This window comes from Wyeomyia smithii, chromosome 3, assembly GCF_029784165.1.
Source record: "Wyeomyia smithii strain HCP4-BCI-WySm-NY-G18 chromosome 3, ASM2978416v1, whole genome shotgun sequence".
NCBI lineage: Eukaryota > Metazoa > Arthropoda > Insecta > Diptera > Culicidae > Wyeomyia > Wyeomyia smithii.
In genome coordinates, this window is record NC_073696.1 from 30442624 (window position 1) to 31019339 (window position 576716).

The window sequence follows — 576716 nt, forward strand, 5'->3', positions numbered from 1 at the left end:
TTATTTGCTTTTATTAAATTGTTGAGGCTTTGGATGCATGGAACATTGCCAATTTTCATATTTATTAGGCGTATTAGGCGTACATTGTTAAGAGATAATCGACGTAAACGCCGAGTTCCTGCGCGTATGTGTCGGCCGGGGGATTAAAGCGGTTGTTCGTAACGCTTCGGTGTAAACGCGTATTCAGCCCGGGCGAGTTTTGCTGATATATGGACTTCCGGCGTGTGGTGATTTCGCGAAGTGAACCCAGATATTTCATCATATCTTTCTCATCTCCATCAACGTTAAGTCGGAGACTGCTCGCGCGTTGCATCTAAATTATTACATCGGAAATCGAAGTAGATTTCGTTCAGTCGATAAATATCATTTCAACCCCCGCGTCGGTACCTTCCATGAGGTCGTATTATCTACAGATGGATCAACAACGCGCAATAGTTTTAGGTATAAAGAGCATAACCTTACGAGGAGATATACGGTAATTTGAGGTTGTCTCGGTTTAGTCAAAAATCCTGTATCCTCGCGTACGTTTTATTGTTGCGGTGTTACATTGTCAAACTAAATAAGTTCGAATCACATTATAAATATAGTGGCGGATGTAATAAACTTGTAGACGCGGCACATGTTCTGAAGAACCCGACATTAGCGCATCGTTTACCAAAACGAACCCTGCTGTATACCTTCCCCTCTATCCAACATCCCAGTGATTTCTCGTGGAAGTGCAGAGGTGTTCTCGGCTTCCAATAAAGCGAGTATCACGTCAACATATTCCTATACAAACTCCTTCTTTGACCTGCATTCGGATGCGGCCGGCGCTGGTATTGCCTAATATAAAGATTTAGGTCACCTGTTTTTACACATTGAGGATGCATGTTGGTCCCAAACATGATCTGTTGGTTCTTTGTGTAATTACAGCTGATCTGGCAATAACGGAGTAGCAACCGCGGGCGGTCAATCATGCTCATGCTCATGCTCATGCTCATGCTCATGTTTGCTGAATGTTCGTCGAAATATATTGCTGACATTTGTTAAAAACTTCGCCGAGCTCGATCAGCTGTTAGGAAGTTTACCGAGATAAATTAAGTGTGTACAAATCAAAAATCCCTGGAATCCCTGGATCCCTTAATAACTCTGAAATTTCGAATACTCAGTTTCGAATCAAAGCAAAGCCTTGGTGCTACATTCGGATTCGGAGCTCGATCTTCTGTTTACTATCCACAGACTTCGCAGCCTACTATTTAGTGTACAGAACAATTGCGGGGCTAGCGCTTTGATCCTACTGACACTAACAGTCTCTCCCGATCCGAGACTCGAACCTACGACGGCTGACTTGTTAGACCAGCATCGTACCTTGAAACCAACTGGGAGATGATCTCAATCTCACGTGTCCAATTCAATGTTTCAAATTTTGAAACCATAATTGTATATCATAATCACAGATTCCGATTCCTTTAATGCAATATCACAACTGCAAAATTTCTAATCTTAAGTTCTATGCCCCAAATCTAATATCAAAAGCCATTAATCCCACACGCATACTGTCAAGAGCGTAATCCCTAGCTTTAAATCCAATCTTCTCAATCGCAAATTTCAAATACCACTTGCTAAACTATGGTTCCCATTCTTGAACTCGAGTTCTGAAATTTGAATACCGATTTTTTTAGAAAAGCATAGATTTGGTGATTCATGATCCCAAATACCTAATTTCAAATTCCGAATTGTCCAATTTGAAATTCCAAGTTGAAATATCCTCATACTGAATTTTATATTTTAAATTTCAAATCCTAAATCTCATATCCCGAAAAAAGATTTATATATTTGAAATTCGAAATGAGTGTAAAATCCCATTTCGAATCCTAAACCGTTAATCAAAAGTTCCACAATGTAAATCCCAATCCCAATCCCGTATTATATTCCAATTCTTGAATCTAAGCCCACAAATCCTGATTCCAAAACCTCTTAATTCAAAATTTAAAATCCCAAAATTTACATTTCTGTTTGCGATTCTTTATGGAGTTAAAGCTAACACAGAAAATTAGACATAACGAGTCATAAAATTGAAAAAGCTAAATATCTGGGTCGGAATTCGTGAAACTGATCACTAAAAATCGCGATGTCTAACTTTTTCAAATAAGTATTAGAAACTTCGAGAGTTTCACTCGGGAAGTTGATTTTCCAATTTTTTATGAAATTGAGTAAGTTTTCAAGTTGTTATTGTCATTTGAAATTTAAGTCAAAATTGTTTTTAAACAGACATAGCTTTAAAAATATTGCATCGAATTTGATTAAATTTTCACAGCAGATGCATCCTAAGTTATAGTTTATAAAAATATTATTTTTGGAGAAAAAAATATTTTTTCAATAGTAACTATTTAAAACAATATGTTGAAAATCTATGTTCTGGGGCACTGAAAAATCTGAAAAAAATCACAAGTATTTTTGACGAAATTTTGAAACTACCCTGAAAATTTCGTGGTGGTGTTATTTTTTGATCAAAAGATATGGGCCTTCAAAGTTGGTGCCGCAACGCATTTTCAAGCGAGAAATGCTCCTAAACCCAATTTCCGTCAGTTCTCATACCAAAAAGTGCACCATAATGACTAAAAGTAATAACACGGGCGATCCCACCTCGCTGATGCATTCTGTACGGTTGTCCCCTAAATAAATTTTGCATTTTTTGACGTAGGACTACGTCTAACCGCATTATACCGAGATACATTCCGCGAAAACTAAAACCAAGATGTAACGACGGAATGAAAGATTTCAAACGGTTATACTGATGTAACCACATGATGGACCACAATAATCGATATGTCGTTGGATTGATAAAATGATGGACAATTTTGTGATTCTTCAATTTTCATTATCACTTCATTGTTAAACAGTGAAAATTGAATAAAAGTTTCAAGGTCGAATTTTCACCAACAATGTACCAATCATATGCGAGCACGCCTAGCACAGACTTCATGAATAGACACCAACTGCCTGCAGTGATATCCTGTACAGCAGTGGCAAAAAAAAAATTTGACAGAATCTCCCCGTCCCAATAGGTCAACTAATGTTAGCTTCCATCAGCCTAGACTAAATTGATGTCTTGAAGGTAAAGCTCTTTCGGAAAGTTCGTAACCACCTCCACTACCAGACAGTTTTACGTTCTGCTGTTAACAAATATGTTAATGTTAATAAAACTGATGTCTTGAAGGAGAATATGATGGCACAGGCAACAGTACTGCACCAAGTAATGTATGAACAGAGCGCTGGTTCCACGTCGTCTATCAGTGCAGGTAAACTTGATATTCATTTTTGTGCAGTCAAGCCAAGTGAAAACTACATTGCCACTGTTGACGCACAGTGGGGCGTGGAACACAATCGAATTGCCATTTGAATTGTCTTCTTCTTCTTCTTCTTGTTTCGTATAGCAGCAACAAATGCGTTGTTTATTTTTGAACTCTACACTCTGATTTTTACAGATTTATTCAAATAACTGAATATAGGGAATTAAATAATAGAAAACCAAAAACCAAAATGCTCCGTACAGATCTTTGAATAGGTAGTTAAACGAGCTGTACTGATGATTATATTTTACTAGCTAAATGAATTTAGTCCAATATGACAATACTAGTTGCATCACGCGGTGGCGGTTTAGAGAAAAACCAAATTCATTTCATCTTGATATTAGAGTTCCGACGTTAGTGTTTGTATTTTTCAATTGAAATTTTTTTGAATTAGCATTTGCAAGAAAATATTACTTTCCATAACCTTACTTGTAATTGAACAACGCTATGCAAACATTAATTGCTGAGGCTAATGTTGTGCATCACTCTAGCCCAGTTTATTTTCGAAGATAACAGACATATAACTTTCAAATATGGTATCTTCGTTGTTCTTTGGTATCTTGATACTGATCAATTTTTTTCTGATTGAATCTGTATACTGATAAAATGTTTAAATTGACCTGAATTGAATGTTAACATGTTCATAAAATTCTATGTCAATTTCAAATTTTCTGTGAATATACATTTTCTACTTAAACTGTAATTCGTTATCGATATTTTTTCCACGAGCTTGTAATTACAGGAAAAAAATTTATGTGACATCTTTGCCGCTTTGTGATCGGTGAGTGAGCCAACTTCAACAAGACAAATAGGTATAGGAGGAAGTTTAATTTCTACTAAATCGTACTCAATTAAATATTTTATAGAAGGTTGCCTTTTCGCGCATTAAAGAAAATTCGCTGTATTAGAATGAAAGGTATTCATCAATGGTCCAGAAACCAAATTTAGGGGAAAATCAAGTATCTAACTTTTTTATTTTTGTAGATAGAAAACCTTGTTTTACAATTTTATAGCTCCAGTAATTTTAAGTAACTTTGTAATATAAAGTTTTTTTCTAAAACATTGCTATAGAGCTCTAGACCCAAATTGTCTCCTAAATTTGGTTTCTGGACCATTGTGAATGTTAAAGAGAATATTTTTTCTTCTAAGATAGAGTGCTGCAAAGAAATAATCAAAATACAGACCCCGTTCGATTTTGGCAACACCTAAGAATTTTTTCTGTTGCCCAAATCGAACCATGCCAATAATGAACGGTTTTTTTCATGACTTTTTTGACTTTTTAAATGGTCAAAGACGACCTTAACAGTAGAAATGGCCACCGGAACCAAAACACCTTCCTTTTGGAAGATGTTGAGCTTAAATTGGTTAAAATAAATCAAGCAAACTACAAAAGTAAAACGAGCTCAAATCAAACATAGCTTCAAAATAAAATTATAAAATTATTGTAGTCCTACGTCAACTATGCGGTCGTGTCTTGGTTACCACCCTCCTACTATTTTAGTAAAATGTGTAGGTAGGCTAGCGAGTTGTTAAGGGCATAAAGTATGCTGTCTTCATCATTAAGTTGGGTAACAGACTAAGCATATTTTGACTATTTTGCGACTAAAAATCATTTCTATTAAACTAATTTTACAAACCTTACAGAATTTGATGAAAAAATAACACCACCACGAAATTTTCAGGGTAGTTTCGAAATTTCGTCGAAAATGCTTGTGATTTTTTTCAGATTTTTCAGTGCCCCAGAACATAGATTTTCAACATATTTTTTTAAATAGTTACTATTGAAAAAATATTTTTTTCTCCAAAAAAATATTTTCGTTAACTAAAAATTAGGATGCATCTGCTGTAAAAATTTCATCAAATTCGATGTAATATTTTTAAAGCTATGTCTGTTTAAAAACAATTTTGACTTAAATTTCAAATGACAATAACAACTTGAAAACTTACTCAAATTCAACAAAAATTGGAAAATCGACTTCCCGAGTGAAACTCTCGAAGTTTTTAAAACTTATTTGAAAAAATTAGACATCGCGATTTTAAGTTATCCGTTTCACGAATTCTGACCCATCTGTCATAACTGAAAACTTTCTACAAATTATACCACAACTAACAAATCCTGAATCAACTTATAAATCATGATAGGTTCTGCTGAATGATTTCAGAGATACAATTTTCGATAGTTTTTCGATTTTGTAAATTTAGTTATAAATTTTCAAATTCATAACCATTATTTCAACCAAAGTCCTAAATCCTAAATTTAAAGTACCAGTCATGAATTTCTAGCCATTATTCATAATCCTATGAACTACACTTTTTTCACGTAGAATTACCTTTTTCTTTAACCCGCCACATATGGGTGCAAATTGGAAATCTATTAACGAAAAAGGGACGAAATTTGTTCCATTTTAAATGCCTATAAGTCGGTTTGTTTTCAACCGACTTCCTCAATTATTACAGCAATCGAGTGGAAAATTATACACGCATCCGCCCAAATGCAGAACAATTTGGTAGCTTGCTGGCTTTCCTTAAAAAGGTCGTCAGAGTAGTATAGCTTGTTAGCCGTAATTCAGCGGACTGCGGCAGTATCAGCTGGCTTTCCGAATTTGCTTTCGGTTTAAACAAATTGCCGGTTGGTCACATATCTCAGCAGCAGCGCGGTAGCAGCAAACGTTTCGATTTGCCGGTTGAGGGCTTCGGTGCAGACAGCGAAAAAAAATTGATGTAAGAATCCGGCGCTAGTGTACAATATTTATATTTCTTGATCAAAGTTGTGTATGCTTGAACATGTGTCTGTGGCTTCCGTCTTCTTCCCCGCGCGAAAACTTCGTCTCATTTTGGCAACAACACAAGCAAGCATTCTGTGCTGGATCCTAGAAATCAAAATCTTCGCGGCCGTTTAATTTGAGTTTGAAAACAGCTTTTACAGTGTGTTGTCAGAGGGCCTTGTTCCCCCACTGTCATGGCAACACAAAGATCGCGCTCAGCATATCCGATTTTGAACAGCAAACTGCCCTTTTCAAGGCAAATAAACAAGTAAAAAAAATTAATCCTTTTTTCGACAGATATAACTCCTTAATGAAACACTCCTTACAATGCAGTTCAGAATAGTGTACGTAGTAGTTCTACGTCGACTATGCGGTCATGTCTTTGATATAACTACCTACTTTTTTCTGTACGGGCTCATCTCTACGACCAAAAAGTTTGATTTGTTGTGATTTTGTCCGAGTGCCTGCTGTAGACCGCACTTCTATAATAAGCGCATTGTTCTATACGGCTAAAACGGGACTCGTTCAGCAGCCAACCAGTGTTTTTTCATCACTAGCGGACCACTTTTCATATTAATCACTAAACAAAATCACTCACTACACTAAAAATAGTTTAATCTTTGAAATGTTCACCTCAAATTTCCTAAAACAAGCTTGAATTAGCAGAAATATATGAAATCTGCAGTTCCTAAATTTCAACTGTATGTATTTTCATCTGTTTTCACTGCGTTGAAGAAAATCAAGAGTTGCCAAATCAGTTTCAGTTGAACGAAAAAATCATACTGAAAGTGTTGAATTATTCCGACATAATTGACATAAATCTACAGCACTGTAGTGGTTTGGTTACCTAGGTTACCAATTTTGCACGTAAACAACTGCAGCGGATATCTAGGTAACCTACTACGACGGGCTGCGGCTGATTTCGTGAAAATTTGGTGTTTAATCCGCGAATTCTCCGTGAATATCGGCTTAATGAGATGACTTATGGAGCAGTTCCCCTATGTCTGCTTGTGACCAGTTTTATCATAAAAGAAGTTTACTTTGTCAAGAGTTAGTCACAGTACTATATAAGAATTATATGAAACATGGAACAGCGTAATTGATTCATATTATACATGTAAAAGAAATTCATCACGGCACTTAATGCTAAGCTGAGCTAAGAGAACAATATTAAATTGAAACTGCAATCATATTCCGCTACAGATGCGCAATGGTAATGTTACTCGCTTGACCAATTTTGGTATTTGGCAACTGGCAAAAACTGGATTTTTTGACGAGTAGCTCGTCTGCGAAACTACTCAACTCGTTCATGACTCGGCTGTTACCTGCCAAGTTTCACTAGCGTTCCCTAATACAACATTTTGCTCGCCTCTTCAGTGACTGGAGGCCGGGTCAGTTACCTGCTTCATCTTCGGTAATAAGCCCCATAACATCTGTTACCGCGGCAGTATGTGGTACGGTATAGCCCACCAGAAGTACACATCGCATCGCTCTACCTGCTCGTCACAGCTATCTCAACAAATTGAGCGATTAAATTTCACACATTCTTTATTCATAGTAAGCCAGCAACCAGCCGAAAGCCAGCGAAGGGGAAGGGAGCTTGTGATTGATTGAATGTACACAATTTTCAGCTCAATTTTAACAAGTTTGGTATTGTAAAGATATTCCAGTTATCTGCTATTCACTTTCCACAAAATGCCCTTCTACTAAAGTAAGACGTTTTCCACGACAAAATCGCCTGTAAGATTACAAAACTGGCACCGAAATGTAATTTCAAAACTTTCTGCAACATCTACTCTTCAAGGGGATGTTACGGACATATGAGTAGAAGCAGCCATTTTATGGTGGAAGGAGGGGTTATGAGTGCTAGGTATTACCTGTTTTGTATGGGTGGGTTAACTTAAGATTCCGAGTTAAAAGTGATTGGAGGTTTTAACAACGACTACATCCACAAAGAGGAGCCTGTTGTTTTGTTTAATTTCCAATGTAAACCGGATGTTTTTATGAACACTATTCAACATTTCTAAAAACCTTTCTAATTCCCCCTGTTTGAAAATGCGAAAAATATCATCAACATACCATCACAACCGATCTGGTAAAGAGTTTTCATCCTTTAGTTTAATTTCTGGATGTGCCATAAAAAGTTCAACTAGGAAAGGTGAATTCCCCATCGGTGCTCCTTTTGTTTGATTGTAAAATTTACCACGAAATGAAAATTAATTGTTGTTCGGGAAAATGCTTGTTCTTTTCTGAGCAAGCCGCTCCGATGAAGCAGAATACGCGACGAAGGAAATTCGGAATGTTTTACCGAAGCGAGTGAATCGTTCACTGGTTACTTATCAAATGATTTTATTATAATTCGTGAGATCTAGTTTGGTATAGTAGATGTGTATTGGGGATGAGTGTGAGAGATGAGATTGAGTTCATTTGAGTGGTTCAAAGTACTGTGATAACAGGTTGTGTTAATTGTGTACTTAATCTAGCGCAGGTTAATAAGAATTATTTGAGTTAAATTTTGACGACATATTCTTAAACAATTGTCTTCCATGCAAAGTCGAGTTAACTTGAAGAAACTACGTACTTTAGTTTTCCTCGAGTTGTCACATCGTTGAGAAGGAAGCCAATCTTCCAACAGATTTATAGCTTCTTTTACAGGGACACTCGGGAAGAGTGCTGTGACATCATAAGAAACCATTATCGCGTCAGTATTGATACCCCCCAAGGATTTCAATTTTTATTTTTGCTCTTGACAGATCGACTAGGAAACTTGTTGGGGATTGGTTCCCCCACAACAGAAACGATCCCTCTCATTTCATTACTTTCAGGCAGCTTTTTGTTCTAGGAAGAGAAGGGTTTGGAGTACGAAGGCATTTTAAAGCATCACCAAAAATAGGGACATTCTCTAATAGTAAATTTCCCTTAAACTTAAGCAGAAAGAGAGTTGGCGTCAAAAAACGGATTGTAAAGCAGTTGAAAACGTTTATTTGAGCTAAAAATAACGTTTACGTTTAAAACAGTGCTACTTTCGAACATTTTTGCTTCCAAAATGCTATTTTCCATTTTCTCCATTTTGTATGGAGACGGCGTCATTACGCCGTGTGTGTATTTGGGCCTTAAGTTTTCAAATGAAACTAATGAAAAAATACATGTTCAAATAGAAATACGTGGATCTAAGCCAGGCTGTCTTAAAACTTGCGAACGTGTCTTATACACAACCTCTTCAACTATTTATAGGCAGTTCTGTTTGTTTGATCGGTATACTGCCCATAATCGCATAATTGTAACATTTGCAAAATCGGTTGTTCGAGAAAATGACGCTTTTATATTTTGACCTTAAATGCATTGTTCCCATTATATTCTTGCAAATAGACGCTTCAAATAAACTAAGTATCATGAAGAAAGCACTACTTTACACTATGTTTACATTGAACATTACTTTTGAAGTCAAATTAGTTGAAATTTTTGCAATGATACTTTTATGCCGTCACTTTCAAGGTACTTTTGGAATATATCACAAAGGAAATGAAGTTTTTCTTGTTTTCAACAAGCATGAGCTGAACATCAGAAACGGATCACCGGTGGTTGGCTACCGGACCAGAATAATCTCCGAGTTTCAAAGGATCCAGATGTGGATTTGGATGGAAGCTTTTTTGACAAAAAAGTTGAAAAAGTTAAGTAGTGTGACAGTTATGCGGTTATTTTCGCTATGTGACAAAACAACTTGGTATTTTTTACGACTTTTTTCAAACAAACAAAAGTATATTTTTTTAGATGTAAAAAATACATACTATTTCAAGCATTTCCCAATAAAAAGTACGAAATCCATAAAATGTCGAATGTTACAATTATGCAATTACAGGCAGTATAGTATCTTCGGAAAAGTTGTAGCTAATTATTTGGTCCATCTAAAATTATAGAATAAAAAATTTTCTTTTCACAGATTTTAATTTTTTCATATTTATTCCTCTATCCATCTATCTATCTCTATCTATCTATCTATTTATATAAAAGAGAAGTTTTGTATGTATGTATGCTCCAGCATAACTCTCGAAGGCCTGAACCGATTTCAACCAAACTTGACATTCGTGTTCTTCGTACAAAGGAAGTGGTGATAGAAATATTGGATAGGGGGAGGGGTCCCCCCTAAATAAGGAGGGGGTCAAAAGTAATAAATTTTCATACATAATGGAAACCTTCCATTGAAATTTGATGATTTTCGGGTTCTTGGTCATATTTGGAGGCCGGAAGTTGATGTCCTGAGACCGAAACATGATGTTCGATGCCATTTTCAATCCAAGATGGCGACTTCCTGTTTCAGGGAAGCCATTTAAAACTGTGGAAAACGCTCAAAAAATGACTCTTAAGAACCGGTTATCGGTGTCTGACGATACTTTGAAACTTGGGTTGCCGACTTCCGGTTTCTGGAAATCTGCGAAAATTAATAATTGAATTATATACTTGGCAATATGGGTATTTCAAAAATCGGAATGACGTCGTCATACAAAAATCGATCATATATTTCCAAATATTGGCCTTTTTTGAAACGTAGTGACGTCCGTTTGCAGTCGAAAATCGGCTTTCGTGCAAATGTTTCTAGAGAAGTGTTTCAAAACATCAAACCTGCTTTGATCCGTTTTTGGAACGATTTCTTAACACATTTCTTGCGTAATTTGATAACGGAGAGTCCAACCTAGCGTTTTGAATAACAAATATGTTTGGAAAAGTTGCTGAAGCTCAATTATTACGGAATAAAAATTTGCTATATCCAGCTATTTATTTAAAAAAAAAGTTTTGTATGTACAGAGGTAGTGGTCATAGAAATATTGGGAAGAGGAAGGAGCAACCTTCAAAGGAGGAGGGGGTCTTAATTGGTCACAAAATCAAGTTTTTTCATGCATTATGGGAACTTTCTGAATGAATACGATAGTTTTTAGGCCTTTGGTCATGTCTGGAGACCGGAAATTGATTTCCAGAGACCGGAACATGATGTCGAAAAGAGAAAGGGACAGCTATCAAAGAGGGAGGGGGTCTCAATTTATGAGAAAATCAGGTCGTTTAGTGCCCAATGGGAACTTTTTGAAAAGGTACGATAACTTTCATGCCCTCAGTCGATCATGGCCAGACCAGAAGTTGATGTCTAGGGACCGAAATATGATGTCCTATGTTTTTCTCAAACAAAGATGACGACTTTTGGTTTCTGGGAAGCTGTATACAACTGTAGAAAACGTTTACAAACCTCCAAACATTGTTTTTTCGGAACCAGGATGACCTTTAGAAAGCAGAAATAAAAGTCCAATGACATTTTCTTAATTTAATATGGCGACTTCCGGTTTCAGAATTTTATGAAAAACGAATATATGCTCTGCAATATGTATATTTTCGATATCAAGATGACGTCCAGAATCCAAATATTCATGTTAAGCGTTGTTTGACCAATAAATAGTTAATGGGTTCAATGATGGCAATTTCGGTCACGGGTTACTTTAAAACACGTTTTATTATGTCGAAGCCGACGTTTCAAGGATATATTTCCTCGTCCTCAGGGCAACTACGATTAACAGTTTACAATTTACATAGATTAGTCACACGAATTAAGTTATTACATACACAACTTACAAACAAAACAAACAAGTTCTCGTCAAAATATGGTGCATTGGTTTAAATTGCTGTTGGTTAACTACACTACACTGTGGATGTCAAATATGTAAAATAATTATTGGTTTGTAACTTTTCAAAATTTAAAAATGCAAACGGATGAGCTACACTTACACAGTATCTTCCAACACACATCACACACGATTAAAGCCGTCGGGAAATGTTGCGTCTCTTATGAAACGCTACGAACAGTATAGAGATTCTAGCACTGAGAGGGAGGGAAGGGAAGATGAGTTTAAAAAGACGGCGTTGATGAAGCATGCGCTAGAAGAGAATCACAGTTTCAGTATAGCCAACACTAGAATTTCAACTTCGGATGACAGGATTCAAGCATTACAGGTGTTAGAAATGTGTTACATCGCATGTGACAGATCCGCAATAAATTATAGAACGGACACGAACAACTTAAGCATCGCTTACTCCGGCACGCTGCGATCTCTCACATGTTGATGCAGACTACTACAGTCTCTAGCACTCTCTATCTCTGTCTTGCAACATTATTTCTCTCCGTTTTGACGCAACATTTCCCGACGGTTTTAATCGTGTGTGATGTGTGTTGGAAGATACTGTGTAAGTGTAGCTCATCCGTTTGTATTTTTAAATTTTGAAAAGTCACAAACCAATAATTATTTTACATATTTGACATCCCCAGTGTAGTGTAGTTAACCAACAGCAATTTAACACCAATGCACCATATTTTGACGAGAACTTGTTTGTTTTGTTTGTAAGTTGTGTATGTAATAACTTAATTCGTGTGACTAATCTATGTAAATTGTAAACTGTTAATCGTAGTTGCCCTGAGGACGAGGAAATATATCCTTGAAACGTCGGCTTCGACATAATAAAACGTGTTTTAAAGTAACCCGTGACCGAAATTGCCAGCATTGAACCCACCAAATATTAATGTCCGGTGCAAATTTTTAAAGGCTACTAGAATACAGAAGAAGGCTTGGACGTAATAAGGAAACGTTGTTTTGAAATCAATTCCGCGATTTCTGCTTCCTGTCAAGCTGTGTCAAATTGAGTAAAATGGGTAACTAATGTCAATATTTCTAGAAAGAGAACTATGTTCAGAAAATGACAAGGGGCGTCCGACGCTATTTTAAAATTCAAGAAGATAAATATTTAAATACTTCCTGATATTATGTTCATAGGTCAGAGCTGACTCCCCAAAATCGAAAATGGTGTCCGAATGTTTGGTATAGTGTGGGTTGTTTTTCTGCATTGGAAATTATTCAAAACTTGAGGAAAATGTGAAGATAGTCCCCGTATCTCCAAATTGTTAATTAATTTATGACGACTGATGTTCAACTATAAGGATGATATTGATATTGTTTACACAAAAAAAATAAAAGGAGAAGACACAGCAAGCAATAATTTTAACTATCAGAGGTGAGGTTAGGCTATTGATTATGTAATTTCAGTGTAATTTGAGTTTATTGTAAGTTAATCGATACCGTCGAAGATGCTGATGAGGCAATCCATTTCCAACGAAATTTTTGAACTCACTCAACCCAGTTGTAATGCCTCCGCATCGATCAACGAAAAAGATGGTATATAAGCTAGTTTATAACTAAAATAGAAATATTTGAAATGATGGGTTGGAAAAAATATATATTTCAGCTAGTGTTTGTATTAAAAAACCAGATTAATAATATTTTTTTTTTCTTTGAAAGAGTTCATTTTTGGCTGACAGTGTATATTTTTATCTGAAAAAACATGATAATGATGATGATGATGTTTTGATATGAAATGTTTTAATATTAAACTATTATTTTATTCAACTCTCACTAAAACAACATAAATTTTCTTAACTTCCTCCGACGTCCAGCTGACACGTCTCCAGCGGAAAGAAAATCCCAACAGAATTCTTCAACGTCGCCGGTGGCGGTATACAAAAGCCATTCTCAGCAAAGCAGACTTCAACAGCAAAAAACAATTGTTCGTTTCTTTTTATGACACTGGCAATTTTACTGAAGATATGGAATGTTTATTGTCAGGTATGCCTAATTGCTGGCAGCGAATTTTGATCACGTCTCTGTTCGACTGGTTCTGCCCTTTGATTTTTTCCCCTTCGTTTTTGCTGCCGCTCTGCTCGACCGCAAGACAAATTATGTCCCATTAGGCTTATTTTTCCGCCAATTCGCGCACTGCATCGCGTCCTGTCGGTGCGCTATCATCAATATAATTCGTTGTTTTCTTGCTCCACTTCGTGACCAAGCGGACCTGGACCCCGTAAGCATGATGGATATACTGGTGATCTATAGGGGCTATCATGTCAATATTTTATATAATTTTCAACACCGGCCGCTGCGCCGCCGACGCTCAGACACGGCTCCGAGCTTCGAAAGGAGTAGGTAACGATGGCCCAGAGTTAGAGGTCGCAATGGCTGGATCGATTCGCACTCTGATCTCCGGTAATCAATCAAGGCGGTACGTGGGACTCCTACAGGGTCGACGGAATGGTACCAATTTGTCGGAGCAAAATGGATCCGATTGTTATGATGATAGGATCCATTTGAATTAGCGATAATCCGCGTTTTTGTAGCGTACTTGCTGAATCTGATGAATTGATCCATCGTTTAAGTCGGCGACAAGGCAAGCAAATTTTATTTTATTTTCAACTGAACGAAACAAATAAAGGTCGCTGTTGTAAGTTAACGATAAATGCTCTCTCCGTTGGTTATACTATTTTTCCGCAACAATATCAAATAAATTTAGCTTCACCCCGTGACCCCAATTTCGACGCGCAACAATCGTGATCCTGCTTCGATAGCCGAATGCTTAATCCCATGGGCGTAATATTTTCCGATCTTTATAGTCGTGGGATGCGAACCTCAATATAGACATAATCCACGTATGGGGGCCCCGTATTTCCACGCAATCGTGTTGTTTACGTTTCGGTACTTGCGAAATGGTCATAACATAAAACAGCAGATTCAGGACCATCAGGTCCTCGCGGTCGTTTTACAGAGCGCCGGTGGAGGACTTGACGCAAGCAATGGATGGTTTGTTCGTGATCCAATTCAAAGTTACGACCGATGTTCCTGAATGCATGATGACCTCTGTGCTCTGCTCTTGGTACTCGGTAAAGGGCAGATCGGAACAAATGGCAAGTGCAGCAGGCTTGTTAAATGTTTTGAATTGCTTCTTGGATTTCATAAAATGAAAGTATTTTGCCACCTGCATGCAATGTCTGCTTCACATAATAGAAATCGTTCTCCTGAACACGGTTCCAAACAACGCAACGGGTACTTGTTACTGTCGACGCACAGTAGATAAGTTCACCTGACAACGAATGATGGCGAAAAGCCTACCGCCCGTTCCCCCCCAAAGGCTGCTCACATTTGTAAGGTGTCACCTAAGCGCTAAAATATCGCGTCAAAGTGTCAAAGCTTTCAACTCTGTCTCTCTGCGAGGTCCCAATCAGGCTGTCATTACCGCCGTACCGTAAGCCGATTATGAAACCCGTAACATTCTTCTGTGCCGCTCTGTCGGTATCGGTTATTTATGGGAAACAATTGCCGCCTGCCGGAGGAAAAGTGCGAAATTTGCCTCGAAGAGCAGCGAGTCACGCCTTTCGGAGCGGAGCAAACGGCGTTACGCAGATCCACTTACCATCGCCACCGTTGCCGCTGATGGTGTTGTTGTTGTTGTTTTCACCGAGCGAGTTATGATTTCAATTAATTTTTACGATTGCTTAAAATTATATGTTTTATGCTGATTTTTGCATGTCTCTTTTAGGTTGGATATCGAAGGAGGAGAAACTTTTCTTCTGCTACAAGTATAGATGCAATAATATATTGTGTCGTACGAAAGCGGCGATAAAACATTTTTTTATAATTTAGTATTACCAGTTTTTTAGACACAAAGCCTAAAAGGTTATGGAAGAAAATACGTGTTTTAATCCAAAATTTAAAAGCTGTTCAACATAGTTTCCCCGAAAAAAGTGTGCAACGCACACCTAGCTTTGCAGTAAATTACAACAATCCCGCCCATGACGTTCCTCGTGGCACATTTTAAATTCACCCAATCCCACCCGAACGCGTAAATATTGAGATTAATCGCTGCTAGTTTATCTTTCACATTTGGCCCTCCCCTCGAGGCTAGAAGCAATTTATAATCTTTCGGTGGTGATCTTCGCCGGCGACGATGATGAAGTGCCGCCGGAAAATTACGCCCGAAACCATTCGATCCCATTCGCGAAATGCGATCATACTTTTTCTCTCCCTAGACAAAACCCTTTCGGTTAAAGTTTCGTCGAAATATCAAATCATTTCGTGACCGCTTGAGTGCATTTCTATCGAAGACCGAGAACCGGGCCGGTGGTATGTACTAACGAGGCTCCATCAACGACTAAACGGGCCAATTAATTCATAATGGACAACGAATTTCAGGTCAAACGTTTCTGTTGGATCGCCGAAATCAATTACGGGCTTCGACGGTCGGTCTTTTTGGTGGCGCTGTTTGACACGCAGGTACCTGCAAAGTTCATCCTTGCTCTGCCGCCCCAAAGCCCCACGGGCACCTGGAAACCGCAATTCAATTAAAGTGAGCAAATCAAGCGCGATAAGGATCACGCACAATGCGCCGGGGTGGATATTTTTCCTGCGATCGAACTCCTAAGTGGTTTCGGACACGCCAGGGCTTGCAAATTTTTGCTGTGTGGCATCGATCGAACAAACGATAGCTCGGCACAGGGACGAACACCAACAGCCGGTGTGGAACCATGCAGGGTCCCTCGTTAAGATCAGCGCCCGATAGTAGAATGACTTCTTCGGGCGTTACACGACAATTTGGTAGTTTACTTTAAACTGGAGAAAATTTGCATGATTATATCAATCATCGGGCGGTGATTTACGCGAGAAACCTATATTTCACCATCGGTACTGTAGGTGAATGAGACTTTCAAGGATCGGCTTCGATCTTACGAGGTTGACGGGCAAGGCCAACCTGCCAGGCGCTACCACAATCGATGGAGAGGTAGTTTCATTTCAACGTCAAAACGCCACTATATAGAAATATCTCAGAGATAATTGGACCAAAGAGGTCTTATTCATGGCGATGGTGAAATGGGCTAGTCTTGGTATCGTGATGATAATCGATCGTGAACAGGATCGCCTATGGGAAACTCATAAACCGCTTAGTCTGACACGGCTCAGTCGTGCAAGGGCCTTCTGAATACAACGGTACTGACCATGTACAACATGCAAAGTCGGTGACCGTCGTTACATTCACACACACCTGAGATAGTTGCTCTCTATTGGCAGCGATTTAAGATAAGGTAGAAATTTAAACGCCACATTAAGCAATTTTTCAGTAGCACCCACAAGCAGTGGACACTCTGAAATAGCTTGTATTGCATGATCAGACATCTGAAACCTAGCCTAGATCATGGGCCCTCATGCTCCGGTCGTCGCCAAACAGGACACGACTTAGCACTTAGTTAAAGTGTAATTAATATGTTAATTGAATCGTTAAGCCCGACACAAGATAAATGGGACGGCTTTCTACGGTTGGGGCAGAAAAAAGGGTTCCCTTGTTTGGAGTCCAAACGGTTTTCCTTCTACTGCAAGCTAACGTGAAACGTTTGGAATCGGTGTCGAATCGGCTGTTTCTTCTGTTCCCCTAGTTCTAGTGTGGGGCGCTGGGTTTGTAGCTTCTTTTCCAAAGGTAAACCGACAAAATGACGACAAGTGCGGCTCAATCAATCGTTCACACGTCATACTATACGGGGATGAATCCAACGAGGTAGAGGGTGATTTTTTTGCTATTTGGTTTTTCGTGTATTCAGATTTGACAGTTCACGCGGGAATTCTGACAGCTGTCAAAGTCTAATGTACTCAGTTTGGTTTGCCATTTCACCATGAACAGACTTACGCCTGAACAACGCTTACAAATAATCGAATTTTGTTACCAAAATTCGTCCTCTGTGAAAAATGTTTTTCGCGCATTACGACCATTTCAGTGACGAACCTCATTTCTGGTTAAATGGGTATGTTAATGAGCAAAATTGCCGCATTTGGGTCGAAGAGCAACCAGAGGCAAAACAAGAATCGCCAAGGCACCCAGAAAATGCACGGTTTGGTGCGGTTTACACGCTGGAGGCATCATTGGTCCGTACTTCTTCAAAGATGATCAAAATCGCAACGTTACGGTCAATGGCGCTCGCTATCGCGCGATGATTTCTGATTTTTTTTTGCCGGAAATGGAAGAGCTGGATCTTGTTGACATGGCACACATCGCGCGAATCAATGGTCATATTGCGGAATGAGTTCGGTGAGCAATTCATCTCACGAAATGGACCGGTGAATTAGCCGCCTAGGTCATGCGATTTAACACCGCTAGATTATTTTTTGTGGGGCTACGTTAAGTCTCTTGTCTATGCGGATAAGCCAACAACAATTCCAGCTTTGGAAGACGACATTACACGCGTTATTCGCCAGATACCAGCCGAAATGCTCGAAAAAGTGACCCAAAATTGGACTTTTCGTATGGACCATTTAAAACGTAGCCGTGGCCAACATTTGAATGAAATTATCTTTTAACTCGTCAGTGCGTCTTGAACTGTCCTACAGGTCAGACGTGTTTTCGGTTGCTTGTGGACTGGTCTTTGACTGCCTATAGCTTCAAAGTTTGTGTTTTGTCAGTGTGTCTTTTAAAGACTACCTGAAAGTTATTTCCCATCAGTCTTTCTCAAGACTACCTACTTTTGAATTTAACATTCGTTCTAACTTTTTTCGTATCACCTGAAATGGCAGGACGAAAAAAGAAACCACGCATCGCTGCGGGGAGGAAAAGAGAGGCATCTCTTTCTGACACTTCGAGTGTCTGTAGTGACAATCCTTTTGATATTTTGCCTGAGCAAGAAGCTGGTGAAATGGAAGTTATTAATAATGAAACTATACAAAATGTAAAATCTTTAAAAAAGGAGAAAGTTCCACCTATTGTGGTAGCTATTTCTTCTGAATTTAATATATTCAAAAAGGAACTTTCAACGTTTGTTTCTGACGTTAAAGTTACCTATCAAATTGCCCGTAGAGGTGAATGCCGCTTATTAGCCAACTCAGTAAAGGGTCGTGATCGTCTTGTTCAGTATTTAACTGACAAGATGTACAAATTTTTTACATATGACACCAAGAATGCCAAGCCGTTCAAGGTAGTCTTGAAAGGTCTCACCAACGATCAAACCGTTGATGAGATCAAACTTACTTTAACAGAATTACTTGGCATATCCCCTACCCAAGTAATTCTAATGAAACAAAAATCACGAGGCGATAACAGTCAGAGAACTGGAATTCCCCTTGTTAATTATTTAGTTCATTTTAACCGCAGTGAGGTTAATAACTTAAAGTTTTTTAAAAAAGCAAATGCTTTATATAACGTGCGTGTAAAATGGGAAGCTCATAGGAAGTTTGGCGGAGGTGAAAAACATATCACCCAATGCCGTATTTGCCAACGTTATGGCCGTGGTTCAAAGTTCTGTAACATGGACCAAAAATGCCTGATTTGTGGAGACTCTTCTCACAAAAAGGGCACATGTCCTGTGAAAGAGAGTATAAATTTTCGCTGTGCGAATTGTAACGGTAACCATATGTCAAATTTTTACCAATGCCCAGTCCGTTTAGCAATTGTCGAGGCAAGGCAAGGTAAACAAATATCAATTTCCCAATCAAACTTCAAAACGAAATTCTCCAAACGTACCAGTACCGCCCACTTCTTTTACTCCTTTGCATACTCGTTTAACATATGCACAGGTTACAGGTAGTTCGAACATTCTACCGCCTAATGTTGGTAGTTCGAAATGACCGTTAATATGGGTAAGCAAAACACGCTAGAAAATAATTGTACACCTATTACCCCAGCTAATATTGCTACCGAAAATATTTTTTCTAATGTCAACTGCCTGGGGCCTATTACGGCAGGTAAACTTTCTTTTCTGCAACAGGCAATGTTCGATCTCATGAACGCCATGTTGCTGGTAATATCAATGTTTGAAGCCATTCAGATAGGCACAAATTTTACTATTAAAATTGTTTCTAATTTAAAATTTAGCAATGATTTTAAACAAACCGATCAAAATTTTAAATTGGAATGCTCGCTCATTGAAGGCCAAAGAGAATGAGCTTTTCATCTTTTCAACAGTAAATAATGTGCATATTGCAATTGTTACTGAAACATTTTTGAAACCTAACATAAAATTAAAATATGATCCCAATTACGTGGTTCATAGATATGATAGGATTCAGGGTTCCGGCGGTGGAGTTGCAATTGTTATTCATCGCCGAATCAAACATCGTGCTCTTCCCCATCTTGAGAAAAAGTTATTGAAACTTTGGGAATTGAAGTTCAAACTGAACTTGGGATTTTATTTATTGCCGCAGCATATTTACCATTCCAATGCACACGCGAGCAGAAAAATTATTTTAAAGGTGATTTACAAAAACTCACCAGAAATCATTCAAAATTTTTTATAATCGGCGATTTTAACGCTAAACATCGATCATGGAATAATTCTCAAAGTAATTCCAATGGCATAATTTTATTCAATGATTGTTCTTCAGGATACTATTCTATTTTGTCTCCGAATAGTCCTACATGCTTTTCTTCTGTAAGAAATCCATCAACAAATGATCTGGTGCTAACAGATCAAAGTCATGTATGTAGTGAATTGATCACACATGCTGACTTTGATTCTGACCATCTTCCAATAACTTTTTCCATATCACATGAATCAGTTTTAAACCCTATAAGCTCTGTTTTAACTATCACAAGGCTAGTTGGGAAAGATATAAAACTCATATTGAAAATAATTTCAATACTGAGCTAGATTTGCAAAGTGAAGTGAATGTTGATTTGGCTTTGGAAGCATTGAAATGTGCCATTATTGATGCCAGAAATTATTCTGTTCTAAAGGCTCAAGTGAAATTTGATACACCAATAATTGACGAAAATCTTCAACTTCTAATTCGTTTGAAAAATGTCCGCAGACGTAATATCAACGTTCTCGTGACCCAACTTTCAAAATTATTTATAAAGATCTACAAAAAGAGAATAAACATGGATTTACTCTTCTGAGAAAACAAAATTTTGAGACAAAAGTTGAAAAATTGAAACCATATTCAAAACCCTTTTGGAAGCTGTCGAAGATTCTTAAGAAACCTTCAGAGCCTATTCCAGTTTTAAAAGATGGTGAACGTTTTTTTGTATCCAATGAACAAAAGACTCAAAGTCTTGCTCAGCAGTTTGAGAGTGTTGGTCGATTGAGTGGAACTGATTGGTCGATAACTTGAAACTTCAGCTGGGTTCTTATCCGGTTTTAAAATTGGAGTAATTTTTGCATTTTTCCATAATTTGGGAAAATATGCAATTTTGAAGCAGCAATTGAAAATTTTCTCTAAAAATTCCATTGTGCTTTCAGGGAGATGTTTGATTAATATATTAAAGATGCCATCGTCACCAGGTGCCTTCATATTTTTGAAATTTTTAATAATTGATTGAATCTTACTCAAGTTAGTTTCAATTATTTCTGCAGGTAAAAGATTCTGTGAAGAAATTAAATCAAATTGACGTGTGACTTCATTTTCAATTGGACTCACAAAATTCAAATTTGAGTTATGAACACTCTCAAACTGCTGAGCAAGTCTTTGAGCCTTTTGTTCATTGGATACAAGAAAACGTTCACCATCTTTTAAAACTGGAATAGGCTTTGAAGGTTTCTTATGAATCTTCGACAGCTTCCAAAAGGGTTTTGAATATGGTTTCAATTTTTCAACTTTAGTCTCAAAATTTTGATTGTCTATGTGCAACTTATTCACTTCAGATCTTCCTGATTTGCCTGCAGGATGCACAAAGTCATTGTTCTGCGATGACACAAGCATTTCCGTAAAAGGAAAAAGTCTTCGTGTCATATGCAGTCGATTGCAGAAAAGTTTAGATATTTTTTCTTCCTACTTGCAAAAGTGGAAAATCCCTCCCAATGCTTCTAAAACTCAAATGATAATTTTTCCGCATAAGCCTAGGGCTTCTTTCCTCAAACCAAACAATAATCACGATGTCAAGATGAATGGGGTTATTTTAAGTTGGTCTGACAAGGTTAAGTACTTGGGACTAATTTACGATAAAAAACTCATTTTCAAAGAGCACATTGAAAGTATACAAGCCAAGTGCATCAAATATACGAGATGTCTATATCCTCTCGTTAACAGGAATTCTAAACTTTGTTTAAAGAACAAACTTTTGATTTACAAACAAATTTTTAGACCAGGAATGCTTTGTGCTGTACCGATCTGGTCAAGTTGCTGTTCAACAAGGAAGAAAACGCTCCAAAGGATTCAGAATAAAACTCTGAAAATGATTTTGAAGCGTCCTCCTTGGTTTGGTATACTCGAATTACATAGATTTACTGGTGTTGAACCATTAGAAGCTATGTCAAATAAAATTATTAACAATTTTCGACAAAAATCGTTGCAATCCTCAATACAATATCGTACGCTAGCCTGGGGGGCTAATGCGGTCTCGATCAACTAGATTAGTTGAGAGAATTCGTTATCGATATTGTTTTCGGCACATTTTGCATGTTGTAGGATAAGTACAACGATACACCGTGCCTCAGTGCTGAGTCGAGAAAATTTCTAGTTCGAAAAGTCCCTCGACCTGATCGGGAATCGAACCCGATATCACAACCGTGTGGGAGAGCTAGCCGATCGACATCGCTAACCACAGAACCACGGGGACCACAATCCTCAATTGCTACGATAAGCTCTCTTTATAGCCAATAAGTTAGCAATTAAGTTAGTTATAAGTTTACTTCCCCTATTCTGACAAGTAGGGTTAAATTCCTATGAACGATAAGTCCTAATTGCGAAAGCAAACAAATCATAACAACTAAAATTACAAATTTTTAACAGTGTTGAGAAGTCACCATTTGTGATTGGACACACATACTCATTACTTACAAATATTTATAATAACTACTTAAGCTACTAACAAATCCCCCCCTTAAAAAAATAAAAAAAAAAAAAACTCCTCAAACCTGAGAATCAAACCATCTCCGTACCTTTCTATATTCCATTGGGATGAATCATCATTGTACTCTTCGGCTTTGATCCGTATAGGACTAGACAGGTTTTCAATTTATCGAGTTCATTTCATTGCAATTGAGCAAGTCCACGCCACTTCGCCAATCGAACCTGATCGACCATTTCCGATATCGCTGAAACTTTGCATAGTGGTTTCTTTTTGCTAAATAGGTCATTTTTTAATATCAGTTCTTCATGTAGACTGACGACTGCTGTTTGAAAAGAGCCTATCCTGATGAATAAAATATTTTATACCAGAAAAACGGCTTGTTTGATTGAAGTCTTCAGCAAATTTGCAGGTTATAAAAACTGCGGCTCCAAAAAAATATATGCACTGTATTTTTTAGGCCAAATTTTCCAAATTGTTACAAAATGTTAAATACACTAAAGTCGCTTTTTACGCGGGGGATACGTGCCGCGTAATTTCCGGAATCCGCGTAGAAAAAACCGCGTTAATTCTGCAATCCGAGTGAAGAGAAACCAAAATACGCACACAAAAAATAATACCGCGTAAATTCCGGCATTCGCATAGAAAAAACAGCGTAAGTTCCGGAATCCGCGTAAAAAAACCGCCTTTAAATCGACCTTAGTGTATCTAAAAAAGTACCTTTTTAAAAATCTAATTTTCACACATTAAAGATGACTGTATGTACTACTATCTGTCAAAATTTGGTTATGGTATAGCTTAGCTTAGCTTAGCTTGACTGACTGCACATATCAATGGTTGCACTCCGTGATGGATCCGAATCAGTAAAATTGTACAGTGAATCAACTGAATGGGGTTGGGAGTGACCGACCATTCTCATTGTACAAGTTCTAGTGACTCAATACTTTAAAGGATCAATAACGACGTCCTTGCAATCAGGTGGGAAGAGGTAAGGGATGTTAGTGTGACCCTTGCTATTTGGAGACCGTGTTTACCTCTGCATCCCCACAAAGGTCACAGGAAGGAGTTTTTTGTTGGTAGGGGAGGGCTCGTTGGATCAGGATTCACTTTGATAAGTGATGCGATCATACATATAACTCCTATCCGTCTCTATTTAGCTATTTTCGGTTAATTCTATAGTCAGCCGGCTGACTAGAGAAACACAACTAGCTTATTTAAATATGGCACCGGCTTAGACCAAGAGACATTACCATGGGCGTAGCCAGAATTTCAAATAGGGGGGGGGGGCAAGCTCTTCAAAATTTTAGAAGTAAAAAATGGTACACTAAGGTCGCTTTTTACGCGGTTGTTTCTACCTGGGTTTTTACGCGGCTTTTTTTACGTGGATTCCGGAATTTACGCGGATTTCGAAATTTACGCGTTTTTTTACGCAGATTCCGGAATATACGCGTTTATTTTACGCGGCACGTATACCTTGCGTAAAAAGCGACTTTAGTGTGTTTCGTAAAATAGAAATAAATACTAGTCTTTAGTGATTGTTACATCAAGGCAACCAGTGAAAAGTTGTCCTTGACATCAGAGTGGAAAATTTGATTATTCTTTGTCCAAGCCGCAACCGGGAATTCAAGATATGATTCACAAGATGGCCCAAATTTTACAGCGGATAGCGTTCCAGCAGCAGCAGCGTCAGTCAGAGTTGGCATTTCACACAGGCGATCCACTGACGTGCAAGAATCGTACGAACAAAGAGGAGACAGAGCATAACTCACTACACCGAGAAAGAGACTCTTTTCTTTTGATGACAAATATGCCGTACGAGAGTGTGCGCTAGTGATTGATAGACAAAGTGCGAGTGCGTTACATTCTCTTCCAAAAAGTTGCTCTCTTGCGCTCTCGTCTACATTCACCCGTGCGCGGCGCTATAGCGTACACTAGGGCGAAGAAACATTAGTTGTTGGTCTCTATCTTGTACGTCATACAGATTTGACCAGATTGCAGCAATTTTTGTTTAACGCGTTCTAGCGCCAGTCAAAAAATAAACCGATGTGAAGAACACTTGTGTCATGACATGGACGTAGGCAGGATTTGGATCATGGTGTACTAGTACCTACTTAGTGATTCAAAGCTTATTTTCTCTTTTGTACGTAAGAGACGTGATAAGTCTTGTGCGCCGCCGCCATAGGTGATTCTAAATCGGTGCTCCGCCAAGGGTATTTTTCGACGCCAATGACTGTGAATGCTAGTTTTCTGTTCATTCTTGTTAATTTTACTGCTGGTTTGTTAAAATTACCGAGTACAGATTATATCTATGCTAGTGTTATTCAAAAAAATTTTAATGTGGCATAAGTGGAATAAGACATTTCAAATTGGTTTACAACGAATATGAAATATTTGGTTTATTTTCTCACTCTTATCCAATCGCTAAAACGTATATTTGTATGGCAGGTTCTACTAGATATTGATTCGATAGCCTGGAAACGGAAACGCATTCAATCGGGAGAAGAAAAATGAACATTTTCTCAGAGCAAAATTGTCTTTAGTTACAAAATAGTGTGAAATCGAAAATAATTTTTGCCAGCCAACGTTTATAAGTTATATCTCAATAACTATGTTAGTCGAGATTCGAGCATACGATGACTTGCTCGATTTCCGGTTTCTGGAATAGATTCAAAAATGGCTGAATACCAGGCCTAAAGACCGAAAATCAATTTCACACGCCATTTTGAAATTCACGGTGGTAACTTCCGGTTCGTCTGATGTAGTTTACAGGTCTCTGAACAGCATCCCTATTCCGACAGTATCTATATTACGTGATATTTGGTAGATTTTAGCTATTTTCCGGGTACCGGAAGTGACCATATTAAATTTCAAATGGCGTCCGAGGTTGATTTCCGGTCTCTGGACAGCGTCCCGATTCCGGAAAAACTCATATTCAATGGTATTCGGCCAATTTTAGTTTCCCTCCAGATACCGGAAGCCGCCATTTTGGAATTCCAAAATGGCGTCGGGGATCGTTATCCTGCCCCTAGATTTCACCCCGTTTCAAAAATACCCATATTGGATGGTATGTGACGTTGTATTTTTTAATTGTTTTATGGTCACCAAAAGCCCCGGTGGAATCTGTTCCGTATGACTATTTTGAGAGCATATCTCCATAACACCCAAAACCATAAATATGGCCTGTGAATATAATTTTATAAGCTTTGAACCAATAGTAGTAAGATTCCGTTCAAATATTTATAAAATTCTTCCGTTTCAGAACATATCCCCGAAAAACCGAATTTCCAGCAATGAGAATATTCTTCCAGAATAAAACTATGAAATTTCGTCTTGTGAAACCTGGAATGGCATTCGGGTACCCCGTCGAGCACATAACGGTTAAAGAAATATATTTAATAAGCATAAAAATATAAAATACGAGGTTGGCTTTGCGAAAATAATCTGCCAAAACATGTTTTTTTTTGTGATTTTAATTAGGTTTGACAAGGCTGTTTTTTTTTTCACGAATACATGTCTCATTTCTAGACTCTGTTAACGGTAATGTTCATTTGGACTCCTCCTGGTACATCCGAGAAAAGCATGTATTGGAAAAAATACCATTTCAGTAAAAGATGATAATCAAGGAATTTCATTTTTGAAGTTTTGAAGACACCAGGATTCATGTCTGCTATTACGGCGCGTAAAATGCTAAATAAGAATGTTTTTAGTAAAAAATTATCAACCGGCAATAATGAATTCATAAGTCTGAAATTTCCGTGAAGTTTGCAACGCTAGAAATCTCACTGGAGCGCGCGCGTCGGTGAGTTTATCTTCATTCGCCTTGGTGAATTTGGGAGTAGTTTTCTACGCTGTAGCGCAGCCTAGCGTTGAGAACTTTTTATTTGATTTTTTTCACACTCATTGTCGCGCACGTACACAGAAATCGTGGTGAGCACGGACAAAAGAGAAGCGCTCTCGTTACAGTACGAAGAGTGTGAGGTGAAATTGGAATTTCTCTTTACCGCACAGAGGATACGGACAACTCTGGCGTCAGTATCAAACCCGGGAGCAGATTTTGGAGTCCATCTCTTCGAACATCATAGAGTTTGTCTTCGACAAAGAAAACGGAGTCACGTTCGGACGTTGTTGTTTAACCGCTACTATGACCTTTCGAGAACGATGCAGGCCAGCTGAATGATGCGGCGAGGGTACGTTTACTTCTCCGGAAGCTGGACACCCATTCGCACAGCCGCTATCTCAACTACATCCTGTCAAAGCTTCCCAAGGACGTGAAGATTGAAAACACAGTCAATATTCTCAATAAAATCTTCGGGCATCAAACGTCAAACGTTCCGGAAGAAGTTCATGTGTCTTTTCAGGATTGTTGTTGACCATCTGCCGATGAACACTCAGCAAGCAGAGAGCACTCAACCGCTGTTCAAATATTGTTGACCTCAGCCAGGTTTTCACCCGACGTAATGTGCTGAACGAGCGTTCAATCGTGCATGTTTCGATGGTAGAGCAAGTGCAATTTTAACTGCTTTCTCAGTCGCAGGGAAGAAAGAACGGGCTTTAGCTAGCAGGTCTATAAGATCCAACTGATCCAAGTACTTACGATCTGCTCTGATACTGCTGCAATGTTAATACAAAACTTCCACCTCTTCAACAAAATTGTCAACTCCATAAAAAATTACTCTTCCAACGATTTGCGTATTATGTTAAAGGGATAGAGCAAGGACAACGCGTAGGAAGGTGCACTATCTTCATCGAACCGTGTTTCCAGTGAGGTTACAAGAGAATCAAGGTAAGGAATTGTCACAGCTCGGTCCCAATACTTCAAGCTAGTTGATGCAGGCGGATTTGCCCGGTACTTTTGCCGCTGCAATATCCTTGGTGGATCAACTGAAAAACCTGTGAAACTCCACGCAACATAGCGCAAGCATTTCAATCAATTATTCTTGATCTGGCTGTTACTTTACACAGATGTTTCTATAGGCTAAAGATGTCGTTTTGTGCTATTAGAATTATTGAAAACAAAATTCAGCACCAGTGGCAACATTTAGGGGGGGGGGGGGCAACGGCCGCGCACAGGTGTGCCGCGCACAGGTGTGCATGGTTTATTCAGAAAATTGACCGATTTTTACAATATAATTTTGTTGGAGCCACACATATACGACTACACGATGTGAATCTGATTGAAATCAATAAACCTTAATAAGGCCAATCCCGAGTATCAGAAACGCAGAAACGCACTTCGATAAACGCGGCTCTTTCAAAGGTATACTTTGCGTAGCCATTAGATTATTCAAGATATTCATGAACCGAACGAAACTTACTCCGATTGGCGACACGCTTATATCAAAGCAATTCCAGCTAAACGGACAGCCCGAAACCGAGTTTATTTCTGAATCTATACTACTGCGGCGGAAAAAAAAGGTTTGTGTTATCATGTCTTCACGATATTTGACAGAATCGAACATCGCTGCGCGAGGTTCTCGCTCATTACGAGAATATCTTTCTTGTCAAACACTGCGATCCTATGTGAATGACAAATTTACAATTGTTCAAAAGCTAAAAAAGTCATAAAATAAAAGCATAGAACTAAGTGAAATGTCTGTAACCGACCAGTTAGGGCATGGTAGACGATGGGATCAAATACTTGTCGAGCGCGATATTGAGTTTTCAAACTATTTTTAAACTATATTGTAAAACTGCCTATTTTGTTTAGTAAGAGTGTCCTGCATTCATAGCTCATTTTTCAAAAGCCAAACTAATCATAAAACGAGCCCAACAAGAGTCATCAGATTGAATTTAAGATCATAGTCTTTTTATTATAGCTGGCAACCCCGGGTCACTGGTCTACACCAAATAAAAACAAAAAAAAAGATTGTTGTTACCATGTTTCTAGCTCCCGCGTGGCAAACGTCCATCGCGAATGAAACTTTGAACTGATTTTTCAGTACTAAGGAAAAAATATACTTAGCTTATTAACAGAAATATGCATTAAGGAAATTCCATGATCTCAATAATCCGGCAAAAGATTTATCCTGCTTTATCTGTGTCCAGTGAGCACTGTTCTCTTCTGACAGTTGTTTTCCCGTTTCTTTTTACGCCGCTCAAACTCCAACGAAGCCATTTTTTTCTCCACAAAACGCACATTAGAGAATAATCAAGGCCAATTAACGTATTTAACACCATCTTTTCATGTTTTTTTCATTGTTTCCACACGCAATAATTAAGAAAACTTAGCGATTAGCAACGCGTTGCACGCTACTCCCACGATATACTTTGCGTATCACTGACCAGAGAAACAAAAATGACCGCACCAAACTTTGTTTCTCTATTTCAAGATCTTGATTAACCACAGCTCCGGGCAGGAACAAACTAAATAATCCACCAATTAAAATGGCATTTATACCACTTTTTTCTAAAAAAAATTTTAATATCCAAACTGACAGAAAAAAACCCGTCCGTTCGCGTTCATGGTTTACTCCGATCTCCTCTGTCAAAATTTGGTTATGGTATAAATGGAAAACAAAAAAGTTTTGAAAGTTTGAGTATTTTGACATTTTCTTTTTTTATTGTTTTTTTTTCAGCTACATCTAACATTTTTTTAAATTTATCGCGTTTTAAAAATGATGCAGCTGAGACATATGGTAAATAAATCACCTTAATGCGGTAATTATTTTATTATGGTGTCATATACTCTTCGTTATATGAAAATATCAGACTTTGGCCAAATATTTAATCGTCATTTGCGGGAAGTGTTACTTTTCTTTTTTCATACAAAGAAAGACGGTAAGTTGGATGTTGACTGTCCGCATGAAGAAAGATCAAAACCTTCGAAGACGTTGAATTGGAGAAATTGCTCGATGAGGATCCATGTCTGATGGAGGAACAGCGTGGTTTGGGTCGGGTTCGGGTTTGAAAATTTTTAAAAGTGTCGGGTACGGGTCAGGTTTGGGTTTGGCGAAAAAAAAAAATTCGGGTTCGGGTTTGAAAATTTCGGGTTCAGGTCGGGTTTGGGTATGAAAACACGAAACCCGACTATAAAATCTATGAAATCTCGGGTTCGGGTCGGATTCGGGTTCCACAATTACGGGTTCGGGTCGGGTTCGGGTTTCATAGAAATAAAATTTTCGGGTTCGGGTCGGGGTCGGGTTTGAATGAATACAGAAATTTCGGGTTCGGGTCGGGCTCGGGTTTGAAAAACATCAAACTCGACCATCTCTAATATGTAGTCCGTGCTTACACTGCGGCACAGGGATGCCAGGTCTTTCTTCCAAATGTCTTCACGTACCAATAAAAAATGTCTTCACGTGTCTTCCAACCCGCGATGGCTCGTTAGGACCGACCAAAGACTGAAAAAGTTACCGGCAAATCGAGAACTGTCGAGCGAAAAAAAAGGTCACCAACTCTGCAAAATGCGGGTCATATTACATATTTCCTTAAGTCTTCACATATTTTTGAATGTCTTACATTTGTCTTCACAAACAAAGATGTCTTCACCGTAGGACAAATGTCTTCCAATCTGGCATCGCTGCTGCAGAATAACTACCGCGCTATTTACAACGTGTCGAATAACAAACGAAAGTCAGAGTACAACAAGACGACACAAAGCAAAGAAAGGCAAATAAACAAAAGACCTGAAATATACAGGGTGATTGGTTTCTCGTTTGGTACTATTTTAGAGGCTTATAGGAGACCACATTCGATGAAGAAAATTCTTCTACGCATATGCCCTAAGGTTAATCTATTTAGGGTAAGTCAACTTCAAATTTTCGTTACGTTAAAAAACGGCACGGTTTTAAATGAATTGTTATGTTTTCTCACAAAAAAAGTGGTTAGCGTTATTGCTTTTTTGCTTAAATTGAGCGCTATGAGCCGCCCTAGGGTTCGTTTTTTTTTTTTGACACCAAATCTCTATCTTCTTTAGTTTTCTAGAAATTACAATTTTTTGCAGCGTGTTTAGTGGAGAACCTTTATCAATCAAATTACAAGTTTTGCAGCATTAAAAGTGTAATTTCTCGCAAAATAAAACAAATAGAAGGTTGGTGTCAAAGAATGAACAGTAGAGCGGTTGAAAATGTTCAATTTGAGCTAAAAAAAACTAAAATGTTACCCACGTGTTTTGTGAGAAAACATTGAAATACGTTTTAAACTGTACTACTTTGGAGTATTTCTACTTCAAAAATGTTTTTTTTTATCATTTATTTAGATAATAAAATACTGTATTTAGCTTTCAAATAAAACCAATAGAGTTGCCCTAAGTGGTATTCACACAAAGTAAGAGCCACTTAAGGGAAGAGTATTCAAGAAACTTTGATGTTGAATAACTCTAAGTAGATTAACGTAGATGCCGAAAACTACGCGCGCCTTCTCGATAAGGCTCTTTTCTCCTGTGCGGGACTCATCACTGCGACCAGAGATTAGATCTATTGTGAAATTGTCCAGGTGTTTTCTGTACTCCGCACTTCTGATTATTGGCAGTATCACTATTGTAGTTAAAGATACGCTTATTATTCATATCAGTGATTGTGTGTGAGGTTCACCTTTTTATTTCAAGCTTACTGCTCTACTATACCGAGCGTCTGTCCATCCTAACAATACCGCCTAATTACAATTCCCTGGAGAGAACTTTCATACGTTACTCACACTAGTTTCATTATAATAGACTTAGAAGTTAGAAGGGGAGTCAACAGGGATACTACTGTAGAATTCAGATTGAAGAAAGGGTACGTGGTGGGGAGCCTGAGAATAAACCCAGGCTTAAAAGTCCTTTGATAACCATATGGCCTGATTCTACTAAAATTCGAACCCACGACCACTCGCACCTTGCGGCTACGGTGCTCAACTCTTTCTTCCAAGGAAGAATTATGTGCTTCGACTCTCGACGGTGGATGGGGGAAGTTACGCTAGGCCATTGGAGAGGCGCAACCACGGCACTAGGTGTGGTAACGTCGAGCCGACAAAATGACTGGTTTGGTAGCGATGGAGAAGAAGAAAAGAGCTTGGAAAATTATCTAAGCATCACCACAAGAGAGATCGCAACCAAATAACGACGAGCTCGAAATGAGTTGACCACGATTCTGAGGAGAAAGAAGCGACAGCAGGAGGACAGAGGCTACACACCGAGGTCAGATATGTGTAGGTACGTGGAGGCAAACCTAATCACAAGCGAGCGTGAGGTGGTTGACAGGTGGCAGCAATTCTTCGATGAGCACCTCAATAGCGGAGCAACGGAAGAAGGCGGAAGGGAAGTTATCCGTGGAATGCCTACAAACGACAGTAGTGTCCCTGTTCCCGATATCCTGGACATCAAATGGGAAATTGGGTCACTCAAGAACAACAGAGCGGCCGGCAAGGACAGGTTACCGGCAGACCTCTATAAACATAGAAAAGAGACACTAGCAACGGCGCTTCACTGGGATTTGGGATTCGGGATTTGGGAGCAAGAGAGACTACCGGAGAAGTGGATGGAAGGAGTTGTATGCCTCATCAATGAGAAGGGCGATCGACTAAAATGCAGCAACTACCGCGGCATAACATTGATCAACGCTGCCTACAAAGTTCTCTCCTAGAATCTACTCCGCCGTCTATCTTCTTTAGCGAAAGAATTCATAGGGCAGTACCAAGCGGGCTTTACACCAGCTCGTGCTACTATGGATCAAATTTTCACTCTCCGGCAGATCCTTTAGAAATGCCGGGAGTACAACGACGCAGCGTATAATGAACGACTACGGTTTCCTGGATAAACTGACACGACTTATCAAAGCTACATTAGATCGAGTGATGTGATATGTGTACGTGTCAGGGACACTCTCAAATCCTTTTGAAGTGCGCAGAGGGTTGAGATAAGGAGATGGATTATCCTGCACATAGTTCAACATTGCCCTTGAGGGTGTAATCCGACGAGCGGGCATCGAAACGAGAGGCCCAATTTTCAGCAAAGGTAGGCAACTCATAGGCTTCGCAGACGACCTGGACATTATTACGAGAAACTCAGCGACGGCGGAGGCAATCTACGTCTCAGACTAAAAGTGAAAGCTAGAAAAGTTGGACTAGAAATAAATGCGTCGAAAACCAAGTATATGAAAGGAAGAGGCTCGAAAGAAACCAACATGCGCCTCCTATGATTTGTGATCATGGATGGCGACGAACTCGAAGTGGTAGAGAAGTTCGTATACTCGAAGAAGTTCGTTCGTATATCTCTGGTAACTGCCGACAATAACACAAGTAAGAAAGTCCAACGACGTATTCAAGCTGGAGATCGAACCTACTTTGCCCTTCGCAGGACGCTTCGATCCAGGAGCATACTCCGCCGCGTGAAACTGACAATGTACAAAACCCTAATTAGACCCGTAGTTTTCTATGGACTCGAAACCGTGAAGCTGCTCATGGAGGACATACGTGCACTGACTGTATTTACATGGAAATTGTTGCGAACAATACTTGGTGGAGTACAAACCGAAAGCAGAGCGGCGTATGAACCAAGAGCTGCAATCACTACTTGGAGAGTTTCCCACCTGACGAAGATCGGGAGGCCACGATGCACAGTGGGGCGACTTCATACAAAGGCTGGCCAAGCAAATAAACTGTCGATAATTGCTGCAAAAATATGATATTTAAATAACTTTTGGGTGCTGAACACGAATCTGGCAACTATTTTTTTTTTTTTGGGCTGGCTATAAAGCACGTAATACAATTTTTACTGATTTTTTGGCAATTTTTATGTTTTTTTAAGTTAGATGATCTTTGACGTTAAGTAACGACACTGGGCTTCGTCCTAATTGAAAAAGATCGCGTAGATTATGGATGACCCCTAAAACAATTTTTCTCTCTCTCTCTCTGATTCAACAATTGTTCTCTTCAAAAAAATATTCCTTCATCTGGATGTTTCTCACAGTTGCTTTTCTAATAAGAAAATAGTTGAATATATCGTGAATCATAGTTTCTAGACTCTTTTTGCAAGTGAAATGTTCTTGAGCACATTTAAATATTTAATTACTCTTCTCTTGAGGTCTCTTCGGTCATCCTTCCTATAGATAGTGTATCAAACAATATTGCTGGCCTGAACATCGATTTGGTCTAACCTTTTTTTTTCCTTGGCGGTTTCATACTGTATTTTTAATCCATATTTTCCCAGCCCAGCCCATGTAAATCATGCACTCAGAACAACGTATTCAGCCATGAAGCAAAGATATTCCGTAATTCAAATTATCTTCGTTTACGTTGAATGTCCGCTTCTTTCCAATGTTAATAAACTCCGGTATTGTAGCTTTACAAGCATAACAGCGTTGAGCAAAAATTGTATTTGTTAAGGAATTGACACATTTTCATCAATTATTGTACGAAATAATAAGAATAAAACAATGACAACACAACACATTTTTAAAAAATATTTTATGATAAATGTTGTGATTTTTGTCCCAATTTATATTTTAACCTTCACGGAATTATGTCGATATCACAAATTTTCATCAAAGGAATATAATGGGTTTGATTAAATTAAATCCTAGATAAAATTTCAAGTTAAAAAAAATGACAAAAAATATGCCATCACAACTCTCACTTAAACGACAATTTGCGCAGTTTTGCGCTACAGCAGACAGTATGCATTTGAAAGCTTACAGTTTTACCTAAACTTTGGATGTAGTCACAACCGTGGCAAACTGCGGCAACACAACTTTTAAGCTGCTTTTCTACAAAAAATCACGTTTTGATTTGTTTTTTTTTTTTAGTGTCAGGCTTACTACGAACAAATTTCAAAATATATAATGAAAGAGATTTGTTTTGCACAGTACTTTGAACAACTTTTCCTATGACGCCAAAAAAATCCAAGCTATTATTGAAGCTGCAGAGCGTATCAACGTAATGTACCTTCCCTGAAAAAATATTTTAAAAAAATATCAATATGCCAAGCTTCAAAAAGTCATTTAAAAAAATCAGATTTCATGATATTTTTGGATTTGAGTTTTGGATTTAAGCACTTTAAAGTTATAGCAACCAAGGTAAAACACTATGAAACAGCTGACGATAAAAAATTAGGCTGATGGCCAGCGATTCACTGTGGTCCAAAAATGAAAAACCTAAATTAATCCACCTAGCGGCCAGACCCAGCCTTTCTCATTCAAACTAATTATTTGTAAAAATAGATTTACATGAACGCTTCAATCCAATAAATGTGTATTCACTTTTTGGGTTCTAAAATAATGAAGTTGTAATTTAAGTATAATATATGAGAATTTGGCGTAATGTACGTAAATGACTCTTAATTTCGAACAATTCAAGCACGAGCGATACCGGGAACATTCAAATGGTACGATACCACATTTAAATTATATTGAGGCCACATATATCATTCAAAGCAGGTATAGTTTTAAATAGCCTTTGAATTTCTTTTCTTTCCATAACTTTTGAACCACATATCAAATTGTTACGAAGTTTGTTATTTGTAAGTTTGAGAGATGACTCGTTCGTATGACACTAGTTATGTTCAAATAAGTCATGTAATCTTTGAGGAAATAGACTTTAGCTGTTTTATTAACAATTTATTACATAACGGTCGCTTAGTTCGATTATAATCAAATGAAATGGGAACGTATAGGGCAGCAAAACTTTGAAACCACGTGTTTAATAATAATTCATCAGTTAACCCTTAACTAGCCCGTTCATCTGATAATAATATTGATCAAATCGGTTGTGTACTTTCTGAGATAATGAAGTTTTGTGATTTTCCCAATTCGGTACATTACAGACGAAGTTACAGTTCGATTACAGTAAAATTCAATAGGGTGTCATGATGCAGCTGGACCTTTCATTTGACACTAATTTCGTGAAAAACGGCTCAGCCATCTCTGAGAAAAGTGAGTGAGTTTATGTATTCTTCGGAATATGTTTCTTTTCATAGCTAGATTTCACATTTTTAAACATAACAGGCAAAGTAATAGTCCGATTGCAAAAAAATCATTAGGGTCTTATGGGGTAACTAGACCTTTCATATGACACTGATTTTGTGGAAATCGGTCCAGCCATCTCTGAGAAACATGAGTGAAATTAAACAGTCTTCAGAAGACGTTTCTTGTCATAACTTTTGAACCACATGTTCAATCTATGTAAAATTAAAAGTTGAGGGTTTTAAAAAAATTATTAATTAGGAGTAAAATATTCATGCTGAAGAAATAGCGAAATAAAAGAAATGACTTTGAATTTCGTACACTTCAATCACGAGCAATACCGGGAACGTACGAATAGCACAATACCAAATTAATATTTTGTTGAGGCCATATGTTTTGATCAAAGCAGTTACAGTTTTAAATTGTCTTTGAATTTCGTTTCTTTTAACTTTTAAACCACATATCAAACTGCTATGAAATTTCTCACTTGTGAGTTTGAGAGTTCAAATAAGTCGTGTGATCTTTGAGATAATAGACTTTCGTTGTTTTTATAATTTAATACATAACGGTTGGAATGAAAATACGATTATAGTCAAATAAAATGGGAACCTATAGGAAAGCCAAACTTTTCATTTGATACTAAGATTGTTGAATTTAGTCCAGCCATTTTTGGGAAAACGAGTGAATTTGAAAAGTCACCGGAACATGTTTCTTTTCACTTTTTTTGAACCACGTGTTTAATCACTATAAAATTCATCCATTAACCTTTAACTAGCCCGTTAATTTGATACCAATATTGTTCAAATCGGTTCTGTAGTTTCTGAGGTAATGAAGTTCCGTGATTTTCATATTTTGATACATTACAGACAAAGTAACTGACCGATTACATTGAAATTCAACAGGGTATTTTGAGGCAGCTAGACCTTTCATTTGACACTAATTTCGTGGAAATCGGTTCAGCCATCTCTGAGAAAAGTGAGTGAGATTAAACACTCTTTAGAACACGTTTCTTTAAACAACTTCCGAACCGCACGTTTAATCTTCATGAAACTCAAAAGTTAAGGGTTTTTTAAGTAGCTCGTTCATTTAAAACCAATTTTGTTAAAATCGGATGTGTAGTTTCTGAGATTATGATGTTTCGTGATTTTCACATTTTTAAACATAACCTCTAAACTAAAAATCCGATTGCAATGAAATTCTATAGGGTCTTATGGGGCAACTAGACCTCTCATTTGCAATTAATTTCATGAAGATCGGTCCAGCCATCTCTGAGAAAATTGAGTGAGATTGGGAGAGCGTTACATACACACACACACATACACACACACGTACACACACACACATACAGAAAATGCTCAGCTCGTCAAACTAAGTCGAGTGATATTCGATCTTTTGGAGCACTTTTATACCTTTGGTTTTTCCAGTGATTGCTATACCTTCCTAGGAGAAAGGCAAAAAGGCGGTCAAAAGTCATTTTCTCGTAAACGTTACATTTTAGAGCAATACTGTCTTCGGGAAAGTTTTAGAGAAAAATAAGGCTCTTTTTTGGACATTGAAAGATCCGTGATGAATCTCCCTACAAGTGAGATAAAAAGAATATTTTCTCTAAAAATCAATATTTTTTATTGCCGTCTTTGCAAAGTTTTCCAAAATAACACAACAAAAAACTTTGCTGAAGACACTAGGTAACTATTTCTCAATCTAACTGAACTATCTGATTATGTTCAATTATGTTTAAAAAAAAATGGCCGTTAAAATTCATATTTAATACATATTTTTCATATTTAATACCTCTGATATTCTCACATCAGATCTTTATTTTTTATATGTTACAGCAGGCTTTATTTTATGATAATTAGGTTTCTATCAATTTTTCCTGCCAAAAAATTAACTTTTGACATAGCAAGCTTTGCATTTTTACATTATGATGCATTCTTTGAAGTATAATCGATGCATGTAAACACGTGGTTTTTGAAAATTAAAATTTCAACTCAAATATTCCCGAATAAGTGCACCGCACATATAATTTATCTTCAGTAGGCAACAATAATAATTAGTATTTGTTTACATGCATTGATAGAAACCTAATTATCATAAAACAAAGTCTGCCGTAACACATAAAAAATAAAGGGCTGATGTTGTTTTGAAAGTTCAGTGAGAATCAGGGCTCTACATTTTCGAAACAAAACAATGAAACTGATATACTCGCGCTGTCATTTCGATTCGAACAGTTTCATTTTCGCTTGCTTCCTTTCGGCTGCTGTCAACGAATCACTTCTTTCGCTCTTTCCCTCTTTCTTCTTTCGGATCATTTCAAATGAAACTAATGACTATTTCAATCGACGGAGAGAGTGACGGAGAGAGAGACTCTTTCCCTTCCTTTAGCGTCTCAATTGAAATTAGCACCGCATCGCGTCGTTTGATGGTAGTTTTCTAGTACCGCAAGCCGTAGTTAGAACGGCGAATGGCAACCAATAAATACGTTACGCAAGTTCCGATCAATATTTCCTCCCTCTTTCGTAGGCTCGAGTCCCGGTTTGGCAGAGACTGTTAGTTACAGTAGGATCGTAGTGCTAGCCCCGCAATTTTCCTGTACACTGCGAAGTCTTTGTATAAAAAAACAGAAGGTCGAGTTCCGAATCGGAATGTAGCACCAAGGCTTTGCTTTGCTTTGCTTTAGTAGTATAAAAAAGAATTTCAACGGCAAAAACTTTTTTTTTTTAAACATCATTGAACATATTCGGATAGCTCAGTAAGATTGAGAAATAGTTACCTAATGTCTTCAGCAAAGTTTTTTGTTATGTTATTTTGGAAAACTTTGCCAAAGATGGAGTTTTTTTAACCTCGCTTATTTTCCGTCGGTCTAGTTCCGCCACTGTTGTTGTGCCAATCACCGACGCCCAGGGAGGCTTTACTTCCTCATGCGATGGAAGGCGTGATCCCAGAGATTTTTCGCCTCAAAAAATCTCCCGGTGCCGGCTAGGATTGAATCTAGACCAGTTGGGTTGGTTGTGAGTGGATCACGCCACCTTACAACCATCGACACCTATGTCGGCGGTGGGATTCGAACCCAGGCTTCGAGCGAAAGATGGAGATAAATTATATTGATTTTGAGAGAAAATATTCTTTTTATCTCACACTAGGGGGATTCATCACGGATCTGTTAATGTCCAAAGAAGGGTCTTTTTTTACTCTGAAACTTTCCCGAAGACAGTATTACTCTAAAATGTAAAGTTTACGAGAAAATGACTTTTGACCACGTTTTTTCATTTCGGGATCACAGTGCGATTCCCCACTGTGAGATGGGCCAGGCATGTCGCGAGGATGCCGGGTGATAGTGTGGTAAAATCGGTTCTATTCAAGGACCCCACCGGTACCAAAAATAGAGGGGCCCAAGGTGCTTAATGGCTTGATCAGTTTGAAGCGGATCTGCAAGTATTGAGACGTCTAGGAAGTTCGCGACGAGTAGCCCAGCACCGAGTAGAATGGAGGAAAATTCTTGATACGGCACGAGCCCCACGAGTTTGAAGCATAATAACGAGAGGACGTGTGAGAAATTTAATCTTTCCTCCAAAAGTAGAATAGGAAAATACACAAAGCCGTAACTTCGGATGAAAGATTCGACCGGAACGGATTCTAAAGAGTGTTCCACATCAAATTGCATCACGGGAAAAACGCTGTAGAAAAATATCTATTGGGTAATTTATCTTAAAAATTTTGGTAGGCGTTATTGGAGTGTATTGTTTACACTGTATTTTCATCGCTGCCGTTACCGGAAAAGCAACGTCGCGAATTGTTTTTGCGCAAGCACCCGGACAATCACAAACGCTCTCACCGGGACAACGGGAAACAACTCGGAATCGTGCAGTCAACGGTGAGTTGTGTGATTAAACGTTACTACGAAACTCTGAGCATCGCACGGAAGGAGAAATACGGTCAGAATGGATGTTCTATTAGTGATCAGGATCACAAGCGTGTTGTAGAAGCGTTTATTCTTCCGTTCAGAGAGCCAGGAACCGGGAGGAACAGTAATAAAGCTACGTCATTTGTCGATGCTCCCTTATAAGAAAACTTATTTAGGTCTCTAAAAAAGTTATCTTGACCGTGGGCACCGAAATTCACTAGAATGGTTAAAAAAACTATTTCTTTTTTTTCTAGTTTGTGCGCTAGGAAAAAAACCTGTTTACCAGTGTTATTAAAAGAAGAACAATTTTGATTGGTTGTCGGGTAAATGTCGTAGTTGCCGTGCGAAGCAGGTCGGCGAAATTGTTTTCTAGGGTAGGTGATATAATAAATGCTTTTTTGTGTGTTTATACTCGAAAACTAGAATAGAGTAAGAGGAATCCATGGGATGAACAATAGAACAATTCCCCTCAAGGATTTTGATCGATTTTGGTATTTTGCTTTTGATTTATGACCCGCCTACTTTACAGTAAGACAAACTTTTTAACATGTTGAAAATTAGGTCGATTTCCAAAGGAAGCTGTAAATCTTCGAAATCTTTCCTGAAATCCTTTCACAGAAATTTCTATCTTAATTAACTCGGTTCGTTCGTTATAAACACAATTTATAGTTGTTTTTCATTTACGTTTACAACCTATTTACAATGTACATATATTTTCCCTTTCAACTGAATTGAGTTGTTTTATATCTTTTTATTCTTCTTCAGGACACGCAGCAATTCAGTTGATTGCATGCTTAATCTACCCTGAAGGGACAGTTCAATTCCCCGCCCGGTGCATATTTACTATGGCATCATATTTCTGGAATTGGTTTCTCGGCTTCCCCACTTTGGTGTGACAAGAAGTTTTCATAAATTTTATTACCGGCAATAAAATTATCGCAGACTCATTGTAAATTGGTCGGCAAATACCCGCCGGCGTTTCGAATCCGATTCCATCAAAAACGTGATCGCGGATCTTGGTGCGGACCTGAAATGCATCTGGGAGGACCCGTTTTAGACATTTATTATATCTCCGGTGGAAAGCTTTCATCGGAATATTTATAGCTTTCAAAGCCTACTGCGCGAGCGAACATAAAACCTTTGGGCTACTGCAAGGTATTCGAAGTGCCATTAATCTCGGCCAAATGCAATCATACCGATGATGATCACACCGATGTCACGTAATATAAACCCCGGGGTCGTATCCAACGAGAAGCGAGTGTTGACGGGCGCCGTGTGGAGTTCGATTTTACTCTTCCAACTGGAGGCTGGTGCAATTCTTCAAAACATGTCGACGAATGTTCTACATTCGCGTGTCTTCCGAGCCCAACTGTTCGCGGGCATAAATAAAAGTGATAAATTGAAGCAAGGCAGCGTCCAGACATTCCAGGGTTGCGTTTGCTCGCACAACTCGATCGTTAAACATGCAATTAGCCTATTGCTAACATTATGTTACAAGTCGCTCTGTGCCTGTATCTCGCTTCCCGCGGAGTTTGGGGCGTTAAATAAGCCCGAACGGCTAAAGCGCTTATCAAGATTACATTATCGGCCGGTTGAGTCGACTTGTTCAGGACAACCAACAACTCGCGATTAGAAACATGGCTGGCGTTTTTCCCTTTTACTGTGGGCTCCTAGGCTATATGCGGCAGCGTTTGCCACTAGACGAGCAAGTCGCTTACTGGCTGCCGCGGAGCGGAAAGGATGGAGGAATTTAGGGGGAGGGACATTGTGTGACTTTCAGTAATCTTTTCTAGTTCGGACATGAGCTGCGTGCTGTGCATGTTGCAAACCGCGACGGCTGTCTCCTCGGAGTTCGAACGTGGCTCGGTTTAATTGTTGGCCGTTTTTCTACTCAACTTATACCTTCCGCGGCCGTTAGCAGGTCTGACAGCCGAAGTGAAGTTCTGTTAACTGGTTTTGACAAATAATGATAGCTTATCTGTTACGGTGATCTAGTTAAAGTGAAGCCTAAATCGTCACGGGCGCACACGATGCCAAACGCGACGAACCTCGGCGAGCGGCGCAGTGCAATCTGCAAAAAGCCTTTCGGCGAACATCGTTAAATTATATAACCTCCAAGACTCACTTTTCGTATGATTAAGTGTCTAAAAATAACTACTTCTTTCGCGGGTGGTTTTCAAAGGTGAAATCCTTCTTCGTCACAGTCTCCTGTTTGGCTTTCGAGCATGGGGCGTTGATTTCATTTGTGACTCGAAGTATCAGCAGGTGGTGCTCGTAGACGGGTTCGCAAAATCTCTTAATCTGTGGGATTTGCTCGCGTAACCCAGCATGGCGTCCCTTTCCTCCAGCACTGCTGCTCGTGTGCACTGTAGCTAATTATCGCGGCTGTTCTCGCGGAACCATCAATCAAGTGGCATTTTTGGTTTCGTTTATTTCGGCAACGTGTTTCACACTCGAGTTTTTCTTTTGCAGAAATAGACGATCGTGAACATCGATTAAGTGGGGTGAAAAAAATTGCAAGAATCGGCGGAGCGGATTGAACGATGAATGGGTTTAGAGATATACATCGAATTTTTCAATAGTACGATATTGTACCATATATCATTCAACATAACAAGCTTGAATTTTTCTGCATAGACATGCTTTGTGATCGTTGAATATTGATATTGAGTAAAAGCTGGTGGTTAAAGAGGAGTTCTGCCCGCATTTCGAACAAAAAGTTTTCATTTTTGACTTGAAAAAAAAGATCGCTGATTGTGTACGTACCCTTATAAATCAAAACCATGTTTGTGGAAAATTATACAGCTCGGAGAAGTGTAACACTACAATGACTTTGCCGACCATTTGAATAGAATAAATGAGCGCATCGTAACTTCAATCCAAATCCTAAAGAAAGTGCTTAGGATAATAATCAAAGTCGTTCTACGATGGCCCAATTAGAAAGTTATCTGATACCGCTTCTATTCTCATTTTTACCCTAAGTTTAGTTTCTAATATTAGTGGTATGTTACTCCCAATTTATCTGCAAGAACTTTTTTTGCTCTTTTCCAGTAGTTATTATCTAAAAATTGAATTGTATTGAACCATCATCACTCACACCTCCAGCCGACGATGATTGGCTGTGAAAAAGATGATATATTTTATACGTGAACATTCTCAAATTTCAAACACTAATTATAGTCAAACTACCAACATTGAGAAGTTTTGGTCGAAGTTGGTCAAGCGGAAACAATTGTTACGCCGGCGATTGGTTAAACAGTAATCAAAAATACAATCATCACTGCTACAAATATATTGATGTTAATAAGCCTCCAACGACGCTTAAAGAACGACGAGGTTAACCGATCTCTTTTGTTTTACACTTTCAACATGACCGATATATGAACGATGATAGAGTTGTTCGTTACAATATATGATTATTTTATACAATTAAAATGTACTCTCAGCACGTCTTATCTAATCTCACTTATTATGTTCAGCGCTTCACATAATCGAATCATAGCGAAAAAATTCAATAAGTTGGATTTTCCGAAACAAAAACGGTTTATACTGATAAGGTTCGAATGGTGGAATTCCCGTCGGTGAGTAAATTTTACCAAACATTTTGGGCAATATAGTGAACGGAGCTTCAAATAGTATTTGAGATTAAATAATCATATACTGCTGGGAGCAATTCTACAGACGTTGATAATTTTGCGACTATAGAACGGGAACGCTCATTCCTCTTCGCCAGTTAGTCAATTTTTCTAAGCCGGTTAGAGACGTATCAACATGAAAATATTTATTATTGATTATTGTGGTGGCAATCGTCGGTGGTAATTTCGCTTCCGACTCAGACAGTTTCGGTTATGAACTGATTCTTGGAGAGTTTGACCAACTGCGCGAGACATTCTCGATATTGCCAATAAAAGTCATTCACAATTAGGTAAGTGCATGAAGTTTGTGAAGGTTAGTCGGTAGGGTAAGGGCACCGGTTTTGGCCATAGTATGTTATGTATGAGAGATATTTGTCCTTCTTCCTTCGAAAAATATGTAATTGAATAATTTCAACGAAAAATCTGATGAAATCGCCTATATTCTGCACTAACAATGAGTTTAAATAATCTAATTATGTTGTATTGTTTACATATTTTCCAATCAAAAAACATCTCTAGGCTCCTGTTTTGGCCACAGCATTTTCAAATTGGCCACTTGGGTCTCCTATTGTGGCCAATTCGCGAAAAAGTTGAAGTCACACGAATTTATTTTATATTTTGACTTTATCATATAGATATATTTTAACAGCAGAAAATCCTCGTTTTTGAACTAACCATAGGGCCAGTATATAAAATAATCAAACTAAATAATGATATTATATTCACACATAGCTAGCAGGGCAAAGTACTTCAAGTTAGAATTTGTTTCAACTTAGTAGGATGTTTAATAACACTGACATCACATCATTGACATATATTAATTTTTCGTCTGTCATTGATCTACATTGAAAAATTTCCGCTCTTTCCTTTTTCACATAGACACTTTTTCGTATTGTTTGCTAACATCAACTTCGGTAACTCAAGTGCCATTTATTATAGTCAAGTTAAGGTTGTGAATCCGAAGCGTTAGTTTTGGTAAATACAAATGAAGTTACAGATTTGTAAATAATCTGAACAAACGAAGACTTTCTAATCTCAAACCAGTTTTGTAGTTTCACATATCTCATGCTATTAAAATATCAGCCCGAAAAACTCCATACATTTCATGTTTTGCATAAACATCAATACGTTACCATGGTTTTGTTTACATATGGCCAATATCAGGATTATGAATCATGGAATTGCATTAATATATGGCCAAGAATGGATCAATGAACGTTTTTGGAAGCTGTGGGTAATTTTGATATTGCAGAGAAAATCGCACCGAAATGTCTACTTTTTTAATCCATGTGCTGTAGTAAGTTGTGCCTGATGCTGGTAACAAGATTTGTCACAGAAATGGGCAAATTTAAACAAAGTTATGCTCTATGAAAAATAGCTTGCAAACTACCTAAACGTTAGGCTGTATAGTGAACTGGAGAAAGCATAGTTAGTTCCTTTATTAAAACCTAAATACGCATATTTATTTGCTTAATTTTGTAATAGTTTTGTTGAATAGTATCAGCAGATTCAATAGGAGACTTCGAATTAGGAGTAATCTAAGATACTTTTTCACAATTATCAATTTTATTCTATCATGGCCAAAACTGGTGCTATGGCCAAAACTGGTGCTTCTACCCTACAATATATCCTCTTTTCCACAGCTAATCAAGAAGCACCATCGTGCCAGGAAACCCTCGCCAATGCCAGTGGAGTGTACCGGATCCATCCGAAACTGTCAACTTTTTCGTCATTTCTCGTCTATTGTGATCACACAGTGTAAAAAGGAGACTGGATCGTGATACATCGACGTTTCGACGGTAGCTTAAACTTTGATAGAGCTTGAGCAGATTACCGGCAGGGTTTCGGGAACTTGCAAGGTGAACACTGGTTAGGTCTAGAGAAAATGCATCAGATCACGCGGACTGGTAACTATGAGCTGCTGGTGGTGCTGAAGAGTTTCAACAATACGACGAAAACTGCTCGCTATGATCGATTTACGGTGGCCAGTGAATTTGAAAACTATAAACTCAGTTGAGGTCGATTCATGGCTGGAGATGCAGGTAACAGTTTCTCTCATCACAATGGGATGATGTTTAGTACAATGGATCGGGATAACGATACATCTGAAGGAAGTTGCGCAAAAACCCTAAAGAGCGGCTGGTGGTTTTGTAATTGTCATTCCACGTAAGTAACGAATCTTGAAAACGGATTTCAGAATTTGGTAAAACTAAAATCGTTACGCATTACAGAAATCTTAATGGAGAATATGAGGGAGGAAAAGTGACAGATACTATGAGCTGGTATTACTTTAACAACAACCATGATTGTTTCAAAGAGGCACGGCTGCTAATTCGAAAAAAATAGGACAAAGATTTTCTAATTCCTGATTAATATGAGAAGTAATATCTGTTTTGAACTGTATCTACGATTTCAAAAGCGACCCGCGCAACATACTTACTTCCTTCTAGTGCCATTATTACGCCTTTTTGTTGAACAGTGATAAAAACTCAACAAATTTTAACACAAATAAATGCTCAATTTAGTAACCTACACAGTTGTGTAGTTGTGTACTATATATGTTACGATATTCATGAATCAGTCTTTATTAATTAACAGATACAGATCGCTTTTCAGATTATCTTTTATTGTATTTGTTTATTTGTTTTTTTTTTTTACTATAGTTTATAAATAATCAACTCGAATCCACTCAATGATGCCATATGGCATCATTTGGCACATTGAACATATCTCGGCCTAACATGAAATTTAGTGACATTTCCATCATTTGGCAATACTTTTATGAACACCAATAGATGCCGCATGGCAGCTAAACTTCATCATGTTAGTTTACTTTTGAATCTAGACGCGGTAGCTATCCTAAATTGGAAAAAAAATGAAATTTTCACGGTGAATTCTGGGCTGATTCTGGTTAAAGTCAAGTCTACAAATAATTTGATTTGTTCAACTTATTGTCCTTAACAAACTTGCGGGATGGTTCGAAAAATTCAAATAGCTCTTCTACGCTCAAAAAGGTCCTTATTACAGCGGTGATAGGTTCGTTAAGCCGAAACAATGTGCGATGAAATGCGGTGTGTAGTAAGCCAATTGATCGTTGATGATCGTTTTACTGGAACAGGAGAGTCGTTGAATTCAGTATTTTCGCAACAATGCAGCTTGCTGGATTTTACGACGACGTTCAAGCGGTTCAAGGCCAAGTAATCGACAGCGGTCAGGGTACGGTGGAAGGTTATCTGTACCACGCCAGGGTAGTACACGTAGCGTAAGTCGGACAAATCTCTTCTGAACACGTTCGATCCTCCGACACCAAGTAAGTTACAATTTTCAAGTAGTGGTCGTACTGGTGAGCAATAAAAAGCTTTTAGGCAGCGAGGATCTTTGAAGTCACGTCCAATTTTTGTAATAAATCCCAGCTGTCGAGTTATCTTTGATATAAGGCTTGCATGATGTGAGTGGAAAGTAAGCCTAGTTATTGTCAAGCAGAATGCAAAGGTCGCAAACATGGTAAACGCTTCTCAGCTCAAGTCCATCAATGCGGTATTCGAATATAATCGGGTTCAAAATACGGTGGCATGTCATGGCCTCACATTTTGCTAATTATCAGCCGGTTCCTACGCGCAGTGGTTCGCTCTTAAGCCAAAAATAGAAAAAAAGTTTTTTGACGTGGGACTACGTCTTTGTTTACTATACTGAGATGCATTCTGTGAAACTGGAAACGAAACTGGCAAATGTTGCGTCAGATTTCAAACGTAATACCAGTATAGACGGATTTCATCCCAAATCGTCTCAAGGATTGGCACCCTCTCCAAATTGGTTGACACTTTTTGGGTGTGAAGACATCACATAATTGAGCATCTCTGCATACTTATTTTTTCCAAAATTAGTTTAGACTGTCTTCTGAAAAGGGCGAAACTTTTTTTGCCGATTTTTTGTAAATCAATATAATTCAAAAACTGTAAATTCTACAAAAAAGTGTTCTATAAGTAACTTTAAGGAAACTGTCTGAATTTTCATTAAAAAATATGGAAAAAATTATATATCAAATCCTACACTGAAAAAAAAATGCAATTTAAACACAAAACATCGATTTAAAAAAAATGGTCATGTTCGAATTGGCTGAAAAAATTTTTGGTGGAAGACAACATTGATGGCTATATTTTATGAACGAAATTGCAACTTGGGCATGTTATAATAATAAAAAAAAATAAAATACAAACTAAAACTAAGTTATATTATTTTTTCAGTGTAAAACAACCATATAGAATGAAATACTTGTTATGTTTTGATTATTTTAGTTTTGAACAGTTTAAAACAAGTAAAACTCAATGTCTAATTTCAATATATTATGTATATGCATGTACCTAAAGTTCATTGTATTACAGATGTGAATGCTTCTCACATCTTATGAACCTACCTGATAAATTTACCTATGAAAATGGTGTTAATGTGGAAGAAATAATCGATTTTTTTACTTTATAATTCAAAAGATTTTATTTTCAAACATAATCACTTAGCATCTATTTCTTACCACTACTAAATACAGTAAATATTTTTGGGTCATCTTCTGAACTAGAATATCTTTTAACTGCTATTTGATGATTACTTAAAGGTACAAAACTATGAAATTTCTGTGTTTCAGGTATAGGTTTTACTTGACTGAATAGTTCTTCTAGTTCCTCTGACATTTTTGTATACCGTTCTTTGCATATGTAGCAGAAATTTAATTTAGTTATACATTTGTCTGTTTGTTGAACTGCCCAGTCGTAAAGTTCTCTTGGAGTTCTGATAGTATTTTCGTAATCTCGGGCAAGACTTGCTCTCTTTGCCATTCGTTTCAGAGTACCTCCGATTGCGTCACAGGGACCTTTCCCATGTGATGTTGCAAAAATGTGCCACTCTACTTCTAATTCATGCCTTAATTTGAAATCACACAGGCTCGCAAATTTTTTTTTTTGTTTTTATAATAGAAAGCTGCCTCATCTGACATAAAAATAATTTTTGAGAAAATAATTTTCTGTTTCATCAAATCAATTAATTTTGATATGAAGAGCTGGGCAGCCACAGTATCATGCGTCAAAACTTCTGATTACAATGAAACTTACATTTTCTAATTCACCATCCCTCTTATAATAAATTTCAAATGGATGAATTGTTGCTTGAGAATTATTCCAATGATAACCCTGAGCTGCATTTTGGATAACAAATGAGTAATTTTTCGAAAAGTCGCAAATCATAAGAACTTCACCTTCAACCAACGAATCTTTTCTGTCCTTAAGAAATTAAGACTGTTTTTTGTAAATGAAGTCATGAGTTATAAGCTTATCGATTTTCTCGACGAAATACGAAATAATTTCGTCAACAGGCTTTATAATGGTTTCCAAGTTGCAACGATCAGTGGTCACCCACTGCTGAAAAATATTATCTTCGTCAATATTTTTCTCTGATTGTGAAAGGAGTTCTTCTTCGACAGTTTGTTTGGAGAAACATTGCTTGCACAAACGCAAAAACAATCTGATGTCCTAATAGAAACACAACATTTTTTCCATTATTTCTGCCTGTGATACTACTTTTAAAGTGTTAGACCTTAATTTAACATTTTCGTGTATTGTGTATACACACACCTTATGAGTCCCGGTACTATCAAGAAGTATGCAATGTTTGGGCCGCATCTGTGTAAATAAAGTAAAACCAATTTCAATACCACTACATGTCTCTTGAAAAATTATGTACTCCTCTTTGAGAGACATCACTAAGAGACGTTTTTGAACATGTTTTTTTTTGCCATTTCGAAGCTCAGACACAAAATCGTTAGTTCCTGGAATAGGTCTACTAATGTCATCATTATCGATTTTTTATCAATTTCACTGATTCCACGCCCACATCTCGAATTAGGGGTACAAAGTATACCCTGATCGTAACCAAGTGTTTTCATCTGTTTCACTATATATGGCGACGCATCGAATTCCTTCACTATTTTAGCGATGGACCACGATTTTGGTAGTACTGACAATATTTTTACCTGGTCATTCCTGCTTGTAGTAGGAGCTTTAAATTTCTCCAATAATTGCATAAGCCATGTCCGTTGAATCTATGCCGAATATGTTTCGTCGCACTGCCTGCGTGATCTCCGTAGATTTTTTAACACGATAATCGGTACTTCTCATGCTCCTGGTCGAAATTGGGGAAACTTCTAGTGTTTGCACGATGGTACGGTACTGCTTCTGAAAAAAAAATAAGTTTAAAAAAAAACATTTATATAAGAATACGTGCATATTATGGTACGTTAAAAATTAACTCATTGCATTTTTTATTATTTCTTTAAAAGTAATAACGTTCTTACCAAGCATGTCATTAATCTCTTCACAACTTGTTAATGGCTGCTCAGCATCAATTATTGGTGGTTGAAGATTTTCACATGTTGATTCTTGCGAACTTTTACTTGTTGATGGTTGTGGATCTTCGAAATCTTGCGTTGCTTCGTATTCATCCGGTCGTCGCTTTTTTGTGGAACACTTCTGCTATGCGATATTACAGCATGACAAGAAACACAAATGTGCATCGATTTATCCAGTTGGTGGTCATAACCCATAGACCGTATTTTTTCTATTATCGTTGAAGATAAGCTGCGTGAAACCTTACGGCTGCACTTCTTATTGCCAACAGCTGCACAGCATTTCGAATATTTCAGCCATGATATATCCTTTTGATCCATGATAACAAAACATATAGGGTAACCGCTCCCATATTCATCTCAGTAGGTACCTATATTCATCTCATCACGCCTTTTTGGTCAATTTATCGTAAAATTTTACTATATTTTCAACGTAAAACTTTCAGCCACTTGTGAAAATCGAGAAGCAAGTAGATTTACTTTCAAAAATTTGTAGAAATTTGACGGTAAATTGGACAAATGAGAGAAATAAGATGAGTATAGGTGCAACAACCTTTCGAGATGAATAATGGAGCGATTACCCTATTCTGCAGGTAGAATAAACATGTATTGTAGCAGTCAAAACACCAGCAGCAGCACTCCTCTCGGGAGAAAATTACCTACGGCGTTTGGGTTACCTATGTTCTAAAGCGGCCACGTGCTTCACGCAGGATTTTGCTTCCAGAGTCAAAAACAACACTCAAACACTGGTTCTACTATTACCTAATTTATTGACAGTACACATTTACACAACATAAAAAGTATTTCATTCTATCAAGGTGTTTCACACTAAAAAAAATAATATACCTTGGTTTTAGTTTGCATTTTCATTTATTATTTTTGAGAAAAACTTTTTTTCCTTAAATATGCTCAAGTTGCGATGCATGAATGAAATGTAGCCAACAATGTTATCTTTCACCAAAAATTTTTTAGCCAATTCGGAGATGACCATTTTTTTAAATCGATGTTTTGTGTTTAAATTGCATTTTTTTTCAGTGTAGGACTTGATATAAATTTTTTTTCATATTTTTTTATGAAAATTTAGACAATTTCCTAAAAGTTACTTATAGAACACTTTTTTGTAGAATTTACCGTTTTTGAATTATATTGATTTACAAAAAATCGGCAAAAAAAGTTTCTCCCTTTTCAGAAGACAGTCTAGACTAATTTTGGAAAAAGTAAGTATACAGAGATGCTTAATCAGGTGATGTCTTCACACCCAAAAAGTTTCAACCAACTCGGAAAGAGTGCTGCCAACCGCGGGTTCATTTGGCGAGAAATCCGTCTATAACCACATGATGGATAACAATAACCAATACGTTATTGGATAGATAAAATGTAAAACTGTTTTGTAATATACTAGTTATCACTCTAATTTCAACGCTAAGCGGTAAAATTGATAAAAAGGTTCAATGACAAATTTACGCGAACAGTGAATCAATTACATGTAAGCATTCTTAGCACAGACGACATGAATGGACACCAACCGTTCCCTGTGATATTCTCTGCATCAATATCGAAATAAAAAATTGACAGAGTCTCCCCGTCCCAATAGGTCAATTTATTTTTGCTTCCATGAGCTTAGACTAATATGATTTTGCTTCCATGAGCTTAGACTAATATGATGTCTCAAAGGTAAAAGTTTTCCGAATAGTTTGAAAAAATCCCCATTAATGAACAATTCCTAAACCTGTTGTTAGGACGTAATAAAAACTGATGTCTTGTAAGAAAACATGCTGGTATAAGCAACAGTTCCAGTGGAGCAGAGAGCCGTCGTCTATGATTGCAGCGGTACTCTTCTGTTCGTACTTTTATGCGGTACACTTTCATTCGTACTGCAGCGCGCGGTACTATTCGTATTGCAGTGGTACACTTCTGTTCGTACATTTCTACTCGTGTGCAATCGAGGAAAACCTGCAATGCTGCTGCTGATTGGAAGTTTATTTCATAAATATGATTACCTTAAATTACTCAACAAGAATTGTACATTTTTGCAACGGTTATAAGTAATATTTATTATACATATTATACACTGGGGTCTTTTTGAACGCGGTTGGTTGTACCAATTAAAAATAAGAGCACTTAAGTAAATATGAACTTGAAAAATGTTATGAAAATGATAACAAAACACACAAAATGAGCTTATAGTGCTTATTTGAAAAAATCGCGTGAAAATAATCCGCGTTAATGTAAGAAATCGCGTAAAATAAGCCGCGCATAAAAAAAAACCGCATAGAAATAACCCGCGTAAAAAAGACCCCAGTGTATTCGATTTTCACTAAATAATGTAACCGGATAGTATCGAAAGATTGAATCACCAAGTATACAAATTTTAGAAGAGTAAGAGCCGGTGAATGCTTGTGAATTTTTGATCCATTTACTAAGATTCATTCCGAATTCTTTCTCACTTTTCAAAATTGTTAGGTGATATTTTATTATTTTAAACTTTTCCATAATAAACGTTTATTAGCTGTCTTCGTAATACAGCGAATGTAATTGTAGGCAAATCAAAAATGAAATTGTTGATTGCTACGATTTTTTTGCTGGAACTTGTTGATAATTTTGTTTAACATATCCTCTTATGTTTGCCAATCAATGAACTAAGACAAAATCATTCATTATGATAAAGTAAAAAAATGATAACGTAAGCATTACTAAATTTGGTTTTTATAGGATATAGAGTCAATTCTGACTTTGACGCATTACGAGAAATTGTTGGTGCTTCTTCAACGAGAACGATAAGCTTGTGCTTTGTCAAATACATGTTGATTGCACAAAAAACTCTACAGGTATAATATCGCCAAATATAAACGATAATTTTTCGAGTGTTGTTGAATATATTTCTGAAAATATATTTCCAGGAAAGGCTGAAAATAAAAGTACGTAAGTCACCGAGCAAACACATTGATTCTGTCTGCGGACTCTGTATATTTTGGAACGAAAACTCCCCTAGTTACAGTGTTTAGTCCCTTGTCATCATTTCATACAACCCTAGGGCTGTATCCCTGTAGTATTTTATTAATTCCTCCTCCGTTCTCGCGACAAAATTGTTGGAATAGATCTTGCGCTTCAAGTTTGTCCAAAATTTCTCGATGGGACGCAGCTGGGGGACGTTGGGCGGATTCGCCAACTGCGGTACCCTATCGATATTCAGCCCCTCCATCTCCTCCAACGATCGCTTCGAGTAGTGGGCCAACGCCAAATCTGGCCAGAACAGCGTGTCTTCGCCCTTATGATATTTCTTGATGAACGACGCAACTTCTGGCAGGTACTTCGTACTAACTATAAATTTCCCCGTTCACGGCCAGCCCGGAGCGAAAGAAGAGCGGCTTTGACATCCCCTTCTCGCTGATTGTCAGCCACAGCAGCACCATCTTGGAAACTTGGGGTCTGTGAAAAAACTTCACCTTGGTGCTCACTTCCTTCGTGGGGGAGGTAAAATACCAAGTGCCTGCTACTCGTTGCCATCCAGGGTGAGATAGGTCTCGTCATCTATCACCACTGCCACGTCGCGATTCGCCGGGAAAATCGACTTAACCATCTTATTCAACCGCTGTCGCTGCGTCATTGCCTGCAGCTCCGACACCAGTGGACGGGAATGCCGTCGCTTCCTGACATGTATGTGGGTCATTCCATACGAAGTGACCACGGAAAAGCACAAACTTGGACACGACCATCACAGATTTTGCTCAAAGCTGGGAGAATTATTCATCTACTGTCACTTTGGAAAAATCCCAAATTTGGTGTCGATTGGAATACCCCCCGCTCTGTGGGACCCCCTGTTTATTGCAATGTCACGCATTTTTTGTTCAAAATCTCTGTTTTCTTTTTCTCACAATTCATAGACGTAAGATGTCCGAAAAATACTGATAGATGATTTTTTAAAAAAATAAACCAAGGAATCCAGAAAAAATATAAGTTTTGACCGGAAGTGTTGCCAGATAAATTATTTTTGTATTTGAAAACTAAATTTACATTTTTCGGCAAATGCAACCATTTTTATTTTAAATTTTATAATTTCATCGTATTCCTTGGAAAATTTCACATAAGAAACAACTATCATCCCGAGGTAATATGAGCCAATCTCGAGATATAACATTTTGACGAAAAAAGTTGTAAACTTCGTAATTAATTTTTTTCACAATTTATGGACGTAAAACACCCGGAAGATAATGATAGGTGAATTTTGAAGAAAATAAACCAAGGAATCCAGAAAAAATATTATTTTTGATTATTTTTGAAGTGTTGCCAGATAAATTATTTTTGTATTTTAAAACTAAATTTGCATTTTTCGGCAAATGCAGCTAATTTTATTTGAAATTTGATGGTTTCATCGTATTTCTTGGAAAATTTTACGTAAGAAAAACTTACCACCCCGTGGTAATATGAGCCAATCTCGAGATATAGCATTTTTACGAAAATAGTTCTGAATTTCGTAATTAATTTTCCGTAAAAATGTTATATCTTTATATATTACCACGGAGAGGTAAGTGCTTCTTACGTAAAATTTTCTGAGAAACACGATGAAAATAAAATTAGCTGCATTGGCTCAAAAATGTAAATTTAATTTCAAAGTACAAAAATAATGTATTTGGCAACACTCCCGGCCAAAACAATATTTTTTCTGGATTCCTTGGGTTATTTTTCTCAAAATTCACCTATCACTATTTCTCGGGTGTCTTACGTCTATAAATTATAAAATAAAATAATTACGAAATTTACAACTTTTTTCGTAGAAATGTTATATCTCGAGATTGGCACATATTACCTCGGGATGATAGTTGTTTCTTATGTGAAATTTTCCAAGAAATATGTTGAAATCATTAAATTTAAAATAAAAATGGTTGCATTTGCCGAAAAATGTAAATTTAGTTTTCAAATACAAAAATAATTTATCTGGCAACACTTCCGGTCAAAACTTATATTTTTTCTGGATTCCTTGCTTTATTTTCTTCAAAAATCATCTATCAGTATTTTCCGGACATCTTATGTCTATGAATTGTAAGAAAAAGAAAAAAGAGATTTTTGACAGAAAATTGCGCGACTTAGAAATAAAGATGGGGGTCCTGGAGAACCGTATTCCTGGGGGTCCGTATTCCAATCGACACCAAAATTGGGATTTTTCCAAAGAGACAGTAGATGAATAATTCCCCCAATTTTGAACAAAATCTGTGATGGTCGTGTCCAAGTGGCATGTACACTTCGTATGGATTGAGCCATGTCCATTAGGGTGTCTCAAAATTGCACAAGTATGGAATCCGAATTACCCAAAATCAAGTTATTTTAGAGCCATGTAGTCTTCGGCATTGTTCTTCCCCATAAAATTTCCCAACTTTTAGTGGTATTCAGTTGGTGAGAGCATTAGGTTTAATACCCACTTTTATTGATTGAATGTCAAAGTATACTTGAAAAATCTCTTTTCTAAACGATAGATTTTTTTTAGGAAAATAAATTGACGATAATCAATCCGAAACGAATTTTTCCCTTACAGTTTGAATCCTGAGAAACCTGTAAAAATATAAAAGGATGAGGCTTCATGGAAAATTGAATAACTGGACATGTTTTTTGGATTTAACATAAGAAAAAACCGATTTTTTCCAAAAAAGTCATCGGGGCCAGTTGAAAACATCATTTTCTAGAGGTGCCGCCGAACAAAAGTTTGTTCGTAACACCATTTTCTATCGTCTAGAAGATGAGCCCCCGGGATTCCAGACTTCTGAAATTTTGGGACACCCTAATGTCCATGTTCTCCAGATACTTTTTCACTGTTCTACTGCATGCACCAACCTCCCGGCCAAGTCCACGCAGTGATTTAGCCACTTTTCCCTCGGTCTTCCTTTCAGCATCCTTTGAAGCTTCTTGTCGCTCAGGGTAGTTGGCCGTCCGGAACCGGACTTTCTTTCGATGCTCTGGTCGTTGTCCAATAGTGTCAAGATGTTGTAGATGCCGGAACGGGCATACCCGGCATCCATAAAGTGCCGCACGATGTCCGTTTTTGATGCGGCGGGGTACCGTTCTTTGAACGCGCACATTTCTGAACGGAGTAGCTTCACGTTTTTCGCCATCACAGTTGGAGTTTGACTGATAGTCAGAGCTGTCAATTTTTTTTTGCTAACTCATGGGTTACTATGATTGATGATGCATGAGTAGTTTTGTCAGTGCGATTAAAGGTAAACCCATGAAAATCGGCAATTTTTGTCCATTTTTTTACCGCAAACATTAGAGGAAGTCCTCAGTCCTCGATCTGTTTAGTTTCGACGTTCTTCAGGTTCATTGTCGCTTTCGAGCAGTCCAGCGTTGTTAGACTCTGCTTTGGCAACCTTCATCTTAGTGATCTGCTGTGATTGAATCGGGGAACCTCCTCACCGAAGTAAGTACTCAGGTCTGATGGAATATCCTCTTCAGGGTTAAGCTTCCCCCCCCCCCTTCCTGTACTGACAAGATTAAGACTACGATGGAGGATGTGAAGGACCCATTTGAGTCTCACAGGGGGCTCCGACTCCAGTGATGGTCTCTCCTGCTTATTGTTTAACATCGCGCTAGAGGGTGTTATGAGACGAGCGGGGATTGATATGCGGGGCACGATTTTCAACAGATCAGGTCAATTTATTTGCTTTGCGAATGACGTGGATATTGTCGGCAGAGAATTTGAGACGGTGGCAGACCAGTATACCCGACTAAAACGTGAAGCAGATAGGATCGGACTGAAGATTAATACGTCAGAAACTAAGTATATCCTTGCAGGTGGGTCCGACCACGACAGGGCACGCCTAGGCAATACGGTAACAATCGACGGGGATGAGTTCGAGGTGGTCGACGAGATTGTGTACCTCGGCTCTCTGGTAATTGAGAACAACGATACCAGCCGGGAGATTAGGAGACGTATTATCAGTGGAAGTCGTGCCTACTATGGGCTCCATAAAAAACTACGGTCGCAAAATCTGAGTCTTCGCACCAAGTGTATCCTGTACAAAACGCTTATAAGACCGGTCGTTCTCTACGGGCATGAGACGTGGACAATGCTCGAGGAGGACTTGCGAGCACTCGGAGTTTTTGAACGTCGGGTGCTAAGAACCATCTTTGTCAGTGTGCAGGAGAACGGGGTGTGTAGGCGTAGGATGTACCACGAGCTTGCGCAGCTCTACGGTGAACCCAGTATTCAGAAAGTGGCTAATGCTGGAAGGATACGCTGGGCAAGGCATGTAGCTAGAATGCCGGATAGCTACCCTGCAAAATTGGTGTTCGCTACAAATCCGGCGGGAACGAGAAGGCGGGGGGCGCAACGAGCGAGATGGGTCGACCAGATGGAGCACGATCTGCCCGCGGAACTGGAGGCAGGCAGCCATGGATCGAGTAAATTGGCGGAACCACGTTATGCAGGCCATGTCTTAGGACGTACGGCCATCTTAGTAAGTAAGTAAGTAGGTTTTCAAAGCAAGACATATTTTTATGGTGGTTCTTCTGAAAGGGAAAGCACAAAACACAACTTTCTGCATAACTCGGAAACTAATTAAGCAAATGGAACTAAATTTGACATGTGGAAGTTTTTGCGGGCTAGAAATGTTCTTGCGATGGTTTAACGTTCCTTCGTAGTCTGCCCCCGGGCTCCCATGCAAATGAAACCATTTTTTTCTGGAAAACGGCCTAAAACGATCAGGATTATGCACAGTATCCAAAACTACAGACCCTATTTTTGGAATCCAAGCTGAAAATTTTTGGTTTTCGAAAAACAGTCGAAAATGGCCGCATACCACCCGACATCGGTATTCCCGGTACCAGAATAATGCCCAGATGCTAGAAATGGTCTCCACATGCTATTTGAAAAACAGCCCAAAATGGCCGATTGAGTTTTTTGGTGCAAGAATGATACACAGAGGTAAACAATCGACCACAGACACCATTTTGAATATTAAGATGGTGCCTTCCGGTGTCTGGGAAGCAATCAAAACGAATACTTCCGGAACCAGAAAGACGTCCAAAGACCAGAAATCGACTTCGTATGCCATTTTAAAATAGAATATGACGACTTCCGGTTTCTAGAAAACAACCGAAAGTGACATAATACCATTCAATATAGCCCAAAATGACTGAATACCACCCAAAATGGGTACTTCGGAATGAGATTGATTCTCAGAGGTCAGAAATTGACACCACCTTCCACTTTGAAATTCAAGATGACGACTCCCTGTTACTGTAAAACATATTTCCAGGTATTTCCAGAATCTAGATGATATACGGAAGCCATAAGGCGAGGATGTTCTCATTTCGATCAAACCAATCATTTTAAACGATTTTTCTTCTAAGTTTGAACGTATCCAGAATCCGATTCGTCATGCATTTGCGGACTATAAACATATCGCAAAGTCAATCTTCGGATGTATGTGGAATCAATTTAAAATGTTTAAAGTTATTTGATTATAGAAAAATATGGGCGTGCTGAAGTTTGCCGGGCTAGTAAACCATGAATTACTCAACGAGAATTGAAAATTTGTGCAACATCTGTCAGTTATAATTTATTTCATTTTATCGTCGATGTTCACTAAACAATCGTGACTGGCATAATATCGAAAGAGTAAATTAATGAAAAATACAAATTTACGGAAGAGTAACAACCGGTGAATGCTTGTGAATTTGTTTCTCATTCATTAAGATTTAAGCAAAATCTTTTTTACATTTCAATATTGCTGGCTGATATTTTTTTAGTTTTTAACTCAACAATTATATCAGCTTTCTATTTAATATAGTGAATAATTGGTTAATGAAAAAAACTTGGCAAGCAAAAAACAAAAATTAATCTTTTTAAACTTTAACTCTGTTGTTATTGTTCATTGCTTCGATTTATTGCTATCCTCTAATGATTCTCTATTGGTGAGCCTTTGTAACGGCTTCGAAATTATTTCCAGAGTAAGTTTCATAAAATAAATTTGATTCAATCAGAGTTAAATAATACAAAACCGTTCAATGTGATAAAGTAAATATAATTGGGTTTGAGAGATTTGATTAAGTTTGGTTTTTGAAGAAAAAGAAACTCTTGGTGCTTATACAATAACAACGATTCGCTTGTGCCGTGTCAAATAAATGTATCACCCAACGCAAACGGGGAACATTTTATTACTTTAGGGCAATTTTTCATTACTTATTGTGTCTTATAACTGCGCATTATACACAAATAGCAATAACCGAAAAGTAACAAAAATTATGACGGGCACACGCTTGTATGTGTTTCTGCAGGAGAACATACAGCCAAGCACCGCAGTGCATATGTTAGCAAGACTTCACTCGCTGCATTTGTATTGATGCAACGATCAGATTCATTGCTTCCCTTCATCCACACATAATGGGAATCTCACCCGTCAACCTCAAATGTCTAATTAGAAACACTTTCGTTTCGTCCCTCAGTGTTTACATGAAATGAAGATATGTTATACTGTCTGAACAGAGTTGCCGAAGTTGCGAATATTGTTCTGGATGGGCACGAGTTTTGTATTTTTAAACAGGTGCAAATAAGTTTCCATGAACCAATGAGTATGTGTTTTGGATAGCTTGCAAGAAAGCGAATGTTTTTGTTTTTCTCTAACGCAGTTTACAGATCGTGATGTCATTTCAAGACGCATTTCAAGTCTTTGAAATCATCAACGTTTGCACACTCTATGACGGGGAAAATGCTACTTGGCAGCTCTTGTCATATTATTCCTCTACTCCGTATGCATACAACAAGCGAACTAATACACGCTCACCGGATGAATTGGAGATTGAAGAAACTTATAACATGTGCAACATATACGACGGTGTGTGTTTTTTTTTTCACTTGAGATGGAAAGGGAGCAGTTTTTGACAGAAAAAAAATCTTGCATGTGGTTGAACGACCATTATTAGATGGTCGTACTCCCGTAACACGTGCTAAATATATGACAGTATGTGTTGTTACTTGACTGGGGAAGAATTTTATTGCCTTTTTAGTAATAGGTTTGTTACCTTAAAGGCAATTTTGCGCTATTGCTTCTAAGGTAATAAGAAAAAGTTTTGCGTGTACAAATTCTTTCGAGTGTTATTGAATATATTTCTGAAAAAAATGAGGGAAAGCTGGGAATAGAAATACGTAAGTCACTAATCAAACAAATTGATTCTGTTTGTGGACTGTGGGATGTGGGCTGTGGACCTTTGTAACTAATGATCATGCTTACAGTGTTCAGGCCCACCCCACGTCACCATTTCATACAACCCAATCATAAAAAAAATACTGATATCAAGATAAAACTTCGAAACATAGAGTATAAAATTGAGATAAAATCCGTATTAAATTTGTTTGCTGTCTCCATTGGGTTTTATTATTTTTGGCTTGTTAATTGAACTTGATTTTTACTGAGCTTGCTTCCAGAAAGTTTTATTTAAAAGAAATGAAACATGAAACAATGTTTTTTTTATAACTATAATCTTCTAATATAAACTGCTTATTATAACAATCGGACGTCACGTCAAAATTAAATTAAATTGAACTAACATGTTTTGCCGATTCATGATCACCCACATTTTCCTGCCAAGCAAAAAACTAGATTTCTCTTCCCACATCAGCAACATTTGCAACCTCTGCTCATAATACAAAGTATGAATATGAGCTCATACCATAAGACAGATAGCGGCCCGTTACTAGAGTAAAACTTTCTTGCCTATCAATATCTTAATATATTACAATGATATCTCGTTGTAATTACTGTCCCCGAAGTAATCAATTTGTTATGACCAGCAGAGAGATCAACATTTCTTTCCCCCTCTACTCTACCGCTTCTTCTTCGCCTCTAAATCGGATCTAATCTAGACCCAACCATTGGAGGCATTAATCCGATGGTTGATTTCGAGCCACGCTTAATTGACTGCTGTGAATGATCATTTCACACTTTGCTGCATGGCTTGTCACGCGGCGACTTTCCAGCGCGCATCGTTTTTTTTTTTTTTTCATACAAAGTTAGCGCTTACCTGCACTGAAACCAGCTGGAAAATGATTAAGAACCTCCGCCGATGCTGTCAAGTTGCGTTCACTGTTGGGAGCCGGTTCGAAGTCGCGCAGCGGAAAAGTCATCTCATATCCCGTCATTCGTTACGAACAGCGCGCGGTGCAGAACCAGTTCGGTTACAGGTTACATGTGTTTAGTGCCAACACTCCGAAGCGGGATTCTTGGAAAGATGAAAAAGCCTGAACACACCGTTGAAAAATTATCAAACAGAATTCACAAAATATGTTTTCAAATGAGAATTGAATGCTTCCAAACACAACAAATCATGGTCTAAGAAGCTAAATTTAAAACTGAATCGAACACACCTAACATCCGCTAACTCAGAATAGTCACAACAAAATTGACAACTTGTACCAACAAGTCAATCGTGTCTGCCACAGACTTCATAACATATAATTGACAACATTTAAAACCCTCGAGATGTCCATTCACCGTTTCGCGGTCGACAAACACGATCGTGACTTCCGTTCCCATGACGCACTACCATACATAAAACTCTTCCACCGGAAGCAGACTCAAGAACCGATTGGCCAAACCGTTCATTACGCTTGACGACAGTCTGTCTCGATCTCGGAGCCGTTTATTTAGAAGACACTTCATTTGCATCGCTGCATAAAACAGCGCGGCAAAAATATAATTTCACGAGCAGCACCGATCGACGCATGAATTCCTCGATCAACAACCTGAACTCCCAATCGAGTAGGCCCGAACGGAGATCGCGCGCAGCATAACTTTACCGCTCGCTCTGCGTTGATTGGTCCATAGGATGCTGCGCGGATGAACTGCTGCTGCGTAACGCTCGCTCGCGAAACACGGTGCAAAGCAAATTCGGCCAATAATAATACAACCGCCGTACGATCGCGCCAGGAGGTGCAACTGCTTTCTGTGGTCCGCCGAGTTGCCAGCACTGTCTCTTACCTCTGCCTTCTCTGGGACCAGAGTCAGTTCTGTTTCGGATTTGCTAGCGTTACGACGGTTCTCTGGAAAGTGTCTCCAAACTTAAAAACGGCAGTGTTCTAGAAGTGATCAGTGTTTAAAGAGCAGTGATTTTTCAGTACCAAACTGGTGTTCAAAGTTTTATTTTATTATTTATTTTTGGATATTGTGTCCTAAATAAGTGAAAATTATTATTAGGTGAAGAGAAATTTTTCGTAAATAGTGTGCGCTTATCGAAACATGCTAAAAGTGTTCAAAATCTGATCCAGTGACCCGTAAACCCGTTGCCCAGCCATGGAAAGTCCTTCGTCCCGCCCGGAGGCCCCGAAACGCCACAGCCTGACCGTGTACACTGAAAGTGAAAGTGAAAATGCCAAACGGCCGCGCACCCCTTCGCCCCAGCTGCCCCACAAGGGTCCGAAAAAAGTGTCCTTTTCCGATGAACTCCCCCAAGGGGAGTGCTCCGAGCCACCACCACCGGATGCAGAAGCCTTGACCCAGAAAAGTGAAAGTGTCAAACTGTCCCACTTCGATGCGAATCCGTTTGTGTTTGTGCTGCAGAAAAATGACTCCTATCTGGATCACCTGCACCAGATGGAGGACACCGTAGATTCCGTTCCGCTCATCAAATCGGACGTGTTTCCGAACCAACGCAAAGTTTCGATTCATAAGCCGGATGAAAGTGAAACCACGTCGGAAGACGCTGAGCAGAAGTCTACCCCGGTGTCGATCTTGAAACCTAGTGACCCAATTTCAACGCCCGCGACAACATCGACGACCAAACCGACGGCCAACTTTGATCCGATTTCCGCCGGATTAGTGAATGACCTGCGGGCTCAAAGCAAGCTTGTTAGTGAATCGTTGGCCGGAAAAAAGCAAAATTTAGCCGACAGTGACAAAATTGAAAAAAGTGTCGCCGTCGCAGGTGCCGCTGCGCCGACGGAAACGACCGTTAGCGTCATGGAACTGGAAGTGAAGCGCGACAAGCGCCGTTGGTTGCTGATTTCCGAGCTAAGCGCGATTCTCGGCGAGGAGAAACACTCCGTCGATGGGTTCAAGCGAATCTTCCGCGAACAGGTGAGTCGAAGATGCTTAGATAAAACCGTGCAAATGATTCGAACAACTTGGGGCTCGTGTGTTTATGAGAAAACATGGTTATTATAATACAATGCAAAGTGTTATTTGAACAGCGCGTGCCGTGTCTTTGCCGAGGCATTTAATATTTTTTTTATTCACAAACAGAAGATCATTAATTTCCACTCGGTTTGCATAGGAGATTATTACCGCAGTATGGCGGCGCATTATTGAGTGAACTGTCAAAATGCTTTAACAGCTGACATCGCGCGCGCCTCGCTGCCGCTTGGCACGAACAAAAGGTCCGATCCAAAGCCGTAGGTTGCGTTGCGAGGCCCAGCCGGACTTCAGGGCAAATATGCAATTTCTTCGGATAATAATAATAGTACGAACGCATCGCCATATGCTAGGCAGGCGGTGTCTTCCACTGGTTATCGCGGCGTGCTACCAGCAGAGGGAGCATTTCGAGCGAATATGGCGCAGTCACGATTGCTCGATCGAAGCGCATCATTACGGTTTTCTCAGCCCCGGCGGAATGATTGATGCGTATGTGGCGAAGATGTTCACTACTCCCTGGTGCAAGAATGATTACGCCAATTGGTACGATTCATTATGGAGATTTTTTCCTCCCTTGAAACATGGGTTTTTGTTAAAACGATTGATGAAATTACCTACTAGCTTCTTGTGTATTAACAAGGACTTTCCAAATAACAGTCCATCTACGAGTTGCCTGGGGTACCTTGCTTTCTGCTGAAAAAGTGTAGCAAATTAATTAACTCAAACTATATTTATCTATGTGCTTTACGTCTAGATTTCGTGTGGCTTGAAACATTTAGTTTTAACAGAGTTTTATAATGTAAAAACTTTGCATTGTTCTGAAACCCTGAAGCCCAAGTATATACTGAAATAAAAAAAACTACATGGTTTTATAGCAATTTAATCTACTATATAAAAATGGAATTCCGTAACGCTTGATCTTATTGATATTATTCCCTCAGTCTCTGAGGTGTACAGTAATCATCATCATTTTGAATCGTTCTAAATCAAAAATAATAAGCGGTGACATGTAGGTTTTTTAACATGAAAATGTTCGCTGATGTTCAGGAAAGACATTTGAGAAAAAATAATAGGTATCTAATTACTAAAACTTGAGATATTTTTCAAAAAACTACGTAAAACATGCAAAATTATGACTTTTTATACTTAATTCGTTTCCAAATCAAAATTCAAAGCGATGACATGCGATTCTTTTTTCATTAAAATGTTCGTTAATGTTTAAGAAAGACATTTGAGAAAAAATAACAGGTATCTGATTACTAAAACTCGAGATATTATTCACAAAACTACGTGAAACATGTAAAATCATGACTTTTATGCTGAATGTGCCTCTAAATTAAAACTCGAAGCAGTGATTTGTGATTTTTACTATAATAAAATGTTCGTTGTGTTTAGGAAAGATATTTGGGGGAAAAATAATAGGTATCTGATTATTTGAAATTAAGGTATTTTCTACAAAACCACATGATAAAATGCAAAACCATAATTTTTTAGGCTTAATTTGTCTCTAAATCAGAATTTAAAGCGATGACACGTGATTTTTTTCAATAAAATGTTCGTTGATATTCAGAAATGACATTCGAGATAAAAAAATTAGTTATCTGATAACTAACAATAGAGATATTATTCACAAAACTAAGTAAAACATGCAAAATCATGAATATTTTGGCTCAATCTGTCTTTAAATCTTAATTCAAAGCTATGATATATGATTCTTTCCATTAAAATGGTTGTTTATGTTCAGGAAAGACTTTTGAGTAAAAATAACAGATTTTTGATTACTGAAAATTGAGATATTATTCACAACACTACGTTAAACAAGCAATATCATGAATATTTGAACTCAATTTGCCTCTAAATCGAAATTCAAAGCTATGATATGTACACTAAAGTCGCTTCTTACGCGGGTGATACGTGCCGCGTAAAAAAAACGCGTAAATTCCGGAATCCGCGTAAAAAAACCACATAAAAAACCGCGTAAAAAGCGACTTTAATGTAATTGTTCTTCATTGAAATGTTTGTTAATGTTAATAGGTATCTAATTGCTGAAAGTTGATGATGAATGATTAATGATTTTCTGCATACAGAAAAACACATTAAAATACTCTTTTTAAAATTTATGTATATTCTACATATAATAGGACATGCAATATTTTGACTTTTTGAGCATGAGCTCAATTCGCCGGAAAATTATTTTTTTTTTTAATAAAAAGTTCGTTGTTCCTTCAACATCTGCAAATATTTTCTTACAGAAGAAATTACGTTTTAATTTGGTGCGAGTCGAGCAGAAAAAAAATACATTTGTGATGTTTTCGTAGTTTTGTGAATAGTAACACATTACAATATTCGATTAACTTTTTTACTTTTACCTGAACAAGATCTTGGGACATTTGGCTGGAAAGGCCGCATTTCATTGGTTTAATCTTTTTTTTTAATTTCTGCATAGTTATGTGGATTAAAACGTTAACTTCTTCTCGGACGTGTTCCTTGGACACCAACAAACATTTTCGTTATAAAAATTCACATGTTATCTCTTTAGATATGGTTATAGAGGAGAACTAAGCATGAATGGTTACGCTAAATTCTTCTTACCTTGATTTCTTTCTCCTAAAAGTTACATAAAAAGAGGTTTTACTGTGAACGATTGACGAATATCCGGTTATCACCCGAGTGTGGTATATTCGGAACTGGGATGACCCCACGTAACATTTTCCAAAATAACGACTTCTGGTTTCAGGAAAATAATCCAAAGTGGTATTTGGCCAATACTTCCGAAACTTTCAAACTCCATACGTCATTTTGAAATCCGAAATGGCGACTTCCAGCTTCTGTAAAACATCCCCAAATCACAAAATGCAATCCAATATGGGTATTTTCGTTTTGTGCGTTCTCAGAATATTAAAGTACTTAAAGTGATGTTGGACTATAATAATACAATGAATTATACATATACAATAAATACAATGAATTATAAAAAATGATTCCTAATTTTGGAGCTTTTGATCCCGAGCATCGCCGGGAACGTTCAACTAGTACTACATAAAAGACATTTGGTGATTGAAAGATCATAGCAAGCCGTGACCAAGAAGAGACGTGACTTTTTACGAGTGATGATTTTCTACTGGAAAACAAAGTTTACATTTCCTCAACAGTAGTGATTCGTTTTGTGAAAATTTGATATGTGCTTGAAGGTGTATTGGCCAAGAGCAGGCTTGTAAACGCTCAGCATATTCATTCGATTTCGATAACTTAGCGTGCGTCACAGTAGGCTTTCCACCGGCGCAGGAAAAAGAAGGCGATTATCGCAGTGAAACGACATCTTTGGCCCATAAAAACAACTACACAGTTGTTATCACAAATTATCAGCCAGATCAAAAATAATTGATTGAAATGCTTGCCCTATGTTGCGTGGAATTGCACAGGTTTTTCAGTTGATCCACCAAGGACATTTCAGCGACAAAAGTACCGGGCAAATCCGCCTGCCTCACTAGCTTGGAGTATTGGAACCGAGCTGTGATAATTCCTTACCTTGATTCTCTTGTAAATTCACTGAAAACACGGTTCCGTGAAGATAGTGCACCTGCCTATGAGTTGTCCTTGCTGCATCCCGCTAACGTAATACGCATGTCGTTGGGAGAGTTCAAGCGCAAAACCGAAGCTTTCGTATTTTTTTAAGAAGTTGACAATTTTGTTGGAGAGGCGGTAGTCTGGTATCAACATTGTAGCAGCATGAGAGCAGACCGTAAGAGCTTGGAAGAGCTGGACCGAATAGACCTTTGCTTGCTGAAGCCCGTTCTTTCTTCCCTGCGACTGAGAAAGCAATTGAAATTTCACTTGCTCTACCATGTACAACATGCACGATTGAACGCTCGTTCAGCACATTACGTCGGGTGAAAACCTGGCTGAGGTCAACAATGGTTGAACAGCGGTTGAGTGCTCTCTGCTTGCTAATAGCAAATTTCCTTATTCCACAACCTAACTGCTTAAAAGTACGATAACTTCTCACTGGTCACTGTCCGAGTAAGTACCATCTGTAGAAGATAGGCAAACTCAATGACGAGAAATGCCGCTTCTGCGGACTTGACAATGAACCCTCGGAACACCTACTTTGCGAATGCAGAGTATTAATACAACGCAGACTGCGTATCCTCGGGGAAGGGTTCGTAAGTTCTTTCGAAATATGGAGCGAAAGCCCTTCTCAGATACTACACTTCATTCGAATTGTGATACCTGACTGGGATACACGTGCAAATCAAAATTGGACATCAACTCAATAATAGTTATGCGCCGAAATTGGCGGAGCATACCGCAATAGATCTACTATCAATGGTCGCAGTGATTCAGTCTCCTACAAAAAAAGTGTAAATTAAATTACAGTTTAGGTCAGTTAAGTGTTAATAGAAAAATGAAATTTAGTGCTGATCACTAAGTACTAGTTTTTCAAAACACCATTTTTTACTTCTAAAATTTAATATTCTGGCTACGCCCATGTGATTACATTACTACACTACTTACTGGATGATCCTAGAATGTACGGATAAAAACAGGCATTCTGAAAATGGATGGTTTGATGAACACTAGTCTGTCACCTTTCATCTCTATCACTAAAATTGTCACCTTTTATCTCTACACGCAAAAGTTAGAGTGTGCGTAAGCAGATTAGGGTTTGCAATCCCGGGAACGATTTCCCGCGAAATAGCTTCTCCCGGGATTCCCGGATACCGGGAACAAAAATATTGATTCCCGGGATCCCGGGATTCCCGAGTTCCGCGCAAAATTTAGTAAGGTTCACTATAGTTTCTTATGCAATATTGCAATAAAATTGAATACGTCAAACTGATGCGACCTAAAATAAATCATTTATAAAACTCAAAGTCAGTATAGTATTTCAACATAAAAATCATCTTTGAATGTTAATTAGTATACATTCAAATGCTCTAAAATTGACTTATTTCGAGTCTCATTGAACTGATTATTTAGTATTCTATCGGTTTGTCTCGGACACAGAAAACCACCGAACGGCGAAATAACGTAGTTAATTAACCAAAATTCTTCTTCTCGGAGTCTTACGTTCTAATCAATAATGATATAAACTCCAAAAGAATTTGAAGTGTTGTTCTACCAATGAAAACTTGATTTGAGACGCAGTTTATTTAAAATAAATCACAATGACATAGGAAATATATTTAAATGAAAAAAAGCGAATAGGTTTGCTATCGCTCAAGTGAACACTTAATATTTACTGTAGTGTAAAAAATATTTTGCCAAAAAAAATCCGTACCGAATACAGCAAATATTTTTCGCGTCCAATGCCTGCCTAACACTCAGTTTTCTCTTCAACAAACTGAAAGAATTGGACACCAGTTTTTAATAAGGTGTAGCAAAAGCTGTAATCGGTGATTTGAAAGTATTCTAGAAATCGAACATCAGCGGTGATTCAGCAGACTTGAGCAAAGTTTTACAGGAGGAAATAACATTTTAGAGTTTAAACGGAAAATTGTCAGAGGATCCGAACCGATTGTTTGACGACATGAAGACCCTTAATTCTCTTTTTCACGAAGTTTTGATGTAAACTTGAATATTTTGTATTTCATTGGTTTTTTTTTTGTTTTTCATGCGAATTGAGAATGAAACTTTAAACAATTTTTTGTTACCTTTTACCGAAGAACTTCATTTAAAATCTCCTTCTGCTAAAAAATTTGTCCGATCCCGGTTCCCGGGAATTCCCGGGAATTGCGATATTTCATTCCCGTTTCCCGGGAATATTGCAAACCCTAAACCAGATCATTTATGAGTTTTTTTAGAGCATATACTGATCTAGTTTGAAACCAGTACATGGTATGTGCACTGGGCATAACGCATTTGATGTTCTAGCGTATTTTGTATGTATTTGGTAGCTCCGAACCACTTCGCTTAGAACGATTTCATCGGTGTTGGTATCGTCATAATGATTCGTAGTGGTATTGGTAACGTTTTTCAGGAGACTACTCCACAGTGGTTTAAAAGCAGAAATTCGTGAACTTAATTATTTTGTGACGTTTGTGTGCATTTTAGCCATTCGGTATATTCTGATGACTTTTATCGTTTTTGATTCCATATCTCATGAAATATTCGCCATTTTGTTTTTTAAGGTACACGCAAAACTTTTCCTTATTACCTGAGAAGCAATAGCGCAAAATTGCTTTTTAGGTAACAATCCCATTACTAAAAAGGCAATAAAATTCTTCCCCAGTCAAGTAACAACACATACTGTCATATATTTAGCACGTGTTACGGGAGTACGACTATCTAATAATGGTCGTTTCAACCACATGCAAGATTTTTTCTATCAAAAACTGCTCCCTTTCCATCTCAAGTAAAAGAAAAAAATCACACACCGTCGCATATGTTGCACATGTTACAAGTTTCTTTAATCTCCAATTCATCCGGTGAGCGTGGATTAGTTCGCTGGTTGTATGCATATGGAGTAGAGGAAGAATATGACAAGAGCTGCCAAGCAGCATTTTCCCCGTCATAGAGTATGCAAACGTTGATGATTTCAAAGACTTGAAATGCGTCTTTAAATGACATCACGATCTGTAAACTGCGTTAGAGAAAAACAAAAACATTCGCTTTCTTGCAAGCTATCCAAAACACATACTCATTGGTTCATGGAAACTCATTTGCACCTGTTTGAAAATACAAAACTCGTGCCCAGATCCAGAACAATATTCGCAACTTCGGCAACTCTGTTCAGACAGTATGACATATATTCATTTCATGTAAACACTGGGGGACGAAACGAAACTGTTTCTAATTAGACATTTGAGGTTGATGGGTGAAATTCTCATTATGTGTGGATGAAGGGAGCAAAAATGAATCTGATCGTTGCATCAATACAAATGCAGCGAGTGAAGTCTTGCTGACACATGCACTGCGGTGCTTGGCTGTATGTTCTCCTGCAGAAACACATACAAGCGTATGCCCGTCATAATTTTTGTTACTTTTCGGTTATTACTATTTGTGTATAATGCGCAGTTATAAGACACAATAAGTAATAAAAAATTGCCCTAAAGTAATAGAATGTTCCCCGTTTGCGTTGGGTGTAGAGGTGAATTTAGAAAAATTAACTTTTTTTATTTCAACCGATAGCGGATAAATGTGTTCTACAATGTTATAGTGCTCAAGATTTAAATAAAGTTTGCTTAAGACGTCAAGTTGCCATGATTTCAGTTTATTGAGATATAAAGAGCTCTTTGGAAGTAGTACCTTAAAACTAGATTTTCGGACTTTTCTATAGTTTATCCACATTACACAACATAAGTTCGTTCTACAGACGTCTTAAGCAAACTTCATTGAAATTTTGAGTACCACAGCATTGTAGAACACATTTATTCGCTATCGGTTGAAAAAAACGTTAAATTTTCCCAATTCACCTTTACCTTAAAAATAAAATGGCAAAATTCCATAAGATGTGAAATCAAATACGTTAAAAGTCATCAGAACATACCGAATGGCTAAAACGTACGCAAACGTCATAAAATAATTAAGTTCACGAATTTCTGCTTTTAAACCACTGTGTACTCTCGTTGGTGTAATCAGCATTAGTTACTGATAATTGAGGTACTTTAAAGTTTATTGAAATATTACCTGATCGATTCACTTTCAAGAACCAGATCATTCAAAAACAACATTGAATCAATAATAATAAGAGAAGACATTGCATATGTTCATAAAATTTTCCATTTAACTATGATGTTACTTATTTGTTTGTCGACTGTAACGGTTAATTCTGTAGATTTATCGGCTTACTGTTCGGTACCGATTCTGAAGAAGCGGAAAGTGGCTTGGACGAAACGCAAAAACTGACGTTTCGAAAGTTTTATCGGGAATTTTATTTATTTATTTATTTGGCATTCCGTCATAACGACATGGCCTGATTTACAAAGTTTCTCCAATTCACTCGGTTATTAGCTGCCGCTCTCCAATCCCTGGGACACCATGTACTCTCTGCCAGATCTAGCTCCACCTGGTCTACCCATCTTGCCCGTTACGCCCCTGGTCGTCTTCTTCCTACCAGATTCGAGGCAAACACCATCTTCGCAGGGTAATTGTCCGGCATTCTTGCAACATGCCCTGCCCAGCGTATCCGTCCAGCTTTAGCCACCTTCTTAATACTAGGTTCACCGTATAGTTACGCGAGCTCATGGTTTATTCTTCGCCTCCATATTCCGTTCTCCTGCACGCCGCCAAAGATCGTCCTTAGTACTCGTCGTTTGTAAACTCCGATCACTCGCAGGTCCTCCTCGAGCATTGTCCACGTTTCATGCCCGTAGAGAACAACCGGTCTTATGAGCGTTTTTTACAGGTTACACTTCGTACGGGGGCTCAGTCTGTTCGACCACAATTGATTGTGAAGCCTATAGTAGGCACGACTTCCGCTGATAATACGCCTCCGGATCTCTCGGCTGGTATCATTGTCCTCAGTAACCAGTGAGCCAAGATAGACAAACTCATCGACTACCTCGAACTCATCGCCGCTCGATCGCTAGCATATTCTTCGTTTTAAACGTATTTATCTGCAACCCAATCCTCGCTGCTTCTCGTTTTAGTCGGGTGTACTGTTCTGCCACTGCCGCAGTTGTTCTGCCGACAATGTCCATATCATCAGCGAAGCAAACGAATTGACTGGATTTGTTGAAAATCGTACCCCGCGTGTACGCTCGATTCATTACACCCTGTAGCGAAATGTTGAATAACAGGCAGGAGAGACCATCACCCTGTCGAAGCCCCTGCGGGATTCAACAATCCACCCGAAATCCTCACACAGCACTGCGTCCCATCCACCGTAGCCTTTACCAGTCTAATCAGCTTCCCCGGGAAGCCGTTTTCGTCCATGACCTTCCATAGCTCTTTTCGGTTGATAGTGTCATACGCGGCTTTAAAGTCGATGAATAGGTGGTGCGTGGGGGTTCTGTATTCACAGCATTTCTGGAGGATCTGCCGTATGGTAAAGATTTGGTCCGTCGTAGACCGTCCTTCCTCGAAGCCGGCCTGTTAGCTTCTCACAAATCTGTTGGCTAGGGGTGAGAGGCGGCGGAAAATGATTTGGGAAGGCACTTTGTAGGCGGCATTCAGGACGGTGATCGCACGATAGTTCCCACAGTCCAATGTTTCGTCTTATTCTTATTCTCCATAGATAGGGCAGATAACCCCATCCTTCCACTCCTCCGGTAGCTGTTTTGTATCCCAAATTCTTGCAATCAGCCGGTGGAAACTTGTGGCCAGCTTCTCCGGGCCCATCTTTATAAGCTCCGCTCCGAGGCCATCCTTCCCAGCCGATTTATTGTTTTTTAGCTACTTGATGGTCTTCTACATTTGTCGCACCGGCGGGATCGCTTTCTCCGCCGCCATGGTCTCCTGCCTGGGCGCCATTCAGGTGTTCGTCGAAGTGCTGCTTCCACCTTTCGGTCACCTCACGATCGTCCGTCAGAATACTACCATCTTTATTCCGGCACATTTCGGCTCGTGGCACAAAGCCTCTGCGGGATGCGTGGAGTTTCTGGTAGAACTTTCGCGTTTCCTGAGAATGATGCAACTGTTCCAGCTTTGCAAACTCCTTCTCCTCCAGGCGGCGCGGAAAATTTGGGTTCGCTGCATCTTCTTCCGTCGGTGTCTTTCCACATTCTGACGAGTGGCACTGCGCATCTTCGGGCAGCACGGCAGGTCAAAACTGGGTCACAATCAAGCGAATAAAGAAGGGTTTTGACAGCAGTTAGTGCGCTTCCAAGTCAACACAAGGTGTGCTGGTGGAATAAAGAAATTCGCTATACGCCCGCGCAGCATTCTCTTCATTCATCACTCTCCAACATTCGTGGTCGAACCACTCCTTTCGTTGGGTTCGTCGCACTGTTTTAATTGTGTTCCAACAGTCCTCGAGAGGACCTTCCTCCAGCTGGTCCTCTTCCGGCAGCACAGCTTCGAGCGAATGCACGTAGTTTTCGGCGACGTTAGGTTGCTTCAGTCGCGCAAGATCTAACTGGAGCGGGCATCGATACCGAATGTTGTTAACAACGAAGAGTTTTGGGCGCATCTTAACCATCACTAGGTAGTGGCCCGAGTCGACGTTAGCTCTCCTATAGGATCTGACGTCGATGATGTCTGAGAAGTGCCGACAATCAATCAGAACGTGGTCGATTTGTGTTTCCGTCTGATTTGGTGATTTGAAATCAATGTATAAAAACCCAAATTAATCCACCTAGTGGTGAGACCCAGCCTTTCTCATTCGAACATATTATTTGTTCAAATAGAATGACACAACACTCCAATTTAAAAAAAAATACACCTTAAAAATTTCTGCTGGATTTATTTTCCACTTTAAATAACGAATTTCTGGTAGCCAACACACAACTACAACGAACATTCAAAACCTAACATCCACACACATATGAGTATACATTAACACTTACACATGCATATACCATGAAATAAATATGTTTCAAATACATCACGCGAAAAATCCACTGCCGACTTATTCTATTGCTCACCCCTAACTACACACACTGCTATGCAGGGGTTGTTTATGCGACTGAAAGGAATGTCTCAGCACACACAGGAGAGTCAGCTGACGCTTATAACTCTTATAGAACTGTGTGATCGAAACCAAAGCCAGTCTGAGTCATGCCTGCGAGTGCAACACAACAACGGAAGGTGCTCCGCAGGGCTAAATCTTTTCGAATTAATTTCTATCTTTAACAACGGCTTTTACCCGTTAACATTCAAGTTCATTTAAGGCAGACAGAGTGTGCAGCCGGGGAAGCAAAAAATAAGCGAACTGAAAATATGATACAGATTTGGAAAAACATACCGCATCCAGACGGGACTTGAACCCGCAGTCTCCCTGACTACTTCACTGGTTGCCGGAATACTTCCTAAAATGGCCAAATTCTGCCTAATCTGGTTTAGTACAACATCGAATTTGAAAAATGTTGAGGCCACATATTTTGATCGTTGCTATCTTTCCATAACTTTTAAACCACATGCTTAAACATTATGATGGTTTTAAAGACAAGTTTATTTGGTCCATTGAATCCAACTATGTTCAGATCGGTTGTATAATTTCTGTGGTACCTAATTAAGTTTTGTGATTTTTACAATTTGATACATAACGGACAAAGTTAAAGTCCGATAACAGTATAATTAAGTAGGATTCTAATGCGCAACTGGATCTTTTATTTGAGACTAATTTAGTGAAAAACGGTCCAACCATCCTGAATAAATTGAGTGAGCTTAAGCAGTCTTTGGAATATGTTTTTTTTTTCAAAACTTGATTTCCTTCTGTTATACATATCTTTTATGCATAATTTTGAACCACATGTTTAATCATTAGTTAAGGATTTTCAAGACAGGCCGTTCATTTGGCAACAGTTTTGTTTAAATCGTGTAGTTTCTGAAATAATGAAATTTCTTGGTTTTCACATTTTGATACACGGTGCCTAAACTAAAAATCCGATTACAATGAAGGTCAATAGGGTGTTATAAGGCCAGTAAACCTTTCATTTTCAACTAATTTCGTGAAAACCGATCTAGCCGGTCTGAGAAAAGTAAGTGAGTTTAAGCAGTCTTTGGTATATGCTGTGCTTTTATAACGTGATTTGACATTTTCATGAATAACGGACAAAGTTACAAACCTATTACAATGAAATCCAACAGCAACCTATGGGACAACTAGGCCTTTCATTCGAGACTAATTTTGTGAAAATCGGTCCAGCCATCTCTGAGCAAAGTGAGTGAGTTCAAACAGCCTCTGGAAAACATTTCTTTACATAACTTTTGAACTATATGTTTAATCATTATGAGTTAAGAGTTCTGAAGATAGCCCGTTCATTTGACATCAGTTTTGTTGAAATCGGTTGTGTAGTTTCTGAGATATTGATGTTTCGTGATTTTTACATTTTGATATATAACCTCTAAACCAAAAATCCGATTACAATGAAATTCAATAGCAACCTATGGGGTAACTACACCTTTCATTTGCAATTAATTTTACGAAAATCGGTCCAGCCATCTCTGAGAAAAGTGAGTAAAAAAAAAGTTGCACACACACACGCACACACACATACATACAGAAAATGCTCAGCTCGTCGAACTAAGTCGAGTAATATACGACATTCGGCCCTCTGGAGCACTTTCATACCTTTAGTTTTTTCAGTGATTGCTATACCTTTCTAGGAGAAAGGCAAATATTATGATTCGGGAATTCATGGCAAACAGACAAACCGTAATCTCATCAAAATATAAATAACAAGCTTTATCAGGGAGTTAATTAGCAGAGGCGCGGCACTTCATCGAATGTTTTTCTATGAGTTGTGCTGGAAGGAAGAGGAAGAACAAATGAATATATAGTAACGCAACAAAAATTGGGCCAACATTTGAACTGTTAATTTTAAAAATATAAATATCTATCAGTATACAGCTATGGCAAGAATTATTAATTATAAACAAGTGATATGCGCCGAATTCTGTCTCTTTCTCTGGTTCGTTCTCTGACATTGAATCGATTCACAAAGACCGCCTGTACGCACACATCATCATCCAATTCTGCTTGTTTCGAATCGCGAGCCCTGCTAGACCAATTACCGAGCTACAAGTAAACGGAGAGGAACTGTCAAAATTAGTTTTATTAAACATTATCATCACAACCGAGTTCGACTCACGCGAATAAGCTTCAGTGTGTTTTGTTTGCGCAGGTCATTTGCAATCTAGAACACCCTTAGCGATTCCGTTATCTGATGAAATATTCCGAAAAGCAGCGCGAGTGGGATAAACTTACAGCCTAGCAATCTACTAGTGACCGAAAAATGAGCAAGAGCAGGTGCAATTTTTTGGATTATTAAGTTGACCTTGTCCTAGGTTAATAAGTTTAGTATGCTGCGCAGCATAGTGAAACTGAGCGATGGCTATTCAGCGCGGACCATCATCACTCACTTTCGCAGTGTTCAAGCCGCTCCGAATGCGGTGAACGGTGCTCCGGAATCATCGGTTGACCCCGAATGGGCCGATGCTTTGCCGTTTGAAAAGATTCCTGGACCAAGCAATTTCACTGTGTTTAGATATTTTGCTCCCGGAGGTAAGTTTTGTAACGTCGTTACCCACACTGTCGAATGCAATGAAACAGTAAATAGTTTTACCGATAACAGTTTCGTTCGTAAACGTGTTGTTTGGTGCTGATGAACTTTTTTTGGCTACTTATGCTGTCGTGGGAAAACAAAATAGCGAAAATCTTTATTTAAAAATCAATTGTCAGGAAATAAACTACATATCACAAAACACATTTCATTCGTGCGGCAATTTACAAAATGATATTGCAGCAATATCATTGAAAATAAGTGAAAACCATAGACTGACTACCAAGTGCTACGCAGGCATTCCAGTTCGCTTATTTTTCGCTCTCCCGTCTTCACATACTGTCTGCTTAATGAAACTGTTCATCAAGACTTTTATTCGTTTGGTACTGTATAGGCTCTCTTCACAATGCTACCCTACCGGAGACGCATGCATTTTTCCGTAAGACGTATGGTGATCTGCTCCGCATGCCGGCAGCGTTCGGCAGAAAAGAAATACTGCTGAGCTTCAATCCGGATGACTTTCAGAAGCTCTTTCGAGCGGAAGGACCATGGCCAATCCGTCGGACATCAGATAGCTTGATCTATTATCGGAAAAAGCTAAGACCGGACATATTCCATGGTATGGGCGGTTTGCTTTCCGAGTAAGTGTGAGCCATAATATGAGCTAACCGAACTTTGTTACACTCCACCGTTGATTTATTATATCTACAGACATGGTGAACCCTGGCATAAATTTCGCACAGTTGTAAATCCTGTGATGATGCAGCCGAAAACAATCAAATTGTACGTTGATAAGGTGGATGTGGTATCCAGGGAGTTTATGGAAATGTAAGTATTTTGTAGGTATTATCAGATAAATGTTATTTTCGCTCTTCGAATTGGTTAGTATGAAGAGTATACGGGACGAGAAAAACGAGCTTCCTGCCGATTTTGATCAATGGTTGAATCGTTGGTCTCTGGAGTCGATGGGGATGCTGGCCATGGATACCAGACTTGGAGTATTGGGTGAACATCTTAGTGAAGAAGCCGAATATATTTTGAAGGTTGGTTTGAAGTGCTACTCTCATGCAAGATTTAGCATTGAGTATTAATGGATATTGTATGCTTAGAATATCCGGCAATTTTTCGAACTAACATATCAACTGGATGTCTTACCTTCTGTATGGAAAATCGTTAAAACACCCAAATTCCACAAGTTGATGAAAGCTCTCGATGATCTTACAGGGTGCGATATAGCATGTTACATATCTACAGGCCTGTGTAAATCTACCAATTAATTTCAGAATTGTTAAGAGCAAAGTGGATGACGCTGTTGTCAGGTTGGATAAAAATCCCTCAGTGGATAATGAAAATCAGAGTGTATTGGAAAAACTTTTGAAAGTTGATCGGAATATTGCTGTTTTGATGGCATTCGACATGCTTCTGGCTGGAGTTGACACAGTATGTGTTTTGATTGGCGTTTCTTGAACAAATGGTTAGTCCTTTAACTCTATTTCAGACCGCAACTGGGACAATAGGAATTCTTCACTGTTTAGCCACGAATCCAGACAAACAGGCGAAATTGCGTGGGGAACTTCGTACGATTCTCCCTAACAAAGATTCTCCTTTGACACCGGAGAATATGCGAAACTTGCCATATCTCAGAGCATGCATCAAGGAAGGTATCCGAATTTGTCCTCCAACTGCTAGGAACCTTCGCCAAGCAGGCAAAGATTTGGTTTTGCAGGGCTACAGAATCCCGAAAGGGGTAAGAGACCCGTTTGAATTTTTTAATTAGGTTCTAATTTCCCAAATCTCCTGGCAGACAGATGTTGCGATGGCAGCAATGTTGTTAATGAAGGATGATCAATACTTTAGCCGGGCGAACGATTTTCTACCGGAACGCTGGCTAAAGAAGGAAGCCGGCGGCTGTCCAGGAAAAAACACTCACCCTTTCGTGTATCTTCCGTTCGGTTATGGTCCCCGGACCTGCATCGGCCAACGGATGGCTAATTTGGAGATGGAAATTATAGTTGCCCGTATCACGCGCATGTTTGACTTCCGGTGGAACTACGGACCATTGAGGATTCGCAGTGCGGTGGTCAATATTCCGGACAACGAGCTGAAGTTCGAAATGAGAGAGGTCGATAAGTAATTATATGTAGATTATATTTTTATGAATGTTAAAAAGTGTTAATAAAAAAATACATTAATATAACTAAAAGAATCTCTATAAAAATCAATATCAATTGAGGTCCAATAAAGACTGATAATAGTTACATTCTTTCAATCAACCGAAATTTTAGTTTTTGTTTCTTAATGGGAATAATATTTTCATAACGTCCGGAAAATAATATTCGCGTGGCGACCGTGTCAATATTACTACACTGTACAACCTGTAGTTTTGTTTGTCACAGTTTTAAAGTTTGCTCTAATGGCAATTGTTGTTGATGTCTAGTCTAGTCTAGTCTACACTAACACAGCCAGTACTTGAAAAGATCCTGGAAAATGATATCCACCATTTTAGAAAAATGGTTTCCATACATTTTTCTTGTCAACGGCCAGGCCTACTGTGTAGCGCAATATAATACAATATAATCTAGGAACGGGGACAATCCGTACCAACCGATCCGTATGTAAGAAGTAATATAATCAAATAACCAAATAGGTATTTCCTCCTTGTGTCCGGGTTTAGAAACCAAGGATATAGCGCCTTTACTCGCTTCAACTGTTACGGTTGGAACTTGAGTACTAACTCTAGTCCTAGCATTTTTGCTTATGGTTATAGCGCCATTACTCGCTCTCTGAAAGGAATATGAATAAGGAAATATATTTGAGTGCAATATATACTAAGAGTGTGTGTATATCACTTCTGGAAGGCAACCGGTAGTATACCGAAAGTGTAGTTATTATCGGCCAAATACCAATCCGGAAGATACCAGGGAGTTTTCCTTTGAAGTGACCCCAGTCGATCTAGATTATGTAAAATTTCTTCTGTTACCAAATACACATACACAAGCGCCATGAAGTGACAGAATTCCTTAACAAGAAGATTATCATCCTATGATCCTCAATCACTTAGACAACTCTGCTGAAGATATGAATGTTCTATGTCCTAAGATTAGCGAGCTATAATGCATCCTTCATACTCAGACTGGACATGTACCACTTTTGCTTTCAACGTTTTCTTGTTGACATTATTTTTCCCATTAAAAATAGTGATACATGTTTTTCCATTTAAGTTTGTGTAAGTTTCTCACCCAGAACTCGTTATTCTTTCATGTACCATCTTCTGAAACCTTTCCAGCAATGATTTAGTGCAGTTATGTTGGAAAAAAAGTTGAAAACAAATCACTATTTCAATGTTTTCGTTTATCGCGTCTCCTGAAAAATCTACCCAATGGCACATGCACCACCTTTGCTCTCAACGGCTTATATAAAAAATGATTTCCAATTGTATGCTTTTTTATTGGCCAGGTCAATTGTGTAGCGTAATATAAATTCTGTGGCAACAAATGTATATCATGTTTACATAAGATTTATAGGAAGAGGGTATCATTTCATTCTTAAATAATATAATAAGCTATAATAAAAACAATCAATAATAAATAGAAAAAGGGACACTTAGCTTCCGGTCTTCGGATGACGAAAAAAAAAACATTGTTTTTTCTTCATAGTTCAAGCATGTTCTCTAAAACGAGGGGGCTGTTATAATCTGAGCATCCCTTTTGTTCAATACGGAACGATTGGCTCACTGACAAAAATGGTTGATTTCCGCGTACGTTCACCTTCTCTCTCTCTCTCTCTCTCTCTCTCTCTCTCGCTGTGGCGTGAACAAATAACGCCAAGGTAACGAGAAAAAAAAGAATTCGGCGAGTCGAAAAGGCTTCGCATTGAAATCCTCATTTCGCTATGAAATTCACTAATTTCACACTTTTCACACGCGGTGCACTAAATTCCCTTGGGTCAATCACTCCCCGAGAGCCGAATTGATAATTTCGTCAATGATGTGTGGAGGCAGCAGACGATCGATCTTCTTATTTCGCATGCCCTGCACTGTTTCTGACTGTTTCTTCCGTTCCGTGACTGTTTCTTCCATCTCGGTAATGTTATTTGCACTTGCCATACAGGAACCACTAAATGGGGGCATTTGCAGGGTGTTAAATCACCTTGTAATTTAAACAAGTCATTTTGCAGATTGTTCAACCAACGAATAATGACCTATTTTATTCTTTTCTACTCGGGTTGAAAATTTGCACGCGCAAACTTATTTACGTCCACTCGCGGTCGCAGATTGCTTTGATCTCTCTAATGGCAATTGTTGTTGATGTTACCATTAATCCAAGAAAGAGCACGAAGTAATTTTTTTAGCTAAAAGTGACATTTCAATTTTGATAACCAGGGTATGAAGCGCTGTGATAGTGGTTTTCCAGATTGAAAGGCAAAGTGGAACTTCGAAAGCGGTTATGTTTGCATTTAAGATGAATGAATGAAATCATTCAGCACTTTCTCCATTATCTTTCACAAAACCGAAGAAAGACTAATAAGTCTGTATGATTTTGTATGTGTCCTAGCACGCTTCTCATTTGATGGAATTCGATTCAACCTCAAACTGACCTTCGCAATCCTAATAAGGTAAGTAATCAACATTGGTTCACCTTTTCGGAGCAATGTTGGAAATATTCCAACTACACTTGCAGATCTGAAAGGCTCACAGGATTTCAGGGCATTTTCCACTCTGGTTCTCGTAAAAATTTCATTCGTCGTGACGTTTTAGATTACCAAGCTCAACGGTATGATCTTTGGCTAGAGTCTTTTGTTTTTCAAGGATATCTATGAGTAACAGATGATAGTTTCAACTTTTTTTCTATTCTGCCTGATTCTATCTTTATCGACAATTTTGTTTTGTCATTTTTCTCAAACGATTATTACAGAAACCGATTGCCAATAATTTTTATGTTTAAATCATTTCCACCAGCAGATGAAATTTCAATTTGCTTTTCAAGCGGGTTTACATTTCAGTCACCGTCTTGCGCAAATCCCGCGAAAACGACTCAATAGCAGCATATCTAGCTAAGCATACTCATCTGAGCAATCAATATGTTGCATATAAAATTCCATAGGTCACAATAGGTTAATAGAAATAACAGACACGAGCTCTTCAGCCATAGTGACTTTTCAACAACTTCAACATATGATCAGATCAGCTGCAGCAAGCTCGTATGGAAATCAATGCATCCATCTATCACTCTAATCCTCATGCTTGGTTTTATCCGATTCAATACGTTTTGCCTGAGTCCTTTTACGCTTCGTTTATGGATTTGGCATCATGCGCTAAGTTGCACTGAGACAATCGAATGCAAAAATCATCATTTTTAATAGCATATCAATCTTTTCGCTTTGTTCTGGTCTAAGCATAAGATATTCAGCTTCAGGCTACAAACAAGCACCTTCATTCATCGCAAAATCATCACCAAAATAAAATTCTATTTTTTTTAACAATAAAAAATCTCGACCGGATTATTACCCCAAGTAACGGCTCTTCCCATAATTTTGCAATTTGCGTCGCATTTGCGAAAAATCACCGACCTGATCATGTCTTAATATCAGTACGCAGTTACCCCGTTATCGATCCGTGTCTGCCTTTTGCAACGCTTATCCCCAGTCAAAACACATAAAACCACATTCGAAAAATAAGCTGCCGGAATCTTTCGAACAAAACTGCCACGAAAAACCTTAATGAAATTTTACAGCTTCATTTTTTCTGGCCCGCAGAACATAAAAATAAAAAGAAAAAAAAAGTCCAAACCAAGGCTAAAGCACTTATCATGTCGAACGCAATAATTGCTTCCATTTTGCGTGTAATCGCGATCCGTCCGCAATTCCGTCGACCCGGGTCGAGGCAACAATCGAAATTACCCCATAAAATAGGCATTCCTTTCCGGCAGATGTCGCCGTGTTCGTTTTGGACTTGCCTTCAAAATGTTGCCACTGTAACGATTGAGCACAACGAACAAAAAAGCTATAGAAACAACGCACCGGTCTTGAGCGCCATAATAAACGGTACAAAAAAAAGTTAAAAAAACGATACAAAGCGTAACCGCATTTCTCCGTTGCTTGACAAATTGAAGACAATAATATTTTATCGATTCGAGGTTTCGCTGCGCTGATCCGTGTGCCCTTTTCTTTATCGCCGTCGTGCTTTTTCGGCCACGATAAGGTGGAACATTCATGACTACGCTTCGCGAATGTCACATCCTACAATGTAAGATCAGATGTTGGGAGTTCATTGTTACTGGTTTGCGGATTAAGCCTATTTAGCAAACGAACACCTCCCCCTGTGTCGACAAAAGGTCACACCACCCTTAATTGGTACGCTTTTATCTCGAGCGGCGGCAGTTCGAAAGCGGCGTTCAATCTCTTCGGCAGCCCTTTTTCACGAGCCGTCATAATACAACACAACAAGTGCCGCTGTACTTTGGCACCTTCCTGACTCGGATGGAGGTGAAAGAGGCCCTTTTCGGGCTGCTTCGTGTATCATTTTCGCTTCATCTCTCAATATGTTATTGTCAATTCATATCGCTGATGGCAGCACAAAACGCGAGATGATCGAACAAAAATGTGCGAAGAAAAAAACGTATCACATCACTTGTGTTCGTGTGTGTGTGTGTATTCTGCGCACCACTGTCTTCGGGGAAGATCGAACCGCCAGGCAAGAAACGGGACCTGTTTTTTTCGCTGTAAATCAGTAACGACAACGGCGACAGCTTTCGGCACAAAGCGAGCCCGCAGAGTTCAAAAGAGTCGCGCAACTCTCGAAGTGCAATAAATTCCGCACGATCGGGGAAGATAGGCGCGCGCGTCCGATTCCGCTCCGAATGGGCTTGTGGTCACTTATCGGCTGGACCCCGGTGACAGTGGCCAGTGAATGGTCGCGCAATTCGCGAAAAAAATAAGAATAATACAGTTGCTGGTTCGATTTGACATTGGTTCGAGACGGAATTTTTCTCGAGATTTTTTTACTCTACGAGACAGTGTTATTAGCTTATTGATCACTCGAGGTTCAGGACGAGGAGTTTCAGTTTTTAGCAACGTAAACAGCTAAAATATATTTCGAAAGAATTCACAGCTAGCGACAAAGTATGACTTAGTTGGCGGTTCATTCATTCGCTTGAAGTCATACAGGAGTATTAACGCTTTTGCTATGTTTCGATGTGATTCGAAAATGATAAATGAAATCAAATTGAATGCAGCGAGGCGATAATCTGTAACCCTTTTACGGACGAAAAAGTTATCTTTTATTTTCGCTTTATTCTTTATACCTTTAGTAATAATAAATAACTTCTGTTGAAGGATTTATATGAGAAAATTTTACCTTAAGATGTCACCAAAGTTGATGATACATTTTTATAAATTTACGCTAAATTCACGGCACAATATTTTTTGGCTCGAGCTTAGCGACCGCACATTTCGTAATTGCTCTTCCGTGATGGATCTGAGCTAGTGAAGTTGCACAAAAAACCACGTGTGTGGCTACTTGGGTTCAGTTCACCATCAATTCAGTGGCATCCGCTTTGTATAGATCGATAATGGCGTCGGCTACGTCCTATGGTCGTTACGTTAGGAGGAAGGTGTAACAGTCGTTGTTGTCGGAGACCGGGAGTACCTCTGCATCTTCAAGACTGTGACGGAAAGGAAGGGTTGTGTCACTGTGGAAACGACACGCTCTTCCACGGCCCATAGATTTCTATGTATTTATATATTTGTCTAGAACCAATCCCAGGTAGCTTCGAGAAAGCACTTCGGCTTCGCGTGGTCATAAGATTAATCACAATATTCATATCGAATGAAACCAACTCCGATTTTCGACGTGCTTATATTGAAGCAACGAGCAGGTAGTCTCCGACATTCATGTCACCGCGAGACATGAGCAAAACCCCCTGAGACCCCCTGAGGAAAACTCTGGTTATTTCCATCCCATAAGCATGTGTTTTCTATCCCATAAACATGATGCATTATAGTTATATTGACCTGTTTGCTATGTTTCAACACAAGAAAATCATGATATTGAGGTCAAAAGAACAAAAAAATAACGAAACTAAAAATAATGATTTTCGGACATAAAAAAATCGTTTGGGGTGAAAATGGACAGCTATTGGGGTAATATGGACAGTGTTTGAGGTGATGTGAACAGAGTAAAAAATGTGAGTATTATAGTATTAATGATTGCTTAATACACAGTAGAAGGTGGTATTGGGCATACGCATGATAATTGCAATTCTTGTGCATTGCACAGTGATTACACCATAGCACACTGTTTCCAAAGGTGCAAAAACGTGGTCGAAATTATTGTGACCCAAAAACATTGACTATAGAGCCCTGACATCTTCAGCAAAGTTGTTCCATTAATTGTTTTCCCTGTTATAGAAGTTGCAATTCCATGATTAATCCACAACAGTGAGAAACGAATTTTACTTTTCTCGTTTTGGAATATAAAAATCCTCTTTTTTCAGCAAAGTTGTAGCAAATTTTAAAAGAAACAATTTTGTGGAAGACATCATGCCTATATCTATCTATTTAAATGGACTTTTATGGAGTTTTCTATAGATTACTACCAAAAATCTTTTTTTGCTATTTAACTTTTTATAGTGATTTTCTACAACTTTTGAATGTTCTATAAAATTGTTTGCTACAATGAAACAAACAATATCTCCGAAGAAAGTTTATTTTTATCTCATATATATTTCTGGTTGTTGACGGTTTTTACTAGAATAATGCACTAATTTATACTAATTACTCTGAGCTCAAAAAATAATGATTTTGGAGTCATAGTGTCTTCAGTAAAGTTGTTCTATTAATTATTCTCTATTTTGTTGAAGTTACAGTTTTGTGATTAATCTACCTAAAATTAAGAAATGAGTTTTATTTTTCTCATTTTTGCATGTAAAATTACATTTTGTTGAATAAAGTTTTAGCACATTTTATAAGAAACAACTTTGTCGAAGAAACTATACTTGTATCTGCTAATTTAAATGAACTATTGTGAAGTTTTCTCTAGAATGCCCTTAAGAATATTTTTTTCAATATAACTTTTTAAAGTAATTTCTATATTTTTTTAATGTTCTACAATGTTGTTAAATATGATAAAACACACAAGTTTACCGAAGAAAGTTACTTTTTATCTCTTAAGTTTATTCAGTTATTAAAGATTTTTATTAAAATAATGCACTTATTATTTACAAATATCTGCCAGGAGACAGCGAGAGCCAAATGCCTATATCTGGATTAAATGATGTTTTACTTATACTTAAATATAGAAATGGTTTAGTCTGCAGATATTTGCAGATTTTGAAGATATCTGTCAGTAAATTAGTGCATGGTTTCAATAAAAATCGTCAATAACCAATGAAATATGAGAGATAAAAATAAACTTTCTTCGATGAAATTGTTTGATTTGTGATAGCAAGCAACAATGTAGAATATTGAAAAATTGTAGAAAACCACTACTAAATGTTATATTGAAAAAATTGATTTTTAGTGGCAATCTGTAGAAAACTCCACAAAAGTTCATTTAAAAAGGCAGATAGAAGTATGGTACCTTTGACAAAGTTGTTTGTTATAAAATGTGCAACCACTTTGCCGAGCAAAGTGAATTTTTTTATGCAAAAATGAAAAAAGTAAAATTGGGTTTTCACTGTTAAGTGGATTAGTCACATAATTTCAACTCCTATAAAATGGAAAATAATTAATGGATCAACCTTCCTGAAAGCGTCATGGCTCTAAAATCGATTTTTTTGGGTCAAAATAATTTCGATCACGTTTTTGCAGCTTTGGAAACAGTGTGCATAGGCCACAAGAAAATTATCCTTTTCCAATTATTCAAACTAGCGCGACACATGTGTGTGTGAGTGTGAGTGTGTGTGTGTGTGAGAGTGTGTGTGTGTGCGAGAGTGTGTGTGTGAGTGTGTGTGTGAGTGTGTCTGTGTGTATGTGTGTCTGTGTGTGTATGTGTGTGTATGTGTGTGTATGTGTGTATAAACGTGTGTGTGTACGTCAGTGTGAGTTTAAATGCATGTGATATATTTCTTTACCCAAAGTTCCATGAAAATCGGATGATATACCATGTTTTGACAGCACTTTGAACGTTGCTGTGCCAGGCAATTTCAATGGTTTTTATGTACGATGTACGAAATCGTATTTTTAAGCTTAACTTCGAATGCTTGAAGCTCTCTCAATGTTGATCTGATTTTGGATCATCAAGTTTTGTTTTGATGGGAAACTTATGTATTTTTTTTTTTATGTTCCAACGTTTACCAAAAATACAACCAGTTTTTAAATCAAGTTTAAAACATTTTGCCAAAAAGCCAAAAACCATGTATTTCAGAACTCATGTGTACCTTACAGTCTTATGAAACAGTTAGGAATGATCAGATAATCAACAGCCTACCGTACTTTTACAATTTTTGGAGCCCGGTTTGCATATCGTCACTCCAAAAATATATAACGAATGTACTTTGACGTACGATATCTTTTTATTCATTGAAAGGCCTATCAAATACCTTAAATTTCCCATTCAATCTTTAAATCGGCTCAAAAGTAAAAAATTTTTGCTCAAAAGTTATGAAAATTTATAAATTTATGAAAAAAGATTGTCGATTTTTGGCAACTCTAATTAAAAAAGGATCACCCTAAGGACCAAACAAAATAATACGGGCATACAGTTTTTCGATAAAAAACAAGTATACCAATGTTGAGCATAATCTGAACAAAAAATAAATCTGACAATAAGAAAGGTTTAACGGCATTTTCTGTGAATAACATTTTCTAAGATCAGAAATGAGTTCAGCACCCCTAAATTGGCATTATATGTCATTTTCAATCATTTTATCAAGAATTAGGTTTCTCCAACTTTTGTTCAGAAATCCGCCACTGTGCGGGGGATTAAAAACACTTTATGTACAGATAATTCATTCCGGATTACCTGCAATACTTTTTACAGTTCATTTTTCTTACATCGCCACCTATCCGTCCATTTTTTAATGCCCGCGGTATCAACCCGACAAAATAATTAACTTACCTGACCATATCACCCCAAAAAAACTGTCCATTTTACCCCAAATAGGGCGCCTTAAAAACGCAATTTCTTCCACTAAGTTATCGTAATCTTTTATCAAAATGTAGCCCTTTACTAGACAAATACGGCTGCAAAGCTGATGAGACTGAAAACAATGAAGAAGTTCTCGAAAAAACCTTAAATACACGAGCGTCCAACTTACAGCAAAATCGATTGTTGGTGTTTTCTTTGTTTACATCGGCACTACGGTGAACCTATCACAGCAAACCATGAAATTTTTATGTTAGGTAGGGTTTAGTAGTTTAAGTAAAGGATAAAGTCCACTCTGTGCCGAACACGCATCAGTACTGGACGTGTTTGGTGATCGGTCCGATAGAGTATAAAACAAAAGACGTGTGAACAAGTGTTGGCATTGTTTGCCTGGTCGAGTGAAATAAATCCGGGTTCAAGGTCGTTCCTTTGTGCAACTGTTTCGCATCGTGACTGCCAGCTGGTGCGTAAGCCGATTTGGCTGCTGGCTGGATTGTGCTACAGCAGTGGACGAGACACAAACGAGGAAAAAGAAGAAGCCATCAGTGTCAGCGAGTCGTATCGCTGTGTGGAGTGATCTCACACCTGGCTCGCTGCTGGTGGCTGTTTGGTGCTGCTGTATTGGTGCTGCTGGCTGTAACGGCTGCTACTTCGAACGATCGGACAACCAACCTTACTGGAAGGGAGAAATAAAAAGGTATGTGTTCTTGTCAGCGCTAGTGCGCTAGACTTAAGATGGATGTAGATCCCTCGCCTCCCGCGCCACCATCCCCGAACCCCTCTGACCCTGACCCTTCTGTTACCCCCTCCCCTGTTCATTCTTCAGTCCCCCCTCGCCCCAGGCTTTACCCAGACGGAGCCCAGGGCAGCTATACTGTTTATTTTCGGCCAAAGGCAGGACCGAAATCGAAAAAGTTGAACCTCTTGCAGATTTCTAAAGACCTGACGAAGGAGTACAAGGGCGTGACCGAAATTTCCAAGGTCCGGCCTAACAAGCTCCGTGTCGTGGTCGGTAACCTGAAAGAGGCCAACGATATAGCTTGCTCTGAGCTCTTCACACGCGAGTATCGCGTTTACATACCCGCACGAGACGTGGAGATCGACGGTGTCATAACCGATTCGAGTCTGTCCGTCGAGTGTATACTGCAAAGTGCCAAAGGGTGCTTTAAGAACAAAACGTGTCCCGAAGTAAAGGTGCTCGACTGCAAGCAATTGCGGTCAGCATCGATCATCGGTGGCAAAACAGTATACACTCCGTCAGACTCGTTTCGAGTTACGTTCGCCGGGTCTGCACTACCAAGCCACGTCTCGATCCACCGGGTTCGTCTCCCTGTGAGGCTCTACGTGCCCCGCGTCATGAACTGCCTGAATTGCAAGCAGTTAGGCCATACAGCCGCCTACTGCTGCAATAAGGCACGTTGTGGCAAGTGTGGGGAGTCTCATGCGGAAGATTCTTGCAGTGTTAACGCTGAAAAGTGTATTCACTGCGGAGAAAATCTGCATGAGCTCTCGACATGTGCGGTGTACATGCAGCGCAGGGATAAAATAAAACGGTCTCTCAAAGAGCGTTCAAAGCGTTCCTACGCTGACATGCTGAAGAAGACCGTTACCACTTCTCCCGTTACTTCGAACCCCTTCGATCTGTTGCCCTCTGAGGAAACCGATTCTGACGATTCACCAGCGGGAGCATCTTACGCCAATCCTGGGGAGTCTAGAAAGAGGAAAAGTGTTTCCTCTCCTAAACTTCCCAGAAAAGGTCCTAAGATTTCTCAAAGTGAAATGAAGGTTACAAACAAACCAAACAGTGCTGCGGAAAAACCGAAGCAAACTCCTCCTGGGCTGGCAAATTTAAAGTCCCAGAAGGAGTTCCCAGCACTGCCAGGAACATCTAAAACCCCAGTTGCTCCTTTTACACTCCCAGTTGATGAAACAAACTCTGGATTAGTGAAATTTTCTGACATTGTGGACTGGATTTTTGAAACTTTCAATGTACCCGATCCAATTAAAATTTTTCTTACAGCATTCCTCCCAACAGTTAGATCATTTTTGAAGCAGTTGACTGCCCAATGGCCTCTCCTTGCAGCGATTGTATCCTTCGATGCCTAATTCAACTGCGTATATGAAGGATTCTATCTCTGTCTTACAGTGGAATTGTAGAAGTATTTTACCAAAAATTGATTCGTTTAAAGTTTTGATAAATAAAAACAAATGCGATGCATTTTCCCTTTGTGAAACTTGGCTTACTTCAAATATTGATCTCAACTTCCATGATTTTAATATTATTCGCCTTGATCGAGACACCCCATATGGAGGAGTACTTTTAGGGATTAAAAAGTGCTATTCTTTCTATCGTATTAACCTCCCCTCGATTCCAGGCATCGAAGTTGTCGCATGTCAAATGACAATACAAGGTAAAGAGCTTTGTATTGCCTCAATATATATTCCCCCCAGAGCACAGGTTGGGCAACGGCTGCTCTTTGATTTAATAGAACTTCTTCCCTCGCCACGTTTGATTTTGGGAGACTTCAACTCTCATGGCGTGGCTTGGGGTTCCCCATACAATGATAACCGCTCCTCTTTAATCTATAACCTTTGCGATGACTTCGACATGACTATTTTAAACAACGGTGAAATGACACGTATCCCGAAACCTCCAGCGCGCCCAAGCGCTTTGGATCTATCCTTATGTTCGACGTCGCTACGGTTGGATTGCACATGGAAGGTAATCCTCGATCCTCACGGTAGCGACCATCTGCCTATTCTTATTTCAATTACTAACGGGTCAACTCGCATGCGACCAATTGACATTCCGTATGACCTCACACGAAATGTCGATTGGAAGTTATACGAGGAAATGATCTCAAAAGCGGTCGAGTCGATTCAACATCATTCACCACTTGAAGAATACAACCTCCTCGCGGGCTTGATTCTCGACGCCGCGTTGCAAGCCCAAACGAAGAAATATCCCGGCGTAACGATCAAAGAACGGCCTCCCACTCCGTGGTGGGACCAAGAGTGCTCCGATGTCTACACACAAAGATCCGACGCGTTTAAGGCCTACCAGACGGGAGGTATACCTGGCGACTATTTACGGTATTCGGAGCTTGATACCAAGCTTAAAAGCTTGGCTAAAGCAAAGAAACGTGGATATTGGCGTCGGTTCGTGAACGAGACGTCGAGGGAGACATCGATGAGCACTCTTTGGAACACAGCCCGAAGAATGCGGAATCGCGTAACGGTCAACGAAAGCGAGGAGTCTTCAAGTAGGTGGATATTTGATTTTGCCAGGAAAGTATGTCCGGACTCTGTTCCTGAGCAAAATATTGTTCGCGATGCGTCTCCGGGCCACGACGCGATAGAATCACCTTTTACGATGGCAGAACTTTCAGTTGCCCTCCTGTCCTGTAACAATAACGCGCCTGGATTAGATAGAATCAAATTCAACTTGTTGAAGAATCTACCCGGCAATGCCAAGAGGCGCTTGTTGAACTTGTTCAATAAGTTCCTGGAGCAAAACATTGTACCGCAGGATTGGAGGCAAGTGAAGGTGATCGCCATCCAAAAACCAGGGAAACCAGCTTCTAATCACAACTCTTATAGGCCGATTGCAATGCTATCCTGTATCCGGAAATTGATGGAAAAAATGATACTCCGTCGTTTAGACCACTGGGTCGAATCAAATGGTCTACTATCAGAAACTCAATTTGGCTTCCGCCGTGCCAAAGGGACGAATGATTGTCTTGCGTTGCTTTCAACAGATATTCAGCTGGCGTATGCTCGTAAAGAACAAATGGCGTCTGCGTTCTTGGACATTAAGGGGGCTTTTGATTCCGTTTCTATTGACATTCTTTCGGGTAAACTTCACCGACAAGGATTTTCTCCAATTTTGAACAATTTTTTGCACAACTTGTTGTCCGAAAAGCACATGCATTTTACGCATGGCGATTTGGCAACTTTTCGCATTAGCTACATGGGTCTTCCCCAGGGCTCATGTTTAAGCCCCCTTCTTTACAACTTTTATGTAAATGACATCGACGAATGTCTGGCAAATTCATGCACGATAAGACAACTTGCAGACGACAGTGTAATCTCTGTTACAGGAGCCAAAGCTGCCGATTTGCAAGGACCATTGCAAGATACCTTGGACAATTTGTCTGCTTGGGCTTTACAGCTAGGTATCGAATTCTCTCCGGAGAAGACTGAGATAGTAGTTTTTTCTAGGAAGCATGAACCTGCTCAGCTTCAAACACAATTAATGGGTAAAACGATTTCTCAGGTTTTGGTACACAAATATCTTGGTGTCTGGTTCGACTCTAAAGGCACCTGGGGTTGTCACGTGAGGTATCTGATGAAAAAATGTCAACAAAGAGTGAATTTTCTTCGTACAATAACCGGACAATGGTGGGGAGCCCATCCAGGAGACCTTATAAGGCTTTACCAAACAACGATATTGTCTGTTATTGAATACGGGTGTTTCTGCTTCCGCTCCGCAGCAAACACACATTTGATCAAACTGGAGCGAATACAATATCGTTGTTTGCGTATCGCCTTAGGTTGCATGCAGTCGACCCATACGATGAGTTTGGAGGTTTTAGCTGGAGTACTACCATTGAAAAACCGCTTCTGGAGCCTGTCTTCTCGTATTCTAATCAAATGTGAGGTCTTGAACCGTCCCGTGATTGAAAATTTTGAAAGGTTAATCGAACTTAATTCTCAAACCCGTTTTATGACATTGTATTTCAATCACATGTCCCAAAATATTAACCCTTCTTCGAATATTCCAAATCGTGTCGACTTATCAAATACTTCTGATTCTACTGTGTTTTTCGATACATCCATGATAGAAGAAACTCGTGGAATCCCGGATCATTTACGCGTGCAGCAGATCCCTAAAATTTTTTCCAATAAATATCGAAACATCAACTGCGACAATATGTACTACACTGACGGATCACTTCTTGATGGGTCCACTGGCTTCGGTATCTTCAATAACAATTTAACCGTCTCCCATAAGCTCGATAATCCTGCTTCTGTTTACGTCGCAGAATTAGCTGCAATTCAGTACACCCTAGGGATTATCGAAAAAATGCCCACGGACCATTATTTCATCTTTACGGACAGTCTCAGTTCCATTGAGGCTCTCCGATCGATGAAAGATGTTAAGCACTCTCCGTATTTCCTGGGGAAAATACGGGAACATCTGAGTGCTTTATCCGAAAAATCTACTCAGATTACCTTAGCGTGGGTCCCTTCTCACTGCTCGATACCGGGTAATGAGAAAGCGGACTCTTTGGCTAAGGTGGGCGCAACAAACGGTGATATTTATGAAAGACCAATTGCCTTTAATGAATTTTTCGCACTTGTACGTCAGAATACGATCATCAGTTGGCAAAATGCTTGGACCAGAGGGGAATTGGGAAGGTGGTTACATTCCATAATCCCCAAAGTATCGACGAACCCGTGGTTCAAGGGGTTGGATGTAGGTCGGGATTTCATTTGCGTGATGTCCCGGCTTATGTCCAATCACTATAGATTTGACGCGCTCCTCCGTCGTGTTGGGCTCGGGGAAAGTGGTATCTGTGCCTGTGGTGAAGGTTATCACGACATAGAGCATGTGGTTTGGTCATGCCCTGTACACCGTGACGCCAGGTCTAAATTAATAGCTTCCCTGCAGGCCGAGGGTAGACAGCCGGCTGTTCCTGTTCGTGATGTCTTGGCGAGCCGTGACCTATCCTACATGTCCCTTATATACGTTTTCCTGAAATCCATCCACGCCCCAGTCTAGTCCCGTTCCCCTCCGTCTACACCCAACAAAACGACAAGAACACGTTTGAACCTTAAGCACAAAACCAGCAACCAGACCCCGCACAACAGAACCAGGACCCAAGGACTACGAGCCTCTGTCCCAACTCACGACATCGTGGCTCATGCCATTCGACGATTATCAGACGACCATTGAACAACAAAACACTGATTGGAAATCCCATGCTAGTTTTAAGTTAGACTTAATTTCAGCTCGTAGTCGGCAGCGAGGATAAAAAATTTGCTTTAGTTTTTAAGTCACCAGATATAATTGGCGCCGTTAAACATTAAATTGTATTTGTGCCGTGTCAAATAAATGTTATGTGAAGAAAAAAAAAAAAAATAAAGGATAAAGTAGTACATGCAACCCACAAAAGTCATATTTTCCAAGATAAAGCACCTGTCCATTTCACCCCAGGGGTCAAAATTACCCCAAACTACCCTACACCTCGCAAAGTTGCTACACTCTGAAAACCCTTAAATAAGCAAAACTCTCTCGCGCCGAAGACGTGTTTAAATCGGGTCATTATGTACGAGCGCTCTATTTTCTTCTACCGACGCAGACGCGCAGGCAAACAGCGTTTCGCGCCAATTATCCCATGCTTGTCAAATGAATTAACTAAGACACCTACTGAATAAAAAAACTGGCAAAGTTTAATACGTTCACAGTCCAAAAACTGTTTTTCTTCAGAAACGATATCGTTCTATGATCCGCAACTTTTTATTATCAAATTCGATTAACATGTGATTTACAACAAAGCACAGTACATGCAACAATAGACTTATTAAGCAAAACAAAAATTGGTTAGCAATTTATCTCTAGTTTTGGCTCTGTTAATTGTCCACCAAGATCATGTTGTATGACTCCACTAGACTGTTTGGTGGGGCTGCGTAAAATTGGTGTAGAAATGTGGTCCAACACTATTGAGATCTTACATGGAAATAAAATTACACCGTGTCCAATATATTCCCATAATTTTTTTTTATATCATTGTTGTGATAAATTGGTAGCACATATGCACAAATATGTATTGGTGTAATTTTGTACCATGTTCACACAGACTATTCAAGATGCAGTTTATTCCCTTTCATTAAGTGTCCATTGTTTATCAACGATGAAACAATTTCGTGCCGAAGTGATAAGAAGGTTTTTGGAATGTTAGCGCCCAGGCCATATTTCCAAAAGCTTGAAAAACCTGGGAGTAAAGCGTGATTATGGCTATCGGACCATTAGAAGGTACCGTGACACTTCCTCACTGGATGACCGGAAGAGATCCGGTCGGCCACGTTCAGCTAGGACTAAGCGAGTGGTTAAGATCGATAGAGAACAAATTCGACGAAAATCGCACCACTCTGTACGTAAAATGGCCGCTGATCTTAATGTGCCCAAATTAACCATACATAACGTGCTGAAACAAGACCTGAGATGCCAAGCTTTCATGAAACGTAAAGTTCACGGAGTATTAGCAGCTTCGAAGACAAAAAGGTACGAAAGAACTACTCTCCTACTATCGCGGCACGCCGGAAAAGAATCCATCTTTTCGGATGAAAAATTATTTGTTCTGCAACAGTCTCACAATGTCCAAAATGACAGATTGTCGGCCTACTTTTCGCAGAATATCCCGGACAGTGACAGAAACGTGCCTCGGTTACAAAGTGCCGCTTCAGTGATGGTTTGGGGAGGTATTTGCAAGCGAGGGAAGCAACCGCTTGTTTTCATTGAGAAAGGCGTTAAAATTAACGCTATTTATTACAAAATGGAAATTTTGGAGAAAGATGTAAAGCCAAGCGTAGATAGAATGTACGGAGATCATTATGTGTTTCAACAGGACGGAGCACCCTCTCACACAGCGATTCTGGTTCAGAACTGGTGTCAGGAAAATTTGACCGACTTTTTGGCCAAAAATGAATGGCCTCCCAGTTCACCAGATCTGAATCCCTTGGAATACTCCGTATGGTCATACATGTTGTTGAAGATAAACGAGCACAGGATACTTACATTGGCCCGATTCAAAACCGTAATCCTTCGTATATGGGACGAAATGCCCATGGAAGTCGTTCGTGCCGCCTGCGACGGATTTGAGAAACGTTTGAAGCTCGTCAAAAGGGTTAAAGGTGGAGTTATTCCAAAACACTTGTTGTAATTTTTTAATAATATAGTACCTTTTCAAATCGAACAATAAATAATTAAATCGGAACAGCTGTTGTAGAATAAATGTAGTTTCAATTTGTATGAGAATATATTGGACACAGTGTACGTGTTATTTATGGAGTTCAGGTCTAAATGCTCGAAAAAGTGGTGTAAAATTGAATCTTTCATATGGACTATTTAAAGCGGAGCCGTGATTTACATTTGTAATGCAGTATTCCTTGAAAAGAACCAATTTATCGATTCCAATAATGATTTTTTTATGTGTGCATGCATTTTTATATGTTTTCTTTATATTTAAAAAAAAGGCTATTTAAAAAATCACGGTCTATAATGTTTTGGATACTTATTTTTGATTTAAAAACAATGAACCAGCCATTTGACATCGGGGAACTGCTCCATTATTGATCTCAGCCGATATATTTATCTCATACAATATGAAAACACAATTGAAACAGGAAAAAACGCAAATTTTCTAACTAAAGCAATCTGCTAATCCATGAAATGGATTCTTCTTAGTTCACTTCAGATTTCTCATAATGTAGAATCCTCAAAAACTGACTAAATTTGATATTATAGTCGGGCATCTGCACTCAAAAACATGTTTAATTCAATCACCTACCTCAGAAAACAAAATCCACGCATTGTTCTATACGGCTACAACGGGACTCGTTCAGCAGCCAACCAAAGTTTTTTCATCACTATTGGACCACTTTTTATTTAAATCACTAAACAAAATTACTCACTACACTAAAAATACTTTATTCTTTGAAATTTTCACCTCAAACTTCCAAAAACAAGCTTGAATTAGCAGAAATATAGGATAGATCTGCTTATAGACCACTTCCTTTAGTGGACCACCTGAACACCTCTTACCAAATGACACATGATAAATATAGGGTAAATTAACCTGTATTGAACCTTTTTATTTTATCAACCTATAGTGGACCACCCGTCAAATTTACTCAATTTCTCCTTACATAAATCGGTATTAATGAATGTTTGTAGTGCAGACTAGCTGGATAAGATGTTTCCCGATAAAAGTTTTTTGAAAATCCCTAGAGTTTTCGCATAAATTGAGTTACCCGGCGGGTGGTCCACTATAGGAAAGTGATCCACTGTAGGTTAATTTACCCTACTTATTTTGATAGGTTCTTTGACAATGTCAATAACGTTCTTCGCAAGAAATGTTGCAACAGACGTTTACTATAATATTCTTAATTAAAGCTGTGAAAAATATCTTCTAATAACAGCTGCCTGATTTGCCATGGTTCGTTAACGTTTTCATAAGAAATGGCTTTACAAAAACTGTACTGACATTACATTTTCCGAGAGAAAATTACCAGATTTTCGATGAACGAGTGAAATAATAGTGTCTTTGAAAGATAAGCAATCAATTTCACTAGAAAAACACCTAAAATTTGAAAAAAAATAGTGGTCCAATTAATGGTATAAAAAGTACTGTTTTCCTTATTTCGACATGCTTCATTTCGAACAAGAGCGATCAGTACGCAGTCTCGCTGAGTACCTAAATAGACTTTCATTTACATCGAAGTAACACAGCGAATCATAGTTACCATAGATGTGTTATGATCGTGCTATTGTAACAAGTTGCATCTAAAATGCGAAAAACGCCAAAAATAGGTAAAAAATATACTGAAGCAGTTGTTACTGAGTGTCTCCAAGCAATAAAAACTGTTGTTTCGATTAGAGAAGCTTCCACGATCCACCGTAATGTTCTGTGCAAGCAGGAAGTGGTCAGGAAAACCACGAAAAGGAAAACCAGCTGCATTGTAAAGGATTACCCATTTCGAAAGAGCGGCAGCGGCAGTCTACAGTTGCAAGATTCATCTCAGGTGCAAGATTGATCTCCTCGTATTTCAAGGTTCGTACGAAATACTCAGAATTACTTTGGAGGATTGACTACGAAGCGAGTAAAATATGGCCACATGGTCTATGGATGGCCCTTTATAATTCGAAGCAATCTGCGGCATGGTGCAATTGTTCAAAACTGAAATACCTGTTACACAGTGGATTTATTTATTTTATTATAAGGAAAAAGAGGTATTAACTTGTTGTTTTTCATGCAGAAAAGATAGAAAACATTTTACTTCATGTTTATACATAATTAAATACTTAATTTAGTTGAGATATTTACACTTATTCTTGCAAAATATGCAGCTACACTACTAAGTGGTCCACAAAAGGCAGTTATACCCTATGAGATGAATTTCTACAATTCCTAAATTTCAACTGTATGTATTTTCATCTGTTTTACTGCGTTGAAGAAAATCAAAAGTTGCCAAATCAGTTTCTGTTAATACGAAGAAATCATACTGAAAATGTTGTCCCACATAATTAACAAAAAACGACAGCACGGCAGTGGTTACCTAGGTTACCAGTTTTGCACGTAAACAACTACAGCGGATATCTAGGTAACCGACTACGACGGGCTGCTGCTACGTTCATTCATCGTAATGTGATTTATTCATGATTAATAGTGTGATGAATATTGGGGCGTCGTGAGATGAATAATTGAGCAGTGATTCAAGTTCTGAGATGGATATGGAAGCGTTGTGAAAAATGGTTTGTTTTACAAAATTCAAGATAAATCTAGCAAAGTTTACTACATATACAATGCTGAACGATTCCATAAGAGCACGCAAGCGTATTTTGTTTACATGTTCAATGATTTCGAGAAAATTTGGTGCTTAATCCGTGAATTCTTCGTGAATATCGGCTTAATGAGATGAATAATGGAGCAGTTCCCCAATTTTTTTTAACAGCGAGTAATTTTTTTAACAATTTGGAAAAATAGGATCTAGGGTATATTTATCTCAAAAAAAAAAAAGAAAAATTGTTTTAACAGCTTATGTAATCGAAATATGTCTGACCCTGTATGTATAATGAAATTTTTTAGGCATCTTTTTACAATAACCATAGAACCGGAAAGAAAATGAAAGGTATTGTCTACCGTTCCAACATAATTGTACCAGCGTCCATAAAATTTGCGTAAACGTGGGATATGGTTGGAGCAGTTCTAGTCCCATTTTTTTTCTACTGGAATCAAATCAAAAGCTCTGATATATATGGGTCTAAATCCTAAAATACGTTTCAAAGAAGTTGAATCAAATGCTCCGGGCCACATGGATCACTTCCAGACATGCTTCGAAAACTTTTATGTGAGCTAGGCCAATGAAAAAGCCCAGAAAGTTTTTTTTCTGTTGTTTGAAACTCAAATTAATTACTACCAGTCAGCAATTTGTGACACAATTCCCGATAGTGTGATTGATTTCCATGCACGTCGTTCAATGATAACAACATATCTAGCGAACCGGACTAACCGATTTAGCCTTCGAGAAAAGTATCATTATTCATATTTTGGAATCCACGAAAAAAAAAAACCAGAAGTTAGCAATGGAAATGTAACGAATGCCCGATTTGTTACCTACCATGAACACCATGAGCAGCACAATTTATCGAACAGGAGCCCTAATCGGACATGAAGGAATGAAATGATTTATTGATTTTTAGGTGGAACGCGCGGCTACGCGTATCTAATTTCAACATCGCTGCTGTAACTCTAAAGTTAGCGGAGTTGCCGAGTCCGAGTCTCTCGAAAAGGCTAAACCGGATCGTTTTACCACGAGGGAAGGTTAATAGGGCTTGCTCTGGGAAATCTAGACTTCTGCTGCTGCAGTAGAATCGCTGTTGATTGATCGCTCCTCTCCCTCTGTAAAGAAATGATTTCATTTTGGTTTGATCATACGCGTATGCAGAGAACCTTTTTCGGATTAACGATTTGCTTGAACGGTGACTGTTACACCATTCATTTTAAATTTCGAATGCACACTTTTAATTTCAGATTACTAAATGAATCAAACAGTGGGTGTTGAAACCCATTAAGGCTTAATGCGTTGGTATATCATTAAGTCTGCCTCTTGTTGTTTTTTTGTTAACTCTGTTAGCGCCTCAATGGGTTTCATTGATGACATTTTTTTCTGCCCTGTTTTACGACATCGACCGACCGAAGTCAGTCGGTGATTTCTCCGCTCTCTACCGAGGTACCTTGGAAACTGGTTCAAGTGACCAGTTGCAAGCGAATGTCCTCGCTATCAATCAAACTGGCCAGCCTGATAGATCTCACGAGCGTAGATTACCAACCCGACTGACCGAGCTTTTGTTGGCAGCAGGACCCAATTCATTAGCGGTTTTAGCAAACTTTCTCCGTTCGATCAGTTATAGCAAATGATATTATTGCGTCGCTGTAGGATCCGATCGTATGTTCGTTTTTATTCTCGGTAAATTTAGTTATACCCATTGATTTAAACCAAGCTGCGCAGGGAAAAGAAGCGATTAGCTTTGCGTGTCCATGGGATAAATTGCTTCCCCCTTCTGGCTCAAACAAATTTAAATGCAATTTCTGCAACTTTCCGTCTTTGAACAAACCGGAATCGGGAAAGTTTAAAGTTCATTCCTTAGTGTGTTTCTTTTCTGTTTTGCAACCCGTGTTTGGATTCCCGGTTTTGCAAAAAGGAGAATGTTTCAAATCGTCCAATCTGATGTTAAATTTTACCTCCGGTCAGAGCAAATTGGCAGATTCAATAAATTCCACAAGTTTATCGCGCGGGTGCACACGCCATCAGCCCAGCAGAGTATTTCGCGGTAAAGTTCCAACCGGCCGATCGACCGAATGACGACGGTACAAACCTACGTGTGCCCTCCGCACCATGTCGGTTGGGCTTTGCCTCGCGAGCAAATTCTGCTCTCACGCAGGAAACCGACGATTGGCGATTTTTATCGATTATTAGTCGCAGCTTATTAAGTCTCGAATAAATTACGCCTCGGAACGAGCAGCACCACACTCCAGCCTATCGCGGTGTCACCTTCAGACGACCTTCTCCCCGGGTTGTCGTTACTTTGGGCCAGCTAAATGCAGCACTCCGAGCGGAGCCAATATAGCACCTCCATTCCAAGTGCAGCTCAATCAGGTGAGATTGGCCGCGCGGGATTCACAAGCAGAGCAAATGATGATAAAAAAACAAAATTGCACCACATAACCCGGGACGGACGAACGAGTGCGCAGTTTGCAATTTGCATACGGGACTCGTAAATTCCGCGAGCAAATGGCCGAAAGTGGTAACCGACTTGCGCGCCGTCTCCTCGCAGGCTTTCAGGCGGAGCGCGGCTTGCTTTTGAGAAGCCTTAAGTGGATCTCGGTAGAAAAATAAAGTTAATTTGAATTAATTTTTACGAATTGCTCGCGTAGATGGAAACAACTACCTAGTAATTATTATTACTTTGTCAATCAATGGGATCAGATTTAGAAATAAATATATTGTTCGAAGTATAACTGGGTCAATCTAAAGTGTAATCGATTTATATAATTTAATGTTTCTGACAATGTTTCTCGAAAAACTAGCACGAAAACAGATTCTAACTATGGTACAGATTCATAGGTTAGAAATGGACTAAACGTTAACTGTGAAGAAATCCAGCAGATCCTGTCGAACATTTCACATAAGAGACACAACAAACAACTTATTTTACTATTTTGCTGTAAGTTTTTCTAATTTTCGCATTTTACGGATGACATCAATTTTACTAGATTCTTTGCGCAACTTGTGTTAGATTTAAGGTTACCCGAGAACAAAACAATATCCTTAGTTTTACCACCAAAAGCTGAGAAACAGAAGCAGTAAATGATTCCATTGATATTAGAAAGCAGATTAAAAACGCTTAGTAGCATCCAATCGAAACGGAATGTGGTTTTGGTTCAAATATTTGGCGATAATATCTGTCCTTTTCAGGACGAAACGGATAGTCAACGGAAAGTTAATAAATTTTCTCTTTCAATACGTAGTGGTTATTTTTGGCTATTGGAAGAGTATTGAAAGAGAGCATTCAGGTCTGACGAAAAATATAGTAACCTAGATCGGTTATAAAACGAGTACTAGTACACTGTCCTTTACAGGACAAATAAGTTGAAAATTTAAAGGTTAATAATTTTCATGCAATGCACAGTAACGAATTTCAAACAACATCTTCCTATTGCGCATGTGAAGTGGATTTAAATAGTTTAAAATCGTCGAACAATTCACTAACATCTCTTGAATGCATATTATAGCTTTGAATAGGCTGATTATTGTAACCGATAGTTAGATTACCGCATACATTATCCAGATACTCTTTATTCTTCACGAACTTGCCAGAGTGGTAGATAATATGCACCCGCACTAGGCTGCATGTTGAAAAAGTCAAGGTGATCAACCCTAAATTGAAAAATAATGTTATTTATAGCATTTTTGTAGAACACTTCGACTTTCTAAAAAATTGTTTTTCAAGTTGCCCAGATGTAATTCAAGAAAAATGACTTTTTTAAGCTACACAACCATTCTTTTGCACTTTTTTCAAATCTGTTCGAATCCTACATTTTTCCATATATTTTTTTATTTTTTGAATAGAAATAGAAAAGTGAGTTTGTCCCATAATTTTTAGATAAAATCCTTCGAAACACATATAGACAAAAATTTTTTAATCAAGAACTGAAATTTTTACTAAAAAGCTGGATTCAAAACGAAAATTTACATGAAAAACCTGAAAAAATGTCCTTGTAATCTTATCGGGGGGCTGAGATATTAGTGTGTTTTTACATGTGATGGAAAACTATACATTTTCACAAAGATGCCACTAAAGCTCAATATCTCCATTTGCACAGTGTTTTATTTTGCATTTTTGGGCGATTAATTTAATAGTGATTCAAATGTTGATTATAAGCATAAGGTGTGTTCGGTTGGTTAATGACTGGACCAAAGGCGCATAACAGTTCCCACTAGTGAACCTCAGCCTTCCAGCTACCGTACCCCTACCTTCTCGTGGTACCAACTGATGTGCGAGTAACCAGTGGAAAGATAGGCTAACCAACCCTGGAGAGACAGGGGGCGGGGCTTCCTTTCTCGGAAGGGAGTTTCCTGGGATCGACACCAACAGAAGCGTTCTAGGTAACGCAGTGTCCTTCTCAAGTCCTGGTAGTGCCCGGGACTCTAAACAATGGCACTACGATGGCCCTCCTGCGACATAGTGGGGTTGGTCGCTGGCCTTGCAAGCCCGCACCATTAAAAAACAACAGCAACGAACGCAATAACGTTAAGTACGGACCGGAACAATCGGCTAAGACCTAGGCAACGAAAACGGACTAACGATTGGATTCTCGGAACATGGAACTGCCGATCTCTCAACTTCCTAGGAAGTACCCGCGTGCTTTCCGAGGAATTGAAGACCCGCAAGTTCAACATCGTAGCGCTGGAGGAGGTGTGCTGGAAGGGGACGATGGTGCGTACGTACAGGGATGGTCACACCATCTACCAGAGTTATGGAAGCACACATGAGCTGGGAACAGCTTTTATAGTGATGGGAGAGATGCAGAAGCGGGTGATCGGGTGGTGGCCAATCAGCCCTAGAATGTGCAGGTTGAGGATCAAAGGCCGTTTCTTCAACACTAGTATTATCAACGTGCATAGCCCACACCTCGGAAGTACCGATGACGACAAGGACGAATTCTACGCGCAGTTGGAGAGTGAATATGACCGCTGCCCAAAACATGATGTCAAGATCATCATCGGTGATTACAACGCTCAGGTTGGCCAGGAGGAGGAGTACAGACCGGTGATTGGACGATTCAGTGCACACCAGCTGACGAATGAAAATGGCCTCAGACTAATCGACTTCGCCACCTCCAAGAACATGGCCATACGTAGCACCTTCATTCAGCATAGCCTCCACCATAGACTCACCTGGAGATCACCGAATAGAACAGAAACACAAATCGACCACGTTTTGATAGATGGTCGGCACTTCTCGGACATTATCGATGTCAGATCACATCGAGGCGCTAACATCGATTCGGATCACTACCTAGAGTTACATACGGACCAGCCACCAAAGCAGCAGACGTCAGCACCTTAACAGGCGTCGCATCGACCACGCCACCGGAGTAAAATGCTGACTCCAACGACACGCGCAGGGACTTCGACCACATCAATCACCATACGGACGGAAGTGCAGCGGTAGCAGTTTTAGTTATTAAGTATTGGAAACAGGCTCGTGACGAGTCAGTTGAAGTTGGTAGTTAGAAGTGTAAACATCTAGAGTGAATAAAGTGAAGAAATTAAGACCTTAGAGTTTTTTAAAACTCCCATCACGGCCATCGACTCGTAATTGGCGCAGCCGTCGGCTTCCAGTCTAAGTGAATTGAACAACAGTGCTTGTGAGATCAGTGAGATATCACATAGTGTGATCCGGCAATCCCGTTACTACAAGATAGGACAGGAACCATCTCCACCCGAGAAGTCAAAGGGAGGACGATTTGAGGTCACCGCCGCATTTCACCACGCTGGAAGTTCGGACCTACAACCCGGGAGAAGATAGCATCCACGCTGTACGCCCAGGAAAAATCGTAAGTACTCTTTTTCTTGCTTCTCTGCTTACACTTGATCCGCACATCGCGAGCGCACTACCAGATAGACGCTGCGATCGCTTTTAAAAGAAGGCATAAGCAAATAAATTGTGCTTACGTCCCCAACGAGCACTACAAGATAGATTCGGCGGGTAGGAAATCGTAACAACTAAATTGAACGTTGCTTACGTCCTTAGAAGAGCACTACAAGATAGACTCTTTTAAGTAGTCAAAGCGCACTACAAGATAGACGCCTTGAAAACAAAATCACAGAATTTCAAAACATTTTAATTAGACTATTGCAAAAGGCGGATGCCGAAAGTCTCAAAAAATTACAATAGTTCAGCTTTGAAAGGAGCACAGAAACTATTTAATCAAACCAAAGTGTCAGACTCTGAGGAGAGTTGTGACACAGATTCATCAGAGGAATATTCGCATATTCCATTAAAATCCAACGTTCCTCTTTTGGACAAATTATTTATCAGTAACGACGAAGATAATAATCAATTAAAAATGGAACAACTCAACACCCAACTGCAACAAATTTTGACAAATATTCAAAATATTGCAGACCGACAAAACAACCAAGATCAACAATTCCATGAGCTAAGCCAAAAAGTAGACGCTGTTACAGCGCAATCAGCAAACATAAATCCCGCTCCACCAAGAGCACCAGTAAATAATGTTGAAAACCTATTCAGAATACCTGATCCCATTAAATCGCTACCGACATACGATAGAAATAGAAGACAGCTTTCAGCGTGGCTGTCAACAGCGAGAAATACATTAGAGGCATTTTATCCTCATGTATCGGATACACAGTTCAAAATGTACACAACAGCTGTGTTGAACAAAATTGAGGATAAAGCTAAAGACATACTATGTCTTGCGGGAAACCCGTAAGATTTTGATGAGGTGTCTGAAATCCTCACAAACGCAATAGGAGACAGGCAAGAGCTGTCGACCTACAAATGCCAACTATGGCAAAATAAGATGTCTGATAACACAAGCATCCATAAATACTTTCAGAGGACGAAGGAACTCGTGCAGAGTATCAAAATTCTGGCAAAACAAACTCCGATATACCAACAACATTGGGAAGCTATATGCTGCTTTATTGATGAAGACGCATTGGCGGCATTCATAGCAGGGCTTCGTGATCCTTACTTCGGCCATGTACAAGCAGCTAGGCCAAAAGATATCGAAGACGCCTATGCATTTTTATGTAAATTTCGATCACAGCAGATCACCGCCAGCAGAGCAGAAAGGCTGGAACATAAACATGACAATAAACCCAACAAAGCAATTTCCCATAAAACTGAAAATAAATCAATCGATAAAACTACTGCTATCAACGAAAAATTCAAAAACGCAACGAATTCACCCGTCGAGAAAATGGACGTAGACCCATCAATTCGCAGTAGATTAACATTGAACAGGAAAAATATTAACAATAATGAGATTCAATCAGACTCAGAGAGCGAAAGACCTCAGTCCGATTGCGAAGAAGATGAAGTAGCAATAAATTTTTGCTTAATAGAGATGCAAGGAAGGGAAACTTAAATTATTTACCCTACTTGAATTTCATTACTGAAAATAATTTATCGATAAAACTTTTATTGGACACAGGAGCCAATAAAAATATTATCAAACCAGGAGTTTTACCCGACATAATTGAAGTCAAAAATGCTTCTGTTAAAAATATAACAGGTAACCATCAAGTACACCGTAAAGGACAATTAGAATTTTCAGACGCAAATATCCCTCCACAAATGTTTTACGAGTTGAAATTTCACAACTATTTTGATGGAATATTGGGTTCAGAATTTTTTGCTCGAAATGGAGCAAAAATTGATTTCGCTAAAGAAAATTTGATAATTAACAAAGCAACTATTCCGTTTCAAAAATACTTCATCAGAGATAAAATATTCAACCATACGTTGGAAATAGAAACAACAAAAGATGGGGATTGGTTCGTTCCAACATTTCAAAAATTAACCAATAATATGGTTATTGAACCTGGCCTTTACAAATCTTCCGGTAAAACCTCAACAATACGCATATTAAGCACATCAAAGGAACGTCCTAAACTGAGCCAGACAGTCGACATTAAAATAAATAACTTTGAGTTGCTCACCCCAATACCGATAAAAACGACAGAAAGATTAAATAAAAGTGACATAGAAAAACTCATTAGAACTGATTTCTTAACACAAATTGAAAAACAAAACCTTCTTGATGTTATCCTCCGCAATCAAGCCGTTTTGCTGAAAACTGATGAAAAGTTATCAGCAACAACTGCAATCAAACATAAAATTGTTACAAAAGATGAGGAACCGACCTATACGAAAAGCTACAGGTACCCTCATCACTTCAAAAAAGACATAGAGGACCAAATACAAGAAATGCTAGAAAATGGCATCATCCAACACTCAAGCAGTCCTTATTCATCGCCAATTTGGGTTGTACCCAAGAAAAAAGACGCATCAGGAATTCGAAAAGTAAGGGTAGTGATTGATTACCGAAAGCTGAATGAAAAGACAGTGGACGATAAATATCCAATCCCTCAAATCGAGGAAATTCTTGATAACTTGGGGAAATCGGCATATTTTACAACATTGGACCTAAAATCTGGATTCCACCAGATAGAAATGGATCCGAAACACAGGAATAAAACAGCTTTTTCAACGGCTTTAGGTCATTTTGAATTTACCAGAATGCCCTTTGGCTTAAAGAATGCACCTGCCACCTTTCAGCGTGCAATGAATAATATTCTAGGAGATTATATAGGAAAAATCTGTTACGTCTACCTAGATGATATTATCATCATAGGATTTAACCTAGAAAATCACATGGAAAATCTTTCAAAAATTCTCCAAAGGCTATCAGACTTTAATTTAAAAATTCAGATTGACAAGTGTGAGTTTTTAAAAAGGGAAACTGAATTTTTAGGGCATGTTATAACGCCCGATGGCATAAAACCGAACCCTGACAAGATAAAGAAGATTTTAGAATGGAGTTTACCAAAGTCACCGAAGGAAATCAAGCAATTCCTAGGACTTACCGGTTATTACCGAAAATTTATAAGAGATTACTCAAAAATTACAAAACCAATGACAAGATATTTGAAAAAAGACGCGAAAGTCGATGCGTCTAACAATGATTATATAAAAGCATTTAATGTATTAAAGGAAATAATCGCCTCTGACCAGATATTGGCTTACCCAGACTTTAATTTATCATTTGTTTTGACCACGGATGCAAGTAATTATGCACTTGGAGCCGTGCTATCTCAAATTCAAAATGGCATAGAAAGGCCAATCGCATTTGGAAGTCGAACCTTAAATAAAACTGAAGCCAACTACTCGACAACAGAGAAGGAAGCACTCGCCATCATGTGGGCAATTGATAAATATAAACCTTACCTTTATGGGAACAAGTTTCTCCTAATAACTGACCATAAACCACTCACTTTTATTAAGTCTTCATTCAAAAATTCGAAGATTTTGAGATGGAGACTTGAACTGGAAAATTTTGACTATGAGGTCAAATATAAAGAAGGAAAAACAAACGTGGTAGCTGACGCGCTCAGCAGGGAACCACATGAAATCGATTGCAACGTCATTGATGTTAATAGTTCTCCTATTTTAGATGTCGAAGCACAAATCCAAGGGGGAAATGAAAATGATAACGAGGATAATGAGGATGACGAAAATGAAGACGCCCACGAAGACGAGGCGAATGGAAACCAACCGGAAGGAGAGGAAATACAACCAATGGATGAAGGTAACGATTTAGAAACAATTCATTCAGCTGACGATTCTGGAGATCACTTTATCCATTTCACGGACCGACCGATTAATTATTTCAAAAACCAGTTGATCTTTAGAATAGCCAGTTTCACTAGCATACTACAAGAAAATCCCTTTCCTCATTTTAAAAGAACTACCATAGTTCAACCAAATTACAATATCAACGAGATTACAAATTTTCTAAAAATATTTCATGATGGTAGGCAAACAGTAATTATGGCTCCAGAAAGCCTGATACAACAGATCCAAGACTCCTTCAAAGAAAACTTCTCGGAAAAAGGGCACTTTGTATTTACTCAAAATAGAGTAGAAGACGTAGCCAACGAAGAAAGACAGAATATGTTAATAGCAAAAGAACATGAAAGGGCCCATAGAGGCATAACAGAAGTAGAAGCACAGCTAAAACGCAGTCACTTTTTCCCCAGAATGAGCAGAATAATTAGTAACCATATTAACACATGTCAACATTGCAATTCACACAAGTATGAAAGGAAACCTTATAATATAAAAATCTCACCTCGACCAGTAACCGAAAAACCGCTGGATAGGGTACACATGGATATATTTATCATAAATTACTTTAAATTCCTTTCGTTAGTAGATTCATTCTCAAAACATCTACAAATGTTTTACATTAAATCAAAAAACTTACCACATATACAAAAGGCCTTAAGCAAATATTTCACTTCATTTGGAGCACCTAAAACCATTGTAACAGACCACGAAACAACTTTTAGATCTATACAACTCAGTACTTTTCTCTGTACTTTCGGGACAGTATTAGAATTCGCATCTTCATCGGAAAGCAATGGTCAAGTTGAGAGAACACACTCCACAATTGTGGAAATTTTCAATAGCAATAAATACAAGTTTCCGGGAATGCAAACAAAATCGATAGTGAAATTAGCAGTCTCATTATATAATGACAGCGTACACTCATCCACGAAATTCAAACCCAACGAAATTATATTTAACCAAAATAATATTCAAAACCCAATTAATGTAATAGAACAAGCACAAAAAATATTTTTGGAAACAAAAAATAACATTTTAAAAGCTCAAAAGAGACAAACCAAGAACAATAATTCTAGAGAAGATCCGCCCATACTAAATGAAGGGCAAGAAGTTTTTGTAAAACAAATGACAAGAAGAAAAACCCAAGCAAGGGCAATTAAAACCAATGTCAACAATGTCCAAGAGAAAACATTCAAAAATAGAAAAGGAACTAAGAGGCACAAAAACAAAATAAATAGATTAAAAACACGACATTAAGTTTTAAATTTACTTTTTGCCTATACCAAATATAACTATCCCTAATTATACGTATTCTAGATAATCATACTGCTTCTGATGCTGACAAGACACGGACACACCAAGGACATGACCATAAAAAACTTACACAATGACCCAGTACTCATGACGAAACTGAAGGATTGCAGAATTCAGAATGGATTCGATAAAATTATACACCCTATAAATCTAACATTAATCGAAAATAATTTACTACTGATGTCCAAATTGACAAGACAATTAGACAGCTCACTACCAATAGCCCAATTAGCAATTCAGAAATCAAGAATATTAGTAAATAATTTAAGACAGATTAAACCAATCAACTCAAGAAGGAAACGTCGTTGGGATACCATCGGAAAAGCTTGGAAATGGTTAGCTGGATCACCGGATGCGGATGACCTTCGCATAATCAACAGGACCATAAACGGACTAATAGAGCAAAACAACAAACAATTCATAGTAAACAAGATGGTAAACGAACGGATTGGAGATATTACACAAGCAGTCAACGATTTAATTAAACAACAAAACATCGAGAACAAAATTATATTAGAGGAATATGACACAATAACTGTACTTCTTTATATGGATACACTAAACGACGTACTAGAGGAAATTCAAGACACCATCCTAAGAACTAAAATCGCTCTTCCAAACAACAAGATACTTACACTCATGGAAATACAACTCATCGAATCATTACTACAAAAACAGGGAATCAAGACCGACTTTCCAGAACAAGCACTTAATTACGTTACACCGAAAGTCGCAACGAAAGGAGACATACTTCTCTATATTCTCCAAACACCACGAATGGATTCAGCAAAAGCAGAGATAATTCAAGTGCTTCCACTAATCATCAATGCAACGGTTGTACTACAGGCACCCCATTATCTCGTTAAAGCTGGCGGCGTATATTTCCAAACGAGTCACCCAACAGACTTCATTCAGAAATCCATAGAAATAACGCCATTAAACGATCGTTGCTTACTCCCCATTATGATGGGTACTGAAAGCAAATGTAATGCAACTAGACGAACTGATACGCAAATCACAATGATATCGGACAACAAGTTGCTGATCAACAATGGGAAAACCACACATTACATTCGAATTGTGGTCCCCACAACCGAACTCTTACTGGAAATTTTCTGATTACGTTCAACAACTGTACTTTGGAAATTAAAGATCAAAAATTTACCAGTACGGAAGTCATCAGCAATTATACCCAAGAGATTGATGGAGCCTTTGCAAACCTAAAGATTAATTGGAGCATCGTAGAACACCAAGACATTTTAGAAGTTCATAACAACACCATTTGGAACCGGGAGAAAATGAAATTCATAGCCCTCAAACAAACGGAACATCATGTTTGGATTCTGAGCATTTTAAGCGGATTGTCAACAACTACAATTATCACCATTGGAATAATCATTTATATTTGTGTCAGGAAAAGGAAGTTAATTATAAAAGTTCGTTTACCAAAAATCAAAAATATTCAGCAAAAACCACAAAGATTACAACAAATGGACAACATGGCCGAGGACGACCATTCTTTACCCCCCGGAGGAGTTACATACGGACCAGCCACCAAAGCAGCAGACGTCAGCACCTTAACAGGCGTCGCATCGACCACGCCACCGGAGTAAAATGCTGACTCCAACGACACGCGCAGGGACTTCGACCACATCAATCACCATACGGACGGAAGTGCAGCGGTAGCAGTTTTAGTTATTAAGTATTGGAAACAGGCTCGTGACGAGTCAGTTGAAGTTGGTAGTTAGAAGTGTAAACATCTAGAGTGAATAAAGTGAAGAAAATAAGACCTTAGAGTTTTTTAAAACTCCCATCACGGCCATCGATTCGTAATTCTAGTGATAGTAAAGATACGCCAAAAACCCCGCCCGCCACGGTATAATCTCGCGCGACTGAAGCAACACGACATCGCAACACAGTACGCGTCATCGCTCGAAGCTGCACTGCCAGAAGAGGGAGAGCTTGAAGAAGCCCCTCTAGGGGATCGCTGGAATGCCGTGAAAACAGCTATCAGCAGTGCTGCGGAGGAAGTCCTGGGACACGTGCAACCGAATCGACGTAACGAGTGGTTTGACGAAGAATGTCGGCAGATTTTGGACGAGAAGAACGCAGCGCGGGCAACAATGCTGCGTAGAGCCACCCGTCAAAATGTGGAGCGATATAGACTGTAACGGAGGCAGCAAGTCCAACTCTTTAAGGAAAAAAAGCGTCGCCAGGAAGAGGAGGAATGTGAAGAACTCGAGCAGCTGCCCCGCACACACGAAACACGAAAGTTTTACCAAAAACTCAACGGATCCCGCAGAGGCTTTGTCCCACGAGCCGAAATGTGTAGGGATAAGAATGGAGGCATTTTGACGGATGATCGTGAGGTGATCGAAAGGTGGAAGCAGCACTACGATGAACACCTGAATGGCGTGCAAGCAGGAGACCACAACAGGAGCGGAGAAGACGTGGTCGGTGCAACGAACGACGAAGATGTGCCACCCCCAACAATAAGCGAAGTTAAGGATGCGATCCGGCAGCTCAAGAACAACAAAGCGGCCGGAAAAGACGGCATTGGAGCTGAGCTTATTAAGATGGGCCCCGACAAACTGGCTAGCTCGCTGCATCGGCTGATCGTCGAGATCTGGGAAACAGAACAGCTACCGGAGGAGTGGAAAGAAGGGGTTATCTGCCCCATATACAAAAAGGGCGACAAACTAGACTGCGAGAACTATCGAGCGATCACAGTCCTGAATGCCGCCTACAAAGTGTTTTCCCAGGTCATCTTCCAACGCCTGTCACCATTAGCCAGCAGGTTTGTAGGAAGCTATCAGGCCGGCTTCATGGAAGGACGGTCTACAACTGACCAAATCTTTACACTGCGGCAGATCCTCCAAAAGTGCCGTGAGTTTAGAGTCCCTACACACCATCTTTTCGTCGATTTTTAAGCCGCATACGATTCAATAAACCGACAAGAGCTATGGAAAATTCTAGACGAAAACGGCTTCCCGGGGAAGCTGACAAGACTGATTAAGGCTACGATGGAGGATGTGAAGTGTTGTGTGAGAATTTCGGGTGGAACGTCGGACCCATTTGAGTCTCACAGGGGGCTCCGACAAGGTGATGGTCTCTCCTGCTTATTGTTTAACGTCGCGCTAGAGGGTGTTATGAGACGAGCGGGGATTGACATGCGGGGCACGATTTTCAACAGATCGGGTCAATTTATTTGCTTTGCGGATGACGTGGATATTGTCGGCAGAAAATTTGAGACGGTGGCAGACCAGTATACCCGACTGAAACGTGAAGCAGATAGGATCGGACTAAAGATTAATACGTTAAAGACTAAGTATATGCTTGCAGGTGGGTCCGAGCACGACAGGGCACGCCTAGGCAATACGGTAACAATCGACGGGGATGAGTTCGAGGTGGTCGACGAGTTTGTGTACCTCGGCTCTCTGGTAACTGAGAATAACGATACCAGCCGGGAGATAAGGAGACGTATTATCAGTGGAAGTCGTGCCTACTATGGGCTCCATAAAAAACTACGGTCGCAAAATCTGAGTCTTCGCACCAAGTGTATCCTGTACAAAACGCTTTTAAGACCGGTCGTTCTCTACGGGCATGAGACGTGGACGATGCTCGAGGACTTGCGAGCACTCGGAGTTTTTGAACGTCGGGTGCTAAGAACCATCTTTGGCGGTGTGCAGGAGAACGGAGTGTGGAGGCGTAGGATGAACCACGAGCTTGCGCGCCTCTACGGTGAACCCAGTATTCAGAAAGTGGCTAAAGCTGGAAAGATACGCTGGGCAGGGCATGTAGCTAGAATGCCGGATAGCTACCCTGCAAAATTGGTGTTCGCTTCAAATCCGGCGGGAGCGAGAAGGCGAGGGGCGCAACGAGCGAGATGGGTGGACCAGATGGAGCACGATCTGCAAAGTACCGGATGCCCGCGGAACTGGAGGCAGGCAGCCATGGACCGAGTGAGTTGGCGGAACCACGTTATGCAGGCCATGTCTTAGGACGTACGGCCATCTAAGTAAGTAAGTAAGTGTTCGGAGAAGTTTCAGGATATTCAAAAATGCATCTTTCAATGTAGAAAGAAATCAATCCACCAATGAGTGAGATAGAGAATTTTCTTTTTAATCAAAATCAGATAGACGCAAGGTATCTTCGACAAAATTTTTGGGGTAGCTTAAAACAAGAAACATCACCAAAGACATCATGTTTCTATCTCTTACATTTTACGATCAACTTTAGGTTTTCTATTAGAAGACATTGAAAATCACAATTTTCGTTCTTACTTTTTTCGCAGATTTTTCCAAATTTATAAACCTTCTACTAAGTTATCAGCCATCCAAAAATGCATTTGTTTTCTGAACATTGTTTTTTTATGTCCCAAAATAAAACAGTTAATTGACATATTTGTTAAAATGCACAGTTTTTTATCACATATAAAAATGCCGAAACATCTCTGCCTCCTCCCCTCCTCCTTTTTTCATGTAAATTTTCATCTTGAATCCCGCTTTGTAATGAAAATTTCAGTTTTTGATCAAAATTTTTTTTTTTGGGTTTTGAAGGGTTCATTTAAAAATTATGGGAAAAATTAATCTTTCTATGATGTTTGATGCGCTCTGGTAGTCAAATAGCTGAATGCAATAGTTCAGCATTGCCAACCATGCAAAATATTCCAAAACAACCCCACAAAGATAAGAAAAATTTATGGAAAAATTCAGGAATCGAACAGAATTGCAAAAAAATGCATAAAAGCAGTACAGACATGCGACGCGCGTTCATTTTCAATTTGAGTTCTGAAGCAGAAGCCGAGAATAGAAAGGAACAGAAGGCAGCAGCAGATACGGAGTACAGCGGCACAAAACATCTCGCACGCGGATCAAGGTTCAGATGGTGGTAGCAGATGACGGAGGAAGCGAAAAGCAACCGGATCGGATTGATTGATCCTCCACAAATAATGTAAAGGTTTAGGAGAAGGGGGGGGGGGGTAAGGTATCAAAATTTCGCATTCGCTTACGAAGGGGAAGAGAGTAGTTCGAGAAAATCTTACGTAAGATTGAAAACTTTAATATTTTAACAGAACCTTACAAAACAAAAAAAAAATAATTAGTTGAATTATTTCTCGCTGAGATCTTAACAGTTAAACTTTGGGAAAGGGTGAATTCACCTTAGCGGAATGATCGTGTATTTTACTTCGCCTACTTGAGTTTCAGTATTTTATAGACAAACCGAAAAAAGTTCGAACGTAATTTGTGGATGACTCCTAATACACTTTTAATATTTTATAAACAAACCATTCGAATTTGTGCATGGCCCCAACAGCTTTTGTATGGTGAGTTGCACTGTGGTCCAGAAATGAAATAGCTGGCCAAAAAGAGTGCTTTTTTTACTCTAAAACCCGACTGTTTTAGAGTAAAAATGCACTCTTTTTAACATTAACAGATCCGTGATGAATCCCCTTACAACTGAGACAAAAGAAATATTTTCTTGAAAAATCAATATTCATGACCACCGTCTTTAGTAAAATTTTCTAAAATAACATAACAAAGAACTGAAGACATCTGAAGTCATCAGATCATTTTTAATTATTTAAAAAAGGCTTTTATCATTGAAATTTTTATTTTATACTACTATACCTTTGAAATTCTCCCAAAAAGTCTTATCGAAGACTTTCAGACGACGTCGCGGTCCGATCAGAAAGAAAAAACAAAAATGTAACAGAAGCTGTTAGTTTGTTACGGGAAAAACCTTGCAGGCTGTGTATTCAATTTGATCCCGTTAGGTGTTAAAATAACAGACATTATAACAGAAATGATTCTACAAATATCAAACACATATCAAAATTTGTTACTAATGTATCAGCTTTCTAACAAAATAAGATAGTATATAGAACAGTATAATAACAAACATTGTTAGAAACAACAGATTTTGATAAAAACGAAAAATTAGTTAGACTTGTTTCAGAACTACTTCATTTCAGGTTCTGTTATTATACCTTATTCAGATTCAATTTTGGTATCAAAATTATAGGGAAAAATACAAAATTGTATCGGAATATGTTATTTGTATCTCGCGTTGATAGAATTTTGTAATTTTTAGTTATGCTCTTCTGATCGGGGGGACACTGAAAATATATTTTAGTTTATCCCACGAAAACGTTTGTTTTTTTATACAAAACCTTTTATTGTTGTCCGCAACACAACCAATGCGTAATAAATATGAAGGTACTTTCGTCAGAACTGTCAAAATTGTTACCGATTTCTATTCGTATACGTAACGAAAGGTTTAAGAAATGAACACAAATCAATCGTACAAGCAAACGCTGCATAATGTAAACAGTACGAAAAATTAGTATGCTTACGCAATAACATAAACCCTATACGGATTCAAAAAAATAGAACACAAAAATTTCGTTCAAGTAATTACTCGTGCTTCCGTTTTTTGTTGCATGCACAAAACAACTACGTACTTCTACTAAAACTTTCGAACCACTAACGAACCCAAGTAGTACAATTCAAAAACTGTTTGTAAACTTTCGACTTGCAGAATGAACGGATCTTTCGTAAATTCCTAAATTATATTTCGTACAATGCACAAACTGTGGCCAAACGTACGCTGCACTTCGTACTACACTGGGGTCTTTTTTTACGCGGTTGGTTGTACCGCGTTGAAAAAATCCGCGTATAAAAAACCGCGTAATTTTAAAAAATCGCGTAAAAAATACTCCATTCAACAAAAAGGTCCGATTAAAAAAAAATAGCACGTGAGTAAATATTAGGGTGGGGAATCGTTGTATGGAAAAACGAAACTTGATAGCAGAAGGCCAGAACCAAGTTTTTTCTGTTTTTTTTGGGGCCCCAAACAATCCTAAATTTATCGGAAGTCGATTGGTTTTGTCTCCGCTAGGCGCATTGCGTTTCAAATTTATATGGAGATTTGTATGGAAAAACCAACTTTTTTGCATTTTCCATTCTAAAGAGCTCAGAATGGCTCAAACCAAAGGTTTCATGACTTCAATGGTAGGTTTTTTGATGCCTAACAACTTTGCCGAAGACACTAAAGAGCAAGGGTGTCCCAAAAAAATACTACAGCTGTTCAAAGTTGAGTATGTCGAAATTTATGTTGCAAATCATTTTTTCTGCCAACACTGTCAGTGTACCGGCGTCAGTCAGATTTCCATCAGAAGTGACCTCAGAAACACGTTGTAGATCCTACCTACGTCTAGAATGTTGACCTAAATTTGTTTACTTAATCCAGCTGAGTGTATAAACTCGTTACGGCAGGTTACTTCTGATGGGAATCCTGCTGACACCGGTACATTGGTAATGTTGGCAGAAAACAAGATTTTCTACATTTAACATACTCAACTTTAAACAGCTATAGCTCTTCAGTGTCTTCGGCAAAGTTGTTAGGCATCTAAAATACTATACTTTAACATAATGTAGTGCATTCTTAGAGTATTATTGAGCTCTCTAGAAAGGTAAATGCAAAAAAGTAGGTTTTCCCATATAAATTTCCATACAAATTTGAAATGCAAAGCGCCAAGCGGAGACAAAACCAATCGACTAAGTAAGATTAGGATTGTTTGGGGCCCCAAAAGGAACCAAAAAAGCTTGGTTCTGGGAAATCGATCATTTTTCCCCACCCTAGTAAATATAAACTTGAAAAAAGATATAAAAATGGTAACAAAACACAAACAATGAGTTTATAGTGCTTCCAAAATGAAAATTCATTGAAGAACGAGACAATAACTTTTTTATATTGATTTTGCCATATTTTCAAGCTTTCGTTTCTTCATAGGAAGTTAATCGCAAGGACCCTCGACTCAAATCGTTATGCAATTACCGTAAGACGGGGTGAATAGAAACAGTTTCCGTTATATCTTGAAGTGTACAAAAAATACTGTAATATCTAGACCGAATATAAAAGCTTTAAAATACGGGTCTACCCTCCCTCTATCAAGGGTGTGAATACCATTTTGATGAATAACTATGAATTAGTAGTTCTTTTATTGAATAAATGGGGCGAATAGAAACACTCAACGACCAACTGCGTTTTTCTTGTTCTGATGAAAGACTCGATTTTTATGTTGGATAAAAAAACCAATTGCATCATCTTCATCGAAATGAGATGCAAAAAAAACATTAAAACATTAAAAAAATCAATAGCGGAGATGTTCGGTTTGTTACTTCATGTACGTCATCCTAATCGGATATCTCCGAAAAGAGTTAAGAACGGAAGGATTAAGAGTTCAGAGTTAGGCATTTCTACCAATTCAGGATGTTCTAGTACTTCATCTAGACGAGGCGTCCAATATTTTGTACTGGTAGAACCGGGATCTTGGCCCGTTTCATTCGGGTTGTGAATGTCTTTGTCAATCCATGCTGCAAATGAACCAGACTTTTGTCAGGTTTTTTCCTAATAGCTTGGTTGTCTGCTGGGTTCTGATGACAACTGAAGAAATTGATTTTTTATTAGTGGCCGCTTCACGAAGAGACAGTTTTTTCTATGTATCATTCTTTCAGGTTGTGGAATGAATCCGTTTTTTGTACGTTTTTGTATCTTTTTTTGTAAATTCTGACCAAGCTGGAAGCTGAGAATGTACAAAACATGTTCTTAGGCATCATTTTACAAAAAAATATGATAACATTTCTCAAAACTGTTTGTTTTTGTGTGATAGTATTCGCTCTAGCGTTGTTTCTATTCACCCCCTAGATTTGCGTACCGGGAGTTTTCCATGAAACATAAGAGAAAACTTGAAAAGTGCTTTACGCCAATCCTCAAACTCACCATGAAAACTTAAAAGGCTTTATTACTGACCCAGTACAGCACACGAACAATCTTAAACTGGAACAAAATGGCTTCTGAGCATGAGCATGAGCATGATTGACCGCCCGCGGTTGCTACTCCGTTATTGCCAGATCAGCTGTAATTACACAGAGAACCAATGGATGATGCTTGGGATTAACATTCATCCTCAATGTGTAAAAACTGGTGACCTTGATCTTTATATTAGGCAATACCAGCGCCGGCCGCATCCGAATGCAGGTCAAAGAAGGAGTGTGTATGGGAATATGTTGACGTGATACTCGCTTTATTGGAAGCCGAGAACACCTCTGCACTTCCACGAGAAATCACTGGGATGTTGGAGGAAAGGGTAAGGTTTGCAGCAGGTTTCGTTTTGGTAAACGATGCGCTGAGTTCTAATACCGGGTTCATAATAACAAATATCGCGCGTACGAGTTCATTATATCTTCTACGGAAATCATAACGCGATCCGAACTTATTCCGGTTGATGATGTAACACCGCAAAAATAATGCGCACGCGAGGATACCGGACCTATAATCTAATCAAGACAGACTCCAATATTCGAAAATATGTTTATGAAGTCATTATGCAACTACCGAAACGTATCTCTCATTGATTTATCTCAGCTGACTACACAATGTTACGAAGCAACCAGATATGCATTAACCAAAAACAAGAAAAAAGTAAATTTATAGACCCTCAACACATACTGCAAGCGGTCAGCAAGAGAGCTTCAAAAACGGCCTATTTGCTTGGCCATCGCCGTTCAAATCGAATGAAAAAAAAAGAAAAAGAAAAAAAAGATGTGTGCGTTGACAGAAGAGTCGCGTATAATCCTGATATTAATTGCAAATAATTGCGATATTTGGTGGCGATTAATTACAATGTTTTGTCGCGTTTAATTATTTACGATATTTATCGAACGAACGGAACCTACTCTGAATCACTGCGTGCTGGAATAGAACCTACGGGTGGACAGTAGAGATGGTCGGGTACGGGTATTTTTACCCGAAACCCGTACCCGACGGGTTCGGGTCGGGTTTCGGGTAGCGTAAAAAAATATTTTACGGGTTAGGGTCGGGTACGGGTAATTTAAAAACCAAGGCTTCGGGTTCGGGTCGGGTACGGGTTTGAAAAATTCTCAATTGGTCGGGTACGGGTCGGGTACGGGTAATTTGCTTTTCGTGCATTATGAGAAATTAATTTTTAACATTTCAAACCTAGGTGTTTTCTTAGTGTCGATAATCGGAAAGATCGAACAAGCAATTGCCCATTCTCACTCAACGAGAGATCGGCCAATACCTATTCTGACAGTTGTCGGCAGTGTTTGCACCAAGGGAATCATGCTATCTCTTTCTAATGTGAAAGTCAATAGTTCTTCCTGCAACCATTTTGAGTTAAATGGAATTTTTGCCAGGCTTTTTTCATATTTGTGAGGAAAACCGCGGAGCATTGCACAGTAAGGCAATTAAATACAAGGGCTGGTTAAGTAAAAAAAGTGTGGATAAATGCGACAAAAGTATGGTATTTACTTAATTTTGGTGTGCTGAATCCAATCTCCAATCTCCATTCCATTTTTTATTTGGGGCCGTCCATAAAGCAGGTGACCTAATTATTAATGATTTTGGCACTTTTCCCCTTAGCCACAGGGCGTTCTCCTCACAGAAACAAATTACGTAGCTTTTGCACAACACCTCAAATCAACCAAATTTTGCGAAAAAAAAATTTTTTTTTAAATTAAAACAAAATAGGTAATACATACAAACTAACTACGAATCAACTTTTTCTTTGACACCAAAAAAATCCAAGCTATCATTGAAGCTGTTTCAAAGTAATGAATTTTTTTAAACACATGTCAAAAAACGTCAGTATGCCAAACTTCGAAAAGTTATAAAAAAACAGATCTCATGATATTGCACCCACATTTTGGATTTAGGCACTTGAATATTATAGCAATAAAGGAAAAATATTATGAAACAGCTGACGTAAAAAAAATTCAGGCGGATAGCCATCGATTCTCTACTGTGTTTGGTACGAAGCAAATATGTATATGAGATTTGACAGCGATAGCATAGTGTTTGTTTGCACTGTGACCAGGGATGTACAGAAATATCTGTGTTATACCGATTTTTAGATTGAATCGATGACACCGAATCTGTACTAAAAAATTACAGGTTTTTGGCAAATGCAAATGAATTATTAACTTTTTCTCAAGTTACAAACAATATTAACTTTGACTTTATTATAATATTAAGATTTCAGGTTGCTGCGATGTTCACATAAAACTCGTCGCTTTTTTAACTTTACCAGACATGCACTTTTCATAGTGGACCTCTTCCTTATAGTGGACCATCCGCCTGGAACTCTGGGTTCATTAACATGCGTTCACATTCACACTCGGTTTTTGTCTAACTCCGGCCATCATCTCGAGAAACCACATATGACAATTAGTGCATATAACGTACGAGGTACCCAGGTATTTTGAAAAAAAAAAAAATCCAGGACGGGTCGGGTACGGGTCGGGTTCAAGCATTTTCGGCGTTGTTTTCTTTCGGGTACGGGTCGGGAACGGGTAGTTGGAATAGATATTTTTCGGGTGCGGGTCGGGTACGGGTATTTTAAACAAACCAGACTACGGGTTCGGGTCGGGTACGGGTTTGAAAATTTTCGATTAGTCGGGTACGGGTCGGGTACGGGTAACAAATTTCCCTTACCCGACCATCTCTAGTGGACAGTCTGTGAATAAATGGTTTGGTACACCTCGGAAGTCACAACACACCGAAAATCTATATTTGAGCAAAGCTCACCTGGGCCGAAAACACGTTTACCCCGGAAATTTATGCGTGACCGCTCTATTCCCTCTTACCGACGCTACGCGCGGAGACACGGTATTTCGCGTTGATTACCCCTTACTTCTTGAATAATAAAGCGAAGATACCTACTGAGTATGAAAAACTGGCAAAGTTTCATGCATTCATAGCTAGAAAAATTTTAAAAATGCAAATATGCATATCTAACAAGACCGAGTACTAATTAGATTTAACAAAATGCCAAAACAATCGCAATCAAAATTTATTTGCCATGCTGACCGACAAGTTTTCTACTTAATTAAATTTGAAATTGTCTATGTGTTTCAGTATTTACTCAAAAGCTAGAAAAATTATAAAACAAGGGCATAAAACTGCTCAAAATGTTCGTAACAGCGTCTCCGTTCACCTGAGGAAATAATATCAACAATGAAGACTGACGCGCAACTGTTTCGACGCAGTTAGCGCCGCATCGGCCCAATCGGTAGATTAAAAAAATTCAAAACCGGCTTCCACGAAGCCGCGGTCACAAGCAGGGATGCCACAAACACAGACCAATCTGTGCAAAACAAAATTCCCACACAAGTATATGTACATACAGAACTGCAAACGCGCCCTTCAAAATACAGGCCGATGTTAGGCCGACGCCACACTGCAAAGGACGCGGCGCGAAATGCGTCCTTTCTCACGCGAGGAGAAAAAACAACAATGAAAACCGACGCGCGTTAAAACACATCCCGAACTGTTTCGACGCAGTCACCTGAACAGCATCGGCCCCAGCACGCACTGTACCTACTGTAAACGATTGAGTGAGAAAATTCCAAAACCGGCATCTAAGAAACCGCGATAACAATCAGAGATGCCACATATGTAAATTTAAATTTATCTATGAATTATAAATTTCTCATCCATACAGTTTACAGATTTGTAAAGCCATAAAGATTCCTACGATTTTCTACGAAATTTACAAATTTTTATAGAGACTTTTATACTGGAAATCTGTAAAACATTTTCGATGTTCATTATACAGAAATGTAGCATCCCCACAAAAGGAATTGTGAAAAGCAGAAAAAAAAACATTGGTTCCCTTTTGCCATGCAAATCAAACAAAAAAAAACACAGGCAAAACGTCACCAACACTAATACTTATCCTTTTATTCTCGCGTCCTCTCTGAACCATCATGCTGGTGCGAGAACGTGCCGCACGCAAGAGCAACCTTGCACTTACTCACACACACTTATTGCAAGGCAAGGGCTAGCGGGAAACGTGCTCCGCCATCGAAAAAGAAATGCAGCTCTCACAAATTAGCCACAAAATTGCACGAATCTTTCACGGATTTCAACATTGACGTCACTCTCACCGATAATACGAAACCGCCACATTTCGTATTACCTTTTACTCAACCCTTTGAACTTAAAATATAACGATTACGCGACGGGAAGGCTAAATAAAATACGTCGACATTATTGCACTATCCCCAACCGTACTCGACAACCCTCGGAACACTTCATCGCGATTCAAATCAAACACTTGGAATTCACACCGAAACAACAGCGGCCTTCATTCAATAAACGTAGACACATCCCTTTTCCGGATAGAAAATAAATCTTATAAAAACTTGAAAAATTCCGACGAGAAACATTTTCACGTCCGTTCTTCTTAAACTGGAACAAAATGGCTTCTATAGGTAAAGTTTATTGGCACTCGTAAACGCTCAGAGCATGAGCCTCCATTTTGTAATTTTCTTTAACAAACTGACAGTAGTGCTTCTAATCCACAAATGGGTCTAGAGGACTTGCAATAAAATTTTTCATGCTCAGAAGTTTTGTTTCTATTCGCCCCGCTGTTTCTATTCACCCCGTTTTACGGCATTATTGTATTTTTGATCCTTTTTCCCGAATCAACTGAAATTGCCTATTATTTGATAAGAACAGTGAAAATATTAAAAATATGCATTATTCAGATTGATAAAACAGAAAATCTTATTGTCACGAATCATTCGATTGATTTTTTGCTTTATTAGATTTTCTAATACTGCGTAAAAATAATCTTCCAAATCGCATAAAAATAATCCGCGTTATTTCAAAAAAATGCGTGAAAATAATCCGCGTTATTGTAAAAAAATCGCGTAAAAAAGCCGCGTATAAAAAAACCGCACAAAAATGACCCGCATAAAAAAAGGCCCCAGTGTATTTTGAACCCACTGTGCTATCAAAAAGGGAATAAACTAGTGTTTTCACTCAGTGTTTCTTCTCATTAAAAAAAACTACAATTTTTCTTCTAAACCTTCAAAAAATAATAACAGCGTAGGCTCTTATTTTTTATCTGTTTTTGAATGGAGTAAATTTGAATATATTCATATGAATTTTTTTAGATCAAGATGTTTTAAATAGTCAAAAATTTTAGCAAGCAGATAAAGTTCAGACATCGGCAGCTGGTTGCGTAGATCTTCTGATTTTCCCGGCTAAAAAATATGAATGAAATTAAAAATACTACAAGGTATACAGCCCTAGGGTTGTATGAAATTATGTTATGATTATGTGACGTGGGACTAAATACTGTGATTACTGTAATTACAGAGACAATAAATTCGGTTGTTCAGTGATTTACGTGTTTTAATTCTCACCCTCCCTCCAGGAATTTGTTTAATTACACTTGTAAGAACTTCATTTACACCTGGTGATTTTTTTGGAGTGTACTTATATAGCGAGTTGACATTCAAGAACCATTATAACAACATTATCGCCAAAGCAAACCGTCGATTGGGGTTCATTTTCAAGATTGCCGATAAATTCCGTGACGCGTTATGTTTCGAAGCACTTTACTGTGCCCTAGTGCGACCGATTCTCGAGTCTAATCTGGAGCTTATATCATGCAAAATGGTCCTACAGAATGGAAATGGCAAGATCCACTGAACCATCATACGAGGACCGTTGTCGTCTTCTTGCTATTAAACCACTTGAGGTTAGCCGTCAAATTGCCCAAGATGTGTTCGCTGCTAAACTACTGACTGGCTACATCGACTGTCCAGCTATATTGGCTCAACTAAACATATACACCCCTGAAAGACCCCTGCGCCAAAGGAGTTTCTTATACCTGGAACCGCGGAATCGACTATATGGTTGCCATGATCCAATTCGTGTTATTTGCCACCGTTTTAATAATGTTTTCGAGTTTTTTGACTTCGACTTACCAATGAATACGTTCCGTCAACGGCTCCTTGATGCTCATAGAAGATTTTGAAGTTTTTGCGGTTTTTTATTATTCATTTAGACCTATCTTTGTCAGATGAATGTAATTGTACAAATAAAAAACACCTGGTGTTGTTGTGCCAGTAGTGTTTTATTGTGCAAACAACATTTAAAAATTACAGCGAAGTGAGAGATTAAAAACATTCATTTTTTTGCTTCACAAGTTTGTTACATTTGCTATTATAAGTATATTATAAAAAATAAATAAAAATAACTTGTAAGCGTTGAAAATATGTTCAATTCTTGTTGTGTAATTTATGGTTTTTATAGTAATCATATTCATGAGATAGACGTTCAATCACCATCAGTAGAAACATTACAGTTTTGATTGTACGCGAATAGAAGTCGTGCCCGCTGCAATGATAGACGACGAGAAACTAGCGGCGCTCTGCTCCACATATACTCTACGGAACTGTTGCTTTTACTTTTATGTTTTCTTTCAAGACATCAGTTTCTATTACGCTCTAACAGCAGGTTTAGAAATTGTTGAAAAAAAGGGGTTATTTGAAACTTTTCGAAAAACCTTTACCTTCGAGACATCAAATTAGTTCCACATTTTATCTATCCACCAACATTTGGGTATTGTTATCCATCATGTGGTTATGTTGTTACCATCGTTTGGAATCTGACGCAACATTTGCCAGTTTCATTTCCAATTTTACAGAATGCATACCAGTATAGAAAACAAAGACGTAGTCCCACGTCAAAAAATTGTGCAATTTTATATTACAGAAGTATCAAACTTACCGTTAAGTTAATTAAGTAGTACAAAAGTATATGACTTTGTTCCCACACCAACGTATTTCAGTATGTAGAATACTCTATTCAGTAAATCCCACAAGTACTCACATTTGGAGCATACATCTACAGCCTTTGCTGCCGTTGCCTTTGCAACGTAGGTCGTGTATAACCACAAATTCAGCTTCGATCTATATGAGAAATTATAAATGAGTCTGGTAACAAACCACAACTAAGAAACAAATTTACCACCCGATAACCATCTGGATTTTTGGACCGTGGCCAAATGCCAAACATTTTGCTTGGCGTTTGCAGGTTGTTCTGATTTTGTATCATGTTCAACCGCGTTGCAGTACCTACATCCAACCCAATGCGTAAACTTCTCTTCATAGCTCATGGTAGCCATTTCATACTGCAAAGCGCGGATATGCAATTCTTTGTCTTAGGCTGTATAGGTTTTTCGACGGATTGTCAACTTTGAACTTTGTGCTTTTCTCTAAGCTTTGTTTGTGATTGAGGTTGTTCTTCCATTTGCGATATTTGTAGTAGAGTTTACCTAAAACTTTTCATTTTTATTAAACACTGTGGGCAGCTTGAGTCACTTTTTCAGAATTGGATCAATTTTCGCCCGTCCGTGCACACGCCAATGCAACCATGGGAAGCAGGCGGCTAAGTGTATGGAACGGGAGTTTGTACTTGTATGTTCTTATGAACAAATCACCAAGGTTTTATTCCTGGCTTCCTGGTATCGTGGTTTTTCCAGTGATTAATCTTCGGAACGATAATTATCTTGCAATGGTTTCAAAAAAACACTGGCTTCTTGTTTTTTCACGCAACAACCGTTTTTTCACGTATAAACCGAATGAAGCAACGGCGACGGAACGAATGAACGCTTCGTAATGGAATCACGGCTGCTAATAAATATAAAACGTTTTCGTATAAATGTAAATATCATTATTATCCTCGTACTTATGAAAGTACATTCGTGAATTGTACAAATCATGCGCAATGTTGCAATTCTATTCGATAAATTGTAATACGAATGTTCTATACAATCAACAAAAGTGCTGTACAATCTATGAACTCCATTATTACGAAATATGCGTGTGTGGAAAAACGAAGAAATATTTTCAGTGTACTTTCTCATCGTGTGTAGTAAACAAACAACAAATGTCAGCAAGTCGACACCATGCGCGACGGTTGGGCTACACATGAGGTCTCGCAATATTGAAGAAGATTAGTATTAAATGTCGAAATAAGGCTTTCTCTCTCATACCAGGTTAAATTACTTCGATTGCAAGCATATCACGCACAGAAAAGTAGCAATAACATCAAGGTTCAAACAAGTAGTTTACACAATCGCCTATATCTTTACTGTAACCAAATTACCAAAATGATTACATATTATGCCAATTTTCTAGTTTTCTGTACTTATTCAGTTTTTGTGCTATGAATATTTCTGATTGATTATTCGAGTGCAATGTAATCAAACATCTTTGATAGCTTAATTGCAGCTTCGTATGAAGGCGAAACGAAAACCGAGAATAAATACATAAGAAAAACTGGAAAATGTGCTACTTGCAAGGTATAATAAACAAATCATTTTATTTCTCATTAATTTGCACCCGAGCGACACGAAAATGAACTGAAGGCATTTGAAACGGAGGTACATCCATGGTGAGACTCGACGGGGAAACAATTATATCACCATCGCTATTGCGATAATGATTGTATGTTTCAAACAATTCGCCCTAGCCTCACATCTCACAGTGCGTTTGATCTCTCTATCCAAAAACTACTCCACTCAAGCATCCCTCAGAGATGATGCGTTCGCTTTTGATTTCCGACTGAGTGAGAAATGTAAGCAACACTCACCGCCGGATTTAAGAGATATAAACACTAGAGATTGGGTGCAATTAATCGCTGCCGAGCGCGCACGCACAGGCACGCTCCTATGCGCCGCCGTTCTGCCATTTGATCGTTTCCCGCGACGAGCGTACGGTTCAATTTTCCTCGAACCCCTCCCCGATTCCCCATCCAGACCGAAAAGAAAATAATAATAAAAATTCAAACTTCAAACACGGGCACTTCTGCCGCGATTTGTTTTACTGTGCGGTCAGCGGCAGCGCGCGCGGAGAAACAAACAGCATACACTTATCATAATTTATCACGCGAGATGATGATGATCTGCCCGTCCGCATCGACGACGTCAAGCGCGCGAGGTCAACCATTCAAACCACCGCCGGCCGGAATGAAGTACTCTCCATTCCATGCCGAGTAATAGATTAATGAAGCGTTCGAACAGCTTAAGCTGTCTGATAAGTACTCACTCACAACTGCAGGTGCTCGGTTTGATTACTATCAATTGATTTCGCTGTCTAGGCAGGTGACAAGGCAACTGCATTACCATCAATTGATTTACTATGTTTGCTTACCGCTTCCGTTGCACTGGAGCTGAAATTATTTTAATTTTAAAATGACTTTTTTTTGACTGACGGCTTGCAACACGGTTAGCGATCACATTTGAGATGCTCACGAAACATACGTCCGAAAACACTCAATTTGTTGCAAGAGGGCAATCCAATTTGACCCGGATGATCAATCTGCGGGCCGGGAATGAACAAACAAAAAACTCGTGAGCATTGGAGATATTGAAACAACGACATGCGACACTACAATATTCGAATTTTATAATGAGACAATTATGGTTATGATGACGCAGAGCTACAACAATACAACAAAATCAAGTGAGTTGAATTAGCACATCAAATTAATTCGCGAAACCTCAACCGTAAAGTGAAACCCATCTCGTGTCTGCCTAGCAGCTCGAACAGTTGCAGTTTTTCCACCCGAATGAAGCAAAACAAAATTACTCCAACTGATGATTATAAATTACATTATTACAAGCCGTAATACATACAATTTAGGACATAATTATCCATAACTTAGCCCGCAACCGTTTTGCTAAAGATCACTTCATTACACACAGCTATTCTCCTTACATGTTCCCGCCCGATCATGTTGCATGCAACTTTCCACACGATCGCAACATCGACAAAGCGAGTTCATGCAACGCGCAACGTTTCGCCGCGATCTGGGCAGCACACGACAGCGACGACGAGCGACTTTCGTGCCGCGATCGAAAGTGAAAGTTTATCCCGCGCATCGCTGCGCTGCCGCACACGGGTTAGGTTCAGCCTCGCCTCATCGTCGGACGAACCGAGTAACCGGTGAAAACGAAGCACCCTTGGATGCGCTGGAACGACGCTTGCTTGGTCGAATTTGTTGGGAAAAGAAAACGTCGAAGAGGTTCGTCGTTTGTTCTAGTGACTTATATTCGGCGTTTAAATCTTTTGTTCGCTTGCTTTGCTGCTGTTTATGTTGGTACCGATTGAGAATGGCGAGCAGAAAAATTAATTAGCGATTGAGTTTGGCGAGAATGTTGAAATGAATAAAGAGTTTAAATTCCGATTATGCCAATGTGGTCAATTTTAGAATTTATATCATTTTCAATTTACAGAAGTTTCATAAAATTTGGTTTCTTGCGAATGGCTCGCTAAATTTAAAAGGTAAAAATATCTGAATTGCATTGAAATGAAACAAAATAAAATAAAATTCAAAACAAGAGGCCAACAATAAACATAAAAACAGAATCAACACCTAATGTTTCAAGATTTGTATAGTTAAATCGTAACCAAAAAAACAAAAAAAAAATCAAAAAAGTAAAATATGTTGACAATGTCAAAAATATAATGGAATTTTACAACTGGAAACCACACGCAATTCAGTCTTCGTGAGTTCATCAAAATCCATTGCAGCACGTGACGAACGGCTCAGGTCTTAAATACTCATAAGTGCATCAGCCTTTGGGGAGCTTTAGATAGGCTTCACTTGAAAAAATTAATATTAAAAGAGTATTACGCCATACAAAACCCTGTTGATGTTGAACATCACAGGCATCCGGGCGATACTCCGTCAGGGCATAATTAACATTCGAACTGCAAGTTAACTCAAAACAATTTACGAGCTTTCCAGGGAAGCCAAGTTGCTGTGTGGCGTTACAACAGTCCCGCTGAGCTTAATCCATTATTATCGGTAGCAGTAATGCACCGGAAACCTTTTAAGTACCCTACTAAATGGCATCCATGTCAGCTCAGGAATCAACGCGGCGCAGCGAGTGTTTAAAGCACTCAGGGCGATCGGGGCGGTCAAAACGAAAATCATCAACATTAAGCAGCCCGCATTCGATGCCCCCCAGGAATTTAAATAAACAAAACGAAAGCCAGGACCCGTATTATTATTACAATACCGACCGGCCGCCGCCAGTTTTACCATACGCAATCAACACAAGCTGACGAAGATGGATAAATGGCCGTAAACCTGCGCACCGTTCTCTCCCTTCTCGTGGGGGGCGGGTTCCTTCGAACCCCTAAATGTCAGTTTAGCGTTTCGATAACATAACTCAATCACGGCGGCAGCGGCACACTGGACGGGGGCACGGATGCTCGTGAGCTTTTGCTTTTATGGGTGCGCGCATTCGAGCGATGAATTTTGTCGCCGTCATTTCGAGATCGGCGTTTCTTTCAATCTCCTCCTGAAGGGAGTCTTTTGCTCAATCCAGGTACGATTCAATTAGGTTCGTGATGAAGCGTTCGAAAGAAGAAGAAAAAAGCCCATCACATTTCAACCCGTGGGTTGTGGGGTGATTGGAGCAAACACCGTATAAGGCCATCTGCTGGTCGTGAGATGGCACTTGTGGTGTTGTGACTTTGCGGTGCAGGAATTTATAAATTATGCGACGTTCGCACAGCTAACTGCTGCTTGATGTGTAGTAGCAAACCCTGTACTCTGTACATACCTACTGGTTCTGTCAACAGCTACTCGGTTCACTGGGTCACTCGTTTCGTTGCGAGTCCAATTCGGTCACATTGCTCCTCAAAGTCACATATTTATTTTCGTTACGATCAACGATCCTCTAAACAAAAGCAAATATTGGCTGTACAAACACACTGGCCAGGTTTCCGATGCCAACAGGCTGTGGTTTCCAATTAATTGTGACTGCTTGCTCACTCATTAATATTCACTCTTCTGTTCAAGTTAATTCATCAAATCCAGAAACGTCAGCGTGGGCACTGCTGGGGGCAGCAGCTCAACAAAAAAGTTCAATCAAATATTTGGATTGGTGGTTTCGTTTTTTGTTCCTCCCGCTGCAAAGCAGCAGAAACACTTGTTGTTTTAGCTCCAAGTGGAATGACGAATAAATTACGTTCAATTCAGTGGGTGATGGAGTGATTTTTTTATCGTTATGTAAACTAATCGAATCAGAATGTCGAATAAGAAAGTTTAAAGTTTCCTCATCGATATTCACCTCCCGGAGAAGGCACTTATTATCTGTTTTACTATTTGCTCATCATAATTCTCTATTAGCTCTGATCCCCGTCATCATTACTGAAATGAGCTAACCATGGGCGCAGAACCGAAAAAACGCAACGGCTAACAAGCTCGCCGATTCACGCCACTCCACTGGACCGAAACTTTTCGACTTAGTTCGGGCGGGTCTCACTGTTGCTTGTGCCCGTGAACAGATAAAGAGGGCCGCAACGGAACGCTCGCAGAGAAGATTATAGCGAACCATTTGCTTGACGTGCTCACGTGCTTCATCGTATAAAAGAAAAAGCAGTGAAGATCGGGGCGCCTAGTAGGAAAGGAGGCAGTTAATGGGCATGAAATTAACGACATGTAATGCGAATTTATGTTCAATCTTTTTTTTTTTCACCCAACAAATAATTGTTTCAAATTCAGTACTAAATAATCACTTTGTATTGAATTACTAGTAAATCTGCCGAAGGTAACGCAATTATTCAAGCAAAATGATAATGGAGCAGAATGAAAACGTTGAAAAAAGCTTAACACGAAGTAATTAGGTTAAATGCACAAACCAATGTCACAGTAATACCGGTAGAACATAGTGATTTTTTTTTTTTCAAATTTATACAATTTATCAAGCACCAGAAATTATTGAGCTCTGCTTAACGGAGTGTTGTCCTTATCAAAAATTTTGCTAGTTGGAACAATTATAAAAGTTAACATTTGCAGATACTCCAGCTTGATGTTGAAAAAAAACAAAATATTAAGACAATCTCGAATTAAAAATAATCAGAAAAATGTGAAAAAAGCATGAGATGAACTCTCGAAAATAGAAGGAAATAACAAGGGCTGGAAATAATGGAATAAAAGTAAAATTGAGTGCAAAACAATCCACAATTAACAGAAGAAAATTTAAAAAAAATTCATAAGGGGCCATCCACACACCACGTGGACAGATTTTTGACGGTTTCCCCCCCGTGGACAAATGCCCATATAAATTCTTTTTTTTTTGCAAGGACCGGGGACATTACACAACCACCCCCCACCCCCAAGCTGTCCACGTGGTATGTGGATGGCCCCTAACATTGTTCAACAAATGCGAAAAAAATTTGTCCTTTGCTCAAATAAGAAAAAATGAAGATTATAGCTTTCTAACCATTGCATTTTGGTGCCCCTAGCGAAGATAGAAGTGCGTTAAGAGGCTGCAGAGAAATTGCTCCCAGGGTTCGTCGCTTATGTGTTTGCTTGCGGGAAAACTTCATTGAGGAGTGTTAAGTCTTTACGACTTGGCTAAGAACACCAAAATTCACAGTAATAGTGAAAATCACTACTTGAGAGGACTTAAAAATATTATAAAGCATTTGAAAATAAGGTTATGTTGAAATTCATTATCTTAAGCTGGTAAAATAATAAAAAACCTTGAACAATACTAAACCAAAAGAAAACTAGGTTTTTTCATTAAGAGACATAAAAAAAAGTGTAAAATGGAAAATACGAAAACTAATCAGAAAGCTTTCGAACAAAAAACAACGGTTGTGTGTTTGAGCTACCAAACGCTGGATTAACATAGTGATGGTAAAACGAATTATCTTGACTATGAATTATAATATTCAGAACTTCAACTCTTTCTCTCTTTTACTCTGCGAAGCTCAGTACACAGTAGAATAATTTAAGACTGTTACGTTACGTACGTATAACCAGATGCACACAACCGTACGTGTCAACAGCAAGACGCCAAATGGCAATATTCTTACTGCGGGCATGCTTTTTATATTTTTTTCACTGATAAGCTGCTTACGTGGCAAACTTAATAGACTTGTTCTGGCCCAGATTTAAGAGGAGGCCAAGGGGGAAAATGCCTCGGGCCTCCTGATTCGAGGGGCTCCCCTAGTGTTGAGCCAGACGGGAAGACAGAGTGCCGACCTTTCTGACGTAGGACTACGTCTTTGTTTTCTATACTAGATTACACTTTGTGAAATTGAAAATGAAACCGGCAAATGTTGCGTCAGATTTCAAAGGATTATAGCAAGCGAACGACCTAATGCATCTTAGTCATTTATATGTCGCTGGATGGATAAAATGTGTAACAATTTTTTGATATAATGTTCAACATTGTTGCTTCACTGCTTAATGGTGGAAAAAGGTGAAAAGTTCCAAGGTCAAGCATCCGCATACATTTCCCCCGTTATTGGCTTGCTTCACGAGCACAGATAACAATAACATGGACGAAATAAATTCCACTGCCTACATATTTTGACTCAACAAAGTGTTTTGGTTTGTTTGTCTTTCTCCAAGCTGTGTGGCCACGCCCTAATGGCAAAAATCTACGCTGAACTCGATAAAAAAGACTGCGTGTAGAAAATTCAGCTTCAGTCTAGTTTGTCACACAACAGCGAGTGGAGTATAGCTGTTAGAGGTACGCGGCATTGAGAAACGAGAGCTGCATACGAGTCGACTTCCAGGCACCGCGGAGCATGTTACCTTTATTTTGCATACGGCAGCAGCAGTTACCATCGTACGCTGCAGGATATTTTGCTTGCACAGCTACTGGAGGGCACAGCGGAGAGCAAATTTCATGCGCGGCCAACAAAATATTCAATACTACCGGTGGTGGTGCGATCATCAGCGCTCTTAGCACACATTCCGAGCTGAAGATTATGGAATCGGTTCTTTTTGGAACTATAAATAATTGATGATAAGAGTTATTAGAATTTTCACAACTACTAGTAGTGTAAAATTTTCATGTATTCATGCATCGTTAGTTTTACAATAATGACCATCAAAAATAAATGGCAGTGTTGCCTATAAACAGTTCAGCGCAGCATATAATATATACATTTAGTCCTACGTCACCATATCATACAACCCCTAGGGCTGTATACCTTGTAGTATTTTTTTTTTGCTCGTCACTTTCCAGTGAGGCGAAACTTTTTTTTACCTCGTTTGTTTTGAGAAAAGAGGACTCCACGAAAATATCTGCCCCGGGCCCCCACCACCTAAATCTAGCCCTGGGTTTGTTAGTTCTTCGTCGTATCCCACTTATTTTTGTCAAGACTTTTGCTCAAAAGACATTGTTTTACCTGAAAAACAGGTTTGCAGTACTCTAACAGAAAAACACAAAAATTCAGTACATAATTTCTAAACGAAAAAGGTAATGAATCTTCTTATCAGTCGACTTTCAAAGATCGAAAAAAAAACAGCAATCGTTGGATTTCGCAGCTGAGACTGAATTACAAAATAACCACTCGAGGAGTTTATGCATGTAACGATACAAAGATAACACTGTATCTAGAACTCAAACTGAAAAAAATGAAGGAATAAACCTTCTTCGATCTTTTTATTGTTAGGAATATGCATTACTTTTTCATTAGGGTGCTATCGGTATGTATGGGAATTTTTTTCCGTTCAGCGGTAGTTCAAAAGGTTCATCTTCTCGCAAAAAAATCCTCATCCAAAATTTCAGCTTAATCGAAGTTCGGGTTATGGAGCCCCAAAGCCGTCAAAATTACACTTTTTTGACCGATGAAAAGATGCACAGAAATTGAAATCTATTGTTCTAACACAGCAAACAAACAGCACGTGCGTTGCACGGTAAGCGGTATCGCTGAAGAAAGCAAGAAAACACTTCATGTTTTACTTTGTTCTCTCTTTTTCTCTCTTCTCAATATTTTCCCGCTCTCATATGTCCAGAGCCGGATTTAATGGAGGGGGGGGGGGGGCGTGGGGCCCCTTGTCCCCGCCATTTTTGGGAAAAATATAACATAGTAGTTGATCAAAGAGAAAGTAAACAAAGAGAGTCTCTCAATGTTAGATAGGTCCTTTTGAAAAATTACGCGAGAAATAACCCACAAGTTTTTCCAATGAATTGCTGTTGCTTACATACTCGAATCAGGGATACCAGATGTGTTTTGCAAAATGCAGATTTTCAGAGTCCGTGTGCAGATTTTTTTGACCTGCAGATGTGTGTACTGCCGCTCATGGCAAGTCCGTCCCAATTGCATTTTTATCAATTTTGAGTTGATTTATGGAATCAATTCCTTTTTATATCTACTTTCGACAAAACAAATATTTTTGAATACTTCGTTCTGAGGAACTATGAAAAAATAGCAAGTCGGTTTGTCCCATAGCAAAAGTGATCGCAAGTCGGTCCTATTGCAAAAATCTTCGCTTTTTAACCCCACAGCCAATTGTGATTATGAAAAATGTGATATTTATCACAACTTATGGTCCTCAGGTTTAGAATTGGATGTACCAAGTGATATTCGATAGGAAGTTTGATTGAATTTTACGCGGTCTACATCGTGTGGCTCTAGCTGATAGTACAATGTTTTCTTCAAGACAAAGTTTCCCCAGTAGCTTCTTTCAGCGGTTGTTTGTTGACAGTGAACGCTTTAGGTGTGTCCTTGTATTTTTAGTTAAAGCATTCTTTAGTAAATACTACTTTTCGTATTTTATCCGTATTTTATGTAAAGACGTGGTTAAGAATTGTTCAATTATTGTCGTGAATTTCGTTTTGAAGAATTTGTCAGGCATATCAAATACTTCGGTACGCTACTCAACTGTTTTTTAACGGAGCGAACATTTTCCTAAACTATAGGTGTTTATTCATATTTGCTTCCACTGCTCCGTGAAAGCTGTCCGGCGTCACGAACGTGTGACCGCTCTCAGGAAAATTTAGAACAAGTTCCTACACCTGAGCTCCGTGAAAGCTGTCCGGCGTCACGAACGTGTGACCGCTCTCAGGAAAATTTAGAACAAGTTCCTACACCTGAACTGATTTTGAATTTATCAGTAGTATAAAATGTAAAAACAAAATATAATTTTATTTTGAGCGGAACAGTTGGTACATTGTCTTATGCTTCTCACAAAAAACTTGTTCAATGAAGCACAAGAGAAGGTCATTTATGAATTGAACAGCGATGGATTCATTCCAAACGCAAGCTAGAGCACCACCATCGATTTGCAGTAGTTTGTTTTTTTTTTTATCACCGGTCGTAGCTGGCTATGGGACTGACTTGCTATCATTCTGGCTACGTACCGTAAAAGTAATCGCATATGAGTCCCAGCTTATGATTTTCAACAAATTTCAATCAAGTTTCGGTGTTTATACAAGTTTTATGATACAAAAGTGTTAGATTGTCATTGCAGTACTAAGTTCTGTTGATGGTCTTGATTGAAGAAGCATTCAAGTGCAAAATTTCACCCAAAGCGTTACGATTTTTAATTGCTGTTTTCTCGTCAGCACCAAAGCGCAAATGGGACGGACTTGCTATGAGCGGCAGTGTAGTTGTTCCTAACTTCTGTAGATTATTGTCAGGATCGCCTTATATTTGCGCAGTCTTTCTCAAATCATGTGCAAATTTTTGCCTATGGATCGCAATTTTTTCAAATGGGGGTAGTTTTTTTTCAGATATCAAGAAAAAACTTCGAAGATGAAACTGATTAAAAATAGGCTGCGTACGACTATGAAGAATGAAAGGCCGTCAAACTTAGTATTGTTAAGTTGCGAGTACAATATTCTGAAGGACTTGAATGTTGATTATTTAATTAATGAGTTCTCTGCAAAAAAAATTAATAAGAAAAAATTCTAACAAATTTTTGACAACTTGAGTGAGTGATGTGAGCGCGGTAAACCATGGTTTGTCCAATCACGTTTTGCTACATAACAGCCATTGATTTAGGTTACTCTCTCTCTCTCTCTCATTTTAATATATTAAAAATTCATATTTTTTATCAAATTCAGAAGGAATTTGGGACTATTTCTATGGAAATATAATTGTATCTTACTACAAAATTTAAATAGCAATGCTTTACGATTGTGGATGCAATCCAATCTTCAAACTTTTAATCGTTTAATCTTTCCAACAGTCAATCATTCAATCTTTAAATCTCTTAATCTTTTAACGGCCAAATTTTTCATTTGACAACCTTCTAATCTTTCTCTTTTTAGAATGGGGGCGAACAAATCTCATAGCATCTCCAGAAGACTATTATATGTGCAACTATTATTTTAAATTTAAAACAAAATTACAGAAATTCTGCCCACCCATCGTACCAGGTGGTTAACCCGAGCATGAGTTCAATCTCGGTGGCAAAACCTATCCTTCATGCCACCATCTAAACTGATCATCAGTATAAAAAATGGACTCGCTCTTGCTCGACAATAAAAGAAAAAAAGAACTTCATCATCGCCTATCGGGCAGATTACATCGTCATCCCAACATGGGCTTCGTCGTCGTCGTGACTACGAACGTGACTCTCTAATGGGCAGCCAGCCTCCTACCGTTCGGTGACTCGACAATTTCTGCTTAATTTCGCGCGATACCGATCGCGGATTCTACCAGGCGCACAGGATCAATAAACTTGCGAATTTCACGTTTGCACACGCGCTCGTCTGACATCTTCACGGTGGGTAACCCGGGGCGCATCGCGAGGGCAACAAATTCATTTACCTAATTGCATTATGCTGGCTTGCAGTAAATTAACTTAGCACTGCTTTAATCGGGCCACCTCGGTTCGGAAAAGGTGCAGCGCGAGAAAAAAAGAAAAGTTGGCGAAACAATCTGCAGGAATTTGGTGTCCGACTCCAGCCCGAAATCGACCGTGTTCGGTTTAATTAACGCAAATTAACGCTCCTTGTTCATGTTCACCAGCTGGGATCGTAAATTGGACGGGCGGATTGCGTTGTTTGTTTGGCTGGTGTAGAATTTATACAGCCAACATCGATTAAACCGGATGGCTTTAATTGGGATGCGCTGTCTAACGAAACATTTTTTTTATTCCAAAACCAGAGATCAAACTGATAGTGTGATTTACTTTAGCGTACGAGAAAGTTTGTTCCTTCGATGTCAACGTCCGGGTCATATGCACCACGAATACTGATTCTGAATCATCAGTTTTATAGTCCACATTGCAGCTGCAGCGTGAAGCAATATTTTATACATGGAAAAATTCTTGCAGTTTTGACCAATAATAAATCACCATTCCAACCTGTCAGTATCGTTATAGGTTGGAGCGAGTAACAATCGCCCGTCTCGACCGAAAGTAGAGCACCCATACTTATCACCTTATCCAGCTTTCCGCCTGTCGGAGTATAGATCATGCGAGTCGCAACCCGACTCGAAAATTCCAAATAACCGTCAGCCGAAACGGCAGCGGCGGCAACGCGACTGCCCGCAGGAACCATATTTGGGCATCGCGGAGTTATTTAAGCCGAGCTGATCACCGTCAGCCACACTTCCAGCCATGGTTTCGTGTATGCTTCTATTGAACCTAAACTGAAGCGAGGTCAGAGCGAGTGTTTTTTTTTACTCTCCGATCCTAAAACACCAACTGTTTTATAGAGCAGTTCGCAAAAAACAACGCAGCCGCAAGAAAAAAAATCGGTGGCTTTCGCCGTGTTCGACCTGATGTACACAATGGTCCTTAACGCGGACACTCGATCGCTATATGGTAAACCTTCATTAAGGGGCATCGTTGTCAATCAAACGCAACATTTGGAGCGAAAGGAAGCGGGAAAAAATGTAATAAAAGTATGATTGCCGTCAACATTCAGGAATAGAACAGAGCCGGAGAAATCGCTATAGGAGGGGACCGCGGGGACTTTTTAACGGTACGCGGGACAGCAGATGTGATCGCTTAAAACAGGTACCACCGCTGCGGGCCATCAACGGTAGCTGTCGCGTGCCAACTAATCTTTTATGTCCGCTGGCTCGAAAATTGAATTTTCACTTCAAGTCGCTCGACTTTCGAGAGGTCGGATTTTTACTTTGCTTCGGTCCCTAGACACAATATTAATAGTGTTAGGTATTGTGATATCATCGATCGTCAGTTTATCAGTGCAGTAAACCAAACAATTCCTACGACAATTCCGACAATAATTTATCATTTTTTCATCAAACCAATTAACTTCGGTTGGCGTTTCAATTTCCTAACCTTATTATCTAAAAATCGTGACATTCGGATCAAATATTCCAATGAAGTGGTCACAGACCATATCTGGTAGCGTCAGAAGAAAACAAAAAACAAGTGGTTCCACGCGTATTTCGGGCGGCTAGATTTGTTCCCTGAAAGGCGGCATCAAAAGGAGATCATAATAAATTTCCCTCCTCGTTCGGCTTGTCACCCGAATGGTCCAGTTTCCGATCACCATTATTCGTTCGTCGTTGTCAGTGTGGTTGTTGTTCACCTAACAAAGTGTACAAATCTCACGATTGTCATGTTTTCGTTTCTCCATCATTAACAACGAGAGAGAAAAAAAGTTGTTGAAGCTTGTGGTCTACCGTAGCATTTGATGGGGTTTTTGGTAGCATTTCAAATGCGCCCTCCACCCTCGTCACCGTCGATCACCCTGGTAGCTGTCATAGTTCCGACCCACTCCATATATTGCGGTGTGCGGAGATACAGCGAATTGGGCGCACAATGAAGCTTGACCGATGATAGAATCAATCAAAGCAAAACAGCTCGACTCCCGTGGATATTCCGTAACGAAGTTGTTCGCCGGAACAACCAACGGAGAGAGCTAAACTTTTCTGTTATATTTACACAACACTGATTACTTGCTGCAAGGTATGATGTTGCTTGCCCTGATATAAGAAAGATAATACGCTTCTAACAATGCGAGAAATTTGTCTATCTGAACCTTCGTGATTTATCTCCAGTGGAATGACCGGTTTAGGATGAATGGCAACCTGTCGCGACTACTGCTCTTCAAAAACTGACGAGTAGCAGTGAGCGGGTCATTCCAGGTTCATTTGTTATTTTCAGCTCTTGTACTGGTAAAAAAAAAGTATGTGCCTCTGGTAGGCTAAGGTTTTATAGCTACCTACCCTGAAACGATACATCAGGCAAGAGGTAAACCATAATATTAATTTTTCTGCAAACTTCACTTTTGAAATTTTAAATTTTAATTCTAAAATGTGCCAATTTAAAACTGAGAACTGCACAATCGAAACTAAAAACTATAAAAAGAAGAAAATGCACTAAAAACTAAAACTCAACCAAAATTCCAAACCTTACCAGTCTAAACCTTCACATATGATAAATTCTAAATCTCGAGTCCTTAATCTCAAATCTTAAATTCTAAATCCATAATCTTAGAATCCATAATCATTAATCCTCAATGCTTCATCCTCAATCCTCAATCCTAACGTTTACATCTTATATCTTGAATCTAAAATCCTTAATACCAAGTCCTGAATCCTTAATCCCGAACCCTCCCACTTAATCCTAAAATCCATTATTCTGACGCTCAAATCTAGCATCCCAAGTCCTGAATTTTTTATTCTAAATGGTGATTTTTTTGCTATTTGGTTTTTCGTGTATTCAGATTTGACAGTTCACGCGGGAATTCTGATAGCTGTCAAAGTCTAATGAACTCAGTTTGGTTTGTCATTTCACCATGAAAAGACTTACGGCTGAACAACGCTTACAAATAATCGAATTTTATTACCAAAATTCGTCCTCTGTGAAAAATGTTTTGCGCGCATTACGACCATTTTATGGTCGTCATTATCGACCTACTGAGCAAGCTATTCAAGATATTGTGACGAAATCATAAATACTTAAGCTACTAACAAATCCCCCTCTTATATAAAAAAAATGGTAACTTGTAGTTGCTACACGCAAAAGTTGGAGTGTGCGTAACCAGATCATTTATGAGCGAAATTAGCGCATTTACTGATTAAAATTGAAACCAGTACAACGCATGTGCGTTGGGCATAACGCATTTGATGCTCTAGCGTATTTTGAATGTATTGCGCAGCTCCAAACCACTACACTTATAAAGCATCAGCCGATTGTCAGAAGGTTGGCATCGTTAAAACAGTGCAACCAGCAATCAATACTGATAAGTTGGGTACTGACTCCATTGAAGAAATTATTGCCTGATCGATTCACTTTCATGAATCAGGTCATTTGAAAACATCATTCAATCATTAACAATAAACAAAAACATGAGATTAGTCCAAAACATTTTGCATTTCTTTATGACTCTGGCTTCATTCACATGCATTCGGTTCTGCGTTACTGGCACCAGCGTCAGTAACTTTCGCGGCAACAAGGCTCGCTATTGGCTGTTTCGGTTGCTGACGATTTTTAGGGATGCACGAGCCGTTGATACGCACCGGCTCGCGAAAGTAAAGAACGGTTTTTTGAGCGCCTCGAAACTGATCGTTTGCCCGAAGCCGAAGTTTACCGAGACATCACGATTTTTGTGTATATGATACATATTCTGATTTTGATCTCGGTCAATGTATTCCTTGTACAACTTTTGCGTTATGCGTATCACGCATTGGTTGTGCGAAGTCAGAGCAAATTCTGTGCGAATTGAAAGGACACATTGGATGATTAAAGCTCGAACTTTTGCGTGTACACATAAAAAAATAACAAACTTTGGTGTACCTCAGATTCGAAGTTTGCTAGGAAAGAAGACAGTTTTAGTAACTTGCGTTTGGCGTGTGCGTGACCACTGACAGCTTACGAAACTATATATATTCTGATGATGATGATTAACTTTAGCTTCTGATGGAGAAACAAAACATGTGGCATATGAACAAGTTTGTAACTGAAATAGAAATAAATATTTGAATATGTCAAGGAGCAGTAATTTTTAGGATGAAATTCTTTATTGGTTGATTATTTCACCCTGTAAACTCTTTGTCTCAACAAAAAATAATTTCCTAATCCAAATTTATATTTATTTTTTATTTTTTTAGTTTTACTTTTAAATAACACAAAATGAATAATGACTTGCGTTTTTTCGCTGACATGATTGTAATTACTGCCTCAATCTATGATTTTTATTATTTGTAGTTAAACTGGTAGGCAGTCTTCGTTGTTGCACGTCGAACAGAGTGCGGGAAAAACACGTTTTCGCTGAGCCTCTGATTCTCATGTTTGGATACAATTCAAGTTGTGTAACAGCAATACATTCAGCCAATTTGCAGGACAAGAGACAACTCCGTGTTCAAAATTTATAAATTGAAAAGACTTCATACCGAAATTCACAACCTAATTTTTGATATTACATTCCTTCTACATCAGGTCGGCGTGGAGACTACCCGAACTAAGAACCAATGAATTATTTCAAGTAATTCATGTAAAGCGTTCAAAGTTTAACCACTTCATACCTATGTTTTCTGAAAGCTGATAGTGAGAATTTATGTTATTATATCATTATGAACTGCTCAAATGATTTCGTTTTTTCCTAAAAGATAGATTATCAATTTTGATTTCCGCCAGGGTTAATACCTCAATTTAACCCTCTCCCGGCGAAGAGAAATCAATTTATACCACAAAAAATGAACTGCAAACTCTTATTAGTCATCAACTATATGCACAATTGACACAAGCTGGATTGCAATTTGAAGATCAATCTCTTCTCTAACCATACTGAATAGTTTCTTCGTGCAAATTTTCAAGTATAATTGTTAAACTCAAATCAAAGTTTGAATGTCAGGTAATACCATATGGCATCACCCGCCGGGAATGGGTTGAAAAAATGGCGCTTGGTTCGGTCTAGTCGCACGCCGATCATCTCAAAATCACCTTCCATCGTTCTTTGTCTTCAACGCAAAGGATATTTTTGGCGGTTTTTGTCGATGCAACTGGAACAGAATCTGCAGCCACATGCTAACGTATCACGTGTGCCAAAACAGTGAAAACATAGTACACTGTGATTTTCTTACAGTCTGATGGCTTCATACCAGACGGGACGTACGATGCAACGAAAAAAAGCACCTGCCAATTTAGCACCGACAGGCACCGTTCTGTTTTACAAATCTTAAATCCTATGTGCACAAATTTTCGAACATCGTGTTCAGAACGCATGTCATCTCAACATGTTTATGTGTATCTTATATTCGGGCATGTTAGTAGGAAACGGTGAACTACGATGGAAATCGCGCGCTCGTTCAACAAAAACGTAGGATTTTTACACAGCGTGCATATGTGGGCATGTTTTGCAGAAGACTGCTGGTGGGTTGAACCTACCCACGTGTTGCCTCTGTGAGTATGAGTGTGTGAAGAGATAAGCTGTTCTATGAAGTTTTTTGACATTTTATCGATACACACAAACACATTGTCTGAATCCGAGCAAAACAAACAACAAGATAACAAAAATTGGTAAATAGGTGAAGGTAAATTAATACACGCAAAACTTTTCCTTATTACTTTAGAAGCAATAGCGCAAAATTTCCTTTAAGGTAACAAACCTATTACTTAAAAGGCAATAAAATTCTTCCCCAGTCAAGTAACAACACATACTGTCATATATTTAGCACGTGTTACGGGAGCACGATTTTTTCTGTCAAAAACTGCTCCCTTTCCATCTCAAGAAAAAAAAAATCACACACCGTCGCATATGTTGCACATGTTACAAGTTCCTTCAATCTCCAATTCATCCGGTGAGCGTGTATTAGTTCGCTCGTTGTATGCATACGGAGTAGAGAAAGAATATGACAAGAGCTGCCAAGCAACATTTTCCCCGTCATAGAGTATGCAAACGTTGATGATTTCAAAGACTTGGAATGCGTCTTCAATTGACATCACGATCTGTAAACTGCGTTAGAGAAAAACAAAAACATTCGCTTTCTTGCAAGCTATCCAAAACACATACTCATTGGTTCATGGAAACTCATTTGCACCTGTTTGAAAATACAAAATTCGTGCCCATCCAGAACAATATTCGCAACTTCGGCAACTCTGTTCAGACAGTATAACATATTTTCATTTCAAATAAACACTGCGGGACGAAACGAAAGTGTTTCTAATTAGACATTTGAGGTTGAGGTTGGTTGAGGTTGAGGTTGAGGTGAGATTCTCATTATGTGTGGATGAAGAGGACAAAAATTAATCTGATCGTTGCATCAATACAAATGCAGCGAGTGAAGTTTTGCTAACACATGCATCGCGGTGCTTGGCTGTATGTTCTCCTGCAGAAACACATACAAGCGTGTGGCCGTCATAATTTTTGTTACTTTTCGGTGATTATTATTTGTGTATAATGCGCAGTCATAAGACACAATAAGTAATAAAAAATTGCCCCAAAGTAATAAAATGTTCCCCGTTTGCGTTGGATGATATAATGTGGCTTCTGTCTAAATGTATTTATTATACAGGGGGTTAGGAAGCTCACTTAAAATCCTTCAAGGGGCGATAGAGGACCATATTTGATGAAAAAAATCCTTCTACGCATATGGTCAAAAGTCAACTACTGCAGAATTATTCACTATTTTCAGTTTTTGGTTATTTTTGCCTTAAACGAGCAGAAAATTGTTAATTCTACCATACTAAACGAAGGCGCGACTTATTGCTTTTAAAGTGAAATAGTATCTAAACTAAAAGAGTTAGGGATCATACTTAAATGACGTAGCATTTTTTTCATGATTTTTAAGCTCCCCTCCCCCCTCGTAGCATTTGGTCACAAAACCTAAACCCCTCCTGAAAAAAACGTAGCATTCGAATACCCCCTCCCCCACTCTCCGCTACTGAAAAAAACAGGAGGGTTGTGTGCAAAGCCACGACCGCAAGGTTGAAGTAGAATACTTTTACAAGAAAGATAACCCGGCTGCTTGCGTGTCAGTTATTTTTTCTAAACGTTGACTAATCAGATCAATCGAATTTTGCGCTTCAACAAGGATTGACCATTTTCAATAATATAGTAAGTTGCTTGTCATGGTTGGGGCTTGACAATTTTAAAATTTTAAGATGAATTTTTTTCGGATGTATTGCTCATGACTGAAGGAAAAAATAGTTCAGTACGTTCTGTGACACGGAAATAAAGTAAAATTTATCACTTTTACAAATTTAAAAATGTAAATTAACTCCAGAGAAAACATTAACGCTTTAATCATCAGGTTTGTATTGCATCCTGAAAAGGACAATTTGTTGTTTAATTTAGTATCTGATAAGATGCCGATTTCATCTTTGCGTTATCACTGACAGTGGGTACAAAGTAGTCGTTGTGATATAGTAAACAGTGAAATGCTGATATAACACTCAAAACTAGACGGCTCACGTGTTGTCATAATGGGTCAACTTTTCATTGAATGCATTTACTAGTGCCCACTATCGCACAGAGACTGCATTTCACTAAAGTGCCTCACTGCATCAGCCGCTATCGATGCTGAGATCCGCTGCACAGTTGTGGCCGCTATACGCTGCCATTGGTATCCACTGTCCCTGCATCAGCTGGCCGAGCTACTATCGTTGCTGGGATCCGCTGCAAATAGTGCGCTATCCATTGCTACGCCACAGCTGTGGCCGCTTTCCGCCATCGTTGGTATCCACAGCACTGCAAGTGCTGCTGCTAAGGGAGGACGACTGCTGTTGTCGCTGTCTAGAACTATTATGAGCGGCTTCGGCTGAAACAGTCTCTTTTATAGGCCAAATAGCATGTTTAAATTTGCAAGGTATATGATTCTGTCGCCCGTGCTTGGGAAGTAATCATATAACGACCAATCAGAGATCGAATTTTTCGTTTTGGCAAGGCTTGACTATTTTCAATAGTACAATAGTGTGAATAATAAAATTACAATTATCTTATTTTGGGAAGAATCTTAAAAGATTTTTCAATCTATTGCTGCAAGAACGAAGGAAATCCATCGAATACTAACCGATTTATTAGCATTTGAAATTGGACATATTTTTCACTTTTTTCGGTTTTAGATTTTCATTTCACATCCCTATGTAGCCGAACTTCCTGAGAGAAGTATTCTACTTAAAAAAAAGTGCAGTCAGGTTTTTTACGCGGTTTTTTATACGCAGAATTTTTAACGAGGTTTTTTTACTCGGATTTTTTAATTAACGCGGTTATTTACGCGGATTTTTGAATTAACGCGCTTTTTTTTTGGCGATACCGCGCTAGTTCAAAAACTTTTTCGCAAATTTTCGAATTAAAGTGGTGGAACCAGAAACGTTCAAGAGGCAGTTCGCGAGAACCGCAACCACCTTTACAAGGGAGGTTGTATCGAGGTTCTCCGATCGGACTGAAACTTTCTGGGTTTGTTTATCCATATAATAGAACAATGTTTTGCATAATATCAGATTTTTTGAAAAGGGGTAAGTGGGGTAAAAAAGCACGTCAAAAATTGATGTCCAAAAACTGCTAAAAACGTAAAATTGTTATAACTTTGTGAAAACTGAATCGATTTTCATGAAAATTGGAACAAAATGAGGGTTATTGGAAGTTGCTATCGAGAATACATGATGAGATATTCGCATTTTTTCTAAAAAAAGAAGGTGATTTTCACAGCAGTTTTTCTCTTACCAACAGAACAAGAAACTAGGATCCAAATAATACGTTTTGTAGTGCAACTCAAGAGCTTTCATTATTCAAAAAATGCGCCGTTATAAAGATGCCTGAGAAAATCCATTTTTTCTATAACATATTATTGACCATAATTTCGAACCCATTGTGCGAGGAGAGAAACTCCGTTTTGTGTCATTATTCTTCCATTGAGCTATAATTTTCAGGTTATGTATGTTTATGCACTAATGCAATAGTTTGCAGAATTTTATATTTTTGGGAAAGGGGTTAGTGGGGTGAACAGGCTCTTCAAAACCTTATATTTAGAAACTGCTCAAATCGTAAAATGATTACTCTCGGCTTACATTCGATGTTTCTCGATGGAATGAGAGGTTATTTTTAGAGCCAACAAGAGAATGAACAAGTATCAACAAAACCACGCGATACTTTCTGTTGAGCCTTTTGTAATGTAGGGCACATCAAAGAATTAAATTACCATAAGTAAAAAAGTTTCACCGAAAGATGCTCATAAAGGAATGAGGTTAAAAGTACACCCTTCTGCAGGAATTAGACAATTCAAACCGGAAATGTATTTATCGGTAAAACAAATAAAATCGTTTTTCGCCCACTTTTCTACGTTATATAGGCAAAATAAGCTTGAGCTAACACAGACAGTCTGTATATAATAAACAGAAGGTCGAGCGCCGTATCGGAATGTAGCACCAAAGTTTTACTTTTTTTAAGCTTGAGCTAATTCAAGTTAGTAAAGATTAAGCATTGATAAAGGTACGAGAGTGTAATGAATATTGGTTGTTAATAATAAAATCAATCAATTCTCAAACATTGATTTTTATAAGGTTTGTTTTGCTTATACCAAAGCCACAGGAAAAACTGCATTCTTTGAAAATGCATTGAGTGCAATCACTAATATGTTCGATGAGTGGTTTGATGATGATAATTCAGAAATAAAATAAAGATAATGAAACATAGAGTTTATTTGATTTTATACTACATTCGACCCCTTGGGTATTAAATTATTCAAAGAACATACTAAAAAAAAGTTCAACAAAAAGTATCGCAGGGCTTTGTTGGCATTCATTCTACTTCTGTTAGCTCCAAAACTAACCTCTCAGTTCATCGTGTAACTTCGGGAGTAAGCCGATTTTACGGTTTTAGTAGTTTCTGAATACAAGATTTTGAAGAGTCTGTTTACTCCACTAACCCCTTTTCCAAAAACCTCAATTTCCGCAAACTATTGCATTAGTGTACTAGTGCATAAAGAACAATGACACAAAACGGAGTTTCGTCTCTCGCACAATGGGTTCGAAATTATGGTCAATAACATGTTATAGAAAAAATGGATTTTCTCAGGCATCTTTATAACGGCGCATTTCTTATATATATCTTATGAAAGCACTTGAGTTGCACTACAAAACGTATTATTTGGATTTTGATCCTAGATCTGTTGGTAAGAGAAAAACTGCTATGAAAATCACCTTCTTTTTTTAGAAAAATGCGAATATCTCATCATGTATTCTCGATAGCAACTTCCAATAACTCTCATTTTGTTCCCTTTATTGAATAAAATAAACATGCCAATTTTCATGAAAATCGATTCAGTGTTCACAAAGTTATAACAATTTTACGTTTTTAGCAGTTTTTGGACATCAATTTTTGACGTCCTTTTTTACCCCACTTACCCCTTTTCAAAAAATCTGACATTATGCAAAACATTGTTCTATCATAAAGATAAACAAACCCTGGAAGTTCCAGTCCGATCGGAAAACCTCGAAACAAGACCTAGTTGCGGTCTCCGCGAACTGGCTCTTAAGTGTTTATCTAGTAGAAGACTTACTCCAAAAAATACCCACCGCCCTCCGAAAGATCCGGAATGACCGTCAAAGAGGGCAATTTCAAATACTGGTTCTAGAGCGTCTCAGGTTTTTTCTAAGCCCTGCTTGCTGGTTCACTTTACGCGGATTTTTTAATAACGCGGTTTTTTACGCGGATTTTTGAATTAGCGCGTTTTTTTTACGTGGATTTTCGAATTAACGCGGTTTTTTTACGAGGAACGTAATAAAAACCTGACTGTAGTAACATACATACAAAAAATACTTGAAAAAAAACTGTGTCTAATTCAATCTATTTAAAACTTATAGACTCGTGACTGCATCTCCTGCTTCGAAGGGCTTGTGTTTTGGTACTAGGAGTAAAGGTGTTTTAACAACTTAGTATCCATGTCTGTTCAAAACACAGAAACTATTCCGGAAATGAAACGAGTATCTTGTAATTTTCACTATTAATAGCCACAAAAAAAGCAACGATTTTTGTATTCAAAACAGATTGTGTGTTTGGAAATCCAAGTGATTGTTTATGTAGCAGAGCTTTTAGAAAATTTCAGAATGCCACAGATAAAAACATTTCGACAGATCTCGCTGCAATACTTTGTGCAATGTTTTAGTGTATTTTTAGAATACATTTTTCCTGCAAAAAAATTAGTCTTAAAAAAAAATGCTACGTCGATTTTACTACAACCCCCCCTGATGATATCCCCCCTTACCCCATAAATGCTACGTCATTTAAGTATGGTCCCTTAGGTGCTTGGTGTCAGAGAACAACTAGTAGAGTAGACTTCAATGTTTAATGTGGTTAACAACAAACCCCATGTTTATCACACATTTCAGAGAGAAAATGGCGTTCTCAAAAACATTTGATTTCCTATTTGTGAAAAATTGAAATTTTCTCAGCTTTCCAAAGGAACCAACAGAATTGAGCTAGCTATCATACTTCTTGTGAATCACTTCCGATTTTTTATCGCATGGAATCGTTTTGCTGATTTTCATTTATCAATAATGATGCTACAGAAATGAAAAAGAATCGTTAGTGATAATTTCAGGAGAATCAATACTGAAAATTTTCGTTTCCTGAAGACGAAAATTCTCTCACCGATTTTTTTTTTTCAGTTCAATAGTTTTAAGCTGCAATTTTTGCAATACATTCAATATTGAATTGTCGTTGATTCAATGTTGAATGCATTGCGAAAATTGCAGCTTAAAACTATTGAACTGAAAAAAAATCGTTGAGAGAATTTTCGTCTTCAGGAAACGAAAATGTTCAGTATTGATGATGCCAGACTCTAAATATTTGCCTCACAATGATGTAAAATTGGACTCATAAAGTATGAAGTATAAAAAGTATCGAACTATTCACTCGATAATTCTGTAATGTATTTCTTGGATGAAACCTCAAAACTATAAGGCAATTATAATCTCAATCTTGCATGTACTTCATGTAGGGTAGCGAACGGCTTCGTCAGTGGTGCTTTTTGGGAATCTGTTTGATGCACCCCGGCCACAATACCAGTATCTAAATTCCCCGTAGAACATCCAGCTTTCATTTTCGCTTACATATTTAAAAAAAAGAAAATTAGCTTCTCGGTTTGGGCGTGTTGTACCTATCTACACGTGTGAAAAAAAAATCGAAAGCGCGAAACGAAACAAACAAATCAAAGTAATCGCAAATGAAAATTTTTCACTACATATCCTATTGAAATTATCGAAAGCGATAGAGAATCAGTTTGGACTACTGATTAATTATCACTTGAACGATTTTTCCCATCCTTGCTTGTGATAGACCTCGTTAAAGTTAAACATAACCGAATACTAGAAGAAGAGAATAACTCTGCAGTAGGTAAATTTTGACCATATGCGCAGATTTGTTTTCATCAAATAGGGTCCTCTATCACCCCTTAAAGGATTCGATTAAAAGTGAGCTACATAACACCCTGTATACATCGTCATGTGATTTGTAACGACTACCTCAGTGAGTAGGGTTCATCAGCCTAACAAAGATTTATGAATATTGTGGAAAGTTTTTTTTTCATTTTAAGAAAAATACCGAAAATACCGGTTTTTTCACCTCTCCAATACCGGTATTTCGGTATTGAAAAAATATCGGTTTTACCAGTTTTTGTTTTACCGGTAAACCACCCTAGTTGGTTGTGAGTGGATCACGCCACCCCACAACCATTGACACCTATGTCGGCGTTGGAATTCGAACCCAGGCGTCGAGCGTGGTTGGCGGAGACGTTACCAACCACACTAGGCCCCCGCCGTGTCAACCATCATGCAAGAAAGTAACATTCTAGGTCATCATGTACCTTTCCTGACAATAATAGAGGTGATATTCTATAACACTGATTGACAAAAGCGGAAAAAAAAATGCTGCGCTAAAGCTCAAAATAGTTGCCTTAGAAAGATTATAACTTTTTAACCATTCCACGCTGAAGTTTAACGTTTAGCTCTTTTGAGCAATTTTCTTCAGATACATAAAAAGTTTCAAAGCACCTAAACAAGTCTACTGCCGCTATTCGCATAACAGTCCTATGTAAAAGTCCTATGTTTTCTTGTTTTTGCCTTTCTCCTAGAAAGGTATAGCAATCACTGGAAAAACCAAAGGTATAAAAGTGCTTCAAAGGGTCGAATCTCGTATATCTATCGACTTAGTTTGACGAGCTGAGCATTTTCTGTATGTGTGTGTGTGCGTATGTGTGTGTGTGTGTATGTGTGTGTGTAACGCTCTGCCAATTTCACTCGATTTTCTCCGAGATGGCTGGACCGATCTTCATGAAATTAATTGCAAATTGGAGGTCCAGTTGCCCCATAAAACCCTATTGAATTTCATTGCAATCGGATTTTTAGTTTAGAGGTAATGTTTAAAAATGTGAAAATCATGAAACATCATTATCTCAGAAACTACTCAACCGATTTTAACAAAATTGATTTCAAATGAACGAACTACTTAAAAAACCCTTAACTTCTGAGTTTCATGAAGATTGAACGTGTGGTTCAAGGCTAATTACCCAATAAGACCCTATTGATTTTTTTTGCAATCGGACTATTACTTTGCTTGTTATGTTTAAAAATGTGAAATCCAGCTTTGAAAAGAAACAAATTCCGATGACTACTCAAACTCACTCACTTTTTTCAGAGATGGCTGAACCGATTTCCACGAATTCAGTGTCAAATGGAAGGTCTAGCTACCTCATAACACCCTATTGAATTTCAGTTTAATCGGTCAGTTACTTTGTCCGTAATGTATCAAAATATGAAAATCACGAAACTTCATTATCTCAGAAAGTACACAACCGATTTGAACAATATTGGTATCAAATGAACGGGCTAGTTAAAGGTTATGATGAATTTATGAATTTTATAGTGATTAAACACGTGGTTCAAAAATTGTGAAAAGAAACATGTTCCGGTGACTTTTCAAATTCACTTGTTTTCTCAAAAATGGCTGGACTAAATTCAACAATCTTAGTGTCAAATGAAAAGTTTGGCTTTCCTATAGGTTCCCATTTTATTTGACTATAATCGTATTTTTATTCCAACCGTTATTTTTTTTTTCTTCATCTATAGTTTATTTGACACGGCACAAATACAATTCAATGTTTAACGGCGCCAATTATATCTGGTAGCTTACTTTCTAAAGTATCTTAATAACTAAAAGCAAATTTTTTATCCTCGCTGCCGACTACGAGCTGAAACTAAATCTAACTTAAAGCTAGAATGTTTTGCATTAAAAGCACTGATTTGTTGCTTGATGGTTTTCCATTGCCATAGGTAAGCAGCATATTAAATTTGTTCCGCTGCTGTGCCAAGATATTATGGACTGGCATATTGGGTTGTTTCCATCGGGCCTTGAGAGTATCGTGCGGGTCTGATTGCTGTTTCCGGATCCGGGGTCTTAACGTGCTCTTGTCGTTTGGTTGGATGTAGGCGGAAGGGGATAGGACTAAACTGGGGCGTGGATGGATTTCAGGAAAACGTATATAAGGGACATGTAGGATAGGTCACGGCTCGCCAAGACATCACGAACAGGAACAGCCGGCTGCCTACCTTCGGCCTGCAGGGAAGCTGTTAATCTAGACCTGGCGTCACGGTGTACAGGGCATGACCAAACAACGTGCTCTATGTCGTGATAACCTTCACCACAGGCACAGATACCACTTTCCCCGAGCCCAACACGACGGAGATGCGCGTCAAATCTATAGTGATACCTTGGGGATTATGGAATGTAACCACCTTCCTAGTTCCACCTTGGTCCAAGAATTTTGCCAACTGATGATCGTATTCTGACGTGCAAATGCGAAAAATTCATTAAAGGCAATTGGTCATAAATATCACCGTTTGTTGCGCCCACCTTAGCCAAAGTGTTCGCTTTCTCATTACCCGGTATCGAGCAATGAGAAGGGACCCACGCTAAGGTAATCTGAGTAGATTTTTCGGATAAAGCACTCAGATGTTCCCGTATTTTCCCCAGGAAATACGGAGAGTGCTTAACATCTTTCATCGATCGGAGAGCCTCAATGGAACTGAGACTGTCCGTAAAGATGAAATAATGGTCCGTGGGCATTTTTTCGATAATCCCTAGGGTGTACTGAATTGCAGCTAATTCTGCGACGTAAACAGAAGCAGGATTATCGAGCTTATGGGAGACGGTTAAATTGTTATTGAAGATACCGAAGCCAGTGGACCCATCAAGAAGTGATCCGTCAGTGTAGAACATATTGTTGCAGTTGATGTTTCGATATTTATTGGAAAAAATTTTAGGGATCTGCTGCACGCGTAAATGATCCGGGATTCCACGAGTTTCTTCTATCATGGATGTATCGAAAAACACAGTAGAATCAGAAGTATTTGATAAGTCGACACGATTTGGAATATTCGAAGAAGGGTTAATATTTTGGGACATGTGATTGAAATACAATGTCATAAAACGGGTTTGAGAATCAAGTTCGATTAACCTTTCAAAATTTTCAATCACGGGACGGTTCAAGACCTCACATTTGATAAGAATGCGAGAAGACAGGTTCCAGAAGCGGTTTTTCAATGGTAGTACTCCAGCTAAGACCTCCAAACTCATCGTATGGGTCGACTGCATGCAACCTAAGGCGATACGCAAACAACGATATTGTATTCGCATCAGTTTGATCAAATGTGTGTTTGCTGCGGAGCGGAAGCAGAAACACCCGTACTCAATAACAGACAGTATCGTTGTTTGGTAAAGCCTTATAAGGTCTCCTGGGTGGGCTCCCCACCATTGTCCGGTTATTGTACGAAGAAAATTCACTCTTTGTTGACATTTTTTCATCAGATACCTCACGTGACAACCCCAGGTGCCTTTAGAGTCGAACCAGACACCAAGATATTTGTGTACCAAAACCTGAGAAATCGTTTTACCCATTAATTGTGTTTGAAGCTGAGCAGGTTCATGCTTCCTAGAAAAAACTACTATCTCAGTATTCTCCGGAGAGAATTCGATACCTAGCTGTAAAGCCCAAGCAGACAAATTGTCCAAGGTATCTTGCAATGGTCCTTGCAAATCGGCAGCTTTGGCTCCTGTAACAGAGATTACACTGTCGTCTGCAAGTTGTCTTATCGTGCACGAATTTGCTAGACATTCGTCGATGTCATTTACATAAAAGTTGTAAAGAAGGAGGCTTAAACATGAGCCCTGGGGAAGACCCATGTAGCTAATGCGAAAAGTTGCCAAATCACCGTGCGTAAAATGCATGTGCTTTTCGGACAACAAATTGTGCAAAAAAATGTTCAAAATTGGAGAAAATCCATGTCGGTGAAGTTTACCCGAAAGAATGTCAATAGAAACGGAGTCAAAAGCCCCCTTAATGTCCAAGAACGCAGACGCCATTTGTTCTTTGCGAGCATACGCCAGCTGAATATCTGTTGAAAGCAACGCAAGACAATCATTCGTCCCTTTGGCACGGCGGAAGCCAAATTGAGTTTCTGATAGTAGACCATTTGATTCGACCCAGTGGTCTAAACGACGGAGTATCATTTTTTCCATCAATTTCCGGATACAGGATAGCATTGCAATCGGCCTATAAGAGTTGTGATTAGAAGCTGGTTTCCCTGGTTTTTGGATGGCGATCACCTTCACTTGCCTCCAATCCTGCGGTACAATGTTTTGCTCCAGGAACTTATTGAACAAGTTTAACAAGCGCCTCTTGGCATTGCCGGGTAGATTCTTCAACAAGTTGAATTTGATTCTATCTAACCCAGAAGCGTTATTGTTACAGGACAGGAGGGCAACTGAAAATTCTGCCATCGTGAAAGGTGATTCTATCGCGTCGTGGCCCGGAGACGCATCGCGAACAACGTTTTGCGCAGGAACAGAGTCCGGGCATACTTTCCTGGCAAAATCAAATATCCACCGACTTGAAGACTCCTCGCTTTCGTTGACCGTTACGTGATTCCGCATTCTTCGGGCTGTGTTCCAAAGAGTGCTCATCGATGTCTCCCTCGACGTCTCGTTCACGAACCGACGCCAATATCCGCGTTTCTTTGCTTTAGCCAGGCTTTTAAGCTTGGTATCAAGCTCCGAATACCGTAAATAGTCGCCAGGTATACCTCCCTTCTGGTAGGCCAAAAACGCGTCGGATCTTTGCGTGTAGACATCGGAGCACTCTTTGTCCCACCACGGAGTTGGAGGCCGTTCTTTGATCGTTACGCCGGGATATTTCTTCGTTTGGGCTTGCAAGGCGGCATCGAGAATCAAGCCCGCGAGGAGGTTGTATTCTTCAAGGAGGATGATGTTGAATCGACTCGACCGCTTTTGAAATCATTTCCTCGTATAACTTCCAATCGACATTCCGTGAGAGGTCATACGGAATGTCAATTGGTCGCATGCGAGTTGACCCGTTTGTAATTGAAATAAGAATAGGCAAATGGTCGCTACCGTGAGGATCGAGGATTACCTTCCATGTGCAATCCAACCGTAGCGACGTCGAACATAAGGATAGATCCAGAGTGCTTGGGCGCGCTGGAGGTTTCGGGATACGTGTCATTTCACCGTTGTTCAAAATTGTCATGTCGAAGTCATCGCAAAGGTTATAGATTAAAGAGGAGCGGTTATCATTGTAAGGGGAACCCCAAGCCACACCATGAGAGTTGAAGTCTCCCAAAATCAAACGTGGCGAGGGAAGAAGTTCTATTAAATCAAAGAGCAACCGTTGCCCAACCTGTGCTCTGGGAGGAATATATATTGAGGCAATACAAAGCTCTTTACCTTGTATTGTTATTTGACATGCGACAACTTCGATGCCTGGAATCGAGGGGAGGTTAATACGATAGAAAGAATAGCACTTTTTAATCCCTAAAAGTGCTCCTCCATATGGGGTGTCTCGATCAAGGCGAATAATATTAAAATCATGGAAGTTGAGATCAATATTTGAAGTAAGCCAAGTTTCACAAAGGGAAAATGCATCGCATTTGTTTTTATTTATCAAAACTTTAAACGAATCAATTTTTGGTAAAATACTTCTACAATTCCACTGTAAGACAGAGATAGAACCCTTCATATACGCAGTTGAATCTGGCATCGAAGGATACAATCGCTGCAAGGAGGGGCCATTGGGCAGTCAACTGCTTCAAAAATGATCTAACTGTTGGGAGGAATGCTGTAAGAAAAATTTTAATTGGATCGGGTACATTGAAAGTTTCAAAAATCTAGTCCACAATGTCAGAAAATTTCACCAGTCCAGCATTTGATTTTTCAACTGGATGTGCAAAAGGAACAACTGGGGTTTTAGATGTTCCAGGAAGTGCTGGGAACTCCTTCTGGGACTTTAAATTTGCAAGCGCAGGAGGAGTTTGCTTCGGTTTTTCCGCAGCACTGTTTGGTTTGTTCGTACTTTTCATAACACTTTGGGAAATCTTAGGACCTTTACGGGGAAGTTTAGGAGAAGAAACATTTTTCCTCTTCCTAGACTCCCCAGGATTGGCATAAGATGTTCCCGCTGATGAATCGTCAGAATCGATTTCATCAGAGGACAACAGATCAAAGGGGTTCGATGTTATGGTAGAAGTGGTCACGGTCTTCTTCAGCATCTCAGCATAAGAACGCTTCGAACGCTCCTTGAGTGACCGCTTGATTTTATCTCTGCGCTGCATGTACACCGGGCATGTGGAGAGCTCATGCTGGTTTTCCCCACAGTGAATATATTTTTCAGCATTAACACTGCACGAATCTTCCGCATGAGTCTCCCCACACTTGCTACATCGTGCCTTATTGCAGCAGTAGGCGGCTGTGTGGCCTAACTGCTTGCAATTGGTGCAATTCATAACACGGGGTACATACAATCGCACAGGCAGACGAACCCGGTCGATCGAGACGTGACTAGGGAGTGCAGATCCGGCAAACGTAACGCGAAACGAGTCTGACGGAGTGTAAACTTTTTTACCGCCGACGAGAGACATGGACCACAATTGCTTACAATCCAAAATCTTCGCCTGTGTTTCGGTATTTTTGAAGCAACCGGTTGCGCTTTTTAGGATACACTCGACAGACAGACTCGAATCGGTTATGACACCGTCGATCTCCACGTCTCGTGCGGGTATGTAAACGCGATACTCGCGTGTGAAGAGCTCAGAGCAAGCGATAGCATTGGCCTGTGCCAGATCACTGACCACGACACGGAGCTTGTTAGGTCGGACCTTGGAAATTTCGGTCACGGCCTTGTACCCCTTCGTCAGGTCTTTAGAAATTTGCAGTATGTTTAATGGCTTTGAATTCACTCCTGCCTTTGAACGAAAATAAACAGTATAGCTGCCCTGTTGAGATCCGTCAGGGTAAAACCTGTGGCGAGGGGGGACTGGAGAATGAACAGGGGAGGGGGTGACAGAAGGGTCAGGGTCAGGGGGGTTCGGGGATGGCGGCACGGGAGGCGAGGGATCTATATTCATCGCGCTAAATCTAGCGCACTAGCGCACTAGCGCCGAAAAGAACACGTACCTCTTTACTTCTTCCTTCCAGCAGTGGTTGTCCGATCGTTCGAAGCTGCACCCAAAGCAGCCAGCAGCACCAGTACAGCAGCACCAATACAGCCACCAGCAGTGAGCCGGGTGTGAGATCACTCAGCACAGCGACACGACTCGACTGTCAAATGATGGCCTTGAATTAGAAAGATCTATTCACTGTGCACAGATCAAAACTGCAGCTGGTATTTTGCACCAATACAGCCAAAGTTGTGAGCCGGGTACAGAACGTATCGACACAACTCACAATCTAGTTGGCCTTTAGCGCGAACAATACACTCTTTTGTTTGGCTATTCGTACACACGGACCGGATTGTAATAGAACGACCACTTTGCACGTCCGTTTCTGTCGAGTGTTCGACGCGGAATGTGATTCCAACCGTTATGTATTAAATTATAAAAACAACGAATGTCTATTATCTTAAAGATTACACGACATATTTGAACATATCTAGTGTCATACGAACGAGTCATCTCTCAAACTTACAAATAACAAACTTCATAACAATTTGATATGTGGGTCAAAAGTTTTGGAAAAAAAAGAAATTCAAAGACTATTAAAAACTATACCTGCTTTGATCAATATATATGGCCTCAACATGATTTAAATGTGGTATCGTACTATTCAAACGTTCCCGGTATCGCTCATGATTAAATTGTTTGAAATTAGGAGTCATTTCTTTTATTTTGCTATTTCTTACGCACTAACATTACGTCAAATTTCATATTTTACACTTCAATACAACAGCAATATTTTAGAACCCAAAGAGTGAATATACCTTTATTGGATTTAAGCATTCATGTAAATCTATTTTTACAAATAATAAGTTTAAATGAGAAAGGCTGAGTCTGACCACTAGGTGGGTTAATTTAGGTTTTTGGGGAAATGGGTACATTTTGGCATGCTCTACAAGAGTAGCCATTAAAATCGAGGTTGTGGGAATCAAACCTCACTTTTTTAAAGGCTATTCTTGAAAAACATGCCAAAATAGACCCATTTTCGCAAAATTTACACAGGACTCGCAACTTTTACATAGGACTATTATGCGAATAGCGGGAGTCTACTCTGTATTCTATAATGTACCCCTCCCCCTTTTCAGTTCCTTGAGCACGTGACTGTTTTGTCATTCATATTATCATTGTCCTTACCTGCTGGCGTAGGGCCTTTTTATAGAAGAAACTGCTACACATATTTTACTTGCCATACTCTTGACACCGATAAGTCATAAAAATGTGTGTGCGTAACCCATGTGATTGTGCACACAAGACGACGCCGTAGAGCGACAAGGAGGGAGAGAAAAATCCTAATAAATTATGCAAGTAGAACATTATCTGCGCACACTTATTATGACATTATTATTATGGATCGGGCAAGAAGCGAAAAAATGTACTGTGCGTTCGACGACGACGACGATGGCGATAGCGATGACGACGTTAGAACGCAACTTACGGTCATATTTTATTCTCTACCTGATCCGCAGACGGTGCCCCAATTGTTGACCTGCAATGTCAGCGCTGCTGGCGGATTGGTTTCTACTCTGTGTAAATGTCAAATTCGCCGCACAACAGCATCGATGTATCTCGCCTTGACGGAGTTTCAGTTTCGTGTTTTCACGTCACATCACGTTGTCAATCCGCCTAGGAGGTGAGTTCCTGCATGTTACACTAGAGAAACGTGAAGTCAGGTCGGGTGCGAATGTCTTTCATTCTGGGCATATGAAATTTGCGTGGTTTACGCCTTCTTCAATCGTTTGCTGTGCCGCGCGTTTGCACGCGTGCAACGCTTGATGGCAGGCTTCGTGATCGTTTGAAGTGAGAAACGCCTCTTTTCGATTCACGGCTTCCACCAGCTGACTACTGTGGGGTTGGCTGGAACCAATCCTTGCGAATGGTGACGATTCAATCGCATTTGTTCCGTTGAAACATATGGCTCTACCTGTGACCTCAGCCTTCGAACTCTATTATACCATTTTCGTCATCGCTCTCAGACGCTGTTCCTTTCGAATTATTATGCACATGAATCGCAATTAGATCGCAATGGTAGTGGCCTACAGCTCAGCAGGACTGTTCTGAAAAGTCAATTTGAATACCTCGGTGGTGTCACGCTTCTGGCTGCCGCTGGAAGTTTACAGCGACGTTTGATCAAATTTATCTAATTACCCATTAGTACGCTTTCCGTGGTCGTTTGGTTATGGGATGACCTCTGAGCTAAAACACGACGGTTATGCTGCGTACGGTGGTATAAAGTTTCAAAGCTGGTCAGAGGCACTGAGATGGTACAGGTTGTTTAATTTGCTGCGTGAGAGCCGTCGATGGATTAATGATGTCTTTTTTTACACCATCTAAACCTTAACGGAAACACTCTTGAAGAGTCGGTTGGAGGTCAAAGAGGTAGGTTAACCAGTATGTTGTTTAAAAACAACTTAGTCGATGGCCTTACTTCACCCACTTGAGGAATTTACCCAAATGTATGTTTAGGTTCTCAGAATCAGAATGGTTTTATTACGATGCTGTAAAATGAATGAAAGATTATAGCTAATTTACCATTTCAGTGCATTTTGGTGCCCTTAGCCACCTCGGAAATACGTATTTTTCAGAGTTGGCTATTCACAGGAACGGTTCAAAGCCATAATCTTTCAAATTTTTTATAGTTTGAGCTTTAGGGCAAAACCTGTGTTGACTAGTGTAACAGGAACAAAATATTCTGCCAAAGGGTCTTAGATCACATTTAAGTTCCTAACAATTGCGTTTTTTATACGATTTAGTGCTTTTTTGTGCGGTTTAATGTCTGAAACAACGCGGTTTTTACGGCCATATTTTTTAAATAACGTCGTTTTTACACAGTTTTTTTTTTTGACATTAAAATGCAAAAAATCATTTTTAATTTTCTGACATATTTAGAACAATCAAATTCGGTTACATCTACCGACGTTTCATCATTCGTTCACAGTATCATCAGGACGTAAAAGATGCATTTTTTCGGAGACAGAACATCCATGGAAGAATTTTATAATTACTATAACACCCAAACAATTTTTTTTTCTTGAGGCTGTGAACGTGACCATATTACATTACGTTTTCATTACCGTAAGGTTAATGCTGTCGCTCACTTCATCTGAACGCTACCGACAGCTTAACGAGCTTCATTTTTTTATAAACCTCCTGTCCACTGGATAATTTTCAAATCCAACTAATTTGATAATTTGGCTTAGAAGGGGATTTCATCAAGCAAATCACTCGCTTGATGATGATGATAATGATGATGACGATGAGTGTCAAATAAGCCCATCCTAGAGCGTACCCCTCGGGTGTCGGAAATCGTATATGTCATTTTGGTGGCGGACCGTGTGAAATCGGCACTTGTTCGCGAAAACGAAGGTAATCGGAGCTTTGTCGGTTTGAAAGGTGGCTATTAATTTCGTCAGTATTCCATCAAGCGAAGAAGGTAGTAGAGAGGAAAAATTTGCAGACCTTTGTAAGTCGCAACCTCAAGTGAGATCTAGGTAGCGTGATATCGTTCGTATTCGGATTTAATAGCAAGTGGAAAGCTGTAATCTTCATAGGCCTGTTAGGAACCGTCAGTGTCGGACTCGTGATGACATTCAGCAGCCGGCGAGACGGTACGGGTGTGCGAAACAGCCTCGATCCAAACCTGGGTTAATTGGCTGATGTCAATCTACCATCATGACTGCCGAGCAAAGCTGAATGGTTCTTTGTGATTTCGTTGAGCAGACATAATAGCAAATCAGGCTTTGGAATTGTAGTTCTATACAGTCGCTTTCAATCAAAAGGGTTGCTCGAATTAGAAAAGTGACTAGAGAGTTTTAGGTGAGTCCGAGTTGCAAACCCAGATTGATCCGATTGTTATAAATATATCATATATTGATCAACGATTATTACAATCGAGAAACTCTTCGTCAGCGGAGCTCATCAGTTACGCTCAGCAGGAAACACCTCAGGCAAGATCTCAGCCAAGATTCGTCACGGCCGGTCCTATCCATAGCAATCAGCGGCTCAGCGGTTCAAAATTGAATTGAACCCGCTCTAGATTAAGCCATTCCCAGTTGACAATGGGTTGAATCCAATCGGTAACAATCGAGCAAATGTGGCGAATTGTGGTCAATTTCGGCTGCCACCCGCGGCTGTTGGTTTGCGCGGAACACCGCCCCGCGGCAAACGGCAGCTATTCTGCGACCCTTCAGGTGAACTCGGAGAAATCGATTCTCCACCTTCTAAATAAAGTAATAGAAGCAATAGGTAGCCGCCAGTGTATTGTAAGCTTCAATCGCATTTGTTTGCTTTGCAGCGGCGACTTGGCTTGCGGTTTGCACGGTTGGCGATGATTGACATCAGGCCAGCTGTCGACGTTGGCAGCGCGGGGGTCGTATCGAATCGCTCATGTCAAATTAGGACCGCTCCGTTGTGAGAACGTGCGATAGAGATTGATCTTTGAATAATATGTTAGTATGGATATGGGCTATCCAGCGAGCGTTGTCTCGAATAATCTTACCGTAGATGCAGGGAATCTCCGAGCTTTGCTGTGTGGACACAGCGTGACAGACCTCAGGGAAAATTAAATCCTTTTGAATGCGAAGTTTGTCATTTGTCGGTACGAATAGGAACGATCGAAGAAGGCGAAACGAAACTTGATCTTTCAAATAATCTGCTATTGTACATTTCGCTGTTGATTTGATTGGCTTATGTTGACTTAACTGTTTTGTGGACATTATTTTCTTCGGATTCGGCTCAAATGCTGCTAGCTGGGAGGACGGCCAAGACTTCATGGAAGGGGAAGAGTAGAAAACAACATGTCTACATGGTAGAATCAATCCTGGTAATCCAAAACTAAAACATCGAGCCATACTATTAACACTCAGATACTGTAAATTGGAAAGCTCCCCAGCGACGCTCGCTAGGTCGAGAAACATTATAATACCAACGTGCAAAGCGCGCCTCGTTTCCTGTGCATTCCCGGCTTCCACTCGAACGATAATCCAACCCAGCTCCGAGCGAAAATTCCGAAAGTCCCACATTAATTAAACGATTAAGCAATAATTTATGCTCGCTATTCGCTAATTAATCGATCTTTCGTCTTTCTTTTGCAGGTGAGACGCCGTTTATGGATCTCCGACCTAAAGCGGGTCGCATTTATCATCTCATTACCCCCAACGGGGGTTAGTTTGAACGTTTCTTCTCCGAGGTAAATTTGGGCCTGTTCTCCATCAATCATTCCCCGCCACAGTTTGGGACGGCGCATTAGGTCTTCAATTTCCAGTTACCCTCGTTTCGGTTTTATTTTGGTAAAGGCTTTTGACAAATCGCCCGACAAATGTCACATTCACGGCATGTCATTACATCATACAGTCTGAAACCCTGACAAGTAAATCGGATTACCCGTAATTAATAGCTTTGTGTAGCAGCCGGCCAACATCGGCGATTATCACGCTAATAGCTCTTTGAAAAGTGGTAAAGCCATTTGGAAAGTCTGTCGAAACATATCATCAGTTCGGAGATTAGAGCTCGAAGGAAATTGTTATTTATGCACAATTTCGCTTCACTTTGATCGTCATCTAACCCAAAACAGAAAAAAACAACGGTTCGAACACCTACGCGAACTTGAAAGCCGTTAAATCCGATAACTGTTGCGTACTAATTAGGCCACCAACCGGAGGCTGCCAAATGGAGAATCGTAAAACATCGAATGGCGCGCGCGTAAAATCGTACTCTCAAACATGGGCCGGCGAAAGGGACATTCTTTCCCATTTATTAGCGTATACTGTGTTTGTGTGCTCTGTGGTACCGGTTCGCACCTGTGCAATCCGCGGGCTGCACTGACTGCTGCAATGAAATGGTACGGAGGGAGAACCGATAAATCACGTTAATTACTAGCAACCACACCGAGGCCTGGTCTGGATCAGGTTTAGTTCAGGCGTTCCTACGCCTCCACAAATTAGAATGCGTGGCTGCACTGTCGTAAACATCGACCAGTTTTTTTGCGAAGCTTACGTGCACTCTGTGCACTGAGAATTTATCTTACTAATTTTTCGCAACTCTATTTTCGATTAAGCGGCAGTCAATTGTGAACTATTGCGTTGTATGCAGTGCTTTGCGACTAGTTTTTTTTTTGTATAATTAAAGCTTCATCAATTTATGATTTGATATACATTATTTTACAATTGATTATTTAACGATTACAATAAAACATTGTTGTGCAGCTGGGGTAATGCATGAATTGAAAAATCGTGCACCAAGCAGTATAAATAATTACCATTATATTGTTAATTAAATAGAAAAATAAAATTATCAAATAATTGAAATTATTTTAAATAAGTCTGTTTTTGTAGTGAGCGGCTGAACAAAGAAGTTGCGAGTACACAAAAAAACTGCTTTTTCGATGCATTAAGTTTATGAATTTTCTTTTTACCATAAACTTTGATGAGTTTTCGACTGTTGGGATGTTGTGTACTTATGTTATACGTTCGGCTGAGCAGTCACAAAAAATTTTTTAGAACGACTTATTTTATACTATCGGACGTTTCGTCACTGGTCAGTGACATATTCAGGGGAAACTGCGGGGATTTATTACAAAATTAGAGGCTTTTTAGCATAGTTTTACAAAAAGTTATAGTCTAGCTGATTGTCTGTGGTTATTGTTTCTATGACTTACATATTATTTGTTCGTTCCTTGTCAAGATGCTTTTAAAGCTAATCGTCAATACTGATTGGGGCGATTTTGGGTACATGCTATAGTTTTGGTGGTAACAAAATTGTTTTTAATATAAAATTATTTTCGACAAACCAATATTTTAAATTAGCTTACAACCCTGTTTGCTGTGGACCTATTGCGATGGCGGATGGGAACTGATGGGTACTAGTTTGGATTTGAGAGGGGTAGGAAATCGATATTGTTGGTGGGGAGATTGAAAGAAAAGAGAAAGAACTAATTGGCTGAAGTGTTTGTGTTGGGTGCGACACTTGCCAAAACTGCTGCGTAAGCTGTGTTGAGTCCGTCGAGATCAACTCGTTTGTTGACTGTGTTGGGTGTGTTGTATATATGGCACATTTCTAGGAATGGGAGTATATGGGTACGGTTGCTATGGTCTACTATCACTGTTCCACTGAAGTCGAAGTTGTGTTTGTATAGTATGCAGTGATTGATGAGTGCCGTCTTTTCCTTCAACTCATCAAGCTCTCGTTTGGTATTAGTGTTTGTGCTAAGAATTTGTTGCATTTTGTTTACATTCGATTTGTGTCCTGATATTCGCATGCATAATTTGTTCTGTGTCATTCCTATGTAGCAATTATTGCAATCGTTGCAAGGAATCTTGTAAATTATTTGGCTGTGATCTTCTTTTCGTATCGGGTCTTTAACTATTGTGTGCATTCGCGAGATTGTGTTGTATTGTCTGCTGCTAATAGTGATGTGTGAATAATCCGGAATTAGTGTTTTCTTGAGCCTTTCAGAGAGTTTTGGAATGTAAAGTACTGAGCGATATGTTGGCCGTTGTGATGATAGTGTTGCTGCATTTGGGCTTACTTGGTGAGGTGTTGGTTGGATGGCTGTTTCTTGGTGCGGTGGTGGCTGTCTTGAAGATTTTTGGTGAGGTGTTGGCTGGCTGGGTGTTTCTTGGTCCTGTGCTGGTTGGCTGGTTGTTTTTTGGTGCGGTGGCGATTGACTTGCTGTTGCTTCTGTGGTAGCTGCTTGGTGGTTTGCGTTGGATGGTTGACTAGGAATGTTATGATGATTTTTGTTGCTATGTTGTACGTTGTGTGGATGTTTTGGCTGGTTTACTATTTCTGCTGTGGTTGATGCTTGGTTGGATGGTTGACTAGGAGAGATCTGGTGACTTTTGGTGCTATGTTGTATGCTGCGTGAGTGCTGTTGTGCTGTATAGGCGGCCGGGTTGGTTGGTGGCTGGTTGGCTACTATGTGTTCGCGATCTGGGTTATTTCTCCGTGCTCTCTGTTGCAGTAATCGGCTAATCAGGGTTCTCGGATAGCAGTTTTTTTGTAGTTGTTTGTAAATAAGTGTTTTTTGTTCGTTGTAGGTGCTTGCTGTGGATAGTGTTGTGACTCTGTTGATGAAGTTGCTGGCTGTGTTTATTTTGTATCTCAAGTGGTGGAAAGAGTTATAATTCAACATCCTTCCAGATGCGATTGGTTTCTGGTACCAGTCTGTTGCTAGTGTTTGGTTTTTGTTCCTTATTACCATCAAGTCTAAGAATGGTAATCGTCGGTGTTCCTCAGCTTCCAGGGTGAACTGCAATCGAGTTTCTTGTCGGTTAAATGTATTTAAAACGATTTCGCTGGCATTTTCCGGTATGGCTAGTATCAAGTCGTCTACATATTTTCTAATGAACGGAATGCTGAATGGTAGTTCATTGATGGCTCTTTCTATAACGGAGTCTAGTACTATGTCTGCGAGGATTGGCGAGAGAGGGCTTCCCATAGCGGTACCGTATACTTGAGAGTAATGTATGTTGTTGTATCGGAAATAACAGGTATTCATACAGAACTGTACTATCTCCAAAAACAAATCCAGATTTATGTTAGTTTTGATTTCGTTCCATCGGCAAATAATAGTACTTGTTACCAGAGCCCTCGGGACGTTGGTGAAAAGTGACACTACGTCGAGAGAGATAAGTGTGTACCCTGAAGGTAGTGTTGTACGGTTTATCTCTTCACATATCTCGAAAGAGCTTTTAGTACTGTACTTGCTGGTTAGCGACATTTGGAGGATTTCTGCTATAAACTTTGATAGTTTATATGTTGGTGATGTGATGTTAGGAATTACTGGGCGTACCGGTAGGTTTGCCTTGTGTGCTTTAGGCTGGCCATATATCCTAGGGCAGCTGGCATTGTATACTGTTAGCTGTCTAGATGTTGTTCTGTCGATTAAGTCTAGGTTTAAGAGTCGTTTAACGAAGTTATTGTTTTTAGTCTGGATACTGCTGGTGGGATCTCTCGGTAGTTTCTTGTAGGTAGTTTGGTCGGATACTAGTTCTGTCATTTTTTTCTGGTAGTCACTGGTGTACATAATCACTGTCCTATTGCCTTTGTCGGATGAAAGCACGCTTATTTCAGGGTGGTTTTTCGAAAAAGCTTTGGTTTTACTGCAAGCGGTCATGCAGAATTTGTTCAGCGGTTCGTTAGCATCAGATTGTTTGTGAAAACCATTGATGTAGTTTTGAATAACGTTAATAGCTTTGCAGCGGTTTCTATCTTGTGTTTTTTTATCTGGATGTGTAATAATAACTTCTTCGATGTCTGCTAATAAATGGTAAAAGGGAATCTGTTTGATGTTGCTGGGGGGTAATGCGAACGTAGGCCCCATACTCAGAAGTGTTATTGTTTCATCTGGAATTCGAACATTGGTGGAGTTAAGTATTGCGCCGCTGTTTCGTTTTAATGTTGCAACTTCGGGTTCTATATTAGTGAAGGCCTTATGCAGTTTTTTGTTAGTAGATTTCGCTCGGTCGTTGAGAACCTTACTGTACGCTGTTTCTTGGGTGGAGAAAAATTTTTGTAACGTGTCTTCATCTATCGTATTGTTCAGTTTGATTTTTGATTGGTTTATGATTTGCAGTAACTCTTTTATGGTATTAAACGTTTGTTTTATTTCTATGTTTAGCAAAGCTTTTTTTTTAACTTCGCTAGTACACGGTTTAGTTTGTTCAGGTATGGACTGTTTTGTGCAAGTATTTCGTGTGTACATCTCAAAGAACGAACAAAATGTGGTGGTGATATACCTTTATGTTTGCATTTCATCAAGTAGCGTTTGCGTGTTATCATGTGAGCCAATTTTACATTGTTTCGAGCGTAACTTTTCATTGCATCTACCACCTCTGGTCCAAAGCATCTTTCGACGTACCGATAGAAACCGCCTTCTATTGAAATGCCGTTACCTGAAAAGGAAAGTCGCGAATTGATAAATCCCCGCAGTTTCCCCTGAAGATGTCACTGACCAGTGACGAAACGTCGGATAGTATAAAATAAGTCGTTCTAAACAAATTTTTGTGACTGCTCAGCCCAACGTATTTCTTTTTACCGACTGTATGCAGTTCCAGACCACTGTGCGGCAAGAAAAGAAACAGTTCGAGGAACTAAATCAAATTGCATAAGGCGACATCCATAAATTACGTAACGCAAAAAACCCAATTTTGGACCCCCATATGTAAAGAAACGTAACGCCAGCACCAAACCCCCAGAAAAATTACGTACCGTTGTAGAAGAATTTGCTCAATAAAAATACTCTTTTTTGGAGAGTCTTTCTAGAGATTTATTGTTACGTACGCTAATCTTACCTCCCCAGCCACCCCTATGTAACAAAGCGTAACGTTCAAAGATACTCCCTCTCCCCCCTTTTTGTGTTACCTAATTTCTGGATGCCGCCTAACGGGAAAAACACTGTCAGTTTTTCGAGAGTTGGAAAAAATGCCGTTACCTGAAAAGGAAAGTCGCGAATTAAAAATCGTCAACAATGAGAGCGGGACATTGGGAAACAACTTGGAATCGCTCATTCAACGGTGAGTCGTGTGATTAAACGGAACTCTGAGCATCGAACAAGGAGAAATGCGGTCAGAATGGCTGTTCTATTAGTGTTCAGGATAACAAGCGTGTTATGAAAGCGTTTACGCGGAATCCCAATGGGGCCAAGCAGTTGAATTTACCCAAGTCTATCGTTCAGAGAGCCAAGAACCAAGGAGGGACTGCATTCGTACACAGCACAGACTAACAGACGTAACACTGGAACCTAGCTCCATCGCCACAAAAAACGTTCATTTCAAATTTTCAATCGAATAACAGTCATCGCGCGAAAACGTCATCTGGGGCGCTGTCATTCAATCTCATACATATTTTGTAGTTCCCTATTTGACACATGCAGTAACGCTGGCGCTGATGTCGAAATATATGACGCAGCGCGAACACGACAGCAGATGGTGCTAGTGCTACTAACGTAATGTACTGAAATCATCCAAACGATGATTTTATTGAAAATTTGTTCGACGTGTTATGTCTGTTAGTCTGTGGTTCCAGTGTTACGTCTGTTAGTCTGTGCTTGTTTGTTTGTTCATTCAAGCAATGTAACTCATTAACAAACCTTATAGGAAAAACTCAGCTCCACATCGCGCTGATTTCCTGATCCTCTGGGGTACTTGCTTTATAGCTTCCTGAATTCCGGATGTTTCAATTGTTTTGAGCTCCTTTATGATTTTTCTATCAAACAATCGACGTTTTTTGCTCTGTAACCTTTATGGTAGACCATTCGCTTCAAATTTGCTCAGAATGTTTCAAAAGACTGCAGCTGTGGCACATTTTAAGAATTGTATCCTTTCGGTATAAACTTGGCAAAAATCCATCCACTTTGACAATACAAGGTCTGGCCAAAACACTACTTTGTCGTTTTTATGGTACTTATATGTAAAGATTTAAACCCATTTCATGCAGATACTTGTTCACCGTTATTTAAATCAATCGGATATTTATTGCCCAGCTCACGATATGATTACGCCGACCAACCAGGCGTTTCCGCTCTCAACTTCACTCGAACTTTGCTCCCTTGCAAAGTGCATTTTCGTCCGCAGCCAGATTTTCTTTTGAAGGTATTTCCATTCTCGAAGAGTTTGTCAATAATGTATATAAATGTTTTATTCTATATCCAAGACCTTTAGAACAGTGGAACCTTTCACTTTAGGATTTTTCTTTATTTCGCTCACAAAAAATGCAAATCAATTTACAACGATCTTCTTCCGACGACGCCTTTTTCCCAACTAAGCGTCATTTGACAGAATCGACTAGTCGTGTTACCAGTGATATAAAAGTAGATCTTCATTTTGTGGAAAAGTATTTTTCGATTTGTGCAGCATTTCGGAATCGTAGACCAGTTTAAAAGTTGTTCGGATTTTTTTCCTCACACGCTACTGGGCGAAAGCGAGGAGTACACGACGAAAGAGTGGGTTTCCGTACAGAAAAAGTTGCAGCCAGTTTTTAGTTTATTTGACACGGAACGATACATCTAATGTAGATACAAAAGCTGCAGCCAGATGTTGTACAAAACCTAAGCATAACGTGCGAGCGTACGGTTATGGCATTGAAGTTGAATGAAATAAATATGGCAAAAGCTTACTTATGGGTTATACCGTTTTGATTCAAACTTAGAACAGTCTCAAACTTCAAACACTTTAGACTAACAATCGAATTATTATGGCTAGTGTAATGATTGTTATATACCATTTGGTCCCTAAAATGTCCTGCACCCGGTGATAAATAGCTTTTTACTGTAGGGCCAAACACAGGGAATCAGTAGGCGTTGAAAAAATTGACAGTCAGTATTCAGATGGTTTGCCTATCCATCTCTTAACGATTACGTTAAAAGGTTCGGAATTTAAATCAAACCCGATTTCTTCTGACGGATCACTTCTTGATGGGTCCACTGGCTTCGGTATCTTCAATAACCATTTAGCCGTCTCCTATAAGCTCGATAATCCTGCTTCTGTTTACGTCGCAGAATTAGCTGCAATTCAGTACACCCTAGGGATTATCGAAAAAATGCCCACGGACCATTATTTCATCTTTACGGACAGTCTCAGTTCTATTGAGGCTCTCCGATCGATGAAAGATGTTAAGCACTCTCCGTATTTCCTGGGGAAAATACGGGAACATTTGAGTGCTTTATCCGAAAAATCGTTTCAGATTACCTTAGCGTGGGTCCTTCTCACTGCTCGATACCGGGCAATGAGAAAGCGGACTCTTTGGCTAAGGTGGGTGCAATTAACGGCGATATTCATGAACGACCAATTGCCTTCAATGAATTTTTCGCATTTGTACGTCAGAATACGATCATCAGTTGGCAAAATTCTTGGACCAAGGGGGAACTGGAAAGGTGGTTACATTCCATAATTCCCAAGGTATCGACGAACCCGTGGTTCAAGGGGTTGGATGTAGGTCGAGATTTCATTTGCGTGATGTCTCGGTTATGTCCAACCACTATAGATTTGACGCGCATCTCCGTCGTATTGGGCTCGAAGAAAGCGGTATCAGTGCCTGTGGTGAAGGTTATCACGACATAGAGCACGTTGTTTGGTCATGCCCTGTTCACCGTGACGCCAGGTCTAAACTTGTAGCTTCCCTTCAGGCCGGAGGTAGACGGCCAGCTGTTTCTGTTCGTGATGTCTTGGCGAGCCTTGACCTACCCTACATGACCCTTATATATGTTTTCCTGAATTCCATCCATGCCCTAGTCTAGTCCCGTTCCCCTCCGTCTACACCCAACAAAACGACAAGAACACGTTTGAACCTTAGGCACAAAACCAGCAACCAGACCCCGCACAATAGAACCAGGACCCAAGGACTACGAGCCTCTGTCCCAACTCACGACATCGTGGCTCAGCAGAACGAATCCATACATGCCATAATAACAAAACACTGATTGGAAAATCAATGCTAGTTTTAAGTTAGACTTAATTTCAGCTCGTAGTCGGTAGCGAGGATAAAAAATTTGCTTTAGTTTTTAAGTCATCAGATATAATTGGCGCCGTTAAACATTAAATTGTATTGGTGCCGTGTCGAATAAATGTTATGTGAAGAAAAAAAAAAGCCGATTTCTGATTTTGGCAATTTTCAAATACAAAACATCATCGAAGTAGACGTGTGTGTTGTGAATAGACGTCATTTTTTAGTGATAAAACCCGCGCTCAATGCTTTTGGTTTTCTGTGTTGCTGTTCATCACTGCCCACTGCGGCATCAAGTGCTGTGCTTTGAAAGAGACGAGCTACCGAATAATTGCTTCAACACAAGGAAAGAAAAGAAAAGAGATACGTGTTTCTTGTCCTCCCTGATAGTGCGCTAGTTAAAGCGCAATGTATGTAGATCCCCTCCCTCCCGATCCGATGTCGCTAAACCCTCCCGCAGTTCCACCTGCCCACTCCTCTCCAGTCCCGGCATCAATCTCCCCTCGTGCTAGGCTTTACACTGACGGATCGACTCTTCCCGTCGTTGTTTACTTTAGGCCCAGAGCAGGACCAAAGTCGAAATCCCTGAACATCATTCAAATTTAGAAAAACCTGACGTCACACTACAAGGCCGTCACCGAAATTTCAAAGGTGAGGCCGAACAAGCTCCGTGTCGTAGTGAATGACTTGAAGCAGACCAACGATATAGTTTGCTCCGAGCTTTTTACACGCGAGTATCGTGTGTATATACCTGCACGAAACGTGGAGATCGATGGTGTCGTGACCGACTCGAATCTGTCGGTCGAGTGTATTCTGGAAAACGGCTTCGGCTGCTTCAAACAATCCTCGTGCCCCGACGTAAAAGTTAAAATTTTGGATTGCAAGCAATTGCGGTCTGTGTCTCTCGTCGATGGCGTCAGATCCGTTTCGTGTTACGTTTGCCGGATCTGCATTGCCCAGCCACGTCTCGATACACCGGGTTCGTCTGCCTGTGCGGCTGTATGTGCCCCGCGTGATGAGCTGCCCTAATTGCAAGCAGTTAGGCCACACAGCCGCATACTGCTGCAATGAGGCACGTTGTGGCAAATGTGGTGCATCATGCTGAGGATTTCTGCAGTAGAAGCGCTGCAAAATGTATTTATTGTGGGGAGAATCAGCATGAACTCTCTACATGCGCGATGTACATACAGCGCAGGGATAAAATCAAGCGGTCTCTCAAAGAGCGTTCTTAGCGTTCTTACGCTGCCATGCTTAAAAAACCGCGACCACCTCTCCCTTTACTTCAAACCCGTTTGATCTACTGCCCTCTGATGAAACCGATTCCGACGATTCACTAGCGGAAACATCCTATGCCAATCCTGGGGAATCTAGAAAGAGGAAAAATCTTTCCTCTCCTAAACTTCCCAGAAAAGGTCCTAGGATTTCTCAAAGTGAAATAAACAATACAATCACTACAAAAAGTGCTGAGGAAAAACCGATGCAAATTCCCCCTGGGCTCGGTAATTTAAAGTCCCAGAAGAAGTTCCCAGCACTTCTAGGAACATCTTAAACCCCAGTTGTTTCTCTTGCACATCCAGTTGATAAAACTAACACTGGATTGGTGAAATTCTCTGACATTGTGGACTGGATTTCTAAAACTTTAAATGTACCCGATCTAATAAATCGAAGCATTCTTACAAACAGTCAGATCATTTTTGAAGCAGCTGACTGCATAATGGCCCCTTCTTGTAGCGATCGTATCCTTCGATGGCTAATTCATCTGCTAAGATGAAAGATTCTATCTCTGTCTCACAGTGGAATTGTAAAGGTATTTTACCAAAAAATGATTCATTAAAAGTTTTAATAAATAAGAACAAATGCGATGCATTTTCCCTTTGTGAAACTTGGCTCACTTCAAATGTTGATCTCAACTTCCATGATTTTAATATTATTCGTCTTGATCGAGACACCCCATATGGAGGAGTACTTCTAGGGATTGAGAAGTGCTATTCTTTCTATCGTATTAACCTCGATTACAGGTATCGAAGTCGTCGCATGTCAAATGACAATACAAGGTAAAGAGCTTTGTATTGCCTCAATATATATTCCCCCCAGAGCACAGGTTGGGCAACGGCTACTGTTTGATTTAATAGAACTTCTCCCCTCGCCACGTTTGATTTTGGGAGATTTCAACTCTCATGGCGTGGCTTGGGGTTCCCCTTACAATCATAACCACTCCTCTTTGATCTATAACCTTTGCGATGACTTCGACATGACAATTTTAAACAACGGTGAAATGACACGTGTCCCGAAACCTCCCGCGCGTCCTTCCGCTTTGGATCTATCTTTATGTTCGACGTCGCTACGGTTGGATTGCACATGGAAGGTATTCCTCGATCCCCACGGTAGCGACTATTCTAATTTCAATTACTAACAGGTCAACTCGCATGCGACCAATTGACATTTTGTATGACCTCACACGGAATGTCGATTGGAAGTTATACGAGGAAATGATTTCATAAGCGGTCGATTCGATTCAACATCATCCACCACTTGAAGAATACAACCTCCTCGCGGGCTTGATTCTCGACGCCGCTTTGCAAGCCCAAACGAAGAAATATCCCGGCGTAACGATCAAAGAACGGCGTCCCACTCCGTGGTGGGACAAAGAGTGCTCCGATGTCTACACGCAAAGAACCGATGCGTTTCTGACCTACCTAAAACAAAGACGCAGTCCTACGTCAAAACCATCATTCCGCCAATTTTGTGAGGAATCTAAGAGGTCGAAGTCTAACCAAGTTAACATGAAACTCGTCACTATAAAAAATGCAAATCGATATATCAGCAATGGCTCTAGAGATTTCAAGCTTAAAACCATTTCTTTTTTCTCCTTGGGAAAAAGGAACATGTTGAAAAAGAAGGAACATACTCTATAGAAAAAGTTTCATCCTGAATGCAGAATTTGGATGGAACTAAGCTGCTCTTTCCTTCTTCAAAATGTCGTTGATTCTCGAAAAATTATTAAACAAATTTTTTTTTAATTAAAAATGGGTAAATCTTTATTTTTAATCATAATACCGTACGGGTAGCTGATGTCTAGCATAAGGCTGATTCGGCTTTTTCTAGCCCCGTCTATGTGCAGCATTTTGCCCCCTACGTTATTTCAGTGTGTAATTACTCGCTTTCGACACGTTAAACATACCGACCGAACCGGGCACCGTTTTGCGCGTTGTTGATGCGATCCGATTGGAAGTGGCTAGTACAACATGCTTCTTAAGTGTCGCCTATTCCCCAGCTGCTGCCTGTTAGGATAGGTAAGAATTGCAGCGATTCAAAACAGCATTCATCCGGTCATGTTAACAACTTCATTTAATTGCCTTATAGTGCGTTCGTGGAGTCCCGTACGTGGTTGCCCTGTTCGCCATATCCACACCGTCCGGACGAAACAGGCTACCAACAACTCACTTGCACAGCCTTCAGGTTCTATAGCACTTCATAGGAAATAAAAAACGTGCCCACTGATGGTGTTAATTATTTCGGGGCCTAATTATCACCATATCTGGCGGAATTGAGTCACTCATGTATAATATCGCTCTTCTTAAAAATTCACCGCCAAAGCGCTTTGTCCGTTATTCACAACCGTTGTCTCACACAGTGGTGACAGGTAACAAGATCAGATGAACGCAAACCTCATTGATCCCTACACTAGTTGGGAAATTATTTGTTGCGCCTATTATCGCATCAAGTGCACATTATCCCACGTAGTACCGACATATTTACACCTCTTTTCCGTCCTCGAAAGGTTTACTGCCAGAAAAGGAGCTACAAACTGAGGTGCGACGAGTTCCGGCAAACAACCCGCACCATCCGTCATGTTCGCCAGTTGATTGGAGTTTGTTAGTGAAGCAGATGTCGTCTCAGGTTGGTATCCTCACGAAAACCGAAACAAACCACCGGTGGACGAAGGTTTGCATTTTGAAACACGATACATTTTCTCTTCTTCGCCTCGTACACAGAAAGTTCCCTGACCACTGCAGGGAAACGGGCACCAATTTTCCACGAACTTTCTATAGACTAAAGGCCATCCACTCTTTGCCCTGTCGTTAAGGGGAAAAACGCCACGACAAAAACGTGCACTTTGTTGCGGCAGCTCGGTTGGTATAGAGAGTAATGGATGTCATTGCAGAAGACTGCACTCTGATAAATTATATAGCCACTTGACCGGACTTGGTGCAATTGACTCTATAAATAACTGTTGGACACCTGCTTCAGTTGCCGTGCAGGCGGAGCCGAGAAATAGAGCAACGAAATTGCTAGAGGGAAGCTGATAATTGAAATTCCCGCGCTGGTTTTTGCTGAGATTAAAAATGACTTCAAGCGTTTGTCAGGCAGTTGGATTTTTTTTTGTGTGTGGAGATAAAAAATGTAATTAAACTGCTATCCAATCCTGCATCGCGGATCTTTTTGATCTACGCAGGTTTAGCAAAGTCTACAGATTAACTAAATTGAGTGGTCGTGGGCAGTAGTGTGAAAGCCTACACTTCGACCCGATTTAACGGGCCTAAAACCTATCAACTCAATTATTACCCACCCTAGTGGGCCTGACTTTTCAACGACCCGCAACAATAATCAGTGGGAGCTGAAACTCACTTCTAACTCGTTTCTCGTTCATTGATCCAGCGCAAATCGTCGGCTCGTCAATCAGCCTGCTATCAAAACTTGACTAACGTTATCCACCCAGGTGTTGGCGGCAGCTGCCGGCAGTGTGCGGCAAACGCAAAACTATCTCCCCGTGCGGTACGGGGTGAGAAGATAATCACTATAATAACATCAATCCAAACAGCGCGCCGCTGCCAGACCGTCAAACCAGAATCTATCGGCGCTGTGAGCCGGAGCCCGGTAGCTTCAGCGGTTATGATTATGAGCCACTTGATTTTTTTTTAAATTGAAAAGGCAAATGAACGTGATCAAACACAGCAGCAAATCTAATAGGGATTGTCGAATTAAAAGTACATAATCTTCTCCCGCATGTGAAATGCCCCAGTGAGCCACTCTACTGGGCAGTTTATAATCCTGCCATGTTGTAGCGAAAAAAAAAATCAGAACACAACTAGCTAAGCTTGCTAATTGAAACTAAGCAGTATTAATACACCCGATCCCGCAAAGTGGAATGTGCATAATGATTATGATGTGTTGCAATGATTAACCAAATTTAATAAGCACGATTTGCGAACCGGTTTTTTTGTTCAATGTTGAAAAAGATTTCAGAACATACGTGTTTGGGCACTTGGCCGTCTCTGAAAGAAAACCTTACAATATCAAAATCAACCTCAGCCAGCAATGAATAAGGAGGGACGGAAGTTATCCAAAGGCTAGTTTACGTGACCCTAGAATTACAAAAAAATTTCGGTTGTATTTGGCGTACATAAACAAAACAACATCTAAGCAAAGGGCTTCTGTGTATCACCTTAACGGGAAAATGAAGTATTTCACTAAGCAGAGGAATTTACAATTTTCATCCATAAAAGTGCTCCTGCCTACGACTGGAAATACGAAGATGTGCCTGAATTCAATGGAACTAAAAACAAAAAGTAAACTTCTCACAACGAATTTACTATATTCGGCAAATTAAATAAACACGAAACGTCGACACTGAGGCCTCTAAATTGTATTTAATTATGCAGAATAAACTTTTTTAAACACTCTTCTAAGGAAAAGTCAAATAAAATCATAGCTCAACAAACTACTACTAATTGAAAAATTGAGCCAAAAGTACACAAATTACACAAAACTAGTTCCAATTTGCAAAATTATCTAGACTTGTGTAGCCAACTCAACCTTGCTATCAATTCCGCTGTCAAGTAGGAACATAACCGTAAAGTCGAAAATGAAGTAAAATCATCCCCAAATTTTTCTTATCTACATAAACACGAAACTGAAAAGTAGCAATACCATCACGAATAAATTTTGAAGGAAAATCATCTGAAAATTGTAACCTTTTTGCTGTTTTCTTCAAGAAGTAGATGCAATACGAAGTACCAACAGTAATTAAAAACTTAGCTGCGTCCAAAGGGGCTGTACTTGACAAAATTGCGACTGTTGTTTTGAAAAATCTTTCTGAAGAATTCACACTTTATTTACAAAGCTTTTCGATGTATTTGTGAAAAATTGGAAATTTTCTTATTTGGTAACGAGTATATGAAGTAACGTTCGTAATTGTTGTGAAATCATCATTATCTCCTCCATTCCGCAATTTTATGAATCAGTTGTAAAAGATAAATTTTTTCAGCTAGTAAAACCCTGCGTTTTTCTCAACAACCTCGAATCTCTTGAAATTTCCTACTAATATTTTTTAACACCAATTTATTTTGTAAAAATTTTCATTTTTGATTTAGCTAAAACGTTGTACAGATGTTTCTATAGGCTACGAATGTCAACTTGTACTATTAGCATTTTTTTTTTTCCACAACTAATTTTTGTTGTCCTGATACATATCAAACTTTGAAATTTTCTCCTGAGCATTAGCATAACAATGTCGAAAGAACAAATTAGGCATTTTTAAAAATACTAAAAACAATGTATAGCTTTCAAGAAAAACATTGCAAACACTGTAACTTGACGGAATAGATGAATAAAAAACCTAGTTTGCCATGCTGAATTCCAATGAGATTTATCTCGAATAAATTATTTCCAAAATATCGATTCTCTACCTAACCCATGTCAAAACTGCGTTGATATCAATGGGTGAAAATCTAGTTATATAGTGTAAAAAAGGTTTCCCAATATATCAGAAGATGAAGAGGAACTGCCACTGTCACAATTTCAGCATCAGCATTAATTAATTGTTGATCTAATAACTCTAATGATTAAGAGATAGGTAGTTTTTCTTTGGACATTAAAATGCATCGTCTAACTGTAATCGAATAATTTCGTCGTATTGTTGAAGATAAACAAATCTTAAAATAAACAATCAATAACGAATCTCTTGAATATTTTAAACGAGATTTTCACGTGACGTTGAATATATTAGATCGTTGAATTCCACTAACGTACACCGTAACCGACAGAAACTATAACAATAAAAACTATTTTAAGATTCAACAATTTCAACAATGGTTACTACTTCGTGATTGATCGGAATCAGTAAAATTGCACAATGAATCAACTGAACGGGGAAGGGAGTAACCAACCATTCTCGTTGTACAAGTTTTAGTGCCTAAGTACTTTACAAAGGATCAATAATGGTACCGGACACGTCCTTGCAATCAGGTTAGAAGAGGGAAGGGATGCTAATGTGACCTTTGCCGTTTTAACCTCTGCATCTCCACAAAGGTCACAGGAAGGAAATTTTTGCTAGTAGGGAAGAGTTCGTGGGATGAGTGATATGCATATATTTCATATCCGTCTGTTTTCTGCTATTTCCGGTTCCCTGTCAGCCGGCTTATTAGAGATGCACAATAAGGCTATTTATATTCGGTACCGGTTTAACCAACAGATAGTAAGAGTGCAGTTGGGGCCGTGCACAAACCTGCTTTATTGGAGGAAGCTACTTGCCAATGCACCTACCACTGATGCTGCCACTACCGCACAAAGGCTTTTCACTAGACGAAAAAGGAGTGTCGCTGCACATACCCCTGTCACTGCTACCACTACCGCTACTGGTACCCGCTGCTTTTTCTACTATCGGCTGCTGCTACTGCTTCTTTTTGTTCACACAACATTTATTTGACACGACACAATGCTACTGCTTCTATCCATTGCCGCTACTTCTGCTACCCACTGTACTTAGTTAGGAGCATCATAGTCACCATCTTATAGTTAAATTATTGGTTTGAGCGGAGACAGGCTCCAAAGACAGCATACCCGGTTTACTAGGTATATAATTCTGTCGGCCGTGCTTGAGAAAGCAAGCATTGAGCGACCAATCAGTAGTCGACATTTGCGTTTCAACAAAGCTTAATAATAGTTCGAAAAATCAAATTACGATTTTCCGCATCTGAGCGATTTTCCAATCGATTGCTGCAAGAACGAAGAAAATTCATTGAAAACAAACCAACTTTTTAGCATTTGAAATTGGACATGTTTTTCTTTGTTTGTAGATTTTCATTTTACACCTCGAGTAACCTGAGAGACGATGTTCTACGTCAAAAAAAATTGAAAAATGAGCTTTTCAAATAAATGATTTTTTTTCGACTTTCTTTTTGAAAAACGATTTTTTTTTTCTGAAAGACAAAATTATTACAGAAGAAGACCAAACATATTGTTATGGGTCTGAAACTATCATCAATCAAGAAATTACTAATAGCACAACTTGACATACAGTCATGGAGAAAATAATAAATACACTTGCAGTGTTGGATGATTTTTCGTATTCGCGCACTGATTTTAATTGTTGTATGATGTTATGTTACGTCACTATGATCCGCAGACACTCTTTTTAAAAGAGGCACGGAGAAATGACTGGAGAAATTTCTTTGTCGGTGATTCCGAAAATTTTTTGCGTGAGTTAGTGTTTCAAAAGTGGCGACAAAAATAAATACATTATTAAAATATACATACAAAACAACCCAAATTAGCTTTATTTCTCTACATATCATTAGCAAAGTGACCTTTAACGTTACAAAACTCACTTTCAAAATTTTGTGGCTTGTTCTTTGTTTTGTAAAGCCATATTCAATCTTCCGGGTATGTTTACCACCAGGTTTTCACGAGTAGAAGCTGAACTAGCATTTCACGCTGCCTGCCCGACGTTCCATAAGTATGTTTTATTCTTTGGATGATGCTTTGCAACTAGACTTTCCCAATCTTCCATGGAATTTCTAAAGGATTTAAATTAAAAGTCTACGCTGGTCAAACTAATAATTTTATATTTTCGTTTAAAAATCATCTTCGTGTTTTCAATGCTGTATGTTTAGGATCAGGCAGCGTGAAATGCTAGTTCAGCTTCTACTCGTGTAAACCTGGGGGTAAACATTCCACGAAGATTGAAAATGGCTTTACAAAACAAAAAACAGGCCACAAAATTTTGAAAGTGAGTTTTGTAACGTTAAAGGTCACTTTGCTAATGATATGTAGATAAATAAAGCTAATTTGGATTGTTTTGTATATATATTTCAATAATGTATTTATTTTTGTCGCCACTTTAAAAACACTAACTCACACAAATTTTTTTCGGAATCGCCGACAAAGAAATTTCTCCAGTCATTTCTCCGTGCCTCTTTTAAAAAGAGTTTCTGCGGATCATAATGACGTAACATAACATCATACAACAATTAAAATCACTGCGCAAATACAAAAGATCATCCAACACTGTGAGTGTATTTATTTTTTTCTGCATGACTGTATTTATTCCATCGAAACATCTGTGCAAAGTTTCTAGATCAAAAACTGTTGATTGAAATGGTTCCCCGCTTTTTTAAGTGAAATTGCACAATTGTGGTAGCCCCAATAGTTGTGGTATCACATAAAAAATCATTGATTGAACTGAGTAGAAATGAGTTACTAATACTATAGGTTGAAGAAACATTAAAATAAACATAATTAAATATGTTACTGTAACAATAAATTCCTGAAAATATTCAAAATATGTTGAAAAAAGCAGTTCCAAGAGTCATTCACAGTGCGTTGTTGTTAAACAGTTTGAAAACTAACTGACTCTTTGAATAAAAACTAACGGCGCAATTGTAGTTTCAAACATGGCAGGGAGCCGAGGTTATAGAACTGAACTCCTTTCGAAAATGAAGGTAGGAATACTTATTCAAAGCCTCTTCCGCCATCTTGACCGTGGGCGAACTTTTGAAATAAACCCAAAGTTTTTTAATATTCATTTGGCAATGCTTCATATAACTGACCATACTAAATAGTTCCAACTTTATTCTTAGTTTATTCCAGGATCTTTGCATCTGCTAAATATATTCATTTGAAGGAACTATTGGAACAAAAGCTTGCAACCTATTTTCTTAAATTTCAAACCTCAAAAAGAGTTCAAAGTAAAGAATCCATTTTAACAGCGAATAAGCGAACGTTCCAGTTAGACTTGTTTCACTCAACGAAAAAAAAAACGTTCAAAAACTGTCATTTTATTAGCAACTGACAGAAAAATACATACAGTTAGGTTTTTTTCTACGCGGGAGATACATGCCTCGTAAAAAACCGCGTTAGCTCGAAAATCCGCGTTAAAATTTCGGATCTTTCAGAGAGTAATTCGAAATGTTGCGAAAAACCAAAGATAACTAGAACAAGATACCTAACTTCCATATTTTACATACATTTTGCACACGACCGATTTTTGACCGTTGGTGCTGCCATCTGATGACTTAAATTCTCATAAAATTGTCACTATGAGCAAAACCGATTTATCTTGCATAGTCCGTCATCGATCGTTGAGCTGTTCAAGTTTGTAAATGAAAAAGGTGTAGCAGTTTGGTCAGCTCGACGAGATAACATGCAGATTAATGATATTGTAATTTTTTGCACTTAATGCTATTGCCATATTTTTGCGCTTCAAAGTACGAAAGAAAAGTGTGAAATTGAGGGGGGTTATATTTATCTTCAAGTCTCATTCTACCAAAACTTAAAGTTTGATATGTTGCAAGCCAGGTTTTAGAACCATCGTGCATATAGTTAGGTTCACCGGGGCACCCGATTTTTGCTTTATTAACCTCGGCAAGAGTGGGAAACTTGGCTGTACAGCGTGCTTACAGCGGTTATCAGGCATTTCTGATGGTACGCTTGATTTTAAATGAGGCGCCGATAATTCTTGATTCTTCCGAAAAATTTCATGTTTGAGAACTAAACATTCGTACATATTATTATCATTTTCCGGATGGCAGCACCGTACAGTCGTCCACATGGATACTGAAAAAATTGTTTCACCTTTCAGCAGTCATGTCTTGGCCTTGTCGTCAGTTGATTTTGACGTTAAGTATACATCATATTAACAGTGTATGATTTAGTTCGACTTTTGCTCACGCGCAGTGACAATCATGTCCGATGAATTCTGCAAGAGTCAGGTACCTTGTTCTAGTCATCTTTGGAAAAACGCTATGAATTAGCGCGGTACCGCGTAAAAAATACCCCGTTATTGAAAAACCCGCTTTGAAAAGACGCGGTAATTTAAAAATCCGCGTAAAAAAATTGTAAAAAATCCACGCCAGAAAAAAAATAGAAATCCACCAAGACCACCTGAAAACAAAAGAGTTATTTAAATTTGTTGATCCGTTGAAGTCGTGACATACGGACACTACTTCGTTTATTTAAATGTTTTTAGATTCTTTTGAACTCGAACAAATCTTATGACTTGGTTTGAATGGCGCAAACTGATAAAAAGTGAAGATTTCTTGATCCCGGTGGAATAAAACCTTTTTTTTTTTGTAAAAAAATATTTATCTAATTTGGTATATTCTTTGTTCTCGTCAGACGAATTCTCTCTGCAATCTCTGCCGATGCTGATTGATGTGTGATATAAATGAAAGTAGAAATTAATCATCATGAAAAACATTACCCTTTCGAATTTTCGTGAAAAACCTTGATTTCGAAAAGAACAGAACCAAATATTTTAGCCCAACGATTAATCCAGTGACTTCAACATTAAATCAAATCAAAAATATTACGCTTAGCGGGAAGTTCGAACCGCATTAAGAGAACAAAGTGAAATTTTGTTTATACTTTGAAAAATCGAAAACTACTAGCTATTTTGAGTGTTAATGAGCTTTTCAAATTTTTTGGAGGTATTGATGTCATTAAATGGATAACATGGAGCAAAACAACTACAACTGAAGTTAGTACAGAATCAACAGTCGGAAACCAATATAAAATTGTGGGATGCAGTGAATAAAAATTACACTCGGATGCAGCAGAAAGAAAGATCGACACAGAGAACTAAAATTCGAGCAAACAAGTAATAGTCGAACAGCACAATATCTTAGAAATAAAGCGGGTGAGGCATGATTTTCCATTTGATTGTTTCTACGTAAGCTTTAACGACTTTTAGGCCGTAGTATAAGGCCGAGCATTGTCATGCAGTAGAATCACTTTTTCGTGCTTCTGCTCGTGATCTGCCGTGGGCTGGGATTTTGACGTAAGCGCCAAATTTTCATATTTCGTTTTTTTTACGTATTACTATAGTATGAGTAGCCCACTTCAAGATGCTTGTTGCCATTTGTTGACGCAGAGCTACGTCTCTCAGGAAGTTCGGCTACATACTCGGCTAGGGATGTAAAATGAAAATCTAAAACCGGAAAAAGGGGAAAATATGTCCAATTTCAAATACTAATAAATCGGTTAGTTTTTGATGGATTACCTACATTCTTGCAGCAATAGGTTGGAAAATCTTCTAAGATTCCTTCAAATGCAAAAAAAATGTAATTTTATTATTCGGATTATTGTACTATTGGAAATTGTCAAGCCTTGTCGCAATGCAAAATTCGACCTCTGATTGGTCGTTATATGATTGCTTCCCATGCACGGTCGACAGAATTATAGATCTAGTAATTTGAAATGTGCAATTTAGCCTATATAAGAGCCTGTTTTGGCCGAAACCGCTCATATTAGTCCTAGACAGCGACATCAGCAGTCCTCCCTTAGCAGCAGCAGCATTGCAACGGATACCAACGGCAGTGGATTGCGGCCAAAGCTGTGGCAACGGATAGCGGCAGCAGTTGCAACGGGTATCAGCATCGATAGTAGCAGGGCCAGCTGATGTAGTGGGGTACTTCCTTTAGTGAAATACTGTCTCTGTGTGATAGCGGGTAGTAGTAAATGCATCCAATGAAAAGTTGCTTCATTTTGACAACACACCAACGTTCTAGGAAGCTGGCGTTCAAAATACATGAGAGCCGTCTAGTTTTGAGTGTAACAGCTTTTCACTGCGTTTTCTATCACAAGGAATACCTTATTCGCGCTTTCTAAAAATTAGGTTATTGCACAATCAAACCATAAAATTTGTCAAGCGTAATATGACAAGCAACTCTATTAATGAAAATGGTCAATTCTTGTTAAAACATAAATTTCGATTGATCTGATTGGCCGTTATATGATTGCTTTCCCAAGCACTGTCGACAGAATTATAGACCTAGTAATTCGGAATGTAGTATTTGGCTTATATAGGCCTGTTTCAGCCGAAATTGCTCATATTAGTTCTACACAACAACTACAACAATCCTTACTTACGCAGCTGTGGCAGCGAATAGTATCAACTGCAGCAGTGGTATCAGCAGCGATATTGGGGCCAGCTGGTGCAGCGGAATTTCCTCTAGTAAAAGCTGCTATTGTGCAGTAGCGAGCAGCATCAGTAGTAGTTACATTAGCCGGCACTTCCTCTAATGAAAAGATGCCGTATTCTGACAACACACAAACGTTTTGGAATGTTAGCTTACAAAGTATATGGGCCGTCAAATTTTCAGTATGAAAACAGCTTTCAACTGTGTTATCAGAAAAATGCTGTAATCTCCTCTGTCGGGGTAGCACACAGATGCGATCCGAATTACGGGCCATCCACATACCACGAGGAAAGATTTTAAACGATTTTGACTCTCCCCCCCCCCCCCCCCCCATGAACAACTGCTCATATCCATTCTAAAAATTTTGTATGAACCGTGGACATCACACACACCCCTCCCCCTAAAGCTGTCCACGTGGTATGTGGATGGCTCATTATATCCGATATGAAATTGAACAACAACAGCCCACGATGACTTAAAAACTAAAAGCCATTTTTTTTATCCTCGCTGTCGACTACGAGCTGAAATTAAGTCTAACTTAAAACTAACATGGATTTTTGGATTTTTTGAATATGCAGTATATATGGTATGTTCTGCTGAGCCACGATGTCATGAGCTGGGGCTTGTTGCCGTTTCTAACAATATTGAACAAAAGCTTAGAAATATCAAAAATAAGAAGTGACGTAAGCGCCATTTTACATAGAAATGACGATGAGGTAGGAGTGCTGCGATGCTTCTGGAGCGATTTTATGTTTCTGGCGCTCACGTCAAAGGGCCAGCCCACGGCAGTGCTCGCTCGAATAAATCGTATCCATCGAAGTCGATACCGTTTCTCAGTTATGGTTTTAACAGTTCACAATGAGTAACACTGAACTGGTACAACCAAAACCACACCGACGACGTAGAATCATGATCCACGACATTCCTTTTTTTGAGTTGCTGGGATGAATCTATTTTTTATCACCCGTCACGAATCGCGATGAAGAAAAACCTTCCTCTTTTGCCGCTAGAGCAGTTGTACAGCATGCAGTCGCTTGTAAATGGCTTGGCGGGTAACTTCTAATACCAAAGTAAACTGTTTCTGCGTTAGACATGGATCCTCATCGAGCAATTTCTCCAACTCAGCATTTTCGGAGGTTTTTGGCCTTACTCCCTGAGCAAATCTGTTGGTCACTAGGTTTTGCTTGAACGTCCAGTTTGTTTGCTTGCTGTTACGATCAATAAAAATACCTTTTCGCACACGAACAACAATATCGCACGCTAGCCTGGTAATAGCGATCCTAATCAACTAGATTCGAGAATCGAGCCCGATATCACAACCGTGTGGGAGAGCTAGCCGATCGACATCGCCAACCATAGAGCCACGGGTACCGATTTTTTTTCAATCCTAGCTTTCCATCGTGAGCAGTCATAAATATATAAAATGCGACATGTCGTCTGATCCTCTCGTACAACAGTTCCACATTCACGGAATCAACCGTACTTGACCCACTTCAGAAATTCATGAGTCATAAAACGTACAACGATGAATCAATGTTAGTATATAAATTTGCTGTAATTTCTCTACACGCAACAATTATTGTTTTTTTTTTTTTAATTATGTGTTTTTAATGAATTTCACCTTCAAATTACAGTTTTAAGTTTTGAAAATAGGCAAAAAAATAATCAGATTTTAGAGCCTTGATTTTTGCAAAAAATGTTTTTTTATCATTAGTCGTTGTTTTCCTCCCACTAATATTTCACAATTCCACTGGAATCGTTTAATAGGAATGAAAAACTGAAATACGGATGCTACACTGAAAATCGCTCTGCTAGTGCATCAGGATGACGAATGTCCCACACTGCACACATTGAAGCAAACGATCAAGTCCAATGTCGTCGATCTATCCATCGACGACAGAATATGGTTTTGGCGAGACTCTCCCCGGCTCCCAACGTAATCAACGACAAAATATCGCCCTGCTCAATTCGAACAATGCTCATTTACACCGTGAAACCTGCAGCAGCACGCGAACCACGAACAAACCACCGACCGCTCGTCGTCGTCGTTTTCTGGGTGGAGCCACATGTTCGCTCTGGCATTAAAAATAAGTCTACCCTCACTAATTGACCCACCGGGGGGAAAATACCTTCGGAGTAGATCGTCTCGAACGAGAGCAAGCAACCCCATCACCGACGACGCACGCTGCAACTGAGCGCGGGAGCTGCGGCAAGAATTTATACCGCGTCAGGTGAGACGACGACGAAAAAAATGGTGAATGTCAAGTCAACCGACACGGTTGCGTAATGGATCTCGTGAACAGGGTACGGCACGGACGTTCGTGGCCAATTGGCTCTAGGTGGTGCGCAGCGCACGTCACCTGCCTCCTACATAAGGGGGTGAGGGTATTGCAGTGAGCCATTGCGGGTTTGCTCTAGTTTTCGTAAAAGCTTATTAACTCAGAAATTGAGTTAAAATTCAAGAATTTAAAAAGTTGATGATTCTGAAATCGGAGATTTTCGGAGTTATCGTATTTCCCAAGCGAACGATTGAACCATCAACGCACATTATCGCCAATGTAGATCAGCGCCGCTCCGCTTGCGAGTAGGCCGTTTATTTGCAACCCCGTTATCGAGCGACTACATGAAGTTGAACAGTGATTTTTATTGGTGGGTCATTAGAGCGAATAAAAATCAAGTCAAGCCCCGGGTTGCGAGATACCAATCGAACGCGAGAGGTCGTTTCGAACCGGACAACGGTTGCTGTTGCTGTTGCTGCTGCCACACTGGTGGACAGGTAGAAACGGGACGGCACGAAACGCTAATTTATACCCAGCGTAAGTTCGTTTGGCAATTTATGAAGTTTTAAGTTTTTATTATAAATTTAACCTCTGGCCCAGCCTCTCACTTCGGGGTGTCAGCGGGATCGTATTGGGGACAATAACAATTAAATGCGGACTATCGATTTTCCCGTTCGCATTTTCACTGCGTCGCGAGCAGCGCGATACGCTGCGATTTTGGCACTCCCAAAGGCGCCTATTAGCAAGATGTTGAGATTTTTATGGACCCTTCGCGAGAATAAAGACTGCAGGTGCAGTGTCACTTTAAGTTTAAGTGTTATTCATGGTTGGCTGTGTGTTGTTAAAACAGCAGATTTCAACTGCAATGCCTGTGAAATTCGGGTTTATTTGGTTTTTTTTTTTTCAATTGAGTTAAATGATGTTAATAAATAATAGTATCTGGTGTAGCATATCTCAGAATATAGACTTGTTTTTACATTGAACAGCGGATTGTTTGGCTGTTATTTTAATATTTTAACCTTTCGCCATTGGTTTTTAGGTACTTAATTTGGTAATTTAAATATATCCACAATTTGTTCATTTATTGAAAAAGTGTTGAGATAGAAAAAGATTTTTTTGTGAATCGGACTTGTCTTTGTATGAATATAATCAGAAAAAAACAATATTAATGAGAGTATTGTATACTCTAGTGGGGAAAAATGATTTTCTTTGTTAATCGAAAACAGAAATAGAGTTAAGTAGAAGCGCTGGAAAATTTTGTCGTTTGTTTGTTTTTTTTTTTGACCTTTTTCCTATTTTCTGATAACGTTCAAACGAACACCGTGCTATCACAATTTATAACATTTTTCTAGAGGTCGCTTCTTTTGCAGTAAAAGCAGCAGAGATTTCTGGTCCGCTTCAACCAGCAGGGCCTGGAGGTATTGCAAGATTATGTCCACCAACACCGACAGGAGCGGTGAAACTGGTGCGACTAGTTTTTGCAATTAAAAAGTCTCCGATTTTAATCTCGTCTATTGCAGTCCCTCACCGTATGGCCCCAAACTGGACGGTAAACGTCGCTCAAGAGTGGCGCGCTATCAGCACCATAAAACTCCTTACAAGCCATCGGGTCCATCGGCCAACTGATTGCCGCCGCCGGGTCGAATAGATAAGAAACCGTTTCCCCACATCTTCTTGGCAAACAGGTGCCAATGACTGTGTTTCGCATTCACAGCCCCCGGGCAGAGGTCACTGCACTCCCCACGGAAAATGGGCACATAATGAAAAATGGGCATCCTCTCCGGCGGGCTGTGAAGAACATCACACTTTGGCGGCCCACTGCGTACCAAGAGGTGCATAAAAGTGCTTTATTCGAGCCACTTCAAGCTTCACACTAGATTTGCATTGCAGAGTGGCATAATAAAAAGCGATCACACTTGGCCGCAGAACTGGTTGTCGAGCGGGACTTCTCGGTCGTCGTACCCGTCCATCGCGCCGTAGATGACGTTCGGGGCGCACTAGGAAAACCAAACAAACAAACTTAGCGACAAGCGCAATTTAAAATAAACTGCCTTCATCAGTGGGCGCATTTATGGGGAGCCCACCGACGGCACCGGACAGTGGGCAATATCATACTCCTCGCTACCTTCGCGATCTTCGTGGTTGTTCGGTACACTTAGGATGGTTCATCGGTTGGTTACGAAGTGAACATTTCAAATCTTGATTATGTTTAAATATCAACCAAAGAACCTTTCTATCTAAGTCCCAGTATAAGTCTTATGCAAGCCATACGCCTGTATGATCAATTATGCCATTTAGTCTCGCCGGCGGTGGTCGGTTTATCAGCGAATGTTCAATTAAGGTGATTAGACAGCGAGAAAACTAAGCAAGGGCAAAACGGGCTGGCTGCAGCTGCTCGTAAATGGACCACTTTCTGGTTGACATCCTGTGGAGCCGCAGCCACAGCCGAAGGACTGAACGAACTGCACGTTCTCATGCTTATCGCAAAACGTCCATCCACTCCACCAGCGCCAGCACCAGCAGCGGTGGGAAGCAAACAGACGAGCGCATTATAATGACCCGTCACCCAGTTCTCGTGGTTTATCTTTGCAGGTAACATTTTCCATCATTATTCAACGTTCGTTACGTTGGCAGAATATAGCAAAATAGAATAATATCTTTGTAGCTTAACATTTAGCAAAATCCAGTTCACTTCATTTGCATAATTTTGTACCGTTTTTTGTTGCAACACAAGCGCAAATCACGCCTCATATTGACATTCCACCTGGGGGTCGATGGCGGCGGGACCAGACCAGAAACAGAGCCTGGCAGAAGTAATCAAAGTGTCAGTCGAACAAATCTTCAAGCGATTTTCACCGCGCATTTCGGACTTGCAGGCAGGCTTGTTCGTTGCACCAAGCCTGACCAAGACTGCGACCGAGACGACAACGACGACGACAGCGAACATGCTTTTATCGCCCAATCGATCTGCGCTTCCTTGAAATCCCGGCCGCTCGAAAGCCACGCAAATGGAAATGCATGTTAAGTCGCGGATGTACGATTTTTTGGCAACTGTGACGTGGGGTGTCTTTGGCTGCACGTTGCAAGAACCTAAATTACACGGGTAAGATATAAAAATTGTAATTCGGTCGTAAAATAATTTCAGTAATAACGTATTTTCCGTAATATAAGTGTTCGGCGGAAGGACGCTGACTGACATAATCTCGATCGCATAGGCATATATAACAGTAAGTCGCTATTATCTCTACACGTGGGGAGATATCCTCTGTCAATCACTAAAATAACTTTTGCAAGGTAGTGTAGTTGAACGAGGTGATTCTGGACTTTGAAGGGAGACAGGCAGATTGCGGGTTCAAATCCCGCCCGGAAGAGCTATATTTTTTCTAAACCTAAATCACATTGTCAGTTCTCTTTCATTTTCGTATTTTAAATATTAGGTACATACACTGCCTGCTTGATGAGAATTTTCCCTTGTCATTATATTTAGACAGGGTTGATCTTAATGTAAAGCAAAGCCTTGGTGCTACATTCCGATTCGGAATTCGACCTTCTGTTTTTTATACACAGACTTTGCAGCCGACTGTTTAGTGTAATGGACAATTGCGGGGCTAGCGCTACGATCCTACTGACACCAACAGTCTCTCCCAGATCGAGACTCGAACCTACGACGACTGACTTGTTTGGCCAGCATCATACATGTGAGACCATCTGGGAGATGGTTTTAGAAAAGAAAGATTTAAATGCATAATTAAAAATTTAAATTAAAATAAAATTTTCCCAGCATAATTTTAAAACATCTCGAAAACAGACACCATTTAGAATTCTGATCACCAAAACCCTTTTGATTAGAAATGATCATTGAAAACATCTCACAACATATTACCTAAAAATGTTGAAATGAAATCAAACTTAAACTTAATCTATAAAAAAATTCTCTTATTTGGCAACACTATAATGAATCGTTACGTTAATTGCTGATTTTCGGTAGTTTTTTCATGAAAAAATTAATAAATATATGTAGAAGTTATTCATTTTATTGCGCCGCGTGTGAAAAGTGTGAAATTCAACCAAAGGAAGTGAATTTAGAAGAGGAAATTGGGATTTCAATGTTTTGCCTTTTCGGTTCGCAGTGTCATTTTTTGTTTTCGCTCGTTGGTTTGGAGATGGTTCGACTATGCTTGTTCGTTTTGACAGTGAAATTAGCTTTTTTTATAGGAGAAAAGAAAGGTCTCCGTTAAAGAAACGTAGAGTGGTTTACTAAGTGATGGATGTGTATTGTCATAAATCTGGAGTTAAGTGAAAAATGTATTAGGAAGTGCGATTTTCGAAGCGAAAAGAGTTCACTTTTGCGGCACTTGCTCCAGCGTTTTTATTCAAGCAATTGCTGCACTGTCAGTGTGTGTGAACATATATAAGAACGACAAGCTCCCGAGTCACGGCTAGCATTGTGGATGTGTTACTATACGCCAGAAAAATTGTTTTTAACCCTAGTTGTAACATTCATCGAAACGGTTCTGCAAGCTTATGAAACTCGTTTCAAAGATAAGTTCATATTTTCATATTTATTTTTATCATAAACATATTCTACTCCGAACGGAGGTTCTAGTGAACAATATATGTATTAGTGTTTGTGTTCGCAAAGGTAACGTCGCATGGAATACAGGACCGTATACACTATATGCATATATTATTTTTCATTCGATACATTAAATCGATACAAATAAGATCGATTTTTAATAAACTGATCGAATGGTTTGTATATTGATAAGAGTTTTATTTTGTATATAAACGCAGCGGCAATTTAATAATCTGTCCATTGTTATCTTAATCATTGTTTAAGGCAGGTGTTGTAGACTACAAACGAGAGGTTGCAAGAGCCGTTTAGCCATCTGCAGCGTCTGGCTGGAAATTGAAGGATATTTTTTTTTTCTTCAATATTTATTTAATTTATACCATGCAAATTCTACTTACATTACGATGCAGGAAGCTGTCAACAACTATATTATCAAACATTTATTTGTCGCGCGCGGGAATAAGAGATATATATTCATTACCTTTTTTGCAATTCATGATTTCTCTAGCTTTTGGACAAATGGTCGGTGTGCGACCAAACCGAACCAAGCGCCATTTTTTTGAAAATTGAGTTTTTAACACTAGTGGATGTTAAAATTGATAATCTATATTTCATGAAGAAACGAAATCATTTGAACATATGATATTATAACAAAATTTCTCTGCAGCAGCTTGCAGGAAGCATACGGGGTGAGTAAACTTTGATCGCCGATTACTCGAAATAATGTTTTTGGCGCTTGGTTCGGTGTGGTCGCACGCCGACCAAATATTGTTGAATATTTTCAATCGTAAGTAATTGTAATTGTTGAAATTTGTAAGAAAACATGACACTAGCTCATGTCAACTATTCGGATTTTGTTTGGTTTGGCTTTCTGTAAATAAAGTTTGTTTATATGGTACTATGTTAAATATGCATAATTGCATTTCTTTTATTGATTTTTGAGCTTTGAATGCATGGAACACTGCCAATTTTTATACTTAATAGGTGTCTTAGGTTAGGATACCATCTGGTCGAAGGTAGAAATCAGGACATTCTTTTTCGGCACAAATTTGATCTAAGCCTAAGATCTCCTAGCTTGTCACGAGGTACGATACTGGGCTAACAAGCAGGTTGTCAAAGCTTCAAAACCCAACCTAGAACAGACTGTTAGTATTAATAGAACCACAGCGTTAGCCCCGCAAATGTCCTGCATACTAATAGTTATAGATTTGAAAATGCAGATGAATGAGTAGTATAATTGTTAGAGAGGCACACTGTCGAAGTGGAAAATATGACATCGGGAGGTTCAATCGCAGACAGAGCTCCAAGCTAAATTCCAAACTTGTGTAAGGTTTTTGCCTTTCTCCTAGAAAGGTATAGTAATCACTGAAAAAACCAAAGGTATAAAAGGGCCGAATGGCATATATCACTCGACTCAGCTCGACGAGCTGAGCATTTTATGTGTGTATGTGTGTGTGTGTGTGTGTGTGTGTGTGTATGTGTGTGTATGTGCAGATTTTTATTCTCACTCATTTTTCTCAGAGATGGCTGGACCGATTTTCATGAAATTAATTGCAAATGAAAGGTCTCGTTGTCCCATAAGACACTATTAAATTTCATTAAAATCGGATTTTTAGTTTTGAAGTTATGGTTCAAAATGTAAAAATCATTAAACATCATTATCTTGAAAACTACTTAACCGATTTAAACAAAATTGATTTCAAATGAACGGGATACCTGAAAACCCTTTACTTTTGAATTCCATAAAGATTGAACTTGTGGTTCAAAAGTTATAACAAGAAACGTGTTTTGAAGACTACTTAATCTCACTTATGTTTCTCAGAGATGGCTGAACCGATTTGCATAAAATCAGTGTCAAATGGAAGGTCTAGTTTCCCCATAAGACCCTATTGATTTGTTTTGCAATCAGACTATTACTTTTCCTGTTATGTTTAAAAATGTGAAATCCAGCTATGAAAAGGAATTTATTCCGAAGACTACTTGAACTCACTCACTTTTCTCAGTGATGGCTGATCCGATTTCTACAAAATTAGTGTCAACTAATAAGTCTAGCTGCCTCGTAACATCCTATTGAATTTTACTGTAATCGGACTGTAACTTCGTCTGTAAAGTACCGAAATGTGAAAATCACGAAACTTCATTATCTCAGAAACTACACAACCGATTTGATCAATATTAATATCAGATGAGCGGGCTAGTTAAGGGTTAACTGATGAATTATGATTGAACACGTGGTATCAAAGTTTGGCTGCCCTATACGTTCCATTTCATTTGATTATAATTGAACTTAAGCCATCGTTATGTATTAAATTGTTAATAAAACAACGAAAGTCTATTATTTCAAAGATTACATGACTAATTTGAACATAACTAGTGTCATACGAACAAGTCATCTCTCAAACTTACAAATAACAAACTTCATAACAATTTGATTTGTGGCTCAAAAGTTATGGAAAGAAAAGAAATTCGAATGCTATTTATAACTATACCTGCTTTGATTGATATATGTGGTCTCAACATAATTTAAATGTGGTTTTGTACTATTTGAACGTTCCAAATTCATTGATTCTTTTCGATGTGTTCAAAGTCTGCAAATGCACGACGAATCGGCCATAGGACTTTGATCATTCAAAAGACAAATCGTTTGAAATGATTGGTTTTATCGAAATGACAAAATCTTCGACTTTTGGCTTTTGGCGCTCTAATTCTGAATATATTCATATTGGGTGGTATTCGGTCATTTTCAGCAGATTTTCTGGCATCAATCTGACACCAGAAATACCCATATTGGGAGGTATTTAGTTATTTTGGTTGTTTTCCAGAAACTAACAGTGGTCGTCTTTAAATTCAAAATGGTGTCAAGGGTCAATGTTTGGTTTCTATGCATCATCTCGATTACGGAAATATCCATGTTGAGTATTATTTGGTCATTTTCGACTATTTCCTATAAGTTGCCATTGAGCGATTCAAAATGCTGCCTGAGGTCAATTGTTAGCTCATTGCATCATTCTGGTTCCAGAGATACTCATATTGGATGGTATTTGGTTATTTTAGGCTGTTTTTTACAAACCGGAAGTCGCCATCTTGGATTTCAAAATGGTATTTAAAATAATTTCTGGCCTCTGAGCGTAATTCTGGTTGAAGAAACACCCATATTGAGTGTAATTCGATCATTTTCCGCTGTTTCCCAGGAACCGGAAGTCGCCAACCTAGAATCCAAAATGGGGTCTGTGGTCGATTTCAGCAGCTGTGTATCATTTGTTACCACTAAAAACATTCACCTGCCAAATATGGTTCCATTTAGTTGATTAGTTCGCGAGATGTGCAGAAATTTGTGCAGAAACATGTGCTTCCATAAGAGGGAGGGGCGTCGAACCATTATGGACATATTTATTACCCTTTAAAACATCCACATGCCAAATTCGGTTTCATTTGCTTGGTTTGTTCTTGAGTTGTGCAGAAATGTATGTTTCATTTGTATTAGACCCCTCCTTTCCAGAAGAGGGAGGGGTCTCAAACTATCATAGGAACCTTTATCGGGAACAAAAACCCCTACATACAAATTTTCACGTCGATCGGTTCAGTAGTTTTCGAGCCTATATGGATCAAACAGACTGACAGACCGGACTGCATTTTTATATGTATAGATTACAACATCAATATTTTAGAACCGAAAGAGTGAATATACATTTATTGGATTGAAGCGTTCATGTAAATCTATTTTTACAAATAAAAGTTTGAATGAGAAAAGGGAGGACTGGGTGCACTGCTGAGCGAAACGGTGTTTTTTTTTGATTGTGCGTGTTTAAAATATTAAAAACTTATTTTGAAGAGTTGCAGAGCGGGTTAACGAGAATAATAGTGTTAAAAGTGAAGATTAGTGATGTAGTTTACTCAGCAAGTTGAAGTACTTGCCAAAGCTTTGCAATAAAGTGTAGAAAATACTATTTTATCCAGGTGCAAGGCAGCAAGACGCAATGGCGGCGGTAACGACAGATAAGTAAAACTGTATCTTACACAGTACAGAGAGGTGCTAGTTTTCTTCCCTACCAAAGGAGATTTTATAATCCTTCGTTTACTAAATATTATATAGTATTTTATATGTATTATTATAATTGTTTCGACCTCGCTAAACCCATAAATGCTAAGGTGAGCCCAATTCTTTCCAACGTGACGGATGCTAGCGTTTTCCAATAAGATCCACCGTTGTGAATTTTCCAATAAGATCATATTCATTATCTCACTCTCACGCGATGGCTATTCAAGAATGAGAAGACTGTATTATTTAGGTGACGACGGTGAAAGAGATCCTAATGCAGTCTCTCCTTTTCCCATGTGGGCATGGACAACATAGCAACGAAGTTTGCTTCTTTTAACATTAGTGTGGCCTAGATCAGTCATTCAGGAATACCAGCAGCGATTCCAGATCTGCTGTTTTTTTTTTTTATTTCACTTTACGAAATACCAACCCACATGAATAAGTTTAACTCGGTCGATAAATATCGCAATTGATCTAATTATTACGTGATGTATTCTTTTCAAAGTCCGCGTATGTCGAAAGACGTCTTCCGTTTTGAGAGGAAGGGGGATTTTAATCAGGAAAATGTTGGAATGATTCTGGTGGTGGATGGATTTCACCTAACCAGAATCTTATGCTTTATTATTCGATTTTTCTAGCTTTTGAATAATCGTTTTAAATACTATTTCTTAATTATGACTAGTTTGGCGTTTTGTCCGCAAATTTGAGACTACGTTTTGGCAAATATGTGTACCTGCATTTTTTTTTTAATTTTTGGGGCTCTGGATGCACGGAACTTTGCCAATTTTTGTATTTAATAGGCGACTCTTGCGTAGACAAATAAAATCAATCGACCTAAAACGCCGCGTCCCTACGCGTCCACATTGGTAGGAAGGAATAGAGCGGTCGTGCATGAATTGGTCTCAAATCAGGAAATCGCTTTTTAAGAACAAACGAACGTCGTTAGTCGATCTGTTAAGCAGAAAGCCAGATGTCCGGGTGACCGAGTATCTAGAGACTTCGCGTCGATACCTTCCATGAGTTCGTGTTTTATACAGATAGATTATCAACGCGATATAGTTGTCGGTATAATCTCACCGAGAAAACGAAAGTAGCGAGACGTTAACGTGGATAGAACTTTTGTAGCATTCGTAACATTGTGTAGTCGGAGATAAATCAATGGGATATTCTTTTCGGTACTTACTAAATGATTTGCTAAGGAAATATTCAAATATTTTAGTCTGTCTCAATTTAGTCGCAGGTACGGAATCCTCGCATGCTTTTTTTACCGTGGTATATCAAACAGAATGAGTTCGGATCGCGTAATAATTTTCGCGGAGGTTATTTTGAACTTATAGGCGCGATATTTGTTATTATGAACCCGGTACTCGAACTCAGCGCATCGTTTACCAAAACGAAACCTACTGCAAACCCTACCCTTTTCTCCAACATCCCAGTGATTTCTCGTGGAAGTGCAGACGTGTTCTCGGCTTCCAATAAAGCGAGTGTCATGTCAACATATTCCCGTACACATTCCTCCTTTGACCTGCATTCGGATGCGGCCGGCGCTGGTATTGCCAAATATAAAGGTTAAGGTCACCAGTTTTTACACATCGAGGATGAGTGTTAGTCCCAAGCATCATCCGTTGGTTCTATGTGTAATTACAGCTGATCTGGCAATAACGGAGTAACAACCGCGGGCGGTCAATCATGCTCATGCTCATGCTCATAAAAGTTTTAATGAGAAAGGCTGGGTCTGACCGCTAGGTGGATTAATTTAGGTTTATGTAGTAGCAATCTGTAACCAGATAGCGCTACCAGTACCGCCAGCCTCGTACATCAGCGAAAAAATGTATTGTAGCGATAAGGTCACCAGGCGACGTTAGTGTACAAGTGATTTATAACGCAATTTACTTTGAAAATTTACAAGGAAATTTTGATCAATGTTTTTCTTGCTTGGACGTCTGTCTGTGGTTCAATTTTGTTGAAACCGCGGGACATGTGAGAGTTTCGCGGGACGTATTTTGTTAAAACGCGGGTCTGTCTCGTCATTTCACAAATACTAGATGTTTGACGATTTCAAAACCTAGAAGATTTCTCTCGTCACTTCGCTGAGATTGTATCCCGAAATCGTAAGAGATACGCTACGAAATTGACTATTTCAAGAAAATCAGGACAAATGGTAGAATATAAAAAATAAATCAGGACGCTCAAATAGAATCACAAAATCAGGACATGTCCTGCTAAATCAGGACGGATGGTATCCCTAGTCTTAGGTTACTTATCATATTAACAGACTCGTCCAAGTGATATATATAAATTGTATATTTTACGATACAAAGCACGCTCACGTATGTGTAACCCCATCAGTATCTTTGCTGTTGCTTTAAACCGGTTTAAAATCGTAGAATTTAACACACTTTCGAAAATTACACAAACTCTTGCGTGGCACCAACTACATTCTTATTGCTATTGATTTAACTCGGTTCCATAAATGATATATCTATCGATATTTTTGTGTGTGTGATTTAACATTTATGAGTGGCTCCAACCGTATGATATTGTGGTTCAAATCGTCCACATCGTGTAATATAGTATTTTGCATTTCACCAAGACACGTTCGCGGAAAGATTAAGGTCACCAGTTTTTACACATTGAGGATGAATGTTAGTCCTAAGCATTATCCCTGGCAATAACGGAGTAGCAACCGCGGGAGGTTAATCATGCTCATGCTTAAAAAATTCTCTTATTTAAACATCCTAAATTTTTTACTAAAAGTTTCGTTTAAACTTGAAGCTTCTATAGAAGAAAGAAATCATAAAACTGCTACTACTATTAAATTCAAAATCTATTGGTTTTTTCAAACTGAATGGATGAAAAATTTTAGAATTTGAAGCATTTGTTATATTTCGCCACTCATTAAGCCATCGTAGATTTCGATTTTAATAAATAAATAAATAAATATATTTAATTGAGTATAGACCCTTTTGGGATGTTTTACAGTCACCGAAAGTCGCCATCTGGGATTACAAAATGGTTGATTTTCAGCTTCTGGGCACCCAGCGAACAATTCTATTGAATAACGGCTTCTTAAGATATAATTCAGCCTGATCCCACTTATTAATAGCTTAATAAACTGTAGAGCAACAAAATTGTTTATTGGGCATCATCCTAGTTCCAAATATAGCCATATTGGATGGTGTTTGGTATTCCTGAATCGGGAAATCGCAATTTAAGAATTTGAAATGGCGTTTGGAGTTGGATTCTAGCCTCTATGCATTATTTCTAGAAGTATCGAAGAATCGTATGAAGAAGTTTTTCTTCATACGAAACCTGCCATATACACACCCATATTGGGTGGAACTTGCCCATTTTAGGCAGATTTCCATAAAGTTTAATTCGCCGTCTTGGGATTCAAACTGAGTTCTAAACAGTGGTGGGCACCATTCCGCTAATTCGCTAATCGCTGATTAGCATGAGCATGAGCATGATTGACCGCCCGCGGTTGCTACTCCGTTATTGCCAGATCAGCAGTAATTACACAGAGAACCAATAGATGATGCTTGGGACTAACATGCATCCTCAATGTGTGAAAACTGGTGACCTTAATCTGTTTATTAGGCAATATCGGCGCCGGCCGCATCCGAATACAGGTCAAAGAAGGAGTTTGTATAGGAAAATGTTGACGTGATACTCGCTTTATGGAAGCCGAGAACACCTCTGCACTTCCACGAGAAACCACTGGGATGTTGGAGAAAGGGCAAGGTATACAGCAGGGTTCGTTTTGGTAAACAACTTCAAATGATTGGATATCTCCTCGTAGGGTGATCCTCTTTATACCGAAAGCTATTGCGCGTTGACGATCTATTTGAAGATAATACGGCCTCATTAAAGGTATAAACGCGGAGTCTCTAGGGGTTCGGTCAACCGGATATTTCTATCTAACAGATCGACTAACGACGTCTCTCGTTTTCACTTCGTCTGCTTTAAAAAGAAAACGATCCCGCGAAAATCACACCTGAAAAACGGAAAATAAAAATGTTGCGCGCTTATTACGGAAACGAACTATGAGTATCTTTCTTGCCAAACACCACGATCCTCTGCGTACGACGCGCGCGAAGTAGCCTTTGCCACTCGTAGCAACCAGCTATTTGTCAATCCCGAGTATACGTCGGCTGACGTGATTCTTTGGACGGTATACATCGCGTTTTCGTTAGTCACGATATTTATCTACCGAACGAAATTTTCGGCTAAATGGTCACCGTGAGACATAAACAAGTATCTGGGTAGGTCGCGAAATCACTTCATTTCGAAAACGTTCATATGAGCAAAACTCTCCCGAGCCGGAAACGCGGTTTACACCGAAGCATTGCACACGACCGCTAATTTCCCTTCTACCGACGCAGACGCTCGGGGACACGACATTTCGATGCAAATGTTACCTATTAAATAGAAAAATTGGCAAGGTTTCATACATACAAAGCCTAAATTATTTAAAAACGCAGATATCCAAATTGTCCGGTATATAGTATTGAGTTTATTAACAAAATGCCGAACTAGTCATAATTGGAACATAGTATATAAACCATCTGCCCAAAAGCTAGAAAAATCGAAAAAGTGAAACATACACACTTAGTTATACAGTCGTGCTTTCATGTAATCCCGATTTACAAAACTTTGAAATAGTAACTCAAAAATCAATAATTGTTCAAAAGCTAGAAAAATCTCAAAAATGAAGCTTAACGAAATACTCACAAAACTATGTGAAAGTTTAAGTTATTCAAATGTTGAAAATATTAGAAAAGATTCTATAAAACTAGCTTATATTTAATAATTCACGGAAGATATGAAAAATCTACTCGAGTTTCGAAAAAGAATCACTCAACCACTGAGCGAAATTATAGTATAAATGTTTTTGTAAATATAAACACAATGCACTTATCTTATACATCGTGTCAGCATTCAGCGCACAAAGCATTCCGTTACTTTTTTTCACCACTCGTACATAAACAATCACATCGTTTCCTTGGTGATTGTGACCACTTTCGAGGAAGCGCTCCGCCACCGGATGAAATGGCTGCTTCCAGGAATCATCATATAATTTTACTGGATCATGTCTGGCACAGTGTACACTAATCTTCACACATTTATGATTGCAGTTTCCAGGTCACGTCTTTCCTCACTTGCCTTTAGTTTGCAGCTTTTATTTCAAACTGAATAACAATATTCATAACTACACTTTTTCTCTGCAGATGGACGGTCCGAAAACAGTGATAAACGAAAATAATCCACGCACAACAACGAATAAAATGGGGATTGTAATTCTCTTTAAGTTCTTAGGCACTTAAGCACGAGAAACTGCAAAAAATTGCGAATTGACACAAAAAAATCACAAGCGAAATCTTTTTAGCGTCGCGAAACTGTTAGCGTCGCTAAAATTTTGGCCTTCGAAACGCTAATCGCTAATTCGCTAAATTTTGTAAAAAAACGACAATAGAACTATTTAGAAAAACTGTGAATTGCTGATGGCGTTTGTAAATTGCTTCGACAGATGAATATACTTTACTGCGAAAGTTACTCTTGGAACATATGTTTCATTCAAACAACGTTCAATGGTCTTAATTGTCTAGAGTTCCTCTCTTTACGACACAAGTGCAAGTCAGTCTTTTTACTCTAGAATGGAGCTCCAGTTATCGTACAAGCCACAGGAGCATTTTGAAGAACAAGCTCAAGGTCTAGATTGAATTATCGACACACCAAGAAGTTTTGTAAATTGCAATGCACTGGAAATTATGATAACTTTGGTTCTACTCTTCGATTCAGATAATAATTGATATTTTATGCAAAAATTCTTAAGAGTATTTACTTTAAATGCAAGCTGCATAACTTTTGTTACTCCTTTTTTTTTACAAAATGAAATATGAACACCTTTTTGTGAACCTCTTATTGTAAATAGCTTTAAATAGTAATTGTTTTCGTTTGTTTTACCACAAAAGATCAAAGTGGTCCATAACATACAAAACACGAGCAATAAATAAAGCGGTGTGATTATTTACATATTATATGAGCGTGCTCATTAAAACGAACTCAAAAATGATTAGAAAACGGATCATTTTCAGAAAAAGTGTAACAACTCAAGAATTGAGTAACTTCGTGGCTATTCAAAATTGTGTAACTCCATCATGAGCAAAACCTGTTTAATTTTTATGGAGCATGATGTATACAATAAATTAATGTCTCTCAGTTGGTCACGAGGTACGATGCTGGTCTAACAAGCCAGTCGTCGTATGTTCGAGTCGCGGCTCGGGAGGGACTGTTAGTGTCAGCAGGATTGTAATGCTATCCCAGTCCGCTAGGGGTTATCTTACGACCTTTGCAGGAAAGATTAGGATAGTTAATTATTCTCCTCTTTTTAGACCCCTCTGGAAAAACATAAGAACACCCTTCGACGGGACCCTTATCGGTTGGCAAAAAGGGAAAGATGTTTCCTGTTGAGGGTGGCTCAGCCCTCTTAAGCATACCTGCAAATGAGCGCTTCGATCGTTCCTTGAGTGCACGTTTCATTTTATCCTCTCACTGTGTACGCGGGACATACTTAAAGATCATGCCGAGTTCCCCCGCAATAAAGACGCATTTCAATGCCCCCACAGCAAGTGGTCTCAGCATGGTTGCCTCCGCACTTGCTGCAGTATGTGGCTGTATGACCTTAAGGCTTGCAGATCTGGCAATGCATAACCCGCAGTACAAACAAGCGTACAGGTAGACGAACCTTGTCCAAAAGGACGTAGTCCGGCAGTGCGGATTCGGGGAAGGTCACTCGAAGGGAGGAATTTTTTCTTCCCTTCTTCGATGGATGCTGAATGCAATTGCTTGCAGTCCAATATCTTTACATTTCACTTCATAGGGTTCTTAAAAAGCCAACCCCATAACGCAAAATGTCGTCGACAGTGATGTTACCATCGGTAACCACACCGTCGATTTCAACATTCTTGGCAGGAATGTACACGCGATACTCTCTCGTGAGAAGCTCGTAACTAGCAATTGCGTTTGCTTGCCACTCACAACAATACGCAGTTTTTTCGGTCGAACCATCGTAGTTTCGGTTAAATCCGAAAACTGTTTAGCCAGGTTTTTGTAAATATGGGTTTTCTTTATGGGCCGAAAAAAAACAACATAGGGGCCGCTAGCCGCATCTGGGCAAACTTTTATTCTTACCTCCGGTACCTTTGACACTGGACCATTTTCAGGGGAGAAACAGAGCAGCTTGGGGGTGAGATTACGATCTCTTCCTCATTCGTTCTTCCCCATATCGTCTATTTTTGCGGGAGCGTTTCGCTCTACGGGATACCAAGTAATAAATATTAAATAGAAAAATAATTTTTCAAACTAAGGTTGAAGGTTCGAAGAGAAAAATAAAAAAAAACAAAATAATAAAATTTAATACTTCACCACTTCAATACACGAAAATGTCTTTTGTCTAAGCGCCCTTTCCGCTGCTAACTGAAATTAATTGATGAATCACAATTCTCAGGCAGCACAATATCTTCTTCGTTACTTGGTGGTAACTTGCGCTCGGCGGCGCAGGAATTTTACTCCGGCTGCTGAACGGCTTTTGTTATTTTTGAATTAAAAACTCATTTTCGAAATATAGAAGTACTTAGTGTTGAATGCGATATCAGCGTAGAGGGGAACGTTTGTTTTTCCATTGTTGATATTATTTCCCACGTAAGAAAAAACGTGTTTCGCACCATCTCGCTTTCATTATAGCATCGGCCTTAGTTTCGTGAATTAAAATCACCTGACATCCCGCTCGAGTTCGTGCCGAAAGGTGTCGTGGATTATAGGCTGTCATCAGCGACAGCTTGGAAGAACCAACAAACATAAGGAGATGAAAAATAACAGCCCGTTTGGCATTGCATGTGTGTGCCGTCGTCAGTAGCTGTCGGGTTATGAACCGAATGTACGGGGAGCATGGAGAGCTGTACAATACGATGAGAGTCGATTTAGTTGAAAACTTGCTGTCATGGATATACAGTCATTTTCATAAGCGTGCTTCAGACTCAGTGTTACTTCTTACGAGCGTGTGCGTTACGGAATTTCGCATTTATGTATTAGCAACTATGTTCTCGCTATTTGACAATAGATGGTGCTAACAGTATGTGCTGGTCTATTTTGACATATGTATCTACAACGTGATGAACCATGCTTAAACATACGACAAACAAATCACTTTATTATGACGTTATATACTTCTAGTTCTATGGATTTGTGCCAAATAATTATCATTTGCAGGAAGTGTTACTTTTCTCATTTCAATAAATGAAAACGGCTGCAGAAGCACATCGAGAGTCCAAAAAAAGTTTGCTGCTCCGTGATTCGTTCCGTCCCATTTAAGACGGTAATTTCGATGTTGACGATGGTCCGCGTAGAGGAAAAAGCATAGGCCTTCAAAGATGCTGAATTTTAGGAATTGCTCCATGAGAATCCATGCTAAACGCAGGAACAGCTTGCTTGGGTATCAGGAGTTACACACCAAGCTTTTCGCAGGCGATTGCATACTTTAGGAATGATTCAAGAGTATGGAACTTGTGGAATTGTGAACAATTTCCTCAACAGTAAAAAGGAAGGTTTATTTTATTGCATCGTGACAAGTGGTAAAAAGTGGGTTCATTACTGCAACCAAAAGAAAAGATCATGCTTGTAAATCGTCGGCTAGGTCGAATATACGTGTCGACTTCAATTGATGCGATTAAGCCAAGCACTTGCCACAAAAGCTAAAAACAATGGTCGCAGTGGTCCAAATCTGACAAAAACAAAAACGAACACTGCGCGAAAAACAGCTATAATGTGAACCGAGACACGCTCAAGTGATTCTACTGCATGACAATGCTTGGCCTCATACTGCTAAAGTAATTAAAACTTGCATAGAAACTCTCAAATAGGAAGTCCTGCCTCACCCGCCATAGTCTCCCAAAGATTATGTTGTTGAAAAAAATTGTTTTTCTCAGTGTGTATTCTTGTACAAACATTTTTTTTTATAGTTTCACACAATTCATTCCTTACTGGTGACATAGAAATTGTTTATTTTTCTCTACTGCTATAAAAAGGTAAGGTCTATCTAGAGAAAAACTGATTTTTGACTCTCGAAGATCATTATAACCCAACAAAATGTTTGTTCAGGTACGTTTGTGTATTTTTAAGTGATGGAATGATACTTTATCTGGCCAGAACAAGTACCTTATATTAGCATGATGTGAAATAAAATGGAATGAAATGGGATCAGCCAAACCTCTGGGCCTGTACCGTGGTGTTATAAAATCTCTCTGAGAAGTGGTATAGCATCATTTTCTGTTCAACCTTATGTTCAAATTTATATTTTACATACAGATGTTGAGTACACTTGATCTTTTCTGCAGCACCCTATTGACTCATTGAATCTTTGTTATTGAAGTCACGACAAAGTGAAAAAGTTTGTTATTGAAGTCACGACAAAGTGAAAAAGTTCTCCTCGAATTCTTGCCAAGGTTCATAGGATATTGTACACAGTTGAAACTGGAACATTCTCACTTTCAATATAGTTAACCGTGAAAAAAAAATTAAAATTGGGAGATTTTTTGTGAAACTTTTTTTAAGAGCGTATATTTTTTTGAAAGAGAAAACTGTTATCTACAAATTTGCCGAAGACGCCTACCGATCAAACAAACCGTTTTGGCGGTAAACTTCCTCAATACTCATTTTTCTGAGACAAACAGATTTACAAAGCTCCATTCAAAATATAAAATGGTCGAACGAATTTATGTTTGCATTTTGAGGTATTCTGGCTGGAAACACAATATTCATAACGCTGCCATAATTTAAAATATCAAAAATTTGTCATCATTGTCACCAAATTAGGTACAATCTTTCACACCGCTCTCTCAATTTGAATTTTCTTTCATTTCATTTAAAATCAAGTTTTCAGCCCATTTTTGTATGGTTCATCTGTCGCACTCATGAACCGATTACAAATGATAAGAAAGTTATATCATTTCAATAATTTGTCGGTTAGGGGAAAAAAATTCTCACCAGCTAAAGGCACACCATATAACAATTAATCAAAAGAGCTCTTCAGTCTTTGGCTGACCCCCACTCGGGGTGCAAAGTAGATCAGAAACAAAACGTTCCTTCTACTGGAGTGCGCTGTGGTTCGGTCCAATCAGCACGGATTACCGACTTGTACCATATGTAAATTGGGTACCGATCGTTCGATACAGCGACGGAAACGAGTTGGCAGGTCGGGTCCAAAGGAGAGCCCAGCACCGTTCCTGCTGACAGTCTGGACATGAAAGTGGATGTAATTTATATAGGTAAACATTTAATTTGAATTTTAAATCAGACGACATCTGCTGACTGGGGCGGCTGCTAAAAGGGCATACGGCGCAACCGACGGTGGCCGTGGATGATTCAATGGAACTGTGTCTCTTTTTTTTCTTTAATCTGTTGACCCTGTTTTAATCTATGTTTGATTTAGCGGAGCCGGCGGATCGAGCATACGCTCGTCTATAGACGTTACGGCGGATTACACGGGTTGATTGACAGTTTGCTGATGATTTTTTTGTGATTATCTCTTCCAGACGTTCCTGCAGAACCTATTTCGACTGTTCGACATGGACAACGAGAACTGCCTGGAGCAAGATAAGTGGATCGAGCATATCAAGGGAAGGCTGACGTAAGTTGATTGATGCTCTAATTTTACGAGATGAGGCGCCGCCTAAATCAGTGTAACCATTCACAACAGTTGTTATTCATGTTATTTTTGATGTCAAAGCAGCAAACGCCCTTGAAGCTCTGTTTACAATGGTAATAACTTACAAAAAAGTTTCAAAGATAATTTTATCAATACGAGCTGAAATACTAATTCCCAAATCAGTTATTAGACGTTGTACACACAACAATCACATTGTTGCATGTATCAAAACTCACAACAAATCCGTTGGGACCAGGACGCGGCTTTCAACAGGTACCCCGTTCGTGATCCAAAGAGACAACCTAAAATGTCAAATCGAACCCAACAAGGGTGACCAAAACTCGATGAAAATCAGTAGGAATTTATGAATTTATAATCGATTCACCTGAGCGCCCTCTGCTTTGCGCCACGATTGCCGCCCCACTGCGTCCGTGTCCATTTTGGGTGTGCAATTCTGGATGCCTTATTGGTAGCACGAAGTCCCCACCCCGAGGGGGCTTTCGGTAGCTACCATACCACCCGATTCAGACCGCTGTGTGAGGTCGATCTCACACCTCTCGTGAAATTCGAAGAGAAATATAAGGTGCGTGCACAAATAACTATGCAGATTGTTTGCTCTCCACTGGCCGGCTGTCAGAGTAGTGTGACCGGCGATTATGATAATTCAAAAGTGGCGCACCGTTGTACGTTGCGTCGCGCTCAGGTTGGACCACAAGGCTGGGCTGGTCATCTTTACGGTACTTTAATCGACTTCAGATGGCGTACGCACAACGGTCAGTAACCAGCTCCGCGAGAGGCCTACATTGCCAACTTTGTATAAGCTGCAGAAAAATAATGACTGATCATAAGTTATAACGTTTCTTGTGTAGCAGTACAGCTTTGACTTGTTTTCATTTTTAAAATCAATTATTACTATTTAACACCTTTTATATTTGAATTAATAAGCGGCCAGTCGCGACGGGAGACGGCAACTAAACTGGATCGTTTCTTTGGTGGTGGGTCTAGTCTAGGCCGTAGATTGGCGTGTAACATGGCGTAAAATTTTATAGACTGAAACTATTTATTTCAACTTGCATTGATTTGTTCGGTAAGACGGCAGTTGATTTAAGGTGTGAACCGACTTGATGAGTACGTTCGATTCAAAACCACACCAACTGCCGCCAAAGGACAACCGAACAAAATTGTCTGTTGAATGTCAAGTCTGAGACACGAGAGAAGAACAGAAATAACAGATGCTTTGACTGATTCTGTTGCCGTCCGTGGGCTGTGTTAAAGCTGCTGAAAATGCATATCTTCGAAATCAGTGCATAAATTACTCGACTAAAGTGTTCGGCAAAATTGCATCGGTTCGACGCACGCAACGGTTGCGAATTAAATAATAAAAGCGTGAAATAACCTTAAAGCGCAGGTTTCAAATTTCCGTCATTCTCTCGCGGTTGCTCTCTGTCGGCTACCCGCATCATGTTCAGTGAACAGGGATTCGGCTTTGTGTGGTCTTTGCGGCTTTTGTTTAAAATTTTCATCAACAACTATGTTCATGCTTGAAATTAATTTCATTGGATGACCATGATAATTTTGACAACACCTTATGGGCGCGGATGTTGTATATTATTAAATGCAAGCAAGCACGTAATTTAACCTGCTATGGTATAACTGTTATAAGTATTAAAGAAATTAGAAGCTTTTGGCATGGTTAATTTTTACTATGGCAAAAGTGAACGAAAATGAACGCTTGAGGAGTCCGGGTCGAATAGACAGGTATGCAGTAGCCTGGGACACGGTTATATAGAAAAAAAAGCGATGGTGTTATATTTTTGCTCCCATGCACTTTTTTATGGGTCCTATAACAACTGTGTAACTTTTCAGATCGATCGGTGAAACGCCCGATTTGCGCCCGATTTTTAAAGCTTCCATACGATTTTATATGGGAAAAACCACTTTTTCAAAACTTTTTCTATAGAGATGTCCAGTTTGCTCCTAAAAATATATCAATACTTGTTATTTATAGGAAATTTTCCTGGGAGAAACTCTTCTGAAGACCGCAAGGCGCTACCTTGCTTGTGAAAAAAGATACTCACTCCAGACTGATTGAATATCTGACGAACGGCTCACCATTGAATTTTACTAGCAATACTGCTGCAGCATGCTTTTTTGAAGTAGAATACTTCTCTCAGGAAGTTCGGCTACATAGGGATGTGAAATGAAAATCTAAAACCGAAAAAAGTGAAAAATATGTCCAATTTCAAATGCTAATAAATCGGTTAGTATTCGATGGATTTCCTTCGTTCTTGCAGCAATAGATTGGAAAATCTTCTAAGATTCTTCCCAAAATAAGATAATTGTAATTTTATTATTCACACTATTGTACTATTGAAAATAGTCATGCCTTGTCAAAACGAAAAATTCGACCTCTGATTGGTCGTTATATGCTTGCTTCCCAAGCACGGTCGACAGGATCATATACCTTGCAATTGAAAACATGCTATTTGGCCTATATAAGAGCCTGTTCCAGCCGGAGCCGCTCATAATAGTTCTAGACAGCGACAACAGCAGTCCTTCCTTAGCAGCAGCACATTTGCCTGTGGTTGGTCACGACGTCTCAGGAGCAGCGCGGTTTTTTCAGCGTGTGTCGCCAGACAGCCATTTTCCCCCGTGTTGGGGCAGCATGAAGATTGCCATCAGGAAATCCAATTTCGGAAATCAGAATGCCTTTTTCAAGGCAAATAAACAAGTCATTGAAAGATAATAATTTTTGTCAACGCAAGCAAGCATTCTGTGTTGCATCCTAGCAATTTAAATTTGTCGCACCCGTCTAATTTACTGAATGTGAAATAGCTTCCACAGTGCATGTTGTCCGTGTATCTGAATTTCCCCAATGTTAGGGCAGCTCAAAGGTTGTAATTAGCAACCGATTCTGAACCGCAACATGCTTTTTTCAAGGCAAATAAAGAAATAATTGAAGGTTAATAATTTTCTGGCATCAACACAAGCAGACATTCTGTGCGGGATGCAATCAAATTCTGTTGTAGTTGTCTAATTTTTACTTTTACTTTATTTAGTAAACCCCCCACTGCAGGGGCAGCGCAAAGGCTGCGATCAGCATGACCATCGTTGAATAACAAACTGCCCTGTTAGACCGCATTCACAAAAGACAGTTAGTTCGACTATGCAGAGCTAATATGAAGTCGATTCAATCAATCAGCATAAACAGAATTTCGTCGTCTCCCAGCTGTCAAGTTGCAACATGATGCAACACGCAACAGCGAGCAAACGAAATCGCTTGATGTTATAAACCGCAATAAGATACGGGTTAAACCCGTTGCGTGTGTGAGAGCACCATCGGTGTTTATTCGCTGGATACAAAAATCAAATGCGAATTGTGGAATAATTCGTCTAAAGAACATAAGGAAATGGTAAACCTGAACTGAAAGGCGTGCCCTATTACGTAGCACCCTTCGGCTATAAAAGAGTGTTTCTGGGAAAACTAGCTACATTCATTAGTCGGAAGGTGAACTGGATGGACCGTCCACAACATTGACAGCAGTAACAGCAGATATCGGCACTCAGCAGTAACAGACCATAGCAGCAGGTCGCGCCCGTGGCTGCCTTCAAATTGAACAAATCACTTGCCCTGTGGTTGGTCACCACGTCTCAGGCCTCTGCCAGGCTGAACGCCAACGCGAGCGACCGGGCGAGATTTTTGCGGTACATCAGCCGGCACTTCCTCTAATGGAAAAGTAGGATCATTTTGTTTAGAAGAATATTACTGTCGGTAATATTACAGACATGCGATTGCATCATATCCGATATGGAATTGAACAATTGTTCTTTTGAGGACAAATAAAACACTTAATTTGAAGAGTTAATAGCTTTGGGTACCAGTAGCAGTATGGTAACAGCCTCAGCGATAGGTGCAGCCGGTACTTCCCTAAGGCCGATGTAATAAGGAAGTAAATGGAAGCGGCACGTCGAAACAGTTCGGGTGTTCTTGGACGCGCGTCATTTTTCGTACGATAGCGGCGGTATTAGCGGTAGATGCATTTGTCAACACTTACTCCAGTAAAGCCGTGTCTAATTTTCAATGTGAAAACACCTTTCTATTGTGTTGGCCGTGCGCATTAGGCCTCTGCCAGGCTAAACGCCATAAGCGGCGCGAACCGATACGCCGGCCGTAGGTTAGTTTACAGCCGTAAGTAGAGTGTATAAAAGTATTCTACTTCAACCTTGCGGTCGTGGCTTTGCACACAACCCTCCAGTGATTTTTTTTGTATAAAAGACAAGTTTCACATGCATGTATCTAACACAATAACTCTTGAATGCCTGAACCGATTTACATCAAATTTGGCATATGAGTTCCTTTTACCAAGGAGGTAGCCAAAATCGTATTTTTTTTGGAAAAGTGCAGGGATAACTCATCCGTCATAATTGATAAATAAGTCAAGATTTTTCTTGCAATACGGGAAAATACTTATTGAATTTGATGATATTCAGTCTCTTGGTCCTGTCTGAAGGCCCGTTGATGAAGTTGATGTCCAGAGACCAAAATATGTTTTTTTTTGTTGGAGACTGAAACACTGTCACCATTGATAGTAAATCTATTGTGGCGTGCTCCGCCTTACTCTAGGTGCATTTAAGTTGGCACAAAACTATTTCCCCCGATTCCGTAGTACTTACGGGAGTGTCGCTGAGTTGGCAACCGCCAGTTAAGTAAGTACCGCATCATCATTATACTTTCTGATATCCACAAGCTACGGTAAAAATGGGTGTGGCCAGCAATGAGGACTGTAGGCCTGACACTTCAGCTCAGATTTGTTCAAACGTCACTCTTAGCCATGATCAAGCAATCCGAGTGCAAGTGATAGTCATTTCGTTGAGCCTGAGCAACGGTTTTTCCGCAGTTTGGTTTTATTTTTATTTTTTTTTTTATTGCCGTAAGCTAAAGCTTTTCAATTTTGAAGTAGAATACTTCTCTCAGGAAGTTCGGCTATATAGGGATGTGAAATGAAAATCTGAAACCGAAAAAAGTGAAAAATATGTCCAATTTCAAATGCTAATAAATCGGTTAGTATTCGATGGATTTCCTTCGTTCTTGTAGCAATAGATTGGAAAATCTTCTAAGATTCTTCCCAAAAGAAGATAATTGTAATTTTTTTATCCACACTATTGTACTATTGAAAATAGTCAAGCCTTGTCAAAACGAAAAATTCGACCTCTGATTGGTCGTTATATGATTGTTTCCCAAGCAAGGACGACAGAATCATATACCTTGCAATTGAAAACATGCTATTTGGCCTATAGAAGAGCCTGTTTCAGGCGAAGCCGCTCATAATAGTTCTAGACAGCGACAACAGCAGTCGTCCTTCTTTAGCAGCAGCACTAGCCCTGTGGTTGGTCACCACGTCTCAGGAGCAGCGCGGTTCTTCTCAGCGTGTGTCGCCAGACTGCCATTATTTCCCCCGTGTTGGGGCAGCATGAAGATTGCCATCAGGAAATCCAATTTTGAACATCAAAATGCCTTTTTCAAGGCAAATAAGCAAGTCATTGAAAGTTAATAATTTTTGACAACGCAAGCAAGCATTCTGTGTTGGATCCTAGCAATTTAAATCTGTCGCACCCGTCTAATATACTGAATGTGAAAAAGCTTCCACAGTGCATGTTGTCCGTGTATCTTAATTCCCCCACTGTTAGGGCAGCTCAAAGGTTGCGATCAGCAATCGATTTTGAACCGCAAAATGCCTTTTTCAAGGCAAATAAACAAATAATTGAAGGTCAATAATTTTCTGGCATCAACACAAGCAGACATTCTGTGCGGGATGCAATCGAATTCTGTTGTAGTTGTCTAATTTTTACTTTATTGAGTTAACCCCCCACTGTTGAGGAAGCGCAAAGGCTGTGATCAGCATTACCGATTTTGAATAACAAACTGCCCTGTTAGAACGCATTCACAAAAGCAGTTAGTTCGACTATGCAGAGCTAATATAAAGTCGATTCTATCAATCAGCATGAACAGAATTTTGTCGTCTCCCAGCTGCCAAGTTGCAACATGATGCAACATGATGCAACACGCAACAGCGAGCAAACGTAATCGCTTGATGTTACAACCCGCAATACAGTTAGGGATAAATCGTTGCGTGTGTGAGAGCACCAACGGTGTTTATTCGCTGGATACAAAAATCAAATGCGAATTGTGGAATAATTCGTCTGGAGAACATTACAAAATGGTAAAACTGAACAGAAAGGCGTGGCCTATTGCGTAGCACCCTTCGACTATAAAAGTGTGTTTCTGGGAAAACTAGCTACTTTCATTAGTCGGAAGGTGAGCTGGATGGACCGTCCACAACGTTGACAGCAGATATCAGCACTCAGCAGTAACAGAGGATATCAGCGGGTTGCGCCTGTGGCTGCCTTCAAATTGAATAAATCCCTTGCCCTTTAGCTGGTCACCACGTCTTAGGCCTCTGCCAGGCTGACTTTCGTACGATAGCGGCGGTATTAGCGGTAGATGCATTTGCCAACACTTACTCCAGTAAAGCCGTGTCTAATTTTCAATGTGAAAACACCTTTCTATTGTGTTGGCCGTGCGCATTAGGCCTCTGCCAGGCTAAACGCGAAAAGTGGCGCGAACCGATTCATCCGGCCGTAGGTTAATGTACAGCCGTAAGTAGAGCTGTGTAAAAGTATTCTACTTCAACCTTGCGGTCGTGGCTTTGCACACAACCCTCCTGTGATTTTTTTCTTATGACCAAGTTTCGTTTTTAAAGCCCTTGATAAGACGCCATATAAAGGTTCTGGACCCATAATTTTTTCTGAAGAATCTTGGATTGCTAGTCAATCGGCTTTTTCATTGTCTTCAGTTCCGCAGTGAATGTATATCATGCTCGACATCATTTTGAAATCCAATATGGCGATTTTCGTTTTCTGTATAAATTTTGAAGAACAACATTGGTATTTCTGTGACTAGGCCGAGGTTTAGAAACCAGGAAATTTTCAATTTTCCCTAAATATTTGTATTCTTAGACCCAGGCTCATATCTAGAAGGCGTAAATCGGTGGTCGACGACATGTTCAAAATCATTTATGGTGGCGTCCGCCTTCAGAAAATCCACGAAAACTATTTTTAAATCGAAGATGGTAGCTTCCGTTTTCTAAAAAGCTTGAGTTAAAACTAAAAAAGAACGTTTGAAAAATCCCTAATACTGATCTACAATCCATATCAAGTCCAGAAACTGTAAACCGATGTTTAAATTTGTTGTTTAAATTTTAACATAGTGACTTCTGGGTTTCGAAAAACTGTGAAGAACTAAAGAAAATATTCAAACACTCACTAATATTAGTATTTCCACACAGAGATGCCATCTTTAAACTGATACACTCGCGACCTTCGGCCGCTCTCGCTCATTCGGACTTAACTAAGGGAAAGAAACTCTGTTTGAGTAGACCTAGCATACCAGTAGATCAGTCGTTTGTATGCAAGAGGCCGCCGCTTCCGACGTCAGGTCGGCGGCCGGCTCGGACTGTGGAAACCACGGTGTCTTAGTGCCGTCTCGTTTCCTTGCCCTCGATTATGCGTCTGCGCCGTATGATTTAAAATATATTATGCCCAACCTAAACTCTTTGGGAGTATATTTACACTTGAACTACATACGTAGAGTAAAAACTATCTGAGTTTAATATACAATTCATTGAATGACGCTTTTTGTCAATCAACAAACGTGCAAAATATTTTTCAAAAGACTTTCTGATGCGGAATGGATGTTGCAAAACCAGAACACATAGTCACGATAATTGAATCTCATGCGATCGTACAACATCGTATTCGGCCTCGCGTCCATTCGGCCTCACGTCCGTTATGCCCTGTGGCAGTATGCCTCGTATCCATTATGCCTCACATCCATTGTGCCTCGCGTCAGTATGCCTACTATGCGAAACATCCATTTGCCTTACGTCCATATACCTCGTGTCCCGTCCCCGACGCAAACTACCAGGAAGACTACCAAAGGCGAACCGGCCAGCTATGTAGAGCCATCTTCAGGAAGAGGCAATATTAGAACTGGACGGCCTTCTATTCCAAGCAAACACAACACTCAATATCCTTGTTTTTGTATCATTCTCAAAGCGTGCAATCACTTGAAAATGGCTTGGTGAGTATTCCTAATACTGAAGCAAGCTGTTCATGCGTTAGGCATGAATCCTCATCGGACAATTCCTTTAATTCAGCATCTTCGAAGATTTTTGGCCTTTCTTCACGTAGAAAGTCGTCAACATTGAATTTGCCGTCTTTAGAGCGACGAAACCAATCACTGTATATTGTTTCACTGAGAGCAGCATTTTCCTAAACCTTGACGTAGAATTACGTCTTTGGGCAATATAGGGGTCAAATTCAAAAACCGAAAAGATCGAGAGCGCTACGGAAATTGTGCACTGCTTAAAACTCAATCAGTTTCCAACGAGTTTTCTTTATAATTCTTCACCAAAATGCAGAAAACTGTGATTTTGTGATTGTACTATTGAAATATGTAGAGCCTTATTGAATGCATGATTCGACCAAAGCGAGCTGAAGCAAGGCCTTCTTCAAACCATGCCTGGATTTAGGGGGGGGCCAAGAGGGCAAATGCTCCGGACCTCTCGAGGACACCGCAAACGACAGACATGCAACCATCATCACCGAAAGCGTAACTGACGGGAGACCTTTTTTTTGCTTGTCACCTTCCAACGAAGCGTGAAGTCATTGCACCATTTGCAATAATAAAACCACGAAAATATTTGCCCCGGGCCCCCAACACCCAAACCCGGCCCTGATACAAACGATTTGCTTTTATAACCGATTTATTGTTATTGTTGTTTTACTCGCTCAAGTCCACAAAGACACGTCTACCGGAAGTTTATCTCTTAGTTTTCATGCAATGAGAAAAGAAGAGAGGTGAGGAGAAGCGTGCCATTTTCTAGTTTTAGTAAATGCTTTAAATGTAAACAACTAGACGAATTCAGTGGTAAACCCAAATAGCTACGTCACTATTTGGCATCAACTCTGGGCAGAGGGGGGCGAACAGAGGGGTGCATAAAAATGTTAGTAAGTTTCCTCCTCACCTGTCTTTTATTCTCATTGGTAGTCTGGTATAAAAGCATGCTAATGTCGACATTTAGTCTTTATTGTTTATTCAATCACAGTAGCAAAAGGTTGATTTACTGGACCAGCAGCAAGTAGCAAAACTAAGCAAGCGATCTATTCGCGTTTCACAGCAGACGGACCAACCGGTGGTCCGCAGCACTGCATAACATTGCTGAACTTGTCCGAACATGTTAGTAATTTTGTGCGGACTATTTGGTCAGTTGTGTGTAGAACGGGAAATAACAAAAGAGCTAGAATCATCCTGTGTCATGATGCTGAATCAAACAAATTTGTGACTTTTGTGAGCACATAACAACCAAAGCGAAGTATCTCCCAGATGGTCCCGAGGTACGATGCTGGTCTAACAAGCCAAGTCATCTAGATTCGAGTCTCGGCTCGGGAGAGACTATTACATGCTTTCCCGGGCCTGCACGAGAATTCACTTTTCATGGCTCATGACTAAACACAGAAAAGGTGGTATCCATAAACTATGTAACGCTCATAGAGGGGAAGGGGTACCCTTGAGCGTTAAGAATTGTTATATAGGGAAGGGAAAAGTAATATTAGCGTTATGTAATTCGAAAGCCTAAAATTTTAATCCAAAAACGAGCATTTTTTAAGCAGTTTTTTTACTGTATTACGTAATTTTTATGGGGTGCGGGTGGTAGCGTTAAGTTCTGTTACCTACGGGGGATAAAAAAATTGGTTTTTTGCGTTAGGTAATTCATGGATGTCGCCTAGCTAATAACTGCAAAAAATCGTAATACTGACGCAAATGTTAACTTCACGAGCCGTGTCTACAATATGCTTTGATTCCGTACTTTTACGCGCGAAAGAAAGAGAAAAGAGAAACTCTCTCTCCCACACCAATCATTTGTTGTCAATTCTTCATGCGTAAAGTCAGGCTGCTGTCAGCAGTTCATCTTGTCTTCTCAAAGGCTCGATGCGCGTTGCGTGAAACAGTAGGTTTGCTTCAGGGAAAAGAGTTTTGAAACGAGAAAATAATCTTGAATTCTATAACCTTTCTTTAACTTATATTTTTGTTTGACATATTTCTTAATTGAAATTTTGGCAGCTGAAAAGAAGCCCTGACAACCACAAATCCGGCCATGGACATACATTACGCTAGGATCTATTATTTAACAATCAGTTACAGTCATTGTAATAATTTTATGACAGGTAATTTCCAAAAAATCCAAAAACATCGAAGTCAAATTTATCAGTTCTAAACGTTAACTACGCTTTCACCTTGCAATTTTGAAAGACGTCAACTAGTTTGAATTTTATTGCAACTACGACTCATTTCAAGTTGCCTTTAAAGGTGGGGCAAGTTGAAACACTAAATTTGGTCGATTATGCCTCTGTAACTTTAAAGTTACACTGCGTTGAGCTGACTCACCAAACTGTGCATCATTTACCAAAGGCACTGACAAACAGATGGGTCTCCTTAAAAATAGTCGCCCTTTTTCGAAACGTTACATGCAAAAGTTGGAGTGTGCGTAACCAGATCATTTATGAGTGAAATTGACGCATTAGTGAGTCCGCATTTCAGCTTGCTCCGGTGTACCTTACAGTCACTAGTATACGTCGTCAACGCTTTCACTGTGAACCACAATTTCAGCCAGAAGGCTCTAGTTGCAACATGTAATATAGTAAACGAAAAATCAGAATATGAGAAGACACTACTGGTGCTGTTTTTCATTCGTTACAGGCAGAGCCGCAGACGAGCATCATGCACTAAGTGCGTGTTAGGTAGAAAGCAAGTGTTTTCCTTCAAATTAGCGTGTGAAAACTAATCCAACATTTGACCGATTTCCATGGTATAGAAAACAAAGTCGAAGTCCTACATCAAAAATTGAAAAAAAAAAAAAAATTCAAGTTTCAAAATCAAAAACAATATAATGACGATGAAAGCTGTTATTTCCTAAAAATTTCACCCAATTTGTAATCCAATCCCATCGTATCCAAAGCCCGTCTGGCAGTCACTAATCGACCGTGATGGTGATAAATCTTTCCGACTCCGTTCGGTGCCGGTGGTAAAGTGCAACAGATACAAGACTGTATTAATCTCGCTAAAATTGTTTTCGTAAATGCACAATAAAGTTCAAGTGCCCCCCTCCTAACCACTAAATGCGCAAAAAAAAAGAAAAACCGAGGGCGGGCTAGCGGGCATAATTTATGGTTCCATGCCAAGCGTGGTAATCCTACCGTCATCCTTTGCCGCCCACAGGGTCATCAAGGATTCGTGCCGTAACCCGGCGCGTCGGGTACTCAATATCCAGTTGATCTGTAAATGTAATCTTTTCCATTATTTTTTGTGAGTGGTTGTTTTTCATACGTGAAATAAGAGGATCGTATTAAACGAAAATCCAAAGCCATCATCATAAATCATATTCTTCCGAGCGCAGGCTTCCCGGACTTTGTTTCCTCAGAACATGGCGCAAGCTGATGTTGTACGAATGTGAATTGTCGTGTATTAATTTTTTTTTTGTCATTCGGTTACCATAAAAAATAAACTGGTTCCGTGCGAGTTTCCCTCCGACGACCGAAAGGCTGATTTGAGCATGTTGCATTGCATCCTGAACTTTTCGTGTTGCTTTTGTATGCGGCCAATCGAAACTGACAAATTGAATTGCGTGCTTGGCGCGGGTAGAGAAAGGCATGCCGGGTAAGCTTTTACGGGAAATATGCGTTCCTTTGGCGCAAAAGTACACGAAAATGTGCTTGCTCCTTCCGAGGACACGCCGTTGGTACGACGACGCGAAACTACTCGTGTTACAGACGGTGTTCGAATCAGCGTTGCCAGGTATCCAGATTTAGCTGGATTATCCAAATTTTTGGACATGTATCCAGGTAAACAGCTTTGATGTCAAATTATCCAGATTTTTCATGGATGATCCAGATTTTATCCAGATTTTATTTTCTCTGTTCCGCAAAAAGGTCATCACTTCAATTTTGGCGCGAAATTTTGCAATTTTGTCACCTCAAATTTTGCGTACACCAAGACTTTTATCCGAAAAATTAACCTTTCACCCCACGAAATGACTGCCAGTTTTTTTCCAGATTTTTATTTTGCCTTTTCCAGATTTTTTAAAAAATGACCTGGCAACGCTGGTTCGAATTATCATAAACTTTAATCTCGATCGTGGCCGGATTTTAACGGAAGGCCACGATTCATGCGTGCAAAGGCAGCGACAGCGGATTGGTTCGGTGTTCGCCAGATGGCACAGGCGAGATAATTCATATTCCGCTGTTGTCACTTGGCTTGGCGGTAATCTTGCCGTTGAACCAAGGTGTAGCGCGGAAGCATCTTGCCGTACATGGTGATTACACACGGGCTGCACCGGTTTGTTCGCAAACGTCCGGATCGGGGTCATTTTTCAAAAGCAGATCAGCTGGCGCCGATAACTTAATAAAGTCTATACTGCTTGGACAGAGTGGTTCTCGCGATAACCAAATTAGCTCGGTAAGGAGGTTGATAATGAAATAAATATCCAATTTTTATCACCAGCAGGAGCGAACCGATTTTTGTGGTTTTGTTGTAAAAATATTTCGATGAAATTGTAACCATTGTAAAAAATCAATACCATATGTAGAAATATCTCTTTATAAGTATGAAAATATTATGCAAATGATGCAGCAATAATGTCCCAAAGCAATAAGCCATTTGTTCAAACCGTTTCTTAGCCAGAGGATTATAATCACTTTATTTTATTACTGGTTACTCTGAGCTGACGTTTTCCCTGGGATTAAGCCATTCAACCACCAAAAGCAATCCAGTTTCGGTGTATGCGCGTTTACTTTTCTCACTCATGCTGCAGCTGACTGTTGTTGAAGCTTCAAGTATAAAATAATATATTGAATTATTATAAACAAATTAACAGCTTGGGTCTGTCTTTGCCTTTTTTGGGATTGACGAAAAAATCAACCTGGGGAAGGTGATCGTCCGCGCGATGCAAGAGGAAAAAACAGGTTCACTTTTAGTGCCCAGTCAGCCTGTATGATCGAATCGTCCGTCAGTAGCGGCGAAACCGAAATTGATATGTTAAAATCAGCTCATGGCAGCTTGACTTATGCTGCATCGCGTCGCTTATCATGCGAGAGTCCGTTCGCTCCATGTGACTGTCAAAAATTATCAAATTTATTGATTCTGGGTCCGTTCGCTTTCGACGGTGCATTGCTGAACAGTCACCTGGCATTTCGTTTATTTATTGCGGTGACCCTCAGTTGCTTACTTTGTTACGATTGAGACCAATATGGTTAGTCATCGAATGACAAAGAGTAGATTGCGAAACTCGACGAGTATATTCTTGAATTCCTACAGCGGATAACTTATAACTAAGTTAACTAAGTACTAAATTCTAAATCCTAAATGCCTAAAATCTAAAATTAAAAACTGAAAAAAAAATCGAAACCGTGTAATTACAAACTAGTTTAATGATCACGGCTTTTGATACCACGGTTCGACCTCCCGTAAATTACTAAAGTCTCAAAAACAGCTGCATGGTGGCTGTCATTCCGGAGCCCTCTTAAAAGAAATTGCTGTAGTGCAAATGATTATGACGATTCACTTCGAGAGGTGAGACTACCTGCGTAACCCATGAGGCCCTAACATTAAGAGAGCCCCAGTGATCATATAATGTCAGTCATTTTCACCGACTCAAGCAGCCGAAGTGCTTCAGCTCCTCCTGACAAGTGGTAATTACAAATGCCTTGCAGTGGTGTGCTTTTGCATTCCCACACTGCACCGCGGGGCGAGTGCGAGTCGCAAAAAAACCCACTTGACCAAATCCATGCCGATGGTCAGAAGGCAAAGCATAACTTAACATGTACGATTCAATTTGATTTGGCCGAAGGGTTCTTCAAATGGCAGGCCCAACGTCAGCCATTCTGCCAGTCGTCAGAGATGGTGTAGAAAAAAAAACATGAGGAAAAAACAGTGTCAGCATCACTGTAGGTAAATTCAGTGCAATCATTAAAAAAGCCGAAACCTTGCCGAATCGTAATGTGTTCGAAACCCAATCACCGATGAAGAACCCAACGAACCGTAATTATGCTTACCGGTAATAGCTACTGATAAAGGGCTCGGGGCTTTCGATATGGAGGCTGCGCTCGCTGGTGGACCAGTTATTAACTTGACCTTATACAGCAACATCGCACAAATGCGCACTTGGCGTGACATAATCCCCTTTGGTTCGGCCGTTCCAACACAAAAGGGGGCCTATTTTCAGATGCCACCTCCTCGGCCCTAAATCTCAATCACCGAATCCCCAAATAAAGCAAAAACGACTCTCGCAGTTCGTAATAATTATCGACAATTCACCGCACACTCGGGGCTGTAAACAGCAACGAAACAATTAATTCGACAATACCAATTAAGCGCCACACCACTGCACACAGTGGTGCCCATCGAGAGTCGTCAAGTTGAGCCCCCGCTGGCTACTTAAGAGTTAAGGCTTAATAATCGAACGACTTTTTGGACTCTTTGTTTACACCGGGAGTGGAGTCTTAAGTACCGCACCAGCTAACTTCTTCAGACTCTACCCAACCTACCTACGGCAGTCGTGAAGTTGAACCGGATGGATGGATGTATTCAGCGGTATTTTGGTTTCAGCATCGACGTTGGTATCTTTTCGTCACAAGTGGCCAACCCACGCAGCCAGCCGAGCTCGGGTTTTCGACAGAAATCTGCTTTTGTGCGTTGCATAGCCGTGCGTAGGGTTTTAGATGGGTGGGGGGCGAAAAAGGAAGTCGAATAAATAAAATAAAAAATAAAAATGTAGATCAATTCAATCTAAACTAATTTTCACATTTTTAGTTGCAAAAGCTGTTTAACGTTTTATTGTAGTCATAATCCGAATGCTTTTTTTTGTAACAGTTTTGACGTATAACTACGTCTTACGGCAGCGTTCTGAGATAGGAAGCAAATTGAAATATCGAAAACATCGTGAGCGTCAAAATTGTACAATTTTAAATGCCTTTAGCTCATTCATTTTTCAATGAATTTTCTCCATTCTTGCAACAATCTAGTGAAAAATTAGTTACGCATCTACAACTATACGAAAAATTGTGATTATATGATGCTAACTATTGTACTACCTACCTACGACCTCACATGTAATTTTTTTTTTCAGTTATCATTCAAAGAATTTAGAAGAGCAATGAACTTACTTTAAACTCAACACTTGCGATCAATCAATCTTATATGATTCTTCGTCAACATTGTGATCGTGGATTAATACTCGACCCTTTGTTTGTTCTTTTGACGGCAGAGAGATGCTATACCGACGACTATGTTCCAACAACCTACAACATTATTTCCGAAGCTAATTATTTCAAGCAAAAACACAATGCTCCTCCGCAGAGTTACCAATCATTAAAAATAAAGAAAGTTCAAAGGGAATTATTATTTAAATTTACCGCTTCAGACCATCAAACTGATTAACTTAAACAGGGTGTATTCCGTAACCTATTGCAAGATATACATCAACAGATTGCCGTAATCCTACGTTAGTGTTGCGATAGTGTCTCATACTCAACTTTTTTAACTATTTTACCATCCAATTTTGGACAGTATTTTTAGATTTTCCGATATATTTATGGAATTTCCCTTCACCATAAAAGTTACTGAGACTTAATGAAGATTTGAGAATAAAAGTTTTTTTTGTGTTTTGAAGTAGAATACTTCTCTCAGGAAGTTCGGCTACATAGGGATGTGAAATGAAAATCTAAAACCGAAAAAAGTGAAAAATATGTCCAATTTCAAATGCTAATAAATCGGTTAGTATTCGATGGATTTTCTTCGTTCTTACAGCAATAGATTGGAAAATCTTCTAAGATTCTTCCCAAAATAAGATAATTGTAATTTTATTATTCACACTATTGTACTATTGAAAATAGTCAAGCCTTGTCAAAACGAAAAATTCGACCTCTGATTGGTCGTTATATGCTTGCTTCCCAAGCACGGTCGACAGGATCATATACCTTGCAATTGAAAACATGCTATTTGGCCTATATAAGAGCCTGTTTCAGCCGGAGCTGCTCATAATAGTTCTAGACAGCGACAACAGCAGTCGTCCTTCCTTAGCAGCAGCACTAGCCCTGTGGTTGGTCACCACGTCTCAGAAGCAGCGCGGTTTTTCTCAGCGTGTGTCGCCAGACAGCCATTATTCCCCCCGTGTTGGGGCAGCATGAAGATTGTCATCACCAAATCCAGTTTTGAACAGATAAATGCCTTTTTTCAAGGCAAATAAACAAGTCATTGAAAGTTAATCATTTTTGTCAACGCAAGCAAGCATTCTGTGTTGCATCCTAGCAATTTAAATTTGTCGCACCCGTCTAATTTACTGAATGTGAAATAGCTTCCACAGTGCATGTTGTCCGTGTATCTTAATTCCCCCAATGTTAGGGCATCTCAAAGGTTGTAATTAGCAACCGATTTTGAACCGCAACATGCTTTTTTCAAGGCAAATAAAAAAAAAATTGAAGGTTAATAATATTCTGGCAGCAACACAAGCAGACATTCTGTGCGGGATGCAATCAAATTCTGTTGTAGTTGTCTAATTTTTACTTTATTTAGTAAACCCCCCACTGTAGGGGCAGCGCAATGGCTGCGATCAGCATAACCGACATTGAATAATAAACTGCCCTGTTAGAACGCATTCATAAAGCAGTTAGTTCGACTATGCAGAGCTAATATGAAGTCGATTCAATCAATCAGCATAAACAGAATTTCGTCGTCTCCCAGCTGCCCAGTTGCAACATGATGCAACACGCAACAGCGAGCAAACGAAATCGCTTGATGTTACAAACCGCAATAAGATACGGGTTAGAACCGTTGCGTGTGTGAGAGCACCATCGGTTTTTATTCGCTGGATACAAAAATCAAATGCGAATTGTGGAATAATTCGTCTAAAGAACATAAGGAAATGGTAAACCTGAACTGAAAGGCGTGGCCTATTACGTAGCACCCTTCGGCTATAAAAGAGTGTTTCTGGGAAAACTAGCTACATTCATTAGTCGGAAGGTGAACTGGAGGGACCGTCCACAACGTTGACAGCAGTAGCAACAGACATCAGCACTCAGCAGTAACAGACAATAGCAGCGGGTTGCGCCTGTGGCTGCCTTCAAATTAAACAAATCACTTGCCCTGTGCTTGGTCACCACGTCTCAGGCCTCTGCCAGGCTGAACTCCAACGCGAGCGATCGGGTGAGATTTTTGCCTCTAATGGAAAAGTTGGATCATTTTGTTCAGAAGAATATTACTGTCGGTAATATTACAGAGATGCGATTGCATTATATCCGATATGGAATTGAACAATTGTTCTTTTGAGGACAAATAAAACACTTAATTTAAAGAGTTAATAGCTTTGGGTGTCAGTAGCAGTATGGTAACAGCCTCAGCGGTAGGTGCAGCCGGTAATTCCATGAGGCCGATGTTATAAGGAAGTAAATGGAAGCGGCACGGCGAAACAGTTCGGGTGTACTTTGACGCGCGTCATTTTTCGTTGTTGATATTATTCCCCACATGAAACGACGCGCTTTCGTACGATAGCGGCGGTATTAGCGGTAGATGCATTTGCCAACACTTACTTAAGTAGAGCCGTGTCTAATTTTCAATGTGAAAACACCTTTCTATTGTGTTGGCCGTGCGCATTAGGCTTCTGCCAGGCTAAACGCGAAAAGTGGCGCGAACCGATTCGCCCGGCCGTACGTTAATGTACAGCCGTAAGTAGAGCTGTACATTAACCTACGGCCGGGTGAATAGAATAGAATCCCTAACTACGATGCCGTTCCTGAATGCGAAACCACTATTTTCCTGCTAACGGAGCATACCTGCCGGTTGAGGGTTTCGGCCTTCCTCCGGTGAAGCTCTGCCTCATTTTGGCAACAAGCATTCTGGATTTTTGTATTGTGCCGTGTCAAATAAATGTTGTGTGAACAAAAAAAAGCATTCTGGATTTTGGCAATCAAAACTTCTGCTGGCTGTCTGATTTTCAGTATGGAAACAGCCTTTAACTTTGTTATCAGAGTGCCTGACTATGATTTGGTAATATTGTTTAAACTAAATGTTTACAAAATTTCACAATATTCCTCTTTCTCCCATTCAATTAAACAGGTAATACGATGCCTTCGTCGTACGCAAGTTCACCATAACTCCCGCTATCGGCGTAACACAGAGATGCAATCAGCGTCATATCCAATTTTAAATTCAACAACAAACTGTCCCTTTTAGGACAACCAAACAAATTAAATAAAGACTTAATATTTTCTCGTTCTGAGCTTTAACCAAAATTTAATTATCTCAATTTGAATTCACATGTACATATACTCTGACCGTTGACTGACTGTTGATTGCGCCGCAAAGAGTTTGTACTTTTCCTGTTCAGTGCGGTCTTATTAATATGTGCAAACTGAAATTGAGTAGTACTTCAACTTCATTTGCACAGAATTTTCAATACTGCCAATGAGCGGTCAACATTTATTTACTAGGAAAAATGACTGACACGCAAGCAGCCGGGTTGTCTCTCTTGTAAAAGTATTCTACTTCAACCTTGCGGTCGTGGCTTTGCACACAACCCTCCTGTGATTTTTTAGTTAACATTTCGCAGCAAAATGATTGAAGTTGATACAATTCTATGATGCACAGCCTATGAGCTGCAAAAGGGTTTGTCTTCGAACGACAAAGAGTAGAAAACAGTACCCGACGAAGCATTTTTTCTTGTATTCTTGTAGACCTGAGCTACTTTTTTTGCATATAGAAGCTGGATTTGTGATATGAAAACTGAATTTTGACTGTCTATTTCAATTTATTGGGTTGGTTGTTTCATATTGTTCTCTAATGTTTTAAGACCGAACCCATTGTGTAGGAAAAAATGACGTGAAGCAAAATCTAAGTCGAAGTCATTCCTATATAAATACACTTGTTTCACTTAACAAGACGCGACACGTTACAAGACATAACTTTTATTATTCTTACATAAAATAAACAAATTAAAATTTACCTTTAAAAATCAACTTGTTTCGAGCTGCGTGTTGCCCATCAAACTCGGGTACACGAAAATTATGGTAATGAAAATCTTAAATCACTAGTCCTCAATCCTAAACTCTACGTCCTAAATTGCAAGTCCTAAATCCGTTAATCGTTCACATCTTCCAAGATAAATAATAAATTCAAAACTGTGAATTTGATACCAACTTTAGTTTTGCAATCCACGGATGATCTGTCGGTTTCTTGAGACCATGTGCCAGTTTGCAAAATTGAACGAAGAATTATTCTCTTGTACAGACAGGTATTTTATACAGTTTTTGATGCGGGTTTTTTACGAGGTTTTTTTGACGCGAATTTTTTTAACGCGATACCACGCTTATTCAAAAAAAATTTTAAATTTTAAATGCAAAATGCTGCATCCCAAATCCCAAATACTAGATCCTAAATTCTGAAGCCTAGATTTTAAATCCTAAATCCTAAATTTTAATTCCTAAATCCGAAATCTCAAACCCTAAATCCCCAATCCTAGATCCTAAATCCTAAATCCCTAGTCCCAAATCCTCAACCATAAATCCCAAATTCTCAACCCTCAACCCTCAATCCTAAACCCTAAATCCTGAATCCCAAGTCCAAAATCATAAACCCTATATTATATGGCCTAAATTCCAAAATCCAAATCCTAAATCCGAAATCTCTAATCGTAAATCGCGTAAATCTAAACCTAAACCTAAATCTCAGATCCCATATCCCAAATCCTTAATTTTAAATCCTAAATTATAATTCCTTAATCCTAAATCCTCAGTCCTAAATTCTAAATCGTAGATCCAAAATACTAAATCCGCAATCCTGAATCTCAAATTCTAAACCCCAAATCCTAAATCTTAAGTCCCTAATCCTTAACCCCATATCCTAAATCCCAAAACCTAAATCCTAATTCCTTATCCTAATCTCAATCGCGAATCTGAAATCCAAATCCTGAATCATAAATCCTAAATACTAAATCCTAAATGCTAAATCTGAAATCCTAGATCCCATATCCAAAAGTTTTTACTGTCAGTGCACAATCTTAGCTTGAAATTTTTTTGATTTTTTTTATCGAGGGTGGGTTCAAGAATTACAAACTGTAAAAATAAGTTCTAAATTCTAAATTAGTTATACAAAATGTAGATACATTAGCATGGTTTGTAATATTAACATCACGGTCTCGAAATGTCCACCTTTGGCTTCAACGCACGCCTTCAATCGTTTAGGGAAATTAAGGTTATTGGTTAGACTAGCTTACAAATGATCCAATGATTTGTGTGGTTTTCAAGAATAGCCTTTAGGAAAAAACAAACGGTCATTTTGGTGGTTATGTAATTACTCCACAATGAAAATTTTCTCATTGATGAATAAAATTGCGCGATGGCGTCCATCAATAATTTCTTTCAACAGAACCTTCGATTTACGGTATCGATTTTCTTTCGTCCTGTCATTTAGGTAATGATTTTTTGAAAATTTGTAACAATGTAATCCTAAATCCTTATAAAAAATAGTTCGTACAGATTTCGGGTCAATTTTTAATGTTTTTGCCATTTTTGGAATTGACCTTCTAGAATCACGGTTAATCCGGTGACGAATAATTATCCGGTTCTCATGGGTCCTAGCGGTTCTTTTTCTGCCTCTTCCTGAACGGTCCTCTACATTTCCCAGCTCATTATATCGTTTTATAGCATCTCTAATGGTTTGTACAGGCATTTTTAACATACTAGCGATACTTACTGGACGCTTTCCTTGTTTATACAACTCGATCACCGTAATGGACTTGATTTCATTATGACACTTAACGCACACTATTTCAAAGGAGATTTCGTGGTTTTGTTTACACATAGCCAATGTGAAAAATTTCATAGGTAACTTCATTTCAACATCTGTCAAGTTGTTGTTCAGTTATACACTGAAACAAAAAAAACACGGATAATTTTTCCTCACCCTGTAAACCTCAAATTATATTGCCCAAATTCCAAAATCCAAATCCTAAACCCAAAATCCATAATCGTAAATCCTTATTCCTGAATCATAAAACCTCAATACTGAATCGCAGATCCCATATCCCAAATTCTTAATTTTAAATCCTAAATTATAATTCCTAGATCCCAAATTCTTAATCCTAAATCCTAAATCCTGAATCCTAAATCGTGGAACCAAAATACTAAATCCTAAATCCTGAATCTCGAATCCGAAACTCCAAATCCCAAATCTTAAGTCCCCAATCCTCAATCCCAAATCCTAAATCCCAGAATCTAAATCCTAATTCCTTATCGTAATCCTAATCGCGAATCTCAAATCCAAATCCTAAACCCTAAATGCCGAATCTCGTATCCTAGATCCCAAATCAAAAAGTTTTTACTGTCAGTGCCCAATCTTAGCTTGATTTTTTTTTATATATTTTTTTCAAGACTTTTAGGGTGAATTTTGGAATTGCAAACTGTAAAAATAAGTTCTAAATTCTGTTTCAAAGCATAATTTATAGTGTCAGACGAATACTAAATCTAAAACCCTAAATCATGATTTTTAAATTCTTAACCTCAAATCCAACATCATAAATTCTATATTCTATATTCCGAATCCTAACTCCTTAATCCTATATCCTAAATCCTGAATCCCAAATTCCAATTTTTTAAATTCTATATCTTAAATCTCAAATGCTAAATCTTAAATCCTAAATTTTGAATCCTAAATCCTAAGTTTTGAATCCCAAATCCTAAATCTCAAGTACTATCCTTGATCCTAAACTCTTAATGCTAATTCCTTAATCTTAAATCCTTAAGCCTAAATTACAAATCCTGTACCATAAATCCTGAGTCCTAAATCAGAAATACTAAATCCTACATCTTCAATCCTCAATCTTAAATCCAAAATCCTGAATCCCTAATATTAATCCAAAGTGTTCCCAATTCTAAGTTGTATGCTAAATTCAATTTCACGATGCACGGTTCTGAGCTGCGAGTTTTGGAATTTGGATACATCCAGCAGAAACAAAAAAATCTCTAGAGTTTTCCGCAAAAACACAAGTGATCCCTTTTTTTAAATTTTTCTTCACATGATCATGATCATGATCATAATTGCTGCATGAATCGAAGCAATGTTGCTTGAAAAACACACTTCGTTTTTTAAGCTTTTACTGTCAGTTAATTAAATAATATTTCAAAGCATTATGAATTGTATCAGACAACCGTAGAGAAGATTTTCAAAGCGAAGAATTTTAAATTGAACTTTTGAATCACAAATTTTAAGTGTTCTGTTGAGTTAAAAAAAAGTTTTAAATTCTGTTTGAAACCATAATTTATAGTTAATTGGAATAAATTAAATGTCTTCAACAATGTTATAGATGATATATTTTTCCTTCCAAAAACAATAAACATTGTATGTAGTGGAAATTTGTAACGGTCTCCCAATCTCACTCGATTTTCTCAGAGATGGCTGGACCGATTTTCATGAAACTAATTGCAAATGAAAGGTCTAGTTGCCCCATAAGACCCTATTGAATTTTATTGTAATCGGATTTTTAGTTTCGAGGTTATGTATCAATATGTGAAAATCACAAAACTTCATTATCTCAGAAACTACACAACCGATTTGAACAAAATTGGTATCAAAAGAACGGGCTGTCTTCAAAACCCCTAAATAAATGATTTTATGATGGTTGAACATGTAGTTCGAAGGTTACGAAAAGAAACGTGTTCAGAAAACTTTTTTTAAACCGCTCGTTTTGCCAAAGATGGCATCACTGATTTCAACAATTTTAGTTTTAAATTGAAGGTTTAGTTGCACTATTGGTACCCATTTAATTTGATTATAATACTGGTTGACAAAATTGAAAAAAATGCTGCTCTAAAGCTCATAATAATTGCCCTAGAAAGAAAAAAATTCACGGGAAAAGCTATAATTTTTCATTTTTTCTTAGTTTGACCTTCAAGGCAACACTTGTGTTGACCAGTGTAATCGGACTTTTATTTTATCCATTATGTGTCAAATTGTAAAAATATTGAAAATCTCTTCTTCCAAAGATTACACGACTTATTTGAAGAAAACAGGTGTCGCAAATTCGGATTTCAAAATAAAGTATGAAGTTGATTTCTGGTCTCTGAGCATCATCCCGGGTACTGAAAAACTCACAATGGGAAATGTTTGTCCCTTTTAGACTGGTAGAAACCGGAAGCTTCTGTCTAGAGATTTAAAATGGCGTCTGGAGATGATTTCTGGCCTCAGGGTATACCCTGCGGTATACCGCTTCCCCAAATCGTATTGGATGATATTTGTCACTTTAGGCTGTTGATCGGAAACTGTCGCCAATGTAAATCTAATAGATTGCCTGTTAGAGCTGGTGTGCCTCAGGGGAGTATCTTGGGCCCAATCTTATATAACATTTTTACTTCTGATCTTCCTGATTTACCACCAGGTTGTGAGAAATCTCTGTTTTGTGACGATACAAGCATTTCCGCAAAAGTAAAAAGCCCTCGTGTTATATGCAGTCGGCTACAAAAAAGTTTAGATATATTTTCTTCATACTTGCAGAAATGGAAGATTTCCCCTAATGCTTCTTAAACACAGTTAATTATTTTTCCTCATAAGCCAAGAGTTTCATTTCTCAAACCCACCCATAACCACGTTATAAGGATGAACGGTGTGGTCTTAAATTGGTCTGATCAAGTTAAATCCTTAGGGCTAATTTATGATAAGAATCTTACTTTCAAGGAGCACATTGAAAATATCCAGTCAAAGTGCAATAAGTATATCAAATGTTTATATCCTCTTATCAACAGGAATTCTAGACTTTGTCTCAAGAATAAACTGTTAATTTACAAACAAATTTTTAGACCAGCAATGTTATATGCAGTTCCCATCTGGACAAGTTGCTGTACAACTAGGAAGAAGACACTTCAAAGGATTCAGAATAAACTTTTGAAAATTATTTTGAAGCGTCCTTCCTGGTTTAGCACAAACGAACTACATAGGCTCACTAATGTAGAAACATTAGAAAATATGTCAAGCCAAATTATCAACATCCGACAAAAATCGTTGCAATCCTCAATTGCAACGATTAGCTCACTTTATAGTCAGTAAGATAGTTTTAAGTTTATTTTAAGTTTTGTTCTATTCCTTTTTTTTCCTTGACAAGTAGGTTTAATAATTTTCCTACAATTACATTAACTTAACTGCGAAAGCTAATAACATTCAATAATATAAAAAAGCGTACAAATATATATAATAGTGTTGAAATGTCACCATTTGTGGCAGAACACACAATATTAATTCTGAATAGATATTAGTACATAAATAAATCATTACAAACATTCCCCTCCTATAAAAAAAAAAAAAAAAAAAATGTCGCCATCTTCACCATAGAAATACCTAGATTAGGCAGTTCGGCAATTTTATGATAGATTTTGTGATTTTATGATTATCAGGCAACCAGAAGTGGTCATCTGGATGGAAAATTGGGTTTAGGTCGGATTCTGGCCACTGGGTATAATCCAGTTTTCAAGAACCCATATTGATTGGTATTTGGCCATTCATTGGATGCCTCTCAGAAACGACCAGTAATATCAATTGCGTTAAAGAATTTTAATTTCACTGGTAAGATCATTCAAATTAATGTATAAGTAACAACATTCAATTATACATTATTTGAAATCTACTGACTAACTTAAAGAATCTGAATATTTATAGGAAGTATATGAGTACAAATCGATTATACCACAATCAAAAACAAAATCGCATCATATAGTTTAAAGAATTTAATGTTATTTGTGTTATTGTTATTTGTGTAAATTTATATTCATATCGTCGGTTCCGTGCAACACTGGCACAACTCAAAAAACATAGTTTCGAGGAAAACGCGTTTGAAAATTTTCATCGAAAACTTTGAAGTTTAAGATTACCAATCCTTATTTAACACCTTTGGGTCTATTATGCACGTATTACGTGCTCACGTTGTCCAAGTTAAAACTATATTTCTACTAACTTTATGGAGAAATTTCGATTTGTGCAGCAAAGGCACCTCTACTCATAACTCTGGAATTATTGTGATTTTCGAAATGGGATTTTGTGTGATGAAACTTAACAGTATTTGGCATCGTTTGCCATCAAAGAATTAAAAAATGCAAAATTTTGAATTGTGCCAGTGTTGCTCGAAGCCGATGATATGTTAAATTTTAAATGTTCGGTAAAGTTGTGCTGTTGGCTACCAAAAATTCGTTGTTTAGAATGAATAACAAATCCAGCAGAAATAATCAAGGTGTATTTTTTGAGTGTTGGAGTAAATCTATTTTAACAAATTATAAGTTCGAAAGAGTAAGACTGGGTCTCACCGCTAGGTGGATTAATTTAGGTTTTTTTCAACAGCTCGGATAATAAAATTTTGCTCCAAAGTCAATGAAATACACTAAAGTCGCTTTTTACGCGGGGGATACGTGCCGCGTAGAAAAAACCGCGTAAATTCCGGAATCCGCGTGAAAAAACCGCGTGAATTCCGGAATCCGCGTAAAAAAAAACGCGTAAATTCCGGAAGCCGCGTGAAAAAACCGCGTAAAAAACCGCGTCAAAAGCGACCTTAGTGTACCTACGTTAACGGGTAATTTTTCTCAAAACTATAACACAAATAAAATGTAACAGATATGACACTTGGTTGCCCCAGAAAATTAATCAAATTAATTGAGTTCATAAAACTATACACATGCAAGGACAAAAGTCACAAGTGAAAATGATGCTTCAAATACACTTTATACAATTGAAAGTACATCATTCTTATTTTAAAACTTTATTCGAAAAAACGTGATAAAAACGAGAAACAAGAGTGAGAAAATCGAGCGTAAATTTGGCGAGTAATGATAAAAACGACTGTTGATAAAATCGAAAAATCATCATTCCGAGTCGAACAACCAAGCGCATCGGTTGTGTTTATCGGTCGTCTCGATATATTCGCAAAAAGTAATCGAACAATAGGCAACGCTTGCCCGGTCCCGGTCTAACGAGTGCTGTCCGCTTTGAAGGTCATCCGCTATTGTTTGCTTTGTTGCTGCGTAGCTGCGCCGCCGCTGCTGAACCGAACGTTCCGGTGTTTAGCTGTGTTGAAGACAACCAGAGCTACAAACAAAGAAGAAAGTGTAAATCCGCACAGCTGCCGGCTGCTGCACCCAACGATTGCGAGACCACACTGTCGAAGACAACTGGAGCCAGAGTTGCCAATAAAATTTTCGATTTAACTGGAAAAAGGCTGAAGAGAAAACTGGAAAAAACTGGATATAAATCAATTTTAAAAAAAGCAAAAAAATGATTGTGATTTTCTGTTATAGGGACTGAATCCAGTGTCAAAAAAAAATAGAGCTTTTCATTTACTTTTATCTTTAACAAAAGTATTGACGCAACATTTTCTTCCGTTACATCAGTGAAGTTTAAATTTCAATTATTTCTGACTTCGCTATCTTTTGGTATCTAATTCTTCTTACAATTTTTTAACTGCTACGCAACAGAAAATAAATAGAAGATTTTTTTTCATGGTCTGGTGAAATCTATTTGTTTGGTTTTATCTCAACCATGTCATGCAGTCTTTAATTTGGCCGTGTTTCGTGCGAGAAGGTAGAATACTGAAAATGCTGTTAAGAATTGTCAAAATCATCTATCAATCTACAAAATTTACATTTTAAAAATATTTACGAAAACCACTCGTAGCTTAAGTAAATAAAAAACTGGATAAAAGTGGCAAATATCTTAGAAAACTGGAAGATTTTGGGAATAAACTATTTGACTGGATCACTTGAAAAAAACTGGAGGAATCCAGTTTAAACTGGAACATTGGCAACCCTGACTGGAGCATCGCTTGAAATCAAAGAAAAAGTATGTGTTTCTTGTCGGTGTTAGGGCGCTAGCCTTAGCACAATGGAAGTGGATACCTCACTCCCCGATCCTCCGACACCAAACCCTCCTGACCCTGTCCCTCCTGCTCCTTCCCCCGCTGTCCACTCTTCAGTTCCCCCTCGTGCCAGGCTCTACCTTGACGAAACAGCAGGTTCACGTTTCGTTGTATATTTCCGGCCAAAAGCAGAACCTAAGTCGAAATCCCTGAACATTATACGAATTTCGAAAGACCTGACGTCACGCTTCAAGGCCGTGACTGAAACAATCAAGGTTAGACCAAACAAGCTCCGTGTTGTGGTCAATGACCTGAAACAGGCCAACGAGCTATAGCTTGTTTCGAGCTCTTTACTCGGGAGTATCGCGTATACATACCGGCCCGAGACGTGGAGATCGACGGCGTCGTGACCGATCCGAGTTTGTCCGTCGAGTGCCTCTTGAAGGATGCTCATCAATACCTTCCCAAAATAGCATTTTTCAATAGCTTCTCAAAAATGAGTCGTGTTTCAAATGAATGATGATTTTATGTGGAGCAATTTTCTGTTAATACGAATTCAAGTCAATTTTTTTTCTTGGTTCGCATCTTCGTGGATCTATCCGCAAAATCTTGAGTATCGAAAAAACTTCCATCAGAATCCAGGGAATTGTTCCAAGAAATCTCCAAAGGTGATGCTCGAACCTCAAATGGATTTGGATCATCTTGACATTTGTTGTCGGATGAACCAACTGAAGTCCCGGCTTCAGTTTCTTTATCCGAGTCCTCACCGGATAAGCTCTCATCGGTTCCGTACATCATGAGATTTTCCAACGTCGACATTTCTTAAAAGGTTCTCATGGACATACACTTCCTAACAGCGAAGGATTGACAGTTTTCCACGGCAACGAATAACAACACGTACTATAGTTTCAACATGGCAATGTGACTGACTTGCGGTTACTTTTCTCTTCGGTGTAGAATGTAACGGCAAGTCAGTCACACTCAAGGTTTTTATCATAAATCAATTATATCAATGGTTTTTACAACGTAATTAGTGCAGGCTAGTATGCAAACTATATTTTAGCATGAATATTGTAAAAATAATTCATCTTAAATTAGTGATAACTATGCATGAATGAAATATCTTTCGAAGCTGTTTTCTCGTTTTAACATTTTTACAGATGGGACTGACTTGCGGTTACCGGCAGTGTAGGCTGTTTTAAAAACAGCAGCCTTCCTGAGGTTAAAGTATTAGAGGTAAAACAATTGCGATCTGTGTCGCTCGACGGCGACAAAAAAGTTTACACTTCGTCAGACTCGTTTCGTGTCACGTTCGCCGGGTCTGCATTGCCGAGCCACGTCTTGATCCACCGGGTTCGTCTTCCTGTGCGCTTATTTGTGCCCCGTTTAATGAACTGCACCAATTGCAAGCAGTTAGGTCACACAGCCAACTACTGTTGCAATAAGGCACGGTGCGGTAAGTGTGGAGAGAACCATGCCGACGATTCCTGTAGTGCGAATCCTGAAAAATGTATCCACTGCGGGGAGAATCAGCATGAGCTCTCCACATGCGCGGTGTACATGCAGCGCAAGGATAAATTTAAACGGTCTCTCAAAGAGCGTTCAAAGCGTTCTTACGCTGATATGCTCAAGAAGACCACGACCACTTCTACCATAACAGCGAACCCCTTTGATCTGTTGTCTTCAGATGAAACCGACTCTGACGAACCACTAGAGGGAACTTCTTTTCCCAATCTTGGGGAGTCTAGAAAGAGAAAAAATCTTTCCTCCCCTAAGCTTCCCAGAAAAGGTCCTAAGATTTCCCAAAGTGGAAAGAACAGTACAACCAAAACTAAAGGTGCTACGGAAAACCGAAGCAAACCCCTCCTGGGCTTGGCAATCTAAAGTCTCAGAAGGAGTTCCCAGCACTTCCAGGAACATCTAAAACCCCAGTTGCTCCTTTTGCACATCCAGTTGACAAAACAAATGCTGGATTGGTGAATTTTTCTAATATTGTGGACTGGATTTTCAAAAATTTCAATAGACCTGATCCAATTAAAAACTTTCTCACAGCGCTCCTCCCAACAGTTAGATCATTTTTGAAGCAGTTGACTGCCCAATGGCCCCTCCTTGAAGCGATCGTATCCTTCGATGGCTAATTCAACTGCTAATTTGAAGGATTCTATCTCTGTTTCACAGTGGAATTGCAGAAGTGTTTTACCGAAAATCGGTTCATTCGAAGTTTTGATAAATAAAAACCAATGCGATGCATTTTCCCTTTGCGAAACTTGGCTTACTTCGAATACTGATCTTAACTTCCATGATTTTAATATTATTCGCCTTGATCGAGACACCCCATATGGAGGAGTACTTTAAGGGATAAAAAAGTGCTATTCTTTCTATCGTATTAACCTCCCCTCGATTCCAGGCATCGAAGTTGTCGCATGTCAAATGACAATACAAGGTAAAGAGCTTTGTATTGCCTCAATATATATATTCCTCCCAGAGCACAGGTTGGGCAACGGCTGCTCTTTGATTTAATAGAACTTCTTTCCTCGCCACGTTTGATTTTGGGAGACTTCAACTCTCATGGCGTGGCTTGGGGTTCCCCTTACAATGATAACCGCTCCTCTTTAATCTATAACCTTTGCGATGACTTCGACATGACTATTTTAAACAACGGAATTCGTAGCGCGCCCAAGCGCTTTGGATCTATCCTTATGTTCGACGTCGCTACGGTTGAATTGCACATGGAAGGTAATCCTCGATCCTCACGGTAGCGACCATTTGCCTATTCTTATTTCAATTACAAACGGGTCAACTCGCATGCGACCAATTGACATTCCGTATAGAACGGCCCCCCACTCCGTGGTGGGACCAAGATTGCTCCGATGTCTACACGCAAAGATCCGACGCGTTTTTGGCCTTCCAGAAGGAAGGTATACCTGGCGACTATTTACGGCATTCGGAGCTTGATACCAAGCTTAAAAGCTTGGCTAAAGCAAACAAACGCGGATATTGGCGTCGGTTCGTGAACGAGACATCGATGAGCACTCTTTGGAACACAGCCCGAAGAATGCGGAATCGCGTAACGGTCAACGAATGCGAGGAGTCTTCAAGTCGGTGGATATTTGATTTTGCCAGGAAAGTATGTCCGGACTCTGTTCCTGAGCAAAACATTGTTCGCGATGCGTCTCCGGGCCACGACGCGATAGAATCACCTTTTACGATGGCAGAATTTTCAGTTGCCCTCCTGTCCTGTAACAATAACGCGCCTGGGTTAGATAGAATCAAATTCAACTTGTTGAAGAATCTACCCGGCAATGCCAAGAGGCGCTTGTTGAACTTGTTCAATAAGTTCCTGGAGCAAAACATTGTACCGCAGGATTGGAGGCAAGTGAAGGTGATCGCCATCCAAAAACCGGGAAAACCAGCTTCTGATCACAGCTCTTATAGGCCGATTGCAATGCTATCCTGTATCCGGAAATTGATGGAAAAAATGATACTCCGTCGCTTAGACCACTGGGTCGAATCAAATGGTCTACTATCAGATACTCAGTTTGGCTTCCGCCGTGCCAAAGGGACGAATGATTGTCTTGCGTTGCTTTCAACAGATATTCAGTTGGCGTATGCTTGCGTAGAACAAATGGCGTCTGCGTTCTTGGACATTAAGGGGGCTTTTGATTCCGTTTCTATTGACATTCTTTCGGGTAAACTTCATCGACAAGGATTTTCTCCCATTTTGAACAATATTTTGCACAATTTGTTGTCCGAAAAGCACATGCATTTTACGCATGGCGATTTGGCAACTTTTCGCATTCTGGAAAATTCATGCACGATAAGACAACTTGCAGACGACAGTGTAATCTCTGTTACAGGAACCAAAGCTGCCGATTTGCAAGGATCATTGCAAGATACCTTGGACAATTTGTCTGCTTGGGCTTTACAGCTAGGTATCGAATTCTCTCCGGAGAAGACTGAGATAGTAGTTTTTTCTAGGAAGCATGAACCTGCTCAGCTCCAAACACAGTTAATGGGTAAAACGATTTCTCAGGTTTTGGTACACAAATATCTTGGTGCCTGGTTCGACTCCAAAGGCACCTGGGGTTGCCACGTGAGGTATCTGATGAAAAAATGTCAACAAAGAGTGAATTTTCTTCGTACAATAACCGGACAATGGTGGGGAGCCCATCCAGGAGACCTTATAAGGCTTTACCAAACAACGATATTGTCTGTAATTGAATACGGGTGTTTCTGCTTCCGCTCCACAGCGAACAAACATTTGATCAAACTGGAGCGAATACAATATCGTTGTTTGCGTATCGCCTTAGGATGCATGCAGTCGACCCATTCGATGAGTCTGGAGGTCTTAGCTGGAGTTCTACCATTGAAAAACCGCTTCTGGAGCCTCTCTTCTCGTATTCTTATTAAATGTGAGGTTTTGAACCGTTCTGTGATTGAAAATTTTGGAAAGGTTAATCGAACTCAATTTTCAAACCCGTTTTGTGACATTGTATTTCAATCACATGTCTCAGAATATTAACCCTCCTCCGAATATTCCAAATCGTGTCAACTTATATAATACTTCTGATTCTACTGTGTTCTTCGATACATCCATTATAGAAGGAATTCGTGGAATCCCGGATCATTTACGCGTCCAGCAGATCCCTAAAATTTTTTCCAATAAATATCGAAACATCAACTGCGACAATATGTTCTACACTGACGGATCACTTCTTGATGGGTCCACTGGCTTCGGTATTTTCAATAACAATTTAACCGTCTCCCATAAGCTCGATAATCCTGCTTCTGTTTACGTCCATGTTAAACTTATTCTTCTACCGCAACCCGTACAAGGGAACCAGGGGAAGATCCACGGGATAATCCAGCGAAATCCCTAACGACCAAGTATTTGAAGAACGCCTAGACTTGCCACTTTGTAACAACTATTAATAATTTTCTTTTTCTTTACTTTGCAGGAACAAGACCGACTCGATTGATAGGTGGAATAGAACTGGCGCTCGATCGCGCAGTTCGTGTTTCATTATTTCTTTTCTTTGACAGTGCTGATCGATCTCGATCAGCACGCTAATTTGTATCTATTCAATATTAGATAGAATTGGAGTATCGAAATCGATACTTGTATACAACAGCTCTTCCTCTTTTAGTTTCAACATATTGGAATAAATTAACAAAATATATTAATTATCTTATCTGTTATAAATTCTGAATTTTTAATAAAAAGTTTAATTTTATACAAAACTAATTGATAACTTATAGAAAGGTTTTAAAAAGATGTAACAATGGTCATTAGTTCTACAACATTATTCTGAGCTTTTTAACTGTATACAAAATTCTGATCGGTCTTAGCGACCTTTTTTCTTTTCGATCTCCTAATAGGAGAGTTGGATGTAACTTTTCTTTTCCGCGAGCGCGCAGAAAACTCCTCCGGGAACCCCCTGAAGCCGTCAGTCTCCTCCTCGTGTTTCCTTCCAGCATCCGTCGATTCCGCCTCTTGTTTCCCTCCAGCATTCGTCGGCTCCGTCATCCCGACAGAGAAACGCACATTCGGTTGAACGCGCGAGCTTGGAGTGGCGATCCTTATTTGGCCCCTATGTGCGTTTACTGGAACGTTTCCAATTCCCACCTGAAAGACATTTTTTGAAAGCTGTCTTAGATAAGTTGCCTTAATCCATCGGGCATGGCTACGAGTGTCGTGGTTTTTGTACCACACCTCGTCTCCAGCCATCAGGTTTTCCAATGGATTCGCTACATCTATAGCGTCCTTATCCTTTGCCTTAACCTCATCATTTGGTTGCATAGGTGGGTCATGCGTTGTTAGCGGTGTTAAATATTGTTTATAATTCTTTTTTGGATGCGTTAGGTCTATTAGTGTCTTAGGTGTAAAAGAGAAGATTTTTTCTGATGGAAATTGTCCATCAATTGTCGAACTATTACGATAGTTTATTAAAAATAAATTAATCTGATCCTCCAAATTCAATTCAGCTACTTCTGGATCTAGTAGAAATTTCTTCAGTACCTCTTTTACTGTTCTTACTAATCTCTCCGCCTGACCATTACTGGCAGGATTGTATGGAGGACTCTTAAAGACTTTAATTCCTTGTCTTTCTAGAAAATCTACAAAAGCTTGTGAATTAAATGGAGGACCACCGTCCGAAACTAGAACATCAGGCAAACCAAATCGAGCAAAATATGCAACGAGCTTTTTCAATGTATTGCCTGTGTCCGTACCTCTCTTCATCCACTCTATTTCCACCCACTTTGAGTAACTATCCACGATAATTAGAAAAGTGTGGTTTTGGAAAAAGAAGAAATCTATATGTACTCGACTAAAAGCTCTAGTAGTAGGGATCCATTGAGATTTGATATGAGATTTTGGGACTATCGCCATACCGTTGCATGCATCGCAACTAGCAACAAAATTTTCTATGTCTTTGTTTATCCCAAACCAATATATGTATCGCCTTGCCAATTGCTTCATTTTAACCATTCCCCCGTGATTGGCATGTAAAAGTCTTAAAACATCATTTTGCATTGCCTCTGGTATAATCACCCTGTCTTTAAAGAGCAAGCAATCGTCAAAAAGTTCCAAGTCTTGCTGACTCGAAAATATATCTGCAAAACGCTTGTCAATACGTTTAGGCCAACCACGTTTCATATAGGTCACTATCTGTTGCAGAAATTTATCATTCTTTGTTCCTGAAGCAACCTGTTTATAGTCAATTGGCAAATTTTGACTAAAATTAATACTTTTGACATATTCTTTATCAAATTCAGCTGGCACCATCTGCTCAAATGGAAATCTGGAACAAAAATCCGCGTTTCCCATTTGAGCAGAGGGCCTATACTTTATTTCAAAATTATAAATTGAAAGTTCTAAAATATATCGCTGTAATCTAGTCACATATATTGAATGTTTACCCTCTTTCCCAAAGATTCCTACTAAAGGCTTATGATCGGTATATACATAAAAAAAATTCCCATATAAATATTTGTGAAACTTCTTGATAGTCGAAACTATCGCCAAAGCTTCAAGATGAAGAATAGGATAATTTTGTTGCGCTGTATTGAGAGAAAATGATGTGAAACAAATGGGTTTCTCAACCCCATCAATAATATGAATAATTACTCCTCCCAAACCGTAACCGGAAGCATCCGAAATGATCGCAATAGGTTTATTTGAGTCATAAAATTCCAAAATATTTGAATTCAGCAAAGCCTTTTTACTTTCCTCAAAAACTTTGTTACATTCATCAGTCCATATAAACTTAACGTCATTCTTCAAAAGTTTGTATAAATGATACAACTTTGAAGACAAATGAGGAATAAATTTATTGTAATAATTTATCAAACCCAAAAAAGATTTGAGTTCTGTTACGTTCTTTGGTATTTTTGCTTGCTGAATTGTAGAGATTTTGTCTGGGCAAGGCATCAGCCCTTTCTGGCTAATAATGTGCCCCAAATATGGAAGAACCGTTACAAAAAATTTGCATTTCTCGAAATTGATTTTTATATTTGCATTGCTGAGTCTTTTTAAAACTTCAAAAAGCCTCTGTTTACAATCTTCCAAATTAGTCCCTGCTATAAGAACATCATCTAAATAGCAATAAACAAAATCTAAACCCTTCAAAACCTGATCCATCACTTGCTGGAAAATTGATGCACTAGATGATGCACCTTGTGGCAATCGATTATAGGTGAATAAGCCCTTAATAGTATTTATCACCATAAATTTTCTTGAACGTTTAGAAAGAGCTAACTGGGTGTATGCGCCTTCTAAATCTAGCGCACAAAAAGCGCACCCAGCCAAACCAGCAAAAAGATCTTGAGCTGTTGGTAACGGGTAAGTATTTGGAATGATAACTTTATTAATAGAGACCTTGCAATCAATTACAAGTCTAATTTCATCGTTTTTTTTTTGCTACTGCGATCACTGGAGAAGCCCATTCACTAGTTTGAATAGGAGTAATTACTCTCTCTCGCTCCAGCTTGTCCAAATACAGTACAACTTTATCCCTCAAACGATAGGGAACGTCATAAGCTTTCTTGAAAATTGGTCTATCTGTAATCAGTTCTAAATCCGCCTCAAAACCATTGATTGGCGAAAAAAATTTTTTTTGAATAACTGTCCAAATTTCTGTTTAATTTCAGAGACAATTGAACCACTACTGTCCCCAAAAATATTATTTATTTCCAAAAAATTAGAGAAAAATTTTCTCCAATTTGGAATAAAAGCATCCAACCATGGCCTGCCAAAAAGAGGAATGAATTTATTCTCACAGTTCAGTACTAAAAGTTTCAAAACCTCCGTTTTTCCCCTGAAAGAAACTAAAACTTGAACTTCTCCCTCAATTACCAATTTAGCACCATTGACAACTATCAATTGCTTTAAGGATTTCTGTAAAGGTTTTTCAAAAAATGAGAAATACTGTGTTTTACTAATAACGGAAACAGAGGAACCACAGTCAACCTCCATTTCCAACTGTTTTCCTTCTACCTGTACATGCACCAAACATGGTTCATTAACCTTATTTATAGACGTCACATTCATGCATTCCAGAATACCTTCATCCGAGTCACTATCTGAATCCTCAGTTCTCATTCGCTCCATTAAAGCCGGTAGAATTTGCGTACCAGAGGGTCCTGGTTTCATTTGATCCACCAGGTTTATCGCTTCTCTTTTGAAATCTTTCCGCTTGAAGCAACGCCGCTTCAAGTGTCCTCTTACTCCACAAAAATCGCAAACTCTATTGTCTTTGACCCTATTAGGAAACTGTTGATTTTCCCTAAAACCTGCCGGTTTAAAGTTTGTCGAGTTCCAACGCCTATTTTGGAAACGATGTGATTTCCAAAAGAAGATTGTTTTTTATAATTTGGTTTAAATCCAAGTCTATCTTTAACCGATTTGTTTCGTAATTCTTGTCTAGATTTAGCATTAATTGAAAATAAATTGTTTATGGATACTGGCCCTGGTGCCAAACTTTGTATGTTACTTTTGGCCGCCTCCCATGTTTGAATAACTTTTTCAGCTGACTCAAGAGTTTGGTCAGCCTCACCAAGAATTTTTTGCTCGAGAGAAACTTCCCTCAAACCTGCTAAAAGACGGTCACGAATGGCCGTATCCTTAAATACACCATACGCACAGAGTTCTGCCTGTAACTTTAAAGCTAAAAGAAAATCTTCAGCAGATTCATCTGCTCTCTGACTACGCTGATTAAACGATATCCTTTGACAAATTCCCGATGCCGTTTTGTCAACTTTTCTACCATCGTCGGGAACGGAATATCCGTTATATTAGTTGTAGGAAACAATAGCTTTATTTCTGAATAGATATATGGTCCGCTGAGCGTCACAAAATGCGCTTTACGTTCGTTATCAGGAACTTTATTGGCAATGAAAAAAAAATTCAAGCCTCTCTACCCAATGTGAAAAGGAAGTACCTTTTCTAAAAGGTTCTATTGTTGTAGAGAATTGGGACATGGTTTTGAAAGTTTCAATATAAATCCAAAAAAAAATTAATTTATACAAAAAATTCAGAAAGTTTCCACTGAGGGTAATAATAATCTTCTTCGCACTGATATGGGGATTATATAATATATAACAGTTTATAATGGGCAAAACACAATGTATAAAATATGAAAAAAAAAATATCACAATTAGCCCAAAATGTAGGAAAAAGAAAAAAAAACTCAACGACTCACCGAATCCTTCCTAGGCAAAAGGGTATTTTATTTCGTCTTTTGAATTGTTTTAAAATCTCCTTTGCGTCTTTTGCCTAATAAATTTCTTATAACTGCATATGCTGGTATGCCAACCAGCCAGTCCTCGGGTCAGTCGATGTGGTTCCGAATACTATCCACTAGTCGGAGAAAGCGTCCCGAACCAGCGTTGAAGTCCGTTTTCCGTCACACAACAAAGAAACAAAGAAAAAAGAAATTACTATTGTTGTAAGAACAATAAGCTTTTGTCTTTTAGGACAATGAAACAAAGAATTTACGCCACTAGAATTTTGCAAAATGGTTTTTGTCACTCACGCTTTTGTCTAAATGAATTTCCGTGAAATTCACACTTTTTGCCTTGTAAATTTGCCTTTTATGCACTGTTAAGAGTTACGGGAAAGCTATTTTTTTTTAATAAAATATAGTGCCAAACTAGCCGAAAAACTTTCCGGTTGCGTTTTAGCAAAGCACGCTACAGTAAAAAAAAACTAACCTCAATTTTTTTTTCTTACCTTTAACCTCGTCGCCACTGTTAATCTTATTCTTCTACCGCAACCCGTACAAGGGAATCAGGGGAAAATCCACGGGATAATCCAGCGAAATCCCTAACGACCAAGTATTTGAAGAACGCCTAGACTTGCCACTTTGTAACAACTATTAATAATTTTCTTTTTCTTTACTTTGCAGGAACAAGACCGACTCGATTGATAGGTGGAATAGAACTGACGCTCGATCGCGCAGTTCGTGTTTTATTATTTCTTTTCTTTGACAGTGCTGATCGATCTCGATCAGCACGCCAATTTGTATCTATTCAATATTAGATAGAATTGGAGTATCGAAATCGATACTTGTATACAACAGTCCAGAATTAGCTGCAATTCAGTACACCCTAGGGATTATCAAAAAAAATGCCCACGGACCATTATTTCATCTTTACGGACAGTCTCAGTTCCATTGAGGCTCTCCGATCGATGAAAGATGTTAAGCACTCTCCGTATTTCCTGGGGAAAATACGAGAACATTTGAGTGCTTTATCCGAAAAATCTACTCAGATTACCTTAGCGTGGGTCCCTTCTCACTGCTCGATACCGGGCAATGAGAAAGCGGACTCTTTGGCTAAGGTGGGTGCAATAAACGGCGATATTCATGAAAGACCAATTGCTTACAATGAATTTTTCGCATTTGTACGTCAGAATACGATCATCAGTTGGCAAAATTCATGGACTAACGGGGAACTGGGAAGGTGGTTACATTCCATAATTCCCAAGGTATCGACGAACCCGTGGTTCAAGGGGTTGGATGTAGGTCGAGATTTCATTTGCGTAGATTTGACGCGCATCTCCGTCGTATTGGGCTCGAAGAAAGCGGTATCTGTGCCTGTGGTGAAGGTTATCACGACATAGAGCACGTTGTTTGGTCATGCCCTGTTCACCGTGACGCCAGGTCTAAACTTGTAGCTTCCCTTCAGGCCGGAGGTAGACGGCCAGCTGTTCCTGTTCGTGATGTCTTGGCGAGCCGTGACCTACCCTACATGACCCTTATATACGTTTTTCTGAAATCCACCCATGCCTTAGTCTAGTCCCGTTCCCCTCCGTCTACACCCAACAAAACGACAAGAACACGTTTGAACCTTAAGCACAAAACCAGCAACCAGACCCCGCAATAGAACCAGGACCCAAGGACTACGAGCCTCTGTCCCAACTCACGACATCGTGGCTCAGCAGAACGAATCCATACATGCCATAACAACAAAACACTGATTGGAAAATCAATGCTAGTTTCAAGTTAGACTTAATTTCAGCTCGTAGTCGTTAGCGAGGATAAAAAATTTGCTTTAGTTTTTAAGTCATCAGATATAATTGGCGCTGTTAAACATTAAATTGTATTTGTGCCGTGTAAAATAAATGTTACGTGAAGAAAATTCTGCCGATAACTTGTAGAACATTTTGCTGAATTTATCAGCTGTTGAGTTCTCGGCATAGTAAGTGCTCACCGGGTTGGTCGCTTCTACGTTGGCTTACGGGAAAACTCGTTCCCGACCTTCCAGTTGGTCTCGAGGTATGATGCTGGCCTAACAAGCCAGTCAACGCATGTTCGAATCTCGGCTGCAAGAGACCGTTACAGTCAATAGGATTAAGGCGTTAGTCCAACAATTGTCTTGTACACTAACAGTCAAAATAAAAGTCGGAATAATGCTTATAATTCATCCCTGCTTGTGTGTATGCTTTTACCTTTCTTTTTACAGAGTCTGTCTCGGCATTTTACTTTTCGACGGCCTTAGATTTGAATTTACAAACATAGTCAAAAACGCATTAACCCTCTAGTGCCCAATGCAGCCATTTGGCAGGCTTCAGTCGAAGTTCCGAAAAGCTTTAATAAATACTTAAAAAGTGTTTATAATGGTTTATAATGATTTTATCGAAGTCCGTTTAAAAATTAATTTAATATTTTCAATCAATCATTAATTCAACGATATTGATTCCTGACTCTCATCTTGTTTTTTTTTATACTTAGCTTCTATTCTTCATCAAAAGTGTTATTTTTTGGCAAATTTCAACCCCAAAAAACACTCCTCAGTGCGCACGACCCTGGCCCGTAGCGAATCACGTTGAGGAGACCGTGAGCTGTTGAATCGTTGTTGTTACACTGCTTAAGTGGGCTCAAGCGGTGTGAAATTCGAAACAAATCGTTCGATTATGTGTAAACTTCGTCTCGACTTTGCTTCGCTGCGATTAACGAACGCTTTCACGAAGGTTAATCTGTTGTTTACTCGACAAAACCTAACCAATTTGGAGTTTTTAATGATTTGCATTATTAAAATATTAAAAACGTTCGTTATCCTTTTCTGCGAAGCAGTCGATCGATAGCAGCGATAACAGAAGCAAAGTGTTGACAAACATTCCACTCTCCATCCGGGCTGGCTGATTAACGTCCGCAAAAGGTGAAAATGAAGTAATGAAATTCCCGCTGGCTTTGACAAACGATACCCTGGTGCAGCAAGAAGGGCAGGAAATATCTTGTTCGGTGGCAGGCCGGATTGTTCACCACCGGACTGGACAGAAATGGCAGGCCTGATTCTCCGGGGAGGTTTTTTGCACCACACATCTGGAACACGGTCCTGTCCGCTGCGGGCCTGGTGGTACTTTTCCATGTGATTGCGTGTGTGTGGTCGATAGCCAACGGAGACGCACGTAAGAAGCGAGAGACCGTGCTGTCCAGTCAATTCGTTGTCCGTTCGGTTGATTTCCATCACTAAGCGACCGAGCAAATTCTTTTCGATTGGAGATCTGTATCTCTGGGTGCGATAAAAGCGTGAGCAACACTTGTTTGACTGCATTCGCGTGTTTCCAGGTGGTCATCTTCCTTGCACCGATTGACACACTGAGTGCTGCACTAACCGCGACCGATCGGATTGGATAAATTATGCCAACCGCTGGCGAGTTGGTGCCCTTTGGAAAGCAGCGAAAAGACTCGTTGAACTCGTTGGTTGACAGAGAGTCTCAAAGGACGGGGTGGTCACGTCACGCTATGCACAAAATTGGTCCTAGACGAAATTGTAACGGATTAAGTTTACCCCAGGGTGAAGCACACAGGCAAGATACTACAGTGATTTCACGCGTGTTGATGTTACTCGGGAAAGCTTGTTGTGACCCAAGCGTCGTATCACCCAACAAGTCAGGACAGGTGCTACGGGTCATAAATCTTTTCTACTGTCGGACCTGGTGCATTTAGCTAGGTATCATTCAATCCACTAATCAATTGAGAATGATTACAGTAGGAGGGGGCACGATTGAACGCCAGTAGAGTGGAGAGTAGAGCGAGAATGGCGTGTGACATTCGAAAGCTATCTTAGGCACCGATCCGGCCAATTGAATCTGTCAGTAAGATACGTTTTGCTTTTTAATTACTTCAAACAGGCCCAGTAGGGGGCCGTGTCGGGTGCGCAGCTTGCCAGTTATCCATCAGCAGCATGCACGCGATCAATCAATTACGGTGAAGAAATCACATATAAGATGCGTGATAAGAAAACGTTTCGGTTTGACTCATTATAGTTTGGAAAAATCCTCATCTGGGCGACGCAGCTTAAAATGTGCAACATTTTTGTGTTTTCAATAATTTCCATCAGTTTTATTATCAGTTTTGGAATTATAGAAATAAGAAATCCACGATTTGAGTTTTGGATGCTTGATGTTAGATTGTAGATTTTGGATAGTATATTATGATTTTGCGATTTGAATTTTGAGTTCTAGATCTAGTGTTTCGCTTGTTTTTATAATCAGCATTTGATAGATTCAATTCAAACCTAGAACTACCCAATTTTGAATTTTGGGTGTCCAGACTCTTTTGGCATCTGGAGTTTGGATATTTTCACATTTTTATTGTCTAGATTTATTATTTATGTATATATGACTTCTGGCTCCCAGAATTTCTACACCGTTGAACTTCTGCATTTCTGATAGCTGGATTTTTGAATGATTGATTTCCATGTTTAAGATTTCTTGATTCCACTTTTCACACCAGTTTCACACTAATAAATTGATTAACCCCAATCGAATGTATTTTCAGGCTTATTGAAGAAATTGACGTAAGACAGGCTGTTATAATTCTACGTTAGCCTTGCGGTCGTATCTTATAAACAACCTTCTCAACTATTTTAGTGTATTTCTAGAGCTCTGAATTTTTTGTTTTAAGTACAATTTGACCTTTAAATATCAAAATCCAGATTTCTACTTTGCTACATTTTTGCACTGCCGCATTTCAAGATTACTTAGTTCCAATCTCATTGGATAGTGAATGCCTGGATTTCTGGATCTCTACTTACCAGGATTTGAAAATATCTGTATATGTAGTTTTTTGTATTTTTAGTTTATTAACGCTTTTGGATTTCTGTATTTAGGATTCAGTATTTCTGGATTTTTAGATATGAGGATAATATCAGAATATTTGTATTTCGGGGTGTATTACAGAAGACGAAGTCGGCTGGTTTTTGGGCCAGTAGCTCGTCTGCGAAATTGTTCGCCTCGTTCATGACTGGAGGCGAGGCGAGTTGCTCGTTTTCTGTAGTACGGCCCTACATTTTCTAAATTTCTGGATTGGATATTTCTGGGCTTTAAGATTTCCTAATTTCAAAATTCATCATATCGGTGTTCGTTGAATTCTTTATTTCTAGATTTCAAGGTAATTTTTATTAATAAGTTTTTAACATTTAGCATTTTTGTCAGTTCAGGATTTTTTTCTTAGATCACTGATTTTATTAATTTCTAAATTTTCAATGACTTTCAGTTTTGTGCAACTCTGTAGCAGGGAATCTGTAGATTTGCGTTTTTCTGGAAAGTTGTTACATTTCTAGTTTTCCTGTTTTTTTTAACTTCAAACTCCTAGAATTGTGAAGTTTTGGATTTCTGATTCCTGAAATCAGCATTTTCGGTTTTCTGGGCTATGAGAATATTTTTCGAATAAAACACTCAAACATTCCCCATTTTTTCCATTTTTTCCCCAGGAAATACGGAGAGTACTTTGCATTTTTCATCGATCGGAGAGCCTCGATAGAACTGAGTTTGTCCGTAAAAGTGAAATAATGGTCCGTGGGCATTTTTTCGATATGCCGATAAATAAGCCATCAATAATGCCAGCAGTCTTTTAAAATTTTCAAAGATCCAATCCACAATATCTGAAAACTTCGGCAATCCAGCTTCTGGCTGCATCTTCAATGCAAAAGAAGGAACAATTGGGTAATTTGATATTTCTGGAAGTCTGGAAACTGCTTGCGGGAATTGAGCTTTGCCAATCCCGAAGGAGTTTGCTTCGGCTTTTCAACAGTACTTTTAGTTTTGACGGAATTTGTCATTTCAGATGGAGATCTCCTTTGACCTTTCCTAGGGAATTTAGGAGAAGAGAGATTTTTTCCCTTCCTGGACTTTCCGGGTTCTTCAGGGGAAGTTTCTTCAACTGAGTTGTCAGAGTCAGGCCCATCGGAAGACAAAACCGCGAAAAGGAAACTAGTTTGGTTACAACTTAGAGCGCTCTTTCAGAGGCCGCTTGACTTTGCCATGGCGTTGTTAGTGCGTGGGGACTGCGTACAGCTCATGCGGAGTCTGGCCACAATAGAGACACTTTTCAGCACCGTTATCCGTTCAGGCGTCATCCGCATGTTGCTCTCCGCATTTACCACATCCGTGGCACAAACAAGCCACCACATCCGTGGCACAAACAAGCATACGGGTAGACGCACTTTATCCACGAACACATATATCGGCAGAACATACCCTGCGAAAGTCACTCGAAACAAGCTTGAGTGGGTGTGAGTTTGTACACCCTTTTCGAGCGATACTAAATGCAATTGCTTACAATCCAGTATCTCCACCGGTTGAAGGCTGGAATCCTTAGAACGGCCGATTCAGCAGATGCTCGACGGTCAAACTCGATTCGGGAGCCACACCTTCGATCTCCACTGCGCGAGCTGGAATTCCCAATACATCTTCGCCCGATAGATCATGTCTTGTGAGACTTCTTGGCCACTCGCGGAGCCCCGTACCCAGCCGAATCGGACGAAGGAGCGGGAGGAGATCCGCTTCCGGAATCACAAGAGTCGCTCTCTTCTTAGTCCATGTTGGGCCAGAGATCAAATCCTCAAACCCAAATCCAAATTTAAATTAACAATTGATACCGTAGAAAAAATAAAACATAAAAAAAAACTTTAGAAAATCTATACCGAGCGTCTTAGCAGAGTGATTGAGAAATCAAAGAAATAGTTATTCGGTAATAGCACTGCACGGACTGAATTTCAATATTTATTTCCAAAAAATTTTCTAGTACAGTATAACGGAAACCGATAACTATTTCTTTGATAAAAAATAGTAGGAGGGTGGTATCCAAGACACGACCGCATAGTTGACGTAGGACTACAATAGTTTTACATTTCCTTTTAAGGCTCCGTTTGATTAGAGCTCGTTTTACTTTCGGCACGGTTCAATTTTCGCACACATGTGTCAAAAACGAGCGATTATGTTTTATCACATTTTTCCAGTTTTCTTGATTTTTTCAACCAATTTAGGCTCAACATCCTCCAAAAGAAAGGTATTTTGGTTCTTTATATTGCCAAAGCGGATGACACCGTTGAAACAATTCCTGAGAAATGACTGGAACATTTCCGGTAATATAATGATCATGATCATGCCTCTAATTACTCGGATGGTAATATCAGTATCTAGGTCGTCTGCCTAATTTCATCAAGCGACACCTCAAACGACTTAGAACTAAAACTAGTTTATTGGTGACCATATCTCCGGTTAATGTTGTCTTTGGCTGTTTAAAAAGTGAAAAAAGTCATGAAAAGAGAACCGTTCATTTTTGGCATGGTTCAATTTTGGCAACAGAAAAAATTCTGGTGTGTTCCCAAAATCGACCAGGGCCTGTACTTTTATTATTATTTTTGCAGCACTCTATTTTGGAGAAAAAAAATCTCTTCAATATTGATGAATACCTCTCATTATAATACATATAAAATTTTATAAACATGTTAACATTCAATTCAGATCAATTTAAACAGTTTATCAGTAAACAGAATCAGAAAAAAATGAATCAGTTACAAGATACCAAAAAACAACGAAAGTGCCATATTTGAATGTCAAATGTCTGTTATCTTAAAAAATAAACCGGGCTATAATAATAAACTACACTGGTCTCAGCAATTATTGTTCGCATAGTGTTGTTCAATTACATGTGAGGTTATAAAGAAAGTAATATTATTTTGAAGATGTTAATGTAAAAAAATTTTTCATTGAAAAATATAAATATAAATGTGGGAGCTCTAGTATCAAGATGAAATGAACTTGGTTTTCCTCTATACCGCCACCGCAGGATGCAAATAGGGTCATATTGCATTAAATTCATTTAGCTTGCAAAATATAATCATCAGTACAGCTCGTTTAATTACCTTTTGAAGGTTCTTTACGGAGCATTTTGGTTCTCCATTTTCTTTTAAATACTCTATATTCAGTTATTTTAATAAATCTGAGAAAAACAAAGTGTAGAGTTCAAAACTAAACAACGTATTTTATCTGCAGATTGCACCGAATTTATATACTTTTGCCTCGACTGCCTCTACGAAACGTACAGAATTTTGTTGTCCCCGGTGGCGCGACACCCGAATAATTATAATGAATACTGATATTTGCTACTATACGAAACAAGAAGAAGAAGAAGACCATTCTAACGGCAATTCGATTGTGTTCCAGATTGCAAAACGACACCTACGCGTTAACCCAACACGCCTCACTGTGCGTCGACAGCAGTAATGTGGTCTTTTGGCTTGACTGCACACAAATGAATATCGAGTTCTTCTGCACTAACAGATGACGAGTGACCAGCGCTCTATTCCTACATTGCTCGGGGCAGTATTGTTGCCTATGCCAGCATGTTTTCCTTCAAGACATCAGTTTTTAAAACATTCTAATAGTAGAACGTAAACCTGTCTGATAGTGGGGCTGGTCACGAACTTTCCGAAAAAGCATCACTTTCAAGACATCAAAATAGTGTAGGCTCATAGAAGCAAACGTTGGTTGACCTATTGGGACGGGGAGATTCTGTCAAAATTTTTTTGCCACTGTTATACAGGATATCTCAGCAGGCAGTTGGTGTCTACTCATGAAGTCTGTGCTAGGCGTGCTTGCATGTGATTGGTACATTTTTTGTGAAAATTCGACCTTGAACTTTTATGAGATTTTCACTGTTTAACAATGAAGTGATAACGATAACTGAAGAATTACAAAATTGTCCATCATTTTATCTATCCAGCGATGTATTGGTTATTGTGATCCATCCTGTGGTTACATCAGTATTACCGTTTGAAATCTTTCATTCCAACGTTACACCTTGGTTTCCGGTTCGCTTTTTACGCGGTTTTTTTTACGCTGCTTTTTTACGCGGATTCCGGAATTTACGCGGTTTTTTTTATGTGGATTCCGGAATTTACGCGGTATTTTTCATGCGCGGAATTCGGTTTCCCTTCACTCGGAATGCCGCCGAAATGCCGAATTTGGCCGCCATCTTGGATTATATCAGAAAAATGTAATTTTGACCCTGTTCGCAACTACCGATTTTCAATCTGAGACAAGCATTGGAAAACTGAGAAAAAATGCTACAAGATGCAACTAAAAAATTAGGTGAGCATCAATGTTAACCTACCGATTGAATCAATTTTCTGAACGAAGTTTCAAAATATTCAATGCATTCCGCGCAATCAACGTAGTAGCCATATGAAGAAACTGTTCCCTCCAGTGTTATTTTTTGAAATGCGATAAATTTTCAGATATCAATGAATTTGATAATATATTGCTTAGCAAAATTAAGAAAAAGTCTATTCGAAATTGGGTACAGGTTAAGAATTACTATCAACTAGCTCGAAGGAACTTTTCATAAAGAGAGTTCTTAGACACTTTAAGTAGTTCATTGAAACAAAGCTTACCTCATTTTCTGCCCCTAAGGTAAATTAGCCTTAGCAAAATGAAACCTATAAACCTATTTTGAAATCCACTGAATACCTTTTTTGTTCTTAAACCACATCTTATACCAAATAAAGCTATTGTGTATGCAGATTTGGCTGAAAATTGTAAGGTGACGATTCAATCTCACTATCATACATAGCAAATTGTCATTATTCATCCGATCTACTACTGTGCCGGAAGGGTTTTACATCACAAAACATTGATCCTCCTTTTTGGACCACAATAAAAATAACTTGTGTTTTGTAGCTTCACCATATTGTTCTACTTAGATTTTTTTCTGACATTTCAAAGTGTACGTTCACATTGGCGAAACAGGAAGTCAGTTCAAAACTCAATTTAATTTTATCCATATCCCGTTTATGAAAAAAGATTTTTGCATGTACGTAGAGTGGAATTTCAACGCCGTAATCAATGTTAAACAATATTCAATTTGCCCCAAGAATAAAAAACCACTTACGAAAAAAATAGAAATAAGTATTATTAATAAAAACACAGTAAAACATATCGCGTAAATTTACATTTGTTTAGATGCAGGAGCAATTCTGTTATATTCCTTGTCACATGCAATGTAAATGAATATATTGTAAATTTGAATGCATATTAATATTTACAGCTTCAAGTTTATATCACTTAACGTAAAAATTGACATGGTTTAAAAAAATCCTGTAATGTGCATTATTAACGGTGTCAAACTGCGTATGTTTTTCACTTTATGTGCTAGTAATCGATAGGTGTTTTCATTTTTATTAAAAGTAAATTTCATTTTTCGGTATTGTTTAGTATCGAACATGCTCGTGTTGCATATATTTTTTTCAATCTCAATGCAAATAGTAATAGTGATAGTATAAGATGTGTAATTAACTGATTAGATTATGATATATATTGATATAGTAGGGTTATAACATGCGCATCCACTAAGTCCCAGCATATGGATACTGCGTTGATTGCGCGGAATGCATTGAATATTTTGAAACTTCGTTCAGAAAATTGATTCAATCGGTGGGTTATCACTAATGCTCACCTAATTTTTTAATTGCATCTTATAGCATTTTTTCTCAGCTTTCCAATGCTTGTCTCAGATTGAAAATCGGTAGTTGCAAACAGGGTCAAAAATACATTTTTCTGATATAATCCAACATGGCGGCCAAATTCGAAATGGCGGCCAAAATTCTGATCACTCCAAATGAAAGCCCTATCATTCCTCTTTACAGAAACGTGCTACTTGTAGTAGGTTACATAACGAATTTCAGAAATATAGCTCAAATAAAACATCAAGAATTGCTAAAATTTCAACTTTTATAGAAACTATTTCACCCCTTGGGGAACGAGGGGTCAACAAATTCGATCAAATAAAAATGGCAATATCAGTTTTTCGCCATATCTAACAACTATGTGCATTTATATCAAATTCGAAAGACCTTGTGCACCTAGTGGCCTGGTTTCAGCGAGAATTGCTCAAATGTGAATTTCATTTCAATTATATTTTTCCTATAGTTGTATACTATTGAAGTGACAGAATCCAAATTTTTAGAGCATTACGACGAAATTTGAATTTTCTGTGATTTTTCAAAGTGTACTGAGTCAGCGTTTTTCAGCGTTTTTCTTGAAAAAAAAATGCAATGTTGCGAAATTTGCTGGAGCCTCAAGAGTAACTTGAATCTTGATGACGTCTAAGTAAAAGTTGTCTATAAAATAGTGGAGAATAAATTCCCATCATTGGATAATGTATAATCTCAATGTAATACTCAAAAAAAAATTGACGGAATCAAAAAATTACGTATTTTTTGCATAAAACAGCGTTTAAAGTTTAGACGGCCGGGTTTGGCACTATTGGCACTAGTTTTAAAAGATAGCTTGGAAAAAATGCTGTAAAATGCATATAGTCCGATCCTGCGCAGAGTTGCGCAGAGTACCTTTTTTTCGAAGAGAAACAACGAGTGTTCGGCACATATCGGATTTCAAAAATGTAAATTTGAATTGCACACTGCAAACCGTCTACATAATAACAAATGGCTCATATTAGTCTGATAATAACAATGTTTTCAAACAAGTTTTAGTATAATTAATCACACTATTTTCATATTTACAAGTTTAACTGATCTATGTTTCGATAATTAGCGAAGTATCAAAAACTAGTCATTGTTTATGTTTTGGATCACCAGCACTGACTACCAAAATCATGTTTTAAGTTTATATCATACCAGTCACATGTAAAAACAATCGTGTAAACATAAACCATGACATAATACATCGCCTGCTAATTTCTACAGAGCAAATAGTGAATAATTATTTTGACGTTAGAAACTGCATTTTGAAAACCCTTCTTGAAGATATTAAAACTGTTTTGAAAATGAACACAAAAATGAAGATGAAGGTGAAAGTGAAAGTGAATGGAAAAAAATGCGAATGCGATAAAAAGAATCAATGTAATATAGTCACTTAAAAAAAAAAAAACAAGTCATAAGAGATTTTCAACACGAAGCATAATTTGCATTTTTTTTTCTTTTTCTTAATAACTGATTAATATTTTATGTTTTTTATGGCATATGAAAGCCTTCAAGCATCATGCATTTTATTTTCCAAAAGATTAAAACCGACGTAAAATTTTCCTCATATAATATACAGTATGTAAAAAAATTATAGACACCCCCTGTACTGTTGCTTACCCAATTGAAAACTTGCAAATGGGCATGCAAATGGCTTTCTTTTCTCAATGGAGTTATTCATTTAGAGTTTATCTTTCATTTAATAACAAAAACAACATTTCATAGTTAACATTTCTCTTAACATAGTTATTTAAGTGAAAAAAGGCATAAAATTCATGTCAAAAAATTAAACACACCCTGGGAGCTTACACGCTTAACATTTAGTGTGGCCTCCTTTCGCCAGAATCACGGCTAGGCATCGATCTGGCATAGACTCCACAAGTTTTTGGAAGGTATTTGGTTCGATTTTGTCCCATTCCTCAGAGATGACGCGCTTCAGTACATTCAAATTCGTCGGGTTCTGTTCTCGAACTTTTTTCTTGAGAATAGCCCAAAGATGTTCAATGGGTATGTAAAAAAATTAAAGCCACCCCCTATTGTATCAGCACATTCAGGGCCGGCGTCGCATTATTTTCCCGAGTGGGTAGTTATACGAAAGGTTCATTGAGTTCTTTCTTCGTTTTATTTATCAATTCCTCCTCAATTTTCGCGTCTCACGCTTCTGGTTTGACTTTGGATGGGACGCAGCTGGGGAACGTTGGGTGGGTTGGCGGACCTGGGTGCCGCATCGTTTTTCAGCCGCTTCATCTCCTCCAACGATTGCATCGAGTAGTCGACTCCAGATCCGGCCAGAGCACCTCGTCTTCGCCCCTATGGTATTTCTTAATGAACGACGCAACTTCCGGCAGCTTCTCACTGATTGTCAGCCACAGCAACACCTTCTTTGGGAACTTGGTATGTGAAATGAATTTTACCCCAGATCTCACTTTCTTCGGGGGGAAGTAAAGAACGGAGTGCCCTGCCAGTAGTTGCCATCCAGGGTGAGATAGGTTTCGGCGTCGACCACCACCATCACGTCGCGATTCGCCGCAAAAAACGACTCGACCATCTTATTCGCTGACACTGCGTCATTGCCTGCAGCTCCGAGACCAATGGACGGGACTGCCGCTTTCTGAGGTCCATGTTCGCCAGGTACTTTTCAATTGTTTAGTTGGTTGCACCGACCTCCCGATCAAGCGTACTCAGCGATGTAGTCATTTTTCTCTCGGTCTTTCTCTTCAGCATTTTTTGGAGCTTCTTGTCGTTCAGGGTCGTCGGCCGTCCTCTGATTGTTGGCACTGTTGGAGCCAAGATGTTGTAGATACCGGAGCAAGCGTAACCGGCGCCCCTTTTCCGTACGATGTCCGTTCTCGACGCGGCGGGGTACTGTTCTTTGATCGCGCACACTTCTGAACGGAGTAGCTTCACTGTTTTCTCCATTACGGTTAGAGTTCGAGTCAATTTTTTTCTGCTGACTCATGGGTTACAATGATTGATGCTGCATGGGTAGTTTCGTCAGTGCATGTAAAGGTAAACCCATGAAAAATCGGCATTTTTTTAGCATTTTTTTATGCAAACGTTAGGGCTCAACAATTTTGTCTTCTCAAAAAAAGTCTCCATCCAAAATTTGAGCTCAATCGGACTTCTGATGAGGTATCCCTTTACAACGGTACATAAATCTGTAGATTTATAACCTCTCGCTCAACGATATCCATCGAAAAATCTGTCGCTCGCAACATTACATTTATTTTTGGTTTTGTCCGATAGTTTCGTGTGGGTAAGTACCCACATGGATATTTTCCGAGTGAGTACTACTACCCATACTACCCACATGAAACGCCGGCCCTGAGCACATTTATACAAAGAAACCTAGTTTGCTGCATAATACGACTATTTTTTCAAAACTGTCGAATGTCATCAAGGCAAAAGATAAATAAACTGTCACAGGAGTTTTTTGAAACGCTTTATTTTTCAGTGTAGCAGTCAAGAAACTCGATCATTCCAACATGTTATCTCAAAAAAATATGCACACCCCCAGTCAAATGTCACTCTGTACTCGCAAAAGTTTTGTTTTGTAAATATATAGGCTGAAAACCTTAAAGTGAAAGTGTTGCTTGCTGTTGTTGTTGAAATACACCTGCGTTTTTCTAATGTTGTGAATCAAAATGGGCAAAAAACGTGAAATACCTCTGACCATCAAACAACTTATAATTTCACACCATAAGTTGGGACATGGATACAAAAAAATTGCTGCTATGTTCGATTTGAGCAAGAATACAGAAAACAACAGCTCGAATCGATAGACTTATTAGGCGGAAGGTTGAAGAAAATAGACGGCTTTCCGCAACAAAATTAGCAACTGAACTACAAAACTACCATGATGTTACGGTACACCCTCAAACTGTACGGAACAGGATAAAAGAGATGGGTTTTGCTGGGCATGTCGCTGTTAAAAAGCCATGGCTGTCAAAAAAGAATATAAAAATCAGGCTTGAATGGGCCAAGGAACATGCAACTTGGACAGTTGATGACTGGAAACGTGTGCTCTGGTCCGATGAGACAAAAATCGTCTTATTTGGATCTGATGCGATCATTCGGTCCTGGAGGAAGCCACGAGAACGATGGAATCCAAAGTGTTTGCGACCTACCATTAAACACGGAGGAGGTATACTTTTCTACATGCAAATTATGAAACAAAAGAAGTTTTACTTTTGAGTTTTATTGTAGGACGGGTTATGGTATGAGGTTCAATGTCTTGGAATGGCTGTGGAACGTTGGAGTTCATAGACAAAATTATGACGAAGGAAGTTTACTTGGACATTCTTGAACGTAACCTTCACGCCAGCGCCAGAAAGTTAAAAATGTCACGAAACTTCATCTTCCAACAGGCCGGAGATCCCAAACATACCGCAATAATAGTGTCGCAATGGTTTGTTAAGAAGAAAATCAAGGTTCTTGATTGGGTTGCTCAATCCCCAGATCTAAATCCCATTGAACATCTTTGGGCTATTCTCAAGAAAAAAGTTCGAGAACAGAACCCGACGAATTTGAATGTACTGAAGCGCGTCATCTCTGAGGAATGGGACAAAATCGAACCAAATACCTTCCAAAAACTTGTGGAGTCTATGCCAGATCGATGCCTAGCCGTGATTCTGGCGAAAGGAGGCCACACTAAATATTAAGCGTGTAAGTTCCCAGGGTGTGTTTAATTTTTTGACATGAATTTTATGCCTTTTTTCACTTAAATAACTATGTTAAAAAAAATGTTAACTATGAAATGTTGTTTTTGTTATTAAATGAAAGATTAACTCTAAATGAATAACTCCATTGAGAAAAGAAAGCCATTTGCATGCCCATTTGCAAGTTTTCAATTGGGTAAGCAACAGTACAGGGGGGGTGTCTAAAATTTTTTTACATACTGTATATAAAAAACATGAAAATTCCCCTGGCGTCAAAAAAACGCATTTTCATGCAAAAATAATATCAAATTCGGACTCAGCGTCCCAAAATTATATAAAAACCATGTATTTTCCATGATTTGAAGATATTTTTTCACTTGGCCAGCATTTGTATGAGGCCGCCCCACTGTGCACTGATCAATTTCACCCCATTCCACGGTACTTCTGGATTTTTTTTTTTTTCAATTTTTAGGTTATTGTTTGTTTGTTTTATTCAAGTCTCAATATTTTGAAATTCTTCGGCATTTGGATTTCTAAATATAGGCTCCAAATTCACTGAATTTCAATGTTTCTATTATAACTGTGGAGTTCTGGTTTGTGAATATCTAGATTTCTATGTTTTGGCGTTACTGATTTCCCATTTTCAGATAAGAAAAAACAACAAAAGCATAACGTTGGGTAATATACGGCTCCGTTCGTTGCTGGTAACTAAATGGCCCTTGTTTTTGTTTAAAGCCGTATATGCAAGAGAAGATTGGAATGCGTATTTCCGATGTTTTCGTACCAATTTGATTCGTACGAAAACTAGAAAAAGGGCCAATACTATCATGAATTTATGTTTGCTTTATTGCGATAACGGTTACAAGTTACGATTAGAGATATTTATTTTGTCTCTGGTCCTTCCTACCTGTGTCCTTGGGTTTCATTGTATTTTTCATGGCATAAACCAACTCCTTCACGCCAATAAAGGATTCTTTCACGATCTGGTCAATCGCTGCCGTTGGAGGATGGAAGTCACTGTAATTGTGTTCGACGATTTCCATAACGAACGGTAACTCTATTCCAATAGAGTAGGCATAATCGATACTCGTTCCGGTCGCTTGATAGCGCAGTACCTCCGCACTCGATCCCACCTTGTATTCATGCCGACTGTAATGCCATACCGCACGAGCCGCCCCAACGCCAACCTGCCGCAAACGGGCGGCATTCTGAACAGCAGCAGTGTTATGACTCCAGGGGAAAATAAAGTAACCTCCGAAACTGTGCAGACTTATATACAGCTTCGCTTCATCATTGCTATCCAAAACACTACGCAGAGCTCTAGTTTCCGGCTCGGAAAACGGTGCCGCCCCTCGGAAGGCCGGACTGCATTCTTTCGAAAACAGTTCCGCGCCCGCTTCCCATGCATAACCGAAATTTCGATTCAGATCCACTCCGTGGCATTTGTCATTTAAGCGTCTGCGGTTCTTCCTCCAATATCGATCGGTATTCATTGAGTATATGTACCCATCGGGATTCACCAATGGAACAATAACCCATTTGTATTCATGCAAGAACCGATATTGATCGCCATCCTCAACTAGCTTTTTGATTAAAAACAGCGCAGTCGAAACCGTGATCCATTCCCTGGCGTGCATACCGGCATCCACCACTATCGTATCCTTCTTCTTCGGATTGATCGTTATCGCCCGGATTGGGCGGCCTTCAACGGACCAACCAATTATGCGAATCCGAATCCATTCGAAATTTTCCGTTGCAACCTGCATCAGATAGTCGTTGATCTCCTCGTACGTGTAGTAACTATTCAGAAACGATTGATCCTCCAGGTGGGAGTCAAAATCCTGGCGTGCGTCATAAGTCCTGTGGATTGCAATAGGTACGATTATTTCTCCAAATCGAGCAATACGAAGCCACGAGGCCATACTTTCCGAAATCCGCCGAACGGACGGTGTAATTCAGCCGATAGTGGCTGAAATAGGTTTGCGTTAAATTTTGAACATTCGGCGGCACCAGCAACCGTTTCGGCCCCAAACGGTCCAGTCCCCAGAAGTCCACGCCCGGCTGATGGCGCTGCAGTTGGATCAGAAGTTGGACTTCGTGGCCGCTCTTGATTTTTACCTCGTACAGTTTATAACTGCAAGTGAGATGGAAGTTGATGGTAGGGAATCATCGATCAGAACAAAACTTACCCTTTGTATGGGTTGGAGGAAACACTTGCGATTGCACAAAGTGCAAGCAGGAGGGCAAAATTCATTGTTTCGTACTAGTTCGGATTCTAAGTTAGTGCAAGCGTTGCTTGCCAATGCAGCTAGAGTTTATATAGTGAGAATATTTTGTTTTGAATTTACACCCTTGATTAAACAGCTGTTGTTTGGAACATAAAATCTATACTGCCTTCTAACAATGTGAAATGGTTTTATTTTTTCGTTACAGAGATGAAAAGCAGATCGATTTTGCCGAGCAGCTGGAATCTGTAGCATATGTGCTTTGTGGTGAAGGAACTGTGAGCTACGATAAGTTTTGCCAAATATGGCACGCTAAAGGAGTGAGTAATTATCTATGAACTAGTGGCTATTCTGAACTTACGCACTTTTACTTTCCAATTCTTGCAGATCCTTGACAAACTATATCGGTTAATCGACGTCGATTCGACCAATTCAATTTCAACCAATCAAATCATGGAGTTCATCTCGAATCTCACTAATTCACGGTAAGTAGGTAAAGATATCTGCCAAGATCCCCGTGATAATTAAACCCATTACACAATCGACACCTGGCAGTCGTGACTAGGCCAGCACAGCAAACTACCCATATAATCCAGCCTCTTGATTGGATAGTCCAAGCTCGATTAGCCCGACAGATGAAGAAGTCGGCTTTGAAAATTACCTTTTGCCTAATACGGTTATCAACTGACCGTGGTACATAAGCAAAAAAAAAGCCGAAGCAAAAACGAAAACCCGATAGATGAACAAAAAAAAAACGAAAACCCCTCATATGTGTGCGCCAAAGATATCTCCATCCCCCCATATTTGGACACGTGCGTCATCCAATTTATCCTTGGCGTGAATTGACGCACGTCTTTGGAGATCATTATCTATCTGGAGCTGCTCGAGATGTTCAATCAGTACCGAGGTAAAAGAGTCCGCGCTGTTGCTCGCAGTCTGGTGGTCAATTAACAACCCCTGGAGGATAGCGATGAGCGAGAGAAAAAAAAACAGAAAAGAAACATTTTCTACCGGGCAGTTAAATCGAACGTTTACGATTGGCAAATAGGAGCAAACAGCTTTTTAAAGCTGGGACGTCTTTGATAACTTTGTGGGAATGACAGTTGGGGTATTAATTATTTCTGTCATATTATGCGTGTCTTGAGGCGTTTTTAACTTCAATAAAATGTATATTTAGTTTCAGCTCAATATTTCGTGAAAAGGAATTTTATAGAATAAAGACACAGTTTGAGCCTCAGTGATCAGTATAAAATTTTATTATCTGCGTTATATCGTGACCAATTCAAACAACATTAAGGTGAAATGGTATAAGAGCTTTCGGAATTTTGTTGCTTCGATAAAATTTTAATTTTCCACACTCTAATAATTACCTCAAAACCGCTATGACAGACGGAAAGCTAAACCCTCCCGATATAATTGTCCTAATCGGTCCATTTTCCGCCAGCTGCCACAAGTCTCGATTGATTCCGATTCCCGGTCACGTCCTCTCGTTAGACAAAATTCCTGTCCATAACGATCTGTCATTTCTAGGCTGTGTTTTTTAGCACCGAAGAGCCCGAACGCGTGGTATTTACACACCAGCTCGGCTCATTTTGCATTCATCGGCCCGTATGGCTATCAATCTCTCTATCAGCTCACGGCCTACACACCTCCTTCGGAGTGCTGGTTGCAATTTTTCCTGCCACCTTACAAAACGGATCCGGATAGTTGATTTGCGAATAAGCTATGTGTACACAGTATGCCAGTACCATCTCCGTCCGGGGCGACTTGAGTCTCGCCAAAGTTGCGCATGGTCATGATCTTCGTGGAACGCTGCTGCCGTTGTAGTGCGGCGCTGAAGAAGACGACTACGACGATGGTGATGATGATGTTGATGTTGATGTTGATCAGAAGGAGTTTTGCCCATATCGGCTCAAGCATCCATTCAAAGAAGTAATCCATCTCGATCACGATCTTGTTGACTTTGTCTGCTGGTATGCTAGCGAACGTATCTCGGACCGGCTTGCTGCTTCTTTTGCCTGCGCTGTGCGCCACACCATCGATCGCGAGCAGGTCTCCGGACCGCCGTAACCGGGAAGGGTTTTTTTCTTTCTTTCTGTCTATAATTTATGCAACGTAATACCTCCGGCACAAGTGCTACCGTTTTAGATCGAACGCTACCGGTAATTTCCAAGCCGCTGGGGCCGATCGAGACGTCCGGAAAAGGCTACGCTCCTAGTGATCAATAATCGCCCCAGAGCGGAACTACAACAACTATTGGTGTGTACATTTATGCTTATCTTGACTTGTCGATCGGCGATGAATTTGTGCCCCACTAGTCGGGAATATTTAGCTTTGATTGATTCACTACTGTGGCTGGCTTAGATATTCTGTAGAAAGTAGAATAGAACGGTAAAATCAGTAACACTCGGTAGCCCAGCGGGAATAACGCAAAGCCGACAGCAACGCTTCTGACGGTCAATGTTCGAGGATTGAACTCTTGATCAATTCGAAAAAGGTATCCGACACGGTCGGCGTTTACAATAACCGAAAGATATCAAAAGAACTCTTTCATCTGGCGGTCGGTGGTCAAAATCGAGAGGCACACTGTTGCGACAAAGTGGATGAAAATCAAAGCAAACGACACGGTCATTAAATGAATAAAATGTCTCTCTTAGAGCGGGCCGTTCAAAAGCACCTCAGCCCCGTTATGAAGCTGTCAGCACCGCCGGAATATGGAGTATTTGCTTTGGACTTGAACACAATCTACTTCAGTGAGTGTGAACTGAGACTTTAAAACGGCCACCACTTTGCTTTGAAATTGGGCCGCGCTGTGCAGTACAAATTCCCAATTTAATAATTTGTTGGCATTATTTGAAAAAGAAGAAGGCAATGTTACTGAAAGCGAAGAGTCAAATTGTCGCAGACCCTCTTAATCCTAGCACTCCTAGCTGAACGTGATCTACCAGATTGCTTCCAGTTATCCAATGAGCAAGTGTCACTCCCAGGTTTTTTCAAGCTCTTGAAAAAGTTGCTTCGGCGCTCACCTTCCAAAAACTTTGAGGCCATCAACATTCCACGAGGACAACTTAGGGGGGGGGTATAAAGGGATAAAGGATACGCAAATGACCACGCTTGCCCACTGGAGGGGGAAAGGGGTAATGATAATGTCAACGTGGACACGACATTTTTTCACAAGAAAATGGAAATCTACCAAAAAACACATCGACCTATTATAAAAATTCTACAAATATTTTGTTTTCCATAGTCGTTGTCGTTGTCGTATATAAGATAAGTTTGGAATCTGTTTTTAGGCATTATAGGATATATATTTTTGTTTTCTCTTGTTAGCAGAAGTGCTTTCAATTTTTTTTAGGTTTATTTAAAATCATTTTTTGCAAAGCGTTTGAAACGTTTTTTTCTTCTTTTTTTGGTTTCTGCTATTTGCCAGAAACGTTTTGCAACCATTTTGAGCTGAATTCGGAATTCATTCTTTTTTATTCTTTCAAGCCTTTCGAAGCCTTTTCAGATGTTTCAAGCTACATTTACGAGAGTATTCATGCATTCTAAATTGCCTAAATCGGTTTTTGGCTCTTATAGAAATCAAATTTTCGTTTTGGTAATTTCATGCTTTTTGTTTGACTTCAACTTAGTCGGAACCATTCACACCAAAATTTAGAATCGATTTCTGCTTTTCCTTTTTTTGATCATCTTTTGGTGCGTTCCTCATCCCAGGGTGGTATTTATTTATTACTGTTGTTTTTTTTTGCTGTCATTTTTTAATGTTTAATCTATAGTTAAACCACAAAAACAATTTTTTTCCAACTTTTCGTTGTAAAAATGTCCACGTGGACAAAGAGGGGGGAGGAGGTTTTGTCAATATCCACCTTGTAAGCTGTACTGAAAATAGAGTGAAGATAAGGCCACGGAATATTCGAATCATCAAAATATCCAAAAATCCTGAATATAACTTCAAGTGATTAGAAACACATTAAAACACAAACGTGTCAAGTGACTAAAACACGTTAGACAAAACAATAATTTTGGAAACGTATGTGAAGGTTAGAAAAAATTGAAAATTAAATCAATTATAATTTTTTAACCCTTAGACCTAAATGTAACTTGAAACATCTGAAAACACTCCTTTTAAATAGAAAGATGATTACTGAATCCAGCTCAAAATGATTAAAAACGTAACTGATGTCTAGAAAAAGCCAACATTGAAAATAATGGTTTATGACGCTTTATTTAGACAGAAAAGATTAAAATGATATATGATTATGAATTATCCGAACAGGGCTTAAAATGTTTCGCAGGTAAAAAAGTAAATGAAAAAAAAATCGTCTAAAATTATGTTAAAAAAGCCTTTCGAAAACGGGTAAAGCAAATTAGGTATTCTGAACTAAATTTTAATGCTTAGGAACGCTACTGAAATGCAAAAATAAAAAAAAAATAAAAATTGATCTTGAATGTGGTGCAAATTATTAAATTAATTCTATGGAGAGGAAAAGGTCGAAAAGAAAATGATTGAAATTCAGCCAAATTGTTGCCAAAGAATAGGAGCGTTCTGAAAGAAAAGGGCAAATCAGAAAATGTTTTCAAATTTAGCAAAACGTGGATTGATAGATGAATCAGACTAAAGGAAAAACTTATTTCCAATTGAGCTTAGTCAAAAGTGCCCCAAAGACCTCTGCAAACAGAAGAAAATGATTAAAAAAGAAATATATCTTAGGAGCCAAATTAATCACAAATACGAACGAAAACGACTCTAAAATTAGAACAGCTGTAGATATTTTATTGCAAGCCAAGTTTTTTGGCCAGATTTCCAATATTTTTGGAAAAATATCGTGTCCACGTGGATATTTTCATTACCCTTCCCCCCTACAAGCGTGGAAATTTGCGAACCCACAACCCCCTCCTGAGTTTGTCTGTCTGTCTGTCTGTCTGTCTGTCTGTCTGTCTGTCTGTCTGTCTGTCTGTCTGTCTGTCTGTCTGTCTGTCTGTCTGTCTGTCTGTCTGTCTGTCTGTCTGTCTGTCTGTCTGTCTGTCTGTCTGTCTGTCTGTCTGTCTGTCTGTCTGTCTGTCTGTCTGTCTGTCTGTCTGTCTGTCTGTCTGTCTGTCTGTCTGTCTGTCTGTCTGTCTGTCTGTCTGTCTGTCTGTCTGTCTGTCTGTCTGTCTGTCTGTCTGTCTGTCTGTCTGTCTGTCTGTCTGTCTGTCTGTCTGTCTGTCTGTCTGTCTGTCTGTCTGTCTGTCTGTCTGTCTGTCTGTCTGTCTGTCTGTCTGTCTGTCTGTCTGTCTGTCTGTCTGTCTGTCTGTCTGTCTGTCTGTCTGTCTGTCTGTCTGTCTGTCTGTCTGTCTGTCTGTCTGTCTGTCTGTCTGTCTGTCTGTCTGTCTGTCTGTCTGTCTGTCTGTCTGTCTGTCTGTCTGTCTGTCTGTCTGTCTGTCTGTCTGTCTGTCTGTCTGTCTGTCTGTCTGTCTGTCTGTCTGTCTGTCTGTCTGTCTGTCTGTCTGTCTGTCTGTCTGTCTGTCTGTCTGTCTGTCTGTCTGTCTGTCTGTCTGTCTGTCTGTCTGTCTGTCTGTCTGTCTGTCTGTCTGTCTGTCTGTCTGTCTGTCTGTCTGTCTGTCTGTCTGTCTGTCTGTCTGTCTGTCTGTCTGTCTGTCTGTCTGTCTGTCTGTCTGTCTGTCTGTCTGTCTGTCTGTCTGTCTGTCTGTCTGTCTGTCTGTCTGTCTGTCTGTCTGTCTGTCTGTCTGTCTGTCTGTCTGTCTGTCTGTCTGTCTGTCTGTCTGTCTGTCTGTCTGTCTGTCTGTCTGTCTGTCTGTCTGTCTGTCTGTCTGTCTGTCTGTCTGTCTGTCTGTCTGTCTGTCTGTCTGTCTGTCTGTCTGTCTGTCTGTCTGTCTGTCTGTCTGTCTGTCTGTCTGTCTGTCTGTCTGTCTGTCTGTCTGTCTGTCTGTCTGTCTGTCTGTCTGTCTGTCTGTCTGTCTGTCTGTCTGTCTGTCTGTCTGTCTGTCTGTCTGTCTGTCTGTCTGTCTGTCTGTCTGTCTGTCTGTCTGTCTGTCTGTCTGTCTGTCTGTCTGTCTGTCTGTCTGTCTGTCTGTCTGTCTGTCTGTCTGTCTGTCTGTCTGTCTGTCTGTCTGTCTGTCTGTCTGTCTGTCTGTCTGTCTGTCTGTCTGTCTGTCTGTCTGTCTGTCTGTCTGTCTGTCTGTCTGTCTGTCTGTCTGTCTGTCTGTCTGTCTGTCTGTCTGTCTGTCTGTCTGTCTGTCTGTCTGTCTGTCTGTCTGTCTGTCTGTCTGTCTGTCTGTCTGTCTGTCTGTCTGTCTGTCTGTCTGTCTGTCTGTCTGTCTGTCTGTCTGTCTGTCTGTCTGTCTGTCTGTCTGTCTGTCTGTCTGTCTGTCTGTCTGTCTGTCTGTCTGTCTGTCTGTCTGTCTGTCTGTCTGTCTGTCTGTCTGTCTGTCTGTCTGTCTGTCTGTCTGTCTGTCTGTCTGTCTGTCTGTCTGTCTGTCTGTCTGTCTGTCTGTCTGTCTGTCTGTCTGTCTGTCTGTCTGTCTGTCTGTCTGTCTGTCTGTCTGTCTGTCTGTCTGTCTGTCTGTCTGTCTGTCTGTCTGTCTGTCTGTCTGTCTGTCTGTCTGTCTGTCTGTCTGTCTGTCTGTCTGTCTGTCTGTCTGTCTGTCTGTCTGTCTGTCTGTCTGTCTGTCTGTCTGTCTGTCTGTCTGTCTGTCTGTCTGTCTGTCTGTCTGTCTGTCTGTCTGTCTGTCTGTCTGTCTGTCTGTCTGTCTGTCTGTCTGTCTGTCTGTCTGTCTGTCTGTCTGTCTGTCTGTCTGTCTGTCTGTCTGTCTGTCTGTCTGTCTGTCTGTCTGTCTGTCTGTCTGTCTGTCTGTCTGTCTGTCTGTCTGTCTGTCTGTCTGTCTGTCTGTCTGTCTGTCTGTCTGTCTGTCTGTCTGTCTGTCTGTCTGTCTGTCTGTCTGTCTGTCTGTCTGTCTGTCTGTCTGTCTGTCTGTCTGTCTGTCTGTCTGTCTGTCTGTCTGTCTGTCTGTCTGTCTGTCTGTCTGTCTGTCTGTCTGTCTGTCTGTCTGTCTGTCTGTCTGTCTGTCTGTCTGTCTGTCTGTCTGTCTGTCTGTCTGTCTGTCTGTCTGTCTGTCTGTCTGTCTGTCTGTCTGTCTGTCTGTCTGTCTGTCTGTCTGTCTGTCTGTCTGTCTGTCTGTCTGTCTGTCTGTCTGTCTGTCTGTCTGTCTGTCTGTCTGTCTGTCTGTCTGTCTGTCTGTCTGTCTGTCTGTCTGTCTGTCTGTCTGTCTGTCTGTCTGTCTGTCTGTCTGTCTGTCTGTCTGTCTGTCTGTCTGTCTGTCTGTCTGTCTGTCTGTCTGTCTGTCTGTCTGTCTGTCTGTCTGTCTGTCTGTATATGGTAAAGTGCGCCATAATGACTAAAATACTTTAAAAACAGTAGAATTGTCTGTGGCTTTGTCCAACATGTAATCATTCATGAATTTTGTATAAGCTTTTATGGTAACTGACCCACAAATAATACCAAAAAATGTGGTTGCTCTAACTCTTACACTTTTGGAATTCATAATATGAGTATTTCAAATTGTTTTACTAACTTTCATCAACTTTAACCTAGAAACGAATAAAATTAAAATTGAGATGAATGCACTGTTCAGTTAATGGGGGTATTTTGGCCAGCTTTAGGAAGTGATTGCCTAATTTGTTAAAAAAAACACGATTCTTCAACATAAATACTTGTTCTCCCATACCATTGAGAACTAAGTGTTTATTTTACCATACAAAGTTCAAGAATTCAATTCATCGAACAAATATCCTAAAAATATCAAAATTTCTAAAAACATATTCTGGACCATCAAATTTAAATTTTAGTCCACCTCTATATTAAAAAAACCATGTAAGAAAATATTTCGGACTAATTATATTTAATCTTTCTAGAGCAGAAACAGTGCTTTGAAGAGGACATCATTCTGTTGTCCTCAGGCAATTTCATATCGTTAAATGTGATTAGGCGTCGTACACAAATTACGTTACATAGGGAGAATGGGGGGGGGATAGTAAAGACAGTTTTAGACATACCTTTCAAAAATTGAGTTGAATATTACCACTTCCTCTTGACTTTGGGTTGACTCAGGCATTGATTTGAATATTCGTGAACTAAATCCAAAAAAATGCCAAATATAATCAGTACTTTGCCGAAAACTATAGTGTTGTTTGCTTCTTAGGTATGTTGTTTCAATGATGCATACACTGTTTTATAATATTAATTAATATCTATATTATTTAATTAAGCAGGTAAAGTGCGTAAAATGTTTCCGGTTGGCCAAGATATGTAGGTGGGACAAAATACCCCCGTTACCCTAGGTGCTGTAGATGTTTCATTGCTTTTGATTTTACTTCTGAGACATCAAGCGCTTCTCACTTCTAATGCTGAAGCGCTTGATGTCTGTCTCTCTATCTTGGAGCACATTGTCCTTTGTTGAGATGCGTCTTGGCCACGAACTAGTAAGCAATGGTAGTTTTTATCAAAAATAGTATTCAAATCAAGTATTTCAGAATAAGCTTCGTCAGAAGCAAACATTTTTTAGATCCCACAATCAACCTTTACGTTCAATGTCGCTTTAAAATGATTAGGAGAGCTGTGGATGCTTAACTGGTGTATTTTGTACAGTTCTTCCCTATTTGTTTGTGTTTTAATAGAAATTGGACTTTTTTTTAAACTGGGAGAATTTTGGGTAGAATACATAGAGTTCCATGTCATGGATATAACATGCCAAAGTTAATACTTGTTTGAATTGATGGCGCATTAAAGAGATACGCGGTTGTCGTCTTAAACTTAGAGGCGTGGTAACACGAGCTTGGTAAATAAAAAATCGTCACCACGCTTTGTATATCGTCCCCTTAATGCTAGAACTAGATAACTCGAAATTTGTCGATTTTGAGTTAAGTATGCCATCATACTTATCGCGTCGAGCTCTATAACATATCTAAAACTCGTTGAAACACGAAAACAAGAAAAAATGTTATTCATCAATTACAAAACTAGATATCTCAACGTAGAACAAATGGGTTTTGTGCTAAAACTAGATAACTCGGCTCTTTGTTGATTTTTCGTTGCTATAAGTGGATATTTTATCAAATAGGTCGGAGCGCGAGAAAAGGATGACAAATCTTACTCGGTTCATGCTTTGATTCAACACATTTTGTCAGTTTTGTGCAGTACTAGTGCAACTCAAAATGCATAGTCTCGAGAAAAACCCATTAGAAAATTAGCGTCGAAAATTTCCAAGAAAACTTTGAATTTTAATACTTTCCATTCTTATTGAACATGATTGGGTTTATCATGAACACATTATTAGCACGTTGTTTAAGTTAAAACCTTATTTTTACTACTTCTATAGCGATATTTCGATACGAGCTACAATGGCACTTCTATGCATAACTCTAATTTTTTGTGAATTCTTAAAAGGGGCTTCATGACATGAAATTCAACAGTATAGCATCGTTTGCCTTGATGGCTCAAGACTCAAAAATGTAAAATTTCGTGTTGAACCCCTGTTGCAAAACCGACTTTTTGTTAAATAGTTTGTAACTACCCGAAAATAGAACACCTGCGAAAATGTCTTTTTGAGGCCTGAAATGACATGGATGCTTGTTAAAAAATCTGAGCCATACAAAATGGCATATAACACCAGGAACAAATTTTACACGGATAGTTCAACAAGAAAAGCAGAAGAGTATTATAAAGGCCAGTACAATAACTCTATCGTTCACCAATACTGCCGTTCCAAGCATATTTGTCCCATGATCTATGCAAACCTTATGGACGCTGGGACAGTTATGCTTGGGGCGGCAGAATACACATCTCAACAGAAAAATATAACACTCAAGTTTTTCTTTGATATAAAACCTCTAGCTCTCAAAGATTGGCTCAAATCTTTTTACCGGAATTTACCACATAATGATAAAGCCAACAACAATCATTTGTGAAGAGGATGTAGATTTTTAGAACAAGAACCAAATTAACGGTATAATTTTTATTGTTAACAAGTAACATGATTGTTTTCACCAACACAAAAGCAATAGAGACTGTTCAGATTAATAAAACAAATAAAAATGCTTTAATTTTTAGTTTTTTTTGCCTGCTAATCTGAATGCTAGAACTAGATAACTCAGTTTTTTTTTTTTTAATTTTTGAATTTTCTCACCCGTGAATCACTCACTGACATTAAATAAACATCTAGTCAAAAACTAGAATGATTGAAGACATTGATAAAATTTTTAAATATCACTTTTGAGGTATTTTAGTAGTTGAATCGTCATCACCAACATTGGTCAAATTTTCAAACTCGTTTTTCTCAAAACGTTAATTTTCGAGTTATCTAGTTATAGCATTAAGAGGACGATATATTCTGTCTCAAATCCTGAACAAATATTGTCTAAAACCAATCAACTTCTGATGAAGATAATAAAATTGAACGGTAAGAAGCCGTTCTACTTCAGGAAACAAATCAGACTTGCAAATAGTTGCAAATGTACTGCGATCTGAAGCTGCGATCATTCATCATATGCGCAAGTAGATATAATAAATAATTATACCTCCGTCTAGGTCATTTATCAATTGCTTAAACAGTACAAACTCTGCGATTGCACTTCTCACCGCAACCTTCGGCGTACACCCTTCCCAGTGGGTATGTCTGCCACGATCGGCAGTTGATTCAAAATTGATCTACGCTTTCTGCCGATTTGAGGCTCGTTCTGCATCTGACTCATAAGTTTTGCATTAATAAAATCGTTATTTATTGCTTACGCGGTAGTAAACGCCTGAAATTTCATACTTGTTCAAGCTTCAAGTTTGATCGATTTAACTCCGTTCGACAGTTTTATTCCCATAACCTTCGGACGAAACGAAACAAATTAGATCAAGTTGGACCGGCTCTTGTTGTTCAACAACAAGCGAATGATTTTAATGCCCAAATAAAAGTGATCCCCAACGCCAGGAAAACGCCACCCGATTGGACAAACAATGTTGCCCATTGAATCGAAAATTGCTCGTCTCAGATCACGCAGCTTCGTGACCGGCGATCATTCTATTTTATTCACCTACCGACTTAACGAATAGTAATAACAAATTTATTTCATCAAAATATTCCTTCACTGAATGGGCTAAAGTCTCATATCTGTCAAAGAGGATCACGAAAAAGCTAGCGCTGCTTGTTATAGACAGGTCAGATGCCATCTTCTCACTGTGCCACTCTCTATAAGGTAAAAAACCTGCGATCACGATTTTCAGAACTAGTGAGCGACTTAGTGCAGTGCAAGTTACCGATTAGCGACTGACATGTAGGTTAATACAGCAACATCACGCAAAATTTTATAAGTTCCCAGCAAATTGGAAGCCAATTGTTGGGCCCGCTTCCCAGTTGGAGGTTTTTTCAAGATTAGTATCGAACTGTAGCGGTTGTAGTACAGTGAAACACGCAATCTGTGGTTCGGTAAGATTAATAGCCCGAGATATCGGAAGTGATAGGTGACTTTCAGATTGTGATTGGCTGCTAAAAGCTTATTTTTCTAGAGCAGATGTTATCTTAGTTTCCACTTGAATGGAACTGATTGAAATCAATACGATATTTGCAGACCCCGAACCGGCTTCGACAAATCATCCCTGGAGAGGTTGGAGCAGTTGTTCATTAAAACAGTCGGCAACGAGAAGGAAATCCGGCGGGAGGAATTCAAAAAGATTGTTACGTCGAAAAATGTAAGATCATCTTGAAACATGACTCTCTCTAGACCGTGTCTCCGGTACATTCGTTCTTTTTTTTTCAGCCGTTCTTCACGGAGCGTGTCTTCCAGATCTTCGATAAGGACAACTCCGGGTCCATTTCGCTGCAAGTAGGTATCGAGCGGGTCCTTTGCTCCCCGAGGCCGTTAATAGCTGCCAGCCTTTTATCAACATTTTACCCTCGCTCATTTGTTTGCTCTTGCGCCTTTTCTTTCAACAGGAATTTATCGACGCCATCCATCAGTTCGCCGGCCAGTCTGCGGAAGATAAAATTAAATTTTTATTCAAAGTATATGATTTGGATGGTATATACGAATAATTTGATTTATTTAGCTTAATTTACGACAATTAACCTTTAATTTTCATCCCGCTTCTCATGCTTTTCTTCATGCGACAGACTCCGACGTACGGCAGGTCGTAAACAGAAACCCGACTTAATTAGTTTTCACGGTTTTTCATCAACTGGGACGTGCGCAGGGTGCGGACACAAAAATCTTTAGTTTCGTTTGTTTTCTTTTTTCATATTTGTACCCAAAAATTATGTTACATTTTATCTGTTGTCTAAACAAAGTATTTTATCTTCAACCCCACCGACCAACGTTTCACAGCCCAACAGACCCTGCCTGTCACCAGCTACGGAATCGCGTGTATCTTTGATAGCGTGTTCGCGTTGAATTCGACCCGGGGACGAACTTACTTTGATCGATTCTTGTGCCGCCCTTAATTTTCGGCCTAACCGGGCACCATTAGCCAAAAACACGCTCCCAGATAGCCAAAAATAAGCGAGTCCGACCCAGAAGAGTACAGATTTATGGCTTGTCATTCAGACCCTGTCAATTGCCTCGCGCCAACGTTAAACGTTACATGCGCAATCACTTAAAATCTTAAAACAACATAGATTCGATAACCAGTCAGGTAAACGGTGCCGTTGGCCAACCGGAAGAAACGATGCGGGGGGAAAGCGCTATTTAGGGGCCCGCCGACCGGGTAAAGTGTCCTCGGGCGAAACTGCCCACGTCTCGTGAACCCCGCGTACGGGACGTGTTCACAACAAGTGGACTGGTTCCGTACGCAACTGCTTTGCATGTTTTCAGACCAAACAAGGTAATTACGAGTGAAAGGAATTTGATGGGGCAGCCGTTATTAGCATCGTACAATGAGACCGCATAAGTAGCCCAAGTGTTATTATTAACACTTTCAGCCGTTTTATAGTGGCAGCTAAGTGGGTAGCGTCAAATGTCAAGAACGCAACAAATGCAACCGACGACGCCGCGTTGCGATGACTCTGCTGGACGTTGAGACCTTAAACCATGAACCGACGTCGAAACTCGATCATCGCAATCATCTCAATCGCGTTGCCACAAGCACTTGCTTACTTTGACCGTTTACGTTAGTTCCAATAATTTCGCTGAGCCAATTTTTGTACTAAACAGGTGACGGTCTAATCCAGCATCTAGAGCTCCAACACGTGATGCGGGCATGCATGGAGGAGAATGGGATGCGGTTTTCCGAAGATCAGGTTAGTAGAGGCTTTCAAATGCGATGAGTGGTCTGTTTTATAAAACAGTTGTACTACATTATAAGATACTGCCGATAGTTTTTACGAGTTGCAAATCTTTTTAAGTATTCTAAAAATTCTTGAGAGACGTTTAAGAATCCTGGTAATAAGACAAGTTCATATTAGTCACACGATAGGCGCGAAACGTTTTCCAGAAATCTAGTCAAGCTATGGTCGATCCGAGTGATCCAAAAGCGAAAAAATGTTACCCTAAAAAGATTATAGCCTATAACCATTTTTATGAATTTTGGAACCCCCCTAGTTTGATTAGAAGTGCGTCAAAAGGCCGCAGGGTGAGGCCGCGTTGGCTTATGGGAAACTTATTTAAGTCTCTGAAAAAGTTATTTTAGTCAGTGGCACCAATAATTCACAGGAATGGCTAGAAAACTATAATCTCTCATTTTTTTCAGTTTGAGCCTTTCGTTTTGCCTAAAAAAAACCTGTGTTTACTAGTGTTATTGAAATGTTATGTTTTTATGTCTTGTCAAACTCATTCAAAACCATTTCATACCTGGTATGTACGTGGAACATTAAAAGCTCAGGGAGGAGATGCCCAAAACCGCACATTACCCTTAGCTATAACGTATTTGTATTTACTTATAACTTCAACAATGCACAATGGTCCAGAAACCAAATTTAGGGAAATTTTCGTCTAGAGCTCTATTTTGCATGTGAAAGCACACAGATTTATTTATTTTTTTGGATTTTTTAAACTAGAAATAATTACCTTTAATTTGATACAAAAAGATCAAAAATATGAATTTTTGAACATAAAATACATCGAATAAAGCCATTATTTATTGTTACCCCAAATTCGGAGTCAGTCGTCCTAACGGGTTTGATTATTTTCGACGAAGATTGCCATTTTGCCATGCCATTTTGAACACAAAGTAAGCACTTTGCGTGACTGTGCTTTTAAATGCAAAATTTACAAAATAATTGCAATTTGTGTCATGTTTTAAAACCAAAGTCACTCGTATATAAAAAACAACCTTTTTTTTAAATTCTTCATGTATAGAGTCAAATGTGCCCTTTAAATTGAGCTCAAGAAATATTTTTGTTGGCCCCAAAAAGAACAAAAAACAAATGAAAAGGGCATATTTTTTATGAAAACCATTCCATAAAGTTGAGATATTCACGAAGTCAGCATTGCAGCTTGTTTCTCTTAAAAAGCCCTAGAAGTTTTTCAAAGACAGCTTTAATGTGAAAACTGAAATAAAAAAGTTAGAACGAAAAATGTGTTTTTGTAATCTAAATCGGTTATTTTCAAAAATAAAGAAAATTTTCTTTTCTAAAAATTACCTTAATTTAACGGAGCTACAACCTTGTAGAAACATTTTTTTTTTCTATATAAGCAAAGCCTTGGGTGCTACGACTCAGAACTCTACCTTCTGTTTATTTATACACAGACCAACTGTTTAGCGTACAGGACAATTGCGGGGCTAGCGTTACGATCCTACTGACACTAACAGTTTTGCCCGAGCCGAGACTCAAACTCACGACGACTAGCTTGTTAGGCCAGCGTCGTACCTCGGGACCGTCTGGGAGATAACCTATATATACTAGGGTGGGGAATCGGTATATGGAAAAAACGAAACTTGATAGCAGAAAGCCAGAACCAAGTTTATTTTGTTCTATTTGGGGCCCCAAACAATGCTGAATTTATCGGAAGTCGATTGGTTTTGTCTTCGCTTGGCGCATTACATTTTAAATTTATATGGAGATTTGTATGGAAAAACCAACTTTTTTGCATTATCCATTCTAAAGAGCTCAAAATGGCTCTAACCATAGGTTTCATGACTTCATATGGTAGGTTTTTGATGCCTAACAACTTGGCTGAAGACACTAAAGAGCTAGGGTGTGCCAAAAAAATACTAGAGCTGTTCAAAGTTGAGTATGCCGAAATTTATGTTGCAAATCATTTTTTCTGCCAACACTGCCAATGTACCGGCGTCAGTCAGATTTCCATCAAAAGTAACCTCTGAAACACGTTGTAGATTCTATTTACGCCTAGAATATTGACCTAAATTTGTTTGCTTGGTCCAGCTGAGTGTATAAACTAGTTACCACAGGTTACTTCTGATGGGAATTCTACTGACGCCGGTACATTGGTACATTACAAGATTTTCTGCATTTAAATCGACATACTCAACTTTGAAAAGCTATGGCTCATCTTAGGTACATTCTAGCTCTTCAGTGTCTTCTGCAAAGTTGTTAGGCATCTAAAATACTATACTTTAACATAATGTAGTGCATTATTAGAACATTATTGGGCTCTCTAGAAAGGTAAATGCAGAAAAGTAGGTTTTCCCATATAAATTTTCATACAAATTTGAAATGCAATGCGCCAAGCGAAGACAAAACCAATCGACTTCAGGTAAGTTTAGGGATGTTTGAGACCCCAAAAGGAACCCTAATATATACCAAGATAGAAAAGTTACCGCAATAGATCTACTACCAATGGTCGCAGTGGTTCAGTCTCCTACAGGAAAAAAAAGATAAAAAAGTTAGATACTTTTTTTTATTCTCGCTTATTTTCCGTCGGTCTAGTTCCGCCACTGTTGTGGCCAATCACCGACGCCCAGGGAGGCGACTCCACACCCAGGACCCTAACTCACGCCCCGTTTATTAACGGACCGGCGCCAACGGCTTTACTTCCTCATGCGATGGAAGGCGTGATCCCAGAGATTTTTCGCCTCAGAAAATCTCCCGGTGTCGGCTAGGATTGAATCTAGACCAGTTGGGTTGGTTGTGAGTGGATCACGCCACCTCACAACCATCGACACCTATGTCAGCGGTGGGATTCGAACCCAGGCGTCGAGCGTGGTTGGCGGAGACGTTACTAACCACACTAGGCCCCCGCTTCAAGTTAGATACTTGATTTCAGCGGAAAGTGGGATCATCCTAATTTTTGATAGTTTCTCAAAAGTGCTTTTTCATATGTAACAACTTTGTAGAAGAACCTTGAGACAGGAAATCTACCAGTTGCAGAAGGTATTGCATAGGATTTCAAAAATAAACATAAAACAATTGAGTATTTTTTTGTGTAAATGGGATCACTGCAAAAAATACAATACATGATTTTTTCGCGTTACGTGATTTATCAATGTCGCCTTAGATATTTGCTGCTGTTTCTGAAGGCACGGCAACTGTCAACCGATTTCAAAGAGAAAACGTATGTACATCATCCGCACCACCGCTGCGGTGAGAATATTCCGCGTAACTGAAACTCATTTGAATTGGACGATATTTTGATCCACGAGCGTAAATTTGTGGTACTCCTGTCGTCTGTGGTACTTGTTCAATACCATTATCATCTAAAAGTTTATAAAGTTTTTATTAGGTACACGACTAAGCCTTTGCAATTTCATGTTGAGGAAAAAAAACAGTATAAATAATTCAAACTATTGCCCATCGCTAGCTACAACCTTTTTTTCTGGTAGAATTCGAGTACGATGAAAGTGTTCGTCTTTAGAATCTTTTTTCACGAATAATTTTGATGTTTTAATATGAGCAGAACAGTTAATAAGCCAGGACATGTGCCATCGAATGGAACAAGTATTATTTCGACGGCGCTAAATCTGAGGAATAAGGTGGTTGAGATGAAGCTTCCTATTTGAGCGTTTCTATTCAAGTTTTAACGACTTCAGCAGTATAAGGCCAAGCGTTGACATGCAGTAGAATCACTTTTTCGTGCTCGTTTTGTAGCCGTTTTTCGCGGTGAAATATATTACTCATTCACGCTCACTTCACTTTTAGAGACCTATCCTCGATTCCACCTGAAGTGAGGTGTTAAAAATTAACTTCGTGAAGTGAGATTGACAGTGACGTAAAAATGAGAATAGGACAAGTGAAATGAGGGAGTTTCCCAGCTCAAAAATTTCTATGTTCTGGAAAGTCGATTGAGCTGAAATTTAGTATGAGGACATTTTTCGACAAGAGGAAACTTTTGGGACCTGCCGCTAAACGAAATTCGAAGGTCAATTTTTCCCTTACGTTTCATTGGCCGCAGCTCAAAAACTTGTAAGTCCCAGAGAGTCGATTGTTTTCAAGAAAAAAAAGGTTCGCCTTGTTACTAGAAAATAAATCTCAAAAATATTATCACTAGATCGCACATCAATTGATTTTTAAACTTCCCTTTCTTCGTGAAATCATCGCTGTTCGAAATGGTCGTGAAATAATTCCACGCGAAGGTCGCTTTTTCCGTTTTCACTTCACTCATATGACACTCATAATAACCCAGATTTCACGGCAGATGTCACTTTGCGACGTTTTCCTCCATAAGATGAGTCCCGTAATGGGACTTTATTCACTTCACTCTGATTTCCACCACTATTCCCCAGTGTTGGTTTTGTTCGGTTTCAACAGTTCTTTCAAAATAACACCGACCTGGTCCCACCAAATATACAACATAACCTCCGTCGAGTCGATGACGTTGAAGCATGGCTGGACAGTCTCCATGGCTTTCTATTCTTTGGGTTGCTGTATTGAATCCATTTTTCAGCCTCCATCACGCTGCGATGAACTTGCCACTAGAGCAGTTGTTCACAGACGAAAAAACAACGCTCAACGTCCCTTGGCTTCAAGAGCAGCATTTCCACAAACTTTTTTCAATTCTCGATGCGCGTCAGTCACCGTTTTTTTTTAATGAAATGAAAAGGTAACACTTTCCGCAAATGACGATTGTTTGGCAAAAAAATCAGACATTTTCACACAACTTAAGGTATATAATGCCATAATAAAATCACTAACGTGTCAAAGCGGTTTGTTTTAGTTTGTAATTAGCCTATCACGTTTTAGATGTTATAATCGAGCAGCATTTATTGTTGGCGCCATCTATTGACGAATAGCGAGAGCTTAGTTGCACACCTAATAATAATGAAGAAACCTACGGAAGGTTACGAATCAATTATTTGAAACTTTTCAAAACGTTTCAAAATTTCAATTTATTTCGAACAAAATTTTCGGTTCCGGTCAAATACCGTGCCTCTTTTTAACATGCACATACAACATTCAATCGTTTTGCGAGAAGAGGACGTGCCTTTGTTTGGTGAAATTTAGCAACAAGTTTATTTGATTACATGATTGGGTTATTTCATAGCCGGGTTATTCTCAATTTTTCAAACTACAGCTATTCCTCGTAACAACGTAACTATTTTTTTTCAACTCGTTACGTTACATAGAATTTACTTTATATTGAATAATGTTTTTGTTCCTTACTAAATTCACCAGAAATGTAACTTCTATTACTGTTTTAAACATGCTTTACAATTTCACATTGCTCATTTTTCTTGCTTGCATTAACAATCCATGACCACGCAACAGAAATTATACCATAAAGTGACCTAAACAACGAAATATTTGAAATATGTACAACATGTTTTATCTGCTCCCTAATGTTTGTTTTCGATTTGCATGAAGAGATTTCTGATATTACAGGTATTTTTAGAGCCTCTGTAGTGCATTTAGGGTTCATTTCATTTTCAAAATTTAAAAGTTACGATCCATGGAGTAAAATATTACATTATATCGATTTACGTTATAGGGAGGTTACATTGTAAGGTAGGTTTCGTTATAACGAGAAATGCCTGTACCTCGATGACTTCCATTCAAATAAGTCACACTTATAAAAAAAAATGGCCAGGGGGACAAGTATGCCACGCGCACAAGCACGGGTGAATGATTAGCATGGCACTCTAACTCTCAGAAGTGTTATCGCTTATAAGTCTGGAATATAACAGCACCCGGGTAGTATTACAATAGTCCATATAGAAATAAATTATTTTAATAATTGCATAATAAACAATATTTCGCGACTCCGTTTTTTTGAAGTAGAATACTTCTCTCAGGAAGTTCGGCTACATAGGGATGTGAAATGAAAATCTAAAACCGAAAAAAGTGAAAAATATGTCCAATTTCAAATGCTAATAAACCGATTAGTATTCGATGGATTTCCTTCGTTCTTGCAGCAATAGATTGGAAAATCTTCTAAGATTCTTCCCAAAATAAGATAATTGTAATTTTATTATTCACACTATTGTACTATTGAAAATAGTCAAGCCTTGTCAAAACGAAAATTTCGACCCCTGATTGGTCGTTATATGCTTGCTTCCCAAGCACGGTCGACAGAATCATATACCTTGCAATTGAAAACATGCTATTTGGCCTATATAAGAGCCTGTTTCAGCCGGAGCCGCTCATAATAGTTCTGAACAGCGACGACAGCAGTCCTCCCTTAGCAGCAGTGGGTACCATCGATAGCGGAAGCGGCCACAACTGTGGCTTGGCTGTGGATAGGCCAGCGTATAGCGGCCACAACTGTGGCATAGCGTAGCATCAGACAGCGACAACAGCAGTCGTCCTTCCTCAGCAGCAGCACTAGCCCTGTGGTTGGTCACCACGTCTCAGGAGCAGCGCGGTTTTTCTCAGCGTGTGTCGCCAGACAGCCATTATTCCCCCCGTGTTGGGGCAGCATAATGATTGCCATCAGGAAATCCAGTTTCGGAAATCAAAATGCCTTTTTGAAGGCAAATAAACAAGTCATTGAAAGTTAATAATTTTTGTCAACGCAAGCAAGCATTCTGTGTTGCATCCTAGCAATTTAAATTTGTCGCACCCGTTTAATTTACTGAATGTGAAATAGCTTCCACAGTGCATGTTGTCCGTGTATCTTATTTCCCCCAATGTTAGGGCAGCTCAAAGGTTGTAATTAGCAACCGATTTTGAACCACACCATGCTTTTTTCAAGGCAAATAAAAAATAATTGAAGGTTAATAATTTTCTGGCATCAACACAAGCAGACATTCTGTGCGGGATGCAATCAAATTCTGTTGTAGTTGTCTAATTTTTACTTTCACTTTATTTAGTAAACCCCCCACTGTAGGGGCAGCGCAAAGGCTGCGATCAGCATAACCGACATTGAATAATAAATTTCCCTGTTAGTACGCCTTCACAAAAGCAGTTAGTCCGACTATGCAGAGCTAATATGAAGTCGATTCAATCAATCAGCATAAACAGAATTTCGTCATCTCCCAGCTGCCAAGTTGCAACATGATGCAACACGCAACAGCGAGCAAACGAAATCGCTTGATGTTACAAACCGCAATAAGATACGGGTTAAAACCGTTGCGTGTGTGAGAGCACCATCGGTGTTTATTCGCTGGATACACTATCTCTATACTGTCTACTGAACGCAATAATCTGCTTACATGCGACACGGGGACGGGAACATTTTCTTCAACCAAGCTGCACAACACGACACAAAACATGTTATTTTGTTGCTTCAATGAGAGTGCTATCGGTCCGGCTCGACAAGAAATCATTTTTGTGCATCCGTGCTACGAAACTGAGGAAAAACTTTAGAAACTGAAAAAAGAGGTGGAGCTTATCAAATGATCGCTATATCATTCCACCACGTACGTGAAATAATTCATTCCTATTTTCATCCCTATATAAGAGCCTGTTTTAGTCCAAGCCGCTCATAACAGTTCTGAACAGCGACGACAGCAGTCCTCCCTTAGCAGCAGTGGGTACCATCGATAGCGGAAGCGGCCACAACTGTGGCTTGGCTGTGGATAGGCCAGCGTATAGCGGCCACAACTGTGGCATAGCGTAGCATCAGACAGCGACAACAGCAGTCGTCCTTCCTCAGCAGCAGCACTAGCCCTGTGGTTGGTCACCACGTCTCAGGAGCAGCGCGGTTTTTCTCAGCGTGTGTCGCCAGACAGCCATTATTCCCCCCGTGTTGGGGCAGCATGATGATTGCCATCAGGAAATCCAGTTTCGGAAATCAAAATGCCTTTTTGAAGGCAAATAAACAAGTCATTGAAAGTTAATAATTTTTGTCAACGCAAGCAAGCATTCTGTGTTGCATCCTAGCAATTTAAATTTGTCGCACCCGTTTAATTTACTGAATGTGAAATAGCTTCCACAGTGCATGTTGTCCGTGTATCTTATTTCCCCCAATGTTAGGGCAGCTCAAAGGTTGTAATTAGCAACCGATTTTGAACCACACCATGCTTTTTTCAAGGCAAATAAAAAATAATTGAAGGTTAATAATTTTCTGGCATCAACACAAGCAGACATTCTGTGCGGGATGCAATCAAATTCTGTTGTAGTTGTCTAATTTTTACTTTCACTTTATTTAGTAAACCCCCCACTGTAGGGGCAGCGCAAAGGCTGCGATCAGCATAACCGACATTGAATAATAAATTTCCCTGTTAGTACGCCTTCACAAAAGCAGTTAGTCCGACTATGCAGAGCTAATATGAAGTCGATTCAATCAATCAGCATAAACAGAATTTCGTCATCTCCCAGCTGCCAAGTTGCAACATGATGCAACACGCAACAGCGAGCAAACGAAATCGCTTGATGTTACAAACCGCAATAAGATACGGGTTAAAACCGTTGCGTGTGTGAGAGCACCATCGGTGTTTATTCGCTGGATACACTATCTCTATACTGTCTACTGAACGCAATAATCTGCTTACATGCGACACGGGGACGGGAACATTTTCTTCAACCAAGCTGCACAACACGACACAAAACATGTTATTTTGTTGCTTCAATGAGAGTGCTATCGGTCCGGCTCGACAAGAAATCATTTTTGTGCATCCGTGCTACGAAACTGAGGAAAAACTTTAGAAACTGAAAAAAGAGGTGGAGCTTATCAAATGATCGCTATATCATTCCACCACGTACGTGAAATAATTCATTCCTATTTTCATCCCTATATAAGAGCCTGTTTTAGTCCAAGCCGCTCATAACAGTTCTGAACAGCGACGACAGCAGTCCTCCCTTAGCAGCAGTGGGTACCATCGATAGCGGAAGCGGCCACAACTGTGGCTTGGCTGTGGATAGGCCAGCGTATAGCGGCCACAACTGTGGCATAGCGTAGCATCAGACAGCGACAACAGCAGTCGTCCTTCCTCAGCAGCAGCACTAGCCCTGTGGTTGGTCACCACGTCTCAGGAGCAGCGCGGTTTTTCTCAGCGTGTGTCGCCAGACAGCCATTATTCCCCCCGTGTTGGGGCAGCATGATGATTGCCATCAGGAAATCCAGTTTCGGAAATCAAAATGCCTTTTTGAAGGCAAATAAACAAGTCATTGAAAGTTAATAATTTTTGTCAACGCAAGCAAGCATTCTGTGTTGCATCCTAGCAATTTAAATTTGTCGCACCCGTTTAATTTACTGAATGTGAAATAGCTTCCACAGTGCATGTTGTCCGTGTATCTTAATTCCCCCAATGTTAGGGCAGCTCAAAGGTTGTAATTAGCAACCGATTTTGAACCACACCATGCTTTTTGAAGTAGAATACTTCTCTCAGGAAGTTCGGCTACATAGGGATGTGAAATGAAAATCTAAAACTGAAAAAAGTGAGAAATATGTCCAATTTCAAATGCTAATAAATCGGTTAGTTTTCGATGGATTTCCTTCGTTTTTGCAGCAATCGATTAGAAAATCTTCTAAGATTCCTACCAAATGCATGAAATTGCAATTTTATCATTCGAACTATTGTACTATTGAAAATTCTTAAGCCTTGTCAAAACACAAAATTCGACCTCTGATTGGTCGTTATACCGCGCTTTCCCAAGCACGGTCGGCAGAGTTACGGTCCTAGTAAATTGGGAATGCATCATTTGGCCTATATAAGAGCTTCATCAGATAATAAACAGACATTTCATCGGATATTAAATCGAACAACTGAAATTTGAAGAACACAAATGAATATTTGAAGAGTTAATATTTTCTCGTTTTGCGCTATAATCCAAAGTTAATTATCTTCATCTACATACTTACTCTGACTATTATTACGTGTTTGCGTCGCTTAGTGTTTGGCTACGGTCATGCAGAACGCAAACAACGGCGCGATGCGATTCGGCAAGACGAAATGTGTTGAAATGTATAGCTCTACTTCGCCTTAGAAAGAGCTGTACATTTCACCACGGTAAGGCGAATCGCATCGCGCCGGCATTCGCGTTCTGCACAACCGTAGCCTTTTTTCCGTTCCTGTTTAATGATGTCGTATTAAATGTGCATATTACAATTCGGCAGCACTTCAACTTCTCATTTGCACAAAATTTAAAAATATTCAATGAACTTCATTCAAAATATCAAACAAAAAGAAATTACAATACTGCCAATGAACGGTCAACGTTTATTTACTAGAAAAAATGACTGACACGCAAGCAGCCGGGTTATCTTTCTTGTAAAAGTATTCTACTTCAACCTTGCGGTCGTGGCTTTGCATACAACCTTCCTGTGATTTTTTTTTAATATATTTCCATTCATAGGTTCAATCCATGAAATGAGAATGTTCCATAAAGTAAAATCACGAAAAGTAGGGAAGGCAGGAACAAAACAAAGTAAGGGGTTGTATCTAAAAAACGTTTGCATTACACAAACAACCTCGGACTACACAAATTGAAACTTTGAATTGATCTTACTATATATACGCGATCCAATCCGAACCCAATCGGAATTGGGTATTCTTCTGACAATGCAAAATTCGTTTGATGAAAATCATTAAAATTCTTTCTACGGTTTATTTTTAGGTTTCATAACAGCATTATTACGAAAGCTTGGTCCTAACTGTCTATATTCTTATGCCTACTACCACGTAATGAATTTGGGTTACCTCCAAGCCACGAGATGTAACACGGAACGGCAAGTTGTTGTGTAGAAGAATGTAATGCTCCAGTCAATTACTTTTTCTAGTCGCCAACAAGGCATAGGAGATTAATTTTCCGCACACTCTTTTCGCAGGGTCTCTAATGTGAGTTAGAGTAGACTGGTTGAGCTTTGCGAAATTGTTGAATTTCAATTCAGTTTTCCACTAGTTAACTATTCGAAAGATGACCCAAATATATTTTACGAAGAGTTTGGGGCAAACTTCAGCTGTTAAATAAGACATTGGCGCTAAAAAATCATTCACTGGTAGCAAGATTATTCAGCATTCAAACAAAGCACATTTTCGATACACCTTTTACGGCATGCCATTCTACTAAAGTAAGACGTCAGTAAGACTAATAAACTATAAATAATATAAGCAAAATTAACAGATGAATAAGATGAGTCTGTCATTTGGGAAGAATAGATACTAAAAAAATCGCAATTCAAAAAATGCGAAATAGTTGGGAAAAAAGTTTTCGCTTCTAAATAACAATTTTTTTTGTAATTCTTACAAACATGGTTTTCAAAGGTGAAATCTCTTGGCTTTCTTGTATGATGATTAGTATAACTTATTTCCGCATGTTTGATTACTGAATAAATAAAGAAATGAGGGAAAAATGACCTGTATGTTTTTTTCGGAAAGACACGGTTATTATCTACAACTTTGCCTAAGACATCACACCGATCAAACAAACCGTTCTGGGTCTTAAAATCTTTTTAACCATCCTGCAGTTGGTTTGTCGTTTCTCCTCAGAAAATTACTAACGTGTCCACTGCGAAAACAACTTCTTTCACACTGGTGGGTAAAGCAATGCACTTGCTTGAAGAGAGCAGCGAATCGTTTGTATCTGAGGAGCTTGCAAAAACACCGCAATGAAGTCTGAAACATCTCTCCATAGAATCAATAAACTGGTGTGAGCTTCTCACACAAAAGAACATTAATTACATTAACCACGCAACAGAACTCACTGCAGTGCTTTCAAAATGTGTCTTTTAAGCATATATTAATTGAGGAAAGCATCTAGGAAGGAAAGTAGATTGCGTTGTTTGCTTTGCATCTCCGAACTGAAAAATAAATCTAGCCTTTATCCCAGCAATGCGCACCGCGGTGTACCTCTGAGGATTCTCACTAGAGTGTTTCACCACTCTCGTTTCGCTCAGCTGTGGTGTAAGCAGCAGTTTTGAAACGTTTCTATTTCTTTCGAACACCATGCAATTTTTCCAGTGCTGTTTGTGCTTAACCGTTTGGTGAGAAGAAAACTGAAATTGTTGAACCCATGAAATTTCGTTAGTTCAAAGTTGTATCGGATCTGTGAATGATCATTTTGAAAAGTATTTCATTTTATTTTATTTTTCTTGCAAACGGGATCGTTTTTTCCAAAAAATCCATATTTGAAGCGCTAATAATAAAACATGTGTTTAGTGTATCAAAAATAATTATCCAACAAACAATGACGTTGAAACACGGCAAAGTCATTTTTTACAAAACGCCATACCGGGAAAATCACGTATTCAAGTTTAGCCTACATTTTCAATTTCGCTCAAATTCCTATGAAAATTTGGGAATATGTTCTCAAGAAGTACTTTGAATCCAATCGAAATTGGCGTATTCTACTGAGAATGCAGTGCGAACCAGTAGGGTTCTGAGAATAAATTTGAGGAAGCGCACTCGTGATTAATTGATTTTTTCCAAATTGTCAAATCTCAACTTAACTTTTAACTAGTGAAAATATTTGGAAAATTTTTCAATTATTATAAGCATATTTACGTTACACGTTTGTAAGACGTTAAACGTCAAATTCTCGTAAAGTTTTCTCGTGAGCAAATTTTTCAACTCCAAATACCTTGAAACTTCTCTATCCAGCCAACTTCCTCGTTTTCTTGACATAAGCTTGCAAAATTCCTGCCATTTCTGCTGGTTTGTTCACAGACTTCTTCCGTTCTCTCAATTTTTGCTCAAATTTCCTTCTCTACCTGCCAAACTCATGGAGAACTAGATTTCTCTCACACAGAGTGAGTAATTATCCACGTTTAGGCGTAAAGTATTTCAGTCGCAGAGTTCCTTTTCACTCCTAATCATCGCGTGTGAGGGGTAAACATTTTTTGCTCTCTCAGTTTAAGAGGGAGTAGTTTTCGCTAGCTTCTCCTTTACTAGAAGAGAAGTTGGCCAAATATCAAAGCATTTAGGTTCACATTGAAGCCACATCCTAACCGTTTTCGAATTTAATATTATTGGAAGACTCACCATGGGTGCGTATTCTGCAAAAAGTTCGATTTTATACTGTTTTTGCCGCACCCCAGAGTGATCAGGACGGTAACGCAATGCTCAGTTGATCGTCGAGCAATTTATTTAACTTTTCTTGCGTGCGCGGATGAACAATTCACAAGAGTTTCACTGGGTTTTTGCTCTGTCCAATTTGAAGCGTTTTTTGTCATTGTCTATTAATCCTCGCTCTCTCTACAGCAGATGGTGTGATGCACATTGACTGTAAACTCACAGTTGTTAAGAGGGAAGAAAACTGTTTTCTCTTTAAGATGAAGATGAGCAAAACAAAGCCTGGTTTCTCGGAGCAAATTGACTATCCGTGAAGTCTTATCCGCGTGCTAACTGTTGTTTAAGTGTCCAAGTTGGCAAGCCAAAATTTTTCTATTTTTTTTTCACAGCCTCCACAATAATTTTATAGTGTTGCATACTGTTAGCAGCCATGACTACTATAACATTTCACTTTCAAATTCCTGAAAAATAGATTAAAATTTATTGAAGGAAAAGTATGACATCTATTATGTATTTTGCAATCTCATCGTGATCCGATTACTCGATGCAAGGGAGTTAACAATCGCTTCTAGTCCGCAAAATCCGTAGCATCGCGCCCAGCTGACCCTAAGTGCTAGTATCTAGGTACTCCGCTGTATATACATAATTAATGCTGCACCCACGGCAGCTGCCGAGATTGATGCACTGCTAATGGTGCGCTTGTCGTAACGAGTTCGCGAGGAGATTTTTCCAAGTTTTTGCCCCTTTCGCACAGTCGCGACCACAGACCGAGCAAGGCGAATGAAAATTGCCCGTGCAATTTACTTTTATAATTTAATTAAACCTGCAACCTGATGCAAGGATGCGGCTAAAGTAGGTGAAAACTGCCTTTTTGTTGACATCGCTCGCTCTGGAGTGCATGAGTGCCTGCCACTGGCGCGGTACATCTTTAGCTTTTATTATGCGAAGTGTCGTTGCGTGTGGGGCGCTGAAAAAAGTGCTCTCTGGAATTTCCACAGCTAAAATTGGATTAAATACGTAATGAGTAAAATACATTATTTATTTGCTTCTTTGGACTGCCTCGTCGTCTTCGATGAAGCATATCTTTTTGTGCTGTCTGTTGGACCCAGTCTCCAACATAAACACACACCGTATAGGAATATCGGTCTCTGCAGTACGGTAGAGAATTAAGTAGAAAAAAAGCTCGATACGATGGGATTAATTCAGTGCTTCTACCGCAGGTGTAAAGGCTTCTTCTGGAGCGGAATTAAAAATGCCGATTCCATTAGTGTTCACCTCCCCCCCCCCCCCCCTTATACGACTTTCCGACGCTAGAGAGGTAAAAATCAATGAATGCAATAGCGAATCGATGGTTAACCACAATTTTATTGCCCTTTTAAAAACGAATTGCATTTCAATTAATCTGTAATTAATATCGTTTCACTAGCTTTACCGAGATGCACTGTGAGTGAATGGTTCACGGTTTATTGTAACGGTATCGATAACTACTGTTTGATAACAGTCAGACAATTTAAAAGCTATCAAATCGGGTCAAACGCTTCTGTCCAGTGGAAAAAAAACCTCACTTATGCTTATCGTCGAGCAGCTGAGATTATCCTCAACCGTTTCCGTAGTGTAGCGGTTATCACGTCTGCTTCACACGCAGAAGGTCCCCGGTTCGAACCCGGGCGGAAACAATTGTAATTTTTGCTCCACTCGCTATTGTTTTGCTTAAAACTGTCAATAGCAGAAAACGAGCGACTGACTTTAACCTGCCAAAGGCAGGCCCAAATACCAACATTGAAAGGCGTTTACGAAGGAATGTATAATAACATTTCCAGCTGTGAACGCGACTAGCGCCGCGCTTTGCCTTCTAGCCAGGAAGTAGTATGTATTACGGAACAGTAAGTGTGCGGCTGAGTGATATGATTTATAGGCAACCAAAAATGTTCGGCTATGAAAAATACAGCCTTTGGGTGTGATTTATTGTACAGCTTCCGTTCATTTCATAGCAGCAACGCGCAAACTAGCTCTTTTGTATATTATGTTTTATGTCTATACCGTCTGTACTTGCTGGTAGAGGGAGGAAGGGGGCTAAGTAAATCAGCGTCGTCCGGTGTCGACAATACAATTACCTGCGGTCGGAAATAGTTTAAGCATAGCCCTAAGCAAATGTGCTCTTTAGGTCTATTATGACAAGCCAATCAGGCATAGCGACCACTATTCAAAGGGATAATAAAGAGGCAGGAAGTCTCATTTATTTACAATGCTAGCCGAGCAATCTGTTTAAATAATTATTGTGGAATTTCTACTTATTGGTTTCTGATCTATGCCTATGTCGTAACGTTTATGCCGGTTATTGTTATTTCCATAAAACTTGAACTTGGAAGTCTACTTGAAAGTTTTCATATTCGCAGTAGAATGTTGATTTTAGAATTCATATTTATTCAGTTACGCAGTTGGTAGTTACAAAAACTGTTAAAATGTCAAATATGCTAAAAATTTAAAAAATATCGAAAATGACAGAAATGATAGAAATATTCTAAATGTCAAACAATCTTCGCTAAATCAAATACTTGTGCGAAGTTTCATTCGAATCAAATCAAATTGTTGCGTATCCCTTATTATTAACCGATTGTATTTACAATGGTTGTACATTCGCTGACAGTTCGACTTCTTATTGATAATACAAAAGCCTAACCTGAAATGCAGTCCGTTGATTTATTTACCGAGACGAACCTACTCTCAGTTACACTTCCCACCACAGTTGTCAAGCGACAGGCGGTAGCCTGGCGACGGTTTCCGGCCATAAATCATTTGTCCCTCGATGAAAGGGGCGTCGCGTCGTGCAGAATGTAGAATGGCCGCCGGAAACATAAACATATCAAGATTCTTCTCTCCCGGTATCCGGAGCATAATTTGTATCATAAATTAAGACCGGAATATATTATCAATCTATAGATCGCGTCGCGCGTCCTCAGCTCTTTCGAAGTAATTAACCAGATTGCTACAAATAATGCCATTAAGTCGCGTACAACTCTGATGGAATGTCCATGTTTTCCTTCAAATGAGGAAAGTTTTGAAATTAATTAGTGCCAAGCCCACAACATGTCGGCCGGGCTGAAACCAGTCGCTATGATGCATACAATTTTTGAGATAGTTTAACAAGGTTTTAAAATATCACAGCTTGTGCGCAGCACTGCAGCAAATGAGCGTTAATTGCTAATTATTGTTTTCTTCTTTCGACTTCTGTTTTTCCCTCCTGTAACTTATCAACGCACGCGCGTGTGTTTGTGTGCACTGATCGATCTTATCGTCGTGTCCAATTTAAAATCGGTTAACGCGACTCCGGACTCCAAATACACGGACTGCGTGTGGAATTGATCGATGACCGGTGCACCGCTAACTGAACTTGTTATCACGCTACCGTCGACGTTGGTTCGCTTCCGGTGACCACCGGGCCGATCGGCCAGATCGAAGATCTCACCATGGCAATGTTTGAAGACGCCGACAAGTTCAACCGGGGCGCTATCACCTACGAGGCGCTCAAGAATCAGCTCGAGAAGCACGGCGGCCTGCTGGAGAATTTGAGTATCAGGTAAAACGACGATCACCTGGCGATGTCATGTCACTAATCAGCCACTTTTCCACAGTATCGATCGGTGGCTCGTTCCACTGCCCCAGGAGGACACCACCAGGAAGAAGCACGGCAAGAAACCACTGCCACATCAGCTGACGGCACCGTACATTAAAAATAATTACGTGTACCTGGCGTTTCTGGCTATCTTCACCCTGATCAACGTCGGGCTGTTCATCTCGCGTGCGATCCAGTATCGCAAGAGCAACGGATTTGTCATATTGGCGCGAGCTTGCGGTAAGTCCGGGCGAGGTGGCTGTCACCACCAGACAGTGCATGTAAGGACAGCTAAAGTGTCTCGAAACGAAATGGTTTATGTTTTTTCCAGTGATGGTTTACATTCTGTAAATTATTTTGTATTCACAATTTTTCTGTTTGGTTGCATAGCTGTGTGCAAAGGGGGAAAAGGAGGGTGTGAGTTTGAACCAAACTTCGTTAGGATGTCCTCATCAAAATCAAGTTTACTTGTACAAATAAAGAAGTGTAATTCGTGTTAACAGTGCGTTAGCAGTCAGAGATATTTGAGACTCAAAATTAGACTTTTTTTTAGTTTTAAATAGTTTATTTGACACGGCACGATACAATTTATGTTTAACTGAGCCAAGTACATTTTTTTTAAATTCTAAATTAGCAGGGAAAAGAGGGAGGCCTTTTCTTTATTCTCGCGGCCGACTACGAGCTAGTGGGGATTTAAGGTGAGAGGAGGGGAGTTACAATTTTGATTTTAACTATATTGAGTTATACGATTTATTTATTTGTACATGGCTAAGCAGTGATGTTCTATTTGAGCAGTTTGGACTGAGGTGTCTGCGTGAACATAAAGATGCCGAGTCTTCGTTTGAGTGTCTCCAGCTTAGTGTATCATCTTCTTTCAGCGGGTAGCGGGAATGGTAATCTAACAAATAGATAGAAGAGTTTCATATTTTAATACCAGCGTGTTTTATGAACACGTATAGCTGTGTCATGTACTGGAGATCACCGCTTCCCAGAATGTCTCTAACGGGTACGTTCGGTTGTTTTCCTCGGGCCCGAAGGGAATCTATAAGCTCAGACCTAACATCACAGTATTCGGTACACGACCAAACAACATGCTCGATGTCATGGTAGCCATCGCCACAAACGCAGTGATTACTGTCTACAAGCCCTATACGAAAGAGATGCGTGTTTAACGTATAGTGATTGGACATAAGTCTGGACATCACGCGAATGAAGTCCCGACCTACATCCAACCCCTTGAACCATGCTTTCGTCGATACCTTAGGAAAAATGGAATGTAGCCACCGTCCCAGTTCATCTGAGTTCCATGATGATTGCCAACTGTTGAGTGTTCTCTGACGCAAAATGCTATAAAATTCATCATAAGCAATTGGTCTTTCATAAATATCGCCATCAATAGCACCCACCTTAGCAAAAGAGTCAGCCTTTTCATTACCCGGAATCGAGCAATGAGAAGGGACCCACGCTAAGGTAACCCGGTAATTTTTATCTGTTAAAGCACTTAAAAACCGCCGTATTTTCCCCAGGAAATACGGGGTGTGCTTCACAGGCTTCATCGATCGCAGAGCCTCAATGGCACTGAGACTATCTGTGAAGATGAAGTAGTGGTCTGTGGGTAGGGTTTCGATGATTCCAAGAGAGTACTGAATAGCAGCAAGTTCTGCGACGTACACGGAAGCAGGAGCATCGAGTTTGTAGGAGGCGGTAAAATTTTCGTGGAAAACACCGAAGCCAGTGGACTCATCTAGATTAGATCCGTCAGTGTAAAACCTTTTATCATAACTAACATGTTTTAACTTATTGGAAAAAATCTTAGGGATCTCTTGGGGTCGTAATTGATCCGGGATACCAGAAATGTCTTGTTTCATGGTGGTGTCGAAGAATATAGCATTATTAGAAGTATCTAAAAGTGCGACATTGGAGGAATCGTATGAAGAAGGATTAATATCTTGAGCCATATAGTCAAAATATAAAGTCATAAATCTGGATTGAGATTGAAGGTCGACCAACCTCTCGAAATTTTCAATTACTAATGGGTTCATAACTGTGCATCGAATTAGCAACCGGTAAGAGAGATTCCAAAAACGATGTTTCAACGGAAGAATACCCGCTAACACTTCAAGACTCATCGTATGGGTCGACTGCATGCAACCCAAGGCAATACGCAAACAACGATATTGTATTCTTCCTAGTTTTATAATGTGTGTTTTCGCAGCGGAGCGAAAGCAGAAACAACCGTACTCAAGAACTGACAGTATCGTTGTTTGGTATAACCTTAGAAGGTCTGCTGGGTGGGCACCCCACCAGGTTCCGGTAATCGTACGAAGAAAATTAATCCTCTGTTTGCATTTTTGTGTCAGATACCTAATATGACAAGCCCAGGTGCATTTGGAGTCGAACCAGACCCCGAGATATTTAGCGACTAAAACCTGAGAGATCGTTTTACCCGTTAGTAGGAGCTGCAGCTGAGCTGGGTTATGCTTCCTAGAAAAAACGACCAGCTCAGTTTTCTCCGGAGAGAATTCGATACCCAGCTTAAGAGCCCATTCAGACAAATCGTCTAAGGTATCTTGCAATGGTCCTTGCAGATCGCTAGCCTCGCCACCAGTAATGGATACAACGCTATCGTCTGCAAGTTGCCTTAGCGTGCATGAATTTGCAAGACATTCATCGATGTCATTGACGTAAAAATTATATAAGAGAGGACTTAAACATGAGCCCTGGGGGAGGCCATCGAAATTAGACTTAAATGGTGCCAAGAATCAATTTCAAAAATCATGATATAGATAAATCACTTTCACGTTAGTAGGTTCACACTTAAAATTTATTGCCGGATCTCGGTAATTTTTGCCGAGAACGGCACCACTGAGTGCTCGGTTAAAAAAATAATGACAGCTGTCACAGTTTTTCGTAAATCTCGGTTTCCCTAACTGAAATTTCAGCACATAATATCCGTAATCTCGGCAGTGATAGCTCGGTAATATTTCATACCGAAATTTCAGTTAGGTTGAAACTCAGTCTTCGACAAGTTTAACTGACTTCAGTGAGACAGGATACTTGATCAATGACAGTTCTAATTACCCAACTTGAGTTGGGTATTGTCCAAAAATAAACTGCTCAAATACTCTTCTTATTTTGATAAGCCAACGCAATATGATAGCACATTACTTATGTAAGATTTTACCACTAATCTTCTTGTAATAGACTCTCCTTAAACGGTTGGAATTAATTTGTTTAGTCTCGAATTATTAAGAACGCCATATCGCATGGAGTTATGTGTTACCGCAAGAACCGACGAATAGATAGCAGCACATCACAATTCCCACCTTTTTCCAGTAGTTTGCGAATCTGGCGCAGCAAATGGCTGCAGTTTGTGAGGCTGATATATTTACAGTTCGATTCAGTTCACGGCAAAACTTATTTTTATTACGACTGTTTTGCTTGTGAAGAGTGATGAAAAGGCTTAAATAACAAAATATTAAACCGCCCTAGAATAACGATCGCGTTTTAAGTTTATTACTTGATACTCCAAAATAAGTGAATTTTGGATATTACGGAGAAATATAAACATTGATGTAATAGTGACTATTGATTGCAAGTAGTGGCCAGAACCCGCATCAGAACATCGATCCTGACCATTATTCCCTGATGGTTAAAATAAGGCAAAGTCCTTCGATTTGTCAGCAACATCCGCTACCGTCGCCTGCCACGGTATAATTTGAAATGACTTAAGCTAACTGAAGTCGCTGTTGAGTACGTTCAAAGCTTTGAGACAGTGTTGCCGGGTGAAAGAGAGTTCATCAAAGCCCCTCGACAGGATTGCTGGAATTGAGTCAAAGTAACCCATAACTACGTAGCGAAAGGTGCTATCGGGTTCATCGAGAAGAATCGACGTGCCGACCCCAAAGATAGGTGAAATTAAGGATGCTACACGCAAAACTTTTCCTTATAACTTTAGAAGCAATAGCGCAAAATTGCCTTTTGGGTAACAAACCTAATACTTAAAAGGCAATAAATTTCTTCCCCAGTCAAGTAACAACACATACTGCCATATATTTAGCACGTGTTACGGGAGTACGACTATCTAATAGTGGTCGTTTCAACCATGATGTATAGATACATGGTGTAAAGGTATGTCAAAAAGCACAGTCAGCCATGTTGAAAAATCAGTTGACATGGCATCGGTTTGTTTTCCAGCTGTAGTGGATAAAACAGTAAATTTTATTGAAGACGCGAATTTATCGGAACGTTTTATATTTTACGGTGACAGGGACAATTCTTTGCAAATAGGCAGGTAAAGGATAAACTAGTAATGTAGAAGTAGTGGAGAGGAGATCATAATTATTCAAAAAAACAATGCCCCATTTAGATCTTGCAAAAACGGAAACTCACAAGATTTGGAATTTGACACCTTTCAAACTTTGTTCTTATAGTTTTTCAATGTATTTCGTGTTTAGGACAACGGTTTAGGTGAAACATAAATGAAGAATTTGCGAGCAGCGGAAATACACACTAGCAATTTACTTCAAGAATTCATCGACAGGAACCTGCAACGCGATACATCCATGTTTTGTTCACTTTCTGGAAAGTGATTGATTTTGTTACTCGTTAGAATGTTGATTAATAAATAGTCTTCTTCAAACTGACCAATGTGGCTATTATATTTTTAATAATATTACGCTTTATATAATATGTTTTTCGGGTTCGAATCACCGTAAATCTAATCTTGATCTAATATACATAGAGTTGAAGAAACACAAATCATCAATCACTTTTTGAAAACCTTCACTTTTTATTCACTACTAATCGATAGGACCTATGTAAGGAATTATTTTCATTCACATTGATTCAGTACTTAAGATTATTATGGATTTATTTACTATGCGATAACTGGAACGATCTGGTTTCTTCAGAATTTTGTTAAAAATTTAGTAGGTTCCTGCTGACCGAATTCTAACTATCTATTGCTACCACTATTATTGCGTCTTGTCCGCACATGCTGGCCGTTGGTACTTGAAGACTGCTGTCTCGTCGTCTGGCTTCTCGTGGTTGGATAAGGCGATGAGTCGGTCTGGTGACCAGAAACCCGGATGCGCTTGTGCTGCATTTGCTGGGTGCTGTTGATATGTGAAGGCTAGGATCATTTATGAGTATTCCATCTGAAAAAAATGAAACAAAGATCGTTTCTCTATTAAAATTTGTTGGCAATAGAAAGTAATTGGGTATGTTACGATGAATAGTTTGTAATGTACTTACGTTTTACTTCCTTGAACTCAAAAAATAGAAATACCACTCAACATAACTAACATTAATATTTTATCGACTTGAAGCTAAAAAGAAAACGAATGGACTGTTGTTATTTGCAAATTTGCTAGCTGTCACTTAGCGACGTTTCGTCTCCCTCCCTCCAGCGCAAAATAGCTATATATGATCGCCTATATTTTGATCAAATCGTTACACCATGTTCTACTCATCATGGTTTCAACCACATGCAAGATTTTTCTGTCAAAAACTGCTCCCTTTCCATCTCAAGCAAAAAAAAATCGCACACTGTCGCATATGTTGCACATGTTACAAGTTTCTTCACGCAGAAGTTGAAGTCTTGTACAATCATTGTGTCTTCCCGATTCGCACAAATGTTGCACAGAAATCGCACAATAAATGTGTGAAACGCATAACGCAACAGTTGTACTGCGAATACATCGACATTGATTGAAGTCAGAATATGTATCATATACCGACACTTTATTTCTCACATCGAGTGTATTTGCGACTGCTCTTTCTCTCCTGCTCGTAGATTTTCCATGTACGTGCGACGAGACTAGATACGTCACATATTATTTGCAGGTTGCTCTTTCGCTTCTTTTTCGATTCGGGTTGCGACGCACAAGACGATGTCTCGTCGCTTTACGAAATGAGCGAGACACCCGTGCTGTACATACTAGATGCCAGTGTTGTTAGTCTCACTCATACTGTCGATGCGTGCTTGCTGCTATTCAGAAAAATGCATGAAGAAGAAAAAGTATCTCGAAAGCGTGTGTGCAAAAGACTTGAAAAGCGTAGCATATGCCTCGTCCTCAAGCAGAAAGGAGGAGAAAGGTTTTGCTTCTCGCTCGCTTTGCAATGCTGCTTGATACCAGTTGAAACTGTTTGGGTGTAGTAGTTTGGAGCTGCCAAATACATTGGAGAAATGCTAGAGCATCAATTGCGTTATGCCCAACACGCAATCATTGTACTGGTTCCGAATTACATCAACAATTGCGCTAAAAACGCACAATTTTGTACTGGTTTCGCACCATCCAACTTTTGCGTGTCCAATCTCCAATTCATCCGGTGTGCGTGTATTAGTTCGCATAAGGAGTAGAGGAAAATATGACATGAGCTGCCAAGCAGCATTTTCCCCGTTATAGAGTATGCAAACATTGATGATTTCAAAGACTTGAAATGCGTCTTGAAATGACATCACGATCTGTGAACTGCGTTAGAGAAAAACAAAAACATTCGCTTTCCAGCAAGATATCTAAAACATATACTCATTGGTTCATGGAAACTCATTTGCACCTGTTTGAAAATCGTGCCTATCCAGACAATATTCGCAACTTCGGCAACTGTGGTCAGACAGTATTACATATTTCCATTTCAAGTAAACACTGGGGGACGAAACGAACGTGTTTCTAATTAGACATTTGAGGTTGACGGTTGAGATTCTGATTATGTGTGGATGAGGGGGACAAAAATGAACCTGATCGTTGCATCAATACAAATGCAGCGAATGAAGTCTTGCTAACACATGCATTGCGGTGCTTGGCTGTATGTTCTCCTCCAGAAACACATACAAGCGTGTGGCCGTCATAATTTTTATTACTTTTTGTTTATTACTCTTTGTGTATAATGCGCAGTCATAAGACACAATAAGTAATAAAAAATTGCCCTAAAGTAATAAAATGTTCCCCGTTTGCGTTGGGTGTATCAATCAACTCAAGAACATCAAATTAACGCAATAGAGCTCGCATAAAGCAATCCCCGTCGAACACAACTTAAGTGCGTTTTACCCTTCCTTCACTCATATCTTCACCGATTCAAAGTGGTGAAGATATGGGAGAAGTGTTGAGTTTCATTCAATGAGGTAAATATAGATGAAAAGACAGCATGAGATAGCGTTAAAAACTTCAACTAACACTCAAGAAGTAAATACGAACCGGAGCAAGCGACAACGACTTAGGCGATAAAATAAGGACGACGATAAGAAGCTCGGTACAGGGAACTCTAGATGACACTGAACATACCGGATGGCGACCGGATCAAGATCAAGTGGCAGGTGATAAGTGACAAGTTGTGCATGCTAAAAATGAAAAGCCATTTCTTCTACTACACCATTCTAAACGTTCTCTACCCTTACGAGGAAAGGCCCGATGTCGAGAACGAAGCGTTTTACGTGCAGCTGGAGAAACTTTACGGTAGCTACGCGCGTCGGAACATTAAGATCGTCATCGGGGACATGAACGCCCAGATCGGAAGAGAAGAAATGTACAAACCTCTTGAGCATATATCAAATGAGAAGATTATCTGGGTAAGAAAGCAGCTTGCGTTTGCTTTGCATCTAGAAACTGAAAAAAAAATCCAGGCACCACTTCGCATTACATTCTTCTACAAAAAAAACTCAAGTTGTCTCTGTTATTTTATCTCAGCAGTGCGCACTGCGGTGTGTATTCTCACTAGAGTGATTCACCACTCTAGTTTCGCTCGGCTGTGGTTCAAGCAGCAAATGAGTTTTTTTTCTGCGAGCGGTAGAAGCACAGCACAAAGCTGAAGAAATAATTGTGGTGCAAAAAATTTCTAAGTAGCGCTCATGTCGGAGAAGAAGTGCGCGGTGAATTTTAACTCTGCTCTTTTCACATATGGAGGAGAATAACAAGCCTGCTTGTAGATCCTGACCTGACCTGACCTGACCAACATACAGTAAACTAATTTTACCGTGTTCTCATCGACGCCTGGTTTTTATTTTATTTTTTTTTTTTCAAACATTACCAAGGCACGCACCGATAACGGTGCGGATATTGACAAGGATCACAATCTAGTTGTATTATAATTGCGCTAGAAACTGTCGCCCATGTATCATGCACAGCATAGTCGAACTCCGCGGCTCAACATTCAGCATCTCCAGAACTCCCAGGTTGCGAAAGAACACGGAGTCTTCAGCGCGAAGCGGTACTACCCAAAACAACGGAACTTGTCACATCACCTCTCGAGGAAGGCTGCTGCAGAATTCGCACGCTATCAGGGAGGATGACACCCCGTTAAGCATACAGACGCGAGGCATAATGGACGGCAGGCATACGGACACGAGGTATATAGACGCGAGGCCGAATGGACGCAAGGCCGAATGGAAGTGAGGTGTAATACGGTGTAATGATCTACTCTAACAGAGTTTCTTTCTCTTAGTTAAGTCCGAACGAGCGGTAGCTAGTAAGGGCAGCATTGGCTCAAAAAGCGAGTTGGCCGAAAACCGCGAATGCATGTTATTAAAAGAAGACCGCGAATGCATGTTATTGAAAGAAGGCTGTGATGATGATGTTAGTTCATTACACCGTATTACACCTCACTTCCACTCGGCCTTGCGTGCATCCGGCCCCGCGACCAGTCGGCCTCGCGTCCAGTCGGCCTCGCGTCCAGTCGGCCTCGCGTTCATTCGACCTTGTGTCTATTCGGCCTCGTGTCCGTTATGCCTCACATTCATTATGCCTCGTGTCTGTATGCCTAGCATACTATGCCTAACATCCATATGCCTAGCATCCATATGCCTCGTGTCCCGCCCCCATCAGGGAGCCGGTCGGCAGAAATGGCTGGTATGACGAGGATTGTGAAGAAGCGGTGAATGAGAAGAATCGGACTTGAGGAAAAACTAGGCCAAACAGCAAACGACATAACCAACTCTTGGGCGAAAGAAACACCAGGATGACGATCGTGAATTTTAGGAACTTATGTGCCGCAAGTCGAAATCTGCAACGACGCGGTAATGTTCTCCTGGACCAACGAGGTGGTCGACAGGTTATAGTAGCACTCCGATGAATACAGCGATTGTAACTAACGGGCCGGTAGAGCTGAGACTCCTCTCTTCACCGTCTCAGGGTCGACTAACGCTCCAAGGTGTTGGTCTATCAAGCTCTTGAACTTCGTCTTGAACAACTCTCCTTCCCGGTGCCAAACTATTTCCTGACGCTCCGCGGAAAAGGTTCATTCAAACCGCCAAGGTAATTTTTCGAGTGTTAGGTCCGAATTCAAGCATCTTTCATAAATCAACATGAGGTTCTGTGGGTATAATGAGGGGAGGAAGGGGGGGGGTATTACTGAAGGGCGTCGCGGTTGGAGGCTGTTTTTCTAGGATTCAACGAACCTGATTCGTCAGACTCTTTTTTAACGATGACTCCACTTCACTTTCCGAACTTCTCTTTTTGTCATTTTATCCCACAGCCATATCGCTTCTACTTCAATTTCGTTTTTCGTACAACCTTTCTCCTAGAGTTTTTGTAGATAAGTGAAATCCAAAGATGATTGGCGGTTAATTTTTGGCGCTCTCTACATAAGATTATTCAGTCCCTAGATAAGTAATGTCGCTGGCGTCGCTTTTTACAGGGTATGTATAGGATCTGCTTGGGAACGTAACGTCAAACGTCGTTACACTGAACGGAATCGTCGAGTTCTTATTAGAGAATTTATTATTCAGAAGTATCAGACGGGTGAAAACAAAAAAGTCATATGAAATACTCGATGCACTAATAATTCACATTAAATAATATGATTCGCTATGCACACTTGTAAAAAAATATCATCAATGAAAAATTTTGCATTTATATTTTCAGTGATAGTTGTCGATAATTTACAACATGAATTCAAACGCATATGTGAAAGAAAATCATCCATGTCAGCCCCATCAACCCATTCCCGGCGGGTGATGCCGTATGGCATCACCTGACATCTGAACTAGGATTACAACTACAGTTTGTGTTAATTGTACGCGTAGTTGCTGAGTAATAAGAGTTTGAAGGTCATTTTTCGATGTAAAATCTGATTACTCTCCGCCGGGAATGGGTTAGGGAAATCATATACATACATGAACTGTTTTACGATTAAGTTTCACACCGTTTCACTTTCGATGTGCTCATCCATAATCTTTTCCATAGTTAATAACAATCATTTTAACTGTTTAGTGTTACCCTTATTTATTTGAGCTGCGCAAGTGTAGAGTGATAATCAGTTCTAAAATGATATACAATCGTTAAAAGCTAAATTCAAGCAATGATAACACATTTATGTGCGAGCAATCCGGTTCAGTGTAGTCTGCTTTTTCTTTTGGCAGTTTTCGCCCATAACAAGACTCAAAATAGAGGTAGGTCTACTAGATCATGATTCTCAAAGCAGTTTTCAAGTCGAATCGCGACAAATCGACTCTAGTGCTTGGGATCTTTTGTGCAACATGATTTGCCTCGAATACAATGGGCACACTAGCGACATTACTTATCTAGGGACTAAATAATCCTATCTCTCTACCCATTAGATTATTCAGTCCCTAGATAAGTAATGTCGCTGGCGTCGCTTTTTACAGGGTATGTATAGGATCTGCTTGGGAACGTAACGTCAAACGTCGTTACACTGAACGGAATCGTCGAGTTCTTATTAGAGAATTTATTATTCAGAAGTATCAGACGGGTGAAAACAAAAAAGTCATATGAAATACTCGATGCACTAATAATTCACATTAAATAATATGATTCGCTATGCACACTTGTAAAAAAATATCATCAATGAAAAATTTTGCATTTATATTTTCAGTGATAGTTGTCGATAATTTACAACATGAATTCAAACGCATATGTGAAAGAAAATCATCCATGTCAGCCCCATCAACCCATTCCCGGCGGGTGATGCCGTATGGCATCACCTGACATCTGAACTAGGATTACAACTACAGTTTGTGTTAATTGTACGCGTAGTTGCTGAGTAATAAGAGTTTGAAGGTCATTTTTCGATGTAAAATCTGATTACTCTCCGCCGGGAATGGGTTAGGGAAATCATATACATACATGAACTGTTTTACGATTAAGTTTCACACCGTTTCACTTTCGATGTGCTCATCCATAATCTTTTCCATAGTTAATAACAATCATTTTAACTGTTTAGTGTTACCCTTATTTATTTGAGCTGCGCAAGTGTAGAGTGATAATCAGTTCTAAAATGATATACAATCGTTAAAAGCTAAATTCAAGCAATGATAACACATTTATGTGCGAGCAATCCGGTTCAGTGTAGTCTGCTTTTTCTTTTGGCAGTTTTCGCCCATAACAAGACTCAAAATAGAGGTAGGTCTACTAGATCATGATTCTCAAAGCAGTTTTCAAGTCGAATCGCGACAAATCGACTCTAGTGCTTGGGATCTTTTGTGCAACATGATTTGCCTCGAATACAATGGGCACACTAGCGACATTACTTATCTAGGGACTAAATAATCCTATCTCTCTACCCATTAGTTCCGCCTCCATTTCCTAAGGTTTTTCGCCTCATCTCACGTGACCGTTTTACTGAGTGCGTCTCCTGGTGGCGACTAGCTGCATCTTGTAGACGTCTGAATGCTCAGAGTACCGCTTCCAACTAATTCATGGTTTACCGGATCATTTTATGTCATTCTTTAAAAAAATATTTGCGTGAATCGGTATTTTGACCTGTTACACGATACAGTAATTTGAAGCAGAACAGAAGCACCAGCAGCAGATGAGTAAAAACTAGCCCCTGATGTTCATGTTTTATGATCCGGAAGCTAGAGAATAACAAAGCCGCAGGCAAAGACGGACTGTCGAGCGAGCTCTTCAAGCATAGCAGAAAGGCACTCGTGCGTGCGCTGCATTGGGTCATTTTCAGGATTTGGGAGGAGGAAAAGCTGCCAGATGAGTGAACAGACGGAGGCGTCTGCCCCATCTACAAAAAAGACGACAAGCTGGAGCACGGGAACTACTGCGGCCGCCTGCCCATACTCTCGTAGATCCTGCTTCGTCGTATCACCAATAACCAGGAGGCTCGTGGGCCAGTACCAAGCAGGTTTTATGCGAGAATGTGCCACCACGAATCGGATCTTTTCAATCAGATTTCACAGAAGTGCCAGATTATGCACGACAGCAGTTTCCCGGATAAACTGACGGGATTGATCAAGGCCTCAAATGGCACAAATGATGTGCTCCGTGCGTGTTTCGAGGTTACTTTCGGGTCCCTTGGAATCACGTAGAGGGTTGAACAAGGTAATGGACTCAGCCTCCCTCAAGTCTCAAGATTCAGCCTCCCTCAAATCTCTGTAGACGACGATGAGCTTGACATGGTCGACGAGTTAGCGTATTTTGGGTCGTTGGTAACCGCCGACGATAACACCAGCAAAAAGATCCGCAGAGATGCACCCAAACTGGAAATCGTGCCTTCTTTTCGCGATGTTGGCGCAGTAAAAAACCCTGATCAGACCCGTAGACAAGAATCGAAACAACAACACTTCTTGTGGAGGATCTGAACGCGTTTGAAGTTTTCGAATCAATGGGGCTGCAGATGCTGAGAAGTACAGATGGACGATGGAGACTAGCGCAAGTGTGTCTGATTGGAAAGGTGAAGTAAGATAGCGTAAGAAATGCTGACAGGCTGCAAGTATGTTAGGGGCCATCCACATACCACGTGGACAGATTTTTGACGATTTTACCCCCCCCCCCTTCCCGCCGTCGACAAATGGCCAGATAAATTCTTTTTTTTTGTAAGGATCGTGGACATTACACAACCCCCCCCCCCCTCAAGCTATCTACGTGTTTTATTTTGGTCATTTTTAGAGCTTGTCCTGTAGAAAGGTTGAAAAATTTGTTTTTTCGGAATTTCCATCCCGGAGCAGATTCCCAATCTTGAACTTCGACCGGGAGATCCGGTTTACGGGAACCAGTATGGGACCAACAGCTCTTTAGATCCCGTATACTAAAAATAGACAAATTTTCCAATCTTTTGACGGGTCAAGATCCAAAATCGGTCAAGAATTGGAAAAAATTAAAAACATTTCATTTCGGTGAATACCAGAGTACCCGTTGCCGAGTACATAACGGTTAAGCATGATCTCACACTCGAAAAACGAGCCGCGTTGTTCGATCTACTTTTTTGAGCTTGACGTTTCTGAGCATCCGCTATATTATGCTGATCTTCTCATTCTCTCGCACTTATATGTATCCGTTGAGTTTCATTGCCATCTTTTCGATTTTGACAGTATACATGACAAAACGGAACGAAACGATATTATTGCTGAAAATTTGTGTCGCTAGAACATAAATTTCAAAACTCAACATTTATAACATAAAAAGGAATATTCAATATTCGTGCAATTTTTAGTTTTTCAAAAAATAATAGGTAATTTATTACTGATAAAAAAGTTCTGATTTATATGCTTTCAATTTATGAAAACAAATTACTTTGGAGAAAAAATAAAGGTAGTGATTATAGTTTGACGAAAAACCTCCATTGGCAAACAGGCAAAAGGGTTAACAATCAAAAGTTAAATTGCATTGGTTAATTGATCTTACGTACCTGATACCGGTTTGATTCAAATTTTTAAAAGTCCCAAACTTCGAACACTTCAGAATCAAAAGTATGATTATTGTATACCATCTCGATTAGGGTTGAAATGTTGTGGGTTGAAATGTTCGGAATTTGAATCAAACCCGAGTTTAATTAAGAAAGTTGTTTGGAATATTACTGTTTGTATGCATTTATTATCAAATTCCGAACATATAAAAAACCCCAAGAGAAAATCCTGCGTATGGTTATGTTCGATAAAAATTTAACAAAAGCAGTGATATACCAACACTAAACTAGTTCTTCCAGCAAAGTGGTCCAACTTCCAGCCACCCTATAGGATATTCCCGAGAGGTGTTGATGAATGTTTTCAACATGTACAAAGTTTATCTTATCGTTTCCATGCCGCTCATCAGCAGTGGTATCACAACATCATGTTCACCTTCTTCGTACCTCATGAGTAACCCACCCCTCTCTACCGGTCTCGGTCTCGTTTTGTACATTTTTACAGGACAATGTCTCAACTTCAACTGTGCCTTCATCCTGGTGCTGATGCTGCGCCACAGTATCACGTTTCTTCGGACGCGTGGGTTCACTGCCATTCTGCCTCTGGACCAGCACATCTACCTGCACAAGCTGACGGGGGTGCTGGTGGCCGCCTACAGTTTGCTGCACACCATCATGCACCTGTTCAATTTCAGTAAGTTTTTTTATTGAATTTTAGATTTTTTTAGTTTATACTAACGTTTCACAGAGTAACATGAGACACGTAACTGTAACTATTATTACTAATTGCACCCAACAGTCTCTTTCAAAGAGTACTAATCTAGTCCTCAGGGACGTACAACGAAAGTGTATCTTCGCATTGAATAACTCCAAAGGGACATCATACGCTTCAATCCGATTTAAGTGCAAAACATGCTCATTCATTAGTTTCTACATACAGTACCGTTCTACATTCCCCCAGAGCCTTTTTTATATGACATAATCTAACTTATATCTATCTCATTCACCGGTGGAACAACGTTACCGCCACCCACTCAGTCAAGGCTGAAGCTTTGGTTCACTGCCAGCAGCCCAAGGCGATTCCAATTCTATCTACACTCACCATAACTACATACGCCAGCATTACGTTTATTATAAATTAAACATACTTTGGGGGGCAATCGGACAAAACCCTGGGGCACCGTTGCACTTCCATTTTCCTGCAACCTTCGCCGCCCGGTGTCGCCGCGTTCTGCTAAATGAATTCATACATTACTAATGGCAAGCGGGACCGCTTTTATGATTGTAAATATGCAGCAAACATGACATTTGAAGAATACGGTCCCCTTCGCTCTGGTGGAGTTCGGCTCCGGAGCAATCTCAAACCGAGTAACTGGATTTGCGAGATATGAGGATTAGATTTGCTGATGGTTGGTCGACCGGCTGAGTCGGATAAGACAGGATTAAGACTCTCGTTTTGCCGACTGCTGTGCGGCTCATTCAATTTTTTTTTTCGTTGAACGGCGCTGCAAGCAAGGATGATGCCCTGGAACTATTGCTATTAATTTGCCAACATGAGAGGATTGCTCAACAAAATGCTTGCTAAGAAGTTTTAATTCGAACTTATGATTTATTTGTGGTTGTGGAAAATAGGTTTAATCCTGGAAATACGAAGGTTATTTGTTTTTTCTTACGTGAAAAAGTGAAAAGTGGCAATATTTAGGGAATTAGTAATTTAGTTGCTCGAACATTTTCGAATTCAAAACTCATAAATTTTACATCGTAGAATCATCGTAGAATCAAACGGATTCACTGAGAAATATTTTCAGCAATTTGGAAAATGTAATCACAAAGAATTCACCTGATTTCGAGCAGAAAAGAGAAATATAAAATTCCTGGTCCTGGTCAATTGCGATCATCCTTGGAATAGTTTTGACGTTGGACTAACGTATATCTTTTTTTTTTTTAATGGGGGGGATCTGTTAGTAGCTTAAGTATTTATGATAAATATTATTAAATAATGAGTATGTGTGTCCAATCACAAATGGTGACTTCTCAACACTGTTAGAAATTTGTAATTTTCATTATTAGGATTTGTTTGCTTTCGCAATTAGGACTTATCGTTCGTAGGGATTTAAACCTACTTGTCAGAAAAGGGGAAGTAAACTAACAACTAACTTAATTGCTAACTTATTGGCTATAAAGAGAGCTTATCGTAGCAATTGAGGATTGCAACGATTTTTGTCGAAAATTGTTAATAATTTTATTTGACATAGCTTCTAATGGTTCAACACCAGTAATTCGAGTGTACCAAACCAAGGAGGACGCTTCAAAATCATTTTCAGAATTGTATTCTGAATCGTTTGGAGCGTTTTCTTCCTTGTTGAACAGCAACTTGACCAGATCGGTACAGCATAAAGTATTGCTGGTCTAAAAATTTGTTTGTAAATCAAAAGTTTGTTCTTTAAACAAAGTTTAGAATTCCTGTTAATGAGAGGATATAAACATCTCGTATATTTGATGCACTTGGCTTGTATACTCTCAATGTGCTCTTTGAAAATAAGTTTTTTATCATAAATTAGTCCCAAGTACTTAACCTTGTCGGACCAACTTAAAATAACCCCATTCATCTTGACAACGTGATTATTGTTTGGCTTGAGGAAAGAAGCCCTAGGCTTATGCGGAAAAATTATCATTTGAGTTTTAGAAGCATTGGGAGAGATTTTCCACTTTTGCAAGTAGGAAGAAAAAATACCTAAACTTTTCTGCAATCGACTGCATATGACACGAAGACTTTTTCCTTTTACGGAAATGCTTGTGTCATCGCAGAACAATGACTTTGTGCATCCTGGAGGCAAATCAGGAACATCTGAAGTGAATATGTTGTACAGGACTGGACCCAAGACTGAACCTTGAGGTACACCTGCTCTGACAGGAAATCTATCAGATTTTGAATTCTGATAGACAACCTGCAGAGTTCGATCAGTAAGATAATTTTTTAAAATTTTGATTGAGAAAATTGGAAAATTAAAAGTTTGCAATTTCGCAATCAAACCTTTATGCCAAACACTGTCGAATGCTTTTTCTATGTCTAAAAGAGCAGCTCCAGTGGAATAACCTTCAGATTTGTTAGCTCGTATCATATTAGTAACTCTGAGCAATTGATGAGTTGTGGAATGCCCATGGCAAAATCCAAACTGTTCATTTGCAAAAATTGAATTTTCGTTGATGTGTGACATCATTCTGTTAAGAATAATTCTCTCAAACAGTTTACTTATTGAAGAAAGCAAACTGATTGGTCGATAACTTGAAACTTCTGCTGGGTTCTTATCCGGTTTTAAAATTGGAGTAATTTTTGCATTTTTCCATAATTTGGGAAAATATGCAATTTTGAAGCAGCAATTGAAAATTTTCACTAAAAATTCCATTGTGCTCTCAGGGAGATGTTTGATTAGTATATTAAAGATTCCATCGTCACCAGGTGCTTTCATATTTTTGAAATTTTTAATAATTGATTTAATCTCATTCAAGTTAGTTTCAATTATTTCTGCAGGTAAAAAATTCTGGGAAGAAATTAAATCAAATTGACGTGTGACTTCATTTTCAATTGGACTCACAAAATTCAAATTTGAATTATGAACACTCTCAAACTGCTGAGCAAGTCTTTGAGCCTTTTGTTCATTGGATACAAGAAAACGTTCACCATCTTTTAAAACTGGAATAGGCTTTGAAGGTTTCTTAAGAATCTTCGACAGCTTCCAAAAAGGTTTTGAATATGGTTTCAATTTTTCAACTTTAGTCTCAAAATTTTGATTTCTCAGAAGAGTAAATCTATGTTTAATCTCTTTCTGTAAATCTTTATAAATAGTTTTAAAAACAGGGTCACGAGAACGTTGATATTGACGTCTGCGGACATTTTTCAAACGAATTAGAAGTTGAAGATTTTCGTCAATTATTGGTGAATCAAATTTCACTTGAGCCTTTGGAACAGAATGATTCCTGGCATCAACAGTTGCACATTTTAATGCTTCCAAAGCGGAATCAATATTCACTTCGTTTTGCAAATCAAGCTCATTATTGAAATTTCTCTCAATATAATTTTTGTATCTTTCCCAATTAGCTTTGTTATAATTAAAAACAGAGCTCATAGGGTTTAAAACTGATTCATGTGATAAAGAAAAAGTTATTGGAAGATGGTCAGAATCAAAGTCAGCATGTGTGATCAAATCACTACATACCTGACTTTGATCTGTCAGCACCAAATCAATTGTTGAAGGGTTTCTTACAGAAGAAAAGCATGTAGGACTATTCGGAGACAAAATAGAATAGTATCCTGAAGAACAATCATTGAATAAAATTTTGCCATTGGAATTACTTTGAGAATTATTCCATGAACGATGTTTAGCGTTAAAATCGCCGATTATGAAAAATTTCGAACGATTTCTGGTGAGTTTTTGTAAATCACCTTTAAAATAATTTTTGAGCTCGCGTGTGCATTGAAATGGTAAATATGCTGCGGCAATGAATAAAATCCCAAGTTCAGTTTGAACTTCAATTCCCAAAGTTTCAATAACTTTCGTCTCAAGATGGGGAAGAGCACGATGTTTGATTCGGCGATGAATAACAACTGCAACTCCACCGCCGGAACCCTGAATCCTATCATATCTATGAACCACGTAATTGGGATCATATTTTAATTTTATGTTAGGTTTCAAAAATGTTTCAGTAATAATTGCAATATGCACATTATTTACTGTTAAAAAATTAAAAAGCTCATTCTCATTGGCCTTCAATGAGCGAGCATTCCAATTTAATATTTTAATTGTTTTATTTAAAATCATTGCTAAATTTTAAATTAGAAACAATTTTGATAGTAAAATTTGTGCCTATTTGAATGGCTTCAAACATTGATTTTGCCTGCAACATGGCGTTCATAAGATCGAACATTGCCTGTTGCAAAAAAGAACCTGCCTGCCGTAATAGGCCCCAGGCAGTTGACATTAGAAAAAATATTTTCGGTAGCAATATTAGCTGGGGTAATAGGTGTACAATTATTTTCTAGCGTGTTTTGCTTACCCATATTAGCGGTTATTTTCGAACTACCAACATTAGCCGGTATAATGTTCGAACTTCCTGTAACCTGTGCATATGTTAAACGGGTATGCAAAGGAGTAGGTAAACTATGCGTCACTGGTACGCTTGGAGAATTTTGTTTTGAAGTTTGTTTTGAATTTTGTTTTCCTTGCCTTGCCTTAACAATTGCTAAACGGACTGGGCATTGATGAAAATTTGACATATGGTTACCGTTACAATTCGCACAGCGAAAATTTTCACTCTCTTTCACAGGACATGTGTCCTTTTTGTGAGAAGAGTCTCCACAATTAAGACATTTTTGGTCCATGTTACAGAATTTGGAACCATGGCCATAACGTTGGCAAGTACGGCATTGGGTGATATGCTTTTCACCTCCGCCATACTTCCTATAAATTTCCCACTTTACACGCACATTATACAAAGCATGTGCCTTTTCAAAAATTTTAAGTTGTTAACCTCATTGCGGTTAAAATGAATTAAATAATTAACAAGGGAAATTCCAGTTCTCTGACTGTTTTCGCCTCGTGATTTTTGTTTCATTAGAAGTACTTGGGTAGGGGCTATGCGTTGGTGAGACCTTTCAAGACAACCTTGAACGGCTTGGCGTTCTTGGTGTCGTATGTAAAAAATTTGTACATCTTGTCAGTTAAATACTGAACAAGACGATCACGACCCTTTACTGAGTCGGCTAATAAGCGGCATTCACCTCTACGGCCAATCTGATAGGTAACTTTAACGTCAGAAACAAACGTTGAAAGTTCCTTTTTGAATATATTAAATTCAGAAGAAATAGTTACCACAATAGATGGAACTTTCTCCTTTTTTAAAGATTTTATATTTTGGATAGTTTCATTATTAATAACTTCCATTTCACCAGCTTCTTGCTCAGGCAAAATATCAAAAGGATTGTCACTACAGACACTCGATGTGTCAGAAAGAGATGCCTCTCTTTTCCTCCCCGCAGCGATGCGAGGTTTCTTTTTCCGTCCAGCCATTTCAGGTGATACGAAAAAAGTTAAAACAAATGTTAAATTCAAAAGTAGGTAGTTTTGAGAAAGACTGCTGGGAAATAACTTTCAGGTAGTCTTTAAAAGACACACTGACAAAACACAAACTTTGAAGCTATAGGCAGGCAAAGACCAGTCCACAAGCAACCGAAAAAACGTCTGATCTGTAGGACAGTTCAAGACGCACTGACTAACGTATATCTGGACTAACGTCTATGAGGTGATTAATAAGTATTCACTTTAATTTTGACTCAAGAAATGATCATTTAAGGTAAAAAGCATAATCATTGTGTCCTTCTTTGCCCTTCAAAATCTACAGCATGCTGAACCCTCCAAAAGGTTCTTCAGGTGCTGTGGATCTAGCTATTCTCAGGTTCAAGGTCAAAATAGTTTCAGTGATTTGATCTGACAAGACCTGGAGACAGACTTGGTCCTCTTGGCAGTAAAAGACATACGGGTTGAAATCTACACACACAAAATTAATTTCCAGAATTCAGATTTTTATTCGATTGTCATCAAATTTTCAGGGTGTTGTTAAGAACGTTCAGCATGTTCTGTTCACCTTATATCACTCCAGCACGTCCTTCGATCGTAAGACCGTTGTGAGACTTCAGGAGAGGAAGAAGCTGGGTTTGGAGGCGCTCTTCTAAATACACCTGTCCATTCATAATGCATGAGGTAACGAAAAGTGTACTCCGCCGAAGGGTTTTCCTTCTCCCGCGATCAGTTACCTTCGGATTCTTTTTGAGCTCGCGGATGACCTTGTCCGTTCTCGTATCCGTTTCCTGTCGCTATCAGTGCAACCCACCACTAATTCGAACGTTTTTAGTTTCAAAAGAGTTTTCTCAACTGCTTTCAACTGTTCTACCTAGCGAAAGCCCAGCGCGATTCGCCAAACCACAAATTTTTGGATCCACAGGGGAATTGCTCTCTGAATTACTGCGTTACCAAATTTTCATCAGAATCAAATACGATCACGTGTCGCTAGTTAAGCCGTTTCCTTCGAAAGATGTCAAGATATTAAGACCAGAGATGTCAAACGTTTTTGAAAAAATGTCTGCAATTGCTCGAAAAATGGGCAGAATCTGCTTGTAATCTAAAAGAAATCGTTTCAAAGTTTGACAAATCTACGCTGCGTAGTATACTTAAATCTGCACCTATTTTTAAGTAAGTCGCGGACAAAAAATTGCAGAAACTATGAAAAAATGCAAGTTGGTACAACACGGTAAAACAGTACATGGTTGCCAGATTATTTATTTAACTTACGATATGCACATATTTTATATATTTATATCAATGGTAACAATAATATGGTAACATTTATATCAATGGTAAAAAAAAAAAATAAAAAAAAAAAATAAAAAAATAAATAAAAAAATAAATAAAAAAATACAAAAAAAAATAACCGAAGGACATCGATGTAATTTTTCACACAAATCACGTTTTGCTCAGAAAACGCAGGTTTTTCAAATGATATTTAAAAACTAGTGTAGCTGAACCATCCATTAAATAAAAACAGTGTTTTTAAATAATTTTCAACTAAATGTACAAAATATGTAGAATAAAAAAGTAGAAGTTTTTTTTTAAATAACAATGGAACGTCAAGAAAAACAAGTAAAGAGTTACAATACAAAAAATACTTGTCAAATACTTACTTTACTTTTATGGCGACAGATCATTAAGATCCTATGCCGAATCCAGAATACGTCTCCACAAAACTCGGTCTTGGGCTGCTACTCTCCAGTCTCCCCTTACACCCGCTGCTCTGGCATCCTCGTCGACAGCACACATCCAGCGCGTGCGCGGTCTGCCTCGAAGTCGTCAGCCTCTATCCGGTTCTCTACTAAATATTATCTTTGCCGGTCGCTCATCCGCCATCCGTGCTACATGGCCAGCCCACTGTAACCTGCCGTGTTTCATCAGCTTGACAATATCAGCGTGTTTGTATACTTCGTACAGCTCGTGATTCATACGCCTGCGCCACACCCCGTTCTTTAGTTTGCCTCCGAGTATTGATCGCAGGATTCTACGCTCGAAGACTCCAAGCGCTCGTTGATCGGCCTCCTTCCACGTCCACGATTCATGTCCGTAGAGCGCCACCGGGAGGATCAGAGTCCTATAGAGCGCAAATGTCGTACGGATCTGTAGGCTACGGGTCCTAAGCTGACTACGCAATCCGTAATAAGCCCTAATCGCCGCCACAATCCGCCTCTTCACTTCGCGGCTCACCTCGTTGTCACATGTCACGAGAGTACCAAGATAAACAAATTCGTCGACCACTTCGAAGGTATCCCCATCCATCTCCACCGCAACACCAACACCCGTAGAACTACCACGCTCTCTGCCAGCCACCATGTACTTCGTTTTGGCAGTGTTTATGGTGAGTCCAATTCTCGCAGCTTCCCTTTTGAGAGCTGTAAAGGCCTCCTCAACTGGTCTACGGTTAACACCAATTATATCAATGTCGTCCGCAAAGCCCAGAAGCATGTGAGACTTAGTGTTGATGGTGCCGCTCCTCTGCACACCTGCCTTTCGTATTGCACCTTCCAAAGCTATGTTGAACAGCAAGTTCGAGAGCCCGTTACCTTGCTTGCAGACCATCCAACGTCACAAACGCGTCCGAAAATTCGCCCGCTGTCCTGACGCATGATGTGAAACCGTCGAGCGTCACACGTATCAGTTTAATCAGTTTAGTTGGGAAACTATGTTCTAGCATTATTTGCCACAGCTCGTTGCGTTTCACTGTATCGTACGCCGCTCGAAAGTCTATAAACAGATGATGTGTCTGCAAGTTGTGTTCTCGAAACTTGTCGAGAACCTGTCTCAAGGTGAACATCTGGTCCGTTGTAGATCGCCCCACTCGAAACCCGCATTGGTATTCTCCAACAAAGGCTTCCTGCAACGGCCTCAGTCGCTGGAACAGGATACGGGAGAGAATTTTGTAAGCGGAATTGAGTAGGGGTATGCCTCTATAATTACTACAGCCTCTAAAATAACTACAGCCTATGTCCCTTCTTGCAGATAGGGCATATGAGTCCTTCCAACTAGTCCGTAGGTAGTTGTTCCTCAGACCATACCCTTAGGATAATCTGGTGAATTGCACTACACAGCCGCTCGCTCCCAACTTTGAAAAGTTTGGCCGATAAGCCATCCTTCCCAGCGGCGAATCGCAACAATCGGTATAGACCTAGGCAAACTTGTCAAATACATAACCTAAATACCAGTTTTGTTGAGGTCCGAGTTTCATTGCGAGTTAAGAAGCGGTTTCATCCGACAAGACCTGAAGAATAACTTGCCCTTCTTGGAAACATGCTTGGGGTCATTGTCCTGCTAAACGCTTCCTTTCAAGGCTCGTCAGTATCAATGAACTTACAGCTCATTTCCTTCGTGGGGGGAATAATATACGAAGTGCTCTGTCGTTGCCATCCAAAGTGAGATAGGTCTCGTCGTCCATTGCCACCGGTAAAATCAACTTGACCATCTTATTCAGTCACTGCCGCTGCGTCATGGCCTGCAGCTCCGAGACCAGTGGAGTGGCAGTCGCCACTTCCTGACATGTATGTCCATGGTCGTCAGGTACTTTTTCACTGTTTAGCCGGTTGCACCGACCTTACGGCCGAGCTCACGCAGCGATGTAGCCACCTTTTCGTTAGTCTTCCTCTCCAGCATCCTTTGAAGCTTTTTGTCGCTCAGGGTCGTCGGCCGTCCGGGCTTTCGAATGGTGGAGCTAACTACTGACTTAAGTTCTCTGTGACCTCATGAAATTTCAAAAACATCGAAAGGTTTTGCTTGAGGTTGGACTGCGTTCTCTCAACATAATCTAGAGTTGACGTAGTACTAGCGGGCCTGCGAAGTTTATTGCGTAGAGTATGGAGTTCAACGTTCTACCAAGGTTCCACTCGCTGCCGCATGGTCGCGAAAGATTTCATCAAGTTTTTCGTAGAATCTTCTAATGATGACATCCACTGAATCACCGTTCATAAACCGATTCCAATCTACTGTGCTGAAAAAGTCGTGCAGGAAGATAAGGTCCACAGTTCTTGAAGTCCAACGCAAAAGGGGCATGAGTCGGAATAAAAGTAATAGAATAGAAGTAAGGAATAAAAGGTCTATGGTGTACATCGATGCTCAGTAAAGTAAACGCTGGTTACCAGATCAAACAGGCTAGGTTCATGCTATCGAAGGCAGATATCCGTTGATATTCTCGTCGAAATTACAATGTAAATCGGGTAAATTGTAATCACCTAGTACCAGGTGGATATCATCGCGTGGACATCTCAACGATTTTCCGTATAGTTGTGGTATGCAACTTGTACAGCTCTGGACTAGACATAGGCTTAACCATTTAACGGGCCGAGGCAAAAAAAATGTCATTAAATTTTATTGTTTATTTCTGATCATAGCTCGTAAATCACAAGCAGAAAAAAACGGAAGTGGCAATATAGTTGCCACTGCTTATAAAGGGTTAATATAGATTCCAGAGACGACTCTTAAGTTCAACTCGGACAACAATCTACTCAAGCATGTGACATTTATGCAACGGAATCAGGGTACAGTGGTACTGAGATTGGACTGCTGGTGTACTACCTCCTCCTAATCTGTGGAAAGCACGCAATCCTGAATATCCGGCCGATGCCAGGTTGGGATTGGAAAAACACGACCAGCAACCGAGTTTATTGGAGGAATTTCAATCTTCAGACCGATGTTAGACCAAATAAAGTAAAAGTAAGACCACGTATATGGCAACTCGGGATTAGTTTACCATCTTCAATATACGTAGCTTCCACTCTGTATAGATCCATAACAGCGCCGACCACGTCCTTACGATCGTTAGGGTAAAGAGATTGTAAGTAAGGAGGTGTCACAGTCGTTGTTGTCGGAAACCGAGTTTACCTCTGCACCTCCACGATTGCAACGGAAAGTTATAATTTGATCACCGTGGTAGGTGACGAATCGAACAATGTTGCGCGTGAAGTTAACTCATTACGAAGGCAGGCGAAACCATATACTGCGTAGTCGCTAGAATAATAACGATATTTATCAACCGAACGAAACCTACTCCGACCTGCAAAACGCCCATACAAAAGCAACGGGTGAGCAATCTCGGGCTAAACGGTCAAACCGAGACCGAGATTATCTCCAAATCCCCACGACTGCGGCAAAAAGAGAGGGTTTTGTTATCATGATACGTGGTATTTTTTTTTTTTTTTTTTGTTCACACAACATTTATTTGACACGGCGTGATACGTGGTAATTGACAGAATTAAACGATGTTGCGCGCGAAGCTAGCTCATTACAAAAACAAACTAACGATTCAAAACCGCGCGCAAAAATCATCTACCGCCCGACATATCTTAGTATCTTGATCAATTTCTATTAGCAATTCGGAAACCTTCGAGAAAGCAAACGCACTTAAGTAAACGCGGTTCTTTGAAAGGTACACATCACGTAGTCACCAGATCAATCACGATATCTGTAGTACCTCACTCCGAATAACAATTGTATAATTTAAGTAATACCTGTTAAGGTGAATCGGGACGTGGTCGCGATCAACTCGAATTTTGCAATCTAATTTTTTCTTGATTTATGAAGACTACGTACATGAAACTTTGATCAATTGTTTTCACAACTGTTGCATGCCTGAAGTAGCAATTTGAGTGCTGTTCATTTAGTGGAAGCCGAATTTTTTACGATAAAAATACAGAAGTAAAAAGAACTCTAACCTCAAAATTGTATAGGAAAAAGCCACAATCCCGTTTCACTTTAAGCAACTTATTTATTTAGCACGCTTTCGTTCTTACATCAACACCCATAATAATGACATTTCTCTCAGGCCCGTACTTCAGGGCTGCATTGGTACACCGAATCACTCACAGCAACAGGGTCATACTTGGCTACCACATCTTCCTTTTTTTTCCGAAATAGAACCTTATAACTGATAGTCGTCAAATCGGGCTGGTCTCTTCTTTGTACGTCCCGGGCGCGAAGATACACGATCTTCGGATGTCTCCTCTGGCTCTAAACCGTAGAAATCGTCTTCAAATGATTCATGGCCTTGTTTATAGCCTTGGCTACGTTCACGTCCACTCAAGGGCTCGTGATCAGGATCAAGGATGTTTTCCGTCGACAACTCATCAAATTCTGCTGTGATTTCAGAACTACCAATCTTCTTCAGGTGAGCGGTATTCCTGTCATAGTTTACCACTTTCGGGATCTTTCACGGTAACCCGAGGTCCAGATTTACATACCACCTCGTATCTCTTGAGATTGAATGTTGTTCGCAACTTGTTACCTGGTAGAAGATTTTGCATCAATACTGCATCACCCGCATCTATCGACGATTTCTATGCTTTCCTCCGTACATCTTAGCAATTCTTTCCCTTTATTTTCAACTCCATGTCTCTTTCCGCAAAGTCTGTTTGTGGAGGCGCTGTTTCAATATCCGCGAGTGCTGGAATCTTCGATCGGATTGTCCGACCATATAATAACTCTGTCGGTGTACGGCCAGTAACGGCCCAGCAAACCAGAAGTCGTATAAGGATGTTGATTTTAAGTCGCTCAAATGTGCATGTCAGGTTTGAAATTACATAAAATGCAAAATTAAATTGGTTTATATCGTATAAAATTTAAATCATATAAAACGCAATATCAGGTTATATATATAGCCATTTAACGTGTCATACAAAATTGTAAAATGCATCAATCCTCTAAGTCGTATAGAATGCAATTTAAAGTTTTGAACGAGGCCATTTAAGAGAGCATGCGAAGTTATAAAAAATCTTAACCAATTTTTTCTTACAATGTACGTATATGGCCTCCAGATTTGTACACAAAGGCGCATTTCATGCATCTTATATGGTCAATTTTTACCAAATAAGGGTTCACTTAACAGAGTTGAGCGCGAGTAATATGAACCAATTTGTTTGCTGGGGGAATGCGGAGTGGTGTAATACATAACCAAATAGTCATGCAAATCTTGCTTCCAATTTCTGCCCAAGGCGTTACTTATCTGGAGTCTCTTAAGTAGCGACCTGTTCTGTCTTTCTACGAGGCCGTTCTGCTGTGGCCAGTAAGGTATTGAATGGTTGAGATGTATCCCGTGAACCTTACTGTATTCTTCCAATTCAACCCCTACGAACTGCTTGGCGTTGTCCAGCGTGATTGTTCGTGGATATCCTAACCTTGTGAAAATTCTGTCCAATCTAGCTTCCTTATAACTTCCTTATAGCGGCTAAAGTAGTCGATTACAACAAGTAGGTAAACTCCGTCGGGCATTGGTTCGAGAAAATCGATGGCTATGTCCACCCACGGCTTATTTGGCAGTGGACGACGCGACATAGGTTCAGGTTTACTGGGTAATCCTACCAAACGACAACCTTCACAGGATTTTACATAATCAGTAATTTCGCGATCCATTCCTGGCCACCACACACGGTCTCTGAGTCTACGCTTCATTACGGTCTCACCGGGGTGGCCCTCATGAGCCAGTTGCAGCATTCTCGGTCGCAAGTTAGTTGGGACAACGAGCTTGTTTCCGCGAACGACCATTTCGCCTACCAAACCCAGTTCGTTACAAAACGGAGCAAATGGTTTTACTTCTGGCTCATTCCAGGTTCCTGAGTGCAAAGATTTTATAACTAGGTCTAGTACTCGATCCGCCTTTGCAGACTCCTCCAACTCCTGCACGTCGATAGCCGCTGACTCTAATACAGCCAACACCATAAACTCATTCTCCGCATCAAATTCCTCGGATGCGTTATGCTCAACCAAGCGGGATAGGGGATCGGCAATGTTGTTAACTCCTTTGCGGTACTTTACTACGAACATGTACGACTGTAGACGAAGGACCCATCGCTCGATTCTTGAGCATGGCCTAGACGTCGGATTGAGTATTGCCTCGAGCGGTTTGTGGTCCGTTTCGAGCTCGAATTTTCGTCCTAAAAGATATGACGAGAACCGCTCAACTGCCCAAACCAAAGCCAGCGCCTCCTTCTCGGTTTGGCAGTATCGTTGTTCGGTTTGGGTTAGGCTTTTACTGGCATACGCGATTGGACGAGGATCATCATCATCCAGGCCACCGAACTGTATCAACACAGCGCCAAGTGCAACAGGCGAAGCGTCCGCAATGACACGAGTTCGAAATGAGTTGTTGAAAAATCTCAAAAGCTTTATATTGGATATCATTTCCTTTAACTTCGAAAAAGATTGTTGTTGGTCATCACCCCACACGAACCTTACGCCAGCACATGTTAGCTTCCGTAACGGAGAGGTTACAGTTGCCAAATCCGGTAAAAATCGGCCGATGTAGGTAACCAGACCCAAGAAACTTCGGACTTCTTCTGAGCAAGAAGGTGCACGGAATTTCTGAAGAGCTTCAATTTTATTTCTAGATGGCTGGATGCCTTCAGAGGAAATTGTATGTCCTAGAAAATCCAGCTTTTGCTCTTTGAAAATGCATTTATCTTTGTTCAGTAGCACTCCATAGCTTTTGAGTGTGGACAGAACTGACTCGAGAGTTCATCGTGCTCTTTTTCAGTTTCAGAAAAAACTAGTATGTCGTCGATGAAATTCACGGTGTTTTTACTGCAACGGCTTAATATCTGTTCAAGTATACGCTGGAAGATCTCTGGAGCTATTACAATGCCATACATGAGGCGCTTGTATCGAAAGAGGTCTATGTGTGTAATAAAAGTCGTTATGTAGCGACTATCCTCTATGGTGGGCATAAGATGTCTTTCTCTTAGGATAGCGACATTTGCACGACGCATATCGACGCATAAACGCAGACCACCGTTGTCCTTCACCACCGTTACTGAAGGCGAAACCCACTGACAACCGCCTTCGACTGGTTTAATTATGTCATTGGTCAAGAGGGACTGCAACTTATCCTCAATCTTTTTCATCAGCGCGATGGGTGGACGGCGCGGGTGCTGGCATACTGGTGAAACATATTTATCAATCGGAATACTAACTTTAACGCCTTTAATTTTTGGGAATGGTCGCTTCTCTTCTACTATAACCGATCTAACTCCATGACAACTGGGCAAGCCAATGAAAAGAACGCCCAATTCGGTGGCAGTTGATCTACCTAAGAGACATTGCTGACCACCTTTAACTACATAAAACGTAGTAATCTTCTTAACTGTCTTGCCGGCATCCTCAATCACTACATCGGTTTCGAAAGTACCCAGCACAGTCAACGGCGTTGCTTTCTCTCCGTATGGCAGAAAAGTTTCGTCACACCGATTCTGCTGGTTTACGCCATTTGTTTTCAGGTAACTCCACGATTTATCGTCAATTATGTTTTTCTTACATCCGGAGTCGACTAACATCTGCAGCAAAACTCCGCCAACCTTCACCCACAGCAGTTCATCACCGTCACCTATCTTGAAAATGAAATTTCTACCTTTTGTGTCCTCAGTATTACTAGAGTAAGTTTCGATTTTTCAAATCCGTTCCGGTTTAACACGTTTATTGCTTCTGTATGTATCGTCGAACTTCCGCTTTATTGGAACAATCGTGCGGCATTTGGTGGTGAAATGCCCAATGCGTTTGCATTTATTGCACTCCTTGCTCCTTGCTGGACAACTAATATCACTGCCAAAATGACCTTGTCGACCACACCGTGTGCATTCCTTCGGAGACGAGTTGCGGATCTTATTAACGATGCTCCTACTTGCCTCGTGATCTGTCGATACTGATTCGGAATAAACGTTACTGTTCGAACTCATCGTCTGAACTTGAAGCTTAACGGACTCATGGGAATTCACAATCCTTGTCGCTTTATCAATATCTAGTTCTTCTTCCTGTAGAAGCTTTTCTTTTAGTTCGTTTGGAGCTAGCAAAATGATTTTATCGATTACGCTTATCGATCTACTTTCTTCTGCGGTCTTGCCAAAATCGCATTTATTGGCTTGCTCTTGGCAGCGCAGCATGAATTTAGCAAGGGTTTCATCGGAGTTTGGTTCAATGTCCAAAATTAATTACGTTCAAAACTGTCGTGCTGTTTTGGAGAGAAATAGGAATCCAGTTTACTAATTGCTACTGCAAAAGTATCAACTGCGTTTTTGGCATCATGTTCGACATCGGCGCCAGGTATAGAAGCAAATATTTCTTGTAAATCAGGTCCCGCTTTCGCAAGAAATATGTTCCGGATCCTGGTTCTGTCCTTTTCTCCGGTAGCAGCGACAATGTAATCGAAATTGCGCTTATACTTAACCCATTCATTTCGCACTACATTTCTTGGCAGTGCCTTGAAGTGGAATTGTGGAATATCCCACTTTTCCATGCTTCCACGATCTACAAGTTAATTCTCTTTAGAACTGCTATCAGCAAATAGCCTTTTATCGCTCCACGAGCCGCTACTGTGTTGTAGCCTTCCTTCAAGCTTTAAATCGCTGCTCAACAGCTGCTATGTTTTGATATGTTTCTGGTCGCTGTTTACTTCCAGCCGCTACTTTTTAGTAGCCTCAAATTATCGCTGTTGCTAACAGCCACTACACACCGGTAGTATTTCTAACCTCCGTTCGTAACGTGCGTAAGCATCCACCGCTTCTTCTTGCGGTTACTACTTTTACGTAGTATAGCACTCCTGTAGGTCAAACAAACATAACCTCATTTCCCATGAAGAGAAAACAAACATTTCATGTGTATGAAATGCGATTGAAAATATTGTAAATATTACCTTTTCTTCCGTTTCAAATTTACCTCGGTCGCCAAATGTAGTACCTCACTCCAAATAACAATTGTATAATTTAAGTAATACCTGTTAAGCAACTTATTTATTTAGCACGCTTTCGTTTCCAACATCAAACCCATAATAATGACATTTCTCTCAGGCCCGTACTTCAGGGCTGCATTGGTACACCGAATCACTCACAGCAACAGGGTCATACTTGGCTACCTCAATATCCATCAAACGAATGAAACCCACTCCGGTTTGCTACGTGCCTAGATAGTACCAACGAGTGAGCAGTCTCCGGCTAAACAGTCACCGTGAGACAGAATAAATATCCTAATACACCTGGCAAGGTCACTACACATCAAAAACCCTTAGTTGAGCAAAACTCACCCAGGGTGAAAACGCGCTTACACCGGACTACTAAAGACGACCTCACTTCTCTCTACTACCGCCTAAACGACTACTACCGACTAACTAAAACTCCTACTGAGTACAAAATTTGACAAACTTCCATGCATTTATAGCCAGGAAACTTAGAAAAATGCAAATATGCATATCAAACATATCAAAAGAAATCTAAATTATTTAGGGTGCTTAAACATTTACTTTTATATATTTTTACAAAGGATTGATTATTTTTTGCAACCTTTTCAAAACATTTAGAAGTATCAGAAACCAATAAAATAATAAAACATACAGAAGAACGCTAATGGTTTGTAAAAAATAAAAGAAAAAAAATTACGACAAATGACACTGCAAATCAACGCATGATCGAATTATAATGATATTTGATGACCCTAGAGAAATAAATCAAATGTTTAATTCATTATGGATGGCATCCTATCAACTATCTTGAGCTCCATCACTTATTATAAAATACTACAAAGTATTTATCTTAAATCCGTTCACTCAACACACTGAAATCCAGCGGTACACACTCAAATCCTAAAGACAGAAAGCCATTTGTTACACTACTATTACTTACCACGAGCCCATATAATTTCGTTATAATCTCTTAATCCTAAATAACACCCTCTGCAGATTTCCTGCACCTCTCTAATCGAAGCTAATATATCTAACAAGCAAATAAAACCGATGAATTACGCTTAACCCCGAGTAATCGTTCTTAATTGTATTTCTTTTTAATCGATGCCTGCTCACCTGCTGCACGCACCTTCTCCACTATTTTCAATCTTCCGTTCCTTCTTTTCTCTGTACCTGAACTGAACCTGATGTGGACTTTCACCGCACCGCGCTCCCGCTGTAAATATCAAAAAAACCGACTCCTGTACATAAAACTAACAGCAACTATTGTCGTCAACGATCCGGTGATCAACGCGAAGAACTTCACCACCGCCGAGTGGCTGTTCACCGCCCGGCCCGGTTTGTTCGGCCTGGTGGGAGGTTGCGCCAACCCTACCGGGATCGCCCTGGTCTTCATCCTGCTGGTGATGTTCATCTGCTCGCAACCGTTCGTTCGACGAGGAGGCAGCTTCGAAGTATACCACTGTGCAAAACCGCTCAGCATCTATCTAAACGAGATCTGAGTTATCCTACAATAGCTATCTAACTTTCTAACTTACTTTCATTCTTTCTTTCTTTCTGTCTTCTTTCTTACGCTCTTATCCGTATCGGCAATCGATTTGTTTCTCTTTGAATTTGTTTCCTCTTTTTTCTGTTTGCGACTCTTTAGGTTTTCTACTGGACACATCTTCTGTATATTCCGTTTTGGATTCTGGTTCTCTTCCACGGGCCTAACTTTTGGAAGTGGTTCATCGTTCCAGGAGCCATCTATCTGGTAGAGCGAACCCTTAGGTAAGCATGCTCTGAAACATGCCAAGGAACAACACGCGTAATAAATCATTCACCAAAGATTAGTTTGGATGCGAACACAGCACGGCAAGACGTACATTTCCTCTGGGTTGTTGCTGCCCTCCAAGGTAACTCACCTGGTCATCAAGCGACCACTGCACTTTTGGTTTCGTCCGGGTGATTATGTCTTCGTCAACATTCCCGCCATTGCCAAGTACGAGTGGCATCCGTTTACACTAAGCAGTGCACCCGAACAGGAGGACTACATCTGGCTTCACATCCGCGGCGTAGGAGAATGGACAAACCGGCTGCACAGTTTCTTCGAGAAGGAACAGGAGCGATTACACAACGGCGAAATTCCGGCAGTCATTGCGGGTTGCTCGACAACTCCATGCTCTTCGACGTCTTCAGTAGTGCAGGAAAATCCCAAGGAGATGCCAATGAAATTTTCCCCAGGTTTACCCAAAAGTGCCAGTGTGGATTCACCTTTAACAAAGAGCACAGAGAATACTTTCGACAAACCGCTGATGAATAAACGTGCTCCCCCCGGAACGTCTAAGCTAGCAATGGAAAGTTATACGGCGCCTCCACCGAATGCTCCACCTAAATTCGATCGTCAGCTTTCAGAGAATAAAGCAATTAAAAAAATCCAAGCGACACTTCAGAGAACGTTCTCTAGGAAAGATCAATTCCGAGGCAACGGAGTTTCTAACGATGGCTTCACCGGAGACGACGGGCTGGACGAGCCGAAACGGAAGGTTACACCGGAGCATAACCTTCACAAGCTGCTGTTCCAGCAGAAGGTTCCCCTAGAAAAATCACTCTCGATGCCCGATATTCAAAACAAAGTTAAGAAACGAGAACGTATGATGGTGTAAGTTAATCAAACTTGGATAAATTTTAGTTACTCAATCTAATTCCAATCCTATTTTAGCCTTCGCGAGTACATGCGTTCCGAGTCGGAACGATCCTTCGACGAAGTCCAAATCAGAAAGGCTCGTCTGCAATCGCTAGGTTTGGCCTATCTCAGCCCACAAAACAAATCACTGGCTCAAAGCTTCCGATACATGCGCAACAAGCCAACAATCATCGCCTTCAAGACCCCAAGTCTGGAAAACTGCGAACCGCGTGATTCCACCAATTCAATGGTAGTATCCCCAGGGATCTTCACCCAGAAGGAAGCGGAAGAGGGAAAAATCGTTCACAGAAACGGAGCAACGCCAGCCGTTAAACCGGGTGCAACGGATGAAGATAAACTGCAGCGACCGGTTAATTACCCAGTGGGCAAACCGCTAGAAATCTACATCGACGGTCCATATGGAGCGCCCTCGAGTCACATCTTCCAAGCCCAGCATGCCATACTAATAGCTACCGGCATTGGTGTAACGCCCTTCGCTTCGATCCTGCAGTCCATCATGCACCGATACTGGAAGGCCCGACACTGCTGCCCACGTTGCAATTACGAGTGGTCCAGTGAAATTCCTCCCACCATCATGAACCTCCGGAAGGTGGACTTCTTCTGGATCAACCGAGACCAGCGTTCGTTCGAGTGGTTTGTGAACCTACTCTCGCAGCTGGAGATCGAGCAGGCCGAACTGGGCGGTGCCATGGAACGATTCCTGGAGATGCACATGTACATCACCAGTGCGCTGCAGAAGACCGACATGAAGGCGGTGGGACTACAGCTGGCTCTGGATTTACTACACCAGAAGGTGAGTGCTGTTTAACACCAACAAGTCAATCAAAAAATAACTTCTATTTTCAGGAAAAACGTGATTTGATCACCGGACTCAAAACACGCACCAACGCTGGCCGACCAAACTGGGACAAGGTGTTCAAGCAAATTCAGGACCAGAAGAAGGGCAAGGTGACCGTGTTCTACTGTGGGCCACCCCAGTTAGCCAAAACTTTGCGCTACAAGTGCGACCAGTTCGGCTTCCAGTTTCGCAAGGAAGTGTTCTAAGTGGGGCGAGCGAACGTGCTCGTCACACTACTGTTTTACTAGATTGTTATGTTAATTATTTATCGCAAATGTTTTTATCTGCTGTAAATTATTGATTTGTTGTAACGTAGTAACTGCCGTATAAATCACTGCCGAGACTAAATTACGAAAAAAAAAAACAAATAATTCTATTTATTCATTTACCTCCAGTTTGATTTCTTTCAAATAAATATAGTTACTCAACACGCTGTTAAAATAAACTAAGCAATAGCGTATTTTATATCCACATTCTCACTAAATCCGAAATAAGTTCTCTGCCACTAACTGGGATACTGTCTCAATACTTTATTAAGCTGCTTGTAGTTAAGATCCCTACCTGGTACCAGGGTTCCCTTACCGGAGGTTTCCTTTTTCGCTGCTTTTTTGTCAATATACACCTTATAACACTTCTTAAAAGTGGACACCTCCTTCGCACACAAACTCTCGTCGAATTCATTCGTTTTGAGGCAGGAGAACATCACGGCCATCTCTTGCAGGCAGGCGACATCGCTGGTCTTATCTGTTTTACCACTGACTGTATTTTTCAGCTTCAAGGGTAAGATTTCCTGAAACGGAACCTTTGACTCGATCTGCGGTAGGCGTGATTTCAGCAACGTTACAGTGGCACGCATCCTGGACCTGAGCCGGAGCTGAAACTGTGCACGAAGTTTTATTACATTTTGAGATTACATTATAAAGTTAACTCTAGTTTACCGTTGATAATCAAATGAAGGCGTTTATCAACTGAATTTCCTGTAAAAACTACTGCAAAACTTTAATAATCCATTTACCGGACAGACAGGTTAAGTAATCGATTGAACTGTTTTGTTATTATAATTTTGACAGAATTCAACATTGGCGTATCAATAGGGTGTTTTAGGGGTATGTATGTTATTTTTTCTTTCGATAAGAAATGTCAAAAGAAATACATATTCTACTGACTTTTCTTAATTTAAACAGCAAAACTTTTGAAAAAATCGATTTCGAATTTTAACAACTGTAAGTGGTTTTAAGACATACCCTACCGTCAAGAAATCATGGCACAGGGAGGCCAGGTCATTTTTCAAATATCTTCACACTCCACAAAACAATGTCTTTATACATATGAAATCTGTAAACACGGTCCCCGTTGAAAGTTTACAAAACTTCCAGTGACACATTAAATCGAGCGCGAGTAATCAAGCGACTAATAGGCTTCCATTAATTCAGACGCGCTCAAATTTTTTCAATATTAAGACATGTCTTCACATTTGGCATCCCTGTCATGACACGTAAACCAGGGTTATATTTTCCAAAAGCCAGCAGCAGAAATGTCACTTTGCTTACTATCAGGGTTATATTCCAAAAAGCCAGAAACAGCCAGTGATACCAAATGTGCAGATTTGTCTGCAAAGCGCAGATTTTAGGAGTGCAGATATTTATTGATTTGCAGATATTTGCAGTTTTTCCACGGTTTCTGCAGATTTTTGTCAGAGTCTCCTTATATTTGCGCAGATTTTCTTAAAATGTGTGCAGATTTCCACAGACTTTTGCCTGCGCGAGCGAAATTTTTTCGGATCACGGATAGATTTTTTTTCAGATTTCGAGCACATTTTTCCGGTTTTTCGAGCAGTTGCAGACATTTTTTAAAAACATCTGGCATCTCTGGCAACAGCAATGTCATTCTGTGCACTACTTGCCAGTTAGTGAAAATTTAAAACAAATATATTTTTTCAATTTTAAAATCAAAGAAAACTCGTAGAGATCTTAGACAAATTACGTAATGCCTACTAAAAGGTCAGTTATCGATTAGTATAAGAAAAAGCAGGTATTTTTTAAATTAAAACCCCCTATTTAGAAAGGGGTATCGCTTTGCCAACTTAGTTTTCCGAAATATAGATGGCGCTGTTGTATAACTTTTAGCGAATTTCTTTTTTCCACTGCGTCCGAGCAAATCTGCCGAAGAATAAAGCAACGCAACGACATCGCAATTTTCGACGCAAGTAAGAAATAGATGCTATATAACTGTTCACGAACTCATCTTGGGAAAAAAAACTGTTTACGAACTGATAGCGAATTTCTTTATTCACCAGCTCACCTCGTTTTGACCTGGAAGCAACCTAAACTGCTTTCAAAACCCTTCTGCATTCGCTCGATTTTGACCCAGTTTTGACCTGCCGTGCTGCCCGAAGCGCACTGTGAAATTCGTCAACTTCAACCCACCACCGCACGTGCTTGCTCTTTTTCTTACTTGCGTTGTTAATTGCGATGTCGTTGCTTTATTCCTCGGCAGATTTGCCCTGACGCAGTGGAATAAAGAAATTCGCTATAAGCACGTGCGGTGGTGGGTTGGTGCTGACAAATTTGATAGTGTGCTTCGGGCGGCACGGCAGGTTAATACTGGGCAAAAATCGAGCGAAAAAAGCCGGTTTTTGATAGCAGTTAGGTTGCTACCAGGTCAAAACTAGGTGAGCTGGTGGCATAAAGAAATTGGCTATGATTTCAAAGAGAAAAAGCACATCAGTGCCCATATTCCGCGTGACTGAAACTCATTTGAATTGACCGTTATTTGGATCCACGAAAATAAACTTCGTGGTACGCCTGTTTGTTTGTGGTTTCAAGCAAAGCCGTAAAATGAAAATTCTTTTACCTGCCATAACGCAAGATCTAAGCCGAATTTGATCCAAACTTTTTTAAAAGAACACAAATTGATCATAGTTTTAGGGACAGTACGGGACATCTCGAAATTTTCCGTTGTTCCGGATTTATTGAGAGGAACCGTGGGGTATGTACCCTTCCAGGGACACAGGCTAGATTGAAAACGGTAGCGAAACGTGACTTGCGACATATCAAACTTTAAGTTTTTGCAAAACTACACTTGGACGTTTATTGGTCACTACTGGCCGAGTTCCAGAAATCTGTTCCGGGAATGGTTCTAAAACCTAACTTGCGGCATATCAAAGAACTCGGCCAGGAACGGCCGTTAGTCGTCCAAGTGGCCAAATACCGATAGACTAACAGACGTAACACTGGATCCAAGCTCCATCGCCACAAAAAAAAACGATCATTTCAAATTTTCATTAAAATAACAGTCGTCGCGCGACAACGCCGTATGCGGCGCTGTCATGCTAGCTCATACATTTTTCTTGGTTCCCAATTTGACACATGCACGTACGCTAGCGCTGTTGTCGGAATACAGGACGCACTGCGAACACGGCAGCAGATGGTGCTAGTGTTACTAACGTAAAGTACTGGAATCGTCCGAACGATGATTTTATTAAAAAATTGTTCGAATTGTTATGTCTGTTAGTCTGTGGTTACAGAGTCCGCTTTGTTAAGCAGATGGTCGTGAGTTCGAATCTTGTTAGAAGCAGGCAATTTTGGATTATCAAAGGACTTAAGCATGGGTTCATTCTCAGGCTCCTCATTACCTTACCACCACGTTATGGTATTTTTGTAATAGAGCTAGACACGCTGACCATATTTTCTCGGGTCAGAAAACGGGACAAATAGATTCAAAAAACGGGACACTTAAGAAGATTGATTTTTGAAAAAAAAAATTCTAATGAGTTCATGACCGAGTGCTCGCATACTCAATAACCATAAAACGTGCCTAACATCTGTATGGGGTGTCTGGATTATCATCCGTTTATGGTTATTGATTATGCGGGTGGGTGCTAATTTTGACATGTTGAAATAAAATTCAAATTTTTACACCAGCGCCAGCTATGCATCGAATTGAGCTTGAGTTTGCCAATATTCTCATCATTCTCATGTAGCATTTGTTTATTATGAAATTCCAATAAGATCACGGCATCATAAATGAAACGAAGTGTATTTTCTGAATCTTACTTGTAAATCATTAATATAATATTTAAATCATACAAAACATGCTCAACATCGGTGTACTCAATAGAGTAACCCAACAGCAAACGGACAATCAAGATGTACCCTCAAAAACAAGTAAGTTGATACTGATTACATACTGTGACTCAAAATTAATTCCAAAACATTTGCCCTAACTAGCAAACCCCACAAACGCATTCGCCTTGGCCGCTCGAAATCGCTTCTGCAGGCTCTGTCTGCGCAAATCCTCTGGCTTTCTGCTTCCTCTGTTGACAAAGCTGGAACTGGTCAGCGTCATGGAAATGCTGCTCGATGTAACCGGACTCGAAATCGAAGGAAACCCACTGTACCCCACCAAGGTTTGTACGGACTGCATGACCAAGCTGGACTACGCGTACGCTGTACGCCAGGAGTTTCTCAACAGTGCCGAGCTGTTGCTTAAAATGGCAGTCGAAAATCGACTGCCAGCCTATTACTCTCAATATGAAGATAATGGTGGGGAGCCTAATAAAGGTGACGATAAAAGAGAGCAGTTTTTAGAAACGGAAATAGATGTTATACCAGCGGGAGCAGAACGAACGGAGCAAGTTGAAGCACAAGGTGATGATCATTTGGATTGTACTCCTGGAAGCCAAGACTCCACAGATATACATGATAGTATACAAACTGAAGAAGTTCAAAAATCTGTTGATGAGAATTCAGAGCCAAAAAAGGAGAAGTTCATTTATTCTTGGAAAGAATTAATCAAGCCTAAGCGAGTTAGGAAAGAGAAACCAAAGAATGCACTGTCCGGTATCAACCGAAAGGAGAAAGCCGATGCCGAACTGTTGGCCCAATTTCCCCAGACAACATGCTACATTTGCGACACGCCTCATGAAACGCTGGATGAACGAGACGAACATCTCAACAGTCATATCGATATGGTTCCATATCGGTGCGAAACATGCAGCTCAGAATCCGAATGCGTCGTTTCCAAGAGTGTGTTAACATTGAATCGACACAGGCTTATGCATCATTTGCCACACAAATGTGATTTCTGCTTTCGGCGGTTCATCTCCACCGGAAGCCAGTATACGCACGTGTGGAGCATGCACATGGGTAACAACGAAGGTCTAACGTGTGACTATTGCGGCAAAGGGTTCAATCAGAAGCGATCGTTTCAGGCGCACGTTCGTCGGCATCGCTACAAGGCAAACGGAAAGTACAGCTGTAATGTGTGCGGAGAGACTTGCGGTTCCAGTTTGCTTCTTGCTCGACACACTCGAAAACATACCGGGGAGAAAAACTTCGCTTGTCCGTACTGTTCTAAAACTTTTAGCCGAGCGTGCAATTTGCTAACTCACAAACGGATTCACACCGACGAACGCTGCCACCAGTGCGCGGAATGCGGCGCCAGCTTTCGAAACAACGCAACCTTGCGAAAGCATCACGATCGGTATCATCTCGGTAAAAGCCCTCCCCCGAAGGTGGACCGCAATCCTTTTGTTATACTGGACGATGGCAGGAAACAGTTCCATTGTCAGCATGACGGCTGCAGCTACACTGCTTTCAGCAGTGCGTCCATTTCGCGCCATAAAGCACGCCACTCAAAGCGTTATGCCTGTGGAGTTTGTGGAAAGCGGTTTGCCGAACCGAACCTGGTGCGGCGTCATCAAACCACGTTGCATTGTGAAACCAAAACACAGCGCAACACCACGACAGAAGCACAACCGGCACTGCCGGTAGCAAACGACGAGGAAATCACGGGAGCATTGCTGAAGCTGGAACCGGACTACGAGGTGGAGATTGTCGAAGAGGTTGATGGCACCGTGGAAGTAGTTTATGGTCAGGCAGAGTAAAGTTATGTTTATATGGATGGCGGAATAAATAACAAGTCCACTGGTGTAAGATTCGTCTGTTTTTTTTTGTCAAACTTAAAATAAAATTAATTGTCTCTTCGCGCTTAAATACAAAGTTCATCCTCAAAATAGTCATAGTCTTCCTCGATCAAATCGTTTCCGTTGGTGTACTCTAGTGCTTCATGCTTGGACCGGATGTGCTTGCTCAGTTCGCCATTAGTTTTGTACTGAATGCCACAAAGTAAACAGGTAAACTGGCGTTCATTTGAATGAGTTGACAGGTGCGCCGCAAGGTACCGCGGTCGGGAGAAAGTTTTACCGCATTTATCGCAATCATACGTATCGTCGCCCTCGTGGATGGCCATATGTTCCTTGTAGCTAAACATCCGTCGGAAACGTTTAGAGCACACATCGCACTTGAACGGTTTTTCGCCAGTGTGAATTTTCTCATGCACCCGAAGCTGATTTGCGAAGGCAAACCTCTTGCCGCACATTCCACAAGGATGCTGTTGAAGATGCTTGGCGCGCTTGTGGACATACATTGCGCCGTAGGTGTCCGCCGAATAATCACAACCTTCATATGGGCAGACTTTTGTCTTCGAACGTGCAGATTTCCCCGACCGCGGTCTTCCGGGAGATTTTTTCGATCGAAGATTTTTCGGGCAGAAACCAGAATCCACATGGCGCTGCAATTCTTGGATTGTTCCTGAATGGAAACTGCAAAACCCACAGCGATGCAGTCCCTTCCGGTGGACCATCCGATGAGCACGCAACTCATATCCATCTCGGCACTCATAGCCGCACAATTCACAGCACAAATTCTGCCTGTGGATCACATTGTGCCGAATCAACCGCTCTTTTGTACCGAATACCTAAAACATAGTTTTTGTTAGAACTTCTCTAACCTCTGCCTACCTATTCGTGCTTACCTTAAAACAAATTTCACATTTAAAAGTTCCATTAATTACATGTTCATGTCGCTTGACATGATTCAGGAAGGTCTTTTGCACAGTGAAAGTTTTCGAGCACAACTTGCACACATACTCGCCCTTTTCATTGGTTATACTTTTGATAACCCGTTTCACCTTCGGTTTATCCTCTTTGAGTGGCGTCTCATCGACAATCACTTGTTCAAAATCGAACAAATCTGTACACCCCTCCGACCCTTCGCTGGTGAAATCTATCAAATCATCCGGCTCGGGCTCGGTGATCCGCAAACTGCTCGGCCCGGATGCAATCTCGGTACTGGAATCAACCCATTCCTCCTGTTCCAGCTTGTCTACCGTAAATGGCAACAGTTCATAACCAATTCCGCTTTTTTCATCTTCCGGCAACACCACTTCAGTCTTCACCGGTGTTATTTCCTCCTCCACAATTAGTGCACTGTTCGAGTCTTCCGGCAAAGAAATTTCCCCTTCGTTAAGTTCCTCCACAATAATGTCCAGAGAAGAGTCTGAACGATCGCCGGCAATGAAATCATCGTGCTCAATAATATCATCCAACTGATCAAGACGCGCTATTTCGCTTTCTCCCACCGGTCTGACCGGTTCTTCTCCACTGCTAGCAGCAATCTGCTCTGGAACTAACTTTCGTATAACTTCTTCGGAATAATTCTCTTTCAGCGCGTCCTCGGTGCATTGAAAATTTTCCAACTCGTCAACTAGCGCTCCTTTCCAACAAAAGCTCCTCAATCGTTCCTCTTGCTTGCGAAACTCCCGCCCTATATTGTAAGCAAGATCTAGTTTGTTCAAACACCGTTCACAAAGAACCCGCGGCAGGCTCTCGAGCGCGTTCACCAGCGTACCCGATACCTTCCACAGCATTTCCGGTATCATGATGCCATTGAACTCACTAGTTAGCGGTACCAGAAGCGGTTTCCGCAGCAAGCACAGTCTGCAAAAATCATCCAGGCAGGGTTTTTCTGTAATTGCACAATGTAAACAATTTAGAAAACCACCAGACGAGTGATGCTAGTCGTTTAAACCTACCAACATCCTGGGCATCAGATTGCGGTTCCATGTTCATTATCACGTTCAATCAATCACCACATAGCTAGTGCACAAACAGAATTAGCTTTCCGCAAAACATATTTAAGATTTATTTGAATAAATCCCCAATTTAAGCAAAACACAAAATTAAAGTTGGTAAAATGTTGTTTTGACTGTTGTCTTGTCTCTTGTATACATCGAACAGCGATATGTTGCGTGCATCAGAAAGCGTCAGATAGAATGTCGTTCTTCACTCCTTATGATTGTTTGCTAAGCTCGCTAAGCCATTCACTGTACAGTAAAATCCAGCCAACGGCTGTCATGTCATTATCGTCATCACCAGGGTTGCCACATTGATATCTGTATTTTTCTTTGAAAATATCTGTATATCTGTATCTCGGGCCAAAAAATCTGGGGTGACATTGCGCATTTCGCTTCGAAAAACTCGAATCGAGAGAAATCAAACTCGTTTCGAGGTGGAGTTGGTATTGCGTATTATTTTCGACACCCCAATTTTATTGCAGTTTATTTCGAGCAAACATTGACTCGAAAATAAATGTCAGATTTGTCTAGGGGCTGGACAACTTTATTTTCATAAAAAATATTTCGGTAATATGATACGATATCGGTTGATAAATTTTGATATTTATCGTTTATCCGACACATTGATATCACACCGGCGCCTAATAATGCAACTATAAATACTTTATAATATTTAATATTGGAAATATTCCGCCATATATCAATAGTGTCTTTCCCCTAGAGATTGGTATTTTTCACGTTTCTAATAAGATTTGTCCTTAAAACAACATATTAATCTTTGAATGTTTTACTACTCTTCTAGTGATGAAAATGGTTTTAAGCAGTGGTGGGCACCGCTAACCGAAAATTTAGCGACGCTAATCGCTAAGTCGCTAACCGGAATATTTAGCTCGATAATCGCTAAACGCTAAACGCTAAACCCACATCAGCGGAACTTTCGCTAATCGCTAATCGCTAACTTTTTAATATGTAAATAGTCATATCGTTATATTTATTGCTCGTGTTTTGTAAGATTTGGACCACTTTGATCTCTTTTGGTTAAACAAACAAAAACAATTACTTTTGAAAGCTATTTACAGTAAGAGGTTCACGAAACGGTATTAATATTTGATTTTTTAAAAACAAGAATAACAAAAGTTATTTGGCTTGCATTGAAAATAGATACTCTTAGGAATGTTTTCATGAAAATTCAATTATTATCTAAATCGAAAAAGTAGAACCAAAGTTTCATAATTTCAAGCGCATTGCAATTTACCAAAGTTCTTGGTGTGCCAAAAATTCAATCTAGACCTTGTGCTTGTTCTTCAAAATGCTCCTGTGGCTTGTACGATAGCTGGAACTCCATTCTAGGGTAAAAAACTGACAAAAGTAACTTTCGCAGTAAAGTATGTTCATCTTTCGAGGCAATTTACGTACGCCATCAGATATTCACAGTTTTTCTAAATATTTCTGTTGTCGCTTCTCCACAAAATTTTTAGCGATTAGCGTTTCGAAGGCCAAAATTTTAGCGACGCTAACAGTTTCGCTAACCAGCTCAAAAATTAGCGAAATCGCTAAATCACTAACTAAATTTTAGCGTCGCTAATTAGCGAATTAGCGAATTAGCGGAATGGTGCCCACCACTGGTTTTAAGAATATACAAAAACGTAAACAATAAGCTATGAGTATTAGGCTTACATTAAATGAAACAAAGTTAGTTATTTTCTGATGCAAAAGAAATTTTTTTCATGGTTTCGTCAACATTTCAAGATAAGGCGGGGAGCACTCAAACCTATTTTAAGTACAATATTTCAGTTCCCTCCAAACTGCACTAATACAATTCCTGCTCCGGTAAAGTTAGCCCCTACTTTGAATATATTCGCTAGTGGATCCTACCAAATTAATGTTTTTCCGCTCCACAGATTTTTAGTGAAATTATTTATGTTTTAGTCAACAAACTTAGGTACAAACGAACGCCTTCAACTTATCGACCATTTTTTATCACTTTCGAGCTAAAAATGCTCGATCAAACCATTACGTAACGCCAGTTTTGCTCGAAGATCAACTGCAATAATACGCCATCTACTCGTTTCGAGCTCGAATCGAAATCGGCAATGTCAAATGCGGTAATGTCAAACGAACAAAAATCACTCGAAACGACATGCGCAATGCCACCCCTGTATTAAAAATCTGTATCGAGCAAACTCAGAATCTTGGATGGAAAAAAATTACTTGTAGAACATATTTAAACAAATTCATTCTTCTCTACGTGATGTTCATACAGGTTTTTGTTAAATTTATTTTTTAAAGTTTTCGTCAATTTAATATTAGAATCTCCTCCTTGGTCTGAAACGTAGCTTTCAGCTTTTAAAATTGAGATCATTAGCTTAGGGGCCATGCAATTTCTGGTTTACAATTATATATTAAAAGTATGCGTTTTAAACAAGCAGAAGAGTGTAGATTCATATAAAAAATCTCACAAATGATCTGTAATAGGAACTTGAAATAACTAATGGTGTTCAATAGCTCAGACCAACTTAAGTCATTTGTTTAAATGAGTCTTCCGGTCAAAAAGTTTTTTTCAAGCGTGAGAGATTCGTTAGACAGGCCTTGTCAGTCAGTTATTGTAACGAATTTGGGGAATTGTCGCATCATTTAAATTTTCCAATTTCACGAACGATTTAAGATTACTCAAAGCTGCCTTTTTTATAACAGGATCGGTGAAATCGCAACTCTTTGCAATTTGTTTTACGAATTTTGAATAGAAATCCTGACAAATATTTCGAAACGTTCGTTTTCGGGCTTCGTTCAAGTCAAATTCCATTTCTTATTCATCGATACCTACATAATCCCAGCGTTGCAAATCGAGCGAGAAGCAAAACCTTTCTTCTCCTTTCTGCTTGAGAACGAGACATATGCTACGCTTCTCAAGTCTTTGGACACACGCTTTGGAGATACTCTACTCTTCTTCTTGCATTCCCCTGAGTGGCAGCAAGCACGAACCGACACGAACAAACTCTTTCGTATTGCTTCTCAGCTACCGTAAAAGAGTACGCGAGTTCCTGCTAGTGAGCAGTGATGGAAACGAAACGAATATGATGCAAGCGTCGTTTATTCATCATATGTGCACTTCACGAAGTGTACAGGTCGCGACTAAACTCGAATCCTCTCAACCCGTAATGAAATGATGATAGGGTTCATAGGTTTCTGGGAGAAAACAAACACATGACCAGACTACATCAGCTCTGAGAATTGATTCGATCGTTGAGTTTGTCTCTCCATAGGCCCGTAGTTACGGGAAGAAAGGATAGCAACAGGAGAAAATCATGTCGCCTGAACAGCAGCAGAGGTGTGGTGTGGTGAAAGGGAATGTGTGGGGGAAGTAAGGCCACTACTTCGGCAGCGGTTGAGTTTAAGCAAGAATAGGAGAGCATACACTGTCATTTTCTTTCTTTTTCTGACAAAAAAATCATATTCATGAGTCAAAAGAATAAGGATATAACAAGTTCTGATCGCTCTCTGTAACAGAGACGAATAACTTCATATACCGAGTTGTGCACATTGAGAACCACGTATTGTGGTGTACACTAATGAATAGAAATATATCGTAAAAAGAGCAAAAAGAGTGCACCAGCACCGATACTTTGTTTTTCGCATACTGACGACGATGTCAACGCATCCTAGGCTTGTTTTATATGTATTCATTAATCGCTAGAGGTGATTTTTTTCCTTCGCCGCTAGTGAGTAGGAGTACTCGACTAAAATTGCTTGAATAGGAGGAGTACTTGAAAAACTGTGCTCGAAAACGAAAATGCTTTCTTCCCGACATGCACCGACGACAGCCGACAGTTGGGTAACGTGTAGGGTATCGGACTGCTTCGGTAAGCTTTCTACAGCAGCCTAATGCAAAACCAGCCGAAGCGAACCGCTGCCGAAGTAATCCGATACCCTATCATTTTTTTTTCCCTCTGCAACCATCGCAAAGCACCTTGAATCAATTGTCTTCGGCTGGTCGTTCTCACGAGTTGGGGAGTAGGTATACACGAGTACACACGAGAAGAGTAGACGGGAGTGTGTGCATATGATCTCGGGAGTAAGAAAGAAAGCAGGAAAGAACGAGAAATAGCTTGAATGGAGAATTCTCTACTGTGTGAAAGCGGCGACACCGAGAACCTCACATGAGGTGTTGTATGCTGCTTACGAGCGAGACTAACAACACCGCATAATCCTGATGTTGTTGTTTTTTTAGAAAACTCTGAAAATCGAATCGAATTCTACCTTTGAGATTGATTTCAGTTCGTTGGTATAACAAAAAAATCTGTAAAATCTGTATTTTTGGCAATATTCTGTAATTCTGTAATACAGATTCTGTATTGCTTTTTCAGTTCAAAAATCTGGAAAATACAGAAAAATCTGTATATGTGGCATCCCTGGTCATCACGTGCGTGAAACCAGTTCATCGAGTTCACTAGCCCAGTCGAAATGATGTGAAAATTTCCACAAATAGAGGCGCTGCAAAAAAAAACGTGATGGACGTTAATTAGGGAGGAAAATGGATTTTCTTGGTTCTCAGCTCCAAGCATAATGTTTGACCCGATATGAAAACAACGTTTGTGAAAGGGGACTGGAAAAAACCGGTGATACAGCGTCAATTTTCTCGGGTGAAAAACGGGGTGAACGGATTAAAAAACGGGACACTTGATTTTTGAAATTTTGTTTAATCGAAGCCAAGTATGAACCAGACGATTTCTGTGCAAATAAATACAACTTTCACTACATCTTATCGGTAGATTGCTTCTTAAGTACATTATTCAGTTGTTGGTCGACCTCTTCTTGTGTTGCCTTCATCTCCTCACTGTGTGTACGCACATGCTTCGATAAATCCGCACAATATTTAAATTTTTTACTACAGTGACGACACCTAGAAAAACGAATTAATTAACTTCACCTGACTGAACTGATGATTAATCGTACAACTCTTACGAATAGTTCAGTTTATCCGAATGTTTCAGCCGGTGCTCCTTGAGCGTTCGTTCCCGCACGAAGGCCATTCCGCAAACTTCGCATGCATACGGTCGATCGTTGTTGTGTGCCGCCAAATGCTCAACCAAACTATTCTGTAAAGAAAAAAATATCTACTTTCAATATTCCTGTTTGTTCGCTTTACGAAAAAGAATTAACCTTGTAGCGAAAGGCCTTACCGCACTGATCGCAGCAGTGCTGCTTGACGCCGGTATGCAAAAACTGATGATGCTCCAGCCTTTGCCGGGTGGGAAACCGTTCCGGACAGTGCGCACATTGAAACTTTGGCAGGTGCTTAGCCCTGTGGGTGTAGTATTTCGCCTTGTTGTCGGTAATGAAATCGCACCCGAACTCACACTTTATAGCATGTGGAAAAAAGTTCCGACTCCTCGCATTGGGTTCGATCTTCGTTTGTTCCGGTGCGCTATTCGGATGCAGTGCACTGATGTGATCTTTTAAGTGATACCTAAACCGAAATGTGTCCCCACAGAACTCACAAGAAAAGCCCTTCTCGCCAGTATGAGATCGTTCGTGAATATTTAGAGTAGTTTTTGTTGTGAAAGTCTGAAAAAATCACGAGTTTTAGTAAAAAAAACAAAGAAACAAATCGCAAACATTTTACCTTTGGACAATATTGACAGTCAAATGGTTTCTCGTTGGTGTGCGATCGCATATGCCGATTCAACCGTGTACTCGTAGAAAACTTATGACCACAAACCGAGCAAGCGTATCGCCCTTCTTCAACTGCTTTATGCGAAGCCATGTGTCGATCGAAATAGCACTTATTCACCAACTTGACACCACATACATTACAGGTAAATTCACTTCTTGAATCTTTTCGATGATAAAGCTGCATGTGACCGTACAGAGCCACTGCCGTACACACTCGCCAGGGACATTTTGGGCATTCGATGGGGCTTGCGTGCATCCTAAAATGACGGTGAAGCAGAATCAGAGATGTCAGCGTTTTTGAAGGACCACCTTTTTCGGCACATTGCTGGCATGTGTACGGAATCATGTAAGCATGTACCGACAGATGCATTTTCAACTCCTCTTCGGAAGAGAAATCCTTTGAACAAATGTAGCACCTGTTGGGGTCTAGCTTTACCTCCATATCTTTAAGCTCGTAATTACTACGCTTTCGAGGTTTTTTCCTAACTGAACTTTGCATCTGGTCGTCTTTTCCACAAGCGCTAATTTCCTTGGTAATTGTATCATCGGTTTCACTTTCTTGTGGTACCAAATTTAAATTGGTGGGAAGTTTCTCATTGACTGTTGATTCTTCCAAATGTTCGACCCGTTTATCATCGGATAGATCCGTAATATATTCTTGCTCTCTACTCTGCCGAGTAGTGAAAACATCACGATTTTGGCGTAAAATTGATTCAGCATATGTTTCGCTTGCCACCCGAGCTTCTTTTTGGTAATTATTAAGGCTCTCAACAAGCCCCGCTTTTTTTTGCTCAGCAAACGATTTAAGAGTTTTATAGCTTGCCAAAAATTCTTCTCTAACATTGTACGCATAATCCAACTTAGTGAGGCAGTTCATGCAGACCATCTTGGGGAGCCCATCTCGGTAGTTTATGTTGACGCCCATAACGACCAGAACCATTTCCGGCAGCATAACACCGTTAATGCGTGACAACAGCGGAAACATGTTCGGTAGCTGCCGTAAACATAGTCGGCAGAAGAGATTGATTTGCTTTTCCAGAGGTATCTCCTGAGCGTCCTTGGAACAGACCGTAACGTTCGATTTCACAAGTGGAAACTCTATGATGTCTACCGGTTCCTGTTTAACTGAAGATTCGTATGTTAGAGGCACAGTAAAAATTAAATCATATAGGAAACAAAAAACTTACAGGCTTCCTCGGTTGATTTTGCCGCTGTGCTTAACTCCATTTTTAGTAAGTAACGAAACCGTTCAACTAGAAAAAATGTTTGATCAATAACACAACAAAATGTTTAATCCGGAGGGCCGGAGCACAACAAAAATAAAGCAATTGTCAGTGAAAAGGGCTAACTTTACTATACTACTACAAAAAGGAAAATGAATTCATAGCACAAATAGGGCTAAATGACATCAAGCACTGAAAATAAATCGCACGCTCATCCAACATGCTTAACAGCCTATTCGGGGTATAGAGTTCTCCAAGCGAAAAAACACAAACACTACGACACTGCCCGCTTTACACTGTATATTGAAATGATTGTATTATGTCCGATTTTTTCAATTAATCGATTAATTGTTAATCGATTATTTTCTTCGTGCCCGCTAATCGGACTCGATTAGTTGACGCGAGATATTCGATTAATCGAAATAATCGATTAACTATCTGCGTGAGCCTTACGTACAAAAACAAAACGTAACCAATATACTTGATCTTTATAAACAAAATTGAAGTGTGAGGCTTTACGGACAAATCTGGCAAAAAGCTCTAGAAATGTTCCGTGAATTTCAAAGTACGAAGTTGGTTTATCGAACATCGAACATAATCGAATCTCTACTGCAAATTCTGTGTAAAATAGTGGAACAACTAAGTTTTGTTTTTTTTTTCGATTACATTAGTTCTTCAGTTCTGTACTTGTGCATTCGTTTGCAAGTAAGTTTGCTGTACAGAAAACTTCACACTAAATTTGAGTAATCTAATTCTATATCCTAAACATAAGGCAAACGAATCAATAAATAGGAAGCACCGTATGAATTTACTGGTTAACGTTTGGAGAGCGAGAGAAAAAAACATTTATTTAAAAAATGTTCAACGTTCAAATGACAATGAATGATTGAAAAACCGAAATTAAATCGTTCGCAGCTTTTTCTGACGCTAGACAACCTGTGACGTGAGTAGGTGGTGTCACTGGAACCATGCATCCTCTTCTATTGACTGTAAAATTAGCAACATTTCTAGGTGGGGTCCCGAGAGCCGATTTCGCAGCTTTGTGATTGTTTGACCGGCTTTACTGAATAGTCGTTCTGAAGGAACGGATGTTCCTAGTACTGGCATATATTTCATCGCTTTTTTGTAAAGCGTTGGAAACTGTCCTTGAATTTGGTTCCATCCCACAATTGGGTCGGAATTTCTCGGTGCCAGATCGCCATGCAAATACTGCCGTAGCTCCCCGGGTAGTCCACCCGCATGGTCGATGGTTTTGTATTTTGATGTTTCTCTAGCAAGAGTATCGTGGGCAGCCCACAAGTCATTGCTAGGTTCGATGTTGACTGGTTCAGCTTGCTCCTCTCTACACTGCCTAGTTATTTTTTGCATCATATCGACTGAAATTAAATTAAATGTGACATATGTTTATTCAAAGAAAAGCAACACTTTTCATCATACTCACCAATCCAAGAAATCGTTTTTGATGTGTTCAGTGCGCTCTCAAAATGCAGCTTTTTAAACCTTGGGTCGAGGAGGGTGGAAATCCCTAGTAACAATAATGGTTTTATCAAAGTTTTATAGCGCTTAATACAGCCAAAACAACGCTATAAAGCTTTGATAAAACCAGTTTTGTTACTTGGGATAGCTAATATGCTGACTTTCTCAACATTTTGGAATCTCTTTTCGATATTCGCCATCACAACTGTTTTTAATGAAATCGCTTGATCGGATTCCACATCCATTGCCTCATAATTCTAAATCCCGAAATTTCGAAAATAAAAAAAATTGTGTATATATATATATATATATATATATATATATATATATATATATATATATATATATATATATATATATATATATATAAATATATATAAATACAAATATATATATATATATATATATATATATATATATATAAATATATATAAATACAAATATATATATATATATATATATATATATATATATATATATATATATATATATATATATATATATATATATATATATATATATATATCTATATATAGCGGGGGCCTAGTGTGGTTGGTAACGTCTCCGTCAACCACGCTCGACGCCTGGGTTTGAATCCCACCGCCGACATAGGTGTCGATGGTTGTGAGGTGGCGTGATCCACTCACAACCAACCCAAACTGGTTTAGATTCAATCCTAGCCGACACCGGGAGATTTTCTGAGGCGAAAAATCTCTGGGATCACGCCTTCCATCGCATGAGGAAGTAAAGCCGTTGGCGCCGGTCCGTTAATAAACGGGTCGTGAGTTAGGGTCCTGGGTGTGGAGTCGCCTCCCTGGGCGTCGGTGATTGGCCACAACAGTGGCGGAACTAGACCGACGGAAAATAAGCGAGAATAAAAAAAAATATCTATATATATATATATATATATATATATATATATATATATATATATATATATATATATATACATGTTCAGATAAAGAAAGTGATTTGTTTAAACCAACCATTTTAAGCAGACGAACGAGGGGAATAATCTTGCTTGCTGTCACATACTTTTCTCCTGACATCTCTACAGTTACAGATTCCAGCGGTTTCAATACTCGGCAGACTTCTCTTAGAATGTTGAGCTCATCAGCAGATAACATCTGCGGGCATTTAGGTATATTGAGTAGAACTATTGATACGTGATGCGCAATTTCTAGAAATCTTTCGATCATATGCATGATGCTGTTCCATCTTGTGCGAACGTCTAACACAAGGGAAAGAGGGATTCCCTCTTTCCCTTGTGCTTCTCGCAATTTCCGTGAACCGCTTTCACTGCTTTTAAAAAATTTTATAATTTTTTTCATCTTCTTTATGATATATATCATCTGATGTTCCGTCTTCATCATCCTGGATCAGAGACTCCTCATCCTCTTCAATGACTGGCTCATCTCTTGCCGTATAAATGCCACTGTAAAGAGGAACAGACTGGCTAGCCACCAGATTGATGGTATGAGCGAAACAAGGCAAATGTTTATCATCGCCGAATTCCATCTTTACAGCTGCAACGATGTTTGCTCCATGATCTGTTATTATACTAGTAACTTGTTCATCAGATAATCCCCACTCCAAGCAAACAGCTCGCAAATGTTTTGCAATGTTTCCTGCGGTTTCAGACTCGTTGAGGGGTACTACACCAAGCAACATGGTCTTCATGTTTAAATCTAAGCGAAAATAATATGACCGTAGAATACAGCTGACAAAATATATAAAATACATTTTACGAATTAAACTAAAATAACATTTAGAAACACAGTGAAATTTTTTCCATTTCTTATGATTTGTCTATTCAATATCATTGTATGCAATGTTTATATATTGTATGCAATGTTTATATATCAATGTTTATCATCAATATGCAATGTTTATAAAAATATTTAAACTATGTATTTATTTTCATTTCTCTACGTTAAAAAATTAACATTGCTCTTTGAATATTTTTTTTAAAATGAAAAAAATATCGAACTGTTGATAAAAGTTTTAAGCACTAACTTGTTACTTCTAATCCAATACATATATATGTTCAATTTGTGCATAACTCTAAGAACCATTTGGGTCAATAAAATATATTCTTCCAAATTCTATAGCGTATCACGATTTTATACACAATGACGAACGGTACTTACGAGAAACAGTGCTGATTTTTTCCGTGTAATTTAACATAAAACATAAAACATGGAACGAAACAGAAAACATCTAACATACAATACATAGGTTCCATACAACGTTACATATTTACATGTAACAAACATGTCATGAAAATGTAAAGCAACATTGAACTATTGTGGATTTATCATGTCATTGAACAGTTTTTACTTTCACTAAAATGCTTATGGAATTTGAAAGTCATTATAAAACATTCCAAAAACAAAGTTGAATTTATTTTTGGATATCACCTTTTCTAAAAAAACGTGAAAATAGTACAAATAAGAAAAACATAATCGTTACGGAAAACAACTTTACGAAAAAAAATGACAGCCATCCCAATATTTTTTTTTTCAATAGTAGAAAACTGACCATAATATACACTTATAAATAATATACACTTACCAGAGACGAAATGACATGTTACTCCAAGATAACTTTTTACATTCATCACTTCTGTCCAAATGTCTGTTGTCAGGCAAGCTGATCCAGCAGTTTTCAATTTGGTTCTGATTAATTCCTTCATCGCACAGCATTTTTTTTTGCATCAACTCCGTTAATTGAGTTTCGGCAGGCATCTTGTATAACGGGCATATCGTTTTCATTAGTCGTTTAAAGCCTGTTTTTTCAGTGGTGTTTAGCGGGAAATTGTCCTTAGCTATCATATACATTATAGCGTTCGTGATGGCCTTTCCCTTTTCTCCTTGTGCTTGATTTTGATACATTAGCATTGCAGCAACAAATAAAAGAAATCGGTATTCATATAAAAACTTTTCAATTCATTTCGACATCAATTTCTTAGTTTCACTAATTATTTTAACTCAGAAGAAAGCAAGAACCATTATGAATGAACCTAATAATTAATTTACTATCGTGGGGCAATTCCAATTGAAACAAACATGCCAGCCGTGTGTTCGAATCTTGAATGGAAAGGATCGTTAGAGTTAACAGGATTGTAGCGTTGGTCCGCGATTGTTACAGTTTTCTAAAGAATTGTAATGCAAAACCTACCATAAAGTGACCGCTGCCGACGTAGTGCGATTTCCTACTTGGTAAGGAGTCGCACTATATCGGCAGCGGTCATTTCTAGATTTCTAGCGGTCCGATACTAGATAAAAACACATTTAGTGGAACTGCTTGGCACTCTATACATAAGCGCTTTTTTATGAAAGTATCAAAAGCATTGGAAATATAGATTTTAATGACATTGCTCAGTTTTTGAATAAGTTGCCTTGTCTACTAGGTTGCCTATCGCTGTATCGAATCTTGAATTTCGAAAATCAAATGTTGCAGGACGTGCGAACGAATCTGCCAGTGACAATTGGCATACTTTTTTTGCCTGACTTGCTTCCTGATGTTGTACCTCTTCGCTGGGTCCTTCATGTTCACTTAGTTTTATGTTTTTATGTTTTAACCTTGCATGATTTAAAAGATTTGTGGTGTTTCCACAAAAACTTAAATTTGCTGTACACAGGTTGCATCTAACTATTTTGTCTTTTTTAGTAAAATAGGCCCAAACTTGGCTCACTCTCTTTCGACATTTTCGTAAAAATAACGTTCAGCGGCAACGCGGAAAACACAACGATATAAATGCTCAAAATGGTAAAGTCAAAGATGCCAGACAACTTTGGACGAAATCTGCCACTGCGAGGAAACCAGCAAATCTGCTTGAAACCCTAAAATAAAACATTTTTCAAAAAATCTGGCACCTCTGCGTGCGTGGATTCGGGAATGCGAAGGTGTTGACGATGTTGACATTCGATTCGGTTTCTGCATGCGAAAAAGAAGGAATGAAATGTTATAGCTTTGGCACGCACACATATTTTAATATTCGCTTATGTGAGTTCACGTTGGAGCGAACAGTCCTTAAAATCTTTTTCGCGACTACGAAGGTAGTCACGAACTTCGAATGTTTTGTTTGTGAACACGCGAAAAAAGAAAAGTCTAGTTTTCGTTCATGCGCGCATTTCGATAATTCTGAATGAAATATCAAATAAGTGAGAACAGGTTTCGAAATCTCTTGGTGTTGTCGTCGCCGTTAGCATGACCAATTTTCCCATTTTTAGACAAGGTTGAACTATAATCGAACAATAATCGAGGTCAATTATTCGATTATTCAATAATCGGAAAGTCGGTTAATCGATTAAAGATTAATCGAATATTTTTGAAGATAATCGATTAACTCGATTAATCAAGAAGTAATCGGACATCACTAATTGTATAATAACTCCTCGAAAACTATTCCACAGAAAACAAAACGCCGAAGCTTTTTCCCCAGCAAACAAAATCCCAGAATGTACCAATCACCAGAAAACTGCTACCCAGAAAGTACTAATCCCCAGAAAGTTATTATCCGGAATGCACCAATGCCCAGAAAATACCGTTTTCCAGAAAACTGTTATCCTAAAGCGAAGAAATGTGCATTTTTTATTTTTTTAACATGGAAAATCTGTTAAAACTATCTGAAATGTATAACGATTCTGTCATTTGAATCAACTAATTGTCAACTAATACATTTGTTCTTTCATGGAGTAAATAAGTAAGCGCTTGACACCAGGCCATAGTCATAAAATCAGAGAACTTTCAGTAATCGTTTTTGGCTGAAGGAACATCACAAGTCGAACACAAAAACACAGTAGCGAATTGATTTCTGAGGCTTCTTGACCAAAAATCTAAAATACCCCTTCTTATCTTAATTCGGTTAATTTAGTTCACATGGGGGGTAGCCCCCTGCAGAAATTACCTCTGTAGATGTTCGTTCGTTTTCCTGGGTTGACCACTAGTATATATTGACCGAGCGAAAGGTAATCCGGTTACAATTCCGGAGCTTGTTGAGTATACGTTTGGCGTGCACACCGGAAACTGTAGCGCCTTTGTAATCATGGCAACATGAATCCTTTCCTTCGAGAAGCCAACAAGAGATATCGGAAGTGTTTTCTTTTCTGTTTTAAAGCCATACTAGCCATGAAAGTCTTTCATAGAGAGATATGGTAGGACAGGCTGGTAGAGCATGGTATTAAATTGCTGTGTCGATATTCTCTTCTTGAACCTTGAAAATCGAAGACTGGGGCACGCAAACTCTCAACAGCTTGTACCGAATCCGCAGCAGGTTTCCAAGGTATAGAGTCTCTAGTCGATAGATCAATGTGGGTAAGGGGCAAATTAGATCCGTTACTTCGGGATAAGGATTGGCTCTGAAGACTGTGATGACTCGGGCTGCGAGGCTGCCGGGTCGCGGGTCTGCGCGTGCTCCCAGTTCGTGCAGGTGTCGCGCCGTGGACTTGCCGGCGCTTCTGCCTCAACACACTCCGGGGCATTCGGCCGTGTGGTGGTGTGGGCCGCCCGTTCATCCGCTCGCGCGGGCGTGCGGTGTGCTCGCTCGCCCGTCGCGCCCGAGTTCATACGCTTCTCGGCTTGAGCTGCAGTCATCGATAAACAGTCAATTCAGAACTGGCACGGCTGAGGGAATCCGACTATATAATTAAAACGAAGAGGTAAAATACCGATCGTTAATAGTGTTGTTTTGCAAAAACCTAAAGATTAATCTGTGGAAGCAAGGTTTCGCTACCGTTTTTAATTTAGCCTGTACCTAGCCACGTACCTCACGGTTCCTCTCAATAAATCCGGATCAAATGCCCCCTACTGTCCCAAAAACTATGATAAATTTGTGATCTATTTAAAAAGGTTCGATAAAATTCAGTTTAGATCTTGCGGAATGGCAGGTAAAAGAATTTTCATTTTTTCGGCTCTGGAGGGGTCAGGTACGCAAGTCTTAATTAAATAATTCAGAATGTTAACAATATAATAACTGAATACACTACCCAAGCAACAATTGAAACACAATAAAAAAATAAATTGTGATCATTTGTTGCACTAATGAAATTCCGAGGTTTTAAGAAACTTTTTTTGTTACTACGATTAAATTGTAAAGAAACAAGCAACAACTAAAGTTGCATCGCTGCTTCAAAAATCTTCACACCAACAACGTAATTCGCGAGGTTGGATTTGTTGTTGAAACGTGTGAACGGCTTTTGAAAACCTAACCTTCACTGAATAGATCTAGTGGGTGGAGCATATAGGTTGCCAACGTGATGCTTGCGAGATACGAAAAACCAACACACCAAAATACTTGTTCTGAAGCCATGTAACAGCAACTTTTGCTCAATCGTTCGCCTTATATTTGTTTTTGAGATGAGGTTATTTACTGCGTTGTAACTTTTGGGTACTTGGACTAGAAGTCGTCCAAAAAGTGTGGGTCTCTAAAACGAAATGTGATAAATTGCTTTGAATTTCATTATCACGCTGAGGTACTGATGAATTGAAGAAGCAAAATTAAAACTGGTAATGGCCATTAGCAAACGAGAAAAGTGAATAGAAATTGATAACTGGAGTTGAATCCTCAAATTTCTGGAAATAATCAAAGATAAATCGCTATACTGACAATCTCTTTCCATTCTGACCATTTGCCGTTTTACAATCTTACCACAACGCCATGAAGTTTCTATTGCGTCCTAGTTGCTGTTACGATGCATCTTCGTAGCTGAAGTTTTGCCATGCAGCATTTACCATGTTGTTATTGAACTCCACGCATTAGTTCATACACATTGCGGTTTCATTCTTGAAACTTGTGTTGAAACAACGAAAATGTTGCAATTGGCTCCACCTCCTGCGCTTTTTTTGTCATTGTATAAGAAACTGAGATGTAACTGCAACTTAATTTCGCGTAAGAATTTTTTGCTGTGATGCACAAAGTTCATAATCGAAACAAATTTTGCTGCTTGGGTAAGGTCGCTTTTTACGCGGTTTTTTTACGCGAGTTTTTTTTACGCGGATTCCGGAATTCACGCGGTTTTTTTTACGCGGATTCCGGAATTTACGCGGTATTTTTTTGCCCGGATTTTGGTTCCCCTTCACTCGGAATGCAAAATTGACGATGGTTTTTTTTACGCGGATTCCGGAATTTACGCGGTCTTTTTACGCGGATTCCGGAATTCACGCGGTTTTTTTTGCGCGGTTTTTTTTACGCGGCACGTATCCCCCGCGTAAAAAGCGACTTTAGTGTACTAATGTTTTTTTTTCTGGTTACGGTGATGCTGGAGAATAGTTTTCTGGGCATTTGTGCATTCTGGGAAACGGTTTTCTAGTAACTAGTACTTTCAGGGGTTTAGAATTCTGGTAACTAGTATATTCTGGGATTTGGTATTCTGGAGAATGGTTCATTCTGGGAAAAATCTTTTGACATTTTATTTTCTGGGGAATGGTTTTCTAGGAAAAGTCGGACAACCTATTGAAATTTGTGAGAGTGTGAATCAAACTCGGTAGTTTTTTATGCTCTCTTTCAGATGACAGTTCTCACAGGTGACAAAAAATTCTTACAGCTAACAAAAATAAATCGTTAACATCGCACTAATACAAACGCACCTGGAGAACTCTATAGTCCGAACTGTCTTGGTTATCGTTAAAACATATAGATTATCGTCCGTTTATGATTCCTATTTATCAGGGTTAACCACTTACGTGAGACGGGTTTGTAAGTTACGCCACGCCGAACATCAAGCTCTACTCCATCTGGTAGTGGAACTTTAAAAGTGAAGTTATGTATCACCTCCGAATGACCCTTGCGGCCACACAATTTACTTAGCGGAGGAATCTGTACGTCAAGCAAAAGAAAATGCAGGAAAATAGGTAGATCGAGAGAAAAGGCTCTTACAGCTTCACATTTCGTCTTTGGCAGTCAGAACATTAATTATCAATCTCGTGTTCAATTTAACATTCGATAGTCTATATAAGGTTTGATTTATAAAGGTTGATAGTCGAGATATCGCAAATCATAGATATATATGAAAATTTAATTATCCGGTGTATAAAATTGTAACAGCACATACTATTTAGGATTATCATTAATATCATTCACGCAGTCGGATCCAATCCCACGTTTGTTGCCACAGCCGAATTTCTAAAGGTAAACCCCACATTTCACATTCGTTTATAACTATTCTTAATTTTAAGTTATTATCTAACCAGGAATTTAATAATAAATCTAAATTACCGTACATCGGAGAGAATTTATTATAAAACGCGTGCTGCGGGCAACAGGGTTAGTAACGAAAGGCTGAAACCCAAAAGGCTGAAACTCGAAAGGCTGGAAAGTATGTATCATATACGAAAGGCTGAATGCACCAAAGGCTGAAACCCCAGAAGGCTGAATGAACGAAAGGCTGAAACATGAAAGGTTGAAACCCCAGAAGGCTGAAACATGAAGGGCTGAAACTTCTGTAACTTGAATCATAATCGTTGACAAATTCGGACACATGAATAGCAAATCTTCATGGGGTAACAGAGTTTAATGTTTGAGAATTAATTGGTTTGTGCAATGGAAAATCAATATGCTGCAGCATTTGAGTCTATATGCCCTTGACTGTTGTCCACGTTTCCTAGATGATTCAGGGCAAAACGTGTGTGCCGGCAACCTGCCGTCGGAAGCGCCGGCCACTGCGTGGGGGGGCAGCCCCCCGCAAGAAATCATCTTTGTTCGTTTTCCTAGGTCTACTGACTCGTAGGGGTGATCCCTTAGTTCAGTCCGAACGAGCGATAGCGAGTAAGGACAGCGTACACCTCAGACAATCGAGTCGGCCAAAGACCGCGCGAGCGTTTTTATTGAAATGAACTTTGTGAATATCCAGCCTTATGATTTTTCAGCTTACGCCTCATGTAGCTTTCTGCATTTCGTGATTTCAGCCTTTTGGATTTCAGCCTTTGGTGTTTCAGCCTTCTTAGTTTAAGCACATACATAAGACATACGTAGCACTCAGGAAGAAATCTTCCAAAAAAGTTGGTACAATATGAACTACTCGAAAGTACCAACCCCTGTAAAAAAACCTCTGTTTGAGTTGTTTTTGAAGGCAGTGTACCTGCGCAGCCCTGCATTTGTCTCGTTCCTACTCGAAAAATGCTGCATTGATTTTGTAAATGACTTTTCTACAGTTCCTTATGGGATTTTCTTTGGGGCTCGATAAGGCCGAGAAAAAGAAAATTCATTTTGTTCATTATTTATCGAGCAGTTTGACAGGGCGAGGTACGGAGTACTATGGGGCAACGTGTACCAGAAAAAAACGCCAGTGTTACGTATGTCTTATGTATGTGGTACCACCCTCTGAATAAAATCATTGTTTGGGTAGTTTATGAAGACTGTGTACCTGCGCAGCCCTGCATTTGTCTCGTTCTTACTCGAAAAATGCTGCATTGATATTGTATAAAGAACTTTTTGACAGTTTCTTATGGAATTTTTATTGAGGCTCGATAAAGCCGAAAAAAAGAAAATTCATTTTGTTCATTATTTGGCGAGCAATTGGACAGGACGAGGTATGAGTACTATCGTGATTTAAAACGCGAAGAACAACGATAGAAAAAAAATTTAAATCACGTTTCACTTAGAAAATGCAGATCTTTCAGATGTTATAAAAACTGATATAGCTAAACAACCCAATTCCGACATCCGCGTAAAAATAGACTAGTGTATTCTAGATAGCAATACAGTTCAATTGGTGGACCCCCTCTGGGTTTAGTTGAACCTTTTTGTCGGTCCATGGGAGAAGTAAAACGTAAATAAAAGCACGCTTTTGCTTTTGGAATTTGTAGTTTTCCGTACATTTTATCCGTTTTGTCTGCTATTTGATTTGTGACTTACATATTGGGAAAACCTCTTAGATTATAGTAATCTGTTACCGAGTTATTAATCTATAATTTAGTGAAATGGTTAAAGTGAAACGAAAAGCCCAGCCAGCGCCGGAAGCAGATGACAGTGGCTCCGATTACGACGTGGAACGTTCCTTCGTACCAAAAGTAACGAAGAAAACGGTGCAGGAGGAGTTTCCACTACCAAAACAGATACGCAAAAGTACCGCCAAACGTGGTTCGGGAAACCAGGAGAGCAGTAGCAGCAGCAGCGAAGAAAGTGACGACGATGGTGACACAAATTTACCTACCTTAACTAAGGCACAACTGGCGGAAATACTGCAAGCTGTTAAAAGCAACAAGCGGCTGGTGTTGAACATTTCCAACGTGGATTTTAAGACCGCAAAGGAAGAGATCGAAGAGCACTTCCGAAAGGCTGGCAGGGTGAAGAGTGTACGCGTTCCGAAGCGAAGAGCGTCCGGTTTTGCGTTTGTCGAAATGTTAGATGCAGAAGGATTTCAGGTAAGCTTTAAACATCTATGCGATCTATAACGATTTTTACGGAGTGTTTTGGTGTCTTTTAGAAAGCTTTTTTACTGGATGGTAGCTTCCTAGATGGACGACAAATACGGGTGCGTCTGTCGGAAAGTGGTAAAAAGAAATCACATCAGAAAATTTTACTGCTCGAGAAAAAGAACGCAGAGATTCGAAAGCTAAGAAAAAAGAATCGAACGAAACCGGAAGCTACGGAGGTAACACTGGTTCCGAAAGTTGAGCCTAAGGTGATAGAACGGGATCCTATTCTGGACAAGAAAAAACCCAAACCACACACGAAAAAGCAAATAAAGGCTCACAACAAACGGGTTTCCATGAAGGCTAAGTTTAGAAATTTGGCTCAAAAAGGAATAAAGGTATGAGAGAAACTTTTCGATGTTCAACTTATAGCCTAAGTTTTGGAGACGGTTTTCGAACTGATTAACTGATTCAACTGTTAATGGACAGTTATAGTTATTATATGTTTATTGAAAGTCAAGATCTATAAGTTCTTCTACCTTTCGGCAGTCGTAGCTGACACCAGCGAACCGTTCCATTTCTTCTCGCGAAACAGGTTCGATTGCTTCCAGGATAATCTCTTGGGTGGAATGCGCACTGTACTCGTGCTCAGTCTTGGTAATGTGGTCTGGAAATTGTTCTGAACAAAACCGACAAATGAAGGTTTCTGTTGAATTTTTCACCACAATAACATGCTCATCGCGGAACACTTGACTGCGTTTGGGTTCTTTACTAGGTCCTAAGCCTTCTGGAAAATGTTCACGGAGATGCTCTTTCAACGAAATTGATCTTACAAAAGTTTTTGGGCAATGTTCGCACCGAAAAGATTTTCCGACGGCTAAATGCAGTAGTTTATGCTGCTGGAAATTATACTGATGGTTGAATCGTCTGCTACAGTATGGACATTCGTACGGGCGCTCACCGGTGTGCGTTCGTAGATGCCGCTCGAGAGAAAGTTTGGTAGTAAACAGTTTCTCACAGTGGCTGCACTTGTAGCGCTGTTCCTTTTGCGTTCGATGCTTCAGGACGTGTGCCATGAATGTTCGCTTTCGTTCGTACTTTTTCCCACAGATATCACACGTGAAACCATCCTTTTGGTAATGACGGTGAATCCATCTAATATGCGAATATTGGCCGGCTTTTGTCGGAAATCGGAGCGGACATTGGGGGCATGTGAAGGGAAATAGATGAGATTGCAAATGCCGGTTCAGCGAAACTATCCCCTTCAGGATGATGGGATTGTTGTCGGTACTGCACTGGGTGCATTTGTACGGAACCAACGCCGCGTGGGATGTTAGATGTTCTTCGAGTACTTGTTCGGAAGCGAATGCCTGATTACACACGTAACAATTGTTGGGAATCATCTCCAGCATCGTTACGTTTTCATTTTTCTCTTTCTTTGCCGCTTTCTTATGTTTTACCAGTGTTGTCCAAGAAAAAACATAAGTTTTTTTGTCTGAAATTACTGCCTCAGAATGTTGTTTGTGTTGCTCAGTTTGCTTTTTAACGGCAATGGAATCATTCTGTGTTTGAAGTTCTACGTTGGGCTCTAACTTTTTTAAATCGTTATCGTTTGCAATGTCTGTCTCCCATATTTCTTCGTATTCCAACGCATCGGAACTGTCTAAAACATCTTCCTCTATCAAATCTTGAACATCATTAAACGCATCTTCAATTAAACAGTCTTTTTGGGCGTCTCTCGTGTTTTCATTACTCACTTCAGGAATTAAAATCCCAAGCTTTTCGATATCATCCTCTTTTAGAGTTTTAATCATCTGTTGATCAATCAGTGCGAGCTTCGAGTTTCGTAGAATACCATCGGCATAGCTTTCGGTGTGTTCTTCGGCTGGCTCCACATAGTTTTGGTAGTATTCATGCAGTTTATCCATCCTTACAATTGAGTGCAGCTTTTCTGCATTTATTTGAAATTCTCTCCTAACATTGAAGGCGAAGTCGACCTTTGTAATACAATTGGTACAAATTTTGCTTGGAAGATTAGCATTCGGTTCAATCCGGATTGTGCTAACGATTCGAATGATTTCCGCTAGATTCATGCCATGGATTTGGGCGCTTAGGGGGAATAAAGTTGCATGCTTACGGAAACACATTCGACAGAAAAGTTCTTTCAAATGTGCAATATCTGATGCTTCATCCTCATGCTGGATCTCAACGTCATCCGTCTCACAGATAGACGGAGCAGCTGAAAACAGGAAACTTGTCATTAAACAAGAAATTGATACTTAATTGAATTTTAAAAGTCTACCTCCATCAATCAGGGTGCCATCCGGTGCGTTCACTTCAGATGGTAAAAAATGTTCGCTACACACAGCTTTCCACCGGAAACTACGCTGGTCATTGATTCCCAGCGCGAAGCACCACTGCTTGCGAAGGATTTCGTCACTTGGAAAGGGATGAAAGCTGATTCCCGGTGGAGGCTCACTTTTGGCCTTGCTGTAAGGACAAATCGGAACACAACACAACGCCATATGTTCTCACTTTTTGCTGGGATTAAGCCTCTCCCTGCATCCAGAATTAAAATAAACTTTCACTGATTGCTCCGTAGAATATGCGAACCTCACAGGTAAGCTGAATCAAGCCAAATAACCACTCAGTCAACTGACACCAGAATGCATTCTGCAGAGATCAGCAGTCGAACAGGTGTAAATGAACACAGCTGAGGTGAACGGGATGAATTTTTCGAATGAATCAAGTAAACAAATTTGTTACACATCTAGGGATGTCCGATTTTTCCGAACTAAGCGATGCTTTCTTCGTAATCAATAGTCGATAACGATTGATGGACAGCAATGAGTCGATTAATCGACCTTTTCAGAGTCCACCTGGAGTTATCTGACATCTCTTTCTTGCATTGTAAAGCTCAGTATCGTTTCTCTACTCTAGCGTAGATTTGCACTCACCCAGTGGAATAAAGAAATTTGCTATTACAGGTCGGACTCGATTATAAACAGTCTCCGAAAAATTTTCACTATATATAATCGAATCCTATATATAATCGAATCAGAAAAAAAAATTTTTTTTTGTTTGTTTTGCATAAATATTTTGTTGTTTTTGAATAAATAAGTAGGATTTTTTGACTAACCCCCTTAAAGTCGCAAAAAACCTTTCTTACAAAAATATATGTATGTACAAAAATATATGTATTGATTTCAACTTCATAAAAATAAGTATTTGAAAAGAGTCAATCTCTATCGCCTCAACCTTAACATTGAAATAGTAATATTAGGGTCCATTCAAATTTGACGTGACATAAATATTGGACTTCCAGAAAACCCTCACCACTTTGTCTAGCATGTTTCCAATACTCAGCACACCAGGCATAAAAAATTTCCTCAACCCTCCTTGTGTTATGTAACATTTGAACGGACTTTTATGAATCAATAAGGTAGCGCTTATTTATAACATAACGCAAGAATAATAATTGTTGATCTCCTTCCCCTTTCGCCATGCTTTTTGTTTAAATTTTCCGTATGGGTTGCAAAACTTTGCCAACCCAGCACTCTCCGTTTCCTGAGCGTTACATAATTTGTAAACGTTCCCTCGCGATATTTTTGTTTTAGATCAGCTTGACTTTACTTGAAACAGTATGGCTCAAAAATCAACGTTTTGGGTCAAAAAATGTTGCATTACGTCATATTGGACTGAAGGGAACGTCCATCAATTACGTACCGTAAATAAAAACTATTTACGACCCCCTCTTTCCTCAAGGTAACGCTCTTTGTATAGATCTTCAAAAATTTTAGTATTGATTGCGACGTTTTGTCAGTTCTCTACCCCCCCCTAAGCGTTACGTATTTTTAGACGATCCCTATACGACATTGCTGCTTTAGGTAAGTTATATTTAAAATTGAAAAGAAAAAAAAAATTTATGATTCGATTATATACAATTTTGTATATAATCGAATCATATATAATCGAGTCAATATATAATCGAGTCTGTATATAATCGAGTCCGACCTGTATTGAAAATAGGCGAACCGCTGTGGGAAATGGAAAATTTCTTCCAACCATGCAAATATTGGTAATGTAGGAACTATAATTCTCAAGTGAATCATTCTTCAAGACTCAACTGATTTCGTTGTTGAAAATAAATCGATTAAACATATGAAAAATGAAAGCTGCACGTAGTTCTGGTGTAGTAGCTCAACTGTAACAAAGACATTAAGGGGTAATATCTACCAAAAAAAATTTTTTCTTGTCATATTTTTTTTTTGGCTTAAATCATGCTAAAACTATCCTAGAATCAAAATCTACACCGCCCAAGTACTGATCTAAACTCAAAATTCGTTTAAATCAATTTTTATCGAACAACTTTTATGCTCCAAAATAACAATTTTCAATTATTTTGGCGATGCTCGTTTTTCGAGGCTTCGTAAACTAGCAGAAGTTACCTCTGATCATTATCGTGTTTCAAATTTGAAGCATAGAGGTCGCTGCATCAAGTTTCGATCGTTATAGCGTCTCTACAGCACGTGTTTACTCACAATTTCCCTTTGTTACGTCGATCAGCCGTTCTCGTTGTGTACGTTCTTTGTTTGAGTTTTTCTATATCTTTTAACTATGAGTTATATTCAAAAGTACTCAAATATGAGTGACAAGTTTGAGTTTTGCGTGGGATTGGACGTGATCGTCAAAGTCGCTAAGCATCGCATGTCTGATATCGCGAAAAAGGCTAAGCGCAGCCTAACATCAGATAACAAAAAAAAAAGAAGAGGAAAATAAAGCTCAGGAAGGACAACTTTACGGCGCGGGGATAGCTGACTGAAGGTAAAAAATAATTAGGGGCTTTATTATTGCGATCCTCAAGATTTATAGCATATTGAAACTTTGAACACGTTTTTCTCAAAACCATGTTTTCAAAATCGGCGAGCAGTAGAACTGAAAAAGTTTACAACCGATTGACTTGAAATTTTAACTGTAGCTTCTTCATTAGATTATCTAGTGAAGTACACACGATTTTAACGAGTGATTGACAACAATAAAAGTTATAAACAATTAAAGTCGTTTTCTTTTGTCGAAAATGAATTTTTTTCTTCAAACAGTTGCCATTTTGCGAAGAAAAATTTTAAAAATATAATCATGTGTACTTCACTAGCGACACTTATGTAGATAATGAAAAAAAAATTGTTTTGGTTATAGGTGGCGTTGGGCAAAACTTCTCAAACTCGCCGCGGAAGCACTTTAAAAAAAGCGTTTCACGGCAATCGCTGCACAGGCGTCATTTTGTAAAAAATAATAGCAATATTTTTTTTTCTATTCTCCAAGAGTTACTTAATCCAATGATATATTATTTATATACCTTACATCTCAAATGTCCTTCCAAAAAAAAATCACGGAAAAAGCCTTGTGTTTTGAGCATTTGGTAGATATTACCCCTTAATAAGTTTTAGGGCAGTGATACATTAAAAATCGCTGGCAGTATGGAAACATCTAGAACGGTAAGTATTTAACAATGCTTTTTGAAGTCTCTCGCACCTAGGAAATAAGTATTAATTATAATAGTCGGTTTTCTCGGGTTTTTCATTGTTTTGTTTTCGGTGGTCTCACTGAAAAAAATCAATTGAAACCCGAGAAGATTAGATTTACGGTGATTCGAACCCGGAGAATATAATAGTTGGTAAACATTATTTTCATTGATCCGATATTTCAAGTTCGTAAAATCCACTTCGCCAGACTATAGTAATACAGTGATTATAGAAAAACGACATCAAAATAAAGTTATGAATGAATAAGCTGTCAAACACAGGTGAGAATGAACCCATCTGAAGTGAACTTTGTGTTTTTTTTTCCCAAAAACCGAATCAGACAAACAAATTTTGCATTTATCTTTTAGTTCTTCATATAATGTAATAAAACTTACAGTAATGAAGCATAGTTACAATTACAAACGAGAAACCAACGGATAATATATCATGGACCCAGTGGAAGCCATATCACTACCAGGTACGTCTTTCCTGATATTGATCATGCCAATTATAATTTGTTATTATCCTCAGCTACACCGGATATCGAGTGCACAGTCTCATCGTTGAAAATCGAAACGAACTACATAGATTCGATAGATTACGACCATCAGTTGAGTAGCTTTTGTCGGCTGTGCCTGCGTGAGCTACCGAAGCACATGCTATCCGGTATCGATGACGGTTCTACTTCGGACATGATCCTAGAAGTGGCAGGTGTAAACGTGCAAGACCGTGAGGATCTCCCCACAATGATATGCAGCGAATGCAAACAGAATTTGCACACTGCTTACGGCATTCGGAAATCGTTCCTTGAGGCGGACTTATTGCTTAGGAGAATGGTGCTAAACAGCAGTGTGCCACTGGTTGTTAGTCTTGCAGAATTGCATAAAAACAATCAAATTGAGCTCACGGAAGAAGCCCATTTTTACGATGAACATACGAGTGATAATGATGCGTACCAAATCCAAACCTTGGCTGCGGACGATGAGTCTATTCCAGAGCAAAAGAGACTAAAGCGGAAAAAGCGACCATTTCATCGGCACAATTTCGAATTGAATGAAACGAAGCTTGATCCTAACAAATGTTACATCTGCTCGAGCAATTTCGACGATTCCGAAAGTCTAAACGCACATCTTCCCGCACACGTGGATATGATTCCCTACAACTGTGAAGAGTGTGCCGGTTATAAAAGTACACAGAATGTCGTGAAATCGGTAATTCTGCTGCATCAACACTTTAGAATGCACGCCGGTTCAATCGAGTGTCCGGAATGTCCGTTCAAGACGTGCACCGCCGTCGGATTGTACAGTCATATGCATCGGAATCACAGTAAAGAGACCGACATCGAATACACCTGCGAAATTTGCGGCAGCAAAATGCTGAACCGAAGAAACTACATGTTCCACGTGAGATCTCACAAGGTGCTTGAGGAAGGTCGATTCACCTGCCCATTCTGTGACAAAAAGTTCGCTACAAAGGCTCGCTTGGTTCGGCACGAGCGAAGCCACACCAACGAGAAACCGTTCCAATGTAATTACTGCGAGAAGGTGAGATTCGAAGATTCACATCACTGTGTAAGATTATAATTGGATTTCAATTTCAGAGCTTCACTAACAAAACCTCCTTAAACACTCACGAACGAACGCATACCGGGGAAAAGGGCTACCGTTGCGATTACTGTGGAAACTGCTATCGGACAAACGGGGCCTTGAAAGACCACTTGCGCTCCTCTGTGCACGCGGATCAGGTGGCTTCGAAGCCTCGAAATCAGAAAAGTAGATTATTTTTCGTAGAGGCAGTAAAATGCGACGTTGAAGGTTGCGACTTCATGACCGATAATCGGGCCAAACATTATAGCCATAAACGGAAGCATGAGATGAAGTTCCACTGCGAGCATTGCTCGGAACGATTCGCCACTAGGCAGAGGCTGCAGCAGCATATGTTCAAGCATACCGGTGTCAAGTCGTTCTGCTGCGAGCTGTGTGGCAAAAGTTTTCGATTCAAGGTATTGAAAGGATTAGGGTTGTTTTATTTTTAATTAATTTTAAATCCACATTTGTAGAACAGTTTAAATGAACACAGGGACAAGCATAGCGGCGTTCGGCCGTACACGTGTGAAGTGTGTGGGTTGGCTTTCGTGCGCGAGAGAACCTTGAAGGCGCATCGTATGAAGCACACCGATGGGATGAACTTTGAGTGGGTAGAACTGGTTGCGGGACCGAAGTGATTTGATTGATTAGGATTTTTTTTGTATTGTTTTAGATGCCGTTTCTGCGAGAAAAAATTCAAATACCGAGCGGATCAATCGAAACATGAACGATACCACATTGGCACGGTCATGGAGCAGGAGCTGATTGACTATGATGAGACGCTGCACACGATGGATTTGATCGAAGTGGATGATGCCTTTAACGTTAAGGAGAAAGGTTGTTGAACCAATCGCTGAATGAGTTGAATATTATAACGAGATTAAACAATCTCATAAAAGCTTTAGTTTTTTATTTCAAAATTGGTTTTGAATTTTTGTAAAGCATTTATGCAGTGAAAAAGTTATTACCTCCCTGTGCGTTTTTCTTTAAATTTCTAAATAAAACAGTAAAAGCAACCTAAATCGATTTTCTCTAAAGATTTTAACGATTCTAGTTACAAGTAAGGGATCTTTGTTATATAGTCTTTGTCTGAATCTAGTGAATAAAATAAGCTGCGTTGGATAGTATTGCCTAGTAGTGTGAAAAACTAAGCTTTTAACAATCAAAATCAAATACTAGTTGTGTTACATGCAACTTTGATAAATTTAAAATGTAAGTCATATGACAAAAATGAAATTAGTTCGTAAAGTAACCCTGGTAATGCCTAGATAATTCAAGCTAAAACCTAGCCTTCACTCCAACTTGCAATCGAAACGTACGTTCCGTTGCCTAACAAAACCGATGGAATGAAGAATAAATTCTATCGATTCCTCGAGAAGATTTGCAGAATCAAACTATGAAAGCATTTCCCGAAAACTAAAGCAGATAGAGAGTTGGTGTCAAAGAACGGACTGTTGCGCGGTTGAAAACTTTCAACTTGAGCTATCAAAACAATAACGGTTACCACGATTTATGTGTGAGAAAGCGTCAAAATACGTGTACAACAGTACTACTTTCGAACATTTCTTCTTCTAAAATGTTATTTTTACTACATTTTTTAGGCATGTAGAAAGTTTTCTCAGTTTTCAAATACATAAAACTAATAGAATTGCCCTAAGTGAAAAACAGTTGAAATTGGAGTCACTTTATGCAAGAGTATCCAAGAAGCTTAAAAGTTGAATAACTCCGAGTAGGTCAGCGTTAGGGTATATACAAAGAGGAGGTTTTTTCATCAAATGTGGCCCTCTATCAGCCTCTGAAATACTCCCAACAAGGAACCAATCACCCTGTATAGGTCATTATCATTATCAAATTATTTGATTTGATTGGTTTTCTAGTAGATCGAGTAGAATGCAATATTTTCTTCCTCTTTCCATTTAAATTATTGTTGAACAGATTTTTCGATCAGGTTTTTTTGAATAACAAGCCCCAGTGACCCATTTTAAGTATTTCCAATGGCACTTTTTAAAGATATCAATTAATCGTTTCGAATACGAAAAACCTGGGAGTTTTACGTATAAAGTTTTTTAGACACCTCGATTAGGAATAACTCGCAATGTACTCTATTGTTCAAGAATATAACAAAAAGAAAAAAAACCAAATCTCTCCAAACATATATGAAAAGGGCCCATGTGCCATATATGAACAAACCATGCTTGATATAACATTTTTTGATTAATACAAGTTTAATCTAACCGCAGAAGTCAAATTTTAGATTTTTTTATCAAACAATCTTAGTTGTACGAGCTTGTATGAATTGAAAAACGCAATATATTGGTTTATATAGATATGTCCTTTTCACATGTTTAGTGAGTGATGTCTCGAAAATTGTGTTCTAAAGAGTCTTACGGCCAAAAATTGGTGAACATCAATTTTGACGTATTATTTTTATCGTGCATCAAAAAAAAATCTGAACACCCCTGTTAATGGAGCAAAATCAAGTGAGATTATCGGAGGCGCAGAATCCCGAGACATTAAAGAAAACCATTTGCTTGAAAATAAACGGACTGTATATTTAAGGATTAATAGAAAAACACGTCGTGTCTTGTTAACTTTCTCTTTTGTACTGAATTCGCTTTGTCTTCTCCAATGCTGTAACGGAACTGCTATTTGCAAGCAACTATCTTGAAAACGAGGGATAACCCTTCTGTTCATCGAGGTGTAAGAATCCACACGAACAACCCCTTATTAAAAAGGTGTGTGTGTATAGTATCATGCCTTGCCTTTGATTTTGACTTACGCTTTTCAGTTGTGAAAATGGCGTCGAAGCACGAGAAGCAACGCATCAAAATTTCGCTCATGCATTGCGAAAATCAAAACTACTCGCACGCCAAGTTGGCAAAATTGTTGAATGTGACCAAATCAACCTTCACTAACGTTATAAAAGTTGGCCACAGCAAAACAAGTTGGCCACGAAAGCTGTACGTGAGGATGCTGACGAAGATTGATTGCGTGAGCGTGGTACAAGATGATGAAACATATATCAAGAGGAAAGGCAGGGCAAGGATTTTCAAACACACTAGGCTGTCGAAAGTGTGTGAAAGCAGTTATTAACAACGCAGCGGAAGGTGTTGTTTGATTCGTCTAGAGGAATCGACGTAACGGCTGATTCGAAAAGTAGTATCAAACGATTCTAGACAAAAAGAATGCTGCTCAGGTATTGATGCTGCCACAAAGGACCCGTCATAACGTGTGTCGATACAAACAGAAACGATGACAACAGACTCATCTTCTCCAGAACAAAAAGCGTCGCCTGAAATAGTTGGAGTGTGACGAAATGGAGCAACTGTATCGTTCTCAAGAAGCACGTAGATTCTACAAGAAACGCATCCCGCACAGGCTTGTGCCGCGAGCTGAAAAGTGTCGGGATGGCAGAATCTTGACGAATGAACGTGAGGTGATCAACTGGTGGAAGCAGCACTACAACGAACACATGAATGGCGTAGAAGCAGACGAAGACGGTAGGCACGACTTCGTCAGCACAGCGGGTTAAGGATGCTATCAAGCAGCTCAAGAGCAACAAATCAGCTGGAAAGGATGACATCGCAACGGAGTTTATCCAGCTGGGCCGGATAGGCTGGTTTAAGTGTCTGCATCAGCTGCTAGTCAGGATCTGGGATACAGAACAGCATGTGAGAACTACCGTGCGATCACGATTTTAACGCAGCCTACAGAGTGCTCCCTCAGATAATCTTTCGCCGTCTCCCGCCGCTAGCTCGAAGGTTTGTGGGAAGTTATCAACCCGGTTTTGTGGATGTGAAATCCTCACGCTGCGACAGATCCTCCAAAAGTGTCGCAAATATCAAGTCTTCACGCTAGGCCGCCTACGATACTATTGACCGTGTAGAACTATGGAAAATCATCGACGGTGTTTCCTGCCTCCTGTTCAACTTTGCGCTCGAGGGTGTTATAATATGTGCCGCCTCTCGCATGCGGGGCACGATTTTCAGTGATTCAAGCCAGTTCATCTGCTTCACTTACGACGTGGACCTTTTCGGAAGGATGTTCCAAGCGGTGACTGAACAGTACACCAAGGTGAGATGTGAAGCAGAGAAGGTTTGATTGAAGGTAAATTCGCCGTCGTACCAAGTGCACCATGTACAAGACGCTCATAAGACCGCTAGTCCTCTACGAGCACGAGACATTGTCCATACTCGAGGAGGTGTTGCAAGCACTAGACGTTTTCGAACGACGTGTGCTTAGGACCATCTTCGGTGGAGTATGTGAGGATGGCGTATGGGGACGAAGAAAGAACCACGAGCTGGCGCAACTTTACGGCGAGCCCAGTATCCAGAAAGTCGCTTAAGCTGGTAGGGTACAATGGGTGGAGCATGTTGTGTGAATGCCGGACAACAACCCCGCAAAAATGGTGTTCGTCTCGAATCCGCCCATGAAACTTGAGACAAACTACCATGGACCGAGTGCGTTGGCATAATATTGTGACGCAGGTGAAATCCTGAGAAATGTTTCACTAGGAAAGAAGAGTAAGTAGCCTTTCCTCAAGCAACACAGTTGTCTGTTCTGTTTTGGCTCAAGTACGAGGAAAGGCCTGGTCTGCTGCGAACAGCGTCTAGATACCAAAGGACATAAACCCTCCCAATATACCACCGCTCTATGGAAAAATAGTGGGTTATTGTCAAGCAGAACCTAAAGAAGACACGAGAGTCAGTTATCAACGAGATACAGTCCAAGGCTAACTGGCATTCTGCGGCGATTAGAGTGAGCTGTACAATACTTAATGGAAGTATTCGCTAAAAAGAAAGCTTGATTTAAATTTTGTCCCTAATTCTGTACAAATTGAACTTGGCAAAGAAACATTCATGTACTGAACTCCTTCTTAAGATACACACTCATTTATTTTTTGCAGAAACCAGCAAAATTTTACTGGATTTTGCCGTGCTGTGATTAGCAATTCATCCAGCAAAATAAATTTAGCTGTTTATTCAGTAAAGCGAAATTTTTTTCAACTGACAGCCCTTAACTGTAACTTCAGCAAACTTGAATTGGGGTGTATAGCTATTCACGGATTTCCAATTTTTATATATCATCTGAAAGAGTGTAATTTTCTGAGCTAAACGTGATTTTTTGAAACTTTATATCATTATCCTTCGATTTTAAATGAAGAATAAAATTCGCTTTAAATCGCCACAATGACATTTGGTATATGGGCGAACTGTCATTGTAGCGATTTCGAGCAGATTTCGAGTAGTTTAGATCGTGATTTAAAAAGCGAAGGACAACGATAGAAAATTTTTTTAAATCACGTTTTACTTAGAAAATGCATATCTTTCAACTGATATAGCTAAACAACCCAATTCAATTACTGGATAATCAGCAACGTAATTTTGCTGTACATTCAGCAAAGCAAAGTATATTCTGCTGGTTAATCAGTTAAGGTTTAAACACAATTGATACGTTGCGGCTGCGTTTGCGGCAATTTGACAGTTAGCCCATACACGTTCTGTCAAATTACCGTCAACGCAACGCAAACGTATCCATTGTGCTTGGGCCTTTAGAGTAAAGGAACCATGTTTCTCTCAACCGCCACCTTTTACGCACCCACAGCCACAGCATTATGATCAAATTACTGTTGAACTATACATGTGTATTTACAGTGGTGGGCACCGCTAACCGAAAATTTAGCGACGCTAATCGCTAAGTCGCTAACCGGAAAATTTAGCTCGATAATCGCTAAACGCTAAACGCTAAACCCACATTAGCGGAACTTTCGCTAATCGCTAATCGCTAACTTTTTAATATGTAAATAGTCATATCGCTATATTTATTGCTCATGTTTTGTAAGATTTGGACCACTTTGATCTGTTTTGGTTAAACAAACGAAAACAATTACTTTTTAAAGCTATTTACAGTAAGAGGTTCACGAAACGGTATTCATATTTGATTTTGTAAAAACAAGAATAACAAAAGTTATTTAGCTTGTATTGAAAATAGATACTCTTAGGAATGTTTTCATGAAAATTCAATTATTATCTGAATCGAAAAAGTAGAACCAAAGATGTCATAATTTCAAGCGCATTGCAATTTACCAAAGTTCTTGGTGTGCCAAAAATTCAATCTAGACCTTATGCTTGTTCTTCACAATGCTCCTGTGGCTTGTACGATAACTGGAACTCCATTCTAGGGTAAAAAACCGACAAAAGTAACTTTCGCAGTCAAGTATGTTCTTCTTTCGAAGCAATTTACGTACGCCATCAGCAATTCACAGTTTTTCTAAATATTTCTATTGTCGCTTCTCCACAAAATTTAGCGAATTAGCGATTAGCGTTTCGAAGGCCAAAATTTTAGCGACGCTAACAGTTTCGCTAACCAGCTCAAAAATTAGCGAAATCGCTAAATCGCTAACTGAATTTTAGCGTCGCTAATTAGCGAATTAGCGAATTAGCGGAATGGTGCCCACCACTGTGTATTTATCATATTTACTTTTTTTGTTCAATCTAGCTCAACCGTAATTTAGCCATGGTCCCGTACCGACTAGCTAGTAACTTAGCTGTGATCCCGTATGAGCTTCGCAGCAGTTTGGCGGATTTTACTAATGACAGCTTGACGTGAAAATTTTTGACACATCGATTTGCTCGCTGATATCTAGCAAACGTTCATTTACTGTTTTGTGTTCAGCAAAAGCAGAATACGGTCACAAAAAGCCATGTCCGGAAGTTATACGACCGAAGAGTAATGAAACAACACTGCTGCATAATGGACAACTGAACTTATGTTAAGGCGGTCTTCAAACAAATTCCAGGAAACCTGTATTTTACTACCCAAGATAAGTTTGATGTTTCAGAAAACCTCCAAACACAGAAGATGTTCAAGTTCGCCAAAGCGCGAAAAGCGGAGTACTCCTTTCGTTATCTCAAGCACCATGAATAGACAGGTGTATTTTGAAGAGTGTCTCCAGAACCGGCTTCTATCTTTTCTAAAGGCTCACAATGGTCCAAGGATCATGGCTGAGCCCAGGAATGGACTTTATCGACGGCACCATAGTAACCATTCCATTCGTTGTTGTATAGATCAGCTGCTGGCCAGGATGAGGTCCAGGATTTCTCGTATGGGTAGGCAGCCACTTGGTGGTCATTCCAACCGCTGTTCCAGGAGTTCCATCCTGCAGAGTGCGATGGCCAGTAAGAGGTTGGTACGTAGGATCCCTGAGCGGCAGCTGCCAAAGTGGCAATCAGTATGGCAAAAGGTATCTGCGTAAAAAAATGTTTATGTCTTAAAGAACTCGTCTGTGCTGATGGTTGAATAAATCAAACTTACCTTCATTTTACGTACTATTCTTAATGTTTTGATAAGCTGCTCAAACTTAGATAGCAAAATTTGAACTGTGATTATTGTACGGTGCGATTACGTTTTTATACTCTCAAGTCGGTTTTTGTCCTCGATCCATAAATAACGTTCATTTCCGGAAATTGGGTTCTTATGTTCCTTTTTGCTTGATTGTTACATTTTTGCAATTTTTCGACAGTTGAATTTACCGGAAAATTGCAACTTATCAAAACAAAATTGAGGAAGTGGTGATAATAAATGCTGGATGTATAATTAATCGGCGTTGAACACAATCTAAAAAATTTCATCAGATATAAAATCGACCAACTTCGATAGCGAAAATCACAGTACATCATCAAACACAAAGGCATCAACACCAAACTGTTTTTGAAATGAAGGTTTGTCAAATTAATCAATTCGCTCAAGTATTGCTTTATTGATTTTTTCCTTGTACAAACTAGAGCTTCGTTGCGTTGCTGGTTGCCACCCTGGCTGTTGCCACTCAAGGATCCTACGTCCAACCCACATACTGGCCATCGCACTCTGCAGAATGGAACTCCTGGAACAACGGTTGGAACGGCTGGAATGATCACCAAGTAGCTGCCTACCCATACCAGAAATCTTGGACCTCATCCTGGCCAGTAGCTGGTCTATCCAACAACGGATGGAATGGTTATTATGGTGCCGTTGATAAAGTTAAATCCTGGGCTCAGCCATGGGGGCACTATGGAGCTGGTTGGGGATATCAGAACATAGTCAAGACTGTTGTGCCATCGGTAAAGCTAAACCCGGGGGGTCTGCCATGGGGAAGCTATGGAGCGGGTGCCTACGGTTGGGAGCATCCGGAGCTGGTCAAGACCTCCGGAACGTATGGAGCTGGTTGGGAATATCAAAACCTTGTTAAGACTGTTGTACCATCGGTGAAGGTCAACTCGTGGGGTCTGCCTTGGGGAAGCTATGGAGCGGGTGCCTACGGTTGGGAACATCCGGAAGTGGTAAAGACCTCCGCTCCAGTGGTGGAACAGGTAGCCTATGCTGATCAAATTGGTGTTGGCAAAGTACTGGTGCACTAGCCGAATAAATAATTGGTATTTAAACTCGTCAATGAAACAGATTGTGATATCATTTTAAAAATATTGATTGGAAATAATAAATGTTCAAAGCAAACTGTATGCACTTGTTTCGTCTTATTTCTGTCATTACAGTTAACGTAGTGATCAGGGGGGATTTACTGCTTTTTTTTTTCTTCACATAACATTTATTTGACACGGCACAAATACAATTTAATGTTTAACGGCGCCAATTATATCTGATGACTTAAAAACTAAAGCAAATTTTTTATCCTCGCTGCCGACTACGAGCTGAAATTAAGTCTAACTTAAAACTAGCATGGGATTTCCAATCAGTGTTTTGTTGTTCAATGGTCGTCTGATAATCGTCGAATGGCATGTATGGATTCGTACTGCTGAGCCACGATGTCGTGAGTTGGGACAGAGGCTCGTAGTCCTTGGGTCCTGGTTCTATTGTGCGGGGTCTGGTTGCTGGTTTTGTGCTTAAGGTTCAAACGTGTTCTTGTCGTTTTGTTGGGTGTAGACGGAGGGGAACGGGACTAGACTGGGGCGTGGATGGATTTCAGGAAAACGTATATAAGGGACATGTAGGATAGGTCACGGCTCGCCAAGACATCACGAACAGGAACAGCCGGCTGTCTACCCTCGGCCTGCAGGGAAGCTATTAATTTAGACCTGGCGTCACGGTGTACAGGGCATGACCAAACCACATGCTCTATGTCGTGATAACCTTCACCACAGGCACAGATACCACTTTCCCCGAGCCCAACACGACGGAGGAGCGCGTCAAATCTATAGTGATTGGACATAAGCCGGGACATCACGCAAATGAAATCCCGACCTACATCCAACCCCTTGAACCACGGGTTCGTCGATACTTTGGGGATTATGGAATGTAACCACCTTCCCAATTCCCCTCTGGTCCAAGCATTTTGCCAACTGATGATCGTATTCTGACGTACAAGTGCGAAAAATTCATTAAAGGCAATTGGTCTTTCATAAATATCACCGTTTGTTGCGCCCACCTTAGCCAAAGAGTCCGCTTTCTCATTACCCGGTATCGAGCAGTGAGAAGGGACCCACGCTAAGGTAATCTGAGTAGATTTTTCGGATAAAGCACTCAGATGTTCCCGTATTTTCCCCAGGAAATACGGAGAGTGCTTAACATCTTTCATCGATCGGAGAGCCTCAATGGAACTGAGACTGTCCGTAAAGATGAAATAATGGTCCGTGGGCATTTTTTCGATAATCCCTAGGGTGTACTGAATTGCAGCTAATTCTGCGACGTAAACAGAAGCAGGATTATCGAGCTTATGGGAGACGGTTAAATTGTTATTGAAGATACCGAAGCCAGTGGACCCATCAAGAAGTGATCCGTCAGTGTAGTACATATTGTCGCAGTTGATGTTTCGATATTTATTGGAAAAAATTTTAGGGATCTGCTGCACGCGTAAATGATCCGGGATTCCACGAGTTTCTTCTATCATGGATGTATCGAAAAACACAGTAGAATCAGAAGTATTTGATAAGTCGACACGATTTGGAATATTCGAAGAAGGGTTAATATTTTGGGACATGTGATTGAAATACAATGTCATAAAACGGGTTTGAGAATTAAGTTCGATTAACCTTTCAAAATTTTCAATCACGGGACGGTTCAAGACCTCCCATTTGATTAGAATACGAGAAGACAGGCTCCAGAAGCGGTTTTTCAATGGTAGTACTCCAGCTAAAACCTCCAAACTCATCGTATGGGTCGACTGCATGCAACCTAAGGCGATACGCAAACAACGATATTGTATTCGCTCCAGTTTGATCAAATGTGTGTTTGCTGCGGAGCGGAAGCAGAAACACCCGTATTCAATAACAGACAATATCGTTGTTTGGTAAAGCCTTATAAGGTCTCCTGGATGGGCTCCCCACCATTGTCCGGTTATTGTACGAAGAAAATTCACTCTTTGTTGACATTTTTTCATCAGATACCTCACGTGACAACCCCAGGTGCCTTTAGAGTCGAACCAGACACCAAGATATTTGTGTACCAAAACCTGAGAAATCGTTTTACCCATTAATTGTGTTTGAAGCTGAGCAGGTTCATGCTTCCTAGAAAAAACTACTATCTCAGTCTTCTCCGGAGAGAATTCGATACCTAGCTGTAAAGCCCAAGCAGACAAATTGTCCAAGGTATCTTGCAATGGTCCTAGCAAATCGGCAGCTTTGGCTCCTGTAACAGAGATTACACTGTCGTCTGCAAGTTGTCTTATCGTCAGGGCCGGATTTACGATTGTGGGGGCCCGGGGCCCAGTTATAGTGAGGGCCCCAAAATAAAACAAAACTGTTTTTTATCGTACGAGTTAAAAGCATTTATTTGCTATTGAAAAATTACCAAAAATTTGTTAGAATTTTCTTAAGTCCTATTTAGAGTTCCAAGCGAAGTGAAAATCTCATACAAAATGATCATTGTTTTACGCTCGTGAAAAATGCAACCTGCAAAAATTTCACTTCGCTAGGAACTGTAGACAAATTCGATCAAGCGAAATCGTTGTGCGATCGCGAAAGGTTGTGGATCTCATCTTTTTCTTGTGTTCACTTTTTCCACGCATGCAAACGCTAGTGAAAAAAGCAGCAGCAAGCAAAAACTTGCGTGCGTTTATATTCTGTCAGTTGCAGCCAATTTTCACTTCGCTCGGAGTGTAAACTCGTGAATTTCGCTTCACTTAAACTGTAAATTGCAGACTGGTGAAATACCTGCGTGTTCCACAAACGGGTTTTCACGACAGATTTCGCAAGCAAAAATTTACGCTTTTTTCTTGTCAAATTTTTCACTTCGCTTGGAAACTATGCTTTACGAGTTTTTTTGCAAAAAAACTTATTAATTAAATAATCAACATAACTTCTTCAGTATACTCGTACTCGAAACTTAATAATGCTAAGTTTGACTGCCTTTCATTCTTCACAGTCGCACGCAACCTATTTTTAATATGTTTCATCTTCAAACTTTTTTCTTGATACCTGAAAAAAAACTACCGCAATTTGAAAAAAATGCGATCCACAGGCAAAAATTTGCACACAATTTGAGAAAGACTGCACAAATATAAGACGACTCTGACAATAATGGAAACTAGGAAAAAACTACACATATCTGCAGGTCAATTAAATTTGCACACGAGCTCAGAAAATCTGCATTTTGCAAAGCACATCTGGTATCCCTGATTCGGACCAGTGAGCAAAAGCAATGCATTAAAAAACTTGTGGGTTATTTTCTTTATCTGCTTTACCACCCATGCGCGCTAAAGCCCTAGAGTTAAAGTTTGGCCGACTGTCATTGAAAAGTTCCAATCAAACAGTCAACAGTTTTTTCATCATAGTTTTAACATTGCTGATGTTCGATTGGAACGAGTTTTGACACTTCGATTGGCGCTTTTAATGACAGTCGGCCAAACTTTAACTCTAGGCGTTTAATGCGCGCTGGTTCGATTCAAATGGTGTGTTAATGTGTGTCATTCCAAGAGAATCCAAGGTGAACTCTTATGGATGTAGTTGCGATATTGGCGCTCGCGAAAAAATAACACTTAAGGAAAGTGTCAGATTGTAATGGTCTGTTCGAATTTTCTTACTGTAAATCGAACTTTTGATTAAATCTCTTTTTTAAAGAGAAAAAATCTTTTTGTCGATTTGTGGGGGCCCTAAAAATGTGGGGGCCCGGGGCCCGGGCCCCCTGGGCCCCCCCATAAATCCGGCTCTGCTTATCGTGCATGAATTTGCCAGACATTCGTCGATGTCATTTACATAAAAGTTGTAAAGAAGGGGGCTTAAACATGAGCCCTGGGGAAGACCCATGTAGCTAATGCGAAAAGTTGCCAAATCGCCATGCGTAAAATGCATGTGCTTTTCGGACAACAAATTGTGCAAAAAATTGTTCAAAATTGGAGAAAATCCTTGTCGGTGAAGTTTACCCGAAAGAATGTCAATAGAAACGGAATCAAAAGCCCCCTTAATGTCCAAGAACGCAGACGCCATTTGTTCTTTACGAGCATACGCCAGCTGAATATCTGTTGAAAGCAACGCAAGACAATCATTCGTCCCTTTGGCACGGCGGAAGCCAAATTGAGTATCTGATAGTAGACCATTTGATTCGACCCAGTGGTCTAAACGACGGAGTATCATTTTTTCCATCAATTTCCGGATACAGGATAGCATTGCAATCGGCCTATAAGAGTTGTGATTAGAAGCTGGTTTCCCTGGTTTTTGGATGGTGATCACCTTCACTTGCCTCCAATCCTGCGGTACAATGTTTTGCTCCAGGAACTTATTGAACAAGTTCAACAAGCGCCTCTTGGCATTGCCGGGTAGATTCTTCAACAAGTTGAATTTGATTCTATCTAATCCAGGCGCGTTATTGTTACAGGACAGGAGGGCAACTGAAAATTCTGCCATCGTAAAAGGTGATTCTATCGCGTCGTGGCCCGGAGACGCATCGCGAACAATATTTTGCTCAGGAACAGAGTCCGGACATACTTTCCTGGCAAAATCAAATATCCACCTACTTGAAGACTCCTCGCTTTCGTTGACCGTTACGCGATTCCGCATTCTTCGGGCTGTGTTCCAAAGAGTGCTCATCGATGTCTCCCTCGACGTCTCGTTCACGAACCGACGCCAATATCCACGTTTCTTTGCTTTAGCCAAGCTTTTAAGCTTGGTATCAAGCTCCGAATACCGTAAATAGTCGCCAGGTATACCTCCCGTCTGGTAGGCCTTAAACGCGTCGGATCTTTGCGTGTAGACATCGGAGCACTCTTGGTCCCACCACGGAGTGGGAGGCCGTTCTTTGATCGTTACGCCGGGATATTTCTTCGTTTGGGCTTGCAACGCGGCGTCGAGAATCAAGCCCGCGAGGAGGTTGTATTCTTCAAGTGGTGAATGATGTTGAATCGACTCGACCGCTTTTGAAATCATTTCCTCGTATAACTTCCAATCGACATTTCGTGTGAGGTCATACGGAATGTCAATTGGTCGCATGCGAGTTGACCCGTTAGTAATTGAAATAAGAATAGGCAGATGGTCGCTACCGTGAGGATCGAGGATTACCTTCCATGTGCAATCCAACCGTAGCGACGTCGAACATAAGGATAGATCCAAAGCGCTTGGGCGCGCTGGAGGTTTCGGGATACGTGTCATTTCACCGTTGTTTAAAATAGTCATGTCGAAGTCATCGCAAAGGTTATAGATTAAAGAGGAGCGGTTATCATTGTATGGGGAACCCCAAGCCACGCCATGAGAGTTGAAGTCTCCCAAAATCAAACGTGGCGAGGGAAGAAGTTCTATTAAATCAAAGAGCAGCCGTTGCCCAACCTGTGCTCTGGGGGGAATATATATTGAGGCAATACAAAGCTCTTTACCTTGTATTGTCATTTGACATGCGACAACTTCGATGCCTGGAATCGAGGGGAGGTTAATACGATAGAAAGAATAGCACTTTTTAATCCCTAAAAGTACTCCTCCATATGGGGTGTCTCGATCAAGGCGAATAATATTAAAATCATGGAAGTTGAGATCAATATTTGAAGTAAGCCAAGTTTCACAAAGGGAAAATGCATCGCATTTGTTTTTATTTATCAAAACTTTAAACGAATCAATTTTTGGTAAAATACTTCTACAATTCCACTGTAAGACAGAGATAGAATCCTTCATATACGCAGTTGAATTAGGCATCGAAGGATACAATCGCTGCAAGGAGAGGCCATTGGGCAGTCAACAGGGGATTTACTGCTGTCAAAATTCATATATGTGTACGTTATCGCAGATCAACTCTGGTCCATGAAGTTTGTTGGTCCATGACGTTTAAAAGATTTCCTGTGTGGTGAGGAAACTTCATGATTTTCAGCTAATTGCAGGCTGCTGCCACCAACTTTCACTACGCAACGCAGTATGAATAAAAGTTTTCCGCGATTTTTAGAGTTTTGTTAAAAAAGAACGTTACAATTCTACTAAATTTTACTTCAATCAAAACGAAACAAATCATTCTGTGCCGAACACGCATCAGTATCGGATGTGTTTGGTGATCGCTCCGATAGAATATAAAACAAAAGACGCGCGAGCAAGTGTTGGCATTGTTTGCTTGGTCGAGTGAAGGTTCAAGGTCGCCCGCCTTTGTGCAACTGTTTCGCATCGTGGCTGTTTGCTGGTGCGTAAGCCTATTTGGCTGCTAAGTGATTTGTGCTACAGCAGTGGACGAGAATCTCAACACAAAGGAGGAAAAAAAAAAGAAGCCAACAGTTGACAGCGAGTTGTGTCGCTATGCTGAGTGATCACACACCCGGCTCGCTGCTGGTGGCTGTTTGGAGCTGCTGTATTGGTGCTGCTGGCTGTAACGGCTGCAGCTTCGACCGTTCGGACAACCAACCCTGCTGAAAGGAGAAGTAAAGAGGTACGTGTTCTGTCGGCGCTAGTGCGCTAGATTTAGCGCGATGGATGTAGATCCCTCGCCTCCCGTGCCACCATCCCCGAACCCCTCCGACCCTGTCCCTCCTGCCAATCCTTCCTCTGTTAATTCTCCAGTCCCCCCTCGCCCCAGGCTTTACCCGGACGGATCTCAGGGCAGCTTTACTGTTTTCTTTCGGCCAAAAGCAGGACCGAAATCGAAACCGTTAAACATCCTGCAGATTTCGAAAGACCTGACGGAGGGGTACAAGGCCGTGACCGAAATCTCCAAGGTCAGACCCAACAAGCTTCGTGTCGTGGTCAGCGACCTGGAACAGGCCAACGCTATTGCCTGCTCCGAGCTTTTCACACGCGAGTATCGCGTTTATATACCCGCACGAGACGTAGAGATCGACGGTCGAGTGTATCTTGGCAAGCGGTTTTGGCTGCTTCAAAAATGCTTTGTGTCACGACGTAAAAGTGAAGATCATAGATTGCAAGCAATTGCGGTCTGTGTCTCTTGTCAACGGCACAAAAGTGTACACTCCGTCAGACTCGTTTCGTGTTACGTTTTCCGGATCTACTCTCCCTAGCCACGTCTCGATCGATCGGGTTCGTTTGCCTGTGCGATTGTATGTACCCCGTGTTATGAATTGCACCAATTGCAAGCAGCTAGGCCACACAGCCGCCTACTGCTGCAATAAGGTAGCAAGTGTGGAGAAACTCATGCGGAAGATTCTTGCAGTGTTAATGCTGAAAAATGTATCCACTGTGGGGAAAATCAACATGAGCTCTCCACATGCCCGGTGTACATGCAGCGCAGAGATAAAATCAAGCGGTCACTTAAGGAGCGTTCAAAGCGATCTTACGCTGAGATGCTGAAGAAGACCGTGACCACTCCTACCATAACATCGAACCCCTTTGATCTGTTGTCCTCTGATTGCGATTCTGACGATTCACCAGCGGGAACAACTTATGCCAATCCTGGGGCGTCTAGAAAGAGGAAAAATATTTCCTCTCCTAAACTTCCCCGAAAAGGTCCTAAGATTTCCCAAAGTGAAATGAAAGTTACAAACAAACCAAACAGTGCTGCGGAAAAACCGAAGAAAACTCCTCCTGGGCTTGCAAATTTGAAGTCCCAGAAGGAGTTCCCAGCACTGCCAGGAACATCTAAAACCCCAGTTGTTCCTTTTGCACTCCCAGTTGATGAAACAAACTCTGGATTAGTGAAATTTTCTGACATTGTGGACTGTATTTTTGAAACTTTCAATGTACCCGATCCAATTAAAATTTTTCTTACAGCATTCCTCCCAACAGTTAGATCATTTTTGAAGCAGTTGACTGCCCAATGGCCCCTCCTTGCAGCGATTGTATCCTTCGATGCCTAATTCATCTGCGTATATGAAGGATTCTATCTCTGTCTTACAGTGGAATTGTAGAAGTATTTTACCAAAAATGGATTCATTTAAAGTTTTAATAAATAGAAACAAATGCGATGCATTTTCCCTTTGTGAAACTTGGCTTACTTCAAATATTGATCTCAACTTCCATGATTTTAATATTATTCGCCTTGATCGAGACACCGCATATGGAGGAGTACTTTTAGGGATTAAAAAGTGCTATTCTTTCTATCGTATTAACCTCTCCTCGATTCCAGGCATCGAAGTTGTCGCATGTCAAATGACAATACAAGGTAAAGAACTTTGTATTGCCTCAATATATATTCCTCCCAGAGCACTGGTTGGGCAACGGCTGCTCTTTGATTTAATAGAACTTCTTTCCTCGCCACGTTTGATTTTGGGAGACTTCAACTCTCATGGTGTGACTTGGGGTTCTCCTTACAATGATAACCGCTCATCTTTAATCTATAACCTTTGCGATGACTTCGACATGACTATTTTGAACAACGGTGAAATGACACGTATCCCGAAACCTCCAGCGCGCCCAAGCGCTTTGGATCTATCCTTATGTTCGACGTCGCTACGGTTGGATTGCACATGGAAGGTAATCCTCGATCCTCACGGTAGCGACCATCTGCCTATTCTTATTTCAATTACTAACGGTTCAACTCGCATGCGACCAATTGACATTCCGTATGACCTCACACGAAATGTCGATTGGAAGTTATACGAGGAAATGATTTCAAAAGCGGTCGAGTCGATTCAACATCACCCACCACTTGAAGAATACAACCTCCTCACGGGCTTAATCCTCGACGCCGCGTTGCAAGCCCAAACGAAGAAATATCCCGGCGTAACGATCAAAGAGCGGCCTCCAACTCCGTGGTGGGACAAAGAGTGCTCCGATGTCTACACGCAAAGATCCGACGCGTTTTTGGCCTTCCAGAAGAGAGGTATATCCGACGACTATATACGGTATTCGGAGCTTAATACCAAGCTTAAAAGCCTGGCTTAAGCAAAGAAACGCGGATATTGGCGTCGGTTCGTGAACGAGACGTCGAGGGAGACATCGATGAGCACTCTTTGGAACACAGCCCGAAGAATGCGGAATCGCGTAACGGTCAACGAAAGCGAGGAGTCTTCAAGTCGGTGGATATTTGATTTTGCCAGGAAAGTATGTCCAGACTCTGTTCCTGCGCAAAACTTTGTTCGCGATACGTCTCTGGGTCACGACGCGATAGAATCGCCTTTTACGATGGCAGAATTTTTAGTTGCCCTCCTGTCCTGTAACAATAACGCACCTGGGTTAGATAGAATCAAATTCAACTTGTTGAAGAATCTACCCGGCAATGCCAAGAGGCGCTTGTTGAACTTGTTCAATAAGTTCCTGGAGCAAAACATTGTACCGCAGGATTGGAGGCAGGTGAAGGTGATCGCCATCCAAAAATCGGGAAACCAGCTTCTGACCACAACTCTTATAGGCCGATTGCAATGCTATCCTGTATCCGGAAATTGATGGAAAAAATGATACTCCGTCGTTTAGACCATTGGGTCGAATCAAATGGTCTACTATCAGATACTCAATTTGGCTTCCGCCGTGCCAGAGACGAATGATTGTCTTGCGTTGCTTTCAACAGATAATCAGCTGGCGTATGCTCGCAAAGAACAGATGGCGTCTGCGTTCTTGGACATTAAGGGGGCTTTTGATTCCGTTTCTATTGACATTTTTTCGGGTAAACTTCTCCGACAAGGATTTTCTCCAATTTTGAACAATTTTTTGCACAATTTGCTGTCCGAAAAGCACATGCATTTTACGCACGGCGATTTGGCAACTTTTCGCATTAGCTACATGGGTCTTCTCCAGGGCTCATGTTTAAGCCCCCTTCTTTACAACTTTTATGTAAATGACATCGACGAATGTCTGGCAAATTCATGCACGATAAGACAACTTGCAGACGACAGTGTAATCTCTGTTACAGGAGTACGGGTGTTTCTGCTTCCGCTCCGCAGCAAACACACATTTGATCAAACTGGAGCGAATACAATATCGTTGTTTGCGTATCGCCTTGGGTTGCATGCAGTCGACCCATACGATGAGTTTGGAGGTCTTAGCTGGAGTACTACCATTGAAAAACCACTTCTGGAGCCTGTCTTCTCGCATTCTTATCAAATGTGAGGTCTTGAACCGTCCTGTGATTGAAAATTTTGAAAGGTTAATCGAACTTAATTCTCAAACCCGTTTTATGACATTGTATTTCAATCACATGTCCCAAAATATTAACCCTTCTTCGAATATTCCAAATCGTGTCGACTTATCAAATACTTCTGATTCTACTGTGTTTTTCGATACATCCATGATAGAAGAAACTCGTGGAATCCCGGATCATTTACGCGTGCAGCAGATCCCCAAAATTTTTTCCAATAAATATCGAAACATCAACTGCGACAATATGTTCTACACTGACGGATCACTTCTTGATGGGTCCACTGGCTTCGGTATTTTCAATAACAATTTAACCGTCTCCCATAAGCTTGATAATCCTGCTTGTGTTACGTCGCAGAATTGGCTGCAATTCAGTACACCCTAGGGATTATCGGAAAAATGCCCACGGACCATTATTTCATCTCTACGGACAGTCTCAGTTCCATTGAGGCTCTCCGATCGATGAAAGATGTTAAGCACTCTCCGTATTTTATGGGGAAAATACGGGAACATCTGAGTGCTTTATCCGAAAAATCTACTCAGATTACCTTAGCGTGGGTCCCTTCTCACTGCTCGATACCGGGTAATGAGAAAGCGGACTCTTTGGCTAAGGTGGGCGCAACAAACGGTGAAATTTATGAAAGACCAATTGCTTTTAATGAATTTTTCGCATTTGTACGTAAGAATACGATCATCAGTTGGCAAGATGCTTGGACCAGAGGGGAACTGGGAAGGTGGTTACATTCCATAATCCCCAAGGTGTCGACGAACCCGTGGTTCAAGAGGTTGGATGTAAGTCGGGATTTCATTTGCGTGATGTCCCGGCTTCTGTCCAATCACTATAGATTTGACGCGCATCTCCGTCGTGTTGGGCTCGGGGAGAGTGGTATCTGTGCCTGTGGTGAAGGTTATCACGGCATAGAGCACGTTGTTTGGTCATGCCCTGTACACCGTGACGCCAGGCCTAGATTAATAGCTTCCCTGCAGGCCGAAGGTAGGCAGCCGGCTGTTCCTGTTCGTGATGTCTTGGCGAGCCGTGACCTATCCTACATGTCCCTTATATACGTTTTCCTGAAATCCATCCACGCCCCAGTTTAGTCCTATCCCCTTCCACCTACATCCAACCAAACGACAAGAACACGTTAAGACCCCGGATCCGGAAACAGCAATCAGACCCGCACGATACTCTCAAGGCCCGATGGAAACAACCCAATATGCCAGTCCGTAATATCTTGGCCCAGCAGCGGAACAAATTTAATATGCTGCTTACCTATGGCAATGAAAACCATCAAACAGCAAACCTGTGCTTTTAATGCAAAATATTCTAGCTTTAAGTTAGATTTAGTTTCAGCTCGTAGTCGGCAGCGAGGATACAAAATTTGCTTTTAGTTATTAAGATACTTTAGAAAGTAAGCTACCAGATATAATTGGCGCCGTTAAACATTGAGTTGTATTTGTGCCGTGTCAAATAAATTATAGATGAACAAAAAAAAAAACGAAACAAACCAAAACAACCGGACGCCTTGTTGCCAAATATGCTGGTCACGGTTACACGATATTTGACAGATAGATTCCCTTCTGGTAGTGATTGAACGTGTCGTAAAGCCTCATGAGCATTAATAGATGATTTAGCACCACTTCTCACCAATTCGCAAGCCAAAAAATGTCGCGTCGTTGAGTGATAAACGCTAATCACTGAATGTTAATTAGCGTAATATGCGCTTATCAAAGTGAAGCCTCAGGTGTGTAACATTCCGCTGTCGTAATTTGATTTTTTATTTATTGAACTCTGCAACCCACTTTTATTATACAGGACCATTGTATAGAATAAACTGAACGCTCCTACCTTTGTAGATTTTTTTTTTCTTCAACACCCGTTATCTTTACGGTGAGCACTACAACATAAAATTAAGCGAAAAGTATGCAAAGTATTACTCATAATTCACTGTGAGATTGAAGCAACAAAATATATTGCCTAGTTTAGTACAAGGTGGTCGCGAATATAACATAACTTAGCTCAATTCAACATAAGAAATTTGATTCGTCTTCCTATAATGTGCATCCTATCATACAGGTAAACTACTGAGCATTTGCGCACGGGAAACCATCTTCGATATCGCCTATTCTCGCTCGAGCAAGGATTCCCGGCGTGGTGTCCTTCCTTCGGCGGATAGATGAGTTGCCAATTGCCAAGCCATGCTCTACTATGGCATGGAAATTCAGCAGCTTCAGTTGCTGTCTCTCGCTTGCCTCTCGCTGGTCGACGGTGGTAGATGTCATCCAACAGCCGTATCTCGCCTCGCCTTTGGATTGGTGCTGTCGAATGTGAGTCCGCAGTTGCTGCGAGCTGAGAGCAATAATCCATTTTCAACAAGAGTCGTGCCAGCCGCGACGAAGGTGGCGGCCCTGCCATCAACAATATAAGCAGAAGCCAGAGACTCGTTCTTTTTCTCCTTTTTCTTCTTCCCTCGCGCGCCCCTGCTGTCCCGCTGACGCTTCTGCACACCCGCTTTGCCTAACCAGGCCTCGTCGGCTTCGTTGTCGTCGTCGTCGTCGTCGTCCATGCCTTGTTGCCCTGCCGTACCGTCCGTCGTGGCCTGCTGCTGCTCGCTCTGCTCTGCTGTGTGTTGAATTCACATTCATTTCGTGCGATGTGAAAAATAAAAATGGCTGTAAATATCTTGATATCCGAGCGATATCGGTGAAAAATAACAGTTTTATAGTGTTTTTCGGGAAATTTTACCCCAAAACTTGGTGCCGTAGGTGTGGATTGTGGCTGCGGACAGCTGAGTGGTGAAGTTTGATGGATTTGAGTAGGTGGAAGAGTGTTTTCCGTGAAATTTGAATCTACTCAATTTTGTACAGTTCTGGAATAGTTTTTCTGGTGTGAAACGGTGGTCGCTTCGAATGTTTTTTTTTTTTTGTTTAGAATCTCGGTAATGTCGCCCGTGTTCTTGACACGAAAGGTTAGTTGAATTGGTGTGTAATTTGGTGCTAGGAATTGTTTTATTTGGTGAAGTTTGCTGAAGCGGAAGCAGCTGTCATTCATCATCGCACTTCAAAAGACGCCGACTGTCGCGAACTTCCAGGGCCGAATTAATGCAAAACGAAGGTGAGCACCTTACTTCTTTTTTTAAATATGTTTTTGTAATAATAGTAACTAGGCTTGGGTGGACAGTGCCTCGGGCTTTGTCTGATGTACACTAGGCAGTCAAGTACAACAACATGTCCAGGTCTAGCTGGAGCTACCGTATCCGTGCTCGGGTTTCCCATCTCGGATCCTTGCACGGTGCAGTGTGAGGTGTTTTTTGAGCTTTCTGAGAAAATCAATAAAATCAAGATTCGTGTAATTCGAAATGATCGCGTTAAGTTGAAGGGGGCTCACAAAGATGTATCAGTACAGATAAAAAAGAGAGCCACTGTAAGGTACGGGGGGGTAGGAGGAGACGGGTAAATGAAGTACCAGAGCAAGAAAACGAACGAACAGAGCGCGTTGGTGAAAGAGAGAAAGAGGTAAGCGTAAATAAATCATTCACTTTGTACTTTTTTTATTGTCCGGACAACGGATGTGCGTTCGGTTCTAATTGTCGCCTTAATTGTTTCTTCAGAACCCAAATCGGGGACCGTTATTTAGTATTTTTATATTTTAAACATTTCTCCCATACTGTACGGAGAAGTTTTTGTTATTTTTCTATGTTTCGCAAGTATTATCTGATAGGAAAATCCCTGTCAGTAAATGAACCCTTTGTTTGGGGTCATTCTTGCTGGTGTATTTGATGCAAAGCTGCTTTGACTAGTCAGAGAGTGGAAGCCAAAGACAAGACAACGCAAGCCGAATCAGAATACTGGCCGCTTTCTGCAAATGGTGGCTTGATTGCCCGTTGCCGTGCCGAGGGTGACTGTGCCCTGGCAGCCTGTCGGCTGGGGGGTGTATATGGGATGGAGGACTGAACGCGTTCGCTTGGTCTGACTGGCAGAGTCAGCAGCACAGGGAAAAATTGGAAAACGAGAATAATGAAGAAAAAAACGCCGCGTGCGGCTTTCGGTGTATTGGAACTGGCATCCCGACTTGGCTCAGGTCGAAAGATGGTCGCTCGCGAGAAGGGCTGGCTGAAAGGGAGGGTTTGCTGAGAGACGCTCCTCCGCGCGTGTAGTCCGGTGAATGTTTTATTGTGGTGATTGGGTGTGCTGTGTGCTGTAAAAGCGAATGAAGTAAACGATGTGGAGAGAGACAGGTATCCGCGCGGCACCGACAACAGCAGCAACAGCAACAGCGAGCGAGAGAGATTCAATGTGTGCTCGCCTGCTGTGGGAAGACGGTTTTCGTGCGACTGATTGGAATGGAAGAGGAGCAGCGCGCGGGGTGTAACTTTGGCCAAGAAGGGTGTTCTTGATGAAGCGTTCAAACTTAACGAGGGGTGTAGCGATTGTGCGGGAACGGGTAGCTTTTGTCACATAAAAGTTATTAATCAGATTGCACGTGATCTGTATCGAAAGTAGGTTTGTTTTGGGATTGTATGATTAATGAATTTACGATGACTAGTTTTGATATAGAGCATCTTGGCTGAGTTCCATATTTGTTCAAAAACTTAAAACTTGTTAACATCTTGAACAGATTACCCGACAGTAAATATCTACAGTAAAAGTAATATGTTAATAGAACTCAAGGTCAAAACATAGAGGAGTTAGAGAATGTTCGTTATTTGAAACAAAATTTAACTAAAGGATCCAATTTTGCATTTTCTTTTACCAAATATCCAAGAAGTCTGTTCAAAGAAAGCGTTTTTGATTATATTTCTTAGGAAAACCTACTTTTCCTTAAACTTGATATTTTTGATATTTTTTCCAATACATCATGGAGTAGTTCTTTACGTTCATATGCTTTTAATTCTTTATTTGAATGGATATTCAACAATATCTTAGAAAACTGACAGTTTTTTTAAATGTGTGTCACTTTAATTTTTTCTTGTCTTTAATATTCTGAGGTTTATCGGTATATCTGTATCCCAGTTTCTACCTATTAATTTGATATTTGTACTGTAAGAGCAAAATATCTCAACATAAGTTAGTATTTTTTATGCGTATCAAAACCGGATCGAATGAATCGGTGCATCAAAAGAAAACTTATTGGCAAACTAGAGAAGGATGTTAGCGCTCGATAACCTGTAATTATCAAGGAGTTTGTTTTTATGTGGAGAAAAACTGGAAAGCTATAAAATTCTGGATAGTCAAAAAAAAAAAATTTGACTGGTAATGATATATATGATATAATTTTGCTACTTGTGTATTCTTACATGATTTTTTTTTTCAAATTCTAGTAAGTATATTTGAATGGAAGTTAGCAATTGATTCAATCATTCAATCATCAGTCATTCATATATTTCGAATAGATGACTCGATTGCCCAAAACATAAAATCTCTTGACGAGAGCATAAGAATTTGATTAGGACATGAAGAAAAAATTATGAATCGAGAAACTTATTCAATCGTGAGAAAAACCCATTTTGTTGTAGAATAACTGATTCTCCTAAAAACTGGAAACAGAGTGACTAAGAAGTTCAATGAATATCAAGAAAACCTTAGAATAAAAACGTAAAACACATAATAATTTAAACATATCGGAAGCATCACGAAAATTTTCCAATTTCAAATGCTATAAACTCATAAAATTTTCAAGGAATTTTCTCTATACTTACAGTAATCGATTTAAAAATTAGCTAAAGTCAACCAAAATGCGGAAAATGTGATTCTATGATGTTGCCTATTGTACTATTGGGAAATTTAGAGCCATTTTTTTCTTTGTGTGGGCTCTTCAATGTGACCAGAGACATTTGATCTACAGTCAGGTTTTTTACGGGTTTTTTTACGCGACACTGCGCTAATTGAAAAAAAAAATTAACGCGCTTTGGGAACCAGTGTTTAATGAGTAAAAAACATAGTCCAAAAAAACATCCGCCCTCCGAAAGATCCGAAATGACCGACAAAGAAGACAATTTTGAATACTGGTCGTAGAGCGTCTCGGGTTTTTTCTAAAGCCTTTCTTGGTGGTTAACTTTGAGCGGATTTTTAAATTACCATGTTTTTTACGCGGATTTTCGAATTACCGCGGTTTTTTACGAGGTATAAAAAAAACCTGACTGTATTGTGATATTGCCCAGGTGTTTTTTGTACTCCGCACTTCATATTATTGGCAGTATCACTATTGAAGTATCATTTACTTTTCATTTATTTATTTATTTATTTACAAATAATGATGTCTGTGAGCCTTGGGCTCATAGAGACTGACTAGCTTGACAATTAACATATGTTTGGCTTTTTTTTTTCTTACAACAAAAAAAGGACATTATCGAAAGAACGGACATTATTTAAATTTAAATTTTACCGTACAGTTTATAAGCTAGATTGTTTCAGTAAGGTTTAAGACTACATATTTGAGAATTGATTTACTAGTAAATGTTTTTTCAGCCGTGATTCAAAGTTATTTACAGTGAGCGATTTCAGCTCTTCACTTAAACTGTTATAGAGGGCTGTAGCTTTATTCAACACCGAGTGTTGTCCTAACCTGGTAGTATTACTTCTGTTGGTGGATATGTTGTCTCTGCCTCTAGTGTGATGCTGGTGTCGTTCCGAAACTCTGCTTAGGACGGTATTAGTATGGACAGACCCCCGAAGAATTTGATGAATATGCAGACAAGCGATGGTAGTATAAACACTCTCGACCTTCAGTAGTTGATTTGCAGCATGAATAAACTCCGTCGGTGTTCTCCGAGGATACCCAAAAAGATTTTTAATTGCTTTGTTTTGGATGACTTGCAGAGGTTTTATTGCTGATTTGGTTGCTGCTCCCCAGATAAGTATACCATATACCAGGTGACTGTGAAATAGTGTATAGTACAGATTTCGCTTAATCTCAAATGGAACTACGTCACTTATTCTTTTGAATACACCTGCTGCTTGTGCAAGTTTAGCACCCATTTTAGTAATATGCGGGGTCCACTTGAGTTCACTGTCCAACCACACCCCCAAGTACATAAATTCATCTACTCGTTCTATATCCGTCGTCCGTACCGTTGTAGGAGATGTCCAGAGTAAAACTCTTAGGGACTTTGAACAGCATGTATTTGGTTTTTGCAATGTTCACCGTCAGCTTGTGTAGGTTCATCCAATCTTGTAGCATACGAAAATCGTCGTTGATGGCTTGTTGGAGTTGTTCACACGTTAGTCCTGAATAGACAAGCACAATATCATCAGCGTACATGAACAGGGTTCCACGGAGGGGCACATCTTTCAGGTTATTCACATAACAGTTAAACAGGGTTGGCCCTAATGTACTTCCTTGAACTACTCCATATTCAACCTCTCTATTTGAGCTACTAACGGGATTATCATAAACGAATTGTGAGCGATTCATGAGGAAACTTCTGAACCACAACATTGATCGACCTTTTACTCCTAACTCACTCAGTCGTCGAAACAGAATTTTTCTGTCGCATACTGTTACCCATACTGTTTCGGAGAAAGTAGGTGGTAGCGCTCTAAATGGTCAACTAGTTGCTTGTTGATTACTTTCTGCAAGATCTTATCTGTGACACAGGGTATGCTAATTGGTCTATAATCTGCAGATGTGTTTGCCATAGGTATCTTCGGGATAGCAACAATTTTGGACACTTTCAGATCAGATGGTACAACAGACTGCATAATTGATGAATTGATAACATCTGTAACTCCATCAACTATTTCATTGGAGCATGACTTGAAAACATTCGCCTGAACTTGGTCGGAACCGGTCGACGGGGACGAACGGAGAGCATCAATCGTTTGTTTAATATGATTAGTATAGATACGGTTTCCAATTCCAACGCCACACTTGTTTGTTCGCAGATAGGGTCCAGTGCGGCATAGGGTATTTTCTCAGCCAGACACTTTCCAACTGAAGCAAAATATTCATTAGCTTCATCAACCAGAGACTGTTTGTTTGTTTGTTTTTTTTTTTTTTTTTTTTTTTTTTTTTAAGGGGGGATTTGTTAGTAGCTTAAGTATTTATGATAAATATTAGTAAATAATGAGTATGTGTGTCCAATCACAAATGGTTACTTCTCAACACTGTTAGAAATTTGTAATTTTGATTGTTAGGATTTGTTTGCTTTCGCAATTAGGACTTATCATTCGTAGGGATTTAAACTTACTTGTCAGAAAAGGGGAAGTAAACTTACAACTAACTTAATTGCTAACTTATTGGCTATAAAGAGAGCTTATCGTAGCAATTGAGGATTGCAACGATTTTTGTCGAAAATTGTTAATAATTTTATTTGACATAGCTTCTAATGGTTCAACACCAGTAAGTCTATGTAATTCGAGTGTACCAAACCAAGGAGGACGCTTCAAAATCATTTTCAGAATTTTATTCTGAATCCTTTGGAGCGTTTTCTTCCTTGTTGAACAGCAACTTGACCAGATCGGTACAGCATAAAGCATTGCTGGTCTAAAAATTTGTTTGTAAATCAAAAGTTTGTTCTTTAAACAAAGTTTAGAATTCCTGTTAATGAGAGGATATAAACATCTCGTATATTTGATGCACTTGGCTTGTATACTCTCAATGTGCTCTTTGAAAATAAGTTTTTTATCATAAATTAGTCCCAAGTACTTAACCTTGTCGGACCAACTTAAAATAATCCCTAGGAAGAAGCCCTAGGCTTATGCGGAAAAATTATCATTTGAGTTTTAGAAGCATTGGGAGAGATTTTCCACTTTTGCAAGTAGGAAGAAAAAATATCGCAATCGACTGCACATGACACGAAGACTTTTTCTTTTTTACGGAAATGCTTGTGTCATCGCAGAACAATGACTTTGTGCATCCTGGAGGCAAATCAGGAAGATCTGAAGTGAATATGTTGTACAGGACTGGACCCAAGACTGAACCTTGAGGTACACCTGCTCTGACAGGAAATCTATCAGATTTTGAATTCTGATAGACAACCTGCAGAGTTCGATCAGTAAGATAATTTTTTAAAATTTTGATTAGGAAAATGGGAAAATTAAAAGTTTGCAATTTCGCAATCAAACCTTTATGCCAAACACTGTTTTTCTATGTCTAAAAGAGCAGCTTCAGTGGAATAACCTTTAGATTTGTTAGCTCGTATCATATTAGTAACTCTGAGCAATTGATGAGTAGTGGAATGCTCATGGCGAAATTCAAACTGTTCATCTGCAAAAATTGAATTTTCGTTAATGTGTGACATCATTCTGTTAAGAATAATTCTCTCAAACAGTTTACTTATTGAAGAAAGCAAACTGATTGGTCGATAACTTGAAACTTCAGCTGGGTTCTTATCCGGTTTAAAAATTGGAGTAATTTTTGCATTTTTCCATAATTTGGGAAAATATGCAATTTTGAAGCAGCAATTGAAAATTTTCACTAAAAATTCCATTGTGCTCTCAGGGAGATGTTTGATTAGTATATTAAAGATCCCATCGTCACCAGGTGCTTTCATATTATTGAAATTTTGAATAATTGATTTAATCTCATTCAAGTTAGTTTCAATCATTTCTGCTGGTAAAAAATTCTGGGAAGAAATCAAATCAAATTGACGTGTGACTTCATTTTCAATTGGAATCACAAAATTCAAATTTGAGTTATGAACACTCTCAAACTGCTGAGCAAGTCTTTGAGCCTTTTGTTCATTGGATACAAGAAAACGTTCACCATCTTTTAAAACTGGAATAGGCTTTGAAGGTTTCTTAAAAATCTTCGACAGCTCCCAAAAAGGTTTTGAATATGGTTTCAATTTTTCAACTTTAGTCTCAAAATTTTGATTTCTCAGAAGAGTAAATCTATGTTTAATCTCTTTCTGTAAATCTTTATAAATAGTTTTAAAAACAGGGTCACGAGAACGTTGATATTGACGTCTGCGGACATTTTTCAAACGAATTAGAAGTTGAAGATTTTCGTCAATTATTGGTGAATCAAATTTCATTTGAGCCTTTGGAACAGAATAATTCCTGGCATCAACAATTGCACATTTTAATGCTTCCAAAGCGGAATCAATATTCACTTCGTTTTGCAAATCAAGCTCATTATTGAAATTTCTCTCAATATGAGTTTTGTATCTTTCCCAATTAGCCTTGTTATAATTAAAAACAGAGCTCATAGGGTTTAAAACTGATTCATGTGATAAAGAAAAAGTTATTGGAAGATGGTCAGAATCAAAGTCAGCATGTGTGACCAAATCACTACATACATGACTTTGATCTGTAAGCACCAAATCAATTGTTGAAGGGTTTCTTACAGAAGAAAAGCATGTAGGACTATTCGGAGACAAAATAGAATAGTATCCTGAAGAACAATCATTGGATAAAATTTTGCCATTGGAATTACTTTGAGAATTATTCCATGAACGATGTTTAGCGTTAAAATCGCCGATTATAAAAAATTTCGAACGATTTCTGGTGAGTTTTTGTAAATCACCTTTAAAATAATTTTTGTGCTCGCGTGTGCATTGAAATGGTAAATATGCTGCGGCAATAAATAATATCCCAAGTTCAGTTTGAACTTCAATTCCCAAAGTTTCAATAACTTTCGTCTCAAGATGGGGAAGAGCACGATGTTTGATTCGGCGATGAATAACAATTGCAACTCCACCGCCGGAACCCTGAATCCTATCATATCTATGAACCACGTAATTGGAATCATATTTTAATTTTATGTTAGGTTTCAAAAATGTTTCAGTAATAATTGCAATATGCACATTATTTCCTGTTAAAAAGTTAAAAAGCTCATTCTCATTGGCCTTCAATGAGCGAGCATTCCAATTTATTATTTTAATTGTTTTATTTAAAATCATTGCTAAATTTTAAATTAGAAACAATTTTAATAGTAAAATTTGTGCCTATTTGAATGGCTTCAAACATTGATTTTGCCTGCAACATGGCGTTCATAAGATCGAACATTGCCTGTTGCAAAAAAGAAAGTTTACCTGCCGTAATAGGCCCCAGGCAGTTGACATTAGAAAAAATAATTTCGGCAGCAATATTAGCTGGAGTAATTATTTTCTAGCGTGTTTTGCTTACCCAAATTAACGGTCATTTTCGAACTACCAACACTAGGCGGTATAATGTTCGAACTACCTGTAACCTGTGCATAAGTTAAACAGGTATGAAAAGGAGTAGGTAAACTATGCGTCACTGGTACGCTTGGAGAATTTTGTTTTGAATTTTGTTTACCTTGCTTTTTTACTCTCTTTCACAGGACATGTGTCCTTTTTGTGAGAAGAGTCTCCACAAATGAGGCATTTTTGGTCCATGTTACAAAACTTTGAACCATGGCCATAACGTTGGCAAACACGGCATTGGGTGATATGCTTTTCACCTCCGCCAAACTTTCGATATAATTCCCATTTTACACGCACGTTATATAAAGCATGTGCTTTTTCAAAAAAATTTAAGTTATTAACCTCACTGCGGTTAAAATGAATTAAATAATTTACAAGGGAAATTCCAGTTCGCTGACTGTTTTCGCCTCGTGATTCTAGGGGCTATACCAAGTAATTCTGTCAAAGTAATTTTGATCTCATCAACGGTTTGATCGTTGGTGAGACCTTTCAATACGACCTTGAACAGCTTGGCGCTCTTCGTATCATATGTAAAAAATTTATACATCTTTTCAATTAAATACTGAATAAGACGATTCCAATGTTTCAATGTTTGGGCCAGTAAACGGCATTCGCCTCTTCGGTCAATTTGATAAGTAACTTTGACGTCGGAGAGAAACGTAGAAAGTTCTCTTTCAAAAATATTAAATTCAGAAGCAATAGTTACCACAATAGGTGGAACTTTCTCCTTTTTACAGAAATTTCACTTTGAATAGTTTTACTTTCGAACATTTCAATTTCGCCGGCTTCTTGCTCAGGCAGAATATCATATAAATTTTCACTGCACAAGCTAGTTTCAGAAAGAGATGCCTCTCTTTTCCTCCCCGTAGCGATGCGTGGTTTCTTTTTTCGTCCTGCCATTTCGGGTGATACGAAAAAAGTTCAAAAATAATATCAAATTGCAAGTATTGAGAAAGAAAGAAATAGGTAGTCTTGAGAAAGACTGATGTAAGTTAACTTCCAGGTAATCTTTAAAAGACACACTAACAAAACACAAACTTTGAAGCTATAGGCAGTCAAAGACCAGTCCACAAGCAACCGAAAATACGTCTGATCTGTCGGGCAGCTCAAGACGCACTGATCAACCAGAGACTGTTTTTCTTCGACCGTAGAACCACTTTGTGTGATTGTGTGGGATTGTTTTGTTTTTTTTTTCCCCAGAACTTCCTTGATGGTGTCCCAGGTTTTAATAATGTTACCCCTGTAACAATCGAATTTTGTTGCGTAATATTCCTTCATCTTCTTTCGTTTCATCTCAGTCACATTATTGCACCAGATACCATATATATGTCGAGTGAATTCATCCGAGCGATCACGTCTATGTTTCGAGTACCAATAGTTCTTGGTTCGTATACACATCTTCATCTCCTGATCGGCCCACGGCTTTGAGTGTGTACAGTTTGCTGGTTTTATTTTGATGTGTGTGGACGCTCGTGAGACACCTTCCTGGATACCAGAGATAAGAGAAATATAATTGCTCTCGACATCTCTCCAGCAGCATGTTGATATTTGGTTTTCACGCAGGAACTCACTCACAGCTGGTAGGTTTATTCTCGAATAGGGCTGGCAGTACTTAGGTTCATTATCAGTTGGATGGTTGATCTCAACAAATATCGCATTGTGATCGAAAAGACTATATTGCAGGTGTTGCAGTGAGATCCCGATACTGGTATTGTTTGTAATAATGTGGTCTAAGCATGCATCGTATCTCGTCGGTGTTGAGTCACAAAAGTGAAAACTATTCGAAAAGACTGTGTTTTTATATTTCTCCACAACGGGCGTTGCAGATTCAAGTCAAAGTTAAAGTCCCCTAGCACGAAAGTATTGGCACGTTGGCCAGAAAGAAAGTCATCTAGAAGATCGAAGAAATCATCTACCTTTGAGGCTAGTGTCTGAGGTGGTCTGTATCACAAGAGTGATTTTTTTCCGAGTGGCAATTTCGACAGCAACAATGCTGTTATACTCATCACAGTAGCTACGGACAAGTTTGCATTGGATATTTTTGTGGATAAACAGAGCTGAACCACCTCCTCTTCTTGTCGATCGTGATGCAAAGAAGCATTTATAGTTTTGTAATGACATGGATATTTCCGTATCTGCATGCGACCATGTTTCCGTACTCGAGATGATTTCAACCGGACTGGGCAGTTCATCCAGCAAGTACTCCAATTCGGTGAGTTTTTCTTTTAGGCTTCTCGCGTTGAAATAGAAATTCTTTAAACTGTTTTGGTTGGCAAAATATACTTCGTTTACTGAGCTTATTGTTCTTGTGCTTGGTTGGAACTGTAGGTGAAGGTTAGGATCATTTAGCGTATTCATTCAGTGATTGAGTGGAAAGTTTTTCTTTCACTTTTGATTTTTCCGTTTTCCTGACCAACAACCTTCCGTCCCCGAACCAAGCAAATTTTATTTTCCCGTTTCGTTTCAGATCCCTTGCTTGTTTAAACAAATATCTGTTACGTTTCGTCAGCACTTCGTTTATGAAGATGTTGATGTTTTTTGCATTGTGAGTAGCCATATTAAAAGTTGCAGTTGTTAGCTGCTTCATCTCTTTCTTTTTCGCCATAATTTCATCTCGCTTCTTTTTGTTGCACAATTTAACACAAATTGATGGAGAAAATTGGGACTTCGTGGACATATTATTGGGTATATTAAGATTCACTCCGATCGCCTGACAAACATCAGCGGCGATTTTGCCCAGGTCTTCATTTTCTGTTTCTGGGAAATTTGAGATCTCGAAAGATTTCTTCCACTTTTCCTGTTTCTGTCTATCGATTTCGATTTCACACCAATCTAGCTGCTTTCGCAGTTCATAATTATCATCACGCAATTGCTGCTGCTCGTCCATTAGGGTTTCCGTCGTTGTTCGCAGTTCTTCTAGAGTATTTTGGATACCTCTTACTTCGGAAACGACTTCCTTCTACCAACTGATTAATTGGTCAAGCTTGGTTTCGATCCGTGTTATTATGACCTCTAATCCTGACGAACTAGCAGCGGTGTTAGTTACTGGTAGCGGAGTGGACAGTGTTTGATCAGCCATGTTCAGTGTGCTTCTTCTGCTCTTATTTCGACTTTCCTTACAAGGAACACAAAGCCAAAATTCATCGGGAACGGTTTGGATTTCCTGATATTCCGCATCTGACACTGTAGCACATGCCTTATGAAACCACTGGCGACACTTCCCATCGCACTGTAACGGTTTTCCACTTCGAGAATTAATGTTCTTTTTGCACTTCGCGCACGACTGTACTATATAAGTCGCCATCTTTGATTTTTTCTCACGGGCTTGTGTGTGAGATTTTACACTGACGTTTCAAGCTTACTGCTATATTATACCGAGTCTCTTTCCAGCTCACCAATATCACCAAATTACATTTCCCTGGAGAGAGAGACCTCACCTAACGTTCCTCTTCGACCCGGTTTATTCTAAGACGGACTTATGATGTCAAGAGGAAGGAGTCTTATCGAAACCTCGTTCCCCGTGCTAATATAGCTAGTTACAATTCCCTGGAGAGGATTAATATTTCTCTGGTCAGTTTCATTATAAGAAGAACTTTGATTTTCATGAGACGACGGAGTAGTATAGAAATCTCGTTCCTCCAGCCAATATCGCGCCATAATTACAATTCCCTGAAGAGAACTATTATACGTCACTCAGACTAGTTTTATTATGAGAGGGATTTATTTTTGTTAGTAGGAAAGTCAACTGTAGAATTTACCTTTTTTAGGAACGAATGACCGCCTCAGTTAAAATCCCTTAAAAAAAAGAATTCAGCTTGAAAGACGGTTAGAAAATGGTGAGCCTGAGAATAAACCCCTGTGACCCGTACGACAAAGCGGCCTGTGTAACATTGCGGCTACGAGCGCCCCTGATGATTTAGAGCCTTGTTTTGGCCGCAGATTTCAACCAATCAGAGCTGCAAACAACGCCAAATATCAGCAAATATGGGTATTTTTAGAATCGCGATTATATGAAGAGACGGAAATTGCTTCCAGGCGTCATTTTAAAACTCAAGATGATGACTTACGGTTTCCAAAAGACATCTAAAAATGTCTGAATTACATCTCATATTGGTATTTTCGTGATGATGCCCAAAGACCGAAAATCGATTCCAGACGTTATCTTGAAATCCAAGATTTTTGACAGTGACAAGGTGCTCTACCAATTTCTGTGTTCCAGTGAATTTCAACAGCGTTTTCGAATGACATCCAAAGTTGGAAGTAAGCAGCTGTTGTGTTCAATCCATCGGCTTATCGCAAAAAATTGGAGCCGTAAACAAACCACCAGTTGACTGGTTGAACAGACTCATTTACTCAGTTTAACACTCCCTAATTCTGTATATAAAATTCTCTCCCGCATCCTGTTCACGTGCTGAGAAAGTCTTTGTTGTAGAGTACCAGTGCGGTTTCCAGGCAAAGTGATCTGTAACTGATCAAAGTTTGCGTCAAATCCTTGACAGGGTCAGAGAAGTAAACTGGTAGTCTCATCTGTTTATAGACTTCAAGGCGGCATACGTTTCAGTTAACATGATTTTTCAACAAAACTGATCAGGCTGATACGTGCAACCCTAAACGGTTTTTCATCATGTGTCAGGAAGCAGCCGCCCGTTGTTACTCTACGATTATAAGTGTTGTTAGATAAAGGAGGCGACCGGCGAGCCCTTGGAGTCTTCAACAGGATTTGCTTTCAATACTTGACGGTAATCTAGAGAATGGAGCGTGGTGCAGACTAAAGAGCCTGGCAGAGGACGGCTACTCAGCGGTTGACTTTTTGGTGGTGTGGATGAGGACACTCGAGCGCGATTGTTAGACGCTATTGAAGACGACTAGCCCAGACTGTTTGGGTATTAGCTTCAAATCTTCTGTTTAGCATGAAAAACTACATTTCTACTCCGCAGCACAATTTTTTTTCTAGTAGGTCTGTATCTACTAATTTACTAGAATTCTCATCATTTTGCCTCCGCGGTATGGTTCGAGGCCTTCAGATCGATGCTGTCTATAGTGACCTGAAAGCTGCTTTCGATCACATGGCCTACTTTGTGTCAAGTTTAAACTTGTGCACGTCCCAATCTACCTGGTTTAGGGTAGCATTCTCGAACCACTACTGTTTTACTGTTGTACGCAGAAAATACGATGATTTTCAAACTCAACGCCATTGCAACTACATGATACTGGGCATTCCGAAGTATACTAAGATGTTGTTTCTTATAATAAGTCCTTTATTTATGTGCGAAACAAAAATTAGGGTGGTCCTTAAATCGGCGAAATAAAAAAAATAACTTTTATTTACAGAAATAACTGTACACATTCTACGACAAAGTTGTAGACCATCTAATTTGAGGCCACTTCAAAAAATGTAGCTAATAAATTGACCGATTTAGAGCAATTGTAACTGGCTGAGGGTGGGTCTCGAAAAAACAGTTTTTTGCTCTATTTTGTTTCAGTTCAAATTCAATAAAAAGTTGCCTTCGGATGACCTTAAGAGCTTAAAAAACGCAACTTTTGACGGAAAACATTGTCGATGTGTTGAACAGGTGAAGAGCTGTTAACGTTTCTGTTTTAGGAAATTTGTAGATCAGTTTATTTCACGTAATTTTGTTAAAAAATCCTGTGTTTTGAACCGACTGATGTAGAAAAATGTATCTGTTTTTGTTTTTTTTTTCTATTTTTCCAATACAAATAAAAAGACAGAACGTTCAACGTAAAAACTTTATTGAAATCTTAAACCAGTACAATCCATTACTAACGATAACTCTAAATTGTACAAGTACAAAAAATATTGTTTGAAAGCATTTGTCGGATATTTTGACATCTCTCATATATGAAAAAGAAGATAATTTTCGAAATACTTTATGCAATTTATTTATCAGAATGTAAATTCTTCTTCAATTAAATAATTAACGAACTTTCTTCGGGAAATCTGATTGATTTTTGCAATGGATGATACGACGGTTATTTAGCGAAATTACCGGATCTGATGTCACCAGAAACCGTTTCAGGGTTGACAATGCGGTTGAATATCCTCGAGTGATATTCCCGGAATCATCTTTATTTCAGGAATCAATAAAATAAAGCCATAAACTGGTTTTGTACATAATTTCCCAAAGAATTATTGAAAAGTTATTAAGTTTTTCTTTCAAATGGTGCCAGAAGATATTTCTTATGTTTGCCCCAAACGGAGATATCTATATTTGAAATGGGCCTATTTTCAAAACAGAAACGTCAATAACTCGTCACCTGTTCAAGGAAACGACAATGTTTTTTCGACAAAAGTTGTGCCTTTTTAAGCTCTCAAGGTCATCCGAAGACAACTTTGTTATTGAGTTTGAACTGAAAAAAATAAAATAGAATTTTTTTTCCACTCTGAGCAAATAACGTAAAATTGCTCTAAATCGTTAAAAAAAGTTTCTTATTTAAAGTTGAAATTACTCGTCAACTTGGTTTTGATAGTCATAATCGAAGATGAGTTCGCTGATTATGGCACCTTATGAACTCTCTACTGTTTTCTTTAGTTTTTCACAAAATGTTCTTCGCTTTAAAGAAAAATTATCTAGACACCCTGGCAGTCGACAGCAACTTTGCCTACCCCTCGCTAGTCGGCAGTAATTCATTCGATTTCACATTTTGCTGGCTCCGACAACACTGCGATCGCTTGTTTTTGTGGATGGATTTCGTACTTCCACCCTTTACCGCACGTTGCGTTGCGCTGCGTTTATATTTTTTCTTATATGTCTGGGGTATACACCATATCACCAGTCCATCAGATCACAGTTAACCTGCGGTCGAATCGAGCAGAGGGCAGTGGCAAAGCAGCCGCGCGGTTAGTGGTTACTGGTAGGCGTTCGAAAGAGGTTTGTTTCGCGTATATGACCGTTTCTCGCCTCATACCCATCGTCATCGTCAATTCGCTCATATCTATCGGCGCAAATGGCGGCGTAATCGAAGCGCACAATCTATGCGACGTTGCGAGTAGATATTTAGCTCCGTTACGGCTCATGATTGATGGATGCATTGGGTAGTATTTAAATTATTTATCCACACTGAGTCGTTCACCAGTGGCACCGGTGGGAACGTATCAAAAATTTATTTTCGAGTTTCATTGTATAATAAACAAATCGTAATTAGCTTCTCTTGCGTAGGCGAAACTACTTTATCCAACATGGCTCTAGTTTGGTCGCCACGAAGAGAAACGCTATCTTCCGTTCGAATCGATTCGATTTGTATTACACCTATTCTCTGGCTCTGGTTCCTTCCCTTAGCCTCGTCTCACCTGTTGGCCAGTTGGCGATGATTGGGCTGCCGAGCTAAACTGAGTTGAGAGCATTTCTCTTTTATCCGCTAGGCAGAAAACAACCTCCCCGTAGTCAACTGTGTGTCCTTTGTAGGTAACAGCCACAGTATCTTGCTACCGTGTATTTGACACATGCAATGCCATTCCCGAAGCTTCCCCGGAATCCAAATGCGAATATATAGGTTTTAATTTTGGCCTTCTTCGCTTCAACCGCTAGCGAAGTTCAACTACCCATTTCTCTGCGAGTGAGTGCTCTCTTTTATATGTACAACACCAGTGCACACATCTCCTGGTCGGAAATATGAGGCGGATGATGATGCTGAACGACGACGACGACGACGACAACCACGAGGCGAGGATGAACAAATTTTACACCGTCAGCCAAAATCAACCGAACGCAGCTCTCCGCTATTCCCATGTGTCCCCCGACTCAACCGACATGAATGAAGAAATAACGACGATTTGCGACGCCATATTTATTGTGCAGTAAGACCACCGTAACGGGAAAGTGTGCATTTGTAATCATGTTATAGCTCTTAACTGGTGAATTTTCGCAAACATACGCTTAAAGATAAAGTTAAACCTATTGACGACGATTTGGTGTAATATAATTTGCGTCAATTTAGAGATTTAATGCGATGTTTTACTAATATTCCATACATTCAGTTGTTGATTCGGGCATAATGATTGATAACAACCAGGAAAAATAGGTCTTATAACAATCTTTGCTTTGATTGCATAGATTTTCATGAACATAACTGTTTGATCATTTGACATTTGACTTCCAGAACCTGTTTTTGACAATATGGAGACAAATATTGTGCTACCTTTTTTTGCCACATTTTCGGTAGCTTAATAAAGGAATTATGTATGCATTGAATTATAAAGCCTAAATGAGACATGAAACGAATAAAATGCGTGACTAGCTTGGGGAGGAAAATCATTATTCATAACAATAGCACGCGCTATTGGACTCTGATTGTCTTTTCTGTAGCAGATGTTATGAATCGAACATTGAAAGAAGTCTCGGTACTGAAACTCCCACCCCATGCTTAGAAAGTGCAATTTCAATTCCTGCTGCATTTAGTTTTGTGCGGTTGTTTGGTGTCAAACTTAATGCATTCAGCGTTTTAGCTTCCGAGCATGATTTTAATGGAATGGTAGTTATAAAATAATCCTGCGAGGAAAAAAAACCTGCCACTGCTTCATTTCCAGAGGGCTTTGCTTGCATATTTAAAACATATGCAAGCCACAGAGTGGCTGTACGTCTAGGTACGTACAAACGCAGTAGATCGGATACGTTTGGTTACTGAAGAAATGGATGACATCCAGCTGAGCAGCCTACCCGCATCTAGTTTGCACATTTGTCGCATGTATCCCTTTGGAACAGAACCGTTGTCTGTGTTGGTGCCAACAGCAGGCCCAATGCACACGAACATTGCGACACCTCACCATGGCACCAAAAGAACCCAAAGAACCGGCTGATGAGCTGCTGCAGTGCAATTGCAATCGAGCGGCTGTACGAGAGAAGAGAGCGGCACCTCCCCCCGCTTTTACGGTTGTTGCCTGTCATGCACTGCACTGCACTGGTGAGATTCTACTTCGCCCAGATATGGCGTGCTGTACCAAACGAACAACCAACCAACCTCAACATCGTCATCAGCAGAGTCATCATCAACGACAAGCAGCAGGGAATCAGAAATCCAGGAGATATCGGCTATATTGATCGAATGGAGAGCCGCCGCGTTCTGCAAAAATTGTCCGTTTGCCTAACGAGGAACGGTTTCATGCTTCGCCCGGAGGAAAGGGCCCTTTTGGAGAGCACAACATACACCATTGCCGGAACCGTTTACCGTGCGATGTGCATATGATTACGGGGAAAGATTACGGGCTCGAACTTGTGTCGATGTGTGAGAAGGAGCTGCCTGAAAAATGCCTGCTCAAATGCAGGAAATGCGATTATGCTATTTTTGTTCAAAAGGACGGGTGCACGGGCAGAGCGGAAGCTGCACGAGGTGGTGGTAGTCAAAGGTGCATCATATTGCATACATAGAGTGCAATCAACTGCTGTCTATTTTTGATGGTATGAATGGTTTCTGTAAATGTTAGGAGGAAAACAACATTCTTGAGGGAAACCTGTTTCCTTCACGTATGGTCATCGATTAATTATATTTTTGACATTTGGGCTTTAAAACGCTTCAGAGTGGATATGTTCAAGCCACATTCTCAGGCTGAAATTCGAAGTGCACAGCACGTGTCACTCGAGCCACATTTCTGATATGGCAAAAACTCTGACAATGAAATTAATTATCTTTCACCCCTTCGCTAAACGAGCAGAGCATAGGGTAAAGTAGCGATTCCATCCTTAGTTATAAAACTCCTGTCGTTGTTCCCCCAAATGGTCCGAAATAGGAACGGTTCAGGTTATTTTAATCTCTACTCGTAGAGGATGCTTTCTGTTTCCCAGAAGTCAATCCGAAAGGTGGAAAAATGTGTCCCAATTGCAGTCCCGTGTGGTAGTGGTTTTAGCAGCACTCGACAGCTTTTCGGTAGTTCGGTTCTATGTGTGTGAAATGGAACATGAGCGGGCGTACTAGGAGTTTTCGCTGTGAGTCTGTGACAAACGTTTACTATGGCCGCGAAGTGTCATTTCTGGTCCAAACCCATGGTGGCCAAGGCTGTCGAGTAGGTACTAGGTAAAGCATAATATATTTCGAATCATACCTAGATCATGAATAATAAAGACTTTAATAGGATGTATATGTCAAAACATCCTATATACAGTTCTAAATTTGTGGAGTGCAAGCAAAATGACTTAAGAAAACAACGCACTGGGTGGTTTTCATTTAAACTATTCTACCTGCAAATAAATATGGTATACAACCCTTCTGACCTTGACATTATTAAAAAAATTAGACCTTAACACGCTCAAAGGGGTCATTTGTTCTACGATTTTTGCTGCTTATCGCCCCGCTTGTAGACTTAAATATCACCAAAGGGCTTTCATTGTTATATTTACTAGAAACGAGCTTACACCAAAACGGATAACATTTGTGATCAGATCAAAGACAAGTTGGAGTTGAGTTTGGTCGCAACTGAGTTTAAAAAGCCAGTAGAATAAATGCTTCGTTCTTCTGCTCTGCATTCTTATTATAAAGTTTTGATTTATTTTCAGCTCTGAACTAAGCATATTCAAGTTATTTCAAAAGGATTTTTCCGATGTCGGATATGTTGCTTAGTTGCTTCAAGTGAAACAACGTGATTGATTCTGTCGCTTTAAAGGGGGTAATTTTGATGTTGATATTGTCCTCGTGAAAGGAGGGGAGCAACAGGTTTCATTCGTTCTCTTGATTTTTGTTTCCATTTCCAAACACCAAATATCATTTGGACGTGTAGTCGGATGACGAAACTTAGGAAATAATAATAATATTTTATCCTCTACTTGTCAAACGCCCTGGAGAACTAGACTTTCTCTCACACAGAGTAAGCAACTAATCATATTAAGTCGTAGAGTATTTCAGTCGCAGAGCTCATTTTCACTCTAAGAGCAATTCCACAAAAAAAAACGGACAACCAATTTATTTATTCACTAGTTGAACATTCCCGGCGATGCTCGGGATCAAAGGTTTCAAAGATAGATTTTTTTTATATTTCATTGCTGCATTAGCTCAACTCACTTCATAAATATAATTTACACCTTATATTTCCATCATCACTTTAAGTAGGGTGTCGAACGTCTTCGTCAATGGTTTTCTTCGGACCTTTTTTGCATAAGATTGCGCCAATAAAACTACCGAAGAAAACCACTGACGAAGACGTTCGATACCCTACTTCAATATTCTTAGAACGCGCAGAACGGAAATACCCATATTGGATTGTTTTTTGTGATTTTGGGCTGATTTACAGAAACTGGATGCAAAATGTGCTAAAACAATATCGATAACGAATTTTCTCAACTAATCTGGTTGATCGAGAGCGCTATTAGAAGGCTGCAATATTGTTGTGCTGTATACAGAAAATCATCTTCAAACATACATTTTATATTTTAACATAAACAAACATTTTAATGAAAAAAGAATCACATGTCATCGCTTTAAATTTTGATTTAGAGGCAAATCCAGCATAAAAAGTCATAATGTTGCATGTTTCACGCAGTTTTGTGAATAATATCTCAAGTTTTAGTAATCATATACATTTTATTTTTCCTCAAATGTCTTTCCTGAACGTTAACAAACATTATAGTGAAAAAAAATCATATGTCAACGCTTTGAATTTTGATTAAGAGGCGAATTTAGCACAGAATGCCATAATTTTGCGTGTTTTCGGTAGTTTCGTGAATAATATCTCAAGTTTTAGTAATCAGATACTAAATATTTTTCCTTACATATCTTTCCTGAACGTTGACAAACATTCTAATGAAAAAAGAATCACATGTCATCGCTTTGAAATTAGATTTAGAGGCGAATTCAGCATAAAAAGTTATAATTTTGCTTGTTTTACGTAGTTTTGTGAATAAAATCTCAAGTATTAGTAAACAGATACTTGTTACTTTCCTTCAAATGTCTTTCCTCAACGTTTACAAACATTTTAATGTAAAAAAATCACATGTCATCGCTTGAATTTTGATTTAGAGGTGAATTCAGCATAAAAATTCATGAAGTTGCATGTTTCACGTAGTTTTGTGAATAATATCTCAAGTTTTAGTAATCATATACTATTTATTTTTCCTCAAATGTCTTTCCTAAACATTAACAAACGTTTTAATGAAAAAAGAATCACATGTCATGGCTTTAAATTTTGTTTTAGAGGCAAATTCAGCATAAAAAGTCATAATTTTGCAAGTTTTACGTAGTTTTGTGAATAAAATCTCAAGTTTTAGTAAACAGATACTTGTTACTTTCCTTCAAATGTCTTTTCTCAACGTTTACAAACATTTTAATGTAAAAAAAATCACATGTCATCGCTTGAAATTTTGATTTAGAGGCAAATTCAGCATATTTTTGCTTGTTTTACGTAGTTTTGTGAATAAAATCTCAAGTTTTAGTAATCATATACTAATTATTTTTTCTCACATGTCTTCCCTGAACATTAACAAACATTTTAGTGTAAAAAATCATATGTCAACGCTTTGAATTTTGATTTAGAGGCAAATTTAGCACAGAAAGTCATAATTTTGCGTGTTTTACGTAGTTTCGTGAATAATATCTCAAGTTTTAGTAATTAGATACCTATTATTTTTTCTCAAATATTTTTCTTAAACATCAACGAACATTTTAATGAAAAAAGAATCACATGTCATCGCTTTGAATTTTGATTTGGAGACGAATTAAGTATAAAAAGTCATAATTTTGCATGTTTTACGTAGTTTTGTGAATAATATCTCAAGTTTTAGTAATCAGATACTAATTATTTTTCCTCGAATGTCTTCCCTGAACATTAACAAACATTTTAGTGAGAAAAGAATTATATGTCATCGCTTTGAATTTTGATTTAGAGGCAAATTAAGCACAGAAAGTCATAATTTTGCATGTTTTACGTAGTTTTGTGAATAATATCTCAAGTTTTAGTAATTAGATAACTATTTTTTTATAACTAATGTCTTTCCTGAACATCAGCGAACATTTTCATGTTAAAAAACCTACATGTCACAGCTTATTATTTTTGATTTAGAACGATTCAAAATGATGATGATTACTGTACACCACAGAGACTGAGGGAATAATATCAATAAGATCAAGCGTTACGGAATTCCATTTTTATATAGTAGATTTATTTATTTTTTTGTTTACAAACATTGTAGTGTAAGGACAAACCTTTTAATTCACTTCAATTCGATATGTTATAGTAGAATAACTTAAGTTTCTGATGGTAACGAATATTTCTTAGGTATTATTTTATTAACTTCTCCCATTATTGAACCATGCTGTACATTCACGACGGAATCCATTTAAGAACCGAATATTTTTGAGCTCAGAAGGTAGCAGATTCCAAAAAACAATGCCCTGCACAAACAGAGTATTTTTATAATGTGATGTTCGAAATATAGGAAGTAAAAGGCTTCTGGTACGACTGCTTTGTAAGGAATGAATTTTTTCTCTTAAGTATGGAGGTGATGAAGTGTTTATAATTTTAAATAACATTAAACATGATCGTAACTTAAAAAAGTCATGAAATCTACAACCAATTAATTCCTGTTGGAGATGAGATACTCTAGAGAACCTCGACAATCCAAAAACAAAGCGAACACAACAATTTAGTGCAATACGCAACCTTTCCAACGCTGAAGCTGGAGCATTTAATAGAAAAACATCACCGTACAAAAAGTGAGGCAAGATAAGAGCTTTAAATAGCTTCAGTTTTATAGCAGTTGACAGAGTACTTGAGGACAGTTTTAGAACCCTAAGTCCATTATAAATTTTAGCACACTGACTACTTATATGACTCTCCCAATTAAAATCATTTTGCACCATGAAGCCAAGAAGATATTCTATGACATCGTTACCTAAGATAATTGCAGGAAGATTGCTAATATTACGATTTCGGGAGATTAGCATGACCTTTGTTTTTGAAGGATTTATTGGTAAAAGATTGCTATCGGACCATGCGAGAATTCGTGACAAATCATCATTAATGAGATCTGCCATCGAAGCCAAAGAAAGGTCACGTGAATAAAAATAAATTTGAACGTCATCGGCAAACATATGTAACATATTTGCTTCTCCGTTACTAAAAGAGCAGTTGGCCAACGAACAAAACATTTAGATTCACGTTGAAGCAACATCCTAACCGATTGTGAATTTAATATTATAGGAAGATTCAGAACTCACCATGGGTGTTTATTCTGCAGAACGTTCTATTTTATACGGTTTTCACCGCACCCCAGATTTCGTGTGCGGGCGAGCTATCTATTGAGCTTCTGCTCTGTTTAATTAAGAGCGTTTATTTGACAGAGAAACTTTTACTCAGCGCTCTCTCTACGGCAGATAGTGTAAAGCACATTGATCGTAAAGTCATAGTTTTTAAGAGGGCTGAAAATGGTTTTCTCTTTAAAATGAAGATGAGCAAAACGAAGCCTGGGGAGTAATCGTCATGCCAAACGCAGGAACGGCTTGCTTTTGTATTAGGAGTACGTTGCTAGAATCAAAAGGATCGTAAGGCAGTACCAAGCGGGCTTTACACAAGCACCCGCTACTACGGATCAAATCTTCACTCTCCGGCAGATCCTTCAGAAATGCCGGGAATACAACGTGTCCACACATCACGTCTTCATGAACTTCAAAGCAGCGTATGATACAGTCGACCTAGACCAGTTATGGTAAATGATGTACGACTAAAATTTTCCGGATAAACTGGCTCGATTTATCAGAGCTACCTTAAATCGAGTCTTATCAGAGCTACCCTAAATCGAGTGTGCGTATCGGGGACACTCTCGAATACCTCCGAAGCGTGGAGGGCTGAGACAAGGAGATGGACTATCATGCGCGTTGTTCAACATTGCTCTTGAGGGTGTAATCCGATGGCGGGCAAGCACGATTTTCAGCAAACTCGATGTAGTGGATGAGTTCGTATACTTAGGAGATCTTGCGACGTATTCAAGCTGAAAATCTGGCCTAATTTGGCCTTCGCAGAAAGCATCGATACAGGAGCATACGACGTCGCAGACCAGTATGGAATCAGACTCAGCTCACGGAGGACATACGAGCACTGACCGTATTTGAACGCCGTTTTGAAATGTTGCGAACAATATTTGGTGTATTACAAACCGAAATAGAAGAGTGGAACAGGCGTACGAATCACGAACTGCAGACACTACTTTAAGAGATTCCCATTATGCACCTAACGAAGGCTTGACATGTCACGAGGATGCCGGACGACAGTGCGGTAAAAAAGGTTCTCTTCAAGGACCCCACCGGTACCAGAAATAGAGGGACCCAACGTGCTAGGTGGCTTAACCAGGTTGAAGCGTAGTAGCCCAGTACTGAGGAGGGAAATTGATATCTTTTTCACTTTCACAGCATTTTTGACGTGGGATTACGTCTTTGTTTACTATACTGGGATGCATTCTGTAAAATTGGAAATGAAACTGGCAAATGTTGCGTCAGATTTCAAACGTTAATAACAGCATAACCACATGATGGATAACAATAGCCAATATGTTGTTGGATAGTTAAAGTGTAGAACAATTACAACAAAATACATGTTGTTTGCACAAAAAATATTACATGCATAATATCGCCAAATATAAACGATATTCTTTCGAGTGTTGTTGAATATGTTTCAAAAATTGATATCTAGGGGAGGCTGAAAATAAAAATACGTATAGTCGCTGAGCAAACACATTGATTCTGCCAGCAGCATACTGCATACTTTGTAACAAACAAACCCCTGATTACAGTGTTTAGTCCCACGTCACCATTTCATTCAACCCCAGGGCTGTATACCCTGTAGTATTGAAATTCGATTTTTCTGGCATAACTTTGGCTTTTCTGGTATTTTGAGCCATTTTATAATGGACCATTTTAAATATCAATATTTTCCACACTTTAAAATTTTGACTTTTTTTACTCATTATCATATTAAATTTTTTGAGAGTTTCCCATGCTATTTTTTTCTGTTGATTTTTCTTAAAAATCTAATATTTTAGATGTCTACTTCTATTATTTTGTTATCATGAAAAAAAGTAGGCATCTATAAGCATCTCAAAGAAATGTCTTCTTTCAATGTTTCCGTCTAAAGAGACTGTGCATGCGATGGGTGCCACGTTTCTTAACAATTGACCAAGAAGACCAAACAACTTTCGACGAAGAATGTGACAATGATTACGCGCGAAAGAAAGGGTTTGCAAAGTTGTTTATTTTTGGTGAGATTTCATGCGCCCCAACACGCAACAATCAAAGTATAGGTTAGTGTTTTTAGGAGATTGGCATTGCATCACATTCATCTATAACCTTTAACATGGTAAAACGACCAATAAACAATTGAACATTATTGCAACATTCTTGCATTGATTGGACGCCTAACGGCCACACAAGGCGAAGAAAAAAGTACTCTTTCACCAAGACAGTTCTTTAGTTAATTCTGCTCGTGATACTTTGTATTTATTTATAATTTAAAATCATTGGACATCTGGGTCTTTATGAAATAATCTTATTCTAACTTAAAGTAACATGGAACACAAACGCTGACGAAAAGCAACAGTTGACAAGTTAAAATCAAACAATTCGTATGCCTCCTGGAATCTTCTGCTTATAGAGTTGATGGGATCATTTGAACCATATCTCGTATTCCTAGCAGTGGCTTGAATAAGTTGCCTAGGCCGAAGAACACGTGTGGGTGCATAAAGTCGCATACGACTCAACAATTCAGCTCTGTCGATTTCATGAAGCCTTAAGTATTTTTGCTCCAAAGACTGCTTGACTTGCTGTGAAGTGGTTCGATACCGAGCAATGCGCACCGGCTTTCATATGGCGGGAGATTCAGTGGATCACGCCAGTTCAGGTTATGAAGAGCACGCCTAACAAACTTACGTTGCACCGACTCAATCCGCGTGATCCAAGTCGTTTCATATGGACTCCACACAACAGCTGCATATTCCAGGATCGGACTCACTAAAGAGCAAAATAAAGCTCTCACACATGTGGGATCGTTGAAATCTTTGGCAATTTTCATAATGAATCCCATTTGCCGATTGGCTTTGTCAATTATTGCCGAGTAGTGGGACTTGAAAGAGAGTTGGTAATCCAACAAAATACCTACATCCTTGATTTTCTCAACTCGGTTCAACTGTTCACCTAGGATCGTATAATTGAATGTAATGGGTTGTTTACGTCTTCGGAATGTTATCACGGAACATTTTGCAACACTCAATTTTAAAAAGTTTAAAGTGCACTAATGTTCAAAACGATCTATTAGTTTCTTCAACTCTCTACAGTCAGCTTCACATCGTACCACAAGATACATTTTCAAATCATCGGCATAGATGAGTACACCACCATTTCGCAAAAGAATTACTACGTCGTTAAAGAAGAGCGTAAACAACAGGGGTCCTAAGTTGCTTCCTTGAGGCACACCAGAACATGGCGAAAAAGGCGCTGATTTCTTAGGACCAATTTTTACGCAGAGAAATCTGTCGCTCAGATATGAACGAAGCCAGTTGGACATCCTATTAGATACTCCTAGTCGAGACAATTTATTAAAAAGTATATGATGATTCACAGTGTCGAATGCAGCTTTGATGTCAGTGTACACTGCATCAATCTGTGCACCGTTATCCATAGCTCCGATACAAGTCGTTATGAATTCGCATAAATTACTTTCAACTGATCGCTTCGGGAAGAATCCATGCTGGGATGAACTGATGTAATTTCTGCACGAGCTGAATAACACATCTTTAACAATGGTTTCCAGACACTTTGAACCTGCTGATAGTGATGTTATTCCTCGATAGTTAGAAACGTCAGTCTTATCGCCTTCTTAAACACCGGAACCATGTAGGAAGATTTCCAAACAGACGGGAACTGTTGCAGTTGTAGCGACCGATTAAATATTGTTTGAAGAGGCGGAACCAGGGATGCGCGACACCTCTTGTATACGCATGACGGTATATTGTCTGGGCCAGGTTTGAATGATGGCTTGAGTTCATGTATCGCAGTACTATAAGTAAATTGAAGAAATTGCGCTTCGAAATGATTTCCCACCATCCGTATTCGCCAGATTTAGTCCAAAGAGACTTTTCCTGATTCCTTGATTAAAAATGTGGCTCTCCAGCAAGCTATTCCACATGAATTAAAAGGTAGAATATGAAACAAATAATTGTTTTTAAAGACTTGAGACGCAGAATTTCAAAACTGACATGCCACTAGAAACCGCTACAAAAAGTGCATTGCTTTAAATGAAAACTCTGTTACAAAAAAAAAACAGACAGTTTCTTTACATAAAAACTATCGTTTTATCATTAGTAGACCAAACATTTTTCAGCCCATGTGGACTAGACTGAAACAGAAAATGGAAATTTTCTGAAACGTGCCAACAACAGACAAAAAATAACAAATAGAATACACCAAAACTGCTTTTTATGTAAAATATGAATTTTCTCAGAATTTTAAAGCTTACACAGAGTCCGGAATTTACGCGTTTTTTTTGCGTGAGTTTCTCAGAAAAGTCGTTTATTACGCGGTATCTTTTTGGTGATTTTCCAACTCCTTGTACAGGTTATTAAAATCCTGTATAATCACTAATGTTACCTGGTTTTTAAATTTTTTCTACTCTTATCATTGTTATAAAGTAGAAAGTATTTATCATGAAAATTTTCATTGCTTTCTGGAGCGGATTTCTGAAAACAGGCGAGTTTTGACATCTGAAAAGTTGTTATAAATTAATATTTAAGCAGAGGTTAAATGAAAACCAACAAATCAGCTTTTGCATCATTAAACTTCTAAAGTTTTCCTGCTACAACCGCAGCTGAAGCTTATGTGGCAGACCTTGTCTTATGTCTTAACTAGGTAAAACTAGGGATTACATTCCTTAAGGAAATATGAATGTCAAGATGACAATTTTTCAATTTTTTAAACCACTGATAGAGAGACATCCTTCAGATGAAACTGATATATTTGAACTGCGCCGCTCGAGGCTCAACAGTTTGAGAATAAAAATCTAATAAGAGGAATTCCAATAGGTCAAGCAACATCGCTGTACAAAAGTTCATCATTTGTTCATATAGTTATCAAATTGCAATTCTCCCTGGATAAAACACAAAACGGTGGAATTGTTGATAACTTTTCAGTATACATATATTTTCAGCAGCTTGTTAACCAGAAAGCTCAAAATAAAAGCCAAGTTTTGGGCATCGCGCGGTGTACCAAAAGGACGCAAAGTTGAAGATGTCGCTCAACATTTTTCGATATGGCTTTGACATTGCATTTTACTGGGGCAATTGAAATATGCCGGACCACACTGGTGCTGCTGCCAGTGCCCAGCAGTGGGCGGTCAATTGTCAATATATTGGATTCGTTTGCCAACCGATACGGGGAAAAATATCACCAACCCGACGGTTTGGTAGATACAATCGTACAGCATATTGGCATATGGCTTGCTTGCTTGCCGGGTATGTGTACTTCATAACAGCACAGAATATAAACCGGGAATGAGCGGAGCTCGTTTCGACAGGACGTTCTTGACAGGGGAGTCTGAAATTGACAGTGGAAATGCGTACCTAGAGCTACGGAAAAAGTACACTACTGTGAATAAGAGTGGTCAAACGGGAGCTTATACCCATTCCGACGCGATTCGGTGGAGAAGCGGAAAGTGCATTTTCCGATGCTTTCAAGTTCTGTGCCACCAGTCTGCACCAGGTGCTCGCAATGAGGTGCTATTTCAATACATATATTGAGCATCGTATGCACACAAAACTACTGCTGCATAAAATGGACATTTCCAACGTAAATTAACATTTTTCTTTTTCTGTTCAACTAAAACCAAACTGCCGCGGATTAGGAAAACATTCAGCGAGCTACAGACTAGAATAAAAACTTTTGATTGCGTTTGGAGCTTCACCAGAATTTTGGATGGGTCTGTCTCACGGGTTCACGTGCTAGTGCTTGCCCAAAAATCAACCGTCGTCCGGCGGACTTGCCAGCAGTATCAATCCAATATTCGACTGCAATGAACGTGGGGAAAAAGATGACTCCAGAGCAGGACAAAGCCTCTTTTAATTATGCATATAGCCGAGATCCACTGATGGTAATTTTCGATTTTCCATTTCGATTCCGAGCCGGAATATCTGGCTACGTGTACGGGCGGTGTATGTGTTTCTGCACGGTTCCTACAGCTAGCCAAGCTACACATTCCATCGATTCACTCACTGTCCACAGTGCAGAATCGCTCTCGTAAGCATTTCGCGACTCTCCGGGCGAAACCCGGTAAAATTAGTAAGTAATAAATTAAATTTATGGTCGTCCCGTATTGATCCGGCCCGACAGTAGGTAGCACAGGCAGCTCCTTCCGCTTCCAGAGCAAAGGTCCAACCCACCGGTGAAGATATTGGCGTAAAGTGTTGGTACGCTTCTGTGCGCCGTTTTCCCCCCTAAAAAATCGATTAATTTTCCTTCGTCCTTTACGGTCTGACGAGATGTGTCGTGGTTACTGGTGCTTGCTGACAACGAACGACGACGACGACGACAACAACGGCGACGAATATACATCGACGCTTTGTTAGTAGGAAAACTTCGTTTCCCCCCACCTTTCCGAGGCGTATGTTTGTCCTGTGTCTATCCTATGGTTTGCGGGCTGTTTCCGTCCCATCATCAGAACTTAAAGCTACTTATACGAACACAACCTATACCCCGTTCCCGTGGCCGTTGCCACCAAACCGATGGATTGCCGTATCCGTTGTGATACAATGAAGCACTTGCGCGGTGCGAGGAGAAAAGAGCGCCCCGAGCGGAAGCGCCTGTGTGTTATTTCAACTTGTGTATTGGGTTCACCATCTTCCCGACTCGCACTCATAAATCCTCGAAGAAAACATGCTTCTATTTGAATAACAAAGAAAACATATTACACACCTCATCCCGACCAATCCGTTCACACTGCGGCCCGGGCTTTCGACCAGCGTCGTTCATTACAAGCAGTCGCAACATGCGATTGCTTGATCCAAGCCTCTCCAACAGAGCGCAATTGAGACCCAAGCCCGAGAATGTAAAAGCTTACTTCAAGAGGAGAAGGACATTGCAGTGTTTCAAGCGATAACACACGTAAATTAGTAACGTGGATACACGAGAAAATCCTGGGCGGGCAGCTGTCCCAGATTTCTCAACAACTTTTGCATTGGGTATAATTAGGGTGAAACTTTGAATGGTTGTACGGTTGTGCGAACAGTTCATCATAAATTTCGTTTGCAGTGTATCGCTCAGACATTAAGTCAATGTGTCATTCAAAATTTTTTTCACTAAAGGTAGTTCATAAATTGAAAACATATTTGAACATTTTTGTTGTTTTGCTGGTCGTAACATTTTAGTCTTACTTCAGTAGGGTGGCATCCTGTGAAAGTGTAATGGAAATGTACTCTATTTAAATGCCAATGTCTTGATCGATGAGTGAAGTGAAGTCCCAAGCTCGTGGTAATTATTAGATAATTGATTAGTACTTATTAATAGTAACTCTAACTCATATTCAGTAGCTTACTGGTTTCTTCCATAGTACAAGGGTTTTCAAAATTTATCTATTATTTTGTGTATCATGAGGCTGCGGTTTGAGCTTTCCTCCAAACTTTTTCTTCTGATTCTGACAAACTTTTCCTTCTGATTTTATCTCCAGCAGCTGGCAAGAGTAACTTTTTAACAAAAGCGTAGCTGAGATTGTATTTTTTCTAAAAATCCAACTTGCACAAAGTAATATCGAACAAAACGTGAATTTTTAAAAAATGTTTATCGCTGCACTTCGATTTTTAAATGGTCGGCGTGTGACCAGACCGAACCAAGCGCCATTTTTTTGAAAATTGAGTTTTTAACACTATTCGATGTTAAAACTGATAATCTATCTCTTATGAAAAAACGAAATCATTTGAACAGTTTATAATGGTATAATAACAAAATTTCTCTGCAGCAACTTGTAGGAAGCATACGGGACGGTTAAACGTTAGTCGCCGATTACTCGAAATAATATTTTTGGCGCTTGGTTCGGTCTGGTTGCACGCCGACCAAATGAAGAATACAAATTCACCCGAAATCTGTTGGATGACAGTTGCTACATCGGCGAACTTACATTCAATGAATTTTGAGTAGTTCTTCATTTGAAAATTGAAGCACAACGAGAGACATTTTTCAAAAATCACGTTTTAAAAAAACGCATCTTTTTCAATTGTACATAAAACGGGTATATCTTTACAACCTAACTGAGGTTACTAAGCCCCCAACCGGCTGAGTTGGATTTGGATTGAACTTATTGAGAATCATAAAAGGTTATTAGTATTTTCGATAATTTACTCTTTTCTGGCTTTGTCTGTTACCGTCATGAAAAATCATTCATCAAGCTTTATGATCATCTTTTATCTTGCATCATTTTTGAAAACTTCAATGGCCCTGAAAAGAACCGTTTTCGAAATGCTGCTGCATTTTATCTTTTTTTTTGTTGGAAGAAAGGATCTTTTATTGAATACGTGCAATTTCGTGATTAGTTCTTTTATGAGTTCTGCTATTTTTAGTGTCTCTCTTCTATTGAAAGAGTTATTTTACTTCAAACTTCGTTCGCTCCTGCCAATTGAAAATTGGGACATTTTACAAGAGATGGTATTTCTCAACTATTTATAGACACAGATTTCTCCGCGAATCTCCTTTTTTCACCGTATGATATGTTTCTAATGTGTTCAGAGCAAACATGTCGACAATTGTGCCTGGAAAATATAAAACTCTTGTTCTCGCGGCGTGTGTTACTTATTCATTGCAAAGAAAAGTGCCACGAAAAGCCATCGTATTTTAGTTGATGTAAACAAACGTGCCTAACATGGTTTACTTAGTTTAATTGTGAAAATTTTGACTTGAACGACAAAGAATGTCCGGAATAACGAAAACGTTTGAGGACGAAGAATCGGTAACATTGCTCGATAAAGATCTATGTCAAATACTTGTGAAACCGTCCGAATCGTTGGGGTTGTGTTTTAGACAGTGGGAAAACGCTTCATAGTCATCTAAATGCTACAAAAACAATGGACGTAGATCTCAAGTGAGTTGAGGGACGTCGAATCTAACGGCAGTTAGGGAAGGGATTTTTGTAGAAGCACCTCCCGAACCGGACAGAATAACAGCTGTCATACTATTGAATTGCGCATCTGCTCTTTCGAAACCGTTACCGTTAATTACTAACCTGTAATCTCTTTGTGGAACTGCGGAACAAAGAATCACACGGTTTCTGGCGTATTTCATGAGTACCTCAGGGCAGCAACGTAGCCCCCTTACTATTGCCTTAGTATTACGACGATGTCGGCTTGACACTTCATTCAGGATGAAGAATCGTGTACGATGATGACCACAAATATATATTCCGTAGTCCGCTCAATTACTGATTGCATTGAACTACAAAAGCTGACTGACAGATTCCATGAATGGTGTGTTAGTAACCGTCTCAGTGTCCGTGTCGTCAATTGTACACTTTACTCTTGAAACGGCTATACCGTGCTTTGTATTGCACGAATCGAGCCGGTATAGAACAGGTGGCTTTTTGGGTCTACAGATGCTCCTTGCATTCTAGCAAAAATTTATGCAAACGCGCCCTCCAGAATTTTTCGAACAACTAACTTTTTCAGAATTCGTTTCTATCGGACTCTATATACCCCTATGGCATCGCGCCATGTTTCAAGAGCTAAAATCTCAACATATATGTAAACAAGATAGCATATCACCGCCTCTTTTCATACATCTTTATCTTACTGCTGACAGCGGGCACAAACTAATTTGAGTCAGGACATGATTCATTGTCATCCACTGTTACTCGGTATAAGGATGCCAATAGCTCGGTATATACGGTCAAAACGAATCAGTTACCGCGATGTGTGAAGTGTTTAACTTTGTATTTATTTATTTGTTTCGTCAATCACTTGTAGACTGGTTACATTATTTCTTAATTTTACATAAATATAAAAAAATTGTGTCCTCAGCCTCAGGGACTTAAGTACTGTTTCAATTTATGCCGTATATAGAAATTCATGATATTATTCATTATTCATTCATGGAACAGGAACAGAATGCGGAAAGATTTTTGTACACGGGATTGAGAAGAGTTTTGTCGAATTGCTTGTAATTCTGCGCACTTCGTATTAAGGGGTTATATACCTTTTTAGTTTTCAAAAATCCGAAATTTTTCTGATTGCATTATCTTAAAGTACAACATCTTGAGAAAATTTTTGAAAATTTTCATAAAGATCTGAGCAAAAGGGAGAAAGTTAGAGCGATTTGCAGCGCGCCCCACAACATCCGCATAAGCTTAACTTAAAACTTTATACCCGTTTATCTCGGAATGGTGTTTCTCAAAAAGAAGAAACCTTCGAAGCCCATTTCAGTCCTTAAAGATGGTGATTGCATTTTTCTAACGAATGAACAAAAATCTCAAAAACTTGCTCAGCAGTTTGAGAGTGTTCATGACTCCAATTTGAACGTAGTAAGTCCTATTGAAAATGAAGTAAACCAAAAGTATGATCAGATCACCACCCAAGAATTTCTTTCTGAAAAGGTATTGGAAACAAACTTGAATGAGGTGCGAACTATTCTCAAAAAATTCAAAAACATGAAAGCACCAGGAGATGATGGGATTTTTTATATCCTCATCAAAAGACTTCCCGAAAACTCTTTAAATTTCTTGATAAAAATTTTTAACAGATGCTTTGCACTAGCACATTTTTCTACGAAATGGAAAAATGCCAAAGTCACTCCAATTTTAAAACCCGAAAAGAATCCAGCTGAGGCATCAAGTTATCGACCAATTAGTTTACTTTCCTCTATTAGCAAGCTTTTCTAAAGAATAATTCTTAATAGAATGATAACACATATTAATGAGAATTCAATTTTTGCAAATGAGCAGTTTGGTTTTCGCCATGGGCATTCCACTACTCATCAGTTACTTAGAGTAACAAATATGATTCGAACTAATAAATCTGAAGGCTATTCGACTGAAGCAGCTCTACTAGATATAGAAAAGGCATTCGACAGTGTTTGGCATAAAGGTTTAATAGCTAAAATGTCAAATTTCAGTTTTCCGCTTTACCTTACAAAAATGATACAAAGTTATTTAACTGACCGCACTCTTCAGGTTAACTATCTAAATGGTAAATCTAATAGATTGCCTGTTAGAGCTGGTGTGCCTCAGAGGAGTATCTTGGGCCCAATCTTATATAACATTTTTATGAACAAACGTGTTTTTTTTTTCTTTTCTTCATCTATAGTTTATTTGACACGGCACAAATACAATTCAATGTTTAACGGCGCCAATTATATCTGGTAGCTTACTTTCTAAAGTATCTTAATAACTAAAAGCAAATTTTGTATCCTCGCTGCCGACTACGAGCTGAAACTAAATCTAACTTAAAGCTAGAATATTTTGCATTAAAAGCACAGGTTTGCTGTTTGATGGTTTTCATTGCCATAGGTAAGCAGCATATTAAATTTGTTCCGCTGCTGGGCCAAGATATTACGGACTGGCATATTGGGTTGTTTCCATCGGGCCTTGAGAGTATCGTGCGGGTCTGATTGCTGTTTCCTGATCCGGGGTCTTAACGTGTTCTTGTCGTTTGGTTGGATGTAGGTGGAAGGGGATAGGATTAAACTGGGGCGTGGATGGATTTCAGGAAAACGTATATAAGGGACATGTAGGATAGGTCACGGCTCGCCAAGACATCACGAACAGGAACAGCCGGCTGCCTACCTTCGGCCTGCAGGGAAGCTATTAATCTAGACCTGGCGTCACGGTGTACAGGGCATGACCAAACAACGTGCTCTATGTCGTGATAACCTTCACCACAGGCACAGATACCACTCTCCCCGAGCCCAACACGACGGAAATGCGCGTCAAATCTATAGGGGAGAGCCGTACAAGACGCACCAGTTGGGTAAGATGGCCCATGCTATTAATTCCATAAAATACTTAGACATGTGGCTTTTTATGACGAAATTCTTCGCTTTTCTCATAAAAATCCAGCTTCTCTACAGTTCTTATATAAAAAAGTGTGCCATAATGACTGAAATACTCAAAAAACTGTGCAATTGGCTGTGGCTCTGTCCAACATGTAATTATTCATGAATTTTATTTAAGCTTTTATGATCAACTGACTTGTAAATGCTACAAAAAACTATGGTTCCCCTAACCTTTAAACTCTTGGAGTTTATAATACTATGAGTGTTTCAAATTGTTTCACTAACCTCCGTCAACTTTTACCTAAAAACAATCAAAATTAAAATTGGGGCAGAATGCACTACGAAGAGCTTGCAGGAGATTGCTTGACAACTTAGAGCATGTTCCATTATTTTTGATTTTACTTTCGAGACTTCAAGCGCTTCTCACTTCGTGTGCTGATTTTTGCTAGTGGCATATTAGCTTACTGCTCTGGAGCATGCTGACCTTTGTTGTGGTGCGTTTTGGTCTCGGGCTTGTTTGGCGGCATTGGTAATTTTTACCAAAAAAAAAAAACATTGAAATCGAGTATTTTATAATAAACTTCGTCATAAACATACAATAAATAGATCTTTCAATCATCCTACACGTTCAATGTCGCTCTGAAATGATTTGAAGCGCTGTAAATCGCGCAAATGCTTAACTGGTGCGTTTTGTACAATCCTCCCCTAGTGATTGGACATAAGCCGGGACATCACGCAAATGAAATCCCGACCTACATCCAACCCCTTGAACCACGGGTTCGTCGATACCTTGGGGATTATGGAATGTAACAACCTTCCCAGTTCTCCTTGGTCCAAGAATTTTGCCAACTGATGATCGTATTCTGACGTACAAATGCGAAAAATTCATTAAACGCAATTGGTCTTTCATAAATATCACCGTTTGTTGCGCCCACCTTAGCCAAAGAGTCCGCTTTCTCATTACCCGGTATCGAGCAGTGAGAAGGGACCCACGCTAAGGTAATCTGAGTAGATTTTTCGGATCAAGCACTCAGATGTTCCCGTATTTCCCCAGGAAATACGGAGAGTGCTTAACATCTTTCATCGATCGGAGAGCCTCAATGGAACTGAGACTGTCCGTAAAGATGAAATAATGGTCCGTGGGCATTTTTTCGATAATCCCTAGGGTGTACTGAATTGCAGCTAATTCTGCGACGTAAACAGAAGCAGGATTATCGAGCTTATGGGAGACGGTTAAATTGTTATTGAAGATACCGAAGCCAGTGGACCCATCAAGAAGTGATCCGTCAGTGTAGTACATATTGTCGCAGTTGATGTTTCGATATTTATTGGAAAAAATTTTAGGGATCAGCTGCACGCGTAAATGATCCGGGATTCCACGAGTTTCTTCTGTCATGGATGTATCGAAAAACACAGTAGAATCAGAAGTATTTGATAAGTCGACACGATTTGGAATATTCGAAGAAGGGTTAATATTTTGGGACATGTGATTGAAATACAATGTCATAAAACGGGTTTGAGAATTAAGTTCGATTAACCTTTCAAAATTTTCAATCACTGGACGGTTCAAGACCTCACATTTGATTAGAATACGAGAAGACAGGCTCCAGAAGCGGTTTTACAATGGTAGTACTCCAGCTAAGATCTCCAAACTCATCGTATGGGTCGATTGCATGCAACCCAAGGCGATACGCAAACAACGATATTGTATTCGCTCCAGTTTGATCAAATATGTGTTTGCTGCGGAGCGGAAGCAGAAACACCCGTACTCAATGACAGACAATATCGTTGTTTGGTAAAGCCTTATAAGGTCTCCTGGGTGGGCTCCCCACCATTGTCCGGTTATTGTACGAAGAAAATTCACTCTTTGTTGACATTTTTTCATCAGATACCTCACGTGACAACCCCAGGTGCCTTTAGAGTCGGATCAGACACCAAGATATTTGTGTACCAAAACCTGAGAAATCGTTTTACCCATTAATTGTGTTTGAAGCTGAGCAGGTTCATGCTTCCTAGAAAAAACTACTATCTCAGTCTTCTCCGGAGATAATTCGATGCCTAGCTGTAAAGCCCAAGCAGACAAATTGTCCAAGGTATCTTGCAATGGTCCTTGCAAATCGGCAGCTTTGGCTCCTGTAACAGAGATTACACCCAAGTAACAAAACGGGTTTTATCAAAGTTTTATAGCGCTGTTTTGGCTTTATTGAGCGCTACAAAGCTTCGTTAAAACCAATATTGTTACTAGGGCACTGTCGTCTGCAAGTTGTCTTATCGTGCATGAATTTGCCAGACATTCGTCGATGTCATTTACATAAAAGTTGTAAAGAAGGGGGCTTAAACATGAGCCCTGAGGAAGACCCATGTAGCTAATGCGAAAAGTTGCCAAATCGCCGTGCGTAAAATGCATGTGCTTTTCGGACAACAAATTGTGCAATAAATTGTTCAAAATTGGAGAAAATCCTTGTCGGTAAAGTTTACCCGAAAGAATGTCAATAGAAACGGAATCAAAAGCCCCCTTAATGTCCAAGAACGCAGACGCCATTTGTTCTTTGCGAGCATACGCCAGCTGAATATCTGTTGAAAGCAACGCAAGACAATCATTCGTCCCTTTGGCACGGCGGAAGCCAAATTGAGTATCTGATAGTAGACCATTTGATTCGACCCAATGGTCTAAACGACGGAGTATCATTTTTTCCATCAATTTCCGGATACAGGATAGCATTGCAATCGGCCTATAAGAGTTGTGATCAGAAGCTGGTTTCCCTGGTTTTTGGATGGCGATCACCTTCACTTGCCTCCAATCCTGCGGTACAATGTTTTGCACCAGGAACTTATTGAACAAGTTCAACAAGCGCCTCTTGGCATTGCCGGGTAGATTCTTCAACAAGTTGAATTTGATTCTATCTAACCCAGGCGCGTTATTGTTACAGGACAGGAGGGCGACTGAAAATTCTGCCATCGTAAAAGGTGATTCTATCGCGTCGTGGCCCGGAGACGCATCGCGAACAATGTTTTGCTCAGGAACAGAGTCCGGACATACTTTCCTGGCAAAATCAAATATCCACCGACTTGAAGACTCCTCGCTTTCGTTGACCGATACGCGATTCCGCATTCTTCGGGCTGTGTCCCAAAGAGTGCTCATCGATGTCTCCCTCGACGTCTCGTTCACGAACCGACGCCAATATCCGCGTTTCTTTGCTTTAGCCAAACTTTTAAGCTTGGTATCAAGCTCCGAATACCGTAAATAGTCGCCAGGTATACCTCCCTTCTGGAAGGCCAAAAACGCGTCGGATCTTTGCGTGTAGACATCGGAGCACTCTTTGTCCGGAGTGGGAGGCCGTTCTTTGATCGTTACGCCGGGATATTTCTTCGTTTGGGCTTGCAACGCGGCCTCGAGAATCAAGCCCGCGAGGAGGTTGTATTCTTCAAGTGGTGGATGATGTTGAATCGACTCGACCGCTTTTGAAATCATTTCCTCGTATAACTTCCAATCGACATTCCGTGTGAGGTCATACGGAAGGTTAATTGGTCGCATGCGAGTTGACCCGTTAGTAATTAAAATAAGAATAGGCAAATGGTCGCTACCGTGAGGATCGAGGATTACCTTCCATGTGCAATCCAACCGTAGCGACGTCGAACATAAGGATAGATCCAAAGCGCTTGGGCGCGCTGGAGGTTTCGGGATACGTGTCATTTCACCATTGTTTAAAATAGTCATGTCGAAGTCATCGCAAAGGTTATAGATTAAAGAGGAGCGGTTATCATTGTAAGGAGAACCCCAAGCCACAACATGAGAGTTGAAGTCTCCCAAAATCAAACGTGGCGAGGGAAGAAGTTCTATTAAATCAAAGAGCAGCCGTTGCCCAACCTGTGCTCTGGGAGAAATATATATTGAGGCAATACAAAGCTCTTTACCTTGTATTGTCATTTGACATGCGACAACTTCGATGCCTGGAATCGAGGGGAGGTTAATACGATAGAAAGAATAGCACTTTGTAATCCCTAAAAGTACTCCTCCATATGGGGTGCCTCGATCAAGGCGAATAATCCTAAAATCATGGAAGTTGAGATCAATATTTGAAGTAAGCCAAGTTTTACAAAGGGAAAATGCATCGCATTTGTTTTTATTTATCAAAACTTTGAACGAATCAATTTTTGGTAAAATACTTCTACAATTCCACTGTAAGACAGAGATAGAATCCTTCATATACGCAGATGAATTAGGCATCGAAGGATATAATCGCTGCAAGGAGGGGCCATTGGGCAGTCAACTGCTTCAAAAATGATCTAACTGTTGGGAGGAATGCTGTAAGAAAAATTTTAATTGGATCGGGTACATTGAAATTTTCAAAAATCCAGTCCACAATGTCAGAAAATTTCACTAATCCAGAGTTTGTTTCATCAACTAGATGTGCAAAAGGAACAACTGGGGTTTTAGATGTTCCTGGCAGTGCTGGGAACTCCTTCTGGGACTTTAAATTTGCAAGCCCAGGAGGAGTTTGCTTCGGTTTTTCCGCAGCACTGTTTGGTTTGTTCGTACATTTCATTACACTTTGGGAAATCTTAGGACCTTTACGGGGAAGTTTAGGAGAAGAAACATTTTTCCTCTTCCTAGACTCCCCAGGATTGGCATAAGATGTTCCCGCTGATGAATCGTCAGAATCGGTTTCATCAGAGGACAACAGATCAAAGGGGTTCGATGTTATGGTAGAAGTGGTCACGGTCTTCTTCAGCATCTCAGCATAAGTACGCTTTGAACGCTCCTTAAGTGACCGCTTGATTTTATCTCTGCGCTGCATGTACACCGGGCATGTGGAGAGCTCTTGCTGGTTTTCTCCACAGTGAATACATTTTTCAGCATTAACACTGCAAGAATCTTCCGCATGAGTCTCCCCACACTTGCTACATCGTGCCTTATTGCAGCAGTAGGCGGCTGTGTGGCCTAACTGCTTGCAATTGGTGCAATTCATAACACGGGGTACATACAATCGCACAGGCAGACGAACCCGGTCGATCGAGACGTGGCTAGGGAGTGCAGATCCGGCAAACGTAACGCGAAACGAGTCTGACGGAGTGTAAACTTTTTTACCGCCGACGAGAGACATGGACCGCAATTGCTTACAATCCAAAATCTTCGCCTGTGTTTCAGTATTTTTGAAGCAACCGGTTGCGCTTTTTAGGATACACTCGACAGACAGACTCGAATCGGTTATGACACCGTCGATCTCCACGTCTCGTGCGGGTATGTAAACGCGATACTCGTGAAGAGCTCAGAGCAAGCGATAGCATTGGCCTGTGCCAGATCACTGACCACGACACGGAGCTTGTTAGGTCGGACCTTGGAAATTTCAGTCACGGCCTTGTACCCCTTCGTCAGGTCTTTAGAAATTTGCAGTAAGTTTAATCGCTTTGAATTCACTCCTGCCTTTGGACGAAAATAAACAGTATAGCTGCCCTGTTGAGATCCGTCCGGGTAAAGCCTGGAGCGAGGGGGGACTGGAGAATGAACAGTGGAGGGGGTAACAGAAGGGTCAGGGTCAGGGGGGTTCGGGGATGGTGACACGGGAGGCGAGGGATCTAGACAAAAACACGTACCTATTTACTTCTTCCTTCCAGCAGTGGTTGTCCGATCGTTCGAAGCTGCACCCAAAGCAGCCAGCAGCACCAGTACAGCAGCATCAATACAGCCACCAGCAGTGAGCCGGGCGTGAGATCACTCAGCACAGCGACACGACTCGACTGTCAACTGATGGCCTTGAACTCGAAAGATCTATTCACTGTGCACAGATCAAAACTGCAGCTGGTATTTTGCACCAATACAGCCAAAGTTGCGAGCCGGGTACAGAACGTAGCGACACAACTCACAATCTAGTTGGCCTTTAGCGCGAATAATACACTCTTTTGTTTGGCTATTCGTACACACGGACCGGATTGTAATAGAACGACCACTTTGCACGTCCGTTTCTGTCGAGTGTTCGACGCGGAATGTACAAACGTGTTTTGTTGTTGTTGAATAACTAAACTTCAAGAAAATTGCTACTTTTATGCAAAAATAACGGTGCTACACTCTTAAAAAAATCCCATACTTTGCTCTTTTTTCTCGAGCAAAAAGGTATATAACCCCTTAAAATAATAAAAAAATTTGTATTGAAGGCAGGTTTTCAAAAATGATGTTTAAAGTGATTTCCTATATATTGACTGTTAACTTTCTGCTTATGTTTCCTTTTTTACTAAACGGCATTCACATTTTGATACGAAGTGCGCAGAATTAGGGCGCCTCACGGTACATAAAAAATGAATTTGGAAAGTAGTACTGCTGGGTCAACGTGCTACGGAACGATATTTTTCACAAAAGAAACCATTGCGTACTCTCGCTGTTCTTTGAATGTTCGAATGTCAATCAACATGAAGCGAGTTTTATATGACGGAAGACGATGTGAGGTCCTGCCTAGCTTACGAAGAGCATATCGTAGCAATTGATTTTGTATTGATTCCATTCTTTCTTCATGTACGCCAGGACGAGAAGACCATACAATGCTACAATATTCCAGTATTGACCTCACATAGGCAATATACAAAGTTTTGATGGCAAAGTGCAACAAAAATTCACTTTTGCTTCTGCCTTGGCTTCTATGTATGATTTTTGATGTAAAAACAAATTCCCCCGAATTTAGAAAACCTATACCGAGCGTCTTAGCAGAGTGATTGAGAAATCAAAGAAATAGTTATCGGTTTCCGTTATACTCTACTAAATTTTTTGGAAATAAATATTGAAATTCAGTCCGCAAATTTATTTCGACTGTGACTTACAGTCTTCCTCAGTGCTTATGTGGACTGGTTCCCCCGAGTTTGAAGACATTTCACCGTTAGGGCAAAAGCAACGTCACTTTTAATATTTGAGAAATCGAAAATTTTCAATGTTTTTTCGACGCCATTTTGTTTTGAAGCCAAATATAAAAATTCTAGGAGTTTTTCCACATATTAGCGTTGTTTACCCATTTTTAAAAAACTAATCTTAATTCGGACAATTACTGAGCTCAAAACGGTGTTTCTACGAAAACGGTTTTTGCATGGTTTTGGAGTTATGAGTATGTATAAGTGGTAGTCAAATTATGACTTAAATGTCTAAAAAGTCGATTGGTAGGTGTCTGATCCACGTAAAATGTCAGCGACATGTGAATTTTTCCCCAATTCCCCTACAATACTAAAATAGGTTTTTCTTGGCGATAGATATTCTTATTTGAGATCTGTTTAATGTAATATCAAGAGTGTAAGCGATACTCTTGATATTACATTAAACAGATTTCAAATAAGTTAATCTAACGTCGAGATAAACCTACTTTAGTATTGGAGGGGAATTGGGACAAAATTTACATGTTGCTGACATTTTACGTGGATCAGATACCTACCTAGATACATATTAGCCCATTACCAATAATGCTCTACATACTCGATATTATGTTGCTTTGTGAAATACACTAAATTCATGCCATAACCGTTTTCGTAAAATCACCGTTTTGAGCTCAGTTTTTGTCCGATTTTAGATCTGTTTTTTTAAGATAGGTAAGAAAATCTAGTCGAAAAAACATTGAATATTTTCGATTTCTCAAAAATTCTAAATGGCGTTACTGTTGCCCCTTAAGATGAAATGTGCGCAAATTCGGCGGAATTTGTTTTTGCGTCAAAATACACCCAAAAATCATACCAATGATCATACCAATGAAGGCAATGCAAAAGAATTGTTGCACTGTGTAGTGTACGGGTCTTGAAAATTGCTATCTATGTTATCTTTTTTAATCACGATCAAATCATTTCTTTCTTCTTTTTCAATGACATCACACAACTATCTTCAATATTCTGAAAATAAAATGGGAAAATTATTTTGTCGAAAAACTACAAACGCTTATTTCAAGCTTAACAAACGCGCCTTCAAATGTGTTGAAACACAATTAATTGCTTGGATGAGGATTTTTAGCTGGTTTCCAACCTGAATAGTTGCCCTGAAATAAGTGTGAAACTATTAGATGTGGGATATTCACAAACTGAACAGGGGTTCTATTTCTACATTACAACATTTGTGATGTTGAAGGTTGGATAAAAATTACTGTAATTAGTACAATAATAGAGCCCTGAATAAGGTACTATTAAAAACGTTTCGATAATCTGTACAAACATTAAAGCAGTTTCATGTAATCACTTTTTAAAACAACTGTAAATAGACAGATTTTTTCTTAACTGATGTTTATTCGATTAAGATCTAAATAAAGTAACCTTATCACTGTAAAAGTACACTTATATGTTTACGCAACTTTTGCTCAAAACCGATTCTACTGCACTTAAGCAACCGAAATTAAGCTCCGTTAGCTAAATCAGTGTTCCAGCTATAAAGTTTTGTTGGTTGGTACGAACTCGCATCGTAAAGTGTTTAAATTACCTTTACATTTATCATCGCTATTTTCTTTAGCCGCGTTACGTAAAATGAGCACAACCTTCTCCGGTATTGGCAATGGGTGCACTGCATGCGGAATCGATGATGGGTGCGTCATCGTCGCTGGCCGCAAGTTCTTCTAGCTGGAAAAAAGAGCAGTGCAATACGCAGCAGCAGAACTCGCGTCAGAAACTTATGGTGTATTAATTCACTCATGATGGCAAATAAAATAAATTACTGTTCACTGTAGACCAAGGCAACTGGACTTTTTGCTCACGTCGTTTGCCAGGGGTGTAGTAGGAGTTTTGTGGTCTTGACGCGAAGTTGGAGGTTTAAATTCAAAGCAGGAATTGGCACACCAAAGCCACACTGGTAGCGATACGTAGGGTTTGCCAGCGAAGCCAGGGAAAAGTTCATCTATCCATCACATTCGATCCTCTGCTGGCTCGGTGGATACCGAAGGCGCATCTTCCAGCCTGACCCTGCTTTTTTTTCTTCATTTTTCGCGAAAGGCAACACGCGGGCAGAAACCAGCAGTCAGTCAGTCAGGAATCACACCGAGAGCGGGTGGTGGGCTGTGTGTGGGCAGAGGAAAAAGGCATGTACAGCAAAATATATAATTTTCTCATATTTTCTGAAACTGACACAAAAGAGAAATGAATTAAAAAGGTTTGCAGCAGCAAAATGCGGGGCCGAGCTGCTGGCTGCCAGCAACACTCGGTGAACCGTCAGCGAACGGATTTCGCCGTGGCTTCTCCGAGGGTCAGCCTCGAGGCTTACGGTGTTTCTTCCGTGCCTCCGCCCGGCTGCTCTGCGTATGTCTTCAAGGTTGGGCTGAGCAACTAGCAATTTGTGTACGGAGAGTGAACCGAATAAATACAGCATACAACAACCACGGCAAAAGTTTTTCTACGCTCTATTAAATTGGTTATATTTTCGTCCATTTGTGTACCGTTTATGATTCAACAAAGCTGAACGGTTTATTTGTATATTATTTTTTATCAAGCGCATAATGTAAACTACGAGTAGTAACCTTCTACCTTTTCTTTTTGCAGGTACTTTCTATTGTTTGAGGTGTTCTTGTAAGTACACAGATTTCAAAAAAATCATTTTAAATTATACGTTTGACAAGGACAGAAAAGTATCCCTTACTGAGGCACTGCTTACAAAAGACTAGCGGAAGACACACCAAAAGCTCCCATATTTCTTAGCCTGAATTGGTACTCCTACCACTAAATGGGTCGTAAATTTTCGACATGACTTGTGTTCATAATTCCACATCCGTCTGCATGTGATGAAATGGCATCGTTATCGAGGCGACAAGGCTAGTTCTCAACGCACAGGGGAGAGTTGCTCCTGTTACTCGATTGCTCTCCTGGGGGTGAACGATGTATCTTTGCAATTTTTCTGCCCTTGTGAGAGCAGTTTTTGATTGTTATTGGCTTGAGTTGCCAACAAACAATTTTGTTGAATAGCAGCTGATTTAGCTGTTGTTCAGTTACAACCCGATGAAAATAAAATAAAGCACCTATCAAATAATAGATTAATAAATTAATGTGAATATCTTACAACAGCTTTTTACGAGTTTAATAATCCCATAATCAGCTCTAAATAAAAATAAAGCCTTATAAGATTAGCAAAATTAGATCCGTATAGATAAAAAACACGCTTACTCCAACTACTTTCATCTCATAATTGATAATGTAATTTCATTAAACTTTATGTTTACTCGAGTTCACTCATGAGGCTGGAAATAAGGTTAATTTGGCTTTTATTTCCCCAGACACTTTTAACCACCCGACAAAAAGACCTGTTTCACGCAATTCACCTGTCAACGTAAATTGGGTAGTAGGTAATCAGTTACCAAGAAGCAAACATGACAATTATACACTTTTATTGCATCCAATTTTTTTCTCGAATTTAGTAAAACATAAAATTTATTATAGAATAAATTATAAATTTTTGTAGTTGATGATGTCTCAGCAAATCGGAAAAACAAAACCTGTACGGTAATGAAAACGAATTCTTTTGTCAAAAATATGGTAAATTAAGTCACAGCTGTTCTGCACAATGACTAGACTCAGAATGTCACATTTTTTTTAATTTCTGAAATATTTTAATATTCCCACAAGATTGGCATATAATTGATTTTGTTCACCATCTATTATAATTAATTACCGAAAACCTGAATTTTGCTGGAAATGAATAAGTAAATAAACTGCTCATAGACAATGATTAAAAACATGATTTCATCATTATCTACCGTAGCACCATCGCAGTAATTTGTTCGTCGCCATAAACATCATGCAATCGCGTGAATTAAATTGGACGAAGATTGTTGAGTGATATTTTCGTTTTCTCCGGGGAAAGCCACAACCACCAGCTCTCCTCAAGGTCCCCGCCCGTTCTCTATCCAGCAACACAATCGGGAGCGGAAAAGGATCGAATTCATTTGTTGCCCGAAAACGAGTCTTTTTGTGTTGTACACAATTCCGTGCCTCTCAATTTTCATAACAACATTTCATCAGCAAATGGGGAAAACAAAAGCACGTTTGTTGTTAAACTGCTTTCCATTCAATGCAATTCATGTTATGTTGTTTTGAGTTCTGGAGACGTATTGAAATTGAAATGCTATTTTGAAGTACTGTTGAAACCTACCCGAGTATGCCCTCTTGCTTTAGGGGTTTAGTATTACGTACAGCAGTAGTCTCTTCATGGTGCCGTCGTCGTAGTCAAGTTCGAGGTTATGCTGTTTGCCGTAAAGCTTCACGCGTCGCATCGAGTGATTCGGTAAGGGCGCTCTCATAAATGTTCATTCATCTGGTTTCGAAGCATAGGCAACCTTTGGTTGTTTGCGTGTGTATGCTCGATTTTTCTCTCGCTTTTTCTCCTGCGCCCACGGTTGCCGGATTCAGTGGTAGATATATCCGATGCAATGGAAACAGTTTTCGCACTAAACAACCCCAACAACGGGGCAAGTAAAGAGTCTCTCGATGGAACGTTCAGCGAGGCGTGTGAAGAAATAGGTATCAAAGAACAACAAAAAAAAAGGAATGTTTGGCGACGGTTCCGAATGCGAATGTATGTATGCCTCCCAAACCGTCGGTCCCATGTTGAAATGACGGCGCGTAGCAGTGTTAGGGCTGTGCGAAATCAAACTTTTAGCTATCGAATCGAAACTGAATAAAGTTCGTCATTACTCTCGGCTTGGTTAAAAAAAAGAGAGAAATAAAACCGAGGCAAATTTTCAAAATTTTGATAAAAATTTTAAATTTTGTTAGAAACTTAAAAATAAACCTTACGAATTTTGTGCTAATGGAAATCAACTCTTCGAAATTCGTTTATAGATAGGACTCAAATGTTTCATTTCCTCTATAGAAGTCTATGCGAAATTCCAGCTCAATCGCACTTCGAGAAGTCGCACGACTCAAAGCGTTTAAAGTTCCATTTGTTTTACCGTTAAAAAACACAGGTTCATGAAATAGTTCATCAGATGTTCGATGATATTGTTTTGTGTTAAATTTTTATAAATGCATGAATCTACGACATCTGATATTATCTCAAGAAAAATAAATTAAATTGACTTTCTGGGATTTGCGCTGAGACTAATGGAACATAAAGGAAAATTTTGACCTTTGAATTGGACTCAGAACCTTCGAGAAATTTCAAATCATTCACAACTTTCATTATGTTGTTTTGAAACATAGTAACTGGTTCGCTCTTTCTGCGATCATAAATCAGAATAAATAACCTATCTTGATAATCAAAAAACTAGGGTATTTTTTATCACAAAAGTAATAATGGCGTGCGTATTGGTTAAGCCATATTGAAGAAACAAGCGTCAGTTCATAATTATTGTACGTTAGAGTGAAGAATTTGTCACCAGAAAAACATTAATCAGCAATCACAATCAGTTACAAAAAATCAGATATCGAAAATTAGAAATCAGGTAACAGAAATCAGAAACTAGTAATCGGAAATCAAAAACCAGATATTGAAAATAAGAAAACAGAACTTGAAAATAATAAATCAGTAAACATAGAGCAATCAAGAAACAAAAAACAGCAACCAAAAATCAGACATCAAAAACCAGTACTCAGAAACCACGAACAAAAGTCAGTTATCAGAATCAAAAATAAGAAAAAAATAAAATAAAATCAACAGAAATCAAAAATCTGAAATGAGAAGTTAGAAATCAAAACTCAAAAACCGGAAACCACAAGTTAGAAATCAGAATTGAAAAAGATCCCAAATTGAGCTCAGAATCACCGAACAGTGCTTCTAAAGGCCAGAAAAGGCCAAAATAGAAAATAATACCAAATTGAGCCCAGAATCACTGAAAAGTGCTTCTGAAGGCCAGAAAAGGCCAAAATAGAAAATGGCCCCAAATTGAGCTCAAAATCGCCGAAAAGTGCTTCTAAATGTTAAGCGGTGTTTGACCAATAAATAGTTAATGGGTTCAATGATGGCAATTTCGGTCACGGGTTTCTTTAAAACACGTTTTATTATGTCAAAGCCAACGTTTCAAGGATATATTTCCTTGTCCTCAGGGCAACTACGATTATCGACGAACAAATCGCTCACGGAAAATAAGCAGATAGTACGCGAGCACTTGCTTACCAACAACTATCCGAGCTCACTGATAAATCGGTTAATCAACAGATTTATCAACCAAAGCACGAATAACGTTGTTGAGGAAGTAAACTCGGAACCAAAAGTATATCGATCTTTGCACCATGTTGACGGCCTCACACCCGCACTTGCACGCAGCATTAAAAAGAACCATGAAAATATCAGTCTGAGTTTCAAATGCGTCAAAACCAACAGACTACTTTTCACGAACAGTATAGAGATTCTAGCACTGAGAGGGAGGGAAGGGAAGATGAGTTTAAAAAGACGGCGTTGATGAAGCATGCGATAGAAGAGAATCACAGTTTCAATATAGCCAACACTAGAATTTTAACTTCGGATGACAGGATTCAAGCATTACAGGTGTTAGAAATGTGTTACATCGCATGTGACAGATCCGCAATAAATTGTAGAACGGACACGAACAACTTAAGCATCGCTTACTCCGGCACGCTGCGATCTCTCACATGTTGATGCAGACTACTACAGTCTCTAGCACTCTCTATCTCTGTCTTGCAACATTATTTCTCCCTGTTTTGACGCAACATTTCCCGACGGCTTTAATCGTGTGTGATGTGTGTTGGAAGATACTGTGTAAGTGTAGCTCATCCGTTTGCGTTTTTTTAAATTTTGAAAAGTCACAAACCAATTAATATTTTGTATATTTTATATCCATAGTGTAGTGCAGTTAACCTAAAGCAATTTTACACCAATGCACCATATTTTGACGAGAACTTGTTTGTTTTGTTTGTAAGTTGTGTATGTAATAACTTAATTCGTGTGACTAATTTATGTAAATTGTAAACTGTTAATCGTAGTTGCCCTGAGGACGAGGAAATATATCCTTGAAACGTTGGCTTTGACATAATAAAACGTGTTTTAAAGAAACCCGTGACCGAAATTGCCATCATTGAACCCATTAGTGCTTCTAAAGGACAAAATAGAAAATGGTCCTAAATTAAGCTCAGAATCGCTAAAAGTGCTTCTAAAGGCCAGAAAAGCCCAAAATAGAAAATGATCCCAAATTAAGGTAAGAATCGCCAAAAAGTGCTACTAAAGGACAAAATAAAAATGATCCTAAATTGAGCTCGGAATCGCCGAAAAGTGCTACTAAAGTCCAAAACAGAAAAGCCCAAAATAGAAAATGATCCCAAATTGAGCTCAGAATCGCCGAAAAGTGCTTCTAAAGGCCAGAAAAGCCCAAAATAGAAAATGATCCCAAATTGAGCTCAGAATCGCCGAAAAGTGCTACTTAAGGCCAAAATAGAAAATGATCCCAAATTGAGCTCAGAATCACCAAAAAGTGCTTCTAAAGGCCAGAAAAGCCCAAAATAGAAAATGAACCCAAATTGAGCTCAGAATCGCCAAAAAGTGCTACTAAAGGACAAAATAGAAAATGATCCTATATTGAGCTCGGAATCGCCGAAAAGTGCTACTAAAGGCCAAAATAGAAAATGATCTCAAATTGAGCTCAAAAACGCTAAAAAGTGCTTCTAAAGGCATGAAAAGGCCAAAATAGAAAATGACCCCAAATTGAGCTCAGAATCGTCGAAAAGTGCTTCTAAAGGCCAGAAAAGGCCAAAATAGAAAATGATCACAAATTGAGCTCAAAATTGCTGAAAAGTACTTCTAAAGGCCAGAAAAGACCAAAATGAAAAATGACCCCAAATTGAGCTCAGAATCGCCGAAAAGTGCTTCTAAAGGCCATAAAAGCCTAAAATAGAAAATGATCTCAAATCGAGCTCAGAATCGCCGAAAAGTGCTCTAAAGGCCAGAAATGCCTAAAATAGAAAATGATCCCAAATCGAGCTCAGAATCGCCGAAAAGTACTTCTAAAGGCCAGAAAAGGCCAAAATAGAAAATGATCCCAAATTGAGCTCAGGATCGTCGAAAAGTGCTTCTTAAGGCCAGAAAAGGCCAAAATAGAGAATTATCCTGAATAAAGCTCAGAATCGCTGAGAAGTGCTCCTAAAGGCGAGAAAAGGCCAAAAAACTGATCCCAAATTAAGGCGATTCTGAGAATCGCCGAAAAGTGCTACTAAAATCCAATATAGAAAATGATCCCAAATGAAGCTCAGAATCGCCGAAAAGTGCTTCTGAAGGCCAGAAAAGGCCAAAATAGGAAATGATCCAAATTGAGCTCGGAGCCGTCGAAAAGTGCTTCTTAAGGCCAGAAAAGCCCAAAATAAAAAATGTTCCCAAATTGAGCTCAGAATCGCCGGAAAGTGCTACTAAAGGCCAAAATAGAAAATGATCCCAAATGAAGCTCAGAATCGCCGAAAAGTGCTTCTAAATGCCGAAATAGAAAATGATCCCAAATTGAGCCTACAATCGCCGAAAAGTGCTTCTTAAGGCCAAAATAGAAAATTACCCCAAATTGAGCTCAGAATCGCTAAAAACTGCTTCTATAGGCCAGAAAAGGCCAAAATAGAAAATGATCCCAAATTGAGCTTAGGATCGTCAAAAAGTGCTTCTAAAGGCCAGAAAAGCCCAAGATAGAAAATTATTTCAAATTGAGCTAAAAATCGCCAAAAAGTGCTTCTTAAGGCCAGAAAAACCCAAAATTGAAAATGAACCCAAATTGAGCTCAGAGTCGCCAAAGAGTGCTTCTAAACGCCAGAAAAGCCCAAAATAGAAAATGATCCCAAATTGAGCTCAGAACCGTCGAAAAGTGCTTCTAAAGGACGGAAAAGGCCAAAATAGAAATTGATCCCAAAATGAGCGTAGGAAAGCTCCTTAAGGCCAGAAAAGCCCAAAATAGAAAATGAACCCAAATTGAGCTCAGAATCGCCAAAAAGTGCTTCTAAACGCCAGAAAAACGCAAAACAGATTATCCCGAATTGAACTCAGAATCGTTGAAATGTGATTCTAAAGGACGGAAAAGGCCAATACAAAAAATGATCCCAAAGTGAGCTCAGAATCGTCGAAAAGTGCTTCTAAAAGCCAGAAAAGACCAAAATAGAAAAACTCAAAGCTCAGCTCAAAATCGTTGTAAAGTGTTTCTAAAGGCCAGAAAAGCTCAAAATAGAAAATGATCCTAAATTAAGCTCAGAATCGCTGAAAAGTGCTCCGCACTAGTATATTTTTACAAAGCTTGAAACATAAGCTCTCAAATGCACCTAATCCGATTTTGGGTAGACTTGGTCAGGGAAGCATTTTTGAGAAAACATTGAGTGTTCCGCATATGTAATGTTCTACAATTTTAAAGAAAAGAATAAATATTGATATTAAAACTATTTAAAGATATGAGCAATCGTGTAATTGTAAGTTAGTGTTATTGATAATAAATAAAAAAATATTTCTAAATTTTTTACCATAGAATATCCGCTAAAAAGTACCTACACAAATTTATTTAATTTTTATGCGAAAATATTGTTTGGATTAACGTTTAACAATTGATTAAGATGCATGTATTTTCTTCAATTTAATTTGACTTCTACTCCAGTCCAGAACAAACCGGTCAAACGACAACCGTTATCCGCTCATTCATTCATTCCTCACTTATAAGAGCTTTCAATGCAAATTACATCTTATCTAGCCCTAACATATATTCACAAGCATGACTAAATCATTCAGAAACGCAAAAACGAACATAAATAAACAATTTTACGCGCTTGATTATTCAGCACAATAATGGTGAGCCGTTGTCACGTACGGTTCCTACTTGTGTGATGGTGTTTAAAAGAAGAGTGAATCGCACAGGTTGCAAGCTGAATTATCAGTTCAACACTTAATAGCCCGAAATTGAAAAAAAAACATGCATGAATCACAGCTCGTTGTTTCACAAATTGCAGAGCCATCCCCTCGCATGAAATTGCGAATGCACTTCCTGCTGCCAACAAAAAAATGAAGAGATACGTACCTACCTAGGTACATTACCACCCATCTTTTTCGAAATTGTACGAAACCATTCGAAATCTCGCACAGCCTTAAAGCAGCATAGCGTTTCCGCTGAGGTGTGCGATGTGGGCACTCGAGGTCGGTTCGGACTATGAATGATGAGAGCGCCGGTCGATCTTCCGCTATGCTTATGAGTATGTTGCGGAGTACGTGTGTGTGTGTGAAACTGAATTTGGATAGGAAACACGGTTTCGGACGGAATGGCACGGACGGAGCCGTTGTCTTGTCGCGCAAAATTACGAGCAATGCTGCTTGCTTGCTTTGCTGCTGCTAAACGACGGATTGTACGCTCTTCGTTCGTTCGTTCGGCAGTCAGTCTCTCGTTTGTCGTCGTCGGTGACTCGTCGCGCGTTGGTAAGCGTAGTGTGAAGTTCGCGTTTCGCCGTGTGATTGAGTTAATTAGTGATCAATAAAATTTTCTATGCTATAAAAGTAACATTTTGTGCTTAGCCGTAAGTGATCATAGCTTGTTATCTTTATAATAGAACTGTTAATCAGCGTTGGTGATGTTCCTGTTTGAGCAGTGTAAGTTGTTTTCGCGATGGAAGAAGTATGTTGAGATGGAATAAGATTTAATGTAGAATTGGGATTGCGACAATAAAACAACCAATTAGTATTGTGTAATGGAATAGCGGGGAGTAACTGCGCTCTTAGCAGTATTCATCAACCGTGTCTCGTCGCGCTTTTGGTCAGCGTTGTCGCTGTGGCTCTTTGTGAGTTTTGCAGTGCCTAGCAGAGAATCCTTTTTTCTGTTTTTCCAATCTGGTTCCTTCGGCACAAAATTCAAGCTCATACGCCGCAGGCTTTTCTGAAAGTTCGTCCGCTCTTTGCGCTTTGGTTGATGAGTGGTCGGTCGTCTCCGGCGGCGTTTTCTGTTGGATTGAATGGTGTTTTGCTCTGTGCGGCTCTGCGCTGCACATGTATGCGGATGTGTTGGTGTGAAGCGCGCGACCGTTCCGAAGAGCCACCAACCCGCAGTGAAAAAATAAACACTTGTGTATGTGTATCCACATTTTAATATGTGTATACAATATTTCTAAGGTGATTTTCTTCATATTAAATGTTTCAGATGCATTTTTTCGTGCTCTCCGCACGCCAAAAAGGCAGCCATTTTGACTACTCTCGGTGTGCGCTCGATTGTGTCGCCGAACGGGGCGGGTGACCGGGTCCCGTTTTAGCAAAAGCCGCCGACCCGACCGATGTACAGTGAATATACACATATTGGGACTGCAGGAAAAGAGACACACAGCGGCAGCGGTGCGACAAAAGCGATCGGCGGCCAGACTGTGCAGAATACGCGAAGACGGCGACCGCGTTCGTGCTTCGATCCCGTGTGAGAACTAGTCAAGTGGAATAACAATTCTAGTAAAAATGATCAAAGGCACCTGTCATCTCGTGAAATATCGTATCTGTCAGGTGAAAAGTGTGCGTTACTATTGTTACCAGATATGGTAACCTAAGCGTGTAAACAAACAAACAGCTGGTGTTTGGAAAGTGCGTATGTGTACCGCTAGCCTAGTGTGAGGTTGTATACTGTGTGAAAAATATTCAATCTTGTTTTTCACGTATTTCCATACTAGCTAAGTATATGTTAAGCTTATCAGTATCGGCAAGTGACTCATAAGGAACCGCATAGTGCGATTATTATTTGTGTTTATCAACAAATTAACGAGATAAGGCCGCTTTTTGCGAACCGAAACGACACTTTTGCCCTAGCCCTCGCAGTGGTCGCCATAGGCGTTTGGATGTGAAGTAAATTCGCCTGAACGAGCAGCGCCCGTTCTTTGTCTCTCAAGCTGTACCAGCGCAGATAGCGACTCACACGTTGATTTTGGCTTCGGAATGCTGTACATCCAGCGGGAGCCTACAAAAGGTAAGCCGAAGCGACAGCAGATATATTGAACCATTTAGAAAAATCAATATTCTTCCATAACACATTCTGACTCGGTAGAGCTTGGTGTCTTTTTCTCGTGCTTCCTTTTTCGACCCTCCACCCTCTACTCCGCTCTACCGGCTCCTGCTGCTGCTCGAACTTTATCGTCGTCGTTGTCGTAGTCGTTGCCGCCGACCGTCTTGTTGTTCTTGCTGTTTCTCTTTCGGTTGAGGTTATTATAGAGTAAAGCGCTTCGCTCTGGTTTTACTTCTTTCGCGTTAACTCAACCCACCCCCTGCACTGTTACCACCGCTTCCACAAGACAAAACGCCTGGTACCCTCACGGCACCTCATCCTTCCCCGCATTGGAGCTCATACAGTCCGCAGTTCTCGCTGGTTTTGTGGGATTCTGACTGGCTATCGTATTGTAAGCACCTCACACCGCTCGCCGCTACACCCTGTTTTCTATACTACTTCACTCGACAATCCGAACCGATTCGCTTGTCGAGTCAACCCGAAGCGCGCGCGGTTGTTGTGTAGTTCCATATCCAAATCATCAACGGGCAGCGCCGCGATGGGAATGGATATTTGTGCCGCCACGATTCCAGCCCTGAACTGTTTGCTATGACCTGTGTGCCACTCTGATGTGCGTTGCTGCCAGCCTGTAACAAGTGTGAGGCTGTGCTGCCGAGGGGAATTATTTTCGGATTTTCAGCTGTATTGAGCCTGAAGAAGAGTTGAGAACGAAGACCGCTTCCGAGCGATGCAAATTAATCTACCCCTCCTGCTGGAGCAGTCTGTTTTTGTGTGTGGAAAAGGTTGGGATTCTTGTTTTATATTGTATGATGAGATGAGCAGTTTAAGGAGGGAGTCTTCAATACTTCTGCTATCGATAATTCACTAACAAATTGAACCAGATCAGGAACATATATTTTGTTGTGGATAATAAATTTGGCTTAGGTATACAGGCAAACTTCGATATAAGGTACATTTCGAAATTTGATTTGTACTTTATATCGGATTGTACCTTATATCGAATCATGAAACATTTTCAACAATAGAGCTTCAAACACTTTATTTTGGCTCATTTCAAGATGGCTTGACAAAGTTTTTTTTTTTAATTCTTTTAGCACCAATATTTAGTGGTTAATTTGTGGTTTTGAAATCCAATTTGTGGTAATTTGTGGTTGAGTAAGTTCTGAGAAATTTTCAGAAAACTGAGTCAAGCCATCTCTGAAAATGATTTCGCTTCAAATGAATCGGACAACGATGATATATACATCAATCGAAAGCTCTTAATTTGTGGTTCACGAAAATGTAGTTTTTGTAGGCATAGTTCATATTAAAATAATTAAAAAACTATTATGTATTTAAATTTTTGAACATTGTTTACCTCTTGTTGTCAACACCGACCGTACGCGGCGTTGGATGAGCATAGTACTGGCACCTGTCGATGTTAGTGCTAGTGGGCTATCTAGAACATATCGACAGTCGTTCATATACACTAAGGTCGTTTTTTACGCGGGGGATGCGTTCCAAATTTGTATGGGTCCGCGTAAAAAACGACTTTTTTGAGTTGCAAATATAACAAAGAAAACCGTCCTAAAACGTTAAAACCTCGTTTGAATATGATAGTGGCCAATCTAGAGACCAAAATTCAATATTTTAAATTTTGAGTATTTACACCAAAAATTGTGATTTTTTTTAAAAACTGATATATGATCACTCGTGGTCTAAAACGGAAAACGTGATTGAAATGAGGTCGATATCTTGTACCGTTTTTGAGTAATGGAGGAAAGCAACCCGCATAAAAAAAACCGCGTAAAAAGCGACCTTACTGTATACGACATACAGTTGTCGCTGCCGTTGAAAGCTTTTTTGTTTTATTATTCAGGGGGTAGTTGTAGTAGCATATTCCTGAGACGAGAAAATATCGATCTTCAGGCATCATTCCGGTTTCAAAAATACCCAACAGTCGAATACAGTTGCGTAGTTGGTTACCAAAATATTATTATATTTATCGAAACAAAAAATTGTTCTTTATTATTATCAGGCTGTAATTTATTCCAAGAGTTAAAACGTATGTGCTAATAGATTTTAACATATAATAGATTTTGTATGAGAAAGACCAGATCACACCCCTAGGTGTATTTATTTAGGTTTTTTTTTCAAACAATCGGTAAGGGCCGTTCTTAAACCACGTGGTCATGAAGAGGGGGACGGAGGGGTTTGTCAAAAGACCACGGAAGACCACGCACGGGGGTGGGGGGGTTTATGAAATGACCACGTGGTTTTTTCCTGACTTATAATTCGTCCCCTTAATGCTAGAACTAGATAACTCGAAATTTGTCAATTTTGAGTTAAGTATGCCATCATATCTATCGCGTCGAGCTCTATATCATATCCAAGACTCGTTGAAACACGATTACAAGAAAAAGTGTTATTCATCAAATAAAAAACTAGATATCTCAACGAAAAACAAGTGTATTTTGTAATAAAACTAAATAACTCGGTTTTTTGCTGATTTTTTCGTTGTTATAACGGTCCTGAAACGATATGAATGCGTTTCATGAAATCTGAACCTTCAATAATTACATTTGAATCGTCATCACCAGAATAGGTCAAATTTTCAAACCCGTTTTTCTCGAAACGTCAATTTTCGAGTTATCTAATTCTAGCATTACGGGGACGAATTAATTGTTGCCACCAAGTCAAGAATGAAGCTTTTGCATTTTAGAAACATAGAATGTACTGAAAGTTTAATGATAAAAATGTAAAAGTTAAAGTGAATTTTTGGCACTTGACAAATGAAAAGACCACGTGGTTAAAGTCGCAAGGAGGGGGGGGGGGTGCCAAAAGACCATGAAAGACCACGGGGGGGTACGGGGGGTATAAAAAGTGACCAAAATATGACCACGTGGCTTAGGAACGGCCCCTAAACGGCAAAACTACATTTCCGGAAATGATTCGACCGAAGATCGAGAAAATTACGCTCGCATGTCTACGTAAAACTTCACTTATTTTGAGGAAATTAAAGTAAAACACACGGAGGCTTGTCACCTACAAATATCTGCTAATTGATCAACATTTGCATTTCGCAGCAAATCTGCACATATAGTATCCCTGGTGTTTACATACTGTTTCACCTAGAAATACTCAGAGGAAGAGATTCGCGGGGAAAAAATCGCCAATTCGGCAACTGGGTTTCATATGTCAGAGGTGCCAGATCTCTTCTCAAAGCGCAATGTTGACTAACATTCGACTTGTATAATCGGTGGTGACGGTGAAAGTCCTTGAGAATAGTGAAGTGCTTCGCAAAAACTGTTAGGGTGATATATTTTATGCTTATGTTTAATTTTATACACCTTCACTTATTTTGTTACCTATACACAACACACACAATATCGCACGCTTAGCTTTGGGGCTAATAGCGGTCTCGATCAACTAGATTAGTTGAGAGAATTCGTTTTCGATATTGTTTTTGGCACATTTTGCATGTGTAGGATAAGTACAACGATACACCGTGCTTCAGTGCTGAGTCGAGAGAATTTCCAGCTCGAAAAGATCCTCGACTCGATCGGGAATCGAACCCGATATCACAGCCGTGTGGGAGAGCTAGCCGACCGACATCGCTAACCACAAAACCACGGGGACCACTCACCTATACACAAGGTTTGTTGAACTCCGGGTAAAAATCACTCATTCATTGGCAATAGAACAAAAAATCGTATAGAAATGAACACGTTTTTTTTGTACCTGATTGCAATACCTCTCAATGTGGTGTTACCTTTCTTGTTCGTTTGGCTCCAATTTTGACGGTTCGTTTGGCTCACCGCATATTTCTCCATCTGAGTATCTCTAGTTTCACCATACTCATCGCTACACGATAGCTTTCTGAGAAAAAATCATCTTGATGGTCTACCAGCGCCGCGTACGGTCGGTGTTGACAACAAGAGGTAAACAATGTTCAAAAATTTAAATAATAGTTTTTCAATTATTTTATTATGAAGTATGCCTACAAAAACTACATTTTCGTGAACCACAAACTAAGAACCTTCGATTGATGTATATTTCATCGTTGTCCAACTCATTTGAAGCGAAATCATTTTCAGAGATGGCTTGACTCAGTTTTCTGAAAATTTTTCAGAAATTACTCAACCACAAATTACCACAAATTGGATTTAGAAACCACAAATTAACCACTAAATATTGGTGCTAAAAGAATTAAAAAAAATACTTTGTCAAGCCATCTTGCAATGAGCTTTATTTTGTTGTTTTTTGTCTACGTATAGTTTATTTTGGAAATAGTATCCAACCATAAGTGTGAACCGGCTTGTTTTAAATACAATTCAAATCACATTTTTTTTTGCTTTTTTGAAGACTTTCAGCCGCGTCCAAAATTAAAGGTAGTCTAGAGCATTAAAAATTGAAAAAATTCAAGCCGTTATGTTATTATTACTAGTTTTTATTTACCATTTATTTACAAACATGCACATTTTTGTATCGAAAATACTTCTTTTTTTCTTCTTGTTGTTTTTTAATTTTTGGTTCAATGAATAAGAACCATGAATATCTGCTTACGGATTGAGATCTTTTTCAATTATTTCTCCGTTCTTCAGGATTTCGAAACTTGCATTTTCCTCGTTGAATTTTAAAACGACCGTTTGAACTAACTTTTAATTACACATAAAAGTGGCCCAGAAATGCACATTGCATATTGGTTTAAAACGTGAAAAACGTGATCGTCAACCGTTTGAGTGTAAAAATGCCATTCAAATGCTGTAGTGTATTTGACAAATTTTGTTTATATCTTAAGGAGAAAACTTTTGATGCAAATAGATTCTTGATTAATTTGCCTAAAAGTGAGATGATAATTGTATTTATTTTATTACTTATCAAATCAAAGTGAAATCTTTAGCAAAGCTGTAGGTAATTTTATGTAGAAAAACTTTGCTGAAGACACTTTGGTTCTATCTCATGAAAATAGACCACATACAGGTAGTTTCATAAACGCACATTCTCGAAATGTCTAAAAAAAAACCAATAAACTTTTTGGGGTGCGATTTAAGAGGCCTACTATGTCCTAGACATTTTTCCATATTTGAGAAATACATTATTCTGCCGAACATACTTCACGCATATTTTCAACTTTTTCCTAGGTACTATATTTTTTAAATCAAAACTTGTTTCAGCTGAGAAAGTGTCCAAGTGCGGTTTATGAAAGAAAAACTGGGTTTGGAACATTTTTTTGAGCATTGTGTTTTAAAATTCACACAGATTGTTCAGGGGTCAAACTTTAAGTTAATTTTTTTTATCAGCTCCCCCGTTCCCATCCACACTATATCATGTTTTCTCGGCAAAAATAAATTTTTGTACTTTTTTTCAAACTACCGCTGAGTGTAACGTAATTTATAGACACTCCCTAAATAATCAATAGTAAGCAGAAATGTTGACAAGATAATCAGTATGTTGTTTATAGAAGTTTCCATACCAATTTCGGAGATATTTGTAACATAATATAGATATGTACCTTATATTGAGGTAAAATGTACCTTATATCGAGTGACGCTATATCGAAGGTACCTTATAACGAGGGTACCTTATATCGAAGTCCTGTACCTATACAAGAACTATAATCTGCAAACCAGAAGTCGGAGGAACAAATCAGGATGTTGCCGTGCTAATTGAGTCACATTCTCCAAATAAAGATGAAACCTAAACAATGGAAGTTTTCAAGAAATACTAACTTCTCTTTCACCGGTGCTTCTCATCTATCGATATGTTGCTGGAATGATAACATTTACAACAAAAATAAGAAAAGACCGCATATAACTTACTCTACATCATAGCAAATTTTGTGGGTCATTTAGGGACCTTTGTTGATTCATTAAATTTCATTCTGATGAATGAAACCCGCATCATATTTGAACATGGTATCTCAGTGTTAAAAATGAATAAAGGTTCACGATTTCCTCCATCCTAACTTCGAAGCTGGGACAAAAAAAAAAACTAATATAAAATCACGTTGGACTGTCCATCTAAGCACTGATGAAGGCTCTAAGTAAGCGTTGAAATACGTATTTGCATATCATGAAAAGTGATCAGTGAAAGTTATAGAATTAAAAAGTGAAGTAGATTGAAAGTGTGATGTAAAGTTCATGATGATTCTATCAAAAGCTCGAACGAAAATTAATAGATTTAACTAATAATTAATAAACTAAACAAAAAATGCAGTTTTGTCTGTCTCTATTATTATTATAGACGTGGGAACTACTGAACCGATTGGTGTGAAATATTGTATGTAGGAGTTTTTGGAGCCTCTCCATTCATAAAAGGAGGGCTCTAATACAAATATAACACAAAATTCTACAAAACTCAATAACCTATCAAGCAAACCAAACTTGATATGTGAGTGAAGGTTTTTGGGAGCAAGTAATATTTCTTTGCTAGTTCAACACCCCTTCCTCCTCTGGAAGCGAGGGCTCACATTCAAATGAAACACAAATTCTACTACTAGTTCGTGGGTACTAGTGTTAGTATAAAGCTGTGATTATTTGCTGTTAGTGTCATATATTCTTCAAGAAACTGGGAAAACATTTTTCGTGATTCCGAGCTTTTTTCGAGGCACTCAAACAATTACTTATTTCGGACTCGATTATTCGGAGTGTCGAAATTTTTGCACTCCGGATAATCAAATCATCAATTTTTATTGCAAATTTGCCTTTAACGAATGTAAAATATTTTTTTTTTCGTTATGTTACTTGAATGATGCAGAAGCGTAACCAGAAATCATTTCTGTGGAAAAAAGAAGTGAAGTCTCGGGAAGCAAAAATAAAATAATTTGAAACTGATTGGTTTCACTTAACTTGGACATGTCCCAAACATGCCAGAAAGGAAAGAAATGGTGGCAAATGTGCTGAAAGAGATAGTAAAGGTAAAATTTCAAAATAAATATTCAAAAGAAACAGTAAAAAAATATTTCGGATAATTGAGTCTGAAACTCCGGATAATCGAGTCCCGGATAATCGAGTTCGACCTGTATTCCAATATCAAGCAACGACATACTTGTTTCAAAATTTTCGAAAAAAATCATTCATAAAAATCTGAATATGTTCCTTGAATTTGCTCATTTCTAAGTATTATCCAAAATTTTCAAGCAAGATCTCCCAGATGGTCTCAAGGTACGATGCTACTAGCCTAACAAGCCAGTCGTCGTAGGTTCGAGTCTCGGCTCGAGAGTGTCAGTAGAATCGTCAGCTGCGAAGTCTGTGTATAAATAAACAGAAGGTCAAGTTCCGAATCGGGATGTAGCACCAAGGCTTTGCTTATCCAAAATTTTCATATAGATTACCCTTTTGTAAGAGTCAGACAATCGAAAAAAACGGAGGGACCAGAAATGATCATCAAAATGTGTCGGATAGCCTTGCACAAATTATCCCCTCAATTTTTTTTCAAAATACAAGATTCAATTTTTTTATATACTTTTTCATTACTCTAGCATACACTGGTAGACAGAAGTGAAAAAAAAGTTGCCCAAAAACTCAAAATAGTGAATGCAGAAATGTGTCAAAAGGTCGCCGAGTAATTGCTAGCTGGGTTCGTCGTTTCTACGTTTGCCTACTGGATTTTTTTTCGAAAGATAAAAAACTACAATGTTCTGCAAAAGCATGCATTTTTGGTTGGTTGATAACTTAGTGGAAGGATTACAAAATCTGGGAAAAAAGTTAGAACAAAGCCTGGGTAAGAGATAGAAACATGATGTCTTCGGCAAGAATCATTGTTTTGAGATCTTTGCTGAAGACACTACACGTCTATCACAATCTGATAAAAAATAAAATGTTCTATCTGTCTTTAAGTGGATACTGAGATACTGAGAAATCAGTGTCTTTTAGAGAGGGGAAGAGTGTCAATCCACCCTAGAACCATTTTTTTGTCCAAAAAATCTCCACATGCCAAGTGTGGTCTCATTTGCGTGATTAGTTCTCCAGGTATGTAAAAATTTGTGTTCTATTCATATGAAAGCCCTCTCTTCCAGTGAAGGAAGGGGGCTCGAACCATCATGAATATCTTCACCGGCCCCAGAAACCACTGCATACAAATTTTCCAAACTGTGAATATCAATTTCAGCACGAACGAGCTGAGAATGAAATTACCTCCAGTTTCAATCATTTGACAGTGGTAACACTGATTACTTCGATTTCGTACGCGCTGTGTTGTTTTGGCGATGTTTATGCGGATGCCTCAGATCAAATTTCCCGGACAATATCATTTTTTCCACTGACATGATTATCAGTGAGAATTGACACTGGTGACACTCAATATCAGCTTCAACTTGAGTGAATGAAATTGCTGTTGTGTCATTTTCATTTTGTAGTTCCGAAATTTCGCAGTTTTGCATCTTGGTGTAATAAGACCCTAGAAGGACTTAGAAAGTCCTCTAGGAAACAGTTCAATGAAGCGAAACTAACAGGTAATTGGAAACTGTATAGATAATCACTAACAAAATATGAAAAGGAAATAAGGAAATCTTGAAAAAACAGTTGAAAGGTAATATGTTACCGTATTGAAAACACACACTGCAACCAGGTTGCAAAAAGCCCTGTCTTAAGAACGCTCGAACGGTTTAGGTAGATTGAGAAAGACTGACACCATAGATTGCAGGATCAAACTGAAGAACAGCTAAGCTCAAATGCGACATGGACTGAATCCCAAAAATTTGCCTGTTCTACATTCAGTAATCCGAAGGTTGAAGGGAATAGATTCTTTCCAACCATACAAGTCTTCGGGAATGGATGGAATACAGCCAGTTTTGCCCCAGAAGAGCAAGCAACTGTTCATTCCAATCATTACGGAGATCTGTAACGCGAGCCTATTAGTAATTACATTCCTTCTAGTTGGAGACAAACTAGATTTATTTTCATACCAAAAGCCGGAAAACGGGATAGCACACTCCCGAAAGCCTTCAGGCTAATTAGTTTAATTTTTTTTTTTTGAAAATAATGGAAAAACTCATCGTTTATCATATTAAGACAGTATATATGAAGTCCAATTCATTAGGCGAATTTCAATTTACTCACAAAAACAACATATTAATCACTGACGCGCTACACATGTTAGTGGGAAAAATCGAAAAATCCATCCATGCCAAGGAAATCTCCCTGGCAGCTTTTCTTGATATTGAAGGAGCATTTGATAATGCGTCTCACAACTCATGGCACCGATTTAAAGCTTTTCACTGAAGCCAAATGTTCGGGAATCATACTAGACCGGAAACTAAGCTGGATCATTCAAATTGATCAAAAAATCACCAAGGCTGCTAGCGCTATGGAGAAGAGTCATTGAAAAAAGCTGGGGTCTCAAACCCAGCATGATACATTGGGTATATAAAACAAAAATCAAAGCAAAAATAACCTACGCCTCGTTAGTTCGGTGGTCCAAAACCAATGGTTTCATCCACTCAAGCTAAACTAGGGAAAATCCAAAGATTGGCCTGTGCATCGATTTGTGGAGCAATGAGAAGCACTCCATCAAAAGCCTTAGATGCAATACTTAACTTTCTTCCACTTCATCCGGTGGTTCAACTAGAAGCGGAAAAAAGTGCTCTAAGGCTAAATCGACAGTCTAATCTAAAAGGAGGAAATCTAACAGGACACTTGAGAATACTGAAAGATTACCAAATAAAAAATAATGAGGATTGGGTGGCAATGGAACTGAATGGAATGCGCGAATAGGAAAACTTGATGATAAATGTCGCCTTTGTGGCATCCAAAGCGACACTCTGCGAATGCCGAGTATTAATACAACGCAGATTGCGTACCTTTGGTAAGTGACTTGGAGGGAAAGTCCCGGTGAGAATATAAATTTCGTACGAAGTGCGTTGCCTAACTGGGATAAATTTGCAATGTTGCAAGGGCATCAACTCGCTAAATAGTGAAGGTCGTTAAGTTGTTTACATTTAAAGCATTTACTAATACGAAAAATTTGTGTATTTACACCTTTCACCTCACCTTTCTTTTAATACTCGTTAAGTAATTTCCATGTCCACAAGGAAGAGAGACAGAAATCCATTTATATATGTTTGGAAGAAGCTACGTGGAATAGTTTTTTGTTATTGGTATACGCAGCTTGTGAGGCCCAAGATGGCCAGACGCCAAGAGTTTAGTTTGTATAATTTCACATTATTTTATTTGGTGTGAAAATGCTGTTTGGCACTGTGATAGCATATCATTCATTGCAGCAGACACGGCCTAATCCACTTGAAAAACTGTGCTACTATATTACAAAGGCGTGTAGTTACTTTCGAAGGCGTTGCGGTTGTTTTTTTTTAACATTTACCGGACTATGGACAAACCTTGATGTGAATTCTACGTCCTAAAATTATGACTAAGCAATGAATTTTGAATGCACTACCCAACTTTACGATGAGTTATACGAAGCAGGTAATTGTACGATTACCTAAGAACAGTCATAAACTAAATGCACAAATCCATTTCAACTGCTATCGCATTGCGAAATATGGATGATTGCTTGTTTGTGCTCAAGTTGCTGCTGCTGCTGTACGCTGTACAGCCTTCCATTTTCGCCACTCGAGCTTGGTTGTTGTCCCTCCGACCGACCGGAATAATGCTCGAGAGCGGTCGCTCGATCGATTAGTTGTTCACGACGCTCAATCATTTCAATCCGGCAGCAAGCACTTCGCTCGAGCAGGAAAAGACTTCGTGTAGGTGCTCTGTACGCCACAGCACATTCTCCTGCATACATCCTGCTTGCTGTTGGGCGACGACGACGACGGGTGCGCATTCGGAGCAAGGAACGCGGTCGCACAACAATCGAACTGGCATCCTGTTACGTGCCACACAAGTACACATCGGAAAGAGATGCCGCGGGATGAAAAAGTGGTTGATGTTCCCATTTGAAATATGTCTTCGCCCCTCCTTTTACTGGTGCCCGGTTCCATTACTGCCAGCAGTGAGAGAATCCGTGCGGACGGACCTACTTCAGCTGATGGTTCCTCGAATGTCCCTACGCCCGACTTTCGTCCGCTTTCCCATCATCATTGTGTGTGATTGCTCCTTCGCTTTTCTCGGAGTAAAATTTACATATTTTAATATAGTTTTTTTTTACTTCGCTGTGCCCTTTCCTGGCTCACACTGGAGCGAACCAACCATTGCATACACTTTGAGGTTATGGCGCAAGCACACCGGGGTAGAGATAGAGAGTACACCATTTTTCCAGGCCAGGCAGGCATCGGAATCGAATCGTCGGTCGAGGTGGAGAGAGAGAGGTAGAGAGACAGAGGCACACACAGAAATCCAACGGAGAGAAAGACACTATTCTCGGGGTTTACTTGCCATGTGTGTGCCATTTCGTATAGAGACTATGGAAGCAGTTGTCGGTTGTCGGAGAGACGGCGAGGGACCGCACCTTCCATCAGGGTTTATACGTGTTTTCTGTGTTGTTGAAGGATGATGATGGTGGATGGAGGAATGAAAGGCAACCAGTGCGGCAGTGAGGGACCTGAGGCCGGAGGGACAAATCAGCACTCTTCCAACACCATCATCGACGACGAGAGCAACTGCTTCTTGGTAGTCGTCGCTGCCGAACAGTTTTGCTTTATTTCAACTTTATTGCGCCAAAGCCAGGAACCGTGCAGATCTGTAGAATGGGGTATCGCAAAGCGAGAAAGGGAGATAGAGTGAACGGTAGAGAGACACGCTTTTGCCTGGCCTGGCCCGGCCCGGGTGGAGAGACAGATGCCGCAAACAGTATTACGACGATGGGTTCATAAGCGTTGGGATGGGTGGCGCGAGGGGCCTGTATATGGTAGATTTTTGCTTGTGCAAACTGTGTAATTAAATTGTCGTTCACTCCGATTCTGACGCAGGGCCGCGATGGCTGAGTTATAACTGCGAGAAAACGGGTAACTTTATACTTCGTTTTAATATTTTCATTCAAACAATGTGCTTACGGATAAAATATTTGTAACACTCCTTGCTGGTGAACTTTTAGTCGAAAGAAAAACTACCATGCCAAATGTTGAGATGGTTAATGAGTACCATTGGAAACGTTCGGCATTCAGCTGGAACGCGAAACCTCCTCCGTGTGCCGTTAATGTTTTGGCTTACCGCTATTTGCTTAAGAAACGTGAATAATTGATTACTGCGTTGTTTTAACTGGCATCTTATTTTTAACCTCCCACCGAATGTGTTAGTTGTGCTAAACATCTTGAAAAGCACACTAATGCACAGTGGCCGGAGGCAAGACAAAACCTAGGTTGTTCCAAATTTGCCACAGCTCGCCTTTTTGGGTGCTATTTGAACGAGCTTTTATTATTTTCAATTGAACGTTCACTCTATTTCGCACTCGAGAAGTTAAAACATTCATTGTTTTCCTATCTGTTTCTATCTAGTGCCGCTTATCGTTTCGAAGGACGCCATAGTATACGATGAAAACAAACAAAATGTGATTACTGAGAAAAGTTGATGTTTCTGATTGTTTCCTAAAAAGTGCGAGAAAATTGGAATAAATAATAAATTCAGGTTTTGTCCGATTTTCCTCAGATAACCGTTACTGTGCGATGTTACTATCGTGTTGAAACCGTTTTGCATGCCGCTAGATACGATATTTAAAATGGCAAAGATAAATTTCCCCGAGAGATGTACAATTTCACTTCATATGGCACACTTTACCAACTATATTCCGACCCCGAGTGAGTATGTAACTAATTATAGTTCATGCTGCGCTAGACACACTGTGTTGTACAGCTCTCCCCTGGTCAGGTATCGTTACACTCAGCTCAGTACTAGCAAATCATCTGCCCGCAGTCACCGCATAAATAAAATCGATGGCGCACCGATACGATCGGGCCAACCGCCATTGACCAATTAAAAAAGAAAGCCGTTATTCGTGCACACTACCGAGTGCCACACGTTTCTGAAGTCGAAACCGGAGGTAAACCCCATTCCTGCAGGTCACGCATACGACCACCGTACTTTACTTCAGCGAACTGGTTCCGCGCTTATCCAAACAGTGTGATCTATGCATCGGGTTGATGTTGCTGCTGCTGCTGCTGTTGATGTTGTTGCTGTTGATAGTTTCCGAGCCGAGCAGAGCAAGACCGATTCGCATGACAGTGATGAATTTATGTGCTCTCTCTCTCCGCTTCTATATGTAGCCATGGCTGGAGGAGGTAAGTGCCACTGAACGGTGAAATAAAAGCACACAGCCGTAGCTCGGGCAGAGAACATCGAGGCCAAACTAACCAATACCACAGTTCCAGTGTGTCATTCGCTGAAAATGAATCCGCCAAACTATTCCACCCCGGACCGAACCGAACCCCATTGTCGCCGCTGCCATGTTGGATGGTTGAGCAACGAGCTACGAAACGTCGAGAAATGAAATTAAACAATTTCCCTCTGCTGCCCGGCAATTCCATGGATCCAGGCTTCCGACAACGACAACGACGACGACGACGATTTACCGTCGGTCGATTCGCACACATAAAATTGATCGGGTTCGACCGCGCTGCTCCTCCTCTGGTGAATGGTGGAGAAGCGGCGAACCAAGAGACTACCAAACGTGATGCAATAGTTTCAGAGATTCGGTCGAATCGGTCGGAGTGGGTTTTTTTCTCATCTACCGTGTAGCGAAACATGGTGGAAGTGAGGACGCTGCTGACTTTTTTGCTGATTTTTTATTTATGTAGATAAAAAGTAACTTACTGCTGATGGAGAGAGAGAGAGAGAGAGAAAGACAGAGAGCGAGAATAAAAAATCCATAGCGCAAAACAAAGAAAACAACCGTTGGTGGTCGCTTTGCCTAGGTTTACCCCCAATGTGCGTGTGCGAAGTCACTTTGCGGTTTACCCGAATGTTAAACCGCAACTGGAAACTAAAAGAAATAGGCATGTTGAATGATATGAGTCCAGTAAAGGTTAGAGTCGGAGTAATGTTTTACCTCCTGATACAACCGTTAATATGGTGCGTCCGATACCTGGAAATTGACTTTCAGCGATGTCATGGTATTTGAATATGTCTAGGCACGATACTAGGCATTTCCCTAAAAGATTAAGTAATTTTGTATACATGACAACATCACAGACTGAAGGAAATAACTCAAGCACAAAATAGTACAGCAAGTTGATTTAATCGATATTTTTTTATATGAAAAGGTGTTTTTGAAAAATGTACGCCGTGTCCATTAACCTAGACACATGGGGTGCTCGAAGTCGCAAGATTACAGAATCAGCTTTAACAAGCGAGTGGTCGTCGGTATGAATCTTAGTCTGATCCAACGTATTCGCAGTCAACGGGCTTATTCTCAGGTCCTCGTTGAATTCCACAAAACTTTGGTTATTATATCTTGATAAAAATCCCTCTTACAATAAAGCTAATCAGAGGGATACTTAGCTGACAAAAGACAACGGCACTCGTAGCAGTAAGCGCAAGAAGGGAAAAAGAATACAAAAAGCATGAAAAATAAAATTAGCATATTACCTACTCTTTAAAGTGATACTGCTATTGATAGAAGTGCGGAATACAGCAGACACCCGGGCAATATCGCAGCAGACCAATGTCTCTGGTCTTACTTAGATTCCATGAAATATGATGAAGTGAAAAAAGTCGTTCTAGATTATGTATATTTTTCCGGGTAATCGGAATTTAAAAGGTTCTCACTGTACAGGAGAATGAGAATCTGACACATCACAACATTTAACTATTTACGATTTCACCTCAGCTTTTTTTTCTCGCGCCAAAGGTAGTAATTAGGTGGTTCAGCTTTAAACTCCGCTGTACATCGAGTTTTCGAACAGTCTGGCGATTGTTGTATTCCCTGTCCGCTCGGTTGCGTCGCACCAATCACATCTCAAAACGAGCAGCAGCTGTAATTACTTATAAATTCTTCCAATTCCCTGTAACCCCGCGAAGGGTTGTGCCCATTTTGGTACCATTTCACCCGAGCAGCCGCCGTTGAGTGGTTCGCGTCGCGGAATGACTTCAACTTTTTTTTGTCGAAGTTCACCACCTTTTTCTTGGTGGAGTTCGTGATTTGCGATACACTGATTTATCTACAAGCAAATATATCGCTGGAATCGTTCGTTCACCACCAGCAGCCGCCGCCACACGAACGAAAAAAAGATGCTCCTTCGCTTCAAGGTGGTTAAACCGAATCAGCCAGGAGCACAGGAGAATCACCGGACACATCACTGAGAAACTGGCGGCTCGTTTATTGAAAGAAAGAAAGAAAAAAAAAATCCGCACGATGAGTCAGATACGAATCGGAAACTTATTTTCATTTTGCACCCTGTTTCAACGGGTACTTTTGTTCCACTGAGTGCACTATTGCTGATGTGAGCTGTGTAGCAGTTATAAGAGTAAGTGAGAAAAAAGCTCTAATTTTACCTGTGCTGGGTCAGGTTTTCATCAGCGAAATTGAACATTGAATGGCATTGATTAAGGCGGAGGCGGATGCTCAAATATCATCATAGACAAATCAGCCGCATCTACATATGACTATTACTCGAATAAAGTCATTTTTCGTTCGAACGGATGACAAGTGATAGCTGTATTCCCGAGCAAGAATTTACTCTAGGTTAAGCGTTGGAACGCGATAGGATTTTTCAAGAAATTGATGTATCACCTCATCATTCATTGCGTGACCGATTTGTGTTAGCAGAAAGCTTCGAAACGGCCAACAAAACCACACATCGACAGAGTGTGTAAGTGGAATCAAACAGAACGACTACGAATGAACTCGACTCTTTTTTCTTCATTATTATTACGCGGCTCGTTTCGTGCGTTGGTTCCACCTCACTGGCCTTTTCGTTCGAACGGGCAGCCCAACCGCTGCGCTGCTGCTGTGTGTATCCGTTCGTCCATCCGTCGATACGGCTATCATCGGGCATGTGTGTGGGGTAATTGCTTTAGTTTCGCTGAAACGGGAAAGGTCCACCGGTCACACAGGTATACGAACGGCGCAGCACTCATGGAGTGTGGGTTCACGTCACACCGCCGCAACGCAACCCACGGCTGAAGAAGCGTTCTTTGAAAATGATTCCAATCGAAACCTGCACTATGAAAAATACATGGTAGAGAGAAAGAAGGCAAACAAAGGAGAAAGGAAAGAAGCAGAAAGTTCAAAGTCATATAGAGACACAAAAAATCGTTAGGAGCTGCTGTTGCCCTGAAATGTGGAAGATAGTAGATTGGGCTTTCCAATGAGCTGGAATAGGAGAAAGGATTGGTCATTGCTCCTGAGAATTGTCTAAATTCAGGTATGCTGTAGAGTAATATATAAAACGAGCATGATAAAGGATCCTTTCGAAACTGGCACTGGTCGATAAAACTTTGAACAAGTGGTATCTGCTCTATTGTATGAGGAAATCAAGTTTTCAGGGCTGCAATACATTATCGGTTGATTTTTTGTGTGATTCATGAATTCTCTAGTTCAATTTTCGATGATGTCGAAATAACTAGCAATACACATAAGATAAACGGCAGATTATCATGCAATAACTATTTTCGACTTCAATATGTTACACAAAGAGAGTCATACCTCCTTTATCTGTTCTAAATGTTAAAAAGCAGTATTGTAATCTCATCGTGAAACGAAATACAATGTTATAAAGACCTTTCACCGCAGAAAATCTAACCTTGTCGGTTGTGGTTGACCCCAGACTAATAGAGGATGGCACTATTCTCACAAACGACGACACCGGCTTCTTAAGTGTTTACCCGTTAAATAAGTAGTACATGACAGTAAACACCAGCACCGGTATGATCTTCGTACAAAGGGAGAACTTTAAGAAATTGAAAATCTCTCTATCCAATCTGACAATTATTTCTTTTTAGGAGAAGGGTCTCCCAAGAAGTCCTATCTTTAATCTGTTTTAATCATCTGTTCAATTCTGTTGGAGTGGATGACAAGACAAGATGTATTTTATTAACATATAATCTTTACTTGTACAACAATTTATCAATGATGTTATATGTTTGATGTTGGTAAATATTCTAAAGATCGTACTCAAAAAAAAAAAAAAAACACTAGACAAAAGTGATCACCCAAAAATTCATTTCAAGTTGTCAAGTTGGAATTTTAGAAACTCTTAGGGAAAAAATTACCACATATTAGCTAAAACTTTGCAAAGTTGGTTTATTATACCTTCCTTCGGCTAAATGCCACACCTTGGTCTTAATGCTACCCATCAAATCCTGAGCAACATTTGCGCCATCTTTCTTACGCACTTTCTGCAAATTCTGGTCTTCTTGAAGACCTTCCATGTTTTCCGGAGTTTGCCCCTCATAATCGTCCAAAAATTTTCTATTGGGCGAAGGTCGAAGTTCCTGGGCTTCATACCACTCCATCACCGGTTTCGCGTTATATCACGATGCCAGATCCAGTCAAATAGAGTGTCATCGCCGGGGGGAGAGCAGCAGGCTTGCGAAAATGCAGACGGACATTGTCGACAAAAAACTCAGGGCTACTTGGTGTTTCGTCGTTCATTACAATGCATCTCAGCTGCATCAACCACTCGCGGTACAGCTTCCTAGCGCGGGATTTGGCCACCGTATCCTATTTATCCGTTCGATTGGGCATCTTCCTCATCTTCAAGACATGAAGTCCGAACCAGACGGAAGAATTGACTTTCTTGGCTACGTCCCGAATCGGAAGGTTCAAATTGCACTAGAAGAAATCCCTCATCTTCTCTGGGATCGGACGTCTTCGCTAATCTTCCGCTGTCAGCTCGCTGTTGGGTTCGCTGAGTTTTCTTGAACGATCTTACCACGTGAGACATAATCAAATGGTCGATTCTCAGCGTGATCCACCTTTGGGACTGGCCTGGATGTTCCAGTACTGCGCTCAAAATTTTTTTTGTCGAAGTCTCTTTACTTGGTAGCCATTTCGATAGTGAAGATAGCTAATGAAGTTTCATCCATATTCACTGTACAACAATTCAGCAGCGTCCGCTTTGTGTAGATCGATAACGGCGCTGACTACGTCCTTACAGTCGGTTAGAGAAGAGAGGAAACAATTGCTACAGCCGTTGTTGACAAAGACCGAGTTTACCTCAACTTTTTCAACGACTGTTACTGAAAGGAAGATACTTTTGCAATCATAGTAAAGTGACGGATTTTAACTTTTAGTAACACTACTACTATAATTTCAATATCTTTTAGAATAAATATATGAATAAAATATTGATGTTCTTCAAAATTATCTAGGATTTCTTTATCTCTACCGGAACACTTGGATATTTTAAAACCTTCATAGAGTTCATGTTATGTTTAAACCATATTGAAATTGTTTTTATGATAACATTGTTCGTGTTTTTAAATCAGAACCAACGATTTTTCTTCAAGTCTATGGACCTCAATTGTATTCTATCGCGTCATGTGACACGTAAAGCAAAGCAAAGCCTTGGTGCTCCATTCCGATTCGGAACTCGTCCTTTTGTTTATTTATATACAGAATTCGCAGCCAGCTTTTCAGTGTACAGGACAATCGCGGGGCTAGCGTTACGATACTACTGACACTGACAGTCTCTCTCGAGCCGAGACTGTGACACATCAAATTTTTCTTTTGAGGTGAGACAGTTCAGGTGTACAAATTGGAAACTGCCTTTATGATAAATCTCGCCAAACATGTGAAAAGGGCCCATGTGCCATATGTAAACAAGCCAAATTTTCTCGTTTTTTGATCAATACAAGCGAAATCTGCTCTTACCAAAAAGATATATTGATAAAAGAATTCACTCTCTATCAAAAAATCTAATTTGTACGAGTAGAATAAGCTTGTATTCATTGAAAAACGTGAAATTGTGGCTTGTTCACATATGGCACATGGGCCCTTTTCACATGTTTAGCGAGAAATAGCCACACTACAAGAAAAAACACGACAAATTGATTTTTTTTTTCACGACAACGCTTGACCACATATGGCATCCATCGTACAAATGTATCTGAAAACGCTGAAATGGGACGTCCTATCTCCCTCATTGTTGTCTAACCTCGTCTTTTCGATAACAAAATCTTCTAATAAATGACGCATGGCCTGGCTGACCAACACTTTTGTTTTAGACGTAGAACTACGTCTCTCAGGAAGTTTGGCTACATAGGGATTGGAAATGAAAATCTAAAAACAGAAAATAGAAAAAAATGTGTAATTTCAAATGCTAATAAGTAGGCTAGTTTCAATGTATTTTCTTCAATCGATTGCAAAATTATCTATGCATCCGTCCATATGCAATGAAAAAGTAATTTGATTACTCGAATTATTGTACTATTGAAAATTCGAGCTTTGTTGAAACACAGATTTCGACCTTCATTGGTTTGCTTTCCTCCACACGGTTGACAAAATTTTATACCTAGTAAACCGGAAAGACCTTCTTCTTCTGCTTCAACCAAACAGTTTACTAGTGGATGGCCAATAGGACAGTCCTAATTAAGTAGCGATAGCGAATCGTTGCAATACTTGCATTGTTGCATTCGTGAGTGTTCGCGAATTTTTTGAATGATATACGCTATGATTACGATAAACTATCTTCTCAATCTTAGTAGCTTTCAAAAAACCATAACTTTTTTTCCTAATTTCTCTATGATTGGACCGGTTCATTTGTTTAGGTAATCTTTTGTAGTTTTCATAAAAAAAATCAGATTTTTTAAAAATGTGCTTTTTTGGATAATTAATTTTAAATTTTTCTTTTAACTTTTTTTCAAAAAATAAGTAGTTTTTTAGAGTGTATATTTTTTTCGGAAAGACAAAATTATTATCTGTAACTTTGCCGAAGACGTCACACCGATCAAACATACCGTTTTGGCTCTAAAAATATTTGTAATCATCAATACCTTCCCAAAATAGCATTTTTAATATCTTCTCAAAAATGAGTCGTGCTCCTAGAAAATAAACCAATAGCACAAAATGGCATCTTTTGCCTATACAAACGTCTATGCAAAATTTCAGCCAAATCAAAAATGGTCGAATAAATTGGTTGCCCGTTTTTTCTGTGGAGTTGCTCATCTTTTTCACAATAAATTTTCGAGTTAGTTGAAAAACCGTTGTTTTGAATTTGTACTCCTGATTCCTGATATATCCCTCTAGCTCGAGATGTGAAATGTGGTTCATGGTGTCTCAGATACATATATAGTGTGACAAATGTTGCGATGAGACTTCTCTAATGCTGTTGGATTCACATATGTAAGTACTCAGAAACTGGTTCTGAAGGAACATTCTTATTCCGGGTACAAGAAAATCATCTTGATCTTATGTTCTGAATGAATTTTAAGGATTTTAATAGGGTTTCAGGACTTAAGTTGATGCTCACTTTAAGCTCTTCCAGGCAGTGCTGCAAATTTTCGACACTGCATACGAAAATAACAAGAACCTCATTTTCACTGTTTCAAGTTGAAACGACCTTCAGCGTCAGCGACGTCAACATTCAATAAAAGTCCGGTCATTAAAAAAAATGAGATGTCTGATATAATATCGAAACTATTTGATTTGAGCCAATTCATTGCATGAAGTCGATGAACTATATAAGCATCTGCATTCTCAACCGCATAAACATCGCTAAGGCAACACAGCGTGGGCGAAATCCAAGAAATGCTGCTATCACTGTCAACTGATTGAAGCTGAAAGTCTCTTTCATTTTCAGCTCGTTCGTTGAAAATTGAAGTTCAAAGATTTCAATTTCAACTGGCAATCCTTTCATGACAGATTTGCAGCACTGCTTCCAGGTTGAATGAAATGATTAAGATTTGATTGCACGGAATCAAATTTCACCTTTTGGCATGCTTTTTGTTTGTAAATTGTTTAAAGGTTGTAAAAATGAAATACTGTAACATTGATTCATGTTGACCTTGCTATTTAGGAAGAAAGCAACAACCAAATTATAAGCAGTGTTATTGAAAAAAAAAGCTTCAAACATGTTGAAAAATATACCAATCTGGTTGAATCATGGCGCTCAACATACGCCAAATATTCCTATTGTTGTAAACATAAACTTTCTCTCTGTCAATTCTATACGAATCGATTTCCACTGTCGAAGTGGTTCGCAATATTCCTGCTAACAGAAACAACTTGTCTAAATACTGAACTAAAATACTTCACAGTGAACTGAAACAGTAAATTTTATTGCCGATGTGAAATCACCGAACAACAGGGCACAATCCGCGACGCACGGTGCAGTCTATCAAAATTATTCTGCCATCGCACAACAAGCAAAACCAAAAAAGAAAAACAGTAATTCCTATCCACGCTACTATAGCCCACCGATTTCTGGCACACAGGCATAGGCAGTCAATTTTAATCCCAGGTATGGCCAACCCCCCGAATACCTTCCATCCATCCGCACACAACTGGATATAACGAATCGAAAATTGAAAAGTACGCTCTTTCTCTCGAGCGCGCGTTTTGTCTAGCTGCTGCTGCTGCTAGAGCACACGATGTAAGGCAGTAAGGATTCTCTCCCCGGACAAGTCGCCATCGCACAGCACACACCACATGTACCGGTAGCGAACCTATTTCGGACTTCGGGCTATGATTGCCGGGAACAACTCCTCGCGGAAGCTGTACGAGACGGTGTTGAAAATTTGATCCTACCCCGTTGCAACCTGAACTCGTACATCATCGGAGGCGCACTGCTGCTGCTGCTTCTGCTTGCTCTGGGTCGCTGCACAATCGACAAGATCTGGCAACCAGCAAGGAACGAGACGAACTGAAGAATGCAGGGTGCAAACTATTGCACACACGGCTGTGATTCTATGTGGATGGATTTATGTATGGAGCTTTATCGCACCAGGAATAAATAAAAACCATCCTTCCAGAGTTTGCTCCGGAGTTGGGCTTTGGCATGTCACTTCGCTTGAACAGCATCGCTGATGAGGGGTACCATAGAAAAGGAGGGAGGAGGGGGCACAGAAGAAAACAACAATCGCATGCTGAAAAGGACGAGTGCTTGTGGAAAGTGGTTTTAGTTGGGAGGAACAGTTCCTGTGTCTCGATTTGTGCTGCATGTTTGCTGTGTGTGTATATGGCTCTGCTCCTCCCGGTCCGTAGAAGCCACCCGCCGCATGCTTTTTGGGGTGGTTTGCAAAAAAGGTTCGGCGACACGCGCGGTAGCAGAACCGGCACTGGCGAGGCAGTAAAAATAAAGCGAAAATGAAAATATATACTTCCATATATCCTTGGCCAGGCGTTCGTACTCGCTCGAAATACGAAACGAAAGGCCAGATATCGTGTAGAGGGGAAAACACACAACAAAACTGCTTTCATAGGCAAGACCTGACTCTGACTGCTGTGCTGTGCTACTGCCAGGGATCACGTCCCTGCGGCACTACAATTCCATCCCGAATTGGTTACGCTTTTCGTTCGCTTTGCTGGGACAGAAGCACAGAAACAGCTATGACTGGCTTGTTGGTGTGTCATAATGATTTTCCGAGCCAAGTGTAGGCAGCAATATATCGAAGATATGGATTTCGGGTTACCCATCACCTCCTGAAGGTTGTCAAATCCCGCTATCGAGCGAGCAAAAGACCATTCAAGCAAATAGGCACCATTTTCTCTTGCTCACGCGCTCTATTCTTCTCCCGTTCCGTTCCGAAGAGGACCCCGGAAACAGGAGTTTGGTGGAGCACAGCCGGAAAACTTTGAAAAACGACGGCTAATGTCTTTTCCCACAAAGCGCCTTGCCAGGTGCTGTCGCTTCTAGTTTCCGACCGTCCGACCGACGATGGGTGGGGTAGAGATAGAAAGAAAGAGACCGATGGCCAATCGTTTTTTTCCCCAAAATCCCTTGAGAAATTGCACTCGCCCCCCCCCCTCCCCCCTTTTCCTGTCGGTGCTGCACTGGACAAAGATTCAACCCCGGACGGGCAAACGAAGAGTGGTAGGTACGCAAAATGAAAAGTGGAAAATTAGATATTCCTCACACAGCACACACAGCGTCCGACGGTTGCGCAAGCACCATTTCGGTTGGGTGGTGCTTTGGAGCAGGATAGGAACCACTGGAGCATAAAAGATGCCGTCGCCATCGTTGCCGGGAATGGTTATTTTTTGTGTGTGTCTTCTATTGCCAGAGCACTGAGTATACGGGGAATCGAATCGAAGCTGACCTGCAATACTGGACACGGTGTGTATCGCGCGGCACGCGTGAGAGAAAAACGGGGGAAAGTGGTTTTCGCTTCTAACGCTGATGAATTGCATTCGCTAAGACACTATCGTCCTTTATTTGCTGCCGAAAATTGCTACAGAGAGTGTTTGCTTGTGTCTAATTTCAATGATATTTTTTTTTTGAACTGCCATCAGATGAACGGTCAAGTTTTCTTTCGCTATGACATTCAGGCAATTGAAGTTTGACGTTTGCTTCACATCTTCAGCAGCTAAAATTAGAATAGCCGTAAAACTGAAGCATGTTTGAATGTGTAGTGATTGATATCAGCATTTTAAATGTTCAATTCATTTTGCGTGGGATGCTCTCAACATACTTAGTTGAAACAGATAATTGACCTTTTCTGAACAATTTTCGGTCTCACCTCATTTGATATTATTTTTTGTTTTAACATTTTGTGGGCTTTAGAAGTGTATCACGACGATACTGAGTTTCAATATAGAATTGGTTCTAGTTTGACGTTTTTCTAAGCTTCTGAGTTTGATTTGCGACCATCCCCTATTTTTATTTTGGCCTTTTCTGTGCTTTAATTACTTATTTTCATGGTGAAACGTCTCTCGGGATTTTACCTGCGTCACTATGTTACGCCAACGCAATCGGTCTATGGTAGCCTGTCTTTGGTTGCTTGAGCGTCCCACGCTTCCAAGGTCTTACTACGTTTCAAAAGTATTCTTCGTCGATTCTGAGCCTAATTTCGGATCACTGTTCTCTTTGTTTCTGTTTTTGAAGCGTGTCTCTGCAGTTCTAAACGTAGTATAAGATCTATTACTGTTTTGGCCTTTTCTGACTGTTTTCGGCGATTTTGTGCCTATGTTAGAATCATTTTCTATTTTGGCGATTCTGTTATTTTTAGGATCATTATTTATTATGTTCTTTTAGTGGTCTTTAGAAACGTTGTTTGGTACTATTCTAACCTTCTTCGGACATTCGAGCTTGATATAGGATTATTTTCAGAGTAAAAATTTGATATCCCGGGAATCACGGATTCTTATGAAGCAAAAAAATTGCGATTTGTTTAATTTGGATTTTATTTTTGTCATATAGGAGGAAAGCATTAGAGTTCCGAGAACAAACGTCATTTCGAATTTTATTTGGTGGTAGTGGTTGGCACAGAAAATCTTTCAACTTCCACAATTTCAGGAACTCTTAATACCTGTGCATTTTTTTCACCGATAAAAAAATTGAAACTCTGACCGCTTTGAGGCTCCATTTCCCAAAGTTCAATTGAGCTCTAATATTGCTTGGGGACCATTTTCCGAGAAGACGAAACTTTTGAGTCAAATTTTACCCATACATTCCACTCAAAGGAGTATATCCATAGACGAAGAGTGAAAGAGATGATTCATACTGTTCAAAGCTGGGTTTGTTTAAATAAGATTGAATACTTAAATATAATTTAGGGGCGTTTAGGGGCGATTTACAAAAAAGGGAATCGATAAGTACAACGTCACGGTGTTCCCAGTGCTGAGTCGAGAAAATTTCCAGCTCGAAGAGATCCTCGACCTGATTGGGAATCTAACCAAATATCACAACCGTGTGGGAGAGCTAGCTGATCGATATCGCTAATCACAGAACCACGGGGACCACAAATTCAATTAGACATCATAAATTTGTCATTTTTTTGAGTCAATAAACAAAATGTTCATGATCGGTTCTTCAGATTCGATGATGCCCAAAGGCCGGAAATTAAATAGATTTAAAACGTTCCTACTTAACTGTGAAAGCAGTAAAAATCTATCAATATAATAAAATATTAATGATATGTCATAGTGTTGATATGTCAAAGTTTGTGGCATAACACACAATATAAATAGTGAATAAATATTAGTAAATAATTATTAATTAATAATTTAACCCCAACAACCTCATATATTTGTGCGTGGCCTCAACAGCCTTTCTATGTTGAGCAGTTTAATCCAAATGATAAAAATATTTTTGAACAGTTTGTTTGATCGGAATTATGTCTTCGGCAAAGTTGTAAATAATAGTTTTGTGTATCAAGAAAAATATTTGTTCTGTTTTGGAAATCTTGCGGTGCAAAGTGCGCGACTTAATGACATTCTATTTTCTGTTGGTTTAAATCGGTCTCGAATCAGGAAGGTAAACAGTTTTGTGCTATTTTGAAAAAAAAAAAAAATCACATATTGTACGTGGCTCGAATAGCATTCTTACTGTGTGTTGGTTTAAACCTTGTACCAAATAAAAATGTCCTAATTGGGTTTCTTTATTCACTCCAGTAAGCAGAGAATAAACCAGAAATAGCCAAATGAACCTGAGTAGGAATTATACATACACTAAAGTCGCTTTTTACGCGGGATATACGTGCCGCCTGAAAGGAAACCGCGTAAAAAACCGCGCAAATTCCGGAATCCGTGTAAAAGAACCGCGTAGATTCCGTAATTCGAGTAATGAAATTCCGAATTCCGCGCAAGAAAAAAATACCGCGTAAATTTCGGAATCCGCGTAAATTCCGGAATGCGCTTAAAAAAGCCGCGTAAAAAACCGCATGAAAAGCGACCTTAGTTCTCCTTCTGTGCAATCAGTTAAGCTAAACTTAACTTTTTACTGGTCAATTTGAGAACAACGTGAGTATAATTTAATATGTAGTAGAGTGCCAATGGAAATCGACTTTCCGAATTTTGTTTTGTTTTTTCAAAGGTTTCGTCTTCTCGACGAAATAAGTTCCCATGCAATATTCCAGCTTAATCGCGCTGCAGCCTCTTTTTCAGAACCAGGTTTAGTCACAAAATTCCATTCCCACAGATAGAGAGACATTTAATGCAACCTTACGTTGCATAATCTGAAATAGTATGTATATTTTCCCGATGTTTTTTCGCCGGAATAAAGTGGTGGTACTAGACACCTTATTCACGTGTGAGAGAGAACGACGGCCGCCGCATGGTAGTACAATAAGTTGACAACAATATAAGCGTAGCCATAAAGTTTTCCTATCTTTGTAACTATAGGTAACAGATCAAAAATCAAGAAGCAAGAAAAGGACAGTAAGAAAAAGCAAATCAGAGAATAGTTTCTTTCCGGGGTTTCAGTGCTTTCAAAACCGGGATAATGCCGACCCAGAAAACGATTTGACTTGAGGAAAATTTAAAGTGCTCTGGGAGGGGTGTTATTTCCGAACAAATGTAACACATGTTTCAACGGTTTTTCTGGAGAACAGTTAAAAATGATCGAGACGAAGCACAGAAGCTAAAAATCGACCCCAGACAACATTTTGAATTTTATGATGGCGACTTCCGGTTTCTTGAAAGCATAATGGTGTCCAGAAGCCGAGAATCAACTCCACATGCCATTTTGAGTTTGAACGTATCCAATGTCAGATTTGCAGACTATAAACTAACCGCATGTGAAATTAATAGAGAATTCCTATGCCTTCAATGTTTATATAAATAAATTAGATAAAGGGAAAAATGAGCGAGACGTATTTGCCGGACCGTCTAGTAAACAATAATTTCAAGTTAAGAAAACTTAATTTTTTATCATCGGTGATTTTATTGCAAAACATCGATCGTGGAATAATAATAATTCCAATGGAAAAATATTGTTTAACGATTGCTCGGCGGGATTTTATTCAGTTTTATTTCCAAATGGTCCTACATGTTTTTTTTTCTGTTAGGAATCCATCCACAATTTATTTGGTACTAACAAATCAACATCATTTATGCAGTGATTTATTAACCCATGCTGATTTTGATTCTGATCGTCTTCCTATAACTTTTCCCATATCCCGTGAAACTGTTTTAAATCCCACAAGGTCTGTGTTAAATTATCACAAGGCCAATTGGGATCAATATCGTACCACGATCGAAGAAAGCTTGAATTGTGATATTGTTTCACAAAATAGTGCTGACATTGACGGAGCATTGGATGATTTGTGCAATTTAATACTCAATGCCCGAAACTTATCAGTTCCTAAGGCTAGAGTGAAACTTAATACACCAATCATTGACAATAAGCTTCAACTTCTTATACGTTTGAAGAACATACGGAGACGACGATATCAAAGATCTCGTGATCCTGCTTTGAAAGTTATTTTCAAAGATTTACAAACGGAAATCAAACATAGATTCACACTCCTGCGAAATGAAAATTTCATGAGAGAAGTTGAACAACTAAAACCATATTCCAAGCCTTTCTTGAAGCTTCCGGAGGTTCTTAAGAAACCTTCAAATCATCCCATTCCAGTCCTCAAAGATGGTGACCACATGTTTCTTACGAATAAACAAAAAGCTCAAAAAGTTGCTCAGCAGTTCGCAGGGGCGACTCGTGGCTATTGCACCTGCCTGTTCAGCTACAAATTTTTAAAATCGCAGTTTGAGGAAGTAATCACAATCATGTCCGCGTAATCACGCAAGTCAATTTATTTGTTACTATTTGAAAGTGAAACTAAAAACCAATAAAATATTAATATAAATTTGCGATTGAAACATATTTTTTGCTTGGCGTTCCCATGTGCAATGCACAGGTTGCACCTATGGACGAGTCGCCCCTGGCAGTTCGAGAGTGTTCATAATTTCAATTTGAACGTAATGAGTCCTATTGAAAATGAAGTATTCAAGAGTATGATCAGATCAACAGTCAAAAATTTCTTTCTGAACAAACTTGAATGTAATACGAACTATTATCAAGAACTTCAAAAACATGAGAGCACCAGAAGATGATGAGATTTTTTATATCCTCTTCAAAAGAGTTCCCGAAAGCTCTTTAAATTTCTTGGTGAGAATTTTTATCAGATGCTTTGAATTAGCATATTTTTCCTCAAAATGGAAAAATGCTAAAGTCACTCCAATTTTAAAACCTGAAAAAAATCCAGCTGAAGCATGAAGTTATCGTCCAATAAGTTTACTCTCTTCTATAAGCAAACTTTTTGTAAGAATAATTCTTAATAGAATGATGACACATTTCAATGAAAATTCAATTTTTGCAAATGAGCAGTTTGGATTTCGCCATGGGCATTCGACTACTCATCAGTTACTTAGAGTAACTAATACGAGTCGTACTAATAAATCTGAAGGTTATTCCACTGAAGCTGCTCTTCTGGACATAGAAAAGGCATTCGACCGTGTTTGGCATAAAGGTTTGATAGCTAAAATGTCCAATTTCCATTTTCCTCTTTACATCACAAAAATGATACAATGTTACGTGACAAACCGCACTCTTCAGGTTAACTATTCGAATAGTAAATTTGATAGATTGCCTGTTAAAGCTGGTGTACCTCAAGAAAGTATCTTGGGCTCAGTCTTATATAATATTTTTACTTCTGACCTTCCTGATTTACCACAATGATGTGAGAAATCTCTGTTTTGTGACGATACAAGCATTTTCGTAAAAGGAAAAAGCCTTCGTGTCATATGCAGTAGGCTGCAAAACAGTCTAGATATATTTTTTTCATATTTGCAGAAATGGAAGATTTCTTCTAATGCATCAAAAACACAATTAATTATTTTTCCTCATAAACCAAGAGTTTATTTTCTCAAACCCACTAATAATCATGTTGTTAAGATGAACGGTGCAATCTTAAATTGGTCTTATCAAGTTAAATACTTAGGGCTAATTTATGATAAAAATCTTACTTTCAAGAAGCATATTGAGAATATCCGAACAAAGTGCAATAAATATATAAAATGTTTGTATCCTCTTATCAACAGAAATTCTAGACTTTGTCTTAAGAATAAACTGTTAATTAACTAACAAATATTCAGACCAGCAATGTTATATGCTGTCCCCATCTGGAAAAGTTGTTGTACAACCAGAAAGAAGATGCTTCAAAGGATTCAGGATAAACTTCTGAAAATGATATTGAAGCGTCCTCACTGGTTTAGCACGAATGAACTACACAGGCTTACTAATGTGGAAACATTAGAAAATATGTCAAACAATGTTATCAATAAGTTTCGACAAAAATCGTTGCATTCCTAAATTACAACGATTAGCTCACTTTATAGTCGATAAGATAGAAGAAAGATTAGGTTGAGGTTTAATTTTAAATTCATTTATTTTTCTTCTTGACAAAGGTTTACAATTTGCCTACAAGTGAATATATCACTTAACTGTGGAAGCAATTACTATCTTCTAATGAAATTAAATTTTGAAAAGTATATGTAACAGTGTTGATATGTCACCGTTTGTGGCAGAACACACAATATAAATTCTGAATAAATATTAATATTATGATTATTTTATCACAAAACTTCCCCCTATAGAAAAAAAAAAAGAAAAAAAAATAAGAAAACTTTTAACCCAAGCAATGCCGGGTACGTTCGACTAGTCTTATATATGTAAAAAAACCGGCTCTGAACACCCGGACGAACACATACGATTCGCATAGATTCTCTAGGATTCCTCACATTGGATGAGCGTCCTTGAAAAGGATTCCTGAAAAAAGATTCCTCAGGAATGCCCTGTATATGGCTCTAGGATTCTTGAATAAGAACCGTGAGTGGGAATCCTCCGGATCGTGTTTGCGATTCCTTTCACGATTCCGTCACCGTGTTAATCGGTATCCCGGAGATTCTTAGTCAGGATTCTCTGCGTGTTAGTAAGGGCATTTTGAATCATCTCTTTCGAATTTTGTCTAAGAATATGCGTTGTTCGTGAATGAAATTCCGTTTTTTGATTCTCGTTTTTGACATTCGTTCATTAGTTCGTAAAAATCGTCGTTCGAAAAAAATTTACTGTCCATTTTTCATTTAATAATCTAATATTTTTTTCTATATCTGTTCGGCTCGTGCTGCTCTGATCAAACCTTCATTTCTGTCGTAACGAAAATAAACTCCTGCACCAGCGTTTGAAGAGTGCCACCATTACTAATATTGATCAATAATTATGGTAATTACTAGTTTTGCATAAACAATGTGATTGTCTAGCAGACAAATGCCTCTTGAAATGTGCACCTAAATGTACGATATCTTTTTGCATGTTAATCTTAGTTATCAGCATTCCTTTGTTTTGAGCTTTATTATCGCATTATCTCATTATTAAATCCTTCCAAACATTTTGAGACGTTTATTGCTCCACTCATATTTTTATTTACATTTTTGATTATAATAATATTTGTTGAAATAGAGTCAAAACCTGCCAGCTGCAAAAATAGTCACGATTCCAAACCCATTGACTTCGTGAGCCCCTTTCCAGTGTGGACATCTGGCACTGCCTGCACACAAAAATTTGGCAGCTCTGCCAGCAATATCTATGGAGGCTGCCGGACATTAGCCGAAAAAGTTACGACAATCCGCCAGCCACGCGAGCAGCAGAAACTCTGTCGAAACACGTGGAACAACAGCGCGGAGATGAGATTTGACAGTTTCATAACCGAGCAAATCACCGTTCCGTGTTGTCATTCGTAGTTTATACACCGTTTTTGCCCATTTTGTCCAGTGGAGTGTTAAATGTGACAACATCCGAAGGGGTGCGTGTTGCAGGGCAGAAGGGTGCACAGAGATCGATGATGGATCAGTGGATGGCGTCGGGTAGAAGTGATAAACACGGCACAAAAGAGCTACCAGGCGCTCAGTGTGTGCAAGTCCCCTAATTATGAACCATAAAAGCAGCTGGGTAACGTTTCGCACATCCCGAGTGACGGGACCGGGGAGGAGGGTGCTACGGCTTCGAAATGAAATATAAAAATGTGAGTTCAAACAGGTCGGCCGGATGGTCTAAAGGAGGCGCACGCGGTACCAGCCCGGCAGTAGGAGATGGAAAAGGGGGTGCCGTCGAAGCGATTGCAAGCAGCGAGAAAACAGACGACATTTGAAATTGTAATTGTGTATATGTATTATGGTCGCTGGATATAGTTTTATTTTTATTTTTTTTTTCGCTGTCCCATCGGATACAAAACGGTTACGAGTGCGGTGATGCCTCACGCTCTCTCTCTCCGTTTCGCTTCTCGGGTTATGAAATGAATGCAAAACTGCTGGCTTGTACGTATATACTATACACTTTGCACCCCTCCTGATGTGTGACTTGGCTGGCACTGCAGCAGAGCTTTTTTTCTGTCGTTTTATTTTTGAATTATGAATATGAAGCGAGTGTGGCGCTTGCAAATTTGGAAAAAATCTCTATTTAAATGAATGGAAAATACTGCATGGAAATTCAATAGTTTGTCCGCTGTTGTGATAAGTGTGACACATTCCACAGAGCAACTGAGTCAATAAGTTATCAAATTTCGCATATTCATATTGACTCGAAATCGAGCGGCACCTGAATTTCAGTGCAGACCCAATTAGTAACGAAACTCGTTCCAAATTAAATGTGGAACCTCGACGACGATGATGACGTCTTCTCGTGTGTCATCTTGTGTGCTTACTTGCGCGAATCGGAAATGGCAAACTGGCAGTGCATGCGATTTACGGTACTGGTCGTTGTTTCTCACTCACTCCATCTTTCGTCGATTCGAGCGACGCAGATCGTGTGAGAGAAGACAGTTTACTGGCTGGTGGGTGGGTGGGTGAAGGTGGGTATCAGAGCACCATTGAGCGGCTAGCCACCGTTTTGTGCCAGAGAAAAAGAAAAAAACCGTCGTTATCCACATTATACATACTGGTGGCACGGCGCGTAAGGGGCCTTCGATTGTTGTTTATTCACATATTTATGCGCACATACATTACCCTAGCTGTCGGGTCTCTAGCTCGACATATGGTCTCACTGTCCGCCCGGCACGCACCGCAACGGAGGGAGGAAATGAAACAGACATATCAACTCTTACTGCCGTTTTTGTTTCTTTCCATTATTTCGTGTGCGCGGCGGCTGTGACCGCTATATTCCACTTGAGCGGGAGCGCGTTCCGTTGTGTCGTGACCGTGCAGCAGCAACGACGACGACGACGAGGTGGCCATTTGCGGTCATCAGAAGGCGGCAGCGCACACACAAACACATCGCGCGGGCTGACTGTGAGAGCCTCTAGAAAACTTAGTCAAAGTCGGTAATTTGGAACTGGAGAACATGCGAATGAGTTCGCTTCGATGAACTGAGCGGAAGGGATCAGTCACTGCGAAACTCGTTCCCTCCCTCCCGCGCAAGTCCTTGCCGCCTCGCGAGGCCAATATGAAACATGAAATAAAATGGTGAAAAGCGAAATGAAGCTGTGGCATGGCGCTACGGCGATGTATGATACGTGGTATGGTAATGGGGTTCTACTAAATTGGATAGCCGTCGAACGTGATTGAACCAGATTAAAGCAATGGACCGTGGAAGCAAGTACAGGCAGCCAATGGGTAGAACCGTTTCATGCCTGTCTAGTCTGGCTAATGTTGGTGTGACAGCAAATTAATGTACATACATGCTTGGGGGAGAAAAAAGAAACTCCGCCGCTCTGAAATTGTCTAGTTTATACGCGCGGTTATACGGTGATTATGAATACATGATATGCTTTGGTTATCATTCGAGCATATTGTGATTTGTTTCAATATACTACATATTATTGGGTTAAGGCGGACAGCGTGAATCAATTTTAATCAATGATAGCCATACAATCCGGTGAAAATCATTTTAGGGTTTTTTTTTTATTGGAAAGGTGAGTGTATCAATGTGCGAATAATTTGGCGTATGTCCGTTGACACGTACAGTTGTGTGCGGCCCTCATAGCAAACTGTGTCTGGTATACTTTGTAGTGATGAGTTGATTGGACTGTAATGTTAGTACCTAAGCTTTGCTTTGCTTCATTCTCTTATTTTAACACCACCAACAATTGTGCATTCTCAACAATCAGAAAATAAAAAATTATATAGATATATTATTATATATCTTTCAATTTATTCTGTCTAGTAATTCTTTCGGAAAATCGTCTGAAGTTGTAAATGAATAATTCTGACGCTGCAATGTTACCAAGCTTCACACTATTTTCTGTTCCCATGATAATTATCCATTGATAGAAAATTACCCAAACAACTTTGAAGGAACACCTGTTTAATAACATAAAATTTCTTAACATTGTCGTGGTGAACGGGTTCTGTGATTACACACCCGCGCAACTAGAGTACAATTTTTCCGAGCTACCTAAGGCCATCTAACGTCCTTGTCACGAGCGAAACTGGCACAATGTGACAGAGTGTGTATTGTGTTACAGTTGCTGTCGCTTATCAGCTTCATAATTTACAGCTCTCGTTAAAGTGAACGTTTATTCTCACGGGGAAAAATAAACAACTTCTTTGTGACTTTGTGCGTCTAATAACTTGTTTTTTTTTCTCCTCTTATCTCTTTTCAGGAATGACAGCGAAGATTCCGCAGCCATTACAATCGCTGATGTATTGTGCGCTTGGTTTCGATCGATTATTGTGTGCATTGACACGATCGACAACTGTGATTAAGTGAATGTGTGACCAATTGATCGCGTACAAGCGCAAACCGTCTCGTGCTGCTGCATTCAGTGTGAACCTTACATCGAACTGCGATATTTTTCTTTTCTTTGTTTAGAATGTTTAGTTAATCGTTTTGTTCTTTCCTGTGCCATGCCATGTTTTCTCAACTGCCTCAACTGCTGAATGAAAGCAGTAGGGAAGGGGTTTTGTTTTAATGAAGAAAAGGTCGACCGACGGTGAATGCCACTAGAAAGAGTGTGAGAAGAAGAAGAAGTAGTAGAAGAGCAGACGAGGTAGCGGAGGTTTTGCTGTTTCTATTTGGGCGTCTGCTGAAGTGAGCCGAAAAGAAAGATCTGTAATGGTGATGGAGAGCTGCTTCACGAAAACAGAGGAAAAAGAAAAACGACAGTCAGGTTTGACTTGCCGGTCGTAGTTGGCGGACGCAAGTCGTGCTGTGGCGGTATTTTCGGTTCGACTCTGTGTGTGAATATAAAATTTTGCCAAAATGAGTGAACGCCAGTAGGGAAAATGTGCTGTTCAGTGTGTTGAAACAGAAGTTGAGATAAAACGATGGCTTTAATTGGAAACGCGTATTCAGTGATTGATTAGTTTGATTCGATTAGTTGTGGTGTGTATTTTTCATTATATTTGTTTACGTTTCAGTTAAACATCACCCGATGGAAGAGAAATCTGTTGTGCTATAATCATTAATCAGAAGGTAAAAAAAATAGAAATTAGTGCTAGTGCGAACATCTGCGTTCGGCTGTAAATATACGACGAGGGGGAAGGAAAATATCAAATAAGTCCATTATCTCCCTCGATACCTGTACAGAGTGCTAAAGAATAATTCAAATAATCGATATCGTTAATCGAGAGTGCTACGAGAGAAAAAGATAGAAGAAGAATCAAGTTTGGTGCTGGTCTTGGAGCGAAGCTCAGCAATCAGTCGCGGTGTCGTCCTATCAGTGTGAGCGTGAAACCAAAACCCCGGCCCTGGAATACGAAAGGGGCAGAATCCAATGAATTGTATTAAGGAAGAAAAAATAAATAAAAAGAAAAAAGTAACCCAAGTGATGTAAGGAAGCGGCAGGCAGCAGGAATCACGTGTAAAAGTTGAACACGGCTACGTACCGGTAAACGGCATCAAGAGCAGCAATAAGGAAGCCGGAGGAGAATCGCGCAAAATCTGGTTTTCTCTCCCCGAGAAACCGTCGTAGTTGTCGTCGTTGCAGCAGCGCTTGAAGCGCGCACCGGACGGCACACGCACACCTGTCAAGATAGGGAAGATGGACAAAGATGGTGACAAGAAGGGTGGCGACAAAAAAGGTGGGCAATCCGGAGCCGGCTTGGGAGGCGCAGCCGGTGTTCCGGATCCTGCCTCACTACTTGATGCTGCTTCGTTGTTCGGTAAGTTTGGATTGGCCCTAATCTTTTGCGACATTTGCCCTACTATCTTTTCATACTGTGCGATAATGCTACTAATCTTGCAGCATGATTAGGTTGCGTTGGAATGTGCAATCTACGATTGTTCAATAAAGTGCGACGATCATAACTGTGGTTTCAGGGATGTATGAGCAAATTTTATTTGTTTACTATATAAATCGTACTGAATTCAATAGTCTGTAGAAAGATTGAGTTTTGTTCGAATTCGTACGTTAGAGTTGATAGGTCGCTTAAGGGGCCATCCACATACCACGTGGACAGATTTTAACAATTTTGACCCCACCCCCTTTCCCCCCGTGGACAACTGCCCATATAATTCTAAAAAAATTGTATGGACCGTGGACATTAACCAACCCCCCACCCCCCAAAGCTGTCCACGTGGTATGTGGATGGCCCCTAACTATAAATATAATTGCATTTATTCTCAACTTAACCTTTTCCCGCCCATGGTGACTCTAGAGCACCTAGAATTGTAATGATTACATCTTGATAGAAAAAAAGTTTGTTTTGACGCACTCGATTATCCGGAGACTCGATTTTCTGGGATTCGATTATCCGGAATTTTACTTTTTTGTTGTTCGTTTTTAATTTTTATTCCGAAATCTTACCTTCACCATACTTTCTGGTATATTTGTTACCATTTATGTCACTTCTAGCATGGTTGGGGACATGTTCGAATTATATGAAAATAATCCAATTTTTTTTTGCTTCCAAAGATTCTACCCCTTCTCGTCTCAGAAATAATTTCTGGATACCCCACTGCATCATACAAGTAAAATAAAAAAGGAATTGTTCATTTTATGTTCATTAATCGCAAATTGGAATATTTTTTCTGTAATTCGATTATCCGGAAAACTCGATTTTCCGAAATGATTTTTTTTATGTTCCTGATAATTGAGTCCGATCTGTACTTTTTTCTACAAAATGTTGCATTTTCATTAAACTTTGAAGTTGGCATAATCAAAGCTTTAATCAAAGCGTGAATTGCTATGAATAAAACTGCAGAAGAAACTCTGGATTTAACGACGAAAAAATAATGTGTGTTTTTGCCAGCTGTTTTTCAAAACCATTTATTAATCGATTTTAAAATAATTTTTTTTTTACGTAGATCTAATGTTTATTGAGTGCAACGAATCATAAAATTTGCATGTGTTCTTACGCTTGTTTCATTATTTTTTATATGGTGCCTCAGAGAACCTCTGGGCACAGACGACAAAAAAATTACAACGTGTACCTGCTATAAATATCCCTTATGATGAAATGTAATTTTGGCCAGCATTTAAAGGGCACACAGTGATGTTGCCAATGTAACAATCGTGATCGCTTTACGCACTTCTGGTGTACAAAGTATGCATAAAGCAACATCACATGACGAAGAGAAATTGTTTCTCCATGTTCCGTCAGATATTATTCCTAAAATGGTCATATACTTAATTTTTCTCCGAAAACTACTTCGTTTTACTTTCTTTTTCGATAATTTTAAGTGTATACAGGTATACCTCGATTTTACGCACATTCTCGTTTTTGAATTGTGCATAAAATCGAATCAAGATTTTTATTTTTTTTTAGCCCAAAATTAACTTTCGTGATAGGAAATGAGCAAGAAAACATATAAGGGATCGTCCAATTAGTATGTAACGTTCGACAGGGGGGTTGGAAAATTGACAAAACATAAAAACAATATTAAAGGCCCAAAAAAGAGAGTGACATAAGAGCTGGGTCGAAGAAGGTAATCATTTGCGTTACGTAAATAATAGACGTTCTCTAATATGCCGTGCGAAACTCACCCAGAACATATGCAAAATGCTTGAAAGGAATTACTTAAAACAATGAAATGGGCGTGTGTGCATGTGAGTATATATGTGTATGTATGTTTGCGTGTGTACGTGTGTATGTGTGTATGTTCGTATATGTGTGTGTATGCGTATATGTGTGTGGATCTGTGTATGTATGTGCGTATATGTGTGCGCGTATATGTGCGTGTATGTGTGTGTACATGTGTGTACATGTGCGTACGTGTGTGTGTGTATGTGTGTGTGTGTGTGTGTGTGTGTGTGTGTGTGTGAAAGAGAGAGAGAGAGATGTGTGACTCGCACATTTATTTTTACCCACATAATGCTAAGGAGGCATTGAAAGCAGCTCCTCTATCTTGTAACAGTATACGTTTTATATAAAAGTTTTAGTAAATTGCTCCAAAAGAGATTCTGTGCGTACGACGTCAAATATTTTAGGGGTCATCCACATACGACGTGGACGGCTTGGTGGGGGGGGGGGGTTGCTAATGTCCACGGTCCATACAATTTTTTTAGAATTTATATGGGCAGTTGTCCACGGTGGGGAAGGGGGGGGTCAAAATCGTTTTTTTTTTTTTTTTTAAGGGGGGATTTGTTAGTAGCTTAAGTATTTATGATAAATATTAGTAAATAATGAGTATGTGTGTCCAATCACAAATGGTGACTTCTCAACACTGTTAGAAATTTGTAATTCTAATTGTTAGGATTTGTTTGCTTTCGCAATTAGGACTTATCATTCGTAGGGATTTAAACCTACTTGTCAGAAAAGGGGAGGTAACCTTACAACTAACTTAATTGCTAACTTATTGGCTATAAAGAGAGCTTATCGTAGCAATTGAGGATTGCAACGATTTTTGTCGAAAATTGTCAATAATTTTATTTGACATAGCTTCTAATGGTTCAACACCAGTAAGTCTATGTAATTCGAGTGTACCAAACCAAGGAGGACGCTTCAAAATCATTTTCAGAATTTTATTCTGAATCCTTTGGAGCGTTTTCTTCCTTGTTGAACAGCAACTTGACCAGATCGGTACAGCATAAAGCATTGCTGGTCTAAAAATTTATTTGTAAATCAAAAGTTTGTTCTTTAAACAAAGTTTAGAATTCCTGTTAATGAGAGGATATAAACATCTCGTATATTTGATGCACTTGGCTTGTATACTCTCAATGTGCTCTTTGAAAATAAGTTTTTTATCATAAATTAGTCCCAAGTACTTAACCTTGTCGGACCAACTTAAAATAACCCCATTCATCTTGACAACGTGATTATTGTTTGGCTTGAGGAAAGAAGCCCTAGGCTTATACGGAAAAATTATCATTTGAGTTTTAGAAGCATTGGGAGAGATTTTCCACTTTTGCAAGTAGGAAGAAAAAATATCTAAACTTTTCTGCAATCGACTGCATATGACACGAAGGCTTTTTCCTTTTACGGAAATGCTTGTGTCATCGCAGAACAATGACTTTGTGCATCCTGGAGGCAAATCAGGAAGATCTGAAGTGAATATGTTGTACAGGACTGGACCCAAGACTGAACCTTGAGGTACACCTGCTCTGACAGGAAATCTATCAGATTTTGAATTCTGATAGACAACCTGCAGAGTTCGATCAGTAAGATAATTTTTTAAAATTTTGATTAGGAAAATTGGAAAATTAAAAGTTTGCAATTTCGCAATCAAACCTTTATGCCAAACACTGTCGAATGCTTTTTCTATGTCTAAAAGAGCAGCTCCAGTGGAATAACCATCAGATTTGTTAGCTCGTATCATATTAGTAACTCTGAGCAATTGATGAGTTGTGGAATGCCCATGGCGAAATCCAAACTGTTCATTTGCAAAAATTGAATTTTCGTTGATGTGTGACATCATTCTGTTAAGAATAATTCTCTCAAACAGTTTACTTATTGAAGAAAGCAAACTGATTGGTCGATAACTTGAAACTTCAGCTGGGTTCTTATCCGGTTTTAAAATGGGAGTAATTTTTGATTTTTCCATAATTTGGGAAAATATGCAATTTTGAAGCAGCAATTGAAAATTTTCACTAAAAATTTCATTGTGCTCTCAGGGAGATGTTTGATTAGTATATTAAAGATTCCATCGTCACCAGGTGCTTTCATATTTTTGAAATTTTTAATAATTGATTTAATCTCATTCAAGTTAGTTTCAATTATTTCTGCAGGTAAAGGGTCAAAATCGTTAAAAATCTGTCCACGTGGTATGTGGATGGCCCCTTACGCGTTAGGCACGTATACAACCTTGAAAAAGTTCGCTGTTTCGCAAAAGACGTTTTGTTGTTACTCCCGGTTTTCGGCAGATTTCCCAGTCTATATGGACGGCCGCTTATTAGTGAACCATGTCTAACATATAACTCTTCATTACGCACAATTTAATGAAGAAAACATACGAATTTGAAATGTGTTTGAAAAAAGTGTGCCTAAAATCGAGGTAAAATGTGCGTAAAATCGAAGTACGTGAAATCGAGGGTGCGTATAATCGAGGTATAACTGTACTTCAAAAAGCTTAGTACACTAAGCGGAATTTCTTCACTCGGATTACGGAATTCACGCGTTTATTTCACGCGCAAATTATGTAAGGGTTTAGGGAGAGAGGGGGGGTTGCCAAATTTCTTACGAATGTTTACGAGGGAGAGAGGAGGATTCGGGAAAGGCTTTCGTAAGATTGAAAAATTTAAAATACAAACAAAAACTTACAAAACTAAAAAAAAATAAAATTAGTTGAAATATTTGTCGCTGAGATCTTGTCAATTGAAATTTGGGAAAGCGCGAATTCATCTTAGCTGAGTGATTATGTATTTTACTTCGTTTACTTAATTTTCAGTTTTATTCACATTAACATGATATTGACTGAATTGGTTAAATTGTTTTGCTTTTATTCTCAACGAATAAACCATATGTAAAAAAAATGTTACTTCTTCATAAACAAATTTTTCTTGAAAAAGAAAATCTTACATAAGATTTATGGGAGAATGCAAAATCTTACTAAACCTTTTTACGGGGGAAAGGGGGACTAAAATTTCGAAAAAAGTCCTTACGTAATATGTGCATGACGCCTAAGAGGCTAAGAGGTGCTCTGGAGCACGATTTCAAATTTCACCTTTTTCTTCAAAATGTAATATTCTACACTAACTCTAATTTGTCTACAAAGTATTTTGCCCAAAATAATATGTAAAGTATTTTTAAATCAAAAAAAAAAATCTCGTGAGGGAGAAAGGGTAATCGCGATCATGTTCGAGCACTACGTGAAAAAATATTGAAAAAGGATAATTTATACGTAATTGTGAGGTAATCCTCGCAATGCAATTATACCTATTGCTGCAAAAATACAAAGTACAAAAGTAAATTGCTGCAAAAGTACAAAAATGCAGAATACATAATCAAACAATTGTTTAAATTCGATCCTCTTGCTTTGGTTTAGGTAGCTTCAGTAGTTAATTGCTTAGTAAAATTTAATCTATTATTTAGCCGTTTGAAACATGTGGGGTAAGGACCTCATAATTCGCCCTGACCCACTGATCAACAAATTGTTTACGGGGTTTGTTATTGAATTATGCCAAATAATAATTTATTTTCAATCTCAGCTATTTTTTTTAATGCTTAAACACGGTTCTAAGAGTTGACACTATATTGCGAACAATGAAAAAAAAATAGGTGGGCGAATTTTGGGTACTCGAATAAAGTGGGCAAATTATGGGGTCGTTTCCCTACATTACGAGGCTCGCTTGACTCCGCTTTAAAATAATTGTTCTCTTCCTAAAATCTTTCCTGTTAATGATAAGAACTAGCAAGAGACCGTTTAATATTCCTGTTTACCATCAGGATGTATGAAGTAATTGCTCTGAGACGATGTATACAAGGTTGCATATTCAATTTTAAGGTGCTTTTTCACCGCGTGCCGATAGCTCGCTCCACAAGTACAATTTTGAGAAACAATGTGTGACAAACTTGTAGTCCCTAAGTAGTACTACAAGTTTGTCGAATAGTGCAATGCTGTAAGTCTTATACCTGAAGTGTGAGAGCCCATATTCAGTGCAATATTCAGCCAATATTCGCGGTGAATATTTTTATATTCACCGCGAATATTGGCTGAATATCCCACTGAATATTGGCTCTCACACTTTAGATGCAAGAGTTAGAGCACTGCTTTCTTCGACAAACTTGTGGCATTACTCATGGACTGCAAATTTCGTACATCATGTTTCAAAATTGTACTTGTGGAACAAGTTATCGACACGCGGCAAATTGAATGGAATTGACACCCCAAAATTGAATATGCAATCTTTGATGTATATTTTTATTGTGCTCAATGACGTTTCCTTAAGTGGAAAGCATCCTCTTTGAGACATCCCGGCTGCTTTTTTATTTAAACCCCCCGAGAACCCGGAAAACATTCGTTCCAGACCCGTGACAGACCTTTGTGCAGTGTTGAGAAAGAAACAATCCCGGCCATGAACAGTATGACTCATCTCTTCCACTCTCTATCTATGAGTATGATGCTTATGGTGCTAATAAAATGTATAGGAAAAATTAGAGCTTCGAATTTCGTTTCACGGTGGGCCACAAAAGTTTCGTCTTTTCGAAAAAAGTTCCCATACAAATTTTTAGCTCCATCGGTCTTCGGGAAGTGGATCAAAGTGGTCAGAGTTTCACTTTTTTTATCGATAAGAAAAACGCACATGTATCAGTAGTTCATGAGATTGTGAAAGTCGAAATTATTTTTTAATGCCAAATATCTTAGAAATGTCAAATGTTTGAAACGTCGAGAATTAAGGTTATCTCAAAACTTTTTTTTTTTTTTGATAAAATCGACGTTCTGACACTAAAAAAATCCAAGGTATTATATTTTAATTAAAAAAAAATTTTTTAAGATAACACCAGACCTGGAGATGCCATTCATTTTAAAGTCAATTTGCTACGGAAATAGAAATTCGATTTCCCGATTTCATGTATGCAAGAAGGGTGAAAAAAGTCTTCACTACCGGAAAAGTTACGTGCATATTTTTCACAACCGTTTTCAAGTAGATTCTACGTGATTGTCATTTGAGTTCATCATGACCTGGTGAGATTAGTTATCCATTTAATCTTATTCAGTATACATATGCATTTCATGTGAGTTTCACGTAGAATTCATCTACTGGTGAAATGAAAAGCATTTAAGTATCTGATAGCTATCACGTTTCTTGCAACATTAAGTTTTCTATTATTTCTTTAACTCTCTAGTGCCCAAGTTAATTTCTAGACGGGCTTCGGTAGAATCACTATTAATCATTATAAACACTTTTTAAGTATTTATTGAACCTTTTTAGATGTTTGACCGAAGCCCGCCAAAAGGCGGCATAGGGCACTAGAGGGTTAATTTTTAAAAGATACAAGCAACAAGCGCAACAATTCGCTCGGGTATGCATATTCGTCAATTCGTAAACGAGTAAAACGATATAAAACTGATAAATATCTATTTTATATATTTTTTATATATTTTCGCACAGAAAATTCACGCGATACATTCTGTTTGACGTTGTCAATTTCACGTAGATGTTATGTTTGTCACTTAAATCATGCGAAATGTCAGAAAATGAACAAGTATAAAAAGTATAAGTATAAAAACTATCATTATCTGCATACGGGAGCTTTGATTTAACATTTCAATGTATCTAAAGGTTTCTGATCGTTTTTAGAATGAATTATTAAAAAAATCTATACATGAATAGAGTTTTTTTTCAAATCAATGAAGTTATCATAACAATCATTTTTATTTGTAGAATGCATTTGATGAACATTTATTTATTACGACCGTTTTAGACCTGTTTGTAGGCTTGCTATTTTCTTAAGCTAGCAGAACAAAGAAATGACGGAGCATTAAATTCAGCGCTATGGCTTTTAATGAGCATCGAATGAGTACTAAGTACTAATGAGTGCTATCAACTGTTTGTTCCGTTGCCGTTGGACTTCCAGCTTTAGTGAAATAAGAAATTTGACATTAACAAAATTTTTGATTTCAAAAATTTCATGAACCTCGTATGATTTGTTTTTTCTTAAATTTTCATGAGTATTTTTTTCTTTTTTGAAAAGACAAAACTTTCGAGCTCTGTCTTTAAGGGGTTATATACCTTTTTAGTTTTCAAGAAACCGAAAAAAAAATTCTTGCATTATTGTCAAATACAACATCTTGAAAACATTTTCACAAATTTTCATAAAGATCTTAGCAATAGGAAGAAAGTTAGAGCGATTTGCAGCGCGCCTCGCCACGGCCGCATAAGCTAAACTAGAAACTGCACACGTAGTTTTCTCGGAAATGTCCCTTAAGCTGGAAGTACAAAGTCAGCAGAACAAAGAGTTAATAGCATAAAAATTTAGTGCTCATTCGATGCTCATTTAATGCCATATCGCCGAATTTAATGCTCCATCATTTCTTTAAAAAATGCATTTGTTTGCTAGCTTAAGCAAATAGCTAGCAAACAATATACTAAAATAGCATTTTTAGTCACAAAACGGTTCTATAACGGTCAAAAACATTTATTGCTCATTTAATGCTCTTGAAAAAAACCTGATTTTCATGATAATTTTATTGATTTTGTATAAATTTTTCAAAAATATGACATTATATGAATAGCTTCAATTTTTTCAAACATTTTCCTCTGGAAACAATCAGAATCCTTTTGATACGATTAGATACCAATCAAATGCTTCCATATGCGAGCAGTTTCAATAACTTAGGTGCATTTTTCATTAAATATATTTTTTTCAAAAATATTGTTTTGCTAGCTTAAGAAAAAAGTTAGCAGAACATTGGCCAGAAACAGCATTTTTAAGCAATAAACTGTTGTAGATGGTCATAATAATTTAATGCTCAATAAATGCTCTTGAAAAAACCTTATTTTCATGATAATTTCATTGATGTTGCATAAATTTTTCAATAATATTATAATAATATGATAATACAAGAATAGCTTCAATTTTTTCAAACATTCTCCTCTGAAAACAATCAGAATCCTTTTGATACGATTAGATATCAATTAAATGCTCCCATATGCGAGCAGTTTCAATAACTTAAGTGCATTTTTTATTAAATATATATTTCTTTAAATATTGTTCAGCATTTTTAAGCAATAAACTGTTGTAGAATGGTCATAATAATTTAATGCTCATTAAATGCTCTTGAAAAAACATGATTTTCATGATAATTTTATTGATTTTGTATAAATTTTTCAAAAATATGATAATATATGAATAGCTTTAATTTTTCCAAACATTTCCCTCTGAAAACAATCAAAATCCTTTTGATACGATTAGATACCAATTGAATGCTTCCATATACGAGCAGTTTCAATAACTTAGGTGCATTTTTCATTAAATGATAATTTTATTGATTTTTTCTAAATTTTCGATAATATGATAAAAATATGATTTCCATCCTGTTTTTTGATTTTCAGATCAATTCTTTTGACCTGAAAAAGTTTGAAAGATCGTTTATTTTTTGATTTGTTTATTTTTTCGATCTTTTAAAAAAAATATTTTTCAGCGTGCAGAACTTTTTTTTATGCAATTTTGAGTGATTGTCAGGTATCGTGTACCATTTCTAATATCGTCTTATCGGCTTTTGAATGGTTGCGTGCGATTATGACATCATCATGCCTCCATATAGTCCATTCCATTCCTGCCCATAATGCAACTGGTGATGGACTAGCAATAATGAAATGATCAGAGTACAACCAGATCGAACCAATCTCCAAAAACATGATTTCGAGTCATCGGTGTTCAGGGATTTTTTGTAATTGGGGCTTATTACAGAAAACGAGGCGAGTGGCGAGTTACTCGCCTGACCAATTTTGATATTGCAGATGGCTGGATTTGGGCAAGCTGGTCTGCGAAACTGTTCGACTCAGCTGTCACCAAACATGTTTCACTCGCATTCTCTAATACAACATTTTGCTCGTCCGTCAGTGACTGGAGGTGAGGCGAGTTGCTCGCCTCGTCTTCTGTAATAGGCCATATCATTATGAACTATTTAAATGATTTCTGTTCTTCATGAATGATAGATTATTCATTCTCACGTACACTGGTGTTAATACTTAACTCAATTGAAAAAAAAAAATGGCACTTGGTTCAGTGAATTCCACAGCGCCTCAAAAAAATGCTTTGAAAGATCGATTCAACAGAGATAGATCCTGCAGCTCCGATTTATTAGATGAATTGATCTGGAATCACTCAGCTGACTCGATCCTGAAGATTGATCTTTCCCTGTAGATCGCCCAATCCCTTATTCCGTATCCTTTTCAATAACAATAACTTCTCTGGCTATTTTCTAACAACTGTTGGTCCCTTTTTTCGATTTGTTGGGTACTATTTGGTCACTTGTTTCATCAACTGCTTTTGCTTATTAGCGGCGAATGCTTATTAGCTGAGTCAATTAAAGGCCATAATCGTCTTGTTCAGTATTAAACTGATAAGATATACAAATTTTTAACCTATGACACAAAGAACGCCAAGCTGGTCGAGGTTGTCTGGAAAGGTCTCACCAGCGATCAAACCGTTGATGAGATCATCATCACCGCTCAACCACCGATCATCAAACTTACCCCAACAGAATTAATTGGCATATCTAATGAAACGAAAAATACGAGGCGAGAAAAGTCAGAGAGCTGGAATTGCCCTTGTTAATTATTTAATTCATTTTAACCGGACTTATCTCCCAGATGGTCTCGTCGTACGATGCTGGCCTAACAAGCCAGTCGTCGTAAGTTCGAGTCTCGCTTTGGGAGAGACTGTTAGTGTCTGTAGGATCGTAGCGCTAGCACCGCAACACTAAAACAGTCGGCTGCGAAGTCTTTGTATAGTAAACAGAATGTCAAGTTACGAATCGAAATGTAGCAGCCAGGCTTTGCTTTGCTAACCGCACTGAGGTTAACAATTTGAAATTTTTTGACAAACCACATGCCATCCATAATGTTCAGGTAAAGTGGGAGTTATATAGAAAGTTTGGGGGAGGAGAAAAGTCCAATTCCGATTTGCCAACGTTACGGCCATGGTTCAAAAATCTGTAACTTGGACCAAAAATGCCTCATTTGTGGAGACTCTTCTCACAAAAAGGCTATATGTCCTGTAAAAGAGAGTAAAACTTTTCGCTGTGCGAATTGTAACGGCAACCGTTTGTCAAATTTTTATTAATGCCCAGTGCGTCTAGCAATTGTTAAGACAAGGCAAGGCAAACAAAATTCAATTTCCCAATCAAAACAAAATTCTCCAAGCTGTACGGCTGTACCGCCCATTCTTTTACTCTTTTGCACAGATAACAGGTTCGGAATAAAATTCTGAAAATGATTTTGAAGCGTCTTGATTTGGTACACTCGGATAACATAGACTTACTGGTGTTGAAACATGAAGCTATGTCAAATATAATTATTAAAAATTTTCGACAAAAATCGTTGCAATCCTCAATTGCTACGATGAGCTCTCCTTTAAGTCGATAAGTTTTGAATTAAGTTAGTTGTCAGTTTATATTCTTTTTTTTTTTTTTTTGATAAGTAGGTTTAACTCCCTACGAATGATAAGTCCTAATTGAGACAGCAAACAAATCTCAATAAATTAAATTACATTTTTTAAATTTAATTTTGATTTTAATTTTATTTTAATTTGATTTTTTAAGTTATTAAAACTGCTCGTAAACGGGAGCCATTATAAGGTATCTAATCGTATCAAAAGGATTCTGATTGTTTTCAGAGGAAAATGTTTGAGAAAATTGAAGCTATTCATGTATTATCATATTATTATAATATTATTGAAAAATTTATACAAAATCAATAAAATTATCATAAAAATCAGGTTTTTTTGAGAGCATTAAATGAGCATTAAATTATTATGACCATTCTACAACAGTTTATTGCTTAAAATGCTGTTTTTCTTAAGCTAGCAGAACAATATTTTTGAAAAAAATATATTCAATGAAAAATGCACCTAAGTTATTGAAACTGCTCGCATATGGGAGCATTTAATTGGTATTTAATCGTATCAAAAGGATTCTGATTGTTTTCAGAGGGAAATGTTTGAAAAAATTGAAGCTATTCATGTATTATCATATTATTATAATATTATTGAGAAATTTATACAAAATCAGTAAAATTATCATGAAATCAAGTTTTTTCAAGAGCATTAAATGAGCATTAAATGTTTTTGACCGTTATAGAACCGTTTTGTGACTAAAAATCTGCTAGCTATTTTCTCAAGCTAGCAAACAAATGCATTTTTCAAAGAAATGATGGAGCATTAAATTCGGCGATATGGCATTAAATGAGCATCGAATGAGCACTAAATTTTCATGCTATTAACTCTTTGTTGTGCTGACTTTGTACTTCCAGCTTAAGGGACATCGCTTTTTGAGCAAAACAGTTCTTACATTACTTTCAATGAATTTACATATAATATTTTCTCCTATGCACAACTGTTTTAAGTAATTGTCTTTATTCAAACTTATAATGAAAAATTATATGACACGAAGTCGCTTTTTACGTGGTTTTCTTAGAGAAATAGAAAACTAATAAAAGCATACCACGTAATGTTTTCAACGGTTTTTCATTTTCAAACTCTGTAGTCTCCTTTTTTACATAAAACGTTCTCTTTTTCAATTTCTCATGTAAATCAGTCAATGTTGGAAGGAGTATTCGTTGTGCGCCAGAAATTGATCTAATGTGCAGCTCGATTCGAACGATTCTCTTTATTTTAGAGTACGTCACATACTGCTAGTTTTGCTTTAAGCTCAAAAGGAGCGAAGTGTGGGACTACTTCGTCAAGGATTCTGTTCGTCTTAATTTTTGCTTCATTCTGATGCAAAACATATGACGAAGAAACCCCCTGCCGAAGTAGTTCCACATGCTATTTAAAATCGAAGGAATACATGCGATATAAATGCGTTTTTGTGCCAAATACAGTATTATTCTCAATTGAATGAATTTTTTATCTCGTACGTGCCCGGGTATCCACAAAGTACAACTCATGTACTCCTGCAATTTTCATCCAATTTAGATAGTTTTAGCACCAAATGATTCATACCTACTTTCAAATAAACATTAACGGTGCCCCTAAGGATATTTCCTATTCTTGGAAATCTGATTTTTCGGGGATACGTAACTGAGAAATTCTGGGGGCAAACAACCAAAATACCCAAGACCATAAAAATAACCTGCTTAAATAATTTTATGGATATTGAACCGATACTAGTAAGACTCTGTTCAAATATTCATAGGATTCTTCAGTTTCGGAGCACAACCCGGGAAAACCGTAATTCCGAGAACGAAAAAAATCTTTCTGGACAGTACTGACGCTTCTATGAAAATAGATAACTTGCTGAATGTTTTGGTTCTGAAGAATAAGTTGTTTAATCGTCGGACACGTTTCTTACGTTACGTTTGTTTATGAGCACACAACGGTTAAGTTATTGTTTTTTCTTTCAATTCATTTATTTTCCATGAGGTTTTTGCAGAGCGGTTAGTTGAAACTGTGGGCTTTTGACAGCCTGAACGCCAACGCGAACGATCGTGCGAGAGCCTTGCCGTAGGTTAATGAACAGCCGTAAGTAGAGCTGTTCATTAGCATACGGCAAGGCTCTCGCCCAATCGCTCGCGTTGGCGTTCAGCATGGCAAAGGCCTTGGTTCGAACCACGAACATTTGTAGGGCGAACCAGGATCAAAAAACTTATATCGTATTATCAATTTAAGTCACAAAGTAATCAGAATTTTCGTTCTCACCATTGAAATTGTCGAATTTGTTCAAAGTTCACGAGCTTGAGGCTCGTTTCTCTTCGACTGATAAACATATTGGAGTCATGATTAGTCCGTTTCTTACCCTATGTGCAATTTTATAACGTTGGAAATATTTCATAACATTAACATTAATAAATCCAAAATTTCAATTCTCTAGTAAAAAAAATCCCATGAGGGTAATAATCAAAAAATTGTACTTCCATATTTTCTGATTGAAAATTGTATTTTTAAAATAGTATTCAATTCTCTGAAACCTTTGTATTTCCACAAAAGTGGAAACTTTCTTGTAACTTATAATTTATAGACAAGCTGCGAAGAAAACTTGTTATCCAGCAAGCAGTCGTTCGGAGGATTCTGATTTCAATACTTGAAATAAGTTTGTAAATTCATCCGTGGTTCAATACATTCCAATTGTGTTAATTAAATCTAGCTCATGTCAACCATGATAATGTTCAAATATATCCAGCCATTGAAAAACGCTACATTTCCCACGCTCTAACTTTAACTTTCTTCTTCCCTTCCACAGCATACTGGGGACGGGATCCCTCGGCGATGGCTGCTGCGGCCGCCTCGAATCAGCTCTTCGGTTCCCAGTTCGGAATGCCCGGTGGCCTTGGCGGTCTGATGCCGAACGCGGCGGCCACGTCCGGTGGCGGCTCCGATCGCTATTCGATGTCCCACTCGCACCCGAACACAATGGCTGTGGCCGCATCGCAGGCGGCTTCTCTGGCCGGTTTGCATTCCAGTGAGTATCCAATCCATCTATCCGGTTTGTGCTGATATCCAGGCTTTTTGCGATTGTATTGTTTGTGGCGAATAAAGGCTGAATGACGCGGAAAGTTTCTGAAGGGCAGTTGTGAGCGTCAGTTGATTAGTAGTGTAAACTATACGTAGCAATCGAGTAGCATTTTTTCTGTAGTTTTTGCGGTTGGTTTACAGAACATCACATAGTAGATTGGTTGTATTGTTTACCGATTCTCATAAGGACAGGAGTTTCTCTCATTTTCACTTTCCATTACAACCATTATAACAACTGAAAATGCGTGTAGGTACGCTACTGTTGACAGACTCACTTTAAAGTACGGTAAAGCGCTTTGTTGTTCTCACTTTGTTTGTATATTGGAGTGATACATCAGCTTTAATCCTACTCTTGATTGTCGTGCTTGTCAAAGAGGGCAGTTATACTGATGGCTACGACGCTACCACACAATATTTGAGATAAGGCATGATATGGTATAAAAACCATGAACTGTTAAACCACTGCTGACGCATAGATTGTTTAGGAAGTATAAATCAAGCAAAAAGTAATCCCACTAATCTAAGTTCTGCTGAATACAAATTCCTAGCGTTTATTATATTTTCGACAGAACTCAACAAACATTAATCACCAGCAATCGTCAGTCGAAAATAATTTAATCACATGACTATTCATGCATTAAAACGTCACACAGTCAGACATATTTAAACAGAGCATACATTTATGCATGCAATAATCGGCTGGTAATGGCCTTAACCGTTGGCAACAGCAGCTTTGAAGCTACTTGTTGCCGTGCTGTGTGTGTGTATTAAAGTTTCCGCTGCTAAAAGAACTTATTCACATTTCCGAGTGGAGCAATTGAAGTGCGATGCCAACACCTGCCGCAGCCGGATGCGTGCGTTATGGCGATGAATTCTATCATTAGGTAGGTTCGTATTTTCCGAGCAAATAGACGATGGCTTTAAATGTCGCCACCCAGATAAAGGCAGCGGACAATTACGTTCTCCCACCGCAATCAATTAAAATCCGTTCGTCATGCTGTTGCTGTTCTACTAGTGGGTTGCTTTTTATTTCACACCTAAACCACTGTGAGGGAGAAGCTTTTGATTGAATGGCGACGGCGACGGTGGTCGTGTGGTGTATGCAGTCACCGTACTTTGCGGCTGCATTGTTACGGTTCAGTGGAGCTTAAATCGTATTAAAGTTGATTTGAACACGGCGGCGACGTTACCGGATCGAGGCCACTTTCGACAGGAGGCTGATTAATGCGCTCAGCAGCACAACTCGATCAGCGATTGCAAAAGCTAAAAAAACGGCAGCGCTTATATTGCCAGCCCCGTGCTGAATCGTGACTAAACAATATCGCTGGTTATGTGATTGGTGCGAAGATTGTGAGTTATGCTGACATAACTGCTGGGGGTGGTATGATGGGTGGGGGGTAGCTTGGTTGTGTTGATTTTTTCGCTGTACTCTAACCCATCAGAGATTGACTGGGTGGAAATGTATTGATGAAAAGTTTGAAAGCTGGAGTTCAGGTGAGTTACAGATTTACAATTTAATCGTTAGTCTGTTAAGTGACTGCACACTCTATTGATTATGGAGTAAAATTTCTCTTGTTTTCGGGATTAGAGTTATTAGATTTTTGTGCAGCAGCTGCTACAAAAATTATTTCGTTCAGACTTCAATTGTACTTATTACTTCAAACAAACCCATATAAAATCAGTGCTCTTGTTGGTTGCTGGTACTTGAATTCTTGAAAAATTTGACCTTCGAAAAAAATTCATTTTTCGACGTTTTTGATCGACAAAAAATGCAAATTTTCGAAATCGAAATTTATTTTGATGATGCCAAATGCATGAAATGGGGGGAAATGGTGTTATCCCATTCTTTTTGATTTTGAGCTGGTGCCATATTTCTGTACTAAATAATCATGCTATTAAAATTATTTTCAAAATTAATCGTTAAATCGTTTTCTTCCTAACAATTTGGTATTATTCAATGATTTTATTCAAAAACGAAGGCTGTTCACTTGACGACTCTAGCTATTTTCTTCCAAAAAATGCTACAAGGTCCTTCTAACATGTCGCGGTCTAACAAATTCATCACCCTCGAGATTTTGGATTTAAGTGAAGTGGTGTGGTTGTTGTGCGAGGAGCTTAATCCATTCTACTAGTTCACCGGAAAAGTTTCAACTAAACATTTATTATATACAGTTTTGCCAAATATGTTGAATCGTGCTATGCGCGTAATAGATATAACGGTTTGAAATTCCGTCCTGGAATATCGCACGCATTCTGTATGAGAATTTTTTTAGGTACCAGAAAGTTGATTTTTTGAAAAAAAAAAAACATTTTTGAGATAGGACCAGATCTTGACATTTCATGCATTTATAGAGAAACATTCCAAAAGGTCCTACCTGACATTGATGCTAATCAATGAAAAATAAATATGATTTTTAGTAAAACCATTGCTAATTGATAATTTCAATAGAAATAAGATCCGACTACTTTTATGATATTTAATGTAGGATAAAACGTCTTTTTCAATCTCAGTAGATTTTTGCGTTTTTTGTTGTTTTCGTTATCACACGAGACCTATTATTGGTCTTTTAGTGAACGTTGGTGGCACATTATACCTGTGATCTAAATGGCTTTTAAGACTTTAGAGCGTTTCCATACCAAATGATCTAAAAATTCGCAAAATATCAATCGACCATTTTTTATTTGTAGCTTTGCACACGTATTTATCTTTGTAAACTTCGTATTTTTTCACATGTGGAGGATTTTTTTAACCCTGGAATGATAATCTTATTCTGGCGTTAAATTGATGCATGTTAATGATGTTAACACATCAATACATAACAAATACCAGAGCCCACCCGGATGATCAGATACGATTCGCATTGATTCTCTAGGATTCCTCACATTGGATTCGTGAGCGTCCTTGAAAAGGATTCCTGAAAAAAGAATCCTCAGGAATGCCCTGTATATGGCTCTAGGATTCTTGAATAAGAATCCTGAGTGGGAATCCTCCGGATCGTGTTTGCGATTCCTTCCACGATTCCGTCACCGAGTTAAAGATATCCTGGGGATTCTTACTCAGGATTCTCTGCGTGTTAGTAAGGGCAGTTTATTGAAAAATGAGAACGGATTTGCACTATTTGAAAAAGAAGTGGGCAGTGTCACTAAAAGTGAGAAATCAAATTGACGCAGACTATTTTTCTAGGGTTAAACTCAAGTTATTTTCTAAATGGGCGTATACATTTCGGCATAGGTTATCATTTCAAAGCACTGTAGCTTGGACAGAAAAACTGTCTGAAAACGAAATGTAGGGGACTGATAGTGCTATTCAAACAAAAAACATACATTTAGAACAAAAAAATTCAGTATAAACACTATTTCAATTTACAAAAAAAGGGTTTTTTTAATTTTTTTTTTTAAGAAACTAGAAGTTAAAAGGCAACTTCTGATAAAATTAATTTACATTATTCTATTTAAAAATAATTTGTTTATAAAAAGTTGTTTTTGAAAGAAAATAATATCGTCATTTTTCGAATTATTTGTAATCCTATGATTTCAAGTAATCGAAACCGTTGTTTTTAAACGAATTAGGGATCGTCCACAAATTGCGGAGAGGGGGAGGGGTATTCAAAGTTCTTACGAATGCTACAAAGGGGGAGAGGGGAATTCGATAAAATCTTACGTAAGATTGGAAAATTTAAAATAAAAACAAAAACAAAACAAAAAAAAAATCTAACGTTAGTTAAATTATTTCTAGCTGGAATCTTAGCAGTTAAATATTGAGAAAGCATTGAATTTATTATTTACGTTTGTATTTTTCACGAATACGCTATATGTAAAAAAATTATTTCTTCTCCAGAAACAAATTTTTCCTTCAGAAGAAAATTTTACATAAGATTTGTGGGAGGAGTAGAGTAATGCGAAATCTTGCCAAGTCTTATTATGGGTGGAGGGGAAGTAGAAAATTTCGAAAAAACTCTTACGTAATTTGTAGATGACGCCTTAGCCAAACACGTGTGAAAAATTTTATTCAGATCAAAAATGGTCGATAAGATTTTGGCGAATTCTCAGATCATTTGGTATGGAAACGCTCATAGGGACTTCTTACAAGAAGGCGAAACTTTTGAGTTCTATCGCTGAACGAATTTCGGAAATTCGACATGTTTTACATTTGTGTGATTTTCGACACGTCAAAGTTTTACAGTTTTGAAATTTGACAGGATATGATCTGATTTGTTTGACATACACTAATGTCGCTTTTTACGAGATTTTTAACGCATTTTTTTTCAAGCAGGAGTTGGAATTTACGTGTTTTTTTTTTCAAATCCTCGAACTTACACGAATTTCGGAATTTACCCGTTTTTTCACGAAAAGTTGGGAGCCCCATGCGGTTTATTTTTATACGCCTCGCATTCCGAAGTGAAAAACTCCTTTTTTGGCAATTCCACCATTTAGTTTATTTATTTATTTTTTCTCATATCCAATGTTGTTAACTATTTAGCTGTGTTTCGTACACTTTTATACGGGTTGGTGACCACTCCTGTCATTACAGGTTTTTTTTTCAATACACTAAGGTCGCTTTTTACGCAGTTTTTTTTACGCGGCTTTTTTTACACGGATTCCGGAATTTACGCGGCACTTTTTTTACGTAGATTTCGGTTCCTCTTCACTCGGATTGCAAAATTAACGCAGGTTTTTTTTTTACGCGGATTCCGGAATTTACGCGGATTCCGGAATTTATGCGGTTTTTTTTACGCGGATTCCGGAATTTACGTGGTTTTTTTACGCGGATTCTGGAATTTACGCGGTTTTTTTTACGCGACACGTATCCCCCGCGTAAAAAGCGACCTTAGTGTATGTTTGACAGTATTTAACGTTTGTAATAATTTTGACAGTTTAAGCATTTTTTCATTTGGCCGATCCTAACGTTTTGATAATTTTTGATAACGAAAACGTCGGCTAAAGTTGGTACAGTCATACCTCGATATAAGGCAACCTCGATATAACGTAACTTGATATAACGTAACTTTTACCTCGATATAACGTAACTTTTTTGAATATCTTAAAAGTACAATGCAATAAAACAAAGTAAAATAATTGTTTCGGGGTGTATAATGTTCCAAATAAATGTTTTAGTAAGTTTTGAAACCAATAAGAACCGTAAAATGGGGTAAAATTGACATTTTTTATTTTCAATGTTTTGTGACTGGTTATGTTTGTCTATAAAAATTGTATTAAAGGGCCATAAAACAGTTTTATATATACTGCTAGGTGAAGGCAAATAAGTTTTTGCGCACTTTTGAGTACTTTAGAGAATTTTGCAATAACAAAAAAAAAATTTTTTTTTCGTGCTTCGATATTACGTAACTTGATATAACGTATCGAAAATAAAAATAAAGTTGCCTTATATCAAGGTATGACTGTATTAATTGAATCAATTTAGATCTGCATTTTTTGCCCGTTAGGGTAACACTTCCTAAAAAAGGGTGGCTTTTTCAAAATCTACAAATTAAATAAAATGCATCTTTTGAGCCGTGCTACCGATTTTTCATATCTTAGCGGCAAGTCAAATTGAAGGTAATAAGTACGCTTTTCAACGAAAAACAAAAAAAATGTACTTAAATAATAATAACTATGTGAAACTCATGATACAAAAGGTATTTTGCCGTTTTGAATAGTTCAAAACCCAGGAGACCTTATCGTTTGACTTATTTTAGATTGCTAAGTATTTCACGGGGGAAAGCTTTTGTATGCGGAAATGAAAATATTTAATTTTTAATTTCCATTATGATCACCACGCGTCTCCATTAAAAAAAAAGCTCTCTCAATGCAAAAATATCAAACGATAGAGTCTCCTGGGTCTTGAAATCTCTAAAACGGCAAAAAACCTGTTTTATCATGATATCATGATTAAAATGGGGAATTTGATATTTTATGTATTGAAAATTTTAGATTTCGAAAAAAAAAAATCGATACTTCTAAGGAAACATTACACTGAGGGTTTCTCCAAGCTGGTCTCAAGGTGCGATGCTGTCTTAACAAGCCAGTCGTCGTAGACCCGCATCTCGCCTCGGGAGAGACAGTGTCAGTAGAATCGCAGCGCTAGCTCCGCAATTGTCCCTTAACATGAAGAAAAATCACTTCTGAATTGAGAAGCTTGTCTATTACGTCATAGGGGCAACGAAAAGATGTCCGCAAGGAGGTGTTCTTTAGCCACTTACGTGATTCTGGTGTATAAAAGAGGGTATCAGCATTATTCCGTCGAAAACTGTAATCGTACCTTTCGATAGGGAGAGCAAATTCAATCTAAAAACTCTCAAGCTTAGAGGAGTAGAAATTCCATTCAGAGAACAGGTTAAATAGTTACAACAAGGTAGTCGCATTATGGTTGTGCTTCAAGACCCTTGGGAGGAAGTAGGGCTTGAGACCAAAAATGGTGATGTGGATATCCACATATTCACACATTTACGTCCTTAACTGCTATATTTACAAGGAGCAATGAGCAGCACCCAAATAGAAGCACTGGAGTTGTATGAATACGTGCAACTAGAAGCAACGAAGAGTGCTCTGAGGCTCAAAAGAACAAAAACAGGGATCTTATGGGTCACCTAAGTATACTGAACTTTTTCAAAAAAGGGCCAGTGATTAGTATAAATGGGGACTAGATAACTATGACATTCCCTACAAGGTATGCGAAACGGCGCGTATAGACTGGAAAGTCGGAATTCCTGATGTCCGTCCCGGCTCAACGATATTTTCTACAGATGGCTCAAGAATAAGTTCAAAAACTAATGCAGGAATCTTCGGCCCTGGAATTAATATTTTAGTGGCGATGGGACATTAGCCAACTGTATTTCAAGCAGAGATTTTTGCAATCTTTGAATTTTCGAATATCCATGTGACTCCTGTAGTCAAATGCAATCATTTGTATTTCCTCTACCAGTCAGGCAGCGTTGAAAGTATTTGGTGCTCATAAATGTACACCCAAGATTGTCTGGGAATGTATTCTCACATTGCGACAGTTATGTCGAACGAACTCAATTAATTTGTACAGGGTTCCAGGACACTGTAGTATTGATGGGAATGGAAAAGCAGACGAGCATGCAAAATAAGGTTCTAACTCACAGTTTATTGGCCCGAACCTCTCTGTAGAATATCAATCTGCAATAAAATGGAAATAAACGATGGGAAGATCAAAAGGTTGGCTGTCAAAAAGGGTGTAAGTCAAAAAGCTCCTAGAGCTCAACAAAAGAGCTCTTTGTACATAACGGTAACGGGGCACTATCCAAGTAGATATCATTTAAAAACATTGACTGTGTTCAGGATGATTTATGTGGCTTTTGTTATATGGAAAACGAGACCTCGGCACATCTGCGGTGCAGCTGTGGTGCATAATTTAAACGCAGATCAAAGTTTCACGACAAAATCCGGGAATGGTGAATGACTTTATAAACTGTATCTTACCTGACTGGGAGCGTGTCGATGCAGTTGCCTGATCACTCCACTATAGTGATAGTTGTATTTCCAAGGAGACACGTATAGTAAACAGGGTCATATTACAAAAATTCACATCGGTGGACAATGTAATTCTATTCCCCTTCTAACAAGAAAAAATTGTCCTGGTACACTAAACAGTTGGGCGCAAAGTCTGTAATAAAAACAGAAGGTCGAGTTACGAATCGAAATATAGCACCAATGCTTCGCTTGCACCCTAAAAGCCAAGTAAAAAACACAGGTTTTACATTTTTAAATAAAGACCAACTACAGTCATACCTCGATATAAGGCAATTCCGATTCAACGTCACTAGATATAACGTAACTTTTACCTCGATATAACGTAACTTTTCAAAATGTATTGAAATTGAAAATAAATGATACAGTAACTGTTTTGGGCTATAAATTGCTTCAAAAAAGTGTTTGTAGTAAGTTTCGAAAAACCAATGAAACCAATGCCAAATTGTTCAAAATGGATATAAGGAAAGTTTAAAAATACTAATAGATGATAGGAGAAAAGTTTTCACGCATCCTTCAGTAACAATTCACAGTCTTGCACCAATTAAAAAAAAATTCTTTGCTTGTGGAAATTTTCTCTAAATGGGTATAGGAAAGGTTTAAAAATACTGATAGGTGATGGGAAATAGGTTTCCGCGCATCTGTAAGTAACCGCCAACAAGTATTGCATCAATTGAAAAAATTTTTTTTGCTTGTTGAAAATTGTTCTGAATGGGCATAAGAATGGTTTAAAAATACTGATGGGTGATGTGAAATAGGTTTTCACGCATCTTTGAGTAACCTCTTGTATCAATTGAAAAAAACGTTTTTTTTGCTTCTGTAAATATTTCTAAATGGGCATAAGAAAGGTTTTAAAATACTGATAGGTTATGGAAAATAGGTATTCGCGCATCTTTGAGTAACCATTAACATTCTTGCATAAATAACGTAATTCGATATAACGTAACGAAAATAAAAATAAAGTTGCCTTAAATCGAGGTATGACTGTATAGCGATTTTTAGCATGATCGGAACAAAAAAAATCGGATAGAACTTTTTTCATGAAATTGCTGTATAGGTGAAGTATTTTCCCGCCTTTGGTTTTTCAATAAGCGTTTCCAAGTTCTTCCCATCCTATGAAATCACCCATCGTATTCGTACATTATGGGTTGTTGGTTTTAAATGAATTTGGCGTAATCCTCGATTCGATGCTGGTGGTTCAGTCAAAAAAATACTGTAGAGCATTTTTTGAGTAAACAAATGTGAATCATCAATGCACGTTTTACAAGCGTAATGGAATCCAAGGTTGGCGAACGTTGCTCTTTTTCCGTCAAGCGTCGTAATTATGATTATGTTCCTATCCACACTCCATAGCGAAAGCATCGTGCGGTGACCTACAAGTCGGCTTCATAAGTTCTTTCATACTGAATCCTACTTAAGCCAATCCGACGAAAGTATGCGTGATTCGCTTCAAGTGGAGGCGATAGCAGCTTTTTTCCGGGGTTTGATAGCATCGTTCTCGCCATCGACATTATGCTCACGATTACACCATAAATCCATCAAGCTGCGGATTGTGCGGCAGTGAAAATTCGAGTCACGTTTTCAACCCTACTGAACTTTGTACAGCGCGCGCAGATCACATGAATGATCCGTAGATGGATTGCCTTTCTTCCTGGCATTCGTCAATCCCGTTATGTTTCTTTGAAACACTTTGTTAATGTTTTTTTTCTCCTTTTTTTAAAGAAGAAATTAATACCGCTTATTCGATGTACTCCAATGTGTAGTTAAACGGCAAACAGGCAATGAATTTGCATACACCTATATAGTTTTGATTGTTTCCCATAATGGGGTCAATGGGATCAAATTATTACCCCATCCAATCCCACAAAAATGATACGCCATCTGATCCACTCCGCCCCCATCCACTCATGCTCCTGTTGCATCGGATATTATGTTCACATAGCTTCTATATATATCAAGTTCAAGGTTGTCTGAATTTCTGCTGCCACTTTAAATATCGGCTCGGAGCCGGTTTGATTCTCGAATATTGGTATGTACATGTGTATGTATATGTACGCCGCTGCTCTTTACACTTCTCGAGCACATAATGTGCGTTCATGAATTTACCGCGTGCTGTGAAAGGGCCTTATGTATTGTGATACCCGCACAATCATCGTAACCACCATCGACCATCTCATCGTCAGCCGTCATCATCATCATCATCATCATCATCATCATCACTATCATCATCAGCAGCAGCATCCTCTGCACTACATGGTCGTTATATTATATCAAAAAGCCGGTTTTCATTCATTGTAAAGCGCACGCTTTCCATAAAACATGCCTCGCGTGAATCATCAGTTTTATTAGCTGTTTGTGTGCGGTGTCCACAGTTAGAACAAGCATTAATTTTCACAAACTCAATACAGAACACACCGTGTAACCATTGTCATGAATTAAAAGGGCCCTTTCCCTTTATTTATGCTGTGGTCGCTTCCATCGCATCAGTGCAGAATGTGTACATATACACACAGAATACCGTCTTCGAATTATTATTACATACATTCACTCGTATGAATAGATGCTAAGCATGCTGCCGTAGTATTGCATACCACCCTTGGAAAAGGCACTCAGTGCCACCCACGCCATACACAATTTACACTTAAACCCATTTAGCTGGTATTTGATACAAACAGCGGCGACGAGCGACGAAAAATATTGCGGTTCATCGAACCGGTTCACCACACTCATCGCGCAAACGATCGTAATGAATGCATTTTCTTTTCCTCCCTCTTCTCACAAACACAGTTTTGAAAAATGCATTCAGCTGCTTTTCTCTGGCGAGAGGATCAACCTGTGAGCGAAAGAGATTAAGAGCATTTAACACACACCGTTTACGCTTTGTGCTGATACGCACACAGCGATGCTTTCATCATGTCACACACATACTATCGAGCGGTGGGTTGCTCTCTCGCTCTCTCAATCTTCAGTGTGGTCCACATGTTACAATTTTCCGATGACAGTTTGCTGCGTCGGTAATTGTGAGATGCTTATTGGGTTTTTGTTGATGGAGTAGTGCAACTTTGTTGATAGTGCGGTGTGTTTGTAATACACCGAAAGAAATAACTTGTTATTAAACAGTCGGGAGAATTGTATAAAAATAAACAATGATTTGTAAAGTTTTACGAATATGCCGCGCGGTATAAGTCCGTGAGCGGGTCTCAAAGCTTGTGGACGCACTGTAGGATGGACGCAGTTTCAATCGTGGATAGTGTGATAAAGGATTAGATTGGATTGCTAATTACAATGATAGTTCATTATCCTAAAGATTGGACAAAGTAAAAACAGATCGAATGAGCGTAGGTTTTAATTTATAACAACAATTTGTTTCAAATTGTTTTTCTTATTATTGCGCCTATTTTTACATTCGATTTTATCAGTTAATCAAACAAATCTATTGAAGTTGCTTTCCACGCGGAGAGGAAATTTTTACGTGATGTCCACTAAATACTTTGGGGATAGATGAAAAAACAGAGTTAAATCCACTGCTGCAACATGCTGCTGTTGACAACATTTCACGGATGAGCAATAATTTCACAAATCTAGATACGTAACTACATTCGATAAACTCGAATCAATAATTAAACTATTTAATAAGTTTTTTTCGAATCTAAACGGATAACGAATAAAGGAAAAACTTCTTTCAGTACTGTTGTTGTTGGATGGGACAAATTCATTATTATCATCACTTGTATTGCACAAAACTGGCAAACGATGAACCGAAATTCCACTGGTGATGAGAAATCACCCGAATGCAAGCAAAAACAGATCCTTTTTACTCCTAGCACACTATCTGATATAATTTTAATGCATTCTTCCCCTTCCATTTTCAGGTTGGTGGTCCATGGCTCAACTCGCGGCCCAGGACTACTTCGCGCGACTGCAAGCGTCCGGTATGTCGCAGCTACAGTTCCCGCACGGAGCTGATTTGGCCGGTGCATTTCCTGGTGGATTAGGCCTTGGCGCAATGGGTGCAGCCGGTGCTGGTGGTGCCGGCGGAACCGGCAATGCCGGTGGTACCGGAGGTGGAGGCAGCAATGGAAAGGGCTCCGGTGGCGGCAAAGGGAAGAAACGGGACCGAAGTAGCAACAGTAACAGTAGTAACGCCAGCAGCGGTGGAGGTGCTGGAGGAGCAAATTCGTCATCATATAAGGTATGATTGTTCAATGATAAACCCAAATGTATAAGGGATTATGCCATTAACATTAACAAAACTGAACCTGGGGCGAAATAAATATTCTTTCCATTTGTCAAACTAGATTTGTATTTGCGATACAGTCAGCCAGAACAATCAAAGTTTTCTTCTCGTTTCCCACTCACCATCTGTTCGATGTGGCTGGCTTTTCTCCTGCTACGCGCTCCTCATGTATAGCGCAAATTTCCGTCATTTATTTAAGTACCTGAATCCTACGCTATAAATGAGTTTTCCCGGGCCACCAACGACCGCCCAAAACTTTTTGCTGGCATGAGCTTTCGAAACACTCCCACCGACCGACCGTTGGCGGGCTAGTAGCCAGCATTGCCAGTAAAGGCTAAAAAGTATCGCCAAAGCGTACTCGAAACGCGACAGGAATCACAGATGAGACAAGAAGATCCCCAGTGCTAGGGAGGGCAAGCGAACGCGAATGCAAAAGGACATCGAGGATAAAGAAGCATAGTATTGCTGACGGCGAGGAGGGTTTATTTCACATTTCTCATTATAATTTGATGCTGCCCCTGGCTGGCGCTGGTTGGCTGACTGCCGAACTCCTCTTGCCGGGGATGGTGGGTGGAATTGGTACGGTTATACTTGCTCTTATTCGATGTTCCATTTGCCAGTCTCCCGAATCCCCGTGCTGTCTGTCCTGTCCGTGGGATGTTCATTCGCGAAATCGTAATTTATCTTGTGTTACTTTCCACGCCACGTTTGCGAGAATTGCGAGGGGAAGGATGGAATGATGGATCAATATTTTTTTTTACACTCAATAAGTGTTAAAGGTGATTGGTATTCGCGGAACAGGCATCAGAAGGCGTGTGATGAGGTACCGTTCGAATCAATGGGGGGAAGTTATATCGCTCCTTTGTGTTTGTTGTGGCACTGATTGCCAGCCGGAGGGCTTCTGCGCCGGCAGGCAGGTGTGGAATTGTTACGGTGTTCCCAGTGCGTTTGTAATCGTCGGTTCGAGTCGTTCCGGCTCAATAATTGGATGGACATAAAATAAGTTTCTGCTCGGTTTAACTTTTAGTGGCAGGTCGTTTTTATCGACTGAAACTTTTTGTGGAACCCTTTGTTCCCACGACAATGACCGATATTCGATTTAGTGCTAAATGGTTTTAGCTCTATCTGTACCATTGAACTTTCTACCGGCTATAGTGGTAGCTTGTCAAATCCGAAAAAAACTTAACAGAACCTCTGTTTGCCTTTATAAACGCTGGAACTCGCGTTCTGAGACACTATTGCTAGTATACAGTTGAGTTCATCGTCTTGTTCGTGATGAAAACCTTGGTTTACCGTCCACAGCTGGAAATTTCGTGTCAGATCATTAGTTTCCGTGAAAAGTTATCAGCGAAAACAAACTTGAGCTTGACAGATACATTACTTTGCATTGTGGAGAGATACATTTTAATTCCGAAAGGCCGTCCAAAATCTTTCTTCACGTATGTTATCGTCGTCCTCAAGCAAGCATCTTTTGTACCTTGTTAGAAGCTTTTCGTACAACAGTCGAGCGCATGTTTTAGCCACTAGAATTCGCTTAAGTGTCCTGTTGGGTTGCTTACAGGCACGGAAGCACTGTATCCTGCTCGTAGACGAATCTTCTAGACTATTAGTGCAGTCTGACATTATATATTTATATTTTTTGGCGATATTCCGATCCGAGAGTCCTGGGTTTACTTTGAATGCCCTCTATACCTTCCAATTCAGCTGTCGATCGTTTGTTCCACTAAGTTACGGTATCATATACAGTTAATTTGGCGAATTCAAGTGTTTTACGATTTACAGAGCGAACTACGTCGGTTTTTGGACGTGAGTATGCAGAATTAGTTCCATTATGCACAACTTTATTGAAACTACACGTTCCGAGATGAAACTTTCAAGCAAGCTTTATAAGCGTTTATTTATCTGAAAATGTAAGAAAAATTACCCCTGATTCCTGCTTACGCTATGATTTACAATTCCATTTTTAAGTTAGACCTAGATAACTTCTTCCCGGCATTTTTGGTTGATGTAAACATACTTTCACATCATAACAAGAAATACCTTCGTCAACGGAAGACAAATGAAATTTTATATCAAAAATAATCAGGTTATATTTGTGAGGAAAGTACCAAAATTGCGTAACCCCGTGGAGTGCCTAATAGAATTCAAAAGTTTAGGTAGTGAGAAACTATAATATTCTATAATAGAGATTCAAATTTTTCTCTCAATCGTCGAAATGTTTTGATTTACTGAGAAATTTTTGCTTTTCTCACAATCTTTTAATGACTCAATCGATCCTGATCCTGATATTTATTTTATATTTTACCGTTTAATTTACGCAGTATTTTCTATTTTTCTCATCCAAAAAATGTAAATAAAAAATACAAAGGAATTGTGTGCAAAACACGACTGCAAGATTGACGTAGAGCTATCAAAGAACTACTTGTTGTATTACTTGATAGCGTTTGGTACTAGCCCATATTTCCCAAGGCTCTAGGAGTCTCTTATCAAGAAATTAGCGCCATCTGGTGGATATTACTGGGCATTTGCACAAAAAAATGATTATCACCCTCTGTGCAACAGAAGCGACAATGATCATTTTCAAGCCTTCTTATTAGCTTTAAAAGATAGTTACAGCCTGTTTAGTATAGGTACTCAGTTCCTTCTTCGAAAAGTTTACAATTTTTGTGCGGTCGAGATGCTTAAGCCTAATGTTCAGCAGCACCTAACCTTTTTCCCATTCTTATCATTTTTCAATTTTATTCGATGCCACAGTGTTCAGAAGGAATCCAGTACAGGTTTACCTTGTTGCGTTGCTCAAGCATTTTACCACCTTCCCAAACTGATTTGCAAGTAGCAGATTTTAAGCATTCAAGGCTGCTTGACTATCAGAAAAAATGCAGATGTTGGCAATCCTTTTCCTTTCCTTTTCCAGCAGATTGAAGTACATTCCAAAATGGCATAGATTACAGCTTGGAAAACCGTGGGGCATTTTTCTATCGCCACTGAAAGGGCTTACTCTAGGGCCTGATACGCCAGCCCCTACTCGATTTCCCATTTCCGAGTCGTCAGTTTAAAAAATTATTAAGCCATCTCGAATACCTTCCCATTCACTTCGACTTGGTTCTTAAACGTTAAATGAAAGATTTTTGTTTTGTTCACACAAAATTTATTTTGCAATATAATGTTTAACGGTACCAGGTAGTGTCTTACTTTTAAAGTATCTCATGAACTAGCACCAAATTTTTCATCCTCGCTGCCGATTTTTTTAATCAGTTCGTTGGTGTTCAAGTAGCCATAGGTAAGCAGCATTTTGAGCCACTGAGCCAGGATATCACACACGGAAGGCTTGTATTTGCGGGTCCTGACGGATTTGTGTAAAGTCTAGTTGCTGATTCCAAATTTAGGGTTCAATCGTGTTCTTGCCGTTTTGTTGGATTTAAGCGGAAGGGTATGGATGGATTTCAAGAAAATGTATATGAGGGACATGTAGGATAGATCATGGCTCGCCAAGACATCACGAAAAGGAACAGATGGCTGTATACCCTCGGCCTGAAGGGAAGCTATTAATTAAGACCTGGCGTCACGGTGTACAGGGCATGACCAAAAAACGTGCTCTATGTCGTGATAACCTTCACCACAGGCACAGATACCACTTTCCCGAGCCCAATATGACGGAGACGCGCTGCAAATCTGTAGTGATTGGGCATAAGCCGAGACATCACGCAAATGAAATCTCGACCTACATCCAAAAATATGAACCACGGGTTCGTCGATACCTTAGGTATGATGGAATGTAACCATCTTCCCAGTTCCCCTCTGGTTCAACAATTTTGCCAACTGATGATCGTATTCTGACGAACAAGTGCAAAAAATTCATTGCAATTGGTCTTTAAACAATTTCACCGTTTGATACACCCACCTTAACCAATTCACCTTAAGGTAATCTGAGAAGATTTTTCGGATAAAGCACTCAAATGTTCCCGTATTTTCCCCGAAAAGATGAAATAATGGCCCGTGGGCATTTTTTCGATAATCCATAGGGTATACTGAATTGCAGTTGATTCTACGAAGTAAACAGAAACAGGATTTTTATAGGAGACGGCTAAATTATTACCAAAGATAATGAAGCCAGTGATCCGTCAGTGTAGAACATACTGTCGCAGTTGATGTTTCGATATTTATTGAAGCAAAGAAAAAAAAAATTAAGGACCTGCTGCACGCGTAAATGATCCGGGATTCCACGAGTTTCTTCTATCATGGATGTATCGAAAAACACAGTAGAATCAGAAGTATTTGATAAGTTGACACGATTTGGAATATTCGAGGAAGGATAAATACTCTGGGACATGTTGTTGAAATACAATGTTATGAAACGGGTTTGAGAATTAAGCTTGATTAACCTTTCAAAATTTTCAATCATTGGACGGTTCAAGACCGCACAATTGATAAGAATACGAGAAGACTCCAGCAATACGGAGGACTCCAGCTAAGACCTCCAAACTCATCGTATGGATCGAGTACATGCAACCTAAGGCGATACGCAACACATTGTGGTTGGAGCTGAGCAGCTTTATGCTTCCTAGAAAAAAAAACTACTTTCTCAGTCTTCTCCGGAGAGAATTCGATACCTTGCTGTAAAGCCCAAGCAAACAAACTGTCCAAGGTGTCTTTGAATGGTCCTCGAAAATTGACAGCTTTGGCTCCTGTAACAGAGATCACGCATGTTGTCTGCAAGTTGTCTTTTTGTGCATTATTTCACCGGACATTCGTCGATGTCATTTACATAAAAATTGTAAAGAAGGAAGCTTAGACATAAACCCCGGGGATTACCCATGTAGCTATGTGAAAAGTTGACAAATCGCCATGCCTATAATGCATGTGCTTTTCGTACAACAAATTATGCGAAAGATTGTTAAAAATTGGCGAAAATCCTTGTCGGTGAAGTTTACCCGAAAAAGCCCCCCAATGCCTAAGAACGCAGACGCCATTTGTTCCATACGTCAGCTGAATATCTGTTGGAAGCAACGCTAGACAATCATTGTTTTTTTTTGGCACGGCGGAAACTAAATTGAGTATTTGATAGCAGACCATTTGAGTCGACCCAGTGGTCCAAACGACGAAGTATATTTTTTCCATCAATTTCCGGATACAGGAAGCATTGCAATCGGCCCATAAGCGTTGTGATCAGAAGCTGGTTTTCCTGGTTTTTGGATGGCGATCACCTTCTCAAATGAATGGTTGAAATCATACTTTTTTCCATCAGATATTCATTTTTTAGTATTAGCGGATTTATATAAAACTCCTTTAAAATGCGTAAAAAGGTTGAGATGAGTATTCAGGGCTATGGAAGGAGTGGTACTCATTGTTCCTGTGATAATATTTATAGCAAAGTAGCAAGCCTTGGCAGTTTTTCGTACAAGTTCATATATAATTTATGAAGAGCTTTTTACTTAGACATTTTTTTTTGGATAATTACCAGACCCACTGTGTCCACCGCATCTTCCTAAGAAGCGCAAGGGCTGAATGCTGAATCCCAACCAAAACAGCAAAACAATGAAAACAATCCGACCGACGTTGGTGTTTTTGTATCTTGTAGGACAAGAAAGAGTCGGATATTTGGTTATTTCAGGCTGTTGGTAGATTTCGGTCTTGAAATTCGAAATTGGCCTTCGGCATTTTGGGGTTCGGCAAATACCCATGCTTGATGGTATTTGTCCATTCTGGTTTTTTCAGTAATTGTAAATTTCAAAAAGGCGTCTGCAGTGGACTTCCGATCTCAGAGTTTTATCCCGGTTTCGAAAATACTCATATTGGATTGCAGTTGTTTTTTTCATGTTGTTCTCTAGAAGCTGGAAGTTACCATATTGGAATTCAAAATGGACTCAAAGCAGCATCCCAGCTCGGAAAATAATCTTGTATAATGGGTAGTATTTGACAATTCAAGGCTGTTTTTTTAACCGTACCCATGTTGGAATTCAAAATAGCGTCAGGGTCTGATTTTTGTGGCCTCCTAGCGATCACCCCGAAATCAAGAAAATTTATATCAGATAATATTTGGTCATTCCGCTCAGCTCTGATTGGTCGAAATCTGTCTTTAAGGTTTGACATTTTTCAACAGTACAATAGTTAGCTCCCAATTTTGCAAGGATTTGAAATTGAACAAACATTATTTCATATTTCGATTTTAAATTTTCGTTTTACCTTGAAAACTTAGTTCTATGTGAAAACAAATTAGGCGCTCCATCATGAATTTACTTTACTAAAAATCTAAAACAAAATTTAACGAGTAAGATTTAGTTCAATGCATACGTGTTTTAATCAAGTGCTTTTTCAAATTGATTTCTTTGCATGATCCATTACACAACTATTGAGGATTTATTGATACTTCAAAATCGTTTTTTACTATGCGCAATAAAATCCTCGCAACAGTGTTTGCGAAGAAGGTCAAGACGGATGAATTTGACAGTTTTCATGTGTAATTCACGCTTTTCAATTAGGTTATTTGTTACCGAAGATGGTTTTTTGATTTTGAGAGTGACTATAGGAATTTCAGAAAAGTGAAATAGTTAAGATTATTTTCTATTGATGTGCCACATATTTATTACTCGAATTACAGATTTATTTCATATATGTCAGTATTAACCCTACCCGCAACACTGCCGATCAAACAGGGGAGAGAATTCACGGCAAAAAAGTTCAATTATTCCGACTGAGCGACATTATTGATTCCATTCTGCGCTCGTTGGTTTGGCCCAACGAATTGCTTTATTCGCAACTGTATGTAATTTTAATTTATTCCGCGTCGCCAAACGGTGCCGGTAACGTAAATTAATTACCCATTTCCGGCACACCCGTCGCACATTTCATCTGCTAATTCGGCGGCAGCATCCACGAATGCATTTTCTGATCATCTGTCTGTCTCTTCTCTCGCTCTCTTTCAGAACTCGTCCTCCCCGTCCGTATCGCAGGCAGCAGCAGCGGCAGCCTACAAACAGTCCCTGTACAGCCAAGCCACTCTGCACAAAGAGCTGATGGCCATCACGGCAGCAGCAGCTGCAGCACAAAGCCAACAACAGCAGCAAGGGTCCACTGGTGGTGGTATCGGTGGGGGTGGTGGCGGTGGTGGTGGCGTTGGCTCCGGTATTGGTGGCAATAGCAATCAGTCTGGTTCATCAAAGTCCAAATCCTCCTCGTCATCCCACGGCGGTGGAAGCGGTGCTGGGGGTAGTAATCGAGGAGGTGGCAACAATGCCGGAAATGAAGTTCTGTCGCTCACACGAGGATCCTCGTCGTCACCGTCGGTCAACTCGTCATCCAAATCGCAGCAACCATCACCGAACGTCACCATCAGTGCCAGCAACATGTCCAACTCGTCACCTGGAAACCACTTACAGAATCTCTCACGGTCGGGAAAGGATTCCGGGAAAGGTGGTGGAGGAGGGGGCAGTTCGGTGTCGGATTTAGGTGAGTGTGTTTTATGCTCATTCAGGTTGATCTCATGTAGAACAAGAGTAATTATGCTGTAAACATTAATCACGTGTGTGTGAGCTTTATGGAGTGCAAATAAATTGAATCCCATATTTTCGTGTTGTTGCAGGTCTAAGTGCATCTATGAATGCCCTGAGCACGCTATCACAGTTTGGTAATTTGGACCTATCAACGCAGCAGAACGTTACGGCGACGATGAATGCATTGGCTGCCAGCTCTGCTAAGGCGAAAGACTATATGTCATCCGGAATACTCAGGTTGGTGTAGTTTAGCAATAAATTTCTTTCGTCACCTCTTGCATGACTAATGCGCTTACCCCTTTCGTTGCAGTGACCCGTCTTCGTTGCTGGGAGTGCGCCTACCGCCGGACACCGAGATTATTAAATATACCAGTTCGATCGTGGGCCCGAAAGTGTCGGGATCAACGGGGCGTGGACGTAAGAAACCCGTTTCGTTAGATGAAAGTTCAATTTTTGCTCAATTACATGGTTTAAGTGCAGCCAAACGAGCGAGACTGGAATCGAACGATTTCGGACAGCAGAGTACGGTTGGAGGCTCCGGCCAGGGTGGCGGAAATGGCACCAGTGGCGCCGGTAATTTATCTGGTCACGGTGCGGGGGGTTCGGGTGGCAGTAGTTCTGCGAATACCAGCGTGAACAACGATCGCATTGAAGTTATCAAACTTCCGCCTACAATAACGTCCAACGGGGTGTACAATGCGGGGAAAGGTTGGAATATTGAGGATATTTTCGATTAAATTTCATAATCAATACAGTGTTTCCAGGTAAAGACTCGATATCAGATTCGGTGAATGAGTGGGCCGGTTTGAATCTCAGCTCAAAATCTTCTCCTTCGATTGCATCATCGCTAGCGGCGGCTGCCGCTGCTGCTGCTGCTGCAGTCAATGAACCACAAGACGATGCGCCGCTTAATCTGTCGATGAAACCGTCGAAGCCGTCCGATAGTCGGGAATCATCCGTGCCCCCTTCCGGTTCGGCGACCCCCAGTGCCAATAGTCTACAGAGTCTCAGCACCATCACGGCAGCTCTGGGAACCTCTGGAGGAAGCTGCAATTCGGATACACCACGATGTAAGTTTAACAGAAACTATATCTAAGAAATGCCACTGTAACAATAGAATAGCTATAGCCAAAGCTATTAGACTGGAAGGCTTAATAAAATGCCTTCTAGGGTTGTAGAGTCCTACCTTGCATGTTAAACCTCCATTCGATCCTAATGCTGCTCCTGCCACACTGACCGTGTCACATCTCCTCCAGTAAGCAATGCGACCACACTTTCACGCTTCTCACATAACGTTGCTGATCCATAGAAAAGTTGCATCGAGAAACAACATAAGATTTTCCACCTTCTCTTTCTCTCTTCCACATATGAACGTGTCGTGAAAAATAAACACGCGCAGCTCGTCGAAAATCCAACAACAAAAACCGCTCGGCTGCAGCAGCCTTTGCATCCTCGTTGGCCACTGGCAACGCTTTGGGTGGCAGTGCTTCATCCGGTGACAATAGTAGCGCACTGAACAGCAGCATCAGCTCACTGCTGTTGGCTGCAAGCGGTGGCAGCAGTGGCGCTGTTGGCGGTACCTCTGCTACAACTGGTAGTGGCAACGGAGCCCAATCGGCCGGTGGAAGCGCTGCCACCGGAGCCGGTGCCACTAGCGGAGGTGGAGCCAGTGGTGTGAACAATCATTTGGCCGCCCAGCTCGGGCTGAACAGCTCGCTGTCCGAGCTGCTGAAGATCTCCAATTACGAGGAGTACGATTATGCGGCGCTCACTGGATGTTAGTATCGTGATTCCTATTACTATTGTAAAAGCACAATTTTCATTGGGTTATTAAGAGTAACCAAAAGTTAAAATAAGTACAGGCTTTCAAAATTTAACTGAAAAAATGCTGTTCTTTCGATTTCTTTGTCAACAGCTTGATAGTAAAGTGTATCAAAATTTCACAAAATAATTCATACATTCGCGATGTTGTATCAGACCGGAAATTATAACATCCCGTTTAAGACCCAGTAGATGGTTATCATTCACTACAAATTATATTTTATCGTAATCGGTCCCAAGATCGTTTTTGTGAACACTAAATTCTTGATCCGATTCCATTTCAGCTCAATTCAAGGAGGGTCGTCCACGTAATCTTGGCCGTGGAGTATCAAAACCGAAAAAGAACACGGTGGCGTCGCTGTTGGCTCAGAGTCGGGCCGTCGGTTCGAAACCGCTGACCGCGCAGCAACTGCTTACGCAAGAGGCCGAAATAGTAAGCTAATGTCGGTCCTTTTTAAAAAGACAAGTTACTCATCGTTAATCTGTTTCAGGAAAAACTTCGCCAAGCAATGATCGAAGCTAGTCAATCGATGGACAGTACGTCTAACACCAACACCGATAGCGAGAGTGTGGCCGAAAGTGGCATGTCCGAATCGGAAGGTGAAGAGCAAATCAACGTCAAAGAGCTGCGGGTTCCTCTGGAGAAGGGCTGGCGGCGGGAAACTGTTATTAGGGGACTCACCAAAAACGGTCAGATCAAGGGCGAGGTATTCTACTATCCACCCCAGAGTTTGAATAAAATGAAGGGCATGCAGCAGGTGCAATTGGTAAGATTACGTGCTTTTGAACGCTAAAGGAGAATTTATTCTAATTGTTTCTTATAATGGCAGTACCTGGATCAATTCAAACCGAAAGATTTGACCCGGGATAACTTCAGTTTCTCGGCAAAAGCGATTGTGGGAACGTTTCTGCAACCAGCGCCACCACCGTATGCAACTGACGGTGAGTACATCAAGATGACCGATGTAGAGGTTGCCCGGCGATTGGAGGAACTGAAAATGTTCACCCGCCATACCGCACTAGGGGTGGAACAGCGGATCGAAATTGCCAAACAACAGCAGGCTTTGCGAGACGCCAAGAAGATGGCCAAGGATGAAATCAACAAGAACAAGGAGAAGGTTTGTTGTTGCGTTTGAGTGTAAGAATGGTGGAATTACTGAACTATTTTATTGTGTTCATTCTAGGCTCGGCAGGCAAAAGAGGCAGAACGTAATGAGCGGCTGGAACAGCAACGAAAGGAGCGAGAACTCAAAAATCAGCAAGCTTTGGAGGTAAAGCTTTAATTCATCAATAGAAATAGGGCATTTTAAATAATTGAAAATATTTTCACGCAGGCCAAGAAAAAACGAGAGGAAGAGCTGGCTCGGCAAAAGGCGGAGGAGGCAGCCCGGAAACAGCAGGTACGCACAAATAGTTTCCATTGTCACTATTATAATTTTTCATTTGATTCAAAACGTATTTTTCTTTCCACCAATAATCAATTCGATCCGAAAATTGGCATTTTTTACTCACGCCATCTTCCACCACGGTGATCCGATTATTAAAAACAAAAATCAATCAATCAATCATAAACTGATTACCAAACAAAATCAAAATGTGCAGGAGAAAGAACAGAAACGGCAGCAGGCACTGCTACAGAAAGAACAGGTACAGACCGACCCTGTCTCAATATAGTATTGTCACCTCAATAGGCAATTAGTCAATAGCAAATGTGTGTCATTCTCCACATAGTTTGTAGTTCATCGCCAGTCAACAATAGGATCACGTTTTAGATTTATTCTTTGAGTACAAAAAGTACGTCTTGTGTGCGTGTCCATTTCATGTTTTCGTATGTTATTATTTGTTCAGTTTCAAGTAATGTTTGCTCAATTGGTAGTTATTTGACCCTCACAACATTATTTTCCCTTGCCCCTTTGTGTTCAAACGTTACCTCCAGTTGTGACATTTGTGACAAATAAACTCCCCTGCCCGAGCTGGTGTTGTTCATCAGCAGAAGGATGTTATGCGAATATGTCAGTACATACTTATATCTCCACTTAGTCGAGTATTAAATGCCACCAGCGCCGGAGTGCGCCTATTTTAGCTACACTAAATATTCACTTTATCAAAAAACCGTCACAAAATATAGTTGCCTTGTAATTTACCTTTGGAACAACTTTTCTTCTCTGCTACCGTTTAGGAACTCGCCAAACAGAAAGAGCTGATGTACGCCGTCGAAATGGTAGGCATCGACCGTATCTTCTTAGATAGAGGGTTCAATTTAGTTCAATCTAGTTCCTCCATTCATCAGACTAACGTTTACGATTGGTTTGGCTGTTGAAAAGCTTTGTCTTTTTTCTTTTGTTTTTCAAGTTCCAAAAAGCACATAAAATAATAACTAACTATTAGACGATAATTTCCCTAAACTGTTGCCTAACACTTTCGTTTTTACTTTGCGCTGATCGATCAATCGTACGGTGTATGAAGTTAGTTTTAGAAGATAGAGTTAATTGCCATATGTAATAACAAAACGTCATTACAATCATTCATCTAATGTAATCACATTATTGGGTCATTGAATTGGAGTAGTGTAGAATAAGGGAAAAGTTCTGGTGAAAGGATGAAGGATGTATAGCAATATATTCCTACTTGATGAAACTTGATATTACCAAATTCTGTTATCAACCGAAAGAAAAAACATTTCTTTAAAGTATCAAAAAATACTCCTTGAAACATCCAACAACCTCGAACAATACAAAACCAACTTTTTGCCGGTTGTTTTTTAACTTCTTATTGGTGCTAAATTGCTTAAAAATTGTAAATGGGAATCTATCAGAACAGTTTCACCTAACCCGTTCAGTTGAGAACAAATTGATTGCAAGCCAGAACTCTAGCTTATAAATATTGTAGTAAAACGTACCACGGTATAAGCATCTAGCATTGTAATTAGTAACGCTTTTCGCCTATAATAGTACGCACTAGAATTATTTAAAATGCATGCAATTTGCTTGTTGACTATAATCCCAAACGCTAACTATTTCGAGGTACGTAATATTCCTAACGCAATATTTTCTCGTCTTGTACAAAACAATAGGAACGTGAACGACGCCGGCAGCATATGGCCCTGATCAAGCAGCTCGAACTTCGACGGAAGTTCGAAGAAAAGGAGAAAAAGAAACATCAGGTAAAATGAATTGCTTCGAGCTTGTTTTTGTTCAACTAAATGAACGCTTATTTCGTTCTGTCTAGGTCATCTTGGACAAACTAATCCAACGCGAGAAGAAGTTAGCCATGCGAAAACGAGACACCAGTATTCTTCAAGAGCTAAGGTAACATACACCCAATCGTCGCATGGTATCTCAACCCTAACCGTCGATGTTTTCTCCTAACCAACAGAAAACCCCAGGAGGATTCGGAAATCGGCGACCAAACGGATCTGCCTGGTTTACCTCGAATCCCCGGCTTGAAGCTGACCGGAACCGGCTTTGCCGATCTGCTGATGGTGTTCGAGTTCCTGCACAACTTTGGTGAAACCCTCGGTTTCGGTGAGTCAACGGGTAATCTCTTTTTAACCAAGCCCACTTACTTACCACTGACCGCCCCATTATCCAAACGAACAGATATGGAATCACTGCCAACGCTACAGTCACTGCACTCGGCACTGACCTGCGATAACGCGCTCGAAGCCGAGGAAGAACTACTCTCGGTGATGACACACCTGCTGGTGTGCGCTATCGAGGATCCTGGCATTCCGAACCCCGGACGACACACGACACTGCTGGGGCAAACACTGCGGCAGGCTGACATCACTCATTCGAACGTTTCGGAAATCCTAAGGATATATCTGTATGCTGTGGCGATAGGCGAAGTGAAGCAACAGAGTGGCATTAATCTGGAGCGAGAGCGCGAGCGTCATCATTTGCCCACGGAGGAGGACATCAAGACTGCCAGTGATAAGAACAGACAGTTCTACGAACTGTTGTCGGAAAACATGCGTTACAAACTGTCAGAGCTGCTGAAAGATAAACCGTTCGTGTCGATCAATCCAACGACGAAGGCGCAGATTTTGGCGATGCTATGCAACGATCTGCTGCTAAACAAGGCAGTGTGCAGGCAGATTGAGGGCAGCTTGGAGGCACAAGCTCAACTGAAAAAGGAGCGGTACTTGCTAGATAATAAAATTAGAAAATACAAAATGCTGGTTGCAAGAAAGCAACGGTTGGAACAGTACGAAAAAGCACAAGCAGCAGCTCTGGAGAAATCTCTATCCATGAAAGCAGCCGAGGACGCCAAACGAGCAGAGGAAGCAGCCGCTGCGGCTGTGGCTGGCGAAGGTGGCAACACAATAAGTTCAGGCGAACAACAACCAGGGGAGGAGAAGACTGATAGCAACGAAGTCGAAGTGATCGAAACGGATGTAGCACCCGCTCCGGTGGCAGCTGGTGAAGTCGAAAATCCAACACCTCTACCGGTGCCTGAGTCAGAGCACAATCACAAAGATGAAGTCGGCGGTCTACACTCAAGCCAAGAACCGATCCCGTTGAACAACGGAACTAGCACTCCAATGGAGGAAAGCCCGATAAAGGTTCCACCTCTTCCACAAATGCACGATGAATCATTGGTGAAGCCGAAAGAGATGGCTTTCACCGAAATGGGAGACATATCTGGCCTCAATGTATCGCAGCAAACTTCCGCTGCAGGTGATCTAGATAATCCCTTCTCTAAATCGATGATCCACGATGCTCCGAGTGAGCGAAATGACGAAGACAATAGTGATTTAGAAAGCGAAGGAACTCAGTTGGAGGAGGACGAAGACGCACAGTTAACAGCCGAGGAAGCACAAAGGAAGTATGATAAAATTTTGGAGGAATCTTTCCAAAACAAGCAACAGTTGGAGCATGCCCTGAATCAGCTGCGTGTAAAATGCTTCGGTCAAGACCGCTACTGGCGTCGATACTGGAATCTGTCCAAGTGTGGTGGCATTTATGTGGAAGCTATGGAATCCACCCAGCCGGATGTGAGCAAATACGAGAATGCCCTCGATGAGGTGTATGCTAGTCAAGCGGCACAAAAGGCAGCGACTGCCGCAGCAGAAGCGGAAGCGGGACAAACTATGGAGCCAGTAGATGAAGAAATCCCCCCGGAAGACGATCTGCCCCGTTTCATCCCCACGATAGCCGATATCGTTAAACGTGATCGGGACAAAAATAAGGAAAACAAAGATTCCAACGAGTTCCCGCTTCACGTTGGACTAGAGGACCGCAAGCGAAAGCGTTCGGGTAGAAGTAAAAAGAAGCATGATTTCTACAACCAGGAGAGTGCAAACGATAGTGAATCTCAGGATGTCCAAGAGGAGGATAATTCCAGAACCAGTTTCAGCAACTGCGAAGAAAGCCGAGCGGACTCCCATTCCGAAGCGGATCATCTAACAACATCAGTTACGACGCCGGCTGCTGCGCCATTCGAAGATCAACAAGCAGTGAAAGTGATCGCCCCTGTGTCCATCAACGTGCCACCACCCCCACCGCCTCCAATGGTGCAACAGGAACCACCCGTACCAGCACCTATCCCGTTGGGAATGAAAAAGAAACGAGAGGACGACCACCTAATGGATATCGAAGACTCCATCCCCACTGCAATTCTAGTACAAAAAGGCAACAATCACGACGAGACGAAAATTGTTGAGGTAAACAACCAAATCGGAGGTGTGAACGTTAATCGGCAGCAGCAGGATGATGGGGATGTAAGTATTATACAACCGATCACGAATGTTTTTGGTCAACTGTAACATATTCTTTAATCCACCCCACAGGTTCAGCTAGTTCAAGAAGAAACGCCTACCATTACCATTCCGGACGACGACACGGAAAGTGGTGACGCAAATCGCCACCAGCCCGTCGGTATGCTACAGGATTGTGCCGATCTGAACCCCAACGGCACCGGAGGTCTCGTTGGTGTAAGCAACTGTGATATTAAGCCAAAATTGGAGAATGGTGAAATCGGTTCTGGCTGCGAATCAGGCGAGGACGGCCACGGTAAAGCTCTCTATGGCAACGATGTGGAGATGATAGAGCTGAAGGAGGAGAAAGTGAAAGCAGAATTTCAGCACAGCATGAACCAATTTCTGATGGAACGTTGGTTTTCCATTGTGGACAAGGACCTGCCGCTAAGCAGTACGGAGTGTCCGCTTCCCTCGCTCAAAGGAACCACACCGGCTGCACTTGCCAGGCAAATTTATACGAACATCACCTGCAAAGAGATATGCCAGATACAAGGCAACCGTTGGGACATAGGTAACAATATTCAGTTTTTTAGCGTTCCTCTGGAGAAAGGAGTGGATATTCATTTCAAAAATGAATCCATTCTATCATCGTCCGGATTGGATGAGGATGAAATGAACGACGTTATTGCGAAGAAAGTGAAGAAAGAACCGGAACAGTTGACCGATCTGAAGCCGGCATTGAAACGAGAATCGATTGACGATAATCAGTCGGAAGCAAAGCACGATATCAAACAAGAAGGTGATTCGGAAGAGTTTGGATCTTTTTCCCTTCCGGCCTACATGACGCTCACGTTGAGTAATTTGACTGCCTACGTACAGTGTGACCAATTTCAGCCGTTACAAATGACCCCTGAAGAGCGTAAACAAATGGAAGAGATTAAGGTGCGAGGATGCTTGCAGAAACCGGAAGTCAGGCCGATCGAAAAGCAGCTTCGCTACGGTTGGTGGAAAATCAACGAAATCGAAGAATTAAATGATTTCATCAAATCGCTCAACCCACGAGGAGTTCGAGAGCGGAGTTTGCGGCAAAATTTGCTAGAGTCTTTGTCCGACAGCGTGAACCTGACGACACCGTACCACGTGGCTCATCCGAGAGCACCGCTTACTGGTTGGATCGAGTCGGAACCGTGGAACGCGTGGAATCCGGCAATCGCACGACGGGTGGAAATCGCTCTGCTAGATCAGATCGAAGCTATGGAAGACAAGGTGGCATCGGCCTCAATGCAGATCAAGGGTTGGCAGATTCCCCAGCGAGAGGGAGACAGCGATAACGAAGTCACCGAAGATGTTACCATCGATATGCTGCGGGAGCGAATCGCCGGCCTGGAGGCGGCTATCGAGAGGCGATATCTCAAACCGCCGCTGGGAATCAAGTGAGTAAAGTAGTGAGAATGCATAATGCGTCCCCACCTGTGTGGGTTGGAGCTAAATTATACTGATGGTCCATTATCCTCTTGTTGTAGTACGACGGAAGCTCAAATGGCTGTGATCGCACAGCAGGAATCACATAATCACAGCGCAGCGTTGGCTAATACGTCCAATTGCTCAAACAGCTCTGAGGACGAAAACATTCCCAAAGGTTGGTGACGTTTGATTGAGATTTATTTCGATTGTTGATTCGGTAATTAAAAAACCTATTCTTGCAGGGCTTGTGTCATGGCGCGACGCGGTTGAACGATCGGTCACTACCGCCCAACTGTCGATGGCACTGTACGTGCTCGAATCGTGTGTCGCGTGGGACAAAAGCATCATGAAGGCGGTAAGTTGAATTTCACTTTGTTTAGTCTTAGTTTTTGCTCCCTGTTTGAGTTTTGATTTATCGTTTAGCCAAAGCTGCCTTAATCCTGTCCTACCTTGCTCATGTAGATAGAATGAATCCTTCCTTGCCGAAAGTTGTAGAATCCATCGAAATGTGCGGGATTTCAAAACCTGTTAATACAAAAAAAAAAAAAAAAACTGTAGATCGGTTACGTTTCTCAATGAAATTCGGTAGCGTTATTATTTTATCACTGTTCCCTTAACAAATGCTTGTGATTTGCACTAACCACATCTTTGAATGCAACTAACTCCCTTGTTTGGGAAAATTAAACATCGGATGTATTGGAAAGTAAAATAATAGGTATTCAATTCTGTCATAAATATGTTAAATGGATATAAAACGAAATTAGGTCAAGTGAGAAATCCGATGTGTGCTTTCAGTAGTAACCAGCCCAAAACCGCATGCAAAAGTTTCCACCTTTGTTCTATTTGGTTTCATTATCTTAATATTCAATTCGCTTATCTCTTCTGTTTCTTTTCTGTTCTTTCTTTTTTCGGCTATTTCCTTTTTGGTTTCGCGCGACTAACCAACTGAAATCGAACAACGCCGCCAGACATGCCCAGTTCTGTCGGCTGTCGTTGCGAACGCACAAGAATTCAAAACACCTACAAAAAAGCAAAAGAATTCGAAGAAGAAGGATAATAACGCTAGTCCTGTCCCTCCTCTCACTAACGCTGCCATCTGCAACACATCCCACAAATCACCACTATCACAAAGTCCGACAGGCTGTTTCGGGAGCAGCGGAAATTCTGCTGCCAGTATCGATTCAGCCGGTCAACATTACCGCAGTCCGCTGGCGGTCAAAACTCACATACTGCAGCAGCTTAGGAAGAATCGCACGAAACCAATTCCCTCTTCTAAACTTCTTTTGCAGAATTGCCAGTTCTGCCAGTCGGGTGAGCAGGAGGATAAGTTGTTGTTGTGTGACGGCTGCGATCGGGGTTATCATACCTATTGCTTTAAGCCACGAATGGACAAGATTCCTGATGGTGATTGGTCAGTATATATGTTTTTGTTTTACTTTTTTTCTTGTAAATTGTTTGCGGTAGAATACTAGAATGGGATGAATTGAATCAATGATGTCCGATTTACGTTACAGGTATTGTTTCGAGTGTAAGAATAAAGCTACCGGTGATCGAAAATGTATAGTCTGTGGAGGCCAGCGGCCTCCACCCTTAGGTAAGATGGTGTACTGTGAACTATGCCCTAGAGCGTACCATCAGGACTGCTATATTCCACCTATGTTAAAGGTAAGCATCGAGAATCAGCTTTTCCATCTGTAAGGGGTGTTGGTAAGCATTTATTTTTATATTTTTAGTATCCTAGAGGCAAATGGTATTGCCAAAACTGCATCTCGAAAGCTCCGCCCAAGAAGAAGCCGCAGCGCAAACCCAAAGAGAAGCAAAACCACAACTCCTCGTCAACGCAGCTCAACCAGTCCAATCTCAGTAATCAATCGGCCAATCAGTCGCTGAACTCATCGCACGAAGAGATCCCACCGTCGACGACTCCAACGCACATGCTGGGCACCCCGGTGCCTAATCCGAACTCGAACGTTAACATCACCCCGCTAAGGTAGCTATTGTTGTTTGAAATGTTCCGCATTTCCCCTTACCCCGTCTTTAGAAGAACAAATTAAAATTAAACGAGAAACCCATTAATACAGTCCAGCACATTCAGTAGCATCCACGACCCATGAAGAGCTGTCGTCGACTACTGCCGTCGCCCAGTGTTCCACGCCGATGCCAACGCAGTCAGAGTTCAGCCATCAAAGTGCTCCTCATCCTTCACACCATCCGCAAACGCTCGTCTATCCACAGCAGCAGCAGTACACCAATCTTGAGGGAACTCCGGCATCTAGTGTATTGAATAGTTTTCAGCTGCCACCTCCGCCGTTGACTAATAGCTACGATGCCCAACAGCAACAACAGCAGCAGCAGCAACACCAACAACATTATCAGCATTACTATCAATCTCAACCGCAACAACAGCATCAGTATTACCAAGCGCAGCCGCATCTGCCACAAATGGTCGATTATAATATGTACGCGCAGCATCCGATGCAATCTCAGCAGCACATGCTCCCGGAATCTCATCTGTTTCAACCAGCTGGTGGAAGCAGCAGTGCAGCCCCAGCTGTGCCCAGTATGATGCCTCTAGCCAACAGCCAACAACCCGCTGACAATGGTAGCAGTATAGAAAACAGCAGCCTAAACATTTCAATGGGAAGCAACGACGGTGGTTCTTCGCAGTACGAAGGGCATCACACTCCGCAGCAGCAACCCTGCCAGGACAACAGCGGCAGCAGCAGCATAACGACACCCGGTTCCGGTTCGGCCGGGTACTATTCGCCGTCGAGTGCAAATGCATGCGCCTCCGGGTCCGGGTACGACTCGGAAAAACACTGCGAGTCCTCCGAAGAACAGCTGCCGTCGTCAGCCTCCGCCACCGGCGCAAGTGGTTCGCACAAGTCCGACAAGAAGGACCGCAAGGAGCGGGACGAGGCTCGCGAACAGGCCAAGAAGGAGAAGAAGGCCACCAAAAAGCTGATGAAGGAGCTGGCCCCGTGCAAGACCGTGCTGGAGGAGATGGAGGTGAGTTGTGATGATGAAATTATATTGTTTTCTTTTTCGCCATTGTATCAGCTTTTCTATTCTCAAAACACATCATGGAGAAAAGAAGTTTAAATTTTCTTTCTAGATTTTAGATCATGCCTTGTAGTTTTAATGCTATTAAATAGTAAATTTTATAGGTCGTGAAACGAAATTTCCTAAAATTCATCAAAGCGCCAACCCTTCAGGCGAAATTAACAAATAATTGATAGAAACTGAGATCTATCTCTCTAATAGCGAATTTCTTTATTTCATCAGCGCACCTGGAAGCGCACTAACTGCTGTCAAAACCCTTCTTTATTCGCTCGATGTTGACCCAGTTTTGACCTGCCGTGCTGCCCGAAGCGCACTGTAAAATTTGTCAGCTTCAACCCACCACCGCACGTGCTAAGTTTGTAAACAATTATCTGGCATCTCTTTCTTACTTGCATCTTAAATGGCGATGACGTTTCATTATTCCTCGGCAGTTTTGCCCGCTTACCGTGGAATAAAGAAATTCGCTATAAGACAACACTGAATAATAACTGTAATAATGACAAAAAAGAAAAACAAAACATAAATTTTAATATGTATTGGAATAATGATACAAAAATGACACATAAGCAAAATCATAAATGGCAAAATTTATTAAATAAGAAAAGACAAAGGTTTAAAAGTTGTCTAGAGATACACGACAACTTACGAAAAGAGCTAAAATTCACTTATATGATCATGTCAAAAAAATATGATTGAAGAAACCGGACAAAAAACAACAGTAATATTTAATGCTAAACGTAATTATAGAAAAGGGAGAAAAAGAAGAAGAAAAAAGAGGGAAAAATATGAAAAATGAAAAAAAAATTAAAAAAAAGGAAAAGGTGATAAAAAGGAAAAAGAAATAAAAAAGCAAAGAAAATAAAAAGGGAAAAAAATAAAGAAGGAGAAAACATTAAAAAAGAAAAAAAATAAGAAAAGAAAAAAAAGAAAAAAAAAGGAAAAAAAGCAAATAATGAAAAAAAGGAAAGAAGGGAAAAAAATAAAAAAGGAATAAAGGGAAAAAATAAAAAAGGAAAGAAGGGAAAAAAATAAAAAAAGGTAAGAAGGGAAAAAAATAAAAAAGGATAGAAGGGAAAAAAATAAAAAAGGAAAGAAGGGAAAAAAATAAAAAAGGAAAGGAGGGAAAACAAAAAAAGAAGGGAAAAAAGTAAAAAAGAAAAAAAAAGAGAAAACAAAAAAAAAAGAAAAAGAAAAAAGGCAATAAAGAAAAAAGGAAACAAATAGGGAAGGGAATAAAGAAAAAAGGAAAAAAATAGAATTGAAAAGGGGAAAAAAAGAAAATAAAATAAAAAGGAAAAAAATAAAGAAGAGAAAAAGAAAATAAATAAGAAAAAAAAAGAAAACAAATGAGGAAAAATAGAATAAGAAAATAAATAAGAAAAAAAAGAAAACAAATAAGGAAAAATAGAAAAAAAAGGAAAAAAAAGGAAATAATCAAAAAAGGAAAAATGGAAAAGAAAATAAAATAAAAAAATAAAAAGGAAATAAACAAAATGGAAAAAATAGAGAAGAGAACAAGGAAAAAATAAATAAAAAAAATAAAAAAAGGAAAAAAATAAATAACAAAATAAGAAAAAAGGACAAAAGGTGAAAAAATAAAGAAAGAAAAACAATAAAAAAATAAAAAAATAGATGAAAAAAGGAAAAAAAATAAAAGGGAAAACAATAAAAAGGAGTTTTAAAGAAAAAGGAAAAAATTATTTAGAAAAAATAAGAAAAATCAAAAAAGAATATACAGGTCGTACTCGATTATCCGGAATTTTAGACTCGTTTATCCAAAATTTTATATTTTTGATGTTCATTTTTAATTGTTATTCCGAAATTTTATCTTTACCATCCCTTCTGGCATAATTGTTACACCACTCATGACACTTCCGGTATGATTGGGACATGTTCGAATTGCGTGAAAATAAACAATATCCATTTTTTTGCTTCTCAAGATTTTACTTCTTTTCCCCTCAGAAATAATTTCTGGTTACATCACTGCATCATACAAGTAAAATAGAAGAAAATATTTGTTTTATGTTCGTTAACCGCAACTTCAAATATCTTCTGTGATTCGATTATGCGGAAAACTCGATTGTCCGAAATGTATTTTTCTTTGATATTCCGGATAATCGAGAATAAAAAAGTAAAAAAAAAATGAGAAATAAAAAATAAAAAAGAAAAACATAGAAAAAGAAAAAAATCGAAAAAAAAACAAGAAAAAAAATAAAAAAAGGAAAAAAATTGAAAAGGAAAAAACACAGAGGAAACAAATAAAAAAAATTGGAAATGAAAAATGACAAAAAATCAAAAATAAAAAAAAGGAAAAAATTAAGGAAAAAACATGAAAATGGGAGAAAAACATTAGAAAGAAAAATCTGATAAAGAAAAAAAATACAATAAAAAAAAAGAAAAAGAAATATAAACAAGATAAAATACAGAAGAAGTGAAACAAAAAAATGAGGAAACTACTTAAATAAAATGACAAAAGTGAAAAATATCACAAAAATGAATGAAATGATAATAACTAACCGGAAAAAGTGACAATACAGTCATACCTCGACATAAGGCAACTTTATTTTTATTTTCGTTACATTATATCGAAGCAAAAAAAAATTTTTTTAAATTTATGCAAGAATGTTAATGGTTACTCAAATATACGCGGAAACCCATTTTCCATCACCTATCAGTATTTTCATACTTTCTTATGCCCATTTAGAAATATTTTCAGAGCAAAAAAATTTTTTTTTTCAATTGATACACAGGTTACTCAAAGATGCGTGAAAACCTATTTCCCATCACCTATCAGTAATTTTAAACCATTCTTATGCCCATTTAGAACAATTTTCAACAAGCAAAAAAAAATTTTTCTAATTGATGCAAGACTGTTACTCAAAGATGGTTACTCAAAGATGCGCGGAAACCTATTTCCCATTACCTATCAGTATTTTTTAACCTGCCTTATGCCCATTTAGGGAAAATTTCAACAAGCAAAAAAAAAATTTTTTTTTCTAATTGATGCAAGACTGTGAATTGTTACTGAAGGATGCGTGAAAACCTATTTTCCATCACCTATTAGTATTTTTAAACCTTTTTTATGCCCATTTAGGACAATTTTCGCATTAGTTTCATTAATTTTGAAACTTACTACAAACACTTTTTTGAAGCAATTTATACCCCAAAAACAGTTACTGTATCATTTGTTTTCAATTTCAATACATTTTGAAAAGTTACGTTATATCGAGGTAAAAGTTACGTTATATCGAGTTACGTTATATCGAGGTTGCCTTATATCGAAGTATGACTATAGTATTGAAAATGACAAAATGGTAGAAAAAACGCAGAACATGCCAAAAAATGATAAAATTGATTTTATCAAATTCAGGTTAAATTATTCTTCTTTGTAAGGAATAACAAATAAATTTTTCGCAAAACGTTCACGAGTCACTTCTCTCGGCTTTACAGGTGCACGAGGATTCCTGGCCCTTTCTGCTACCTGTAAACACCAAACAATTTCCGACCTACCGGAAGATTATCAAGTACCCGATGGATTTGTCGACTATCAAAAAACGCCTGCAGGACATGGTGTAAGTATTATACAATACCCATCGGGTTATCGAAGAACTAATCTATCTTCTCCTACAGTTACAAATCCCGTGACGATTTCATCGCCGATGTGCGGCAAATATTCGACAACTGTGAGGTATTCAACGAGGACGACTCCCCGGTTGGAACGGCTGGCCACGGGATGCGCAAGTACTTCGAGCAGCGCTGGGCCGAACTGACGGAGAAACACTCATCATGATATCACGCCAGCAGCAGCGGAGCCACCAGCCAGAAATCGATTCAACCGGGTGCGGTAATAGCACCAGCAGCAGCTGTGGTTACACCCGTACCGGGAATGCCATTGGTGGAAAATTCATTGGAACCAACGATCCAGCAACCGCTTTCGTTGTCGTCGTCATCATCGTCGTCGTCAGCGTCATCGGTGACTGTTCGGTTGGAATCACGCAGTAGAGAAGAAAATTTGGACCAGCAGCCGCCCGTTGTTGAGGGCTCTGCAGCTGATCAGTGCATAAGTACTACTGAATCGGTGTCGGACGAAAGAGACGGCCAATAGAAGGAGTAACGGCAGCTGGCAAGAAGATGGGAACGAGCAGTAGTTTTTTAGGTTCACTTACTTGATTTCGTATTGGGAATCTCGCCAAGCGAGAGTTATTTCACTGTGTGAGAGAGAAAAATACCGTTGCAGTATTTTTTTGTAATTTCTTCGTGCCGTGAGTATAGTTATTTAATTTCTGTGAAAATGATTTAGTTTGGTTTAGTTTCAAAATGAAAGCTGCAATCCATCGACCTTTAAAATGGAATCGTTCAGTATTGTTCGGAGAATGATAATAAAAGAGAAGAAGGTAACGGTAGTAAACATTTAAATTTTTCGGAAAGCGTTTTGGAAGTAAGATCAAAATTGCTAAAATATATCAAAAAATCATAAACTCAACACTAACTTAAATGTATTCAAGCAAGAAAATAGACTGTTATACAAATAATGGAAAAAACGATAACTTATTGAAAAAAAAAAAAACAAACTACAAACTCCCTCTACCTTTAGCGTTAGCAGTTCAAACATGAGCGTTATACCTACTAACTGAATAATGAGTGATGAAAAAGAGTTCTCTCCAAATTGCATCAAATTTAGACGTGATTGAGACCTAGAACCGTTTTGGGACACGAAGCGAACAGGTACGAGACTGTACACAGTTAAAAGGCCGCGCGTACGCTCCCAAATGGAAACTATATTTTTTAAACGTACATATATTTATAACAGTCCTTGTTTCCCGCCCAAAACTCATGTAGTAGAGAAAAGCATAAACTGTGAGACTCGCGCACGGTGTGAGTAACGAAATCTCCCCTCCCGAACTGTGCCGCTGCTTTGGGGCACACCACTATTGAATGCTTTGTGTTCCAAGGGCCAGCAGCAGCAGATCGACACTCTGGTGTGTAAATAGTAGCGTTTAGTTATTTTTACCGTTAAGTGCAAGAAGTTTTAAATAAAGGCGCAGATCTATTTATAAGAATAATAAAACTGAATTACTATCTACCATCGGCTGAGGTGGTAATTTCAATACGAAAGAAAGTGATACCACTCTCAAAACACATAGGCGGACGCAAATAGGAGTTCTTTTTTTTTAATAAAATTTGACTGGTTTTCGCATAGGTGCATTTTTATCGGTTACTTTTCCAGGTGACAAGTAGAAAGCTCACTGTCTAATTGTTGTCGGTGCCCGAGAGGACGTTTTAGGAGAAATTTCCCACTTGATTTTAACTTGAGTTTCAGTGGAAATATGTTCGATACAATAATTAATTTAAGAAGATGGATAAGAGGAAATTTGAACCGCCGTCCTAGCGGCGAAAGCAAAAAAAAACCTAACCAAGCTCTCAATCCCCCACGCGGGGGTGAAGAATATTTATATATATAAAAAAAGGAAAATCAATCACGTTAGAAGTTATGTGTACTTTAGGCACTTTGTAGGCCATTATATCGAGTATAATATTCCTGTACATTTTTCGATTCGTTTATCGCTTCCCATCTGTACGAAAACTACCGAAGTAAGCAAAGCGCAAGTGACTATATTTATGAAAGATTTATCAGAACACATTCGACGCAAGACAACAACAAACCAACAATGAGTAGTTAACTTTTTGGCGTGTAACCGCAAGTTCAATGCAAACAAATAACAGAAAAAAAAGAAACACAAAGTAACACAATTATTAAACGCAGTAGTAGTGATTCAATGTGAATATTGTCGATGTACTGAAAGAGACAGAATGAGAGAAAGAGTAACAAAATGGCGGACAGTGACGTGAAATTCATTATCCAACACTGCTGTACGGAAACCATAGCGCGTTATTATAAATATATGGCTATGGTTGTGACGCCCGGACTCGCTACTAGACTTTTGGTTTTAGGCCGATATTGTTTTCTTTTGGATCGAACGTTCAATTTAGCATTTTTGTTCTACTACTCCTGCTCTTGCTTTTGCATTAACTTATGATGATGTTTTTGCCGACAAAGCTTAGGTATTTACGCCAGCAGGCCAGCAGAAACGGAAACAAGCGCGGTCATTTCAACATAAGAATAGTATGTTATTATATATGTACATATTTTGAAAATTTTGCGAGTAAGGTAATAAATAGAATAAAATTATTGATGAATATAATTGAATCGACTGTGTGATTGTCGGTCGTGTGATAAGCTAGAAAGAGCGAACAAATTAGTCCAACTGTTGCTGTTGTAAGTTTGTGAAAACTGTTGTTGGATTATTTCAATTACATTTAGAATTTCCAGAGCCACAAATAAAAACAAAACCCAGAACATTCATCAATTTTAAACTGAGAATCCATGAATAGATATTCTGCCCGGCTTTACTTTGACTGGAGTCAAGTCTTGTTAATCGACTCGTTTAATTTATTAGAGCCTATATTTTTTATTTTTTTTTGCGAAAAAACAGCTTTAAATTTGATTTTTAAAATTAGAATGATATTTAATTCCATATAACTTCAAACCATAGGTTTAACTGAAAAAAAAAAAATTGGAAATACAGGAATAAATCCCGCAGTCAAATTCTGACATTTAAAGAAATATAATCTAGGAAAAATATTAACAATACTGGAATATGCATTTCAAAAATCGTTTGGTAATTGCGGAGAATGTATCTTTTTTTCTTTCATGAAACTACTGTAACTATAAAACAAGATTTTCCTGTTTTTATTTCGTACTACCGTATGCAAATGTGTAAACCGTATATTAGTGAGTACATCAATATTAGAATAGGGGTCTTCACGTCGAGCTCGTATACAAATACCTAGCCGTAAACGGTGTATCTTCCATTACGCGTCAATGGAGGTGAGTATTTTTACGGCTGGGTATTTGAATACGAGTTCGACATGAATACCCATATAATATTTAGCCGTTTGAGACAGTTAAGCGTGTACAGGGCACAGGCCTTCCTGTGCTGCCAGCTAGCTTTCAATGAATGAAATGTACTCTCGAGACCGTTCTTGTACGTAAAACTAATCCCGCCACACATAAGTGCATACAGAAACCATGCTCAACAGCAACGCTTTGAGTCTGTCGTACAGTTGGAAAGCTCGTTAGGTTCGTGTATCGGGAGAGCACAGCTTTACTGAAGGCTGGCAGCAATAGGCTCGTTTCCAAATCGAGTTTGCGCAATTATTGATCGTTGAATCATTTTTCTAGATTTCTAATTTGAATTATTTTGTTTGTTAGGTTAGTTTTATCCTTTTAAACCCATACTCATTTGGGTGAAAGAACTGTTGATATTGCGTGTTGTAATTATTAATCAATTTGTTTCGGAAGCATTGCTATTTTCAGTAGCTTTCGAATAAAATTGTTCAAAAAATCATCAGCAGTTCGTAAAAAAATGTACTTCACAACATGTTTTAGTTAGTAAAATACCAAAATTACTGCAAAAAGTGCTTCTAGGCGGATATTGTGAAACTAGTTGAAGAACCGTTCAGTTCACGATCTCCATGGTGCATTCGCTTTTTTTGGCCTCACACGAATTTCGTTTTTACTTACACGATCACCAAGTTAGTCAAATTAATTCCAAATTCATCTGGACAAGACCTAATTGGTAGTCAAACGAACCAACTTTAGCTAACGATTTTTATATCCATTGCCGTCAATGACCGGTTTTTTTATGCACACACAATCGGTTCCATTTGACAGCTGTTTCAACTCAAACCGCTAATTAGATTTTATACGTGAACAAAGTTGACAACTAAATTGCCTCCTTTTTTTATTCAAGCTATGCAGCTATTAAATGTAAGAAATAATCCATCACAACCATAGTTGAAAAAGGTCGAAAGAGTACATAGTCTGAAACCCTTCTGTTTGTACGCAAAACAACTCACCGCCGTTGTTTGCTCGGCCGAGTTGAAAATTTGTAAATTTGATCCAATTACTGTCCGTTTAAAATCCTAATCATCGGTCAGCCATCGCCATTGCAACGACGCTGAAGGAGCGCAAACATGGATCCCGTGATCGGCGGACGCTTCGGCGGTCATGAATGCTCTGTCACGAAACTATAAAATTGAATGCACTGCACTGCCATTGCATTCTCCCCCCTTTCCCGATCGGGTCTATCCTATACAAAACTATGAACAAATTGAAAGCTCATACAATTATGCAGAGTGGATGCGGGGCCGTAAGCGAACAACCTGCCAACAACGACCGACGGTGCGCCATTTCGAATGGTTTCGTATAAATGATGAACACACTAACTAGGAATCGAACGCATCATCACCGTTATCATGATATGCATGTGGCCATGGATGACGATGATGTCAAATAGCGCACTGCGTACTAGCATTGGCCAAAATCTACAAAAGTATCGATACTGGAACATCGATATTATTTTTCTGGTCGTATCGATACCAGGTTGACCCCGAACTCGGAGCATCGATATCAACTGTATCGATATTCTACCTGCTACTTAAAACAGGTCTACACACTTAAAAAATTTCGCCGAATCTCGGCATTGTTTGTGCCGAGATTTGGACAGCCGAGTGCTCGGCAACCATCTCGGCTGAATCTCTTTTGCCGAGAATCTCGGGAAACCAATATTTGACAGATGTCATTTTATGCCGAGAATCGCGGTACACAGTTGACTGTGCTCTCGGCAAATCCAGCCGAGAAGCGGCAAACCAGTCTAACGACCTTTCGGTAATATAAGCTGAATGTTCGGCACAGTAAAGAGCCGTTTTTTCAGTGGAATCCAATCGCAGAAAATAGTTTTGCTGTGAATCAGGTAGTTTTCTTTCAAAAGATAAATTATAAGCTCGATGAGTTTTAGTAAGTAAAGAAATTTATTCATACTAAATCTTGAATACTTATCTTTATCTTACTCGCCAGTAGGGCATTGAGCTAAACATCTTATCTAAAACTACGTCTAATGCCTATCCCTAAAACAAATAAAATATTGTATTCACACGATTTGAAACTACACTTTTTAAGTTCCAGCCACTTTTCCACCAAACTGTACTAAATTTTTTTCTGCTACCGGATTGTAAACACTTGTAATTTGCACAAATTTCAGCCAAACTTGTATCCGATTCCTGTTTGCTCACCCGTAACACGCATAAATTTGCACTAAGAAAAATGGCGGCAACTCGTTCATGAGAATGACAGCTGTATTGCCGAAACACGGCAACGAGTAAAATTTGTGCCGAGATACCAGTAATGTTTTTGCTGACCTCGGCATCAACAGTGTTTAACGATAAATTCGGCAAAAAATAGAGACGAGATTCGTCAAGCTTAGTTTTTTGGACGAAGTCTCGGCAAAATGATCTGACAACTGTCGGAAACCGGCATTTTTTTGCTGAAATACCGGTTGAATCCAAAGTTGCCGAGTGAACTCGGATGTTTTTTTGCCGAGCTCGAGATCCAGTTTTAAGTGTGTCACACTTAGATTTTTTTGCCGAGAACTCAACAGCTGATAAATTCAGCGAACTGTTTTACAAGTTTTCGGTAGAATTTTCATGAACTTCGGCAGACGAGATGTCATAACTGGCTGGTTCACGGTAAATCGATATAGTTGCTGAATGTTCGTCGAAATATATTGCTGATATTTGTTAAAAAGTTCGCCGAGATCGATCAGCTGTTGGGAAGTTTGCCGAGATGAATTAAGTGTGTATGAAAAGCGGCAATTTTTTTTTATCTCCATTACGGTCAGTCAGAGATGGCAGATGTTTTTGAAAAAGTTTGCAACTGCTCGAAAAACTAACAAAATCTGCTTGAAATTCAAAAAAAAAATCTGGCCGTGATTTGAAAAAAAAATGCGTTTGCGTAGGCAAAAGTCTGCAGAAATCTGCAAACGTTTTGAAAAAGTCTGTGCAAGTATAAAGAAACTCTGACAAAAACACAGAAAGTATGGAAAAACTGCAATTATTTGCGAATCAAAAATCTGAGTTTTGTGGACAAATCTGCACATTTGGTATCCCTGCGGTCAATAGACCTAATGGGATCACGGTGGGAATTATATGTCACATACAAATCAGTGCAATAGCATAAGCGCGTCTGCGGCCTGATTTGAAATTTCGGGCAGCACAAAATCTCTGGCGTTTTATTCTTCATTGTCTGCCTTTCTACAAAAAAAATATTACGAGTCCCTGCAGTGTTGAAGAGATGACTTATTGAAGAAAGAAGATACAGTTTAACAATGTTAAAAAATTTTTAAATAGGGAACAAGAAACATTCTGTAGTGCTCCGAAACGGTACAAGACATCGACCTAATTTTAGTTAAGCTTCCGTTTTATGTTTAGAGTTATCCGTTTTAGAAACAAATCACAATTTCTGGTGAAAATTGTCTTTAAACTGATCACTCTCATATTCAAACATTGTAAAAAGATTTTAGAACGGTTTTCTTAGTAATCTTTTCAACTCAATTTAGCCATATTTCACACGTTTTCATAAAAATTTGAGACGAAACCCCCGCATAAAAAGACTGCTGTATAATTATTGGAATACTAAGCCATTCACCACAAAATGCTTGTCAGGTGAGTGACGCGGCGATTCCGGTTTTGCTCTGCATAGACAGTATTGTCAATTGCGAAACAATTTTTCTCGCAAGAGGCATAAAAACCATCTTAGAATTGCGCGGGTATATGCAATCTGTTCGGTGACTTTTACAAAAAGAGTTAAATTTCCGCGCAGTTTGTTTAAGACTTTCAGGCAATTGGTCGTATCCGTAAATTCTCCGATTTTATAGTTTCCCTACAGTATCGAAAAAATATCGGGGCGAAAGTATCGATCCAGCTTATAATCAGCGTCAGTTGCATCGATAAAAAATGCCGATATTCAGGACCCACGGTATCGATACCGAAGGTATCGATACGGTATCGGCCAATGCTGCTGCGTACCCGATTTTGATCATTGTCGTGCGTAGGATTTTCTATTGAGGGATGAATTTTTTTATCTCTAGAATAAGCGGATGAATACATGCGTGTAGTGCACTATATCTCTGTATATTTTCGTTGGTAGTAGGAAATGCTTGCCAACATAGGGATCGTATCCTGATTACACAGATATTCTGTGTTTTGATACAGACGTATTGTTGTCTACAGTTTTGCTACGAAAAAACTTAAACTCATATTAAATGTGACAAAAAATCTATTCACTTGTACAGAAGAAACCGAAACAGAGAATAATCACAAATTATGCTTTGAATGAGTGAAATACGACTGAACGCTAGAAAAACTACACCATAGATACCATACTCCATTATAAAATGATTTCTATCGTAAAAAAACTGGATGCTAAACAGAAATTAACCAGAACTTTACTCAAAGTTCCTGAAAAGAGCTTTTAAAATACAGAAATGGTCAGACCTAAAATCGATATCTAATATAGTTGTGAACCGCTGGAAGAAATCAAATAAGAAACCAGAAAATTTTTTTAAAAACCGGAAAGATAAACTTTTTTCTACAAATCTTACACAAAATCCATTGAAACGGTCCGAAAGGAAACTGAAACCATTTGAAACAGAAAGTAAAAAAATTAACTTCAATTCAAGAAGTTCTCAGGAAAACAGAAGATAATCCAAAAATTGAGCCCAAATTATCTATCGTCAGAGAAAAACCAAATCCCAAAAATTAATCCCAAATTAACATACAAAAGTTTATGCTGAAAAAAAACCTTAGAAGAATTCGAAGAGAAAATAATCCTGAATATAACTTAAAGTGACTAGAAACACGTTAAGGAAATAAACCTTAAAACGCATCTGAATGTAAAGATATGAGTTCATGATTATGAGTTTACTCAAAAATGACAAAAATCGTAAAAAAACAACAACAAACAAAACGGTTACATGAATAATTGCTAAAAGAAAAACCAGAATTTGACTAAATCCAACTGAAAGTGGTTACAAGAACAGCATTAACCAAAAAAGCAACGGGAATCGTTTAAAAGTTGAGAAGAGTAAGCTAAAATTTTGTTTTCAATAAGTCTCAAAAAACTTTCTAACACACTAGGAATGACGTGAAACAATTACTAAATGTACTGAAGCGTTCCCAAAAGCTAGAAAAACCAGAAGCAAAATAATCAAAAATGTAATAATAACTGGAAGCTTTTAAAAAAAAAATGGGAAAATAAACCAAAACCTATCTCTAACTTCTGGAAGACAGAGCGACTATGAAATTACATTATCAAAATTCAACCAAAATGCCTGAAAAGCGTGAAACATCGAAATGACTGTAACAGAAAATTATTCCCAATTGAAAAGAAAACCGTTCGAAGGAACCGACTCTAAAAACAAAAAAAAGAGCTAAAAATCGACCTCGAATTAGTATCTAATAAATTTGAAAAAAAAAAAATCAGTTATAAAAGTCTTGTAAATGTAGCGTGAAACGTCTGAAAACACTTCGAAAGGTTTGAATGGAAAAGTAGAACAATAGAAATAACGGTTTAAATTGCTTTAATTAAACAGAAAAGCTTAAAATAAAATATGATCAAAATTAAGCTAATATGGGTCGGAAAAAGCTTCTTAGTTGGAGAGGTAAATGAAAATTCGTCTAAATTTATATGAAAAACAAATCCGAATTAGTTAAAAAGACGCTTCTAGAATCCAGAAAAAATTGAAAAATTGAAGTCTAATGTCAATGTATTTTTGCAATAAGTTAGAGATTACACTCGTTTAAAATTAATTATTAAATCTGATGGTCTGATTATTTGGTAATGGTGGATGGTAATAATTCGCTTTCGGCTTTCTTTCATGCTAATATTACGATAGACTATCTTGTGTGTTAGTAACTTTTATCCAACACTAAGGGCATCTTCAGCGGTGGTCCAAATTGTTGTTTTGTTCTATTTTTTTGGAACAAGCTCAAATTCAACGCTGCACCGGTTAAGCAAATTTTGTTTTATACCAGATCTAAATTGAAAAAAATTAAAACTGGTATACGTTTTGGTCTATTTTTGTCACTTTTTGGAACAAGAAGTAGATCGTTCTAAGACCCTTTGTACGCTACCAATAGGTGGGTAAAATGGCATATTTTAATAGAATACCTTATTTTTAGCTATTTCCATATGAGCGTTTTGCGAGTGTTGGGGAATAAACAAAGCAAAGATTTTACATGACAAATCACAATTCGTTTTTGTGGCTTTTCTGAAGAAGAAAATGAATAGGTTTATCATTTTCGGCTTCAAGGAAATCGACCAGCAAAAGGGGGAATTCTGGAAGACCATAACCGTAGGTTTAACTACTTGGTTTGCAACCATCAGCCACCAGGATGACCAATATGTTGGCTATTCGTTAATCGCCTTAATTGTAGTTGGACGAGAGAAGACCTCAAGAGGCCAGAAAAATGTTCCTCGGAGACATTGAACTAAAAACGTACAAAATGCAGGCTTGTTTCAATATCCTGAAAACCAAACCCAGGTTTGAAGAACTGCAAGATTCTGAATGATTGATGAGACGAAAACAAAAGATGAGCATCTACGAGATCAAATATTTTTTGCTATTCTCCGTAGTCCTACTTGTAGCAGAAAATTTTCGATCATACCAATCCATTCTTAGAAATGTAACTGACGCTTGGGTCAAACCGTCAAATATATAAAGTCTTGTGGATATAAAGTAATCGTTTAATGTGCGTGAAAATTATCGAATTTCCGTTTGTTAAATACTGAGTGCTTTTCATCATAACAAGTCTCATAAACTGATAGCATGGCATTGAATTGTTGAGAATATGACAGATGTCAGCGGTTTAAAACAACAAAATATACAACACTGGTGCGGAGAACGAAAAGTTGGGCTATATGAGCTGGTTCCATTCAGGATTCGCTGGTGTAAATCTAGTGTAAAGTTCTCTCAAAAATAGACCACCGCTGAAGATGCCCTAATGAAATGGTAAATGGGGTCCTCTCACGATTCCGGAAATACTCATATTAGGTATTTCAGGTTGTTTTCCAGAAACCGGCAGCCACCATATTGAATTTCAAAATGGCATCTGAGGTAGATGAGGTTGGGTAATATTAGTTCATTTCATGCCGATTACCTGGGACCGGAAGTTGGGACTGTGGAATTTTGAAAAAAATGCATCTGGGGCGGTTTAAGGTCTGTCGGCATCAACCCGATTTAGGGAGTACTCATATTGATACTCACTATATTTGCATCCACGGCATGCAAAATACGTCTTTAAACATACCTTAGAGGCCATCTACATACCACGTGGACAGATTTTTAATGATTTATGACTCCCCGTGGACAACTGCTCTCATATAAATTCTAAAATTTTTTTATGGACCGTGGGCATTACACAACCCCCACCAAAGCTGTCCACGTGGTATGTGGATTCATTATTTTTTTTCATTATTTTTTTATCTTCTAGAGTCAGTCCCCTTAAGTGGAATTTGGTCTTTTTTGACTGTTTTACAGACACCAGCAGCCACAATTTTGAGCTTGAAAATGGGTTCTAGACATGATTTCCGGTTACTGAACATCATTCTGGTTCCAGAAATATCCATATTGGGTGATATTGGACCTTGTTTTCACCTCTAATCAGGTAAAACATGCGTTCAAAACAATACTTTTTATTTTTCAATAGTATAAAAGTTATCATAAAATCATAAAAACACAAATTTCAGCATTTTTGTGGACACTTATCTAATTTTATAATCGATTGCTGCAAGAATAAAAGAAATCCTTAAAAAATAGACTGAGTTGTTCATATTTAGCTCACATCTTAGTTGAAAAGACCTCAGATAGTTGAACTAAGTTTATGAAAATGATTCCAGAGTAGCCTAAAACATAGAAGTACTTTTGATAAAGACAGAAAAAAAAGAAATACCTATATCTTTTTTTACCTGAAATGCTTGAAAATTCCTGAACATGTGCTCAACATGTCAAAAGAACCTTACAAAAAATACGAAGAGACCACAAAGGAAATGATTCCAAATATATTCTTAATATAGCTGACAATTATTACGTGTGCACGCAAACATTATCATTCAGAAAATTAGAGCCGATCGTTCGTTTCGAAATCTTCAATTACGTTCTTAGGCAATGGTCTTGTGGAATCTCAGGTTTGGGGGCTGATTAGTTCTGGGTTTACCCTGACGTTTGCATTGAAAAATAAACAAAAATTGTCGATTTTTCACACTGACGAAACTAGCCATGCAGCACCAATCTTAGTAACCCATGAGTCAGCAGAAAAAAAAACTTGACAGCTCTATCAGTCGAACTCTAACCGTGATGGCGAAACAGTGAAGCTCCTCCGTTCAAAAGTGTGCGCCTTTTAAGAACGGTATTGCGTCGCGTCATAAACGCGCATCGTGCAGCACTTGGTGGATGCCGGATACGCCCGTTTTGGCATCTACAACGTCTTAGCTCTATTGGACAACAATCAGGGCATCGAAAGAATGCTCGGTTTCGGACGGCCGACGACCCTGACCGACAAGAAGCTCCAAAGGATGCTGAAGGGAAAGACCGAGAGAAAGTAATAACATCACTGCGTACGCATGGCCGGGAGGTCGGTGAAACCGGCTGAACATTGAAAAAGTACCTGGCGAACATGGACATACATGTCAGGAAGCGGCAGTCCCGTCCACTGGTCTCAGAGCTGCAGGCAATAACGCAGCGGTAACGGCTGAATAAGACGATCAAATCGATTTTCCCGGCGAATCTTGACGTGGCGTCGGAGATGGACGGCGAGACCTATCTCACACTGGATGGCATCGACTGGCAGGGCACTTCGTATTTTACTTCCCCCACGAAGGAAGTGAGCTTCAAGGGTAAGTTCATTTCACGCACCAAGATCTCCAAAAAGGTGCTTCTGTGACTGAGAATCAGTGAGGAGGGGATGTCAAAGTCGCTTTTATTTTGCTCCGAACTAGCCGTGAACACGAAAATTTATAGTACAAAGTGCCTGGCGGAAATAACATAAAAATAACCGTTGGAGGAGATGGATCGGCTGGATATCGATGTGGTAACCAAGTCGGCAAACCCGTCCAACGTTTCACAGCTGCTTCCCATCGAGAATTTCTGAGCAAACCTGAAGCGTAAGATCTAGTCCAACAATTTTGACAAAAAAATTGTTATAATTGTTATAATTTATTAAAATTCATCTGACAGAGTGTGTGTCTTAATGAAAAACTTAATACTAATGTCAATAAACTATCACAAAAGGTTACCTAACGCGAATTCTATTTTTAAAAGCTGTGCCAGTTATATTGAAATCGAACGCATCTGCTACTGTGTTAAAGCTGGCCGACATAAAGCGTATTAGGTCGAATTGACCATATTGTGCGTTGCGTTGAGGCAGGTTCAACAGGGATCTTGGTCTGAGAGATCGTTCAGGGGCATATATATCCAGGTGGCCGAGGATTTCCGGGGCGTCGATTTCATTTGAAAGAACTTTACCAATGAATGCAGCTTGCGCCTCGAATCGTCTCTGCTCAAGAGTTTGCATTCCTAAAAGCCGACAGCGATCAGTGTAGGCTGGCAGATTTGAGGAATTGCGCCAAGGGAGGAATCTCAGCGCATATCGTACAAATTTACGTTGTACGGATTCAATTCTGGCAATCCAGGAGTTGTGGAATGGACACCATACAACGGAGCAGAATTCTAAGATAGTCCGCACTAGAGAGAAACACAGCGATCTGAGACAAAACGGATCACGAAACTCGTTGGCTATCTTAAACATGAATCCGAGTTGTCGATTAGCTTTAGCGATGATCTCGTTGTAGTGCAGTTTGAAAGCTAGCGCAGTATCCAAAATAACTCCTAGGTCTCGAATTTGTGTCACTCTAGATAGAGGCCGACCGGACATAGTATAATCAAATAGAATTGGCTTCTTTGTCCGATAGAAGGAGATGACACTACATTTCTGAACGCTTACAGAAAGCAGGTTTCTAGAGCACCATAGGCTGAAAATATTCACCACTTGCTGGAGCTCAACGCAGTCCGCATAATTTCTCACGACTTTGTAGAGTTTTACATCATCGGCGTACAATTTACGGCAACCTTCCGGAAGTAACAAAGAAATGTCATTGATGAATATCATGAAGAGTAGCGGTCCTAGGCTACCCTGCGGGACTCCAGAGACATTCGTGAACTGTGCAGAAAACTCACTTCCTATCTTCACACAGAGTGTTCGATTCATCAAGTAGGAACCAAGCCATTGCACGAGAATAGATGAAACTCCAAGTTTTCCAAGTTTAGCCAAAAGTATCCTGTGGTCTACTCGATCGAACGCCGCTTTCAGATCGGTGTATACTGCATCTATTTGAGCACCGTTACTCATATTTCACAAGCAAGTTGAAGAGAATTCGGCTAAATTAGTCGTAATAGAGCGTTTCGGGTAAAAACCATGTTGGTCCGACGTGATGTAATGTTTGCAGCTGTCGAATAGGGCGTCGTTTACGATTATTTCCATCACCTTAGAGCATGCGCAGGGAGATGTGATGCCTCTGTAGTTTTTCACGTCACGTCTATCACCTTTCTTATACACGGGAAACATAATAGAGGATTTCCAACTGGAGGGAAACACGCGTTGTCGAAGAGATAAATTGAACAGCAGGCATAGCGGATGAATAAGGACAGAGGCACATCGTTTCAGAACGCATGACGGAATTCCATCAGGGTCAACAGCGAAGGATGATTTCAGTTTATCAATGGCAGTAGTAATGTGACGGCTTGTTATTTCAAGCAGATTGAAATCAATAACATCTCTAGGAAGGTAACTTAAAGCAGTATCAACCTGGGCGTCGGAAGCAGTAGGCTCGTGAAAATTGTGCTGAAAGCTACGGGCAAATAGAGTACATTTTTCAAGCAATGTGCTGCCGTAACAATCACCAAGAAACATATCTACTGTAAAACCATCTTCTTTACGCTTAGAATTCACGAACGACCAAAATAATCGTGGATTCCGTCTGAGGTTACCCTGCATCCTGAAGGTTTACCGTTTGTAAAGGAAGCGGTTATATTTTCTGTATAACTTGCTGATTTCATTGAATCGATGCTTCGAAATTGGACAACGCGCTTTACAATAATGTCGCAACGCCGTGGAACGCTATTTCTTGAGATGCCGAAGACGAGGATTAGACCAAGCGGGTTTTCTTAGAGGTCTTCACGGAGGAACAATACGGTAGATTGCTGAGTTGATAGCACAGTTAAAGTACTCAACAGCATCATTTATAGGTGGGGAGGATTCCAAGAATTGCCAATCGATGCGAGAGAAAGCAATACTTAACGACTCAAAATCAGCTCTACAAAAATCAAGACATGGAACGTCACCAATGTCCTCAAATTGTACGGGTGCAGTTACATCTATCGTTATATCTAATGCAGGGTGATTCGTATCAAGCGGCAGTAAGGACTCACTCGCGTCAGTGAGTTCACATGAAGTGGCGTCATTCACTAGCACCAGATCTGGTAAACGATCGTAGTCGTTAGTAGCGTGGTTCACTTGGGTCAGGTTGTTCAAACTAAACCCGTCTAGCAAAGCGGAACAGGCAACAGATATCCGTGAATGAATCAGATCAATTGAAGGAATGCCATCGCTCCCACGTTTCCAAATTACGCCCGGCTGATTGTAGTCTCCAAATAGAAACAATAGATCATTTTGGTCTAAGCGAGAGGTAACGGAGCTGATAGAGTTGATATGGTTTTCGACAGCGGTCATATCGGATCTACGATCGGGAGGAAGATAGACTACTCCCAAACTAATGCTGCGAGTTGGCATTGAGATTCTAATCCAGAGTTGTTCAATGGTGTCACTTATTGGAGCCGGGTCAACACAGCTATTAAGGCGTTTAGATACAGCTATCAGTACACCACCACCACGCGACTTGCAGCTGTTATGACGATTACGGTCGCAGCGATAGACAGTGAATAAACTGCCAAAAAGTTGTGCGGAGTCAATACGATCGTCGAGCCAGGTCTTGGTTAATACAATAATGTCGTGGTCACATTCAGTAGCCGTCAAGAAAAAGTCGTCAATTTTGGTACGAAGTCCACGAACATTTTGGTAGTAAATTCGAAGTCCAGAGGAATGGTTATCAGCCGCAAGGCTACGTTCCGCGAACACTGGCGGCGGGACGGCAAGTTGCCGAAGACTGAAAGTGCAGTACGGATCAGCGGAGGGAACTGAAGTTACGAAGTTGTACTTGCCGTGAGTAGCGTTTTGGAAGTCTCGTTCCCCGCTACCGCCCGTGGGACCGGGATGACTGATGAACGCAGGCAGGAAAGGCTCGACTACGGCGGGGGGGTCGGAGACTTCCATGGTACGTGAGCTATTGCATCCCAGTGTTCCGCTAGTAGGTAGTGCAGTGTCGGGTGAAAAGTCGGCAGGTGGTAAACTGGAACACGGAAGCTGATCAGGTATGGAAGAGTTGCTAAGAATCGTATACTTGCCTGAGGATAAAAGTTGGGAGGCCCCTTCCTCAAACTCGAGCGCAGCGCCAGAACGACTCTGATGGCGGGAAGCATAATTTCGTCGAAGTATAAACTGCGGGACTGGATCGAGCGGGTTGGGGTCTCCCATGGTGCGACAGGCAATGCGTTCTGGCGAGACCCCGGAACGGGCAGCACCGTGATGGAAGGTGTATTCAAGTGAGGTATCAAAGCGTTTTTTGAATCGTCCTCAAATTCACGAAACAAAATTCCTTTCGGCCAGGTATCGGAGCGAAGCGCGATTTCTTTGAAGGTTGGATCCATCCCAATTTTGTATGAGATAAAGCTCGTTTTGCTTATATCAGCCCCTTTTTTTCACCAGTGGTACTACTTTTACAGGACCATGACATTTCAAACTGTCTTTAACCAATTTTTCGATTGATTCCGGTTTGACACTGGGGTGAATACGTGAGAGATATAACCAAAACTGCTCAGCTGGCTCCGGAACGGTCAGGATCTCGGTCGAAACATTGCCATCACTTACCGCTCTGGTACCTACCTGGTGGTGGTTTAATGATAGGTGAACCTTCGTCACGACGCCGTTTCTGAGGTGGTGGACGACTGTAGTCACCGGGTCCGATGTTTGCAGGGAGAGATGCGATTCGTTTCGACAATTGAACAATCTGCTGACCCTGCTTGGCTGATTCGTTTTTGAGTTCAGCTTGTGCGATTACCTGACGCTCTGTTATAGAATTAATCGCACTACCAAACGAAGAGATTGCAGATTCGAATTGCGCACATTTCATCAGTTTAGCGCACTCATTGCACATCCAGAACAAATTTGGGGTTGCATGAACGATGTTCAAAAATGCCTTGTTCAATTTCGTGCTAGTGCATTTTAAATGAATCATTCTGTCGCAAAAAGTCATGCATGAGATGGATTCTTCATCACCTTTTACCGGTTTAGTACAATGATAACAAGCGGTAGACATACTAAAACAATTTGCGAATAAAGAACCAAACAAGAACAACCGATAGAGTCGCTCTAAGAAGTAGAGTAGGATTCTGAAGCGCGCCTTTCAAAATCAAAGCTTAGACCCTTTCGAGAGTTGTAACGAGAGTCGGACAATTATGCTGGTGCAACTTATTTTGCAACGCAAAAAATCACTGTAGACTAGTAAAACACAGTAAATTTCACTATCTTCAGATTGCAGGCACTCAGATATTACACTTTAGCACGACAAAAGCCGAAAAATAACAACCGGTGATATGGTAAAATAATCAAAATAACGGAGCTAAATCACGGCGATGTAAACAAACTAAACAGCGTTGCCAAAAAAATGATGATGAAAAAATGATGACAAATTAATAAAAAAACGAATCCTCGCATGTTTTGTCCGCCATGGCGAATGTTCCGGTTAGGGGCGCAATTGAAAATCTAGCAACCATGGAAAAAGTAGTCAAAGTTCGAGCGCTCATATTTCAGTCATTTCTCATCAGATTCCCGAGTTTTGGCATCAATCGATTAGAAATTCCTTTACGGTTGTGTTTTTGAGATTCACTATAAATAAATAACGGATTGTTTAAATCAAACCGCGAGTCACTATTTTTCTTTCCCAGCACAGCCGACACTAAAGTGTAAAAAGGATCATATGACTTTGTAAACTGTTTGTGATTATTGTTGTTTTGCTCGCTCTAGTTCACAACGATACGCCCGCTGGAAGTATAGCTTTCTGAGAATTAATGAGCTAAATTTAACGAAAAAACGAAGTCATTTGAATAGTTTGTAATATGTATTATAACAAAAATTCGCTGTAGCAGCTTGCGGAATACATACGGGGCGGTTAAGCTATGAACGACGATCATTCTCAATAATGTTTTTGGCGCTAGTTCGGTCACTATTCTGAAACACCGATGGCACTTTTTAGCACCCCAAAATTATGTTATTTGGGAAGTTGAAATTTTTCTACCACTCGCCAAAACGTTGCTGATAGTAAGAAAAACTACGCAATAAACTTATAATCGAATTCACGCTTTTATTCTTAGTGTTTATACTATCGAAAACCAGGTCCAAAGCCCTGGCACAGGAGGATGGTTGTGATGATTATGATTATGGTCATCACGTGAAGAATAAGCGGACAATGCTGTATCGTGTCAGCATCGAGGAGGCAGCCCCTCTAGCATGATGTAGGTAGCGCATCCCCGGTTAGGTGGCATATCGAAACTCAAATCAACCACGAAAGGCAAAAGTAGAGTAAACGGATTGATTTTACGGCAACAGACCCAGCAACGAAAAAAGAACAATGATTGGAAAGTTGGATCTTGCAACGTGAGAACTTTGAATGGACCCGCACGTGTTGGGCTTTTGGCTCGTGAACTGCAGAAGGTCGGCGTAAGTGTGGCAAGTGTACAAGTGCGCAATACAAGAATTGCGCTGGCCCAGAACTGGAGAACGTGAATTCCGAGCGGTGGATCCCATTCCTGGTGGTTTTATAGTGATCAGGAAGGAGATGAAGCGAGTTATCTAGTGGAAACCGATAATTGACTGAGTCTGCGTGTTGAGAATGAGGGGCAAATTCTTCATCTACAACCTGATCAGCATCTATGCGCCAACGATTGATTGACTTCTTCCGTCCTGTTATTGGAACGGAAAGCCTTCATTCCGTCACCAATGACAAGGGTCTGCGGCTTGTGACCTTCGCCGCTGTTAAGGGGATGGCAATCAGCAGTACCTACTTCGCACGCAAGAATATCCGCAAACACACCTGGCAACACCCGAGTGGTGACACTTGCTCCCAGATAGACCACGTGATGGTCGACGGTCGACATTTCTCGGACGTTATGGATGTGAGGTCTTCCAGAGGGCCAAACATCGACCATTATCTTGTAGTTGCAAAAATTCGGGCGCGATTATCCAGCGTCACGAGTGCAAGAAACAACAGAACGATGCGTTTCAATATCCAACGCTTATCAGCTGACGGGGTATCTGCAGAGTACCGCCGGAAGTTAAATGAGAGGATAGGAGAAATCGACGTAACTGGTTTATGGGAGTCTATCCATGGAACTGTGGCTACAACAGCGCAAGAGGTGATAGGTACTGCTCAGCGACGCCAACGAAATGGCTGGTTTGATGAGGAGTGGCAGCCAGGTGGAAGGAGCACTTTGAAGAATTGTTGAACGGTAATAATGAAGGCGTATCGAGAAGCAGGATAAACGTAGATGACGACGGTAAAGTTGTGGAACCACCAACACTGGATGAGGTTAAGAAGGCTCTGAGCAAGCTGAAGAACAGTGAAGCTGCTGGGAAAGACGAGATCCCGGTAGAACTTTTCAAACACGGAAGTGAGCAGCTGCATCCGTTAATCCACTATGTTCTTCTAACGATATGGCAGGACGAAGAATTGCCTACCAGTTGATTGGTTGGCCTCATATGCCCAGTCTACAAGAAAGGGAATAAACTACAGTGCGCCAACTACAGAGGGATCACCCTTCTGAACTCGGCGAACAAAATACTGTCACGTATCCTGTTTAACAGACTGAGACGCGCTTGAGGAGTCCTTCGTCGGCGAATACCAGGCTGGTTTTCGTAAGGGCCGATCAACGACGAATCAGCAATTTATCGTGCAGACGATCCTGGATAAATTCCGGGAGGACAACTTGCCCACCCACCTGTTCATTGATTTCAAGGTAGCGTACGATTCGGTAAAAAGAATTGAGTTGCGACAGATAATTGATGGCTCGAAATCAAGTGTTCGGATTGCAGACCAAGTGTCAACAACTGCGTTTGAGCGGGGGCCTAGTCTGGTTGGTAACGTCTCCGCCAACCACGCTCGACGCCTGGGTTCGAATCCCACCGCCGACATACTGCCGTGAGATGACATTGTGACGTAGATCCAAGTGATCAGTTTTTCAGTACGGCCCAAAAACGAAAGAATTCTTCGTCACTTTTGTATGGAAATGTATGCCAACGTCACTTTGTTTTTTTTTTTGATTTTATGCAACGTACGAATAAACAACAACGAAAAGGAAGATACCAGAAGATAGGTCTTCGAATAATGAATACATTGGCATGAAAAACTCATATTCGAGAAAGTGGCACTTACGTCACTTTGTCATCTCACGGCAGCATAGGTGTTGATGGTTGTGAGGTGGCGTGATCCACTCACAACCAACCCAACTGGTCTAGATGCAATCCTAGCCGACACCGGGAGATTTTCTGAGGCGAAAAATCTCTGGGATCACGCCTTCCATCGCATGAGGAAGTGAAGCCGTTGGCGCCGGTCCGTTGATAAACGGGTCGTGAGTTAGGGTCCTGGGTGTGAAGTCGCCTCCCTGGGCGTCGGTAATTGGCCACAACAGTGGCGGAACTAGACCGACGGAAAATAAGCGAGAATAAAAAAAAACAACTACGTTTGTGACCTGAGATGGATTGAAGCAGGGTGAGAGAAAACGTATGTGATCATGAAGATCGCAGCAAGCCAAGAGCGCGAATAGACATAAATTTTTGACGTGGTTTCACTAGAAAAATTCGAAAATTTTGTTCCTTGTGGTACATTTTCTAAATTACCAGTTGTGTAATAGTATTTTATTGTAGTTATAGAAAAAATGCCATCCCAGATCGATCCGGCATAATGTCCTTCAAAACCTTCAGCGGAATAGTAAAAACAGGCGTTCGTGGTAGCATCAGAGCCCCACTAGCGTTTGGTAGTATTTCTGGATCGGAATCGAGTTGTTTTGGAACAAAAGCCGCAAAATTGACAGTGACATCAGTGAACAATTTTAAAAATCAAATAGGATGGCCACCATCATTTCGTCGCTGTTGCTGCGGGCGGTCAAGGTCAAAACATTTTTGGTTTCGATTTCAGTGGCAGTTTGGGTCCGGCAAGGCCGAACGTCGACAACAACGTAATCCTGGATGGTGAGTTTGTTCCATGTACACAAGCGAGGATTGACTCATGTTAGTGCACGCGAAGTGTCAGAGGGGAGCTATAAATTTTGCTCAAGAAACAGGAGATATAGACAAAGTCTTTTTAGCAGGTCTAGTGGTATTGGTGCTGAGGTGGTGATTGATAGGAAAGTGTTTGAAGTTGTTGAAGAATTCGTCTACCTTGGAACACTTGTGACATGTGACAACGATGTTTCCCGTGAAGTGAAAAGACGGATTACCGCAACGAATAGGGCCTTTTACGGACTGCGTAACCAGCTCAGGTCCCGCAATTTGCAAACGTCGACGAAATTCGCTTTGTATAAAAAGCTGCTCCTTCCGGTCCTCTACGGACACGAAGCGTGGACGTTGAAGGAGGTGGACCGGAAAGCTCTCGGAGTTTTCGAGCGAAAAGTGCTGCTGTACATTTCTCGGTGGGAAACTAGAAAATGGTGTGTGGCGCAGACGCATGAATCACGAGTTGTACCAAGTGAACATTATAGACCGCATTAAACACGGCAGACTTCAATGTGCTGGTCACTTAGTGCGAATGTCGGAAGAAAGAATAGCTAAAATAGTGTTCACTAAGGTAGAGGTCGGCGGCTTCGTGGGAGGTCACGAACACGATGGCTGCATGCAGTGGAAGAAGACCTGGGAGCCCTGAACGTTCGAGTGAACTGGAGGAGTATCGCCTAAGACCGACGAAGATGGTGCTCTACGAGCCATCAAGGTATCAAGGTAGGATATTTTTCTATCACTCGCCAAAACGTTGCTAATAGTGATAAGATTACGGTACGTCAACCATGCGGCCGTGTCTTGGATACCATCCTCCTATTTTTTTTTATTTTTGTAATAAAGTGCCTATTATTCATTGTTCTTTTCGGAACGAAATACAGTAAAAAATACTTTCTTCGGATACCCTCCATCGAAGCTTTGACTGTCTATTGGCCAAACTCAGTGGCCATTTTATTCCACGATCTTGCTTTGTTTAGCCATTTATATGTTTCTGATTTTTATATATCAGCTGAAAGTGTATAATTTTCTGAGCAATACAAGATTCCTCAAAATTTTATTCCGTTGTCCTTCGATTTTTAAATAATGAATAAAAATCGCTCTAAATCGCTTGAATGACAGTATGTACATGGGCGAACTGTCATTGAAGTAATTTCGATCAGATTTCGAGCAGTTTTATTTCGTAATTTCAAAACCGAAGGACAATGATTAAAATTTTTAAAAACCATTTTATGATTAGAGAATGCAGCACTTTCAGATGATATAAAAAACTGACTGGAATAGCTAAGCAACCCAATTGAGATCTTTTCAAATGTGTTAAACGCCATTGTCACTAGACCACTAAAGTATTTCTCGACTGTGGTGGCAGCTTGCCAAATCTTGCCAAAACTTCTCCGGACCTTTAAAGCAAAGCTTTGGTGCTACATTCCGATTCGGAACTTGACCTTCTGTTTATTTATACACAGACTTCGCAGCCGACTGTTTAGTGCGCAGGACAATTGCGGGGCTAGCGCTACTGACACTAACAGTCTCCCCCGAGCCGAGGCTCGAACCTACGACGACTGGCTTGATAGGCCAGCATCGTACCTCAAGACCATCTCCGGACCTTTATGCTCTTAATAAAAGTGATAAGAATCTAAGTTTTTTGTCCGTAGCTGTGTGTGTGGCGAAAAATCTCTGGGATCACGCCTCCCATCGCATGAGGAAGTAAAGCCGTTGGCGCCGGTCCGTTAATCAACGGGTCGTGAGTTAGGGTCCTGGGTGGAGTCGCCTCCCCGGGCGTCGGTGATTGGCACAACAACAGTGGCGGAACTAGACCGACGGAAAATAAGCCAGAATAAAAAAAAAGAGTCTAAGTTTTTTGTCCGTAGCTGTGTGTACCTTGTCAAATCAAGAATATCCGGCAAATCTATCAACGGGAACAAGCATAAATTTGCTGGGGACATCTCTGACAGTGGCCTATTGCGACTTCAGGCCTGGGAGCCGTCCAGAATCCATTTGTGCGTACGTTATGTACGAATGTTTCGAATGATGCCGTGGTCATTGTGTGTTTTTTGTGAGGTTGTAGTCCGAGTCCTGGGTTTGCTAAGCATTCAATGTGCGTCCATGCTCAGGTTATAGAATTGGGAAAAGTTGTTTGAGTGAATGTCATTGCTAAAAAGTGAAAATCGAAAATCAGCGTAAGAAGTAAAGAAGAACCTTCAATTCGTTGCAATGTCATTACACTCCGAGTGGATAAGGTTCTGACAACTAGCGTTCAATCCAAACGAGAAGGTAAATCAACCAATGCTGCGCTTGGGAGATCAAGTAGTAGGGTGTAGTTTTGGATGTCTATTTTGCAACACAAAGGCTGAAGTAGGTACTTGGAGTTAAAGAGTTTCGGTTCAACTCATCGGACGGCAATGAGATCAACGCACTGCAGAAAATTTCCAAAGAGTTCCGATACAATTTGTCGTGTTCCAGATATGTGGGAAACCATCGATATGCTGAATGCACATCGATGGAGCGGAATTCTTCCAATAATAGTTATGTAATATCGGAACTGGAGACAAGCTGCTATGGACCGAGGACGTTGGCGTAACATTGTGACGCAGGTGAAATCCTGAGGGATGTTTCTGTCGGCCAATCCCTGGCCAATGCAGAGAAATATAATCGCAGGGAATTGTTATCCACGTTAGAAAACGTGAAAAATATACTTTGCTGTGAAAACGTGTTTTATTCGTATTGTTGTACAAAAGAAAGAGAAAAAATATGACAGGTCGACACACAAGTTCATCAGCGCACCGATACTGGAAATTTACCAACACTCCTCCTCGCTGATTACTTTTCTTCTCTCTTCTGACGTAGCCTAAGCATTTGCCTGAAATGCTGCATCTTCACTGATCCTAGTGGCTTGGTAAAAATATCAGCCACCATATTTTCCGTCGAGCAATAGCACAGTTGAACCGTCTTACTAGAAACTAGGCTCTTGGCATGATGGTATTTCGTATCGATATGCTTACTTCTTTTATTCTGCCTCTCAAGCGACACAAAATCGATACAGCTACGATTGGCTTCATTGACCACTGTAGGAGATTGTTGTTTGTGTCCCAACTCCAATAATAGTCTTCGCATCCAAACCGCTTCCTGTGCAGCTTCCGAGAGAGCTACATACTCAGCTTCCATGGTAGATGTTGTTACACATCCCTGTTTGCGGCTTGCCCAACTTACGCTTGCTTTACCAATCTGATACAAAAAGCCGCTGGTGGACTTCCTATCGGTTGTGTCCCCAGCCCAGTCCGCATCACTGTACCCGATCAGTTCCAAGTTCTTCGTTGCATCACTGCTAAATTTCAGCTGGAAATCCTGCGTAGCCATTAAATAACGTACTACTCGCTTTAGTTCCACCCAGTCTCGCTGCATTGGTTTAGTTTTTCTGCTGAGGATTGACACGGATGCTGCTATGTCTGGTCTTGAGTTAGTCGCTACGTACAACAGCGCACCAACCAGACTATGATACTGAACGTTATCTGCCAGTGCTTCTCCTTCTTGCTGTCTGAAATATCCGGGGTCTAGCGGAAATCTAGATGTTTTCGCACCGATAAGCCCAAACCGATCCGCAATCTCTCGTATAAAACACTGTTGATTGATTGCGTAGAACCCATCCGAATCTTTTGTCACTTCGATGCCAAGAAAATGGCTCACCTCACCGAGAGATGAAATGTCAAAACTCTGTTGTAGTTGCCTCTCCAGTCGCTTAATTTGGCTTTCATCCTTACAAACAACAATCATGTCGTCCACGTAAATTAATAGATAGATCCACACGCCATCAGCTAGTTGCTTGGTAAACAAACAAGCGTCTGACTCCGATTGACGAAAACCGAGGCCGACCAACACTTTCTTAACGGTTGAGTTCCAGACTCTTGCGACTTGCTTGAGTCCGTAGAGGCTTCTGTTCAATTTGCACACTAGTTCTTCTTTGCCCGTTACGGAATAACCAGGAGGTTGGCGCATGAAAATTTCTTCTTGCAACACTCCGTTTAAGTACCCGTTTTTAACGTCAACATGCCGCACTTTAAGGCCTTGGTGTCCTGCAACAGTTAACAATACCCTGAATGTCTGTTGCAGTGCTACCGGTGCATGCACTTCACTGAAGTCTTCACCAAATCGTTGCGCATAACCTTGAGCAACCATGCGTGCCTTAAAACGAATTGTTTGCCCCGTTGGATCCTTCTTTTCTTTATATACCCACTTCAATCCAATCGCGTGACGACCGGGTGGTAATGGAACGAGAGTCCACGTGCCATTCGATATTAACGACTGGTATTCTTCGTTCATTGCCTTTACCCACTTTTCTTTATTCACGCTTTTCATTGCATCCTTAAAATTCTTTGGTTCACACTCCTGAATCTTCGCAACACCTACCACGTATACATCAAACCGTTTCGGTATAGCTCCGGCATTCGCCCGTTGTGATCTTCTCCCTTGCAATTCATCACTAGCACTACCAGCCTCGTTATATGTGTCATCAATATCATGGTATTCTTCACGAATTCATGTCCGAGGAAGAGTCACTCACTAAATCATGATTATCGCCATTTTCTCCACATTGCACATCACCAATTTCCCGATTCTTCATTGAATCTCCATCACTCACTTCAGCTTTCTGCCTAGAGCTATTGCTTGGCTCCTCCTGCACCTTCACGCCGAGCTCGAGAAACCTCGCATCACGACTTATGGTAATTTTTCCCGTACGCTTGTTGAGAAATCTGTACGCTTTCGATCCACAAGCATACCCTACGAAGGTCAACTTTTCGGCTCTGCTCTGCGACTTGCTACGTTTAACATCAGGCACATAAACGTACGCCTCACACCCGAAAACCTTTAGCTCACTCAAGTTAGGCTTCTCTCCACACCATAACTCCATTGGTGTTTTCTGTACAACCCGCGAAGGCAAGCGATTTTGAATGTAAGCTGCCGCCGCAATTGCTCCACCCCAGTACTGCTTTCCCAGTCCTGCATCCAGCAGCATACATACTGCTATTTCCTGCAAGTATCTATTCCGACGTTCAGCGACGCCATTCTGCTGCGGGGAATAGCCAGCAGTCAGCTGCATTTGAATACCCTCTTCGCGATAAAATTGTTGTAGCTCCTTGTTAACAAATTCTGCACCACGATCAGAACGAATTATTCGTGGTTTCTGCTGGAATTTATTTTCAACAAACCTGACAAAGCTATTAATACATTCCTATGCTTCCGCCTTATCTTTCAACAAATACAAAACAAGATAGCGACTGAAATCATCTATGAGCACCATAAAATTTGTTGTTTCCCCCAGGTGTAACGTTACTCATTGGCCCGCAGAGGTCTGTATGAATGAGCTCTAGTGGTTGACTCGCTCTATGTTCTGCTTGCTGTGGGAACGGCACTCCACTATCGAGTTCCGGTACGTACAGGACATTATCGAGACGGATATTCACCTGCTTTCCCGAACCATTGAAACCTGACACGGTACCAGCGCCATGCCCACCGGATTTAGTACACTTCCCGTTCGCCAACATAACCTGCACACTCGATGAATCGTCCAGGGTTTCGAAAAAACTGTCGCGGCTAGTCATGTGGCACGAAGCACCACTATCCACCGTCCAGAAATGATTTTGCTTCACTGCCGAACGAATAACATGAGTCTCCTCGTGCGTGAAAAAACTCACGGCTTCCGTGTTCGAGTTAGCCTGTTTCGCTTTCACTGGCTGATTATTGCTACGACCCGAGCTGCCTGCGTTGTTTCCAGAAGGCCCTGGTACCGGTTGCTTATCTTTTGCCGCTTGCCACTTCCGACAATTCTTCTTGAAATGACCGGGCTTTTTGCAAAAGAAGCAAACAATGTCTCTGTTTACCTTTTGTGTTTTCAGTACCTGTTCGCCAACAACTTGTTTCCCTTCTCTTTGCAATCGCTTCTGATACTGATCCACCAGCTTTGACCGGACAAATTCCAACTTTATTTCTTCATCGGGTCGTGCCTCTAACGCCGATGCAAAACTATGGTACAAATCGGGCATACTGCGCAACATCATCGCAATTTTTAATTTTTCATCCAGATTCAGTCCGCAATTCTGAAGCCGCTCAAACACTGAGTCCATCTCAAGCAAGTGTTTTTCGTCGTCACCGCCCTCCGGAAGCTTGGTGTCACACAGCCGGTTCAATAGTGACAACTGTGAAGTTGTCGACGACTTCACATGGTATGCTTTCAAAGCATTCCATACCGCAACAGCACTAGCACAATCTTTGATTATGGTGTACTGAGTCTGCTCAAGACACAAGCCGATCGTAGCGCAAGCTTTTCTATCAGCTTTTTGCCATACCGATGTCTCCGGTTCCGGTTTTGGTTGTGCAACGACATGCCAAAGGTCCTCTCGCACAAGAAACATTTCCATTTGAAATTTCCATGTAGCGTAGTTCGTGTTGTTAAGTTTAACTAACGAAAACTTTCCTAGGTCCGCCATTTTGCCACCACACAACACGCACGAACCGAACAAAACACCTAACGCCGTCGACCGAAAAAACTTTTCCGAATTTCGCGACAAAAACGCTACAACTCTCACGGTCTGATACTGGGACCAAAACCTGTCGGCCAATCCCTGGCCAATGCAGAGAAATATAATCGCAGGGAATTGTAATCCGCGTTAGAAAACGTGAAAAATATACTTTGCTGTGAAAACGTGTTTTATTCGTATTGTTGTACAAAAGAAAGAGAAAAAATATGACAGGTCGACACGGGACCTTTTTTTTTTTTTTTTTAAGGGGGGATTTGTTAGTAGCTTAAGTATTTATGATAAATATTAGTAAATAATGAGTATGTGTGTCCAATCACAAATGGTGACTTCTCAACACTGTTAGAAATTTGTAATTTTAATTGTTAGGATTTGTTTGCTTTCGCAATTAGGACTTATCATTCGTAGGGATTCAAACCTACTTGTCAGAAAAGGGGAAGTAAACTTACAACTAACTTAATTGCTAACTTATTGGCTATAAAGAGAGCTTATCGTAGCAATTGAGGATTGCAACGATTTTTGTCGAAAATTGTTAGTAATTTTATTTGACATAGCTTCTAATGGTTCAACACCAGTAAGTCTATGTAATTCGAGTGTACCAAACCAAGGAGGACGCTTCAAAATCATTTTCAGAATTTTATTCTGAATCCTTTGGAGCGTTTTCTTCCTTGTTGAACAGCAACTTGACCAGATCGGTACAGCATAAAGCATTGCTGGTCTGAAAATTTGTTTGTAAATTAAAAGTTTGTTCTTTAAACAAAGTTAAGAATTCCTGTTAATGAGAGGATATAAACATCTCGTATATTTGATGCACTTGGCTTGTAAGTGCTCTTTGAAAATAAGTTTTTTATCATAAATTAGTCTCAAGTACTTAACCTTGTCGGACCAACTTAAAATAACCCCATTCATCTTGACAACGTGATTATTGTTTGGCTTGAGGAAAGGAGCCCTAGGCTTATGCGGAAAAATTATCATTTGAGTTTTAGAAGCATTGGGAGAGATTTTCCACTTTTGCAAGTAGGAAGAAAAAATATCTAAACTTTTCTGCAATCGACTGCATATGACACGAAGACTTTTTCCTTTTACGGAAACGCTTGTGTCATCGCAGAACAATGACTTTGTGCATCCTGGAGGCAAATCAGGAAGATCTGAAGTGAATATGTTGTACAGGACTGGACCCAAGACTGAACCTTGAGGCACACCTGCTCTGACAGGAAATCTATCAGATTTTGAATTCTGATAGACAACCTGCAGAGTTCGATCAGTAAGATAATTTTTTAAAATTTTGATTAGGAAAATTGGAAAATTAAAAGTTTGCAATTTCGCAATCAAACCTTTATGCCAAACACTGTCGAATGCTTTTTCTATGTCTAAAAGAGCAGCTCCAGTGGAATAACCTTCAGATTTGTTAGCTCGTATCATATTAGTAACTCGGATCAATTGATGAGTTGTGGAATGCCCATGGCGAAATCCAAACTGTTCATTTGCAAAAATTGAATTTTCGTTGATGTGTGACATCATTCTGTTAAGAATAATTCTCTCAAACAGTTTACTTATTGAAGAAAGCAAACTGATTGGTCGATAACTTGAAACTTCTGCTGGGTTCTTATCCGGTTTTAAAATTGGAGTAACTTTTGCATTTTTCCATAATTTGGGAAAATATGCAATTTTGAAGCAGCAATTGAAAATTTTTACTAAAAATTCCATTGTGCTCTCAGGGAGATGTTTGATTAGTATGTTAAAGATTCCATCGTCACCAGGTGCTTTCATATTTTTGAAATTTTTAATAATTGATTTAATCTCATTCAAGTTAGTTTCAATTATTTCTGCAGATAAAAAATTCTGGGAAGCAATTAAATCAAATTGACGTGTGACTTCATTTTCAATTGGACTCACAAAATTCAAATTTGAGTTATGAACACTCTCAAACTGCTGAGCAAGTCTTTGAGCCTTTTGTTCATTGGATACAAGAAAACGTTCACCATCTTTTAAAACTGGAATAGGCTTTGAAGGTTTCTTAAGAATCTTCGACAGCTTCCAAAAAGGTTTTGAATATGGTTTCAGTTTTTCAACTTTAGTCTCAAAATTTTGATTTCTCAGAAGAGTAAATCTATGTTTAATCTCTTTCTGTTAATCTTTGTAAATAGTTTTAAAAACAGGGTCACGAGAACGTTGATATTGACGTCTGCGGACATTTTTCAAACGAATTAGAAGTTGAAGATGTTCGTCAATTATTGGTGAATCAAATTTCACTTGAGCCTTTGGAACAGAATAATTCCTGGCATCAACAATTGCACATTTTAATGCTTCCAAAGCGGAATCAATATTCACTTCGTTTTGCAAATCAAGCTCATTATTGAAATTTCTCTCAATATGAGTTTTGTATCTTTCCCAATTAGCTTTGTTATAATTAAAAACAGAGCTCATAGGGTTTAAAACTGATTCATGTGATAAAGAAAAAGTTATTGGAAGATGGTCAAAATCAAAGTCAGCATGTGTGATCAAATCACTACATACCTGACTTTGATCTGTTAGCACCAAATCAATTGTTGAAGGGTTTCTTACAGAAGAAAAGCATGTAGGACTATTCGGAGACAAAATAGAATAGTATCCTGAAGAACAATCATTGAATAAAATTTTGCCATTGGAATTACTTTGAGAATTATTCCATGAACGATGTTTAGCGTTAAAATCGCCGATTATGAAAAATTTCGAACGATTTCTGGTGAGTTTTTGTAAATCACCTTTAAAATAATTTTTGAGCTCGCGTGTGCATTGAAATGGTAAATATGCTGCGGCAATAAATAAAATCCCAAGTTCAGTTTGAACTTCAATTCCCAAAGTTTCAATAACTTTCGTCTCAAGATGGGGAAGAGCACGATGTTTGATTCGGCGATGAATAACAATTGCAACTCCACCGCCGGAACCCTGAATCCTATCATATCTATGAACCACGTAATTGGGATCATATTTTAATTTTATGTTAGGTTTCAAAAATGTTTCAGTAATAATTGCAATATGCACATTATTTACTGTTAAAAAATTAAAAAGCTCATTCTCATTGGCCTTCAATGAGCGAGCATTCCAATTTAATATTTTAATTGTTTTATTTAAAATCATTGCTAAATTTTAAATTAGAAACAATTTTAATAGTAAAATTTGTGCCTATTTGAATGGCTTCAAACATTGATTTTGCCTGCAACATGGCGTTCATAAGATCGAACATTGCCTGTTGCAAAAAAGAAAGTTTACCTGCCGTAATAGGCCCCAGGCAGTTGACATTAGAAAAAATATTTTCGGTAGCAATATTAGCTGGGGTAATAGGTGTACAATTATTTTCTAGCGTGTTTTGCTTACCCATATTAGCGGTCATTTTCGAACTACCAACATTAGGCGGTAGAATGTTCGAACTACCTGTAACCTGTGCATATGTTAAACGGGTATGCAAAGGAGTAGGTAAACTATGCGTCACTGGTACGCTTGGAGAATTTTGTTTTGAAGTTGGTTTTAATTGAGAAATTGAATTTTGTTTACCTTGCCTTGCCTTAACAATTGCTAAACGGACTGGGCATTGATAAAAATTTGACATATGGTTGCCGTTACAATTCGCACAGCGAAAATTTTTACTCTCTTTCACAGGACATGTGTCCTTTTTGTGAGAAGAGTCTCCACAATTAAGACATTTTTGGTCCATGTTACAGAATTTGGAACCATGGCCATAACGTTGGCAAGTACGGCATTGGGTGATATGCTTTTCACCTCCGCCATACTTCCTATAAATTTCCCACTTTACACGCACATTATACAAAGCATGTGCCTTTTCAAAAAATTTTAAGTTGTTAACCTCATTGCGGTTAAAATGAATTAAACAATTAACAAGGGAAATTCCAGTTCTCTGACTGTTTTCGCCTCGCGATTTTTGTTTCATTAGAATTACTTGGGTAGGGGCTATGCCAAGTAATTCTGTTAAAGTAAGTTTGATCTCATCAACGGTTTGATCGTTGGTGAGACCTTTCAAGACAACCTTGAACGGCTTGGCGTTCTTGGTGTCGTATGTAAAAAATTTGTACATCTTATCAGTTAAATACTGAACAAGACGATCACGACCCTTTACTGAGTCGGCTAATAAGCGGCATTCACCTCTACGGCCAATCTGATAGGTAACTTTAACGTCAGAAACAAACGTTTAAAGTTCCTTTTTGAATATATTAAATTCAGAAGAAATAGTTACCACAATAGGTGGAACTTTCTCCTTTTTTAAAGATTTTATATTTTGTAAAGTTTCATTATTAATAACTTCCATTTCACCAGCTTCTTGCTCAGGCAAAATATCAAAAGGATTGTCACTACAGACACTCGATGTGTCAGAAAGAGATGCCTCTCTTTTCCTCCCCGCAGCGATGCGAGGTTTCTTTTTCCGTCCAGCCATTTCAGGTGATACGAAAAAAGTTAAAACAAATGTTAAATTCAAAAGTAGGTAGTCTTGAGAAAGACTGATGGGAAATAACTTTCAGGTAGTCTTTAAAAGACACACTGACAAAACACAAACTTTGAAGCTATAGGCAGTCAAAGACCAGTCCACAAGCAACCGAAAAAACGTCTGATCTGTAGGACAGTTCAAGACGCACTCGAGTTTCCCTTCTCTTTGCAATCGCTTCTGATACTGATCCACCATCTTTGACCGGACAAATTCCAACTTTATTTCTTCATCGGGTCGTGCCTCTAACGCCGATGCAAAACTATGGTACGAATCGGGCATACTGCGCAACATCATCGCAATTTTTAATTTTTCATCCAGATTCAGTCCGCAATTCTGAAGCCGCTCAAACACTGAGTCCATCTCAAGCAAGTGTTTTTCGACGTCACCGCCCTCCGGAAGCTTGGTGTCACACAGCCGGTTCAATAGTGACAACTTTGAAGTTGTCGACGACTTCTCATGGTATGCTTTCAAAGCATTCCATACCGCAACAGCACTAGCACAATCTTTAATTATGGTGTACTGAGTCTGCTCAAGACACAAGCCGATCGTAGCGCAAGCTTTTCTATCAGCTTTTTGCCATACCGATGTCTCCGGTTCCGGTTTTGGTTGTGCAACGACATGCCAAAGGTCCTCTCGCACAAGAAACATTTCCATTTGAAATTTCCATGTAGCGTAGTTCGTGTTGTTAAGTTTAACTAACGAAAACTTTCCTAGGTCCGCCATTTTGCCACCACACAACACGCACGAACCGAACAAAACACCTAACGCCGTCGACCGAAAAAACTTTTCCGAATTTCGCGACAAAAACGCTACAATTCTCACGGTCTGATACTGGGACCAAAACCTGTCGGCCAATCCCTGGCCAATGCAGAGAAATTTAATCGCAGGGAATTGTAATCCGCGTTAGAAAACGTGAAAAATATACTTTGCTGTGAAAACGTGTTTTATTCGTATTGTTGTTCAAAAGAAAGAGAAAAAATATGACAGGTCGACACGGGACCTTCTTTGTTCACTAGTAAAGAGTATGTGGTTATAGATGGGCGAAAAGTTCATCAGCGCACCGATACTGGAAATTTACCAACAATTTCACCAGGAAAGTGAGTAATATCAGAACAAATTACAAATAATATTTAGCGCTCAAATACGCAAATCGTCACTAATTTTGTTTGAAAATTACGCATCGTCAATGAGTTTTACGAAATTTTGGCTTGCTTAGCTTAATTCAAAGTGTTCAGATTGATAGAAAGACGACCTCAAAAACCCACCCCCGCGCGCACGGCTATGCTGCGGTTGAATATTTCAAGCTAGCATTATCATCATTATAAGCGAGGCAGACGGATAGGGTACTTCTTGAGGAGTCCAAGTTGACTGTCGCTAGTTCTTCTCTCTCTCTGCCACATCCACTTTTGTAGCGAAGCTAGGCTTGCTTAGTTAATGGATTCACATTTACCTACGTTGATGCTACTGACTCTCGGTGCGTTTGTTGGTTCTTCTGTTATTCTAAGGAAACAAGGGGTTCCGGACCCGCTGGAGGCGTTTCAAAGGTGAATATATTTATTTCCATTTTATATGAAAAGTTGCTGCTATGATGATTAGAAAATTAAAAATGGTTACATTAGAAAGTTGTATTGTACCTTCACGCCCAATCTTCCGCTAAGCGGAGTTACTAAAAAGAACAAGAAAAACAAAAGTTCAGCGGGGAAAGCGCTGCACATATAGTTGTTGTTGGCAATTTTCCACTCCGGTTGTGATTATTCAATTATAAGTCGGTTCCTACTGCCAATAATGGAGGGACCTCTGTGCAGTGGTAGGCTGATATTGACATTTGAGCAAACCGAGGAACGACGCTACCGTCCGGAATCAACATCTATTTATTTATTATTTCAATTTGGCCGGAATAAATTAGCCCTATTTGGAGTCCTGTGGCAGCGACGGGGAAAACATTTGTAAATTGTCTACTTTGCATCTTCGGTTGGCGTCCGTCGACGTCGACGTTTATGTGAAGTACAATCGGGGTCCCATTTCCCAAATGAGTTGTACCAGGCAGGGTGAAACACATGTGCCCCGGGGCTAACCGGACGGTTGATGCTTCGGATGGTTTTAATGGAAATGCGAAAGAAGGGTTTCGAGCGGGATGTTTAGAAACGTTAGCGAGGCCAATAAATTAAAATGTATCGATTGGAGTTCACGAGCAGTGGTGCGTAATTAGGTAAACTCATGTTTGTGTTGTCTGTAAATTCAACTATTTTTATTTCTAGATACTGGCGATTTAACGCAAAACTAAAAACGACCGTGCGACTTCTGGATTTGAACGGACGTGCTTAGCGTCAAAAAGAATACAGCTGGTTAGAAACTTTCAGCAGAATCTAGTAGACTGTTTACTGTCAAGTAAATACATATGAAATTGCAAATATATGAGATCCGGTTTAGTTTCTAATTTGAGGTTTTGTTTTTACAGGAGTTGGTTGGTACATAACGTGTTGGAGCTGCATTTTCTTAGTTTAAATCTACCGTTTAGTGAAAAAAATCCAAATTTTCAAAGTTTTCCGCTACGTAAACTCGTGATAACTCACTGCAAATAGAATCTTGATAGGTTAAAATGCTGCCTACAAATAATCATCATCATTTTTACTGCAGCGCAAGCTGTCAGTCGAACAGTCATTTAATCGCCCATATGCGACTTATTTTGTGAGTGTCAATCATAAAGCTTTGACTGTCTCGTGAGACGTTCGTCTGACATGTAGACCAATGTTGGACGTACTTTTTACCAATATCAATACGAAATTTAAAGAAAAAGACACATCTTTATCTGCATGTTTGATAAAGCAAACAAAGCAAAACACATTTCTGTCATGATTTTGTTATTCTTCCCGTTTTTTCTTCCTTGCAAGCAACTCGAAGAAAATTGGCGAAGCTGTGAAACCATTCTTCCCGCGTCCGAGTGGGCGTCTATTCGCGGCCTCGGTCCCAGCGCCGCATGCGTGTTGAAGGCTAATGATTATATCGCGATCTTGACTGCAGTTGAGTGCAGGCAGGCCAAGCAGGCGCGATATGATTCTCAGGCGTGGAGTTTCTTGCGCCTCGCTCGGTTGGCCCTTCTGAACCTTCGCGGACGGTTGTTATTATTGAAACGTACAAGTTACGACTTGAATGAATTTATTACTGGATGAAATAGCATGGCCGGTTTTGTATTCTTTCCTTAAGGTGGACTTTGGCTCGTTACACCGGCGCGAGGGGAAATTATGGTTATGATCCTGTTGGGTGTTGTATTTATGAGGCCAGGTTTTATGTATTTGAAATACAGCATAATTTTTAAATAAATAAATCATTGATCGCGCTGCTTTATGCCACGGCGAAACCTCGGGTGAAGGGTTATAATCAACTGCCAAGTGACTGGCAGTATATTTTCAATGTGGCAACGCTTCCTAGCTGTCGAGAATAATGAAAGGATTTTAGTGTGAAATCCACGCACTCCCAAAGCAACGATAAATCGTCCAGACCAGGGCAGGAGGGAGGTTCATCGACTTCTGGCTCTATAACAAACATGTTGTCAATTAAAGGCAACAATCAACGGCCACAGACCACAACGGGGCCCAACGGAATCGCACACACAAAAAGTCGACAGATTTAACAAACAATGCTTAATTGAACCCCAGAACAGCAGCAGCCGCGCAGCACCAAGGGAGACGAGCAAACCCATCCAAACCGGGCTAACCAGTTCTACATTTTCGACCGGACCAAAAATTGATTAAAAACAAATGTCGGAAAAAGCAGAACACAAAAATCAAATACCCAACCGCTTGCACGATCCTCTTGGCGGATGCCACCGCGCCACTTCATCCAACCCAACCCACCGCCGAAAAAAAAGGGTGAAACGGCCAGCGGCAGTGCAGTCCAAGAAGACAGTTTGCTTGCTTTTCGTTCTATACTGCCACTTCGTCGTCTGCTTCGGCTCAAACCTAAAATGGTTCCGGTGCGCATCGAAGACGGCCATCATTCGCGGAAAGAGCAAGAAAAAAAAAACTACCGAAACCGAAAAAATCTTATTTTAAGTGAAATTGACTGTCTATCCAAGCAGGCCCGCGCATGATATAGAGTTGTACAAACATGCGAAACTGTGCAGAATGAGGTAAAAATCACGGGGAGGGGGGAAGGGAAAGCTGGCCATTGTCGATTCGGCCGAAAGAATGCCGGTTGGGTAATCAAGCCCTCGAGAGACAGCGGATGGAAAAAACCGCAGACAGACGGGTTCCAGTAACGATTTTTTTTTCTTCAATATTCGAAGCGATTGTTTACTGACGGAGGAATTTGACCCTTCGGGGAATGAAAGTGAGCAATCGCATTCTCGGGGGGAAAATATTCTGTTTATTATTTTGAATAAGATTTTTGAAATAAATTTGTGCAGAGTCAATTGAGTCGATGTTTGGTCCTAGTTTTTTGTGATCAACACCAACCCTCAGCGCAGCGTAGGGTTGATGTGTGGACAACATTATCACAATTATCAGCACTTTTCGATCGCTGTGCTCCAGCCAAAAGTCACCTCGTCATACGATCGCGAGCGACTTTTTGATGTAATAAGTCGTTATCTTGACACTTTTCCGTTGATGTTGTGGCTCCCCCCTTTGGAACAAAACCAAAAACAAAAAAACGTACACCGGTAGCTCTCGGAACTCGTTCCCGTCATCGTGTGGAACGATGAAAAGATAATTTCGTGGCAAAATTTAAAACCCTTCCAAAAGGGCATAAAAAGACGAAGAGACGATTTCGGTTCGCAATTTAAGGTAATTTAAAGGTGGTTCGATGGTAGGAAAATTGCTTGGGTCAGACGAAGCAAGTGCGGCCGGTAGCCGGAATGCAGGAAAGGGGACGGTGGATGCGGGTGGTATTTTTTCGCCACTGGTCCGGTTTCGGGATGGACTTGTCCTTTTTCGATCGTCTAAAATAAGCGGTTTTCGAATGTTTTTGGGCTTCGGGTAGATTGTTGAAATGCAATTTTCGATCCTCTCCGGGGGCTTCGAAACCGGACGGAACTGCGGGGAATGGATGATTTCACTTAAGATTACACTTTTGGGACCCCACATATCTCGGCGTACAGGTAGAAAATTGCTTTTCGATTTAACAGCAGGATAAAGATTTTATTTTTGGACTGTCTGCTCTGGTTCGGACCGCTTTCGCGAAGTCCAATCACCGTTTTTTTTTTGTTTTGCGAAGTCCAATCAGCAGACATGAAAGCGTAACGACTTCGAAACTGATATAGCAATTTAATTTTACCCTCGACATCGTCCATGTCCGATACCGGCGACGGCGAGTGGCAGAGAAAGCTTTCAAATTTGCCCTCCTCTGGGATTTGTGCTGCCGATTCGTGAATGCCGACGGTCGAATAAATGGGGAATCGATTCAATTGAGAGAAGTGCAGTCGATGTTTTTAATGGATTTTTTTTTCTGAAATATATTAAAGAGACCGCAATCCAACAAAAATCGTTTTAGGAACTAAATTACAATCCCATTTATTTCTTAATGCTTATTTGCATTCAAGTAAAATATTGTTTGTGAAAACTTAATTCCGATTTTGAATAATTTTATAGAACATTAGTAGCATGAATCCACAAAATTCTTCTGGAAAAATGAAAACGATTTCATGCATGAAAATGATCCATGAAGTTCTGGAAATGTTTCAGAAATATTCTAGCAATGTTTTTAACATATTCCAATTTTTTTGGAGCGTCCCAATGTAATTCAAAATTGGTCCATATTTTCAATTAGTATCAACAAATTATCATTGACACAATTGATATTTTCAAACTTCCAGGTGGCATTTACTGATTCGACTAATTAAAAAATGAAACTTTCTATGTAAGAACTCTTTCAGTACTTTCAGAATCTTTATTCTTATTTAATAATAGTCATGAAAATTACAGTTGTATACGATACAATTATTGAGGTCAGTTATAGAATCACTCTACTTTGCATTTAAATACAGTTTGTACTGATTGAAAATGTGGGTAATAAAAAACTTGGTTTGGAAGGAAATTATTTGGAGGCAGTAAATTGTAAAAGTGCCAATTTCATAAACGATACAATGGTTCTTATTACGGCAGTCACATCGCGGTAAAATATAATACAGTTTTACGCTCACTACACTTTGGGAGACCTATTCCCGATTCCACCTAAAGTGAGGTAACAAAAATCAACTTTGTGAAATAAGATTGACATTTGACATCTGAGCCAATTTTTTTTCATCAACCTTCATATCATCTTTGCCATTTACTTCTTGCAATAAATTTTCGTTAAAGAAACATACCGCATGTCGTATTTGTATTTTTTTTTTTGTATTTTGTCGTGTCGTATCCCAGGTAGCAATCCAAGTGCGAATTGGTTCTATTTATTTATCTATTTATTATGGTAGTTTTATCAAAGCATTACTCAATTTATCAAGTTTTATTAGGGTTTTTGAAGTACCAACTTGTGGTTTTTATTGATCAACAGATCTTAAGAGTGATTGAAGGACACTTGAAAAATCCTGCATCATCAATAAGTGTTATTTTCGTTATGAACGGCTTTCAAACACAATTGATATCCCTCCCAAAACAACTCCAAGAAATTTATCTATAACTTGATCTTTGAGATGAATTTTTTCAAAAATGCCCCCATACGATTTCCTCTAGACCAATTTATTCGCTTGTGATCCCCAAAATAAATTATTGTTGCACTCGTGTCACTGGTTTAACTGAATTTGAAGCTATCTTGGATAAAAATAGCTTGTCTCTAAAAGTTTAAACAAGAACATGTTAAGAAAACGGCGATTTAAAATTATCCGTAAATTTTCTGATTTTCAGCTATTTTAAGCAATAGCATCCAAAACCAACAACCAGAATAGTTTCATGGCACCACAAGTGTAACGTTGAGAACAATAAACCATAGGTGAAGTAGGTTTTACATTTTATAACCTGAAAAAAAAAACCAAATAAGACAAAATATGCGGGTACGTTTTAAAAGTACTCGCATTTTTGTCCAATCACATATAAATTCAACCAGCAACCGGCAGTATCACCCGCAACATAGATTGTACTACAGAAAAACAACATTCTAGTCTAGTTAATTGAATGACATACTTCTATATGCCTAAAATTATCGGATATACACTAATCTGAAGCGAGATTATATGTTTGCAGTTTGTACCACTAAGCAGTGGGACTGTAATGCGGGTACTTACAATATGGGACAAACACCACTTGGTATTTTTTCCATGTTTTTCAGTACAAAAGTTACAATTTTAGATTTTTTTCGGAAACGAATGACAGTGTGCATTGTGCATCTCTCCGATGCGCCAACATTTTTCTGCCCTGAGAATTCTGTGTGCGAGAGACACGGTCGTTCTATGCATGATGAATAGAGACATGGTGTAACGGTATGCCAAAACAAATAGTCAGCCATGTTGAAAAATTAAACTGGGAAAAAATGAACTCAAATTTCCACTAATTAGAAGCCGCTGCACATTGGTCTAATAAACCAGAAAGTGGAACTTAATTCCATAGCGCCATCTACCTTCATCCTAGCTTAAAAGTGTCTTCGGAATTATTCTCTGTATAAATGACCCGCTTAATCGCAAATTGTCAAAAAGTATGAAAAGTTTACTACAGTCATACCTCGATATAAGGAAACTTTATTTTTATTTTACGTTATATCGAAGCAAAAAAAATATTTTTTAATTTATGCAAGAATGTTAATGGTTACTCAAAGATGCGCGAAAACCTATTTTCCATAACCTATCACTATTTTTAAACCTTTCTTATGCCCATTTAGAAATATTTTCAGAAGCAAAAAATTTATTTTTTAAATTGATACAAGAGGACACTCAAAGATGCGTGAAAACTTATTTCCCATCACCTATCAGTATTTTTAAACTTTTCTTATGCCCATTTAGAGAAAATTTCAAAAAGCAAAAAAAAATTTTTTTTTTCAATTGATGCCAGACTGTGAATTGTTACTGAAGGATACGTGAAATCATATTGCACATCACCTATAAGTATTTTTAAACCTTCCTTATGCCCATTTTGAACAATTTTCGCATTGGTTTAATTGGTTTTAAAACTTACTACAAACATTTTTTGAAGCAATTTATAGCCCAAAAACAGTTGCTGTATCATTTTTTTTTTCAATTTCAATACATTTTAAAAAGTTACGTTATATCGAGGTAAAATTTACGTTATATCGAGTTACTTTATATCGAGGTTGCCTTATATCGAGGTATGACTGTATACTAAAAATAAAAAAATAAATATTTTGTGTTAAGAGATAGAAGAATAATTTTTTCAGCAACGTTGTAGAAGATTCAGATATATAAAACTTTGTTGAACAAATGAAAATCCTATCTTCTTTTTTTTTCTCGCTTATTTTCCATCGGTCTAGTTCCGCCACTGTTGTGGCCAATCACCGATGCCCAGGGAGGCGTGTGGTGGATACGGCCCCTTTTAAGATAAGCAAAAGAAAAGTATTATAAACTTAAGTAGTGTAAACACTGTGATCAGCATAAACGCTATCACGCCACCCGCGCGAGGAACGGGCGACGGCGATTATGCTGAGCACAGCATTGAAGGTCACGTATCGATCTGCGATCGTGCGGCCTGTATAGGCTAAGAAATAGAAATAATAAAGCATTATTGAATCGACCGTACACTCGAGAGGTTCGAGTTCTCTTTTAATAACCGAAACCCACATAAACACATATATACAACCACCAACATTTCATGGCGATCCTGCCAGGAGGCGATCCTATGATGGTGTATCGGTTCGGCGTCGCTTTACTGAAAACTTTGAACCCAGTTATGAAGTGTTTGAAATTGTGCAACAAAGATATACAAATGTAAAATGTTCAAAACAGTGAACAATAACCCGAAGAGCAGTAGAAAATGAGCAGTATCAGTCAGTGGAATTGTGCAACGTAAAGTTAACGATGAGGCGATCAGAAGATTCCAGGTTCCTCGAATGAACCAGAAAAGACCAAATGCACCAATAGAAGAGGCCACAATCCCATAGAGCCGCAATTTCTAGTGCATTCCTTGTGCAATATTGCCGTCATCATCTAACGCAATTAAGAGACACAGGCATACTAGAAACTTTCGGAACACCTGTACCACCTAGCTACAAATGCAGCCATCGGATATAGCGCACCAACGACAACTTTCAACGCTCTGGCAGCGCTATACGATGAAATAGATACAGTGCTGTTGTGGAATAATATGGGAAATCACTGAAATATACAATGGACCAACTCGTTTCAGACTAAAGGAGAGTATCGTGAGTTGTTTAATAAAACTTCGCAATATTTAAAAATATACCTTTTAGGTAACAACAAGAATATAAGTATTCTGTTTTACTTATGGAGTAGCAACGAAAAAAAAAAAAAAATAAAAAACACTAATCCACGTATACGTGTAAGTAGATATATATATATACACTCTATACTTATTATGACCATTCCTGTCTGAAAGATATATATATATATATATATATATATATATATATATATATATATATATATATATATATATATATATAAATAAATAAATAAATAACTACGTAACATACAACCTATGCTTTAATGCTAAATGGAAAAAAATTTTAAAGCTGGTGACACTCTAAACAAGTTGCTAGCTAGTTTAAAAAAATTTAAGAATTTGACAGCGCCGACTAGGCATAAAAAGATTAAAGCGGTATACGATCTATTACGAGAAATCAAGCAGATAACAATAACCGCTGAAGGAACCGCCGACTATATTGTCATTAGAAAAAGATACAAAAAATTAAAAACAATAGCCATTGAGTGTTTGACCTTGTTAAGGGGAGACTTAAATTTGACGATTACAGAAAACGACCCAAGAGACATAGGAGACGAAGCCGACGACAAAGAAAGTAATTTAAGCGGAATAAGCCAAAAAACGATCACAATGGCTCATAAAATTGATTTGGGAGTGGCTATCCGAGTCGTTGATAAATACGACGGGGATGCTGCTTCTCTCCAGTCTTGGTTGGACAACGTGGATGTCCTACGAGCTGATGACCCGGAAGTACCGGAAGTCAGCTTTATTACCTTTCTCAAATCCCGATTAGTGGGCGCTGCACGCGGATCCCTCGAAGGAGTTCAAACCCTTGCGGTAGCGAAAGCCACACTTAAAGAGAAGTTTGCTGTCCAGCTCACCCCCATAGCGGTGGAGGCTGAATTGCGATCGTTAAAGCAGAGGAGTGGTAGAACTGTTACCGAATTTGGCAGTGAAATTGAAAAACTAGCCACGAAACTGGCAGCTGCATGGGTTTCCAAAGGCCCCCCATTTACTACCGAAGCTTCCGCTAGGCCAGTGGTGGAGCCTATAGCCGTACACACCTTTATAAATGGTTTAAGAGACAAATCGGCAGCTTATTTAGTAAAGTCCAGAAATCCAAAGACTTTGACTTTGGCTATTTCTGATGCATTGGAGGTTCAACCTCAATCATCGACGGAGCCAGCATTCTGGGCTCAGGGAAACAGAGTTCCCCATTTCAGTAATCATTTTAGTAACCGAAACCCAGGCCGTAGAGGAGGCCGCAGATTCAATAATAATAACCGTGGTTATCGTCATAATAACAATAATCAACGAAATTATAACCAAGGTTATTGCAATAACAACCATGGTTACGATAACCACAACCCTGGATATTTTAATAACAATCAAGGATACAATTATAATGATCGAAGCAATCGACGTAACTTCAACAATAACCACAACAATCTTAATAATAACTATCCTAATAATAACTACCAAAATAATTATAACAACAATAACAATGGAAACAATGCTCCTCGGAATAACAACAACCTCAACAATAATAATAATCCCCAGAGACGAAATGCAAATGTGGCGGAGGAACCACAAGAGCAACAACCCCGAGCAGAAGCAAATGTAAGAGAGTTTTTTCTTGAGTAATTTTAGCGGCGAGAGAGCTCTATGATTGAATTTCAAAATAGATCACACTAATTTTCTTTTAGTAGTGGACAGTGGAGCTTCATGCTGTCTACTCGATAAGCGTCATTTAACGAAAAATTTAAATTCATATCTTGACACATCACGGATAATTGAAGTAAGTGGTGTAAATGGAGTAACCACTACACTAGGTACAATAGATACTTTTACAGAATATAATGGCTACATGTACCCGATTACGTTTCACATTATGGATGAGCTACCATCCAATGTCGTAGGTTTAATTGGAACCAACTTTTTGAAAAAGTTTGGAGCAAAGATAAATTTTGAAAATTCTAAAATGACATAAGGAATCCCCCGATTTGAGGAAAATTTCATAATTCCTCCACGAACTGAAGTGATTACTTTTGTTGAAACTTGTTTCTCAGAACCAATGGTTATTCTAAATCAGGAGATACAACCACAAGTATACATTGCAGGAGCAATTGTAAAACCTGAAAAAGGAAAAATTCCTGTTAGGATACTGAACATAAAAAATAAAGCTGTGAAGGTTGATAATTTAAAACCTCAAGCAAAACCTTTAAAAAATTATGATATACTTGAGATTGACGGTGCATCAAAATATAATGTTGCTAGAACGAAAGAACTTTTATCAGAATTAAAACTGACTGAAATCCATGACAAGGACAGACCAGTGATAGAAAGATTGTGCATAAAATATAACGACATTTTTTGTTTGAAAGATGACAAATTAACAGTGACGAAAATTTATCAACCCTCGCTTACTGTTAAGCCAGATACACATCCTGTCAATACCAGACCATATAAATTACCACAAGCTCACAAGGAAGAAGTCCAGAGACAAGTAGACAAAATGTTGAGCGAAAATATCATTGAGAACGCTATTTCTGAGTGGAATAGTCCTTTATTACTGGTTCCCAAGAAATCAGCACAGGATGAAAGAAAATGGAGGTTGGTCATAGACTACCGCAAATTGAATAACGCATTGCAAGATGATAAGTTTCCACTTCCTAACATAGAAGAAGTGATTGAGTCGCTAGCAGGAGCGAAATATTTTTCTCATTTGGATCTTTCACAAGGATATTACCAATGTGAACTGAAGCCAGAAGATAGACCAATTACCGCTTTTGGTACCAGCGGAGGACAATATCAAATGACACGTCTTCCTATGGGATTAAAAGTGAGTCCTTCAACATTTTCAAGATTGATGACCGTAGCCATGTCAGGCCTCAATATGGAGAGATGTCTTGTTTATTTAGATGATATTATTGTTTTTGGAAAGACTCTGGAAGAGCACAATAGAAACCTTTCAGATGTTTTCGAACGTTTACGTAAAACAAATTTAAAACTCAATCCGCAAAAATGCAATTTTCTTAAAACCGAATTGTTGTATTTAGGACATTTGGTATCTGTAGAAGGAGTAAAACCCGATCCTTCAAAAATTGAAATAATAAAACAATGGAGTAGTCCACGAAGCGCAGATGAGGTAAAAAGGTTCGTTGCTTTTGCGAACTATTACCGTAAGCACATTAGGGATTTTGCGAAACTTTGTAGTCCTTTAAATAAATTAACTCGAAAAAATGAAGATTTTAAATGGACGGAGGAGTGTGAACGATCCTTTCAATACTTGAAGGAGTGTTTCATGAATCCACCAGTCCTCGATTACCCGAATTTTTCGGAGAGTAATATTTTTACCTTGCACACAGATGCATCGGGAAAGGCTTTAGGAGCAGTATTAAGTAATCAAAACACTAGACCCATCGCATTTGCGAGTAGGGCTTTGAATAAAGCTGAACTGAATTACAGCACTATCGAGAAGGAGTTATTAGGCGTCGTATGGGCAATACGCCATTTCAGACCATATTTATATGGCAGGAAATTTGAAATTTTTACAGACCATCGCCCATTAGTTTATTTATTTACACTAAATGATCCTTCAAGCCGATTAACCAAGTTCCGTTTGGCTCTAGAGGAATATAAGTTTGACGTTATATACAAAAAGCGCTCGGAAAACGTAGTAGCGGACACGTTATCACGTACTTCGATCGAAGATCTTAAGGCTCTAACACCAGCAGGTACAGCTTTTATTTGTACCAGAAGTCAAACCGCGAAACAGAAAATACAGTCTGATACATCGGTTAAGATTGATACACCGAATAATTATATTGAAATTAAAATTGGATCCATGAAGAAAAATGAAGCGCTAGAAGCTCAATTAGAGCAGGGTATTATTTGTATCGACCCTAATACGACATTGACTCACCTACGGGGAGTAATGAACCGATTAGTGGATCTTATCAAAGAAACCAAAATAAAAGGCCTAATCGTAAAAAATACGATTGAAAATAAAAAATTAAAGGACAAAATAGAAGTCCTCGATATAAAAGGCATGCCGCCTATAATTATATTAGGCAGAAATACTCGTCAAATAGACGATAGAAATGAACAAAAAATTATTATAAACGATTTCCATGTATTGCCAACTGCAGGGCATGCAGGAATAAGAAGAACAATTAATACTATAAAACAACGATATCATTGGAAAACCTTAGATAACGATGTTGTTTCATTTATAAAGAGATGTACACATTGTCAGAGAAACAAGAGCCATTACACTAAACAACCAATGCAGCTGACAAGCACAGCTAGTCAAGCTTTCGAAAAAATATTTCTGGATATGGTAGGTCCATTATTGCCGGACGCAGAAGGTAACCAGTATATACTGACTACTCAATGTGATCTGACGAAATTTGTGACCGCAGCACCTATTATGGACAAGACAACAGATGCCGTGGCCAAAGCGTTTGTTGAAAATGTCATTTTGAATTATGGTGTTCCAGCACAGGTTCTAACAGATAGAGGTACCGAATTTATGTCTACTGTATTTGAAAAAATATGTAAACTATTACAGGTGAAGAAGCTGAATTCCACAGCTTACCACCATCAAACAATCGGAGCGTTGGAAAATTCGCATAAAGTTCTTGGAAATTTTCTACGCATACAAACGAACAACTCTTATGGAAGTTGGTCTGCCTGGATACCGTTTTACAAATTTGCCTATAATACAACGGTACATAGTGCAACAGGTAAGACTCCGTTCGAATTGCTTTTCGGAAGACTTTGCACCCTTCCTTCAAATCTAACTGGACAATACCAAACAGACCCAATATATAACATTGACGACTATACGAGTATTTTGAAATACAAGCTACAAGTTTCTCAAAGAGAAGCTAGGGAGAATCTTCTCAAAGTAAAGGCAGATAGAGTTTCAAAATATAATCAAAACGCCAAAGACACAAATTTTACAAAAGGAACATTGGTCCTCGTGAAGACCGAAAAGGGACCTAAATTAGAAACAAAATATAACGGACCATATGAAATTTTAGAAGATATGGGATCAAATGTAAAGATAGCAATTAAAAATAATAAAGATATAGACATAGTTCATAAGGACAGAATAAGAGAATTTTTAAAGTAAAAAAAAAAAAAAAGAGAGAGAAGAACCTACATTCAGTTTTTCAGAAAGATAAGAAGATGAAACCAGAGTAGTTTATAATGATTATTTCCATGAATATTTTATATAAATGTTATTCTTATGCATAAACATTTTATACAGAAATATTTTTATATAAAAACATTTGATACAAAAACATTTTTATACAGATTTTAATATATGTATATGTACGTGTGTGTGTGTATATGTGTATATGTATATATATATATATATATATATATATATATATATATATATATATATATATATATATATATATATATATATATATATATATATATATATATATATATATATATATATATATATATATATGTATATATGTGTATGTATATGTATATATATGTATCTCCATCATTATATATTATATTAGAGTAATAATTATAAATTCAAACTATAAATTTTTTTTATTATCCACCAATTTCAATTTGTATTATTGATTTTCACTTCATATGTTTTATTCCTAATTTCAATTCAAACATTATATAGATTTAAAAATTAGAACTTAAGGCTAATTTTTAAATTCATTAAGAAAGGGCGTGTGGTGGATACGGCCCCTTTTAAGATAAGCAAAAGAAAGTAATATAAACTTAAGTAGTGTAAACACTGTGATCAGCATAAACGCTATCACGCCACCCGCGCGAGGAACGGGCGACGGCGATTATGCTGAGCACAGCATTAAAGGTCACGTATCGATCTGCGATCGTGCGGCCTGTATAGGCTAAGAAATAGAAATAATAAAGCATTATTGAATCGACCGTACACTCGAGAGGTTCGAGTTCTCTTTTAATAACCGAAACCCACATAAACACATATATACAACCACCAACATTTCAGGCGACTCCACACCCAGGACCCTAACTCACGACCCGTTTATTAACGGACCGGCGCCAACGGCTTTACTTCCTCATGCGATGGAAGGCGTGATCCCAGAGATTTTTTCGCCTCAGAAAATCTCCCGGTGTCGGCTAGGATTTAATCTAGACCAGTTGGGTTGGTTGTGAGTGGATCACGCCACCTCACAACCATCGACACCTATGTCGGCGGTGGGATACGTACCCAGGCGTCGAGCGTGGTTGGCGGAGACGTTACCAACCACACTAGGCCCCCGCTCGTAAATCCTATCTTCTTTTGGTACAAAGTTATAAAGTATATTACATGGAACTTACTTTGAAGTTAGTGTTTTGTACTTAACTTTTGTTAGTTGCATTTTACACGAAAGTATTGTTCAGAGGAATTGTTAAAGCACACAAAACACACATTTTTACCAAAGGCTATATATCTTCAGGACTTTTCCTTACAAAGTTATATCATATTTTAGCTTATTTTTTCGATAACTTCAAAAACGTATAGGTAAAAAGGGGCAAGTGGAATCATGATGTAAATACTTTTTCTTGAAGTTAAGCTAAAGTACTATAAACTCCTGTAGGTACCATTTGTCCCAATCCACCCATATTAGAGTACGGCGAGCATATGTTACAGTAGGTTTAGATATATCAAATATTCTAACTTTTTTGTATTGAAAGGTAGAGGAATGGTTAATTCGGCAATGTTTTAGAACGTGCAAAAATATGAATCTTTGCTGAACAAATAAAATTCCTATCTTCATTGGGTACAGAGTTAAAGAGTATTTTCTGTAAAAGTTACTTAAAGTTAATTTTTTTGCACTTAACTTTTGTTTGTCTGGTCACTTTACCCAAGGGAAACAATGCGCACTATTTCTAACTAATTCTCAGTGATTTTCATTACCAATGGTTTACGATTCGAAAATTAGAATTTTAAATGCCATTTTTTTTTTGAAATCGTATTGCAATCACTGTTTCAACAATTATCATCGGACAATTATATGAAACTTTATTCTAGTTTTATCGTTCGAGATCTTGCCACGCTCGCGATTTCAGCGAGAAAATAAAACTATCTCGAAACATGGCCGAAGCTGACCGCTGACCGCGTTGAGCTAATTTTCCGCCTTGAGTAGGAATCACACCTAATGATTACTTATTGTTGACGAGAGAATACACACCGGCCGACCTCGAAACTGCCCCGGTGAACCGAGCCCCTGGATGGCCCCCTATTATTTGGGCTGAACCTTCTTCACCAACATCAGCGCGGGTTCTTCTTCATCATCATCATCACCTCCATTATTATCATGATAGCAAAGCGGCAGCTACGGGATCCATTTCTCGCGGGCGCGATTCGTCATGCACTTCCAACGAAAGACGAAATTAATTACAAAAGTAAATAGATAATGATTACCGCCGAATGAATGGAAGTCCGGTCGGCTGGCCAGCACACGGACGGATTGATGGAGAATGTGCTTCCGCGGCAGCTCCCATAATTAGCGCGGCAATCATGATCCGGCGTGTCTAGGTGGAAAATAATAACCCACCACCAGCCGAACCAGAGTGGGTTAGCCAACCCGAAATAGAAATAAAAATGAAATCTAGCTCGAAAGGAAGTTGTATATTATTTTATTATTCGTGATGGATGAAAGAAATTTTGTGAGCCAGATCCAAGCGAACTGATAACAAAAAGCCGAAAAAGATTGTTAGGGGTGTTAGGACAGAACAAAGCACCACACGGAAAGGCGATGAACGCTCATCGAAATACTCGGAATTAGGTTTTCCCACGTTCAGTTCGTGTGTTTGGCATCATTTGATTTGCAGAAGAAGAAGCCCCTTTTGTAATCCTGTTTTAATGAACCTGAGCTGTCAGTGATGGCAGCATCAATTTTTCAGAGCATGAAGCCCGGCATTGAAATCGAATTTTGCTACAAAGCATGCCGGGAGCCCTGTTAGAAAAGCAAGTGAGAAATATAAACCCATAATCAATGAACTCATCCACAACAATAACTTGACTCTCTCGCATCAGCAGGATTCCAAGCTGATCAAGATCCGAAACAGAAAAGGTACACAACAAACGAAAATTCGGACCCATTATCCCTGGCTCGCTAGAGGCAACGGAGATCGATCGAAACCCAGCAAACTTTGTTTTGACTTTTACCGCAAAGGAGCAAAACTAGCGCAACCTTGACTCCATTGTTCGATTTTGTCAATATTTATATCGATCGTGCCCGTCCTCCCGGCGGGAATTCAGCCCGATCGGTACCTGCTCTTGCGTGCGAGCAAAGTTCTGTGGGTGACCCGGAAAGTTAGCAAACGTTATCCCGATCGTCGTCGTCGTCTCTATTGAAGTTCGATGCCTGTGGTCCTCTCCTAGTCCGGTGCGGATGGCGGCAATCTTAAAGTTGGTGGTGACATAAATTAACGCTTCCAGCAGAACAGGTAGAGCTGCCGCTCATTGGCACATTGGTGGTGGTGGTTTTCAACTCAACTATCACGGGACAAATACCTCCACCCCGTTGCGGTTAGGGACGAACTTTTCGATAGGGAACCTGCGGAGACTTGGTGTGACATTTTTGTTTCCTGAGCTGCCGACTTTGAAGATTGTAGCTGGTCCCAATCCCATAAAGAAAGTTTTTATTATTAGCTGGACGTGGGATATTAATGGAATTGTCAACTTGTTTCGCACCGTTGTTGGTGCGTGATGCAGTCGATCCACGTGGGTGGTCAGTAAAACGTGTTGGAAGGTGTTTCAGTTGTTGCGAATTAAGCTATGATGATTGTCAGTATTTTTTTTACGACCAAGGTTTGGATCTACCACGATGGCTCTAATGATTTTATGTAATATATGATTTCTTGATGATGATGAGTTTCTTTTGATTAACGAAATGAAGAACTTTGAAAACTAACTCCTTCTATAGTGAATATTAGATTGATACTTCTGAAGTTTACAACACAACTGTCTTGAAATTTATATCCAAATCCGAAAATAAGCCACTAATGATCCCAACAAACAAGTTAGAATCTATGTGAAAAATAATGAGTAAAAAAGGATAACCAAATTTTTCGGAACTTTTCGGAATGCATGAATTAAATATAATTAAAATCATTTTTTTTTGGTTGAGTATTCAGGGGCGAATTAAGGCGAGGCGAAGCGGGCGGTTGCCTGCTCGTCAATCATTGGAGGGCGCCAAATGTGGGAGCAAAAAGATTAAAAACCAAAATTCAAACCACAATAATAGTTTGAATGTTCGGCAAATTAAGTTGGTTATTTTTTCAGGATTGCTTATCGAATCAATAAAAAACGCTCTCAATTGTTCAATAAGTGTGAAATTGTAACGAAAAGTCCCTATTTCGGTACAGTTCGGTCGAGAATCAGAACATATTAGTTCCGGTCTGTTTTATATCCAGTGCGATTGGCTCCGTTCCGGTCCGCCCAAAGTCTGAGAACGAAAATTGTCAATTTTTTCGAGCAAGCGTTATTTTAATGAAAATAATTCATCAAGTCTATTATACATGTTAGAAACAGTCTGATTGAAATAGAACAATGCAAAACGAGATTTTTAGTGAAATTTTACTTGACGTCTTGAAATGTTGTTCTTGTCAAATTTAGAGTGACACGTTGTTTCTCAACCACTGAATATGTACTCACAGATAAGCAGACGTGCCACTCGAAGACGATTTCATCGACCAGCAAAATAACGAAAATTTTGAAATTTTGCTTACTGGGCAATAATGCCGCTAGTGTCGCTATAAGCAAGCGTGCACATTCATTATCAAAGACAAAAACCGTCAGTAATGCCACTGGTGTTAATTTAAGCAAGCGCGCAACCCATTGGTAAAGAAAAAACCTGAATTAATCCACCTAGTGGTGCAAAAACCTTTGTTATACTAACTATTACTATATACTTATTAGGCCAGTAAATCACAAATCGTATACCAACGAAAGTCCAATTTCAATAATGAATGAAATGGATTTAAAAGACAGTTTCCTGAGGGTGAACCTAAGACGATCATTGAATTAAAGCTTGACGTGGTTTTCGCCAATATCATGAATGTTATCACTGGAGTATATAAGTCTTACTTTTCCGATCACAAACCAATTTTTAAATGCTGGCTAGAAGCAACTTGAAATTTGTCAAACGTGAGGAAACAGTAATAGATAACAATGATGCTGATTTCATACTAGAACAGCAAATATGTATGTTAGTTCAATGCAGTTCTAACTTTTTAATTCTCCATAATCCAGGTTGGAATACCACATCCCAAGTAACAATATCAGTTTTACGATGCACTTGAAGAAGATTTGGTTGCTTGTGCTTGAAAACAGGTCATAAATCTTATTATTCTCTCAAACTGCTACAAATCTCGATGCTCGAGAATAGTTCCTAAAGTTCGCTTTAAACTCAATATTTTTATCGAGATTTACTTATAATAGTATTTAGGAGTTACTCACAACCATGAAAAAACTATAACAAGTTTCTAGAGTTTTATAAATTAGTTTTTTTTAGCTTATTTCGCTTGGAACAGAATTTATTTATTATTAACATAGAGCAATTTATGAAACAAATCCCATCGATATACTCCTTCTCCAAAAAGAATGTCATCGTAGTCGTTAAATAAAATAGGTAGGTAAATCTTCACGTATTTTCAAGTTCATATATGAGAATTTTTAATTGCCACGTTCAGTTCATACGCGTTATGTGGCAAAAAAGTTTGTAATTTTCAACGCGCCATGATATTACTGCCAAATAAATAATTTATTTAGAGAATAAGAAAAATATCTGAATTTTCGTTAAGTTCTGGTTTGCTGGACTATGGAAAATTTTACTAAACTTTGTGTTCATCATGATCAACATTCACTACTAAACTGCCAGAATTATTAGTAGCATTGAGAATCACGGTCTTTTATTACCGTTTAATTACAAATGGCTATTATTTAGACGGAGTTAATCGCAGTCTGTTAGCCCTATTTGTCGATGGTTTTATATTAATCCCTCATAAGACGGCTTCTAACTAAAACTTCTTGTGCAAGACTTATAAGATTTTTTTAGTATCTCGATAAGTTGGCATTTACTTATTGTTTCTCAGAAAAGAATACTTGCGCTTGAATAAAACTTGTTTGAACTTTTCAAGACAAACAAATCTTTTTTGCGATAGCTCCCTCTCCCGTTTGACAGCTGTTTGTTTACAGTCAAGCATCGAGCTGATTATGAGCTCGAACGGATGGAGATATGGCCTGATACTGAAGTGAAAGACAATTCAGTACCACCTCCAAAGAAACGCAAGCTACATAAGCTCACAAGCAATAATAATGTAGTGAAGGATTTCAACAACGTTTACAAGCAAATGGTGGTGACACCGGAAGAATTACTCATAGGAGTGAAAGCTGTATCCAAGCCCATGATTAATTGCTTGAACTTCTTGTTTCTTTTATATGTTTTTAATTTCTGAAATCGGTTATAGGCTAGGGCCTTAAAACATGAATGAGCAAAATGAAGAAATGCAACATAATGCATGAATCAGGAGCATGAATACCATTTTTTGATGCTTATTCACAACGAAAGTATACACGCTTAAATGATTTGATATAATATGATGTAGGTTGACTTGACTTGACTTAAGGAGTTAGATGTTTGAATGAGCTGAAAAATGTTTGTTTATTTTAGATCCTTTTCATTCACGAATGTTTCTCTTCCATGAGCATGAGCATGAGCATGATTGACCGCCCGCGGTTGCTACTCCGTTATTGCCAGATCAGCTGTAATTATACAGAGAACCAATGGATGATGCTTGGGATTAACATTCATCCTCAATGTGTAAAAACTGGTGACCTTAATCTTTATATTAGGCAATACCAGCGCCGGCCGCATCCGAATGCAGGTCAAAGAAGGAGTGTGTATAGGAATATGTTGACGTGATACTCGCTTTATTGGAAGCCGAGAACACCTCTGCACTTCCACGAGAAATCACTGGGATGTTGGAGAAAAGGGTAAGGTTTGCAGCAGATTTCGTTTTGGTAAACGATGCGCTGAGTTCTAATACCAGGTTCATAATACCAAATATCGCGCGTACGAGTTCATTTGATCTTTTACGGAAATCATAACGCGATCCGAACTCATTTCGGTTGATGATGTAACACCGCAAAAATAAAGCGCACGCAAGGATACCGGACCTATAACCTAATCAAGACAGAATCAAATATTCGAAAATCTGTTTATGAAGTCATTATGCAACTACCGAAACGTATCTCTCATTGAATTATCTAAGCTGACTACACAATGTTACGAAGCAACCAGATATGTATTAACCAAAAACAAGAAAAAAGTAAATTTATAGGCCCTCAACACATACTGCAAGCGGTCAGCAAGAGAACTTCAAAAACGGCCTATTTGCTTGGCCATTGCCGTTTGAAACGAACGAAAAAAGAAAGAAAAAGAAAAAAAGGATGTGTGCGTTGACAGACGAGTCGCGTATAATCCTGATATTAATTGCAAATAATTGCGATATTTGGTGGCGATTAATTACAATGTTTTGTCACGATTAACTATTTACGATATTTACCGAACGAACGGAACCTACTCCGAATCACTGCGTGCTGGAATAGAACCTACGGGTGGGCAGTCTGCGAATAAATGGTTTGGTACACCTCGGAAGTCACAAAACACCGAAAATCCATAGTTGAGCAAAGCTCACCTGGGCCGAAAACACGTTTACCCAGGAAAGTTATGCGCGACCGCTCTATTCCCTCTTACCGACGCATACGCGGAGACACGGTATTTCGCGTTGATTACCACTTACTTTTTGAATAATAAATCGAAGATACCTACTGAGTACGAAAAACTGGCAAAGTTTCATGCATTCAGAGCTAGAAAATCTAAAAAATGCAAATATGCATATCTAACAAGACCGAGCACTAATTAGATTTAACAAAATGCCAAAAAAATCGCAATCAAAATTTATTTGCCATGCTGACCGACAAGATTTCTACTTAATTAAATTAAAAATTGTCTATGTGTTTCAGTATTTACTCAAAAGCTAGAAAAATCATAAAACAAGGGCATAAAACTGCTCAAAATGAAAGCAGAGAAAAAAAAACAAAAAAAAACATTGGTTCCCTTTTGCCATGCAAATCAAACAAAAACACAGGCAAAACGTCACCAACACTAATACTTATCCTTTAATTCCCGCGTCTTATCTGAACTATCACGCTAGTGCGAGAACGTGCCGCACGCAAGAGCAACGGTCATCCTGCACTCGCACTTCTCTCGCTTTTCCTTGTTCACCTTGCACTTACTCACACACACTTATGACAAGGCAAGGGCTAGCGGGAAACGTGCTCCGCCACCGAAAACGAAATGCAGCTCTCACAAATTAGCCACAAAATTGCACGAATCTTTCACAGATTCCAACATTGACGTCACTCTCACCGATAATACGAAACCGCCACATTTCGTATTACCTTTTACTCCACCCTTTGCACTTAAAATATAACGATTACGCGACGGGAAGGCTAAATAAAATACGTCGACATTATTGCACTATCTCCAACCGTACTCGACAACCCTCGGAACACTTCATCGCGATTCAAACCAAACACTCGGAATTCACACCGAAACAACAGCGGCCTTCATTCAATAAACGTAGACACATCACTTTTCCAGATAGAAAATATATAACTTATAAAAACTTGAAAAAACGATGAAAAAATCCGACGAGAAACATTTATACGTCCGTTCTTGATCACAGCTTGCTTCGATCCTCACGAATGTTTTCTCTTTCATGAGACAAAATGGGTTTAAGAAAAATTGGGCACATTTTCAAGATAAATTCATCTTAAAGATAAGTACCATAAAACTATCGTAAAACTCTCATGAAGTTTTATGGAAGTTTCTCATAGGTATTTTAAAAGGGATATTAAGTGGGTCTAAAAACCGCTCCTCAGGTTCATTAGACTTATTGATGAAGAAGTTTTACGGCGGACTCTTCAAGTGTTCCTTAATTACTCTTGGAAACTGCTGATAAATAAAAACCACAAGTTCTTAAAAAATCTTGTGATAAAACTCGATATATTCAGTAATGTTTTGATAAAACTACCATAAAATTTAAATAAAACTAAATCGCATTAGGATTGTTACTTGGGATACGCTTTATTTTCAGAAATCACAGGACCTAGAATCATGAATCAGCATCAAGTTTATTTTATGAATTGAAGCAAATTTCTACAAACCTGCTCTTGAAAAATTATAGTTTAGTATTATACAGAAAAAAAATATAGCTATTGATGAAAGTTGTCAATTCAATTCTATATCAAATGCATTATCTGAGAATGAAGACTTTTCACGACATTTGAGAATTTTGGATTTACAGAGTGTAGTCGATGACATTATTCTTTTTGAAGCCCTAGACTCTATGATAAAACCCGGAATAGAAACTTTATAAAACTTACTGCGATAACGAGGAGTGGAATAACATTGATACTGTGTTTGCACTTAGTCTTGAATTAGAAAGCAATATTTACATCTTACATGAGTATAGTGTAACCATATCATAGAGATAGGTGACTTTTCACCTGCGCACACTAGTAAACGTGTATAGCCATGCAAAGTTGCTTTAGTTTCATCCTAACTGTAAATCATCGCATCTCGATGTTACAACTTTTTAACATTTTTTTTCCTTATTTTGTCGATTTCGTTCACTAGTTAGTTTAGATTCCTCGTCACGAGCGGAAAGGATATTGTGAACCGAGTTTAAAAGATAAAATAAGTGTTCAACTGACAAATTTTCCAGCTGTTCAAAACGTGCAAACAAAACAGCGATTTGTTTATGTTTTCTTCAACGGGCGGCACTAACACATTCGTACGTAAATAGGTCTATACATCTTTGGTAACGCTTTTCAAAATATCTGCCTCGCTAATTGTGTTACATTTGAACACTGTGAGATAAGATTTTGCTACAATGCTTGGCTCCCGAAAGCTGAAAAGTTTCTTATTCTTCGCAAATATGGGTTCAACGTACAACTTAATATATATTTCAAAGGAAGTGAGGACGGAAGCTTCGCAAGCGAGAAAAGGAGCTAAGTAAGCATTGCAGTTTCCTCTAAAATCTAATTCAACTTGCTGCTATTCAGTACTCTCTTGGAATCATCGAAACCCTACCCACAGACCACTACTTCATCTTCACAGATAGTCTCAGTGCCATTGAGGCTCTGCGATCGATGAAGCCTGTGAAGCACACCCCGTATTTCCTGGGGAAAATACGGCGGTTTTTAAGTGCTTTAACAGATAAAAATTACCGGGTTACCTTAGCGTGGGTCCCTTCTCATTGCTCGATTCCGGGTAACGAAAAGGCTGACTCTTTAGCTAAGGTGGGTGCTATTGACGGCGATATTTATGAAAGACCAATTGCTTATGATGAATTTTATAGCATTTTGCGTCAGAGAACACTCAACAGTTGGCAATCATCATGGAACTCAGATGAACTGGCTACATTCCATTTTTCCTAAGGTATCGACGAAAGCATGGTTCAAGGGGTTGGATGTAGGTCGGGACTTCATTCGCGTGATGTCCAGACTTATGTCCAATCACTACACGTTAAACACGCATCTCTTTCGTATAGGGCTTGTAGAAAGTAATCACTGCGTTTGTGGTGATGGCTACCATGACATCGAGCATGTTGTTTGGTCGTGTACCGAATACTGTGGTGTTAGGTCCGAGCTTATAGATTCCCTTCGGGCCCGAGGTAGTTGACGAGGAGTCATGATTTTTAAAATGGATGATCTCCTCATCATTAGAATTTCACGAAACTTGATCGATTGAACTGAAAACTCTTTCGTCAAGTTTCTTTGTGTCAACTGAATTTATTCTTAATTCAACTATTTCATTTTTTTTCATTATTTTTTAATTGGTGAACTGATTTAGCGAGTAGCGAGTATTTTTTTAGGTTTAAATTAGTTTATTTGACACGGCACGATACATTTTCTGTTTTACTGAGCCAAGTACAATTCGTATTAATTCTACGTTAGCAGGGAAAAGAGGGAGGCCTTTTCTTTATTCTCGCGGCCGACTACGAGCTAGTGGGGATTTAAGGTGAGAGAAGGGGAGATACAATTTTGACTTAAAAATATTTTGGAACTTTGTTTTTCAACTGGTAGAGCAATTGTATTCTTGTTTGTTGTGGGTTCAAAATATTTGTGTAAGCATAGATGCGGGCTCTTCGTTTCCGTGTCTTCAGCATAGCATATTTGTATCCTTAATCTGACAAATAGACAAAGAAAATTTTAAATTTTAATGTCAGCGTTTTTCAGAAAGCAGTATAGCTGTGTCATGTACTGGAGATCACCGCTTCCCAGAATGTCTCTAACGGGTACGTTCGGTTGTTTTCCTCGGGCCCGAAGGGAATCTATAAGCTCGGACCTAACACCACAGTATTCGGTACACGACCAAACAACATGCTCGATGTCATGGTAGCCATCGCCACAAACGCAGTGATTACTTTCTACAAGCCCTATACGAAAGAGATGCGTGTTTAACGTGTAGTGATTGAAAATAAGTCTGGACATCACGCGAATGAAGTCCCGACCTACATCCAACCCCTTGAACCATGCTTTCGTCGATACCTTAGGAAAAATGGAATGTAGCCAGTTCATCTGAGTTCCATGATGATTGCCAACTGTTGAGTGTTCTCTGACGCAAAATGCTATAAAATTCATCATAAGCAATTGGTCTTTCATAAATATCGCCGTCAATAGCACCCACCTTAGATAAAGAGTCAGCCTTTTCGTTACCCGGAATCGAGCAATGAGAAGGGACCCACGCTAAGGTAACCCGGTAATTTTTATCTGTTAAAGCACTTAAAAATCGCCGTATTTTCCCCAGGAAATACGGGGTGTACTTCACAGGCTTCATCGATCGCAGAGCCTCAATGGCACTGAGACTATCTGTGAAGATGAAGTAGTGGTCTGTGGGTAGGGTTTCGATGATTCCAAGAGAGTACTGAATAGCAGCAAGTTCTGCGACGTACACGGAAGCAGGAGCATCGAGTTTGTAGGAGGCGGTAAAATTTTCGTGGAAAACACCGAAGCCAGTGGACTCATCTAGATTAGATCCGTCAGTGTAAAACCTTTTATCATAACTAACATGTTTAAACTTATTCGAAAAAATCTTAGGGATCTCTTGGGGTCGCAATTGATCCGGGATACCAGAAATGTCTTGTTTCATGGTGGTGTCGAAGAATATAGCATTATTAGAAGTATCTAAAAGTGCGACATTGGAGGAATCGTATGAAGAAGGATTAATATCTTGAGCCATATAGTCAAAATATAAAGTCATAAATCTGGATTGAGATTGAAGGTCGACCAACCTCTCGAAATTTTCAATTACTAATGGGTTCATAACTGTGCATCGAATTAGCAACCGTTAAGAGAGATTCCAAAAACGATGTTTCAACGGAAGAATACCCGCTAACACCTCAAGACTCATCGTATGAGTCGACTGCATGCAACCCAAGGCAATACGCAAACAACGATATTGTATTCTCTCTAATTTTATAATGTGCGTGTTCGCGGCGGAGCGAAAGCAGAAACAGCCGTACTCAAGAACTGACAATATCGTTGTTTGGTAAAGCCTTAGAAGGTCTCCTGGGTGGGCTCCCCACCAGGTTCCGGTAATCGTACGAAGAAAATTAATCCTCTGTTGGCATTTTCGTGTCAGATACCTAATATGACAAGCCCAGGTGCATTTGGAGTCGAACCAGACCCCGAGATATTTAGCGACTAAAACCTGAGAGATCGTTTTACCCGTTAGTAGGAGCTGCAGCTGAGCTGGGTTATGCTTCCTAGAAAAAACGACCAACTCAGTTTTCTCCGGAGAGAATTCGATACCCAGCTTAAGAGCCCATTCAGACAAATTGTCTAAGGTATCTTGCAATGGTCCTTGCAGATCGCTAGCCTCGCTACCAGTAATGGATACAACGCTATCGTCTGCAAGTTGCCTTAGCGTGCATGAATTTGCAAGACATTCATCGATGTCATTGACGTAAAAATTATATAAGAGAGGACTTAAACATGAGCCCTGGGGAAGGCCCATGTAACTAATTCGGGAAGTTGTCGAATCGCCATGTGAGAAATACATATGCTTTTCTGACAACAAATTGAGCAAAAAGTTATTCAGATTTAGTGAAAGTCCCTGCGAATGAAGTTTCGCGTTTAAAACTTCTACAGAGACAGAGTCAAAAGCCCCCTAATATCCAAGAACGCAGAAGCCATTTGCTCTTTTCGAGCAAATGCGAGTTGAATTTCAGTAGAAAGCAACGCTAGGCAATCGTTCGTCCCTTTGCCCCGGCGAAAGCCAAATTGAGTATCTGAAAGTAAACCGTTTGTTTCGACCCATTTGTCTAACCGTAAGAGGATCATTTTCTCCATTAATTTCCGGAGGCAAGAGAGCATCGCAATCGGCCTATATGAATTGTGATCAGAGGCAGGTTTCCCGGGTTTCCGAATAGCAATGACTTTTACCTCCCTCCAGTCATGCGGAACAATATTTAGCTCAAGAAACTTGTTGAACAAGTCCAACAAGCGTCTTTTTGCAGAGTCGGGTAGATTCTCCAACAGGTTGAATTTTATTCTATCTAACCCTGGAGCCTTATTGTTGCACGACAGGAGAGCCATTGAAAATTCCAACATCGAAAATGGAGGCTCTTCCGTAGTTACTATAAACGCGTCGCGAAAGGTTTTCTGTTCCGGTACAGAATCCGGACAGACCTTTTTGGCAAAATCGAGTATCCAGCGATCTGAATACTCCTCACTCTCATTCGAAACGTCACGGTTCCGCATGCGCCTGGCGGTATCCCAAAGAGTGCTCATCGCTGTTTCCCTCGACAACGCGTTTACGAACCGCCGCCAGTACCCGCGTTTTTTCGCCTTTACTAAGCTCTTCATCTGCCTGCCCAGTGCCTCGTACTTTCGTAGTAGGTTGACAGTGCCGTACTCCCGGTAGTCCTTATACGCCGCGGACCTTCGCGCGTACAGCTCAGAGCACTCTTTGTCCCACCATTAGTTGGGAGGGCGTTGTCTAATCGTTACCCCGGGTATCGGTTTCGTCTGAGCTTGCGTCGCGGCGTCGATTATCAAGCCAGCTAAGAACGCGTATTCTTCCTCCGGAGGAAGTTCCTCGTGAGTCTCGATAGATTCCGCTGTAATAGACTCATAACGCTTCCAATCAATATTACGTGTAAGGTCGTAGGAAATATTGATTGGGTTCGGGGGAGTTGAACCATTAGCAATTGATATAACGATTGGAAGATGATCACTACCGTGGGGATCGTTGATTACTTTCCACTGGCAATCTAACGCAAGTGATGTCGAGCAGAGGGATAGGTCAAGCACGCTTTCACGTGCTGGAGGATTAGGTACACGTGTCGCTTCCCCAGCATTCAAAAGTGTCATTTTGAAGTCGTCGATCAAGTTACAAATTAAAGAAGATCGGTTGTCGTCGTACAGCGACCCCCATAGCGAACAGTGAGAGTTAAAATCTCCCAAAATCAAAAAAGGTGCGGGAAGCAATTCTGCTATATCAAGGAGTAGCTTCTGTTCAATCCGCGCGGATGGGGGAATATATAACGAAACAAGGCAAAGGTCTTTCCCATTCATATTCGTTTGAATGGCAACAACTTTAATATTCGAGATCGAGGGGAGGTCGATTCTGAAAAAAGAATAGCACTTTTTGATCCCTAAAAGTACCCCTCCACCGTGTGAGTCTCGATCTCGACGAATGATGTTAAAATCGTGGAAATTAAGTTGGTCATTTGAATTGAGAAAAGTTTCACAAAGCGCGAACGCATCACAATTGTATGTGTTTATCAAATGTGAAAATAAATCAAATTTGGGGATGATACTTCTGCAGTTCCACTGTAACACAGTGACAAAATTCCTAACCTCTTTCAACGTATTAGTCATCGAAAGATACGATAGCTGAAATGAGGGGCCAAGTTGCTGTGAGTTGCTTCAAAAAGGTTTTCACTGTTGGGAGAAGGGCAAGAAGAATGTTTTGAAGGGGATCTGGTATGTTGAATGTTTTAAATATCCAGTCCACAATATCAGAGAATTTTATGAACCCTGTTTCTTTTATGTCTTCTGATCGAGAAATGGGTGCACGAGGGGTTTTTGGTGCCCCAGGAAGCGGTGGGTACTTCTAGTTTGATTTGAAATTAAAACCGGGGGGTACTTGCTTCGGTTTTTCTTCACCGCTTCCTTTTTGTGTTGTCTTATTGGTCATTCCGCTAGGGGTTATCTTACGACCTTTACGAGAAAGATTAGGAGAGTTGAGCATTCTCCTCTTCCTAGATCCCTCTGGCAAGGCATAGGAACACCCTTCGACGGGATCGTCAGATGTACCCTCATCGGTTGGCAAAAAGGAAAAAATGTTTCCTGTCGAGGGTGGCTCAGCCCTCTTAAGCATTTCTGCAAAAGAGCGCTTTGATCGTTCCTTAAGGGAACGCTTATTTTTTTCCTCGCGCTGTTTGTACGCGGGACATGCCGGAAGGTCATGCCGAGTTCCCTCGCAATAAAGACACTTTTCAGTATCCCCACTGCAAGCGTTCTCAGCATGATTGCCTCCGCACTTGCTACAGCGTGCCTTGTTGCAGCAGTAGGTGGCTGTGTGACCTAACTGCTTACAGTTTTGGCAATGCATGACCCGCGGTACGAACAGGCGTACAGGTAGACGAACCCTGTCCAAGCGGACGTAGTTCGGCAGCGCGGATCCGGCGAATGTTACTCGGAAGGAATCCGAAGGGAGGAATTTCTTCTTCCCTTCTTCGATGGATACTGAATGCAATTGCTTGCAATCCAGTATCTTTACACTTTGCATCAAGGGGTTTTTAAAACAGCCAACTCCATGACGCAAAATGTCATCGACAGTGAGATTCCCCTCGGTAACCACACCGTCGATTTCTACATCCTTGGCAGGGATGTACACGCGATACTCTCTCGTGAAGAGCTCGTAGCCAGCAATTTCGTTTGCTTGCTTCAAGCTACTCACGACAACTCGCAGTTTGTTCGGCCTCACCTTCGTAATCTCGGTTACGGCCGAAAAATGTTTTGCCAGGTCTTTGCCAATTTGAATAATATTCAATGGCTTCTTTATGGGCCGGAAAAAAACAACGTAGGGACCGCCAGCGGCATCTGGGTAAGCTTTTACCCGTACTTCCGGTACTCTTGGTACAGGACTTGGCAAAGGGGAGGGCACAGGGGAAGGTAGGGGTGAGCTGATGGGAGAAATTTCAATTTCTTCCCCGTTTGTTTCCACCGCCAGGAGAAGTTGCACCTGCATGTCGTTCATTTTGCGGGAGCGTTACGCTCCTACCGCACACAAACGATAAATATTCGAATATGGGGGGGGGGGGGGGTTCAAGTAGTTGGTGTTAAATTTTAAAAACAATTTTTCAATCTACAATGGATCAAATAAAAAAAAAAGACAGTAATACAAATTCTAATAACAATAGTAATAATAATAATAATAATAATAATAATAATAATTATAGTGATAATATTAATAATAACAATAATAATATCAATAATAATATTTATAATAATATTTTAACATAGTAATAATATTGATAATAATAGTAAAAATTCTCAAGGTAATACGTCACCGAACGTCTAAGTCACGACCTCACGGCTGATAGTAGAATTAATCGAGCGTCTCCGCAGAACAAACAATGACGATCCAGCTTCGTGTTGAGACGCAGTGGCCGTGTCCTACACGCGACCTTGTAGATGCCACTTGTAGTTGACTTCCACTCGCTCGATCGTATGATGGTCCGTGCTGCTAGC

General features: G+C 39.5%; 12 protein-coding genes and 1 non-coding gene across 36 annotated transcripts; 8 read left to right on the plus strand and 5 right to left on the minus strand.

The window, feature by feature from the left end:
* The first annotated feature begins 61498 nt into the window (after positions 1-61498).
* LOC129726613 (uncharacterized) lies at positions 61499-322081 on the plus strand. Its single transcript, XM_055683527.1, has 16 exons — positions 61499-62589; positions 203566-203660; positions 258034-258145; positions 258213-258310; positions 269437-269557; positions 269626-269691; positions 269802-269886; positions 271015-271100; positions 287539-287663; positions 287719-287939; positions 301792-301980; positions 319353-319546; positions 319741-319862; positions 319921-320733; positions 320794-321571; positions 321625-322081. The coding sequence occupies exons 1-16, from the start codon at positions 61807-61809 to the stop codon at positions 321820-321822; spliced, it is 4086 nt and encodes a 1361-aa protein (XP_055539502.1). The 5' UTR covers positions 61499-61806; the 3' UTR covers positions 321823-322081.
* Positions 75264-78003, plus strand: LOC129726615 (cytochrome P450 CYP12A2-like). 2 transcript variants are annotated; one of them, XM_055683529.1, is made up of 8 exons: positions 75264-75751; positions 76144-76390; positions 76461-76577; positions 76636-76792; positions 76859-76974; positions 77033-77189; positions 77248-77496; positions 77554-78003. In XM_055683529.1, exons 1-8 carry the CDS (start codon positions 75550-75552, stop codon positions 77881-77883), a joined length of 1575 nt encoding a protein of 524 aa, XP_055539504.1. In that variant the 5' UTR covers positions 75264-75549; the 3' UTR covers positions 77884-78003. The 2 variants fall into 2 exon arrangements, with proteins under 2 accessions (XP_055539504.1, XP_055539505.1); XM_055683530.1 differs by having other exon boundaries at positions 75638-75751; positions 76118-76390.
* On the minus strand, positions 256429-257893 carry LOC129726618 (carboxypeptidase B-like). Its single transcript, XM_055683533.1, has 3 exons — positions 257790-257893; positions 257525-257734; positions 256429-257460 (listed from the first exon to the last, which is right to left on the minus strand). The coding sequence occupies exons 1-3, from the start codon at positions 257852-257854 to the stop codon at positions 256473-256475; spliced, it is 1263 nt and encodes a 420-aa protein (XP_055539508.1). The 5' UTR covers positions 257855-257893; the 3' UTR covers positions 256429-256472.
* On the plus strand, positions 285690-285762 carry Trnav-cac (transfer RNA valine (anticodon CAC)). The gene has a single exon. It is a non-coding gene; the product is annotated as a tRNA-Val (tRNA).
* LOC129726620 (uncharacterized) lies at positions 322052-322852 on the minus strand. The gene is made up of 2 exons (XM_055683536.1): positions 322555-322852; positions 322052-322496 (listed from the first exon to the last, which is right to left on the minus strand). The coding sequence occupies exon 2, from the start codon at positions 322470-322472 to the stop codon at positions 322122-322124; it is 351 nt and encodes a 116-aa protein (XP_055539511.1). The 5' UTR covers positions 322473-322496; positions 322555-322852; the 3' UTR covers positions 322052-322121.
* A 2754-nt stretch (positions 322853-325606) lies between these two features.
* LOC129726623 (zinc finger protein 658B-like) lies at positions 325607-327543 on the plus strand. The gene is made up of 2 exons (XM_055683539.1): positions 325607-325782; positions 325846-327543. Exons 1-2 carry the CDS (start codon positions 325710-325712, stop codon positions 327501-327503), a joined length of 1731 nt encoding a protein of 576 aa, XP_055539514.1. The 5' UTR covers positions 325607-325709; the 3' UTR covers positions 327504-327543.
* A 4-nt stretch (positions 327544-327547) lies between these two features.
* LOC129726622 (zinc finger protein 728-like) lies at positions 327548-329765 on the minus strand. Its single transcript, XM_055683538.1, has 3 exons — positions 329492-329765; positions 328433-329424; positions 327548-328375 (listed from the first exon to the last, which is right to left on the minus strand). Exons 1-3 carry the CDS (start codon positions 329526-329528, stop codon positions 327608-327610), a joined length of 1797 nt encoding a protein of 598 aa, XP_055539513.1. The 5' UTR covers positions 329529-329765; the 3' UTR covers positions 327548-327607.
* Positions 329766-334214: 4449 nt separating this feature from the next.
* On the minus strand, positions 334215-336718 carry LOC129726624 (zinc finger protein ZFP2-like). 3 transcript variants are annotated; one of them, XM_055683542.1, is made up of 5 exons: positions 336394-336718; positions 335157-336323; positions 334694-335098; positions 334496-334629; positions 334215-334433 (listed from the first exon to the last, which is right to left on the minus strand). In XM_055683542.1, the coding sequence occupies exons 2-5, from the start codon at positions 336189-336191 to the stop codon at positions 334286-334288; spliced, it is 1722 nt and encodes a 573-aa protein (XP_055539517.1). In that variant the 5' UTR covers positions 336192-336323; positions 336394-336718; the 3' UTR covers positions 334215-334285. The 3 variants fall into 3 exon arrangements, with proteins under 3 accessions (XP_055539517.1, XP_055539515.1, XP_055539518.1); XM_055683540.1 differs by having other exon boundaries at positions 335157-336331; positions 336394-336717; XM_055683543.1 differs by lacking the exon at positions 334215-334433 and having other exon boundaries at positions 334494-334629; positions 334714-335098; positions 335157-336331.
* Positions 336719-347634: 10916 nt separating this feature from the next.
* LOC129726629 (uncharacterized) lies at positions 347635-348665 on the plus strand. Its single transcript, XM_055683570.1, has 2 exons — positions 347635-348270; positions 348333-348665. The coding sequence occupies exons 1-2, from the start codon at positions 347827-347829 to the stop codon at positions 348663-348665; spliced, it is 777 nt and encodes a 258-aa protein (XP_055539545.1). The 5' UTR covers positions 347635-347826.
* Positions 348666-348750: 85 nt separating this feature from the next.
* LOC129726627 (zinc finger protein 449-like) lies at positions 348751-350945 on the minus strand. The gene is made up of 2 exons (XM_055683567.1): positions 350564-350945; positions 348751-350500 (listed from the first exon to the last, which is right to left on the minus strand). Exons 1-2 carry the CDS (start codon positions 350784-350786, stop codon positions 348768-348770), a joined length of 1956 nt encoding a protein of 651 aa, XP_055539542.1. The 5' UTR covers positions 350787-350945; the 3' UTR covers positions 348751-348767.
* A 3129-nt stretch (positions 350946-354074) lies between these two features.
* On the plus strand, positions 354075-356747 carry LOC129726628 (zinc finger protein ZFP2-like). Its single transcript, XM_055683569.1, has 5 exons — positions 354075-354261; positions 354315-355327; positions 355384-355785; positions 355843-355976; positions 356043-356747. Exons 1-5 carry the CDS (start codon positions 354231-354233, stop codon positions 356212-356214), a joined length of 1752 nt encoding a protein of 583 aa, XP_055539544.1. The 5' UTR covers positions 354075-354230; the 3' UTR covers positions 356215-356747.
* A 6280-nt stretch (positions 356748-363027) lies between these two features.
* Positions 363028-363765, plus strand: LOC129726630 (uncharacterized). Its single transcript, XM_055683571.1, has 2 exons — positions 363028-363090; positions 363154-363765. Exons 1-2 carry the CDS (start codon positions 363085-363087, stop codon positions 363763-363765), a joined length of 618 nt encoding a protein of 205 aa, XP_055539546.1. The 5' UTR covers positions 363028-363084.
* Positions 363766-376213: 12448 nt separating this feature from the next.
* On the plus strand, positions 376214-515381 carry LOC129726625 (bromodomain adjacent to zinc finger domain protein 2B-like). Of its 21 annotated transcripts, none has more exons than XM_055683561.1 (30): positions 376222-376751; positions 463805-464548; positions 478671-478889; positions 490306-490625; positions 497594-498116; positions 498250-498397; positions 498471-498577; positions 498641-498868; positions 498925-499230; positions 499560-499937; positions 500266-500414; positions 500473-500748; positions 500812-501099; positions 501166-501252; positions 501316-501381; positions 501584-501628; positions 502161-502202; positions 503055-503144; positions 503210-503289; positions 503357-503517; positions 503581-505703; positions 505773-507115; positions 507203-507321; positions 507389-507501; positions 508436-508557; positions 508661-508811; positions 508880-509136; positions 509228-510155; positions 513660-513781; positions 513840-515381. In XM_055683561.1, the coding sequence occupies exons 2-30, from the start codon at positions 464428-464430 to the stop codon at positions 513997-513999; spliced, it is 9072 nt and encodes a 3023-aa protein (XP_055539536.1). In that variant the 5' UTR covers positions 376222-376751; positions 463805-464427; the 3' UTR covers positions 514000-515381. The 21 variants fall into 21 exon arrangements, with proteins under 21 accessions (XP_055539540.1, XP_055539541.1, XP_055539531.1 ...); XM_055683562.1 differs by having other exon boundaries at positions 376223-376751; positions 507206-507321; XM_055683548.1 differs by lacking the exon at positions 376222-376751 and adding exons at positions 428104-428319; positions 428864-429319 and having other exon boundaries at positions 498471-498868.
* The last annotated feature ends 61335 nt before the right edge of the window (positions 515382-576716 follow it).

Bases quoted from the DNA above. Each gene is read 5' to 3' on its own strand.
- LOC129726620 (XM_055683536.1), bottom strand. From the start codon at position 322,472: ATGCGTGCCACTGTAACGTTGCTGAAATCACGCCTACCGCAGATCGAG.
- LOC129726615 (XM_055683529.1), top strand. From the start codon at position 75,550: ATGCTGCGCAGCATAGTGAAACTGAGCGATGGCTATTCAGCGCGGACC. The intron at 76,793-76,858 runs GTTGGTTTGAAG...TTGTATGCTTAG, and splicing joins AAGCCGAATATATTTTGAAG to AATATCCGGCAATTTTTCGA. The intron at 77,497-77,553 runs GTAAGAGACCCG...ATCTCCTGGCAG, and splicing joins GCTACAGAATCCCGAAAGGG to ACAGATGTTGCGATGGCAGC.
- LOC129726623 (XM_055683539.1), top strand. From the start codon at position 325,710: ATGCTCAACATCGGTGTACTCAATAGAGTAACCCAACAGCAAACGGAC. The intron at 325,783-325,845 runs GTAAGTTGATAC...TGCCCTAACTAG, and splicing joins AGATGTACCCTCAAAAACAA to CAAACCCCACAAACGCATTC.
- LOC129726625 (XM_055683544.1), top strand. From the start codon at position 464,428: ATGGACAAAGATGGTGACAAGAAGGGTGGCGACAAAAAAGGTGGGCAA. The intron at 498,117-498,249 runs GTGAGTGTGTTT...GTGTTGTTGCAG, and splicing joins CAGTTCGGTGTCGGATTTAG to GTCTAAGTGCATCTATGAAT. The intron at 508,812-508,879 runs GTAAGCATCGAG...TTATATTTTTAG, and splicing joins ATATTCCACCTATGTTAAAG to TATCCTAGAGGCAAATGGTA.
- LOC129726613 (XM_055683527.1), top strand. From the start codon at position 61,807: ATGGAAAGTCCTTCGTCCCGCCCGGAGGCCCCGAAACGCCACAGCCTG. The intron at 62,590-203,565 runs GTGAGTCGAAGA...TATCTCTTCCAG, and splicing joins AGCGAATCTTCCGCGAACAG to ACGTTCCTGCAGAACCTATT. The intron at 301,981-319,352 runs GTAAGTTTTTTT...TAAAACTAACAG, and splicing joins CATGCACCTGTTCAATTTCA to CAACTATTGTCGTCAACGAT.
- LOC129726628 (XM_055683569.1), top strand. From the start codon at position 354,231: ATGGACCCAGTGGAAGCCATATCACTACCAG. The intron at 354,262-354,314 runs GTACGTCTTTCC...TATTATCCTCAG, and splicing joins GGAAGCCATATCACTACCAG to CTACACCGGATATCGAGTGC. The intron at 355,328-355,383 runs GTGAGATTCGAA...TTTCAATTTCAG, and splicing joins AATGTAATTACTGCGAGAAG to AGCTTCACTAACAAAACCTC.
- LOC129726627 (XM_055683567.1), bottom strand. From the start codon at position 350,786: ATGGCGTTGTGTTGTGTTCCGATTTGTCCTTACAGCAAGGCCAAAAGT. The intron at 350,501-350,563 runs GTAGACTTTTAA...TCCTGTTTTCAG, and splicing joins TGGCACCCTGATTGATGGAG to CTGCTCCGTCTATCTGTGAG.
- LOC129726629 (XM_055683570.1), top strand. From the start codon at position 347,827: ATGGTTAAAGTGAAACGAAAAGCCCAGCCAGCGCCGGAAGCAGATGAC. The intron at 348,271-348,332 runs GTAAGCTTTAAA...GGTGTCTTTTAG, and splicing joins TAGATGCAGAAGGATTTCAG to AAAGCTTTTTTACTGGATGG.
- LOC129726622 (XM_055683538.1), bottom strand. From the start codon at position 329,528: ATGAACATGGAACCGCAATCTGATGCCCAGGATGTTG. The intron at 329,425-329,491 runs GTAGGTTTAAAC...GTGCAATTACAG, and splicing joins ATCTGATGCCCAGGATGTTG to AAAAACCCTGCCTGGATGAT. The intron at 328,376-328,432 runs GTAAGCACGAAT...ACTATGTTTTAG, and splicing joins AATGTGAAATTTGTTTTAAG to GTATTCGGTACAAAAGAGCG.
- LOC129726618 (XM_055683533.1), bottom strand. From the start codon at position 257,854: ATGAATTTTGCCCTCCTGCTTGCACTTTGTGCAATCGCAAGTGTTTCC. The intron at 257,735-257,789 runs GTAAGTTTTGTT...TCTCACTTGCAG, and splicing joins TCCTCCAACCCATACAAAGG to TTATAAACTGTACGAGGTAA. The intron at 257,461-257,524 runs GTATGGCCTCGT...TGCAATCCACAG, and splicing joins CGTTCGGCGGATTTCGGAAA to GACTTATGACGCACGCCAGG.
- LOC129726624 (XM_055683540.1), bottom strand. From the start codon at position 336,433: ATGGAGTTAAGCACAGCGGCAAAATCAACCGAGGAAGCCT. The intron at 336,332-336,393 runs GTAAGTTTTTTG...ACGAATCTTCAG, and splicing joins AAAATCAACCGAGGAAGCCT to TTAAACAGGAACCGGTAGAC. The intron at 334,434-334,495 runs GTAAGAGTTGTA...TCGTTTTTCTAG, and splicing joins TCGGATAAACTGAACTATTC to GTGTCGTCACTGTAGTAAAA.